Genomic DNA, 449,771 nt, shown 5'->3' with positions numbered 1-449,771 from the left:
TCCAATAGGATATCTATGGAATGTTGGTCCCAGGAGATATTACCGTCCTCATATCACGACAAAGACACTAACCAAAAATGGCGACCTCTAGGCCATCCGAGGGCGTGTTACCGGTCATGCTAGCAATATATACAACAGGCTATTTCGGGGAGAAATAACTAGCGCAGGGTTCGTAACGCCGGGTAGAAGGCACAGAGCTTGCTCACACTATCAAACAGGAAAAAGCGCAACCGCCAGAGCTGACCGACAGCGATGCGTCTCGACCACGTGTCGGAGGGCAGTCTGCGCCTGTGCAAGCCAGGCGCGCGCCCGCCGGCCGGAAGAGCCGCGCGTTTCCGGGTTGGAGGCGGGGAGCGGTGCCGGAAGTACTCGGGGAGGGCCGAGCAGTCGGACCGGCTGCTGAGACGAGCGCTTCAGTGGGGCAGTCTCCGCATATCATGGGGAGATAGACGCTGCTGCCTGTGAGTCTTGGGCCCTGGCAGTTAAGGAAGAAGAGCGGGAGGAGGGAGTCAGGACCCAGACCCACAGTGGTCAGTGTTTCAAGAGCCAGGTTGTGGAGGAGACGGGGCTGTGTTAGGAATCGGGCTCTTGGGACGGGACTGAGGGGCTCGGGGCTCGGAGAAGACGCGGCTGTGGGGACCTGGGCTCCAGGCGGGACTTAGGGAAAGGGGACGGAGTTAGCCGGCACCCGAGGGAAAGTGGGCTGAGAGGGACAGGATTGTGAGGACCCGCGCTCCTAAGAGGAGAGGGTCGGAAGAGAACGGGGCGTGAAGCCACGGGCTCCTGAGAGGTAAAAGCGGAGCCGTGAGGACTTGGGCTGCTAAGCGGTAGGAGCGGGACAGTGAAGACCCAGGTTTCTAAGGATTCAGAAACAGGGCGGCGAAGACTTAGGTTCCTGAGAGGCAGGAGCAGTAAGAGAACACTTGGGTTTGGGAAGAACAGGAGCGGGCAGTGAAGACGGGCTTCTGTGGGGACGGGATCGGGGTTTGGAGACTCCGAAGTACCTGAGGGAACGGGGCTGTGAGGACACTAGCTCCTAAAAGCGGAGAGTATAAGGGGCCATGGATGTGAGGAGATCAGCCTCCAAGGGAAAGGGAGAGAGTTCGGAAAAAATATAGTGATCCTTTTTTTTTTCTCTCATATTGGGTGAACCAAGAGTGGTAAAGGATGTATTCAGGGAAAGACGACTCCTTCGCGCTGCCTACTTGCCTTTTGGCAGGCTTATCTTGTGTCGGATACAGTCTAGGAAGCCCACTTGCAAGCATCTTCGTCTTCTGCTTCGTTCTGGCGAAGCTCTGCTGGGAAGTTGAAGCAGTTTGAACTCAGCTGTATACTTGATAAGTGCTTTAAATCCCATTCCACCCAACTCTGAGCACAGATCTCTGCATCTCAAAAAAAGAGGATGGCAGAGATGGAAGGACCCGGAAAGATAATCTTTTTTAAACTCGTATTTTACATATAAGGAGGCTAAAGTCCAAAGAAGGTTTAGGATTACAGTGAGGCAATGATTGATTAGATCATGATTTTGATACAGTACCCTGCTCTGCATAGCAGATAGGAGATGCTTGGTTAATATTCCTTGAAAACATGCTTCTAGAATCTTTGCTCTAACTTCAAACTCAAGAGGGAAGTTTTTACAAATTCTAGTATTGTATTTTGGGTCTTGTTAACTGTATTGACATTGATACAATGAATGTCACTTATGAGTTAGGAAACCTTTAAATGAAGCTCCTTCCCCCTCAACAATATAGTAAGTCAATTAGAAAGTCACAAATAAGTAAAATGTACCCTTTATTTTTAGCATAAGCATTTAGGGAAGATGGCTGCTTTTAGATAAGGATGGTGGAGAAACTTGGACCAGTCACTTTCATTCTTCAGTAATACTTTTACTGAAACTTACTCAGACTATGGGGGGGGGGGTGGGTGGAGGTGGGAGGGTGGTCCAAGAGGGAGGGGATATAGGTATACAAATACTGATTCACTTCATTGTACAGCAGAAACTAACACAGCATTGTAAAGCAATTCTACTCCAATAAAAAAAAAAAAAACTTAGACTAACCAGATATCATCATAAGCACTTTTCAAATATTAGATCATTTAATTATCACTTACAGCCCCACAAGTTAGTTATTGTTAGTCCCATTGTACATACAAGGAAATCAGTGCAGAAGGGTTAAGTGCCTTGCCTGAAATCCCATGCTACTAAGTGGCCCAGCCATAGTCAAACCCAGTTGTGTTTGACTAAAACTTTTTTCTGTTTTTCTAAGTGGATTCCTCGCCATGTCTCAGCTTGCTCATCAGCAAGATAGAGGTAATAGTTATACAAAGCATGGCATTGAATGAAAGCACTCCCCTCCTCAAGACTCCTCTTACTATCAAGTACTGTAACTTATTAGGGTATTTATGTAGTGTAGTATTTGAGGAGAACTAAATTCCTGTGTTTTAAAGAAGCATAGATATTCAAGATAGAAAAATGGGACCTGAATAGAACTTTCCTTCACATTGGAGTAAGACATATTTAATTTTAAATTTAGGAGGCCAAGAAAGACCAATTTGAAGAACAGGGGCTTAAATTGGATTAACTTTACAATTATTGTAACATGAACTAGATGATTGGGGAAACTGCAATAACTTTGTTCCCAGTGGGTTTGCCTAAACTGTTTGCAAGTGCCTATACTAAATGCAAGTGGTCAAAACTTACACCAAATTATGAGGTAAAGCATGGCCATACCACCATTTCAAAATACTTGATGGTTTAATTAATAGTAGTTTATTCCTGAGTTATCATCCTCATCTACATTTGCAAATTGTACTACTTATTTCACTCATTTGTGGCTCTAACACTGATTGAATTATTAGAATAGGATTTCTAAGTAAGTACCTGATCAGAAAATCATTGTGTTAAAGTTGATGTGAACATAGAACATACTACTTTTGACCAAAGGTGTTTGTGGAAAGCCCCAAAGTACTTTGGAGGTAGTACATCAGCAGTGTTTATAGCCTGCACTGTGACACAGGTGTTTTGGAGGCAGAAGACAAACTTTGAAATCTGTACATATGGACTTAATTTTAAATCTTACACTAATCGTTAGAGCTGGAGGAGACTTTAGAGTTTGCCTGGTTCTTCTAATTATAGATGTAGAAACTCTGGTCAAAGGCAGCTCATATAACTCAGTGGCAGAGCTAGGATGACACCTAGCCCAACTGACTTGGGTCTTCCCTGTGCCACAGTACCTCTCATCAGCCTCCTGCTGACCATTTGCCACTACTTTTTGTTTTTTAATCCACTTTTCTTTTTTTAATGTCTGTAGTAATAAGAATAGTTACAGGATGCCACCAGTACATAGCAGGATGGGTGCAACCTTTTAGGTTTAATATACTAACTTTTATCTCTAAGATTTAAAAGAGCAGAGCATATATAAAATACTAGCAAACATTTTTAATTGTACTTAGTATGTGCCACACATTCTTGTAAGTGCTTTAGATACATAAACTCAGTGAATTGTCACAACAATGAGGTACACCTTATGATTAACTCCATTTTTCAGATGAGGAAATTGAGGCATAAAGAGTTTAGGTAGCTTGCTTGAGGACATAAAGCTAATAAGTGGCAGAGTTGGTACTTGAACCCAGACACTGACTGCCACCAGAGTCCATCCCTTGAACCACTGTACTGTACTACTTTTCTGTTAAGTCAAAGTTGCCTAAACAGGGTCAAACTAGTGGGAAAAAAATCCCACATTTCTGTTGCTCTCAGGTCTCACAGACTGCAATATAATTGATTCTTTTTGGTTTATTTAGGCTGGGAAGCATGAACTTGTTTAGATACATCTACAAGCCAGTGAGGAAAGAAACAGCCCGGTAGAAAACCCAAATCGTTAAGTCATGTACCATAGTGTTAGGGCTTTTATGCTGTCAGGCTGGTTGTCCCCTTTACTCCAGTATTTGTTTAAATAATAAATTCCTAAACATTTCAGAGGTAAAAGGGTTTTAAAGACAATCCAGGGAGTTCCCTGGTGGTCTAGTGGTTGGGATTCGGTGCTTTCACTGCCGTGGCCCGGGTTCAATCCCTCGCTGGGGAACTGAGATCCCACAAGCCATGCGGTAGCCAAAATAAAAGAAGACAATCCAGTCTTCTATTCCCCTATTCTCTTCACTTAAAAAAAAATCTGTTAATGGAACAGATTCCCAGAGAAGACCACAGTCTTCTACTGCAAGGTCTCCCCCGTTTTCCTACTCTCTGAAAAATCAGATCCTCTTGATACAATAATAATAATAGAGTTGCAACTGGATTTCTGTTTGAGGTACAAGGTTGTTAAAAGGGAAAGCAATTAGGGCTTGTCATCCTCAGCCTATCAACTACAGTTTAAGTGTGATGGGTAGGGGGAGGGAGGATACTCTTGGTTATTTAATTGAACTGCCAGCCAAGCTATCTTGTTTTGATAAAATCATTTAAGTATTTTCTACTGTAGATCACTGGGGTGTGGACTTTCCTGACTTCTTGAATCCCATAGCACATGAATTACACATAGTAGGAGCTAGGAAAGAGTTTCCTGTTATAATTGTTCTCTCAAACTGTCCCACAGTTAATGCCTCTGTTTTTACTCAGTAGTACATTCCTACCTCTTGGCATTCTAAGGAAATGAGAGTTAGAAATTTGAGTAGCCCGAAGGCAACCATGGTATATTACATAATGGAATTCAGGTTATTTATGGTCACTTCATTCCATTGTGCTTGACCAGCATCGTCTACAATTGGGCTAATGAAAGTTGTCAGTAAACAGGTAATTTGGACCATTTTGATCATGTTGTGATTTTTTTAAACTTATTTTTAAATTTACACACCATAAAATTCACCTTTCTGAGGGTACAGTTCTATGAGTTGTGACAAGTGTGTACAGTCATGTAAGCCCCATAACACTCAAGTTACCTAGCAATTCCACCACCCTCCAAATTTTCCTTCATGCTGCTCTTTTGTAGTCACACCCTCCCCAATCCCAAAACCCTGGCAATCACTGATCTGCTCTGCATCCATATAGCTTTGCCTGTTCTGGAGGGTCATGTAAATGGACTCATACAGGTAGCCTTTGGAGTCTTGCCTCTTTCACTTAGCTTAATGCATTTGAGATTATCCATGGTGTGTGTATTAGTAGTTCTTCCTTTCTGTTGCTGAGTAGTATTCCATTATATGGATATACCCATAGTTTGTTTATCCATTAACCAGTTGAAAGATTGTTTTCAGTTTTTGGCAATTATGGATAACGTTGCTATAGACATTCACATACTGATTTTTGTGTGACTGTAAGTTTTCATTTCTCTAGGGTAAATACCTAGGAGTGGATTGCTGGGTCACATGATAAGTGTCTATTTAATTTTATAATAAACTGCCAAACCATTTACCAAAGAGTGCACCATTTTACAGTCGCATCATAAATGTATGAGGGTTTGAGTTTCTCCACATCCTCTTTAGCACTTGTCTGTTTATTTTACTTTTAATTTTAGTTATTTTAATAGATACTTAGTGGTATCTCATTGTGGTTTTATTTTGCATTTCCCTAATGAATAATGATATTGGGCATCTTTTCATGTGTTTATTTTCCATCTGTATATCTTTGTTGAAGGATCAGTTCAGATCTTTTACCCTTTTTTAAAAAATTTTTTTTAAATTAATTAATTAATTTATTTATTTATGGCTGTGTTGGGTCTTCGTTTCTGTGCGAGGGCTTCTCTAGTTGCGGCAAGTGGGGGCCACTCTTCATCACAGTGTGCGGGCCTCTCACTGTCGCGGCCTCTCTTGTTGCGGGGCACAGGCTCCAGATGCGCAAGCTCAGTAATTGTGGCTCACGGGCCTAGTTGCTCCACGGCATGTGGGATCTTCCCAGAGCAGGGCTCGAACCCGTGTCCCCTGAATTGGCAGGCAGATTCTCAACCACTGCGCCACCAGGGAAACCCCTACCCATTTTTTTAATTGAGTTGTTTTCTTATTGAATTTTGAGAGTCTTTTATATATCCTGGATACAAGTTGTCAGATACGTGATTTGTAAATATTCTCTCTTAGTCTCAGACTTGTCTTTGTTTTCATTTGCAGAGCAGAAGTTTTACATTGTGATTAAGTCCACTTTATCAATTTCTTTCTTTTGTGGATTGTGCTTTTGGTGTTGTATCTAAGAACTCTGCCTGACCCAAAGTCAGGGAGATTTTCTCCTATGTTTTCTAAAAGTTTTATAGTTTTACATTTTCACATTTAAGTCTGTGATCAGTTTTTAATTTATTGATATTTTGTATAAGGTGTGAGATAAAGGTCAAGGTTTATTTTTGTTGCTACTGCTATATTTTTTGTTATATTTTAAAAACAGGGGTCAGTATTACCTATTTCTTAAGTGGAAACAAACCAGATAGTAGTTTATTTTAATTTTTTTCATAGGTTACTTATGCATATATTACAGAATCTGGGGTATACAATGAAAGATAAGTCTCGCACCTTGGTCCCATGGACCACCCAGGTACTACCATTCTGCTATCCCCCTCAAGACAACCATTGTTATCAGCTTCTTATGTATCTTTCCAGGAATAATTTATACATTTGTAATTATGTGTCTTTTTAAAAATATTTATTTATTTATTTTTGGCTGCGTTGGGTCTTTGTTGGGGTGCCCGGGCTTCCCATTGCGGTGGCTTCTCTTGCTGCAGAGCCCGGGTTCTAAGCCCGCGGGCTTCAGTAGTTGTGGCACACAGGCTTTGTTGCCCCACGGCATGTGGTATCTTCCCGGACCAGGGCTCGAACCCCTGTCCCCTGCATTGGCAGGCGGATTCTTAACCACTGCGCCACCAGGGAAGCCCTGTGTCTTTTTAAATAAGTGATAACAAACTATGCTCACTATTCTTTTTTTTTAAATTTATTTATTTAATTTATTTATTTTTGGCTGCATTGGGTCTTCGTTGCTGCGCACAGGCTTTCTCTAGTTGCAGCGAGCGGGGGCTACTCTTCCTTGCGGTGCGTGGACTTCTCATTGCGGTGGCTTCTCTTGTTGCGGAGCACGGTCTCTAGGCACATGGGCTTCAGTAGTTGTGGCACGCAGGCTCAGTAGTTGTGGCGTGTGGACTCAGTAATTGTGGCACACGGGCTTAGTTGCTCCACGGCATGTGGGATCTTACCAGACCAGGGCTCGAACCCATGACCCCTGTAATGGCAGGCAGATTCTCAACCACTGCACCACCAGGGAAGCTCCAGGCAGATTGTTAAGCACTGCGCCACCAGGGAAATCCCTATCCTCACTATTCTGAACCTTGCATTTTCAATGAACAGTGTATCTTGAAGGTCATTTCATGAGCTTCCTCGTTTTTTAGAAACAGGTTTATTGAGACATTCACATATTATACAATTCATCATTTTAAAGTATACAATTCAGTGGTTTTTTTGCTACAAACAGGATTGTGCAACCATCACCACAATCTATTCTAGATTATTTTTGTCACTCCTAAAAGAAACTCCATAAACATTAGAAGTCAGTCCCTATTCCTCTCCCCCACTCCTCAGCCCTAGCAACCAGTAATCTACTTTTTGTCTCTATAGATTTGTCTATTCTGGACATTTCATGTAAATGGAATCCTACAATATGTAGTCTTTTGTGACTGGTTTCTTTCACTTAGCATAATATTTTCATGAGTCTCATTCTTTTTCAGTCTATTACATTATATAGTTATATTCTAGTTTATTTAACTATATCACTTTTGATGGACATTTAGGTTGAAATTCCTTGTATGCATAGTATTCTATTCACATACAAGTTCAATTATAATATAAATTGCTAAAAATAGAACTATGGGATTAAAACAATATATGCTTTTCTTATTTTGGTAGGTACAGCCAAGTAGCTCTTTATAGAGGCCTCTAACTAATTTATATTCCCCCACTCCAGCAACTTATGAAATGATTATTTCTCCATAAAATTTTCAAACACAGTATGTATAAAACTCTTTCTTTTTTTTTTTTTTTAATTTATTTATTTATTTGGCTGTGCCAGGTCTTAGTTGCGGCATGTGGGATCTTTGTTGCAGCATGCAAACTCTTAGTTGCAACCACCATTTTAAAGCAATTATACTCCAATAAAGATGTTAAAAAAAAGAAAAACTCTTAGTTGCGGCATGTGGGATCTAGTTCCCTGACCAGGGATCGAACCCAGGCCCCCTGCATTGGGAGCGTGGAGTCTTAGCCACTGGACCACCAGGGAAGTCCCTATAAAACTTTTTCATCATTGCCAAATGGGGAATAAATAGTACCTTGTAGTTTTAATTTGCATTTTTATTATGAATGAGAATAAGGATCACTTCATTATTTTAAGAACCATTTGAATTTCTTTTTCTTGTACTGTCATATTTCTTCACAATATTTCTTTTGGGTAGTTGGTACTTACTGATTTGTAGTTATTTTTATATATAAAAGAAATTAGTCCTTTGATATATCTCGCATATATTTTTGCTAGCTTGTCTTTTGTTCTTTAACTTTGTTATGTTTGTTGCCATATGTTTGTGTAATTGAACATATTAGTCTTTTCTTTTATGGCTCCTGAGCTTTATAAAGTCATCCTTAGAAGGATATTAATTATTCTTGAGAATATTGTTTTTCCAATTTTTAAAAACTGAGATAATTGTAGATTTATATGAAGTTATAAGAAATAATACAGATATCCCTTGTACACTTTGCACCACCAGTTTTCCCCAATGGTAACATTTTACAAAACTGTTGTGTAATTTGAGAATCAGGATATCAACATTGATTTAACCCAACAATCTTATTCAGATTTCCCCAGTTTTACTTGCACTTGTTTGCTTATATGTGTATGAGTACTAAGTCCTATACAATTTCATCACTTTTTATAGGTTCATTTATCCATCATCACTATCAAGATATTGAACAATTCCATCACAAGGGCCCCTCATATTGCCTTTTGTAACCACACCTCCCTCCCTCCCACCCAATCCCTGACAACCTCACTAATCTGTCTTCTGTTTGTAAAATTTGCCATTTCAAAAATGTTATATAGGGGACTTCCCTGGTGGCGCAGTGGATAAGACTTCACGCTCCCAATGCAGGGGGCCCGGGTTCGATCCCTGGTTAGGGAATTAGATCCCACATGCATGTCACAACTAAGAGTTCGCATGCCACAACTAAGGAGCCTGCCTGCCACAACTATGGAGCCCACATGCTGCAACTAAGGAGCCGGTGAGCCACAACTAAGGAGCCCACCTGCCGCAACTAAGACCTGGTGCAACCTAATTAATTAATTAGTTAGTTAATTAATTTTTAAAAAAACAAGAAAAACAAAAATGTTACATAACTGGAATCATACAACATGGACTCTTTTACTTATTTATTTATTTATTTATTATTTTTGGCTGTGTTGGGTCTTCGTTGCTGCACACGGGTTTTCTCTAGTTGCAGCGAGAGGGGGCTGTTCTTTGTTGCGGTGCGCGGGCTTCTCATTGCAGTGGCTTCTCTTGTTGTGGAGCACCAGCTCTAGACGCGTGGGCTTCAATAGCTGTGGCTCGCGGGCTTCAGTAGTTGTGGCTTGCAGGCTCTAGAGCGCAGGCTCAGTAGTTGTGGTGCACAGGCTTAGTTGCTCCGCGGCATGTGGGATCTTCCCAGACCAGGGCTCGAACCTGCGTCCCCTGCATTAGCAGGCAGACTCTCAACCGCTGTGCCACCAGGGAAGCCCCACAGTTTGTTTAATGATTTACCTATTAAGGGACGTCTGAATTGATTACAGTTTTTGATTATTGCAAATAAAGCTATGAGCATTCGTGTACAGGTTTTTGTGTAAACATAAGTTTTCATTTCTCTAGGATAAATGCCTAGGATTGCAGTTGCTGGGTCATACAGTAGTTGCGTGTTTTTGTTTTTTTTTTCCCAAATCCACTTTATTGAGGTATAATTTGCATACAATAAAATGTATACATTGTAAACATATAGTTCTGTGAGTTTTGATAAATGTAGCAGCTGTGTAAGCATTCCCCCACTTAAGATACAGAATGTTTATATCACCTCAGAAACTTCCAACCTGCCCCTGTGCAGTCAATCTCTGCCCCATCTGTCACTAGAGATTTGTTTTTAGATCATTAGATATTAAAATTTCATATAAATGGAATCATATAGTATGTATTCTTTTGAGACTGGCTTTTTTTTCACCTAAATATTTTAAGATTCATTCCTGTTGTTTTGTGTATTCGTGATTTGGTCTTTTTTTTCCTTTTTTCATTTTTTTTAATAAACTCTTTCCTAGAGCAGTTTTTAAAATCCATTTATTCATTCATTCATTCATTCATTCATTTATTTATTTAGGAGACCCTGCTGAGATAGCAGTGTTAGATTTACAGGAAATTTGGGAAGATAGTACAGGGTTCCCATATACCCTGTACCCAGTTTCTCCATTATTAACATGTTACATTAGTATAGTATATTCATTACAACTAATTAACCACGTCTGATACATTATTATCATTATTATTTTTAATATTTATTTATTTATTTTATTTTTGGCTGCGTCAGGTCTTAGTTGTGGCACGTGGGATTTTTTGTTGTGGCACGCAGGATCTTTCATTGTGCGCACAGACTTCTCTTTAGTTGTGGCACGCGAGCTCCAGAGCACACAGGCTCAGTAGTTGCGGCGCACGAGCTCTCTAGTTGTGGTGCGTGGGCTCAGTAGTTTTTTTTGTTTTTTAAATTTATTTTATTTATTTATTTTTGGCTGCACTGGGTCTTCATTGCTGCACGCGGGCTTTCTCTAGTTGTGTCAAGCGGGGGCTACTCTTCGTTGCGGTGCGTGGGCTTCTCATTGCAGTGGCTTCTGTTGTTGCAGAGCACGGGCTCTAGGCACGCAGGCTTCGGTAGTTGTGGCACGTGGGCTCAGTAGTTGTGGCTTGCGGGCTCTAGAGCGCAAGCTCAGTAGTTGTGGCGCACGGGCTTAGTTGCTCCGCGGCATGTGGGATCTTCCCGGACCAGGGCTTGAACCTGTGTCCCTCGCATTGGTGGGCGGATTCTTAACCACTGCGCCACCAGGGAAGCCCCGGGCTCAGTAGTTGTGACGCATGGGCTTAGTTGCCCTGCAGCATGTGGGATCCTACTTCCCCGACCACAGATCGAAACCCAGGTCCCCTGCATTGGAAGGTGGATTCTTAACCACTGGGCCACCAGGGAAGTCCCTGATACATTATTATTAACTGAAGTCCATAGTTTATTCAGATCTTAGTTTTTCCATTTAGTCTTCATGTCTTTTTAGGCTCCTCTGTGACAGTACATGCTTAGATTTTTAAGAAACTGCAAACTGTTTTACAGAGTAGCTATTCCATTTACATTCCCACTGGCAGTGTGTGAGTGATCCAATTTCTCTGCATCCTCGTCAGCATTTGGTGTTGTCACTATTTTTTATTTTAGCTATTCTGATAGTTGTGTAGTTATATCTCATTGTAGTTTTAATTTGCTTTTCTTTAATGACTAATGTTTTTGATTGAATGTCTTTCAATTTGCTTATTTGCTACCTGTGTATCCTCCTTGGTGAAATGCCTGGTGTGTCTTTTGTCCACTTTCTAATTGAATTAATTTTTTTTGAACTATTGATTTTTGAGAGTTCTTAATGCATTCTAGATACTAGTCTTTTGTTGGATATGTAGTTTGTCTTTTTTTGGATATGTAGTTTCTTCTAGTCTGTAGCTTGTCTTTTCATCCTTTCTACGTGGGCTTTCACAGAGGAAACTTAAAATTTGATGAGGGCCAATTTATCAGTTTTTCCTTTTATTGATCATGCTTTTGGTGTCATGTCTAAGAACTCTTTGCCTAGCTAGAGCCCAAAGATTTTCTCCTGTTTTTTTTTTTTTTTTTTCTCCTGTTTTTTCCTAAAAGTTTTATAGTTGTACATTTTACATTTAAGTCTGTGATCCATTTTGAGTTAATTTTTGTATAAAGTGTTAAGTTTAGGTTTCTGAATATTTTTTAAAGATATTCTAGGGACTTCCCTGGTGGTCCAGTGGTAAAGAATCCACCTTACGATGCAGGGGACACGGGTTTGATCCCTAGGCAGGGAACGAAGATCCCACATGATGCAGGACAACTAAGCCCGCATTCCACAACTACTGAGCTCATACGCCTCAACTAGAGCCCGCGTGCCGCAAACTACAGAGCCCATGCGCCCTGGAGCCTGCGCACCACAACTAGAGAAGAGAAAACCCACACGCCACAACTAGAGAGAAGCCCACATGCCTCAACGAAGATCCCGTGTGCCACAACTAAGACCCGATGCAGCCAAAAATAAATAAAATAAATAAATACTAAATAAATCTTTAAAAAAAATAAAAAATAAGGACTTCCCTGGTGGTACAGTGGTTAAGAATCCACCTGCCAATGCAGGGGACATGGGTTTGATCCCTGGTCCAGGAAAATCCCACATGCCGCGGAGCAACTAAGCCCGTGCACCACAATGCTGAGCCTGCGCTCTAGAGCCCGCAAGCCACAACTACTGAGCCCACGTGCCACAACTACTGAAGCCCACGTGCCCTAGGGCCTGTGCTCTGCAACAAGAGAAAGGCTGCGTGCAGCAACGAAGACCCAACGTAGCCAAAAATAAATTTTAAAAAATAATAAATAAAAAATAAAGATATTCTATATTTTATCTAGTATATGATTTTATATTTAAAATTTAAATATCTGTTCCATCTGGAATGGAGGAGTGTGTGAAAGGAGGAGTGTATTACTCCCCCCATTCCAGATTGATCAACTGTTTAAATTTTATTTTATTTATTTTTTTGTAAATTTATTTATTTATTTTTGGCCGTGTTGGGTCTTTGTTGGTGCTCGCGGGCTTTCTCTAGTTGTGGCGAGTGGGGGCTACTCTTCATTGCAGTGCGTGGGCTTCTCATTGCGGTGGCTTATGTTCATACTGATAATCTTTAATAGGCTTTTTCATAGGACTTGATCTGGGAAAATAGTTTGCTTTTATAACATTAGGACAACTGTTACCATGTTAACAATCTTTTCCTTTCCCATTTCTTCCATTGGTAAGATTTGTGGGTAAGGGAAAAGGAGACGTGGACCACATATGGTTTTAAAAAAGTAGTCCTGGGGGCTTCCCTGGTGGTGCAGTGGTTGAGAATCTGCCTGCTAATGCAGGGGACACGGCTTCGAGCCCTGGTCTGGGAAGATCCCACATGCCGCGGAGCAACTAGGCCCGTGAGCCACAACTACTGAGCCTGCGCGTCTGGAGCCTGTGCTCCGCAACAAGAGAGACCACGATAGTGAGAGGCCCGCGCACCGCAATGAAGAGTGGCCCCCGCTTGCCACAACTAGAGAAAGCCCTCGCACAGAAACGAAGACCCAACACAACCAAAAAAAAAAATTAATTAATTAAAAAAAAAAAAAAGAGCTAAGGAGGAAGCTGGGTGGAGGGGAGTTAGGAAATCATTAAAAAAAAAAAAAAAAGTAGTCCTGATGCTGTGCTGCCCCCCTCAGCTGGCTCTTGGCCAACAAGTTTCTCTTGATCACTTAACCAGTGCATAGTTAGTTGCTTTTATTAAGGGTAAACCAGGAGAAGATGATTTCTTGTATTAGAGAGTTAGACAATTTGTTGGAGAGGAACTCAGCAATAGGTACTTATTCAGGTTGCTAAGCTTTATCAAGTTCTGAAAACATTGCCATGATTCTTGCAGGTTCAAATACCACAATTTTGGCCAATAAAGTATTTCATATGCTGCTAGCTTATCTCTAACAATAGTACATTCATTTTATTGTAAGAGAGTCTTAATGTTACTATTGTCATCATTAATTAATTTTAAAAGTTGTATATGAAAGAAATGGAGATGTTTTTCTTGGTGCCCAGTTGGAATAAGGAAATGTTCTCCACAGTCAGTTTGCCTGCATTCTGGTTGTTGAAGATGTGCAGGCCATGCAACTGAAATGGTTCTGTGGCAAGGGTGGTGCTTGATGCCAGTTGTTCATTTACAGGTAGCTTTTGAAAATGGCTGCCTCTCATTTCACCGGGCTCACAGCCGTTGCTGATGTAATTAAAGATCTAGACACTCAGATAGCTGTAAGTAAGCTCCTTGAGGTCACTGTGGGTGGAACTTCCTGAATGTGCTTCTGATCTTGATGACACCAAAGCTGATGTCCACGGAGTCAGCCTGATGGCTCTAAAATTTAGAAGTCTTGGCTACTCCAGCCTAGAGACTCTGCATGTATTTAAAGATTGCTAACACTCAGAGAAAATTTGCCCTTGATGACAGTGAAGAGCTTACTTTTAACAATTGCTAAAAACTGTGTTTATTAGGCCCTGACATAGACTTAAGCATGTTTTGAAACGCCAAAATGAACTAATCTGTTTTCTGAAGTTTTGTGACTAGGTTTCAAGTATGTGATTGTGCCATGATTTATTTGAGTTTAGCATTATTTGATGTTCAAAAATAATGCATGTAGTACTTAACCAAGTATTCTATTTTTACAAAGTCTTCAAAAATGTCTTGCTCATTCTAGTTTATTTTTGTACATAAGATTCCTCATTTCATTTACTTTCTTCTTTATTTCACTTGTGTGGACTATTTTATTCAGCTTTTGGAGAAGAGATGGTTTCTAAATATCAGGTGAGAGCAATGAACGTTCTTCATTCCCTCCATTTTCAATGTGCAGGTATCAAATGAAGACCCTTCAAAGTCTGACAGACCTCATAGAATTTTACTTTTAAAACTCATCCTTTATTACATGTACTTCCAGAGCTAATTCTCTTGTTTTTCTTCTACAGTTGATTGGCCTTGGTCCTCATAGCTCCAAAAAGAAACAGGATCTCGATAAGCTCTATGAGCTGAAGTCCAAAGCGCGGCAGATTATGAACCAGTTTGGCCCCTCAGCCCTAATCAACCTGTCCAATTTCTCATCAATAAAACCGGAACCAGCTAGCACCCCTCCACAAGGCTCCATGGCCAATAGCACTACAGTGGTAAAGATCCCAGGCACTCCTGGGACGGGAGGGCGTCTCAGCCCTGAAAACAATCAGGTATCATCCGCTTTTTGTTCTCTGTGGGCACCTCTTATCTGTTCTTTGAAGCAGTAATACTCTGAGAGATGTCCATCTCAGCTGCTGCCTCTTCCTCTCAGACTTCTCAAGTTCTTTATCGAAATATCATGTACATTTATCAGTTTTTACTTTGTAGTATTTATGTGTGTGCATGCATATACATATACATACATCCATATATACACGCACTGACACAACACCTTGCCTGTGACAGGTTTTTATATATTTATATATAAATATATATGCTATATAATTGTTAAATAAAATAAAATAGTTAAATAATTAATGGATTCATTATTCATTATTCCTGTAATGAAAGTACTCTTGCCTCCAGTCTTTTCTCCTAGTTCATCTAGCTGCTGCCTTTATTTTCTGCAGTGATTCTAAAATCTGACCCCCTCTTTCTACCCATGATCCTGATTCTGTCCTCCAGAGCCATAAGAAATAAGTATACTCTCTTGACTTGGGCCTTGTAGGCTGGGTAGAATAGGATGAGGAGACAACAGTTCAAGAGAATGGGGGAGGAACTAGCAACGGTGAATGGGAAGTGTTGGGCAGGTATTCAGGAGACCAACCCATGATGGGCGTGGTGTTGGAGAAGAGCAGGAGATAAAATTGTATAGGTAGGATTACGGCAGAACATACTAGGCCTATGCTAGTCAGTTTCCGTTGGAACTTTTAGTCAATAAACAATCTTTGCAAATATTTAATAAGCTTAAAAGTAACATAATAAAAGTCGTATATCTTAGGAGGATTAACTTGACAGTAAGGGGACAAGAAAGGTAGGAAGGGGGTCACACTGGGAGGAACACCAAGTCTAAGACTTTTGCAGTAAATCAAGGTATGTGGCAAAGGCTTGAATTAAGTGATGGTTGAATGGATAGATCTGAGACACTATTAACAAATATTTATTTTAAAAATTATTATTTTTTCCTTATTTCCAATGTCATGCAATGCTTATCACGAAACTTTAGAAAAAGAGAAAGAATAATAGCCCAGAATTCTACCACCACCCCAAAATAACTATGGTTAGCATTTTAGTGTATGTCTTTTGATCCTTCTTTAGTGGCATATATATGTGGTATAACATTTCCTTTATGAAAGAGGGATCATAGTTGTACATACTTTCACAAATATCGATATTTAGTTATACAGAGATGAACACATGTTCCCTGCCCTCAAGGAGCCCTCAGCCTATTAAGTCAGAAACAGGCAAGTTTATAAATGTATACAATGATAGAAGGGTACACAGGGTACAGTGGAGGCCAAAGGAGGAAGTGGTTGCTTTTACCTGGGTGGGCTGGGAGAGCTTCAGAAAGGAGGCACTGTGAGCTGAGCAGGTAGGACGAAGGGTAGAAGAGCTTGTCCAAAGGCAGCAGAGGCACTGTACAGCTTGTGGTGGTCAGAAAATTGCAAATTAATGTAGAGTTTACTGAAACTATCTGACAGATGTTGGCCTCTCTTCCATATTGCTCTTTTTGCCTTTCCCTAGGCTATTTCTGTCTTGAGACTATAGTCTTGTAGTAATAGCACCAAGTAAGCCAGACTGATAATTCTTTGGAAAGTAGAAACCAAACCCAACAAATTGATAGCCTTTCATTATAGGGTAATGAGGTGTTTGTTTCTTTGCTACTTGGCTGAAAAAAATGTTCTCCCAATTAACTTTAGGTATTGACCAAGAAGAAATTACAAGACTTAGTAAGAGAAGTGGATCCTAATGAGCAATTGGATGAAGATGTGGAGGAGGTAAGGTGGGATTGGGTACCCCAGAGACTGTGTCCCTGAGAAATAGTATAGAATAGCCGTTAAGAGAACAGATTTTAGAGGCAGACAAGTCTGAATTTGAGACTTGGCTCTGTGGGTGGGTCAGTTAACTTTTCTGAGACTCAGCTTCCTCCTGTGTTGGTAAGGTATGATATTATTTATCTACAGGGTTATTGTCAGGGTCCCATGAATAACTTATACAAATCACCTAGGAGAATGCCTAGCACTTTATACCTAACAGCACTGCTACTTTTGCCTGTCAAAAAGGGCATAGGCTGCTGCTCACAGGCAGTCACTTTCAACAGTTTTAATTGTTTCTAGAACATTCCTCTGTATTTCTAAGTAATATTCTTTTTTTTTTTTTTAATTTTTGGCTGCATTGGGTCCTCACACAGGATTTTCTTTAGTTGTGGTGAGCGGGGGCTACTCTTCGTTGCAGTGCGCAGGCTTCTCGTTGCGGAGGATGGGCTCTATGCGCATGGGCTTCGGTAGTTGTGGCAGGCGGGCTCAGTAGTTGTGGCTTGTGGGCTCTAGAGCGCAAGCTCAGTAGTTGTGGCACGTGGGCTTAGTTGCTCCATGGCATGTGGGATCTTACCGGACCAGGGCTCGAACCCGTGTCCCCTGCATTGGCAGGCGGATTCCTAACCACTGCACCACCAGGGAAGCCCCTCTTTCTTTTTCTTAATTCATGTACAAATTTTTCTGTGGGCATACATTTTCATTTCTCTTGGATATCTACCTAGGACTGGAATTGGTGAGTCATATGGTAACTCTGTGTTTTTCCTTTGAGGAACTTCCTGTTTTTACAAAGCATTCCATCCTTTTACAGTCCCACCAGCTGTGTATGAAGGTTCCATTTTTTTAATCTTAGTTTTTTGATAATTTCTTCTCTGCTTTTTTTCTTTCTCTGTAGAATGACAGTTGGTTGGATGTTGGATCTTCTGCATTGATCCTCTTAGGTTTTTTATCTTTTCTCTTTTTTCATTTCTTTGTAATTCTAAATTCTACTTGCTGGGGAGATTTTCCTTAGTTTATGTTCTAAATTTTAACTTTCTTTTATAATAAAAATTTTAATTTCCATGAACTTTTTCTTGTTGACTTTTTTTTCCCTAAGCCATTCTGTTCTTATTTTACGGTTGTAGTATCTTATTTTTCTCTCTAAGGATATTAATTACGTTGTTTGACATTTTCTTCTTTTCCCTGCATTGTCTTGTTTCCTCTGGGTCCCTTTTTTCCCCTTTGGTTTGTTTATTTTCTTTTTAGTGTTGGAGACTTTCTTCAAATGTCTGGTGATCCTGGCTATCTGTTCTTAAAGAATGAGCCACTAAAAACCTGATTTGAAGCAGAACTTATTGACTGATGGTCTTTGCCCAGTCATGTATTGGTAAATGTTTAACAACCAGCTCTGTGGAGAAAAAGACTCTGACTTTCAGCATTTCCTGATTTCTGTGGTGTAAATATTCTCACTATGCCCTATTTTAAGCTATCAACATTTTGTCACTGAATGCAGGATTGGAAGAAATGCATATAATTGGCCTTCATGACCTCATCTAATCTGGCTCCAGCATACCACTGGCTTCGCTTCAGAATAATTTGTCCATAGTCAGCCTTCTTAATGGGGGATTCCCTAATCAGTATCTGTAAGTCTTTTCTCTGGAATCATTTGGTATATGCAGAGAAAAATCCTTTAGTCTCCTATCTGGAGGGTTTATCTCTAGCTTCTAACGTTCTGGAAGCAAGGCAAGAGAAAGAAAGGGGCTGTGTCTTTCCCTTGTCTCTGCTGTGTCTGGTGTACTCTCATCTGTAGCCACTCCTGTTCAGTTTTTCTGGGGAGTAAACCTACTGTGTTCTGGGTCAGGTACGTGTGGGAAGTCACTTGGCTGCTTTTGAAGTGTGGGGGTTGGGGGACTACTCTGTACAGACATGTAACAGTTGTCCAGTTTTTAGCTCCATACCTCAGTCCAGTCTTCTGTGGTTAATCACACCTCCGAATCTTGGATCTCTTAGGAGTTGCGAAGGGCAAATCAGTTCGTTCTCATTGGCGTCCCCTCTGCGTGCATTTGTGTTATACCTTCTGTCTGCTAGGTCAGTTCCCATTCTTCCTTTGTTACCTCTTAACAAAAATTTACTTTAAAAGTTTATTGGAGGGCTTCCCTGGTGGCGCAGTGGTTGAGAATCTGCCTGCCAATGCAGGGGACACGGGTTCGAGCCCTGGTCTGGGAAGATCCCACATGCCGCGGAGCAACTAGGCCCGTGAGCCACAATCACTGAGCCTGCGCGTCTGGAGTCTGTGCTCCGCAACAAGAGAGGCCGCGATAATGAGAGGCCTGCGCACCGCGATGAAGAGTGGCCCCCACTCGCCGCAACTGGAGAAAGCCCTCGCACAGAAACGAAGACCCAACACAGCCATAAATAAATAAATAAAAATTTAAAAAAAAAAAAAAAAAAAAAAAAAGTTTATTGGAATATCTTGTCCATTAAGGTTTTCTCTCCTATTCTTGTTGTCTTTGTGGATTTATATGTCTTTTTTTTTTTTTTCCTTTCTTGTTATTTTAATGGGTGTAGGGAAGGAGAGGAGGTCATTTTTAGAGTTGATCTGCCATGTTTAATTAGAAATCTTTCCTTTAGGTGGTATCCATTTGGTTCCATAGGAAAGATGACAATGCATTGATAGTCCAGCAGAACAAGGAATGTTTATAACTATAGTTGTAATTTTATTTTATTTTATTTTTTTGGTCAGCAGAGGAAGCCATGAGGAAGGTATTCACTGATCAAAATTTCAGTTTTTTTAATGTAGATTTTTAACTTCAGAATTCTGATTTTGCTCTTCACACAGTCTAGAAATAATTGATAATGAACTGGAAAGAATCCAGGATTTGGACTCAGAACCTTGAGGTTGAATCCTGGTTTTGCTGCTTAATAGTTACATGGCCATGAACAAGTTAATCTCCCTGAATCTTAGCATCCTCCTCTATAGAGTTAGGGTAAAACCTATGCCCCATTTTTTTCACAGGATGATTATAAGGACTAGGTGAGATAATGGAAATAAAAATGCTTTAAGGGCATATGAGGGAGTGAGGATTTAATGATTCACTTTTATTTTCCTACCTAATTCATAAGAAGATGTGGAGGGGGTAGGGGTTGGGCCGGTTGATAGCTGCTAGGTACAAAGTATGGAAAGTACATCCTCAGAAAGGTGTGAGTTTCTCTCAACCTGGTTAATGAGTTAATGTGTTTCTCTTGTGGTCCTTACTCCTCTTCCCCACCTTCGCTCAAATGCTGATTCCAGGCCTTCTGTTAGAAAGCCTGACTGAATATGTGATTCAAGCAGATACAGTTGTCCCAGCAACAGGAGCCTGCCCTGCCAGTGTCATGGTTACTCTCCCCCACTTTTTTTCCCCCAGATGCTGCTGCAGATTGCTGATGATTTTATCGAGAGCGTGGTGACAGCAGCGTGCCAGCTTGCTCGGCATCGCAAGTCCAGCACCCTGGAGGTGAAAGATGTCCAGCTGCATCTAGGTATGTGGTCTCGTTTCTCCCTGAGGTAGCCACACCATTGCTCCTCCAGGAACCTTCATGCCGGGATCAGACTTCTGGGCTCTGGGATTTATGTATTCATGCAATAGTAGCATTAAACAGGAAAGAGAAATCCATGCATGGTAGGGGGAATGAACCCTGGCCTTGGGTGTGCCACTTTCTAACTGTACCACCTTATCCTTCCTAGTTACTTTCTCTTAGAGCTGGTTTCCTCATTTGTATAGCGGGGATCATAATACCCTCCTTACAGGGTCGTTGTGAGGATTATGGGTTATGTTCGTAAAGTGACTGGCACAAAGTAAGAGCTTAGTAAATGTAGCTATTATATCTCTACCATACATATAATGGTATTTTCCTTCCAGTTTTTAGCTTATTGATGTATTTTTCTCAAGAACATTATATCCATAATGTACATATAATTTTGTATTCTGCTGTTCTACTTAATAGACACTAAATTTGAGCTTCGGTTTTTCTGGGAGATACTCATCTAACATTTTTTTGTTGTTGTTGTTAAGATATATATATATTTTTAAATTATTTATTTATTTTTGGCTGTGTTGGGTCTTTGTTGCTGCGTGCAGGCTTTCTCTAGTTGCAGCGAGCGGGGGCTACTCTTTGTTGCGGTGTGTGGGCTTCTCATTGCGGTGGCTTCTCTTGTTGTGGAGCACAGGCTCTAGGCGCACGTACTTCAGTAGTTGTGGCACGTGAGTTCAGTAGTTATGGCTCATGGGCTCTAGAGCTCAGGCTCAGTAGCTGTGGCACACGGGCTTAGTTGCTCTGCGGCATGTGGGATCTTCCCAGACCAGGGCTTGAACCTGTGTCCCCTGCACTGGCAGGCAGATTCTTAACCATTGCACCACCAGGGAAGCCCTCATCTAACATTGATAATTGTAATCACTTGGAAATGAATAAGCTACCCCCCTGCATTGGTTGCAGTGTGATCAAAAGAAAGGGGACAGTCTGTGACTACAAAGACAGTCAGGCCAAGGGAATGAGGCAGAAGATATTAAGGGATTGAGTGCAGATCAGCCCATGGCTGAAAGGCTTCCTTCCCAGTGTCAGGGAGATACTGCTCCGGGAGGCACTGGTAGTGGAGGTGGAATAAATAACACACTTCTGGTAAACATTGCTGGTATTAATAGCAAAAGACAGCTATTTCAATTATTTATTATTGTGTAACAAACATGGCTTAAAACAGTAACAGTTGTTCGTTTTGTTCATGGGCCTGGGGGTGGACTGGGCTTAGCTGGGCAGCTTTGCTAAGGATCTCTCATGTGATTGAAGTCAGGTGGTGGCTGGGGCTGAGAGTGTTTTGAAGGAAGGCGTATTAGTCTCCTAGGGCTGCCGTAACGGTACCACAAACTAGATAGCTTAAAGCAACACAGACTGGGGGCTTCCCTGGTGGTGCAGTGGTTGAGAATCCGCCTGCCAATGGTGGGGACGTGGGTTTGATCCCTGGTCCGGGAAGATCCCACATGCCACGGAGCAACTAAACCCGTGTGCCACAACTGCTGAGCCCACGTGCCACAACTACTGAAACCCGTGCGCCTAGAGCCCGTGCTCCGCAACAAGAGAAACCACCGCAATGATGAAGCCCATGCGCCGCAACAAAGAGTAGCCCCCGCTCACCGCAGCTAGAGAAAGCCTGTGTGCAGCAACGAAGACCTAACGCAGCCAAAAATAAATAAATAAATTTATTTTTTTTAAAAAAAACAAGAAAGGGCTTCCCTGGTGGCGCAGTGGTTGAGAATCTGCCTGCTAATGCAGGGGACACGGGTTCGAGCCCTGGTCTGGGAAGATCCCACATGCCACGGAGCAACTGGGCCCGTGAGCCACAACTGCTGAGCCTGCACGTCTGGAGCCTGTGCTCCGCAGCATGAGAGGCCGCGATGGTGAGAGGTCCGCGCACCGCGATGAAGAGTGGCCCCCGTTTGCCGCAACTAGAGAAAGCCCTCGCACAGAAACTAAGACCCAACACAGCCAAAAATAAATAAATAAATAAATAAAATTTAAAAAAAAAAAAAAAAAAAAAAAACAAAAAAAAAAACAAGAAAACAAAAACACAGATTTATCCTCTTAGTTCTGTAAGCCAGAAGAACAAGGCTAAGCTCTCTCCAGTGCCTCTGTTGAAGAATCCTCCCTTGCTGCTTCCTAACTTCTGGTGGTGGCCAGCAATCCTTGGCATTCTCTGGCTTGTAGCTGCATCGCTCCAGCCTGTGTCTCGGTCTTCACGTGGGCTTCTCCCCTGTGTGTCTGTGTCTCTCCTCACAGGACACCAGTCATGCTGGATTAAGGGCCTACCCTCCTCCAGTATGACCTCATCTTAACTACTTATGTCTGCCAACAACCCTATTTCCAGTATATTCTGAAGTACTGGGGGTTAGGACTTCAATACACCTTTCTGGAGGACACAGTTTAACCTGTAACAGAGCTTCATCATGTCCACGTCTGATGCCTGGCCTGGAACACTCAAAAAGCAGGGACTCTACAAGTTTCTCTCTGTCTGTCTCTGTGGTTTCTCTACCTGGTCTCCTCATATGCAGTCCCAGGATAGCTGGACTTCTGCATGGCAGCTGCGGGCTCCTAGAACAAGTGTCCCATAACCATTTGGCAGAAACAGCATGGCCTTTGGTAACTCAGTCTCCGAAGTCACACAGCATTACTTCTGCTGATTCCTGTTCTTTGAGGCAATCACAAAGACCTGTCCAGGTTCAAGGGGAGGGAATACAGACTCCACTTCTTGATGACAGACATGTTTTAAAACCACCACAACACAAATGCATAGAGACAAAAAGTAGAATGGTAGTTACCAGGGACTAGGAGGATGGGGGAATGGGCGTTACTGTTTAATGTGTACAGAGTTTTGGTTTGGACTGATGAAGTTTTAGAGATGGATAGTGGTAATGGTTGTGTGAATGTGCTTAATGCCACTGAACTGTACACTTAAAAATGGTTAAAATGTAAATTTTATGTATATTTTACCATACCAAAAAAAAAAAATCCCACAGCAGATTATATTACTTTCAAAGTTTAACATTCCTATTTTTAAAAATATTCTGTATTTTAATTGTTGAAAATAAAATTGGAATATGTTTCTTCATTAAGGGTAAGAATTATCACAGACATGGATACTCGAAAGTCTGCATGACCAGAATAGCTTCTGTAGTGGGCCTAATGGAACCTGAATCATAATCAGAAGGTTGCTTGGAGGCCCAGGATCAGGGTTTGGGGAGTTAGGGAACCTGGTGTTAACCATCTAGGCCTGCTGCCCACAACTTCCCTGCCCCGCACCCAGCAAGGATAAGCTTGCCAGCGAGGCTGTAAACTCTTGATGGCTCTCTTCTGGTCGGGCTGGGATGGGCACTGCCAGTGTTTGCTTCTGACCCGGCTATTTTCTATACGTGAATAGTTGAATAACCTCCCCTTCTGATTGACATGGTCTTTCTTTATTTCTGTTTTTTTTTTTTTTTTGATTAAGCATATTTATTTGTAGAGTATATATTCATACTAGTTCATTATCTTTAGGTTTAATTGAATGTAGATGTTCAGGGTTACTAAACTGATTAACTTATGTATCTCCTAACCTATTTTACTTGAATATGTGTTCAATATGTATATATATATATATATATTTTTTTTTTTAACACTTCCACAATATATATATATTTTTAATAACGTTTCTTTTTTTTTTAATATTTATTTATTTATTTGTCTGTGCCGGGTCTTAGTTGCAGCGTGTGGTATCTTTTTGTTGCGGCATGCAGGCTCTGAGTTGTGGCATGCGGGATCTAGTTCCCTGACCAGGGATTGAACCCGGGCCCCCTGCATTGGGAGTGCGGAGTCTTAACCGCTGGACTACTAGGGAAGTCCCCACAATATATTTTAATCAGAATCTATTATAAACATGTATATGCAAATACACACATATTACACATACACATATGTTATCATATATATTACCATAAATGCTATACAGTGCATGAATATTTATATTGTGATTACACCTGACATATGTTCCATTTGATTTGTCTGAAGTGAAGATCATTTGTTGAGACAGGATCTTTCTTCATAAATGTGAAAGTTAAATGAGATAATGAACATAGAATGCTTTGCACAATGCTGCTTTGTCCCAGCCATTTTATTACACATTTTATTCACTAAATGTTGTTGCTATTCTATTAATATTATATAAAATATAAATACAGTTAACCCTCAAACAACACGAGTTTGAACTGACCATGGTCCACTTATAGGTGATTTTTTTCAGTAGTAAATTCTGCAGTACTACCTAATCCACGGTTGGTTGAATCTGTGAATATGGAGGAACTGCATTTATGGAGGAACAGCATGGTTGGAGGGCTGACTATAAGTTATACGCAGATTTTCAAGTGCAGGGAGGGTTGGCGCCCCTGACCCCTGCCTTGTTCAAAGGTCAGCTGTACACACTTATTTAAATATATAGTTATACGTACTTACATGTTTGCATTCATGCCTGGTAGCTACTCTCTTTAAAGTGGCTTTGCATATCCATATCCTGATCCACTTTGTGTTGATTGTAAAGTGTAATTTCCAGAGAATAATCTTAGTGTCACTTTCAAGTACTGACAACAACTATTATTAGCAGAAAGTTTCATTTTTATTTTCAAAGAAATATTGGAAGAGAGCTGTATATAAAATAATTCTAGAACCAACCGTGAATCATTCATTCACACAATATTTGCTATGCATTAGACACAGAGTATAACTATAAAACCACTAATATTCAATTTGATTTTAAGTAAGTGCCTGCCTGGGGCAAATCAAATTTGCAGAACAAATGTTTTCAGTGCTTTAAGGGAGCATGATAAAGGAGTCCCCATGTAACTCCTTTTGAGTAGAGATTTATTCCCTAAATAATCTTCTGTAAGTATAATTATTTTTTTTTATATTGGATGTACTTAAAGTGCAGTACACTTTTTTTTTGGGGGGGGGGCTGTGTTGAGTCTTCGTTGCTGCGCGTGGGCTTTTTCTAGTTGCGGCGAGCGGGGGCTACTCTTTGTTGCGGTGCTCAGACTTCTCATTGCGGTGGCTTCTCTTGTTGTGGAGTACGGGCTCTAGGCGCGCGGGCTTCAGTAGTTGTGGCATGTAGGCTCAGTAGTTGAGGCTCATGGGCTCTAGAGCACAGGCTCAGTAGTTGTGGCGCATGGGCTTAGTTGCTCCGCGGCATGTGGGATCTTCGCGGACCAGGGCTCGAACCCGTGTCCCGTGCATTGGCAGGCGGATTCTTAACCACTGTGCCACTAGGGAAGTCCAGGACACTTTTATATGTGGATTTAGGGGGCCATGTGGCTATGCCAGTTACTGAAAAAGTGGAAAAACCAAATCTCTGCCCTCTGATAACTTGTAGTGACAGTCTTACAGGGATGGTCATATCCAGTGGCACAAGGACATGGAGCTGTGGCATGGACATACCTGTGTCTGTATCTGTATCTCTATGTATTTATCCCAGGCTCTGGGATTGCATTATGCCATTGAAGCCTCTCAACCATCCTATCAGGTGGTTATTTCTGTTGTTACCATATAAAAGGTGAAGAAACTGAGACCAACGTCATATTGCTCCACAGTGAAGCAGCAGAACTGGGGCTTGGCTCTTAACTCCAGATTGCAAAGAATGCCTTTCTGTTCCTACTCCTCCTTTCGGTTTGAGAGGGGTTACCTTGAGCATAGGGGTAAGACAATTGAAGAAACAAATAACTTTCCTTTCCTGAAGAGCTGCATGGAAACCTTAGGGCTCCACACTCAAAGTTTTGACTCATTTACCTCTTATTTCTTTGCAAGAAGGTCAAATAGTGTCCCTTAAAACCTTGGAGGCACCATATGTGATTCCCCCATTTGTGTCCCATAGAGCCCCTCTGCAGAGTTACTGTTAATTAGTACAGTTGATTGCCCAGATTAGTCCTCCCTGACCCTTGTCTGAGGGTCACACTGCACCTTGACACTACCTTCCTGGTCCCCTTACCTCTGTGTGGGCTTCTTCCTTACAGAACGCCAGTGGAACATGTGGATCCCAGGGTTTGGCTCTGAAGAAATACGACCCTACAAAAAAGCTTGCACCACAGAAGCTCACAAACAGGTGAGAAGGCTTCAGAGTCCCGGGCCAGCCACAGCTGATCCCTTGAGCTGTGTCTCAGAGAGAACGCACACAGCCACCATCACTGTGCTTGTCATTTCCCCCAAACGTCAGAGAGGGCACGAGGCAGCAGGGCTGCACGGGAGATCAGCCAGATTTTTCCTAGGTGCTTTGTTGCTGCCATATGGGGTCTCAGTTTTTTCTCTCAACTCTAATGGGTGCCACTTAAAGCTGTTGATTCTAGGTTCTTCTAACCTGTATGGAACTCGCCCCCTCCACATCTCTTTAAAGAAATTTTCCTTCATTGTTGCTGATTTGAACATCATCTAGGACCCTCCGACTAGAGGGCAGTTTAAGGAAAGTAGAAATATGCTGTACTTGTGCTAGGAGGTCGCACCCAGGCTGCTCTGCCAGGCGTCTGGCCTCTGCCCCAGCTTAACCTTTGTTCTCCGTCCCTCTTACTGCAGAACTGAGGGGTCAGTAAGAGAACCTGTCTCCACTTCTGCTGGGGAACAAGCTGTCCCAGTCATTGGTCAGTCTCATAGCAATGTTGGCCTCCATTTGACAAGTCTTAATTTAACTGGCTACTCTGATTTGAAAAGTGGGCTTTTTCCAAGCTTGATGGCCACAGTCGGGCAGTTCTGGCTGAGTGTACCTCGCTTTTCCATAGCCTGGGATCTCTGGAGTGGGTATGTTTACAGAGCTCATAGAGGAAGCCCTACAAGGAGACCGCCAATAGCCGGAATCAAAGGACTGCAATGTTGTTCAGAAGGAAGTCCCTCCAGGCAGTAGACGGTCATTTGGCTCTGCTCTCAAATTATCCACTTTTCAGCCCTATTTATTTATTTATCAATCAACCAATATCATAATGTTCAAACAATCTCTTAGTCAAAAAGAGTGAGCAAAGCAAGTCATTAATTTGGCCAGTGGCTGGTAATAGTAAGATTTGAAACCCATGATCTGAATGTTTCCCTGATGGGTTATGGTGGAAATTGTTAGGGTCAGTTTCCTTCATTGCAGGTTATCAAGTGAGGAATGTCAGCTCCCTTTACGTGTTGGCAACAGGCTCAAAACAGAGCCCTCTTCCTTATTTTCTCCATCATCAGAGAAGGAGATTAGGGGAAGGGGGTAAGCCTAGAAAGCACATGTTTTGATGGCCTGTCCCTTAAATCCCCAAAAGGCAGGAGCTGTCACCTTCTGCTTTTAACTGTTTTTACCATCCTGCTAGTATAGGGCTTTTGGGGTCTTTTGGTCAATGAAATGGGTCCACTGGCCTATGGAAACTTCTCTTAGGGCCCCGCAGACTGTGCTTGAGTTAGAAGGAGTCTGCTGAGCTGCCCTGTGCCTGTAGGTTCCTGAGGAGTCCAGCCTATGGTGTAGACCGTGCTACCTGGTAGCCACACATGGATGTCCTGGAAAGTTCCTGACTCTAACCTGTGTAATTGCTTATTTCTCTCTCCTTTCAGAGAATGGCATTGATCCGGAAAACAACCAAGAAATAGCACATGGAAAGGTCAGGGAATGGACAACAATGTATTTGGAGATACTTGAGCTGAGACCTCAGCCATCTCATCCTTGGATTTTTTTTTTTAATGCTTTACAGAGAAGCATATATTTTTTATTAACAGTGCAGCAATATCTATAATGACTGAGAGGATCTGCCAAAAGAATAAAGCCTCCTACCCCAACTTCCGGTCCCTTTTTCCTGCCATCTCAAAGAGGAGCAGTGTATCTTCCAGAGAAGATTTTATTTGTGGTTTATTATATAAGTGATTGAATTGGGGAAAAGCATTATGGTCTTGTTTGGTGAGAGAGTATTAGCAGAATTTGTAGAGGTTTTTGTTTCCTTCTCCCTCCCCCTTTTCCCTGTACTTTGTAATGTCAGTGTTTATATGAATATGACTTTCATTTGCTTTTCCAGAATAAAGAAGTTATTAATCGAAAGACACAGGGTGCATGGCTTACAGACTTTGAAATGCCAGAGGAGGGTAAGCAAGGCTGGATGTAGCTCTCTAGTCAGCAGATGGCAGCACCATTATTCATTTCTGTGATGCAGGAAAAAACCCAGGAATTTTTCCATTATTTTACTCCAAGGAAGGCCTTACCATCAGTAGGACTTTTAGTCCAGATTGTCTGCCATAAGAACTGAGCAGGGCGACCTTCTCTCATGAGCCCCAAACTGAAGAGGCATCCTGATTTGGGGAAATCCTTTTTTGACCTGCTCTTCTGGAACTTCTGGAGTTCATCCTTGACGCTAAGAAAGGATGGCAGTAGACCTGGGGAAAGGCCTTTCTGTGCAGGTTTCTGTCTGTTCTCAGTTGTTGGTGTCCCTGATCCTAGTATTTTTACCATCGTGCGGAGGAAACCAGGCCCCTTGAGACCTCAGGGTCATGACCTTCAGTGGCACCTAGCATCATCCTGTTCTGTTCCTGGCAGAGCCCTTGTGGATTGTGAGGGTTCTGTGGGCTTCAGGGGGTGTAGCTGTTCCACCCAGGGGCCACCAGCATGGATACATCCACCTTGCCGTGCTTTGGGCCTCTGCCTCCTGAGGCTTGGTCTGTGGTGGGACCCTGCTTTTCACTCCCTCCCACCCTGGGTTTGGCTCCACGATCCCTCTCTTCACAGCTCTTAGATCTCTTGAGTGAGCAGCTTGAAAGCTGTGCTGATGTCACCGTTGCTTTCGGCTGAGGTCTCAACGTAGTGAGCGCCCCAGGAGGCAGCCAGCTTCTCCCCTCCCCCCGGCATCACCTCTCCCTCAACCACCAGGTCACTCTTGTAGCCTACCACCAGGAAGAGGATGTTGGAGGGTTTTGCTTTCTCCAGAACCTCCCGATGCCGCTGGGGGACGCTCTCAAAGGATGTTCTGTTGGTGATTGCCAAGCCGCAAAAGGCCTCCTGCCAAGTTCCTGCAGTAGGAGCGAGTCATTGGCCTCGGCAGCCAAGAAGGAATCCAGAATTAGTTTTGAATCCTCCATTGAGGACAGAAGGGGACAGGGGAATCAGGGCAGTTTAATGGAAAGAGCTGGGTAGAGTCAAAAGACCTCAGTTCTTGATCAGCTGCGTGACAGGTGAATGGCTTCAGCCAGCTAGTCGTCTTGTCCTGTATGTATACTGAGAGGCTTGTTCATTCAGCGAGTATTTATAAGCTCTGCCCCTTCCCATGCCAGGCATGGCCTGCAATGATGAATGAAAACAGGGAGCGACCTGCCACTGAGTGAAAGGAAAACTGCTTCCATGACCAGGGCTGCAAAGAAGAGACTCCCAGGGCTGGGGAGGGCGTCTGAGCAGTAGAGCTGTAATTTGAGGAACTCAGGGGAAGGCATGGGGATCACTTTCAAGGAGAGAGAGCTGCACGTATGCCAGCCCCGTTGCCGTGTGATGAGGCGAGACGGGCCAGGTCCTGCAGTGCCTTTTGTAGGTCCCAGCAAAGAGTGGCCTTTACCCAAAAGGAGCAGGAGCCATTGAAGGATTTTAAGCAGAAGCATGATGCCGTCAGGTTGATGTTTTGAAAAGCTCACTCTGGCCAGACAGTGGAGGCGGAAGAGAGGGCATTTGTGGAAGCAGAGGTTCCTGAGAAGGTTGTTGCCTGGACTGAAGTATTTGTGACGAAATGGAGAGAAGGGGGAAATCTGACAGCTGTTTAAGTGGTGACTGGAGGTGGGGGTACTGGAGAGCGGGGTGTCACCCAGTGATCTGTCGGGAGTCTTCTGACTCGGTGCCTGGCGCAGCTCAGCCCCTTGCCCTGGGCACGACGCCCTCTACCTTGCTAAGTAACCAGGCCCACCTGATTCCCGAAGCCCAGCACAGTCTGAGCACACATAGGACTTAATACATGCTGAGGAGCCCAAGGGGTGGCAGGGCTGGTGAATTTGTGCCCTCCAGTGTCGGGAGGGTCTTGGTAAGAGTGCTTATTAGGTGCCGTGTTTTATGCTAAGCACCTTCTGTGGATAAGCTTGTTTTCCCAACAGACCTGAAGAAACAAGTGTTTGTCAAGCACTTTGTTTGCAATATCTCATTTAATCCCATTTTCCAATGAGGAAACTAAAATTTAGAGTTTAAGTAGTTTACTCAAGATCACACAGGTAGGACTTCCCTGGTGGCACAGTGGTTAAGAATCCGCCTGCCAACACAGCAGGCAGATTCTTCCCTGCCCAGAGCCCTGGTCTGGGAAGATCCCACATGCCACGGAGCAACTAAGCCCGTGTGCCACAACTACTGAGCCCACGTGCCACAACTACTGAAGCCCGCGCACCTAGAGCCCGTGCTCCACAACAAGAGAAGCCATGACAATGAGAAGCCTGCGCACTGCACCGAAGAGAAGCCCCCGCTCGCCACAACTAGAGAAAGCCCGCGTGCAGCAACGAAGACCCAACACAGCCAAAAATAAATAAATAAAATAAATAGATTAGAAAAAAAAAAGTTGCCTTTGTTTAAAAAAAAAAAAAAGATCACACAGGAAGTAGTGATGGTGCTGAGATTTCAACCAAGTCCCTCTGACTCCAGAACCTGCACTCTTAACTGTGCTCTAAACTATCTCCCCAAGTCCTGTGGGGATAGAGGTGGGAGTGACAGCGCATGCAAAGGTCCGGAGGTATAAAGAAGTCACTGCATCACTGTGGCTAAAGCACAAGGTGCCACATGAGGAGAGAACGGCCGGAGATGAGCACAGTAAGCTTGGGGGTGGACAGCCCTCAGGCCTAGTGATGGGGTCCGGTGCTCATGCTTTGGAGGCCGCCATGTGTGTGTCTTGTGGGGAGTGGGGGGAGTTGGTACATAGTGTGGGAGGCCCAGAAGGCTGGCTCTGGGCGTCCCACCTCTCTTCAGCCTGAGCAATCTCTCTTTTAATTGTGGAGGATTTCAGGGCTCTGAGAAAGATCCCATCTGACAAGAAGATTCTGATGCTAAAAGCAGGCATATAAACAAAACGTTTGAAAACCACTGCACAGGTAATGGGGAGCCAGTAAAGTTTTAGATGGAGGATTGATGTGATTATATCTGCATGTTAAAAACCTTGCTCTGGCTGCCAGTGGAATTGGAAGCAGGCAGGAGGGGGACCAGCCAAGAAGTTGGCTGCAGTTAATTTGGACTAAAGGTAAAGGAATAAGGCTTGAGGTTTTCCTGAGAAAGAATGAACCAAAAGGCAGGTGTAGGAGGTGGTCACAAAAACGGGGGTGAGTTTTGAGGACACAGAAGAAGCCATCTGGGATGAGGAAGCCATCCTAAAGAGGGTCCCTCTTGCATGAGGTGAAGCAGGGAGGAGGAGGACAGAGCTGGACTAAGCTCTCACAGTTCCCTATAGTTAGGAAAGGCCCCCGGAGTCACCCAGCGTAGCCTCTTATTTTACAGGTAAGGATATCGAGGTCTGGAGAGATCATGTGGCCTGCCCGTGGTCACAGGGTAGGCCAGGACTCGGACCTGTGCTCTTGGTCCAGAGTTCATCTTTGTCACGGCCACCAAGGCCGCTTCTCTTCCTGATGGGTGGGCTCTCCCCCTGAGGGGTGGGTGGTGACCTTTCCTGGCCAGCTGGACCCCCAGGCTCTGCCTCCATGAAGGGCACGGAGAAGTCCACCGCCACTGCCTGGGCGACACCCTCGACAAAGATGCCCTCCACGTAGTTTCTCAACAAGGATGGTTTGTCCACATTTGGGTCTCCTAGGAGGAGGATGTGGAACTGGTACTGCCAGAGAGGGTCCATGTGGTGCAGGAGACCAGCCAGGAGGAGAAGCGAGCCCAGAACTGAGGCATAAACCACGTGGTCTGGGGCTGGCTCAGACTTGCAGTGAGAGACGTAGAACCAGAACCCAAAGGCAGTCAGGGGCTTTTGGGTCTAGGCTCCCCAGGATATGCCCAGACCCAGGCTTAGTGAAGCCTCCGGGACAGAGTGCCATTTGAAACCACCATGCAGAACTGAGTCCCTTCAAGACAGAAGCAGGACTTCCCCAAAATAGAGGCCCTGGTCCTATACCGATCCTGAGAAGTCCGCAGGTGTAGCTCAGAAGACCGTGGGCAGCAGGCCACAGCCCCCATATGCGAGGATGTCCTTCCTTCTCTCTGCTGGCCTGAGTCCCAGCCCTAGGTCTGTACCTACAGGAGGGAGGGTTGTGCAGTGTGAGGCTTGCCTCTCCCAACACTGGGATTTCCATGGGACATGTCCCAGCCAGGGGCCCTGGAGAAATCCTCCCACACCTGTCAACCACAGACCGAGCACCAGTTCCCCCTCCAGGGCCAGGATCCTAAGAATAACATTTATAAAGAGAAGGGAGAGTAAAACAAGATTGGCCATTCCTGCTGGTGTTTGTTGAAGCTGAGTTATGAGTACAAGAAGTTCTTCATACTACTTTATACTAGTTTTTTTTTTAATTGGAGTATAGTTGCTTTACAATGTTGTGTTAGTTTCTGCTGTACAGTGAAGTGAATCAGCTATATGTATACATATATCTCCTCCCTCTTGGACCTCCCTCCCCCGCCCATCCCACCCATCTAGGTCATCACAGAGCACCAAGCTGAGCTCCCTGTGCTATACAGCAGGTTCCCACTATTTTACACGTGGTAGTGTATTTATGTCAAGCCTAATCTCCCAGTTCATCCCACCCTACCCTTCCCCCACCGTGTCCACACGTCCGTTCTCTATGTCTGCGTTAGTTTCTTTACTCTTGGTTATGTTTTAAATTTTCCCTAATGGTATTAAAAAGCCCCGTGTTCCCCTGCCCAAGGCAGCCTCCCCAAGGGAATCAGCCCTGGCCTTGAAGAGCTACCCTCTAGTGGGGCAAAAAAGTACAACAGTGCCTGAAATCTGCAAAGAGAGCCAACTCAAGTAAGTGCCCTGAAGGCTCAGAGAAGGAACCAATAGGTTAGGTTGGACTAAGCCTTGAAGGGTGAACAGAGTTTTGACAGATATGGAGGAAGGTCATTCCAGGCACGGGAAGGACACATGAAAGACACAGAGGGGGCTTGTTGGCAGAAGGAACTTAACATTTATTAGGCACTTAACACACGTTGTCATATTTAATCCTCTAACAAACCTGTGAGGTAGGACTCATTCTTATTTTACCATGAAGGGACTGAGGCTCAGAGGCAGAGGATAGATGTGGGTTCCCACCTAGATTGCTTCCGTTCCAGGCTGTGCAGGGTGGGTAGGATAGGTCTTCCCTCTTCATCCACTAGGTTTCAGTGGCTCCCAGAGCAGGCAAGCTTGTCAGAAAGGGTCCCATGGGTGGCAGACTTTTGGCTCTGTTCCTTCTAAAGGGCAAAGGGGATGGATTCAAGCCTGGGTTGCAAGGTTTTCAGGCTGAGGAAGCAGCATATGGAAAGCCTTGGAGGCCAGGTAGCCTGACCTTGTCCATGCCGCTATGGTTGGAGGATTTGGCCAGGGTGCTGCCTTGGAGAACGAGCTTTGTTTGCTCAGAATAACCTGGGGATAGACCTGAAGGGACGATTCTGGAACTCCACTCTTGGTAAGAAAGCAGAGCCCAGCCCATATCTCAGGAAGGGGGTCAGGATCTTTTAAGAACTTTGTTAGAGTCTGGAATCCTTGTTATTTCCCCAAAGTGTGTACTTTGGTAGTCTCTGTTCCCTAAAAGTGATTAATAGTAAAACCCTCAGGGGAAGAAGGGGACTTCCATCTTGTGAATTCCTGTGTGTGACAAGGGTGTGACAAGTATTGCCTTTGATTTGTCATCTAATCCTTTCTAAAACCTTTGAGTTAGGTGTTATTATCCCCAACTTACAGATGAGTCCACTGAGGCTTACAGAGATGAAGTGAGTTCCCCAGGGTCCCACAACTGTACATAGTACGGCTGAGATTCAAAACCAGTTTTGACTGCAAAGCTTGCCCTGTTTTTGGCAGCTGGGATAATGCAATGGTTAGGAGGTGATATTTTTCTGAGTGTTGCAGGCAGATCAGATAATACAGGGAGAGAGGAATGTGTAGGGGCCTTCTCTGCAAAGGAAACAGCATGTGCAAAGCCCAGGGCTGCAGGTGGTTGGGAACCTGGGCAAAGTGGGTGGAGATGCTGTAGGACCAGATCAGATTGGACTTGGGGGGAAAGGGTTTGGATTTTACCCTGTAGGCATGGGGAGCCAGGGAAGGATTCTAGGAGGGGGGCAGGCAGGTCAAATCTGTATTTTAAAAAGATCCCCTGGGGCAATGTGGATGCTAAATCACACCCTACAGGCCTGAGACCCTCAAGAGGGGCGGCACAATCTACACTAAAGACCGCGGGGCCTAAACCATGACAGTGATGGCAAACTGGGTGCGGGGCCTGCTCCCAGGAGAGAGGGCGCCTGCTTCTGAACAGTGGGCAGCCCTCAGGAGGGCGTGCCCCTCTCGGCCGCTTCCCCAGTCTCCAGTCCTATTCTGTGCCTTTCCTCTAGCTAGTGGGCTGGGCAGGGCTGCTTCCTACTGCTGGGTCAGAATCACTCTCATTAAAGCCATTTACAGTCTCCAGAGGTTTTGCCACACTGATGGTGCTTGTGAGTGTGAGATCACAGTCTTAAAGCATAAGGTAGGACCTTCTGGGCCTGGCCCGAGGTGGTGGACAAGGCTGTTGGAACACTGAGCCGGCCCGGGGTTTACCGACTGAGCCACATCAGTTTCCCCTCCTGGACTTTAGGTTCCTGTCTTTGAAATGGACAAGATCAGCCTGACCTTACAAGGTTGCTTCACGGTTAATAATAAGTCATAGGAATAATAATAATAATAATAGTAATAATAATAACATAATAAGCAATAGAAATAGGTCACAGCCTGTGAGCCCATACATATTGTAGGAATTCACATAATACATTAATCTTCATAACAACCTTGTGAGACAAAAACTATTATTATCCCCATTTTATAGATGGGAAACTGAGGCTGAGAGAGATGTGTGACTACAGTCTGCTGAACATTCCTCAAGGGAGGCAGCTGGAGACAATGGGCAACATCTCTTCCTTGTTGGTGGACCTTGTCCTGGGTGGGCAGGGCCTTCAGGCTGGTTCTTCCACAGTCGGCCAGGATTCTGAGAGGGGAGAAGCTCAGTTTTTTCTTTCTTTCTCCAGGGACTTGGGGATTTTTTTTTTTTTTAAAGCACCTGACAGCCAAATCCCCACCACCGTCCCCAGGACCAGCTGCTCATCTCCCAAACAAGCTTCAGTTTAGTAGACCTGTACTCCTGTCCGGGGAAGCTCTGGGAGATGAGAAAACACAGACCGAGTTGAGGGTCATTCCCAGCTTCTTCACTTCATTCGAGCACTCAGATCTCCAGTAAATTCCTAGAAAGAGCCCAGCTCTTCCTTGCCTCAGGGCTCCTCCCTCACTTACTGGTTTCACTTAGCTTCTCTGGGCCTCAGTCTCAACATCAGTAAAATGGAATAATAATACTATAAGAAGTGCCCAATCAATGCTGGATACTGTTCCTTCTGCCTAGATCTCTGCTCTTAGTTCAGCTCTTCCTCCTCCTCCTCCAGGTCTCAGGTCAAAGGCCATCTCCTGAGAGAGGCCTTCCTTGACCACCTGCTCTAAAGGAGGCCCCCATCACCCTCAGGCCCATCTTCCAGATCTGTGGTCTTCACAGCACTTACAACTGGAAATCATTTAGTTCCACTTACTAGTTTTTTCTCTTCCACTAGAATGTCAGCCCTAGGACTGCTTTTCTGTCATGTTCACTGCTGTACTCCCAGAGCCCAGATCAGAGTAGATGCTCTTTTATTTTATTTATTTATTTTTTGGCCGCACATGCAGCTTGCGGAATCTTAGTTTCCCGACCAGGGATTGAACTGGGGCCCTCAGCAGTGAAAGCCCAGAGTCCTAACCACTGGACCGCCAGGGAATTCCCGATGCTCATTTTAAAGCATTTTTGAAGGAATGATAAAGTACTCTAAAGCAAATCATTCCCCTCTCTTGGCCCAAGCTTTCTCAGCTGCGAAATGAGGATAATCGTGCAGACCTTGCAAGACTGTCAGAAGGATGAGTGATGCTTTGAAAAGAGGAGGCAGGGGGCTTCCCTGGTGGCGCAGTGGTTGAGAATCTGCCTGCTAATGCAGGGGACACGGGTTCGAGCCTTGGTCTGGGAAGATCCCACATGCCGCGGAGCAACTAGGCCCGTGAGCCACAACTACTGAGCCTGCGCGTCTGGAGCCTGTGCCCCGCAACAAGAAAGGCCGCGACAGTGAAAAGCTCGCGCACCGCGATGAAGAGTGGCCCCCGCTTGCCACAACTAGAGAAAGCCCTCGCACAGAAACGAAGACCCAACACAGACAAAAAAATAAAATAAATAAATAAATAAATAAAATCCAGCCATTCATATAAAAAAAAAAAAAAATCCAAACTACCGGACAGACAGACAAGCCCATCTTTAAAAAAAAAAAGGGGAGGCAGACACAGGTTACTGAGGGGGAACCTGAGACTCAAGAAGGTGGAGTAACTGGCCCCGGGTCGCAAAGGGAGTTAAGTGGTTGTGCTCTTTTTGCTGTGGCAACTGCCCATGCCCTGCCCATGCCTGCTGGCACAATGACACCCCCAAGATACCCCCTCTACAGCTGCTGAGATCCTTCCTTCCATAAAGCCTTCCTGCATTGCTGCTGGACATTTTGTGCCTAGCAGTTTCTGCTGCAGCATAAGTTCCCCAGGAGGCAGATTCTGAGTGGGAAATCAGTGTGCAGACTTTTACGAGGGGATTCTTGAGGTCAATACCTGCTTGCGGGGAGGAAGGGAAGAAAGGATTGAGCATGAGAATTTAGCTGGGATGCTGTCATAACAGTGGCCTCAAGTGACCCCATGGAGAGTGATGAAGCTGGGTTTTTCCTTCAGAGTTGTCTAGAGTTGAGACAAGAGGCCCAGGCCTTTGAACAGTGCCCCCGCCCCCCAATAGACCCAACAGATTGACGCTGGATTGTGGGCTGCCCCGGATGGGTGGGCAGTTCCCGAGAGATTAAACTGAGCTCCACCACCAGGCAGCACTCCCAGCAGCTGGGAGGGGCAGTGGGGAGGAGGCTCTGGGTTCTTCAGCCCTGAGGGGAGATCTTGGTGGCTAATCACAGTGTCCACCGTGTGCCCAACAGAGGAACTGTTCATATTCATCCCTGCCTCTCAGATCCAGATCCAGTCCCTGGCCAGCAACCTGGGTTTGAGGGCACACTTTCTCATCCAAACCTGAGGACCTAAGGAGGCTCCAAGGCTGGCTCAGCCTGAAATTCCCCGCACCTGTCCTTGCCTGTGCAGCAGCGTCCAAACGCTGAGTGGTTCAGCATCCGAGCCCAGGGACGCTGCCAGAAATGGCCACATCCCGGCCAAGAGAGGAAAGAGCGGTGATGACAGTTCTTGCCATTCGATTCTCATTGTGTGGGAGGCTCTGGCTGAGCGTAGCCCATTCATTATCTCATTCGTGCCCACAACCCCCTGTGAGGTGGGGGTCTTCTATGAGTTCCTCTGACCATGGAGGAAACAGGCTCAAGGACAGGAAGCTGCACACCTGGCCTCTTAGATCTTTCTAGTAGAAAGGGGCTGAGCTCTTGAGACCCCCAAATCCAGGAGACAAGACTGTACCAGGATACTGTTTATATTAACCCTCAGGATAGATTCTGCCATTTGCCCTCCAGAGAGATACTAACCCTCCCCATCTCACCAGCACTTATGAGGGCCACACTGCTTTAACCCTTTCCCTCCCAGAGTCAACACTTGCATGGGCCCGGGTGCTGTGTCCTGCTGGCGGGCCTGGGGATTTGGGTGTTCTGGATGAGCCGGACACCCCCCCAGTCCTCCTCCAGTTTGATGTCCCCCTGCTGCAGGGCCTGCTGGATGGCATCAGTGAGGGTGTTGAAGGCCAGGTCCACGTTGCAGTTATTTTTGGCGGAGGTCTCCATGAAGGCCATGCCCAGGGAAGCAGCCAGCTCCTCTGCCTCCTGGGCCGAGACACAACGGGTGCTCTGCAGGTCACTCTTGTGGCCAACCAGCAGGAAGATCGCCTTGTCGGGGCCCTGAGTGGCCATGACCTCCTGGTGCCAGTCTCGGATGTGTTCAAAGGACTTCCTGTTTGTCACATCAAAGACCAGCAGGACACCCACCACATTCCGGTAAAAGGACCTGGTGATGCACCTGACGGTGGGAGGGAGTAAGTTGGAAGAGGCTTATGCCTTCAAGACACCCGAAGCAGGACCACCCCCTCCGTACACTGACTGCCTCACACCCCCAAAGCTCATTTCACACTGCCCTGTGCTTCTCTTTCCCTATGTCTGTCTCTCCCAAGTGACTGTGTGCTCCCCAGTTAGGCAGCAGTTTGATTCCCCCCCCTACACTCCTGACCATTCCTCCATTCCTGGAGGAAGCCTCATGTTTTCCTGATAGCAGGTCTTTTCTTCCCCATTCTCTGCCTGGCAAACTCCTACACATCCTTCATGGCCAACACCAATCTCTCTTCCTTTCACATCTCCTTTACACCTCCCTCTCTGCCCTCCTGTGGGCTCTCTCAGCACCCAGGTCATTCATGCCTCCAAGTTTCAATATCGAATATCCCTCTGGGGCGGGCGCCAGGTCTTTATTTTTGTTTGTTTGTTTTTTGTTGTTTTGTTTTTTTGGCCACGCCAGGAGTCATGCGGGATCTTAGTTCCCCGACTAGGGATCGAACCCGTGCCCCCTGCATTGGGAGCGCGGCGTCTTAACCACTGGACCGCCAGGGAAGTCCCAACCTGCTGTTATTTGTACGATGAAGGACTCAAGAGTGAAGGACCCAGGCCCAGGGCAGAGACCCCCAGATCTCTCCTTGGGCCACTGAGGCTGACCCCTCTGAGGGATCCCCACGGCCAGGTGGACCAGGACTGACCCCGCCCCAGTCAGAGGCCCCTCATGCCAGCCCCTTCTCGTCCCACCCCCCCGCCCCGCCTCCCACCCACCGCGCACCTGAAGCGCTCTTGGCCCGCCGTGTCCCAGAGCTGCAGCTTCACGCGCGGCCCGGCCCGCAGCTGCAGAGTGCGGCTGTAGAACTCGACGCCCACCGTGGGCACCGACTCGAGCTCCGGCTCGGGTTCCGGGATCCCGGGCGCGCCCGCCACGTAGCGCCGCAGCAGCGACGTCTTGCCCACGGCCGCGTCCCCCAGCAGCGCGATCCGAAACTGGTAGCGGCAGCCCCCCGCCTCCATGTCGGGCGTCTGGCCTCCCGGGGCCCAGCCACCAACTATGCGGCCCCGCCCCTGGCCAGTCTCAGGGCCCCGCCCCCGCCTCGGGGCGGCCGCTGAGCCACCCAGACCCGGGACTGGAGAACCTGGGGCGTCTTCAGCACCGGGGGGTGGGGCCGGACCCCGAGGAAACCACCGGGCCCAGTGGAAACACCTGGACAAGTCACTTCCTTGCTCCGAGCCTCAGTTTACTCCTCTGTAAAATGGAGATGATAACCCTTACTTCAAGGATGAAGAGATTAAACTAGATAATGTGGGGAGAAGGACTAGGGAGGACCGATAACCAAACGTGCACTGGCCTGGGACCAGCAGCGCCAGAGCATCCACTTTATTCTTCCGTTGGGGCGGCTTCTCTCTGCAGCCCCACTCTCTATTAGTCCCCCAGCTGGGCCCCTGCTGCTGCTGGACCTGGAGACACCCCTGGAGAAAGTGGTTTTATAGGTGCTCTTTCCCCACCCAGGTGCCCCTTTCCTGGAGCCCCACTGGCCCTGGCCTGGGGCCTCCCATTCAGTGTTCAGGGTCAGTGTTCAACAGCACCCACTGCTTCCTCCCCTCCTGCCTGTGCGGGGCCCCGGGGCCCAGAGAGGGACTTGCACACAGGCAGCAGACAGACCACTGCAATTCCAGAGGGAGAGCAGTTTGCTTGTGGACTGGACAGCTAACATTAATGAGGTGAGATGGTCAGTTCCTTATGCTCTGGGACAGCAACCCTTTGAGAAGGCCAGAGTGTGCCCATTTTAGAGCTGAGGAGACTGAAGCTCAGACGTGTGGCCTGTCTCAGGTCACAGTAGGGCTGGGCCTCACATCCAGATGTGTCTCACTCTTCATTACCCCTTGATGTCACGAAAGGGGACCGCAAAGCAAGTTCCCAAAGGACCAGGGCTAAGTGGTCAGGTCCCACTTGGATTAGGGGCAAGGGTAAAGCAGGTACATCTGCATTCAAGATGTACTCCACTCTTTCCAGTCTGGCCTTCTTGACACCCAAGACATAAAGGCTGGAGTTCTGGTTGGTCCCAAACAGCTTGTCTGTTGGTCTAATCCCACTATCCCACTGTGGGTGGATGTTACCAGTTTAACTTGTTTTGGCAAATTGGCAGTGGGAAGCAGTTCTCACTAACGCAAACCATCGTATCATCACATTTCCTCCTTACACAACCTTGTGAGTAGGTGTTAGTCTGCCCAGTGTTGTTGTTGTTGTTTAATATTTATTTATTTATTTATTTATTTGGCTGCATTGGGTCTTCATTGTGGCACGCGGGCTTCTCTCTAGTTGTGGCGCACAGGCTCTAGAGTGCGCAGGCTTAGTTGCCCGCGGCATGTGGGATCTTAATTCCCCGACCAGGGATCGAACCTATGTCCCCTGCGTTGGAAGGCGGATTCTTAACTACTGGACCACCAGGGAAGTCCCTGCCCAGTGTTTTTTACAGATGAGAAAACTGAGGCTCAGAGAAGTTAAGTAACCAGCCCAAGATCACTCAGCACGGAAGACAGACTAGCTGCCAAGTCTGTTTCTGGCTGGACAGTTTGGGGACCTGGGAAGGCCCAGGTTTTCTTGTGGCAAACTCTAAGCAAATCTGTGAGAAGCCATTTTGTTAGGTCTCCTAGTAATCCTGGCTTTTGGTCACCTGCACTAGCCTGAAGGGGCCCACGTCTCTGCTTGCCCTCACCTCCAGGAGGAGAGAGAGGGGGCATCAGCTAGGGTATGTGTGTTGGGGAAGGAATCCGCCCTGCCAGCTCTGCCCAAACCAGGAGGGTCTGCCCCACTCCCACCTGCCCCACTGATTCTTCCATCGGGATGTTCTTATCACCTTGCTCTGTTCAGCTGGAAAAACAGTTTTTGCGTCAGGGCTGCGAAGATCTTCCTCCCCCCATTCCACCCCCGCCTTTCTTTACCCACCACTGGTACTCCAGCCATGCTGAACATCTTGCCTCTTCTCAGCCCTCTGCCAGGGACACTCCTCTTCTGCTCGTCAAAGGGTAACTAACCCCTACTTCACTGGCCAGTGAGGTCACAGGCCCTTTTGTCCACTGTGATGTCTGTCTCACTTCTAGGCTCAGGCCTCTTGAGGACAAGGACCAGTGGCTGTATCCTCAGTGCTTGGCACAAAGTAGAACTTGGTAAATATTTATGGTTGAATGAATGAATGAATAAAAGTGGATAAATGCTATTCGTTCATTCATTCACTCATTTATTCATTCAAATACCACAACGGAGCTGGACTGAGGGAGCTACGGGGTCAGGGAAGACCTCTTGGAGAAAGTGAAGCTGAAGCTGGGTCTCCAAGAACAAGTGGGAGCTGGGGAGGTCAGGGAGGAAGTGCACTCCATGCTGGGGCAGCTGGGCAAAGGCAGAGGCATGAAACAGCTTGAAAGGCAGTTTGAACCCAGACGTCCCAGAAGCCTTTGCAGTCAGCATGTGGGCGGAGTGCACCGTCAGCATCAGACTCCTTGAACTTCCTCTCCTAGACGTTCCTGCTATGGGCTGGGGTCATGTGCCTGTCCCTGACTGCACCTGGTGCTGGAATCCAGATGTCAGCTGACTTTGCCATGGACTCCCTATGTGACCCAGGGGGCAAGTCATTTCCCTTCTCCAACCCTGCTTCCCCTTCTGCTAAGTGAGGCAAATCATGGCACCCACCTCACAGGGTAGTTCTGGGGTTACTGTGTATCATAGCAGGTGCACATTTGCATTAGAACTTAGTTTTAGTTCCAAATGATGCTTACTAGCTATGTGGCCTTGGCCAAGTTTTATTCATTAATTAATTCATTCACGTAGTAATTATTTCAATAAGTGCTGGCCATCTTTTACATGCTTGGCACTTATACAGCAGTGGGAAAAAAAGACACAATTCCTTTTCTTGGAGAGCTCACTTGTAATGGGGAAGACAGAAAATATACTCATATAAAATGTGATGACAGGGAGCAATAAGTGTTATAAGTAACCAGCCATAGCTTGAAGGGTGGCAGGGTGCTATATCAAAATAGTGTGGTCCAGGGATTTCCCTGGTGGTCCAGTGGTTAAGACTTTGCCTTCCAATGTAGGGGGCGCAGGTTTGATCCCTGGTTGGGGAGATAAGATCCCACAGTCCCTGCAGCGAAAAAAACCCCAAAGCATAAAACAGAAGCAATATTGTAACCAGTTCAATAAAGACTTTAAAAATGGTCCACATCAAAAAAAAAAAAAATCTTCAAAAAAAAAAAAAAAATAGGGTGGTCCGAGGAGGTGACATTTGAACAGAAAACCAGGGGAAGAGAGGGAGTGAGCAGCGTGGTTGTCTGTGATATACAGGGAGGACAGTTCCAGGCAGGAAGAACAGCAAGAGTGAAGGCCCTGAGGTTGGAGGAGGCAAGGGATGCTCCAAGAGCACAGAGGCCAGAATGAGGGAGCTGAACGAATGGGGAGCAAGTGGTGAGCAATGAGAGCAATCATCTGTGGCTTCAGAGGCCATCATGGGGACTTCAACTTTTATTCCAAATGTGTTGAGAAGTCAGTGCTTTGGGGACAGGTGAATGACATGATCTGAATTTTCTCTTGCTTACTTTTTTCTTTTTTTACATCTTATTATATAATTGATACATAATAAACTGCACAATGGCAGTATTTCATTCTTTATGGCTGAGTAGTATTCCATTGTATATATGGACCACATCTTCTTTTTTTTTAGTTTAAAAAAATTAATTAATTTATTAATTTATTTTGGCTGCGCGCGGGTATTCTCCAGTTGCGGCGAGCGGGGGCTACTCTTCGTTGCGGTCGCGGCTTCTCATTGTGGTGGCTTCTCTTGTTGCGGAGCACAGGCTCTAGGCGCGTGGGCTTCAGTAGTTGCAGCACATGGGCTCAGTAATTGTGGCTTGAGGGCTCGAGAGTGCAGGCTCAGTAGTTGTGGCGCATGGCTTAGTTGCTCCGTGGCATGTGGGATCTTCCCAGACCAGGGATCGAACCTGTGTCCCCGGCATTGGCAGGCGGATTCTTAACCACTGTGCCACCAGGGAAGTCCCTGGACCACATCTTCTTTATCCATTCATCTGTTGATGGACATTTAGCTTGCTTCCATGTCTTGGCTACTGTAAATAGTGCTCCTATGAACATTGGGTGCATGTGTCTTTTCAAATTACAGTTTTCTCTGGATATATGCCCAGGAGTGGGATTGCTGGATCATGTGGCAACTCTAGCTTTTTAAGGAACCTCTATACTGTTTTCCATGGTGGCTGCACCAACTTCTATTCCCATCAACGCTGTAGGAGTTTCCCTTTTCTCCACACCCTCTCCAGCATTTGTTATTTTTAGACTTTTTAATGATGGCCATTCTGACTGGTGTGAGGTGATACCTTATTTTGATTTGCATTTCTCTAATAACTAGTAATGTTGAGCTTCTTTTCATGTGCCTATTAGCCATCTGTATAGAAGATTCAATATGGTTAAGATGTCAATTCTTCCCAAATTAATCTATAGATTCAATGCAATACAAATCAAATCCCAGTAGGCTTTTTAAAAATTTCAAATTAGCTGATACTAAAATTTATATGGAAATGTAAAGGACTGAATAGCTAAAACAATTTTGAAAAAGAAGAACAAAGCAAAAAGCTACAGTAACCAGGAGAGTATAGTACTGAATACAGAAACAGGCCTACACATATGGTCAACTGATTTTTAACAAAGATGCCGAAGCAATTAGACGGAAGAAGATGATCTTTTACAAAATTGAAGGTGGAACAATTGGATAGGCAATATGCAATAAATAAAAAACCAAACAAACCTTGATTCCTACCTCACATGATACATAAAAATTAACTCAAAATGTATCATAGATCTAAATATAAGAGCTAAATGAGCCTTAGTCTCATTATTTTAGAGACTTACAGTTTCATTTTTTCTCATTTATTTATTTATTTATTTATGGCTGTGTTGAGTCTTCGTTGCTGTGTGCGGGCTTTCTCTAGTTGCGGCGAGCACGGGCTTCTCATTTCAGTGGCTTCACTTGTTTCGGAGCTCGGGCTCTAGGTGCGCAGGCTTCAGTAGTTGTGGCACACGGTCTCAGTAGTTGTGGCTCACGGGCTTAGTTGCTCCGTGGCATGTGGGATCCTCCCAAACCGGTGTCCCCTGCATTGGCAGGCGGATTCTTAACCACTGGACCACCAGGGAAGTCCAGAAATAGTCAGATTCTTGACGCATCTTAAAGGTGAACACAGGATTTGCTGATGCATTGGAAGTGGGATGTTAGAAGAAGAGGGGTCCTGGGTCACCCTAAGGACTTACTGATATGGGGAAAAGCAGGTCTAGAGGAGGAAAGACTGTATTCTGAGAAGCCTATTAATAAATAGCCATCCAAGTGTAGATGTCACGGAAGCAGCAGGATATCAAGTCTGGAGCTCAGAAGAAAAGCGGAGCTAAAGAAACACATTTGGGTGTCATCAGAAAATTTCTTAACCCTCATAGAGTCTGTCGCCTTCTCCACAAAATGGGAATAATAGTAACACTTCTTAAAGTGTAGGTAAGGATAAAAACTTTTTAAAGTGTATGTAAGGATGAAAACTGATTAATAGATTAAGCACAGAATAGGTGCTTAATTCTTGACAATTACTACTTGTTTTTATATTGACGCTTAGTCGTTCTATGGGCAAAACGTGCACATGGCACAGTGATTATGAGTGTGCTGTTTGAGGTGGACTTCCGCATTCCAGTCCTTACCTCGCTTGCTAGCTGTGTGATCCATTCCTCAGTTTCCTTATCTGTGAAAAAGGCATAATTATAATACCCACACACAGGGTTAATGAAAACTAGCTGAGATAATGGAACAGTGTACTTAGCAAGCACTCAATAAAAATTTTTTTAAAAGTAATTTATTTATTTATGCTTGCATTGGGTCTTCGTTGCTGCGCGCGGGCTTTTTTCTAGGCTTCATGGCATGTGGGATCTTCCCGGACCAGGGATCGAACCCGTGACCCCTGCATTAGCAGGTGGATTCTTAACCACTGTGCCACCAGGGAAGCCCTCAATAAAATTTTTTTTTTTTTTTTTTTTTGAGGCAGAGGGAGCCCAGAGCACAGGCCCTGCCTCAAGTTTTGTTTTTGTTTTTAAACTTTGGGTTTATTTATTTATTTATTTTTTTATGGCTGTGTTGGGTCTTCGTTCCTGTGCGAGAGCCTTCTCCAGTTGCGGCAAGTGGGGGCCACTCTTCATCGCGGTGCGCGGGCCTCTCACTATCGGCCTTAGTTGCTCCGCGGCATGTGGGATCCTCCCAGACCAGGGCTCGAACCCGCGCCCCCTGCATTGGCAGGCAGATTCTCAACCACTGCGCCACCAGGGAAGCCCCAATACAATTTTTTATCTATCAATCGAAGAGATGAGGCTTGAACAAATAATGCATTCATCTCATTAGTACTGTAATCAGTCGCCTCTTAACTTTTGGGAAGGAAGCCCTCCCCAAGATCCCTCTCCATGACCTCACAGAGCTCCTCCCCGAAATCAACTCAGTTACTGCTCCTCCACGTGCCCACGGCGGTCTGAACGCAGCACTTTCTCAGCTCACAGGGTTAACGGTTAACTTCCCGATGTTGAAAGTCTTCCCCTGACTGAACTCCAGATGGCACAGCGGTATCTGTGAACCCAGTCCCCGGTATTGGACATTCACTGAATGCTGAAGGAAGGCAGAGGAACCTCTTCCGGTCCGGAAGAAACCAAAAGGTTTCTCCATCTGAGTGAAAAAGGCCTCGCCCCGCACGCGCTTGGGGCTGGGAGCCAGACACGCGGCCAGCGCTGGCGGCGAACGAACTACAACTCCCAGCAGCCTGCGCGGCGCGCAGCTCCAACTGTCAGGCGCGGCCGCGAGGGGAGGGGCCTATATAAACCCCTTCTCGGCACGCAGCTACCCTTTTTCCCGGTTACCACGTCCTTGTTCTCTTGGCTCTTCGGGTTCTCTGCTGTGGTCCACGCCCATCCTCCGCCGTACCCGGCCTTAGCCTCGGCGCCACCGGCGCCACACTCGCCGGAGCTGCTCCCCGAGGCTGCGGGATGTTGAGCGCAGTGTGGAGGACCCTGGCCTGCCGACCTGGTCGGACCGAGGTCCGGAAGGTCACGTTGGCCGCATGCGCAGTGAAAGGAGCCGGACCCTGTGAGGGCCGCGCCCTGCTCCCGCCTCGGCCCGCAGGGCCTTGTGCTCCGGTGTGACGGGTGAGTAACGCGGGCAGGCGGCCGGGTGCACGGCAGTTCTGGGACTGAAGTGGCTTAATTTGGGGGGAGACCACGTGATGGGGTCAGCCAGACCTTGATTATGCCTGTGACAGCTAGCTGCTCGGTGATCTTGGGCAAGTGACTTCCGTGCCTTCATCTAAATTATCTGGCTGCACAGCACATGTTAAGGAAGTCACCATGGTGGGCATAAGGACAAGGTTTTCTGGAGGACGGGCTTTAGTCATTCAGATATTATTTTGAATCCCAGGTTTGTCGCTTTTTCCATTGATAGACAACTTTCGGCAAGTAACTTAATTAGTCTAAATCTTATAAAAAATGGGGATGATAAAATGGTCCAGTGAAGATAAACGAGACAAAACACTGGCACATAGTAAAACAAAGTGGTGATTGGGACCTATAGGATGTCTGTTCTCCTTTTTTAGTCTCCAGAGTGTCCCAGTAGATGAATTGGTGGTAAGTCCTGATGCACAGGATTTAGGTGAGTCTGAGGGCTGCACAGTGTTGGGCCTGCCCTGTGATCTGGATTACCCTGTGGCCCTTATCGAAGCTGTAGCTGCTTCCACATAGCTGCTGTGGTCAAAAAGGAGCCTAGAGTGACAGTTTTCCTTGACGGTCGCTGTTCTGTTTGCTGTAACTGATCTGCAACATTTCAGGAAAAGACAGTTCCCATTGTACCTGCCATTTCTCAGGTATAGCCAGAGACCTTTATTAGAATTGACACATTTCCAGAGGCCAGCAGAAATGTTCCACTGATGGGGTCTTGCATACAGAGTTACCAGAATAAGGCTTTTGAGAAGTAGCTTGCAGAGGCCAAGAACCAGCATGGAGGGGTAGATGGGGGTGGGTTAGATATCTGTACCGGCAAAATCCCGTGGCAGGTGGTGCAGATCTTGGTCATGCTTTGGGTCATTGCCCTGAAAAGCTTATGGCATCAGTACTTAGGACCAAAGGCTAGTCAAAAACCGTAGTTCTGAAGACCAAATGAAGGGAACAATTAAGATCATTCAGGACAATTGTGTTCTCCTTTTAGCTGTGCCAGATTGAAGATTCCAGGATGACTGAAGTTGACCTTTCTGGTGAGTGAAGACTGGGGTCATGACAGTGATGGAACACAGCAGCCTCAGGACCTGGTAGGTTTTCTGTAGAGACGTAATTTGGGAGCTACCTAGTGGGTCAGTACAGCATGTTTCCAAGGGCTATGGCTTGTTGTGGCCATGGGATCTCCAACTGCATGCAAGAGCAACTTGGAGAGACTTTGACAGCGCAGGTCAGCATAATACCTGCAGCTGCCACTCGCCTTTCCTATAGTATCTCAGGACCTGGGCTGGAAGCCTTCCACCTGAGTCCATGTGTTTCCATCAAAAAAGTCAACTTCCGTGTATGGATCAACTTTTTGGTTTAGAGCTTCCACACTTTTTTTCTGCATGTTGCCCCCAGGTTTTACTGGCAGTGCCTGATACTGAAGTATCTGAAAATACCAGCTTGTTGCTGGAGCCATGCTTTAGAATAAGGTAAAGTTGGATGTTGAAGACAGCCTGACCCTCCGGTTCCCTTTCCCATCAGATCTGAACCCTGGTCTTGGTGGTCGTAAAAGGAGGAATAGTAGTACTGAAGCTGTGCTCATGGTGTCTGCTTATATAGCATGCGGGCTAGTTTCAAACAAGGTTGAATTCTCTTGGAACTTGTTGCCTCCTCCCCTGTAAAATGGGATAATCTTAGGCTTAAAGGGAGGCTGTATGTGAAACTCTGGGCAGTTGGTATAGTGATTGCTGACTAATATTTCTGTATTTGGGAGGGATTTATCCATAGCTTTCTTGCCTCCTGATCGAGTGTTCTTTTTTTCCCCTCCTAAGATCTGTTACCAGTAAAGCTGTCGTCTTCTGTGATTGTGGATCTACAGAGTTGGGTGAGTTGAATGCCAGAAGCTTTCTCACAACTTTCTTGCAGCTTCCATTAGTATTTCACTGTCATCACCCTAAGCAGTGTAGCCAATAGATAATAAGGCTACTCAAGTCTGTGTGTAAAAGTCTTCTCTTTTTAATATATCATTTACATCTGGCCTTGTGTGCTGTATTTGTTGGCTTTTCATAACCGGAGGACAAAAAATAAATGTTTACAGTGTGAACTGGTCTGCTAGATTTGCCTATGCTAAATGCCAAGAACACACCTTCAGAGTAGAATGTGGCAGAAGGGACAGCCCTGTGTCTTTACAGCAAGGGCTGACTACTGTGAATGCAATAATGGCTTGAGCTCATGCTCATTGGTTTTGGTAACCTTGGAGTCTTACCCACCCCTCTCCTGGGAGAGTGGTTCTATTCTAGCTCAAGGTATTTTTTCAGGCTGTGACTGGTCCAGGATGAAACCTAATCTGAGTGGACATCTATGGATGATAAATGCGGATATGGGACTGAGACCAGCCCTTAGGAAAACCTGGGTGGCATTGATTAATTGGGGCATTATTAACACACTGGCGTACACTTCTTTTTCAGGAGAGAAACACTACAGGAAGAGGCAAATGAAGAGACAAGGGGCTCTTTTAGGTGGAAACACCTTTTTTTCTGATGCTGGTACCTGGCATACAAGTGACCAATAAAAGATTCCTAGGGCTTCCCTGGTGGCGCAGTGGTTGAGAATCTGCCTGCTAATGCAGGGGACACGGGTTCGAGCCCTGGTCTGGGAGGATCCCACATGCCGCGGAGCAGCTGGGCCCGTGGGCCACAACTACTGAGCCTGCGCATCTGGAGCCTGTGCTCCGCAGCGAGAGAGGCCGCGATAGTGAGAGGCCTGTGCACTGCGATGAAGAGTGGCCCCCGCTTGCCGCAACTAGAGAAAGCCCTAGCACAGAAACTGAAGACCCAACATAGCAATCAATAAATCTTTAAAAAAAAAAGATTCCTGGATGTATGTTTTTGTCAATTTTCTTGATGTCCCTCAAATTGTTGGTTACTCCCTATTTAAATACTCCCGTAAGACCCAGAATGAATTATAGTCTAATTTCTGAAGAAAAGGTTGATCTCAGAAAGGAACAAAACGACCAGTTCTATAATTGCAATTATATTACTCTTGCTGAGTGAGAATTCAGGCTGAGTGCAGGACTGGTACTTAATGATCTTTGAAGGCAGTATACTCCACACACCCCCCCAGTTTCCTAGCACAAAGCTATAGGTAAGGCTTTTCAGGAGGGTCCTTGTGGTAAGTCAAATGGGATCTCCTAATTTATTTGGAAAATAAGTACAGAGATGTGTAAGGCTAGCATCAAGATCTGGTTTGGTGACGGTTGATCTCATGGTCAGGTTATCTTTCTGAATTACCGGTTCCTATATATAAATGGATTAATACCTACTAACAGGCGGGCTTGGCACATAGATGGCACAGGCTTGTACCTAAAACAATCCATGCCTTTTGGTCTAGATTAAGCTGGCCCCAACACCTCTCAATGGGCCACTTCCTCCCAGTCTGAATAATGAACTCTCCCTAGCCACCAGACTGGAAGCAGGTTTGTTGGGGGAAGGGAATACCTGAAAGCAGATAATTGCCCATCATTTGGCACCATTCCAGCAGGCAATCCATGCACTCTGACCTCAAGAGAACCTTAAGGATTAATGTGCCTGTCACTTAAGAAGTTGGTTTAGTAACTGTTAACTTTGGTGGTTAATCCTTATCTCCAGGAGTGTAGACAACCCTACCTGGATACATGATTATTGTTCAAAGAAAATGGGAACCTCATTCAACCCTCTTCTAACTGGTCCCTTCATTTTCAAACTCAAATGGCTCAAATGAAGGCAGCAGTATCCCAGGAAATAGTCATAATTTCGGGAAACAGTTGATGACTAAAATCTTACCAAACATTTCAAAAAAGGTAAAAGTTCTTGAAGTAATCTTTTTTTAAAAAAGGAGTCTCTTAGCTCCCTCCCGGAGTCCACTGTGGCTTGTGCCTCGTCCTGGCTACATCACGGCAGGGATCTCGGAAGACACCGTGTCCAGGGGCTGCCAGTGACAGTCCATCAGCGCATCATACAGCTCCTCGCTCTGCTCCATGAACTCCTTGTTGGCCTCAGTCACATCCAGCTGTGGCATGGGGTCTGGAAGAGAAGCAAGGATGGGTTCAGGGGGCGCAGAGGGGAGAAGCACTCAGCAGCCACAAGAGACTCAGTACCCTTCTTCCTCACGTGGGCTGACAGCACTGCATTGCAGGGTTTCTATGACGATGAAAACAGGGTAATGCACAGTTCATACTTGAACAGCATGAGTGTGAACCACGTGGGTCCACTTGTATGTGGATTTTTTCAAGAGTAAATGCTACAGTACTACACAATCCACAGTTGGTTGAATCTGAAGACGTGGAGTAACAGAGGATAGGGAGGGCTGACTAGGTTACATGTGGATTTTTGACTGTGACGTTGGTAGGCGCCCCTAACTGTGAGCTGATCAAGGGTCAACTGTACTCGGAGAATGTAACACATGTAATTAGAACTCAAATAATGGCAGCTGTTACTCCACATTTATTAAACACTACACATATCTCTAGCTGTCACATGCCCCGGATTTTCTGGTGTGGTCCTGTTTTTCAATTTGGGTTTGGAAAATCTGATCAACAAAATAATCAAGAACAATGAATGTCTAATGAAAGAGCTATGGTCAAATACAGGAGCTGAAACACCAAGTCCTGTATTTTTAAACTTGTCTTTCTTGATTGCAATAGTGGTATTTGTTCACCAGGAATCATGACAAAATACGTAATAGTTTTCTCTTTTTTTAAAACCCCTAACAAGTAAACTATTCTTAGGAGGGAATATTACCTAGCATTGAAAATGAACCTCAGCTGCATCCAACTTGGATGAGTCTCACAAATAAAATGCTGAGTATTGAATGAAAGAAGCAAGACAGTACATACAGTACAACAGCATTGAAGTACAAAAACAGGCAAAACCAAACCCTGCTGTTTAGGAATGCATATGTATGTGATAAAACTATAAAGAGAAGAAGTTTTGTCCCTACAAAAGCCAATACAGTAAGTAGTTTTCCTTAGCGGGGTTGGGGGTTGTGACTGGGGGAATGTTGGCAATGTTTCCACTTGACCTGAATGAAGGTTTCATGGGCATTTCATCATTACGTATCAAACTATACATGTTTTATCTACCTTTCCATGTACCTATATTTCACAATTCAAAAAGTTTAAAAGAATCCTCAGTTCCTATGACTGATAACATTTTATATTTTCCTTTTAGTATTGTTGGTTTAAAATGCACACACCCAGGCCTTCCCGGGTGGTTAAGACTCCGTGCTTCCAAAGCAGGGGGCATGAGTTCGATCCCTGGTTGGGGAAGTTCTGCATGCCTAGGGTGTGGCCATAAATAAATGAATTTTAAAAATAAAATGTGCACACCCATTCATTAAAACATTTTAAAATTAACTGGAGAAATTAAAGACCTTAATAAAGAAATCCCACGTACTTCGACTGGAAGACAAATACAGATGGCCCTCGACTTAATGATGGTTTAACTCATGATTTTTCAACTTTACGATGGTAAAAAAGTGACACACATTCAGTAGAAACTGAATTTTGATCTTTTCCCGGGCTAGCGATATGTAGTACAATATTCTGGTGACGCTGGGCAGCAGCAGTCACATGATCATGAGGGTAAACAAGTAATACACTGAAACTGTTCTGTTTTTCACTAGGATTACAGTATTCAATAAATTGAGAAAATCAACAGTTTATCATAAAACAGGGTTTGTGTTAGATGATTTTGCCCAATTGTAGGTTAATGTTAAGTGTTCTGAGCCTGTTTAAGCTAGGCTAAACTATGACGTTCGGTAGGTTAGGTGTATTAAATGCATTTTTGACTTAATGTTAACTTAAGTCGAGGAAGATCTGTATTGTTAAGATGGCAATACTCTCCAAAGTGATCTATAGATTCAATGCAATCCCTATCAAAATCGCAACTGCCTTTTTTTTTTGCAGAAATTGACAAGCTGATCATAAAATTTGTATGGAAATGCAAGGCACCCAAAATAGCCTAAACAATCTTCAAAGATAAAGGCTACTAGAATAAAATAGAAAGAATTTTTACAACTCAACAAAAAGACAACCCAATTTAAAAATGGGCAAAAGACTTGAATAGACATTTCTCAAAAAAAGATATACACATGGCCGATAAACACACAAAAGTATGCTCAACATCATTAGCCGTAAGAGAAGTGCAAATCTAACCACAATGAGATACCACTTCAAAGCCACTAAGATAGCTAAAATGAAAAATAATGACTGTTGGTGAGGATGTGAAGAAACCGGAATCCTCATATGCTACTGGGAATGGAAAGGCTCCAAGCCCTTTTGGAAAAGTTTGGCCATTTCTCAAATGGTTAAAAAGAGTTTACTACATGATCCAGCAATGCGCTCCTAGGTATATACCCAAGAGTACTGAAGACTTTTCTATATCCACACAAAAACTTATACACGCATGTTCATAGCAGCATTATTCATAATACCAAAAGTGGAAACAATCCAAATGTCCATCAACAAAATGGATATCCATACAATGGAATATTATTCAACCATAAAAAGAAACGAATGACATGCTACAACATAGATGAATCTTGAAAACACTAAGTGAAAGAAGTTAAGTGAAAGAAGCCATTCACAAAGGACCACACATCATACATGATTCCATTTATTTAAAATGTCCATGATTGGTAAATCCAAAGTAGATGAGTGGTTGCCAGGGACAGGATACTGGAGAGTGACTGCTAGTGGTTTCACAGGGTTTCTTCTGGAATTAGTGGTAATGGCTGCAAGACTTTTTGACTATTCTAAAAACTACTGAATTGAACACTTTAAAAGGGTGAATTTTATGTTATGTGAATTATATCCCCCAAAATAAAAAACAAAAAACCCTAACTGGGATCTTCCTGTATATCCTATTTCAGGACTTTTTCCATTGAGAACATTTTCCTATGTCAATATTCTTAGAGAAAGACATAATTTAATAAAACAAACAAAAAATCTTAAGAAAAACCTTACCGGACTTCCCTGTTGGTGCAGTGGTTAAGAATCCGCCTGCCAACGCAGGGGACACGGCTTCGAGCCCTGGTCCAGGAAGATCCCACATGCCGCGGAGCAACTAAGCCTGTGTGCCACAACTACTGAGCCTGTGCTCTAGAGCCCGCGTGCCACAACTACTGAAGCCCGCGCACCTAGAGCCCGTGCTCTGCAACAAGAAGCCACTGCAATGAGAAGCCCGCACACCGCAACCAAGAGTAGTCCCCTCTCTCTGCAACTAGAGAAAGCCCACGTGCAGCAACTAAGACCCAATGCAGCCAAAAATAAATACATTTATTAAAACAAACAAAAACCTTACTGTATTTGTTTAACAAATCCCCTATTATTAGATATTTATCTGTATTGATATCATTTTGGGATAAAATCTTTCAGGTAAAATTGATTCAATGGATATGAACATTGTAAGAATTCTTTACGGAAACATAGTATATTTTAATTTGTATTTGATTACTAGTATTAGCAGTGTGATGGTTACATTTTATGTGTCAACTTGCTTAGGTTACTGGTGCCCAGTCTAGATGAAGATATTTTGTAGATGTGATTAACATCAACAAATCAACTGACTTTGAGTAAAGATTACTCTCAATAACATGGGTGGGCCTTAGCCAATCAATTAAAGGCCTTAAGGCCTTAAACTCAAGGTTTCCCAAAGAAGGAATTCTACCTCTAGGCAGTAATACAGAAATTCTGTCTGAGTTTCCAGCTTGCTGGCCCACCTTACAGATTATAAATACGTATATCCTATTGGCTCTGTTTCTCTGGAGAACCTTGACTGACACAAATAATGTATGTTTAGATTCTTTTTTCTTGTGGTTTATACGCCATTTGTGCTTCTTTTGTATATTTTTTCCGCTTTTTTATATATTTATTTATTTTTGGCTGCATTGGGTCTTCATTGCTGCGAGCAGACTTTCTCTAGTTGAGGCGAGCGCGGACTACTCTTCGTTGCGGTGCGCAGGCTTCTCATTGCAGTGGCTTCTCTTGTTGCACAGCACATGTTCCAGGCATGCGGGCTTCAGTAGTTGTGGCGCACAGGCTTAGCTGCTCCGTGGCATGTGGGATCTTCCCGGACCAGGGCTTGAACCCGTGTCCCCTGCATTGGCAGGCGGATTCTTAACCACTGTGCCACCAGGGAAGTCCCTTCTTTTGTAAATTGTTTCCAGTTTTCTCAGCTACTCTTAAGAATCAACCAGTGAGTGCTGAATCAACAAGTCAGTGGTGAATCTTTTCACATAAGTACTGTGCCCGTTCCACCAGAGGGATATTTCTCTTGTAATTTTAATCTAAATTATGAGTTGAAGCTTTGAGCACGTACAGCAGCTCCATATGGAAACTCTAGTCACTCCACTCAGTGGAGGTATCAGCATATGGGAACAGACTAGCAAAGGGCTCCATCAAGGGCAGGCATTTGTTTTCTTGTTGTTTTTCATTTGTCTGTTTGTTTGGGGTTTTTTTGGCCGTGCCACATGGCTTGCTGGGTCTTAGTTCCCTGACCAGGGACAGAACCCAGGCCATGGCAGTGAAAGCCCCGAGTCCTAACCACTGGACCACCAGAGAGTCCCCAAGGGCAGGCATTTGGGTGTGCTGAACTCTATGGACACACGTACAATAAAGCACCCTTCCTCACTCTGAAGACTGGGCCTGGAGGATGGCCTGTTGAGCCAAGGGATAGATGAAGGATGACAATCCCTGCGGTGCCCCATCACTGTGTGGCTATTAGGTTGAAATGGGAGGTGTTAGGGAATTCCCTAGTGGTCCAGTGGTTAGGACTCCACGCTTTCACTGCCAAAGGTACGGGTTCAACACCTGGTGGGGGAAGTAAGATCCCACAAGCCATGCGAGGTGGCCAAGAAAAAAAAAGGGAGGCATTATAACTCTGTGGTAAAGAGCATGAAGTCTGGGGCAAGACTGCAGGGGTTCCAAGACAGTAACACCTCTTGCTACCATGTTGCAACTATGCTGACCCTGAACAAGTAATTTAACTTCTCTACCTGTTTTCTCTTCTGTAAAATCAAGATAACTGTGGTACTTACCTCAAAGCCCTAGTGAAGGTCAAATGAGTTAATACATGTAAAGTGCTTAGAACAATGCCCTGCATATAGTACAACCTGTTAGCTATTATTAACTATCTAAGCTTCAGTTTTCTTTTCTGTAGAATGGGGTTTATAACAGTACCTACTCATCAAAGAGTTGACAGGCAGCAGTGCCTGGCACAAAATATGTTGGCTATTATTATACTATTAATGGATGAGAAAGAAATAGAAAAATTCTAAGGAGTTATACACAAATATTACAATCAGGATAATTTCTTTAAAAAGGAGGTAATGCAATGCTTCCTGCAGGAAACGGTGAGAGACTGAGGATAGAAAGACAGGGACCCCAGGTTCAACCTTGCTTCTAACTCACTGTGTGACCCTGAGAAGACAGCAAGGATCGCCAGCTCCCCATCAGTCAACTGGAGCTCAATGTCCTGCCCAGCCCACCCCTAGGGTCACTGCTGCCAGAATTAGATGACAGCACATAAGTGAAAGTGTTTTAAAATGCTATGAAGTATATACAATATTCCTATAGGTATAGTTTTTAAAAACATTTTAATGAATTATATGGCATTTCTCCCAATAGATATTAATATGATAATAGCTGCCCCTCCCACTAACAGATTTGCTTTATCCAATAGAAGATGTTTCTTCTGCTGGTCAACAGTTTAATCATTTGTATGAATCCCTCTAAATATATAATTGCGCTCTTGTTCCTCTTAGCAATTTTCCCATTAATATTTAAATAAGCTTACCTCCCAATTTGAAAATAAAAATTAAATTTGAAAAAAAATGCTACGAAGTAGACAAGTTTGTTTTTTGCCTGCAGATGTTTCCTCTAAAGGATATTTTGCTTACAGATCACTTTCCCTATGACCTTCTCTCTTTTTTTTTTTTTTATAAATTTATTTATTTAATTTATTTATTATTTTTGGCTGTGTTGGGTCTGTGTTGCTGTGCGCGGGCCTTCTCTAGTTGTGGCGAGCAGGGGCTACTCTTTGCAGTGTGTGGGCTTCTCACTGCAGTGGCTTCTCTTGCTGCGGAGCACGGGCTCTAGGCACACAGGCTTCTGTAGTTGTGACACGCAGACTTCAGTAGTTGTGGCTCACGGGCTCTAGAGCGCAGGCTCAGTAGTTGTGGCGCACGGGCTTCAGTAGTTGTGGCTCGCGGGCTCTAGAGCGCAGGCTCAGCAGTTGTGGCGCACGGGCTTAGTTACTCCGTGGCATGTGGGATCTTCTTGGACTAGGGCTCGAACCCGCGTCCCCTGCACTGGCAGGCGGATTCTTAACCATTGCGCCACCAGGGAAGCCCCTGACCTTCTCTTAAAGAATAATTCTTAAAACAGACTTAGAAAAAGACTCAAAGTTTAAAATCTATCTTACATAAAGTTTTACTTACTTAGAAATCAATGTCTGATTGTATGACAACTGTTATTTTACTTCTTTAAACCTTAAACCTAACATCTGTTCAGAAACATGTTGAAAAAAAATCTTGTTTTTTATAATTTTTCAAACCTTAGAGACTCCTTTAAGAAGTATGAATATCTCATTTGAAAAAAACATTTGTCTGAAGGTTAGCAATTCCTCTCGATTTCCTTTCTTTTTTCTTCTTTAAATTCAGTAAAAATCATAATAAACTTTTAATTAAAAAAAGTAATAATGGCTATTACTATGTAGCAAAATTGGGGGTGATTTTCAGTTTCTTCAGAACACTTTACTGTATTTTTCAAACTTTCAATAACTATTACTTGAAAGTGAGAAAAACATGTAATTTAAAGATATATGGGAAAAAATTAAAACATGAAATGAAAAAAATGAATTTTACAAACTGTGAAACAAATATAAGGCAATGGTGTCTTTGCTACAGACCTATATCCTGTCAGGGCTCCCTCCCCTGTCAGTTGCTCCCCAGGGTGCTTTGAGATCTGCACTACCCCCTCGGGTAATACTCACATCTTACCCACTGAGTGAAGGGACTCCTTTCTTACCTTCCAATGCATCATCTCCGACTTCTTCATATGTCTGTCAAGAGACCAGAGAGGTGGGTGAGAAGCATGGTGAAATCCTGGCCCATGACTAGGATGGTTTATTTTTAATAAGAGGAACTAAGCTGCTTCATCTTTCCTTCTGTTTTTTTCTGAAGCCCAAGCTCCCGTCCTTACCCATCCCATCCTGGAGAATCACCCAAGTCTCTACAGGATGATGTAACCCAAGAGGGCCAGACCGGCCAAATCACGGTTACCTGCATGGTGCTCTGGGTATAGCCATACTGGGGATAACTGTAGCTGTAGCTGCCTGTGTTCTGGTCATAGCCCCACTGGGCATAGTAGTTCTGGTACTGCTGGTAATACTGGTTGTAGCTGTAACTGTACATTTGACTATATTCCACTGGCTTCACACGGCTCCTTAAATGAAGAAAGAAATAAACAAATAAGCAAACATTTCCATAACACTATGTGACCAGGGACTGTTCTGAGTGTTCTACGCAGATTAACTCATTTAATCCCCACAATAGTGCTATGCAGTTAAATATACCATTATTCCTATTTTACAGATGAGAAAACTGAGGTACAGAGAGGTTACATCATTTGTCCAAAGTCACACAGCGAATAATAGATTCAAACCCAGGCAGTCTGGTCCCAGAGCCCAGCTTTAAAGATAGGAACTTTCGGGAATTCCCTGGTGGTCGAGTGGCTGGGACTGCACACTTTCACTGCCAAGGGCCTGGGTTCGATCCCTGGTCGGGGAACTGGAATCCCGTGGGCTACGCAGCACGGCCAAAAACAAACAAACAAAAATGGCAGTTTTCAATGGTTAGGTTTGTCTCTCTTGTCAAACCTTGTTAGTACTGACTTTTCCCCTTCTCAAGATCTTGGAGGGTTGTTTTTCTGCCAGCCACAAAGGCTCAAGCGAACATGGCCTGGAGGATCTGGATTTATAATGATCCAAGAAGCATTTTAAATTACAAAATATCTTATCACCTTTTCTCCACAAAAACACAAGAGAAGCGTTTAAGTAGCCTGGAACTGTAGTCAAAGCTACCATTTATGGAGTAGGTACTGGAGATTCGTGCCCATTATTTTTTTTTTTTTTAATGTTGTCAGCACCTAGGCACGTGGGCTAATATATATATCCATTATTTTTTTTTAAAGATTTATTAATTTATTTTTGGCTGTGTTGGGTCTTAGTTGCGGCACATGGGATCTTCGTTGAGGCATGCAGGATCTTCCATTGCGGCGCGCGGGCTCTTTGTTGTGGTGCGTGGGCTTCTCTCTAGTTGTGGTGTGTGGGTTTTCTCTTCTCTAGTTGTGGCGCACAGGTTCCAGGGCACATGGGCTCTGAAGTTGTGGTGCGCGGGTTGCAGAGCGCGTGGACTCTGTAGTTTGTTGCACGCGGGCTCTAGTTGCTGCACATGAGCTCAGTAGTTGTGGCGCACGGGCTTAGTTGCCCCGTGGCATGTGGGATCTTAGTTCCCTGACCAGGGATCGAACCTGTGTCCCCTGCATTGTAAGGGGGATTCTTTACCATTGGACCACCAGGGACGTCCCTGTGCCCATTATTTTTCATACATAGTCTCCTATTTTAAGTCCTGCAAAGCTCTGTGATAGAGCTATTATTTATTATTCCCATTTTACAGATGAGAACACTGAGCCTCTGAAAAGTTAAGTGATTTACCCAAGACTACACAGAGAAATGAAGCCAAATTTAACTCCAAGGCTCACACTCCTACCACCACACCACTACATACAGCTCCTGCCCTGACAGACTCAAGACCCCTTGCCCGTCCCCCACTTCCTGCATTCACCAATCAGGGCTGAGGCCCAGGGTCAGCAGAAAGCTTTCTTCTCTGATTCCACGGCTATCCCAGCCACTGCTAACCAAAGACAGAATGTCAAACCTGCAAAGGATCCACTGCTTTCAAAAACTTAAAAAACCACGTGTGATGAGCTCTTCCCAAGTTCCCTGTGAGTTTAATGTCTGCTTGGTGAGAACGACTCAGCTCAGTTAGACCACATGTGACTGCCTTAGCATCACCTCCTGATGGAGTGGCTCGATGAAGTTCGACGGCACAGATTCCCTCTCCCTGCCCACTGCCAGGCTGGAAACTGCTAACGTTTGCCTCCGTGCCACCCCCCACCCTGGCCATGTGTCCAAGGAGTCCACCTCCCTTCTGACATGTTCAGGTCACTGGAGGTACAGTCTCTCTGGCCTGGGTCTGCATACTTCTCTTCTGTTTCTCCACACTCAGCTCTTACAGGCTAACTGTCAAAGGGAACTCTTATCACCTTCAATTCCCAGTGCTTGAGGGCCCCTCCCCACAGGCAGGCATCAAATACTGACAATGTTCAGTGAAGAAACAGATGTAACAGAACATAACCTCCCTGCAGAAGGGACTTTGTTTCTCTTGTTTATAGCTACAACTTCAAAGTCTAGGGCGGGGCTGCAGTTGTAGGGACTCGTTATGGCTGACTGAATAAATGGTGACACAGCAGAAACAACCAAAATAGTAAACATCAGAGGAACTGCTAGACAGAATATACAATCAAAACAATATCTTGCAGCTATTAAAAATAGTACAATGACGACGACTGTGCAACTCAATGGCAAAGTGTGTATAATGAGTAAACTGGGGAAGAAAAAGAGTGAGCATTGTTATTGTAATTTAAAAATGAATAAAGAGAGACTTCCCTGGTGGTCCAGTGGTTAAGAATCCACCATCCAATGCAGGGGATGCGGATTTGATCCCTGGTCGGGGAACTAAGATCCCACATGCCACAAGGCAACTAAGCCCTTGCGCTCTAGAGCCTGTGTGCTGCAACTACTGAGCCCGCATGCTCGGGAGCCCATGGGCCACAACTAGAGTGAAGCCTGCGTGCCGCAATGAAGAGCCCATGTGCCGCAACTAAGATTAGACGCAGCCAAATGAATGAATAAATAAATAAATAAAATATTTTAAAAAAAATGAATAAAGAAATGAATCTACCACATGTAAATTGACCCAAATATATGTAGCGTGTGTGCATTTATATCTACATCTGTATCTATATTTATACATCACAGAAGCTAATGGAGAAGCCTGGAAAGGAACCCAGAAATTATAAGCAGTAATTTTAGAGTAATGAGAACATTCCTTTCTTTTAAATATTTTCTTTAATGTTTTTATATATACAATAGAGCTCAGGGACTTCCCTGGTGGTCCACTGGTTAAGAACTGGTCTTGCAATGCAGGGGAGGCCAGTTCGATCCCTGGTTGGGGCACTAGGATCCCACATGCCGCAGGGCAACTAAGCCCGCACACCGCAACTACTGAGCCTGTGTGCCACAAATACAGAGCTCACATGCCGCAACTACTGAGCCTGCATGCCACAACTAGAGATCCCGTGTGCTGCAACTAAGACCTGATGCAGTCAATAAATAAATAAATAAATATTTTAAAAAATATGGCTCAAAACAAATAATATTTGGAGGATGGGACTCGCTCAAGCTGATCTTCCATGTATTAAACACTGTTAAACCACAAAGAGCCTCCAAATCTTTTGCTGCTTTAAAAAACATGGCCATTTGGAAGTTCTGCCCTAAGAGTGCAGCCACTTTTCTACTTTTAACACGGAGTTTCTCAGCCTTGGCAAAATTGACATTTGGATGGCGGGGGCAGATTGTTCTTTGTCACAGGGGCTGTCCTGTGCACTGTAGGATGTTTAGTAGCATCCCTGGCCTGTACTCATTAGATGCCAGCAGCACCTCTCTCCCAGTTGTGATAACCAAATTTGTCTTCAGGTGTTCCAATGACCCTTAGTTGAGAACCATTGCTTGAGCCAAAGGATGGAAGATTCTATGCAGAGAAAAACTGTCTTACATCGGAGTAAAAAACCTGCTTGGAGTTGTAAGGAAAGAAGGGTTTTCTGCACAGAGTGACAGGTATAATAGTGATGTACATATTCTCTTGTGTTTGTATCATTAATTTTTTTTTTTTTGGCTGCACCATGCAGCTTGTGGGAATTCCCTATATCATGAATTCTTAGCCACTCCCATAGCAAGGGACACTCATAAGAGGTCTGTAGGTTTCATTGATATAAAAAAGGCTAAAATTGGCTAAAAAGTGTAACTTTCTTCTTTCTGCTCAATTCTTATAAACTGCATGGATAAATTTTTTTTAATTAATTAATTAATTTATTTATTTATGGCTGTGTTGGGTCTTCGTTTCTGTGCGAGGGCTTTCTCTAGTTCCAGCGAGCGGGGGCCACTCTTCATCGCTGTGCGCGGGCCTCTCACTATCGCGGCCTCTCCTGTTGCGGAGCACAGGCTCCAGACGCGCAGGCTCAGTAGTTGTGGCTCATGGGCCTAGTTGCTCCGCGGCATGTGGTATCTTCCCAGACCAGGGCTCGAACCCATGTCCCCTGCATTGGCAGGCAGATTCTCAACCACTGCGCCACCAGGGAAGCCCCTGTATGGATAAATTTTTAACAGCAGCAATACTGGGCAAAGAGCAGGGACATTAAGTTTGCAGACCCAAACTGCTCTTCCAGTATCGCTACCAGCGACGTCTGAATGCATCTGCCTCCCCCAGTCATAGCTCTCTCTCCAGCTATGAGCTTCTGGAGGGGCAGGGTTATGCTAGCTCATCTCTAGCACCCAGCCTGGCAAATATCAGGCACTCATTAATTGTGGCCTGAACTGAATCTCCTGGCAGCCTCCCATTCAGCACGTGGACGCCCTGATTATCAACAACAGACGAGGCGTGTGTGGGTGGGGGTCAGTCCAGAAGCCCTCCCTGGCCCCCACACCAGCGCGGGACTCACGCTTTAGGGATTGCCACACTCAGACGCACTGGTTTAGACCCCAGTCCAACTGCTCCCTGGCACTCTGTCAGGGCTCGCTTCTGTTCCAGCTCATCTGTGAATTTCACAAAACCATAGCCCCTGCAGAAGAAAAACACACACTATTTAGATCACAAATGTGATGGAGGTAAAGCCTAAGAATGGAAAAGGGGCTGAGAAGGGAGAGAATCCATCAAACCACATGCGCAGGGCTGAGAGCCCCATGAGCAGAGGGGTGCCACAGAGCCACGCGAGATTCAAGCACTGGAGGATCCCAAGATCTGCAGAATTCCCACTTTCAGTTCATCAGTCTCTTCCATACTGTCCTGATAGGGCTTCTTCCCAAATAGTAGCTTACCTCCCAATCTACTTGAAAGTATTATTGTTATCATTATGGTAGTAGCAGCAGTAGTAACAGTCATAGAAGGTCATTCAGCAAATATTTACCGAGTATGCTAGGTATTACACGAGGCACTGGGACTCAGCAGTCACAAGCAGACGAGGTTCCTGCTCTCCTGAACTCATATTCCACTTGGGGGGTAAATGAATGATAACTAACATTTAATGACCATTTATTATTTCCCAGGCATTGTGCTGAGCATTTTCCCAGGGTTATCTCATTAAACTGTCCAACAACTTGATGAAGGGAGTATCCACATCCTACTGAAGACAGAACCAAAGTTCCGAGAGGTTTAATAGCTTGCCCAAAGTCATAGTAGAAGCAGGATTCAAATTCAAAGCCCAAGCTCATAACTACTACTCAGATCAAGAAAGAACTTTTCCTGACAAATATCGTATGATCTCACTTATATGTGGAATCTAAAATATGATACAGATGAGCTTATTTACAAAACAGAAACAGACTCACAAACACAGAAAACAAACTTATGGTTACCAAAGGTGAAAGGGGGTGGGGGAGGGAAAAATTGGGAGTTTGAGATTAGTAGATACAAACTACTATATATAAAATAGATAAACAAGGTCCTAATGTACAGCACAGGAAACTATATAAATATCTTGTAATAAACCGTAATGGAAAAGCATATGAAAAAGAATATATATACATATAAACCTTTCCTGAGGTCTTTCCACTTTTAAAGTAACAATAATAAATAAAAGAAGAAACACCTATAAAGCATTTCCTATTGATTCATTTATATTACATCATTCAATCCTTAAACCACCCCATGAGAGATGCAGAAACTATTAATCAGTCCCATTTCACAGATGAGGAAACAGGGTCAGAGGTTCAGTAACTTGTCTGCTGCATAATCCCTGGGCAGTACTGAGGCTGGGATTCACACCAGGCAGTTTAGCTCCAGAGCCTGTGCTCTTAACCACAATGCAACATGGCCTCGTGACCACACCTCCATCTATGAGATAAATGCTGCAACCAACAGGGTAGGCATCAATAAAACGAAGGCCTTACTTAGACACTCCTGTCTGGTCCAAAACCACCTTGCCTCCCCGACAGGAGGGGTAGACTTTGACGAAGAATTCATACAGCATGCCATCATCCACATCTGGGGTCAGGTCCCCCACAAAGAGGGAGTACTCGGGGCTGAGAAGAGAGAACAAAATTCAGAGACAAAGACCAAAACTTTTGTTCTGATGAGCTCTTTTGGCCCATTCTAGGTAAATCTTTTCTGGGCCGCCTTAGGAAACAACACATCTGATGGGTCCTTGACCAGGTCCTAATCTGTTTCATTTGGCAGTCCTGGCAGAAGAGTTACGGAAGGAGTCGCCTGCCCCAAGTCGCTCACCCACTGTATAACGCCTGTCTGGCTTCAAGCATTACATGAGTGCAGACGGGGGCACACGTCAGAGGTGCTCAAAAGATAAAACTAGAGATTCTGTATTCACCGCGTATTTTCAATTCAAATGGTGACAGGCAGAGGGAAAATGAGAACTGAACCTTCTCTCCTAAAGATGTGCTAACATGAAATCCCTGAACTTTTAGGACAGGGGTCAGCAAACTTTTTGTATGAAGGCCATATAGTAAATATTTTAGGCTCTTTGGGGACACCTCTGGTCTCTATTGCTCTTTCTTTGTCTGTTTCACAACGCTTTAAAAATGCAAAGGGGGGACTTCCCTGGTGGTCCAGTGCTTAAGACTCCATGCTTCCACCACAGAGGGGCATGGGTTCGATCCCTGGTCAGGGAACTAAGATCCCGCGTGCCACGTGGCATGGCATGCACGCATACATAAGTAAATCTGTAAAGGGAATTCCCTGGTGGTCCAGTGGTTAGGACTCCACGCTCTCACTGCCGAGGGCCCAGGTTCAATCCCTGGTTGGGGAACTAGGATCCCACAAGCCGCACGGCACAGCCAAAAAAAAAAAAAAAAGTAAAAACCATCTTTAGCTTGCAGGTAATAACAAAATTAGGCCACAGTTTGCCAACCCCTGTTCTAGAACAATTCTTTACGAAAAAAAAAAGCAAACTCATTATTATTTTATTTCAAGTTAAAGTCAGAATACACAAAAGGAAAAAGAAAAATAAAATTACCAATAACCCAACCACTCAAAGGTAATCACTAAGAACACTTTGATATATACTTTTGTCTTTTTTCTTTGGCTTCTTCTTCTGATTTTACAAAAATTGGATACGACTCGTTTTGTTTCTAGCATTTTTTTCACTTTTAGCATCTCACCAACATCTTAACATATGAGTATTCTGCTATAACATGACACATTAATAGATACACAGCATTCCAAATAATGAACATATTGTAATTTAAACCCCTTCCCTATTATTAGATTACTTGGGTTTTCTCCCAATTTTGCCCATTATATGTAACATTTCAATGAATACTTTCTTTTAAAATTTTTAATGGAGTATAGTTGATTTACAATGTTGTGCTAGTTTCTGGTGTACAGCGAAGTGAATCAGTTATACATATACATATATCCACGCTTTTTTTAGGTTCTTTCCCTATATAGGCCATTACAGAGTATTGAGTTCCCTATGCTATACAGTAGGTTTTTATTAGTTATCTATCTATAAATAGTAGTGTGTATATGTCAATCCCAATCTCCCAATTTATCCCTCCCTCCCCTTATCCCCTGGGAACCATAAGTTAGCTTTCTAAGTCTATGGCTCTACTTCTGTTTGTAAATAAGTTCATTTGTATCCTTTTTTTAGATTCTACTGTGATATCATATGCTATCAATGAACACTTTCAAGGCTAACCTTTACACACATCAATGAATAAACTCTGAAAAGCAGAATTACAGGTTCAAAGGGTACAACTCTATCTAAAGCTTTTGATACATTGTTTTAAAGCTTTCAGACAGCAATTTGGAATGCTCAATCAATTTATGTTGCTACAACAGGTCGATTCTTACTGAATAAAATGTCAATACTGTGGGCAGTCATGGGACTAGGGGAGGGACCAAATATAGAGAAGACATGGGCCTTGACAGGAAGCAAACTGGAAGCGTCCACCAATAGGGATGGGAGGGGATCGACCTTAGGAGGGAGGCAAAGCGGGGCCAAACTCGGCTCCCCATCCTCCTCTGTGGGAGTGACCGGCACAGTGACACATCTTGTCTCTATCCAGATATTTCCTGGGACTTGAAGCTGCCTTGTGGCTACTCTGTACTTACCTGTTATCTGGCTGTTTCCCATAAGTGGCATAGTTCAGTTTAAAACGTTTTGCCTGGAAATTTAAAAACAAACAAACTAAAACAGAGAAAGGTGTTTCAAGAGTCAAACAATATTTGAAAAAAACTGAAATAAATTACCTTGGCCAAAATATCTCCCCCTCTCTAAGCCTCAGCTTTTTCTCCTGTATAAAAGGAGGGGGTTGCACGGATGACCGCTAAGGGCACTGCCAGCTCCATGGTTCTATGAGCCCAGGTGTGCCAGCGTGGTGCAGCTGTAAGCTAAGTAACTGTGGGAAGAGCAGAATGTAACTCTCTTGAAACGTGTCCTCACTGCTGCCAGCCTGTTCTACTTTCTCAAGCAAGAGGTCTAGAGTTTCAAGTCTTCCGTTATGGAGGCAGCGGTGCAGAGTGGAAAGGGAATGGATTTTAGAGGCAACCAATCTTCAGTTTGCATCCTGGCTCTGCCACTTACTACCTGTGTTGCCTTGGGCAAGTTATTCCATTTCCCTGTGATTCAGTTTCCTGGTCTGTCAAAGATAACAATGCCTACTGTTTAGGGTTGTTACAGGATTAAATAAAATATACAGTTGGGATTCAATAAATGAGTTATCAATAACAATAAAAATGGCAACATCATCATTATCTCAGTGTCCTTACAGGTGTGGCTCCTGGAAGGGGTTTCCCGTTGATTTTATGCAAACACTTCTCAGCTGTGGCCAAATCTGCGAATTCTACAAAGCAGTAGCCAGCTGGGATTCTGGAAAGAAAACAGAAAAAGGGAATGGTTAAAGATGTGATACCCAGATGAGAGACTGAGTCTGGGCCTGAAGGGAGGAAAAAATCCTTTTCTAATCAGAGCCCATACTATTAATGTTTACTACACAATCCAATCAAAGCTTTAGATCTAACGTCCAGTTTATAGGAAATATTAGGAACAGAACCAGTAAAACACCACCACAAGGAAACAAACAAATCCAGAATGCAGGACCAGAATCCAGAATGTAGTAGAACCTTATGTAAGGCAATCTTATGTCTTTAAAAAGTCAATGTTCTGAGAAAAGAAAGAAGTGGGCTTTTCTACATTAAAAAGAGACAAAAGAACTAAATGCAATACAGGATCTGATCTCTGACTGGATTCTAATTCATTAAAAAACAAAAAAAGAGCTATAAAGGTATTCTGGGGACAATCATAAAAATTTAAATGTAGACTGGCCATTATGTGGTATTAGGGAATCATTAATTTTGTTAGTGTGATATGAGCATTGTTGGTATGTAACAGAATGTCCAGTTATTGGCAATGTATATTCAAATATTTAGCAGCAGCTCCTGCCTCCGGGTACTCCTCCAGCCAGCCCAGGAACCAGATGGTTCCTTTCCGACCTCCCGGCCCCGCCTCAACCCCCCTCGACCCCTCGGGGCTGGTCCCCGGTCCTGGTTCTTTCAGCATCTTGTCTGGGGCCGCAGGAGCCCTCTGGCCCGCCAAGCCCTGAAAGTACCTGCTTTGCTGTGACCCACGACTTACAGTTATGGGGAGAAGGGAAGAGGGCGTCCCTAGGGAATCATTTTGAGACCCGGTACCACCACAGAATTTTCAGCTGTGTGGCTTTGGGCAACTCAGTGTCCCTTTCTGGGCCTCGGGTGGCTTCTTTGCTGTGAGGCCAGGGCCTATATTTTACTCCTATTCTATCCCCGGTACCCAACACCTAGTAGGCAGATGGCCCTTCTTCAAACCAATAAGGATCTCATTGCTACAGGAATAAAGGAATTTAACATTCTGCTAAATCAGCAGGTCTTCTCTGATCCTGCTGTCCCTGAAGAAGCCATGGTGACTGTGGTGAATGACTGGGTGAACTTCTACATCAACTATTACAGGCAGCAGATGGTGGGGGAGCAGCAACAGCAGCACGAGGCTGTGCAGGAACTTCGGCAACAGCTGGATACTGTCTGCCTCTTTCCTGGACAAATATAGGAACTTCCTGAAGCCCTTGTGAGCACCCGATCACAGGCTGCCTTTCTCCTCGCCGGGAGACCCAGGCTTGTCTGAGACCCTTAAATGCTGCCTCTGTGTTCTTCAAGGCCTCAGGCTCTGCTCCTTCATGGTGTTACTGCACCCTGACACCTCAATAAAGGTCAGTACTTGTTTTGATGGTTAAAAAAAAAAAAAAAAAATTTAGCAGTGATATGTCATAATGCTTGTAATTTACTTTCATATGGTTCAGCAAAAAAAAATATCTACCTATCTAAATCTATCTTTATAGAGAGGTAGGTAAGAAAAATATGGCAACATATTTGAAATTAGGTGTTGAGGGACTTCCCTGCACAGTGGTTAAGAACTTGCCTGCCAATGCACGGGACATGGGTTCGAGCCCTGGTCCGGGAAGATCCCACATGCCACGGAGCGAGTAAGCCCGTGCGCCACAACAACTAGAGCGCATGAACCACAACTATGGAGCCCACATGCCACAGCTACTGAAGACTGCGCGCCTAGAGCCCGTGCTCCGCAACAAGAGAAGCCACCGCAATGAGAAGCCCGCACACCACAATGAAGATTAGCCCCCACTCGCCGCAACTAGAGAAAGCCAGCGTGCAGCAAGGAAGACCCAAGGCAGCCAAAAATAAAGTAAATAAACAAATTTACAAAAAAAAAAAAAAAAAAGAAATTAGGGGGTGGCTGTATGAGAGTTCACTGTACTCTTCTTTCTACATTTGTTTTAAATTTTTCATAATTTAAAAGGTTTTTTGGATCACCTACCACCGGCCAGGCTGATACAGAGTTGAAGAACATGGTTCCTATTCTTTAGAAACTTAAAATCTATTTGGACAAAGTAAATCCATGGACCTTACCTAATTGGGGGATGTCTGTGAGATTCCTGGTGTTCTATTTTTTAAAGCATCACTAAGAGACATAAGTAGGAGGATGTGGCTAGATCCTCTGACATCCCTTCCTCCTAAGAGATTTATACTGAAAACAGTTAATTTTCCTCAACTGCCTCCTTAAAGCTATCACCAGTGAAATAAACCAGACTTTTCTGGAACTATGATATTCAGTTCAAATAACCTTATGGACACCAAGCCAAAAGGTATGGGAAAGGGCAGTACCTGAGCCCAAGGATCTCAGAACACAGTCTATAAGCTCCATAAATGTTGACGCTTAGAAGAATGGTGGGCCAACTCTGTGCCTTCTGTCTTGTGTGTGCTAGAATCTTAAGGCTCACAGATGTAAAGACCACCACCAGTAAGAGTTGAGCATTACTGAGCACTCACTATGGTCCAAGCTCTGTGCTAGCCACTTCACATGCACCATCTCATCTAATCCTCACATAACTCTGTGAGGGAATGAAACCATTGCTCCTATTTAGATGTGGAGACTGAGATTTAGGATTATACAATATGCCTTAAACCACACACAGCTGGTATGTGCCAAAGGCTGGATTTGAGTTCAGGATAGTCTGACTACATTCTTTTCAGAACATTTTATTTTGAAGAATTCCAAATATAAAAATGGAAAGAATTGCATAGCAAACACCCTATATATATACCCACCACCTACAATTAACATTTTATTATACTTACTTTATCACATAACTATCCATCCATCCATGCCCCTACCCATTTATCATCCTTATTTTCTGACACATTTCAAAGTAAGTTGCAGATATTAGTATACTTCCCTCAATTACTTTAACATGCTTATTATTAACTAGAGTTCAATGATTGTTTAGTTTTTTCCTCTTAAGGTTAAATTTACATGCAGTGAAATGCACAAATTCTTCAAGATGCTGAGTTATTTCCACCAGATTAATTTTGTGTATTTTAGAACTTTATGTAAATGCAGTAAGGCTTCTTTAATTTAGCATAATGTTTTTAAGATTCATTCATGTTGTCACTATATTAGCAGTCTGTCCCTTTTTATTGCTAAGTGGTATTTTATTGTATGAATATACCAGTATTTATTTACCTACTTACCTATTCATGGATACCTGGACTGCAGTTTGGGGCCATTGTCCAATGTGCTACGCACATCCTTTTTCAAGTCCTTTTTCTGGTAGACGCATGTTTTCATTTCTCTTGGGTAAATACCTAGGACTAGGGACTTTCCCGGTGGGCCAGTGGTTAAGATTCCCCACTCCCAATGCAGGGGACCCAGGTTCAATCCCTGGTCAGGGAAATGAAAGAAAAAAAAAAAAGAGCCCGCATGCCACGATGAAGATCTCACACACGGCAACTAAGACCCAGCGCAGCCAAATAAATAAATAGATATTTTAAATATATATATATATATAAAATACCTAGGACTAGACTTGTTGTGCCATATGGTGGTAGGTGTATTTAAGAAACTGCCAGGGAATTCCCTGGTGGTCCAGTGGTTAGGACTCGATGTTTTCACTGCCAGGGCCTGGGTTCAATCCCCGGTTGGGGAACTAAGATCCTGCAAGCCGTGCAGCATGGCCGAAAAAAGAAAAAGAAAAAGAAAAAGAAAAAAGAAAACTGCCAGACGCTTGTCCCCAGGGGTCATACCATTTTATAGTCCCACCAGTGATGAGAGATGTGGCTGCTCCACATGTGACTGCATTCTTTTTTTTTCTTTGTTGAATTTTAAAAATTGTCGTTGGGTATACAAAACATAAAATGTACCATTTTAACCATTTTTAAGTATACAGTTCTGTGGTATTAAGTACATTCACATTGTTGTGCAACCAATCACTATATCCTTTCTTTTTTTTTTCTTTTTTTTTTTAAGCTTTTATTTTATTTATTCTTGGCTGTGTTGGGTCTTCGTTGTTGCACACTGGCTTTCTCTAGTTGCGTTGAGAGGGGGCTTGTCTTGTTGCGGAACACGGGCTCTAGGCATGTGGGCTCAGTAGTTGTGGCGCACAGGTTTAGTTGCTCCGCGGCATGTGGGATCTTCCCAGACCAGGGATCCAACCCATGTCCCCTGCATTGGCAGGCGGATTCCTATCCACTGCGCCACCAGGGAAGTCCCCAATCACTATATTCTTAAGCACTATGCTCTGCTGCATATTATTTTTTCTTGGGTCTTATCTTTTTCCCGTATTTTCTCAGTTCCTGGTTTTTAATTTACGTTTATTTATTTTACAGCATTCTTATACGCCACTTCAAAGTCTTTGTCATATGAGACAGAATGCACATGTAATGTGTCTGTAAATGCCACCATAAAAAATCAGCTAGAGTTTAGTAATCAATGGTATGAAAGGATAATTCTAATTCTTAATAAAGATTAAAATGTGAGAACCTATATCACTGTTTTAAAAAGAAGAAAGTATTACAGAATGTATTTTCATGCCAGTAGCTGATTATCGGGGTTTTCTGTCTACAGGAACAAGAAGAAAAACATTTAGGCCAGCATGCTCTACCAGTCAGAAAATCCGTCCCTGGGTACCGGGGTTCTGAATACACAAAGTACCTGTTCACCAAACAGCCAAAGACCTGGCCACACTTCGTATCTCTCACCTGTATTTTTCAACTATTCGACATTTTAGCAAGCTGCTTTAGTACTTGGCACAGAGTAGACGCTCAATAAACACTGTCAAATTGATAAAGGAATCCTGTTATTTCTAACTAGAACCCTAAGGAAACCTAAGCTCCTAAGAAAGAAAGAAGAAACTGGAGGCAATAGAGCACTTCTATCTGAAAGTATTTTCTGCATTTCGTTTTGTATACTTATTTATTACCTCATTCCCCCATTAGCATGTAGTAAACTCCACGAGAGGAGGGACTACGTCTGGCTTGTTTCAGCCATGTACCCAGGGAATCTAGAACAGCAGCACATAGGTAGTGTCTTATTCACATAAGAGTTAAGGGCACTCATGAGCTTTGAGAACAGAGCTGAATTACAGTCCTGGCTTCTCATTTAAAAGCTGTGTAACTTTAAGACAGTTGTTAAGCTTCTCTAATAACAGTACTTAGCTCAGAGGTTTTTGTGATTTTAAAGTGCTTATTACCTAGCAGATCATAATCTGTTTATATTTACCAAGCATATACCATATGCCAGACACTGTTCTAAACGTTGAATGTGAATTAATAGCACTTAATCCTCACCAGAACTCTATGAGGTAGATACTTTTATTATCTCCATTTTTATAGGCAAGGTGAAGAAGAGGAAGAGGTTAAATAACTTGATCAAGGTCACACAGCAGACAGCTTTCAAAACCAGTCTGGCTCGAGTCAGCAATACGCTATACGTCCTCTTAACAAGCCCCCAAATGCTTATACCATTACAATAACATTATTAGGCGTGAGAAGCCCCGACTCTCTGCGATGTTTACCTTCTCCTGAATGACACTTGCAGCACGATCTACTGAGGAGACCTGAGGCTCAGACGGAAGGAGAGAACATACCCAGTGAGGCGGTTTCGGATAATTTTGACGCTCATCACGGTCTCCCCCATGGTGGCAAAGGCTCTGGAGATGAAGTTCTCATCCATGTAGGGTTCCAGCTGCGTAAACACAAGAGCAGAGCGGCTCAGGCCAGCATCCAGGCTCCTCATTCCCGCATCCGGAGCCCCTCCCCCTCAGCCCGGGGTTGGCTGCTCGCTGCGGGCGGGAGTGGGGTGGGGTGAAGAGGCTTTCGTCTGCGGAGTGGTCTGAAGCCTGCGTTCCCAGTCCCCTGCCTTCCTTCCCTTCAAATTTACTCCTTTGAGGAAGTCTCCCCTTTGGATTTAGGAACCCCATCCCTCCAGTCCTACAACCACGGGCGCTCTTCAATCCTTGGGATTCCTCTCATTCTATCCGCCCAAAGACCCTCCCTCTTTCCCTGGCGTGAACCCAGGACCCCTCCCCCTCCGAATCAGCCCCTTCACCTAGATGCTGGGACCCGCTTCGGAGTCACCTAAGAGAACTCCCCTGCTCATTCACTTCCACCCTTTTGGGATCCGAGGACCCTCCTCCTCAGTCCCTTTCTCCCTCGTGACACTAAGATTCCTGCTCCGCAGACCCGGGCGGCCGCCCTCACTCACGTCGCCCATCCACAGGCTGGCCGCCATGCCCGAGGCCCAGCCTGGACTTTGCTGGCCACCGAGGCTGGCGCGGACGCCGGACCGCCGAGCCGGAACCTCCAAGGAGCATGCGCCTCCGACGCCTTCTGCGCACGCTCCGCAACTCGGCGCCCAGGGCCCCGCCCACGTGCCGCTCGGGGTCTTGCCGGATCCCTGCGGGCGGGTCTCCAGACTGGAGCCTGCGGGATGGGGCGGGGCAGACGCTGCCTGGCTTTGGACGGTGGGTGGCGCGGGTGGGGGCTTTCTCGGGTTTCTTTCTGATTTTATTTAAACACACACGTACATATAAAATTACAGAAGTAATTTTACGCTCGTTGTAAAAAATTGCAAGTATAAGCACATTTTTTTTTAACAAGTGAAAGATCCCCTTTGGGAACCTGGACGATTCAGTCCCACTAACTCTGTGTGACTTCAGGCAAATTACCGACTGGCCCGCCCCAGCCACCCCTTCACCCCGCATTTCCCAGTTTGCAAGACATTTCTGTTGACGCTGCAATGGGATTCTTTCATCATTCCCGTGTATAGCCCTAGGGTGCGGGGAGGGTAGAGTTAAAGTGAGTGTAAATTGGGGCAACTCTGTCTTCTCAACCAATCAAATCAATCCCCGTCTTGTCACTTTCTTGCGTCCACATCCCCTACACTAATCCAAACTGCCAGTTCTAACCTGTCCCAGAACAGTGACCTGCTATAGAAGGCCCTCAAGTAAACACGATTTCTAGATAATCCTGACCATTTGACTCCTAATCTGGGAGTGTCCCAGGCTTTAGCCTCACTTTAATACCCATTTCTCAGAATGTGAAGCTTCTGTAGGTGGTAATTGTCATCTCCAACAGTTAAGGTCATCGCAAGTGCCTGAGAATCCATTTCCGGGGCTCCCTCTGGGCTGGTAGGCCACTTCGGCCCTTCCTTACCAGCTTATACACCCCAAACTTGGGATGTTGGGCCCCAAAGTCAAGCACTCATGAGTCTAAAGTCTTGGATCCAGCCACAAGTTGCCAAACTCCAGCTTTATCCTATTCACTGCCACAGTAGTGTAGTGGTTAGGTGCTTTGGCTATAGATTTGAACAAACGGAGCCCAAATCCCAGACCCCTCTCACTAATTATTTTGGCAGGTTATTTTAAACTCTCTGAGACTAATGTGGATAATAACAGTGCTTACCTCATACCATGTTTGTTGTGAGGATAAAATGAGAAGTCGGGAAAGCACTTGCCCTCATGCCTGGCTTCCAGTAAGTTCTCCAACATGGCAGTTGGAGGCCTTCGAATTATAACTGGTAACTCTTTTATTTAGTACTATTTGCCAGCCCCTGTGCTGTGCTCTTTGCTTACCATTTTTAAAATTTATTTTACTTATGGAAGATTTTTAAATGTTTATTTTTAATTTAGAATGTAAGCTTTATGAGACAGGATTCCTTGTTCGCGCTTTCTAATCAAATTCCCACAACCATGTCTGGGATATGGTAGGCACTGAAAAAAAAAATTTGAATTTATGTCAAACGATAAACAGCTGCCCCTCACCCCATCTATCCCTATTTCCAACTTCCAGTCCCTTGAGGCAACCACTTCCAAATCTTTTCCCTAAAATCTGTGTATTTCTAAATAATATACTTTCTATTCATTTGTAGTTTCAGATATTTTAGGGACTGCCCCTCATACATACACACTTCTCCATCTTCTGATTATAATTTGTCACAACACTGAACATTTACATTATTATGACTTTGCAAATATCATTTATAGCTGAGCCATATGGGGTGATTACATTTGTTTTGGGGTAACCAATTCAGGTTGGAGGAGGATGGGAAAAAAGGTAAAACTGAGAATACCTGATGTGTTTGAACACAGCAAAGTAGATTTACACTTCCGATAAGAGATATGAACATCGAATAAATGATACTCACACCAAAAAACTAAGCATGTGAAAAACAAGGCAATTATTAACTACAGGGAACTTTAAAATTAGTTCAACGGTCATAACAGCAAAGGCTTGTGGGGCCTTTGCTATGTGCCTGACACTGTTCTAACGTATGTAAAGCACCTACAGAGAGCTTTATAACTCTTATGTTCAATACAAGGAAAAGAAACTGAGGTTCTGGGCTCGGGTGGAGGCTGATTTAAATTCTAGCCTAGTCTGTGCACTTGGTAGCTTGGCCTCAAGCTAGATACTTGAACTCTCAGGGACTTTTTCCTGAGGGACAGCGATTCCCACTTCACAAGGCGATCAAATGAGCTATTATTGTATGCAAAGTGCTCAGCACAATGCCTGGCCCCTTTAAGTCCCAATCCACAAGAGCTGTTATTAAGGATAGGGTACTTTCAACCTGCTATATTGTCAAAAGGGAAAACTTCAGTAAATCTAATCCAACTGGACTTTTCTGGGGGGAGTGGGGGTGGGAAGAGCAGACACACAAGTGCTTCTTCACAAAGAAAATACTAAAATCAAAAGTGTGATTTTTCCCTTCTAAGAAGTCAATTTCTAATCAGGATAGTACATGCGTCAAAACTAAAAGTTCAAGGAAAAAAAACAATCACAGAATACATTTTAAGTTATTTTACATCATATTCATTTTTCCAAGAGTCACTGACATCGAAGAATCCTCCTGGTACTAGTAAAACTTTCCTGCTGTAATATACAAACCTCCTGTATCAGCACTGTCCACTGTAACTTTCTGCAGTTATGGAAATGTTCTATAAATTTCTGTATTTGCATAGCCCAAAACCATAGGCACTAGACACTTCTGACTACTGAGGACTTGAAATGTGGCTAGTGCAACCGAGGAAGTTCATTTTACATTTTTACAGATTTAAATTAAATGTAAATAGCCACATGTAGGTACTGACCACCATACTGGACAGGTCAGCTCTATATGATTTGGTTGCTCAAATGCCTGTGAAAATCTACATCATTATGCATTAAGTTGTTACTGTGCAGTTAATCATGTTTAATCGGTTACACTAGCTTTTGAAATGATACAGTACATCATTAAACTTAGTATAAGTATTTCTAGAGATGTACTGTACTCAAAAATCTTGGTTTGGGATTAGGATATTAAAAGATCCATCCCATGTCTCACATATTATACAGTATAATTTTTTTAAAATCCAGTGATTCCTGAAACATAAATACCTAACAAAAATCAATCAACTCTTTTTTTTGATTTGTCTAGAACAGTCACTGTTCCAAACAAAAAACAAAAAAACAGCAAAAAAAACCCCCCAGCTGACTGGCACACACCATGACCTCTCAACATCACTGAAGTCCTAGTCTTCACCAGGGCTACAGGCATGGGGTTATTCTGCCCGTCCCAACACAGCAGGTGCTCCCTTAAAAAAGCAGGGAGCATGTAGAAAACAAGTGGCCTGTTTTATAAAACTCTTAGATTTATTCAAAGTGTTAAAAGATTTCACTCTCCCCTCCAAAATACATTAAAAAAAAAAAATCAATACTCTTCTATTTTTTCAGCCACTGTACAAGCTACTGCTTCCCTTTCTGGGGACCAGTCTCTGCCCCTCCAACCCTCTTCCCCGCCCTCCCTTCACTCTCAATATTGCTGTAAGTTTGCTTATAAAGCCCTCCTTCCCCTCTCCTCGAGGTCCTGCCCTGCAGGCGTAGCTTCTTTTCTGGATTTCAGGCCCTTGGCTGCAGGTGAGGCAGGTTGGATGGGTGAGACTCGGCAGACAAGGCCTGAAGGGCAGAATGCTTTGTGCTTCTGGGAGAAAGGCTGATTGGCTTTTTTCTTGATCAATCGGAGGATCACTGTTTTTCTTTTTGCCCCATGGGCACCTGTTCAGGGCCAAATATTTGGCTTGGGGTTGCCCATGGCTGGGTAGCCCTGCCCCTTCTCCAGTTATAGGTCCATGACAGCTGGGTCTCAGGACTGTACCATCTGTCTGTCTGTGGGTTGTGAAGGACAGGAAGAGTGGCACATGACTAGAGCAGGGCTTGATGGAGCCCCGACTTCTCAGAGTATGGGCACCAAACACGCAGGGGAGGAAGTTTTGGTTTTTGATAGGCAAAACCAGGGTCAGCCAGGACCATGGGAATTAGGGATGAGGGGGAAAGGTCTAACCACATAGCTGTGGGGTCAGCAATGTTCCTTCTGATTAAAACCCCCTCCCCTCTTCCATCTATCCCACCCTCATCCTGTAGGTCCCAGGATGATTCCGGAAAATGAGGGAAAAAAAAGAGAAGGATTCTTTTCTGCTGATGGGAAAAAGGCAGGAGATGACAGAGTACTTGGAGCTGGAAGAGGCCTGCTGGAATATGTAGACATCACGGCTTCCTTGTTCCAGGAGGGAGGTGGGGGGGGGGGCCGGAAACCAGGCCCTCAGAGGCTTCATCAGCTCTGTTCCTTGTCCTTGACTAGTAAGACTGTGTGCTGGCCCCCGCTGGACACAGATAAGACCACACGGTTCTCCAGCTGTTTGCCTGTCATCTCCACGGGGCTCCAGGCATCCTCTTCCTGTCCTGTGCCCAGCTGGTAGTTGGTGCCCATGCCCCAGGCAAAAACACGACCTACAAAGGACAGAAATACAGGCAGCTGTCTCCAGGATCCCAAGCCCCACCTTTCTGTAGTGTGAGAAGCCTGGCACATGAGGGTGGATTTTGGCCTTGGCCTGTGGCAGCCTGGCAATGTCCCAGCCTCCGGGCGTTCAGGGAAGCTGGGAGGAGCCAAGGAGATGATGGACAAAAAAGAGCTTTGTCAACCAGAGACCGCAGTCCTTACACATTGCCAAAAACTTCTCCCTGCTCCTAGGCGTGGCATTCAAGGCCCGACAATGACTGGCCATTCCCCAAACCCCTATATCACCTCCATTCCCAGGACCACCTGCCTTTGAGACTGCTCTGGATGCCGTCCTTTGCTTATCATAAAGGACTGAACCTTCACGGTGCAGTACAAGCTCCACCTCCTCAGGAACTCTTCCCAGATAATCCCAGGTCAAGCACCTCTGCCAGCCCGATTTCTCAAGGCCTCCGTGGCTGTTCCACTCAGGCTTTGGTGACCACTTGTCCACACCCTCCTCTGCTCTGCTTGCCAGGACCCCAACTACTAAGCCTTCTTTCTCTAGTAAAATTCTAAGTACAACTCCCTGGGAAGCCGGCACCTACTAGGTTGTAAATAAAAAGGGTCACCATGGTATAAAATGTAAAGAGAAGCCTGAGTTAGGAGTCTGGAGACATGGGTTCAAATCCTACTGCTTGTCTGGGCCTCAGTGATATATCTCCCTTTGCTGTTTTTCTCCTCTACAGAACAAGTCACCTCTATTAAAATAATGTGTTTACCCATTTTGTCATCAAAGCCAGAGCTTCTGACAATCAGGCCAAAAGCAACGTCATCACAAACACTGTTCTCCACACCTCAGCTCCATCTGATGGTGGACGTCAGAGCCTACTGTGCACTTCGGTAAGAACCACGACCCCCCGACTCCAACCAGACCGACTGTGGGCAGCCTCACTCACCATCCTTGGCCACAGCATACCCCACAGAGGCCCCACAAGCCACCGAGGAGACGGCGGGCAGCCTGGAGATGAGGGTGGGTATGCTCTTCTCCTCGGCACCTTCCCCAAGGCCCAGCCGCCCATACTCAGCCCGGCCCAGGCTGTATGCTCTGCCTGTGGAGGAGGGAGAGAGACGAGGGGTAGCAGAGGGCATGCTCCAGGTAGGCCAGGTGAGCGCCTATATCTGTGGGAGCTGGTCCCCCATTCCCAGGGTGGTGAGGTCTGCAGTGTCCCTTTCAGTTTTGGGGGAGGCCTGGGAGAGCCCCCCCCGGCCCCCATTGAACTCACACGTGGAAGAACACCAGGACGCTGGGGGACGGGGGCAACCCTCGTGGACCCACAGCCAGCCCAGTCAACAGAGCAGGCCCAGGTTCCGAGCACCGTCATCTCCGGAGTGTGGCCAGGCCTGTGCCTAGGGAACACTCCACCTCCGACCCAGAGATGGACCAGGAGGCCCTACCTTCTGAATCCATGCAGACTGTATGGTGCTGGCCACCAGAGAAGCCCACCCAGGACTTCGTGGAGTTCTTGAAGGATGTCAGGTTCTGAGGTACAAAGCAAGATTCTGTGCCTGGGGTTCCTGGGGGAAGAGGCCAGGACAGAGCTGTCAGGGGTGAGGGTGTCCAAGGAGCTGCCTTCTTCTTCCCCTCCCAGTGTGGCCCCCACCCCACACCACACCAGGGTATTTATATTCTCATTTTACAGATGAGAAAACTGAGGCTCTGAGGGGTTAGATGACCCCACCAAGGGTACACAACGAATGAGTGGTGGAGGCAGGACTGGAGCCCAGGTCACTCTGGGCGACCCTGGACGATGGGCTTGGGACTCACCTAGCTGATGGTAGTTGGAGAGGCCAAAGCCATACACATGGCCCTCAGAGGAGATGGCAAAGGTGAAGTAGGCACCACAGAAGGCATCCTGGAATCTGACATGGCCCCGGCTTCCCCTGGATTTCAGCATCACACACTTGGGGACCAGGAGTCGTTCTGCAGGCAGAGAGCAGGCCAGGGTCAGTGGCAGACACACACGGCCTCTCCTCTCTGCCCCATCTGTTTCTCCTTCACTGCTAAAGCCCTCGCAGGAAGACTAGGCAGGGACTCTTGTCCCTATTATACAGAAGAGGAAACTGAGGCCAGGAGAGTCCAAGTGCCTCACTCAGACTCCCACAGCCATAGAGGTAACATTTACCTGGAACTTACCATGTGCCAGACAGTCTTTTATGTAAACTCATTTAACTTCACAACAACCCAGTGAGGTAGGTTTAGAGGTAGGTGGGTTTAGAGATGAGAAACCATGTCCAGGGGCCCACAGCCAGTAGCTGATAGGGCCAGGATTCAAACCTGGGGTAGTCTGGCTCTAGAATCTGAGTCCTTAACTACCACTGCAGGTCCACCTGATGCAAGCCTGAACATAGAGAATCCCTTCTGCCTCTGACCTTCACCGGGGGTGGCTTGCCAACTTGCCCCGCCAGAGGGACCTAAGCCACCTACCGAGGCCCTGCCGGCCACCACGATTAGCAAATAATTCAGGCACGCGGCCCAGTTGGCCCTGCTCCCCGCAGCCCAAAGTATAGAGGTCGCCATCAACTGTCAGCATCACCAAGTGGTCGTTTCCTGAGGGTGAGAGGAAGGCAAGGGATACAGGGCTTGTCTGTAAAGCCCAAGGCTGGGCCAGCCCCCCAAAAAGGTTCTCCAACTCCTGCCCAGAGTGAGTACCTGCAGACTCACCTGAGGCCACCTTCACCACGGGCATACTCAGCTGCACCTGCACAGGCACCATGCTCTTTTTCATGGGTTCCAAGAGCCCGATCACACCATTATTGTCCTGGAAGGGAGGGGCGGAAGAGTTTTCAGCCAGTTCTTCCTGCCTCATACCAGCCAGATCCAGCTTTGCAGTCAGCCACAGAGCTGTCTGGTGAAGGGCACTGGTGCCAGATGGAGATGGAGAAGTGGGCCGGAGCCAGGCCACATAGTGCAATACTTACGAATGAAATCATACGTGGTCTGTGATTTGCATTAAAATAACAAAGGAGTTGGGGAACGGAGGGGAGTGAAGATGAAACAAGTTTGGTCATAAGCTGATAATTGTTGGGGCAAGCACATAGAGTTCAATATAGTATTCTGATTATTTTTATGTGTTTGAAATTATCAACAAAAAAATTTAAAATCAGCCCCAATGGGGAAACATCAGATTCCTTTATTTTTGACATTTCAAAATAAATCGAATACTAAAGTACCAAAACAACTTTAATGCTGTATCTGCTTTTTAAACCACACTCTCCTGTCCTGGAAGTTCTGAGATGTGCCCCCAAACCCCTGAGAAGTGTGGAAGAGGGCTGGGAAGGGGAGGGGGGAGGTTGAAGGCAGGGAGATGGGTCAGTAGGCTTCCTGGCTTAGCCTCAGCCCAAAGGCATCCCTGACCCACCCCTTTCCCAAGACGCACACATCATAACATCAGAGTCCAGGGAACAGCAGTGGTGTGGACAGGCCTGGATGAAGAAGCCAGAAACCTGGGTCTGGGCCCAAGCTCTGCCCAGGGCCTTGATTTCCCCACCAGTAAGTACAACAGGGGCCTCGTGATGGGTTATCTTTGGGGCCCCACCAGTTAATTCTGCCCACCAGCCCCCATGCCGTCTTCCAGACCCAGTCTTACCCGGAAGGAGCCCCAGAGGAAGACACGGCCATCCTCGGTGAGGGCTGCTGTGTGACTGTCTCCTGCTGACACCTGTATCACCTTCTCTTGCAGTTCCACTTTCCCAGGGACCATCTCTGAGCCCTCCACTGATGTGTCCCTTCCCAGGGCACCCTCATCATTGCAGCCGAAGGAGTAGACCTGTGCCCAGGATGCCCCCGTTAGTGCAAGGCCTGGCCTCTCAGTCCGTTCTTGTTTAGGCCAATCCCTGCTCGTCTAGCCAGCTCCATCTCCACAGAGTAATGTGTGTGGTTCAAAGCTCCTTCCCCAAGCCCCCTACTAACCCTAGGCCCTGTCCCATCCTGTGCCACCCCCAACCTACCTGGCCACTTTTGCTTAGACACACAGTGTGCATGCCCCCAGCCTCAGCCTGCACGATGTCCTCTGGAATGGGCACCAGGGCTGGCTTCTTCCTCTCCATCACATTCTCGCCCAGCCCCAGCTGGCCCACGTCGCCCTGGCCCAGTGTCAGCACCAAACCCGGTTCTGTGTTGTGGGACCTATGTGAGACTGAGGGGTGAAGAAGACAGCCCCTGAGTGTGTAGGATGACGGGAGAGAGGAGAGGTCACTGCACAGGCTCTGGGATCACACAGACCTGGGTTCAAGCCCCTGCCCTGCCACAGACCATTAGTCTGACCTCTCCAAGCCTAAGTTTCCTCATCTGTGAAACGAGGATAACAAAAGCACTTACCTCATAGGGTTTTTGTGCAGATTAAAAACTGAGCACATTATCAATGTGAGTGGAAGGAAATGGAAACGAGACACTCAGTAATGAATCTTGGTGGAGAGGGTTAAAGAACAGTGGGGACACAAGCTAGTTTTCCTGATAGGCTGTTCTTGGTCCGGAACCATACTAACAGGGCATAATAACGTCTACCCCTTTACCGACTGCTTACTAGTGTTAGATTGCTTTGCAGCCCCTCACATTATGCTACAGACCTTCCGTTCTTAGGATCCCACTTTATAGAAAAGGGAACAGTCTCAGAGAAGGTCATAGAATAATTAGTAGAGTTTGCAGTGCATCCTCAGACTGTGACTTAGCCCCTGGACACAGGTACACTGACCCCCACTCTGCTCCTATGTGGGAGCAGACAGGCAGCTGAAAAGGAACGGGTAGGAGTAAGAGCCCACACAGGCTTTTGCAGAGAGGAACACGCCAACCGGTGTGCGGCACAGGGCCATCTGCTGGCCAATGGCGACTGCCCACGGCCCCGGACAGCCAATGGCGTCCAGCCCCTCCCCCTGGGGGTGTGGCCAGGCTGCCAGGACTGCTGCGGCTGCGCAGAGGGTGCGCTGGGCAAGCAGCCACCTGGTCGGGCTTTCTGGTCGGGAGGGCTCGGCCCGCAGGCACCTTGGCAGGAGCGGGCGCCTGGAACGCGGCGGGAGGCAACAGCCCTCACTGCCTGGTTACGAGGGTCTGCAAAAGACAGACAGTGTCTGAGTGTGGGTCCATACTCCCCGTCCCAGATTGGGGGTGGCTCTCTCTCCTCCCTGACTCCCTCCAGGGTCCCAGGAGAGAGGAGACCACAGCCACCTCCCTCCAGTGCTACCAGGACATGATCTCATTTTCCTCACGACAGCCCAGTGAGGTTGCCCATTTTATGAATGGGGTAGTAGTCCAAGCTCAGTGAGGTTAGTGATTTGCCCAAAGCTACATGTAGCTAGAAAGTGGCAGAGCCAGGACTTGAACCCAGTCTGGAGGTCAATGGTCTTAACCATGATGCATTACTGCCTGGGGCAAAGCCCTAGGGTCTAGATTTTTGCCAGTATCTGAGTGCTTTTAGGCAAGTCTCTGCCCCTTCATGATTCCCAGAGGGTGGGATTCAGTGAGCTACAGGAGACTCTCCAGCTGGGTGGAATTCCTGGACTTCCAGGACCCTCAGCTTCAAATCTCAGGGAGAAAGGAGCCCAGTTCCAGATTCTGGGGGTGCCAAGAGGCCACCCATACTGAAGTAGAGGCCAAGGCCAACTTACCCTTCACCTTCTTGCTTTTGGGGAGGGCATCTTCGGGGGATGACCTTCTCTTAGTTATACGCTTGGGTGGCATCTTTCTGTCCTGAAAAACCCAGGCAAATACTCCATGTCAGAAATGGCAATCATTTTCCTGCTCTAATTAGGCAATATTCATCAAAAACCCTAAAAAAAAGTGAGAGGAAATGCCCAGCAATTCCACTTCTCAGAATTTATCTGAGAAGAACCAAATAATAAATACACCCAAAGATTAAGATCCATAAATATTCTCTACTGTATTCTTCATAACATTAAAAAAAACAACAAAAAATGGAACAACCCATACACTCAGGAGCAGGGGACTGGCTAGATAATATGTGGTATATTGATGATAAAACAGGACGAAGCCATTGAAAGTGATGCTTTCAGAGATTTATTTACTGAATCATTGCCAAGTAATATAAACAGATTGAAAAACAGCCCATCATCCTATTTGTGGAAAAGAAAAAGCATACACATATAAAAATGTGTGGAAGGAAATACATTCAATATTGATAATGGTAACCTCTGGAAAATGGGATTATGGACAACTTTTACTTCTTTCTTTGTACCTTACCTATATTATATAAGCTACAAGAAACATTACATGTATTTTTAAAATTTTATTATAAAAAATTAAAACACTGAAGAACATTAAGTGAAGTATCCCTCACAACTCCTCCTAACCCCGACATAACCACTAGTAACTTTGGTTATACATTACTGTCATAATCAGACCACACACACAAAGCTGTTCTCATTAAATAAAAGCAAACCAAACCATCTGTGCCCTTTGATCCAAAATGCCACCACTCCTGGGAGGAACCTGGCTTTCCTCTAAGCAGTCCAACAAGAGATAAACACTGTATACACACTCACACAAACAGCCAGTGTTACAAAAGGGGGAAAGGAAATCACCTATGGGTGACAAGAAGGGTTGTTGCACCTAGCACGATCCCAGGCAGCTGAAAGCCTCAGCCCTGAGGCCCCTCACTCCTTAAACTAACTGCTGCTGCCTTGCCTCCTCAAGGCCTCTGAGAACAGACTTTCTCCCCAGCTATCTCAATTCCAATCCAGCCCAAATTGTGTCGAAAGCCTTTTTCCTCCACATAAGCAGCTTTGGAAATAAATCTTTATTGAGCCCTGGTCTTTAAGGTTATGAAAGACAGTTCAGTTGTCTAAGCCTTAGGCTCCCAAACTCTAACAGGGCAATTTGCAGCTACCCAGATGCAAAAGTGGTAGAGCAAGTAGTGGTTAAGAGGAGCCAGAATATGTACTCAGCTGCTTTCTAGCTGTTTGACCTTGGGCAAAGTTATTTAATCTCTTCATGATTCAGTTTCCTCCTCAGTAAAATGGGGATAATAATAGTACCCACACCCTGTTGTGACGTGTATGACTAATTGAGTTAATACTGTAAAAGTAATACATATTAAGTGCTCAATAAATCAATGCTGGTGTTATAACATCTAGGGTCTGTCCCAGGTGATGCTCAGGCACAGCTCTCATCTAATCTAACCCACCTCTCCTCCATTCTACAGAAAAGGGATGGAGACTCTACCCAAAGCTACAAATGGAAAGAGAACTCCAGGTGCCCTTCTCAGGCTCCTCTGTGGGCCTAAACAGCACCCCATTCTTCTTCCCTCCCTCTCTTCCTTCCTTCCAGTGGGTCCTAGAGCCTCAGCCTCTCCAGCTCCCCATTCCATGGTATATGAACACAAGGTGAGTGGCCTGGAATTTCCAGGCCATTTCTGCTGACTATCCTGGGGGAAGAGAACAAAGCACCGAAGGTGGCGAAATAGCCAAATGCCTACAATCCGCCAAGGCCGTGTAGGTTGAGCCTCTGCAGGTTGTGACTGGCCCAGTTTTGACTCTGTTGAGGCATTTCTGTGTTTCACCCAACTTCTATTTTCCCAGGGTTGAACTCCTCCCTTCCAAGCAGCCTCTTTGAAACCCCTTTTCCCACACTAGAAATGCACATTCCTTAGGATAGAGGAAATTGGATTCATCTGCCAGAGCTGTGGTTTGTTCAGCCCTGCTTCTGTGACCATGGTTGACCTGTCTGGCAGCTTTTTTTTTTTTTAATTTATTTATTTTATTTATTTACTTTTGTCTGCGTTGGGTCTTCGTTGCTGCGCACGGGCTTTCTCTAGTTGCGGCGAGCGGGGGCTACTCTTTGTTGCGGTGCGCGGGCTTCTCAGTGCAGTGGCTTCTCTTGTTGCAGAGCACGGGCTCTAGGCGCACAGGCTTCAGTAATTGTGGCCTATGGGCTTAGTTGCTCCGCGGCATGTGGGATCTTCCCAGACCAGGGTTCGAACCCATGTCCCCTGCATTGGCAGGCAGATTCTCAACCACTACGCCACCAGGGAAGTCCCTCTCTGGCAGCTTTAACCTCTCTGAGCTGTACCCTCAACTGTAAAAAGGGATGCAATAACCACTTCCAGGGCTGCTGTCAAGGCTGAATGAAGCACTTCCCTGGTGGTGCAGTGGTTGAGAATCCGCCTGCCAATGCAGGGGCACGGGTTTAATCCCTGGTCCGGGAAGATCCCACATGCCGCGGAGCAACTAAGCCCGTGCGCCACAACTACTGAGCCTGTGCTCTAAAGCCTGCGAGCCACAGCTACTGAGCCCACGTGCAACAACTACTGAAGCCCGTGTGCTCAGAGCCCATGCTCCGCAACAAGAGAAGCCACCGCAATGAAAAGCCCGCGCACCGCAACAAAGACTAACCCTCCGCTCACCGCAATCAGAGAAAGCCCGTGCCCAGCAATGAAGACCCAGCACAGCCAAAAAAAAAAAAAAAAAAAAGACTGAATGAAATGTTTGTAAAGGACTTTGGAGTGCCAAGCACACAGTAAGTACTCAATACATGGCAGCATGTACTCATTCATTCCATGAATGCCTATTACCACTGCCAGGTGTAGCAAGGAAAAAGGAAACTAACCCTCTCCCTGTTCTTGTGGAGCTTAATTCTAGTGGGAAAGACACACACACACACACACAGAGTATTATTACAGATGGTGCTGTGTGAAGGATAGGCAAGGCAGAACAATGTAAACATACTTAATGCCACTGAACTATATACAATTAAAAATGGTTAAAATGGTCAATTTTATGTTATGTGTATTTTACCACAGTAAAAAAAAAAAAATAGAGAGAGAAAAAATGGGACGGGGGAGGAGATATAGGCCAGATAGGTAACATTTGGGCTAAGACTTGAAATACTAGCAAGAGAAAGCTAGCAGGGGAAGACCCGGACAAAATCACGTGATGTGCTCAGGAACCTGGGGAGGCCAGCAGGGCTGTAGCTGGACAGTGGTGGATCACATGGCACAAGGGGAGCAGGCGCTGGATCATACAAGGCCTAGTACGGAAAACAGAAGAGTTTTAAGAAAAATGTCTTCTTAACGATTGTTCTGGCTACTGTAGAGAAAATGCAATGGTTTGGAAGAGGAGGCGATTGCAGGCATCCAAATGAGAGAAGTCAGTGACCTGATTTGGTCTGAGGCAAGAGAGAAAAGTAGACAAAACAGATCAATTTAGGAGACAGGCTTGCTTTGCTGGCGGATTAGATGTGGGGAATGAGGGTGAGGGAGGAACCCAGAATGACTTTTTCATCCTAAAAAACCCAGCCTCCCTGATCCCCCATGAACTTGGCCAAACACAAGGACCCCCAGGCTTTGGCTTAAGTGACTAGGTAGGTGGTCGACTTCCAGTTACCGAGAACACTGTGGGACAAACAGGAGAGGAGAGACTGAGAGGTCCACCTCACCAGGCGTTTTTGTTAAGTCTGAAGTGCGTGGGAGCGGACCAAGAAGGGATGTTAAGTAGGCAGAGCTGGATGGGTTAAGGAGTGTGGGACGTAACAGGTATCCACTGTTTCTTGTACCCCTGGCCAGGTTGCCAGCCAGTTCACTGTGTCCAGGGCCCTGTCCCTCCAAGGGCATATTTCCCGTCAGTTCATCAGAATGACCTGCAGCAGTTAGCTGTGCTGGGTAGGGAGACTGTGTAGTAGCATGGAAAAGTACTTACAACCAGAAGTGAAAAAAAAGGGAACAGAATATATCAGCACATTGGTGCTGATGTTGGGTTGACCTGTGGGCAAGGCCTGGAGTGGAAAAAAATAAAGGCTATATGAGGTATTTGGTGTCATGGGTCATTAACCAAAAAAAAAAGTGTTAGTGTGGGTTGGAACAGACCCAGGCAATATCTCCTTACACCTGTGTTTTGGGCTAATATTCTTGGGCATCTCACTGCAAGCTAACCACACTGATTCCACTTTACAGACGAGGAAACTGAGGCTCAAAAAGGTAAAGTGTCTTACCCAAGACTGGACGAGGAAATCAAGATCTGTACCAAGTACCAAGTCACTCAGACCCCAGAGCTGGTGCCCCTACCTACTTCCTCCCCACACTCCCCAGTCCCTCAGCCTGTCTGAGAACTCTCCCTCATACTCTCTCCCCCAGAAAAGACAGCAGCTTGTCTCTCATCTCCCTACTGCCCATCCCCATCCCCATCCCACTCTACAAGCCATTCATGATCTTTTTAAACCTCAAACCTGAAACAAGCTGCTTCCTTGCTCAGACTCCTCAGTGGCTCCCTCTGCCCACATTTCTTAGCCTGGTACTAAAGACCTCCAGGGTCTGATACTAACACAACTTTTGGCCTCCTACCTTATCTGTCACATTGTCCCTTCTCTTCTCACACAATCTTAGACTGCCTACTATTCTCTCCATACCATGTGCATCTCTATACCATCCCATCCCTATCCTACTAGAAGAAGTTCTGAACTCAAAGTCACCTCCATTGGTAAACCACCTCTGATCCCTCTCTCAATCCTAAAGGAATCATTCTCGCAGAGAAATTAGGACAGACTTTTAGATCATGATTATTTAAATTTACATGTCTATCTACCATATCAATCTGCTCCTTAAAATGAGTCTCTCTGGGACACTGGCCATGCCTACTTTCTATGTGCCAACAACCTTTAACTTCTCACAACAAGCTGAAGAAGGCACTGTCACTCCTATTTCACAGCTGAGGGAACTGAGGCTCAGAGAAGTCAATTTACTTGCTTAAGTTCATACCATCAGAAAGGACAGCCAGGAATAGAATCCAGATATATCTGATAATTAAAAACAAAAACAAAACAAGAATGGCTGGCTAAAGGCAGGCCATGATCCAGGCAGGGGTCGAGGCAGCCTGGACAGGCCTCCCCAGGATCCCCTATGAGCTTGGCCAAAGGCAAGGAGCAGAGGGCAGCAGCCTGCTGAGGGGGACGGGATAGTGAGAGCAGAGAGGAGCTCGGAAGCAGCTAGGGCCTGGGAGGATGGGCCATGTGGGTGACAAATCTGCTGAAAGATGTATGGAAGGACGATGGGTACAACTCCATGCTGTGGTGGAGAGAGCACTGGCTTTCAAGTCCAACAGACCTGAGCTCCCTTTGAGCCTGACAGTCTTCATCTCTCAAACAGAGGACTCTAGGGACTGCAGGGTGCTGCTGTGAGCAATCCCCGAGGCAGGGCGGGAGATGAGAGGGCACCTTCTAAAAGGTGGAGCCCTGGACCCATGACCCACCTGCATATCCTCTACTGTACACATCAGTCCTTTGACAGACTCCCTCTCTCACTGCTCTGGGTGTGTTTTCTTAGCCAGACACTGAGTGCCTGGGCTGGGAATAAGTAGTAGTCTTTTGTCCCTACCCTGCACTCCCCAACAGACAAACACGGCTTCCATCTTCAAGGAGTTTACAGTCTGGGAGAAGAGTGAGTTACAATCCAATAAGTCAGATACAGAGACAACTTCCACCAATAGGCACCTAAGGTGTGCCAGCCTCTCCTAGAGTGTTCACACCTGCCCTTGGAGGTGTGATCATCCTGGCTTTACAGATAAGAAAGTAGAGGCTCAGGGGAAGGTGCCCCAGGCCACACAGAGGTGGGATGACAGCCCAGGTCTCCCAACCACTCCCCACTATGACTAGAGCATCCCCCCCTCCCCACTTCTCTCTGGGCCTCAGTTTCCTCATTTGGTGAATGAAGGCACAGCAGACTAGACAGTCTACCAGGGCCAGGGTGTTCCTGCTGTGACCTGCTGTGACCTCATCTCTGCAAAGGGAGACAGAGCCCTCTCTGATCACAGCAGCTGTCCCCACCCACCCCAACGTCAGGAGGCAGACACTTGCCCACTAGACGCAAGGGCTAAAGAATCTCTTTGTGAGAAAAGTCCCCAGGAGGGATGGAAAAAGATATTCCATGCAAATGGAAATCAAAAGAAAGCTGGAGTAGCAATACTCATATCACATAAAATAGACTTTAAAATAAAGAATGTTACAAGAGACAAGGAAGGACACTACATAATGATCAAGGGATCAATCCAAGAAGAAGATATGACAATTATAAATATATATGCACCCAACATAGGAGCACCTCAATACATAAGGCAACTGCTAACAGCTATAAAAGAGGAAATCGACAGTAACACAATAATAGTTGGGGACTTTAACACTTCACACCCATGGACAGATCATCCAAACAGAAAATTAATAAGGAAACACAAGCTTTAAATGACACAATAGACAAGATAGATTTAATTGATATTTATAGGACATTCCATCCAAAAACAGATTACACTTTCTTCTCAAGTGCACACGGAACATTCTTCAGGATAGATCACATCTTGCATCACAAATCAAGCCTCAGTACATTTAAGAAAATTGAAATCATACCAAGCATCTTTTCTGACCACAACGCTATGAGATTAGAAATCAATTACAGGGAAAAAAACGTAAAAAACACAAACACATGGAGACTAAACAATACGTTACTAAATAACCAAAAGATCACTGAAGAAATCAAAGAGGAAATCAAAAAATACCTAGAGACAAATGACAATGAAAACACGATGAACCAAAACCAATGGGATGCAGCAAAAGCAGTTCTAAGAGGGAAGTTTATAGCAACACAAGCCTACCTCAAGAAACAAGAAAAATCTCAAATGAACAATCTAACCTTACAGCTAAAGGAACTAGAGAAAGAAGAACAAACAAAACCTAAAGTTAGTAGAAGGAAAGAAATCATAAAGATCAGAGCAGAAATAAATGAAATAGAAACAAAGAAAACAACAGCAAAATGAATAAAACTAAAGGCTGGTTCTTTGAGAAGATAAAACAAAATTGATAAACCTTTAGTCAGATTCATCAAGAAAAAGAGGGAGAGGACTCAAATCAATAAAATTAGAAATGAAAAAGGAGAAGTTACAACAGACACCGCAGAAATACAAAGCATCCTAAGAGACTACTACAAGCAACTCTATGCCAGTAAAATGGACAACCTGGAAGAAATGGACAAATTCTTAGAAAGGTATAACCTTCCAAGACTGAACGAGAAAGAAATAGAAAATATGAACAGACCAATCACAAGCAATGAAATTGAAACTGTGATTAAAAGTCTTCCAACAAACAAAAGCCCAGGACCAAATGGCTTCACAGGTGAATTCTATCAAACATTTAGAGAAGCGCTAACACCCATCCTTCTCAAACTCTTCCAAAAAATTGCAGAGGAAGGAACACTCCCAAACTCATTCTATGAGGCCACCATCACCCTGATACCAAAACCAGACAAAGATACTACAAAAAAAGAAAATTATAGACTAATATCACTGATGAGTATAGATGCAAAAATCCTCAACAAAATACTAGCAAACAGAATCCAACAACACATTAAAAGGATCATACACCAGATCAAGTGGGATTTATCCCAGGGATGCAAGGATTCTTCAATATACACAAATCAATGTGATACACCATATTAACAAGTTGAAGAAGAAAAACCATATAATCATCTCATTAGATGCAGAAAAAGCGTTTGACAAAATTCAACTCCCATTTATGATAAAAACTCTCCAGAAAGTGGGCATAGAGGGAACCTACCTCAACATAATAAAGGCCGTATATGACAAACCCACAGCAAACATCATTCTCAATGGTGAAAAACTGAAAGCATTTCCTCTAAGATCAGGAACAAGACAAGGATGTCCACTCTCACTACTATTATTCAACATAGTTTTGGAAGTCCTAGCCACGGCAATCAGAGAAGAAAAAGAAATAAAAGGAATACAAATTGGAAAAGAAGAAGTCAAACTGTCACTGTTTGCAGATGACATGATACTATACATAAAGAATCCTAAAGATGCCACCAGAAAACTACTAGAGCTAATCAATGAATTTGTAAAGTTGCAGGATACAAAATTAATGCACAGAAATCTCTTGCATTCCTATATACTAACAATGAAAGATCAGAAAGAAAAATTAAGGAAACAATCCCATTCACCATTGCAACAAAAAGAATAAAATACCTAGGAATAAACCTACCTAAGGAGGTAAAAGACCTGTACTCAGAAAACTATAAGACACTGATGAAAGAAATCAAAGATGACACAAACAGATGGAGAGATATACCATGTTCTTGAATTGGAAGAATCAATATTGTGAAAATGACTATACTACCCAAAGCAATCTACAGATTCAATGCAATCCCTATCAAATTACCAGTGGCATTTTTTACAGAACTAGAACAAAAAATCTTAAAATTTGTATGGAGACACAAAAGACCCCAAATAACCCAAGCAGTCTTGAGCGAATAAAACAGAGCTGGAGGAATCAGACTCCCTGACTTCAGACTATACTACAAAGCTACAGTAATCAAGACAATATGGTACTGGCACAAAAACAGAAATATAGATCAATGGAACAGGATAGAAAGCCCAGAGATAAACCCACACACCTATGGTCAATTAATCTATGACAAAGGAGGCAAGGATATACAATGGAGAAAAGACAATCTCTTCAATAAGTGGTGCTGGGAAAACTGGACAGCTACATGTAAAAGAATGAAATTAGAACACTCCCTAACACCATACACAAAAATAAGCTCAAAATGGGTTAGAGACCTAAACGTAAGACTGGACATTATAAAACTCTTAGAGGAAAACACAGGAAGAACACTCTTTGACATAAATCACAGCAAGATCTTTTTTGACCCACCTCCTAGAGTTATGGAAATAAAAACAAAAATAAACAAATGGGACCTAATGAAACTTAAAAGCTTTTGCAAAGCAAACTACAAACAAGACGAAAAGACAACCCTCAGAATGGGAGAAAATATTTGCAAACGAATTAACGGACAAAGGATTAATCTCCAAAATATATAAACAGCTCATGCAGCTCAATGTTAAAAAAACAAACAACCCAATCAAAAAATGGGCAGAAGACCTAAATAGACATTTCTCCAAAGAAGACACACAGATGGCCAAGAAGCACATGAAAAGCTGCTCAACATCACTAATTATTAGAGAACAGCAAATCAAAACTACAAATGAGGTATCACCTCACACCAGTTAAAATGAGCATCATAAGAAAATCTACAAACAACAAATGCTGGAGAGGGTGTGGAGAAAAGGGAACCCTCTTGCACTGTTGGTGGGAATGTAAATTGATACAGCCACTATGGAGAATGGAATGGAGGTTCCTTAAAAAACTAAACATGGAATTACCATATGACCCAGCAATCCCACTACTGGGCATATACCCAGAGAAAACCATAATTCAAAAAGACACATGCACCCCAATGTTCACTGCAGCACTATTTACAATAGCCAGGTTATGGAAGCAACCTAAATGCCCATCTACAGACAAATGGATAAAGAAAGTGTGGTACATATACACAATGGAATATTACTCAGCCATAAAAAGGAACGAAATTGGGTCATTTGTAGACACATGGATGGATCTAGAGACTACCATATAGAGTGAAGTAAGGCAGAAAGAGAAAAACAAGTATCGGATATTAACGCATATATGTGGAACCTAGAAAAATGGTACAGATGAACTGGTTTGCAGGGCAGAAATAGAGACACAGATGTAGAGAACAAACGTATGGACACCAAGGGGGGAAAGTGGTGGGAGGAGTGGTGGTGGGGGGGATGAATTGGGAGATTGGGATTGACATGTATACACTAATATGTATAAAATAGAGAACTAATAAGAACCTGCTGTATAACAAAATAAATAAAATAAAATTCAAAAATTAAAAAAAAAAAAAAAAAGTCCCCAGGAGGGAAGGGAGGAGAGAGGCTCATCTGTCAACAAACATTTGCTGAGCTCCTGCCTCGTGTGAGGCACAGAGCTGGTAGACTTCACCTAGGAGCTCCTTACTGGGGGATCCCACTTACATAGGGAGCTGAGCCTCAGCTTAAGTGCGTTCATTTTTCCCAGGGGAAAGGGGCCACATCTTCCACCAGATGTTACAACCACAGCTTTATGGAAATAATAGGATATTAGTAATCCTCACCACAAGCCTCTTATCTTCACCTTACAGGTAAGGGAAACAAGGCCCATGGGGATTGGGTGGGTGGCCCAAGAGTACCCAACTAGGAAGTTGCAGAGCTGAACACTATTGCTGCTCTTGGGATGTCTTCGCAACAGGAGCATGGAGAACTCCTAGTTCACCTTTCCAGACTCCATTCTGATGCCCTTCTTGGGTGAAACCATCGCTGCCTTCTCCACCCCACCCAGTGTTCCTTGGTCTTGCACTCCAGACCTTTTGAGACCCAGCCCCTGCAAGAATATCTTGCTCTTCCCCTCCTTGTACCCTGTGCTCCAATCAAACACCGTGGTACCCCTGATGACAACACTCACCTACACCTTCGTGCTTTTGCATGTGCTGTGTTCCCTGCCTGGATCACCCTAACCCCGCCCACCCTCAGTCTGTCTGGATAACTCCATTGTTCCTTCAAAACCCGGGCCAAGAGTCACCTCGGCTGGAAAGCCATACCTAACCCTCCTGCGCAGGCTTGGGTGAACCTCCGAGTTCCCCTCCACACTCCGTACACTCAGCTTCTGCTGGGGCACCCAAGTCACACTTGGTTGGAGCACCTCTGTTAATATCCGCCAGCAGCAGCGCCCCGGCTCCACGGGCACACTTCGGGGATCGCCCTGGACCGTAAGTGTGGCCCCACATGGGCCTCCCCAGGGAGACCGCGAGCTCCGTCAAGGCCACACGGGGCCCTTTCACCATGTTCCCCAGCCCTGCACGCGCGGCACGGAGTAGACAGCCAGTAAATAATGTGTTGACAGATGAGTTGGTGCGGAGTTCCCAGCACACCTCTCCAACCGGTCAACAGTCGTCGTGACGGTGCCTGTTGACGCTGAGATTTCGCTCCCTGCGTAGACCCTCAGCACCCTACCCTCCTAAAAGCAGACCCTTGCCGGGCAGGGTTCCGCCCCACTCTGCAAACCGCATTCTCCAAACCAGTGCTGGACTTAATCACTTTCCCGCTCCGGAAACGCGACCCCGCCAGGGCTGCCGCCCCGGCTCGGGAGGCGCGCTGGTCGGAGCACCGCTGGCGGCGAGGTCACCGCGGCCGCGCGCACCCTGGCCGGCCGCGCTCGGGCCGTTTGAATCTCCCGCCCCCGCGGGCGGCGCGGGCCAGGCGTGCGAGGCGCGGCTGCAGAGGGGCCGCGCGGCCCTCGCTCGGGCGAGGCGGGGCCCGGCAGGCTCCGGGGGGCCCCGCGGGGCCGGAGACTCGCGCGCCCGCACCTCTCAGCCACTCGGCTTCACGTGGGGCTGGCGCCGCGCGACACGGGCACGCGCAGGCAACGGCCCCGACCCGCCGCAGACCGCCGGTGCCCAGACTGTGCCCGCCCCGCGCGCCGCCCTCCGCCCCCCGCCCCGACCCTCCGCGCGTGACGGGCGCAACCTACCTCGCTGCAGGTCGGCCACAAGGAACTCCTCGGCTCCCCGGCCCGGCCGCGAACTGCCCCAGAGCATGCGCTCTGCAGGCCTCCGGCCCCGACCCCGGGCCAGAAAAGAAAACAAAGAGCCCGGCGGCCCCTGGCGGCCGCCCCGGGAAGTGCAAGTGGCGCGCTCTGGCTAAGGCGCTCCTAACCAGGCTCTCTCCGCCCTGGCAAGGGTACAGTGGGTGTGTATTTTGAAGACCCCAAATTGGCACAAGCGGACTGACAACCAGAAAGACTACTTGAAATCAAGGTTTGTTTGGGAGAATCTGGTGTGGAAGGGACTGTACGGACAAAAGAGATTCTGATCCTCCCTGCTCTCAAGAGGCTCTCCATCAGAGAAAGATGAGAAATCGGACTATCAGCAACTACCCAGGGCTGTGACCACCGTACGCACAAGGTTACCTGGCTCAGCCGGGGCTTAACAAAGGCTTTCCGGGTTAAGCCTAAGAGGGCAGGGCATCCTAGGAGAAGCATCCCGTGCACTGACAGGGAGCGATGGGAGCCTGTGGTGGTTGTGGGAAACTGCCAAGGTCTGACTTGGGCAGAGGGTGCCATGCAGAGGAACTGGAGAGGGAGAGACAGACCATGGATTCAGGGTCTTATCTAAGGAGGCAGCCTCTTCCCTGGGGAAATGGGGAACTATGGAACGGATTTACGCACGTGAGTGACAGGAGCAGATTTTTGTTTTAGAACAAAATGGAGAATGCAGAGAATGGACTTGGGGGAAGGGGAAACCAAGAGTGGGGGAGGGAGGCCAGATAAGAAAGATGAGGGTGTGAACTGAGGTTGGGAGCTAGTGATGGAAAACAGGCGCCAAGCCGACTACCCTGTCTTGTTAACACACTCCTTCTTCAGGACGGGATACAAACAGTTCTTCAGGATTTCAAGTTCCCTGTGGTGACCTTTCAGGCCTTTTGTGTCTGGGGGTTTCCCAGGTCAAAGGAGTGGCCTCTGCAGAAGGATATTTTCTCCATTTCATGTTGATTCTGACTCTGAAGGTCATTCTATCATACCTGAACTCTAGATAGACACTTTTGATGAGTGTTTACCAACTGAGTTTCTTCTACACAGAGCCCACCCCAAAGCACTCCCCATCTTTAAGGTTTCTCACCTCCTCAAGTTTACTTCTGCTTCCATCACGGACTCCTCTTTTGGATGTTACACTGTGAAATTCCTCCAAGTTTTAACCCTGGGATCTCTGATCTGTCTCTGCTGTCTGCCTCCAAGATCTTACTCATTCACATGGCTTGATGTAATTATAAAACTATCATCACGTATTTTGTAAAACCTCTTACTTCAACTACAGAAACACATCTGTCCATTACTTCATTTGTTCCTCACAAAACCCTCGACAGTTGGAAAATAAAAAAAATGAGGTTCAAAGAGGTTAAGCAAGTTTTCTCTGGGGTCATCATACAAGTGGTAGAAGGAGATCAGAAATCTTGTTTAGGGCCGAACCATCACCTTTTAACTGAGAGGGCAGCCCACCTGGTCTGGTTCTGACCTCCACCCCAAGTTTTAGTCCTACGGCTCTACCCAGAAGACTCAATACCCCAAATAAAACTCATTTTCCTTGGATCTAGACCACCGTCCCCCCCTTCATCCTTCAAGCCAAGGTTAAGGTTCTCTGAGAAGTACACATTCAAACTTTAACATCTTTTCTGATTCTTCCCTCTCCTCTCCATCTTTTATTTCTGCCCCTCTGGTCTAAAGCACCACCCACCTGGCCTCTGCTCCCACCCCTCATCCTTTCCCCTTCATTTCATTCCACCAAGATCCCCAGGTTAATCTCCCTAAATCATGGCTGTGAGACTTTGCCCTGCTTAAAAATCTTTAAAGACTCAGATATTTCTTCAGTGCTGTGCTAGGAGCACCAGGTGGCAAATGCCCCAAGCTGTTGGTTTCCTATTTCCCCCTTGGCGTCTGCACTGTACTCTGAACATGCCCATGCTCATTCCTGCTTTCTTACCTTTCTCACCTCTCTTACCAGGTGCCTTCTTTCCTGCCTAGCTGAATTCTTGACATGTATATTTTAAGGCTCAATTCAGTTGCCATCTCCATGAAGCCTTCCTTAGCCCCACTTATCTCTTCCTTCTTTGAATGCAAATATTAATTTTTTTCATACTCTATTATTGTTATATTTTATTTATTGAACACAAACCATAGTAAGGAGAACAAGCAATTGAATCCAACCAAGAAATGACACAGATGATAGAACTAGAAGTGAACGATATTAAACGTTATTATTACTGTAGGGCAGGGCTTCCCTGGTGGCGCAGTGGTTAAGAATCCACCTGCCAATGCAGGGAACGTGGGTTCGATCCCTGGTCCGGGAAGATCCCACATGCCGCAGAGCAACTAAGCCCGTGTGCCATGACTACTGAGCCCACATGCCACAACTACTGAGGCCCAGGAGCCTAGAGCCTATGCTCTGCAACAAGAGAAGCCACCGCAATGAGAATCCCGCGCACCGCAACGAAGAGTAGCCCCCGCTCGCCGCAACTAGAGAAAGCCTGTGCGCAGCAACGAAGACCCAACGCAGCCAAAAATAAATAAAGAACTAAAAACATTAAAAAAAAAAAAAGACTTACATTAAAAAAATAACTGTATGGCATACGTCCAAAAGTTAAGTGGAGACATGGAAGACATAAAAAGACCTAAAGTGAGCTTCTCGACAATATCTAAGATTACAAATACACTTGATGGCATTAACAATAGATTAGGTATTGGAAAAGCAACGACTAGTGAACTTGATGCACAGCAAAAGAAACTATCCAAAATGAAACATAGAAAAAAAATTTTTAAGTGAAAATAGTATTAGTGAACTATGGAATAACTTTATGAAGTAGCCTACTCTACAGGTAATTGGAGACCCTGAAAATAAGGAGGAACTGGGGACAGAAAATACATGAAGAAATAATGGCTAAAAAATGTTCAAACTATAAACCTATAAACTATAAACCTACAGATCTGTGATTAAAAATAAATGTGGTCTTGGGACTTCCCTGGTGGTCCAGTGGCTAAGACTCCACACTTCCAATGTAGGGGGCCGGGTTCGATCCCTGGATAGGGAAATAGACCCCACGTGCATGCCGCAACTAAGAGTTTGCACGTTGCAGCTAAAGATCCCGCATGCCACAGCTAAGACCCGATGCAGCCAAATATATAAATGCAAAAAAAAAAGCTTTAAAACAAAAAATGTGGTCTGAACACTCCAAATAAAAAGCAGAGATTGTCATAATAAACAGAAAAAGCAAGACCTAACCACACACTGCCTACAAGATATACACGTTAAACATAAATACAGTTGACCTTTGAACAACACAGGTTTGAACTGTGCAGGTCCACTTAGATTTTTTTCAATAAATACGTACTACGTACTACAGTCCTACACGATCTAAGGTTGGTTAAATCCGTGGTTGCAGAATCACAGATATGGAGGGCCAACTGTGAAGTTATATGGGGATTTTCAGTAGCACTCCCGTGTTGTTCAAGATTAAAAGTAAAAAGATAGAAAAAACAGAGTAAAAGTAAAAAGACAGAAAAAGACATACTCTGGTAACACTAGTCAAAAGAAAGCTGGAGCAGCTATATTAATAGCAAAGTAGATTTCAGAGCAAAGAGTATTATTGAAATAAAGAAGGTAATTTCACAATGGTAAAGGAGTCAATCAAAATACAAAATCCTCAGTATATGCAACTAATAACAGAGCTTCAAAATACGTGAAGTAAAAACTGATCAAACTTCTAGAAGAAATAGACAAATCGACAACTATAGCTGCAGATTTCAATAACCCACTCTCAATATTATTGATAGGACAGGTAGGAAGAAAACCAGCAAGGATAGAATAGACTTGAACAACACTTTCAATCAATTTGAACTGATGGACATTTAAGGAACACTTCACCTTTCTTCACACTCCACCTTGATTTTTTCAGACAACAGTAACATACGCATGCCTTTTAAGGGCACATGAAACATTTCCCAAGATAGGCTATACTAGGTTATAGAAAAAGTCTTGTTAAATTTAAGATGATTCAATCATACAAAGTAAACATACACTTAGGCCACAATGGAATGAAAGTAGAAACAAATAACAGAAAGGTCTTTGGAAAACTCCCAAATATTTAAAAACACTCTTTTGGGAATTCCCTGGCGGTCCACTGGTTAGGACTCAGCACTTTCACTGCTGTGGCCCGGGTTCAATACCTGGTCGGGGAACTAAGATCCTGCAAGCCACCTGGTGTGGCCTAAATAAATAAAAATAAAAACAATAAAAACACACTTTTACATAGCCCACAGGTCAAAGAAGAAATCAAAAGGGAATTTCAAAGTATTCTGAACTGAATTAAAATGAAAACATAACACAGAACTTCTGGAATATTTTTGTTTGTTTTGTTTTTTACTTGTGGAATATTGTTAGAGGAGTATTTGGGAGAACTAATAACACTAAATGCCTATACTAGAAATGAAGAAAAGGTCTCAAATTAATCAGCTTCTGCCTTAGGGAACTATGAAAAGAAGAGCAAACTAAACCCAAAATAAACAAAAGAAAGAACATAATAAAGATCAAAACAGAAATCAATGAAATAGAACACAGAAGAACAATAAAGTCATCAACCAGCGTTTGCTATGTGCCAGGCCCAGTACTAGGTCCTGAGCATACATATATGGTCCCATTCTTTGAGGATAACTCAACTAGCAGGTTAGATGCACATCAACTAAAAAATAAGCACATCAGAATGCTAATAACATTATCATGATGGAATGCTCAAGGTGCCCACCCTACCTTTGAGAGAGGCCATTCTGGGTGCTTAGGGAAGGGGAGGTGTGAAGGGTGGTTGAGTTCAGGCTCTAAAGATGCAGACCTTCATCTAAAGATGTGTGACCTTGGGCAAATAATCTAACCTTGATTGTCTTCCTTTTCTATAACACGGATATAAAAAACATCCCTGCCCTGCATAGGGCTGTTGTAAGGATTAAAGAATGCCTAGCACATAGTAAATCCTCATCAAATGTCAGATACCATCATAAAGACACAGGTTCTGGGACTCCCCTGGCTGTCCAGTGGTTAAGACTCCACTGCAGGGGGCCCAGATTTGATTCCTGGTTGGTTGGGGAACTAAGATCCCATCCATCAGAGGGAAAGACATGCATAAAGACAGAAAGTGGTGAAAGACAGAAGTAACAGCCAGGAAGGGCTCCCGCTCCCCAGGAAACTGCACTCATGTCTTAGTATTATCCAGAGTCAAGCAGACATAGGCACATAGTAGGTTTATAATTTGTTACAACTGAAACTGAGTTTTTATGGTGTAGTGGGTACTAATTAGCTGAATACAAAGTGTTAATAGCTAATTTTCTCAAGGCAAGATATGATGTGGGTCGAGCACAGGTTCTGCAGTCAATTGCCTTGCTCAGATGCATGCTCTGCAACTTACTGGCTATATAACTCGTGCAAGTTCCTCAACTCCAAATTCAGTCTCCTCTGCAAAATGGCCACAAAGGGTACCTACTTTACAGGGGCGCATAGAATATTAGACGAAATAATGTACGTATCTTACCACACTGCCATGTTCAAAGGTAATAGTATATCATGATACGGTTTTGGAGTTAGGTTCAAATCCTGGTTCTATTACTAGTTAGGTGATCTTGGGCAATACTAATCCCTGCATCTCTCCTTTTCTCTCCTGAATAAGTAGGGTTTTGAGTGAGATAAGCCTGGTTTAGTACATCATTTATCTGTGGTGGCAGACTTTATTAAACAAAACTTTAATGGATACTATATCCCTAGTTGTTTGCTTTTAAGTCAGAGAATTTTCTCACAAGCTCATTGTACTTATGAGACTGTAAGCTTTTTTACAAATATTAACTCAAAATTCTCACTACAACTCCAAGAGGTACTTTTATTGTCCCCATTCTATGCATAAGGAAACTGAGGCAGAGAGGTTAAGTAGCTTGCACAAGGTCACAGGGACTACAAGTGGTATCAGGATTCAAATCCAGGCAGTCTCAGTTTAGCAACCACTGCTACAACTACTAAAGCCTACATGGAGAAAAAAGCAATAACCTGTTTGTAAAAAGTCTACAGGTAGGTATGTTGCAACCTGAATTTCAACAAAGGGTGTGACCTAGAATACTTGCTGACACCTTTGCTTCAGCTACACTTGGACACCAGGAGAAATGGATATATTCCCCACCTAGCACCCAGCCCTACCCTGAGAATTTACACTGAAAACATTGTTCAGACTTTACTGTGCACCTACCATCCAAAGAATGTTTATGTGGGAATGACGCCAAGACGTGAGCTGGACACAGGGCTAACCCTGGGGATACAGGACCAGTCCACTTCCTAGTTGTAGATTTGGGCAATTATTTAGCCTTTCTCCTCCTGGGTTTTCCTATCAAAGCAGACAGATTAATACCTACTTCAGGGTTGTGATTAACACATGCCAAGTGCTTACAAAAGCCTGGCCCAGGTAAGCACTGTAAGTGTTGCTACTTGTTTAGGTAAAGCAACCCAGGTTCTCCAAAAATCATGGCCACAAACTAGCTCCTATTCTAGTTTACCCTCTTGGCCCTGAACGCTGTAAAACTGTACATCTGGACATTGTGTTTGCGCCACAACCCACCAAACCCCCAAATCCCCCCCTTAAACCTGACCCCAATGTTCTAAATGGATTATTCTACCACCCCATCTTGTAAAATTCACTTAATAGCCCCACCCAAGATATAGACTCTACCTTCTAGATGGTTCCCCGCTAGTCACCATCCTTCAGTCTTATGACTTCCCTATAATGCTGGCAGCCTGTACACAGGCTTGACAAAGTCCTATTGTGACTCAAGCATAGCCCTTTGACACAGAAGCAGAGGATTAACTACCCCAACAGCTGCTTTTAACTTAACATTTGCACCAAATCTTGTACAATGATTAGGTCTCATCAGCATCAAGACCTCTCATTCAACACCCATGTCCAGTGGCCTAATGTGTAAGTCTATAAGACCATACCTTAAGTTACCTATTTACAACTGGTTAGGAAACATGCATTTTCCCAAGTAGTAGTACACAAATGCCAATATTAAACACAAGAGCTCAGGGCCTTTAATTAGTGCAGAATCAATAAGGTATTAACTGCTTGAACAAGCAGCTTCATTTATAGAATATTCATTTAGCAGTCATATTTGCATAGAAAGAACCACATAGGGAATTCCCTGGTGTTTTCACTGCAGGGGGACCGGGTTTGATCCCTGCTTGGGGGACTTAAGATCCTGCAAGCCACATGGTGTGGCCAAAGAAAAGAACCACACAATTATGTATATAGTCACCTTTATTATAATGCACGAGTACATTAGAAACTGACATGGATCTCTTTATTAAGACATGTAGATTCTCATGGGCATCTGCTTTCCACTTTTAAGAAAATCCAGTTTACTTGAGAATGGCCAAGATCTTAGTATCAGTACATCAAGTTTCCACCTCATAGGAAACCTGAAAGGGTCTCCTGGGACTCCCAGGTCACTGTACTGTCCACAGACCTGCCACACTCAAGTGTCTTCTGGAATTCCTTCTAAATTTCAAAAGGCACCTGGGCAACAGAACACTGTTACTGATGGTTTTTAAGGTGCAGTTCCAAGGTTAAACATTGTGCCAAAACTTAACATTTTCAAATTGCCCAGGCTTATCTTCCAAAAATAGTGTATTACTCACTTTACTAATCTCCCTGCCAAACAAAACATTGTTAACTGCACAAGTCAGGCAAGGCTCCTCTTCTCTCCTGAATGAAAAGGACAAAAAAGAATTAGATTCATACATAACAATCTTACTTCACTTTTCAATTCTGGTTTACTAGATGTCTCACTGCATGGTTTGTCTCCTCAGTCATTGTCCACAGGACTCTGAGAAGCTGTAGGAATATGCAGGCGCGGACGAGGCCCAGCTTCATCTCCAACGTTGTGGAAAGGGACTGTACATCATGGGGCAGAGCCCTATGCTCCCCTACGCCACCAGGACAGAGCCCGGGGAGTGACCTCCCGGGGTATCCACGTTGGAATGTCTGACTGAACAGTTACTGTAAATTCCCATATAAACAAGTTCCGTTCTGAGAGCGGACAAAGTACAACAAAGTTAGCCTAGGTACCCAACTAATACAATCGACTATATGGTACTGTACTGTAATAGGTTTATAATATTTTTCACACAAATACATAAAAAACAAACACAAAAAAATATAAGAAACATTTTAAATTTTACAGTACCTTGAAAAGTACAACAGCTAGCATACAGGGGCTGGCCTCAAGTGAATAGGCCATGAGTTACTGACTGGAGGTGGGAGATGGTAGAGCTGAAGGATCATCAGCAATAGGAGATGGAGGGCAAGCTGCAATTTCACTGTGCCTGACGTTGATGGCACAGGTTCTGGTCCCTTGCTGGATTCAATTCTATCTACCCTCTTGAAAAAACGATCCAGTGCTATCTGGGTACTAGCTTTTTTTTCTCGTCAGATGACACCGTAGCACTGGATTGCATTCTGAATGGTTGCTTCAACTTTCGTGTGACGTTCTACGTTCGGGTCCTCTGCCTCAAAAACGAACAGTACCTCCTCACATAAAGAAAACCCCCTTACCACTTCCTGCATCATGAAACTCTTTCGTTCTTCAGCAGTGCCACCTACATCACTGCTTTTATGCTTGTTTCCAGACATCCTGGGCTTAAAATACAGATACTGTCCTACTGTACTGCATACAGTACTGCAAAGTATGCTAAAGTACAACCACTTGTAGAGGATGCACGCATATGACAATGTACACCAGACACCTGAATTAACTTACGTGATTGGACATGTGTACACACGTTCGCATCTTAAGGTTTGTATGTAGAGGACTTACTGTACCCGTTTTCAAGACATTTCATTTCCCCGCATCCCATACTACATGACTTGAGGAAAGTTAAAGTCCACCAGGATTAACAACTGTTTCTAATAACTTCCAAAAGTTATGCTTTTATCTATCATAGTTACTGTCATTGTAGACATATGCTCCGCATATGCTGGCGCAACTTAACCCCCATATCACAGAAAGGAACTGTACAAGAGACCAAACCCTTAGTTCCCCTGGAAAGATCGAGAGAGTACACACATTACATGGCTCACATGACAGCTTTGCTGTCTTTGGTTAAGTCATTCAAAATTGTTCCATTTGCAAAACAGAAATCTCTCCTCTATCGTTGAGTATTAAAGATGTGAAGATAAATTTTAAAAAGCCATCTTCCTGGAACATGAGCATACACCTAAGAAACTGTCAACATGCCTACAAAAAAAAAGTAGCAAAATATCTAGATGCATGGAATGGCAGCATAAAAGGGAACTGAGTTCAGAAGGATCAAATGTCTTATGCAAAATGTTGGCAGGCAAACAATGACAGGCCAAAAGGAATTCGTAGATTTACTTACCCCGAATCAAATTATTTGAAATCCCAAACGAATGCTGCAAAACAAGGCAGGTAAGAGCTTTAATCCAGTACTACACCCAAACTGCTTAAAACAAATTTTTCATTCACTTCGGATCAACCTAGATTCAGACAGGCTGCTCTAGAGAGTTGTTTCCTGCATGGTTTGTCTCCTCAGTCATTGTCCACAGGACTCTGAGAAGCTGTAGGAATATGCAGGCGCGGACTCGAGGCCCGGCTTCATCTCCAACGTTGTGGAAAGGGACTGTACATCATGGGGCAGAGCCCTATGCTCCCCTACGCCACCAGGACAGAGCCCGGGGAGAGTGACCGCCCGGGGTATCCACGTTGGTCACTACACTTTAGAAATTAACTTCACCAAGTTGATAACTACTTCGCAGGGCTACCTATAAGGGAGTAGATCCCAATCACCCCAGAGCGTCAACAAGAGTTGCGCTCAAGACTAACCAGCAGACACATCAATAATCTGACTTTTCAACCAGGTACTCCAAAGACATCTAGGAATCCCAACAGGCGATTAGCTTGCTGCCAAAGAAACAGCAAATAACAAACAGCCGTTATAACCCCAATAAAGGCTCCTACTTTTAACCCGATCGTCTGAAATAAAACAATTGCCCCAAAAGAAAAAATAAATGGCAGCAGAATTAAGAATAATCCGAATCGGGAACAAAATGGCCTACATTCAACCCCACTGAAGACGCTAACGCGCCTCCCAAGAAGCAGCATAATGGCGCAACAGGCAATAATGAGGGCGGGCGCTGCGCACTTAGCTTGTGGGCACGAAGGGTCGCGCCCTGCAGGCCTGGGAATTCCCGCGCTAGCGACCCTTGCTTACGGCCAAGATCCGCGGCCAGCTAGGCCTCCCTCGCCCACACCCGACCCGGCCCCATTTTTCCGAGTTAAGCGTAGTTAGCATGGACGCCGAAGATTCGGAATCATTCTAAATAGTATGACCCCCACAGAAAAGGCTGAGTGGCGGACCCAGTACCAGACAAAGCGCCGACAAAGCAAGCATCTAATCACACTCACCTAGTACCCAAAACGCATGACAATAAGCTTCCCCGAAAAGACCGAACGGTTTCAAGGCATCGGTATTTATACCTTCTGGAGCCCTCGGAAGTCAAGAAATGTCTATTGCGCCTGCGCCGCGTCATGCGCAGTTAGGGAGTTAGAAATTCGCTAAGGGTGCTGGGACTCCACTGCAGGTTAAGCCCCACCCCTACCTGGCGTAGAGGCATCTCGCGATACTAGAGACTTCGCGCGGGACCTTGAAAGTGCAAGTTACAGAAAGGGAGGTTTTGAAGTATTTAGGCTGACGGGTACGTGCTGGATCGGGTATTTACGACTCTACGATCAGTTCACCAATCTGGAGGATAAGCCGTTAAATAAAGTCGTCAAAAAAACCTTTGGATTGGGCTTCCCTGGTGGCGCAGTGGTTAAGAATCCGTCTGCCAATGCAGGGGGACACGGGTTCGAGCCCCGGTCTGGGAAGATCCCACATGCCGCGGAGCGACTAAGCCCGTGCGCCACAACTACTGAAGCCCCTGCGCCTAGAGCCCGTGCTCCGCAACAAGAAGCCACCGAAATGAGAAGCCCGCGCACCACAATGATAGAGCAGCCCCCGCTCGCCGCAACTAGAGAAAGCCCATGCGCAGCAACGAAGACCGAACACAGCCAACAATAAATAAATAAAATAAAATAATTTATTAAAAAAAAAACAAAACACCTTTGGATTGGTAAGTGTTCTGAATAGAAAAGGCATTTAAGCCTTGTCTGGAAAAAATAAAAACAGAAAAAGAAAAAGGCATCTAGAGAAATGCAGAGTCTCAAAAGGGATTGAATCTACCCTGTTACGTGTGAAATAAACATTTGATAAATGGCGTTGGTAAATAAGTCGGAAGTACTAAACTGTACACTTAAAAATGGTTAAACTGGTAAATTTTATGTTACGTGTATTTTAACACATATAGACACCTATTATAAAGAAGGCAAGCAAAGAATCCTGAAGATAAATGTTACATGTGAAATGTTGCAAATGTGATAGAATTTCGAATAAATGTTAGATAATTGACGTAGAGCCATCACAGCTCTGCTATAACGAGTAGAAACATTTATGGTGTTCCTCCTATAAGATTTTGTTCTGGGTGCTTTAAATACATTTACCATCACAGCAATTCTAAGACATTGGTATTATTACCCAGTTTAAAAAAAAATTTTTTTTTTAATACCATGCATTTTCTTTCTTTCATTTATATTTGGCTGTGTTGGGTCTTCCTTGCTGCGCGCAGGCTTTCTCTAGTTGTGGCGAGTGGGGGCTACTCTTCATTGCGGTGCACGGGCTTCTCACTGTGGTGGCTTCTCTTGTTGTGGAGCACGGGCTCTAGGTTCACGGGCTTCAGTAGTTGTGGCTCATGGGCTGTAGAGCGCAGGCTTAGTTGCTCTGTGGCATGTGGGATCTTCCTGGACCAGGACTTGAACCCGTGTTCCCTGACTTGGCAGGCGGATTCTTAACCACTGCGCCACCAGGGAAGCCCTATTACCCAGAGCAGTGGTTCTCCAAGTGTAGTTGGCCAACTCTGGGGTCCCTGAAACTCTTTTGGGGGTTCATGAGGTCAAAACTATTTCATAATAATACTTAGACTTTTTCTGCCTCCTTCACTATGTTGACTCCACACTGATGTAAAATGAAATTGTGGGTTAAACTGCTGGTGTCTTAGTTTGTTTCAAAGCCCTGTCACCAAACTGTACTGGTGGTCATTGTATTCTTCATCAACACAAATTTACAATTAAAAAAAAAGTCAGTTTCATCGAAGGACGTCCTTGATGAAGAAGTAAAAATCATTAATTTTACTAATTCTTGCCTTTTGAGTATCTGTCTTTTATTATTTATTTATTTATTTGGCTGCGTTGGGTCTTCGTTGCTATGCACGGGCTTTCTCTAGTTGTGGCGAGCAGGGGCTACTCTTCATTGTGGTGTGCGGGCTTCTCATTGCGGTGGCTTCTCTTGTTGCGAAGCACAGGCTCTAGGCGTGTGGGCTCAGTAGCTGTGGCTCACGGGCTCTAGAGCGCAGGCTCAGTAGTTGTGGCACACGGGCTTAGTTGCTCCGAGGCATGTGGGATCTTCCCGGACCAGGGCTCGAACCCGTGTCCCCTGCATTGGTAGCCGGATTCTTAACCACTGCGCCACCAGGGAAGTCCTGAGTATCTGTTTTTTTAATATTCTATGTGACAAAGTGAGAAGTACACATAGAGCATTTATGCTGCATGTGAAAAGCTGATCTGCAGGAAAAGCACTTATGCCATTGTTTGAGTTGTGAGCTGAAAAAGCCACGTTTTTTCATGGAATACTATTTCATTTGAAAGAATGGCTGACATCTTTACCAACTATATATCTTGTGTGGGACTGGATTTTCTTCATTTACTTAAACCAAAACACCATATAGTAACAGGTTGAATGCAAGAGCAGATATGAGAACTGAGTTGCCTTCAATTAAACCAGACAGTAAAGAGATTTGCAAAAAATGTAAAACAATGCCACTCTTCTCTATTTTTGGAAAATAGTTATTTTTCATACAAATATATTGTTAATTAACCTGTAATGGATTATTATTTTGAAATGTATCATAAATATTTTAAAATTTTCTCAGTTTTAATCTTAGTACAATAAGTATCAATAGATATTACCAACAGATAGAAAGTTTTGTGGGGTTCTGAGTAATTTTTTAAATTATGAAGGGGTCACAAAACAAAAATGTTTGAGAACCAATAGGTTAGAGGAAGAGAGACAAATAATTCTGCTACTTTTCTGGTGATATTACAAGTATTCAGTTGCCTTTCATTCACTCATTCAACACTTACTTAGTGAATATGACTTAATTTGCTAGGCATTGTGCTAGTCACTGGGGATTGAGATGAACCACTTTTTCTGTCCTTGAGCACTCACAGTGGGGGAAATAGACATGACAGCAAATTATACTTCTACTTGATAAGCGCTGTGTGGCATGAATAATGTATTCTGAGGACAGAGCAACTGAACAGTTGGCTAAAGGCTGAGAGGGTTTTCCTGGGGAGTTAAAATTTGAGCTAAAACTTGAAGGAATAGTAAAAGGGTGGAGTGTGGACGATGACAGCATTCCAAGTGAGGAACTAGCAGGCCTGTGGTCTCCCGGGAAGGGTGAGAGGTCAGCTTGATTAGGAACATCAAAGGGAGAACTGCCTGGGCTTTTCATGAGCCTGAGAAATAGGCAAGAGCTGAATACAAAGTATCTTGTGGTCCAGACAAAGTTTAAATTTTATCCTGCAGGTAACTAGGGGTCAATAGTTTTGAAGTAAAGGATTGCTCTATCTTTGCATTTTATCTTTTTTTGGCTGTGCCGCACGGCATGTGGGATCTTAGTTCCCAGACCAGGGATTGAACCTGTGCCCCTGCAGTGGAAGCGCGGAGTCTTAACCACGGGACCACCAGGGAAGTCCCCTATCTCTGCATTTTAGAAAGGTAACTCTAGTGGCAATGTCGGAGAATAGATTGGAGAGACTGGAGGTTATAAAGTCCCATTAAATTATGTTGGCTTTGAACTTGAATGGTAAACATGGCAAGAGGAGACAAAGGAATTGAGACACTTTTTTTTTTTAATTTATTTATTCATTTATTTATTTATTTTTGGCTGTGTTGGGTCTTCGTTGCTGCACGCGGGCTTTCTCTAGTTGTGGCGAGCAGGGGCTACTCTTTGTTGCGGTGCACGGGCTTCTCACTGCGGTGGCTTCTCTTTGTTGCAGAGCACGGGCTCTAGGCCAACGGGCTTCAGTAGTTGTGGCTCGCGGGCTCTAGAGCTCAGGCTCAGTAGTTGTGGCGCACGGGCTCAGTTGCTCCGTGGCATGTGGGATCTTCCCAGGCCAGGGCTCGAACCTGTGTCCCCTGCACTGGCAGGCAGATTCTAAACCACTGTGCCACCAGGGAAGTCCCCGAGAGACACTTCTGAGGTAGAGAATATACAGACTTTATTGTCCCACTGGACCTGCGAGGTAAGAGAGAAACTTGCAGATAATACCAAAGTTTCATTTTGGGATGCTGAACATGTTGTGGTCTCTAACTCTGATAACTGAGAAAGTAGGTGGTAGGGGTAGCGAGTAAGGTCCACATAGGAGGTGAATATAAGTTTTTTTTGTTGTTGTTAACCTATTGTTTATTGAATTGTGAACTGCTGCAAACGCTGCTGAAGTCTCACTCATTCCGACCCCTCTCTCAGCACCCCCTTAAAAAGGAAACCTGGAGGTGCATACCTTGGGAACATGTGAGTGTATATATGTCTACAGGGTAATTGGATATAGGGTTGGACTCCAAGCAAGAAATCCGAGTTGTAAATAAAGATGTAGAAGTTGTCAGAATAAGAGTGGTGACTGAAGTCATGTTGGAAGAGCAGGGAGAGTGATGAGAGGACATGAAAACCCAACATTTAAACGGTGGTCAGGAAAGAAGCCGGGGGACAGAGGAAGCATGATCAGAGGAGAACCAGGAGACTGAGTGGTGTCTGAGAAGCCAAAGAAGAAGTTTTGAGGATTAGAACATGGCCCAGAGCATCACATGCTGCAGAGTAGTCGGATACGTTTTGAGCTGAAAACAGGCCTTGGATGTGGCAGTTAACCAAGAAGACACTGGTAACCTCAGGGAAAGCCATTTTATTTTGGATTTAGTTTATATTTTAATGAGTTGAGTGAACATGGCTTTAGAAATGGAAAACAGCATGTATGGACCAGAGGTCCTACACGAATGTCAAGAAAACTGTTCAGTTTACATCTGCATTGCTTCTTTTTCCTGTCACTCATTTAGTTCAACTGCTTGGACTGTACAGGAATTTAAGTTGTTTAATGTTAGAATAGATTATGTGAAGGGAGTATGGGAAAAGTAGGTGATAGAGACAGGGGAAGATTGTTTTTCTTGGTGGGGCAGGAAGGAGATAAACGCTGATCAAATGAATGAATTAATGGTGTGTGTGTGTGTCTCCTCAGTACCAGATGCAGAGAAGTTGAGGGTGTTTGTTCCTGTCATATGACCTCTATGCTTTATGAAGGAGGCAAAAATTCTTGGGGGAAGAAATTAATGGTACCCACAGAGGAGAAAGATGGAGCAAGCGGTCCAGGCTGCTGGTGTTTCCTTCTCTTCCCTTCACGCCTCTTACAGATGGAATTGAAACAGTGGTTTAGGCTGTGTTTTGGTTTCAGCACCTGGCTTTTCTTTATTGCACATTCTCAACTTCTGTAAGTAGACTTCCTATCCCATCCCCTCCGATTCAATATCCACTGGACTTGCCCTTTCTGATGGTGGTTTTCCAAACCCCTTCTCTGCAATTGTAGTCCTCTCTCTCCTGGGGTACAGTAATCAAAATCCTTATGGACCCTAAATTCATTCACTGTTTCAGCAAACACTGGGCAATGTGTACCTTCGAAATACCCTTCTAGAGACAATGCGTGACCTCAAAAGGGTAATGGCAGTTTGAGGCCTCTTTGGAGGGCTAGTAGAAGGAAAATATGGGAGCAGGTGGAGCCCAATGGCACGAGCAGTTCTGACTCATGGTTTCTCTTAACCCTTGGTAAAGGGTGCTACAATAATCAAGGCCAGTCTCTGAAGTGACAAGTACAAAGTGAGTCATTGGTGGGGCCACCTCGATTGAAACTGGGCTGCTTGCCAGAGAGGAGTACATAAGCTACGATCTGTCCTATTGTGATGTCAGCCTGAGGTCTAATTATATTGTGGTCCAGACACAGTAAGTCCTTGCAGGGACAACTGATTAGGATGCAATTGCTTTTCCTTGAATATATGTAAAGAGTGATTACATAATTTTCTTTGACTTTGGGGAGGTAACTTCACCTCTCAAGTTCTTCACTGGTAAAATGAGTGTACTTTCACTTACCTCCCAGTCTAGGTGGGATTAATAAAACCTAGAGCTGCACCTGCTACATACACAGTGTGGGGTTCACAGGTGGCTTTCCTCTCTGCAGCTTATTCTTTTTCCACAATTCTGTACAGACAGACACAAACATCACTGACCTTCATCTCTGGTTACATTTAATGTTCTTACTATAATTTTTCCCCCTCATCTACTTCTCATTTAGGGTGTCTAGCAATATTTTAGGGATTTTTTTTTTTTTTGCCACGCTGTGCAGCTTGCAGGATCTTAGTTCCCACGCCAGGGATTGAACCATGCTCCCTGCATTGGGAGCACGGAGTCTAAACCACTGGACTGCCAGGGAAGTCCCTTAGGGAGCATTTTTAAGCAACCTTAAATCATTTGGAGTGAGGTAGAACATAAAAAATATACAGTACACACCAGAATAGTATAATTTGTTTTTTTAATTCTAAAATACATTAATAATTAATATTGATAGGAAGACTGATATACAATGCAATTATTTATTTTACAAGGAGATTCTGTACATCAGGGAAGCATCTTGAAGTACAATACAACAGGCTTTTATTTCTTCTTTACATTATGATTGTGAATTGTTACTTACACGGAAAGAGAACACAAAATCCTCTTTATATATATATTTATATAAACACCTGAAAAGACTTGACTCCCAAAGTATCTTGATTCAAAAGAACACGAATGAGATGAAAGATGAACTAGATTCCTTGGTGGCACATAGAAAGCCAGACAAGTAGCTCAGGAAATCAAATCCTGTTTCAAGCTTGGCACATTAAGGGAAAGGAAGGCAGTGAAAGGGGTTTGAAAAATGTCATCTGAAGCCACAGAGGATGCTGGCATAAGCCAAATAGTTTCCAAAACAACAAGATAGAAAGGTTAGAAGAAGTTAACACTTAATGTGTGGCCACCTTATAGACAGACCTCTAACAACTTTGTAGAATTGTCACTTATCTTCCCTTGGTCATATCAAATATTAATGAATTTGAAGGAGATGTGGGCCCAGTGTATCTCCACAGCCATAAAGCACTTGACGTTTACTGAGAAATCCAAATACCTCCCTATACCCCATATGGAGGGAAGATACTACCTTTTAAGGTCACTTTAGCTTTGTTTTAACCTGATATTCTGATTGTTCAGCAAATCTTACATGGACATGAAAGGAGGAAAAGAGAAAAATCCACTGAAAGATCACATACAGAACAACATGGACTGCAGAAGAAATCAGAAGAAATCTATAAAACAGCCACAATTTTCTGAACATTAAAGGGAAAAAGCCACATTCATCAGTTGAGTAGAAACTATTTTTTTCCCTTCCACTTAGAGTGTATAGGAATTAGAGGGAAATAGTAAGGCTGTATGGTTTTCAGTAAAAATTCAAAGAAAGCAACTGAATCTTCTGTTTTAGGAAATCATATTAATATATATTACACATACAAAAAGGAGTGGGGCCTGAGTCAATGCCCAGGCACCAACTGCACCGGCTACAGCTTGGAAGAGGAGGGGTGAGTGAGGTGGAAGCTCCCAGAGAGGGTCAGCAGGAAGATCAATGTTGGGAGTTAAGACAAAGAGTGCAGCTGGAGAAGGCAAACAGTACTGAGGAAAAGAGAGGAGCAGTGGGTCATGATCTTGCCCCTCCTAACTGCTTCTCCAAAGACCTTTTTCTATCTAGCACTCCACATCCCCAGGACCTTGCTGTGATTCTGGCTGGAAGTGTGGGGCTGACAGCACACAAGTGCTCCCACAGAGTTGCTGCAACTCTGCTTTATGGGGGAAAATACATCTCTTGGTTAGAATGATTTAGAGTATCATTTGGTACAACAAAAGTACAATAGCCTATACAATTTAAGCCATGAGTCAGTTTTCTACCAAGTTAGCCTCAATGTAAAGGCCTTTTTTGGTTTTGTTTTTATATACAGAAAACATATATGCTTTCTCATTTTCCCAACTTGGAATCTGGTTGCAGCTCAGACTGTTTAACAGACAGGAAAAACATAAGTTCCCATCATTTCTTCAAGATTTCTTTCTTTTTTTTACAGATAAAAGTCAGAATGACTTGTGCCAAAAGGAAGAACATGTCAGATCCTGAGCTTCTCTTGGGCTGGACTGCCTGAAGAGGACTGTACTGCTGTGTTACAAGAGGTATAGTGCAGTGCTTTCAGCTGACATGCCAGTGTGGTATGAAGGCTTCCCCTGGAGGTGGGGGCCCCTTTTTCCAGAAGGTTGGGGGCCTCCAGAAGGTTTCCCCCATCACCAACTGGATGTGATGGCTAGAATTTAGCGCCTACACAGGTGGGTCTCACAACAGGACAGGGCAGGTAAGGCTAATGGTGCAAACTGTGCCTCAGCACAGGCAGTCATCCTGGGTGAGGGTGAGGTGCAGCCAGTAAACCCTGGAACCTGCAAGTGACTCAGAACATTGGTGGCTGGTGAGGGAAGAGCCCTCAGGTATGCTGCAGTATTAAAAGGTTCAAAAGCACTGACAAAGTGTTCAGCTTTGCCCAAGGCAGCACATGAGAATCCATTCCAGTGAAATGCTACATTCACAGAAGTGCTGTTCACCCCAGAACTATATCCCAGAGGACTCAATTCTGGCTGCGCTGAGAAGTGCTGAAGTTCCCTCCATGTCGCTCTGGAGACTGAAGCAGCAAGGCAGCCCTGTTTTAGGGGGTTGCTTAGATCCTCTCTCAAACTTCAGCATCATGGACGGTGGTAGCTAAAACAGATGATCAAAAAGAGCCGAGTTACCAGATATCATAGATTTCTTTGCTATTACAACTGACCCTTGAACAACAAGGGTTAGAACTGTGCGAGTCCAATTGTACGTGGAGTTTTTTCAATAGTAAATACCACAGAACTACATGACTGAATAGCCTGTGTAGGAAGTGGAACCATGGATACCGAGGTGCCACATATATGGAGGGGAGCTATAAATTATACGTGGATCTTCAACTGTTCAGAGGGTTGTGGGAGCCCCAACTCCTGCCTTGTTCACAGGTCAACTGTATTATCTTAAAAGTAATGAAATGAATGTTCCAATTTTAAAAAGTTATTTCTCCTCCACTCTAATCCTACCTGACATTTCTGTAGCATCTGATACGCCTGATCCTCTTCCTTCCTTCTTGAAACTCTCTTCTTTTGACTTCCGTAACACTATCTTTTCCCTAGTTCTCCCTCTTTTTCAATTGCTTTTCCTCAATGTTTTCCTGGTTCATTTTCCTCTGTCCACGCTTTAAATACAAAACACTTTTCTCCTTAAGAACTACTATCTTTTTTCATAAATTTGAATCTTTATACCTTGCTTTTCTCCCTGGACTCTAGGCTGAATATCCAACTGTCTTCTAGGCAGCTCCCCCTCCATGTGTCACAGGATCATCAGACTCAACATGTATAATTGACTTTCTAGTTTGTTCACTGACTGCCTTCCTCTTTTAGAATAAAAGCTCCTTGAGGACAGGGACTTTATCTTGTTCTCTGCTATATCCCAAGCACCCAGAACTGTATCTATCAGGTAGTGGGTGCTGAATATTCACTGAATAAATGTCCTAAACTGTTCGCCTGAACTCCTTATTAACTAAACAGTCTTCAAAAATCACATTGGAAATCTAAGGAGTCATTTTGATTACTTCCTTTAGTTCATCCCTGGAATCAACAGATTGCCAAATCTTGTTGATTCTATGCTTGAAATGTCTTTCAAACCTATCTCCCCTGGTTTGAGCTAGCAGCATGCTTACTCTATTTTAGTTGCTTCCTAATTGGTCTCCCTGCTGCTGGTCTCGTCATTCTTCCAAATCACCTTCCACAGTTCCACCAGGGCTTTTTCCCAAATACACGGAACTCCAATGGTTCCAATATCCTAGAATGAGTCAAAGCTCTTCAGAACACGACTGTAACGCATCTTGCTAGTCTCTCCTTCACCATGCTGCCCCCATCCATCCTCTGCTCCAGCTACATGTTCTATTACTCAGAACACGCATTTTCCTGCGTCCCGAAGTCTTGCTATAGCTGGTAGTTCTGCTTACAATGTTCCTTCCTTCCTTCCTGTCCAAATAAATTATTTTACATAATTTAAGATGCAGCCTAAATGTCACCTTCTCTATGACTTTCTTGTATTGTTGCTCAATATGGTACTTTACTACTAATACTACTAATAATAAAAATAGCTAACACTGGACTTCCCTGGTGGCACAGTGGTTAAGAATCTGCCTGCCAATGCAGGGGACATGGGTTCGAGCCCTGGTCCCAGAAGATCCCACATGCCGCAGAGCACTAAGCTCATGCGCCACAACTACTGAGCCTATGCTCTAGAGCCTGAGAGCCACAACTACTGAGCCTGCGTGCCACAACTACTGAGCCCACGTGCCACAACTACTGAAGCTCGTGCGCCTAGAGCCTGTGCTCTGCAACAAGAGAAGCCACTGCAATAAGAAGCCCGTGCACCACGACGAAGAGTAGCCCCCACTCAATGCAACTAGAGAAAGCCCGTGTGCAGCAACGAAGACCCAACGCAGCCATAAACAAACAAACAAACAAACAAATAAATAAATTTATTAAAAAAAAAAAGCTAACACTGACATAGCCAGGAAATGGTGGAGTTGGGATATGAAACCTGACAGATTCAGGCCTCAGAATGACTGAGGCATTTATCATATTGATTGTACACAGTGGTACATAGGTCTCTTCCTGGATTAGACTATAATCTCCCTGCTGGCAAGTATGGTTTGTTATTTGAGTTCATATTACAGCACCCTGAATGGTGTTACTGTTGTTCAAAGAATCTGCCTTCTCTAATCCTGTCAGAGTTCAGTACAAAAAAATTCTGTAGTTAAAATAACCATTTGTCTGTACTGTGATCGAAAAAATGTTTAACAATATTTTATTTTCCAATTTTGCTTCTTCCTTTTTTTTTACAGCAAACTGTAATTGTCATTATAACTTCTTTCATTTAGCCTCCTTTTATAAATGTTCTGAGAGTCACCTAGATGCTTTCACTGATTCCATTTGTGGCTCGCTGAGTCTTTAGGTGTGGGCTGGGTCCTTAATCACAACAGTAATTCCAAATCAAAATGCTTCTTGGCTTGTTTCATGATGTTTATACACTAAATTGGTAAGATCAACTGTGCTAGAAAGGACTGAAACCAGAGAGGGCAGGCTGTTGTCTAGCTCAGCAACAGTTCCTCATCCATAACCTGGGACAGTGAAGTGCAGAGAAGAGAGCACCCAGTGGCTTTTAGTCATTCATTCCTTTCTGCACATCCTGGTTGTGCAAGTCAAGCACATTACTTAACTTTTTTGAGTCTACTTCCTCATCAAGAAAATGGGGATATGAACACACCTGGTATGTTTGATGCAAGGATTAAATAAGATAATATACATAAAATGCCATACTCAGTAAGGCATGAACTATGCCTCTTAGTTCTCATCCGTTTCTCTTAACATAGTCTTCTTGCAATTAACACTGAGTGTTGTTCTTTTAACTATGTCATTAGAGTTCTTCCTAGCTGAACAACTCTGCTACATTTGCTTTTCGGTGGAGCTCTATAGCTCACAGTATTTGGGTCTTACCGTGTAAAATGTTTGCTCTCCTCATGAACTTCCATCTCTGAGCTTTTAAATTCATTTAATTCTTTTCTTATGGCGGCCTGCAGAGTAGAAACAAAAACGCTTCAGCATCTTCTGTCTGCTAGAGTACAGCAGTGTATCTGCCATCTAGTCTCTACTGTGCTTAATTAACTCTGTGAGTGACTGTGACCCCTGGCAGGCAACCCAGAGGGAGGGAGGAAGCCAGGTCAACACACCGAGTGAAGCTCTGAGCCTGATGCATATCGCCTTTCCTGACACCCTTATCTCATAATAAACCTGAACTCTCCAGTTAAATCGAAACACTTGAAGACCTCCAAAGAGATATTGTACTTTTTATAGTTTCCACAGCATGTAAAAATGCTTTTCCTGTTATAAAAGTGAAATATGGGTAATTACTAAAATATACCATCCAAACTCCCTCCAACCAAACATAACCACTGTTTAAAAATGTGTTGTATTTCCAGATTTTTGCACTCTGTGATGTAGCAGGGATTTTCTTCTGTTTCAGTTTTGGTGGTGGTGGTGAAGTCATTAGCATAAAGTTTTGGTTGGTGCATCTTGGTATTTTGTACCTTAGATATTTAACATTATACAAGAAGTAGAAATTTTGTTTATGGTTCCCCCTTCTAGTTAATGTCTTGTACCCTTCAAATAAAGAAAGAGAGACAAACGACAGACACCTTGTCAGCAGGGGTCAGTTTGGTCCAAGGTTTGTCAGCTCGCCGGTCATAATCATGAGCATCTGTTACCTCCACGTATTCATTAAACCTCAGAATCTTCCTGGCAAGTAGTTCAGCCACAGTTGGCCTTTGACTGAGCTGAAAGAAATGGAGGCTCTCAGTTCACTATGCCAGGAGTTAGGCATCAATCGTGCATTCAAACTGCCTCTAATCCAGAGCTTCAACCTTTCAATGCACATCGGAATCGGCTGGGGACCTTTAAACGTGACTGATCCCTGGGTCCATCTTCAGAGATTCCGGGTATCAGGAGACTGTTTGTTTCTTTAAGCTCCACAGTGCATAGCCAAGACAGAGAACCATTGCTATAAACCAGTATAACCAGTGCTTCTCAAACTTCAACATGCATACAAACCATTTGGGGATGTGGTTAAAGTGTAGATTCTGACTAAGCAGATCTGGGGTGGGGCCTGAGATTCTGCATCTCTTACAAACTCCCAGGTGATGCCAATGCTTCTGCTCCGTGGACCACATTTTGGGTAGCAAAAGGGTCAGGGCTACAAATTCATATCTAATACATTAGAAAGTGAATACATTTAATATGAAAGCAATATCTATTAATGGGTAATATTAAGGGTGAATTTCCTTTCACCATGAATAATGCCCAAGATATCAGATTCTGTAACAAATCATGATTTAAGGTTGAACAATCAGGTAACTTGCTCAATCTGAAGGCATTAAGTCCAGTGATGGCCTCTAGCCACCCCCAATCTATCAAGGATAATTCCTCTGGTCCTGGGGAAGGGGAGAAGTGGGAAAAATCAGGAGGAAAATGCCTAGATTCCTTGCTCTCTTGGGGATTCTTATACCTTTTAAGAAATGTCTAGAGAACTCAGACCAACTCCAAGAATCTACAGGAGGTAATTACCAACTATTATGGAGGGAGGGAAAGGAAAAAGGGCTTAATCCCAGAGTTTAAGGGCTAACACAAGTCTGGTATAGAAAAGATTCTACCCTAACTGATTTGGGACCAATGAGAAAATCCTATTTGGTTTTTCATACTTTTCAGGTGTTACTAAGGGTAAAGTTCAGTTCTTTCTCTGATTAGAAAACCACCAGTTTGCCTTGCAAAATTGCATTCTACACACTCCTCCTGTTACCGTTTCCACACATCAACAGCTTTTATAGTCTACACCAAAATCCCAGGTCTACCAAATAAAAGGTCAAAACTTGTGCAAACATTTATTGAGCACCTTCTTGTGCCAGGCTTTCTTTAAACAGTAAAAATGGGGAAAAAAAAGTTCTTATAATGATGTGTTGTTTTCTGTATTTTCATCATGTGTTCTATTTTCATAGCAATCTATGGCAATTCAAGTCAAATTTATTTCTTTCCAGTCAAATAGGTCATTCAAATACAAGACACACAGTAAGTGGACAGACTGAGACAGTGTACCTTTCTAGTGAGCCGACGTTTAATCTCTCGTTTTTCTGCCTGACGATCAGCTTCATTTTTAGCTACAGTTTACAGTCACAAACAAAGAATATTACTTCAAAATGGCAATCTGCATATCAAACGTTTCAGTAATTACACACAGATATTTCTTTTTTTTTTTTTTTGGCCGCACCCCATGACATGTGGGATCTTAGTTCCCCGACCAGGGATTGAACCCGGGCCCCCTGCAGTGGAAGCGCGGAGTCTTAACCACTGGACGGCCAGGGAAGTCCCATACACAGGTGTTTCTTACAGGCTCCAAGTCAGAATAAAATACTTACTTTGGGACTGGCTAATCAAGACAATTTTCTTGTCAACTGGTGTAGTCAAATACTTAAGAGCATGGGTCAGCCAACTATGGTATCAAATCTGGCCAGCTGCCTGTACTTTTCCTGCCCATGAGCTAAGAATGGCCTTTACATTTTTAAATGGTTACATTTTGAATGGTCTGATAAGTACCTACATAATAGCTTCCTTTTGCTTTTTGGCCTGCAAAGTTGAAAATATTTACTATGTGCCCTGTAAGAAAAACTTCGCAGATCTTTGCTCAAGAGTAACCACTAACAATGGAGAATGGAGCTCACACTAGGTTTCACATGATACGTCTATAAAGGCTCCCACACTTGTAACCCTATGAAGCCTAATCCTCTTCAGTGTGGAGGTATTTAAGGACAAATTTCACCCTATAATCGGGAAAAATAAATCTGTACTGGATTAGAATGCTATTTCAGTTAGTCATTTACATAAACAGAAAGCAAATTAAATACATGGTCCTATTTTCTGACTTCGGAGGTATGAAAGCCTTAAGAGATGAAAAAGGCAGAACAACTGCTGCATTTGGGACTTGCTCTGGGGTCCCAGCTCTCAGATTCCACTAGGAATAGGAAGGTCCACTCCAAATACACAACCACTACCTTACCTCTCTTAAGACAGAGAAAAGTTGGGCAGCACACGCTGTCAAAACCTCTCAAATGCCCAAGGTAGGTGCAGGATACTATGAGAAAATTAAAATACAATTTTCTGGAGTATCCCAGTACACTAAACAATATCATAATGATATCTTGTAAAGGAAGCTTGGGGGGAACTATGTTCCTTCAGGGGTAAAAAGTATGAATACTCCTTCCTTGGCTAGAATACTCTCTCCTTGGCCCTTGTTGAAAAATGCTTCTCTTTTCTGTCATGTATATTGAAGTCAGAAACACACAAAGAAAATCTATAAGACTTCATTTCCAGAGCTGGACTCACGTTGTAGTATGTTTCGTTGCTCTAGTTCTTCTGGTGTTGGTCTTTGACTCAGTCGTCTAAAAAGGAGATAAATAAGAATATTGTCTATGTTAAATCTCCCGGTCCTGTTTATAAAGATCTGATTATGAAACACTTTTGAAACACCTTATGAAAAGTGTTTATGAAACACTTTTCACACTGAAAGAGTTAATACAGATATTACAACATAAAAAGGAACTGTACAGGCAAACAGGAGGCCAGGATTCTAGTTCTAGCTTTGATGCCAGCAAGCCCTATCACCACAAAAAAGCTCAGTTAGACCTTGAGTTACTCATGTGTAAAATGAAGATTTGGACTGTTCTGGTGGCAAGCAAACAGATTTGCTCCTTCAGCATATGGGTTAACACAGATCCTCAAAGATATTAATAAAAATTCTCATTTAGGAAACCAGAATGAGGACTGAGACTGTATATATATATATATATATATATATATATATATATATATGTGTGTGTGTGTATACACATATATATGCATAATGCTTCCCATATGACTCTGATGTTCCTCTTTTTATTTTTATTTTATTTATTTTGTTTTATTTTTTTTTGGCTGTGCGGCATGTGGGATCTTACTTCACCAACCAGGGACTGAACCTGCGCCCCCTGCATTGGAAATGTGGAGTCTTAACCACTGGACCGCCAGGGAAGTCTTCTTCTGATTTTGATTTTGATTTTGATTTATTTATTTAATAATTTATTTATTTATCTTTGGCTGCGTTGGGTCTTCGTTGCTGCACGTGGGCTTTTTCTAGTTGCGGCGAGTGGGGGCTACTCTTTGTTGTGGTGCACAGGCTTCTCATTGCGGTGGCTTCTCTTGTTGCAGAGCGTGGGCTCTAGGGTGTGCGGGCTTCAGTAGTTGTGGCACATGGGCTCAGCAGTTGTGGCACATGGGCTTAGTCGCTCCGTGGCATGTGGGATCTTCCCAGACCAGGGCTTGAACCCGTGTCTCCTGCGTTGGGAGGTGGATTCTTAACCACTGTGCCACCAGGGAAGCCTCTCTTTTGATTTTTAAACCAGTGTTTTAGGAACCACTGGAATTTAAGGTTGTCTCTTTTGGAGTTATATTCTGTAAAACCTATGATTTTAATTTCAGTCCTCTCTGAAATATTTGATGAAGTTTCTCATCTCATTCCCAGTTCTGAGATGTTATTCACTAATGACAACTTGTCATTTCTAGAATCAGAAAGTTCTTCATTTCTTACTTTTAACGTATAGCTCTGACAGTATTTGAACTATGTGCTAGTAACTCTTCAGTTGCATAGAAAACTCCCAGCCCCATTTTATATACAATTTACAACTTTATGTATTTCAAAGCTTTTCTTTTTTCAATGTTCATTAAAAAAAACACCAGCACAGCTTTACGAAGGTATAAGTGACATACAATAAATTGCATGATTTGATATTTTGACATATGTATGTCCCTATAAAATCATCACTGGGACTTCCCTGGTGGCGCAGAGGTTAGGAATCTGCCTGTCAATGTAGGGGACACGGGTTTGAGCCCTGGCCTGGGAAGATCCCACATACCGCAGAGCAACTAAGCCCGTGTACCACAACTACTGAGCCTGCACTCTAGAGCCCGTGAGCCACAACTACGGAGCCCGTGTGCCACAACTACTGAAGCCCGCGTGCCTAGAGCTCGTGCTCTGCAACAAAGAGAAGCCACGGCAATGAGAAGCCTGCACACCACAATGAAGAGTAGCCCCTGCTCGCCACAACTAAAGAAAGCCCGCGTGCAGCAATGATGACCCAACACAGCCAAAAATAAAATAAATAAATATATTAAAAAATAAAAAGAGTTCATTAAATGATTTAGTTCCTCAGGGTAAAAATCTTAAAAAAAAAAAAAATCATCGCCACAATCATGGTAAGGAACATGTCTATCACCCTTGGACTGATTTCCTAGGGCTGCTGTAACAAATTACTACAAAGTGGATGGCTTATAACAGGCATTTATTCTCTCACAGTTCTGGAGTCCAGAGGTCCACAATCAAGGTGTTAGAAAGGTTGGTTCCTTCTGAAGGTTCAGAGGGCGAATTTGTTCCATGCCCCTCTCCTAGATTCTGGTGGTTGCCAGCAGTCCTTGGCGTTCTTTGGCTTGTAGATGCATAATTCCAGTATCTGCCTTATTCACACAGCGTTCTCTGTGTGTGTGCCTGTGTCTCTCTGTCCCAATTTCCCTCCTCTTATGAGGACACCAGTCATTGGATTAGAGCCTACCTAATCCAGTGTGATTTCATCTTAAGTTGATTATATCTACACAGACCCTCTGTCCAAATAAGGTCACATTCAAAGGTACCAGAGATTAGGATTTATTTTGGAACATACAACTCTACCCACTACAACCTCCCTGACAAAATTTCATTTCCTTTGTAATCTCTACCTCCCTGCCTCCACGAAAACACTCATCTGCTTTATTTACTCTCAACCTCCCTGCCCCCAGGCAACCAATGATCTGTTTTATGTAACTATAAATTAATTTTCATTTTCTAAAATTTTATATAAAATCATACAGTATGTACTCTTTTTTTGGTCTAGCTTCTTTCACTCAGGATAATTACTGAGATCCACCCAAGTAGTGGCATTATAAATAGCTCATTCCTGTTTACTGCTCTGTAGTATTCCATCACAGGACTATGCTCGTGTTCATCCATTTATGTTTTGATGGACATTTAGGTTGTTTCTATTTCGCGTGGACTATCAGAAATAATGGAATGGCTGGATCATATGTTGTTTGATTTTTTTAAAGAAACTTACAAATTGTTTTCCAAAGTAGTCTATTTTACACTCCCAGTCTATTTTACCACCACTGTGTGAGAATCCAGCTGGGCCTCATCCTCAGCAACTCTTAATATTATCAGTCTTTTATTATTTAATTTTATTTTATTTTAAAAAATAAATTTATTTATTTATTTTTGGCTGTGTTGGGTCTTCGTTGCTGTGCGCAGGCTTTCTCTAGTTGCGGCGAGCGGGGGCTACTCTTCATTGTGGTATGCGGGTTTCTTATTGCAGTGGCTTCTCTTGCTGCGGAGCACCGGCTCTAGGGCGTGGGCTTCGGTAGCTGTGGCATGCGGCTCTAGAGCGCAGGCTCAGTAGTTGTGGCACACGGGCTTAGTTAGTGTGCCGCATGTGGGATCTTCCACATGCCGGGCCCCCTGCATTGGGAGGGCAGAGTCTTACCCACTGGATCAAAAGGGAAGTCCTTGCTTCTCCCACCTTTTAAAAAGTGGGTTGTTTCTTACTGAGTTTGGAGAGTTCTTCATATATTCTAGATATAAGACCTTTATCAGATACATGGTTTGCAAATATTTTTCTCCCAGTCTGTGGCTTATTTTTACATTTTTTTTTTTAAATTTATTTATTTATTATTTATTTTTGGCTGTGTTGGGTCTTCGTTTCTGTGCGAGGGCTTTCTCCAGTTGTGGTGAGTGGGGGCCACTCTTCATCACGGTGCGCGGGCCTCTCACTGTCGCGGCCTCTCCCCTTGCGGAGCACAGGCTCCAGATGTGCAGGCTCAGTAGTTGTGGCACACGGGCTTAGTTGCTCCGTGGCATGTGGGATCTTCCCAGACCAGGGCTCGAACCCGTGTCCCCCGCACTGGCAGGCGGACTCTTAACCACTGCGCCACCAGGGAAGCCCTACATTTTTTTTTTAAACTGTCTTTCACAGAACAAAAAATTTTAATTTTGATGAAGTGTAATTTACCAATGTTTTTCTCTTAAGAATCATGCTCTGAGATCATATCTAAGAAATCTTTCTTTAACCCGTATTCTAGAAATTTTAGTTTTAGCTCTCATATTTAAGTCTATGATCCATTTTGAGTTAATTTTTTATATGATACACTGCATGAATTGAAGTTATTTTTGTGCCAGGACCATTTGTTGAAAAGACCATCCCTTCTCAATGAAATTCTTTGTACCTTTGTCATGAATGAGTTGCACATATATGGGTGGGTCTATTTCTGGGCTCTCTCTTCTGTTCCATTGATTTCTTTGTCTATCCTACCTTTACGTCAATACCATACTGTTTAGGTTACTTTAGCTTTATAATATGTCTTAAAATAAGACAGTGTTAGTCCTCCAATCCTGTTCTTTTTGACAGTTGCTTTATATTTCCGTAACAATTTTAGAATCAGTTTGTCAGTTAAAGCCTGCTTGGGGGTACTTTGATTGGAACTGCATTAAATCTACTGATGTCTTGATAATACTGAGACTTCTGATCCATGAATATGTTATTTGTCTCCATATATTTAGGTCTTCTTTACTTTCTTCAGCATTATTTTATACTTTTCAGTGCATAGGTCTTACACAATCTTTTGTCAGGTTTATCCACAGGTATTTAAAGATTTCTGATGGTATTGTAAATTGCTATTGTAAATGTTAATCTCTTGTATTTCTACATTTTAATTTTAGACTATTCATTGCTAGTGTCCAACAAGCTCTTCTAAGACGATTATGAGCTGGGAAAAAACACTCAAAGATGAGCAACTAGCATTGCAATAAAGCAAAAAGGAATCTATTATTAAAGATCCCCATTCTTGGATGAAATATACAGTGTGGGAATATAGTCAATAATAATGTAATATCTTTGTATGGTGACAGATGGTAACTAGACTTATTGTGGTGATCATTTTGCAATGTATAGAAATATCAAACCACTATGTTGTGTACCAGGAACTAATATAGTATTGTAGGTCTATCATACTCCAAAAACCAAACAAACAAACTCATAGAAAAAGAGATCAGATTTGTGGTTATCAGAGGCAGGGGGTGGACAGGGGGAACTGGATGAAGGTGGTCAAAAGGTACAAACTTCCAGTTATAAAATAAATACATACTAGGGATGTAATGTACAACATGATTAATATAATTAACATGTATGTTGTATATCAAAGTTGTTAAAAGAGTAAAGCCTAAGAGTTCTCATCACAAGGAAAATTTTTTTTTTTCTGTTTCTTTTATTTTGTATCTATAGGAGACGATGGATGTTCATTAAGCTTACTGTGGTCATCAGTTCATGGTGTATGCAAGTCAAATCATTATGCTCTATACCTTAAACTCATACAGTGCTGTATGTCAAATATATCTCAATAAAACTAAAAGAAAAAAAAATCCCCATTCTTAACTAATTCCTAATCTTGATGGACTCTTGCTGACACTCAGAGGGCCACAGTTCTGCATTAAAATTGCCATCAGCAAAGCCAGGTGTCTGAGGTAGGAGAGGAGAATATATTTTAATTAACAGGCATCCTTATTTAATTGTTTTTAAGGAATATGCCAGGAGTTCCACTTTCCGAGAGGAACATCTGAGGTGGGCAAACACTTGTCTGTATACCTGGACTCTACGTGTAGTACATATGCAGGAAGCTGGCCTGCATTCAGTCTCTCTATGCTTTTGGTTCCAGCTGACTTGAAAAATATAGTAACACATTGAAAGGAGGCAGTTACATGGAACAGGTGAAATAGATAAAATGGAAATTATGTGTGTGATTTTTAACTGGGCTGGCACCTCATGGTTGAGCAAGCCAGAAGAGGCTTGCTGTCCTGGGAGCCACCTAAATCCTTAGAAACTTAAAAAAAAAACCATACTTATGTTTATCTTATGGTGTAAAGCTGTGAGATCTATCTCATGGTTTAAAGCTCTGAGAGCCATCTAGTTCCTTAATTTCCAAACTCTTAGAAGATACCCATCTGTGTACAATATGTATTTTTAAAAATTATGCTATTTCTAAAATTAAAAAAAAAAGATACCTGCATGCTCCACCACAAAGTACATCTCTAAGACATATACTGGCATAATCAAATCAAATCAATCTATTCTAAGAAAAGGCCTACCGGATCAGCGTGTTCGCAATCTGGTGCCGTATTTCATTCCACTCCTCTTTGCTTTTTCGAGGCCAAGAATTCATGTTCATTTCGGGTTCACTGGGTCTGTGGTTCAACTTCATTGCCAGTGTGTCTTTCCTCTTCACTTTGTTGGCCAGAGCACCTTTGTACAAGGGAAAGAAAAACATGTAGAAGCTTAAAGCTCAACCTCACCTGGAGCTAGGTAAGAGTCTGAACAAACAATATCATAATCCCAGCTTTCTAGCTGGCCTCTGATGATCCACCTAACAGTGAGGTGGGGGTAAAACTGAGGACATCTAAAAATCTTTTTAGCAGATGGCCTCAGACGGGCTAAAAATATCTTTTCACTTCTACCAGTTCTCTGTCTACATTTTTCTTCTTAGTAAGCGTTGCTAGAGGAGAGATGATCTAAGCAGGGGACAGCCTCTGAATTACAACACAGAGGCATTTGCACTAACACACCTCATAAGGCTCCTACTCTTAAAGCTGCTTTCCACTTTTAGGAATCAGGATTCTATTATTCGCAGATGTGTGTACATGAACATGTTTTTTTTCTTTGCCCCATGAACACAGGAAGCTCACTAGGCTGAAGGAGAGCATCACTTTTGTCTTTTCCACAAAGCCCAAATACCAACTTTCCTTTACTCCACATTCTTTAATACCATCAAGGTAAATAATTTTTTTAAAAAATTAATTTATTTATTTATTTTTGGCTGTGCTGGGTCTTCGTTTCTGTGCGAGGGCTTTCTCTAGTTGCGGCGAGTGGGGGCCACTCTTTATCGCAGTGCGTGGGCCTCTCACTATCGCGGCCTCTCTTGTTGCGGAGCTCAGGCTCCAGACGCACAGGCTCAGTAGTTGTGGCTCACGGGCCCAGTTGCTCCGTGGCATGTGGGATCTTCCCAGATCAGGGCTTGAACCCGTGTCCCCTGCATTGGCAGGCAGATTCTCAACCACTGCGCCACCAGGGAAGCCCAAGGTAAATAATTTTTAAATCAAAACCAAACACATACAAAACTGATTGACTCAACCTACTGGGCTCCCTCTCACTGGCTTGTTATAACAACGGGAACAGCAGGGACAAGAGTCTTTCACAGAGCCTTCCAAGAGCAGTCAGCCAGACGACTCGATGGGAGAGGGTGCCTGCTTCCATGCATCTTACACTTGCTAAGACCAGCACACAGCTTTATCTGTAAGAGAACTTTCTCCTTCCCTTTCCCTCCTTTTCTTACTATGATGGCTTTCATCTTCATCCTCTTCATCTCGGTATTGAATAGGACCTTCTGAATCAGAGTCACTCTCTTTCCCTTCTTCTTCCTCCTGCAGACACTGCGGTAGTTTAGGAACGACTGAGGTAGATGCTACATCTGCATCGAATGCAAATATGTGGATCTGCTCCTCCTCTTCTTCATCGTCTGGACTAACAAATTAACATAATTACATTTTACATTTTCCTTTCAGAGACATAAAGAATAACTGATTTGCAAGGCAAACTACTGAATAACCATGAAAAAGTCCATGAATGAAATAATGTATAGTTATTTCCCTTAATTTTTACATTCTTGCTAAGAAACTTTTTAGCAGCTATTAATCTAAAGGGCTCTGGGTTCAAATCCCAGATCTACAACTTATCTACTAGCTTGTAAGTTATTTAATTTTTCTGTAAATGTGAATGATACCTACCTTGTTGGCTTGTTGTGAGAATTAAATAGACAAATTCTAGAATGCACTAGTGTATTGCACATAGGGCCCTGATGATCAATATATAAGATGCAAGTTTGCTTTGGTCTGATTGAATGAGAAGATTACACAGCATTTAACACAGTACTTGGCTCATGGAAGATACTCAATAAAAATATTTAACCCATTTCCTAAACCAAGGAAGCAAAGAGAAGTAAGGATGAAAACTAACTTCTTTGCTTTACACTCTGGAGGCATAAAACTATGACTTAGTCTATTTCAAATTCCTAAACTGTCTCTTTCCAGGATGCAAAATAAATAATACCAGGAAGTACAAAAGATTATGGCAAAAAAACCAAAAAGTAGGATACTGCAACAGCTCTATAACAATTCTTTTAGTTATTAAGACAAATTTCCAACTTGTCAAGAAGTGTTAATCTTCAGTCACAATTCGTCTGAATTTTAAAAAGACAGACAAAATAGGTATAAGTACCAATGTTACTGTGAACAGATTGAGTGTTTGGGGACAGATGAGGGAGAGAAAAGATGAGCAGTTTCAGTCTGTGGGGCTGGAATACTGAGCTATCTTTCAGAGCTCCCTTCTTTTTCTCTAGGCTTCTCTCTGTCCCTCCCTACTACCAGGTTCTGTGCCAGGCACTGGAGCTTTCAGATTTGTCTAATTTCATTCTCGCAAGCCTATGAGGTAGGTATTGTTTCTGTTTACAGGTTAGACAACTAAAGAGCAGGAAGATTAAGTAACATACACTACTGCACGCTAGTAAATAAGAGGCAGAGCTGGGATTTGAACCCACAGCTATCTTACTCCAAGGTCAACGTTCTTAAGCACCATGTTACACTGCTTCCCGTATATCATATAAAAATACATAGTGATTTTAATTTTCAAGTACAGAAGTTTATAATTTTTGTATCATCATGGAAATTTCTGCCATGGAAACAATGTTATAGAAATCAGGAGAGTAAAAGTTCAAATTCAAGAACATGTCCTATTTGTTGAGTATTCTTCTTAATTTAAATTTATTCACATTTTCTCTCTATAAGTAAGTTTTTCCAAGAAGGGCTAGCTAGAGTAAAGAGGGAACAAGAAGCAAGCTTTAAAGGCACTCACACTTTCAGCATTTCAATAGTGATGGGAAGTGACCTGGTCCGACCCAGGGTACTGCTGTCCTCAGAAAAGTTGTCACTGTTCTCGAAGAGCAATGAATGAGCTCTATGAGAGCCTTCCAAGGGAGGAGTGACGGGGAGTGGGCTGGTCAGGGCCTGCTGGATTCGGATATGCAGTGGGACTGGGGGAAGCCTAGAGGGTACATGGGGCTCCCCAAAGCTGTGGTCCAACATCCTCTTGGGTACTTCCCTTTTCTGACTTTCCTGCTGGGGAACCTCCTGGGGTAGGTCTAAGGAAGGTGGAAACTCAATTTCTGGCACAACTTGAAAAGTCTTAGTAGGGAATGGAGGGGACTGAGGGGGTTCTGGAGGTATATGAGTAGGCAGTGGGGGGGATGGGGCGGTAGGGGGGATCATCGGCAGGGGTTCGGAGCCCACAGAGCATGTGCTCTTCTCTTTCTGATCACTTGGTGCTTTTGTGGTGGTGGCAGTGGCAGCAGCAGACTCTGAGGTGGGTACCAAGGTTGATGGAATGCCTCTCTTAGGCGGTAAAGGTGGGGACAGCTTTGATAACAACGTACCACTGTTTATTGCTTGGGATAGTTCAGCTGGAAAAGAGAAAGCAACACCTCAATTTAAGATGTCTTTACAGTGCTTTGAGGGGCCAGCCCAGGGCCTAGAATTAGAGTTGAGCTCAGTCTTAATCTTTCGGGCAAATTATACCATTTCATGGCTTTGCCATTCCCTAGCTATCTCATCCGGAAACAAAATTAATATTTAAATATCTAGAAGGCCTAATAAATGTACAGAGGTGTAGGAAGACCACTACCTTAATACTCTGATGAGAAACTTCTCACTTCTTTACTATGATAATAGACATGACAACTTTTTATGACTTGATCTTGGTGTAGATAAAGTTAATATGAAAAAAACCAAAAAAAATGTGGCTATTAAGTTCTTTTGTCTAACAGTACTCCATTAAAAAATTTAAACATGTAGATTGAAACAAACAAAAAAACACTATCAGGCATTGTTACCATATACTGATAAATAATGATATCTAGCTATCTCAGCACTTTATTATTAAACTATCATTGATATCTTGGATTTTTATAGCAAACGCAGAGGCCTTTGAAGAAAGCAAGGTGCTTTTCTGTCCTTGACTTCATATTCTTCTTATACAAGAGATCATCTTTACCATTTTACAGAAGCAAAAACTGAGGCCACAGAAGTTACGTGACTTGCCCAAGATCATACTACAAACTGGTAAGGACTCAGCTAGTTCCCGGGACTCATTATGAGGCTCCATCGTCTGGATCCCACTGACTTTGTTTTTTATTAATGTCCACACCTCTTCTTGTCCTTTATGTCCAATCTGCCATCTCCACTCTTCACTACGCTATGGGCTCCTTGACAACAGGGCACCCGTTGTCTCTATCAGCATATTCACAGGGTGGGGCACAGTGCCTGGCACATAGTGGGTCCTCAATACATGTTTACTAGATGAGAGGACCCTACCCTGTATCATGACAGTATATATCCCTATGTGATCCCCCAAAGCCCACAACGTCTCAGGTGTTGATTCCACAAAGTCCCTTTGGAGAGTTCCAAATGGCTTTTAAGAAGTGGATCAACGCATCACAAAAGGTCAACCTTGCAAAATAATTAAATAGTAGTTCTCTCGGTTACCAACCTCCAACCCTCTACCCAAACCCCTCACTTGTTTTCAAAGGTTTTATATGTCTTACCTAGAGAGCAACACTTCAAGTTTCCCTAAATTAAAAATTTAACTGCACTAAATCCCATTCCATTGGCAGCATTCAAAGTAAAAGTCTAGCTAATCTGATAATGCTTTAATATCACTCTTTATAAGTAAAATTTTAGAAGGTCCTTCTAGAAAAATACTGCATACACATATAAAAAAGGATTCGAAAAATGTGAATTTCAGGATCAATAAAAGATATTTTTTGGTAGACTGGATTTTTGCTGTCTGTCTAAAAGTAGTGGTTAGCTATTCCGTCTACAACAAAACCCACCCCTGACAAGACCAAATTTGAGTATTTTAACATTTGAATTGATAAAGTAAATTACCTTTGGTAATTTAAGGAAAACATATACCTGAAAAGTAAAGGAAATGACCTCTGGTACACATACCCTCTGGTACAAATACCCAATGGCATTTGGCTGTAGTTCCGTGGGAAAGATGCCAAAATGTTCATTGGAGGGGTTACAAATTCCCTTCATCTGTTCAGTTATTTATGGTGGTCCTTCCTTAGTCCCAACACTACTAATTCGTCCTAATACTATTATGCCCGTTAGTAGACATAGCAATGTCTAAACATTGGTTTCTAAATGTTTGGGTTTCGTGGACCAGTACTATTAAAAAGATTCTCAACCAATCTCAGGTGTCAATTTTTATTATTTTCAACTAAGGCTTCTTTTTTTTCTGGCCAAGCTGCGTGGCTTGTGGGATCTTAGTTCCCAGCCAGGGATTGAACCCAGGTTCCCAGCAGTGGAAACATGGCACCCTAACCACTGGACTGCCAGTGAATTCCCTCAACTAAGGCTTGATATTCAGTAAACCACTTATGAACATAACCCCTGCATGGAAGAAATGGTCTTTTAACACCAAAGAATTAGGAAGGTCCATAATTTCAGAATAAAGGATAGTCCTTTTTTTTTTTGGGCTGTGTTGTACAGCTTGTGGGATCTCAGTTCCTCGACCAGGGATTAAACCCAGGCCACGGCAGTGAAAGCTCGGAATCCTAACTATTAGGCCAGCAGGGAACTCCCTAAAGGATAGTTCTTTAAATCAAGTCTACTTAACCTTAATAAAAAACTCTGTGAACTATCCTATTTTTCTTTTTCTGCCGAGGACCACTTGTGGACTGATGTTGGTCCCTCAGTCACAGGGCCTATTGCTTTGGGCTGTTCATCTGAGGCCAAGACTGGCCTCTGCAGTTTAGCCCAGGATACAGTACACATATTATCATTTTTTAATGTTGTCTTACCCTGAAAAGGGTGGAGTACTACTGGTTTAGAGCAGTGGTTCCCGATGTGTGGTCCCCATACACGGAGAATCAGCATCATCTGGGAACTCATCAGAAATGCAAATTCTCAGGCACTACCCCAGACTTCCTGAATTAGAAACTCTAAGGGCAGAGCCCAGCACTCTGTGTTTTAACAAGCCCTCCAGGTGACCATGATGAGAACCCCTGTCTAGACAACAGTTTGAGAACACAAGTATACAGGACAGAGGTCTGTACTCCAGAGTTGAAAAGGCTGTGCTTGGTTTCTATCTTTCACTAACTGCAACCTGAGTCAATCACAACTTCTTCACATTCTTATTGCCCTAACTATATAATAGATAAAATAGATAAAACTTCACAAGGAGGTTTTGAAAATAAGTATATGAAAGCTCCTCACTCCTCAGAGATAAGTCAACACAGCACTATCCATCCAAGGTAGTGATAATAATAATAATAACCTTCATCCTGTTTTTATCAAGCTCCTCCAACCTGCTATAGTCACAATGAATTCTAAGCCTGTTTTTCAAGGTTCTAGTCACTCCATACAATTTGGTTAATTAGCCATCTGATGAGCACACTTTTTGTTTCTCCAATCATTAACAAAAACTTTAAGCAGTACTAAGCCTAGTATCATTTTTCTTGAAAAACTACCTTTTTTCCTCTCTTCCCTTTCTTAAAAATTCCTCTAAATTTATATAAGGAAAACTGACCTAAATATAATATAATATATTCAGGTAAATATAAAAAATTTACTAAACCAATAAAAAGTTACTGGTTATCTTCCCTGCTTTCATTCTTCCACCATTTATTTTATTAACAGTAGCATTCTTAACTCTCCTGAGACAAAACATGATTTTATCAGGATAATTTAAATATCTTTACAGTTCCCCATGAATGTACTACGCCAGACACTGAATCACAAGTTACACTGGCACCTATACAATCACCTTTTTATCTACTGGATTTATGCTGAAGGAAGGCATTGGCAGTTTAAAGTAGGTTAAAAAAAAAACCCTTTTCTCCAAGCAGGTCAAACCCATTGTGGTCTTCACATGTACAGTCCCCCAACTACAAACAGTAGTTCAGAAACATTGTTTTAGGAAAGTAAATATTAATCCCCCAAAACTTGAACCTAATTTTAGTGATATTTGACACCACTCTGTTTCCATTTATAGCCATCTGCCTCATTTTCAAGGCTTTTTTCTATATTGAGGGCATTCAGAGGGACAAGCTATGGAGAACTCTCTCACAGACCAAATCAATATTGTACCAGCTATCCAATAAAACAACAGTCTAAAACCAAGCCAAACCCCAAACAATGGAAATCTAAAGACTTACTTACCAATGACGGGGTTGCTATTTCTGTGAGCTGGTTTAGGGGGAGGGATAGGGGGCTGCTTGGCAGGGACTGTATGAGTGAGGCTTGGGGTAGCAGTAGTGTTAGTGCTGGCAGGAGAAGCAGGCAGAGTCCTGGGTGCTTGGGAAGGGGGGACAGAGGAATTAACACTTTTTGCTGGGTTCGTGGCAGCCGTGGTGGCAGCAGGTGCTGTGGTGATGGCAGTGGTGGACGTGGAGGAGAGTGGTCTTGCCGTGCTGCCAGAGGAAGTGGCATCCTTTGCGTGCCCTTCATTTGCTTCGTGAGAAGAGGACAAGTGTCTTTTAGGGGGAAGTAAAGGCTGTTTGGGTACATTCTCAGGAATGGACTCTGCTTCAGAATTAGGCTGGCTTCCAGTTGAGCCTGTGTAATAACAGATGTGATTTAAAAGGAAAGAGTTACAAGACAGACTGAAAAAAGCTAACACAACCATAGCTTATGGTCAACTCCATCCATTATTTAATGTATAGATTGGTTTACGGACAAAGTTTTCCAACCTCAACATACTTAAGGTATATGACACTTTCTCAATCATAAGAGAGGCTTGTTATGGTAGTGATTCTTCATACAAGAGCCAGGCAACTGGACACAGAGTCCCTTGGGTGGAGGAGGAGGAATGTGCAGCTTGAAAAAGTCCTACAGTTATCTGATATTTAACATCCTCTTCCGTCCTTGAGAATCACACATTTAGGTATTTTGTGAATACAAGAATGAGGGGAGAAATTCTACTTAAAGTGGCAACTAGGTGAGGAACTGCTAGAGGAGAACAGAAGTCCCTCTGGATTTTATTTCTCCCCTGGCTCTTGTAAACCTCTGAAGTAAATTAGAATGACTGATCCATGGCTCTTAAACTAAAAAATTCAGAGTTAATTACCTAGTCGCTTCTTTGGGTCCTCTTCTGGAATAGGCTTCTTAAGATTTGCTATTCTTCTTGGTTCTTCCTCTACTTGGACTGGACTAGAAGATCTGGCGCTCCCTATGGGGGTGGTATGGCCATTCTTTAACGTGGCATGGCTCAGCTTCCCTGGGTCCTCACCACCTGCAAGGTCCAAAAGAAAGAGCAAACTGATGGACTGGGTGTGGTCAGGTAGGGAGAAGAGTTGGCAATTTCTAACCTTTCTTATCCCCTTTATCCAACCCTCTTCCTGTTTTAGCTTATTATTTAGATCTAAATTATTTAGATTTTATAGTAGTAATGAAAATAAGTAATTCTTTTTCCAATAAACATTTGATTGTCTATTATGTGCCGGGTGCCTTGCTACATGAATAAGACAGATTTATTTCACACAAATAATTACAATGCTAAATGTTAAGAGCTATTATGAGTGAAGTGCTATGGTACAAACGAAGAAGCAATTTTCTTGGGGGTGGGAATGGGGTTAGAAAAGCTTCACAGAAAGTGGTAGCTAAACTGAGTCTTAAAGGAGGAGTAGGAGCCTGCCACTCGATGACAAGATGAGGAAAGACCATGTAGGAAGAAGGAATAGCATGTATGAAGGTGTGAAATTATTCGACATGTTTAGGAACTGACAATTAGTTTGTCCTGGCAGGAGAACAGGACACATAAGAAAAAGTTAATAGGAATGGAAAGGCAAGCAAGAGCCAGGCTATGAAGGGTACCAAGCACCATGTAAAAGAGCCTGGACTGAATCCTGTAGGAAACAGGAAGCCAAAGAATTAAAGTAGGAGAGAGATATGATCTGCTCTGTCTTTTAGAAAGTTAATTCTGAGAGCTGTGAGAAGGATGGATTAGGCAGTGATTGAAATAGGAAAACTAATAATGAGCAGAATGTAGCTGAGACATAGCAGAGGGTGTCTGAGGGCATTAGGAGTGGACAGCAAGGGGGAGAACTGATAGACACATCAAAGGTAAAACACGGTACACATGATGAATCCCTATAAGCTAAACTGCAGGAATGACCACTAGGCTGCAGGCTTTGGGATGACCACTCATTGCTATTAAACTTTTAGGCAAGATCCTTTTATGGAGGAATTTGACAAGTGTTCCCAGTTACTGCTGAGGTTTCCTTTGGAGGAGAGAACTGAAACACTGAGGTTAGAGACTGAAAACTGTCTCACCTCCTAGTGTCATGGGAACTGGAACTATTTGCTCTCTAGTTACTCTCTTTGTTTTCCATAGGGAGACACTCTTCATTTTAGTGTCTCTTGAGTTAGTTCCTTGAGTTCTCATAGACCAGACTCCCTCACCCCAACCCACCACTTCCTACTAAGAGATTAGACAGTATCATTCTTCATACAGTCTCAGAAAGAGGTGGAGCTTGGGCTAAAAGTAGTAGAAGTCTAAGGCAAATGAGCACTGAATGAAAAATGTACTTCTAAAGTGAAAGTATTCTGACAACTATTTTTTAAATTTTAAAACAGACGAAGGGGCAAGATGACAACTATGCAAATGTTGTAAGTTACTGCTTATGTTAATATAGCGCACCTTTAACAAAAACAGGACTTTCTAGAACATAAAGCAATGAATCATTTCAAAGCCCCTTTCTTTTTTAAAAAAAATTTATTTTATATTTTTATTTTTGGCAGCATTGGGTCTTTGTTGCTGCGCACGGGCTTTCTCTAGTTGTGGCGAGCGGGGGCTACTCTTTTGTTGAGGTGCTCAGGTTTCTCATTGCAGGGGCTTCTCCTGCTGCGAAGCACGGGCTCTAGGCACACAGGCTTCTGTAGTTGTGGCACGCGGGCTCAGTAGTTGTGGCTTGCGGGCTCTAGAGCGCAGGCTCAGTAGTTGTGGTGCACGGGCTTAGTTGCTCAGTGGCATGTGGAATCTTCCTGGACCAGGGCTCGAACCCATGTCCCCTGCACTGACAGGCGGATTCTTAACCACCGCGCCACCAGGGAAGCCCAAAGCCCCTACTTTCAAAAAACATACAGTGAAAGGTAAAGACACATTACTAATTAGTTTCTACTCAGCACATACCAGCAAAAGTGATCAGTCATCTTGCAAGTTACTTAATCAGGATTGTCTACTTTGAAGTAAAACTTCTTATATATACATATATTTTTAAAAAAATAAATTCATTTATTTATTTTTAGCTGCGTTGGGTCTTTGTTGCCGTGCACAGGCTTTCTCTAGTTGCAGCGAGCTGGGGCTACTCTTCATTGTGGTGCGCGGGCTTCTCATTGCAGTGGCTTCTCTTGTTGCTGAGCACGAGCTCTAGGTGCATGGGCTTCAGTAGTTGTGACATGTGGGCTTCAGTAGTTGTGGCACGTGGACTCAATAGTTGTGGCTTGCGGGCTTTGGAGCGCAGGCTCAGTAGTCGTGGTACACGGGCTCAGTTGCTCCACGGCATGTGGGATCTTCCTGGACCAGGGCTCGAACCCGTGTCCCCTGCATTGGCAGGTGGATTCTTAACCACTGTGCCACCAGGGAAGTCCCAAACTTCTTATGTTTAATGCAAAGGGTTTGTGCTAAATGCTAACAGAATAAAATAGAATTAGAATCTGGCCTCAACATCTATGGGTGCCTCTCAACTCCCAACTCAGAAAATCCATTACATATTTTATAATATAGTCAAGTCAGAACCATAATCAAGCCAAAAGCCATCTCTGAGTATGAAAAGAACTGCAAGGTTCAAATACTGCTTTTAGCCTAAACTGGAGATATGTAAGCCAGGCTGTGAGGCCCATCTCTTAGTTTCTTCTTTTTTTAAAAAAAAATTTATTTATTTATTTTTGTCTGTGTTGGGTCTTCGTTGCTGCATGCGGGCTTTCTCTAGTTGCAGCTAGCGGGGGCTACTCTTAGTTGCGGCACGCGGGCTTCTCATTGCGGTGGCTTCTCTTGTTGTGGAGCATGGGCTCTAGGCACGCGGGCTTCAGTAGTTGTGGCACGCAGGCTCAGTACTCTTGTCTTGTGGGCTCTAGAGTGCAGGCTCAGTAGCTGTGGCTCAAGGGCTTAGCTGCTCCGCAGCAAGTGGGATCTTTCCGGGCCAGGGATCGAACCCATGTCCCCTGCATTGGCAGGCGGATTCTCAACCACTGTGCCGCCAGGGGAGTCCTCTTAGTTTCTTCTTACAGAGTACAGTTTAGGTCAGTTCTCTGGTTGGCAGAGGGACATCTTGTCCAATGGCTACAATTCACTTAGCAATTGGACCTCTGAGCTTGCTTCTAAGCTGAAAACAACCTGGATCAAGAGCCAATAGGAAGCATATGGCAAAAAAGACTGAATGAAGGTGAAAAACAAGAAAGAAGTAATGTATGGGGTTTGGTGAGTGAGCAAGAAAGGTGAGAGGTAGGAGAGGGCATGGGGTGAGGAATGGCTATTATCAAAAAACAATGGCCAAAGGCGTTGCAACAGAGGCATTATAACTGCAGTTACCCACCTAAATACCTAGAAGTTTTTGTGTCCTACTGTAAAAAACAAATAGACTCATGAAAATTTAGAAAATTTAGAAAAATAGAAAGAAAAAAATCCCCTACATTCCCATTCCAACATCCAGAAATAACCAATGCTAATAATATTTTAGTATTTTTCCTTCAAGCTTGTTTTTTCTACTTAAGCTTTTATATAGTTGAGACAATAAATACATAATTTAATTAAACTTTGCAAATAAGCAATACATTCAAATGGTTCAAAACCTAAACAGTATAGTATTTCATCGGTTTGGTTCCTTTCTTCCACCAACCAAAGGATATATTTTTAAAACTTGGCTTTCATATTTTGTCTCACGCTAAGTAACTCTAATGTAAAGAGAAATGAAATGCAACCAGTGTACTACAGCCTTACTCTTCTGATAAGCTGCTTCATAAAAGTCACACATTAGAGAAAGTCCTGACATTATTAAACCAGCAGTGAGTGCTGAAATACCAAAACATAATCTTTATGACAGACAAACGAGAAAGATTAGGGCAGCAATATGGGCCTGGAGACAAATTTGGTATTTAAAAAAAAAAAAAAAAAGGAAATGACAGTACTGCAGCTAGCACAAAGCTGAGGATGTACAAAGAGACAGAGAATGGGTGCCCTAAGGATCCTTCACCAACCACTCAACTGCAATTCCAGAGTTAAAGACCGCAGCCAGATAAGGTAGGTACTTGGAAGGAAGGGTGAAGGAAGCTTTTTTTATTCCTCAGCAAGCAAATGGACTTTAATACAGAAAATTAGGCGGTAATTATTGGAAGGGGTTTACCCCCTAAGCTGAGATTCCTTAAACAAAAAAATCAATTATTCTCATTTATGTTTTAATATTTTTTTCTTCATTAGATATTTTCATTCCCACAAAAAATATATGCACATTTATATGCAATAAAGGGGTGGGGGAGTGGGGAGGTACAAACTACTGGGTGTAAGATAGGCTCAAGGATGTATTGTACAACACGGGGAATATAGCCAATATTTTGTAATAACTGTAAATGGAAAGTAATCTTTAAAAATTATACAAAAAATGCCTTCTTAAAATAAATCAAATATAGATGGTATGCCACAGAATTCCATAGAAATATCTTATCATTATTCAGTATTTTTCATTGTCAAGTTTAATACCAGTAGAGAAAAATGTACAAAATAGAAATGTAAATTTCAAAGACATATTACAAGGAAAACACTTGTGTGATCATCATGGACATTAGGAAATAAAATGTTTTCAGAGCTCTGAAGCCTCTCTCTCTCCCTAGTTACAGCCCTTTCCTTCCCCCACAAAGCAATCAATCACTCTCCTAACTCTTAAGATAATCCTTGCTTTGTGTTATTATAGTTTAACCACATAAGCATGCATCTCCAAACAGGTTTTCCTTTTTCTTTTTTTTTCTGTTTTGAAGGCATTTATTTCAACAGTTTATTCATTAAAACCTCCGGAGCTTTAGTCCAAAAAGTTAGTTTCCATTTTCTTTTGATAATCAGGAGAATCAACCCACTTTTCTAAACAATCACTTTTTTAGATCATTTACTGAGAGAAAGTATCTTTTAAAAGCATGTTTGGAGTGAATCTGTAAGCAAAAATTAGTAAAAAGGCAAGAAGAACTTTTTATTCCTCAGCTCAATCTCAACTCAAGTTTAACTTTTAATTATTTCCTATCTTGTAAGAGTCATTGCTGCCATTAGGCCTTTCTTTGTGAGGTGGCCAGTTTTCTCCTTAACATAGTTCACTAAACTCATTTTTTTTTTTCCCAAACATTGTTTTTTCTTCACACTTATAGAAATGATACAATATATATTCTTTCATGAGTGACTTCAATTGCTCAGTATTACTTATGACATTCATATTAAAGCATGTAGGTGTAGTTTGCATTGCTGTATAATATTTCATTTTATCAATGTGTCACAAATTATGTATATATTTTACTATTGATGGACATTTGGGTTGTTTCCAATTTTGCTCTACTGTTAATAAATATTGCTGCTATGAGTGTATTTATACATATCTCCTGATACACATGTATACATATTTTTGTTGGGTATATACCAAAGACTGCACAAAGGTTTACATATCTCCAGCTTTCATAGATTATGCTAAACTTTTTTTCAAGGTGATTCTTCCACTTTAACACTTCCACCAATAGGTGTATGTGAATTCCACTTATTTCATACCCTCATCAACTCTTGTTCTTGGTCATCTGATTAATTTTAGGTTTTCTAGTTTATACGTAGAGCTATTTTATTTTGGTTTTAATTTGTATCCCTTAATTACTAATGAAGTAAAAAACCCACCTTTTTGTTTATTGGGCATTTGTATGTACTCTTCAGTGAACTGTCTGTTCAATGCTTTTGCAGACTTTTCTACCACATTGCCTTTTTCTTTTCTAACAGAAGTTATAAAAATATATATTCTAGATGCATGAACAGTTTTTTTAAGCCCCCTTCCCTCTCAACAACAGCAATAATAAAGAAAGAAAATTCAAATACTTTGTCAGAACCAAAGACCAAGTGTACAGAGACAGGCATATGCTATTTGCAAACTCACCCTGCTCAGAGTCTTCCAACAGAACCCCTCTTTTAACCAGCTCTTCTCTCGGTTTTCGCATAGATATTTTTCGCTCTAAAACTAACATTAAATTGGAAAACAACACTCAGAAATGTGGCAGATAAAATTCACCTCCTTAGGTAAAAGAATAAAGTGATTCAATTTTCTATTCTTAGGAAAGAAAAGAACACAAAAACTAACTTTGAATTTAAAAACTTAATTTCATTCACAACCTGTGCTATTGGGAAAATATCAATTCCAAAAAGAACTCTCCTTTCATAAGTTTAGCTTTTCCTTTTTTTTAATTTTTGGCCTGCCACCTGGGCCCTTGGCAATGAGAGCGAGGAGTCCTAACCCACTGGACCGCCAGAGAATTCCCTCCTTTTTTAATGGAAATTGCAATAATAAGATATTTATGGATGAACTTCTTCTGGGAGGAAGTGGCCAGAATAGAAAAAAAGAGGCGTCTTATATCTGCTGTAGTTCAGGAGCTCCATTCACCACTCAATTGATAAACATTAACCCCATCAAAATACCAACCTAGGAATGAGGATATAGTATATATGGCTTAGTGAGTGACCACTTGTCTTTTTAATTAAAAGATTCAATTCCCTTTTCAAACAGGGGGTTATAGAAACTTGGGAAGAGAATGAAAAAGTTAGGTACTTCCAATGGGGAACTCTCTAACTCAGAACATATATTTAAATCTTAACATCTCACCTTCTGATGTCTCTTTGAATTTATCGCTTTTTTTTTTCCGCCATTTCCAGGGCTTGAAGATCTTGCCAAAGCCTGAGAACTTGCTCTTCCTTTTGGTAGGAGGTGTTGTGTCTCCTGCTTCCACACTGTCCATGACCATGCCTGGGTCTGCAATGGGCTGACCTGCTTCTTCTGTTGCATGGTGAGAGGGAGAAAGGGAAGAGAACAGCCAATTTATTATTTCAGCACAATCTTGAAAATGTCCCTTCCCCTCTCTTCCTGTGGTAGTTGGAAAGGATCAGAGCAATGATAAAATAATCATGCAGACAGACTCCTTGACATCACATGGACACCAAACTTCAAAATCCATAACAGATAAACTACTAAGGAGGAAAAGGAACCAAACGGAGCTGACATCATTTTAGGACAAAAATTCAATGAGATGATCATAACCAGCTCAAATCTCTTAAAGGCACACACACGCACAAATGCGGATATCTTCCCAATGTGCATGAGATCTTGCCCCAATGTAGGCTATTGCTGTTGCTATGCTCATCCTCTTGGCATGGGGGAAGGCCTGTCCCAGCTAACACCACTATCTCTTGTGTCATTGAAGCAGAGAATTCTACCATCGGTGAGTGAGTCATTATTCTCTGTTAAACACTGCCCTCTCACTGCCCTCCTTTTCCAGGATATAAATAGCTCAGGGAGGGGGGTAACACTTAAGTATTAACACCTTACTTGTATATGTTATCAGATTATTTTCTCCCTTCGCAAAAAAGACCTTAGGTAGTTTTGGAGTATTGGAAGGGGCTTGGGGGGCGGGGTGGGGCAGGGGTATTAGACAGTGCTTCAAAATAAAGGAAAACTTTCTTGAAAGTAGAGATGAGATTTCAGTTTGCTTATTACAATATTGCTTTAGGGACAATCCTGATTCTAAAGATTTGACAAGAAACATAACTGACATGATAAATGTGCAGGATTGAAATGAAAGGCCATGAGTCCCTCATAATGACCACACATGCAGGGTTTAGTGAGTGAGCTTTAGTGGCAGAGAAAGGAGCAGCCAAGACTCGGCCAAGAATAATAAAAAAAAGCAGGAAGGCAACAAAAAAAGCAGGAAGGCAACACAATACAACTTTGCACTCCACCTACTGTCCCAGCGTTCTTTGGAGAAGTCTAGAGGAGAAGAAAAAAAAGAGTCATGTGGAATAACAATCCTGGAATTAAATTGGGACCTTTACTTTATAGAAATACATCAAGGACCACATACTGTATAATCACATGTAATAAGTTAACATGTTTATTGTAAACAATTTCACATTTGAAGCAAATAATGCATTTGGAGGTGGGGGGGACAAAAGGGGAAAATATATACACTAAAAAAAAAATCTCTTTTAATTCAATAGATATTTTTTCATAAGAGAAAATACACAATCAACAAGCATTAATTTTTTTAAAGAAACACTTGACAAATTCAATCTTTTTTCAGTTGATAGATGCTGAGTCTAGGGAAGTCCGTTGATAAAGGTAAGATTTACACAACAGTAATTATCAGAGCGACTGCAGCAATGGCTGCTGATGCATTACTTTGCTATGCCTAAGATGACATAGGCAAAACAGGGGTCTGGTTCCTGAAGTGCAACAGATGAAGATGACAGAGGAGAGTGACTCTTTTCTTTACTTGAGGGCACCTTGGGTCTCAACTACTTTAATTCTTTACATGAAATGCAGTAGAACATGGTTATAACATTGGATCATATTTTTAAAGTTTAGTTGCTAGAGACTTAGAATAACTCCTGTCCTAACAATTTCCCCTCAATGGTACCCTGGGATGGACCGCCAAGAGTGGCACTAGGGTGAACACATGGTACTGTTTTTAGGAGTGAGTGCTTTAACTAAGACAGTATTCTACCAATTATGGAATGTCAATGAGACCTGGACACATTTCAGAGCATTCACGATATCATAACATTGATATTTAACATATGTTAAGGATAACACTTTCAGAAATGGAGCTAAGTAACATAAGCTGTTCATTCTCAAATAGTAGCCTTCCTTACAGAGACAAGGAAGGACTGAAATTTTAAATCTCTTGGTAACCCACCCACTGAGTGAAATTCACTGAGTTCCAAAAGACACACAGGAAAATGCCTGTTTGGTTAAAAGTAATAGGGAAGATAATATAAAAAACCAAAACCCAAACCAAAACAAACAAAACCCCAAACTAACAGTATGAAAGTAAAGGTTATTAGTGCTATGTGATGCTTTTACAAAGAAAAATAGCCAAAAACTTTAGGAATGTTAGGTGGTAACATATTCACAGAAAAGTTCCTGTCTGTAAAGTCCTAAAATGAAATATATCCAATCTAGCCTGCTTCCACTATCTTCTTGGATATCTAATCACCTTCTAAAGTAGGATTTAATTCAACCCTTTTAGTTCTTCATTATATTGAACAACATATTTATGTGTCCTCTTTCTCTTATACATTCAAAACAAGAAAATCATGATATCCTTTCAAGCATATTTATGCCTGCTAGCATATGAACTCAAAATAAGTTCAGTTTATATTATGTCACAGTGTGTGTGGAAAATACCAAAAGCTTACAATAAAAATGAATGCATCTGCCATCAAGGCACTGAATACAAAAAGCAAAGAGAGCAGTACTTTTTTTTTTTGATGCTTTATGAAAATGTGTTTAATCTTCATGTCCATAAAACTTTTAGAAACTGGTATGCCTCTTGCAGTGAGGTTCAGCCACACCCAGTCCTGACCCAGTTATCATCCCAAATTCATTCATTCCTATTCTTATATTCTCAAATTCTCCTTTCCTTCCCCTTCTCCCCTCCTCACTTTCACGACAAACAGAACATTATTTCCATGGCACCCAAATATGTTCCAAATACTTGGAATCAGCTCAGTTGCCTTTTCAAAACACAGAATCTCCAGGAGCTGGGACCTAGAAATCTGTTTTTAAAAAATTTCCCAGGCAATTCTTATGATTAGTCAGCTTGTTAAATGCAATTCCAGATTACTATCTGGAAAACTTTTGCATGTTAAAAGAGACAGAGGCAGACATTCTCTGCACGTAACCTAATTCTTTCTTCCTTCCTTCTTTCTTTCCTTCCTTCCTTCCTCCTTCCCTCCCTCCCTTCCTTCCTTCCTCCTTCCCTCCCTCCCTCCCTCCCTTCCTTTCTTCCCTTCTTTCCTTCTTTCTTTCTTTCTTTCTTTCTTTCTTCATTTTTGGCTGCGTTGGGTCTTCATTGATATGTGCGGGCTTTCTCTAGTTGCAGCAAGCGGGGGCTACTCTTCGTTGCAGTGCATGGGCTTCTCATTGCGGTGGCTTCTCTTGTTGCGGAGCATGGGCTCTAAGTACTTGGGCTTCAGTAGTTGCAGCATGCGGGCTCAGTAGTTGCGGCATGCAGGTCGCTTCAGTAGCTGTGGCGCACGGGCTTAGTTGCTCCACGGCATGTGGGATATTCCCGGACCAGGGATCGAACCTGTATCCCCTGCATTGGCAGGCGGATTCTTAACCACTGAGCCACGAGGGAAGTCTCTATTTATTTTTTGATGTGGACCATTTTTGAAGTCTTTATTGAATTTGTTACAATATGGCTTCTGTTTTATGTTTTGGTTTTTTGGCCAAGAGGCATGTGGGATCTTAGCTCCCTGACCAGGGATGGAACACGTACCCCCTGCATTGAAAGGCAAAGTCTCAACCACTGGACCACCAGGGAAGTCCCTATTATTTTTTTAAAAAATATTAATTAATTAATTTATTTATATGGCTATGTTGGGTCTTAGTTGCGGCACGTGGGATCTTTGTTGCGGCATGTGGGATCTTTTGTTGCAGCACGGGGGCTATCTCTAGTTGTGGCGTGTGGGCTCTACAGCATGCGGGCTTAGGTGCCCTGTGGCATGTGGGATCTTTGTTCCCCAACCAGGGACTGAACCCATGTCCCTTGCATTGGAATGCAGATCCTTAAACACTGGATCACCAGGGAAGTCCCTAACTAGGTATTATTTAGAACTAGAAGAGGGGCCAGGGCCATGCACATATTTTTTCAAATATAGGTTAAAAATAGAGTAGGAAGTTACATGCACTGCATTACCAAAACTATAATATACATTAAAAAGGAGAATGGGATATTCACAGAAAGTTAGACAAAATGAAAAGGCAGAGGACTTTGTACCAGATGACGGAACAACATAAAACCCCAGAAAAACAACTAAATGAAGGGGAGATAGGCAACTTTCCAGAAAAAGAATTCAGAATAATGATAGTGAAGATGATCCAGGACCTCGGATAAAGAATGGAGGCAAAGATCGAGAAGATGCAAGAAATGTTTAACAAAGACCTAGAAGAATTAAAGAACAAACACCTAGAAAATTAAGGAACAAACAAACAGAGATGAACAATACAATAACTGAAATGAAAAATACACTAGAAGGAATCAATAGCAAAATAACTGAGGCAGAAGAACGGATAAGTGACCTGGAAGACAGAATGGTGGAATTCACTGCTGTGGAATAGAATAAAGAAAAAAGAAAGAAAAGAAATGAAGACAGCCTAAGAGACCTCTGGGACAATATTAAACTTAACAACATTCGCATTATAGGTGTCCCAGAAGGAGATGAGAGAAAGGACCTGAGAAAATATGTGAAGAGATTATAGTCGAAAACTTCCCTAACATGGGAAAGGAAATAGCCACCCAAGTCCAGGAAGTGCAGAGAGTCCCAGGCAGGATAAACCCAAGGAGAAACACGCCAAGACACACAGTAATCAAATTGACAAAAATTAAAGTCAAAGAAAAATTATTAAAAGCAGCAAGGGAAAAACGACAAATAACATACAAGGGAACTCCCATAAGGTTAACAGCTGATTTCTCAGCAGAAACTCTATAAACCAGAAGAGAGTGGTACGATATATTTAAAGTGATGAAAGTTAAGAACCTACAACCAAGATTACTCTACCCAGCAAGGATATCATTCAGATTCGACAGAGAAATCAAAAGTTTTACAGACAAGCAAAAGCTAAGAGAATTCAGCACCACCAAACCAGCTCTACAACAAATGCTAAAGGAACTTCTCTAAGGGGGAAACACAAGAGAAGAAAAGGACCTACAAAAACAAACCCATAACATTAAGAAAATGGTAATAGGAACATACATATCAATAATTACCTTAAACGTGAATGGATTAAATGCTCCAACCAAAAGACACAGGCTCGCTGAATGGATACAAAAACAAGACCCATATATATGCTGTCTACAAGAGACCCACTTCTGATCTAGGGACACATACAGACTGAAAGTGAGGGGATGGAAAAAGATATTCCATGCAAATGGAAATCAAAAGAAAGCTGGAGTAGCAATACTCATATCAGATAAAACAGACTTTAAAATAAAGAATGTTACAAGAGACAAGGAAGGACACAACATAATGATCAAGGGATCAATCCAAGAAGAAGATATAATAATTATAAATATATATGCACACAACATAGGAGCACCTCAATACACAAGGCAACTGCTAACAGCTAGAAAAGAGGAAATCGACAGTAACAGAATAATAGTGGGGGACTTTAACACTTCACTTACACCAATGGACAGATCATCCAGACAGAAAATTAATAAGGAAACACAAGTTTTAAATGACACCATAGACCAGATAGATTTAATCGATATTTATAGGACATTCCATCCAAAAAGAGCAGATTACATTTTCTTCTCAAGTGCACACGGAATATTCTCCAGGACAGATCACATCTTGGGTCACGAATCAAGCCTTGGTAAATTTAAGAAAATTGAAATCATATCAAGCACCTTTTCTGACCACAATGCTATGAGATCAGAAATCAATTACAGGGGAAAAAAAGTAAAAAACACAAACACATGGAGGCTAAACAATACGTTACTAAATAAGCAAGAGATCACTGAAGAAATCAAAGAGGAAATCAAAAAATACCTAGAGACAAATGACAATGAAAACATGACGATCCAAAACCTATGGGATGCAGCAAAAGCGGTTCTAAGAGGGAAGTTTATAGCAATACAAACCTACCTCAAGAAACAAGAAAACTCTCAAATAAACAATCTAACCTTACACCTAAAGGAACTAGAGATAGAAGAACAAACAAAACCCAAAGTTAGTAGAAGGAAAGAAATCATAAAGATCAGAGCAGAAATAAATGAAATAGAAACAAAGAAAACAATATAGCAAAGTGAATAAAACTAAAGTCTGGTTCTTTGAGAAGATAAACAAAATTGATAAACCTTTAGCCAGACTCATCAAGAAAAGCAGGGAGAGGACTCAAATCAGTAAAATTAGAAATGAAAAAGGAGAAGTTACAATGGACACTTCAGAAATACCAAGCATCCTAAGAGACTACTACAAGCAACTCTATGCCAATAAAATGGACAACCTGGAAGAAACAGACAAATTCTTAGAAAGGTATAACCTTCCAAGACTGAACCAGGAAGAAATAGAAAATATGAACAGACCAATCACAAGTAATGAAATTGAAACTGTAATTAAAAATCTTCCAACAAACAAAAGTCCAGGACCAGATGGCTTCACAGGTGAATTCTATCAAACATTTAGAGAAGAGTTAACACCCATCCTTCTCAAAGTCTTCTAAAAAATTGCAGAGGAAGGAACACTCCCAAACTCATTCTATGAGGTCACCATCACCCTGATACTAAAACCAGAAAAAGATACTACAAAAAAAGAAAATTACAGACCAATATCACTGATGAATATAGATGCAAAAGTCCTCAACAAAACACTAGCAAACAGAATCCAACAACACATTAAAAGGACCATACACCATGATCAAGTGGGATTTATCGCAGGGATGCAAGGATTCTTCAATATACATGAATCAATCAATGTGATACACCATATTAACACATTTAAGAAGAAAAACCATATGATCATCTCAATAGATGCAGAAAAAGCTTTTGACAAAATTCAACACCCATTTATGATTAAAAACTCTCCAGAGACTGGGCACAAAGGGAACCTACCTCAACATAATAAAGGCCATATATGACAAACCCACAGCTAACATCATTCACAATGGTGAAAAACTGAAAGCATTTCCTCTAAGATCAGGAACGAGACAAGGATGTCCACTCTCGCAACTATTATTCAACATAGTTTTGGAAGTCCTAGCCACGGCAATCAGAGAAGAAAAAGAAATAAAAGGAATACAAATTGGAAAAGAAGAAGTCAAACTGTCACTGTTTGCAGATGACATGATACTATACATAGAGAATCCTAAAGATGCCACCAGAAAGCTACTAGAGCTAATCAATGAATTTGGTAAAGTAGCAGGATACAAAATTAATGCACAGAAATCTCTTGCATTCCTATATACTAACAATGAAAGATCAGAAAGAAAAATTAAGGAAACAATCCCATTCACCATTGCAACAAAAAGAATAAAATACCTAGGAATAAACCTACCTAAGGAGGTAAAAGACCTGTACTCAGAAAACTATAAGACACTGATGAAAGAAATCAAAGATGACACAAACAGATGGAGAGATATACCATGTTCTTGGATTGGAAGAATCAATATTGTGAAAATGACTATACTACCCAAAGCAATCTACAGATTCAATGCAATCCCTATCAAATTACCAGTGGCATTTTTTACAGAACTAGAACAAAAAATCTTAAAATTTGTATGGAGAGACAAAAGACCTCGAATAGCCCAAGTAGTCTTGAGGGAAAAAAACGGAGCTGGAGGAATCAGACTCCCTGACTTCAGACTATACCACAAAGCTACAGTAATCAAGACAATGTGGTACTGGCACAAAAACAGAAATATAGATCAATGGAACAGGATAGAAAGTCCAGAGATAAACCCACGTACCTATGGTCAACTAATCTATGACAAAGGAGGCAAAGATATACAATGGAGAAGAGACAATCTCTTCAATAAGTGGTGCTGGGAAAACTGGACAGCTACATGTAAAAGAATGAAATTAGGATACTCCTTAACACCATACACAAAAATAAGCTCAAAATGGGTTAGAGACCTAAACGTAAGACTGGACATTATAAAATTCTTAGAGGAAAACATAGGAAGAACACTCTTTGACATAAATCAAAGCAAGATCTTTTTTGATCCACCTCCTAGAGTTATGGAAATAGAAACAAAAATAAACAAATGGGACCTAATGAAACTTAAAAGCTTTTGCAAAGCAAAGGAAACTACAAACAAGACGAAAAGACAACCCTCAGAATGGGAGAAAATATTTGCAAATGAATCAACGGTCAAAGGATTAATCTCCAAAATATATAAACAGCTCATGCAGCTTGATATTAAAAGAACAAACAACCCAATCAAAAAATGGGCAGAAGACCTAAATAGACATTTCTCCAAAGATGACATACAGATGGCCAAGAAGCACATGAAAAGCTGCTCAACATCACTAATTATTAGAGAACTGCAAATCAAAACTACAATGAGGCATCACTTCACACCAGTTAGAATGGGCATCATAAGAAAATCTACAAACAACAAATGCTGGAGAGGGTGTGGAGAAAAGGGAACCCTCTTGCACTGTTGGTTGGAATGTAAAGTGATACAGCCACTATGGAGAACAGTATGGAAGTTCCTTAAAAAACTAAGAATAGAATTACCATATGACCCAGCAATCCCACTACTGGGCATATACCCTGAGAAGACCATAATTCAAAGACACATGCACCCCAATGTTCATTGCAGCACTATTTACAATAGCCAGGTCATGCAAGCAACCTAAATGCCCATCGACAGATGAATGGATAAAGAAGATGTGGTACATATATACAATGGAATATTACTCAGACATAAAAAGGAACGAAACTGGGTCATTTGTAGAGACGTGGATGGATCTAGAGACTGTCATATAGAGTGAAGTAAGTCAGAAAAACAAATATCGTATATTAACGCATATATGTGGAACCTAGAAAAATGGTATAGATGAACCAGTTTCCAGGGCAGAAAAAGAGACACAGATGTAGAGAACAAACGTATGGACACCAAGGGGGGAAAGTGGTGGGCAGGGGGGTGGGGTGTTGGTGGTGGGATGAATTGGGAGATTGGGATTGACATATATACACTAATATGTATAAAATAGATAACTAATAAGAACCTGCTGTATAAAAAAATAAATAAAATAAAATTCAAAAATTCAAAAAAAAAAGGAGAATGGAAAGAACTAAATGAAAATGTAAATATAATTTGATGATAGGACTACAGGATATCTGTGCTTCTTCTAGGTTCTTATATTTTGTGTGTGTGTATGTGTGTGTGTGTGTTTTACAGTGAACACGTATGGCTTTTATAATTGGAATAAAAACAAATTTACTTTGAAAGTGGGAGCTTTCAAATCATTACAGTTAATAAACAAAGTCCAGCATATATATAAGTACACAAAAGAAAACAATTCTTTCTAAACATTAGGTTCCTATAAAAATGAATTATTTCTGGGCTTCTCTGGTGGCACAGTGGTTAAGAATCCACCTGCCAATGCAGAGGACACAGGTTCGAGCCCTGGTCCAGGAAGATCCCACATGCCGTGGAGCGACTAAGCCCGTGCGCCACAACTACTGAGCCTGCGCTCTAGAGCCCGCAAGGCACAGCTACTGAGCCCGCGTGACACAACTACTGAAGCCCGTGTGCCTAGAGCCCATGCTTCGTGACAAGAGAAGCCACCGCAGTGAGAAGCCCATGCACTGCAACGAAGAGAAGACCCCGCTCGCCACAACTAGAGAAAGCTCGCGCTCAGCAACGAAGACCCAATGCAGCCAAAAATAAATTAAAAAAAAAAAAAGAATTATTTCCTACATAAAAATCAGTCTGAAGTATTAAGCAAATTAAACTATTCAAGGACATTTTCTTGGAGTAGTGACACATGTTTAAGTAAGTAGATTTGGATCACCCAAACAACAGTTTCTAGTCCTGCATTCTTTTAAGAATACCACCCTTGTTCACCGTGAGTACAATCTTGTGCTAAAGGAGCTAGAGACCAAATTTAACAGTAATCTAAATTCACCAGGTGTAAACTTTTCAGCTGTGGAATAAAGGGTTTTAAAGTATGCATAAATTCTTGATAGCAGTGGCTGATTAGATCTAATTGAAGCCACTAATCTCCATAGCATTCTTGGATCCATTGAAACTATTCAGGCTTCTTACTGTGAATTTTTGTCTGACTTTAAGAAAATTCAATTGCATCACTTAGAAAACTCCAATAGAAAGAAAAACTGATGGATGAATAAATTATACAAGAAAAAGTATACTCAGGTATTGAGAAACCATCTTTTTTATTTTTAATGATACAATTACACCTCAAATATTGTTTCTGCACTCATAAATAAAGGGCTTAGGGAAGTGAATTTGAAACTGTTCATAAGCAAATTTGCACATCAACCAAATATTTGTTCTCAACAATTCTGATTTTATGACCATCTCCCTCCCATTTCCAATTTTTAAAAATTAATTAATTAATTAATTAATTTTTGGCTGCACTGGGTCTTTGTTGCTGCGCGCGGGCTTTCTCTAGTTGCGGCAAGCGGGGGCTACTCTTCGTTGCAGTGTGCGGGCTTCTCCTTGCGGTGGCTTCTCTTGTTGCAGAGTACAGGCTCTAGGCACACGGCTTCAGTAGTTGTGGCATGCAGGCTCAGTAGTTGTGGCTTGCAGCTCTAGAGCGCAGGCTCAGGAGTTGTGGTGAACAGGCTTAGTTGTGGGATCTTCCCGGACCAGGGCTCAAACCCGTGTCCCCTGCACTGGCAGGCTGATTCTTAACCACTGCGCCACCAGGGAAGCCCCCATTTCCAATTTGACAGAAGAAATACAGGCTTGGAGTCACATTTGGATACCACATTGTTTCTATTTAAACTCAGTATGGAATTTAAAATGTCCTTATGGTCCCTTTCTGTTTTCCATGAGAACCAAAACAAGGTGGCTTTTCCCTCCTTGTTTCCCTTTGTTTGCCAGAAAACAGGGTGTAGAATGCTGGCTATAGTTTTAGGATTGTGTGTTCCAAAGAAGTCATGCAGCCACAGGCCACTAGGAAAGCAAGTCACAGAGTTGGAGGTCTTGGTGTTTTTTGTAGGGGGTGGAGGTTAGGAGAGGAAGATAACTAATTACAGTTTGGAGTTTCCAGTTTGAGAAGTACCCTGACACTATGCCCCGGTGTTTAAACTACTTACTCCCTCCTCCAAGTTGTAGCACCTCACATTTCAGAGGCTTGTTTCTTATATCACATATTATGCAGAGTTCTAGCAGTTTCTTTCTTCAACCCTCAGTTTTTTTCCTGGTCAACATTTAATTCAATGTTTTTTAGTTCAAGTTTAGTTGTTCCAGATGAATTTCTGAGGTGATTTTAAAATAAATGTATAGTATTTTAAAAAAATTACTTAGCACTTTTCATCTTCAGATAAACTATTTGCTACAGATACATGTTATACCTACATTACTTGCTAGACATAAGGGATAAAACAGGGTTAACCGGTAAACTTAGTTCATTTGAGAATCTGATTTACAACCAATTAGTCATTCACGATGGAAGGCAAGGTAAGGCACAGGCAATTGTAGTTGACAGATAACTTAGTTTTCAAGATAGCCTTCACTACCCACTCCCCTTCACTAGGCTTAGTAATAAGCAACAAAATTACTGGGACTGTCTTAGTTCCACACTTATTTCTTATACCTTGTTGGGTCTTAAAAAATGTGTAGATTTAAAGTGTATAAAATTCTCTCATTTTAGCCCCAAAACTTTTAATAATCAGTTATTGTCCGAAACTTAAAAATACATAGCTTTGTACAACAAGATACATACTCCATTATCAAGAGGTACCAATTATCTTTTTTTTTTTAAGTTTAAGGTATACAGCATAATGGTTTGACTTAAATATATTGTGGCCAATTACTTTTATAATCTAATGGTTCTGTTTAATTATCTTTTATGCCCATCTAGCTTGAAACAGATATTGCTTTTATACAATCATTTTAACAGCATTAGAACTCTGTAAATGGAGAACACTAATTTATGGTACTTACACTATTGTACTTATACTCATTTTTGCCTTCTGAAAGAGGATTATTATTGAATTTAAAAAACTGTTTTAGAAAACTGCAACAAAATTACAGAAAGCAAAACCTGCCACTAATGAACAAAAGCAGGCTTTGTCTAGAGCAGGCCCATAACTTCCCTTGGAAATACTGCATAGTTCTGACCTTTGGGAAATAGAACTGGGCAAAGCACTCAAGAAGATAGCCAGGGAGAAGGTCTCTCTCTGTACCTGCAGGTACAATTAGGTCTGAGGTTCCAGCTCTGGGAAAATAGATCTTCGACCGTAACTGCGTCAAGAAGTGATGCTGCTTTACTCTGGCAATTTGATATGTATACTTTTTTGATAAAAGTTCTAAGTTGAGAGAAAGGTTTTAAGGTGAGGTGCCAGAAAATATATTCTCTCATGGAAAAAAACTTTAAACCTATCAAAATTAACTTGCAAGTAGAAAGAGGGAATACACTGTTGTGACAATAGGCCATTCAGAAAATCTACTGAAGCAGAAAGAAGGAATAATAATTTTTGATTGGTATTCAACAGAAAATCCTTTAAGGAGTTCATGACAGAGTCCTAACACTTTCTCTTGATTCCTGGATTATATGAAGAAAGTATACCTGTTCCTTCTTTCTCAGAAGCATTTATTTTTAGATCTAGATAGGTATGAGAAATGTCTCTGATAATTCTGGTGACCAAATAATGCCAAGTGTTCTTCTTTCAAGTCTCATGAAGAAGTTTATTTTTAATTAATCCATCTATTATTTGTTTCTATGTTAATACTGTTCTATAGCTATATTAAAATTTATTCATCCAGCAATCTCCTTACTAACTTTGCCTCCAAATAACAAAATTATTTCTAAAGCACCTTTCCCAAAACCACTCCTATTCTCACGTGGGAGAACACATAACAACAAATTTCAGAGTAAAATGAATCGAATACTGACGGAAAAGGAATGAAGGAAAGAGGAAATATTACAACAGTGGTCCCCAACCTTTTTGCCACCAGGGACCAGTTTCGTGGAAGACAATTTTTCCATGGATGGGGGGGTGCGTGGGGGATGGTTCAGGCAGTAATATGAGTGATGGGGATACCGGTATGCGGCCCGGGGATTGGGAACTCCTGTATTACAATATGACATTTTTTAAAGCAATATATTCTTATACAAAGGAAGAGTGGGGAAAAAAGAGGTTAATTATTAAGTGAAAGGTATATGATGGGGGGGGGGGGGAAGAGCTAGAGAGGGGGAATGGAAAGGTAGAGAGAGAAGGAAAGTTCCAGCCTAAATGGTTGGGTAGAGTTCACTAAAATTCTTGGGACTTCTCTGGTGGTCCAGTGGCTAAGACTCCATGCTCCCAATGCAGGGGGCTGGATTCGATCCCTGGTCAGGGAACTAGATCCCACATGCATGCCGCAACTGAGGGTTCTCATGCTGCAACTAAAGATCCCGTGTGCTGCAACTAAGACCCGGCTCAGCTAAATAAATAAATAAATATCTTTGGTCTTGTGCCTAATTTAAGGACATGTGCTAAATTAGCTGTTTTTTTTTTTTTAGCTGTTTGTTTTAATATGATACATAGTAAAGGATTCTAGTGAACACAGAAACAGCTTTTTATGTTGACTGAGAACTACAAAGTATTATTTGAAAGTTTTATCTCAGTAAATCTTTTTTTTTTTTTTTGGCCACGCTGCACGGCTTGCGGGATCTCAGTTCCCAGACCAGGGATTGAACCTGAGACGTGGCAGTGGAAGCCCAGAATCCTAACCACTAGGCCACCAGGGAACTCCCCACTTCACAGGACTTTTATTAGGGTTATTGGTAGAAAGAAAAATTGATGAATGATGAGTCCTACTTTTTTTTAATCGGCAGAAAAAATTTGAAACTTTATCTGTTGAGATGAAATTTTTTGTCTAGTATATAGATGTTAAATGGGCATTCTTCATAAATATCACCACTCATTAGTACGTTGTACCTGCTTACCCATTTCTTGCTTTTCAAAGACCTTTCATTTCCATCTCATAGATAAATGCCTAGCATGATTTACATCCTGACTTGTTAACGTAGAACCACCTTTGTAGTAGAAACCACAGGAGAATTTAGTGGCCCAAAAGGGAATTTACCAAATTCAGGAGAATGGTTACCTCTGGGAGCAAACAAGCAAAATGCCATCATAAGGGAATGTAGGCATAGAGAGAGGGGTGGGGTGGGATATAACTCTGTTTTTAATTTCATCTCTTAAGCTGAGTAGAGGCCCCAGAGGGTCCTTTATATTTTCCTCTATACCCTTTTCTAGCCATTGGGTTGGCCAAAAAGTTCATTCGGGTTTTCCCGTAACATCGTACTAATTTTTCGGCCAACACAATGTAAACGATTTCATTAAGGGAAAAAAAACAAAACAACTGAGCTACTGAATTGATATGGACTCAGCCCTGGTGATCAAAGTAAAGTAAGTCAAGTTCTGATTTCAGTCTTAAAAATCTGTGGCTCAATGACTCACTTTGCGATCCATGTGCCTCAGTATCAATAAAACATAAAAAGTACTTTGTAGGAATTTCATCTGGCAAGTTCTCAGGGGAAAACACACTTTTAGAAATGAAATTACATTAAATCATGAGACACATTTGGGCGTGTTACCTGTGTTCCCACATTTTATGGTTTTCTTTAAACTCACTAACATTTTTCATTTCTGGGGGAAAAAAAAGCATCCTGGGACTGAACATGTTTTCTGCTGCTTCATAAACAGAGAGAAGGTATAAGAAGGTATAAATCTTAAAAAAAAAAAAAAGTATAATGTCAAGAAATGATTCACAGGCTTTCCCCCACTTTGTTTATATTTAGGAAGCCTTTAATGAATATCCACTTAAATCTATCTTTCCCACCTTTCCATCTTCATTTTATACAAAACTGCACAAGGTTGGGAAAATGAGTCTTTTTAGTGACAGTGGACTTCCATTTCACTTATATGCTTTGAAACTCCGGCTACACTTATCAGCCTGGTCTCCAGCTATCTCTGAGACAATAACACTTCAACTGCAAAGCACTGCCTTCAGAAATGTTTACACCAAGTATTGCCTTATGAGAAACGGAAACACCAGCACAATGGAAAAAGCCTGAGACTTATTTGGAAAATGTATAACTGAGTCTAAAAAAATTAAGTCAAATCTCAAAAATGGTCCTGTCGGGAATTGCCTGGTGGTCCAGTGGTTAGGACTCTGTGCTTCACTTCAGGGGGCCTGGTGGAACTGGTCGGGGAACTAAGATCCCGCATGCCGCAGCCAACAAAACAAAACAAAACAAAACAGGTCCTGTTTATAGAAGTCAACAATTCTAATTCTATACCACATGTATATATCAGCTGCCCAAGTCCTGCAAAAGAGCAGTAAAACACCACTGATTTCTAAACATGAGTTCCTGTAGCACTTATGTTCTGCAAGGGCAAGAAGTTAACAGATGGTTTACTAGCAATATTATCGTTAAAAAGTCCAAAAGGATCCAGTAAAACGCAACTATGAGTGGTAAATTAATATAACTGAATGAAAAATTAACTTATTTTTTCATTTATTCTTCACAAAGTGATAAACATCCCAAAGTTAAAAAATCAAAATCCTCACATTCAAATTCCTATAAAATAGTCAACTTCACCAACAGATCTGCCTTGCCTCTGTCAAGATTTTGTTTCTTTGCCTTCTATTACTCACCAACTCCATCTGGATTTACCGGTCTGGAGATGTCAGCTTGCCCCATGATTATGTTGTCTGATGTGTCTCACAACAACAAATTGTCCCCGATCAAAGCGAACTTTTCTTAAACGATAAATCCACATAAGGAGGGGACATGCACTCCTCTCTCAGTGTCACCGCCAGACGTCAGGAAATGGCAGGAAGTCAGTTCATCTGCAGGAGTTTCTGTTTCCCTGTATCCCGGACAAGGCACTGGTGTTTCTCACAAATATGTCTTCACGCTGGCTCTCTTCACATAGGAATGCCTGTCATTCCAGAGTGCACACTGTGAAGAGCTCAAGTGCAGGAAGGGGAGGAGACTGCCAACCACATTCTAGCTGCTGAGTGGTACAGCCCTCAAAGTCCACACCTACTTTTTCTGACACTGAGCTGGGTTACAACTTTCCAGACTCATAGTCACAAAGAAAGGGAGGCTGCTCAAGAGTCTACGAAAGAATTTGTAAATTTAATCACACAAAAAACATCAGGGTTATGCGTAAGCAGGCTGATGGGAGCAGAAGTCCATTCAAAGGTACATTTTAGATACAGGCTTAACTCAAAATCAGACCATTCTGACATTTCACTGCTTGCTCTAAAACTGTATTTTGTACCTGTGAGTGGCATACTCAGAGCAGAATGAGATCTGTGTACTGGGAATTAATAACATTAGGAACAATATTTTAGAATTAAATATACCTTTTCTAAAAATAAAAAGAAATATTTCTGAAAATTTTGCTTACTAAAATAGTAAACTTGAAATAAATATTTGTAAGGTATTATGCAATATTTCTCTTTCTGCTAAAGTTCAATAATGATCTTGAGGAATACAAAACTATAGGGAGTGGCCCTACATGCTGCATATAATACATAGGCAGTATTAGCTAACCACATGCAGCAATGGAAGGGCCAGCCTGCATGCTGATTTTTCTTTTTTATTCAGCTATAACTAATTTATATACAGCCATATAGATAAATATTAAGGATATAGCTTGATGAATTTAACATCTGAAGGTAAAGGGGGAACTAACAATTTTGAGCACTATATTAAGGAGTTTTATACTGTCTATGTCCTTTAATTATCAGCACAAATAAACAGGCATTGTGAAGAATATATTATTCACCCTATTATCAGATGAGAATAAGGCTACTGAGGTCAAATCCTGTGTTTGTCAAAACCCTAATATTCCATTAACAAATGACAGCTACCCCTAAAACCGAGCTATTAGTTTAAAACTTTGTTCTCCAAACTGAGATTCTGGAAAGATTTCTAGTATCTGGATTTTTCCTTTGCCTTTCCTTAGCACCTGTTCCTTTTTCCCCATTATCTTATCTCTATTATCTGCTTTTGGTTAAAAAAATAGCGAAGGTAAGGAATAAGAAAACGACAATGCTAAGGCATCAGTAAGAAAAAAAAAAGTGCACACTTGGGCAAAACTCAGTTGTTAGTACTGGTAGTAGTAAAAAAAATTATGATATTGACCATTAAAATAGGAAAGAATAAAAGGAAAAAAACAGCAAAACTTTACATTAAAAGAATGTTCCACTCTAAGAATGTCAAATTCCTTCTAAGCTGGCCCTTATATTTATTAGCCTAAAAGCAGATCATGTGCAAGAGCACCACCCACTACTGTAAAATGGGGAAGCAAAAGGTGGCAAATGCATTGCCCAGCACCTAGTAGGTGCTCAGCATACTGTAGTTATCATCATCATGCAGACAATACAGCATATCGTTTAAGAAGATGAGCTTTGGAGGCAGACTAAAATTTTAATTCCAGATCTATGACTAGGTGTTAACACTAGGCAAGTTATTTCACCTCCCTGAGCCTCAGTTTCCTCATTTGTAAAGTGGGCATAACAATACTTACCGGTACAAGGCATTAAATGACATGAACAGAAATAAAGCACTTTGTAATGTGCCTGGCACATGGAAAGCTCTCAGTAAATGCAAGCAATACCTATCACAGCTGTTACAGTAAAAAAAAAAAAGTCAAAAAAGGAGAGGGCAGGTCAGGGGCAGCCAGACAATGGTACATGGCAGAAAACCCAGTCATTACAAGGAGCTTAGTCAGAAACGGAAGAGGATGACATTTCTGTACCATGAATCCAGAGAGCAAACTGGAAGAAGCAGTCCAGGGAGGAAGTCTGAACACAATCAGGTTGGTGCACAGAAACATTAAGCAGATGGAACAGCCCAGATGTGTGTATTATCATGAATTAGTTCAAACCAGGCACATTAAACACACATACACATACACACACACACACAGAGCCCAGAAACAGTATTATAGAATCTAGTTCATGTTGACAGAATTATACAAGAGTAGAACAGATAGATTTAAGGATCCTCATATGGCTGCTGTTTACCACCTGCCAAATTTAAATGTCCAACTTGACTTGGCTCACTGCTGATCTTGGGTATTTGAAAGCAGCAATAAACTCAAAGATTAGAAAAGGGATTCTTCGTGATCATTTGGCTCAATCTCCTATTCTTTACAGAAGAAGGAAATTGAGGGTTCAAGAGGTTAAATGCTTTGCTCAGAGACAGGACTAAAACCCAAGTCTCCTGATTCTAACTCCAGGACTCACTTTGGCTCTTGTATAAATGGCCAAGGCAATATTTATTTCCTAAAGATATATTCATTTCCCAGGGAAGTTCACACTCTACAACAATGACAAATCTCTCAGAGATTCTAATTCTGTCGCCTATGGACCAAACCAACACATGTTCCCTAACCAACATGTTTCAGTTTCATTTTAACAATCAATATTTACTTTGTGCTGACAAAAGCAGACAAGCAGGGAGAGGGGAAAGTATTGGCCCACTGATGGCTTTAAAATTTAACAATAAGGCCTTATGTTCATTCTAGTTTTCCATGCACTACAGTTTAGAAATGCAAAGGTAACTCTCACTTCAACTTTATAAGAAGTAGACAACTCTCTCTTAAGTGTCACCTAATAAGATACTCTCTTTTTAGAGTCCTTTTCTTCCACAGCTTATTGCCTCAAGGAATGGGGCAAGTAACTGATTAAAATTTGTGAATCTCTTCCTATTTTATTTAGGGAAAGAGCAAAAAAGGCCTTATAAAGTTTAATATGCAAAGGAATCTAAGTTACAGCTTAGATTTAGATAGCAATTGAAGCCCCCGACCAGTCTCATTTTATCGAAGAACTGTTTCTAAACAAACACTGCTGAACATTCAAAACCTTTAGTGACACTTACAATTCCAAAACTTTTTGTTGGCCAGCACATCAGACACTAAGGTGAGAACATGTTTTATATTGTCAATAAACAGTTTACAAGATCAATCACAAAAGTATAATGCTTCCATTTAAATGTACTTTTATGCTGAGGTACCAATATAAATTGGCTTACCTAGGAGAGTAAGCTCTTCGCTATTTCAATTACATCTCCCTCAGCTTAATTCAGCATACCACTTTAAGTTTGAGATGTCTCAAGGAGGTGAGCTCTAGTGAGAGGTTGGGAAGAGAGTCACTTTCCTCTAGGAAAGGCTGACCAACAGAAATTATTAACAGGTCACACAGATACATATTCAAGTAAAAGACTAATTTTCAACTTCTTTATATATAATTGAGGGTGGGAGCAGCTTTCTATTCTTTATTCCACCATGTAACTCTAATCTAGTCTGGCTGGCTCTGAATAGGAGATAACATCCTACAATTAATAACTTATGTCTCATATTCCATGTGGAAATTAGAATGCCTTGCTAGTCACTTGTAAACTCTTCATTGTCTCATCTATTTGTACAAACCACTCCCTTGGCCTGGAATTTCTTTCCCAGATCCATCTAGGGAACTCCTACCCATCCTTTAAGAATTGGCTCAAATGTTGCTTCCACTATTAAGAGCCTTTTCTTAGTCACTCAAGCAGAATTCAGACAAAGATTTCCTGGTCACTGATTATGTGCCCAGCAATGCGCTGGAACTAAAAAGAATAGTTTTCGTCCTTAAGGTGATTACAGTTCAAATAAGTAGGATCGACAATAGAGCATGATAAGTACCTAGGTGCTACGCAAACACATATTGATGGGGCTGCGGGCATCTAGCTTTCTCCTGAGAAATGAGAGAAAATATCTTGAATTAAGTGACTTCTAAAATCTGAGAGAGTCAGTCACAGAAGGAATAACAGAGGTGAGAAAAAGGTAAGGGCAGCAAGAGATAAGACTGGAGAGGTAAAGAGCTGATCATGACTGATGGTGCCGGATTATCACCCTAAACTGCAATGATCTTCCGACTTCTCTGCTGGGCAGGAACCATGATGTGTTTACACTTAAGCCCTTAGTGCCTGGCACGACTCAGTGCATGGTGGACATGCAAAAAGTATTTATTAACCTTGAGGACAAGGGAAGAAACAGCATTCCTCAACTTTAAGCTTTGCTCACAGAATCTGGTAGCAAAAGACAGTTAAGGCGAAAAGTGCCACAGACGAAGGCTGGAAGAAATGTCAAGACCACAGACTAGTATATCATTCCAAACAATCTTGAGAACTACTGTGAAACTCTCAATTCTGTGTGAAAAAATGGCATGCTTATGATGGTTTTTGAGAATTTACTGCTTTGCAAGTCGTAATAACTTTCAAAGAAGACAATTGTGTCAAGTGAATGTTTACATAAACCCTCATATAATCACGACTGCTAGGCTCAAGATCCTCAGCAGAAAGCACTTCTACTCCATGTGAACTAGCCGGAAGAACAGGCTGAAAGACAGAGATTAAAGTTAAGGGGGAGCCCCTGTACCACCAGATACTCATCCCTCTTACTCCCAGTGACACTGGTTTCTTTCTGTGGCTGGCTCATTGGAGGCAAAAAATGAACACACGCGCCGCCTATTCTACATCAAATACTGTAACTCTTGTCCCCTGCCTACCCCCACTTCCAGAAGGAAGCATGGCTTACCAACGGAGGAAAGCTTTCGAGGCTTTGGAGTTACATATACATAACTGTAAAATTTCAGCTTTTCCATTTGCTGATTAGGTGACTCTGAACAAGTTACTTAACTTATATGAGATAGAGATAATTACTCAGAGTTTTTGTGAGGATTAAATAAGAGAAATCTCTAAATTATAGTCTGATGACTGAAAGTGCTTAATATATTTGGATTCTTCTCACCTCACTTAGATTCTTCATATAAATGACTCCCCCCCCCCCCCCGAATGCTTACATTTAAGTACCACCGTTCCTTAGGAAAAAATGGGGAAGTTCTGCTATGCCTTTACATCACAGTAGCTATACATATGGCAGGCATGAAGTAATGTATACGTTTACAAACTTACAGTATGTTGGACTGTGTTTATGGGAGAAAGAAACTGAAATTATGCCAGCAGGACTGCTTTCAGATCCATGGAATAAGAGACCTCAGGCTAGGAAATTGGAGCTACAGAAATTCTTTTTGCTTTCTCTTAAAGTTTTTGTTTCGAAGACAATAAATTCTTAAGGATGCTCTAGTGGCCAGGAGATGTTTCTAGAACTGAGGAGTTAGTTATAAAAATTATAGTAAACAGGAAAGTTTCAGTTAAGAAAGACGAAAGGTTTCTCTCTGATTGGGTTAAGGGATTAGGTAGTTCCTCAGAGTACAGTAGAGTCAGTGGAAAAGGTAGGCCTAGATGAAAATGAGAATTAGCTGAATGGGGGACTTCCCTGGTGGCTCAGTGGTTAAGAATCCGCCTGCCAACGCAGGGGACACGGGTTCGAGCCCTGGTCCAGGAATATCCCACATGCCGCGGAGCAACTAAGCCCGTGCACCACAACTACTGAGCCTGCGCTCTACAGCCCGCGAGCAACAACTACTGAGCCCGCACACCACAACTACTGAAGCCTACACACCTAAAGCCCGTGCTCTGCAACAAGAGAAGCCACGGCAATGAGAAGCCCATGCACTACAACGAAGACCCAACGCAGACAAAAATAAATAAATTAATTTGTTAAAAATCTTAATTAAAAAAAAGAATTAGCTGAATGGAGATGAGAAGAAGTGGGAAAAAAAACTGAGCAAAAAGATTCACAGGTTGTGTGGATGAGGGAAAAAGGGAAATGAGAAGAGGATACAAATGACATTTATCAAATTTTAATCCACTATGTGACATCAGGCACCTGAATCAAATTATTGCCAAGCTCCCTTCAGGTTCTGAAATTCTACAGCAGAGTAAAACTAACGACAACCAATTCAGTGTTCTGTTTCAAATAATGGTTCCAAGAAATGTTTTATTATGGAAGAGAACAGTGGTCATGGTGCACTTTATATAGCTAATCCAACTCAATGCTTGCCATAGAATGCAAAATAAGTGCTTAATGAATTGGGGTATTACTATTGGGAAACCACAATCCTCATTTATTCGTTCCACAAAAATGTCCTGAGCACCTCTAAAGTATCAGTTATTGTTCTAGGTGTTGGAAACACTGACTGGATACAAAGAGGGAAAAATCTATGCCTTCTTTCTAGTATGTTAGATGGTGATAAGTGCTATAGAAAAAAAATTATTCAGGGAAAGGAAATACGACGGGCTGAGAAAGAGGGTGCTAAATTATAAACTGTGCAAGCAGAAGGGCCTCATTGGGAAGATGACATATAAACAAAGACCTGAAATAAACAACACATTCCTCAATTAACGTACTAAAAGTAAATATTAATTACAACTATAGTATATTTTAATGACTGGTCAGTGAAGTAAGGGTTATCAAATGGGCTGCTCAGTTCTCAAATATTTAAAGATGTCTAATACTGTGGTCACTAGTTACGTATGATTATTTATATCTATATTAATATTTAATACATTTATACTAAACACAATTTGCAATTCAGTTTCTCAGTTGTACTAGCCACATTTCACACATGGCCACCACACTGGACGGTGCAGATCTAGAACATTTACATCACTGCACAAAGTTCTATCAGATAGGCCAAACGCAAAGTATTTTTAAAGCACACTTACAAGTCTTCCAGTAACAATGCAAAGCAGAGTATTTCATCAGCATGTGGTATCTATTTTCCATGGCACCAATGACTAAACACCAACTACTAGAGGCAGTATACTCCGAAGGAACATTGACAGTAAAAAAAAAAAAGTTTCCTTTTATTCAGTCACAAACTATTGAGCTATTTATACTCACAATCTTTGATACTCTTACTTTAACAGTTGAATTACTGTTTCTTTTCCTAGTAACACTTAAGTAAAGTCTTTGACTATTAATAACAACTCAAAGCTCAAGGAAGGATGGTTTTATTTCAATTTAAAGATCTACTGAGAATTATATCCATTTGTTACCAACTGAAAATTAACCACCTCCATCTTACTGTCTGTCCATTTAACATTCTATCTACCCCAAATAGTATTTTTTCATGTAGTTACAATGAAAGTGATTGAGAAATCTTAATCTTAAAGAAAAATATTTGATAAAACCACATGATATTCATAAAAACTAAGTCCCAAGTGGCCTCTGTCTACTAAAGAACCTGGAGGTATCAATGATGTGTAGAAACTAACCAGTCAGAAATCAAGGAGCTGCCCGTCACAGGGCTTTGAAACACTGAATGTTCTCCAGTAAAGTGGCATTCATTGCTGATGACTCAGAGATGACTACTAGTCACTGCCACGTCTCTCCTTCCTTCTCTCTCTTTCATAACTCTTTCTAACTCATTTGGTTCTCAGTTTCACTTTCAGACAGTGAGAAAGAAATCCAAATACTACCAACACTCAGCCACATATCCAGTGGAAATACAATAAGTCTGATGATAGCTATAACATTTGTAAAAATTATTCAGAAATTTCTAACAAGAAATCTCCTTAAACATTCTTTTCCGGTACACGTGCAGAATACAGACTGCATCTTCTACTAAATAAAAATTCTGAGTAATGAACACCTGGTTACACTATGAGTCAACAGTAATTCCACAAAAGAACAAAGGATGACCATATAAATGGTGTTTCTATCAAACTTGCTCCAGTCAGTAATTCAAATGTACTTTATTCTTCGTTTTTCATGTAAGAAATACCCATCTCTTTTATACCATTCTCTTCCCTCAAAACTCTCAAACTTTCACAACCACAGAACCTAGGAGGTGAGGTACAGGAGAAAAAAAAGATTATGTATATAATTTCTAAATTCAAAAAGAAATAGTGTTTTGGATTATACATACCTTTGCTTCTAAATCTTGTAAAAAAAAAAAAAAAGTAACAGTGAAACACATTAACACTTTAGGAAAACAATGTATGAGGTCAGAGAAAATATGAACAACCTGTCCCTTTGCTCATCTGTCTATGTTAAAGCAATGAGCCCAATCCTAATTTAACCTTTCTGAAAAGCTAATCTTTATTAGTGCTACCGGGTCTATAAAAATGTAGTCACCAAATAAAACCGTCCAAGATGCAAATCTGATTACTGTTTCTTCAGCCTAAAAATAAGTTCCTTTGTTGAAAAAGCCCCAAATCAAACAGGATCCAATTAGCTATTAAACACTTTACCCATTCTCATCTTGTTCCCAGGTTTAGGCACCAAGAGCCTTCAGAATACCACCTATCCTAAAATCCAAATTGCTGACAACCAAGTTTGTTGTGTTGATTTGTAGTGAATGAAAAGAAAAAAAGATAAAGGGCTAAAATGATTCTTTTGGGATTTATTCACTTGGGACAAAAAGTCTTCTATATCCTTAAACAATTTTATAAATCCCAGTTTGACAGAATTTATTTGTAGATCACAGCTTTCAAATGTGACATCCTTTTATGTGTGTTTGGGACAGTAATAATTTCCTTCTTACCTGACTCCAGTTTTGTCCCTTTCTGATCTATTCTCAACAGTGGTACCACCATGACCTTTACAAAAACACAAATCTGACAGGGCTCTTCACAGCTTATTAAAAATCCTTCAAGACCTGGCCCAATGTCTATTTTTCTTTCTTTCTTTTTTTAAAAAAATTTTTACTGGAGTATAGTTGATTTACAATGTTGCGTTAGTTTCAGGTATACAGCAAAGTGAATCAGTTATACATATACATATATCCACTCTGTTTTAGATTCTTTTCCCATATAGGCCACTACAGAGTAGTGAGTAGAGTTCCCAGTGTTATATAGTAGGTTCTTATTAGTTATTTTATATACAGTAGTGTGTATATGTCAATCCCAATCTCCCAATTTATCCCTCCCCCCCTTCCCTCTTGGTAACCATAAGTTTGTTTTCTACATCTGTGACTCTATTTCTGCTTTGTAAATAAGTTCATTTGTACCATTTTTTTAGATTCCACATATAAGCGATATCAAATATTTGTCTTTCTCTGTGTCTTACTTCACTCAGTATGACAATCTCTAGGTCCATCCATGTTGCTGCACTAATGCCTATCTTTCTGTCTAACCTTTTCTCTCACCACTCTCCCATGCCTGCTGTCTTTAGTCCTATTCCAAACCACTTGGAATTCTTAAACGATGATATATTTGCCCAGGTCTATCTATCTATGCATCTGCTCTTCTAGCTGCCTAAAATGTCCTCTCCCTCCATTCCTTAATCTGGCTGACTCCCACTCCTTCAAAATTCAGTTTATGTTTCACTTCCTCTAGGAATCCCTCCTTGAACATCTACCTTTCTATACTTAAGACTGAATTATGTACCCCTTCAGTACTCCGAAGTCACCCTGTATATACCTCTACATATAGGGGTATAAATCACTTTTGTTAAAATTATCTACTTACTTATTTGTCTCTCCTACATTCTTTGAACAGAAATTGTCTTTATATCCTCAGCTAGTAACATACTTCTCAGCACACAGAAGGCATTCAGTAAATATTTTTTAAATGGAGGGAGGCAAAGGGAAAGTAAGATCTTTCACTAGTTTAGCTTGTTAAGTGTCCCTTTCAGGTTATGGAGTATTTGTGTTGGGAAACATGCCAGGCCTGTAGGTACTGAACATACTATAATAAATCACTGAACAGTTTCATGACAAACAGGAAAGAAAAAGACAGATATAATTGAGATTATCTTGCTAACTTAGCTATGGGTTGCATGTTACTATAAATTCACTTCCATAGATGCTTACAGTGACATAATCTTTTAATTACTGTTGCTTTTAGACTTATAAAAAACTGATTTAAAAAAATAGCTCTACTTTTCTTCTAGTTCCTAAGAGAAACAAAAGGACTAAAGTAGCATCGCCAGTTTTTAATCACTCAAAGCTGATTTCTGGTCTCTGCTTCTTCTCCCCTTCATTCCTGTTTTCTGGTTTCTGATCATTTCATTAAATGGTAAAAGTTTCCATCAAAAAAATCAAACAAAAAGAAAATAATACTAAACTCAAAATGATTTACTGTTACATATGAACATCTCTAACAAAAGATCTGATGAAAAAGAAAGCTAAAGCTTAGAAAAGGTAAATTAAGTTCAACTTCCTATGCATTCCTTCTCCCCATTCTCTATGGATAATAACAGCTAACATTAATCGACCATGTATTATAATGCCAGGGACTATTCTAAGTGTTTTGTTTTGTCTAATTCTTACAACAAGGCTATAAGAAGGATACCATTTATTATCCCCATTTAGTAGTTGAGGAAACTAAGTCACCCAGGGGTAAACCTGTCCAAGGAGTTCATAGCTAATCAATGGCAAAGGTAAAGTTCATATCTAAGTAATCTGGATGTGAATCTCCACTCCCAACTACTACAAGATAGTCTGTACTACAAAATGGACTTTGAATTCACACAATACTTCCTAGGTGTTTAGATAAGAACATTTATTTTTAATATAAAAACTTTAGGAGGTAGTACTTTAACAAAAGTAAAATTCAGGTACAGACAGTTACGTGAATTGCCCAAAATGACAATGTTAAAATTAAAAACACCAACAATTTGCTCTCTTAGCTTACCCCTGATATTTCCAGTATGACTACCAAAAAGAATGATGTTTCTTATCTCAAAATCAATTTTTAAAGGAATTACTTAGAAAATACGTGAAAGGTCTAGAATCAAGAAAAGTTGGTTATATGGGATACAGACATTTCTACTACCCCTCGAACCAAATCTAGAACAAAAATACTTCAGTCCCAATACTGCATGAGAAACCCAAATTTCTGAAGCACAGGTTTACACCTTTAACCCACATGTATGCTACCGGGAGCAATCATTATTAACAATGTACAAGTGTGCTTCACCACCAGGTACTGTCTATCCATACTCCCTAAGGTACTTAGGAGCCCCTAGTTTTTCCTATTTCTCCATGTTCACCAAATTTTCCTGTTAGATACGAAACAAAAACAATTAAAACAAAAAAACTCTACTTAAAGTCATCAGTATTAAACTGTTCAAACAACACAGATATAGAAAAGGCAATATAGATGCTATAAAGCAAGTTTTGTTTTAATAATTTCCTTAAGTACAAGTCATGTTGAATAACATGGCATGAAATTCCAATAACACAATTATTTTTATCTGTATAAAAACACTTATTCATTCTGCCTAGCATTAATAGTTTTTAATCTCCTCTTTGAGTGATGAAACTATATCTATATCTTTTTTTTTTTAAAACCTTTCAAGTATTTTTTTTTAAATTAATTAATTAATTAATTAATTTTTGGCTATGTTGGGTCTTCGTTTCTGTGCGAGGGCTTTCTCTAGTTGCGGCAAGCGGGGGCCACTCTTCCTCGCGGTGTGCGGGCCTCTCACTATCGCGGCCTCTCTTTGTTGCGGAGCACAGGCTCCAGACGCGCAGGCTCAGTAATTGTGGCTCACGGGCCTAGTTGCTCCGCGGCATGTGGGATCTTCCCAGACCAGGGCTCAAACCTGTGTCCCCTGCATTGGCAGGCAGACTCTCAACCACTGTGCCACCAGGGAAGCCCTATATCTATATCTTATTCTTTTTTTAAAATTAATTTTTATTGGAGTATGGCTGCTTTACAATATTCTGTTAGCCTCCACTGCACAACAAAATGAATCAGCCACACATACAGATATCCCCTCCCTTTTGGACTTCCCTCCCATTTAGGTTACCACAGTGCATTAGGTAGAGTTCCTTGTGCTATACAGTATGTTCCCATCAGTTGTCTATTTTATACATAGCATCAATAATGTATATTTGTCAATCCCAGTCTCCCAACTCCTGCGTCCCCACCCCTTTTTCCCTTGGTATCCATACATTTGTTCTCTACGTCTATGTCTCTACTTCTGCTTTGCAAATAAGATCACCTATACCATTTTTCTAGATTCCGCACATATGCCTTATTATACGATATTTGCTTTTCTCTTTCTGACTTACTTCACTCTGTATGACACTCTCTAGGTCCATCCACGTCTCTACAAATGAACCAATTTCATTACTTTTTATGGCTGAGTAATATTCCATGTATACATGCACCACATCTTCTTTATCCATTCCTCTGTTGATGGACATTTAGGTTGCTTCCATGTCCTAGCTATTGTATGCTGCTATGAACATTGGGGTGCGTGTGTTTTTTTAAATTACGGTTTTCTCTGGGTATATACCCAGTAGTGGGATTGTTGGGTCATTTGGTGAAAGTATATCTTATTCTTTTTTTTTGTTTGTTTGTTTTGTCCTTCATGGCAGCTAGGGCAATGTGCCTAGGAAAATTTATTAAATGAATTAATGAATCATTCAGCCAGTCAATCACCCATCCATCCGCTTTTTTACCTTTTGATTGGTTAGGGTATGTAGTGAGTATGACAATAAATTATCAAGCAAAACCAACTGGACTTCACTGTAACCAATGTTAAGCTACTGGCCCTGGAGGCATTATGAGATTATAACTAGAAGTAACAAGCACACACCAAAGCACTTCACCCCAGCAAGAATGTCTTTTCTTTGGTGCCACTTTTCTCTTTTACTATTTAAGACATAATTCTTATGGGTTCTTGCTATTCAAGCCCTTTGATTATCCAGCTCTATACTGAAGAGGGAAAAGACTGACCTGGGGTGGGGGGCGGGGTGTAAAATGGACAAAATAAAGCTGCTAGACCCATCTGCTTTACACCATTTAAATTCTTTTGGGAGATCAAAGAAGAAAAACAGAAGATACACACTCATCAAAAGAAACCTAAATCTGAAATTTTATAATGTTTAAATAGTCAAATAAAATGTAGTATTTATTTAATATTCTCATGCAGTGAAAAAAAAGAAAGCTGTAGCTACAGACTGCAATCTGATATGATATCACTCTGGCTACCAAGAGATACACACGCTAGTTTGATGAGGAAAAAACAAAACACAAATCTTTGGGACTTCCCAGGTGGTCCACTGGGTAAGACTCCACACTCCCAATGCAGGGGGCCTGGGTTCGATACTTGGTTGGGGAACTAGATCTTGCACGCCTGATGCAACTAAAGAGTTTGCATGCCACAGCTAAGAATCTGCATGCCGCAACCAAGAAGCCTGCATACCACGACTAAGAGCCTGTATGCCACAACGAAGATCCTGCATGCCGCAACTAAGATCCGACGCAGCCAGAATAAATAAATATTAAACACACACACACACACACACACACAAATCTTCAATGAGGAACTGAAGGCCATCAACATCATTCCACAAGGTAGTCCATTATACTACTATCCCCCTCTTTTAATGGAAGCCTCCATTACGGGGTGTGTACGTGTGTGCACATCTGTGCGTGTTTTGGACTCCACTGATGTTTCATGTTGCAATCTTGTAAAACTTACCCTGCCTTTGAATCAAGTCAAAGCTCTATCATGAAAGGCTATTTTTAGTATGATAGAACTCTAGAGGCCCAAGAAGCCATCCACTGAGGTTGTTTTGAAACTAATGGTCCCCTGCCTAATGGGAAATGTTCATACAAGTTTTATTACCAACTTTTAAATCCCACTGATCATACTTAACCTGAATTTGAAGTAAAGTTGAGGAAAAACATTTATTTATATTTTTATTTTGGCCGTGCCATGGGGCTTGCGGGATCTTAGTTCCCCGACCAGGGATTGAACCCGTGCCCCCTGCAACAGTGCAGAGTCTTAACCACTGGACTGGCAAGGAAGTCCCCACTCATCACTTACTATTAAACCATAAAAATCTCAAAAACTTTAAAGTTTTCTTTTCTTTAATAAAAATAATACACACTTTTAAATCTGAATATGCCAATACACTGTGCTGTGCACACTGCTCTTTATCAAGGTTATTTCTTTAGGTAAATGGGTAGATGGACACTAATAAATTTTCTTATTTCTTGATGTAACGCTTTTATTTACTTATCTATGATAGCAAATTTCTAGTTTTATAAGTTATATACTTTTCTTATTAAGATCATTCATAGGTATTTTATAATTTTGGTTGTTGTAAATACTTTTAATCCCCTTAGTTTTTAAGATATAATTTATTCTAATATATATAAAATTTTAACGATTCATTTTTGAACATTTAGTTCGCATTTATCAGCCATGTTACTGAATTATTTTTCAGTTGATTCTTTTGGGAATATTTTTCTGAAGAGAGAATAATATTAGCCAACAGCTATGTACTTATTTTGTTCGTTATTGGAAACATACCTCTAATGATTGCTCATCTTACTGCACTAAGAACCCCCAAAATAATGTTAAATAAAGTAACAGTGGGCATTCTTGTCTTGTTCTTGCTCTAGTGGACATTTCTTCAATATTTCACTGGTAAGTGTGCTAGTGTCTCTTGGTTTCAGATAGCTGTTCTTTATCATATTAAAGGATTATGTAAGCATAGTATAAAAGAAAAAAATGAACTAAAAGGATATACACAACATTCATGTTATGGGTTGTCACTGGAGAGTAGTGGTCAAAGGAGATTATATGTAACTTTTATAAATATGTCCTCATGTTACCAATTTTAAAATCAATTGAGTAGAAATATAGGTGCTTGTTATTATTTAAATATTTTAGAATAAAAATAAATTATCCTATTCTTAGTGTAATAAAAGCTTTGAGTGGAATAGTTGAATTTTATCAAAAATTTTTGTGATCAGTAGAGATAAGCATATCGCTTTCCTCCTGTTTTTTTGACTTATCAATGTACTAATGTGTTATTATTTATAGTTTCCTTAATATAATACTTAGATCTTGAAAGAATTCCTCTTGGTTATATTCTTTTAATATACTGAGAGATCTGACATATCCAATGGGGAAAAAAGCAGTTCTAATCAGTATGTTAAAATTACTATATAGCTATAGTAATATAGTTATCTATAACTATATAGATAACTGCTCTGGAAAAAAACATGGAAGTAAATATATCAAAATATTATCCGTAGTTACCACAGGGTGGAAAGATCAAGTGTGACTTAAATTTTTCTACTTTACACCACTTTATATTTTCTGGAGGAAGTATGTATTGTTTTTGAAATCAGAAAAAAATGTAATAATGACTTGTTGAATTTAATCTGCAAGTACTTTATACAGACTTTCTACAACTATATTCATTAAGTGAGACAGGACAAATTTCAATTTTCTTTTTGCACTATCTTTGTCAGCTCTCAGTTATCAAGATTTTGCTAATTTTATAAAATAAATGGGTGTACTTTCTTTTTCTCTACAGTGTGTGATATAGCATTGTAATTATCTGCTTCTTCAAACTATTAATGAAACTGTCCATAAGACTCACTGGGGGATTTCCCTAGTGGTCCAGCGGTAAAGAATCCGCCTTTCAATGCAGGGGACACGGGTTTGATCCCTGGTTGGGGAACTAAGATCCCACATGCCGCAGAGCAAATAAGCCCACGTGCCACAACTACTGAGCTCGTGCACCTCAATGAGAGAGCCCACGTGCCACAACCTACACAGCCCATGCACCCTGGAGCCTGCGTGCCACAACTAGAGAGAGAAAACCCGCTGCCACAACTAGAGAGAGGCCTATGCACCACAATGAAGAGCCCACATGCTGCAACAAAAGATAGCGCATGCCTCAACAAAGATCCCGTGTGCTGCAACTAAGACCCGACACAGCCAAAAAAAAAAAAAAAAAAAGAAAGAGAAAGAAAAACAAACAAAAAACAACTCACTGGGCTTAGATACATTTTAACATTTCGACCATGCCTGTTAGTCTATATGGGATTTTCATGTCTTGAGTCACTTTAGTAAATTATATTTCCCTAGAAAATTACCTATTTAATCAGGAATTTACTAATAAAGGTGTCAAAGTATTCAGTGGACAAAGGAGAATATTTTCAACTTCATATCATATCCAAAAGTTAACTCGAAAAGAATCATTGACCTAAATGTAAAACCTAAAAAGATAAAACATCTTGAAGGAAAAACAAAAATACCTTTCTGACCTTGAGTTAAACAAAGATTTCTTAGAAGATAAGGAACACTAACCAAAAAAGAAAAAATTAGACTTCATCAATTAAAAACGTCTGCTAATAAGACAAACCACAGGCTGGGAAAAAAACATTTGTGTAGTAACACTTATAAAGAACTTGTATGTGGACCATGTAAAAAACTCTCACAACTCAATAATAAGAAAATAAGCCAATTTTTAAAAAGATCAAGATCTGAACAGACATTTCATCAGAGAAAAGATATGGATGGCAAATAAACACATGAAAAGTTACTCAATATTATTAGTCATGAGGAAACTGCATATTAAAACCACAATGAGATACCGCTATACACGTATTAGAATGGCCAAAATCCAAAACACTGACAGCACCAAATGCTGGAGCAATAGGAGCTCTCATTCATTGCTGATGGGAACACCAAATAGTACAGCCACTCAGGAAGACAATCTGGCAGTTTCTTAAAAAACTAAACATACCCCTACCATACATTCCAACAACTGTACCCCTTGGTATTTACCCAAATAATTGAAAACTTACATCCACACAAAACCTACACACAGATGTTTATAGTAACTTTATTCATAACTGCCATAATTTGGAAGCAACCAAGATGCTCTTCCGTAGGTAAAGGATAAATAAGCCATGATACATCCAAACAATGGAATATTTTTCAGTGCTAAAAAGAAAAGAGCTATCAAGCCACGAAAAGACATGGAGGAACCTTAAATGCATACTACTAAGTGATAGAAGTCAATCTGAAAAAGCTACGTATGAAAAAGCTACTGTATGATTCCAACTTTATGACATTCTGGAAAATTAAACTTAAAAGCTTTTGCACAGCAAAGGAAACCATAAACAAGACAAAAAGACAACTCTCAGGATGGGAGAAAATATTTGCAAATGAAACAACAGACAAAGGATTAATCTCCAAAATATACAAACAGCTCATGGAGCTCAATATCAAAAAAACAAACAATCCAATTTAAAAATGGGCGGAAGACCTAAATAGACATTTCACCAAAGAAGACATACAGATGGCCAAGAGGCACATGAAAAGATGCTCAACATCACTAATTATTAGAGAAATGCAAATCAAAACTACAATGAGGTATCACTTCACGCTGGTCAGAATGGCCATTATCAAAAAATCTAGAAACAATAAATGCTGGAAAGGGTATGGTGAAAAGGGAACCCTCCTGCACTGTTAGTGGGAATGTAAATTGATACAACCACTATGGAAAACAGTATGGAGGTTCCTTAAAAAACTAAAAATAGAACTACCATATGACCCAGCAATCCCACTACTGGGCATATACCCTGAGAAAACCATAATTCAAAAAGAGACATGGAGGGCTTCCCTGGTGGCACAGTGGTTAAGAATCTGCCTGCCAATGCAGGGGACACAGGTTTGAGCCCTGCCTGGTCCGGGAAGATCCCACATGCTGCAGAGCAACTAAGTCCGTGCACCACAGCTACTGAGCCTGCGCTCTACAGCCCGTGAGCCACAACTACTGAGCCCGCGTGCCACAACTGATGAAGCCCACGCACCTAGAGCCAGTGCTCCGCAGCAAGAGAAGTCACTGCAATGAGAAGCCTGCGCACCACAACGAAGAGTAGCCCCCACTCACCGCAACTCGAGAGAGCTTGTGCATAGCAATGAAGACCCAACACAACCAAAAATCAATAAATAAATAAATTAAAAAAAAAAAGAGAGACATGTACCACAATGTACATTGCAGCAGTATTTGCAATAGCCAGGACATGGTACCAACCTAAATGTTCATCGACAGATGAATGGATAAAGATGTGGCACATATATACAATGGAATATTACTCAGCCATAAAAAGAAACGAAACTGAGTTATCTGTAGTAAGGTGGATGGACCTAGAGTCTGTCATACAGAGTGAAGTAAGTCAGAAAGAGAAAAACAAATACCGTATGCTAACACATATATATGGAATCTAAAAAAAAAAAAAAAAATGGTACTGATGAACCTAGTTGCAGGGCAGGAATAAAGAGGTAGACATATAAAATGGACTTGAGGACATGGGGTGGGAGGGGGAAGCTGGGGCGAAGTGAGAGTAGCATCGACATATACACACTACCGAATGTAGAATAGTTGGCTGGTAGAAAGCAGCAGCACAGCACAGGGAGATCAGCTCGGTGCTTTGTGATGACCGAGAGGGGTAGGATAGAGAGGATGGGAGGGAGGCTCAAGAGGGAGGGGATATGGGGACATGTGTATGCATATGGCTGATTCGCTTTGTTGTGCAACAGAAACTAACACGGTACTGTGAAGCAATTATATTCCAATAAAGATCTACGAAAAAATAAAACAAAAAAAATATGAAAAAAAAAGGCATGAAAGGAATGAACTACTGATACATGCAACAACATGTATGAATCTTGACAGCTTTATACTAGGTGAAAAACCAGACAAAAGGCTACATATTGTATAATTCTGATTACAAAAGGTAAGCAGGGAACTTTTGGTATGGAAGGAAGTACTCTACATCTTTTTTTTTTTTTTTTAACATCTTTATTGGAGTATAATTGCTTTACAATGGTGTGTTAGTTTCTGCTCTATAACAAAGTGAATCAGTCATACATATACATATGTTCCCACATCTCCTCCCTCCTGCATCTCCCTCCCTCCCACCCTCCCCATCCCACCCCCCCAGGCAGTCACAAAGCACAGAGCTGATCTCCCTGCGCTATGCGGTTGCTTCCCACTAGCTATCTATTTTACGTTTGGTAGTGTATATATGTCCATGCCACTCTCTCACTTTGTCACATCTTACCCTTCCCCCTCCCCATAGCCTCAAGTCCATTCTCTAGTAGGTCTGTGTCTTTATTACTCTACATCTTGATTGCGGTGGTAGTTACATGATTTTACGTGTTTGTCAAAAAAAAGAACTATAATATACTTTAAAAGGGTAAATTTTATTGTATATAAACTGTATCTCAATTAACCTGACTTATTTTGAAAAGGAATTCTAAGGAGCACCTTGTAACTGCTTAACACAGACCGAAAGCTCCATAAGAACAGAGATTACATCTTCTCGGTGGAGATTTTTTTTAAAATTTATTTATTTATTTATTTATTTATGGCTGTGTTGGGTCTTCGTTTCTGTGCGAGGGCTTTCTCCAGTTGCGGCAAGTGGGGGCCACTCTTCATCAAGGTGCGCGGGCCTCTCATTATCGCGGCCTCTCATGTTGCGGAGCACAGGCTCCAGACGCGCAGGCTCAGTAATTGTGGCTCACGGGCCTAGTTGCTCCGCGGCATGCAGGATCTTCCCAGACCAGGGCTCGAACCCGTGTCCCCTGCGTTGGCAGGCAGACTCTCAACCACTGCGCCACCAGGGAAGCCCCAGAGATTACATCTTATTAGTGATTATAATTAATAAGAATATTACAGCTACTGTATGTTCACTATGTGGTTACAATGCTAAGCACATTATAAGTACTAATTCATTTAAATCTTTTTTTAAAAAATAAATTTATTTATGTATTTATGGCTGCATCGGGTCTTCATTGCTGCAAGCGGGCTTTAGTTGTGGCGAGCAGGGGCTACTCTTCATTGCGGTGTGTTCTCATTGCGGTGGCTTCTCTTGTTACGGAGCACGGGCTCTAGGCGTGCGGGCTTCAGTAGTTGTGGCTCGCAGGCTCTAGAGCATAGGCTCAGTATTTGTGGCACACGGGCTTAGTTGCTCCGCAGTACGTGGGATCTTCCCAGACCAGGGCTCAAACCCGTGTCCCCTGCATGGCAGGCACATTCTTTTTTTTTCCCTTTTTAAAATTTTATTTATTTATTTATTTATTTATTTATTTATTTATTTATTTATTTATTTTTGGCTGCATTGGGTCTTTGTTGTTGGGTCTTCGTTGCTGCACGCGGGCTTTCTCTAGTTGCGGTGAGCAGGGGTTACTCTTCGTTGTGGTGCATGAACTTCTCATTGCGGTGGCTTCTCTTGTTGCAGAGCTCGGGCTCTAGGCATGCGGGCTTCAGTAGTTGTGGCACGCGGGCTCTAGAGTGCAGGCTCAGTAGTTGTGGTGCATGGGCTTAGCTGCTCCGCGGCATGTGGGATCTTCCCAGACCAGGGCTCGAACCCGTGTCCCCTGCATTTGCAGGCGGATTCTCAACCACTGTGCCACCAGGGAAGTCCCAAGCAGGCAGATCCTTAACCACTGTGCCACCAGGGAAGTCCCCATTTAATTCTTATAGCAACCTTGTGGGAAAGGTAAAATTCATATCTGTACTTTAGGGATAAACTGAAGATTAGAGAGTAACTGTCTTGCCCAAAAGGACACAGCCAAGAAGTGGGAGAACTGGGATCTGAACTCAAGTTTGCTTACTCCAGAGCCTGAGGGCTTAACTGGTAGGATACACTGCTTTGCTGATTTTGCTTAGTGTTTACTGAACAAATGAATGGATGAGGAACAAGTCAACTTTGATGGAGCTTGGTAGGGTAGGCTGAATCTATTGACAGTTCATAGGAAGAATAAAACATATATATATATTTAAAAGGACACATTATTAAGTAGAGATGTCAAGTGGCAATTTTAGGTGTAGCAGGTAAGCTGTGAATGTAGAATGACCATGATAGTCTTTAATATCCCTTAACAATACCCTTTTATTCTCTTTTACCTCCTTTAAGAAATTATTTTACATATTTTAATTTTTGACACTGAGGAATACAAAGAAGGAACTAAAATGCCTATAACCCGATAATCCAGATAAAATCCTTTTTTACATTTAAAAAACCAAAAGTAATACATGTATATAGATGAAAATGCAAACCATACAGGAAGATACAAAATGATAAGTGAAAACCATCTATCCTTCCTTTTTTTTTTGCCGTGCTGCGCAGCTAGTGGGTATCTTACTTAGTTCCCTGACCAGGGATTGAACTCAGCCCTATGGTAGTAAAAGCTCAGAGTCCTAACCACTGGACCACCAGGGAATTCCCGCTATCCCTCCCTTTTAATTTTCATTCTTATAATCATTGCCTATGTAGTGTCCAAGACACATTAAAAAAAAAATTATTTATTTTGGCTGTGCTGGGTCTTAGCTGCGGCATGCGGACTCTTAGTTGTGGCATGCGGACTCTTAGTTGCGGCATGCGTGCAGGATCTAGTTCCCTGACCAGGGCTTGAACTCCAGCCCCCTGCATTGGGAGCACGAGTCTTACCCACTGGACCACCAGGGAAATCCCTGTCCAAGACACATTGATGAAGGGCTCAGTATGCAGAAATAAATTCAGATGGAAAATCATTTACACATTTAGTCCACCTATCATACTTTCTATGATTTTCTAGGGAGTAAGTAGCAATCAGAAGTGATGAAAAGTGGTGAGATGGTCCAGAATGTCAGCATCACTACTTTTCAGGCTTGCATGACTATAAAGATGGCTCATCTTTTTCTATTGACAGAAAAAAATAATTATAGGGCATCTGTGTTATTAAAGTTCATAGTGTTCTACTATAAACTGGTGTTCTATGCACTTTGTTTCCCTTAAGATTGTTAATTCTATCTTATGCAGAAAATTTAAAACCACTATAAGAAATACATACAAATATTGCCTACTATTGAGCAGTAGGATATAACAGTAAAAAGATCTTGCCCCTCATAAGTTATACTCTTATCAGGAAATAAGATGACAGAAGATATTTAATATATGTATAATAATGCTATATTAAATTTCTACTGAACACCACAGGGAAAAAAATAGAAGTAACATCATTTTTGGCATTGTTTAATTCCAGAGGAATTTATCTCCTACACCTTAAGAATCTCAAAACTAATTAAGTTCATATTTTGCCTTCATTCTTAAAGAGAAGGGAGGGAAGGGCTGTGTTATTGGCATATTTTGAGCTTCAAGTGCTAACAACATGATAACATCACAAAAAATTTTCCCGTGAACTTATAAGTGAAATGCATTAGTCTTGAGCATGGTTCCTTAACAAATGTCCTTGAAAGGTTAGGAAAACCCCCTTTAAAACATAATAATGATTTATAAATTCAGATTCAGAATAGGAAGAAAACAATTGACTTTATTTGTTTTGGATATGGCTTCTGTTTTCCACTTCAACAAACTGATTCTCATATTTCCTATGTGATACAAATTCTAATCTAAAGGAGATATTACCTTGTTAAATCTGTTTAATCTGTTCCCAGAATACCATGCATATGAATAAAGCCTTTGCACCTAGCTTTAAATTCAGGCTTCACACCAACAATCTAGCTCATTAAATAATTATTTCATCAAACACAACCAAAAAAATTTTTTTCAACAAACTGTGCTCTCTTCTGTGGAAGGGAGGGTATATAGAAACTTAATGAGGTTGTTAGAAAATTTAAAACATTTTGAGAAGGCAATTTAGCGTATACAGATCCTCTCCTACCCCAAAAAACCTTTTAGAAGAAGTTTCATATGCCAGGGTTTCAGTCCCTTTTCCTGGGCGTGCTATGGAGAGAACGGCTGTTAACCCATAAACATCTGAGAAGGGAGGAAGAAAGAAAGCAGAAGCAGGAATAAGCCATTTTTAAAAGTAGCGGGGTATGAAGCATCACGGTAGCTTAAAATGTATACATATTTTCTCTGGACCCTGCCTTCCCCCAGCACTTATGTACAGTGTAGCCCTTACTTTTAAAAAAAAACTAGTAGCTTATACCAATATAAATTAACAATGAATACTTTCACTGTATTCTACCAGGTCCCTTTGAAAGGAAAGGGAATAAAATAAGGAGAATCAGGGTAAAAGCTGTTTGATTCCTTTACCACCTTCCCCACTCCATGACCTTGAATGTCTGTCCCATACCAACCCTGGCAGAATTCTGGAGGCCTGTTTTCTGGAAGGGATAAAACAAATGGTCTCTGGACTGAGCGACTCAAAAGGCGGTTGACGGTGGGAACAGAGCATGAAAAACTGAGGGGAATTGAGTGAACATAATGAATACTGAATGCAGCAACCCTCCCAGTCTTCATCACCCTTCACCATCCAGTGATGAGAAGACTCCGCCCCTTGAACCCTGATACTGATAACAGACATGTTCCTCAACAATAGGGACAAGAAGCTCACACTATAGTAAGGCCCAAAGGCAACCAGCCTATGCATTTAAAGCTTCTAATTTAAAGCTCACCACTCTTAATCACAAGCAGACAGCTAATTATTACTAGACTTCAGAGGAAAACTCTTACATAAGAGAGATCAAAACAAACAAAGGAAAACAACTTTGGGGGAAAAGAGCCTATGCAGGGCAAAGTAAATCTGTTGAAACAATAAAGAATATTATAAAAGAAATATTCAGAGAATAAGAAAGACCTCCTAGGGACTTCCCTGGCGGTCCAGTGGTTAAGACTTCGCTTTCCAATGCAGGGGGTGTGGGTTCGATCCATGGTCAGGGAGCTAAGATCCCACATGCCTTAAGGCTAAAAAACCAAAACATAAAGCAGAAGCAATATTGTAACAAATTCAATAAAGACTTTAAAAATGGTCCACATCAAAAAAAACAAAAACTCTTAAAAAAAAAAAGAACTCCTAGAAATTAAAAAACATAATAGTAGAAAAGAAAAATTTAATAGAATATAAAGATGAAGAAATCTTTCAGGAGGTAGAGCTAAAGAAAAAAAGAGATGAAAATTAGAGAACTATTTCAGGAGTCCATCATCAAGCAGCTATTGGCAATCAAGAAAGAAGAAGAGGGAGTTCCCTGGTGGTCCAGTGGTTAGGAATCCGCCTCCCAAAGCAGGGGGCGCGGGTTTGATCCCTGGTCGGGGAACTAAGATCCCACATGCTATGGGGCAACTAAGCCAGAGTGCCACAAATAAGACCCGACGGAGCCAAAAATAAATAAATAAATAAATATTAAAAAAAAAAGAAAGAAAGAAGAAGACATGGGATTTAGGAAACAAAACAGCCAACACAGGAGAGAAGCAGAGTTCCCAGGTGAATAAGAATACCCCAGGATGACAGCTCTGTACCACACACAGGGGGACACCTGTCCATATTGGAGCAGTGTGACTCAAGAGACATACTGAAGGCTATTGTCACCAAGATCTCTGCTGCCGTTTACTCTCTTTTTAAAGATAAGAAGATAGTGCCCAGGTGAGCTCATCTTGACTAAATGCTGGTGAATTTCTTCTCAAAATACTGAGCTGCCTAATGAGCTCAGAACACGCATTTCACCCACAGAAGTGTTCTTTAACGTATTCCTAAAAGCTTCAGGTAGGTCATGATCAACTTAGGAGAGACCACAGAGCAGCTCACTCCCTCTGACCATACTTCTGCCAAGCGTCCAAGATTGAAGCCCTGCCCAAACAATTTCCAGGACTAAGTCTTGACTCTGTCCATGACTTCCACAGAAGAGACTCTGAAAATTAGGAAACTGAAGCAGGTATGGTCCACTGATGTCTGGGTATCCCCAAGATCCTTTCAGAACCCAAGAGGTACAATGATATACTTAATAATACTAAAGAATTAGTTGCCTTTTTCACCGTGTTGACACTGGTACTGAGGGTACAAAAGCAATGGTGAGCAAAACTGCTGGTACCTTCACACAAATCAAAGCAGCAGCAACAAACTGTAGCAGGATGCATAATCTTCACCACTACATAATTACAGTTAAAAATAATGCCAATTTAAGAATATCCTTGATAAAGCCGTAAAAACTATTATTAGTTTTAATAAATCTCAAGCCCTCTATGTGTCTTTTTACTATTTTGCATGATGAAATGGTAAGTACAATGGTTACCTTCAGGAAAGGCACCTGCGTAATTGAGTTGCAAGCTGAACTAGCCACTTTCATGAAATACCACTTTTACTGGAAAGATTGAATGACAAACTATGTTGTTCAAGCTTAGATATTTCACAGATATTTTCTCAAAAATGAATGGAGCCTGTCACTACAAATAAAACCGACAGTACTTGTTGCCAGTGATATACGTCAAGCTTTCAAGAGAAAATTCGAATTTTGGAAAACATATCCACTAGAGTGAGCCTGCCAACTTCCCAATATTTAAAGACTTTTCTGATGAGATCAGTGGTGGCATTAACAAATGTGATTTTAAAATATTATATAAAAAAATGTGTAAACATTTGTCCATGTAAGAAAGGTCCTAGAGGCCTTAGGTCTGTCCCACTAGAACGTGATTGGTAAAAATCTCTCACTTTAATTTTCAGAATGCAACAAATAATTCTTTTCCAATGTATCTACATAACTGTTAGTTAACCTAACTGTAACAAAATTCTCAACCATCTTCCAGGGGCTCCATCTTCTTAGAAACAAATTCATTTTACATTCAGAATTCTTTTCCTTGTCAAATGGCACTGAGTGGACCATAACTCAATAAACCAGATTCTTATCATATGTGTGTTTTGTGAGCAATTAAAAAAAAAACCCTACAAACTATTATGCATAAAATAAGCTACAAGGATATATTGTACAACACAGGGAATATAACCAAATTAAATTAAAAAAATAAAAATAAAGTATAAGGGCTTCCCTGGTGGTGCAGTGGTTAAGAATCCGCCTGCCAGTGCAGAGGACACGGGGGTTCAAGCCCTGGTCTGGGAAGATCCCACATGCTGCGGAGCAACTAAGCCCGTGAGCCACAACTACTGAGCCTGCACTCTAGAGCCCCCGAGCCACAACTACTGAGCCTGCCGTGCTGCAACTACTGAAGCCCGTGCGCCTAGAGCCCGTGCTCCGCAACAAGAGAAGCCACCGCAATGAGAAGCCCGCACACAGCAACAAAGACCCAATGCAGCCAAAAATAAATAATAAATAAATAAATAAATAAAAGTATAAGAGGAAAAAAATCCTCTCACTAGCACAGAAGACAAACCTTTTCTCATATTAGTGATCAAAAGCACATATTAATTTATATTTCAACTGACTACTAGCCAACTATGACTTCCATAGCAACTTTCCCTTTGGTATTCTCTAGTAAATTTAAATTATATTTAAATTTAATTTAAGTTGAATTTAATCAGTTTAATAATAAGTTTAATTAATTAGATTAAATTCTATTTAAGTTATGTTTAAGTTAGGTGAGGTAAGGTCACTCAGCGGAAAAAAAAATGTTTCCCATAAAAGCCTTTGGAGTTGTCGTACGTTACACTAGTTTATCATATGGACATGTTCTTTAGGATTTGTCACCAGGCAACTATATCAACTCGATTCACCAAATTGCTCATAAATAACGCCCTTAAGAATTAATTTGTAAAGAAACTGCACATTTATGAATAAAGTATTGACTGCCCTCTAGTGTTCAAAATAAGGATTTCACTGATGAGCTAGATGCAATGTACACTACAGGGTGAAAAAAGCCAAACTCCTAAAGAAGCCATTTAGGGTCATTAAAATCAGAGGAGAAATTCTGATCTGGCAAGGTTTTCAACAACAGTCTTTTCAAAGCAAGACAACAAGCTATTAATCTGAGCTATCTGATTACTTACTTGTACCAGGTGCCCAAAGAGCCTAATTTCAGTCATCTACAGTAACTGTGTGTGAGTAGAATATAAATTTGGAACCTTTTTACACTACTACTTCAAGTTACACTGCCATAAAATGAGATTCAGACTTTTCCCCATTTGGTAAAGAAGCACAAAATGCTCGAATCAAAACCTGCCTCTTGGGACTTCCTTGGTGGCGCAGTGGTTAAGAATCCACCTGCCAATGCAGGGGGCACGACTTCGATCCCTGGTCCGGGAAGATCCCACATGCTGCAGAGCAACTAAGCCCATGCACCACAACTACTGAAGCCCACGTGCCTAGAGCCCGTGCTCCACAAGAGAAGCCACCACAGTGAGAAGCCTATGCACCACAACTAGCCCCCACTCGCCGCAACTAGAGAAAGCCTGTGCGCAGCAATGAAGACCCAACACAGCCAAAAATAAATAAATAAATAAATAAAATGCTATGAATTCAGAACACAATGTTAAAAAATAAAATAAAAGCCTGGAAAGCAGCTAAGATGTCTCATCTTAGAGAATTTTAAAACATGGTAGAAATACCATTTCTCTCCTACAGAGAAACTTTTTAAAGCACGGATATAACTCTGCGGATACTAAAGAAACATCAATAGTTTTCATAAAGCTTCAATAAACACCCCAAGGCACAAGTGTTCAAAATGGCCTACTAACTATCCTAGACCATATCTCTCTTTGAAATTGCAGTCAGTAGGAAAATGGAGTTCAACACACAGTGACTGACTTTTTAGTCAAAAAGGTAGATACCAAACCTTTGTGTATCTAGATTTATACTCCCTTAACCGTGTTGTTACAGAATTTAAAACTTATTATTTTAACTTGCCAACTGGTTCTTTGCTGTATTTGAAGTAACTAACATTCTAGAGCATTAGGTCTCAAAGTGTGGTCTAGGAACTACTAGAGATGCCTCACAGCAATGTCAGAATTACTTTTTATATTACAAAAGTGTTATTTGCCTTTTCACTCTCATTAGCTCCAAACAGTCAATTCTCCAGAGTCTACAGGGTATGTGATAACAAAACATTAAATGCAGAAGCAGATATGTGACTCCAGCTGTCTTCTATTAAACCAGATATTAAAGAGATCTGCAAAATGTAAAACAATGCCACTCTTCTTGTTACTCTTTTTTATTTGGGGAGTTATTTTTCATTAAAAAATTTTATTTATGTAACATATAATGGGTTTATTAATGTTATTTTGAAATGAATTAATATTTTTAAATGTCTCTATTTTAATTTGTAATATAGTAAATATCAATAGATATAAATCATACAAACAAAGCTCTTTGGGGCCCTCAATTATACTTAAGAGTAAGGGATCCTGAGGCCAAAAAGTTTGAGAACTGATAAACTAGAGAGCTTAGCACACTAAACATGAAAAAAATCAATTTATTCTCAAAGCTTTAATGGAGGTAAGGATAAAATACAAATATCATTTACTAAGAAAAATGTAGGTGATACTCACCAAATGGATCTTCCATGCCACTATTAACCAGTTTAGGGAGGTGGTATATAGTTTCTAAAAAGAGAAAAAAGTAAATGATACACTTAAAACATAAAATCCATCACCTTTTATATTTCTTAAAAAATAGACCCAATTCAGTAACACTGATTATAGTTTAAAACTAAAACATTATAGAAATGTATAACTTATTAAGTGAGAACATTGCCAACTGGGATTTATTTTAAGGGGGTTGAGGTACAGATATAATAAGTTCCCTTTCCAATCTCCATCTTGAATTTACCAGAGTGTAAGGAAAAAGGCAAGTTAAAAAAATTTTTTTTTTATTTTTTAGGGAGGGGGGGCAAAGGGAAAAAGGGAGGGGTGGGGAGGGGGAGAGGGAAGAAGGGAGGGAAGGAGAGAGAGCAGCAAAAAGCCAAATTTTTATGCAAAAAATAACCCAAACAAACAAAACACAAAACTCACATAAACATCTGGGAAAGCATATGAGGATATCATAGAATGAAGGAATTGGTTTTGCCTGAGGAAAGTAGAAAGTAGTTCAGTAAGTTAAGAATGCTCAAGTATTAAAATAAAACAAAAAAATTTTGAAAAAAGTTGAATAAGTATAGATATTCAACCTCCCTCACCCTTAATCAAAACAAGGATAGAATCTGCCCAATCTTGCTTTTTTATCTCTTTCATAGTTTTGATCCCAAGGGCACTCCTTGATCCCAAGGGCACTCCTTGAATTTTATTCAACAATTTGAATACTAAACTCCAATTCAGAGTCTGCTTTTCAGAGAATATAACCTACTAACAGTTGGGGCTGGCAGTGATCTGAGAAAATTAGGACTGTGAAGGGGTTTTGGAGTTGAATCGCTCACAGACTAGATGGCACTGAGGACCCCACTGGTGGTGGTAGGTAACCAGATAATCCCTGGCACAAGGTGCTGGTCCAATTCTTAAACTTTCACTAGTGGTGAATAATGATGATCTATCTATGGACAGAATGCTCTAGTTGATTGGATTTATGAGGCACTCGAAGAGTAAGGGGGAAATAACTATAATGACAATGGAATTGAATGGCTATTACTAAACTGAACTGATGCTCTAGAAGAAGATAACAAAAAGCTAAGAGTGATTAACAGTCAACTGAAAGTCAAATATGGGGGATTCCCTGGCAGTCCAGCGGTCAGGACTCCATGCTCTCACTGCCAAGGGCCGGGGTTCAATCCCTGGTTGGGAACTAAAATCCCACAAGCTGTGTGGCTCAGCCTAAATAAATAAGTAAGTATCAATAAATAATTTTAAAAAAGAAAGTCAAATATGAACGTCCCAGGGCCTCCTGGTAATTTCTAAAGACGCTCTTTTCTGTGGCAGCAGGAGGAGAGAAAAAGCTGGAGACCAGGCCCAAGAGTTAATCAACAGAGTAGCTGAGCACCAAGGAAGGTTAACTCTCAGCCAAGGGAGGTATGCTATGCCAACGTCAGGGCCCTGACTGGGAAAGAATGAGACCCTAATACATGAGATGGAGACAACTGAGTTGATGCCCCTCCAAAATCTTGAACGCGATAGTGCCCTTGAAACTGCGAAAGTGGCCCACCATCTCTGTAAGAGCTAGCACTCTTCCCGCACTTGAAGATAATGCAGAGGCCTCCCCACCCTGCTCAGTAAACAATGTCCCCTCAGGATCTGCCACCTCCATGCCTCCTAACTTGTAGTAGGTCACAGCATAACCCAGCCCAGATATTTTGTGCCTGATAAGGTCACAAAGGAATTATAACCCAAGGGAGCTGCAAGACTTAGCCAGCATGTACTGGCAGGGGCTAAGTGAGAGCAAATGTGAACTCTGAGGGTGCTTGAACATCAGAACCAGAACATAAAGTTATTGATCACTCTCCGAAGATACAGGATTTAACACCCTGGCAAAAACCTCGGAATACGGTATGAACTTATCACTAGGATGGTTCCTAAAAGCTGGAAAAGTCACGGCCCATGGTAAGTAGCAATGACAAAACTGCAGTGGCAGACAGGGGAGGAAGGGATTAAAAGGCTCACTTAGTGAAGTTGGCTTGCTGAAGTGGTCAGAAAAAAGTATTATGTTCCTTGAAATGGCTGGGAGGATACTATAAGGAACGTGCTAGTGAGAGGGGCACCAGCATCATTAAGAAGTTTAAAAGCTGTTCTCCATAGAGAATTGGTTATAAAACTAATGCCACTGGGACTTCCCTGGTGGTGCAGTGATTAAGAATCCGCCTGCCAATGCAGGGGACACAGGTTCGATCCCTGGTCTGGGAAGATCCCACATGCCACAGAGCACCTAAGCCCGTGCGCCACAACTACTGAGCCTGTGCTCTGTAGCCCCCGAGCCACAACTACTGAGCCTGCGTGCCACAACTACTGAAGCCCGCGCGCCTAGAGCCCATGCTCCGCAACGAGAGAAGCCACCGCAATGAGAAGCCAGCACACTGTAATGAAGAGCAGCCCCCACTCACCGCAACTGGAGAAAGCCCGCGTGCACAGCAACGAAGACCCAACACAACCAAAAAAAAAAAAGGTTTATAAAACAAAAAGAAAAACTAATGCCACTGATAGCAACGGTGATGATACAACCCTAAAACAAAGGAGACCAGGCCATGGTACTTAATGATTGAAGCCAGATGGAGACACTATAAACATCAGCAAAGTCAGAGTGGCAGTCAAAGGAATCTGACTCAAAGATTTGTGGAGACAGTTAATAAAGCATGGTGTATTTATGAAGCAAAATAGACAAGCAGCTAATAAGAGCTGCTCTATCTGTAACATCAAAAGAAATCAGGGATGGAAGATCTGGATGCTGAGGTCAGTCCCCTCAATAAAAAAATATCAGAATCCATGCCCAGTGTCTGAACCTGAGCCAGTTTCAGATCCTGACCCCTCTGACTGAAGGAGGCCAGGTACCCAAGAGAAAAGAACCTGCAACATCAAAGCAAGTATAACAATTCCCTGAGAAACCTATGGCCTAAGAGACCCATATACTATAGGTCTCATGGACTCCATACTCAGAAGGTCCCTGCACTTGAAGTTTAATGCTCTGCAGTCACTGTCTTAAAATTCTTAATAATTTTATCTATGAATTTCTGCTCCATAAGTGAAATCTGAGGGGGAAAATGAAGCATGTGCTGGGGGCTTGAAGCCTCAGCTCACACAAAGTCCACCTCTTCCTGTCTTCCCAGGAGCGGCCTCTTGGCCACTCCCTCTGGTCCCACCTGGCCATCCTTTCCCTGCCTGGGCTAGGAGTGCCACATACTTTTGGTGGGCAATTTCTCTCGCCCACTCTCAATCCAGGTGTATTCCGCATGCAAATTATGTAGTCAGCTCTGTCTACGGTCATTTACTCAGGTAACTGTAAACTGTGTAAACGGGAATGCTAACATTTTAAGGACAGGTTGACATTGACACCTGGAGTCTGGAAGTATAATCATGGACTTATGAGGACCAGGAAATAAACTGAGCCCTGGCCAAGATCCAGTTCACGATGGGCCCACTGGGTGTGTGAACCCTCCTGGTGGTCATTTCCCTGGACCCTGAATGTATAATTGAAATAGACATACCTGGAAGTTAGTGAGTCCTTGGCCTATGGGATAGGAGTTATACTGGGGAAGGCCAAGTGGAAGGAAGCCTCTAAAGGTGGGTGCCCCATTCCACCTTCCAAGATAATAAACACAAAAGAAAACAATATTGTATTCTGGGGGCAAGGGAGGGGAGATGGCAGAAATTAGTGCTACACCCCCAGAGGATGCAGGATTTACCAGTGTGGTCCCGGCAGAAACCAGATAAATCCTGGAGGAAGGTAGATTACCACAAACTCAATCTAATAGTAGCCACAACTGCAGCTGCCGTGCCAGATGTGGTATCTTTGCTAGAGCCAATTAACATAGCCCCAGGAGCATAGTACACAGTCAAAGATTGAAGGAATAAGTTCTTTTTCTCTTATGCCTTCAAGAAAGTAGGATCAGAAACAATTCACATTCACATGGAATGGATTATAGCATACTTTTACAGGACCATGTCAATTTTGCCACTGTCTCATGTGATATAGTCCTATGATAATATGGACTGCTTGTAGAATATCACACTGACCTACTATATTAATAACATCATGCTAATTGGGCCAGATGAACAGGAGGTGGATAGCACACTGAAGGTCTTGACAGAACACATGGACTCCAGAGGGTGAAAGATAAATGCTACAGAGATTCAGGCACCCATTCATCAGTAAAATTTTTATAGGCCCAGTAGTCAGGGGCTTGATAAAACATGCCATTCAAGTAAAGGCATCCAAGTAACCAACTGCATCTTGCACCTCCCACCATTAAGAGGGAAGCATGACACCCGAGAATACTGCTCTGGCTTTTATATCAGGTGACACAAAAAGTTACCAGTTTCCAGAACAGTAAAGGACTCTGCAGGTCTGGATGGTGAGGCAAACAATCTGGCAAATGCTATGGTATTATGGCAAGCCCCAGTGGGAGAATCACTATGCAGACCCCTGGGATCTGGAGCAAGGCCATTCCATTTTCAGTGGAAAATTGTATGCCTTTTGCAAAACAACTCCTGGCATGCTACTGGGTCCTAGCAGATATAGAACACCTGACTATGTGACACCAAGTGACCATTTATCCAGAATCACTCACCATGACCTAGGTTCTATGAGACATACCAAGTCATAGGGTTGGGTGGACCCAGCAATAATTCAGCATTAAGATGAAGGTGATACATCCAGCATCTAGCACAAGTAGGACCAGAAGTCACGAGCATGAGCAGATAGTCCAAACCCTCATATCATCTACCATTGTTTCAAAGTGCCCCTTCATTAGCATATACCTTTGGCCGTACTGGGGGGCCCTCACAGCCAGCTGACAAAGGATAAACCCTCACCTTCTTCACAGATGGCTGTAACTGGGTCCAAGTCAAAAATGGACAGTGGTTGCACTACAGCCTCACTTGGGGGTGGCAATGAAGGACAGTGCCCAATGGGCAGAGCTTTAGGCAGACTATTTTGTGTAGACAAAAAATTGGTTTGAGGTTAAAATATATGTGGACTCACAGGTAAATGTCCTGATGTGCTGGTCAGGGGGCATAAAAGGAGAACGATTAGAAAATTAGGGGGGAAAAAAGAAAGAAAATTAGGGGAAGGAGGTCTTAAGGTAGAGGCACGTGGGAGGATACAAGAATAGACACATTTGAAGATCTTCATATCACATGTTAACAGTCACCAGAGAACATCTACCATGAAAGAAGCACAAAACAACCAAGTAGACAATGACTCAACCAGTTTACATCAGCCATCTTTTGTCATGGCCTCCCCAGTGCTAGAAAAATGAGCATCTGAAAGAAGGTGGTCATGTGGCAGAGATATACTCTATGCATAGACAACAGTATGAAGTCCTACTTACCAAGTATGCTCTAGCTACTGATGCCACAAAAAGCCCGAATGGCCAGCAACAGAGACAAACACAAAGCTTCCAGTATGACATCTTTCAAGGAAACCAACCAGCCTTTGGATGGCAAGTTGACTGTATTTGGCCCCTTCCACCCTGAAAACGTGAACAATTTATTCTGAAAGAAACAGGGGGACTTCCCTGGTGGTCCAGCTGTTAAGACTCCACGCTCCCAATGCAGAGGGTCCGAGTTTGATCCCTGGTCGGGGAACTAGATCCCTCATGCTGCAACAAAGATCCTGCATGCTGTAACTAAGACCTGGAGCAGCCAAATAAATAAATTAATTTAAAAAAAAAAAAGAAAGAAATAGGGACATATTCTGGCTGTACGTTTGCCTTTCCTGCCCTCAGGGCTGCAGTGAACAGTACATGAGAGTTAAGGAAATGTTTAATCTACCAGTAAGCATCATCCCACATAACATCATTTCATGACAAGGGACCCACTCTGCAGTAAAGTAAGTGCAAGAGAGGGCCCAGGACCATGGGATCTACTGTTGGTATATATACAACAACATCTAGAAGCTGCTAACCTAAAAGAGCACTGGAATGGCCTGATGAAAGCATAGCTGAAGCACCAACTCAATGACATATTTTATGACAAAAGAGTACCATCTTCCAGGGTGTAATATATACACCAAATCAAAGACCTTTATATGCTACTGGTCTTCAAAACAGGAAAAATACATGGATGTGAGAAATGGGGTGGGGGGGTAGAAATAGCATACCCTGTTTATTATCAATCCCAAAGACCCACCTGGGGAATTTTTGTTTCCTATCTCTGCAACTCTGGGTTCTGCAGAGTTAAAGATCTTGGTCACCAAAAAAGGAACACTTCCACAGGAGACAAGAGTCCCAAGAGGCTATAAGCTATAGCTGTCACCTGGGCATTGTGGAGTCCTCGTATCCAGGGATCATCAGGCAAGAAGAGGAACTATCATCTTGGTAGGGGTAACTAATCCTCATTATCAGAAAGAGGGTTGTTATTCCACACCACAATGAAAATATATTTAAAATTCAGATGATCCACTTTGGTGCCTACTGGTATTCCCTTTCCCAATTCTGACAGTACAGTAAACAGACAAGTTGGAAACTCTAACCTGAGAAAAGCATGGTAACCAGTGGTTCAGATCCCTCAGGAATGAGGGTTTGGGTCATACCACTAAGTAAAGCCATTGAGACTGGCAGAGATGGTAGCTGAGGGCAAGGGGAATCTGAAAGGGAGAGTGGAAAGAGGTAACAATTATTAGTTGTAACCCTGAGACCAGTTGCAGCAGCAGGAGATAAAGTACTAATCTTCCTCTTCTAAGTATTCCCCAGGAAGAGAGGCCCTCCAGCTACTCTCTCAACATATATAAAGAAGTAGATGAGACGAATGAAAATGAAGATGCAAAATACCAAAACTTATGGGATGCAGCTAAAGCAGAGCTTAGAGGGACATTTATAGCTGTAAATACTACATTAAAAAAGAAGAAAGATCTGAAATCAACAACACAATAGTTTACTATAATAGAAGAAAAACAAAATAAATCAAAAGGAAGGAAATAATAAGGATTAGAGTGGAAATTAATGAAATAGAAAATACAAAAATTAACTCAAAATAGGACTTCCCTGGTGGTCCAGTGGTTAAGACTCCACACTTCCACTGCAGGGGGCATGGGTTTGATCCCTGGTCAGGGAACTATGATCCCACATGCTGCATGGTGTGGCCAAAAAATAAAGTAAATAAAATTTAATTTAATTTAAAAAGTACTTTGAAAAAACTAACTCAAAATAGATAGAAGACCTAAATGTAGGAGCTAAAACTAGAAAGCTCTTAGAAGAAAACATAGGCATAAATTTATGACCTTGGATTAGGCAATGGTTTCTTAGTTATGACACCAAAAGAAAAAAATAGATAAACTTGACATTATCAAAATTAAAAACAGAAAACAACAAGTGTTAGGAGGATGTGGAGAAATTAGAACACTTGTGCATTAGTGGTGGGAATATAAAATAATGCAGCTGCTGGGAAAACAGAATGGTACTTCCTCAAAAAATTTTTAAATTAAAAACAATTACCACATGATCCAGCAAGTCTACTCCTGGGTATATACCCCAAAGAATTGAAAGCAGGAAATCAAACAGATATTTGTACACCTATGTTCATAGCAGCCTTATTGACAATAGCCAAAAGGTGGAAACAATCCAAATATCCATCAGTGGATGAATAGGTAAATAAAATGTGGTATGTATTATTCAGCCTTAATAAGGAATGAAATTCTGACATATACTACAACATGGATGATTATGCTAACTGAAATAAGCCAGGCACAAAAGGATAAATATTGTATGATTGCACTTCCATGAAGTACCCAGACTAGCCAAATTCATAGCGGCAGAGAGTAGGATGGCGGTTGCCAGGGGTGGGGAGAGGAGTTGTTTAATGGGTAGAGTTTCAGTTTGGGAAGATGAAAAAGTTCTGTAAATGGATGGTAGTAACAGCTGCACAACAATGTGAATGTATTTAATGGCACTGAACTGTACCCTTAAAAAATGTTAAAATGGTAAACTTTATATTATGTATATTTTACTACAATTAAAAAAAAGAAAAAAGAAAATGCCTGAATCTTGGTAAGTACAGTGAGTTTTATGGCATTTTAACTTGCCTGATTCCCATCTCCCTCTCCTCCCCTAGCTTTGTGGCAGCCTTGAAAACCAAGAGCCTCACAACATTAGTTATTAAAACCAGCAGCCTAGCAACCACTGGAGGGGGCAGAACAAATTTGGAGCTCCCCAAAAGCCCCATCCCCAGAGAACTGTTACTATCTGATCTGATAGCACGAAGAACTTCCATTCTCAGAGTTACTTTATTTGACCTGACTCAGAGCTTGTTTTGTGTGAACGACCTTATCCTTAGCACATTTTTCAAAAATAATCAGTGGCAACTGTTGAACATCCCAACTGCCTAAGGCAGTGATGATACCAGTTAGGGCTAACAGGACACTGACCAAAAAATTTGAATGTTCAGGAATGAGACGTCTATAAGGGGCTTTGAAAAGCTGACATATTCCTGGATATCTAGAAGGACACATGCATTTATGGGCTCAGGGAAAGGCTTAAGAAGGCCCTAATCTCTCACCTCTGGCTGACCTTGAGGTTCTGTGCAAGCAGAAAGTGATGGCTAAGGCAAAGTTGTAAATTGCTTGCAGGAACATTGATGGCATACTGCAATATACACAGAGTACCCTTGGCAAAGGCTAGAAAACTTATTGGTTCAAGGCATTTAAGGAAATTTCTGTCTAATCATTAGCTAACCACTAAGTCAACCAAGCAGACACTTCAACATCTGCACAAAACAAAGCATACAGGCTCTACAGATTTAGTCCAGGGAAGTCACTCAACGAACAGCAATGAGAAACCCACAGGAAGGAGGGGAATCTGATTTGCAGACTTGCCACATTATTTTAAATGCTCATTTTTCAATACAAAAATGAGACACACCAACAGGAAAGTGTGGTGCATATATAGGAGGAAGAAAGAAATCAATAAAACTGTATCTGAGGAAGCCTAGATGTTGGACTTAATAGACAAAGACTTTTTAAAAAAAAATAAATTTATTTTATTTATTTTTGGCTGCGTTGGGGTCTTTGTTGCTGCGCGTGGGCTTTCTCTAGTTGCGGCGAGCGGGGGCTACTCTTCGTTGTGGTGTGTGGGCTTCTCATTGTGGTGGCTTCTCTTGTTGCAGAGCACGGGCTCTAGGAGCGCGGGCTTCAGTAGTTGTGGCACACGGGCTCAGTAGTTGTGGCACACAGGCTTAGTTGCTCCACGGCATGTGGGATCTTCCCGGACCAGGGCTCGACCCCGTGTCCCCTGCATTGGCAGGCGGATTCTTAACCACTGCGCCACCAGGGAAGCCCTAGACAAAGACTTTAAATAAGCTATTATAAATATTACAAAGAAGGGAATTCCCTGGTGGTCCAGCGGTTAGAACTCTGCGCTTTCACTGCAGAGGGCCCAGGTTTGATCCCTGGTCTGGGAACTAAGAACACACAAGCAAAAATTCAAAGAACTAAAGGGAACCATGCCTAAAGAATTAAAGTATGAGGGACTTCCCTGGTGGTGCAGTGGTTAAGTATCTCCCTGCCAGTGCAGGGGACACAGGTTCGAGCCCTAGTCCGGGAAGATCCCACATGCTGTGGTGGAGCAACTAAGCCCATGGGCCACAACTACTGAGCCTGCGCTCTAGAGCCCACGAGCCACAACTACTGAAGCCCGTGCGCCTAGAGCCCGTGCTCTGCAACAACAGAAGCCACCGCAATGAGAAGCCTGCACACCACAACAAAGAGTAGCCCCTGCTCGCCACAACTAGAGATAGCCCACATGCAGCAACAAAGACTCAATGCGGCCAAAAGTAAATTAAAATAAATTAAAAAGAAAAGAATTAAAGTATGAGAATGATGCCTCATTAAATAGAGAATCTCAACAGAGACAGAAATTATATTTAAAAAAGAAAGAAATAGATTTTTCTAGATAGGCTCTACAGCAGATTTGAGCAGGCAGAAGAATCAGCAAACTCTAAGATAGGTTAATTGAGATTATCCAATATGAGGAACAGAAAGAAAAAAGCATGAAGAAAAATGAACAGAGCCTCAGAGAACAAATTATCAAGTATACAAACCACCAAGCATACAAACAAGCAAATGGGAGGATGAAGAAATAATGGCCAATAAGTGCCCAAATATGATGAAAAACACATCCAAGAAACTAAATAAAGTCTATGTAGGATAAACACAAAGTGATCCACACTTATGTTCAAGTGCTGAAAGAAAAAGACTGTCAACTGAGAATTCTATATCCAGCAAAACTATGCTTCTAAAACAAAGGAGAAATTATGACATTCCCAGATAAACAAAAACTTAAAGCATTCATTACTAGCAGACATGCCTACAAGAAATACTAAAGGGAGACTTTTATGCTGACATAAAGAGAAACCAGACAGTAACCAGAATCCACAGGAAGAAATAGAGTACCAGTAAGGTAACTACATAGATAAATATAAAAATAAAGAAGACAGTATAGGGACTTCCCTGGTGGTCCAGCAGTTAAAACTCTGTGCTTCCACTTCAGGGGGCAGAGGTTCAATCCCTGGTCAGGGAACTAAGATCCTGCATGCCAGGTGGCACACCCCTCCCAAAAGAAGAAGACAGTATAACTGTATTTTTTATTTCTTCTCCTATATAATTTAAAAAACAATGCATAAAGCAATAACTATAAAACCATGGTAATGGGCTTATAATATATAAATATATAATTTATATGAGAATAAAGCACCAAGAAGGGGAGAAGGAGCCAAGCTACACTGGAGAAATTTTTTTGTACACTACTGGAATTAAGTTGGTACTAATCTAAACTAGATTGTTTTAAGGTAAAATGTGAATTGTAATCCCCAGAGCAACCACTAAAACTAGCTGGGAAGTCAAATTAGTAGAGTGTTAACCTTCTAAGAACAAGTACAAAAGAAATTAGAAAATATGTCACTAATATGGACAACAGTCATTGGAAACCTCAATACAGTGTGTTCATTTGTGTAAACAAAGCTCCATCCAACCTCTCATGCCAACAGAGCTGAGGTTAGCACTTTTTTTTCATATGTACTTGGCACTGGATAAATATCTGATAAACAAGTGAAATGGCAATAATAACGAAAAATTGAAAATCTGAAATGGTTAATGAAAGTAACAGGATTTACAGGCAGATTGAGAAGGGAGAATCAGTAGTACCTCAACTGTTAATCACATTATCACTGGATAATAGGGATGATAATCCTGGGTTAGCTGATGTAAAGTTTCAATTAAAACACCCCTGGGGGGACGTCCTTGGTGGTTTAGTGGTAAAGAATCCGTCTTCCAATGCAGGGAACACTGGTTCGATCCCTGGTGGGGTAACTAAGATTCCACATGCCGCAGGGCAACTAAGCGCACGTGTGCCACAACCACTGAGCTCGCGCACCTCAACGAGAGAGTCCACGTGCCGCAAACTCCATGCGCTCTGGAGCCTGCACACCACTAGAGCCCACACGCCATGGAGCCTGCATGCCACAACTAGAGAGAGAAAACCCGGACTCCACAACTAGAGAGAAACACCTGCATCACAACTAGAGAGAAGCCCACATGCTGCAACAAAAGATATCCCACATGCTGCAACTAAGACCCAACACAGCCAAGAACATAAATAAAAAACAAACAAACAAAAAACATCCCTGGGACTTCCCTGGTGGCCCAGTGGGTAAGACTCCACGCTCCCAATGCAGGGGGCCCAGGTTCGATCCCCGGTTGGGGAACTAGATCCTGCATGCATGCCGCAACTAAGGAGTCCGCATGCCGCAACTAAGACCCGGCAAAGATAAAATAAAACAAACACACCCCTGTCCTCAGAGAATCACAAACAGAAGGGTATCTTGCTGAAGAATCCTGTGTAGTCTTTGCAGAAAATGAGACTACTTTGTGTCTCCATCTAAATGAATGCCTGTGCAAGATAGAAATATTCCCATGGCTTCTATAACCGTCTATGTGCAGAAGATGCCCAAACCTATACATATGCTCAGTCCAGATCCCTCTCAAAAGCTCAGGGTAAAAGCCAAAGTACTTTCTTTTTTTTTTTTTTTAATTTTTAAATTTATTTTTTATTTTTTGACCACACTGGGTCTTCGTTGCAGTGTGCAGGCTCTTCGTTGCAGGCTTCTCTTTAGTTGTGGCGCGTGGGCTCTCTAGTTGTGGCATGCAGGCTCAGTAGTTGTAGTGCGCAGGCTCTAGAGCATGCGGGCTCAGTAGTTGCGGTGCACGGCTTCTCTCTAGTTGCGGCAAGCAGGTTTAGTTGCCCCGCGGTATGTGGGATCTTAGTTCCCCGACAAGGGATCGAACCCACGTCCCCTGCATTGGAAGGTGGATTCTTAACCACTGGACCACGAGGGAAGTCCCAAAGTACTTTCAATAGATGACCATGCTCACATACCCCCATCATGCTCAACTACGCTCTCCCTCCCTCGCTACAACTTCAGGCAAGTGAGCCTCCTTGCTGTTCCTTGAATCTGCCAGGCATGCTCAAGGTCTTTACACTTGCTATTCACTCTGGAATGCTCATTCCCCAGATATTCATTCCTCAATTCCTTTAGTTCTTTGCTCAAGTGTTGCCTTCTTAGTGAAGCCTTCCTTTAACATCCTACTTTTTTTTTTTTTAATATTTATTTATTTATTTGGCTGCTTCAGGTCTTAGTTGCGGCACACAGGATCTTCCTTGCAGCATGCAGGATCTTTTGTTGTGGTGCGTGGGCTTCTCTCTAGTTGTGGTGCTGCGGGCTCCAGAGAGCGCGGCTCAGGAGTTGCAGTGCGCAGCTTCTCTAGTTGGGGCACGCGGCCTCAGTAGTTGGGGCACGTGGGCTTAGCTGCCCCGCGGCACGTGGGATCTTAGTTCCCTGACCAGGGATCGAACCCGCGTCTCCTGCATTGGAAGGCAGATTCTTAACCACTGGACCACCAGGGAAGTCCCTATCATCCTACTTTAAATCGCAATCACCAGCATCACCCCATTCTACCCCTGCTTTATCTCTTTTCCCAGTTTTATATTTCAAAGAGCACTTATCTTCTACATATTGTATAATTTACTTTTAAAATTATGTTTATCATCTCCTCTCACTAAAATACAAGCTCTTTCAGGACAAGTATTTTGCCTATTTTTGTTCACTGCTATATCCCTATAACACCTAGAATAGTACCTGGAAAATAGTAAGTGCTCAATAACAAATATATTTTGAATGAATGAGCTCCGAATATACATATATGCACACACACACACCCAATTCACTAAACATCTCCACTTAGATATCCACAAACCTCCGTTCAACATGCACAAAACAATTCATTATCTACCTCCCACTCATCCTTACTCCTCCCCCTTCCTGCAATTTCCTACCTTACCACCACCCACCTAGTTGCCCAAACCAGAAATCTCATCCTCCACATCACATGAGATATTTCCAAAACATATTTCATATCCATCTATTCATCTCCACTGCCTGAAGACACAATAGAATCCAAAATAGTCTCACTGCCTCTGGACTTATTCCTCTCTAATCTAGGTACCACAGCTCCAGTAATTAATTGTTAAAGTGTTCCCTAAACTGGGGTCTATGCAACTCTTAAAGTCCTTGTTTTCTTCCTACTTCAACTGAGGTAGTCTCTTGCAGGAACCTCTTCTTTCTGACCTCTAAACATTGCAGAGCTCCAGATTTGGCCCCTGAATCTCATCTCTTTACTATCTTCACTCTCTCCTTCCCTAGAATATCACTGGCATTTTGGCTGAGACAATTCTTTATTGAGTAATGTCCCATACATTGCAGGACATTTAGCAATCCTCACTTAGTATCCTTTACCCCAGCACATTAAGTGCCCATTGCCTCCTCAGTTATTATGACACCCAAAACCAGCACCCTAAATTTCTAAATCCTCCTAGAGATGTAGTAACACCCCAAATATGAACCCTGACTAGTCATCTTATCCACTTCTATAGATTTAAATACTATATATATACTGATGACTCCCAAATTCATATTTCTAGATTGAATCTCTCCCTTGAACTTCAGACTGGTATATTCACAGTCTACACAATACTTTTACTTAGAAATCTAGTAAGTCTCTCAAACATGTTATATTTTAAAAACCAAACTCTTTGATTCCCGATTCCTGTTCCTCACCTGCCTTCGATAACTGGGGCAATAAGATATTATCACAAACAGTTATGTACCATAAATGGACAACATAGAAGAAATGGACAAATTCCTAGAAATGTACAATCTCCCAAGACAGATTATCAGAAAGAAATAGAAAATATGAACAGACCACTTACTAGTAATGAAACTGAGTCAGTGATTTTTAAAAATTCCCAACAAACAAAAGTCCAGGACCAGAAGGTTTCACAGGCAAACTCTACCAAACGTTTAGAGAAGAGTTAATACCTACCCTTCTCAAACTATTTCAAACAGTTGCTGAGGAAGAAATGCTTCCAAATTCATTCTATGAGGGCAGCAACATCCTGATACCAAAACCAGACAAAGATATCACAACAAAATAAAATTACAGGCCAATATCACTGATGAACATAGATGCAAAAATCCTCAAAAATATCAGCAAACCAAATTCAACAATACATTAAAAGGATCATATACCATGATCAAGTGGAATTTATCCCAGAATGCAGGATGGTTCAATGCCTGCAAATCAATCAATGTGATGCATCACATTAACAAATTGAAGAACAAAAATCACAGGATCATCTCAATAGATGCAGAAAAAGTTTTTGACAAAATTCAACATCTGCTTATGATAAAAACTCTCCACAAAGTGGATGTAGAAGGAACATACCTCAACATAATAAAGGCCAGTTTTGACAAGCCCACAGCTAACATCATACTTAACAGTGAAAAGCTGAAAGCATTTCCTCTAAGATCAGGAACAAGACAAGGATGCCCACTCTCACCACTTTTATTCAACATAGATTGGAAGTCCTAGCCACAGCAATCAGACAAGAAATAGAATAAAAGGAATCCAAATTGGAAAGGAAGAAGTAAAACCGTCCCTGTTTGCAGATGACATGATATTATACATAGAAAATCCTAAAGACACCAACAAAAAACTACCAGAACTCACCAGCAAATTCAGTAAAGTTGCAGGATACAAAATATACAGAAATCTGTTGCATTTCTTTACACTAACAATGAAATATCAGAAAGAGAAATTAAGAAAACAATCCCATTTACAGTAGCATCAAAAAGAATAAAATCCTAGGAATAAATCTAACTAAGGAGGTAAAAGACCTATACTTGAAATACTATAAGACCCTGATGAAAAACTGAAGACAACACAAACAGATGGAAAGATACACCATGCTCATGGATTGGAAAAATTAATACTGTTAAAATGACCATACTACTCAAGACAATCTACAGATTCAGTGCAATCTCTACCAAAATACCCATGGCATTTTTCACAGAACTGGAACAAATAATTCTAAAATTTGTATGGAAACAAAAGACCCCGAATAGCCAAAATTGTCTTGAGAAAGAAGAACAAAGCTGGAGGTATCACACTCCCTGATTTCAAACTATAATACAAAGCTAATCAAAGCAGTATGGCACTGGCAGAAAAACAGACACATATATCAATGGAACAAAACTGAGAGCCCAAAAATGAACCCACACTTATTGGGAAATTAATCTATGCCAAAGGAGGCAAGAATACACAATAGGGAAAAGACAGCCTCTTCAATAATGGTGCTGGGAAAACTGGACAGCTATATGCAAAAGAATCAAACTGGACTACTTTCTCACACCATGCACAAAAATAAATTCAAAACAGATTAGAGACTTAAATGTAAGACTTGAAACCATAAAAATTCTAGAAGAAAACACAGGCAGTACACTCCTTAACATCGGTCGTAGTAATATGTTTTTTATCAAACTAAAAAGCTTTTGCACAGCGAAGGAAACTATCAACAAAACGAAAATGCTGCCTACTGAATGAGAAGATATTTGCAAACAAAATATTCTATAAGAGATTAATATCCAAAATATACAAAGAACTCATACAACTCAACATCAAAAAAACAACTCGATTAAAAAATGGGCAGAGGATCTCAATAGATATTTCTCCAAAGAAGACATATAGACGGCCAACAAGTACATGAAAAGATGTTCAACATCACTAATCATCAGGGAAATGCAAATCAAAATCACAATGAGACAGCACTGTCAGAATGGCTATTAACAAAAAGACAACAAATAACAAGTGTTGGCAAGGATATGGAGAAAAGGGAACCCTCATACACTATTGGTGGGAATGTAAGTTGGTGCAGCCACTATGAAAAACAGTATGGAGATTCCTCAAAAAATTAAAAACAGAGCTACCATGTGATCCAGCAATTCCTACTCCTGGGTATTTAACCAAAGAAAACAAAAACACTAATTAGAAAAGATATATACACCCCTATGTTCGTTGCAGCATTATTTACAACAGCCAAGATATGGAAGCAACCTAAGCGCCCATCAATAGATGAATGGATAAAGAAGATGTGGTACACACACACACACACACACTCACACACTGGAATATTAATCACCTATAAAAAATAATGAAATCTTGCCATTTGTCACAACGTGGTTGGGACAAGAGACTTCAATGAGAAGTGAAATAAGTCAGACAGAGAAAGATAAATACTATATGAGTTCACTTATATGAGGAATCTAAAAAGCAAAATAAAGGAACAAACAGAACAAAACAGACAGAGTCATAGATACAGAGAACAAACAGGTGGTTGCCAGAAGGGAGGGAGGTGTGGGGAGGAGAGAAATAGGTGAGGAAGATTAAGAGGTAAAAATTTCCAGCTATAAAACAAATGAGTTATGGGTATGAAATGTACCATTGGGGAATACAGTCAATATAATTATGTAATATCTTCGTATGGTGACAGACAGTAACTAGACTTATTGTGGTGATCATTTTGAAATGTACAGAAATATCAAATCACTATGTTGTGTAACAGAAACATAGTGTTGTAGGTCAATTATACTTCAAAAAATAAACAAACACACTCACAGAAAAAGAGATCAGATTTGTGGTTACCAGAGGCTGGGGTAGGGGGTGGGGGGTCTGGTTGCAGGCAGTCAAAAGGTACAAACTTCTAGTTGTAAGATAAATAAGTACTAGGGATGTGACATAAAACGTGATAAATATTGTTAACACTGCTCTATGTTATATATGAAAGTTGTTAAGAGTAAATCCTAAGAGTTCTCATCACAAGGAAAAAGATTTTTTTCTTTTGCTTTACTTTTGTATCCACATGAGATGATGGATGTTCACTAAACTTACTGAGGTAATCATTTCATGATGTATTTAAGTCAAATCATTATATGGTACGCCTAACACTTAATACAGTGCTGTATGTCAATTATATCTCAATAAAACTGGAAGAAAAAACAAAACAGATAAAACCTCATGTTTTGAACTTCCCTGGTGGCGCAGTGGTTAAGAATCCGCCTGCCAATTTTTCACAGAACTAGAACAAAAAATTTCACAATTTGTATAGAAACACAAAAGACCCCGAATAGCCAAAGCAATCTTGAGAAAGAAAAACGGAGCTGGAGGAATCAGGCTCCCTGACTTCAGACAATACTACAAAGCTACAGTAATCAAGACAATATGGTACTGGCACAAAAACAGAAATATAGATCAATGGAACAGGATGGAAAGCCCAGAGATAAACCCACACACATATGGTCACCTTATCTTTGATAAAGGAGGCAAGAATATACAATGGAGAAAAGACAGCCTCTTCAATAAGTGGTGCTGGGAAAACTGGACAGCTACATGTAAAAGAATGAAATTAGAATACTCCCTAACACCATACACAAAAATAAACTCAAAATGTATTAAAGACCTAAATGTAAGGCTAGACACTATAAAACTCTTATTAGAGGAAAACACAGGCAGAACACTCTATGACATAAGTCACAGCAAGATCCTTTTTGACCCACCTCCTAGAGAAATGGAAATAAAAACAAAAATAAACAAATGGGACCTAATGAAACGTAAAAGCTTTTGCACAGCAAAGGAAACCATAAACAAGACAAAAAGACAACCATCAGAATGGGAGAAAATATTTGCAAATGAAGCAACTGACAAAGGATTAATCTCCAAAATTTACAAGCAGCTCATGCAGCTCAATAACAAAAAAACAAACCACCCAATCCAAAAATGGGCAGAAGACCTAAATAGACATTTCTCCAAAGAAGATATACAGATTGCCAACAAACACATGAAAGAATGCTCAACATCATTAATCATTAGAGAAATGCAAATCAAAACTACAATGAGATACCGTCTCACACTGGTCAGAATGGCCATCATCAAAAAATCTACAAACAATAAATGCTGGAGAGGGTGTGGAGAAAAGGGAACCCTCTTGCACTGGTGGTGGGAATGTAAATTGATACAACCACTATGGAAAACAGTATGGAGGTTCCTTAAAAAACTAAAAATAGAACTACCATACAACCCAGCAATCCCAGTACTGGGCATATACCCTGAAAAAACCATAATTCAAAAAGAGTCATGTACCACAATGTTCATCGCAGCTCTATTTACAATAGCCAGGACATGGAAGCAACCTAAGTGTCCATCAACAGATGAATGGATAAAGAAGATGTGGCACATATATACAATGGAATATTTCTCAGCCATAAAAAGAAACGAAATTGAGTTATTTGTAGTGAGGTGGATGGACCTAGAGTCTGCCATACAGAGTGAAATAAGTCAGAAAAACAAATACAGTGTGCTAACACATATATATGGAATCTAAAAAAAAAAAGAAAAAAAGGTCATGAAGAACCTAGGGGCAAGATGGGAATAAAGACGCAGACCTACTAGAGAATGGATTTGAGGATATGGGGAGGGGGAAGTGTAAGCTGGGACAAAGTGAGAGAGTGGCATGGACATATATACACTACCAAACGTAAAATAGATAGCTAGTGGTAGCTGGTGGGAAGCAGCCGCAGAGCACAGGGAGATCAGCTCGGTGCTTTGTGACCACCTAGAGGGGTGGGATAGGGAGGGTAGGAGGGAGGGAGACGCAAGAGTGAAGAGACATGGAGATATATGTATATGTATAACTGATTCACTTTGTTATAAAGCAGAAACTAACACACCATTGTAAAGCAATTATACTCCAATAAAGATGTTAAAAAAAAAAATAATAATCTGCCTGCCAATGCAGGGGATACAGGTTCAAGCCCTGGTCCTGGAAGATCCCACGTGCCGCGGAGCTACTAAGCCCTTGTGCCACAACTACTGAGCCTGCGCTCTAGAGCCCGTGAGCCACAACTACTGAAGCCTGCGCGCCTAGAGCCTGAGCTCGGAAACAAGAGAAGCCACCGCAACGAGAAGCCCACGCACCACAACGAAGAGAAGCCCCTGCTCGCCACTAGAGAAAGCCTGCGTGCAGCAATGAAGACCCAACGCAGCCAAAAATAAATAAATAAATAATTTTTAAAAAAAAATTAAAAAAAAAATCTCATGTTCTTTATGTTCAATATAAAAAATAACAAGAACTCCGGCAATACATGTAGAGCACTTACAGAAAGCGGTGGCACATGCATTAGCTATTTTGTATCATCATTTCAATAAAATGGCAACTTAACTTTTCCAGTCTCTTGGGACTAAAGGAAAAATAGTGTCATATTTATTACTGTATTAGCCTTGTTAGTTCCAAGACATGATAAAGACATTTTTTAAAAAACTTAAAGCACAAGTGTCACTATTTTGTGCAGACAAAAAGGCTGCAGAGTATCCTGAGGGAATGGTGCAGATCCTATTACTTTTAACATCATAAATAAAACTTGCCTTAAAAGCTAGGGTCTTTGAGGATCCTGAGGCAAAGGGAACTATGTAACCACATCTGTCTAAGCCAAACAAGAGATCTGTTTCAGTAACTCCTGACCTTTTAACTTCTGATTCCAATATCAGAGTCTCACGTACTCTTTTGCTCTTACCATGGTGTCCTCTCCAGATGTCTCTGTATTAAATCTATCTGAAGCCACAGATATTCTTTATCAAGCTGAGGAGGAGCTGTAATTTATCTCATCTGAAATACTCTGCATTTAAAACTCCTAATATGAATAATGGCTATAATGACTAAATATTTTATTATTATTATTATTTATTTATTTTTATTTATTTATTTATTTATTTATTTTTGGCTGCGTTGGGTCTTCGTTGCTGTGCGTGGGCTTTCTGTAGTTGCGTCAAGCGGGGGCTACTCTTTGTTGCGGTGCGCGGGCTTCTCATTGCGGTGGCTTCTCTTGTTGCGGAGCACGGGCTCTAGGCACGCAGGCTTCAGTAGTTGTGGCACGTGGGCTCAGTAGTTGTGGCTCGCGAGCTCTAGAGCGCAGGCTCAGTAGCTGTGGCACACGGGCTTAGTTGCTCCACAGCACATAGGATCTTCCCAGACCAGGGCTCGAACCCATGTCCCTTGCATGACAGGGAGATTCTTAACCACTGCGCCACCAGGGAAGCCCTGTAATGCCACCTTTGTCACATATCCAAGTTTCCCTATACTCAAAGGTCTCTTTCCCAGTGCTCTATTCTATTCTACAGATCTATTTCTTGATGGCAGGACCAAAACGACCTTGTCTAACGATTACGGTTTTACAATAAGTCCTGTAATCAGGCAGGGCAAGTTTCTCCATCTTGTCTTCAGAAGTATCTTGGCTGCTCCATCAATGTGTCAAGTTTCATGAAAAAAACTTCTTGGAACTTTTATTAGAATTACATTCAACCTAAAATACAAACTGGGGAGAACTGTCATCTTTATAATACTGACTTTCAATCCATGAATATCATATGTGTCTCCCATTTGTTTAGGACTTCTTTATTACTTCTCTAACTGGACCATCTTTGTCTTTTAAACGGAGAGTTTTGGGGGAAACCTGATCTAATTTATTTATTTATTTATTTATTTATTTAATGGTTTAAGTTGTTTAATTTTTTTTTTTTTATATATCTTTTTTTATTTTTGGCTGTGTTGGGTCTTCGTTTCTGTGCGAGGGCTTTCTCCAGTTGCGGCGAGCGGGGTCCACTCTTCATCGCGGTGCGCAGGCCTTTCACTATCGCGGCCTCTCTTGTTGCGGAGCACAGGCTCCAGACGCGCAGGCTCAGTAGTTGTGGCTCACGGGCCCAGTTGCTCCGCGGCATGTGGGATCTTCCCAGACCAGGGCTCGAAGCCGTGTCCCCTGCATTGGCAGGCAGATTCTCAACCACTGCGCCACCAGGGAAGCCCTAATTTATTTTTATTGTGAATAAGAGATATTTGTATCCCTTTCTACCATTTTATTTTCCATTTTTTATTTCTTCCACTTTCCAGTTTTCTTTTTCTTTTGCCTTCTGTTGGATTTTCTTCTCATTCATTTTTCTACTAATTTCTATTTATTTTAATTCTTTCTATTTCTACTTTTTTATTGTCACCCCTGAAAGGCAAAAATGAATACTTTACCTGAAGTCTAAAGTTAATATCTTTACTCTCCTTCTTAATTAAACAAGAACTCTTGGAATGCTTTTACTTCAAACCCCTTCCCTACTTATATTTGAGTACTTTCCATTTTTACATCCACAAATAATATGTTATTATTGTTCTATTAAGTCAATCCTTCTTAATATTTTCCCCAGAGGACATCATATCCTTTGCTCATCATTCCTCTTTGCATCTCTGACCTTGTTTCCAAGAAGCATTCTTCCTTCTACCTGAAGTACATCCTCCAGAAGTTCCTTTGGTGAGGTTCTGTGGCAATATATTTTCTCAGTTTCTTTGTTTGAAATTTTCCTTCTTTTATACTTATTTTTTAAAAAATATTTATTTATTTTATTTATCTATTTGGCTGTGCCGGGTCTTAGTTTCGGCACGTGGGATCTTTGTTGCTGCGTGCAGGATCTTCGTTGTGGCATGCGGGCTCCTTTAGTTGCAGCGTGCGCGATCTAGTTCCTTGACCAGGGATCAAACCTGGGCCCCCTGCATTGGGAGCGTGGAGTCTTAACCACTGGACCACTAGGGAAGTCCCTAGACTTATTTCTGAAATATGATTTTAGTGGGTATACAACACTAAATTGACAGGTGTTTTCTTTTAGCATTTGTAAAATACTGTTTCACTGCCTTCTTGCTTCCAGTCCTGGCTTGACGGGAACAGCAAACAATCTCCCAAAATGTATATATCCTGCTAGAGGAAATTATGTAGTCTCAGGGTCCATTATAAACCCTTTTTCCGGGACTTCCCTGTTGGTCCAGCGGGTAAGACTCCACGTTCCCAATGCAGGGGGCCGGGGTTTGATCCCTGGTTGGGGAACTAGATGCCATATGCATGCCGCAACTAAGAGCTCACATGCCGCAACTAAAGATCCCGCATGCTGCAACTAAGACCCAGCACAGCCAAAATAAATAAATAAATAATTTTAAAAAATAAAAATAATAAAGGAAATAAAGTAAAGTAGTATAGTTTATCTAACTACGAGGAAACCGGGAAAAAGCATTTAAAAGTCAAACTGACAAAAACAAGTAAAGAAAACTTGTCAACTAAAAAAAAAAAAAAAGTCAGAGGTACTTGAACTGGTACCTCTCAGGCCTTGAATAGGTTACTTGCCTGCTATATGACCTTAATCTTCAACATAACCATAAGGTAGATATTACCATCCCCATTTTAAGATGAACTTAGAGTATGTGGAAGGTTAAGTAGCTTATCCAAGGTCAATTACCTAATAAAGAGTGAAGCCAGGATTTTTTAATCCAGGCAGCCTGACTTCTGAGTTTGCATTTAAACCATATACGATGTTGCCTGATCCTAAATCAAGGAATGTTAACTGATTTAAGATCTGTAAGAGGTTTACACTCTGCTAAACCAAAGAGCTGAGGAATTCCCTTGTGCAAGAGATTCGTATGTTAAAAGCCCTGATCAATACAGGTTTCCTCTATCTAAAATTGTAAGATAATTAGAATTATTTAAAGCAACAAAAAAAGCACAGCCACTAGTCTAATATGTCTTAGAAGATTCTTCACCAGCTAAACTGCAAAGTGGTTTTTTTTTTTTTAAATAAATTTATTTATTTATTTATTTTTGGCTACGTTGGGTCTTTGTTGCTGCACGCAGGCTTTCTCTAGTCACATCGAGCAGGGGCTATTCTTCGTTGCGGTGCTCGGCTTCTCATTGTGGTGGCTTCTCTTGTTGCGGAGCAGAGGCTCTAGGCACGCGGGCTTAGTTGCTCCACGGCATGTGGGATCTTCCCGGACCAGGGTTCGAACCCGTGTCCCCTGCATTGGCAGGCAGATTCTTAACCACTGCTCCACCAGGGAATCCCGCCAAGTGGTTTTAAGATCATATAAAAATTCAACAAGGAGATTACAAACAAATGGATACTAACAGCAGGACATTTCTAGAAAATATGGCAAACCCCTGATACGTGAATGGGTTCATTTCAATTTGCAAAAACTGGAAAGTTGCTCCCGCCATAAAAAATGGCAGGACAAGAAGGAAGGAAAGGCAGTCAAATCCCAAGACACCACCCCTCCTTTCACGAATCCTTGTATGCTCTTCATCCTCTTCCCAATACTATTCCACACCCCGTCACCATCTCCAAATTCTTCTAACAAATCCCTCCAAAGTCCCCTTCTGGTTCTGCAAATTCAGAAAAGGGTAAGAAATATATTGGTGGATTTTTTTTATTCTATGAAAGCACTGATTACAAATGAAACTAGCCAAACAACAAATCAGTTAAATTACTTCATCAAATGCTAAAAATCTTGTTTTGCATGAACACTGCTTTAAGCTAAACATCAGCCATTCATCAATATAAGGATGTGCTGGGCCACACAACATAAATAAAAGTGGATATACAAAGGACAATCGACTATAATGTTTCTACTTCCTAGCCAAAACCATCTTTTTTTTTTTAATATCAAGCAGATTTTAAAATAAAATTTTAGAGGTATATGAAACATTTGTCAATCTGGTTTACATTTAAGTGGTATCTGTGACAATGTCCATAAAATCTAGGGCAAATAATAAGAAAAGTAATCTTAGTTTTATTTTATATCTGCAAAACTAAAAGCCTTGGTCTATAGTTTACCTAATAGATATTTAATGCTGCTGTTGCTAATGGTAGCCATAGTCTCGATGGTATTAACATTAGTGCATGAAAATCGTGAAATACAACTATCCCCTTCCCAGCTTTAGCAAAACCGTTCATATGTACCAGGTTCCTCAACTTTAATAACCATGGCTAGGTCAATCTAGTGAGAGAAACACATAAGCGTGCACTGTAGACTAATAATTTCTGATATTAAAAGCAAAAATGGTTCTTTATCTCAATCACCCTAGTAATAGCCTTCATTCTTTGTTTCACTTTGAGTGTCCAAGATAGCCACAAGTTGTAAATACAGATATAAATGAGTCTACCAATATGTGAACCATCAAGAATGAAAAGATTATCTTTCTGCCTTTTCTATTCCTTTTTATGGCACTTCCATAATGCTAAACCCGTGCTCTGCAAAATAACCTTCTTCCTCCTGAGAAAGCACAACAAGTGAATGTAATTACTCAGGCAAAAACTAAAGAACAAACATTTACTGGGTAGATGGTTAAGAGAACTCAGATTATTTTCCATTGAACAAATCAGCATAAATAAGTTTCAAATATCATTCACTCACACAAAACTGATCAGTCATTTTGGTCACAAAAGATAATACTGCAGAATTTAATCTCCTTGTCCTTTTGGCTTCAAGTGGGATTAATAATACCTGACCTCAAAGAATTGTGAGAATATCATGAAATAGTATTTGTTAAAAAAAAAAAAACAGTAAAAAATGATCTGTGCCTGCATACAGTAAGTACTTAATAACTGTTCAGCTAAGCAAGTGGTTATTAAGAACCAATTATTGATAGACACCAAGTACCGTGCCAGACAGTGTACAAAGAGAAGTAAGTTTATGGTCTTTAAACTTAAAAAGCAACACCAGTAAAGAAAAAGATATGGTCATGTTAACAAATAGGTATTAATATAATATACGTGCAATAATGTAAATACAGGTAGCAAAGAAAAGGGTTCCCCCCCCTTTCCTGTTTAAACACATATGAGAAATAGGGCTGGACTTCCACATAATGCTAAAGCTCACCCCACTCCTTGATTTTAGTTCCAAATCAAAACTCAAAGCAGATTTTAGCTGTCATGAGTCTAAGCTTGACCAGAATACATAATATCTAGAAATATTATCAAGATGATGAAACCAACTTACACTGGCAGAGAAGGGACAATTTAAAGTATCATTTCCATTTATTCCTTGGACTTGACCGGAAAGCACACCATTACAGAAATAAACAAAATTAAGAAACAGTGTATCAACTGCTCTTCCAGAGTGATCTACAATTGCTCAGACAGATGCTACTACCTTAATGTAAGGAATTAACACTGTAATCTACATGTACCATTATTGTCTGTCACCACAGAATCTACCTGTTTGACTGGAAATTGGAAAACTTCTAGTTTCTTAAAATAACGTTCTTTGCCATTTCTGAACTATTTTTGTTAATACTACATAGAAATTTGGCAGCTACAAATAGAGTTGGTTCACAAAGAACTTCATTTGTTTTTGCCTTACCAGAAAAATGAAACATTATAAAGAGATTTACAGATAAGTTAAAAATGTAAATGGGATTTTAGCAGAAATAAAAAATATTGAAAATTTTAAAATAGAGATTTACAATCATGCTCTCAGTAAAAGTTTTACAAATGTCTTTTAAAAGGTCTGTTCAATAAAAGTTACACTTGCAAAAAGATTACTTAATTTTAAGCACAAATAATGAACATCTTACATATTATTTAAGGGTAAAGACATAAAAATGGGGGTAATTTCCCTTTTTAAGAAAAACTGTAGGGACTTCCCTGGTGGTGCAGTGGTTAAGAATCCGCCTCCTGATGCAGGGGACAAGGGTTCGAGCCCTGGTCCGGGAAGATTCCACATGCCGCGGAGCAACTAAGCCCGCGGGCCACAACTACTGAGCCTGCGCTCTAGAGCCTGCGAGCCACAACTACTGAGCCTGAGTGCCACAACTACTGAAGCCTGCACACCCTAGAGCCCATGCTCCGCAACAAGAAGCCCGCGCACCGCAATGAAGAGTAGCCCCCGCTCGCTGCAACTAGAGAAAGCCCACGTGCAGCAATGAAGACCCAATGCAGCAAAAATAAACAAATAAATAAATTTATTAAAAAAAAAAGAAAACAAAAACTGTAACCTCCTCCTCCTAGTTAAACAGTCCTTCTGTCTAAGTCCATTCACACTAAGCAGTATGAATCAGCTTTGAAACAGAGGTGTGGCTTACTGATAACCAAAAGTACCCTCAGGAAATATCATTAGTGAGTTATAAAGGACAGATCTCAGCAAGGGCAATTCATCACCACTAGCCATGACAAAATCTATACCCAGAAAAATGTAGCACTGGCATTATGTATATCACATTTTGAGAAAATCCCCCAGAACAAAACATATTTTTAAAAGCTACAGTATTCAGTGATATATCAAATCTTCTTAAAAAACAATTTTGGCAGTGAACATTAACTATCATGAAAATACTATTTATAAAATCTCCAAAAATAATTTTATCCCCAAACTGAAAATGTAAAGAAATGAAATTCATATTTGTTGTCAACTTGACTTTTAAAACAATTATGTGATGAAGACACATGAACAAATAAATGGGAATGATGAGAGGGAATTCACTGAAGAAATACAAATGGTTAATAAAGATGAAAATATGTTCAACCTGATTACTAATAAGGAAAATACCAACGTAAAGTGAGTTTTTTTTTTTTTTTTTTTTTTTTTAATTATTATTTATTTATTTATTTTTGGCTGTGTTGGGTCTTCGTTTCTGTGCGAGGGCTTCCTCTAGCTGCGGCAAGCGGGGGCCGCTCTTCATCGCGGTGCGCGGGCCTCACTATCGTGGCCTTTCGTTGCGGAGCACAGGCTCCAGACGCGCAGGCTCAGTAGTTGTGGCTCACGGGCCTAGTTGCACTGCGGCATGTGGGACCTTCCCAGACCAGGGCTCGAACCCGTGTTCCCTGCATTAGCAGGCAGATTCTCAACCACTGCGCCACCAGGGAAGCCCTAAAGTGAGTTTTATTTTTATTTTTCTTGCCTATCAGAATGGCTAAAAATGTGAAGATTTAAACTATTCAGTTTGTGGGGGAGAGGAAGGAGAAAAGGAAAGATATTGATCAAAGGGTATATGATAAGTAAATTCTGGAGACCTAAGGTACAGCATGATGACTACAGTTAATAATAATGTATTGTATACTTGAAATTTGCTGAGAGTAGATCTCAAATGTTTTCAACACACACGTGTGCACGCTGGTAACTGTGTGAGGTGATGGATATGTTAATTAGCTTGATGTGGTAACCATTTCACAAAGTATATGTACATCAAAATATCACACTGTACACCCTAAATACATACACTATTTATTTGTCAATCATATCTCAATAAAGCTGGAAAAAAAAAAGAATAAAATATCCAGTATTGGTGGTATTCAAGAAACAAAAGCGGCAGTGGGTGGTGGTGGTGGTGGGATGAATTGGGAGATTGGGATTGACATATATACACTAGTATGTATAAAATGGATGACTAATAAGAACCTGCTGTATAAAAAAACAAATAAGGGGCTTCTCTGGTGGCGCAGTGGTTGAGAATCTGCCTGCCAATGCAGGGGACACGGCTTCGAGCCCTGGTCTGGGAAGATCCCACATGCCGCGGAGCAACTGGGCCCATGAGCCACAACTACTGAGCCTGAGCGTCTGGAGCCTGTGCTCCGCAACAAGAGAGGCCGCGATAGTGAGAGGCCCGCGCGCCGCGATGAAGAGCGGCCCCCACTCGCCGCAACTGGAGAAAGCCCTCACACAGAAACGAAGACCCAACACAGCCAAAAATAAAAAATAAATAAATAAATAAATAATAAATAAAAAAATAAAAAAAAAAACAAAATAAAATTCAAAACTTCAAGAAAAAAATAATACTAATGCATAGAAAAGTATTCTCATAAATTAACAGGTAATTTGATGTGTCTTTTTGGAGGACACTCTGGCAGTACCAATCAAGTTTGTAAACCTTTGACCCGGCAATTCCACGTCTAAAGTACAGATATACTAGACTCAAAAAGATATTGTGGCAGCATTATTTATAATGGCAAAAACTCGAGATACCTGAAATGTCTGTCAACAGGAAAATGGCTAAAGAATGAAACCTTCATACATTGAATACCATGAAGACATTCAAACATCTACTATGTCCTGACATTAAAGGATATACTCAACATATTGTTGAATGAAAAAAAGAAACAAGTTGCATAACAAAAGGTAGGATTATAAGGCGAATCACCAAAAGGGTTCTCAGTGGAAGTTTGGAGGGGACAGGAGTGGGAATAAGAGCGAGAGAGTAGGGTGATAAGGACTTTTGCTTTTTATTTTATGTACTTATATACTATCTGAATTATTATTGTATATTTCCTTTACAATCAAAAATTATTTTTAGGGACTTCCCTGGCGGTCCAGTGGTTAGCACTCCACACTTCCACTGCAGGGAGCATGGGTCTGATCCCCGGTCAGGGAACTAAGATCCTGAACAGCATCACCAAAAAAAAAAAAAAATTATTTTTAAGATTTGCAGAATCAGAATTAATCATCTTATTTCTTCACCTGGAATACTTGAGACTAAAGTTGTGTTTTAGGCAAGAAAAGTTTCCCTTTAATAGATGAAGTTTGGTTAAATATATCTATACAGTGTTAGAAATCAAGTAAAAATGGTCAATGGAAAGACTGACAAATGAATTTTAAAAAATAGTTTCATAAGATACATGCACCTCCTATGTTCATAGCAGCACTATTTACAACAGCCAACACATGGAAACAACCTAAATGTCCATCGACAGATGAACAGATAAAGATGTGGTACATATATACAATGAAATATTACTCAGCCATTAGAAAGAATGAAATAATGCCATTTGCAGCAACATGGATGGACCTAGAGATTATCATACTAAACAAAGTAAGTCAGAAGGAGAAAGACAAATACCATATGATATCACTTATATGTGGAATCTAAAATACAACGCAAATGAACATATCTACAAAACAAAAACAGACTCACAGACACAGAGAACAGACTTGTGGTTGCCAAGGGGGAGAGGGAGTGGGGGAGGGAAAGATTGGAAGTTTGGGATTAGCAAATGCAAACTATTATATATAGGATGGACTACATCAAGGTCCTACTGTATAGGAAACTATATTCAATATCTTATGATAAACCATAAGGAAAAGAATATGAAAAAGAATATATATGTGTATGACTGAGTCACTTTGCTGTACAGAAGAAATTAACACAGTATTGTAAATCAACTATACTTCAAAAAAATTTTTAAAGAAGTTTCATGTATACCTGGATCATACGATATCAAGTATGAATACTTCTTCATGAAATAATATTTAGGATCACTATTTATAGGAATTTAATGTAGCATAATTGATGCTTAATAGGTTAACCCTTTTTTTTTAAATTTATTTTGGCTGCGCTGGGTCTTAGTTGCAGCATTCGGGATCTTCATTGCGGCATGCGGACCCCTTAGTTGCAGCATGCATGAGGGATCTAGTTCCCCGACCAGGGATCGAACCCCAGGCCCCCTGCATTGGGAGCACGGAGTCCTACCCACTGGACCACCAGGGAAGACCCAGTAGGTTAACCCTTTTAATCTCTTTTAATTAAAAAGAAGAAGTTGCTCAACAACTGCCCCTTAATATTTTCCTTTCTGTTCTGCCCTCCAAAAGCACTAGCACATACTAAAATATTTTAGTTACCAAATCCTCTAAACCTTTTATTAATAATTCTTAACATAAGCACCCTGAAGATAGTTAAATGCTTGCTCTTCTCCAGAGAGTTAAGAGGCTAGAGAGAAGCTTCTGATTTTCTACAAAATAAAACAAATGTAAGCACAAAGAGGAGACAGTTTTAAAAATATAAATAAACACAGACACAAAAGGTCAAATATTATGATTCAACTTATATGTGGCACCTAGAATAGGCAAATTCATAGAAGACAAAAAGCAGAATAGAGGTTACCAGGGGTTGAGGGGGGAGGACAATGGAGAGTTATTTAATGGGTACAGAGTTTGGGATGCTGAAAAAGTTTTGGAAATGGATATTGGTGATGGCTGCACAACACTGTGAATGTACTTAATACCACTGAATTATACACTTAAGAAAGGATAAAATGGTAAATTTTACAGTTTGAAAAAGTTTGCAATCATTAATGCAGTTGCAGAGAAGCAGACTTCTTACTTATCTTATGCCATAATATGCAAATGCATATTCGTTTAACAGAACGGTCTTAGTGGTCTGTGGCTACAGTGGAAGGACAAAGCCCCTCTCCCAATTATACAAAGATATCCCAGAAGCCAATTATCTCTGGGATTTTATGTAAGCACATAGAATATGTAAAAGACCGTTTGTAAAATAGCCAATCTTAATGGTATCACCAATAGGTAAAAAACATCGTGGGACCTCCCTGGTGGTCCAGTGGTTAAGAATCTGCCTTCCGATGTAGGGGATGCGGGTTCAATCCCTGGTCCAGGAAATAAGATCCCACGGGCCACAGGGCAACTAAGCCTGTGTGCTCTGGAGCCCACATGCCGCAACTACTGAGCCTGCATGCTCTGAAGCCCGTGCGCCACAATGAAAGATCCTGCATGCTGCAACAAAGATCCCACGTGCCGCAACTGAGACCCAACGCAGCCAAATTAATAAATATAAATAAATTTATTTTTTAAAAATTGTGTCTTTTTTTAATACTTACAGCAAAGATGCACCCATATCCTGAATCCTAATGCTCTCCCTCAAATTTAAATTCAGAGGCAAAGATGAGTGTGTGAAAGTAAACGGAAGTGGAAAGTACTCTTCATACATTCTGACTGGTTCTATCCAGTTATTCTTTGGTATCTACTGGCAGTATTTTTTTTTTTAACATCTTTATTGGAGTATAACTGCTTTACAATGGTGTGTTAGTTTCTACTGGCAGTATTTTTAAAAGGGGTTTATCCATGAGGGAGGGGAAGACAGGAAAGGCTACCCTCCTTAGGAACTCTCCCCCTTTCTACCTGTCACCCACAGGAGGAGGGGAAGAAGTATTTCAGGGCTCTACTTTTTAACCTTGATTAATAGACAATCAACCCACCCAAAGAACTACCATTTTCTATGAAACCCATTCCGAGGTAAATAAGAATAAAATACATCATCAACACGAATGTGAGAAAAATACTTCATACTTTTTTTTAAATATCCTTGATCCCTTATAAAGATTTTTAATTTCTAATGACCTAGGTGGATATTAGTAGTGCAAGTTTAAAAAGAACACTTCAATTTAGTGTCCTCCAAAGCTTAAAATGTCCTCATGAAACAATGCTACTAGAAATAACTGGATATGGGACTTCCCTGGTGGTCCAGTGGTTAAGACTCTGTGCTCCCAAGGCAGGGGGCCCAGGTTCGATCCCTGGTCAGGGAACTAGATCCCGCATGCTGAAACTAAGGCCCAGAGCAACCAAATAAATAAATAAATATTAAAAAAAAAAAAAGAAATAACTGGATAGCATTAAGAAAAAAATTAACTTCACGCTGGTCAGAATGGCCATCATCAAAAATTCTACAAACAATAAATGCTGGAGAGGGTGTGGAGAAAAGGAACTCTCTTGCACTGGTGGTGGGAATGTAAATTGATACAGCCATTATGGAGAACAGTATGGAGGTGCCTTAAAAAACTAAAACTAGAACTACCATATGACCCAGCAATCCCACTACTGGGCATATACCCTGAGAAAACCATAATTCAAAAAGACACATGCACCCCAATGTTCATTGCAGCACTGTTTACATTAGCCAGGTCATGGAAGCAACCTAAATGTCCATCGACAGACGAATGGATAAAGAAGATGTAGTACATTATATACAATGGAATAATACTCAGCCATAAAAAGGAACGATATTGGGTCATTTGCTGAGACATGGATGGATCTAGAGACTGTCATACAGAGTGAAGTAAGTCAGAAAGAGAAAAACAAATATCGTATATTAACGCATATATGTGGAACCTAGAAAAATGGTACAGATGAACCAGTTTGCAGGGCAGAAATTGAGACACAGATGCAGAGAACAAACGTATGGACACCAAGGGGGGAAAGTGGCGGGGGGGTGGGGGTGGTGGTGGGATGAATTGGGAGATTGGGATTGACATGTATACACTGATGTGTATAAAATGGATGACTAATAAGAACCTGCTGTATAAAAAAATAAATAAAATAAAATTCAAAAATTAAAAAAAATATATTTTCCCTCACCTCAAAATTAATTTTTCAAAAAAAAGAAAAAAGAATGGGAGAAACAGAAGTTGAGAAATTAATATTTGCTCCACCTATGGAGAAACAATTTTCTAATGATGGAAGAAATTACAAAGGAACCAGTGAAGAGCTATGGCATGAAATATTTAGATTTCTGTACAAAACAAAACAAAAATAAAAATGAATATCTCATGGACTTCCCTGGTGGTACAGTGGTTGAGAATCCGCTTGCCAGTGCAGGGGACATGGGTTTGAGCCCTGGTCCGGGAAGATCCCACATGCCAAGGAGCAACTAAGCCCGTGCGTCACAACTACTGAGCCTGCGCTCTAGAGCCTGTGAACCACAACTACTGAGCCCAAGTGCCACAGCTACTGAAGCCCGTGTGCCTAGAGTCTGTGCATCGCAACAAGAGAAGCCACCACAATGAGAAGCCCGCACACCACAAGGAAGAGTAGTCCCCGCTCGCCGCAAACTAGAGAAAACCTGCGTGCAGCAACGAAGACCCAACGCAGCCAAAAATAAATAAATAAATAACTAAATTTTAAAAAAAAGTCAACAAGGACCTACTGTATAGCACAGGGAACTATACTCAATATTATGTAATAACCTATAAGGGAAAAGAATCTGAAAAAGGATATATATGCTGTACATTTGACGCGCGATATTTTAAATCAACTCTATTTTAATAAAAAAAAATTTTTTTAAAGAAGTAAAATAAAGGAGTTCCCTGCTGGCCTAGTGGTTAGGATTCCGGGCTTTTACTACTGTGGCCCAGGTTCAATCCCTGGACAGGGAACTCCCACAAGCTGTGCCGCAAGCTGTGCGGCGTGGCCAAAAATAAATAAATAAATAAATAAAATGAAATGAAAAAAATAAATAAAATATTTTAAAAATCAAGCACTATGTAAATGTTCATACCTGCTGATCCAGTAATTTCATTTTTTTTAATTTATTTTTTATTGACATATAGTTGAATTACAACGTTGTGTTAATTACTGCTGTACAGAAAAGTGACTCAGTTATACATATATATACATTCTTTTTCATATCCTTTTCCATTATGGCTTATCACAGGATATTGAATATGGCAGTAATTTCATTTTTTTAAAAAAAGTTACATGTACAGAGACCTGTGTGGCAGTATTATTCACAATGGTTAAATAAATTGAAGCCAACAACATAGGAATCCTTGGTTCAGTTGTTCTTTAATTTTTTTTTTTTTTTATTTGGCTGCGCTGTGTGGCTTGCCAGATCTTAGTTCCTGGACCAGGGATCGAACCTGGGCCTACTGCAGTGAAAGCACCAAGTCCTGACCACTGGACCGCCAGGGTATTTCCCTTAGTTCAGTTTATTTTCATAAACAGGCACTGTTTAGTGGGCAGAATAAAGAAGTAAATAAGCTACAGAGGGAAAAGTGCCCTGCAGAGACAATGGGCAAAGTGCTCTGGGATCACTCAAGGTAAGGATGAATCATTAACCTTTTAAGCCAGTTTTTGACACTGTATTTCCAACCTAAGTGCAAAGAAGAGAACAGGTATCTGGGTAGATAGAATCAAGTACATTGGTTATCTGCTAGATATCTGCAGGGTCAAGGCGGGCTAAGACAGTTCTCTGTGAGAGATTTTGTTGAGTTCCATCAGAATTAGCCATCCACAAAGGAAACAAACAAATGAAGCAATGTACTTAAGTTCTGTGAGATAATCATAAAATTGTTATCTACACTTAAATAAAATACAGTCAACAACTATTTTAAAAATACTCCTGGAAATTTGGCTAACAAGTTCACATTTGAGAGAATAAATGCAGAGAATCTTTAACAATGGAGGCTTTTTTTTTTAAGTCACAGATTTGATTCAAGATAAGATTTGATTTTAATGTATACCTGAAAAAACACCCAGCAACATCATATACTACAAACAAATTTCTAAATTCAGTGCACTGATAGTACACACCCTGAGAGGTTTCCCTTACCACTCAGTACCCTGGAAGTGAAGGATGCGCTTCAAACCAGTTCTCGCTCCCTTGTACAGCACTGATCACAGTACTAATCCCTTTTTCTTTGCCAGGTATAATCATATCTTTTCTCATATTTACTAAACACTATACAGTTTACAAAGACTTCTCACATACATTATCCCATCTGACACTTTTGAATAAATGGTTACTAACTCTGTTTTATAAATGAGGAAACTTAAAGTTCAAGGAGATCAGCTGACTTGGATAGTCACAGCTAAGAAGTGATGGAGCTGGAACTAGAACGCAGGTTTTCAGACTCCAAAGGTAGTAAATACATTATATTGAGTAACTATGTCAGAACTTTCAGATTGTCAAAACCAACACCCGGTGCTTTAAACACAACAGAGAAGTTAAACTGAAAACCAAGCTTGAATCTGAAAGCTGTATGGTTTCAACCATCTCTTCCCTAAAAATCAGTCACTAAACACATTTCCTCTCCTAATCTCCTGGGAATACCATAAAAATCCTAGAATTTGAGAAATCAACTAAACCAGACCCTTTTAGAGATGAGAAAACTGAAGCATAAGACTTCTGACTCGCTCCGAGCCTCCCATTACAACACAGTTTGTCTTTTTCTAAGGCCCACATCAACAGTACTGTATTCAAGAAATGTCTGAGAATGGAGGAGACAGAATGGATGGCCGACTGGCTAATTTGTCTGACCTCGGTGGGGCCCTAACTGAGGTTCAGCAGCCCTTTTGCTCATCTCTGGTGGGTTCCCTTACCTTTTCCATGACTGCTATTCCAAACTTTTAACATTCTCTGAAGTCCTCCAGCCCACTCTATCCTTTGATCATTCTGCAGATAACTTAACTCATTCATTCAGAAAGAAAGATTTTAAAAAAAGAAGTCATCAGGCATTAACAGACCCTACAAGGCAGAAATTATTATTCTAAACTTTGAAGTCAAAATATATCTGGGTTCCAGATCACTTCAATTACTTAAAGGTGCCTTTGGGAAATTTAATCTCTCTGAGCCATACCTCCTTCAGCTGTCAAATGGGAATGCCCACCCAATCTACAGAATTTTTGTAAAATTAAATGAAATAGCACATAGAAAAGTACCTAGATCAGTGTCTGGGTGCAAAATAGGCTGTTGGTAACTTACTCCAATTTCAACTTCCACCTCCGTCACTTCAAATATCTCTTCTCCCATCCTTTCTCCATGCTTCCTTTTCAAGGCTCACCTCTCTATGAGCTTTGATTTTATTTCCTCCCAATGTTTCTCTATTATCTTCCTTTTCTTTTGCGCAGATCTTCAATATCTGGCTCTCTGCTGGCTCCTTTTCCTTTACCTTCAAACATGTCAAATCTCTCCCATTCTTTTTTTTTTTTTTTAATTAATAGCTACTTTATTTATTTATTTATTTATTTATTTATTTATTTATTTATTTATTTATTTATTTATTTATTTTTGGCTGTGTTGGGTCTTCGTTTCGTGCGAGGGCCTTCTCTAGTTGTGGCAAGCGGGGGCCACTCTTCATCGCGGTGCGCGGGCCTCTCACTACCGCAGCCTCTCTTGTTGCGGAGCACAGGTTCCAGACGCGCAGGCCCAGCAATTGTGGCTCACGGGCCCAGCCGCTCCGCGGCACGTGGGATCCTCCCAGACCAGGGCCCAAACCCGCGTCCCCTGCATTGGCAGGCAGACTCTCAACCACTGCACCACCAGGGAAGCCCATCTCCCATTCTTTAAAATCAAAACAAAACCAAAAAAAGGTCCTTAATCCTGCCTCCTATTTAGCACTTACTCTAAATATGCTCCTAAACCCTCTAACCCACCCTGAAGACAGCAAGCAATTACCCGTCAAAACAGATCAGCTTATGTCAATTTCCTGCTTAAAAACTTCTGATGGTTTAGCAATTCCTTAATCATAAAGCCTGAAGTCTTCTTTTGGCCGTGCCACCACACAGCTTGCAGGATCTTAGTTCCCCGACAAGAGACTGAACCCAGGCCACAGCAGTGAAAGTGCCGACTGCTAACCACTGGACCGCCAGGGAATTCCCATAGCCTGAAGTCTTTAACAAGCATTTTGAATCCTTCTCAGCACACAGCCATCGATCTTTCCTTTCACCGGCCATTAACACTTTTCAACTTCTCAGCCCCACTGGTCCAGAGATCCCTAAGTATTCCATAACTTTCTAGAATGATATGCATATGTTTCATTTCTTAAAAAATATTTAATTATGTATTTATTTGTTCGGCTGCACCAGTCTTAGTTGCAGCATGTGAGATCTTTTAGTTGCGGCATGTGGGATCTTTAGTTGCGGCATGCGGGATCTTTAGTTGCGGCATGCGGGATCTAGTTCCCTGACCAGGGATCGAACCCGGGCCCCATGCATTGGGAGTGCAGAGCCTTAACCACTGGACCACCAGGGAAGTCCCAGCATATGTCTCCTTATATGCAGTTTTCTGGGGTGAAAATCTATTGCTATTCTCAAATTTTCTAGAGGGGGTACCTGAACCAAAAAAATGTAAAAACCCACTGCAATATCCTCTAGCCACACCAGACACACACCTTATACTTCAGCGTCTCCATTCCTATGCTCAAACTGCCCCCTCTGGCTGGAATAACCTTAATAGTAACTGTTCTTATTAATCCCTCAAGAACAAGCTCCAAAATCACTCCCTCTGTAATGCCTTCCTTCACTGTCTACCAAAACAGAATCATTCAGTCCCTTACCTATAGTATAACACACCCCTATTTAATACTCACCAGACCACTAGGTGTTGTAATGTTGTAAGCTTTAAGGCGGGAGCTATATACCTTCACATCTTTGTACCGCCAGAACATAACCCAGGTCCTAGCACATGATGGACAAAACAAAAAAATCTGCTGAACAATTTTGGCACTCAACTGCTCCTGCCCACTTTTGTTACTCATTCACTCATTCACCAAACATTTATAAAGTTCCAATGAAATACCTGGAGCTGTGTGTCAAGCAGTAAGGATGTAGACTAGGGCATGGTCCCTGACATTAAGGCAGTTAACTGTGACAATATAGAATAATAATGGTCTTATTTGATAAGTGCTATTTTAAAAGGTCTACATGAAGGGCTATGATAGCCCATGTGAAGATGTGACTAACACTCACAGAAGGTTTAACAATGGGACATCAGATTCTCTCAGAACAGAGAATCCAACTATTCTCTTTGTCTTTGTTTTTTTTTTTAATTAATTTATTTATTTGCTTGTTTTTTATTTTTGGCTGTGTTAGGTCTTCGTTGCTGTGCGCGGGCTTTCTCTAGTAGCGGCGAGCGGGGGCCACTTTTCGCTGCAGTGCGCAGACCCCTCATTGTTGTGGCTTCTCTTGTTGCAGAGCACGGGCCCTAGGCGTGCGGGCTTCAGTAGTTGTGGCACGCAGGCTCAGTAGTTGTGGCTCGCGGGCTCTAGAGCGCAGGCTCAGTAGTTGTGGCGCACGAGCCTAGTTGCTCCGCAGCATGTGGGATCTTCCAGAGCCAGGGCTCGAACCCATGTCCCTTGCATTGGCAGGCGGATTCTTAACCACTGTGCCACCAGGGAAGCCTTGTCTTTCTTTATAAACAACCTTTCCCCAATGTTCCTTTTCCTTTTCTAGTAGTAGTAACAATAACTTACCACAGGAATGTGAAGGGTACAATGCAACCAAATTTTTATCCTACTCGATTCTGGAAACAATTCCACAAGCTAGGTAGAGCAGGAATCATTACACCCATGTTAAAGATGAGAAAACTAAAGTTCAAAGAGGTTACTGATCAAAATTGCACAGTAAATAAGAGGGGATTTATTTAGTACTTATTTACAGTCTTACTCCTCCCTTTCAAACCTAATCAGTTTGTAAGCCCCAGAGAAAAAAGACTTTTGTTCTCACTGCTTTGTTCTCAGGGACTACAAAGGTGCTTTAAACACAACAGGTGGGGTTTGCCTGGTGGCTCTGTGGTTAAGAATCCGCCTGCCAACGCAGGGTACACAGGTCCGAGCCCTGGTCCGGGAAGATTCCACATGCCGCGGAGCAACTAAGCCCGTGCGCGCCACAACTACTGAGCCTGCGCTCTAGGGCCCGCGAGCCACAGCTACTGAAGCCCGCGTGCCACAACTACTGAAGCCAGTGTGCCTAGAGCCTGTGCTCTGCAACAAGAGAAGCCACTGCAATGAGTAGCTTGTGCACGGCAACGAAGAGTAGCCCCCGCTCAACACAACTAGAGAAAGCCCCAACGCAGCCATAAACAAATAAATTAATAAAATAACTTCCCTTCTAAAAAAAAAAAAACACAACAGGCTTTCAGTAAATATTTGTTGACTGAATTGATTTGAAAATACAGCAGACCAACAGCAAAAAACACAAAGGAAAAAAGCTCCTTCCCATTATGATGGCATAATAAAAGAGAGATTTAAAACAGGCTTCTACTAGTTAGAAAGGCTATACTAATTGTACTGACTCAATTCCACTGGCATGTAATGCATTTTACCTAAGAAGAATTTAAGTAAGGGAGGTGAAGTAGGTTTTTATTTCTGATGTCACATTCATGGCATGTACTGACATAAACCCAAGGCTTAAACTGCAAGTTTGAAACTGATCAAAAGTTTTTATTAAAAGCAAAAACTAAGAAAGCATTTTCTTGAGTTTTGACTCTCTGGCTAGAAAAATGTCTGAATATCAGTTCCTTCTTCTGTTATTTTCAGCGGCTGATGCTGCCGTATATCGTATAACGTATATACGTTCTCCAATATATTTCTTAATATACCTTTAAGCAAAGATTCATTAAACCCTTTTAGTAAATAAAACTTTCAATAACCATTAGTCAAAACCACAGCCCAATAACTCACCACCCTTCCCCACCTCCAGGGCTCCATAAAATTGCCATTCTGCCTAGGCACAAGGTAATCACAGCATACCATAAGACAAGGTGATGGAACCAATGCTCAGTACGGCAATTGTTTGTGGTCCTAGAAACTCCAGTTCCTTATAAATCAGGTGCTCTGACTGAAAATACTTCCAATATTTTTCTCCAATATTTAAATTTCAGTGAATCACAAGCTGTTGGTAGTGTTATGATAAATAACTGCAATAGGCGTGAGGTAACGGATAGAGTCCCGGATTTGGAATACAGTTTACTCTACTATTTCCTATCCAGGTTAACTGTGTGACCCCCGGCAAGTCAGTTAACATTTCAGAGGCTGTCAATTTAACATTTTACAGCTGTAAAATCAGAGAACCACCACCTCACAGAACTGCACAGTGAAAATTTAATTATATAACATATATGAACAGTTTTCAAAAATAGCACTGTGGGAATTTTCTGGTGGTCCAGTGGTTAGGACTCCACACTTCCACTGCAGGGGGCACGGGTTCAATTCCTGATCGGGGAACTAAGATCCCTCAAGCCAGGCAGGGAGACCACCAAAAAAAAAAAAAAAAAAAAAAGCACCGATAGCACTGTCATCCCTACACAATATTACTAACACAATCAGGGATTCTCAGAGTAAATCACTTCCACTACGAGATACCAAACAAAGTAATAAAGTACAAAGGGATTTATCTGCCTACTTGACTAGGGTGGGAATTTTACCTATATAACTTCAATAACCTTCCCTGATTCATGTAAAGGGGTCCTGGTTGTCCTCATTTCAGAGACTTGAAAGACTAACCTATTTTTCAAAAGGAGTATCTGCAATGGCTTTTATTTTAAAAGCTTTACCTTAAGCTGAACCTAGTCTTCCAACGGGACATACACAAAGTTACCACTCACAAAATGTGATCAAACCCACACAATTCACCAGTTGCAGTAAGGATCTACTACCTCTCCTCCCTCAAACTGGCTTCATTTCGATTACTTCTGTAGCTTTCTAGAAGCCACTAGGTTTCTGGTTTCTTTATAAAGCAGATCCTTCTATTAATGGACATTTTGCTTTCAACTCTGCGTTTTCAGCAGAAGTGAAAATGGATTTGAGGGGAATAGAGGGTGTGGAACTGGGCGGCTGGATAAAGTACTGTGGTCTTTTTGTGCGTGCAATGGATGAAAAGGCTGCTCGCTGCCCTATAAATCACTTTCTCTCCTCCGAGATTCTAGCGGTGTGTGAACTACCATTCTGACCATCCGCACCGGTTCTGATTACTCGATCACAGCCGCGACCCATACGGACTTCGAAGCAAATTCGATCCCTTCCCGGTTTCCTGGGAAGGGGGGCTCACTTCTTTCCCATAGGCCCATCCCCCCTCCAGAAAAATGCCTGGAGATTAGTGCCCTGAAGCCAACCGGGACTGACGTTTAAGAGTTGGACAATAACCTCGAGGTTTCAATAGAAACCCCGTCCGCCTCGCCTTGGCTCCGAAGCCTCCGATCTGCCCAGCTGGGATGCAGAGGTATGAGGGAAGACAGGTTTGAAAAGTGGACTTTGACCCGATCTGGTTACCGTAACCGGATCCCCAGGGACCGGCCCCTGTCAGGGACTGGCCCGGCGGGATCCCCCGAGGAGGCGACTCCAAGCCCGGGCACAAAGGGGCGCAAAGCAGCCGAGACAAAAGGGCCCAGCCAAGTCGCGGTGGGCGGAGAGGGCGAGCCTGAGCGAGGCGCGCCGCAGGCGGAGAAGCCAAGGCGGACGGTTGTGGGAGGGCGGAGGAGGAGGCGGCGGCCACCCCCCGCCCCGCCCTGGCTCGAAGCGACCACGGCCCGGCCGTTACCCCGGCCCGCACCGCCACCCTCTCGCGGAGCTGAAAGCGTGGCCCGAGCCTACCAGGCACCCGCAGCCCGACTCCGTGCACTTTCCGCTCACTTTCCCTTGCTTGCCGAACTCACCCGAGGCGTCGCCGCCGCCTCCTCAGCCTCCACAGTGGTTTACCCCCGGAAATCCTACCTGGCCTGCCGGCCGCCAGGCTGCAGCCAGAGACTTCGGCCCCCGCGGAGGGGCGGGGGGCGGTAAAGGGAGCCGGCGGGTCAGTGAGGGGTAGGAAGTGCCGCCGCGGGGCTCATGGGACTTGTAGTTCCAGGAGGGGCCAGCTGTGCCGCGGGCCGGACAAAATGGCGGGAACGTCTCGCCCTTAGTTCTGGGCGGGCGGCCCCACACGGCCTCTCTGGGCATGTGATAGAAATCTGTGTCCAGTCCCTGTCTGGCTAAAGTTCAGTTATAATCTCCGCAAAGGAAAAAACTATTGAGGGCTAGTTACTGAAGTGCAGTAAACTTAGAAGCAAGTTACTCTCAATTTTGTGCATAAGGAAGAAACCCAGGAATCATTTTTATCTCCTTCAGCCTATTAAGTCCAGTCATTTTACATCCCAGTTCCTTACCAGTTTTTCCACTACCACCTTTCCAAGGGGAGGCACCGTCACCTTTCCAAGTTTCTCTAGTTTCAGGCCTCCAGGCAGTCACTCCAAACACCTTCCTTCCCGCTGCCAGAGGATCTAAGTGCCAAACACATTGTGTCACAACCCAAGTTAGACCTAAGTGTAAAACCTAAAGCTACAAAACTTTTAGAGGAAAACAGGAGAAAATCCATGTGACTTTCAAACACACAATCCATAAAGGAGAAAAACTGATAAGCTGCACATCATCAAAATTAACACTTTTGCTCTTTCAAACACGGTTATGAAAATGAAAAGGCAAGCTGCAGACCTGGATGAAACAGCAGCAAAACCTATAGCCAACAAAGGACTAGTATCTAGAACACACAAAGAACTCTTTCAACTCAAGACAAACAACCTAGTTAAAAATAAATAAATAAATTGAACAGAGACACTTTACCAAAGACGGTAAATGTATGGCAAATAAACACATAAAAGATGTTAAGGAGGGCTTCCCTGGTGGCGCAGTGCTTAAGAATCTGCCTGCCAACGCAGGGGACACGGGTTCAAGCCCTGGCCCTGGAAGATCCCACATGCCGCGGAGCAACTAGGGCCGTGCGCCACAACTACTGAGCCTGCTCTCTAGAGCCCACGAGCCACAACTACTGAAGCCTGTGCAGCTAGAGCCTGTGCTCCGCGACAACAGAAGCCACCGCAATGAGAAGCCCACGCACCACAACGAAGAGTAGCCCCCGCTTGCCGCAACTAGAGAAAGCCCACGCACAGCAACAAAGACCCAATGCAGCCAAAAATAAAATAAATGAATTTATTAAAAAAAAAAAAGATGTTAAGGGAATGCAAATTAAAACCACAATAAGATAACATTACACACCCAATGGATTGGCTAACATAAAATAGACTGGCAGTATCAAGTGTTAGCGAGAATGTAGAGCAATGGGAATTCTCACTCACTGCTGGCTGGATTGTAAGATGCTACAACCACTCTGGGAAACAGTTTGGCAGTTTCTTTAAAAATTAAATATATACCTACCATAATTAAATATATACCTACTATAATTAAATATTATATACCTACCTAATATATGGCCCAACCATTTACTGACTATAGGTATTTACCCAAGACAAATGAAAGCATACATCTGCACAAAGACTTGAACATGAACGTTCATAGCAGCTTTGCTACTAGCCAAAGACTGGAAACAACTCAAATGTTCTTCACAATGCAAATGGATATTTCCACAATGGAATACTCTTCGGTAATAAAAAGGAATGAGCTACTAATACATGTAACATCATGATGAATCTTAAAATAATTATGCCGAGTGAAAGAAGTCAGACAGGGACTTCCCTGGTGGCACAGTGGTTAAGAATGAGCTTGCCAATGCAGGGGACACGGGTTCGAGCCCTGGTCCGGGAAGATCCCACATGCCGTGGAGCAACTAAGCCCATGTGCCACAACTACTGAGCCTGCGCTCTAGAGCCCGTGAGCCACAACTATGGAGCCCACACGCCACAACTACTAAAGGCCGCGCACCACCACAATGAGAAGCCCGAGCACCACAACAGAGTAGCCCCTGCTCGCCGCAACTAGAGAAAGCCCGTGCGCAGCAACAAAGACCCAATGCAGGCAAATATAAATAAATAAATAGATATATATAAAAAAAGAAAGAAGTCAGACATAAAAGAGTATATCCTGTGTGATTGCATTTACATAAATTCTAGGAATTATCGTGACAAAAGCAGATCAAGTGGTTGCCTGGGGACCAACGAGGCAGAAGCATGACAGGGAGGGATAATAAAGGAGATGAGGAGGAACTTCCCTGGCGGTCCAGTGGTTAAGACTCTGTGCTTCCACTACAGGGGGTGTGGGTTCCATCCCCAGCTGGGGAACTAAGATCCCCAAAAGTAAAAATAATAATAATAAATAAAGGGGATGAGGAAACTTTTGGGGTGACAGGTGTCAACTGAAAAAAGAAATACACAACCTAAAAGTTGAGAGTTATGTTTTATTTGGTGTACAAAACTGAGGACTTAAGCCCGGGACACAACATCTCAGATAACTCTGAGAGGCTGCTCTGAAGAGGCAAGAGGAGAGCCAGGATATATAGGAGTTTTTGCAACAAAGACCAGGTAGTAGGAACATCAAAAGATTACGGTTAATTAAAGAAAACCAGATGTCTTAAGTTAAGGAATTTAGCACTTTTCTATATATGGGGAGATGAAAGAGTCTGGGCTCACTGAAATCATTCCTTTGGTATGCACCTCAGGTATCTGGGGCCAGCATCCTGTGCTTTCTCATCCTGAGTTTCCTCAGGGTGCTAGATGGCGGGCATCCTGTTTCTATCCTGAGTTCCCTGGGGCTCACCGTCCAGGAGGCTGTAATGTGATGGTTTGATGGCTGCAACATCCTTTGTTTACTGATATGGCAAGTAATATTTTTCATTCACACAATAACACAGTAATTAATTGTGTTAATTATCTTGATTGTGCTTATGGTTTCAAAGTTTGTGCTTATGGTTTTTGCCGCAGCGCAGCAAAAAAAAAAAAAAATCAAAAAAATCAAAACTCATCAAACTACACACTTTAAATATATGCTGTTTATTGTTTGCCAATTATACTCCACTAAACCTGAAAAATAATATAGTCAAAAAATTGTCCAGTGATTAAGACTCCAAGCTCCCAATGCAAGGGGCCCGGGTTCCATCCGTGGTCAGGGAACTAGATCCCGCATGCCACAACTAAGAGTTCGCCTGCTGCAGCTAAAAGATCCCGCATGCTGCAACAAAGATCCAGTGTGCTGAAACTAAGACCTGGTGCAGCCTAAATAAATAAATAAATAAATAAATAAATATTTTTTAAAAATTGTTTTCAAAAAAGAAAGAAAATTCTTCAATGGCTTCCTAGTACCCTAGGATAAAAGCAAAAATCACTGCATAGAAGCTCTAACTGTGAAGCTTCAATATCATCCATGAGGAAGGGGACTAATAGGGATGGCAATTGTGAAATCCAGGTAACTAATAATGGTGGTAACAGTAGTAGTAGCAGTAAAGTAGTAATAATAAAACTGCTGGGACTTCCCTGGTTGTCCAGTGGTTAAGAATCCGCCTTCCAATGCAGGGGAAGCGGGTTCGAGCTCTGGTCTGGGAACTAAGATCTCACATACCGCGGGGCAACTAAGCCCGTGCTGTGCAACTACTAAGCCCTTGCCCTCTAGAGACTGCCCGCCACAACTAGTGAGAAGCCCACATGCTGCGATGAAAGATCCCACGTGCTGTAACTAAGACCCAATGCAGCCAAAAAACCCCCAAACAAACAAACAAAAAACAAACAACTGCTACTTTTTCTTGAACATCTGCCATGAACCAGGTATTTTACATATGTCTTAATTAGGACTCCTCCCAGAAAACAGAACTAAGACAACTACTAGTTGCAGGTAATTTACTTGGAATGTGATCCCAGGGATTTAATGTGAAAGTACAGGGTAAAATAGTGAAGGAAGAAAGGCCAACAGAAAAGATGCATTACCAAGGTGTTCACTGCTGTGGGTACCTGGGGCTAGATCCTACCAAAGCCATCTGAGGATTCCCTAGAATGCTTCTCAGCATGGTCCACCTGAGGACTGCCACGAAGAAGCATTTATCCATTGACTCCCATCCCCCATTGCTTAGGATGGCCCAGGGGCATCAACTCCCCTCCCACTTCCTGGTAGGCTCCCACCAGGGTCCTACGTCCTGGTTTAGGGAAAGCTCCAGGACAGATCGCAGAAAGAGCCAGGAGAGTTGAAGCCCTCACTGTACTGTTTTCTGCAGCTTCATCTAGAATCTAAGGTAAGGCTGAGATGACAGAAGGCAAAAGAGGTCCCACACCATCCCTTGCAAGACTCAGATTTGCCCATGCTCTACATTCGATCCAGTCTATCACCTAGTCTTCAGTAATGGCTGGCTACAATCTCAGTGGTGCTCATAATTCTTTGCAAAATGTAGATTGTGCCATATGCCTTTTGTGCCCTATAACACACTATACTCAACCATATGGATGATTCTCACAAATAATATTAAGTGAAAGAAGCCAGACCAAGTAGTGTATACTGTATGATTTCACATAAATAAAACACAAAGCAGGCAAAAATAGTCTGTTGAAAGTTGGGATAGCAGCTACCCTTCCAAGTGGAAGAACAGTGTCTGGAAGAGGGTGAAAGGACATTTTCTAAATGCTGGTAATACTCTGGTTTTTTTGGTTTGTTTTTTTTGTTGTTGTTGTTTTAAAATTATTTATTTATTTATTTATTTGACTGCGTTGGGTTTTTTCGTTTCTGTGCGAGGGCTTTCTCTAGTTGCGGCAAGCGGGGGCCACTCTTCATCGCGGTGCGCGGGCCTCTCACTATCGCGGCCTCTCCCGTTGCAGAGCACAGGCTCCAGACGCGCAGGCTCAGCAGTTGTGGCTCACGGGCCCAGTTGCTCCGCGGCATGTGGGATCTTCCCAGACCAGGGCTCGAACCCGTGTCCCCTGCATTGGCAGGCAGATTCTCAACCACTGCACCACCAGGGAAGCCCAATACTCTGGTTTTTGATCTGGGTGCTGGTTACATGAGTATATTCAGTTTGTAAAAATTAATCAGTGGGGTATGTATAATTTTCTGCATATGTATGATACTCCTGATTAATTTTTAGCTGGAAGGTGGCTTCTCTTGTCTTCTGAGAGACCAATTAACCATAAAGACTATTTCTAACTATTAATATTTCTGGATTTGGGGCTTTGGGGAACTACTGGAACATAATGTTAATTTAACAGCACAGGCTTTGGCAATAGAGAGTTGTTCTGTCCCTTCTCTGTGCAATTGGCTAAGTTATTTAAACTTGTTAAGATTCAGTCTCCACACTCCTGTTTCTCTTCAGATGGAATAAATTTTTCACCTTTTACTAAAAAAAAAAAAAAAAAAAAAAAAAAATTCAGTTTTCTCGTTGTGCCATAGGAAACATAATAGTACCTAATATATAGGTTGGTGTGAGAATTAAAGTAACCCATAAAGTACCCAGCACTGTACTTGGTTTAATGCTCAAAAAATAATAATAATAACTGTTATGGTAGGTAATATTAGTTTTCATCTTTCTATTTTTTGTAAACTTCCAAGTTTTCAACAATGAACATTGACACAGGCTGTAGGTGCAGGAATGTTCATTGTAGCACTGTTTGAAATGGGAAAAAAATGGAGACAATCTAAATATCCATCTACTGGATAATGGGCAAATTAATTGTGATATATTCATAATATAGAATAATTCAAAACAGTTAAAATGAATAAACTCAAGCTACTGGTTATCAACATGGATAAAACAAAATGTTGAGGGGGGGGAAAAGCTGTAGAAGGATAGATACAGCTTGATACCATGTATATAAAATTTTACAATGTGCCAAACAACACTATGTACTGTTTAAAGGTTCATATATACATTGTAAAAATATTAAATCATGTGTGGAAATAAAATATTCAGGTAGGTGATTACTTCTTGAGGAGGAAGGAAAAGATTGGGTGAAAGGAAGGATACATTGGGGCTTAACACATCTCTCTTATTTTTTTTCTTAAAAAAAACCGTAAGGAAATAAGGCAAAAGGTTCAGATTTGACAAAGTTGGTGAAAGGTACTTGGATGTTACATAAACCTCTTTTTATCTGCTTCTTGAAATAGTTCTCTATTAAAAAAAAAAAAGCAAGCATGGAGCAGAGCAGTGTGCAAAATACTTTTTTTTTGTAAGGAAAAACAATTTATTTATATCAACAACTGCTATTATGTCAACCTGAAATCAATGGCTTTGGTGGGGAAGTGAAGTATTGGGTTTTGTTTGTGGGGTTTTTTGGTGGCGCCGCACGGCTTATGGGATCTTAGTACCCCAACCAGGGATTGAACCCTGTAAATTTCATTCTTTTTGGTGTTCAGCTCTATGAGATAACTGCATATACCTGTGTAACCACCACCATAATAATTTAGGTAAGAACTGTTCCATCACCCCGGAATATTCCCTTGTGCTATCTTTTGTAGTCAGCCCCTCCTCCTCACGCAACCTATGGCATCTACTGATCTGTTTTCTGTTCCTATAATTTGGGTTTTTCCAGAAAGTCATATAAATGGAATAAAAAACAAATAGCTTTCTGAGTCTGGCTACTTTCACTTAGAATAATGCATGTGCGATTCATCCATGCTGTCTCATGTCTCAGTATTTCATTCCTTTCTACTGCTGAATAGTATTCCATTGCAGTGATGTACCATGGTTTGTTTTTCCATTTACCAGTTTTAGGGCATTGGGATGGTTTTCAGTTTTTGTTGACTGTGAATAAAGCTCCTATAAACATTTGTATACAGATTTTTGTGTAAACATAGGTTTTTATTTCTTTCAGGTAAAGAACTAGGCATGGGATTGCTGAGTTGTATGGTAAATGTATGTCCAACATTATTAAAAAAACAAAAAAACAACCAAACTCTTTAACAAAATGTTCACACCATTTTGCATTTCCACCAGCAAGAATTGAGAGCGCCACTTGCTCTGCATGCTTATCAGCATTTGGAATTGTCAGTTTTTTGGAAAATTGTTAGTATTTGTTTTCAGCCATTCCAGCATGTGTGTAGTGGTATCTCAGCAAAATCTGCATTTCCCTAATGCATAACAATATTCAGCCTCTTTTTTTTTTTTTTATTGGCCTTGCAGCATGCCAGGCAGGCTCACCAGGGAAATCCCTATCTGTACATCTTCTTTAGTGAAGTATTTTTATTAGTCTTGTGCCCTTTTTATTAAAATTTATTTATTTGGCTGCATTGGGTCTTCGTTGCTGCACGCGGGCTTTCTCTAGTTGCAGCGAGCGGGGGCTACTCTTCGTTGCGGTGCGCGGGCTTCTCATTGCGGTGGCTTCTCTTGCTGCGGAGCACAGGCTTTAGGCGCGCATGCGTCAGTAGTTGTGAAAGGGGCTAGACAGGGTCAGATAGATTAGGGTCACGGGTCAACAGTGAGCAGCTGACAAAGCAGAGGAGTACTAGGGCATTATAGGATCCCTATCTAGAAACTCTGGGCATACATAGGATAGCCTGTCAGGTGTGGTCTGGCAAAGGGCAGACTTTACAAAGACCAAGCTAAGCAGGACGCCAGGGTGAATTTCTTATGTTTATTTTAATAGTGGAAAAATGAGAAGAAATAAGATTTGCCCAAGGACATATGGCAAACGAGATACAGAACTAGATTCACAACACCTATCTCCAATTTGCTGCTTTTCTCACTATATTAGTTTTCTCAAGGTGAATAAACTCAGCATCAATACTGTGTTGTTGATAATTATATAGGTCATTTATTGAGAGCTTGCTAAATGTTAGGCTCTGTGTTTATGTGCATTATTATCTCATTATTTCATTCAGTTAACAAATATAGTCCACCCAAAATATTATGTATCAAGGGACTGTTAGGCACTGGAGACACAGGAATGAATGAGACAGACACCATCCCTATCCTGTGGAAGCTCACAATCCGGAAAGGAATTGAGTAGCTGAAGAAGTAATTACAAAGGGTAATTGGCAGACACTGTAGTGAGAGTACAACAGTGAACTCAACCTATCATGGGTGGCAGGGAAGGCTTTCTGGAAGAAGTGACAGTCAAGGCGAAAAGGCAGGGGTGAAACTCAGGGGAACACTGTTTCAGGAAAAGAGAACAGCACATGGAAGGCACTAGTCTCACCATAACCTGATGAAATTGGTGCTATGATTATCCCCTTTTCACAGATGAGAAAACTGAGGCTCTAAGAGAGACGAAGTAACTGACCCACTAGACGGTGCTGGAGCCAGGATGTAAACCTGCATCTACCTAGACCAAAGCTCATTCTCTTAGCTGCTAAACTAGATATTTCTATTAGTTTTTATTTTCCTTCAAAGGATCATGTGAGTGGACTGGAATATTAACTGAGATGCCTGCAATGCAGGAAGTTGAAATAATGGCTTACAAAATATGCAAGCATGTCTGTGGCAGGTTTAGCTGTCTGTTTTGGAATGACAGCTATTTAGTGACACAGCTCCTGTCCTAATGTCTGAATAGATGTTCAGTTCAACTGAATATGGTTCAACAGCGATGTACTGAGTGCCTACTGTGTGCTAGGAATGGTGCCAGGCATTGTCAGAGTCACAGAGATGATGAGAAAAGTTTCCAGGTACTAGGCTAAAGATCATGTTAATCACTAACAAATTTATAGGTTTTTTGTTTGTTTTGTTTTTTTTGTTTTTGTGGCCGTGTGGCATGTGGGATCTTAGTTCCCTGACCAGGGTTCGAACCCATGCCCCCTGTAGTGGAAGTACAGAGTCTTAACCACTGGACCGCCAGGGAAGTCCCAGTCACTAACAAATTTAAAAAGGTAAATAACAGGGCTTCCCTGGTGGCACAGTGGTTAAGAATCCGCCTGCCAATGCAGGGGACAAGGGTTCGAGCCCTGGTCTGGGAAGATCCCACATGCCGCGGAGCAACTAAGCCCGTGCGCCACAACTACTGAGCCTGCGCTCTAGAGCCTGTGAGCCACAACTACTGAGCCCGCGTGCCACAACTACTGAAGCTCACGCGCCTAGAGCCTGAGCTCCGAAACAAGAGAAGCCACCGCAATGAGAAGCCCATGCACCACAACAAAGAGTAGCCCCCACTCGCCACAACTAGAGAAAGCCCGCGCGCAGCAACAAAGACCCAACACAGCCAAAAAAACCAAAAAAAGTTAAATAACAAAGCCATAATCCTGGCAGTTAGAAACCATAGGTAACTTTTCATAATAGCTGCCAAGTTTTGAGCGTTAACTATGTGCCAAGCATTGCATGAGGCACCTTAATGAAATTAAAAATGATCATAACTAAAAACTAAAAGCCCACACTGTGAGACTGTGTAGAGGAGTTTACCTGTATTATCTCTTTTAACCCATGTTCATTCTATAAAGCTAATATCATAGCATTGATATTAATATTGCCCATTTACAGCTGAGGAACCTGAGCTTAAGAAATTTTTGCCTGAGATCCCAGCGCTAGTAAATGGAAGAGCTATAATTCAAACCCAGGTCTGCCTGACTCCAAAACTTGGGCTCTAGACCATTGCACCACACCACCTCTGCAAGGAGAGTCAGCTTGTAAAAATCCAGGGGGATGTGGTATGATCTGCATAGCTAGGTACATATCCAGACAGGAGAAATAAATATAGGTGCTTTAAAAACCCTCTAGGGGAGTAAAGAAACAGGGGGAAAAAATAAAACAAAACAATGTATCTAGTCATTAAACACTAGTTAACCTCTAAATAGAGAGTCCACCCCAAATATTTATACTGCTCTTTTCTATCACTTCCTTGTGCTTAAATTTGCCTCTAGAATTATCTTTAAATTTAATTGTAGCTAAAGCTGAGAATTTTTGGTATCAAGATATACCTCTTTTAATTCTTTTTTTTAAATTAATTAATTTATTTATTTATTTTTGGCTGCGTTGGGTCTTTGTTGCTGCATGTGGGCTTTCTGTAGTTGTGGCGAGCTGGGGCTCCTCTTCGTTGGGGTGCGCAGGCTTCTCATTGTGGTGGCTTCTCTTGTTGTGGAGCATGGGCTCTAGGCGCGCGGGCTTCAGTAGTTGTGGCATGCAGGCTCAGTAGTTGTGGCTCACGGGCTCTAGAGCTCACGCTCAGTAGTTGTGGCGCACAGGCTTAGTTGCTCCGCGGCATGTGGGATCTTCCCGGACCAGGGCTCAAACCCATGTCCGCTGCATTGGCAGGTGGATTCTCAACCACTGCGCCACCAGGGAAGTCCCTCCTTTAATTCTTGTTTTACATCTGTGTGCGAAAGAAAAGAAACAATTTCATAAAAGTCAGTGTCAAGCAAATAAGTGACCCCCATTAAGGATGGGGGTACAAGCTGTGCTGTGCTTTGTAAACTGGGAGAAAAAAATCCCTTGCAGCAGGCAGCCATCAGCTGTGGGACATATGAACATCCTGTCTCCGTGATTATTTGTGGCTGTGGGCAGGGAGGTATGCAGCCTCATTCCAGACGTTCAGATATAGCCAGAAGTGAAATCTATGTAGCTAAGGAAGTGCCCAGAATTGGCTCTGTGACACATGGACTGGGAAGATCATTGTTGTGTTCAAACATATGGATGTTTGCGTTTCCATCTGCTTATTTACCCTTTGTCCCAACATAAAAGGCAAAAAATGGGGCTTCCCTGGTGGCGCAGTGGTTGAGAATCCGCCTGCCAATGCAGGGGACACGGGTTCAAGCCCTGGTCTGGGAAGATCCCACATGCCACGGAGCGGCTGGGCCTGTAAGCCACAACTACTGAGCCTGCGCATCTGGAGCCTGTGCTCCGCAACAAGAGGGGCCGCGATAGTGAGAGGCCCGCGCACCGCGATGAAGAGTGACCCCCCCCCACTTGCCGCAACTAGAGAAAGCCCTCGCACAGAAACGAAGACCCAACACAGCCAAAAATAAATAAAAATTAATAAATAAAAATTAAAATGGAGATTTCTTTAAAAAAAAAAAAAAAAGGCAAAAAATGAAACTAATATTTACCTAGTGCCATTTTTGTTTGTTTGGTTTTTTGGCTGCGCCCCGCAGCATGTGGGATCTTAGTTCCCTGACCAAGGATAGAACTCAAGCCCCCTGCACTGGAAGCATGGGGTCTTAACCACTGGATCGCCAGGGAAGTCTCTACCTAGTGCCACTTTGAATATGCTATGTTACTGTCTCTTAACAATTCATTTAATACTGTAGAAATGAGTTCAAAGAGGTAGAACACATAGCAGCTTCTATCACAGCAACTATAACAAATTATTTATTACAATTATCATATTACTAAAACAATAATGATAGCTTCCATTTATTGAGTGCACACTCTGTGCCAGGAACTGTACAAGGCACTTATACATTATTTCATGTAATCTTCACAAAACCCCTATGGTATAAGGACTATCACCCATTTTACAGAAAAAGAAACAGACATTCAGGAGGTTAAGCAACTTCCCAAGGTCACACAGAGAGCAAGTGGCATCTGTTTCTTTGTCCATCTCCCCACCGATTACTGTAAATTTCTAGAGGGCAAGGACTGTGTCTTACTCATCTGTGTATTCCTAGTCTCTAACACTGTGTCTGGCACAGGGCAGGAAGAATTCAGTACATATTTTTGAATAAATGAAAGAACAAACAATATTTCCCCAGATAAGTGGTAGAGCTACCACTCTAACTAAAGGGATTTAGGTCTTTTGTCTTTAAGTCTCGTGTGCTTTCCACAATTACAGATGCCTACTTAAATCAGGATCCTGATTAATCACTCACATGCCTCTTTTACTCTGGAAATTCCTATTAGACACTTTCCATATGAGTGTGATAGAGTGATTCCACTTCTAGGTCTTTATCATACAGAAATACTAACACATGTCTATATGGCTATATTACTAGAGTGCTTACTATTGGTATTTCAGGAAAAAATTTAAAAAAAAATGTCCATCCATGGAAGAGTGATTAAATGGAACATCGATTCTATGGAATATCATATAACTTCAAAGAGAGTAAGGTAGATCTCTTTCTACTAATGCAGAAGAATGGACACAAGATTGTATTAAGTAGGACAAGCAGGTTTTGGAATATTAAGTATGGTTTAGTGTGCATAATAATAATCCTGCCTTCCACATTTATTGCACACCTTGTTTCAGGCCCTCTGTGAAGTGTGTTACATGTATTACCATATTTCACTGAACCTAAGATAATTGTTTACTGAATGTTTACAAGATACTTGGACCTGTGTTAACATTCTGACTCCAGAGGTATAAAAATCTGGAAAGAATTTGTTTCTTAAAAACAATTAAGTATGGTATTTTGCTTAATCTTCACAATAGTATGAAGTAGATACCATCATTTCTCCCATTTTTCTGATGAAGCACAGAGAAATCCAAGTAAATTGCCTGTGTGTAAGTAGTAGAATGTGGTATAATTCCATAAAAACAAAACAAAAAATTTAAAGAGTTCTGGATAAAGACAGTGAATATAATTTCTCATGCATGTAATTTTCCTTTCCACTTCCTCCCCTCCCAGTCCCATCGCACTAAAACTTCAGTAAAGGATTATTTTAAAGCATAAGGAAAGGGAGAGGGGGTAATAAATACAACAGAATTTTGCAGGTGAGAAAGCAAATGAATGAGTGTTAATAGGCCCGGCAGACCCAAGAATGCGGAATCCTGCACCAGAAACTGGAGAAAGCTGAGAAGCAGCCTGGATATGTTCAAGAATTAACCAGTGGTATCCCTGGAGGTGGGGGTGAAGAACAGCTAAAATAAGAAGGACTAGTTGAAGGTCAGTTGGCTTCCCTCACCGTACCCTCTAGGTGACTGCCCCTCCTCCACCTCAGCAGAAGTATGGAGGTTTATTCTCTTGAGAGAGTAAAACAATCTCTGGAATAATACAGGTCACCAGGAACAGTGAAGAGCATCATACCGAAAAAGAGGCAATCAGTAGACTTTTTCCACACTCTGCTCCCGGAATTCTGGTAGCCAACCTTTACCTCCTGGGAAGATGTATCTTCTTCTTTGGGGAAAATGAAGCCCAATATGAAAGATGTAAAGATAATGGCACTGAGGTCTTCCAGCTAATGGTCCCTCATGGTCATTGGTTCATGGACAAATGACCTCATGGTCAATGATTCTCCCCTTCATGCACAGAGTTTCCAATCAGCTTTTAGTCCCCCACTTTTATTCATGAGCAGAAAGTCAAGGACTATGGGACACAAGGATTTCCTCTAACAGGAAAGAAAGAGATGAAAACAAAGAGAAGAAAGAAACTTGGAAGAAACTGAGACAATGCAGAGAAAATAAAATTTTTAAAACTATCATGCATAGCCTCAACTAGAAGAAAAGATATTTGAATATATGAAAAAATAGCAATAAACAATAATAAAGAATATTCAGAAGGGAAAAAAAGTTCTTTGAAATGAAAAAACCATGAAAGCAGAAGCGAGAGCCCAATAGAAAGAATGGAAGATAAAGTTGAAGAAATCCCCTAGAAGTATAGCAAAAAGACACAGATATGGAAACTAGGAGGAGAAAAGACGAGAAAATTAGAGAACCAGTCAAGGAAGTGCAACAGCTGGATAAAAGTTTCCTAAAGAGAGAATATATAAAAAAGAGTTGAGGAAATCATAAAATAAGGAGTACCCAGGACAATAAATGAGAATAGACCCATATTAAGACCCACACACTGTGAAATATCAGAACACTGTTGACAAAGACAAGATTCTATAACCTTCTAAGAAGATAAGAAACAGGTCCCAGATAGAGGCTCAGGGATCAGAATGGCTTCAGACCTTCAGACCTAGAAGTAGAAGAGAAGGGAAGAATACCTTCAAAATTCTGAAAGATGATGATTTTCAACCTAGGATCCTATACCCTGTTAAACCATCAATACCATCATTAAAACATATGGATAAGACACAATCAGATATACAAGGTGTTGGGAATTCCCTAGTGGTCCGGTAGTTAGGACTTGGCGCTTTCACTGCTGTAGGCCTTGCTTCAATCCCTGGTCGGGGAACTAAGATCCTGCAAGTTGCATGGCCTGGCCAAAAAAAAAAAAAAAAAGATATACAAGGTGTTAAAAAACTTTACTTCGGACTTCTCTGGTGGCACAGTGGTTAAGAATCTGCCTGCCAATGCAGGGGACACGGGTTCGAGCCCTGCTCCGGGAAGATCCCACATGCCGCGGAGCAACTAAGCCCGTGTGCCACAACTACTGAGGCTGCATGCCACAACTACTGAGGCCCGCATGCCTAGAGCCCGTGCTCTGCAACAAGAGAAGACTTTATTTCTAGTGCATTCTTTCATAAGACATGGCCACCAAAACTAGAGGGCAAAAAAAGATAGAGAAAGTTATGGAGAAGATGGTAAAAGTTCTCATCACAAGGGAAAAAAATTGTGCAGTGATGGATGTTAACTAGACTTAACTGTGATCATTTTGAATGTATACATATATTGAATCATTATGTTGTACACCTGAATTAATACAATGTTATATGTCAGTTATATCTACATTTTTTTTTAGAAAAGAGAAAGAAAGTTATGGGATTCAGGAAACAGGAGAGTCAACACAGGAGAGAAGCAAAGAGAATTCCCAAGAGGCTGTAAGGAACATTCTAGGATGACAACTGTGCTCCAGACATAGCATCTGGATGCCACCTATCCAGATTGGAGCACTATGACTCAAGAGAGAGACACACTGAAGACCGTTGCATTCAAGAACTCTGCTGCTCTTGTAACCTCTTTTGTGTCTGCCTCAAAGTAACAGAACAATCCCTCAAAATCTAAGTTGTAACAAAGTGGAGTGTATTTCAAAGAGTAGAAGATGATGTGATATATATATATATGAATATTACTCAGCCATAAAAAGAATGAAATAATGCCATTTGCAGCAACATGGATGGACCTAGAGATTATCATACTAAGTGAAGTAAGCCAGACAGAGGAAGACAAATATCATATGATAGCGCTTATATGTGGAATCTAACAAAAAAAAATGATACAAATGAGCTTATATAAAAAAAAGAAATAGACCCAGAGACATAGAAAACAAATTTATGGTTACTAAAGGGGAAAGGGTGGAGAATAAATTAGGAGACTGTGATTAATATATACATACTACTATATATAAAATAGGTAACCAGTGAGGACCTACTGTACAGCACAGAGAAATATACTCAATATTTTGTAATAACCTATAATGGAAAAGAATCTGAAAAAGAATATATATGTATATATGACTGAATCTCTTTGCTATATACAGGGAAAAGAATCTGAAAAAGAATATATATATATATATATATATATCTATAATGACTGAATCACTTTGCTGTACACCTGAAACTAACACAATATTGTAAATCAACTATACTGAAAAAAAAAGAGTAGAAGAGACCCTTCTCTACTTTGTCACATATTTGTCCTCTGGACCCCAGAGTAGCTCTACATGAGAACTGGAATGGAACAGGAAAAAGCTTTAACCTACAACCCCTTTCTCTACATGAATCTGATACAGACATGTCCTCAAGGCTCGCATTGGGACTAATGTCATACACAGACATCAGGCTGTCTTCCCTATGCAAGCTTTTCTCTTCTTCCTCATCACTATAGCCCTCCATCCCCACTCCAATAAACTTATGCAAGTAATAAGAGCAGGACTGCACAGCAAGTGAGCCTTGAGAAGATACGCCTGAAGTCAGACAACCGAGGTTAAAATCTAGTTCTACCTCTCACAGCTGTGACCTTGGCCATGTTTCTCCAGGAGTCTCAGTTTCCTTACCAGTAAAATGGAGATAATAATGTCTGTCTCAAAAGATTGTTGAAAGAGTTTAAGATGCGACAGTTTTTGCGTTTTTTTAGCACAGTGCCCAGAACACAGTAAGTGCTTAATAAATGGTTAACATTGATTATTACCTGTAGGCCACCTATCTTATCAGGTACATCTAATAAGGACTGAATTTCAGGAGTGGTCCCAGTTTAAGGTCAGTCTGGGGCCCACAACAGTATTATGCCTGGTTCTTTAAAAACAGGACACACCTTATACGTACAAATGAATGTTGTTTACTTCAAGTTGTCATTACCTTGGAGGCAGTGCACTTATTCCAGGGATGCTTCCACTCTCCAGAACATTTTTGGGGTACCCAATTTAGAAATTTCTTCAGGGTCTATAACACATTCTTCTGAACATCCTCATCAGTAGCAAATCTTCATCTTCTGTAAAGATAAATTCAATGTTTGAAATAATCAGAAGTTGGTGAATAAATAGGGTACAGGGGAAGATGAAGTTAAGACTAACTTTCTTATATAGCTTTTACATGGATTTTATCCTTTTATTTTATTTTTGGCAGCGCAGCTTGCGGGATCTTAGCTCCCCCACCAGGGACTGAACCCATGCCCTCAGCAGTGAAAGTGTGGAGTCGTAACTGCTGGACTGCCAGGGAATTCCCAAGGATTTTATCCATTTAAAATAAACTAATTTTTAAAAGATAAAAGCAGTAAAGTCCAATTAGGGCTTCCCTGGTGGCACAGTGGTTAAGAATCTGCCTGCCAATGCAGGGGACACGGGTTCGAGCCCTGGTCCGGGAAGATCCCACATGCCACAGAGCAACTAAGCCCATGCGCCACAACTACTGAGCCTGCGCTCTAGAGCCCGCGAGCCACAACTACTGAGCCCACGAGCCACAACTACTGAAGCCCACGGGCCTAGAGCCTGTGCTCTACAACAATAGAAGCCACCGCAATGAGGAGCCCACACACCACAACAAAGACCCAACACAGCTCCAATTAGACTACTAAAACAAAAAAGAAAATTACCCATAGCTTACAATACAACTGCTCTCATTTTGGTGCATTTTCCTTATCTTTCCTTAATATACAGTTTTAAAAATAGTAGTAATAGTGTACATATCATTTGTAACATGCTAACCTAATTTAACTTATGTCATAAGCATATTTTCATGTTGCTGTAGAGTCCTCATAATAATATTTTTAATGGCTGCATAATATGTCATCAAATGGATATGGCAGAATTTACTTAACCACTTCTCTTTTGCTGAACATTTAGGTTGTTTTAAATGTTTTATTATGAACTATATGTACTTTTCCCCAAATTTTTGCTTATTTCCTCAGCCTGGATTACCAGAAGTGGGAATGTTGGATCAAAGGGTATGAGGATTTGATGGTTCTTGATAGTTACTTCCAAACTGTTTTCCAGTAGGTTTTCACTAATTTATAATGCCAAGGAAACAGTAGAATACCCATTTCACTGTATCTAAAACAAGAACTTGGTATCACAATTTTAATAAGTTAGGAGCTAGAAAAATATTTCATATGAACCAATTTAAAGTCAAGTGGTTTGGGGCCTCCCTGGTGGTGCAGTGGTTAAGAATCCGCCTGCCAATGCAGGGGACACGGGTTCGAGCCCTGGTCCGGGAAGATCCCACATACTGTGGAGCAACTAAGCCCGTGCACCACAACTACTGAGCCTGCGAGCCACAACTACTGAGCCTGAGTGCCACAACTACTGAGCCTGCATGCCTAGAGCTGGTGCTCCACAAGAGAAGCCACCTCAAAGAGAAGCCCGCGCACCGCAAGGAAGAGTAGCCCCCCCCGCTGGCCGCAACCAGAAAAAGTGCACGCAGCAACGAACACCCAATGCAGCCAAAAATAAAAAAATAAATTTATTAAAAAAAAAAAAAAAAGCAGAGCACAGACAGGGTGGAAAATTCCAGATACCCATTACTCCCCTATGAAAGCAATGATCTCTTACTGGTTTTTTTTTTTTAACTATTATTACTTTTCAGTTACATAAGAAATATACATTCATCGTTTAAAAAAAAAAAAGGCAGAAACAATAAAAAGTACAGCTTATTTCCAACACCAAGCAAAGACCATTAACATTTTGAAGTATTTACCCTCACACCATTTTCTCTATAGAACATGTTTTATAAAAAATAGCACACCAGGGAATTCCCTGGTGGTCCAGTGGTTAGGACTCACGCTTCCACTGCAGGGGACAGTTTCTTTCTTTCTTTTCTTTTTTTTTTCAGGGTATTAAGGCAAACAGGGCCACCTAGAATCTTTATTCAAATGGGAATCAGCACTTGGACAGAAATCACAGTTCAACAGCGAAAACTTTCTCTTGCAAGTGCTAAGCCACGGCCCCTCCCCACGGCCATAGCCATTATCCCTGTCTGCTCTCCAGCTTCACGGCCCCTTGCCTGCCCTGGCTGAGCCAGAACTCCTGACCCATCACAGGAGGGGGCAGGAGGGCCACAGGAGCTCAGATTCTGCACACCCAGATGGACCATGGCCTCCTGGCTAAGCAGGCACCGCATCCTCCCTGGCGCCCTCTGAGGTCTCAGCCTCTGGCAGCATCAGATCTGAGCCAAGCTGAGCCTCCTGAGGACGGTGAGGATGGGGGCTTCCGGGGGAGTCGAGGGAAGGAGGGCCAGGGCTGGGGAAATGTGCCTTCCAGCTCCCGGCCCCCACCTAGTGCAGAGGCCCAGGGGCCTGACTCTCCTGATCTTGCCCCAGCATCCCCTCCGCAGAAGGTCAGTATATCTTCTGCCAACTGGGTAGAATGGCCTCTTTGATGAAGGAGAAGACAACCAGGATCCCTAAGCGTTTGCCTCGCTTGCCTTTGGTGAAGTAATTGGAGACCACAACATCTCCAGGCTGCATGGTGGCAGGCAGGACGTTCTCCCCAGCCGACGGTGACACAAAGAACACAAACGGGATTATCCACAGACAAAAAGTGAAATAGGCCAGGACCTCTGAGAAAGGATAATATTCCTCTGCAAAAAACTGAAACGCTAGGTAATGATTCACCACCACTAGCCCGCACGACAGGATGAAGTTAGGCGAGGTGAGCATGATGAAGGGGAAGGTCTGGAGGAGGCCAAAGTAGACCAGGTAGGCCAGGAAGAGGCCCACGCCAATCATGTAGGTGGGGAAGCGCTCAAAAACGTAGAGGCCAATCAGCACAGCTGTGGAGAACCAGACCCTATATTCTATGATCCTGCTGGTGGCCACTGTGTATTCTTCTATCAATTCTGCCAGGTAATAGAGTCTGGCTGCGATGGCCAGCGTGATGAAGGCCACCTGGATGAAGAGCGACAGCCAGCTCAGCACATACATGAACCACGTGGCGCGCTCGCCCCGGCCGCCCGCCCCCCGACAGCCGGGACGGGCCTGCGCGCTCGGGCTCCAGCAACAGGGAGCCGCCGCCACCGCCGCCGCGTTCCCGCCCCTGGGACACATTTTCGATACCTGGTTGGGGAACTAAGATCCTGCAAGGTGTGGGGGGAAAAAAAAAAAAAAAAAAAAAAAAAAATATATATATATATATCTATATATAGATATATAGATATATATATATAGCATACCATACACGTTGTTTTTAAACTTTTTTTCCCCCCACATAATAATTATAGCTCATATCTACATAATGTTTACTATGGGTCAGGTACAATTCCAAGTAGTTTTACATGTAATAATTCATTTAGCCCTCATGATAATTCTATAAGGAAGGCGATATTAGTACTCCCATTTAATGATGAGACTGAAGCAGAGAAGTAATTTGCCTAAGGTCACAAAGTCAATAAGTTAACGAACTGGCACATTTTTCCATGTTGCTAAATTCATTTTCCACACATTTTCTTTTTTTTGAATGGCTGCACGATATCCGTGCAGCCATTATGTGGATGAAGTATCATTTAATTATTCCACTTCCTTTTATGAGACATCTAGATTATTTCCATGTTTTGATTTATACACATCACTAACATGGTGATGTAGTATAAGATGCCTTATACTACACCTTTGTGCACAATCCTTAATTACTTCCTTAGGCTAACTGCCCTCAAGAACAGTTGCATTTCCTGCAACTGTAAAAATAAATAAACAGATTTTTATTTCCTCCAAAGAGGTGTTCCTTTCTCTATGTTCTCCATGACCTTAAATGTAAATTTTATCACTTTTGCCTACAGCAACATTTTATAATTCATTTTACCAGTTCTGAGAAATAAATCCAAGCACTAAAGGATGAGTGATTTCTCTAGAGTAAAAGAGTCAGGGTCTAAAATCTACTCCCTTTCCATGCTCTCCTGCTTTTTACAGATGCTGAACCTCATGGCTTATACACTAACTCATCGCAGAGGAATGAGGAGTGTTAACCTGGGACAAACCAGCTAATGCAGGCAAGATTCTTATGGTCTACAAGTCAGCATTCACTAATTCACTCACTCATTCATTCAATAAATATTTGAAAGGTTAGTATATGAGTAGTACTAAGCAGGGGTTATGGGGTTCACAGAAAAAAATATTTAGAACAAGGCTAAATAAAACATTTAGCACATAACCTGGCACACGATAATTGCTCAATAAATCAGTATTTATGTCAGGCACTCTGCTAAATGCCAAATAAGTGTATTATCTCCTTTAATCTCTACAACAACCTCCAGGAAGTGTTGTGGTTTTTTTTTTAATCATCCCCATTTTGCAGATAAGAAGACTGAGGCCTAGAGAGATTTACCCAGCTTGAGCAACATACTTGTGGTGTTCAGATTTGAACTGAAGACTCCAGAGTCTGTGCTCTTAGCCATTATACTATATTACAAAACACAATTTCTCCCCTTAAGAAGCACATAGCCTTATTAATAATACTAAAATTGAAAATAGCTATCAAGTGTTAAGCACTTATGTGCCAAGCACTGTGCTAGGCCTTTATGCATATTGATCATTTAATTCATATGACAACTCTACGAAATACTCTTGTAATTATGCTTGTCTTATAGATGAGAAAATAGATATTCTGAGAGTTTAAATAACTTGCCCAATATACAAATAGCTCTTAAATGGTAGCACTAGAAGCCAAGATATACAAAGAATTACTGTATAGGGAACATGATGAAATGTAAAACAAGTGATGCTATTTAGCTACCATCAAATTTCAGAAGTCACAGGAAAGAGACTTTGTGACCTTCTTGTGTTCCAGGAATGATCACAGAAGGATAGAAAGGGAAAATCCTGGCGGTTTGTCAGGCCCTGTGTTGAAAGCCTTCACAAAGGTCAGTTCATTATATCCTCTTTGTGATGAATGTATTATTATTATTCTAAATTTGACAGACGAGGAAATGGATTCTCTGGAAGGTGATGCAATATGTCCAAGGTCACAAAGCTAGTAAATGGCATAGCTAGAACTGGAACCTATTTGTCTCTCAAATCTGAGCCCTTAAGCACTGTGTTACATGCTTTCCATTATTTGATCTTGCTTTTTGGTTGTGTAGGTGTCACATAGCCAGAGATGAGTGGAAAAGGCAAAAGTGAAAGGGTATTAAGGAAGATAATACATAAGCAAGAGTATTGAGTTACATCCAAGAAAAAGGAAGCAGACCTTCTTGTTCAGTGCTAAAGATTCATTTGTTTTGGGAAGGAGCCCTTTGTTTGCATACCTTTGGTGACTACACAAACTGTATAAATGTCTGTTTCTGCCATTATAATGGGAGCTATTAAAGACAGGGACTGTATCTTAGCCTCTGCTGTAACCCAGTGTCTAGCATAGTGCTTAGCTTGTAGTTCCAGCAGAGAGGTTGGAAAAATAGGGAGTAGTCACATTGCATAGATCTCTGGATGGCAATTAAGGTAGTCCACAGAGCAAATACCCTAAACAAAATAATAGGTACTCAAATCCAACAGGGCATTTAAAGGATAAAATCATGATGCATAGGAGTTATCCAGGAGTACTAGGATGGCCCAACAGCAGAAAATCTGTCAATATAATTCACCACGTTGATGGACCAAAGGGTAAAAATTATGATTTTTTTCATACTTAGAGAAACTTGATGCAGTAACATTAAGGTCAGGACTAAGTCGTGGATGCTCATTATTAGTGTTATCTAGAGTCTTGGAGAGTCTGGCCAATTCTTTTAGATGAGAAAAAGTGAAAGATGTATGTACTCTTTTGCTTGCCATTCTTGCCAATGATATGATAGTCTATATGGAAAACACAATATAATCAACAGGCAAACTATCAGAACTATAAAAGAGTTATTATCAAGTTTGCAAGAATAGAAATCATCTTACAAAATTCAATAGTGTTCTTCTCTATAAGGAATAACCACCTTAAAAATGTAATAAAAAATATAACACAATCTATGGTAGCAACTAAACTAAAGTCTATAACAAAGATCTGCAAACTCTTCCTGTAAAGAGCAAACAGTAAATAGTTTCTGTTTGGCAGGTCATGTGGTCTCTGTTGCAGCCATTCAACTCCGTCACTGTTGAACAAAAGCAGCCATAGACAGTATTAAATGAATGAATGTGAATGTTCCAATAAAATTTAATTTACAAAACCAGAGCACAGGCTGACATGCACAGGTGTAGTTTGCCAACTCCTGGTCTATAGTAATTGGCCTAAAAACTGTGGACTGAAGAAAAACGTACGACCTAAAAGTTGCAAGTTAAGTTTTATTCGGGACCTGAGGACTAGAGCCTGGGAGACAGCCTCTCAGATAGCTCTGAGGAACTACTCCGAAGAGGTAAGGGAGGAGCCAGGATATATAGGAGAGTTTTTGCTGAAAAACCGTGTAGACGAACATTAAAAGATTACTGCTAATCACAAAAAACGAACATCTCAAGTTAGTGATTTTAGAGCTTTTCTACATATGGGAAGATGCAAGATTCTGGGCTCACTGAAATTTTTCCTTAGATATGCAGCTTAACTCTCTAGGGCCAGTATACAGAGCACAGAATATTTCCTATTTTCTTCTATCCTGAATTCTCCTCAGGGTGCACTGTTGTGGGTGTGGGGAGGTGGCTGTAGTGCCTGATGCCTTGATGGCAGGCAACATTTATTGTTTACTGGAATGGCAGGCAAACTTCCCTTACCACAAAGCAATGCCTAAGAAGTTTATCAAGGAAAAAAACTAAACTCCATTCAGGGACATTAGAAGGCCTGAATAAATGTCATAATTCAGATAACTTCAGTAGTGTAAAGATTTTATTCATTTGTTTAACAAATATTCAGAGTGGCTACCATACACCAGGCATTGTTCTGGGTACTAGGGGTGCAGCAGAGAACAAAACAGGGCACCTATCCTCACGAATCTTACTTACATCTTTAGCAGAGAAGCAGTGATTAAATAATCTAAAGTTGGATAGTAATAAATGCTATGAAAAAGATTAAATAAGAGAAAGAAAGAGTGATGAGGAGTGAGGGTGCTACTTAATTTAGGATGGTCAGGGAAGGCTTTCCTGATGTTTCAGCAAAGACCTGAAAGAGGTGAAGGAAGCCTGCCACATTGAATTCTGGTGAGGGAGTGTTCCATGCAAAGATGTCAGTTCTCCCCCAAATTAATCTATATGTGTTCAATGAAATTCCAATAAAAATTCCAGTAGTAATGTTGAGAAACTAAAACCCACTCTAAAATGAATATGAAAGAATAAAGGTCTATGAAAGCTAAGTCTATTTTCAGAGGGAAATAAAAGTAGGGAGACCTGCCCTACTGGTAGAACTGGCTCTACCATGAAGCCACAGTAATAAAAATATTGTGTTGCTGGCACTGAAACAAAGAAAAGGATCAATGGAATAGAATGGAGAGCTTATAAATAAAGTATATACATGGGAACTTAATATGTGATAAAGGTGACATCACAAAACACTGGAAAGATTGTTTTTCTGACAGTTATAGAAAAACGAATTCACTGTATAGAGAACAAAGCTGAATTTTTACTTGAAACTATGTTAAAAGTGGACTCCAGATGGATTAAAGACATAAATGTGAAAGTTAAAACTATAAAGCTACTATTAGAAAATACAGGAAAATCTGTTACCCAGGTGTAAATAAAGACTTCCTAAACAAGACTCCAAATTCTAAAGTCAAAATTTAGGACATCTGCTTAATTAATGACATCACAAAGTTAACATGAAGGTTGCAGACTGGGAGAAGGTATTTGCAATGTTTAAAACAGACAAGGAATAATGTCTAGAATATACACACAATTCCTACAAACTAAGAAGACAGGAAATCAAATTTAAAAAAAGTAGGCAAAGGATATAAATAGGCACTGGGAGAAAATATTTGCAGTGTTTAAAACAAATAAAAGAATGTCTAGAATATACAAAGAATTCCTACAAATCAACAAGACAGGAAATCAAATAGGAAAATAAGCAAAGGATATATAAATACCTTAGTTTCACATACTAAGCATACAAAAAAAAAGAAAAGAAAAAAAAGGCTCAAACTTAATTATAATCAGAGAAATGCAAATCAAGACAGCCAAGAGCTGCCACTTTACTTCCACCAGACTGGCAAAAATTAATAGCACTTATGTTTGTTTTTGTTAATCTGTAGACAAAGACTTATAGATGGGTGCAAAAATAAATCCTCTTTTGCAACCTAGAACTCATTGTTCAGTATGAGTTTTGATACAGATAAGAAGGAACATGGTACCTGATCAAGTGGTGGGGGTATTGATAAACACAAAGGTTGCTTCCAGGACTATAGAATTGATAATTTAAAAGCTTAAGATATGAGGGAAATTATCAGCTACGCTGATTTAGTACTCTAAGGTTGACATGAAACAAAGATGACTTCCTTTTTTAGGCTTTTATCTTGAGAACACAGTGTCTGGACTTTAAAAAGGTATTGGCATATCCCAACGATCTGTACTATTCTAAGCTATGATAGCTTAGGAGTGAATATGATTTGAACTTAATGCATGTTTAGAGGGTGTCTAAAATTCAGAAGCAGGCAGATCCATTTCCTCTGACCCTAAACATGGTCCAGAAGTAAATTGCTTGAGGAAATTGGATCCCAAAGATCACAGGTGGGGAATTTTGAAGTATGTCCATATTCCATTGGAGATCAAAGAAGCCCAACTAAAAGAATGGGAGACTGACTGACTGACATAACAACTGTGGACTGAGCAAAAATTCTTTTTGAAAGGGCTATCTTGAAGAGTATGACTCAAACACTGGAGGAACTAAGGTGATCGGCAGTGGAAGGAATCAGAACTTGTGAAATTCCTTAAAAATTTATTGACTTAAATAATTTGCCATATATAAAAACATAAAAAAAGAAAAAGAAAACTGGCAAAAATGAGAAAGATGCTAACACCGAAGATTGGTGGCTATGAGTTCTTGTGTACTGGTGATAGGAATTAGCACAGCCATTCTGAAAAGTAACCTGGCCATTTTTGGCAAATTGAGCACGCCCAATTGCATAGTTAAGAGGAATATTTACGTCAATATACAAACGTGCTTATTTTTGCTTTTTTTTTTTTTTGCCGCTGTGCAGCATGTCATGCGGGATCCTTAGTTCTCTGACCAGGGATTGAACCCATGCCCCCTGCAGTGGAAGCGTGGAGTTTTTTTGTTTTTTGTTTTATAACAGCTGTACTAGCCACTATCTTTTTTTTTTAAGATTTATTGATTGATTGATTGCTATGTTGGGTCTTCGTTTCTGTGCTAGGGCTTTCTCTAGTTGCAGCAAGCGGGGGCCACTATTCATCGTGGTGCGCGGGCCTCTCACTATCGTGGCCTCTCTTGTTGCGGAGCACAGGCTCCAGACGCGCAGGCTCAGTAGTTGTGGCTCACGGGCCCAGTTGCTCCGCGGCATGTGGGATCTTCCCAGACCAGGGCTCGAACCCGTGTCCCCTGCATTAGCAGGCAGATTCTCAACCACTGCGCCACCAGGGAAGCCCGGAAGCGTGGAGTCTTAATCACTGGACCGCCAGGGAAGTCCCTATTTTTGCATTTTTAATAGTAATAGAGAGTTGAAGGCAATCTAGAGTTCTATCATCAAAAGAGTGAATGAGTAAAACATGGTGGATGCACAGTGGTTATGTACCTGGAGTCTGGAGCTAGACCCCTGGAGTTGAAATTCAGGCTCCACCACTTACAACAGAAGTAAAATTTTGAGTAATCTGCGCCTCATTCTTATCTACAAAATGGTAGTAATAATATCTACCTCATAGGGTTGTTGGGAGAAGTATATGAGTTAAAACGTTTAAACCATCTGAAACAGAGTTAAGCACTATTTAAGTACTAATATTACTGTTAACATGAAAGCATATGCAAGTTCAAAGTTGTAAGTTAGGTTTATGTATAGCAACAAGAGAATATCACAAAAGCAATAATAATTTTAAAAAGTAAGAAAAAGAACATTTATTTATTTATTTTTGGCTGCGTTGGGTCTTTGTTGCTGCGCGCAGGCTTTCTCTAGTTGTGGCGAGCAGGGGCTACTCTTCGTTGTGGTGCACGGGCTTCTCATTGCCATGGCTTCTCTTGTTGTGGAGCACCAGCTCTAGGTGCGCGGGCTTCAGTAGTTGTGGCACGCGGGCTCAGTAGTTGTGGCTTGCGGGCTTAGTTGCTCCAGAGCATGTGGATCTTCCCGGACCAGGGCTTGAACCCGTGTCCCATGCATTGGCAGGCGGATTCTTAACCGCTGAGCCAGCAGGGAAGTCCCGAAATGGAACATTTATGGCATAATATCATTTATGTGGATTGAACATACTTACATAACTCTACATATTTTACATGACAAGCATCACAGACATACATTGAACATATCAGAATGGGTGCCTATAGGATAGAATGAGAGTAGAGTTTAGGAATAAAGTGGAAGACTACAAAATAAGAAAGGGGCCTTGCTTGAATCATCCTGCTAATATGCTATGAAAGGAGGAACAAGATTTACTCATGAAATCTGCAACTGAAGGAGGTAAAAGCTATCTTGAAAATATGCAAGGGAAAGCCAAGAAAAGGATCCCAGAGCCAGAGAAATAACCAGCTAACCAACTTGGAAGCTACCCTATCTTTGAACTTACCCTTAAATGAGATAACACCATCCTTACCATTTAAGGCAGCTTTGGATAGGTTTTCTGTTACTTGCCCAAAACCTCTTAACAGAGTATTCATACGATCTTTCGAGTGGCAAACCGAGGTCCAAAAAGAATTATGATCTATCCAATGTAATACCTCAACTGGGGTATTATCTCAGTGGAGGTTCCAGAAGAAAATGAAAATTTTGAGCGACCAACAATTTTTAAAAGGCCAAATTCTCTCCAGTGTATTAAAAACTCTACAAGTGGGCTTCCCTGGTGGCACAGTGGTTTAGAATCCGCCTGCCAATGCAGAGGACACGGGTTCAAGCCCTGGTCCGGGAAGATCCCACATGCCGCGGAGCAACTAAGCCCGTGTGCCACAACTACTGAAGCCCACGCGCCTAGAGCCCATGCTCCGCAATGAGAAGCCCGTGCACCACAACGAAGAGTAGCCCCCACTCGCCACAACTAGAGAAAGCCCGAGTGCAGCAACGAAGACCCAACACAGCCAAAAATTAAAAAAAAAAACCAACTCTATAAGTATTAAAATGATCAATATTTATCCCACTCAGAACTGTTATTTTAAAAAATCCATTAAAAGTCAAATGATAAATGGGAAATTATATAAAAGCTGTTTACAAATAAAGACAAACAATGAAGAAAAGGGAATTCACATAAGAAAAAAATGTCCAACAAACATATAAAAATTTAAACCTCACTGATGAGTATTTTTATTTTTATATTTATTTTTAAAATTTATTTTTATTTTATTTTTAAAAATATTTATTTATTTATTTATTTATGGCTGTGCTGGGTCTTCGTTTCTGTGCTAGGGTTTTCTCTAGTTGTAGCAAGCGGGGGCCACTCTTCATCGCGGTGCGCGGGCCTCTCACTATCGCGGCCTCTCTTGTTGCGGAGCACAGGCTCCAGATGCGCAGGCTCAGTAATTGTGGCTCACGGGCCCAGCTGCTCCGCGGCATGTGGGATCTTCCCAGACCAGGGCTCGAACCCGTGTCCCCTGCATTGGCAGGCAGATTCTCAACCACTGCGCCACCAGGGAAGCCCTGATGAGTATTTTTAAAAGAAAATTAAAACCAGTCACCATATATCATCAAATGGGGAAAAATAAGTTTTCACCGTCACACCCACTTTTGGCAACTGTGTTGGAAAACTGGGACATTTCTGGAAGGCATCTGGCAATGCATGGTGGAAGACTTAAAACAAGGCACACTCTTTGACTCAGCAGTTCCCTAGAATTTATCCTAAAGAATCATCATGGATAACAACAGAAATTTAATTAAAAACACTAGCATCACAGGACAGTTTATAAAAGCAAAAAATTGGGATCAAACTAAAATTCCTTAAGTAGGGGAATCAATTAAGTTATGGAAAATCCAAACGATAGGATAAAAATAGCAGTTACAATTATCAGTATTTAAATACAAGCTCTGCTAATTTGTAGCTGTATAGCTCAGGGAAAGCTAATTACTCTCTCTGCACCTCAGTTTCCCTGTAAAACATGGGTCTGTTGCGAGGATTAAATTAGTAAACATACCTAAAGTACTTAGGATAGCACTGACACATAATAATAACAAAAAAAATGTTTTTTTAACAGAAGAGGGACTTCCCTGGTGGCACAGTGGATAAAACTCCATGTTCCCAATGCAAGGGGCCCAGGTTCAATCCCTGGTCAGGGAACTAGATCCCACATGCATGCCACAACTAACAGTTCACATGCCACAACTAAGGAGCCCGCTTGCTGCAACTAAGGAGCCCACGTGCCGCAACTAAGGAGCCCTGGAACTGTGACTAAGCAGCATGCCTGCTGAAACTAAGACCAGGAGCAACCAAATAAATAAATTAATAGTTAATTAATTAATTTTTTAAAAACCCAAAAAAACATTGTAGCCTAATGTCCTGGAAAGAAGTTACTGATAAATTAAACAAAAAAAGGAGATTACAAACCAGTATATATACAATATTTTTCCAAAATAAATATATCTCATATACATAAATTTCCAAAAATAAAGACTAGAAGGATATAAAACAAAATAAAAATAGTACATCTCTTTGAATAACAGGTTATTTTTCTTATTTTTGTCTGAATTTAAATTTTTTTCAATAACAAATATGTGCTACTTTTATGAAAGGTAAAAACTATCATCTCTATCAAAATTAAAACAAAAAACTGTCATATTTTTGCTCCAGTTGATAATGAGTCCATCCCAAATTAGCAGGGTAATGGGGTAAAGAATCAGAATGATAGACATTTCTCTTTATAGCCTTTATTACTGCACAATACAAACTCAGTCTCTGTTTTACAAATCTTACACACAAATGGCAAAACAATTAAAAGATTTTTATTCCCCAAAGCTATTTTATTCCAGTTTCCCCTCTTTATGCAGAGGGATTATCTAGATTCTCCATGTCATCCTTAGCCTTTAATTTAGAAAGGCTGTCACAAAAGTGAACTGGCCATATGAGGAAAACAGTGCAAAGAACCAACTAAGTTCTCATTGTCCTCCTTCCTGAGGGAAGAATGCCTGGCTGGCAGTGGTGAAATAGGGCAATTATAACATCTTCGTTTTTTGTACAGCTGAGGACAAGCCCCAGTGGTGGACAGACTGCCTTGTCACATGAGCCTTTTGGGGTCTATTTTCTCTAGGTGAACCAGAGGTTTCAGCTGCTCTGCAAAGTTCCTCATGTCATCAGACACCACGTCCTGCCCAGCTGGGGCAACAACACTTAGTTCCACAAGGTAGGAAAGTGACAAGGCCTCAGTGTTGTCTGTGTTCCCTGGTGTCAAGATGCGGAAGATCTTGTACACCACGATCTTCATGATGCCCTTACGGAACAGGTGTCCCCTGGCAACAAACTCATGGTCCATGCGGAAGCCCATTTCCATCAGGAAGTCAGTAAGGTTCTCAGATGTTGCAATGTCCACGCAGTTACGCACCAGGGCATGGCGGTTCTTGTCTCCCATTTCTGGCTGTCCCAGGTAGCGCAAATGCCAGGGTGCCCCTGCCCTATCCATAGAGCGTCGAGCCCTTAGAACAAACGGACTGGCCTGCTGGCCCTTAAGGAGGAATACCATCTCATGGTCAAGGAAAGTCTCAGGTTCCATGTTGTCACACAAACCACGAAGGCGGTGGATGAGGCTTTCCAAGCTGTGATCTAAAACACTTCCTGAAGAAGGAGAAAAGTACCATTGAGTCCCATCTTTCATTCTGGGTAATGGAAATAGCAAAAGATTGAAAAAACTTAAATGAAAAATCAGAACAGTTTAGTGCAGTGTTTTGTAAAGCATAGGCCCAGTATATGAGATTTTAGAGGGGTTATACTGCCAAGATGTTATATAACAAGTTAATCCCTTTTCAATTTTTTGCTTTGTCTTATTTGGTACTAGAATAGTTAGGCCTTCTCTAACAATGCTTATCTCCAGCAGGCTTTGGGCTTTAACAGGCAACAGTATCTACCTAGAATAATAATACTGTTTTGTCATTTATTTAAAAAATTATCTTCTAGGGGCTTCCCTGGTGGCTCAGTGGTTAAGAATCTGCCTGCCAATGCAGAGGACACGGGTTCGAGCCCTGGTCCGGGAAGATCCCACATGCCGTGGAGCAACTAAGCCCGTGTGCCACAACTACTGAGCCTGCGCTCTAGAGCCCACGAGCCATAACTACCGAGCCCACGTGACACAACTACTGAAGCCCGCGCGCCTAAAGCCCGTGCTCCGCAACAAGAGAAGCCACCGCAGTGAGAAGCCTGCGCAGAGCAACGAAGAGTAGCCCCCGCTCGCTGCAACTAGAGAAAGCCCGCGCAGCAACGAAGACCCAATGCAGCCAAAAATAAATAAAATAAATTAAAAAAAATTATCTTCTAGTCTCAGAAAACAAAAGTTTTCCATTGATAGAAAAAATATAACATTTCCTTTTTATGTAATATATTTAAGTAAAAGAGAATGAACTGCTTCAGAGAAATACACTGTCCTTTGTTCTCATTCTTCCTCCTGGCAGCATTTCACATGGTTGTTATATTATACCCATTTTGAAATCTATTCTTCCCTTGGCCCCTGGGACACAAATCTCTCTTGGTTCTTCACCTAACTCACTAACCATTCCTTATAAGTCACCTTTGCTGGGTCTTCATCTTCCCAAAATATTGGAGGATCCTAAGACTCAATCCTGGTCTTCGTCTCTATCAACAATCTCTTCCTCCCTCAGTGACCTAATTCAGCCCTATGGTTTTAAGTATCATTTATGCTCTGAGGACTACCATATTTATATCTCATGAACTACAGACTCATACATCCAACTGTCTACCTAACTTCTCCACTTGGATGCCTAAGACTTCTTCATCTTAACATGTTCAATATCAACCTGTTGATTTTTCCTCCACAATCTTACTCCTCCTGCAGTTTTCCCCATCACAGTAAATGGCAACTCTCTGCTTCCAGCTGCCCAACCAAACACCACATAATCAGCTCTGACTCCTTTCTTTCTCCCACATCCTACATCCACTCTGCATTTTTAAAATATATGCAGAATCCAGTTCACTCAATCATTTCCACCTAGTCCAAGTCTCCTTCATTTCTTGCTTGGTCTTTGCAGTACCCTGCTTCTATCCTTGCTTTTTCCTTCTCTCCTCCATACAACAGCCAGCTGGTTTTTAGGACATAAGGCAGATAATGACACTTCTCTGCTCAGAACCCTCCAATGGCTTCCCACGTCACTCAGAATAAATCCCAAATTCTTTACCACGGTCTACAAGGCCCTATAAATTGTGGTCTCTGCTACCTGATGTTGATCATTTCCTTCTACTATCTCCCAGATCACTCTCTCCAACCACAGTGATTTTCCTGCTGTTTTCTAAAAATGCCAAGTGTTTGACAATGTATTTCTCTTCAGAGCCCCTTCCCTTAGTCCCTATGCTTAGAATGTTCTTCTCTCAGATACCTGCATATCTCACCCCATCACTTTGTTCAGATCTTTGCTCAAATGTCACTTTATCAGAGATGTCTTTTCTCATTGCCCTAAATAAAATAGCATTATCTCCCTCCAATCTCTTTCCACTTCCCTGCTTTACTTTTTAGCATTAGCACCTCAATTTTTTAGTCATCTTTCAATATATCAATTATGTATTGACTTTTTAACATCTTTCTTCCTCTACTGCTGATACTTACTCCAATGCTAGGAACATATTCATTATTGACTAAATCTGTTAAAGTAAATAAAAATATACTACTGTAACTATGGTAAGTATTGACAGTGGGACTCAAATGACTACATTTTTGGAAATGGGTAGTGTTGGAGGGAAAGCAACAGATCAGGTCCCTGTAATCATAGGACAGATGACGATGGGAGCAGGGAATGGGTCCTGCTTTGGATACGTTGTGTCCTACATTCAGGACAGTGTCAGACATGTGTTTTTTCATACTTCAAACATTTAAGGAGCTTTGTAAGTGCTGGTTCCTTCAACATATACTTACTGAATACTGTGCCAGGCACCACGCTAGGAAGTAGGGGGTCCAGCCCTCACAGAGATTACAGTTTAGTGGGGGAAACAAAAAATAAATAAGTAAACAATTAAACAGAAATACAGGGAAATAAAAGGGAGATGGGAGAGAGGAACTGATGGGGGTGGAGAAGAGGAGACCTCTCTGAGGGCTTGGAGTAGTCAGAGAAGGTCTCTCAAAGGGAAGGACAACTGAGCTGAGGACTGAGGGATAAAAATAAAATGGCACTTTGAAGGGCTGGAACAAAGTATAAGGGCAGAGGAATCAAGTGCAAAGGCCCAGAGGTAGGAAAGGGCCTGGGGAATGCAAAGAAATGAAGGGATATCAGTGTGGCTGAAGTATGGTAAGCAAGATGGAAGATGATAATGAACTGAGGATTTGGGATGGGCCAAAGCACACAGGTCTTACGTACAGCTCATGCTAAAGGCTGTATTCTATTCTAAGGCCATTGGGAAGCTATTAGCTCCGCACAACAGGGAAAGAGATGACTGAATTTACATTTTAAAAAGATCATTCCAGTTAAACTGGTATAGACTCTTCAACAAGACACTGTCATGGGAAAAAAAGTGGGAATGAGGGGAGACTGGTCCAAGTTAAAAGATGCTTAAGAGACACATTTATCAAATGTAATGCATGAAACGTGATTATATCCTGGATACAAAACACATTTTGAGGGCAAGATGGGGGAAACTTTTGAATACGGACTAGACATTAGATGATATTAAAAATACATTATTGATATTTTAGATAATAATGATGGTATTGGGATTATGAAGGAAAATATCCTTGTTTTTTATTTTTTAGAGATGCATACTGAAAATGTTTTGGGGTAAAATGTTATGAGATCTGAAACTGTTGTTTTTTTAAAAAAATTGTTTGGCTGCAAGGCATGTGGGAGCTTAGTTCCCCAACCAGGGATTGAACCCGCACCCCCTGAAGTGGAAGCGTGGAGTCTTAACCACTGGACAACCAGGGAAGTCCCTGAAACTGTCTTTAAAAACAGCAAAAAAAAAAAAAAAAAGAGAAAGCAAATATGGCAAAATGACAGAAACTGAAATCTAGATGACAGAAATGGAGTGTTCATTATATTAGTCTCTACTTTCTTTATGTTTGAATATTTTTAATACTAAAACAATTTTTTAAAAGACTACTAGCTGTTGTGTGAGAAGAGAAAGACAATCAAAAGTGGAAGCAATGAAAAAAAAAGTGGAAGAAATGTAATAAGTACAGGGTTACTAAAATAGTTCAGGCAAAGGATGATAAACCAGGGTGTGGTACTGCAGGTTTAGAAAAGACTTATTTCACACATATTTTGGAAGTAAAAATGAATAGGATTAGAAATGGACTACATGTGGGGGTAAAGTAAAAAATGGACATTGACTCCTGAATGCATGGCTCAAGCAACTGGTGAATGACAGTGGCACTAACTGAGATGGGAAAGACGGAAGGAGGCGCAGCTTGAGGAGTGAAAATTAACAACCCTATTTTGTTCACAGTAAGTTACTAAATGGATGATCTGAATTAAAGTCTAAACTCTTGCACTAAACATTGTATGACCTCCTGAAAATCATTACCCTCTCTGGGTCTTGAGTTTTCTCATCTGGGAAAGTTACTTCACTTCTATTTCCTGATCTATAAAATGAAGCTAGTAACAGTATCATAGAATTACCATATGATCCATTAATCTCACTTCTGGGTATTTATCTGAGAGAATTCGAAGCAGGATCTTGAAGAGATATTTGCACACCCATGTTCACTGAGCATTATCCACGGTAACCAAGAGGTGGAAACAACCCAAATGTCTGACAGATGAATGGATAAAGAAAATGTGGTACATACATACAATGGAACATTATTCAGCCTTTAAAAAGGAGATCCTGGGGCTTCCCTGGTGGCGCAGTGGTTGAGAATCTGCCTGCTAATGCAGGGGACACAGGTTCGAGCCCTGGTCTGGGAAGATCCCACATGCCGCGGAGCAACTAGGCCCGTGAGCCACAACTACTGAGCCTGCGCGTCTGGAGCCTGTGCTCCGGAACAAGAGAGGCCGCGATAGTGAGAGGCCCGCGCACCGCGATGAAGAGTGGCCCCCGCTTGCTGCAACTGGAGAAAGCCCTAGCACAGAAACGAAGACCCAACATAGCAATCAATCAATCAATAAAAAATAAATAAGTAAATAAATAAAATTAAAAAAAAAAGGAGATCCTGTCACATGCTACAATATGGGTTAACATAGAGGACATTATACTAAGTGAAATCAGCCAGTGATAAAACGACAAATACTGTAATGTTCCACTCATATGAGGTTATCTAAAGTAGTCAAAATTAGAAACAGAAAGTAGAAAGGTTGTTGCCAAGGGCTGCAGGGAGGGGAAAGGAGGAATTAGTGTTTAACGGGAACAGAATTTCAATTCTGCAAGATGAAAAAGTTCCAGAGATCGGCTATACAACAATGTGAAATACTTAACACTACTGAACTGTATGCTTAAAAATGTTTAATATGGTAAATTTAATGTTATGTATTTGTGACCATAATTAAGGGTAAATTGGAAAAAAAAAGGTGCCAGAAATTATGCAGGCTGCCTTTGTAGAACAGCTTCTCACCTCCGCGGAAGCTGAACAGAAAAGAGGAAAACAAGCTCCCTGGTTCACTCACCCTGCAGCAGGTACTCCATCATGTTAATGGTGCCCCCGGTGACAGGCATCATGGTGACTGGAGGTGCCTCCATGTTACCTGTTTAAGTTGAAAACGACAGAACCGGACTCGGAGTCCCCCGTCAAGTAAAGCACAGGATACACCTAGAGAAGAGTTATACTTGTTAATACATCAGAGAGGTGGAGAGACGCCAGATCTGCTTGGGTCATTGGCCTTGACATGAAAAGATTCATTCATCCATCCATTCAAAACTTTTTGAGTAACTGCTATAGGCCAGTTTCAGGAACTGATGATACAGAAATACAGAAAGGAGGCCTGATCATGGAGTTACAGCATAATCTTTTAGTCTCAAGGTCTAAAATCTCTAACCGTTTTCTGTGCAATAACTAAGTCTCTCACCCTGGAACTCAATGTCTTCCTTCTAAAACGGGGCCAACGATATTTAACCCCCAAGGCTTTGTTGCTCAGACGACAAAATGGACCTGCAATAATAGACGGATTGAAAGGTGACTTAAAGAATCTTGTCTACCGTTCAATTTATAAATGAGGATATTGAGACTTGGGGAGGAGCCCAAGGACACACAGTAGGTCGGTGGCAGAACCCAGACCAGACTAAAATCTATGCGTTCCACCTCTCTGAATCAAACGCCTTTTAAAGCTGGCCAGGCGGAAGTTCTTTTGATTGATGGTTTAGGTCCTCTTAAGCCAGCATCAACGCGTGCCCACTTACACCAAAAACACACCTCAGCGCGCGTTCTAGCTTCTTCTCACAAAGCGAGGAATTGTATCCACCCGAGCACCTCTGAGCTTTTTAGCGACAATTAGCCCCCAGCCCGAAACTTGAAGACCCCGGGAGAAGGCGAGACTTCCCTCTCCTCTTCCCACTTCCGGCAAAAAGCTTTCGTCGCTCGAACCGCCAACACCACCACTCCGCGACGTAAGGGTGCCGAGAGGGCATAAAAATCCCCTCTGCTGTCCGGCAAGCAGAGGCGCATGCGCAAACTGCGATGCTTCGGGAGAGGTGGCGGCTTTCTTTAGAGCGTTCGTCTGGGAGTTACAGGGAGCCTTGACGTCATAGGCCGTCCTCCAGGAAAATATTTATTTTTTTCTGGTGTGACGACCTGGAGATGTTTTTGTCCAGGAAATCTCTTGAACTGACAGGGAGAAAAGAGAGCTTGGGGAAGAGAGCTGCAGAAAAAGAGAAGAGATTGTTGTAAAACAAAACTTCTTTTGGTTGGGTACGTGAAGATAAAAAGGAAAGACACCTTTTACTGCTTAGCAGACTGTTCTGAACAATTGGGGAGCTCAGTAATACATTTAGTATTTGTTCACTGTTCTGTGTTTATTTTACCTCAATTTAAAAATATTGGGAGGTAAGTAAATTCAATGAATATTTATTGAACGCTGCTTATGTTCAAGCATATAAAATGCAGGCAAAGAGTGAGCTAGAGTGAGGTGATTGAGGCACTGTCCTGGACCGAAAAAATTTAAGGGGGCACCAAAAAACTCAGTAACAAATAAAAAATTTTTAATGCACAATATTTTACACATTTAATGCAAAAAAAAAAATCCTTAATGAACAAAGTGTCAGAAATTTAAAGTTGATCTTCATAGCAGCCCTATGACCCAAGTATAATTACGGTAATTTTATAGATGGCGAAACTTAGGCAACAAAATGTAAAATAACACCAGAGGGAGTTGAGAGGCTGGGATACAAATTTAAGCCGCTGACTTCAGAACCCATGCTCTTAATTTCTACACTATACAGCCCCTTCTAACTCCAGTTCCCCTGCTGTAACCCACACTATCTCCCACTCATTCACAATTTTGAAAACATTCCTATAACATTTGCCCAAATTATAGCTGGCATTTGAAAAGTAGCATTAAATTAAATTAAAAAAATAATAATGGGTAAGAAATGGGCAAACAATATGGTAAAACTTGGACAAGGCTTAGGAGTTATAGGGATGGGTTTCTGTGATAAGGATGTGAGGCCTGGAGCTTAGGATGGAACTCACTTCTGTCTTTTGCCACTACCCAGCTGTGCAACCTTGGGCAATGCACTTCCCCTCTCTGAGCCTCAGCTTCCTTTTTTATAAAATAGAGTTAAAAATAGTACTTTCTAAGAGGGAGGTTGCAAAAATAAAATAAGATATTTATGAAACACTTAGCATAGTTCCTGGCTTATTGTAGGCAATCAATAAATGGTAGCTATTATTATTCCACTTTATATTTCTCATTTGAGCAAGCATATTCTATCTTATTGAATATATTTTGTGCATGTCTCATCTCCCTAGATAGATTATAAACATCTTGAAGGGAGGAATCATGTATTTTCTTAATATATATGTGTATCTTAGCTCAGGCTGCTATAACAAAATATCATAAACAAGGTGGCTTATAAACAACAGAAATTTATTTTTCACAGTTCTGGAGGCTGGAAGTCTGAGATTGGGGTGCCAACATGGTTGGGTTCTGGTGAGAGCCCTTTTTTGGGTTGCAGGTTGCCAACTTCTTGTATCCTCACATGGTGAAAACCAGAGCAAAGCAAACTCCCTCAGGACTCTTATAAGAGCACTAATCCCATTTACGAGGGCACTTCCCTCTTGACCTCATCTAACCCTAACCACTCCCAAAGGCCCTACCTCCTAATACTGTCACATTGGGGAGTAGGGTTTCAACGTAAGGATTTGGCAGGGGGACACAAACATTCTATAACAATGTATTTTACATGTAGTGGGTGTTCAGAAATTTTGTTGAACACATCACAATAACTACCAATTATTGAACAGTTAATATACACAACTTTATATGTGTGTAAATATGTCAAATACTGCTAAAAGGTAGATATTACCATCTCCACTTTACAGAGGAGGAAAAAGAGGTTCAGAGAGGTAAAGAGACTTGCCCAAAGCCAAATTGCCAGCAAATGGCAGAACTCAGATTCAAATTCAGTTCTTTCATTCAGAAACCTATCTCTTTACCATGCTACCTTCTGAATTCATGGGCTCTTTCTCCACAGTTAAGTTCCCCAATGATTACAATTAGTGGCAACAAAGGAGGAGAGAAGTCCATACATTGTTTCCTAACCCATCACTAGGCTGGGCTCAAAGGAGTAAGACTAACTCTTGGCCAGTCTTCATCAGAACTGCAGACCATCAGCATGGATTGTAGCGCACAGTCAGCTTTCTAGAATGGCCTGATAGAAATTACATAGATCAACCCCTGTGTTATCTGCAATGCTAGGATATCAACCTTACTGTTACAAACTAGTGTTTCCCCAGGAATGGCTGCTTCCTATATGCATAGCCCTTTGGAAAAGGTATAACTGTTTCTTTTCAACCTAATTGTCTCCAGCATCCTCATAAGTTCATGCTATTCCTCCACTCGGAGAAAAAGCCAAAGCCCTCATTATGCCTACACGATCCGCCCTCATCACCTGTTACCTCTCTGACCATCTGCATCTGTGCCTGCTCCCGCCCCATCTACTCCGCTCTTACTAGAACATGTCAAGGATGCTCCCATCTTAATTGTTGTGCAGTCTGCCTGGAGCTCTCCTTTCCACTGAACTGCAGGATTCACTCCCTTGTTTCCTTTTGGTCTGTGTTCAAATCTTTATTAGGGGGGCCTTCTGTGATCACGTATTTCAAATTGTAATCCACTATCTGCCCTGTCTTCCCCCATACCCTGCTGTATTTTTCTTCACAACACATTTGACTAGGTGACACACTGCCTGCTTACCAGTTTACAGCCACGAGCACTTGAAATGTGGCTTGTTCAAACTGAGATAAGCTATCAGTGTAAGATACACACTGGATTTTGAAGACTTACTATGAAAAAAATGTGAAATATCTTGATAATTTTATATATTGATTACAGGTTGAAATGATATTTTGATAGCTAGGGTTTAATAAAATATTAAATATTATTAAATTTAATTTCACCTGTTTCTCATTATTTTTTAAAATGGGGCTAGTATATGAAAAACTGCATATGTGGCTCACATTACATTCTATTGAACAGCACTGCTATGGGATCTAGATTTGAAGGTATGGCTTTAGAGCCAGACAGATCTAGGTTTGAATCCTGGCTACTGCTTATGTGGCCCTAGGCAAGTTATTTAAACTCTTAGGCCTTTGGCAGTGCCTGGCACATACTGTATGTTGTTGGTATGCAATGAATCAGAGTTATCATGAGGAGAATGGTTTAGGAACTGGGAAATATTTAATTTGGAAAAGACTTGGAAGTGTGGAACATAACATCTATCTTAAAGTATATAAAATTACAACAAAGCCAGGGGAAGAGGAGGGGAGAGGAATAGTTTACATTTATTGAGCATCAGGTGCCAGATACTTTGTACATATTTATCTCATTTAAACCTCACAACAATGGTACTTGAGGGAACAGAAACCCAGATCTGTCTGCCTCCAGAGATTTTGCTTACAGTCCTAAGCCACTCTGCATCCTAAGAAAAATTTAACTAATTTTGTGTAGTTCCAGAGGACAGGACTAGAAATTCTGGGTAGAAGTCATAGGGAGACAGATTTTGGCTCCATGTAAGGAACAATTGGTCATTGTGATGATGTCTAGTAATGGAAAGGACTGCTTAGATGAGAAGTAAACTCCTTTCCAGTGGAAATATTGAAGCAGAGATTATGGTAGAAAGAATTCTTGCCTGGAGTGGGAGATTGAACTGTTATATCGCCTCGATTCTTGAACACTAGCTACTCTTAAGCCACAGCATTTACTTAAAAACAGAGTTCCAGGCAGTTGAGAAACACGTCCGTATACATGTACATATGTATTATAAGACAAAGCCTGATAAACATGGACACAAAGTACATCTTAGAGTTGAAAAAATAGGGTAGTTGAAACTTACAATTTCATAATTCATAGAGACACCTAGCCTTAGTAATTCTTCACCTTTGGGTTTTTTTCCTATTATGAAAACCCCAACACCATTATTAATAGTAACCATCATGAGCAAACACCCAATGACAAATAATAAATAATACAATTCTGGCTCTTAAGGAGTTTGGTTTGCAGAGAGACATGTAAAACACCCCAGGTTATTTTGTGCCTAGTATTCTTCATTGGCTGCTGACTCAAGGGTTCACCTTCCTACCCCACCCTCATACGACAGGCAGCATCAGCCATTTCATCCTCTTAATCTCAAGGCGGAGACCTAAGAAAGTCTGTTGCAAAAGGGTAATTGGACTATTTACTTGCTCCTTCCCACTTAGCCAGCCAACCCAACCCCAGCCTCTGGTTGACCAGGTGTCGAGGTGCCTCAAGGGGATAGGTTATAATAGTTAATGTATTACACATATCCATAAAAGATTAAAGATTAGCTCTATTTTAGCTGAACTGTAACTGTCTGTTTGGGTTTCTCCCCTCTCAGGTCTGTCTGGGGAAGTCAGTGTTGTTTTCTATCTGAGGATAATTAACCCACTGGGTCTCGAATTTCCTAGATAGAGGCCCTTGAACAGCTCACTTTTAGCGTGGGCTTACTGGGTACTGTACCAGGCTCTGGGGTAAGCACTTTCTGTGAATCCGGATCACTCATTTACTCCTCACACGAGCCTTCTGAAGCAGGTGGTGTTCTTCCAGTCTCATAGCTGCGAGAATTGTGAGTCTGCCGTGTGGTATCTTTGGAAGTAAAAGGTTTTGTTTCTGGTCCCCTAAGATTCATCATCATTAACCCCTTCTTTAGGTCAGAGGATCATATGCCATCATATACACTATCAACTCAAACCTTTCCTGGGGGAACACTCTGTGTACAGCCCAGAGGAGATAAAGAAGCCCAAGGGAGCTCCATGGAGAAGCAAAAGGGCCTGGGTTAACACACTAGTGCTTAGCATTTAAGATGGGCCTTGGCGTCAGGCTACTTGGGTTAAAATCCTATCACGGTCTAGCCATGTAAGCTTGGGCAACGTACTTTGCCACTGTGAGGCTCATGTTCTCATTTCTCCAATGGGGAGAAACTAGTACTTCCCTTTAAGGTTGTCATGAGAATGGACTGATACACTTGGCAAATAGCAAGTATCAATAATAATTTTAACTATTCCGATTATGATTGTGGGATTCGGACTCTATTAAACATGGGTTAAAAACAAATAAACATGGGTCATATCTGGACTCAGCTGCATACTGGTGTGTGGCCTTGAGCCAGTCACTTAATTTCTCTAAGTTTGTTTCTTAATCTGTAAAACAGGGAGATGATCCACTTGACAGGATTGCTGTGAAGAGTACAGATGGCATATACAACGTGCTGAGCGTGTAATAAATATTTCCAGACAATGCCTTCAAATAGTTTGGTTGAGGAGGCAGGGCATAAACATTAAAAAGGGGACAATTGAAAATTTTAAGGAGAATTGACATGTCTCTATATGGACATAGCAAGGCAAGCTGTGGCATACAGTTTAGTCAATACTTATCATGGGTGTACCACAAGCCGGGTGGGCATTGTACTGGGCTCTCAGAATATGAGTATATGCAAGACAACCTAAATCCATACCCCGACAGAGCCTACATTTTAGTGATAAAACATTACATACCATGAAAAATGGTTACAAAAGAAATAATGTGAAAAATACTTATGTTGTCAACTAAAAAAAGGCAGTTACAAAATCCTACGTGTGATATGATTTTAACTATATAGTCTCCAAAGCATCCATGCACAGAGGAAAAAAACAAAAACACTCTAATGCTAAGAATAATTGGTTTTGGTTAATGAGACCAGAGATTATTTTTCCCTCCATTTGTCCCTGTTTTCCCAATTTTATTTTATTTTTTTTTGCTTTAAAAAACAATATGTTTTATTACTACCAGGAGTGGCCTGCATGGGGTGGTGGATGCACTGGGCTCAGGGTATGTGTTCGCTGTGAGGGGCAGATGATAATTGGGAGGCTGAAGGAAAGGGAGTGAGGCTGGAGGCCAGGCCCAAAGGCTCCTCCGATTTACTTCTGGGAAGAGGTAGACTTAATAAAGGAGTCATGGCAAGCTAGGGCCAGGCCGCCAATAAGATTAAGAGATTCTTGGAAATCTAGCTGTCCATCAGAGTCGAGGTCCAGCTTCTTCATCATGCGGTCAAGGTCACCAGGGTCCTTCTGGTTCTTTGTGAAGGCACCCAGCTCTGTATTCATGAAGATAAGGAACTCGGCCTTGGAGAGTTTGCTGTTGTTACCGTCCCTTCCAGCATGCCTTTGGAAAACAGCAATCAGAGGCTCGATGCACCGTTCAGTCTCTGTAGGGCTGGATATTTTTGCCACGTTTGGAGAGGAGCGAAGCACGGGGCTGCGAGCGAAGAGCGGCGAGGCGCGAACTCCCCAATTTTTGATGAGCGTGTGTTACTTAAAAAGAAAAAAAGCTTTAAACAAACCAAACGTCCATCAATAGGTAAATGGATAAACAAATTGGGATATATTCATACAACACAATAGTATTCAGCAATTTAAAAAAAAGAACAAAGTACTGATAGACAAATCTAAAAACATTCTGAGTGAAAGAAGCCAGGCACAAAAGAATATATAATTGTGATTCCATTTATAAGATATCCTGAAGCAGACAAAACTAATCTATAGTGAAATAAATGAGATCTCTGCTTGCCTGGATTAAGGAACGGGAAAGATTGATTGCAAAGAGATACAAGGGAACTTTTTTGGAATATGGAAATATTCTATATCTTAACTGTGGTGGCGGTTACTGAGGTGTGTATATTTGTCAAAACGCGTCAGGCTGTACATTTAAATGGGTGCATTCGAATTGTATGTGTATCTATCTCAATAAAATTGATTAAAATAATGAACAAAATTTCGTTTTTTTTCTGGTTACAAGAGCATTTCCTACTTATTGTGAGAAGTTCTAATATTTTAGAAAAAAGTTCAAATATTTAGGAAAAAGTTACTTTCTCCATTTTGAGAAATTGGAAAGTCACAGCAACTCTAACCACAGGGTTTGTACACAGTAAATTTTGGTAAATCAAAAAACAGAGTAGGAGAGAGAATTAACCCCATGAGGAAGCAAAGAAGAGTGAATAGAATGTTACACCCAGTAAGAACAACAGAAATCCAGGAGAAGCCCTGCTGGAGGATGAGGCCGTCAGGGGTGACAAGACAGGTGTGTGACCCCTATGACACGCCCCCACAGGTGGGAAGGAAGTGAGAATGGAGGTCAGAATAGGTGAACTGATAAGGAATTGTGTGTCACTGGCTTTTCTACTTGCTCTTAGGGTTCTGTCTTCCCATTCCCTTGGGGGAAAGAGTGATTACATTTAAGGTATGCCTTAAATGTAATCACAAGTATCCTTATGAGAGGGAGATAGAGGCTGTGGCAATGACAAAAATCATGATGGCAGAGAAAAGCTGAGAACAGATGAAGGAGGAAGTGGGCACAGGGTCCTTGGTAATGACCAAGTCAACCAGGGAGCTAATTCCCAAGGACATTGTTGTCCTTCCTTCTTGGTCAGTATCGTTGATTGATTCCCCCATTTGTCCTTCATGAATAGACTTGTATTAGTCAGCAATTACGCACCAAGAACCCATAGAAAGTCCCACCTTGGCATTCTCTGTGGATGCAAAAATGGTGGAAGACTCAGGTCCCAGTCCCCACTACAGTGGGAAAAAGAAAACTAGTAATGACTCCTAATAGTTTACATGTGCACAGCAGTGTAAAGTTCACCAAGTATTTTTCATTCATTTCAGTCCAGTCTCCCACCATCAGGCGTAAGAGGTAAGAGGAGGGGCAGTGCGGCAAAGGAGAAAGAGGCAGACATACCCCACCTAGGCTGAGATGCCAACTCCACCTCCTATAAGCCGATGACCTCAAGCAGTGACATCCTCTCCTATGGCCACTATGAAGATAAAGAGACATGTACATGACACACCTAGCACAGTGGTATGTACTGTGACTGGATTGCTGGTACTGTGGTCATCCCAGTTTTACCGATGTGGACATGGCTCAATGGAAGTCATGAAAAAATTGTAAGCAAGAGCTGAGACTTTCTGAGAAATCTCCAAGTTGGAAGACTCCTTCACCACTGTTGTCTGTTCTTCCCCCAGAATGGGCTGTTCAGGAAAGAGACCATGCCCAAAGGGTGATTTAGGGAAAGACCTGCTGACATGAAAGCATAGGATCATAGACTTAAAAGTGATCAACTCCAGGAATTCCCAGTGGTTAGGATTCAGTGCTTTCACTGCCAGGGCCCAGGTTCGATCCCTGGTCAGGGAACTAAGATCCTGTAAGCCGAGTGGTGCAGCCAAAACAGAAAAAGTGATCAGCTCCCTCTCCCCGACCCCACAGAATGGATGGGGAAACCAAGGCCCAGTGAGCAGAAGGGACTTGCCTAAATGAGTCAGCATAGAATGTCAATCCCTGAACAGTGGCCAGACTTTACTCTTGCTATTTCCTTCTGAACCCAAGCTCTCTAGTCCTACAGATTTGGGGTCGATTCCTCATTTTTATTTTAAATATATATAGTTTTTGATGTACATATGTCTTTTTTAAAGTCTTTATTGAGTTTGTTACAGTATTGCTTCTATTTTATGTTTTGGTTTTTTGGCTTCGAGGCATGTGGGATCTTAGCTCCTCGACCAGGGATGGAACCTGCACCCCCTGCATTGGAAGGCGAAATCTCATCGACTCGGACCACCAGGGAAGTCCCTGGGGTCTATTCTTGACCCTGCACTAACTAGCTGTGGGTTGTAACATCTCTGATGCTCAGTACCTGCATTTGTAAAATGAAATAATAGCATCTCACTGGTTTGCTATAAATATTAAATTATATGGTGCATGTCGAGTGCACAATAATTTAAACATGTGTACATTTCCCATTTTACAGATGAGGAACTGAGGCTTGTTGAAACTTCCCTTGGTTCAGGATTGTACCTAAGGTCAAAGAGTGAGCCTAGAAGACACTGAAGAAACCTCTGGGTGAGGACTGTGGGTGCACAGGCTGAGCCAAGCTCTCCTTGCCCCTGTCAGTGGGAGCCACCATTCTGTTCAGGAGCTCAAGAAGACACTAGCCATCCACGGTGACCTTCCCTGCCTCTGAGGCCTCGGTGCATAAACAGGTTGTGAAACAACCTGGGCAGTGACTCAGCCGGGGGCCTGTTCTGCTGGTCAGTGCAGACAGGCTGAGGCTGTTTGGTTGAGCCTTGAAAGGACATCGTGTCTGACAAACATGTTGCTTGTCAAAGCCCTGATGATGGTGTCAAGCACAGACTGTGAACTCTGGTCCCTGAGGCGTCACAGATGACTGAACTGGGGTGCTTGAGTTGTAGACAACATCTCCTGGTTGTTATTCTGGTCTAACAACCACCCAGGGCCAATGTCATGAAGAGGGGAATGTGTTAGAGGCTGGGGAACCCCTATTTCTCAAGAGGCAGCTTGACATTTTGGCCAGGGTCTGAGCTTTTGGTGTCCACATTATGCAGACCTGAGTTCAGATTCTGACCCTGTTGCCTATTGTCCTTGTGACCTTGGACAGATGGCTTACCCTCGCTAGGTTTCAATGTACTTATTCTATGTAATGCCCACCTCACAGAATTGTCTTTTCAAGATAAAAGGTGTAAATTTCCTGAAACATGGAAAACACTCCATAAGTTGTTATTAGGATCCTGTGCCCAAATCTGCCTCTTTCTCCACTTCAAACTGAAATTGCCCCTCCGGAGCTAAGGGTTTACACTGTAGTGGCACTTTTCCACTCAGCCAGAAGTGGTGAAAAAGCAATCGGTATCACTTTCACAGATACATGCCCAAGGGCAGTTGTATCATTTCTATTCTATTGATTACTGGATTTATTTCCTAATATTAGAAGAGAAAGAGACATTTTTAACCAAGGGGTGTGGTAGGTCGAAAATTGGTCCCCAAAGACATGCAGATCCTAATCTCTGGAACCTGTGAATGTTACCATATATAGCCAAAGAGACTTTGTAGATGTGATTAAGTTAAGGATACTGAGATGGAGAGATTATCCAGGTATGCCTTAAATGTAATCACAAGTATCCTTATGAGAGGGAGATAGAGGAATATTTGACTGCAAAAGAGGAGTAGGCAACGTGATGACAAAAGCAGAGATTGGAGTGATGTGACAGCAAGTCAAAGAATTCAAGCTGCCCCCAGAAGCTGGAAGAGGCAAGGAATGAATTTTTCCCTGGAGCCTCCAAAAGAAATCAGCTCTGCCAAACCTTGATTTTAGCCCCATAAGACTCATCATTTCTGACTTCTGGCTCCCAGAGCTGTAAAAGAGTACATTTCTGTTGTTTTAAGTCACTAAATTTGTGGTCATTTGTTACAATTGCATTAGGAAACTAATCCAAGGCTGTGGTTGTCTTACTAATTATAAAAGTGAATACTTGTGGTATATACCCACACAATGGAATACTATTTGACAATAAAAAGGAACAAAGTATTGATACATGCTACAATGTGGATGAACCTTGAAAACATTATGCTAAGTGAAAGAAGCTGATCACAAAGGACTACATATTGTATGGTTCCATTTATATGAAATAATCAGATTAGGCACATCTAGAGGGACAGAAATTATATCAGTGGTTGCTTAGGACTGGGAGGATGTGAGGCTTGGGGAGTGATGGCTGAGATGATGCAGGGTTTTTTGTGGGGGGAGTAGTGAAAATGTTCTAAAATTTATTGTGGTGACTATTGCACAACTCTGTGAACATACTGAAAACCATTGAATTGTACACTCGTATGGTATGTGAATTGTACCTCAGTAAAATTGTTCAAAAATAATACTAAGGGCTTCCCTGGTGGCGCAGTGGTTGAGAATCTGCCTGCCAATGCAGGGGACATGGGTTCGGGCCCTGGTCTGGGAAGATCCCACATGCCGTGGAGCAACTAGGCCCGTGAGCCACAATTACTGAGCCTGCGCGTCTGGAGCCTGTGCTCCGCAACAAGAGAGGCCGCGATAGTGAGAGGCCCGCGCACCGCGATGAAGAGTGGCCCCCGCTTGCTGCAACTGGAGAAAGCCCTAGCACAGAAACGAAGACCCAACACAGCCATAAATAAATAAATAAATAAATTAAAAATTAAAAAAAAAAAAATACTAAGAGCTAACATTTATTGAACTCTTGCCAGACATTGTGCTATAGTTTAAGAGCCTTCTCATTTAATACTGGAATAATAATAATATAATAACTAACCTTAGCACTGGCTACAGGCCAGGCACTATTTTAAAGTATTTTACAGAGATTAACTCCTTTAATCCCCATATCAACCCAATAATTTAGATGCTATTATTACCCCAATTTAAGATAAGAAGACTGAGGTACTGAGAGGTTAAATAACTTGCCCAAGGTCACACAGCTTGTAAGTGGTAGAATCACGATTTCATCCCAAGTCAACGGACTCCTGAGCCGGAGATCTTAATGATTTTGTTTGCCTGCAGTCACGCTTGCACCATGGGACTGGCCCCTAGACTGGCTGATTGGATCTAAGGAACTTTCTATTTCCTACCTCCAGTCCTTTGCACTGCTCAGCTGCACTTCCTGTATCTTCATAATTGACTCCCCTTTTGAGCCTAAAGCTTAGCAGATTTCTGTTACTTACACTCAAAAGGGCCCTGATTCAGAAAAGGGCAAATTCCAACCACACCAGGGCAGAGCAGGGCCTTCCAGTGGACTTGGTGAGCCCAGAGCATGTTTTACTGACCCTGGCACCTGGGGCCCCCCAGAGACTACGTGCTGGAGAAAAGACTAAGTGCTTCAGCCCCTCCCAGGCCAGCAGCTCAGCAGTCTTTGCTGCATGTGTTCCAATGTGTAAAGGCCCAGTGAACATTTTTTAATTAAAAATAACTTGTGGGGTTTTAAAAAAAGGTACTATTACTGAAGTTCATTTACAGGCAATAGAATACTGTAATTAAAATCCTGGCCTCTGAACTCTGGAAAACAGTTTGGCAGTTTCTTAAAAACTAATTACACAATCACTATACAACCCAGCAATTGCAAACCTGTGCATTTATCCCAGAGAAGTGAAAACTTCTGTTAAGACAAAAACCTGTACATGAATGTTTAGAGCAGCTCAATTGGTAGTAGTTAAAAACTGGAAACAACCCAGATGTCCTTAAGTAGGTGAATAGTTAAACCATGGTGTACCTATGGAATACCACTCAGCTTGGAGTACTACTCAACAATGAAAGGAAATAAAATATTGATACACACAATGACCTGGATGGACTTCCAGAGAATTATGCTAAGCAGAAAAAGCCAAACTCAAAAAGTTACATTTGGGACTTCCCTGGCAGTCCAGTGGTTAAGACTCCACGCTCCCAGTGCAGGGGGCATGGGTTCAATCCCTGATCAGGGAACTAAGATCCCGCATGCCACGCAGCCAAAAAAAAGGTTACACTTGGTACAATTCATTTGTATAACACTCTTGAAATGACAAAATTATAGAAATGGAGATCAGATTACTAATGTCAGGGGTTAAGGAGGGGATAGAGGCAGGAGGGAACTGTGTGTGGCTATAAAAAGGCAATGTGAGGAATCCTTGTGGTGATGGAATAGTCTGTGTCCTGACTGTATCAATGTTGTGATAGTGTTCCTATAGTTTTGCAAAATGTTATTATTGGGAGAAACCAGGTAAAGGGTACATAGGACCTCTTTGTACTGTATCTTAAAACTGCATGTGAGGGAATTCCCTGGTGGTCCGTTGGGTAAGACTCCGAGCTCCCAATGCAGGGGCCCTGGGTTCAATCCCTTGTCAGGGAACTAGATCCCGCATGCATGCCACAACTAAGAAGTCCACATGCCTGCAACTATGAGCCCCCATGCCACAACTAAAGATCCCACATGCTGCAACTAAGACCCGGCGCAGCCTAAATAAATAAATAAATACTAAAAAAAAAAAAATCCTGGGCCCTATATTCAAATCATGCCTCCACCTTTTATCAGCTCTGTCTTAGAGTAGGTTACTCTTCCTCTCTGGCCTCAGTTTTTACTCATCTTACAGATATTTTTGTGAGAAACAAACGATATTACGCATATAAAATGTTAAGTACAGTACCAGGTACATTGTAAGAACTTAATAAATAATTCCACCACTCTCAACATTTGTATCGATTTCTGTTTTTAGCTCCACAGTTCCAAGCACTGCATCCAGACATAATGTCTAGCTCCAAAAGATTGTAGTGGAACAAAGAAAGAATTCCTTTAAGTATCTCTTTCTCTCTTTTTTAAATAGCAGCTTTATTGAGAGCTTTATTTTAAATTCACCCATTTAAAATAAACAAGTCAATGGTTTTTAGTATATTCATAGATTTTTGCAACCATCACCACAGTCAATTTTAGAATATTTTATCACCCCAAAAGGAAATTTAGCACCTATTAGCCATCATTCACTATTTCCCCCTCAATATACTCTCCAGTCCCCACCCTAGGCAACAACAAATCTACTTTCTGTCCCTATAGATTTACCTATTCTGGATGTTTCATGTAAATGGAATCATAAAAAATGTGGTCTTTTGTGACTGACTTTTTTCACTTAGTGTAATGTTTTCAAGGTTCATTCATGTAAAATTTATCAGTACTTTATTCCTTTATATTGCTGAATAATCTTCCATTATATGGATTTTCTTTATCCTTTCATCAGTTGATGGACATTTGGGTTGTTTTTGGCTATTATACATAATGCTGCTGTGAACATTTGTGTATAACTTTTTGTGTAGACAGATGTTTTCATCTCTCTTGGGTATATACCAAAAAGTAGAATTGTTGGGTCATATGGCAACTCTGTGTTTTACCTTTTGAGGAATTGCCTGACTCTTTTCCAACGTGGCTGCATCATTTTACATTCCTAGCAGCTGTATATGGGGGTTCCAATTTTTCCACGTTCTCTTCTCTTTTCTTTCTTTCTTTCTTTCTTCCTTTCTTTCTTTTCTTTCTTTCTTTCTCCCTTTCTCCCTTTCTTCTTCCTTTCTTCCTTCCTTCCTTCCTTTCTTTCTTTCTTTGTTTCTTTCTTTCTGAAACCTTTCCCAGAAGCCCTCCAGCAGACTCTCCTTCCTGTCTTATTGGCCAGAACAAGATCAGATACATGGCTGCCCCTAAAACTATCACTAGCATTATCTTGACTGGCTTAGAGTTAAGTCTTCAGCTCAGTTCTGGATGGGGACACATTCCCTAAGAGGTGAATACCTGGACAAACTTGGAGTTCAATGAACAAAGAAGAAAGAAGAAAGAGATTTGGGGTAGGTAACAATATTCCGTTACAATGTCTTTCAGGTCTATTTCTTACAAACTTATGAAAATATTTTAAACAAAACAAAAAAAATGAGATCATATTGTATTATACATACTGTTTTGTATGATTTATCACTTAATGAAACACTGAATATATCTTCCATGATCATACACATTCGTTCATAACATGATTTTAATGGCTGAATGACATTTTAAGTTCTGCAACATACCGAAGCCTTTCTGGTTTGTCTTGGCACGCTTAAAATCGGATTCATAGCAGTATTTAAGTTCTGGCTCAGAAAGAAAGCAATGGATGATGGCAAACTAATTTCTTGGATTCTCTGTCTAACTCAAGGCAAGAACTCAGGTGCCCTCTTTCCCTGAGAAGAGGGATTGGTACGCACTCCCTCTCCTTTCCCACACTTAGAGTCTCTTTACCCTCTAGGGAGCTTCCTTCAGTAATTGTTACATCGCCTTCTTTTACTTTCTTGCTGGCTGTTTTCCCCTCCCTTTCATGTCTCTCTAGAGTCTATATAGAACTCCTGAGAATGACATTTGAGACCTCTTATAATTGTATCAGTCAGAGTTCTAGTTGCAAGGGCCAAAAAACCAGCCTCATGTAACTGAAGAGGATTAGGTGAAGACTTCAGGCATCTCTGGATCTAGAGACTCAAAAACATTCATAAAGAATTTCTCTCTCTTTCTCTCTAACTCTACCTCCGTGTCTGGCTCCCTCTTTCCTTTCCTTTCTCCTAGCTTCCCTAGTGAAACACAGCTCCTTTTTTCCCAAGAGTTCCAAAAAATGTGCTGGGGAGGATTCTCATTGACCCAGCTTGGGTTATATGTCCATCTTTGTACCAGTCACTGTTGCGCTCTAATTGGCTAGACCAGACTTCATTGTGTGCCCACGTCTGGAGATATAAAGGTGGGGTTGGGCCTACCAGAACTATATAGATATCAGAGTAGGATAAGTGAATCTCTAAAGCATAATAGGAATGTGCAGTTTCCAAAAAGTATAAAGGAGGCTGGGTAGGTAAATGCGGACATCCTTTCCAGGATATTTAGCATGGTATTCAGTTTGTCCCCAACAGTGTGGCCATGGGGGTTGTTTACAACTCAGTATCCATTCTGACCAGTTGATGCCATGAGCTTCCAGTTTTTAACTATTTTGAACATACCTCTGTCCATTTCCTTCAAACAAGTAGTCTTGCCGCAATTTATTAATGTTCTCAGCCAGACCATCTGTTCCTGCTCCCAAAGGCACGCATCCTGTGGCCCAACCCAGTAGTTACACATCTCAGGACCTCACTCTGAAGGAAGAGTCTGGCTGTCTACTTTTAAGCCTACTTATCTTCAAAGAACACCAACTCAATTACCATTTCCTCCATGAAGCCTCCCTGATTGCCTCCACCTGGAATTGACCTCCGCCCTGCCCTACCCCACCTGAATGCTCTTTATTAGCACTTCTCTTATCATCTCTTTGCTTGGAATTAGACTTTTACCTGTCTTTAGCTCCCTATGAGACTCTAAGCTTCTTGAAGAAAAGGACTACATCTTATTCATCCTTTTATTTCCTAAAAGTCTGTCACAGCAATCCTCTGCCACTTAATCAGTTCTGTGGCATTAGGAAAAGCCCTTCCCCTCTTTGAGCTTTGATTTATTCTTTTGTAAAATAGGGATGATGGTGGTCCTTACCTCACAGCTTTTTGTGAGACCTGAAACACTCATACATAATTTACTGAACATATACTATGTGTGTCATCATGTGCCTTATAAGGTGCAAATACCTAGTGCTAGCAGATCTGGGACTCAAATGTGCTTTTCTAAATAGGCTATGTATGCTCCTAACCACTATTCCAAACAGCGTCCCATACTGGAGAAAGACAGTGCCTGGCACACAGTAGGAGTACAGTGAACGTTGCTAAATGCTTGGCTCTGTTGAATTGAATCAAATTCTGCTTTGGCCCCGCTTTCCCCTGGACTGTGGTTTGCCCCTCTTCAGTTTATCCTACCTGTGTAATCAGACCACGTGACACCTCCCTGGTGGGGGGTGCCCCACTTAATTCCTGCTGACCTGGAATGTGTCTTCCCAGCACTCCTGCAAACTGGGAGGAGCCTATGGGCTGTAAATTCTGGATCTGGGACATCCCAGAGGTCTTTGCACCAACCCAGACAGCAGCTGGAACTCCAGCCGAGAGAGAGACTCTGCCTGGTGGGGGAGGGGAAATGTGTGAGCCATCTCATCCTTCCCCCCAACAGAGGAGTACAATGTCCAAGGCCTCCGGTGTCCTGTCTTGGACGTATTCCTCACCTTTTGGTTTCTGGGGAATTTGTGGAGATAAAACCACTTCATTGTGAGTCTCCTCACTTCGTAGCAACTTTGTGGCTAGATATTTGGGAAAAGGACCATGGGGAATCTGGATCTGCCAAATTCATATTCCTGTTCCTGGAAACATATTTTCCCCAAAGTTATTTGTTTTTCATTTACTGAGCAGTTGATATGTGCCAAGTGTTGAACTGAACACGTTATGTACATTATTTAATTCAGGATTTCTCAATCTTGGGACTCTTGATATTTTGGACTGGATAATTCTTTGTTGTAAAGGACTGTCCTGTGCATTGTAGGGCAGCATCCCTGGCCTCTATCCACCAGATGCTAGTTGCACCTGCCCACTTGTGACAACTGAAACATGTCTCCAGACTTCGCCAGGTGTCCGGGGGGGTGGCGGGGGGAGCGGCAAAATCATTCCAGGGTGAGAACCACTGATTTAAAGGAACAGACTCTACAGTACACTGCGGAGGGGGAAAACAGATTGTAAAACAGACTGTTTACTATGTTGCCATTTTGTTAGCATATTTCGACATAGAAGGAAGATCTAGAAGATAAATTCTACAAGAGAATAACAGTAGTACTCTCTAGGGGTGGATTTTTTTTTAATAAGTTTATTTATTTATTTATTATTTTTGGCGGAGTTGGGTCTTCGTCGCTGGGCGCGGGCTTTCTCTAGTTGTGGCGAGCAGGGGCTACTCTTCACTGTGGTGCGCGGGCTTCTCATTGCAGTGGCTTCTCTTGTTGCAGAGCACGGGCTCTAGGTGCGCGGGCTTCAATAGTTGTGGCACGTGGGCTCAGTAGTTGTGTCTCGTGGGCTCTAGAGCGCAGGCTCAGTAGTTGTGGTGCACGGGCTTAGTTGCTCCGCGGCATGTGGGATCTTCCCCGACCAGGGAACAAACCTGTGTGCCCTGCATTGGCAGGCGGATTCTTAACCACTGTGCCACCAGGGAAGCCCCAGAAATTTCTTATAAAATTAAATATACAGGGACTTCCCTGGTGGTGCAGTGGGTAGGACTCCATGCTCCCAGTACAGGGGGCCCGGGTTCAATCCCTGGTCAGGGAACTAGATCCCATGTGCATGCAGCAACTAGGAATTTCGCATGCCACAACTAAGGAGCCTGCCTGCCGCAGCTAAGACATGGCGCAACCAAATAAATAAATATATTTTTAAAAAAGGCACTTCCATACTGTTCTCTATAGTGGCTGTTACCATTAAATATAAATAAATAAATGAATAAATAAATATACATTTACCACATGTCCCAACAATTTCATGCCTATGGTTTTACCTAAGAGAAATAAAAATCTCTGCTCACACAAATAGTAGCTTTATTCATAATAGCCAAAACTACAAACAACTCAAATATCCATTAACTGGTGAATAGGTAAACAAATTGTGATATATTCATGCAATAATATTCTATTTGGCAATAAAAAGGAATAAACTACTGATACACACAACAGCATGATGAATCTCAAAAGCATTATGCTAACTGAAAGAAGCCAGCCACAAAAGCTTACATCATGAATACTTCCTTTTATATGAAATTCTAGAAAAATCAAAACTATAGTGGCAAAGCAAAACCAGTGGTTCTTAGGGGATGGTATTGGGGGAAGGGACTGATATTAAAAGAACTCAAGGAACTTTTGAGGGGGGATTAAAATATTCCATATCATGATTTTGGTGATGGTTAGGTGACTGTATACCTTGGTCAAAACTCAATGAGCTGTACATTTAAAATGGGTAAATTTTATTGTATGCAAATTCTACCTCAGTATGGCTCACTGTAAAAGTTTTGATGCCATGACAGACCTATTAGAATGACTAAAATGAAAAAGACCGATTATACCAAGTGTTAAAGAAGATGTGGAGCAACTTGTGCCCTTGAACACTGTTGGTGAGAGTGTGAAACAGTACAAACTCTTTAGGAAACAGTTGGGCAGTTTTTTGTGAAGTTAAACATACATTTGTCATACAACCCAGCAATTCCACTTCTAGGTATTTACCCAAGAGGAATGCAAATATATGTCCACAAAAGGACTTATAACTGAATATTCATAGCAGATTAACATAAGTAGCTCCAAACTGAAAATAAGCCAAATGTTCAACTGATAAACAGAGGAAAGGCCTGGGGTATATTCATACAATGAAATAGCACTCAGCTATAAAAAGGAATGACCTACCAATATAGAAAACTCATGAATAAACTTTAAAAACATTAGGCTGAACAAAAGAAACAATACACAAAAAATATATACTGTATAATTCCACTTATATGAAATTATAGAACAGGCGCAACTAATCTGTACTTGAATGCAAAACTTTTTAAAAGGAATGGCAAAATAGATCCATCAAAGATATTCAAGCAGGAAAATTACATATACAAGGCTATGTTTGAGGAGATGACTTAACACCTGTTTGATGTGATTAGAACAATGAGAAGACAATTTGGTTTTCTTTCTTATATAATTTGCTGATTTTTCACATTTTAAAAACTAAAAACAAAGGTGGTGTGATGAATTGGGCGATTGGGATTGACATGTATACACTGATGTGGATAAAACTGAACCTGCTGTATAAAAAGATAAATAAAATAAAATTCAAAAACTAAAAAAAAAAAAGTTGCTGTACTACTCAGCCATAAACAACAATGAAATAATGCCATTATTCAGCAACATGGATGGACCTAGAGACTATCATACTAAGTGAACACAGTCAGAGAAAGACAAATACCATATGATATCACTTATATGCAGAACCTAAAATATGACGCAAATGAACTTATCTACGAAACAGAAACAGACCCTCAGACATAGAGAACAGACTTGTGGTTGCCAAGGGGGAGGGGGGTGCGAGAGGGATGGACTGGGAATTTGGGATTAACAGATGCAAACTATTATATATAGAATGGATGAACAACAAGGTCCTGGGACTTCCTTGGTGGCGCAGTGGTTAAGAATCCCCCTGCCAATGCAAGGCACAAGGGTTGGAGCCCTGGTCCGAGAAGATCCCACATGCCGCGGGGCAACTAAGCCCGTGCGTCACAGCTACTGAGCCTGCGCTCCATAGCCCGCGAGCCACAACTACTGAGCCAGCGTGCCACGATTACTGAAGCCCGCACACCTAGAGCCCGTGCTCTGCAACAAGAGAAGCCACCACAATGAGAAGCCCACGTACCGCAAGGAAGAGTAGCCCCCTCTACGAGGAAGAGTAGCCCCCACTCGCTGCAACTAGAGAAAGCCCGCGAGTAGCAATGAAGACCCAACGCAGCCATAAATAAATAAATAAATAAATAAATAAATAAATAAATAAATAAATAAATAAATAAATAAATTTACGGAAAAAAAAAAAAACAAGGTCCTGGGCTTCCCTGGTGGCGCAGTGGTTGAGAATCTGCCTGCCAATGCAGGGGACACGGGTTCAAGCCCTGGTCTGGGAAGATCCCACATGCCACGGAGCAACTGGGCCCGTGAGTCACAATTACTGAGCCTGCGCGTCTGGAGCCTGTGCTCCGCAACAAGAGAGGCCGCGATGGTGAGAGGCCCGCGCACCGCGATGAAGAGTGGTCCCCACTTGCCACAACTAGAGAAAGCCCTCACACAGAAACTAAGACCCAACACAGTCATAAATAAATAAATAAAAGAATGTGAATTTCTTAAAAAAAAAAAAGAAAAAGAAATTGTTAAAAAAAAAAAAAAAAAAAAAAAAGAAAACAAGGTCCTACTGTATAGCACAGGGAACTATATTCAATATCCTGTGATAAACCGTAAAGGAAAAGAATATGAAAAAGAATGTGTACATAATATAGGTATGTATGTATAACTGAATCACTTTGCTGTACAGCAGAAATTAACACAATGTTGTACATCAACTATACTTCAATAAAATAAATATACAAAAGTAAAAAATTAAAAAAGAGTTGCTGGGCTTCACTGGTGGCGCAGTGGTTGAGAATCCGCCTGCCAATGCAGGGGACACGGGTTCGTGCCCCGGTCCGGGAGGATCCCACATGCCACGGAGCAACTAGGCCCGTGAGCCACAACTACTGAGCCTGCGCGTCTGGAGCCTGTGCTCGGCAACGAGAGGCCGCGATAGTGAGAGGCCCGCGCACCGCGATGAAGAGTGGCCCCCGCTCGCCGTAACTGGAGAAAGCCCTCGCACAGAAACGAAGACCCAACACAGCCAAAAATAAATAAATAAATAAATAAATTTATAAAAAAACAAAGTTAAAAAAAAAAAAAAAAAAGAGTTGCTGCCAGTTATGTGGTCATCCCTCCTCTGAGCCCCAATGTTCTGGGAACACCACCTTTTGCCTTTTGTTCTCCTAATTGAGAGGTTGTAACTTCTTTCTACAGTTTTTAGTCTCTGGGTTACCTCAGCATCTTTCTCTTTTCACCTTTATTCTCTTTTAGGATATAACTATGTATCTACTTACCTGTACTAAATCTTATTTTATTTTATTTATTTATTTACTTATTTATTTATCTGGCTGTGCTGGGTGTCAGTTGCGGCACGTGGAATCTTTAGTTGCGGCATGCAGGATCATTTAGTTGTGGCATGCGGGATCTAGTTCCCCGACCAGGGATAGAACCTGGACCCCCTGCATTGGGAGCACGGGGTCTTAGCCACTGGACCACCAGGGAAGTCCCTTAAATCTTATTTTTTTTAAAAAAGAGTTGCTGTAATTTACTCCAATAACATGGGCCAGGTATTGTTTCATCATTAACTGTCTTAAATTTAGAGCAGACACTTCTCCTGATGATTTACTCTTTCTTTGTTTGATATAATGATTGTCTTCTTATTCAACAATAAGAGACCCTGAAACAAAACTTTATCATTTCCCTCATTTCTTCCTTTTTTAAAAAATAAATTTATTTATTTATTTATTTTTATTTTTGGCTGCGTTGGGTCTTTGTTGCTCCACGTGGGCTTTCTCTAGTTGCAGCGAGTGGGGGCTACTCTTTGCTGTGGTGCGCGGGCTTCTCGTCGTGGTGGCTTCTTTTTTTTAATTTATTTTTTATTTTTTATTTTTTTTAATGCTATTCTTGTCTGCTTACATTCTTTTTATGTATGTATGTATGTATGGCTGTGCTGGGTCTTCGTTTCTGTGCGAGGGCTTTCTCTAGTTGTGGCAAGCGGGGGCCACTCTTCATCGCGGTGCGCGGGCCTCTCACTATCGCGGCCTCTCATTGCCGAGCACAGGCTCCAGACGCGCAGGCTCAGTAACTGTGGCTCACGGGCCGAGTTGCTCCGCGGCATGTGGGATCTTCCCAGACCAGGGCTCGAACCCGCGTCCCCTGCATTGGCAGGCAGATTCTCAACCACCGCACCACCAGGGAAGCCCGTGGCTTCTCTTGTTGCAGAGCACAAGCTCCAGGCACGCGAGCTTCAGTAGTTGTGGCACCCGGGCTCAGTAGTTGTGGCTCACGGGCTTAGTTGCTCTGCGACATGTGGATCTTCCTGGACCAGGGCTTGAACCCGTGTCCCCTGAATTGGCAGGCAGATTCTTAACCACTGCACAACCAGGGAAGTCCAATTCTTTTTTTAAAAATGTCTTTTCTTTAGAAATACTTAAACTAAATTTAAAATATTGCCTTACATGTAAGCCATCATCTCTCAAGAAGCAATCAAGTTATCCACGTACCTCTTGTAACTTTGTAGGTATAGTTTTTAATCAATGTTCAAACTGTCTTCACTAAATGGACAAATTACCATTATTACTAATTCTTTTCTCCAGTTAGTTATTGTCAAATTATCTAATGACTACTATATTCATTAGCAAATGCCTAGAATGAAATATTGTCCTAAGCCTAGTGAAGTAATACATTTTGTTGCATTTATGTTTTTGTTCTAATTTTTGAATGCAAAACTTTGTGATTTACTAATAAAGAAATGGGTGATTAAGAACAACAATGACAAACTAACCTGTAGTGACAGAAAGCAGAGAGTAGGTGTCTGGGCGACACAAGATAGGGGATTGGGGGACTCACTGCAAAGTACCACAAGGGAATTTGATTTAGGTGGTGATTACGTAGGTGTGTAATTTTGTCAAAACTCAAGGAACTGTGTGCATTTAGAAAGTATGCATTTTGGGCTTCCCTGGTGGCGCAGTGGTTGAGAATCTGCCTGCTAATGCAGGGGACACGGGTTCGAGCCCTGGTCTGGGAAGATCCCACATGCCGCGGAGCAACTAGGCCCGTGAGCCACAACTACTGAGCCTGCGTGTCTGGAGCCTGTGCTCCACAACAGGAGAGACCGCGATAGTGAGAGGCCCGCGCACCGCGATGAAGAGTGGCCCCCGCTTGCCACAACTAGAGAAAGCCTTCGCACAGAAACGAAGACCCAACATAGCCAAAAATAAATAAATTAATTAATTAAAAAAAAAAAGAAAGTATGCATTTTATTGCATGCAACTTATACTTTAATGAGTTTTATTTGAAAGGAAAAATAAAACAGGGTAAAGAAATGCACATTAGAGGAGAATACCAACCTCGAAGGGAAGAAAGTAAAACCTAGAGAGCCTGGAGGGTCCTGCTTTTGTTGGTCTATGGCTTTGGCTCTGAGCTTTGTTTCCCCCAAATCTTCCCCAAATCTTCCCTATCTTTAAGACCTAGCTGAAATGCTGCCACTTCTAGGAAAGTTCCCTGGCTTCCCCAGCCCACAGTGATTTATCTTTGAAGTTAATATTGATTCTGCATATTAAAACAAAAATCCTCCGTAAATGAGTACAGTGCTTTCAGTTTAAATGCTTTCAGCCCACTATTTCAGCTGGTTCTCACCTTAACCACCAGTCAGGGCAAGGATTATTCTACTCATTTTAGAGTTGGGAAGACTAAGGCTTAGGAAGGGAAGTAACTCACCTAAATATTACAGCCTCCAATTCCTAGGCCTCCAATGCTCCTTCCTCATTGGAGGGGTGGGTAGAAAGAGCACAGGTCGAAGAGTCTAGAACTCCTGCTAATTTGCTTGGCAGATTCCTGGGCAATATTAATATTGCTAGCCCTCAGCTTCCACGGCTGTAAAATGGGTGAAATCCCTGCCTGCCTATGTCCCAGGGTTGTGGTTAGGATTGCGGAAAACAGTCCCTGGTTGGTGAATAAGTTATCAATAAGTATTTAATGCAATCAACACACATAAATTGAGCACTTAACTCTAACACTATGGCAGACAGTGGAGGTACAACAGCGAACAAGGAGACAGGCAAGAAGTAATAAAGATTATGAAAGGTGCTGAAGAGAAAAGGGGTGGAATTAGGTTGAGAAACAGGGATCAGGTCAGAACTCTGATGAGATGATATGAAAGGTGAGGATTGAAGGTTTAGAAAGAGCTAGCCCCCACACAGGTCTGGGAGAGGAGCAGTCTAGGTAGTGGGTATTCTATATTATCTTGCATTTCACAACTCCCATTTCACAGATGAGGAAATTGAGGCTATTCATCTGAAAGAATAACATTGACCCAATCCCTGTCTTCCGTTGAAGGGAGGAAGTAGATTAACTAAACAGGTACTCTATGAACGTTTCCTCATTTGATCTTGACGCTAATAATTTTTGATGGTAATGTTCCCATTTTATAGATGAGGAAATTAAAGAAAGTTATCAAAGGTCATATAGGTACTTGGTTCTGTTTACTTACACTCTGCCTCATTCCAGATGGACTTGCACTCAGATTTGAGCCTTGTCTGACTCGTTCCAAAGTCCAAGCTCTCTCCCCGACACCAGATTGACGCTGCGAGTCTGAGAGCTGGCTACGGAACAGACAACTAGCCAGAGCAGAGGCTGAGTCCAAAACATGGGGAGGCTGTTATTTCTGGAACACTGTTGCCCATATCCAGCACTAGACCAGGCCTCCTGGTGGATACGAACCTGTATTTCACACCTATTTTATTTATTCAGCCCCTACCACATGCCAGGTCCTGCTCTGGGCTCTGGAGATAAAGCAGTGAACACGCTAGACAAAAATCCTCTGCCTTCATGGGGTTTGCAGTCGAGTGGGGAGATGAGTGAGCCCCACAATGGTTATAATATTAGACATAAAAAACGCCTTCCTAAAACAGAGGCGCTAGGTAAGCTTAGGCCAAAGGAGGAAGATGTATACTCAGGGTGGAGGTGGGGAACCAGAGAAACATTTTTGGTTAAGGGGATTTTTTTTCTTTTTTAATAAATTTATTTATTTATTTATTTTTGGCTGCATTGGGTCTTCATTTTTGTGTGCAGGCTTTCTCTAGTAGTGGAGAGCGGGAGCCACTCCCTGCCGCGGTGCGAGGGCCTCGCACCGTCGTGGCCTCCCGGTGTGGGGTGGGGACCTCAGCGGTTGTGGCACGCGGGCTCAGTAGTTATGGTTCACGGGCTCAGTAGTTGTGGCTCGCGGGCTCTAGAGCTCAGGCTCAGTAGCCATGGCACATGGGCCCAGCCGCTCTGCGGCACGTGGGATCCTCCCTGCCCAGGGCTCCAACTGTGTTGCCTGCATTGGCAGGCGGATTCCCAACCACTGCGCCACCAGGGAAGTCCGGTTGAGGGGATTTTTGAGTCTCCATTCCATCACGTCCATCTGTAAAAGGGAGACAATACTAGGCTCTATAGGGCTGTTGTGAGGATGAAATGACATCATGCTTGTGAATTACTTAGTGGAGGACCTGGTATGTAGGCAGTCCTAAATTAGTCTTACTACTTTCTTCACTCCTTCTTCTAATAAATGCTATCTATTGCCTTAGTTTGGGCCACTATAACAAAAATATCTTAGACTGAGTGGCATAAACAACATTTATTTCTCACAGTTCTGGAGGCTGGGAAGTCCAACATCAAGGTACCAGCCAGTTGTGTTCCTGATTAGAGCCCTCATCCTCGTTATGTCCTCACATAGTGGAGCGAAAGTGAGAGAGAAAACAAGCTCTCTCTTGTCTCTTCTTAAAAGGGCACTAATCCCATCATGAGGGGTACACACTCATTACCTAATTACCTCCCAAAGGCCCCATCTGCAAATAACATCACACTGAGGATTAGGATTTCAACATATGAATTTGAGAAGGACATGAACATTCAGTCCACAACATCTGTTTTGTAATAAATAAAATCTCCTTTGAAGACTTCCCATTGCCAATAGGATAAAGTCCAGAATTCTTAATATGCCAGATCTGCCCTAGGCTTTCTTCTTACCTCACCCTTCCTCATATTCTCTCTGCTCCCTCTGCCCTGCCAGGCTGCCTTCCTGCTTCGAATTTTCTCCCATGCTGTCTCCTCTGCCAGAAATCTTTTTTGCTCTGCACCCCTTTCTCCCCTCCCATCCTTGTCTGGTCCTCTCTCATCCTTCATGTCCGAGGTATTTCTCTGGGAACGGTTCCCCTGCCGCACGCTCTCATGGCTCCCTGTGCTTTTTTTTCCCCGTCCAGGACTCATCACAAGTATTTGTATGATGTTTGTCTTTAACACTGGATTTTAAAGTCCATGAGGGCCAGGACTGTATCTGTCTCATTCACTGCTGAACTGCCAGCATCCGGCAGTGTCTGCGACAAAGTAAACACTTGATAATGTTGGCATGAGCCAAGAAAAGGGGTTCCTCCCTGGAATGTGAGTTTAGAAACTCAGAATTGGGGCAGAAGCTCAAGGCTTCCCTGAACAGGAACCAACATTGAGGTCAGAGGTGATTCAGACAGGAGGGGAAAGAAATTCTTCTGCTATAACCAGCTGAGATATGGTTTTTCTCAGAACCAGGGGCATGACACGGGCTGACTTAAGAGAAGGTAAAGCATTCAGGCAGTGAGTGTACTTAACCTTCTCCCCAGAGATGGCAAGTGACTTGCCCAAGGTCTCCAGCCATGGGAGTGGGGATGGGAGTGAGGACCTTTTCTGGCCTTTTCAGCATTGCAGCTGTCGCCTCCAACCTCAGGCAGAGAAAGTTTGGGGGCCACTTCTCCACTCCACTTGTCCTAGGGCTCTGGTGAATGTTCGAAACCTGATGGAGGAGACTCACCCAGCTCCTGTTTCTACCCACTCTCAGCAGCCCTCAATCCAAGCATGGCTTCAAAAGTCAAACCAACCAAGAATCAAGTCACCAGAAACTTCTACTAACTCCAACCTGGGTAGACATGCCTAGGTCCTGGATTGCAGGTTGCAGAAGTCTAAAAGAGATTCACTGGATCCAAACTGGAGCCAAGAGTTTTCAATTCCACATGCAAATCAGCTTGAACATGATTTTTAGAAATACAGACTGAGGGCATAGGGAGTTTGGGGACAAAAGTAATGCTCTGGATGGTTCTTCCCTGGCAGTCCAGCAGTTAAGACTCTGTGCTTCTACTGCAGGGGGCATGGGTTCAATCCCTGGTTGGAGAACTAAGATCCCGCATCCTGTGCGGCATGGCCAAAAAAAAAAACCAGAGTGATGTTCTGGAGTCAGACTGACAAGGATTCAAATTCTATCTCAGTTTCATGATGTTGGGCACATGTCTGAATACTGAATGGCTCACTAGTTCAAGGTACCTGAACTGTGCTAGGTGCTTTTCATGCATTATTTAATCCACACAACTCTCCTGTGACCCTAAGTATTAATTCTGTTGCATAGATAAGGAAATTGAGGAGGGAGAATTGAGGTAACTTGCTTACGGTCAAACATTAAATGTCAAAGTTGGAATTTGAACCTGGGTCTGTCTGTTATGTTAGTGTTCCCTAGACTCTCACTTGAGGTTCCTTTTCCACATCTGTAAAATGGGACCACCACTCTTTTCTCACAGGGTTGCTGTGAAGATGGAGAGATTACTTTTGAAAACATCTGGAAACAGTCACTCAGTGATGCTACCTGGAAAAGAAAATGTTTTGCCCTCGTTTTTTTTTTTGGCAAACTTGAGGCACAGTGAAATTAATCAACCCTCCCCCTCCCAGGGATAATAAATGACTAAGTCAGGACCAGAATCTAAGTTTTGTACTCCAAGTCTGACTTACTTTCTCTCATACCCGATCAAATGACTCCAGAAGGAAGAATGAGTGTATAGGAACACTGCAAAAATGAAGAAGGGAAAGGGTGTAGGAGAGTCAATCAGGGGAGGCTTCCTGGAGGAGACCCAGTTTTCATTTTATGACGGCAGTACTTAGAGGAAGTGGGAAGCCAGCAGGAGAGGTCTTAGCTCTTAGTCATGATGTGGTTTTTCTGATAAGCTTGCTAGAGTTCTTAGTGCCCAGAGAAGCTAAGAAGATTGACCAAGGTCACACAGCTACTAAATGGCACTGGCACAACTTGGAGTCACGTCTAACTCCTTATGCCTGGATCTGTCTCCTTGGTGCCGGGGAGGGAAGGATGAGAAGCAAGTAAGAGTAATGTGATGAGGCAGGAGAAACAAAGGGTCCCCCAGAAATTCTCAAACATCCTCCCTCTGCCACAGGCCAAGGCCTCAGGATCAAGTTGACCCCAGTTGCAATCCTGGTTCCACCACTGACCACTGATGCAGCCTCAGCAATGTCACTTGGCCTCTGAGTCTCAATTCCCTTACAGGATTTTGCTGCGGATTCAGAGAAATGACTCCAAGTACCCAGCCTGGGGCCAGGCATATTGAGAAAAATAAGATGGCCATTATTATTCCACAATGCCAGGCCAGCCACAGATGAGTGGCAGGGCTGGACACCCAAGGGACAAAAGTAGACTTTTAGTGCCAACCACTCCCAACTCTGAGGTCGTGGGCACAAGTGCTTAGCAGGGTAAGGGCTGGCAGGTCAGGTCCATGATGCAATCACAGCTCCCTGCTTATGCCAAGAGGTGAACCATGACCCTTAGGAAATGGAAAAACAGCCCATTAACAAGAAGTACAAAACAAAACCTCAGTGAACTTTTATTTCTCATCATACAGAACTGGTAGCAAAGGCAAAGATTTCTGCACTTGAACACTGAATACTCCTCCCCACCCACCCGGGGACGTGTACAGTCATCTTGTCCCCTCTGGAATCCAAACCCCAATGCCGGGGCCTCTTCTCTCCTGCCCAGCTTCATTGCAGGGAGGGCTTGGAGGCCTGAAGGGGGTGCCAGTCGCTTGCCCATGCCTGCACGGGTATGAAATGTGGCACAATGACCAGGCTCCTCTCCTGTCCCACCCCAGAGAGGAGGGTCAGAAGCAGCAGCAGCTTGGCCCTTGCCTTTCTTCAGTCACCTCCCAACTGGTCAGAGGGGAGGCACTTACTGCCGGAAGAAGAGCAAGGGAAGTCATGATTCACAGCTTGTTTGCTACAGAAAGTGCCTGGGATCAGTCCTTGGCTGCTTCTGCCTCCAAGCAACCCACCTAAAATTGAGGAGAAGGGACAGAATTTGGGATGGGGGTGGGGAGGTCCTTGGCAGGTAGCCCGAAGAGACTGACTACAAGAGTGGGGGGCTCCCCAGAAGCCCTCGAGATTCTGCAAGGATTGCAGTTGGCTGCTGGCCTCAGGGTCTGAGTGAAGCCTCAAATATCTCAGAAACTACCCCTCAGTCTGCAACTGTGGAAATGGAGGTCACCTGGCCAGTGCCAGGGCCCACACAAGAACCCTGGGGTCTCCTGACTCTCCCCCTGAGCCATGTGCCACCTAAACCACCTAGAAAGGCTTGCTTTTTTGGCAAATGTTTGTGGCAGAGCCATGGGAGATAGCAAAGTGGGGTGCCAGCTTCTGCAGGGCAGGTGCAGCTCTGGGGAGGACAGATTTTTCCCTGTCCTTCTCTCAGACACTGACTATGGCTGTAGGGTTGAGGCCCTGAAGAACCTCACCCATAAAAAACCAAAATACAAAAAACAAAAAAAACACACAAAAAACCCAAAAGTACAGAGAATGTATAATATAATACTCCCTCCTCATCTAAAGGCAAAGTGACCAACAGAGAGTCCAAACTCTCTAGAGATAATCTGCTTGTTTGATGTGCTTGGTCTCTCTCCTGGGGCCTCATACCACCAGGTGTGGGAGAAAAGGGTAAAATGGCAAACAAAGGAGGTCAAAGGAACTGAACTAGGACTGGGGCAACCAGGGAACGAAAGGCCTGCAGGCTGCCTAACGGAACAGGCTTTTGGGGAGCCGGATGCACAAACCAGCTGTGACCTTGACTTTCACATTGATGGATGAATGGCAGGTGGGAGGTAATGAAGTCTGAGAATGAGGAAGCAGGAAGAAAGGCAAAGCCGCTTGGAGTGTCAGTCCCTGGAGGTGTTTGCCCCTCTCCCTTGGGGGCCAGCCAGGGACTTCCCAGGCCAGGAAGGCCAAAGTACTTGTGCTGCCCGGGCCCCCGCCTGCTGGCACACAAGTCTGAGCTCAGCTTATTTTCCTTCCTGTGCCCTTGGCCTCTGAGGGTAGGGGCAGGAAGAAGGGCCTTGGCGCCTGGAGATTTGCTAGTCCTCTTCCAGCTCCCAGGGGCAGAGCTGAGATCCCAGAGTCAGTGCAATGATCCTGTCCATTCCAGTGAGAAGGAGGGTGTGGCTCGGGGGCTGCACATCACACACAGGCCCACCACCAGAATAGGGTGGGTGGGCGTGGGACAGGCAGGCTTAGGGTCTGCCTCCAGACAGAGAAGTCCTTGCAGGGAGAAGGATGCCCCCAGGGTCAGCTGCTCCAGGCCCAGGTCCTGCACACGAGTCAGGTCATGTAGCGGGTGATGGCGCGGAGGGCATAGAGCAGGGCGGCTTGCATGCGGGCCTCCAGAAGCAGCAAGTTCACGTGGACCTGGGGCACAGTACAAGGGCTTGTTGGCAACTGATGTCACTCCTCGCCATCCCCTTCCCTCCCAGACTGCCACTATCCCTGACCACTCATCCTTCCCCATTCTTTTTTTTTTTTTTTGACCATGCTGTGTGGCATGCAGGATCTTAGTTCCCTGACCAGGGATTGAACCTGTGCCCCCTGCATTGGGAGCGCAGAGTCTTAACCACCTGACTGTCAGGGAAGTCCCTCATCCTTCCCTTTCCTACAGAGATGCCTTGACCTTTCCTAAGGCTCCAAGCAACTTGGTGCAAGGACTGTGTTAGGATTTCAAGCACATTTATCCCTATCACGGCTAATCTCTTCATCCCCCGAAACTAAAAACAACAGCTACCCCTGACATCTATTTGGGATCAGAGGTTTACATTCATTTTCTTATTTTATCCTCCCAGCAACCTTGAAAGGCAGGCAGTTTTTATTCCTATTGTAAAGAAAACAAGCTCAGAGAGGCAAAATGACCTGCCCAAGGTCACATGACTACCAAGTAATAGGGTTATGATTTGAACCCAGGTCCTTCTGGCTGCCACTGAGGACCCTGTGAAGCACACTCCTATTTTACAGGTGAGTAAATGGAGTCTGAAACCACACAGTGGAGTAGGACATGAACCAAGGACAATACACCCAGGTGTCCCATCTGGCAGAACAGACTTAGTCTGGGGCACCTCACTGGGTCCCCACCCCTTGCCTCCTCCATGGGCCAGGCTGTCTGCTTCCGTCCTGCTCCTCCTCTGAGAGCCGTACCTTCTCTGAGTGGCGGAAGTGCCTCCAGAAGTGGTTGTACATTCTTCGGGTGGTCTTCTCTGGATAGCAGGCCACTGTCTTGATATAGACCTTGAGGTTCCGCTCCAGGAGCTGGTTCACCTCCCCGTAGTCATAGTCATCGTATCTGGATGGAAAGGCCCCAGGAGCATCACTTACCCTCTGCTCCCACAAGTATCTCCTCTCCCCAGCCCCACCCTGCAGAAGGAGGAACAGAGAGTGGCAAGAAAAGGCAGAAGGGAGGAAGCAACCAGAAACTTTGTTCCTCTTAGAAAAACAGCTGATGTCATATATCACAGGCCACTGGACTCGTAGGGGAATGCACAGAGGGTGAGCATGCTGTACTGACCATGTGATCATGTATTCACGGCATCCTCAAAACTACTGTACACTACTGTATACAAAACTATTGTATACAGTTTATTGTATTTCATCAGCCTCAATTCTATAGATGAAACTGAGGTTCAGAGAAGGGAAGTCACCTGCCCTAGGGCATACATCTGGGAATGGGATTCAAACTCAGCTCTGCCTGACTCCAAGGTCATAGTCACTACTTTACAGCTGAGGCCATGCATGGAAGATGGGGCAGGAGATCAATGCAAATATTTACCCTGGAGAAGGAAGAGGGAAAGAGAAAAAGGAGCCGGGAGTCATTTTACAGATGGGCAAACTAAGGCCTGGGGAAGGCAATTAGCTTGTTCAAAGTCAAAGAGCAAGTTGGTGACAAGTCTAGAAGCCACTTTGTCACTCCCTAGTCCAGTGAGCCAGTGAGTCATCACCGATCAGTGTGGATGAGGAAGACTGGTTTTTCTTTTTTTTTTTTTTAATTAAAAAAAAAATTTTTTTTTTGGCCACGCCTCACGCCACATGGGCCATTAGTTCCCCGACCAGGGATCGAACCCGTGCCCCCTGCAGTGGAAGCACAGTTTTAACTACTGGACCACCAGAGAAGTCCCAGAAGACCAGTTTTAGACTAGAGGACAGATTTGGTAGACAAAGGTTTAGGAGTGAGGGCCATGTTGGAGAGCGGAGGAGCCTGGACCTGGCAGCTGGGCAGGAACTAGCCTGTGCCACACACACCCTAAGATGCCCGTCCATCCTTGGCCTTCCCTGGCTTAGAAACCTGCCAAGGAGGTTGGCCAGAAGGAGGCTGGCCAATTAAGCACAGCTCAACCCACTCAGTGAAATATGATTTACAGCTAGTAACGCACAGAAATGCACATTTTTCTACAAGGAGCATGTACCTTTTTAAAACTTTGGGGATTTTTTTTTTTTTTTTGATGCTTGGAATAAATAGCTAAACTAGAAAAGCAAGAAAAAAAAATCATGTGTTCTCTAAAATATGCTCTCATTTGATTAAACTGAGCAAAATAAATACAGTAGACAAGAAAGTCTTATTTTTGTAAAATTATATATGTTTTGGTCATTTGTGCATGGAAAAAAGACAGGAAAGAAATATTTGACAATAATAAGGGCAGGTGGGATTATGGATGATTTTTATTTTCTTCTTTTTGTTATCTGTTTCCTAAATTTACTAAAAATCTGGCTCTTTACAAACATCAAGCATATATTTTAAAAAACGAAACAACAATTATAATTTCAACTATACAAAAGCAACTACATAAGAAAGAAAAAAAGCAATGGAGGAAAACATCTCAGAATGTAGATGTGGTTGTGGAGTAGTAGAATTTTGGGAAATTGTTTCTTTCTTTAATTCTTTAAATTTCCCACAACATTATCAGAGTGAGGTTTTTAAAAATAAAAAAATTGTTCTGTGTATATTTTTGACAAGTAATTTCACATCTAGGGTTTACCTACAAGGACTTAGGTATAGGGCTTCCCTGGTGGCGCAGTGGTTAAGAATCCGCCTGCCAATGCAGGGGACACGGGTTCGAGCCCTGGTCCGGGAAAATCCCACATGCCGCGGAGCAACTAAGCCCGTGCGCCACAACTACTGAGCCTGAGCTCTAGAGCCCGCGAGCCCCAACTACTTAGCCCACATGCCGCAACTACTGAGCCCGTGCTCCACAACAAGAGAAGCCACCACAATGAGAAGCCAGCACATCGCAACGAAGAATAGCCCCCACTCGCCGCAACTAGAGAAAGCCCGCGTGCAGCAACAAAGACCCAACACAGCCAAAATAAATTAAATAAATAAATTTAAAAAAAAAAAAAAGGACTTAGGTATAAAACTAGTCATTGCACATGGTATTTGTAATAGTGAAAAACTGCAAACCACCTAAATATCCAACAATAGGGAAATGGTTGGATAATTACACTTCATCCATAACAACACTATGCAGTGGCTAAAAAGCATGAAAGATCTATTCACACCAACAAGGAAGGTGGTTCACAATAGATTATTAGGTAAAAAAAGCAAGTTGCAGAATATATCAAGTATGATCCCATCAATTAAAAAAAAAAAACCTACTCAAAAAAAATCAGAAAATACTTAGGTAACAGAATGAAAATGTAATTCATCATATACTATACAGAGACAACCATTATCAAGTAGCATTTTAGGGTACAGCCTTCCACACATTTTCCATGCATGTACACACTTTTAGTTGAAAAAAAAAAAAAAAGGAACAAAAAGAAGATTCTGGTTGGTAGCCAGCTTTCTTTTCTTTCAATACAGTTTGACCATCTTCCCATGGCAATATAAATAAACCATTATTATAATTTTTAATAGCTGCATAATATTTCACTGAATGGATATGTCATTATTTAAAATCCCCTCCTGTTGGCATTTCTGTTGTTTTATTTGTTATGAGAAGAAATGCTACTTGGAATGAAAATACAAATATAACTCTCTCTCTCAATATATATATATATATATATATACACACACACACACACACATACACATACATACACACACACACATATATAAAATCTCCCTAGTTATCTCTGGGGGTCGGATTAAAGAGTTTCAAAAGATGAGCATGGCTATTATCTTTTATAATCAGCGAAGAAATACATTTGCTTTGAAAAACAATATAGGCAGGAAGAAAGGGAAAGAAAAACACACAGAAAAAGGAAACAATTGTGAGCTCAGATTGAGGGCTTGCAATACACTCATGCCCTGGTCTTGCACTCACCTGATGCCAAAGACGCAGTGGATGTAATTCCAGATGGCCCTGCGGAGCATGGAGGTATCTACTCCGCTGTGCATGGCGATGGTGTTGTAGGTGAGGCTATAGGCTGCTTGGAACTTCTCATCCAGCAGCTGCCCACCCTCGGGGTAGAGCCGCTGGATCAGTGAATAGCCATGGTCCTCCCAGGTATAATCCTGAGGAACGCAGGAAGGGGTCAGTGAGGAGGATGTCCGGGGCCCAAGGCTAGCCGGAGAGACGCCATCCTCTGGAGCACACCTCGGCTCTCCATAATGTGTCTCTCCACCCCACAGATCTAACCCGCCGCTTGGTCTGGACCTGAGAAGCGGAGGAGGATGCCGCTTGGTGATGACTTCCTCCTTGTGATCAGGATTCCCTGAGCTTAGGGCACAGGTGGGTCCCTGCACATCCAGGGTCTCCCACCTCCCTCGTGGAATCCTGAGGGAGAGAAGGTGCCCAAATCTCTAACTACACAAACCACCCACCCCTGCTTGCTTGTAAAGCAATACTAAGACCAGTGGGGAGAGCCTACCTGGGCGCGGAAGGTGGGGGGTGCCTGAGTCCCCCGCCGGGTGAAGTCCTCGTATCCGAAAGTGGGGTCTTCCACAAAGCACAGCATGTCTGAGTTTGGAGAGGGCTCCAGGATGTCCGCTGAGGACGTCAGAAAGAGGTCATGGTGAGGCCGAGGCATGGGGCACAGTGGCCTCCACTCCTGATTAATCACCATTAGGGGGCTGGGGAACGCAGAGTAGGGGGCCAGAGAAAGCCCCTCACCACATCGAGTGGGACCAAGACTTCGGCAGGAGCCAGGCCTGGGGGAGGAGGTAAGTCAGGCCTGTGGTGGCTGGGAGGTGGATGCAGATGTGCAGGGCATGGAGGTACCGGCTTCCCAGCAGAGATGATGTAAGGAGGGGGCGGCCCCTGAACCCGGACGCCTGTGACCCTGTACCTGAGGGGGTCACCAGCAGGCTCTCTGACTTCTCCAGCTCGAAGCGGCTCTCCATCTCCTCCTGGGAGGCCCCCTCATCCCGCAGCAGGCTCTCCTGCAGCTGCCTCATGCGCTCCATCAAAGCTTCCACGTCGCGGGCGGCCTCAAAGCCCTGCGGGAGAGACCTGGTGGTGACCATCTACTCTTCCTCCCTGGGCCCCAGAAACCCCACACGTCTTTCCCACATGCCGGGCCTTCCTGAACGATCGTAAAAGCCCCGCGCCTCCTCTGTGCCAGCCACTGCACTGGACAGTTCACAATGCCTGTGCTTCCCAAAGTGATGTTTAAGAGCTAGAGAATAGACACGGCTTCTCTGAGCATCAACTTCCCTCACAGGAAAGGGCTTTTTAAAATATCTGTATTTTTAAAATACAAACAAATAAGGCCACTTTATAGAATGAGAGGCAAACTTTGTATTTTTAAAGTTCTAAAAGTCAGTGACTTTAAGCCCATGGGGCTCCATGCTGAGGCCAGTCACGTGGTTATTTCATCTCATCCTCACAACCCTTTATGAAGTGCGAGTCTTTATCCTCGTTTCCCAGATGAGGAAACTGGGTTTCAAAATCAAATAACTTTTCTAAGGCCTCTCAGTGTGCGATAGGGAAGCAGCTTCAGATAGGGAGGCGCTGTCTTCTACCCAAAGACCAGGGGCCATGCCAGCTTCCTCTCCCACCAAGACTGAAGCCCGTGACTTACCCCAGAGTGGTTCAGTGGGTCCCTGCTGGGGGGTGTGCTCTGCTCACTGGGGGGTGAAGGGGCCTGGGGGGCGGGGCTGCCCTCGGGGTCCCCCTCAGGGAGGATGCCACAGCCGAACACGAAGGAGGCTAGCGAGTGGCAGTGGGTGAGCAGGACCAGGGCCTGGATGAGCTCGGCCAGGGACCAGCTGTGCTCGCCTGTCTTCAGCAAGGCCTGGAGAGAAAAGGAAAGGCCAGACCTGCTCAGTGCCTGCCCTGGGCTGCCTGCCATGCCCCAGCCCGGCCCCCGTGCTCCCTCGGGGACCCGCGTCTCTGCCCACTGCACCTGGATGTGCTCCTTGGTGATGAGCCATGGCCGATGTGCCAGCAGCTTGTTGATCTCGCTGAGCTTGCGCAGCTTCTCAGGGGCACGGTGGAGGCCAAGCAGCCACTCAGGGTCACCGCCAGTCTGCAGAAACTCAGCCATGTGGGAGCCCACCAGGTAGGAACACTGGTGGCGGGCGGCGGCCTGGAGGTGGTGGACAGAGCCCAGATCACCCTCTTCTTTCTGTGCCCTGCTCGGGTGGGTACCCCATGGAGGGAACATCACAAGCCTCACTGTTGCCTGAGAGGCAGGAAATTTAGGTTCTAACCCCAGCTTTGCCACTGGTTTGTTGTCCTCGCTCGGGCAGGTCACCTGACTCCTTTGTGCCTCAATTTCCCAATCTGCAAAGCAGGCATTAAATATGCCTCTCTTCAAACTCTAAAATTCGATGAATGGTCAGATAAAGCCAGGGCTTTGCTCTATGCTGCCTCTCCTCCTTGTTTGTGGAATCAAGCCCCCAGCAAAGAGATCTGAGGACCGAATCCCCCAATGTGTCCACCCCTACAAAAGTCAGGCTCAGACAGGCTCACCATGATGGCGATGTAGTGGCGCCAGGAATTGGCCAAGGGCCCGTCCGTGTGCAGCAGCAGGTAGTGGAGGCGCCAAAAGCTGGTAAAGTAGTCGGGGTGCAGGCCCATCACCACTGCCAGGTTGTCCACCCGCCCGGAGGACATCAGCGCCTCCAGCCCCAGGTGTTGCTCAAGGCTCTCGGCTCCCTCCCGAAGGACCTGCCAAGCAAAGGTGAGGAAAGGATGGCTTCCCCTCCTGCCCTCCCCACCAAAGAGACCAACATATTCATTGCATTCATTGGGATTTTAATAGCAAGGAACTGAAGACAACCACGATGTCCAAAAAAAGGAGAACAGGGGAGGAAAAGATATTTCATTAAATGATTAAACAAATACTTATTAGACACTTGATATAATAATAGTCGATACTTATATAATGCTCACTAAGTGCCAAGCACTGTTCAAACACTTTACACATATTAACTCATTTAATCCTCACAACTATGAAATTAGAGACCTGTTTTCTCCAATTTTAGATAGGAAGCCTCAGGCACAGAGATTAAAGTACAGCTTCTCCTGCTTTCGTAGAGCTTCTATTCTTTTTTCTTTTTCTTTTTTTGGCTATGCCGGGTGCCTTGTGGGCTCTCAGTTCCCCAACCAGGGATTGAACCCAGGCCCTCGGCAATGAAAGCTCAGGATCCTAACCGCTGGACTGCCAGGGAATTCCCCACAGGGCTTCTATTCTAATAGTGCAAATCCGTGCAGTGACTGGAGGTGGATGCAAAATAGTTCACATTTCCTGAGTGATTTCTCCACACCAGGTCTGAGTTTGGAGCGTTCCCTGCCTGCATTATCTCACTGATTCTTCCCAGTTACCCTGTGAGGTGAATACTATTATTTTCCCCCACTGACACATGAGGGAATCAAGACCCAGAGAGATTTCATTCTGTGCTCAAGGTTACAGATCTGGTAAATGACAGAACCAGGATTCAATTCCCGATTAATCCCAAAGCCTATTTCTTTCCTTTATTACAGAAGAGGAGTGGTTATTTATAAATGAAAAAATAAAAGATAAGAACAATATTTGAGCTTAAAATTCTGGGCTACCGACATAAATAATCAGCGGGTGGTTGTGTGCTTTCCACTTACAAAGGGTGGAAGGAACTGAAGGGTTTAGACGTTTGTTAACAGTTCATTAACTGCTTGGCCTACACATTTAGGAGAGCAAGGAGGACAAGGAAACATTTGTCTTTGTTCACTGAAGGCCAAAGAAAAAGAAGGAAACTATTATTTTTTAATTTGTTCATGTGTTTTGAAGTTTCCCCCACCACCAGGCACACACTGGAGTGTCAGTTCCATGATGGCAAGGATTTTTGTCTGTCTTGCTCTCTGCTGTATCCCCAGCACCTAGAACAGTGCCTGACACACATTAATCACTCAATAGATATCTGTTAAATAAGTGAATGGATGACCTGACTCAGTGGATGAAAGGTGTCTCTGTTGCATTAAGTGAAAAAATAAAACATAACAACCAAAAAAAACTCCACCAAAAACCCAAATAAACAACAACAACAAAACCGTGTTATAAACTATGACCTTGGCTCTGTATGAAAAAAAGTCTGGAAAACAGCGGCAAATGGTTAACAGTGATTATCTCTGTGGGAGTGGGACTGTAAGAGACTAAAGCTTTCTGAAACATTGGAAATTTAAAAATAATGAACACATATTATTTTTGAAGTCGAAAAAAACTTTAATACACGCACAGTCAAGGATGAGAAGATAAACATGCATAGTTCTATCTTCTTAAGGAAATACAAGTCTTGTTCTGGGAATCACAAGTCTGGTCATTACCTAGCTGTGTTATTATCACTTTATCTCTTTGAGCCTGTTTCTTCCCAGCAAGATGGGGTTGATATGCCTGCCTCACAGAGCTGTTTTGTGGATTAAATGGGTCAAGAACCTGAAGGGGTAGTTTCAAACCTGCAATTTCAAGAGACCAGCAAAGCCCCCCCCCACACTCAGTGCCCCATGTCCTTTCTTCCCAGGGACCAACAACAATTCCTAACCCCTTCCAAGCTTACCTCCTCCACTGGAATGAAGGCGCTGGGCCCTCGAGGGCCTCGCCGAGCCCGGCTCTCCCTCTGCTCCTAGAAGGAAACACATCATGGTTAGATGGAGGTAAAAGCGAGGACTAAGAAGACAGTTCTCTCTCCAGTTTTCTCCTCCTATCCGAGGGGGTCACACTAAGTTTTTTTTTTTTTTTAGGCTGCACAATGCGAAATGCAAGATCTTAGCTCCTCGACCAGGGATCGAACCTGGGCCCCCTGCACTGGGGGCGCAGAGTCTTCACCACTGGACCACCAGGGACGTCCCCCACACTGAGCTTTTAAAATCACCTTTCTGGCCCACCTTGCATGAAGCAGTCAGGTGGAGATTTATACCAGTTTGGTGGGTGAAGAAAGGGTAAAGCGACCAAGAGAGCTTACCCCACAGGCTGAGTTCTTCAGGAACTAGGAAGGGACACAGGAGCCCACTATATAGCCCCAAGGGAAATATACAGCCACTGTGTTGCACATTTCCAGGAGGCCACCTTCTTGGCAGCCCTGGAGAACCTATAGAAGAACCCCTCTTGTTCGTATCCTGAAGCCAGGTTACCAAGTCCCCTAAATTCCTATGATGCAGCTTCAGCCTCTCTCAAATGGTCATTTCTTCATCCCTCCCGCCATCACCACCTTATAGACAGACTACCACCATCTCTTGTGTGGACTACCACCCAGAGCCTCACCAATGGTCTCCCTGCCTCCACAGCCCTGTCCTCTCCTATCCATCCTCTACCAAGTTAACAGAACGAATGAATAAATAAAACATCCTCCCCCAACCCCACCTCTGGGACCAGGAGCAGATCTAGTGAGTACATGACCCTGGTGGTTTCTAAAGAGGGCAAACTTTCTGTAGCCAGAGTGCACTTTCTCAAGTGCAAATCTCATCACTGGCTTAAAACCCTGCCTCCGCCTCCTGTAGCCTTCCAGACCATTAGTGGCTCAGGCCCACCATGCTCCCACTGGTCACACCTTTTGCAGAGCTAACTCTGTCTTCCAGGGTCTAAGAACCTTTCTTCTGATCCTCATCTGTGACCCCCCAATTCCCAATGCTTTTGCTTCTGAAAACGTTGCCTTCTAATTGTCTGATATAGGTCTCCCTACTACCAGATCACATTCTGCGGAGAACAGAGTCAGGTAATTCACACTAGTCTGTGAATGAAGAAAACAGAGAAAGCAGAGAGGCGTGGAGGGCAGGGCGGTAAAACGCTGATGGTAGCGGCTATTCTGACGTGGGTATATTGGAGCCTCTATGGAAACCACCAGTTTTATTTATCCATTTGTTTTGATACCTGGGAGGGGGCTCTCAGCACTGGCCTTAGAAACAGTTTATCCAAACCAGAGTCATACCCTCACTGGACAGAGACGGTGTCCTTCTAACTCTCCCCTCCTCATTCAAATGTAGACTTACTGCTAATCCTCAAGTGTCCAGGGACTAAAGATTATAATTGAACCTTCCTTTTCACATAGCCAAAAACCCCCTGAGGGAGGCAGAGCTCTGGGGCTCTGAAAGACCACAAAGGAAAGAACAAGGGTACAAAAGTCCCAGGCATGTGTACCAATTCTGCTGCCACTAACTTGCTGTGTGACTCTGAGAAAGTAACCTAGACTCTCTGGGCCTTAATCTTGGACAAAGAAGGTAGCTGGGCTGACTGCTTAGGCCCCTTTCAGCCCATAGTTCTGGGATCTACCAGGCCAGCCTGGTCCAAGTCCAGCATAGAAACCACCACAGTCCCCAAGCACTCCCGTTTCACCTTCCCTCCTCCCTCACCAAAGAGAAAAAAAACCTAACAGCTCTGTCTGGGAGATAAGGATTGCTGACTCCACAAACTGGGCCTCCCCCTCAGGGGACCTAAGGACAGATAGAAAACCACAGCCAGGTGTGGTGGGGAAGGGCAGGAAGGAACTGGGGGAGTTGGGGGGGGTGGTGGGACAGGGAGGGCCCACCAGGGTACTAGCGAGGGACAGCGAAAAGCTTTGGGAATCCCTTCCCACTCTAAAATCTGCCCCAGGAGCTGTCAAGGGAAGAAACTGATGCCTGTGGGTCTTTAAATGATAGGTCTGGATCTACCAACATTATCAGCCCTGATGAAGATGATGATGATGATTGTGACGATAGAATACTGTTAAAAGATAGGGGCTCTTGACACAAACTGCCTGGGCTCAAATGACAACTCCACCACCTATTATCTGCTAGCTATGTGAGCCTCAGTTTCCTCACCAAATTACGGGGTAATAGTACCTACTGTCACTGGGTAGTCATGAGGATGTAATGAGGTTCTGCCTGTATATTAGCTCAGTACCTCTGTCACAGCAAGCACTTAACAAGTCAGAGATCATTAACCTCATTGTTATTTCAAACAAGGGCCTCTCAACCCAAGCTGCACATTTAAAATCCCTTTGAGAAGCTTTTTAAAAAATACCAATGCCAAGGCCCAGCAATTCTAATTTAATTGGGTGGGGCCCAGCATAATTTGCCAGGGAGGGAGGGCCATTGTTTCACACCATTTATTGATCACTTTTTCAATTATAAGGCACTCTGTTAAGTGCTTTCCAGGTGGAACCAGAATTAATCTGTTCACTCAACAAATATTTTTGATGACTACATTGCAGGCAGCAAGAGTACAGGAGTGAAAAGACAAAATCTTAGCTTTCCCAGAATTTACGATCTAAAGGAGAAAGACAAACAAATGATGAATAGGATTTCAAATCATAGATTATATAGATGGGGTGGGGGAGTGTGTGCAATATTTCAGTCCTAGTAGACAGGGAAAGCCACTGAGGAGACAACCTTTAAATTGATATCTAAATATCAAATATCTAAATGAGTTGATGGGCCTGTAAAGGGCCTATAAAGATCTAGGGAACCAGCATTCCAGTCAGAGGTAACAGAAAGTGCAAAGCCCTGAAGGCAAGACCAAGTAGATTCTAATCCAGAGCTCCAGTACCCTGAATGCTTCCCCAACCTAGACACCCAAAACTTGAGAGGAAGCAGACAGGGCAGGGGCCCACCACCAAGAGATGACACCTCCAAATCAGCCCTCCCCTACTTCCCGGGGTAGGAAGTCAATAATAATAATGGTGGGTAACAACGCTGATTACCATTGGCGAAGCATTTATTTCATGTGCACTTTAAGGGAGTTCTACTACCAGAGCTCCCATTTTACAGATGGGGAATAAGGTTCAGAGAGGTCAAGTCACTTCCGGTCACTCAACCAGGAAGGAGGTAGCAGAGTTAGGATACAAATCAGGTTTCCTCAACTGCAGAAACTTCCTATTCTCTAAACTTCTCAAGGTCTCAGAAGCCCCAAGGCTTTGACTCTGGGGTTCACCAGGGATGAGAAGCTCCTTCTCCCTGTCTACATTCCCAGGGGATCCACTGCCCCAATCACAGCCCTTGTCATCCTGCCTTGTTTCTTACCTTGAAAGCACACACTGGATCTAGTTCTCTGTTGTTACCCCAGAGTTTAGCACAGTGAGTCCAATAAAACTTTCTGCTATTATGAAATATTCTTTATCTGCACTGTCCAATAAATATGGTAGCCCCTAGCCACAGTGGCTGAACATTTGAAGTGTGACTAGTGCAACAAAAAACTGAATTTTTAATTTTAAAAAATCTAATTTATCTAAATTTCAATAGCCACATGTGGCTAAGGGCTACCATATTGGACAGTGCAGGTTCAGCACACCTGATAAAGGCAAGATCCCCGCCCTGACTATGCGGATAAAGAAAGGAAAACCAGAGGGGGCGGGTGACCTACCCAAGGCAACACAGCTAGGATGGGGCAGAGGGAAAACCAATGAGTTCCAACTGAGGGGACCACACAGGGCAGCAGGAACACTGAGGTCAGACAGCCGTCTGGGTGGCCACTCAACTAAGAGGGCTTCAGGCAAGTTGTAAAGAGAGGATAATACCTCAGAGCTCAGTGTCTGGCTCTTGATTTAAGCGCTCACTAAAAGTTACCTTTCATATCAGCTTTCATATTACCTTTCACTAGCACACTGGTTGCATCTAATCTTCATCAGTTTGGGGGTGGGGTGGGGGTCTCTTCTGCACACAAGGAAAGATTAAGGTTCCAAAGGTTAAGCACCAGCTGACAAGAGGCCAACCTGAGATTTGAATTCAGCTCAGTCTGGCTTGCAAGGGTTCTGTCCACCACCCAGATCAGCCTCTTGGAGTAGCCCCAGCCTTTATTCTTGGTATCCTATCCAGAGCCTGCAACCTCCAGGACTCAGCTACGGAGACTTTTGAAGTCACTCTGCCAGCTGGGAAGGGGCAGAGACCCCCCTCCCCGTGGGCTGCTGAACTCAAGATACTTGCCTGGGTTTACACCTGAGAGGGAGACAGAGCCCAAGCAGCCTCCGATCTCCAGCCTTGCAGGGAGGGGTGTGTGAGTGGTGCATATAAACTCATATGCCCACCATGATCTGGCCGATTTCTCACAACCATCTGGAGGGAAATACGCCTTCTTATCCCTTCTTCAGAGACAGCTCACTGAGTTTCTTTTGGAGCTCAGATCTGACTTCAAAGCTTGCACAGTTCACAAGGGTCAGCTAAGCCAACAAGGGGCAAATAGTTACGAGCACCTATTAGGTACTAAGAACAGTGCTGGGGATGGGACCTACAGAGTGTTTCTAGTCTAGCAAAGGAGACAGACAAGAAATTCCTGATTACACAACTGTTATACTGTAATTGGGATAACAGCTCCTGCAGTGGAGAAGGGCAACAGGAAGCAGGTATGCAGAGGGGAATTATCTGGTGGGGAAGGAAAGACTTCCCTGAGGCGGTGATGTTTCAGGAAGCGATTCTAGAGCCCAAGAGGGCTCTGAGAACATACCACCAGTACTAGAGTGAAGCGTGTGAAGGCCTTGACCCGGTGAAAGCGTGTGTGGCGAAGTGATGGGAGTTGAGGGGACTGTACATTCCTTGTTCATACTTGTCCAACTTCCCTTGGGCCTTGGGCACCCGGCTCTGTAAGTTCAGCACCCTACTGTCTTCTAAAGATTCTGCTTAAAACAGACATTCTCCCAAGGTCCTCTTTTCTTGAGAGAGAATATGTAGAAAGGGGTCAGACATCGCCAGCTTCCCCCCACCCCCGCCTGCTGTTGACAGCTGGCTTCCATCTAAAGGCCACACCCTCAGAGCCTTCCCAGTCCACCTGGGGCACACTCTTCTCCCCAGATAACTTCCCAGACACTGTCCCAAAGAGGGATGGAACAATTCTCACCTCAGGCAGGAGGGGTGGGCTCGGACACCCCCTTGTGAGACACCCTGGGGAAAGGGAAATATGTGTTGTGGCCACAATCTAAAAATAGCTAGCATGTTTGATACAGGACATAGCTGCTATGCTCTAGGCACTGTGCGTTGGCCTTTGCATGTATTCTCAGTTAATTCTCCCAACAGTCCTTTGGAAATATGACCAAATCTCCACAGGAGGAAGTTGCTGATCATAGAAGTGATCACTTGGCCAAGGTCACACAGAAAGTAAGTGGGAAGGCTGCAACATGAACCCGGAGCACGCCTGCTCTAGTGCCCAGGTGCTCCAATAAATACAATTATTTCCATTTTTTCATAAAGAAGGAAACAGAATAATGTAGCTTGGTCAAAGTCACGCAACTGAGAAGTGGCAGGAGCAGTTTTCGTCCCTCCACTTGGGGCTCCTAAACCATGATAGGGAAAGGTGACAAGCTAACAGAAAACCGGGGACCCCCGGAAACCATGCTGCTCAGAGAAGTGCAGCTGTTTTTCCCAGGGTCACAGTTCAGGACTAGCACTTGTCTGACTCCCAACCCCAGTAAGAACACTTGCGCCAGGCTCCATGCCTGTAAACTCAAGAAACAAGCAAAACTCTCCGTTGTGTCAAGCACACTTAGAAATCCTAGAGACACCCGAGCCAAAGAATGAGCTATTCTGCTGGGTTAGTGAAGGAAGCCTCTCTATAGCCCCTCCTGGGCCTCAATTTTCTCATCCCGTAAATTGGGGCTACTATTAATGGTATAGCTCATATTTTGCTAGTTTAATCCTGAGGATTCAGCGAAAAGGCAAAGCCGGAGCCTGGCATCCAGTAGGTGCGTGATAAATAAGATGGCCATTGTCCGTGGCGGTGGTAATGGGGGAGGGGGTGTCAGATTGGGTCCAGCCGTATTCCCAGCCTCACTGCAAAGAGAGTCCCTCCAAAACAAACTTCTGGGACGTCAGACCACTTAGTAGGGCACAGCCAAATCGGCGCTTGGCTTCTGGTGTCGCGGCCAGGGTTTTCCCCCTCTCCCCCGAGCTCTGGCCGCGGCGTACCCGGCAGCCCGCCAAGGCCCCGAAGCGCCCACGCCCCCAATCCAAATCGGGGGTGCAGGTGGGGGTGGGGGACGAGGTCGACCTCCGTTGGCCAGCCCCAAGTGCTCCAATCCCCGAGCGGGGGCACTGCAGCGGGTACATATCCTACCTAGAAACAGTTCCTCTAGCCCCAGCCTAGAGGAAGGGATCTGCGGAAGGGGGCGGGGAGGAGGAGTGGTCGGGCCGCTGCGCCGGGATTTGCCTGGACTTGAAGACTCCCTCGACTAGGGCCCAAACCCAAGATAACGTCGAGAAGGCTCCCCTCTCTTTGGCCAGGAGTCCAAAGGAGCCTTGGAGGGTTCTACAGCCCCGGGGGTAGGGGGAGGAGGCGGAGGGAGCCGAGGCTGCCAGTTGATGCAACCCCACTCCGGCTTGCGCGCTCCACTCCCCCTCCCCGAGCTGGGTGGGGGTTGGCTCACAGACTCAGCTCGCGACAGCCCGAAGCTCGGACGCGGCTCTGGGTTCAAGGGAAGAGTGGCGTCGCTCGGCCGCTGCTTACCTCTACGGCCCCGGGCAGGTAGCCCTTCAGCTCGGCGCGGCACTCTGGGTCCGCAACGATCATGGTGTGCGCCAGGACCCAGCCGCGGCTCGCCGACCGCCCGTGCACCCGAGGGGCTTTCGGACCGACGCGCGCAGGAAGCCGGGACTGCGGGCCGCTGGGAGGTTCTAGAGCCCCGGGGTGTCTCTCGGGGTTCCAGAACACTCCGAAAGCCCAGGATCCGGGAACGGCCGCCGCTGCGCTGGACTCTCCGCTCGTCTGGCTTCTGGATGGTGAATGGCCTCGGGAGCCTGGGATTGGCCGCGGCGCAGGGGTTTTCACGGCCCGGAGCGCCTCGGAAGTCCGCAGTGGCCAGGGCTGCTCGCAAACCCAGCGCTCCTCAGCATCCCCACCGCGGAACTGCCAGCGCTCTCCGGGCTCTGACACCAGCAGCTCCGCTCTGCCCGCCGCGGTCCCTGGGGAAGGGCGGGGACACAAAAGCCCCTCGCCGCAGCCAATCAGGTGCCTGTTTCCTGGGGAGGCGGGGCGACACCTCCCTCAGGAGCCTACGGCTCAGCCAATCGGCACCGGGAAGCGCCCGGGAACTCTGGGAGCTGTAGTCCGCCCCGGACGAATGCTGCAAACTTTTGCAACAGGGTTTAGCAGATTGTTGGCAATACCAGACGAGAGTGACATTCCGGAGAGTCATTAAAGCTGCATGATGAAACGGGACTTCACCGGGCTGGGCCAGAGAGCCGGGTGTGAAATCCCTCCCAAGTATGTTCTTCAGCTTTTCAGTTCCTGGAGGGACTGGTTCGGGTTAGGAGAGGTAGTGCTAATTACAGAGCTCACCGCCAGATCTTTGGAGATCAGAGCACACAGCCCGGTTCCTCTGGCCTCCGGGAAGGCTCCATCTTAAAATGTACCAGACCCAGGGAATCCAGCTTATTTGTGGAGTCTCTGGAAAAGCCTTCATTCATTGAAATGTCCATGGCAACCGCAGGTCTAACCTCAGTCCCTGTTGCTGCAGTTTCCCCTCTTCTGCTCCCTTGGGGCCTCCCACCCTGTCTTCCATCCCCCTCTTCTAAAAACTTTGTGACAAGGTATTGTACTGTTTTTTTTTTCTCACCTCTCTCTGGCCACTCCTTCTCTGACTCCTCTTTCTCCTCCCACCTCCTGGAACGTGGGTGTTCCCCTAGTTACTGTTTTCATCTTTCCTCTCTCCAGGCACACTCTCCCTCCCTGATCTCATCCATTTCCTGGCCTTCAACTCTCCATTTGGAAGTAAGTCGCTTCTACCAGCACCTCAGCACCTCAAAGCTGAATTCGTCTTCTTCTTTTCCCTTCCCACAGCCTCTTCACAGTTTTTCTTCAGAGCTCCACTTTTTGTTTCAGTTTTAAAGTTACTGTTTACTTGGGACAGAGAATCCCGACAGGAGCGAAAGTGGACTGGATGACCTCCGACATCCCCTCTGAGACTTGCTGGGTCTAGGCTTAGGATTCCAAAGATGACCCTCTGACTTGGTCATCTGCCTCCAGTCTCTTGGGAGAAGTAAATTAATCTCACCCTCTGATGAGCTCAGGCACTTGGGCTGGGGTTCTATTATAACACTTATCACAGTCTACCTTGGGTTGTATTTTTCTGTGTACATGTCTTATCTGACCCTTTTGATTATAAGTTTCTTGAGGACAGGGTCCACATCTTAACATCTTTGTCTTCTGCCCTATGCCACCTAGCACAATGTCCTGCCAATAACATGTTCTTGTTGACTAAATCTTCCTTTGAATTGAATTCCCCTCGAAATCACCCCCCACCCCAATATGTCAGATTCAGCTTTTATTTTCAAAATCTACTCTGTAATGTCAATGTTTAGATCAGCTTTACTGGTATTTCATCGGCTACAGAATAAAGGTCAAACCTCTAGATTGACATTCAATATCTGCCAAGATCTGCCTCAATTTACCTTTCTAGCCCTATCACTGGCCACCTTCACGTTCCTTGTTTGATCTTCAAGCCTTTCTCTGCAAAGCTCTGGCCACTGAACTCCAACCCAGCAATCAATGCCTTTATTGGTAACTGTGGCCTGAATGAAGGCTTCAAAATCCTACTTCCTATAGAAAGTATTGCTTCTTTAGCTCAGCTGAAAATAATCTCTCCTACTGTTCAACTCCTCAGCACATTGTTTCTACCTTTTTGTACCACTGGCCTTCAAATTTGATGCAGCCTTGTTATGGTGTCTGAATGTCTTACCCCTTCTCTCCAACTAACAATGGAATATATTATTGACCACTTTTGCAAAGTGAGGAAACTCGAGTTCAGAAAAGTAAAACTTTGTGTCAAGGTCATACAATGTCTTCTTTTGACTGCACCAGACTGTGTCAGAACTCCTTTAAGGCAGGAACTGTGTCTCTCTATCCCCCACTAGCATGTAGTGAGTCCTCAGGAAATACTTTTGAATTAATGAATATGAGTTGCTCTCCTTTGTAGAATGACCCTTCAGAACCTTCAAGGAAGCGACTAAATCATTCCCAAGGCTTCACTTACAAAGCTAGTGAATTTGTGAAAAGCAAGAGATACTGATATTCTCAATTGGATGAGATTTTGTGACCCAAACTCCTTGGAAGGAAAGCTCAGAAGGGACGCAGATACTACCATTTACTGAGCTCCAACAACAGTCCAGAATACATCTGTTATCTCATGTAACTCTCACCACAATCTCATGAAGTAGGCATTATGGCCCCATTTGACAGATGAGGATACTGAAGCTAAAGAGGTGTGTTGACAAAGTTCAGAGGGCTTAGTAATATGTTGAGTAAGGATTCAAACCTAGTCAGGGATGACTCCAAGGCAGAAACTCACTGCACCACTGATGAGAGAAAGACCTGAATATGTAAGAAGCAGGCTGGCACAAGGAACTGATGCATAAAGCAGAATTCCAATATATTAATTGGGAGTGAGAAACATAATTGTCAAGTGGCCTATAATTGATGGGGCAGTACATCCCTCTTTATAGGACAGCCTCCATGAAAAGCCAAATTATCATCTGAAGGTGGCTAGGGCATTTAGAATCTGAGCAAAAGGAGCCAGTGAAAAGATGAATCCCTGAACTAACTCCACTCAGAGCAAAACTGCTGGTTAGGGCTCCGGTTTCTTCCCTCTCTCTTTCATTCACTAAACATTTATTGACCATCTAGTGTGTACCAGGCACTGTGCTGGGCTCTGGAAGTCCAGCGGTGAAGCTTTCAGCCCAGGAGGACATGGCCAGGTGACATTGCCTGGGTTTGTTCCTCCCCTCCCCCATGCCTTGTATTTTTGGCTCGGAAAGATCCACCTCCTGTTGCCATACTCTCCACTCTTGCATCAGCTGTGTTGAGGCCACTGATTGGCCAAAGCTTTTTTTATTCCTCAATCACATTCCAGTCCTGAAGATACATCTAGGTTGGATTTGAAATGTTTCTGAGGTTTCTTTAGCTTCAGACCCTCTCGCAGATTTTAACCCTAATGGGATTCTCATCTGTTCTGTATTTATTCTTCCTAAATTAATTTTCTAATCCCCAATTCTGGGATCACTTTACTATAGTAGAATATTCTTGTACCCTGACCAGATCTGGGGCTATGATTTACCAGTCCAGATGTAATTTTCTGAGCGCTTATTGTTTTGCCACGCGCTCCCCTCCCATCTCAGAATATAATTTCTGCCTTGGGGGAATTTCAGGAAAGAAACCCAACTCCAGCTGGTTTATTTGATAAAACCAAAGCAGACTCAACCTCTGTGGCTTATTCATACATTCATTCATTTAATTACTCATTAAGCAGGCATTTGGCTAGGTGCTGAGGGAGGTCCTTCTGGCTGACAGGTCCTGAGCTGTCAAGCTATACAACCAAAATTGAATCTGTACCCAGGAGTTGTGCATTAGGGGGCACAACAGCCACAGACTCTTGAAAACAGAGCCAACTCTCTCCTTCTAAGAGCACTGCCCAGGAGTCAGGCAACTAGGGTGCTAGGTTTTAGCTATGTGACCCAAAAGTGAATTTTTTTTCATCTCTTGGAATCTGTTTCCTCATCTGGAAAACAAAGGAATTGAAATTAGCTCTAACCCTCCAGAGCCACTGTGGAAAGAACTGATGTTGGGCAATACATATAATTCGGGTTCATCGACTGTATCCTGAGGACAGAAATCTTCAAAAAGTTTTCAAAAAGTTCACCCCTCTTAATAAGTAAAACAAAAAACCCGACGAGCTCCAGTTTGGTTTTGTCGGCTGTGAGCCCTCAGCGCACCCTGCAGGCAGGACTCCGCTATAGCTCAGAACGGGCTGGGGAAAAAGGTGGTTTTTCAGTTCACAGAATCGTCGGGTCCTGAAAAGAGGTCAGGCAACAGCTAAGTAAAGACTGTGTGGTTGCTGAGGATTCCCCTGCTGCCACCAGGAACCAGACTCCCCAAAGACCCCCAGCCCGAATACACTTCCCCTTGTTTTGGCTTACTCTCATCTTACAGGCAGGAATCCTGGGGTCTAGAGAGAAGGCATTTGCCCAAGGTTCCCCAGGAAGTTGGCCACAGAGCAGTATTTAGAACCTTGGGGTCCGGGCCCCCAGTCCAGGGCCACCTGCACCACAACAGACTGCGCCAGGAGCCTCACATTTCCAGAAAGAAGTGTTTTTACTCTGGTGTTTTGCTCACCCTCTTTCCTCCTCTCCTCCAGGCCTAGAGGCTCCAGATATCCCATTCTCAGACAATCACCCTGAGGCCTGTCACTGGAGCAATGCCCCAGGGCCTTGCCACCAACCTGTTCCACCTCTTCCTACCCTCAAAAGCCTTTCGTTACCGCCCCCCCCCCAAAAAAGTTGTACTTGGGAGCAGGATATTAGAGTTGAAGGGTCCAATTCTTATAGTTTATAGCTGTGTGAACCTGGGCAAGTCACTTCACCTCTCTGAACTTGCTTCCCGTTATGTAAAATGGGGCAATAACGTTTACCTTCACAGGGACTATTGTGAGGATGAGAGCTGATACATACAAATCCCTTAACAAGGCTTGATGCAGATTAAGTGTTCAGTAAACTGTAATTATCATTTAAATTATTACTGTTGTTCTTATTTTAAAGTACCTAGCTCAGTGACTGGTAGGTTGTTGGGTGTTCAAGAAAGGTGGTTATCACCATTAAATTAAAAAATTTGGATCACGAAGCCTGGCATTTAGCGGGTACTGAATAAACGTTGGTTAGTAATGTTGCTTTTTTGACCCAAGGGCGCCCAGTACATTTGCAGCCTAAAGGTCTCTCCTTAGCAAAAGCAGCGGCTGTTACTTCTTTTCGCTCAGCAACAGGCTTCTCTTATGAAAACCACGGCGGCCATTGAGCAGGAAGGTGGGCGGGGTTTATCTGGCAGCCAATAGCAGCCCGCAGCGGCACTCAGGCTAGGCCCAGGCTGGTTTCCCGGCTGGTTAGGGAAGCTAAACCCCCAGGCTGATTGCTGAGCGGGGGGGGGGGGGGGGTGTCTCCAAATTCGCCTCGCTCTGCTTATCAACCGGGCTCTGATTGGTGAGGACTGCGGCGGCCCGCCCCTCCCTCCGCCCGATACCGCCCCTGTGGGAGGGGGCGGGGACTACCCCATTCGCTTTTCATTTCTTTTTTTCCTCTTTCCTTTTCTTCTTCTAATGAACTTTTGGTTTTAGTTCATGTTTTTCCCTTCCAAATTATGTGACACACATTATTGCAGAAGATTGGAAAATACAGAAAAGTATAAAGATACAAAAGAAATAACCCGAAATGATATTCCTCCACCCCTCCTTTTTTAAAAAATGTTTTTCAGGCTTTCTACCCTAACCTGGTATTACTCCTGTTCTTTGTTCTATTGTAAAAGTGTAAAACTGGAAGCGACCAAAATGCTCATCAGAAAGGACTGGTTAAAGTAATAAACAGATTCTTCCACACAAGGGAACATAACGCAACAAAGAAGCAGAAGGAGACAGCTCTACGTGCTCTGTTGTAGGTGCTCTACGTGAAATGAAAAGGTGTGCTGGATTTTTTTTTTATAAATATGCTTAAAAAATTTTTTTTCTATTTCTTTAATTAATTAATTATTTTTTTGGGCTGTGTTGGGTCTTCGTTGCTGCACGCAGGCTTTCTCTAGTTGCGGCGGGCGAGCGGGGACTACTCTTCATTGCAGTGCGCGAGCTTCTCATTGCAATGGCTTCTCTCGTTGTAGGAGCACGGGCTCTAGGGGCGCAGGCTTCAGTAGTTGCAGCACGCAGGCTCAGTAGTTGTGGCTTGTGGGCTCTAGAGCGCAGGCTCAGTAGTTGTGGCGCATGGGCTTAGTTGCTCCGCAGCACGTGGAATCTTCCCGGACCAGGGCACGAACCGTGTCCCTTGCACGGGCAGGCGGATTCTCAACCAGTGCGCCAGCAGGGAAGCCCAAGTGTGCTGGATTTAATGTTAGGTTAAAACAAAGAAACAAAAAACCAAGTTGCACAGTGATAAATTTAGAATGATGTCATAGATATGTTCGTGATTACACAGAGGCAACAAAAGTCTGGAAGGATGTGCAGTTTGCAACAAACTGTTAGGGTCCAGTTACCTCTGAGATAAAGGGATAATAGAGAAATTATAAGACTTAATACATTACACTTATTTAATAATTGTTTAAAAGCCAAGATGTATTACGTTTGTAACTTAAAAAAAAAAAAGATCCTTTTGAAGAGCGGGGGTGGTGGGGGAAATCCCTTCAAAATTCTAATCCTACTACCAAGAGAGAATCAATGTTAACATGTTGGCTTTTATTTTTTTGTGTATATTTATTTATTATATATAATATAATATATTACTATTATATATTTATTCTTTAACCTATGCTTATATTTACAGTATATAAATTATGTATGGTTGTGTAGCCTGCTTTTTCCACTTACTACATTTCGTGATAATTTTCAAAATATTAAATATTCCTTAATTTAAAAAAAATTCATAATAACGTGATTTTACTGATAGGTCATGTTGTTTTTAGTAATTTTTTTTAATAAATTTATTTATTTACTTACTTATTTTTGGGTGTGTTGGGGCTTCGTTGCTGCGTGTGCGCTTTCTTTAGTTGTGGCGAGCGGGGGCTACTCTTCGTTGTGGTGTGAGGGCTTCTCATCGTGGTGGCTTCTCTTGTTGCGGAGCACAGGCTCTAGGCACGCAGGCTTCAGTAGTTGTGGCACGCGGGCTCAGTAGTTGTGGCACACAGGCTTTGTTGCTCGTGGCATGTGGGATCTTCCTGGACCAGGTCTCGAACCTGTGTCCCCTGCATTAGCAGGTGGATTCTCAACCACTGCACCACCAGGGAAGTCCCTCTTTTTTTTTTTTTTAATTGAGGTAAAATTGGTTTATAACATTATGTTTCATGCATACAACATTATAATTTGACTTCTGCATATACCATAGCATGCTCACCACCAAAAGTGTAGTTTCCATCTGTCACCATACAGTTGACCCCCTTTACCCATTTGGCCCTTCCTCCACCCTGTTTCCCCTCTGGTAACCACCAATCTGTTCTCTATGTGTTTGTTTTTGTTTTGTTTGTTCATTTATTTTTGTTTCTTAATATCCCACATATAAGTGAAATAATATGGTATTTGTCTTTCTCCATCTGACTTATTTCACTTAGCATAATACCCTCAATGTCCACCCATGTTGTTGCAAATAACAAGATTTCTTCTTTTTTTATGGTATTCCATTGTATATTTATACAACATCTTTATTCGTTCATCCATTGACGGGCACTGAGGTTGTTTCCATATCTTCGCTATTGTAAACAATGCTGCAATGAACATAGAGGTGCATATATCTTTTCAAATTAGTGTCCTTAAACATTTCTTTCTTTCTTTCTTTTTTTTTTTGACCACATTGCGGGGCTTGCGGGATCTGTTTCCTGACCAGGAGTTGAACCCGGGCCATGACAGTGAAAGTGTGAAGCCCTAACCACTGGACCGCCAAGGAATTCCCCTTAAACATAATTTTTAATGGTTGCAGAATGTTCATGTGTCATATAATTTGTTCATTAATACCTATTGCTGGACATTTTTCACTACTTTATATCAAAATGAGATAAAACTCTTACATACAAAATATTGCATTATATTCCTGATTAGTTCCCCAGGTTAAATTTCTAGAAGCAAATTCATGAGTCAAAGGCTATGAACAAATACATTTCTCTTGATGCTAATTGTAAAAACTTTTAGAAGTTTATTTCTGTGAATGTTATTGATGCCTTCCTTAGGCCGGGCTGCCATAACAAAATATCATAGACTGGGTAGCTTAAAAAAACGAAATTAATTTTGTCACAGTTCTGGAGCCTGGAAGTCCAAGATAAGGTGCCAGCATGTTCATGTACCGGGGAGAGCTCTCTTCCTGGCTTGCAAATGGCTGTCTTCTCCCTGTGTCCACAGATGGCAGAGAGTGAGCAAGCAAGCTCTCTGGTGTCTCTTCTTATAAGGGCACTAATCCCGTCATGAGGGTCCCACTCTCAGGACCTCATCTAAAATCACAGAATGGGAGAAAATTTTTGTGAATTATATATCTAGTATCCAGAGTATATAAGGAATTCTGGGGGCTTCCCTGGTGGCGCAGTGGTTAAAAATCCGCTTGCCAATGCAGGGGACACGGGTTTGAGCCTTGGTCTGGGAAGATCCCACATGCCACGGATCAACTAAGCCTGTGTGCCACAACTACTGAGCCTGCGCTCTAGAGCCCGTGAGTCACAACTACTGAAGCCCATGTGCCACAACTACTGAAGGCTGCGTGCCTAGAGCCTGTGCTCTGCAACAAGAGAAGTCACTGCAATGAGAAGCCCTCGCACCGCAACGAAGAGTAGTCCCCGCCCGCCGCAACTAGAGACAGCCTGTGCACAGCAACGGAAGACCCAATGCAGACAATAAATAAATAAATAAATAAATAAAATCTATATAAAAAATAAATAAAATAAAGAATTCTGGAAACTCAACAACAAGAAGACAATCCAATTCAAAATAGGCAAAGGACTTGAATGGGTGTTTATTCAAAGAAGATATACAAGCGGCCTATTGGCCAATATCATTAGTCATCAGGAAAATGCAAATCAAAACCACAATGAGCTACCACTTTACACACACTAGGATAGCTAGAGTCAAAAAGTCAGATATAACAAGTGTTAGTGAGGATGTGGAGAAACTGGAACTCTGTACATTGCTGGTGGGGATGCAAAATGCCACTGTGGAAAAACAATTTGGCAGTTCCTCACTAAGTTAAACATAGAATTACCCTATGACCCAGCAATTTCACTCCTAGGTATGTATCCAAAAGAATTGAAAACAGGTGTCCAAACAAATACTCATACAGGAATGTTTTTAGCAGCACTATTCACAACAGCCAAAAGGTGGAAACAAGCCAAATGTCTATCAATTGATGAATGGATAGTCAAAAGTGTGGTATATCCATACAATGGAATATTATTCTGCCATTTAAAAAATGGAGTGAAGTACTAAAACATGCTACATGGATGAACCTTGAAAACCTTATTCTAAGTGAAAGAAGCTAGACACAAAATGTCACATATTGTATGATTCCATTTGCATGTGACATTCAGAACAGGCAAGTCAAGTCTATGGAGACAGAAATCAGACTAGTGGTTGCCAGGGGCTGGGTGGAGGGGTAAATGGAGAGTGACAGCTTAATGGGTATGGAATTTCCTTTTGGGGTGATGAAAATGTCTCAAACTAAATAGAGGCAATGTTTGCACAACATTGTGAAGATACTAAATGCCACTGAATTTTACACTTTAAATGGTTAATGATTCATTTTATGTTATGTGAATTTTACCTCAAGCTAATAAAAAGAATGATGAGCAAGGAGGTACCTGTGGCATCTGCTAATTGAGAGGTTGTGTCGGGTGGCACCAACGTGTGAAGTGTTGGCGTACATCTTGTACTTCTTTGTTCCTTTGCCTGCTCAGAAGCTTTTTGTTCCTTTCCAATGTTTCCAGTTCCTGCAAGTAGGGTACAAGTGGCTTAGGAGTTTTCTGCTCTAATAAAGGACTGCACCTAAAAAGAAGAGGGAAAGGAGCAAAGGAGGGAGAGAGGATGGAAAGAAGGAAGGAGGAAGGAAGGACTAAGAAGTAGGAAACGGTGACTGATTCAGCTTACAAACGGCCAAATCAGCCCTGGGAAGATTCATAGAACTTACCACACTACCTCCTCCTCCCCCATTGCTCCCTCCAGGCTGCAGATAGAAAGGCTGAAGTATTGTCAATTCCCCAGGAACCAAGGGTCTCTCTCAATGCCAGGCTTTTTCGGATGCTGTCCCTCAGTCTTTTTTTTTTTTTAATTTATTTATTTTTGGCTGCTTTGGGTCTCCGTTGCTGCGCTCGGGCTTTCTCTAGTTGCAGCGAGTGGGGGCTACTCTTCGTTGTAGTGCATGGGCTTCTCATTGAGGTGGCTTCTCGTTGCAGAGTACAGGCTCTAGGCACGCGGGCTTCAGTAACTGTGGCACACAGGCTCAGTAGTTGTGGCTCATGGGCTCCAGAGCGCAGGCTCAGTAGTTGTGGCGCACGGGCTTAGTTGCTGTGTGGCATGTGGGATCTTCCCGGACCAGGGATCGAACCCGTGTCCCCTGCATTGGCAGGCGGATTCTTAACCGCTGAGCCACCAGGGAAGTCCCCTAAATATAATTTTTAATGAATACGTTTTAGAAATCTGAAAATGGAATACATAGGATATGCAGCAATGCATATTCAAGAATAGTGGAATAACCCAGGGTCGTCCCCAATTGTCCAGGCATGCCCCACCACCCCCAGCCTGTCCCACAGTGAGGAGGTAGCTAACAGGTTCAGCTGCCTTTTCATCAGCAGCATCATGGACAAGTTTTGGAAACAGCCATTGTGTCTGGTCTGCAAGGGCGGGGTCAATGACTTATCCAAGCTGTTATCAATGGCCCTAAAGGCTTTTGTGTAATAGGGTCTTACAACAAAAGACTCATCACAGTTCTGGGGCAAATGATCTACTGAGCTGGAGAATTGAAAATGTCTTGCCAATGGCCCATAGGTCACTTGATGTTTTGTTTTTTGTCTGGACGAATTACACAAGTAGTTTGTATAATAATTTAGCTAAACAAGGCCTTAAAGTCTAATTTGAATCAAGAGCATACTCGGCAAAGCAAAATATAACCTAAGAAATAATTCTGATTCTGGGCTGTTAACAGATTTGATTAGGAGTCAAAACACCTGGATGCCAAGGCAACACATGATTTCTAATTCCAGCCTTCTCAACCTGCACAAGGATAATTAGAACAAGGATAACTAGTTCATATGAAGAGCTGTTTACTCCATTTTATAAATGCAAAATGGTGTGATTATTGATGGTGCCTTGAATTACACCTTGTTAAGCAATCACTCCTGTTTTCCAGGCTGCTCTTGACCTTACGCTTTGGATTGAGGTTTATTCCTTAAGCTTTCTCTGAACACCTCTTGACTAGTGTCCGACGGCGAAAGGGGCCTTTCCATTCTCCGTGTCACATTGGTCCCCCCATGTTGCACAGCACTTATCACACTGTGCTTTGTCTCCAAGTTCCCTACTGCTGGTACCCTGTCTGATTCATTTTAGTGGTTCAGTAGTGTATCCCCCTACCCCTCTTCAGACAGAAGGCATTAGACACAGTTCACTGATGACAATTTATTATAATTTGTTGGAAGCATACAGATAGATATTAATTAAACCAGAACTATGTCTGGTTTAATAGAAGTGGGCAGTAACAGGTAGCCATGCTATAGGGAACTGTGTGCACTTAATCATCATCATGTTTTAGTTTCTTGATCGACTGCTTGTGCCGCTCAATTTCTTTCTGCAGGTGCTCAATCTCCTTCACGTGATGAGAGATCTCATTTTCATGGTGTTTCTTCAAGGCTGCCAGCTGTTCTTTAGCACGAGCTCTGCAAGGACACAGGGGCTCTTGGTTTAATCCCAATCCTTCACCCCAAAGAGATCTCTAAGCATAATCTGAAATACCTAAGGCAAAGAACAGGAGTCCTAATCCCATGGGAGTCTGGCTGGTCATCCTCTTCTACCTTCTCAAGCCCCATCTTAAGAATACTTCATCTTAAGGTGTATCATTTTTAGGAGATGACCAAAATGATTCCATTTTCCTGGTGCTAGTGCCTGAAATTCCACCGCTAATGATGGATTCCTTTCAGATTCAGTAGAAAACTCCAGAGAGGTACGACTTAAGTCCCTAACTGGGGGACTTATTAGAGGAACAACCCAGAGAACAGAATCCCTTTTGGGGGGGAAAAAGAGCAAAAGGTGGGGGTGGGATATACGAAGGGGCATAGTTAAAGGACAAATATATGTGTCCTATCCCAGTTAATCTAGGGCTTTCTTTACCTGAGAACTGCAAGACCCACTGTAAAGGCCAAAATGAAGGGAAAAAAAAAAAGAAGCGGTCTCTCGCAGTACTTGGCAGTCCAAGTTTAGGTCTCAAGAAGGGATGATTCAAATGTTGGTTCGGCCACATATGGGCCTCTGTTTTCCATAACTGTACAATGCAGGAGGCCAATTAGATGGTCTCTAAGGGCTGCACCTTGTCTCTCTGGTACGGCAGGTGCCATGGTGGTAATTCTTAAGAGTGAGCAAGAGAGGGTGGAAGAGAAAAGATAGGTCAAGGAGAAGCAGAAGCTAGATTAGTTCCACGCTGCTCCTCACTGTGGATAGAAGTCACTGTAAGATAACTCGAGGTTGGTAAACAGGATAGGTAGGCCCAGCCCACGCCATACTCCTAAAAGCTGGGCTGGGTGGAGCAGGCCAAGTCTCCGAGGAGTGGGGGACGGGGTTCCAGCCGTGAGCAGCTGCTAAATGCTCGTACGACCCACTCGCTCAGGCCAGTTGGAGAGGTGGTGGTGGGGGATCTAGAAATGGCTGAGAGGGTCTGAGGAGTCAGGGAATCCATCCACGTGGGGCTAGCAAAGCTAAGGCCTGGGGTGATGGGTGGGTGAGGGCCGAGGGAGTCAGGCTAAGGGGGTCTGCATGTATTGGAACCGTCGGATCTAGACACTCTGGGAGGAATCTGGGGGGCGTTTGGCATGATGCGGGGTAAACTCCACGGGTGGGGATGGTAAATGATTCAGGAACAGATGAGCGGTGGTTGGCGAGTTCTGAAGACCCGCAGGTGGAAACGGCTTGGGTGTGGAGGCCTTGGGATTCGGCAGCGCACGGGAAGCGCCCTACAGGTGGCGACAGTCGGGTCCTCAAGTGTTGGGTGTAATGGGTTCAGGGGCCGGGAGTTCTACTGGGGGATGGGGCGCCCCAGGACGCCAGGGAGGGATGGGTGGGGCGACTGACAGTTGAAGGACTGGAAGGCCGTGAGAGATCTAGGGCTGGATTCGGGGTCCCGTGGGCCTCACCGGAAGTATCGCTCCTCTTCGGCCTGCTCTTTTTTCCCGAAGGCTCCACCGGCGTCCCGGACCGCGCCCGCACTGGAGCCGAGATTGTCTGCCTGCGGAGAGCGACCGGGGTATTGGTAAAGGTGAGGGCGGCAGAGACGGGATCTACGCTCAGGGCTGGGGCAACAGGCACCGCCGCCGACGTACCGATTCCGAGCCGAAGCCCCGGCCCTGCATGGCCCAGACGCTCCACACGCCGAACCGCGTCCGCGCCGCCAATGCCGTGGCTGCCATTGCTGTCAGTGCAGCACCCCTCCAGTGACCGGAGGTGCAGCTTCCTCTCAGGAGCTAACGGCGCTGCAGGTCGGGCCGCCAATCGTTTCGCTGGAGAGGCAGGATGAACCTGGGAGTAGCGAATCACGAGAGGGATTGGCGGGGTTCCTGTAGTTTTCAGCGAATCCTGACCGACAGGCGGGCCTATTCGTAGCCAACCCCTAGCAAGGGCTCCAGGGTCAAAGGACTGGAGAAAAATAATGGAGGAGATAGGAGAAAAGCTAGAAGAGAGGGGCAGAAGCTCAGATTTCTGCTCTCGGATCTATGAGAATTAGGCGTGACGTCCATCCCCACCTCACGATTCCAATCCTAAAGTTGTTATTATTAAGCATCCAAAGGAAGCTTTCCCTTTCCTGGACTACTAGCATCAATAAGATGGGTAATATGGGGTGGGGGTGGGCGGCTATGTCCAGGATGCCCTGACTTGGTCATTTAGGGTTGGGAAAAAAAATTTTTTTAAATGTATGTGTATATGGTCAATGTTCTTTTGTTGCACTGACATTTCACTCTCAAGTCTCAGCTTAAACGTCAGCTCAGAGAAAACTTCTCTGAGCTCCTTCGTCATTCTATCATAGCCCCCTGTTTTGTTCTTGCACCTTTGAGCTTATGAAGTTATTAGGACCTTGATCAATCAAGTAGGCACTGAATTAATATTTGCAAAATGTATTGATACGTTATCAAATGGGCTTGATAACAGGACTTTTGGCAATGTGGTGCAATGAAGTGGAAAAGAGCATAGGTAGGAGTCTAGGGACGGCTTTGCCTTGACCTTCCTTAAGCCATGTAACAAACGCGAACAAGATAATAGTTTATAGCCTTTGCCTAGGTCATTTTTTCCCTCTGGGCCCACTTTTTTTCTCCTTTAGTTGAGAGGGTTGGGCCAGATCTTATGATTATAAAAATACCTTCTTTGCTTTCCATGAAATTGTTGAACTGTTTTTATTGATCATCTTTTGGTTGGAAAAATACCAGCCCTGGTTTGTATGAGTTAAATGGGAGGAAATAGCTGCAGGGCATATTTTCAGATGTTCATTTTAGAAAACTTGGAAAAACACGAAAGCAGAAGGCTAGAAATAATAATCACTCATAAGCCCACTATCTAGTAATAATTTTGTGTGTTTCTAGATATTTAAGTGCCATTCCCATTTCAGAAACTGTTTCTAGTTCTCAGATACTATTGTTTCTTGATTATCTCCTGGCTGGGCATCCAGTGGAGGGTCTTGCTGAGTTTGTGCAAAAGATCCATCTAGGTACTAGGATGGCTGTAATTAAAAAAAATGGAAAATAACAAGCATTGGTGAGGATGTGGAGAAATTGTAAACCTCCTATATCACTGGTAGGAATATAAAATGGTTCAGCCGGTGTGGAAAACAGCTTGGCAGTTGCTCAAAATGTTAAATATAGAATTACCAAATTCCTTTCTAGGAAATTGTACCCCTCAAATAGAAAACTGGTACTCAACACATGTTCATAGCAGCACCATTTCACAGTAGCCAAAAGATGGAAACAACCCAAATGTCCATCAGCTGATGAATGAATAAACAAATTGTGGTATACACATGTGATGGAATACTATTCAGCCATAAAAAATAATGAAGTAAAAGGCGAAAGATTTATATGATCTGAAGAGAAACCAGAGTATCTCAGAAATTAAAAAAAAAAAAAATGAAGTAATGATGTATGCTATACCTTGAATGAACCTGGAAAACATTATGTTAAGTGAATGAAGCCAGACACAAAAGGTCACATGTTGTATGACTGCATTTATATGAAGTGTCCAGAATAAGTAAGTCCATCGGGACAATACACAGATTGGTTGTTGCCAGGGGTTGGGAAATATGGGTACGAAATGTTGATTAGGTGCCGGGTATCCTTTTGGGGCCATGCAACTGTTCTGTAACTAGATAGAGGTGATGGTTGCACAACACTGTGAATGTACTAAAGGCCACAGAATTGTTCACTTTAAAATGGTTAATTGTATGTCACGTGTATTTAACCTCAGTTTAAAGAAGAGTTTACTTAGATTGGAGGTGTCTGGCTGGGCTGCGAGCCCTTTAAGAGTCACAAGGGGGAGAGGCGGACCCGTAAGAAGACGTGAGGTAGCGCTTGCGCAGAAGAGTCACATGGTGGCTGGGCCGGGGAAATGGCGGCTCCAGGAGAGAGCGGGGCTTCGGGTGGCGGCGGCAGCACGGAGGAGGCATTTATGACCTTCTACAGTGAGGTGAACACAGAGTGAGGGATGGCGGCAACGGGGCGACCCCAATGGGGCTACGCTCCCAGCGGGCGAAGGCAGTCGTCCTTCTGGCCTGGACCGTTGGGCAGCCCCTCCTGTCTGGCCTTTGGGGCGGTGGGGGCTTCGGGAGTGTGCGTGCGTTTCTTCCTGATATTGCGGCGCGGAGATCCCCTGGACGACAGAAAGGGGCGGGGGGTCCGGCGTCTGCGTGGAGGCGGCGATCGTGGCCAACGAAGTGCTTGGGCGCGCGCAGAGTTCCCCAGGTCCGCGTAGTCGGGGGCTGGCAGCGGCCGGGAGGCTGGGCCTTTCTGGGGGCGACTTAACCGGCTTGGCCCCCGTTTTTATTATCAACGGAAGCACTCTCTACTCTTAGTTATCTGTAGTGAGTTTTCCTGGTAGTTATTTCTGCCATTAGCGAACGCTAGGCACTGTGCATTTTGCCGTGTAGTCATTATCTCCCTTTTACAGATGACAAACCTGAGGTTTAGGGAGGTGAGATAATTTGTGCTGGGTCTTAGAGCAGATGACAACTCGGTATCATGTTGGGAGGGAGTAAGTTTGGTGTGAGCCTCGTTTACTATCGCATCTCCAGAGCCTAGTACATAGTAGTTGCTTAATAAATATTTGTTGAGTAAACGAATGAATGAATAAATGGGTGAATAAATAAATGAAAGAAAAGAATGGGTTTTGGAGTCAGAGGACCTCGGATTGGATTCGTGCAAGGCAGTTAACATGACTGTGACAGAATTCTTTCAAGCCATTGATTTGGCAGTCCTCAATTTCCACGTTTGTAGAACGAAAGGTAATATTAAAACAAGAGTTTTAATGAGGGTTAAAGGGTTTAATGTTTAAGAAAGTTTCATGAGATATAAAGCAGAAGTATCTTTGTAAGAGTTAAAACAAGGCTGAAAGTGGACCTCTTTAGGTTGGCATGGATTTGAGGAATGGAGTTGCTCCCCACCTGGCTGTGAGTTACTGAGAGTTAAGCACCATGTCACATTCATCTTTTATCTCTGGTAGTTGTAACAGTGCTTGTTACATAGTAGTTTCTCCAAAATATTAAGTTTAAAAACAAATTAGTATGTCCATTTATAGTCTGTGCTTTCAAAATGTCTAATTCACTTGAAAGTGTTAATGCACTGCTACCAGTTTACTGGCTTCTCATGAGTACTCAGCAGTTATAGTGGAACTTGTTTTAATTACTCTTTCTTAGTTTTAAAAAAAAAAAGCAATCCTGGTTTGTTTAATTTAATGAGAGAAAGTGTCTAAAGGAGGACCCTTTAATCATCATTAACTAATATTTATTGAGCACCTGATATGGTCTAGTGTACTGTTTAGGTCTTGGAGAAATGGTAGTGAACAACAGAGAGAAAAATCCTGTCTTCATAGAGCTTTCATTCTATTGAGAAGGATAAACAATGAATAGATGTACAATATACTGTCAGGTAGTGATAAGTGCTATGAGGAAAAATGAGTCTGGGAAAAAGAGAGTGGGGGGAGGGGCGTGCTATTTTACAAAAGAGTGAAGAGGGAAGATGCTGAAATGGATTAGCTTTTTATGTTACTGAGATCCTTTCCAAATGCATTTTGGCCATAGAAATAAAGATGGTATATATAACATGCCAGAAATTCGTTCCAACTAAAATTTCAGTTCTGACAGTGGCACCGAGGATGTTTTCTTGGGACTACCTGGTGCTTGTTCTCCTTAGCATTGTGTTCAGGTCAGGGATTTTTCTATTAAAGTTAGAAAGGAGGAGTTATTTGCTCCCTCCCACACACTTTTTTTTTTTAAACGTTTAATTTAATTTAATTTAATTTAATTTATTTTATTTATTTATGGCTGTGTTGGGTCTTCGTTTCTGTGCGAGGGCTTTCCTCTAGTTGTGGCAAGCGGGGGCCACTCTTCATGGCGGTGCGCTGGCCTCTCACTATCGCGGCCTCTCTTGTTGTGGAGCACAGGCTCCAGACGCGCAGGCTCAGTAATTGTGGCTCACGGGTCCAGCTGCTCTGTGGCGTGTGGGATCTTCCCAGACCAGGGCTCAAACCCGTGTCCCCTGCATTGGCAGGCAGATTCTCCACTACTGCACCACCAGGGAAGCCCCCCCCCCCACACTTTTTTAATGCTGCTTTTAGTGTACATTTCAGTGTAATTGTATTTTTCCTTTCTTAAAAAGTTGTAAATTAATGTGAACATTCACAAGTATATCGTTCATCATTAGAGGGGAAGCTCTTTGAAGGCAGTGGCTGTGATTTATTTATTTTTGAATCTTCTTGCTGCCTTGTTCTGGCGTCAAACTGTTGGGCTTAAAATTCTGGTTTATAAATTGGGTGATTGGGAAAAAATCTGGTTTACAGGTTGGCTGGTTACAAGTCAGTTGACCTAACTCTCAGTTTTCTTATCTGCGAAATGGGGATAATAGTGGTACCTACCATATAGGATTGTTGAGGGGAATAAACACCTGTAAAGTTTTTACATTATATTAAAATTCAGTAAATGGTAGCTGTTGTAATTATTTCTCAAAGTGTTTAGCAAAATACCTTGAACGTGTAGACACGCAAATAAATGTTTACTGAACATGTCTGTGAGTTGCTTGTTAAGATGACAATTCAGAGTTCATTACTGAGCTTTACTAATGAGGTTTTTATCCCCTTTATTTTAGGTGAAACAAATAGAGAAGAGAGATTCAGTTCTAACGTCCAAAAATCAGATTGAAAGATTGACTCGTCCTGGTTCCTCCTACTTCAATTTGAACCCATTTGAGGTGAGGTATCTGATGTTGCTGTGGCCCTTGATAGGGAGCTTTACGTAGCTGCAGGCAGGCTTACCTCGGAACACACACCTAATTTGTACTATGCATAGTTGAAGTTGAACTTTGGTGGTTTATTGTGAGCAGAGCTTGCTCTCATCTTTTAGTAACCCAAATATATATGGATTTATTTTCAAATGTGAGGGAATAGCTAGCCTTGGTAAATTTAGGGTCTTTGATTTAATTTGTTTGTTAAAACTTTTCTGTTTTACCACAATAAAAAAAACCTAACAACCCAAAAATGTTCACAAGATTATAGACAAGCAAATACACTTTTTAGCTTCCTTAGTTTTTTTTTTTTTTTTGCTTCCTTAGTTTTATAACTTTAAATGTTTCCTGATTATAAAAGTAAATCATATTTCTAATAAAAATTAGAAATATAGAAAAAGCAAGAATAAAAATCATGTATAATCGTACCTAAGAAAACACCTGTTTATGCTCCAACTGTTTTTAGTTTTATTTAGAAACAAAGAGGGTCATGCAGTTCATGCTGTTTTATTTTATTTTATTTTTTTAAAGTTTTTTTTTAATATATAAATTATTTATTTATTTTTTTATTTATTTAAATTTTTGACTGTGTTGGGTCTTCGTTGCTGCGCATGGGCTTTCTCTAGTTGCAGCGAGTTGGGGCTACTCTTCGTTGGGTGCGCGGGCTTCTCATTGCGGTGGCTTCTCTTGTTGTGGTGCACGGGCTCTAGACGTGCAAGCTTCAGTAGTTGTGGCTCACCGGCTCTAGAGTGCAGGCTCAGTAGTTGTGGCACACGGGCTTAGTTGCTCCGAGGCATGTGGGGTCTTCCCAGACCAGCACTCAAACCTGTGTTCCCTGCATTGGCAGGCGGATTCTAAACCACTGCGCCACCTGGGAAGCCCCATGCTATTTTATTTTATTTATTTATTTTTTTGAATTTTATTTTATTTATTTATTTTTTATACAGCAGGTTCTTATTAGTTATCTATTCCCATGCTATTTTAAATGCTATATTGTTACATAAACTATTTTTATACACTTTTAAAAATATTTTTATTTATTTATTTATTTATTTATTTATGGCTGTGTTGGGTCTTCGTTTCTGTGCGAGGGCTTTCTCTAGTTGTGGCAAGCGGGGGCCACTCTTCATCGTGGTGCGCTGGCCTCTCACTATCGCGGCCTCTCTTGTTGCGGAGCACAGGCTCCAGACACGCAGGCTCAGTAATTGTGGCTCACGGGCCCAGCTGCTCCGCGGCATGTGGGATCTTCCCGGACCAGGGCTCAAACCCGTGTCCCCCGCATTGGCAGGCAGATTGTCAACCACTGCGCCACCTGGGAAGCCCCATGCTATTTTATTTTATTTATTTATTTTTTTGAATTTTATTTTATTTATTTATTTTTTATACAGCAGATTCTTATTAGTTATCTATTCCCATGCTATTTTATTTTATTTTATTTTTTTAAATATTATTCCTCCCCATAATTATTTATTTATTTATTTATAAGCAGATATTCATTTTAAATTAATTATTTATTTATTTTTGGCTGTGTTGGGTCTTCGTTTCTGTGCGAGGGCTTTCTCCAGTTGCGGCAAGCGGGAGCCGCTCTTCATCGCGGTGTGCTGGCCTCTCACTATCGCAGCCTCTCTTGTTGCGGAGCACAGGCTCCAGATGCGCAGGCTCAGTAGTTGTGGCTCACGGGCTTAGTTGCTCCGCGGCATGTGGGATCTTCCCAGACTAGGGCTCGAACCCGTGTCCCCTGCATTGGCAGGCAGATTCTCAACCACTGCGCCACCAGGGAAGCCCTATTCCCATGCTATTTTAAATGCTATATTGTTACATAAACTATTTTTATACACTTTTTAAAATATTTTTAATTATTTAATTATTTATTTATTTATGGCTGTGTTGGGTCTTCGTTTCTGTGCGAGGGCTTTCTCTATTTGTGGCAAGCGGGGGCCACTCTTCATCGCGGTGCGCGGGCCTCTCACTATCGCGGCCTCTCTTGTTGCGGAGCACAGGCTCCAGATGCGCAGGCTTAGTAATTGTGGCTCACGGGCCCAACTGCTCCGTGGCATGTGGGATCTTCCCAGATCAGGGCTTGAACCCGTGTCCCTTGCATTGGCAGGCAGATTCTCAACCACTGCGCCACCAGGGAAGCCCATATACACTTTTTAAAGTCTCAATTATTATTTCAACAATTCCTTTATTGTACGATAATTAAACTAGTTTCTAATTGTCACAATTATAAATAACTTTGAAATGAATGTTGTTACATCTTATAAAAAACACTTATTGAGCACTTATATAAAAAAACCTTTTCTCCACTTCATTTTATTGTGGTAAAGTATACATAACGTAAAATTAACCATTTTAACCATTTTTAGGCATACAGTTAAGTGGCATTAAGTACATTCACAGTGTTGTGCAATCATCATCCCTCTCCATTTCTAGAAGTTTTTCATCATTCCAAACTGAAACTTCAAACCCATAAAACAATAACTCTCCAGTCCTCCTACCCCCAACCCCTGGTAAGCTCTATTCTGCTTTTTGTCTATGAATGCCTATTCCAGGTGCCTCAAACAATGTTTGTCTGTTTATGTCTGGCTTATTTCACTTAGTATAGTATTTTCAAGAATCACCAATTGTTTCTGTTTTTTTGAGGAATTTTTCAAGAATATTTTTCATTTTAAAACAATCTCAGATTTGCAGAAAGGTTGCAAGTAAGTTGTCAATATGACACCCCATCTCCCTGAAATACTTTAGTGTATTTTCCAACGAACAGCATTCTCCTACTGAACCACAATATAACAGTCAAAACCAGGAAATAAATGTTGATGCATTTATTTTACTATATGATCCTCAGACCCCATTCAAACTAGCTAATTGTTTCAATGATGTCCTTTATAGCAAAAGGATCCAGTCTGGAATCTCTGTTACATTTAGTTGTCATGTCTCATTAGTCTCCCTCAATCTGGAATAGTTCCTCAGTCTTTCCTTGACTTTCGTGACCTTGGCATTTCTGAAGATTACAGGCCAGTTATTTTGTAGCATCTTTCTCAACTTGAGTTTGTTTGATGTTTCTTCACATTAGATTCAGTTTATGCAGTGTTGACAGGAAACGCATAGAAGTGGTACTGCATTTTTCTCTTTGTAACCTGTAAAGTGGTACATGATTTTGATTTATCCTGTTATTAATGATATTACTTGATCACTTAAAGAGGTGCCTACTAGGTTTCTTCATGAAGTTAACTTTTTTCTCCTTTGTAATTGATAAGTGTTTTATGAGGAGGTACTTTGAGAATGTGTGAATATACTGTCCTTATCAAAGTTTCAGTTTATTCATTTGTCAGTATAGACTTGGGGTTTCCTATTTTATTCAATGGGTTATAATTTGATATTACTTATTTCGATGCTCAAATGTCCCAAATTTGACCAGTAGGTTACTTTTAAGCCTTTCCTGTCTTTTTGATATGTCTTCATCATTCTTTGATTACTAGGCACTCTTGTACTTCTCCTGACCCAGCCTGGAATTAACCATTTCTTTGAGGAGTTCTGATTCCTTTTAATGAAGAATGATATTTAGAAATCAAGATTTGGATGCTAGGTATACCCATTGCCATTGGGATGTCACTACTCCCAGACCCTATTGGTAGAGCTAAGGAGTGTGTGTGTGTGTGTGTGTGTGTGTGTGTGTGTGTGTGTGTGTGTACATACACATACATGTATTACATAAAAGTTCAATCCAACATCACAGCGTTTATTCTAGGGTTTTTTTTCTTTCCATGTTCATAGTTCCCTTCTCTGAGAAATCTGGCTCCCGCTGTCTTTAATATATATATTTACTTAATTGATCCTCCTGTATGAATCTGATCTCGATCTCCCATTGCCATTCCTTCCCTCATGTGAATGACCTCCTCACCCTGCTTCACTCTGACACCAACACCGGGTTGCCTCACTGTGCAAAAACCCTTCTCCCCACACCTGAACTCTAAACTCCAGTGCTGGGTCACCCTTTGGTGTGGGTATGTTTTTCACCTGGCTCTGCCTCCCTGTGCCTGCCCTCCACCGCCAAGAGCTCTCTTCGTCCCTCTTGGGCTCTAGCAGCCTCCCCACCAAGCAGGCATGCTTCCTTCCTACCTGCTCTGGTCTTGACACCCTGTGTCAGGCTGCCTTCCTCTGGGAACACCCTCCTCATCTTTATTGCGTTCTGACTCCACACTCCAGGCGCCCCCTGCATGGAGGTCCTCTTCACTCTGCTCACGTTCCAACTCTCTGCCAGTTGTACTTGGGCTCCTACACCTCAAGTTGGGCTGCCCTGTTACTTTGGATGCTCTCCTACATGGGCACCCACCTCACCAGGCACAGGCTTCCACACCCCATGCTAGGCTTGGGCTTTGTGGATATGTCCTTGCTTGGGCTCCTGCACCCTGTGCCCTCCCGTATTGACAGTCTCACCCTGCTTAGGTTCTGACACCCTATGGCAGGCCACCTGTCCATGGAGATGCCCTCCTCAACCCACTTTGGCACTTTATGTCAAGTTACCCCTCTGTGGATGCTCTTCTCACCCTGTTTGGGTTCCAGCACCACATGACTAGCCGACACTCCTCGTGTGGTTACTGTCTTCTTTGTCTCAGATGGGCTCTGACACTCCGCTCTGGGCCATCTTGACTCCTCACCCAAAGTAGATGTCTACTTCGCCTGGCCCCACTTAACATATTTGAAAGGGAAGAGGAAGATGAAAAGCTTAAAGAGCATTTAGATATGATTTTGGGGAGGGCGTAGGGGGAGATAATATGTTTGAAAGGTGATAAAGAATTTGATGGTATGTCCTTTCTGTTTAGTCATATATATATATTTTTAATATTTATTTATTTGGTTGCACTGGGTCTGTAGTTGAGGCAAGCGGGCTCCTTAGTTGTGGCATGCAAAATCCTAGTTGCAGCATGCATATGGGATCTAGTTCCCAGACCAGGGATCGAACCCCGGCCCCCTGCATTGGGAGCATGGAGTCTTATCCACTGTACCACCAAGGAAGTCCCTAGTCGTATTTTTAAATTGAGATAGTATGTACTGTGAAAAGGGGACATATGATCATATAACTTACCTGTTTATTTAAGATAATTAGTGTTTCCTGTGGAGATCTGTTGATGAGGAGTAACAGATTGTTGGGACCAGTATGAATGCTAGGATTTTACTGTCCTACCAGTTAATGTGGTCTGGAAGTGGAACTCACTGCCCTATAGCTCCTGTCCTGATTATAGGAAGTGTGTTTGTTTTTTAATTTTATTTATTTTTTTCGCCGCATGGCATGTGGGGTCTTAGTTCCCTGACCAGGCATTGAACCCGGGCAGTTTGCAGTGAGAGCTCGGAGTCCTAACCACTGGACCACCAGGGAATTCCCCGGAAGTGTGTTTGAATGTGTAAAGAATATGGTAAGGTTGACAAACCTGGGGAGGTGCCAGATTGTGTTTGAGTGAGCAGGGCTCCATGACTGTCCATTAGAACTTTTGTCTTTTCTCTTTCATACAAATATGCTGGCCACTTTATAGGATGGGTGTCATTGTCTTTTTTTTTTTTTTTTAATTGAAGTATAGTTGGTATACAATGTTGTGCTAGTTTCAGGTATACAGCAAAGTGATTTAGTTATACTATATATACGTGTGTGTGTGTGTGTATTCTTTTTCAGATTCTTTTCCATTATAGGTTATTACAAGGTATTGAATATAGTTCCCTGTGCCATATAGTAGGTGCTTGTTGTTTATCTGTTTTATATATGGTAGTGTGTATCTGTTAATCCCAAACTCCTAATTTAGCCCCAAGCCCCCGCCAGTTGTCTTCTTACAAAGTTGGTTTTTGACCCTAAGTCAGGGTCCAGCATCCTCCCCACCAAGCTAGGTGTTCCTAGCAATTTAGGAAATCAGTAACTTCTGTTTTTTCATGCAACAACTACTGGGACATCTAAATGAATCAGACTTTTCTCCAGAGGTAAGCAGACTGGTTTTTTCCTAGTAAGGAGAAGTGATGCAGTAATAGCTGTCCTCTTGGCTATAAATTGAAACGTGAGTAGTTGTCCTATATACCATCTTCCTGAGCAGCAGGTAGAAAAGGGACTCTGATGGGTCTTATTACAGGAATCCTAATCCAGGGGGCATTTTCCCCCCTTTCCTGCCATCACTGCACTATTTGGATGCGTTTCTAACCTTCAGCCATTTTCTAAACATCTTTTTTATGCATTCTACAATTGTTCTTAGGTTAAGGGCCCTCCCCTACTTCCTTCCATAAGCTTAGATGAACCTGTGCGCCTGCTCAGTCCTGCCTTTTTCATGTTCCTTTTTTCTGTTTAACTTTATTTTTTATAAAGATTTTATTTATTATTTATTTTATTTATTTTTGCAGCAGGCGGGATGCGGCGCGAGGGCTTCTCTCTAGTTGTGGAGTGCAGGTTTTCTCTCTCTAGTTGTGACATGCAGGCTCCAGGGCACGTGGGCTCTGTAGTTTGCGGCATGCGGGCTCTCTAGTTGAGGTGCACGAGCTCAGTAGTTGTGGCGCGCGGGCTTAGTTGCCCTGCAGCATGTGGGATCTTAGTTCCCTGACCAGGGATTGAAGCTGTGTCCCCTGCATTGTAAGGTGGATTCTTTACCACTGGACCACCAGGGAAGTCCTTCTGTTTAACTTTAAAGCCCCAGAAGGCAGCACCACAGACTTCGTTTTCTGTTTATCTTGTTTAGCACATTGGGAAGAAAGGTATTTATCTCACAGGATTCTGGAACTTGCACATTATTAACAGGTCAGAGAGTTCAGTTGTGACCTAAGACTGGATTCCTCTTTCAAGCAGAAGATCCTAAAGGACACTATGGCGGTTTATTTGAGTTCAGGAACTTATATAAATGCCACAGTCAAGCATTTTTGTTTCTGTGTGATGATTTATTAACTCTCTGAGGTCCAAGACTGTGGATTTTTCTTTGCAGTATCCCCAAAGCCTGAGACACAGTGGAAGTTCGGAAAAATCTTCCAAGAACCTGAACAGACCTGTGTGCTTCCTTAGAGCCATATTGGTTATATGGTATTTATCATTTTGGTAAGAATTGTGACTTGTCTGTTCCTTCCCTTGTGGACCTTAAATTCTATGAGAACAGTAGTGAGCACAGGATCTAGCAATCCCAGGTGCTCCATAAGTTTGTACTGAATGTATAAAACTGGCTTCAAAGGGGTTTGGACCGCAGGTATAGGCCCATTGTCTTCACTGTGTTTCATGGCCACATATGGCAACTCCAACTCTTAATGATAGAAAAGGAGTCGGATTAGCTAGCTTTGAAGGCACTCAGTGAATATATGTTGCTAGTGATCAGTACACATATGATATGACCCTTGGAAAAATAACTTTTGATGTGTGTGTGTTTGTGTATATTTATACGTACCCTCTTCATTTTTGCCAAATCATCTGAAAGTAAGCTGCAGACATTGATGCTTCATGCCTAAGTACTTTAACATGCATCTCCTCAAAACAAGAACACATTTCGACATAACCACAACACCATTACCACACCTAGGAAAAACCACATTACTGCAGTTCAGCAACATCATCTGGCGTGAAGTCTACACTCCAATGACTCCAATTGTCCTAAAAAAAAAATCTCAATTTTAGCTATTTTATTTTTTAACCTGGGAACCAGTCAAGGTTTATGAATTACATTTGGCATGATTAGTTCTAGGCTATAGCTTTATTGAGGCTTTTTTTTGTGTGTGAAGGTGGGATGATTTCCATCCTTTCACATTCATTTTGAATACCTTGTTGGGTTTGCTGGACTTTGGTTTGCTCTAGTACATTCCTTTTCCCCAGAACCAAGGAAAGGTAGGGTTCTCCTCTGAATATTTGTGTATGTACAGTTACCTCCCTTTGTCTGTAAATCTTATGTGGCTGCATTTTTCCTTTTGAGTGACTTTTCCCCGGTTCCTTTCTCCCTGGGGAATATATGATGGGGCACACTCACTCTTGAAAAGTCTTTGTTTTAAAGTTCTTCCTTTTCCCTCACCCCCAATTGTATGCCTGACATTTGAGAATGAGTATGCTCTTGTAGTAACCTTCAAAAGTCTATTGAATGCAGGGGTGATTCAGCTTCATGGCCTACCAATAACTGCTGCTGTAGGTGGGCTGTTTGAATGTGTTGAAAGCTTGCTATAAATCTTGACATTACTTGTTGTCAAGTTTTTCTAAGACTCTGTAAACATCTGACTAAGCTTGGCAGATTACTTTTCAGTTTTAATTTCTCTGGTATGTTTTTTTTTTTTTTAATAAATTTATTTTATTTTTGGCTACGTTGGGTCTTTGTTGCTGCACACGGGCTTTCTCTAGTTGTGGCGAGCGGGGGCTACTCTTCGTTGCAGTGCGCGGGCTTCTCATTGTGGTGGCTTCTCTTGTTGCGGAGCACAGGCTCTAGGGGCATGGGCTTCAGTATTTGTGGCATGCGGCTCAGTAGTTCTGGCTCACGGGCTCTAGAGCGCAGGCTCAGTAGTTGTGGCGCACAGGCTTAGTTGCTCTGCGGCATGTGGGATCTTCCCGGACCAGGGTTCGAACCCGTGTCGCCTGCACTGGCAGGCTGATTCCCAACCACTGCACCACCAGGGAAGCCCCTGGTGTGTATTTTTCAAGATTTCTTACTTTTTTTTTTTTCCTCTTTGCCCCCTTTAATAACTGATCGTCAGTTCTATTAACTTCAAGTGCACTTATTTTTGACCTCTGTCATCATCCCTTACCAGTGCATCTCAAACTGTAATATGATTCAGATCACCTGGGGATCTTGTTGAAATGTTGATTCTGATTCAGTCACACTGAAGTGGGGCCTGCTTTTCTGAATTTCTAACAGACTTTCTTACCCTCTGCCCTTCAGCACCTTCTTCACACCTTGAATACTAAGTACATAAATGTTAGGTGCTATGTTGAATCCATGGACTACACTCTGAAATCCTCTGGTTTAATTGTATGTCTTATAATAAAGCCTTCTTTGAAAAACTTTTATTATATGGTAATTTAAAAAAATGTTTCTCCTGCTTATTTATCTTTGCATTTCTAGTGTATAGCAGCATGTTCAGCAGGTAGTAGCTGCTATGTAAATGTTTGAATGAATGTGTGTTTTTGTGGTGAGGGAATCAGAATCCTTGATGACGAATGTCAACACCAGGATACCCAGGGTTGGAGAAGAATGATAAAACTTATCTTTAAAACAGTGTTGCTCAAAAAATACAGATTTTGCTGTCATTTGGCCGTACCCAATTCTACTAAGTTCTACTGAGCTGGAATCAGACTTTCCTAGAGTGAACCCCTGGCATTGCTCTCAGATTTCCACTCTGGGTTGAGAACTGTTGAGCCATGTAAATTATAACGTGGAGCCAAGTGGACATTTCTTGATTGAGATGAAAATCAGCTGTGGGGGGGGGCTTTATTTGAAGATCTGCAGTTCTCACTCATTAAAAAAAAAAAAAAAATCAGGTAGCCAGCCTAATTATTTTCACGTTGAGTTGCTATACTTTCTCCACATTTGCAAAGGTAAGTAGAGGGTGGGTACTTTTCTTAATAATGAAGGAGAAAGGCAACATTTTTCTCATGGTCTGTAAACACGTCCCTGGGTGTAGGGTAATTTATTACTTTTCTGATGGAGTGAAAGAAACCACTGAATTAATTTGAGAACTCTGAAACACTATAGCTATTATTCTGTTACTGGTTTACTCATTTATATTTCTTGAACATTTTTTAGAACTGTATGCTAGGTACTGTTCTAGAATGCTGAGTACTGTTCTAGATGCTGATTATAAAATGTATAATTATTGGGCATCTCTTAAATCTATAAATTCTTTTAATCTCTTTTACAGTTTTGATTTTGATTCTTCCAGGTTCTTCAGATAGATCCTGAAGTGACAGATGAAGAAATAAAAAAGAGGTTTCGGCAGGTATGATACTATATTCCTGTAATAGGTGGAGTTTGAACCTTTTAAAAATGTACTGAGCACATGATTCTCTTAGGACTTGAGGGTTATTATGAGGACATTCTGTTATGACTTTTGGGCCAAAATTTAATCTTTTTTTTTTTTTTTAAGGCTATGTAACTCTGAAAAAAAACTTACAGTGACATACAAATCTTAAATAATTTAATGACCATAGCTTACCTGTGAATAGGATGAATTTTACATCCAAATAGAATCTCTCCAGTTCCTTAATTAAGAGAGAGAAGTACAAGGTAGAGTAGTAGAGCTTACATGGTGTACTTATCAAATCCCCTGGCTTCTAGGAGATTCATAACAGTGTTTTATTTTTAAGTTCATTTAACAGTGTTAAGTGATTTTATTTTTAAAGTTCTATTCCTCAATAATTTTATCTTTTGCAAACTTATATGAATACTCAAAAGATACCTGGTTTAATATAGAGTGCTTTCAGAAAGTTCTCTAGGAAAGGAGATCCACAACCTCTGATTCTTGCCCATTCTAATATTTAATAACTCAAGCTGTAGAGTTTTATAGTAGCCTTTTTTTTTTTTTTTAAGAGAAAGGTAATTTTAAATTTATTTATTTATTTATTTACTTTTGGCTGTGTTGGATCTTCGTTTCTGTGCGAGGGCTTTCTCTAGTTGCGGAGAGCGGGGGCCACTCCTCATCGCGGTGCGCGGGCCTCTCACTATTGCGGCCTCTCTTGTTGCGGAGCACAGGCTCCAGGCGCGGAGGCTCAGTAGTTGTGGCTCACGGGCCCAGTTGCTTTGCGGCATGTGGGATCTTCCCAGACCAGGGCTCGAACCCGTATCCCCTGTATTGGCAGGCGGATTCTCAACCACTGCGCCACCAGGGAAGCCCTATAGTAGCCTTTTAAAACACCCTTCCAGTTTTGAAAGCTAACCCCCCCAGCCTTTTCTTCTATGAGTTGAATAATCATACTCCCTGTAATGTCTTTGCAAGTTGGATTTTCTGTATATTTCATGTCTTTTTTTTTAAACTTTCCTCAACTTATATCTTTTATATACTTCATATTTTAATAGGGCCTGACCAGTGCTGAATATATTTCTCAGCTCCTGCATGACAGACTTGTTAATATCCAGTGTCAGGCTTGCTTTTTCAATACAGTCATTGCCTCCACATTGCTGACTCATAATCATCTTCTGATCTACTATTAAGCCAAGGTGTTTTTATCTTTGCCTACTCAGTCATTTCCCATTATATAACTTTATAGCTTTTTTGCTTCCTGACTTCTTCTCTGCACTTATATTCAACTTTTTCCCCTTCTTCTAAAATATCAAGTTTTCTAATGTAGTGCATTAGAAATCTTTCCCAATTCAATAAGCAATCATTCAAATTCATAGTCAAAACTTTTAGACTATTTATGTAGCTATACGAAGAACTCAATAAGAATTCTTATTTAGTCATTAATAGAGCCTAATAGTTAAGAGTGTACGTGCTGGAGCTGTATGACTTGAGTTTCTGTCTTGGCTGTACCTCTTACAAGAAGTGTGAGCGCTGGCAAGTTACTTTCAACCTTCCTGTGCCCTGTTACCTCGTTTGTAAAATGCATGTAATGATGGTGGTTGCCCCTGGGGTTTTTATAAGGATTTGAATGAGGCAACACACCTAACGCACTTAGAGTAGGTCTTGGCCTATGGTATGTCCTCTTCATGTGCTAGCTGTTGCCAGTGTGTGTTAGTATGCTAAGTTCTTTACTCATTATCTCATTTCATCCTTACAACAACCCAGTGAGATATAGGTATACAGTATTGTCCCACTTAGAGAGGAGGAAACTGAGGCGGAGATAGATCAAGTGAATTGCTCAAGGTCTCACAGCTAGCAGGTGATCTAAGTTGAAATTGGGACGCAGGATTTTGGCTCCAGTAATGCTGGATTTAGCAGTAGATCCCTACTTAATGTCATCCCCGAGCACAGTCCCTCTGTTCAAACTGTTTCTGTCTGTCGGTGATAGTAGGTCAGTGGTTCTTAACCCTGGCTGTCTGAAAGGATCACCTATGGAGGTTTTTGCTTTTTAACTTTTTGTTATAAGAAATTTTCGTTATATTTTAAAAAGAAAGAATAAAGCAATGAAAGCCCGTGTATTCACCATCTATATGCAACAGTTCCCTTCATTAACTATATATGTATTTTTGGCAGAACTGTAAATTACAGACACTATGATACTTCACCCCTAAGTACTTAAGCAGTTATCCCACCAAAGTAAAAAAAGGACATTTTCTTGCATAACTACTTGTCACACCTAACAAATTAACACTAATTCCTTACTATCATCTGATACCCAGTCTAGTAGAGGTTTAAAAAGTACAGATGCTGGAGACTGATTCAGAAGGTCTCAGGCTGGAAAGTAGACCTCTGTATTCCTAAAAATCTTCACAGGGTTGGAACGCAGCCAGAACTGAGAGCCACTGCTCTATATTAGAAGTTCTTTTAAGAAAGAGATGATATCTCAGACCTGTTTAATCCTCTCTAGTGCTCCGTATAAGAAACATAAAAGGAACTTGGTACTTTTTGTTCTTTCCTTCCCCCTCCCAAATTATGACAACATCTTCATAATGCTTGGCTTACATTTGTTCTCAAATAAATGTTTTCCATCTGTGCAGTTACCTGTTGGTACTTGAATTTTATTAAGGACTAACACTTCTGGGCATTTTATGATATTTATTAATTTTTTAAAAATGCTTCTGGCTGGCAGTTTTTGCCCTAATAAGAGCTTTTGGTTGTAAAGAGGCACAGTGCAGGCGAAGAGTTACTAAATGTTCCTCTTATTGACAAAGCTATCTTTTCTCTTATTATAGTTATCCATATTGGTGCATCCTGACAAAAATCAAGATGATGCTGACAGAGCACAAAAGGCTTTTGAAGGTATTTGTATATTTACCTGCTTCTGAGAAACATATTGTCAGTGCTCGGGACTAACTGTTCCTAGTCCTGGATCAAGAAAATAATGTTACAGTTTTGTCTTCTGGTCATGAAGAAGCTGTGGTTTTCAGTAGAACGGTTGTCATTCAAAGCAGAATGTTGCTGTTTAGAAATAGACCTTAACTTTGGTTTGTTAAAACTTTTATGTGCCAACAAAGATTGTTACTGCATAGGATCATTTTTTTCCTTTGAACATAAAAAATAATTGGAAGAATTTGATCACTGAGTTAAATCTAGATGTGGTGTATTTAACCTTGAGCATATATTTAATTTTTTTCCAAGGCTCTCAAGGAAAATCATTGCTGTAGTTGTATGTTTTTAAATCAGTTTAAAAACAGTAAATAATTTAACAAAGTAGGGAATGCTTTTAGACGGCACAAGTCCATTTACACTGCCTGAGTATAGTTCAGACTTTGAGAGGGTGTTTGCAGAAACAGTTAATTTCAATGTTTTGCATTAGCTGTGGACAAAGCTTACAAGTTGCTACTGGATCAGGAACAAAAGAAGAGGGCCCTGGATGTAATTCAGGCAGGAAAAGAATACGTGGAACACACCGTAAGTATTTATAGTGCTGCTGTGTTTACAGGAAGTATTAGTAAGCCTTGGGCGCCTTGCCTTGTAGGAGGGTAAATGTTAACATTAACATAGCAATGCCTGACTGGCCTGACTGGCCTGACTGCTCCTGTGGTCTCCACCACTTCTCTGTGGTGGTCATGAACAGTGCGTGCCTGAATCTGGCATTCACTCCTAGAGCTCAGGACGCTGCTCCTACCTCTTTCCCTTGTTGTGGAAAGAGGGTTTTTCTTGCTGTCTCATCGCAGTACCCCATTCTGAAAGTGGAACAGTGGAGCAGCCATGGTGTGCTTAACCCTGGACTTTTATTCTTGTCTCTGTGAAAGGGTTGAAACAAGGGCTTGAGAAAGGCTGGCAAGGGGATATGAGTAACTATTTAAAAAAAAACAGGACGAGATACATGTCTGTATTAATAATAGGGTTGGGAAGGACTCAATTGAAATAAATTCAGTTTTAGCTGTCTTTATTTTTTTTCATTACCTAAATCTCCCAAGTGGTGGGAAATGTTAAGATAGCTTCCTTGAGGTAAGAAAGGTCTTTGTTTTAATTTTTTACTTGCTAGGGCAAGAATCTTGAGGCTGTTTTATAAGAGCAGTTTCAGTTGGGAGTGAATATGGATGTGACCTTTACTTTGAAGAGCTTTGGAATCTGTAACAACTGTATAACCAATAATAGTAATGAGGCCAATTTAGATGAGGGACATGAGTAAAAAGAAGAGACAGACTGCCATAACTGTGTCTTGCTGGTCATGTGTTGGAATTTGAGGGCCAAATTCTGGTAGGAACCAGAAAAGAACCCGACAATTTGTCCCTGAATTATTGTGATAGTTACCCTTCCTCTGTATTTTGCGTGTAAAGGAGCTGCCCTCAGGCTTTCTGACCACAGGGTGGCAGTAGGGCCTTTCTGAGCTTGGAAGGCACTTGGCTTTTTGCCGGACTGAATGGTAATTTAATGGAGTAATGTCATTCTTTTTTGAATGGATATATTTATTTTGGGGGGGAATCTCAATGGTGGCCAAAGTGGTGAAAACATCAGTTAATGTGTTGTGAAGATCGTTGGTTTAAGGAGGTTTCACAGTGAAAATTATCCAGAATGCCATTGTAGAAATGCCAGAAAACAATCCTATTTGATGCTGCAAATTCTGTAGCTTCTTTAAAACTTGACAAATGTACTTTTTTTTTTGCTATAAACACATAACCACAAGCCATGAAAGATAAATGCATAAGCTGTTCAGTGTATCAAAGGCTCTTTGGATCTGGCCTAGGATCTGATAAGTTGGGGACAACTCCCCAGCTGGTCCCCTTGTGTTGGATTTTAGATGAGGTTAGAGAAAGGACCCCTGGCTCCTAGTTTTCTTTGATTGTGTTGCTGTTTTGGAGGGGAGGGGAGTGGCTCATCTTTTTTCAATGCAAAGCTTTTGTTAATACCTGTAGAAAAGTGCACATATTCTATGTGTGCAGCTTAATGGATATTCTCAAAGTATGAGTGCTCATTTTTTGATGGAAAAAAATTCTTTTTAGGTGAAAGAGCGAAAAAAGCAATTAAAGAAGGAAGGAAAGCCTACAAATGTGGAGGAGGATGATCCTGAGCTGGTGAGTTAAATATGGGAAAAACCACCTCATCTTGTGTGAATGGGTTCACTGATTGGTGGGTTAAAGAGAGGGAAGCTTAAGGAATGCTGCATACATGCTAGAAACATTTTCACTTAAAATATTAAAATGTATATTCATTCTCCTTTTTGAAAAATCCACGTTTTTTTGGACATAGGGCTATGGCCTTCCCTTTGAGGGTTTGTCTGCTCATTGGAGTTCGCAGTTGACTTTATTTTATAAAATACACAGAGCATTATCCATAGTTTCTGCTTTTTTTTTTTTTTTTTTTTTAATTTTATTTATTTATTTATTCATTTATTTATTGGCTGTGTTGGGTCTTCGTTTCTGTGGGAGGGCTTCCTCTAGCAGCGGCAAGCGGGGGCCACTCCTCATCGCGGCGCGCGGGCCTCTCACCATCGCAGCCTCTCCTGTTGCGGAGCACAGGCTCCAGACGCGCAGGCTCAGTAGTCGTGGCTCACGGGCCCAGTTGCTCTGCGGCATGTGGGATCTTCCCAGACCAGGGCTTGAACCCGTGTCCCCTGCATTGGCAGGCAGACTCCCAACCACTGCGCCACCAGGGAAGCCCCTAGTTTCTGCTTTTAATTTCTTTTGAAGAACACTGAAAACTTAGGTACCTGTGAAGCAAAGCAAGAGCAGAGTCCTAGATTGTTTTTTCAGTCTTTTCCAGATGTAACTTAGGTACCTGTGAAGCAAAGCAAGAGCAGAGTCCTAGATTGTTTTTTCAGTCTTTTCCAGATGTCTCACCTGTACCTAATTCAACAGCAGTTATTTTTAGGGACTTGTGTTTGACTCTTTCTAAAGCATTCCACTTAGTTTTAAAAGAACCAACAAGCATTATAACCACACTGATCAATTTCTGTGATGTTTAAATCACATAAGTACAGTAGTAATTGCAACTGGGATAGACAGCTTTGGGAGCAACCACAAATGACTCTTGGCAAACAGCTGTCTACAGCCACGGGTACCCAATTGTGCTGCAGGTAATAATGTGCTTCCAGGGAAATGGCAAGCATCTGTTTTTTGTTTTTTTTTTTTAATTTTTATTTGCGCCAGGTCTTAGTTGCAGCTTGCGGCCTCCTTAGTTGTGGCATGCAAACTCTTAGTTGTGGCATGCATGTTGGATCTAGTTCCCTGACCAGGGATTGAACCTGGGCCCCCTGCATTGAGAGTGCGGATTTTAACCACTGCACCACCAGGGAAGTCCCCAAGCATCTGTTAATCCCGTGGGTTCTTCAGTGGAGATTGGTTAAGAGAGAGATTCTACTTACATATTTGTGTCTGATTGCCTCACTAGCCTGAAAAATTTTAAGTCATCTTTATCTTGCCTCAAGTTAGGTCAATAAATAACTTAATCCACATGCTTATTTTAAAAGATTTATAGAGGAGCGGCTGTCTTACTAGGGAAACTTCCTATCAACTTCTTCCATCAGTGATTTTAGTTACAGCAACTGGTCCCCTCTTCTGTTTGGTAACACTGCTTGAGAACTGTTAGGCCGTCTTTTCCACTAGCCACTTGTTTTGGGTTTACTCCATTCCAGTATTTTAGTTTTTTTCTCCTCAGCCCTACTTTCCCTTCCCTTTAATTATCCTTTTTAGTCTTTTCTGAAGACCCTCTTATAAATATTCCTTGCTCCTCCTAAGTTGTTAAGAACCTTAACTTTTTTTAGTTGTCTTTTTTTCCTGCTTATAAAGGAACACATGCTAATGATAGAAAATTTGGAAAAAGCAGAAAAATATAAAAAATTAAAATCACCAGAAACTGTTCATCCAGGAGCTTTTAAAAATATTGAAATATTCTTTACAGATTCCTTCACCTCTTTGATGTTTGTCATTATTAGGGGCTGGAGTTTGTCAGCATTGCTTTCATTGAGCAGTGCCTGGCAGGTATCAGTATTAAAGAGAAGTGACAGTAATTTGGGGATTCCTTTACTTCCCCTTTTTTCCATATGTCACTCTTGCTCCAGTGTCTCTGATTTTAGGATATAAATCGTATGAAATCTGGATGATGGGTTATTTTTTATATTTCTTTGTATATTTAAAATACTTTATATTTGGGGGAAAAAGTTTTAAAGATAAGAGTTTTGTTTTCTATCTAATGCTGTGTTACCTGTTTCTGCCAATGTAAGAGTCAGAATATAAGCTCAGCTGCATACAACTGAGACCCCAAATGACAGTGGTTTGAACAAGTCGGTGGCTTTTTTCTCTCCTGTGTAGTAGTCTTTGGGAAGATGGCTGCTGGACTGCGTGTCCCTCAAGGACTCAGTGTCCTCCTTTCTGTGGCTCTGCCAACAAGTGTGTTGCCTCCAATCTCACAGTCCAGGATGTGTCATCACCTCACCCATGTACAAACAGCAGGATAGAGGAATAGGGCAGGAGGGATAAGTGTGCTCCCTCTAAGAACACTCCAGAAAGTTGCTACATCACTTTTCCTTATAGCTCATTGGCGAAAACAAGTTACATGGCCACGCCTAGCTACAGAGAAGCCTGGGAAATACAGGCTTTTGTGCTGGGTGGCCATGTGCTTTAAGATAAGGGAGTGTACAAGAAGGTAGAACACATCATGGGGCGAGGATAGGGGACAACTAGTAGCTCTGCCACAGTCGGGAGACTCCTGAGACTAGTCTGATAGCACCTGCATATCTCCAGGACCTCTCTTGGTGCCTAGCTCAGAGTTAATTATAACATATGCGTGAAAAGAAAGAATGAAAGTTATTTTTGGAAGTTCTTTGGAGGAAAGGGCCCTCCAAAATTTCAATGGTTGTGATAAGTGGGTAAAATTTTTTTTTTCTCTTATTGGTGCTTTTTACCAGAGCAAGGCTCCTCTGTATCATCTGAATGGTGAAAGTGGAAAGAGCTCATAGGAGGATGTGTTATTTATCTCCCAGGAGAGAGCCAGCATCCTGAAGTGGTTCTCTCTGGAGAGTCTTTTTTCCTTGCTGGTCTAATTTGCTTTTGTCCTGGGCTCCATCTAAAAATATTTGATTCAAATTGCTGGTAAAATATTTACTTTGCTTTTCTTCTTAATTTTTTTTGTAGTTCAAACAAGCAGTATACAAACAGACCATGAAACTCTTTGCTGAGCTGGAAATTAAAAGGAAAGAGAGAGAAGCCAAAGAGATGCATGAAAGGTATATATTAGTATATTCGTTTAAGCCATGTCTGAATACCTAGATTAACCAAGATGGTCTTTGGAGATTTTCCTGATGAAGGAATTATGTTACAGTACATCGTCTAAGAGGCTGTCTAAAATAGTTATCTGAAACAGCCAAACTTTTGAATCACTAGGGTAAGGAATTCTCTCTGACTTCTGGGAAATATTGAATAGGCCTGTCCTTAGGGAGTTTATAATCAAGAGTGCTGTGTGTTTTCTTCCTGATTTCCTGGAGTGAAGCAGGCAGTTAGTCAGGCCTGAGCCTTTTGTGTGACTAGTGGCTGCAGCTTTGGCGAGTATGTACTGTTGTACAGTGTAATCACTTACGACAGATTTATTGCCGGAAAGTATGATTTCCTTTGCTCATCAGAAATCTTGAGGTTAATTTAGTTTATGTATTTTGTATTGTTGATTGGTGTTTAGCAATAACTAGGTTTTGCTAGTTGGGGTTATGTGAAAGGGCCTTGTTTTAGGATAGGGTTTTGTCCAGAGATCCTCTTGAACAAGAACCTCTGCTATTGTAATGGTCACTGTACTGAAGTAAGGTGGCCTGGGTTCTTGAGATGGCTTTGTCAGGGACTGGCCCTGGAACCTCCGATTAGTGTTGGCTGGGCTTTGACGACCTTGTCTGTCTATCTCTGTGACAGGGGTATCTGTATCTTGCCCCACAGTCTCATCTGCATGTTTTAAAATGACATTTGTGCAGTGCTTTGAGCCCTTTCCAGACAGCCGTCTTTGGAGAACTCTAGGGAATTGGTTTACTTTATATGCTTGCTTCTGTGGGGAAATGCCTAACTTGTATGGTCAACACAGTCTCCAAGTATCATATAAATCCTATGGCCTGGTTTTCCTCCTAGGAAGCGACAAAGGGAAGAAGAGATTGAAGCTCAAGAAAAAGCCAAACGAGAAAGGGAGTGGCAGAAAAATTTTGAGGTAAGTTTCCAAGGTGGCCAGGGACTCTTATTCCAGAGTAAGAAAACTTCCCAGCATAGAAGCTTGATTCCTGGCCATTCCCAGGACTGACTGGGGTGGACAGTCGGGGAAATGGCTTATGTGGGGAAAAGCGGGGGCTTTGGGGACTGAGTCCTGGCTCAGCCACCTCTGCGCTCCGTAGCTTGGCAAGGGCATGATAGGCACAGCTGCCAAGTGGGCTCAGGAACAATGGTTTACACCTCTAATTTAGGGGGTAAACGTGGAGTAGCGCCCTATTTAGAGGTCTGTTAGTAGAAACTGAGGTTCTTGTAACCCTGATGTCCTGCCTGCAGAGAGACTTAAGGCTTGATTCCTCTTTGACATCCCGGTTATATCCTTCAGGGGCTCAGCCAGTTTCCTGAATTGAGCAACGTTTGGTCTTATCTTCTGTAAGATTTAGGACTCAGGGTAGGGATTGGCTAACCAGCGATGATGGCTTTGTTTCTGTCCCACTGAGTGAATGCAGAGAGAGAAAATGAGTAGGCCCCTCGGTAAGGGGGAGGGATCCCAGTGGTCCTCCCAGCACAGCTGGCCAGGCATTGTACTGGCTTTGTGCCTCCATCCAGGTTTTAAGGGGCAGAAGGAAGGTGCCGGGGGAAAGAGCGGCTGTACTGCTGGCGAGCCAGATGGCTTTGAGAAAAGGATGCAGCCTCTGAGCCCTGGTGTCTTCGTTTGTGAAATACCAGTGGCACGACACACTGCAGCTTTTTGTGAGGGTTAGGAATAGCGTGCAGTAAGTGTCTAGCCCAGAGGTACCCAGCAAACAATGGCTTTGTTGTGATGAGTATTATTCGTCTCATCCTCCTTTCCAGCCTGTGGCTTATCCTGCCTTCTAGGGGTGGTATGACCCTTTCCTGGGCCCATGGAAGGGGCCGAAAAGCTCTTGCTCTGTTCTACTCTTGGATTCTTCCAGAGGACTGGGCTGGGCCGAGCTGGGCTACAAGGGGGATGGCACAGCAGGCTCAGGCCCTTCCTTTCCCTAACTGGTTTCCTCACCTCAAACCTCTTCTGTGCTTAGGAAAGTCGAGATGGTCGTGTGGACAGCTGGCGAAACTTCCAAGCAAATACAAAAGGAAAGAAAGAGAAGAAGAACAGGACCTTCCTGAGACCACCAAAAGTAAAAATGGAGCAGCGTGAGTGACCACCTGGGGTCACAGCCACAGAACCTTCCCTCACCTGTCTCCCCTCCTGCTTTGAAGGACTCATTCTTTCCTCCCATTTTCACCCCAACATAGAGTAGTATTTGCTTTTTAGTCCATTTTGTTTTCAATACAATTTAATATCGATCAGAGTAATTCTTTTGTACATTGAAATGAGGGGCTTGGTTTAAAAAGAAACCTACCCCTACCCCTAGACCAACCGGGATCTGGAAGGTGCCACCATTGGTGCTGCCTTCTCTTCCCACAGCCTGTAACTTAATGTTTTGTACTTCACTGAATTGTGATGGTTAGAAACTTCGTGTATAGTTTGTGGAAATCATCCAATTAAACATATTGCTTAAAATGGTGTTGCCATGACTTCAGAGACAAGCCTGGGCCACCTTAGGAAGCCCCTTTCCTTCAGTTGCTTGCTTCTGGGTGTGGCATCCTTCGAAGCCCCAGATCAGATGGGAAGGCATTGGACACACAGAGCAGTCACTCGATGCCCTGACGTCCCGTGGTGTTTGGCATGTGCTTTCCCGTCTGACTGGCCAATCCGTGTGGCATGAGGCTCCAAGTCACCCAAACCTGTTCACTTTCCAAAGAGCTAGCCATCCTCCCTCCAGTACCATTGTGTCCTAGCCTGTCTGCGTTTGTTAGTGGTAATATTCTGTATGTGTAATAAATTTTTATACCCGAACCCCTGGTGTACTGTTGCTCAGGTAGTTTTCCATGGGTGAGCCTCTTGTCGGGCTTGGCCCATCTGCAAAATTCTTTGGAGTTGGATGGACCTGGCTTCTGACCCCTTACTTGCTGAACCTTAATTTCTTCATCTGCAAATGGGAATATAGATCACTGGCAGCTTTCAGGGAGGATTAGGTGCGGCATATGTAAGGTAGCTACCATAGTGCTCAGTGGGTGTTGCCAGGATTATTTCTGTGCAAAATGAAAATACTGATTATTTTGAGGATTAAATGAAATAATGTATGGAAGCATCCTGCTTACGGTATATACTCCAGTGTCGTGCTGCCTGTGAGAGACAGGACCAGCCCTTGGGAGGGGCATAAGGTGAAAAATAGAAAGGTGACACCTAAAATGTGAAGACAGGAGAACCTGGGTGACTTGAAGCCAGACTTTTGCATTGTTTTGTAGATGAGTAAAGATGTCCAGTAATCACAGAGGTACAATGTCTTGTATCGAGAGATCCTGCAACTTTGACTTGCTTCTCTATGGGAGGGGACAGAAGCTTGGGTGTCTTACTGTCCTTCCCAGTGCAGCTAAGCGAGTCCAAACTGCAGATGATTAGACCACAGGGGGTGGGTGGGAGGGGATCTAGCTAAAACCTGACCGAGGCAGAGAGAGGGAACTGTTTAGTCACCCGCGGATGCGGATGTCGTGAGGGAATGCTGATCATCCTGGGCAGGGAGGTGCCACCCACCTCACTCCAGGGTGTGTGTGTACACACCCACCCCTTCCTTAGAGCTCTGCAAGCTCGTGAGGGCCAGGCCCTGTCTTTGTCCTCCAGGAGGTTGTACCAGTGATCAACTACTGGTGTGCTTAGGCACTCAACAGATACGCTGGCTTTGGGATAAAGTGGTGAACACCACGGGTCCCTGCTGCCGACCGCATCCTACTGGGGCGTGTGGATGGTGAACCGGTGCAAAGATCATGAAAGGCACGATGTGTCCACCGCTCCAAGGAGGGGGCCTTTGATCCTGTTCTTAGCAGCCAGGGAGTGCTTCCTGGAGGAAGTGACCTTTTCAAAGTCGGATGTTTTCAGCTGCAGGGAATAACTAGCATAAACAAATGGGCCTATTTTCTCGCGTAAGTCTGGCGGCAGGCAGTTTCAGATGTTGTTCATGACCTCAGCAGTGCCACCGAGGAACCAGGCTCTTACTTGGCTTCTCCTCCCTCCTCTCAGGAGGGCTTGTCATCTTCCAGGTGTAGAGTCTCAGAAGGTGGTGACTGCACCACACCCCGTATCAATTGCCAAGCAGAAAGAAGCCATCCATGAAGCAAAACTTTCCCCCAAAGGTGTCATTGGCCCCAAAATACGCGACGTGGCCACCTCTAACTGTAAATTCGGGAAAACAGCAAAGGAGAATGGGCAGGCCCTAGACCAGGACTTGCCCCTTGGGACTGGACACCAACTGTTTCCAGTAAAGTCTTGTTGGCAAGGAAGGAAGAAAGGGAGATCGCCCGGCATAGGTGAGGTAGGACTAGAGGGGAAGATGTTTCCATCAGAGGGAACAGTGTGTGCAAAGACCTGGAAGTAAGAGCATAGCGCATTCTTGGAACTGAACACCCTTTGTCACGCCTGGAGCAGAGAAGTGGGGTGAGGTGAGACCAGGGAGATGAGAAAGTCATAATAAGGAATTTGGGTTTCAGCCATGACATCCCCTTTTCCCAGACGGCCTGACGCCTTCCCGTTTCCTTTCTAGCACACGATTGCCACAGACCCACTTGGAAAGTCAGCAGTGGTCCCAGCCCATTCCCATAACCCTGCTCAGAGCCATCTTTTCAGCGATGACCTGACCCGCGAGAGAGGTGTGCGTTGGGCAATGTACATTGGGCATTGAACCAGCTGCGTTACTCAAGACGCCTCCAGGGTGTCTCCGTGGCAGCTGGTTCATCCCCTTCAAGGTTAAGGGGCTCCTTGGGCGGGGAAGGCTGGCTGGAGGAGCGGCAGGGCCCAGAAGGAGCGGAAGGCTGGATGAGCCACTTTACTCCTCTTCCTGTGGTTTGCTGTGAATAATGGGGCCGATCCCAGCACTCTCACACCTCCCAGTGGGCAGCTCACTGCTGTCTGCGGGCTACCGTGGGCTGAGCCAGATGGGTAAGGGTAGCAGCCGGGCATTTAGGCCTCAACTTCCTCACGTGTCAAGTGGAAATTGTCCCTTTAAAACGAGGTGTAACCACCGAAGGCATCAGTCCAGACATCCCACCCCAAACCCCTCAACATCCCACCCCTGTGGCTGGCCTCTCAGTGTCAGTCTGGGGCCACCACAGACAGCCGGGCCCCCCCCTTCCAGCCCCTGTCACAGGCCCCAGTGGAGGTTGGAATGTGAGTGAGTGTGTGTGTGTGTGTGTGTGTGTGTGTGTGTGTGTGTGTGTGTGTGGTGGCGGGGGCGTGGTTGAGTCTGGGCCTGTACTGGCCGGAACCTCAGGGAAGCAGGGTTCACCCTCTCCATTTCCTTCTCCCTTTCTGCAGCCCCGCATTCATCCTAGCACATCTGTTTCATCTGTCCCCTTGCTGGAAGTCATCCACGCTCCTCATTATTTGATTTGGGAATAGTGGGGACATCCGGCGGCCCTGAGGAAAGAGCTCAGAAGGGCTTCGGAGTCACCTTGCCAAGCGCCTGCTCGGCCCCTGACTGGCTTTGTAATCCTGGCCAGTCATTTTGCCTCTCTGGGCTTTAGCTTCCTCTTGTTTAGTAAAATGAGGGTAAAAATAGCTCCTCTGTCCCTGTTCCGTGAACTCAAGTAAGATTCTGTTTATTGTAGAAAGAACGAACCTTGCAAGTGGAAGCGACAGGCCTGTGTTTGGTGTCAGGCAGACTGGAGTCTTGAAACTTCTCTGAGCCTCAGCTTCCATCAGCTCTTAAATCTGTTGCCCTGAGGGTTAAGGAGATAAGAGAACCCTCTGCCCAGCACAGCGGGGTGCACAGTGGGTACTCCTCTCCGTCCCCTCCTCCAGCAGGGTGGTCCCTGCTCCAAGATTGGGTGGAAGAGCAGAAAATGGAGGACGCCTGGGAAACTTGTTAAAAAACATTCTCGGGACTTCCCTGGTGGTCCAGTGGGGAAGACTCTCCGCGATCCCAACACAGGGGGCCTGGGTTTGATCCCTGGTCGGAGAACTAGATCCCACATGCATGCTGCAACTAAGAAGCCCGTGTGCCACGATGAAGATCCCGCCATGCCGCCGCAACTGAGACCCGGCACAGCCAAAATAAATAAAATAAATAATAAATAAATATTTTTTAAAAACCCACAAAAAAGCACTCTCTGGTCTCCCTGAAGATTCTGATTCAGGATTCAGGCTGGAGGAGACAGACAGCTGGATCTTTAACGAACTCCCGGGTTGACCCCACCAGCACTGGAACGTCAGGCAGGGACAACCAGCCTGCCGGGAGGTAGGGGGTGGGGAGAGCTTGGGGTCTGCTACAGATGCCAAAACCCTCGCCCTACACCTGTGGCTCAGAGCAGGTAAGCATGGCTAGAAGGAGCTCTTAGGTAATGGGGCTCTCCTTGCCCAGTCCCTGGGTCCCTCCAAGCCTGTCCTGCAACATGGACTTCCTACCTTGGAATCACCTGGGTGCTTGTTCAAAATTCATTTCCTCAGCCCCATGACTAGCACTGCTGCTGATTCAGAATCTCTCTTGAAGTAGAATCTGAGAACCTGCTTTTGTTTTAAACCTTCATTTTTAACAAGTTCTCCGACGGAGTCTGATGTGGAGAAAGGATTTGACTTCCAGTTCTGGGACACCAGGCAGGAACTTGGGTAAATAAAGTGATTTTTCACTTACCGAGTTCCTATTATGTGCCCAGGTGTCATGCCAGGTCTAACAGAGGGAGTATGTGGGGCTGTCACTGACCCAGGACGCTGAGGCTCCGAGCGGGCTCCAGCTGAAGACCAGAGGCGGCAGTCAAAGCCCGGTCTCGTAGATTCTTAGAGTTGGTATTTGAGAATGTCCACCTATGCCAGGGCCCAGTTTGCTTCTCTCTGTGGCCTGACACCTCTGCTTCCTGCTAAGCCCAATCTGATATTTCGGGGAGGTGCGGTGGGAGGTGGAGGTGGAGATAAGGAGTAACTCTCAGTGCAGAATGTGCAGTCGGAGCCCAGGCACAGTCCTAGGCTTTGACAGAACTCTGGTGCTTTGCCATGGTCAGACTAGGTACTCCTCAGAGCAAGGACCTATCTTCCCTCTCAGACTGGGGGTCAGGAGAGCTGGCATGCTGCATCTCCCCTCACACGGGGCTGGCTTCAGGAGGCAGAATTTTCTCTTTCCTAACAGACTGGGCATCCCTGAGGGCAGGCTGTCTCCTCCTTGGCTGGGGGCAGTTGTGGGCAGGTTGTCACACCCACTGGACCGTGGCTTCCTGTGGGCAAGACTGGCTGTGCGTCCTCTCAGACAGGGGTATCTTCTGAAAGCAGCTTTGGGCATTTTCTAGCATCGTGGGGCTCGCAGGATTGGGGCGGCACCCACTGAAGCTCGGGCTCCTGAAGCAGGGCTGAGCCCTCCCTAGGTCAGGGCCCATCTTCCCCTCAGACCAGGAACCCAGTTCCTCCCTTCTCTACCAGCCCAGGCCCGGCCCTTCCTGCCAGAGGGCCTCTGGATTAGATGGACCAGCCCGGTGCTGCTGGCTGAGCTGGTGTGAAGGGAGAGAGAGAGAGAGAGAGAGAGAGAGAGAGAGAGAGGGAGGGAGGGAGGGGGAGAGAGAGAGAGAGAGAGAGAGAGAGAGAGAGGGAGAGAGGGAGGGAGGGAGGGAGGGAGGGAGAGAGAGAGAGAGAGAGAGAGAGAGAGAGAGAGAGAGAGAGAGAGAGAGAGAGAGAGAGAGAGAGAGAGAGAGAGAGAGTGTGTCCCGGCTGGGTGTGAGTATTCTTGGTGACCTTGGAGCTGGGGCCCCACCCAAGGAGCTGGCTTCCTGGCCTTACGCTCACCCAGCAGAGCCTACAGGCAGGGCTTCCCTAATCCTTCATCTGCCGCTGCTAACCGGGGATTGCAGCTGTAAAGTGAGTCACGCACCTGGGTCTGGGCCCGCCTTCTGCCTCCTTCCTGTTCCTTGCTCGCTTCCTGAGCTCCCTGAGAAGACGGCAGGAAGCATGCTCTCGGCAGGCCCAACCTCCCCCTCGGCCTCTTGTCGCCTCCTTGACCACTGTCCCTGCAGTTTCTCAGGTAAGAGGCTGGTGGCCTGGGTGAGAGGGTCAGTTTGGCTGCTTTGTCTGGCTGCTCTGCAGAATCCTTGAGGCGGGTCAGGCTCGGAGGGTCCGCAGAGCTGGGTTATGTCAGATCTCCCCCCCATCAGCACCCCCTCATGGACACACAACCCCCTTTATCAGTCACAGACACAGCACACATCCTTTCACCCCTCATAGACATTTAACACACACAATCACCAAGAGACGTGGCATTCCCTCACACACTTCACAGAAAACACACCCTCATCACCCGCAGACACCGTTCACGGCCCCTCACAAATACACGTCATACAACAGACCCTTGACATCCGCTGACCCCACCCACTACACGCAATACACACACTGTCACAGTTGACACAATAGTCCCTTGTAGCATGTATATCGTAAGTCACAGGATGAAATGCACATCCTTACAGACATAGAACATGTACGATAGCACTGACGCACAGAACACATGAACCACTGCAGGACACAAGAAGCCCAGACTTGAAAGACCCTCCACTCACTCACGGCAAACAAACCTCTCCACACACACACACATCGATGCGGTCACACATACATATCATAGAAACTCCTCACATCCCGAAACAGGTCCGCAAGATCCTTGGGTGGTACTGCTCAGCTGGGGCAGGGGCTGGGGCCCAGTCCACAACTTTATCCCCACTTCTCACCTCCCCCCCGGTGGACCCTGTTTGTATACTGTGGCGCAGCCAGGAGCAGAGCTGGGGGTCTGGGTCACATCATGGAGCACGATGCAAGGGGCCGCCTTTCCCAGGTGTCTGAGTGCAGCTTCCTGGTGGCCCTGGGACTCCACACAAGCTGATGATAAAAATAACTGGCTAGCATTTATCACGTGCCTACTGTGAGTCAGACATACTGCTCACTGATTTTGCAAGTATTATTTAATTATGTGATACCTTTATGAAGTAGATAGATACCATTATCCTCATTTTGCAGCTATGTTTCGATATAGGCTCAGAGAGGTTAAGAAACTTCCCTGATATGCCACAGCTAGGAGGCAGCAGCGGGATTTAGACATAAGTAAGTCTGACCTCGGACTCCACTTCTTTTTTTCTTTTTAAATTAATTAATTATTGCTGCATTGGGTCGTTGTTGCTGCATGCAGACTTTCTCTAGTTACGACCAGCGGGGGCTACTCTTTGTTGGGGTGTGTGGGCTTCTCATTGCGGGGCTTCTCTTGTTGCAGCACACGGGCTCTAGGTGCACGGACTTCAGTAGTTGTGGCACATGGGCTCAGTAGTTGTGGCTCACAGGCTCTAGAGCACAGGCTCAGTAGTTGTGGTGCACGGGCTTAGTTGCTCCGTGGCATGTGGGATCTTCCAGGACCAGGGCTCGAACCCATGTCCCCTGCACTGGCAGGCGGATTCTTTTTTTTTTTTTTCGAATTTGTTTATTTTTGTTTTTATTTCCTTTACTCTAGGAGGTGGATCAAAAAAATCTTGCTGTGATTTATGTCAAAGAGTGTTCTTCCTATGTTTTCCTCTAAGAGTTTTATAGTGTCTTGTCTTACATTTAGGTCTCGAATCTATTTTGAGTTTATTTTTGTGTATGGTGTTAGGGGGTGTTCTAATTTCATTCTTTTACATGTAGCTGTCCAGTTTTCCCAGCACCACTTATTGAAGAGACTGTCTTTTCTCCACTGTATATCCTTGCCTCCTTCATCATAGATTAGTTGACCATAGGTGCGTGGGTTTATCTCTGGGCTTTCTATCCTGTTCCATTGATCTATATTTCTGTTTTTGTGCCAGTACCATATTGTCTTGATTACTGTAGCTTTGTAGTATAGTCTGAAGTCAGGGAGTCTGATTCCTCCAGCTCCGTTTTTTTCCCTCAAGACCGCTTTGGCTATTCGGGGTCTTTTGTGTCTCCATACAAATTTTAAGATTTTTTTTGTTCTAGTTCTGTAAAAAATGCCATTGGTACTTTGATAGGGATTGCATTGAATCTGTAGATTGCTTTGGGTAGTATAGTCATTTTCACAATGTTGATTCTTCCAATCCAAGAACATGGTATGTCTCTCCATCTGTTTGTATCATCTTTAATTTCTTTCATCAGTGTCTTATAGTTTTCTGCATACAGGTCTTTTGTCTCCCTAGGTAGGTTTATTCCTAGGTATTTTATTCTTTTTTTTTTTTTTTTGCTGTGGGTTTGTTGTATATGGCCTTTATTATGTTGAAGTAGGTTCCCCCTATGCCCACTTTCTGGAGAGTTTTTATCATAAATCAGTGTTGAATTTTGTCAAAAGCTTTTTGTGCATCTATTGAGATGATCATATGGTTTTTATTCTTCAATTTGTTAATATGGTGTATCACATTGATTGATTTGCATATATTGAAGAATCCTTGCATCTCTGGGATAAATCCCGCTTGATCATGGTGTATGATCCTTTTAATGTGTTGTTGGATTCTATTTGCTAGTGTTTTGTTGAGGATTTTTGCATCTATATTCATCAGCAATATTGGTCTGTAATTTTCTTCTTTTGTAGTATCTTTGTCTGGTTTTCCTTCCTTGTCTCTTGTAACATTCTTTCTTTCAAAGTCTATTTTATCTGATATGAGTATTGCTACTCCAGCTTTCTTTTGATTTCCATTTGCATGTACTATCTTGTTCCATCCCCTCACTTTCAGTCTGTAAGTGTCCCTAGGTCTGTAGTGGGTCTCTTATAGACATACACATACATATATATGGGTCCTGTTTGTGTATCCATTCAGCGAGCCCATGTCTTTTGGTTGAAGAATTTAATCCATTCACGTTTAAGGTAATTATTGATATGTATGTTCCTATTATCATTTTCTTAACTGTTTTGGGTTTGTTTTTGTAGGTCCTTTTCTTCTCTTGTGTTTCCCACTTAGAGAAGTTCCTTTAGCATTTGTTGTAGAGCTGGTTTGGTGGTGCTGAATTCTCTTAGCTTTTGCTTATCTGTAAAGCTTTTGATTTCTCCATTGAATCTGAATGAGATCCTTGCCAGGTAGAGTAATCTTGGTTGTAGGTTCTTCCCTTTCATCACTTTAAATATATCATGCCACTCCCTTTTGGCTTGTAGAGTTTCTGCTGAGAAATCAGCTGTTAACCTTATGGGAGTTCCCTTGTATGTTAGTTGTCGTTTTTCCCTTGCTGTATTCAATAATTTTTTTTGTCTTTAATTTTTGTCAATTTGATTACTATGTGTCTCGGCATGTTTCTCTTTGGGTTTATCCTGCTTGGGACTCTCTGTGCTTCCTGGACTTGGGTGGCTATTTCCTTTCACATGTTAGGGAAGTTTTCGACTATAATCTCTTCAAATATTTTCTCGGGTCCTTTCTCTCTCTCTTCTCCTTCTGGGACCCCTATAATGCGAATATTGTTGTGTTTAATGTTGTGCCAAAGGTCTCTTAGGCTGTCTTCATTTCTTTTCATTCTTGTTTCTTTATTCTGTTACATGGCAGTGAATTCCACCATTCTGTCTTCCAGGTCACTTACCCGTTCTTCTGCCTCAGTTATTCTGCTATTGATTCCTAATAGTGTATCTTTCATTTCAGTTATTGTATTGTTCATCTCTGTTTGTTTGTTCTTTAATTCTTCTAGGTGTTTGTTCTTTAATTCTTCTAGGTCTTTGTTAAACGTTTCTTGCATCTTCTCGATCTTTGCCTCCATTCTTTTTCCGAGGTCCTGTATCATCTTCACTATCATTATTCTAAATTTTTTTCCTGGAAGGTTGCCTATCTCCACTTCATTTAGTTGTTTTTCTGGGGTTTTATCTTGTTCCTTCATCCAGTACATAGCCCTCTGCCTTTTCATCTTGTCTATCTTTCTGTGAATGTGGTTTTTGTTCCACAGGCTGCAGGATTGTAGTTCTTCTTGCTTCTGCTGTCTGCCCTCTGAGGCAGGCGGATTCTTAACTGCTGCACCACCAGGAAAGTCCCTCCACTTCTTTTTTATTTATTAAAAATAAAAAAAAAATTTTTTTTAAAGAGGTAACAAATGAGCAAGTTAAAAGTTCAGTAGATATAACAGGACACACAGTGAAAAGACTCCCTCTGATCCTTGTTCTCAAAACACCCAATTTTGCTGTCTGGAGGAAACCCCCCGAGTTACCCCTTGGAGACCTCTCTTTTTTTTGGCTGCCCTTGTGGCTTGCGAGATGTTTTTTCCCCGACCAGGGATTGTACGCGGGTTCCTGGGGCCCTGGCCGTGAAAGTGTGGAGTCCTAACCACTGGGCTGTCAGGGAATTCCTGACCTCTCTTTTAACAACAGTCACAGGGCAGTCTAGCAGTAAGAGTTCCAAGTGCAGTGCCCAGACTCTGGGGGCTTCCCATGTCCTCCCCCTCCTCTATCTGCCCGGGTGAGGAGTGGGGCCGGAAGGTCTAAGGCTCCTTCCAACCTAAGACCTAAGTCCACTCCTGCCCTAAATCCTCAGGGAGACCCTTGCCCTTGATTCCACTGGACCTGGATCTTCTCCCCCTTGTCTCACCCCTGGGGGCCCCACCACACCCCTGAGTCTTCCTTTCAGGATCCAGTGCAGGATGAGGTGACCCCTCTTACAAGCTGGTGGAGGGGAGCTGTTCTCACTGCTGTCGAAGGTGTGCCCAGGCTGAAGAAGGGGAGCAGGTGGGACTCAGCCCTGACCAGAGGAGGGAGAGGATGAGGGAGAAGAAGAGGGAGAGGAGGGAGGAGAATGAGGACTAGCTGCCCGGCACTGTCCTTTATAGACGTAATGCCATGATGAGGTTGGCGGTGTCATTCCTGCTTTACAAATGAAGAATCTGAGGCTCAGGGGGCCCAGCTGTTAAGAGGCAGAGTTTGAGGGAGGATGAGTAAATGAGAAAGAGAGAGAGAGAGAGAGAGAGAGGGAGTCAGAGAGAGAAACTGAGGTTATGATGAGGAGGAGTAAGAGGATTCAGGGCTGCCAAGCATCAGGGCTGGCCATCCCCAAGAGGGCTCTCATAGTGAACCTGCTGCCCAAGTGACTTATGGGTTCTGAGGCCTCTGGTTTTGTAGTAATCCCCCTCCTCCAGTGATTCTTTCTCTATTCTGTTTGTTTGCACTATTCGTCTATCCTTGTGCTTTTTTTCTGTCCGTGCATGCATGGCTGACTTGCAGAATCTTAGTTCCCTGAGCAGGGATTGAACCTGGGCCCTCCGCAGTGAAAGTGCAGACTCCTAACCACCGGATCGCCAGGGAATTCCCCATCCTATCTTAATTACTGTAACTTTATAGTAAATCTTGATATACAATGTGGCATTTTCTTGACTTATTCTCCAAATTATCTAGGCAAATCTCAGACTTAGGTTATATATAAAAATACGTTATTACAAATTCCTATGCACCTACTGCTGAGTTAACTAGAATATTACAGATATAATAGAAATCTCCTGTGTATCCTCACTAAACCTGCTCCCTCCCTCTCTCCCCATAGGTAGTCATAACCTGAATTTGTCTTTATATGTTGATGCATATGTATTGTGTCCACTAATAATAATAATGTTTAAAGTCTTAGGAAATAGTATCATGCTATATGCATCCTTCTGCAACTTGCTTTTTTAGTTTAGCATTATGTTTATTGTCCAGGTTATTACATGTAGCTCTGTTCATTTTTACATATGTATAGGATTACATTGAGAAACATACAAATATTAATATTTCCAGTATGTAACGAGGAAGAATGTACATTTTCAACTTTATTATGAAATTAATTTCCAAAATGGTGGTGCCATTTGTAGTTTCTTTTTATCAGTGTAATGAGGGTTTCTATTTTTTTTACATCCTTCCCAATACTTGGAATTGGCAGACTTTCATTTTTTCCAATCTGGTGGTTGGTTGTTTTAATTTGAACTCCTGATTTTCTGAAATGTTGACCATATTTTTATGGTTTCTTAGCCTTCAGGCTTTTTCTTATAAATTGCCTACTTCTTCTTTTACCCATTTTTCTATTGGGCTTGTCTTATTTTTGATTTTTAGAAATTTATATTATATTATGCCTGAAAATTCTTTGATATATATGATACAAATATCTTCTCCTGGTCTGTGACTTGTCCCTTTACTATTTTTATAGTATCTTTTGATATACACAGTTTTAAACTTTATATGGTCGTATTTATCAAAGTTTTCTTTGTTATTTAAAATTTCTATGTCTTAATTTAAGAAAATTTCCCAGACCCTTAGCCCATAAAGATATTGTCCCCTATTTTCTCCCAAAACTTTTTATATTTTGCTTTTCATAGTTAGGTCTTTATGCCAGTTGGAATTTAATTCTGGATATGGTGCGAGGTAGGAATCTAATTTTATTATTTTTTTCCCCTAATGGATAGCCAACGATTTGCACCAATATCTAGTCTTCTTTTATTGATCTGTAATGGCAACTCTGTCGTATGTATCAGGTTTCCATATGTGTGATCTCTATTTGTGATCTCTCTTTCTGGGATCTCTATTCTATTCCTTTGGTCTATCTGCTTGTCCCTTTGTTAATACTCAATACTACCCTGTCTTACTACTATAACTTTATAATAAGACTCGATACATGATAGGGGAAATTCTATCATGTGTCCTTATTGTTTGTATGTTCTCATAGTACTTCAGAAATTTCTTGGCTGGTCTTGGCTCTTTGCTTTTTTATTTGGAATTTTAGGATCAGCTTGTAAAGTTCCTTGCAGAACTCTATTGGGATTTTTTTTTTTTTTTGAGTGCTTTACTTATGCTATTTTTCCCCCAGCTTTATTGAGGCAAAATTGACAAATGCAATTGTCAGATATTTAAGGTGTACATCATAGTAAACCCTAACCCTAACCCTAACATTGTAAAAGGATTCCCACCATCTAGTTAATTAACATCTATTGGGATTTTGATTGAATTGGCACTGAATTTATTGATTAAATTGGGAAGAACTTCCATCTTTATGATACTGATAGTCCCATGCATGAATATTTTACATCTATCCATTCATCTAGTTCTTAGTTGTTTTTCAATAATTTTATAATTTCCTCCATCAAGACCTTACACGTATCTTTGGCCAAGATAGTTTTCTTGGTATCATAAATTGTGTCTTGAAAATGACATTTTCTGTTTATTGCTTGTTTATAGGAACATGATTGATTTTGTTTGTTTGTTTGTTTGGCTGTGCCGTGCAGCTTGTGGAATTGAACCCGGCCTATGGCAGTGAAAACACCGAGTCCTAACCACTGGACCGCTAGGGAATTCCTGGAACATGACTGATTTTTATTATTGATTTTATATCCAGAAATCTTGCTGAAGTCTTTTGTTGATTCTAATAATTTGTCCATGGAATTGCTTTAATTTTTCTGTAAATCATATTGCATGTGAAAATGACAGTTTTGCTTTTCCTTTCCAATCTTCATAACTTTTTAAAAAATCAATTAATTCTTTTGGCTGTGTCAGGTCTTAGTTGCGGCATGCGGCTCATTGTGGCACGAGGGATCTTTTCGTTGGGGCGCTCGGGCTCTTCGTTGTGGCGCTTGGGCTTCTCTCTAGTTGTGGCACGTGGGCTCCAGGGCACGTGGGCTCTGTAGTTTGCTGCACATGGGCTCTCTAGTTGAGGTGTGAGAGCTCAGTAGTTGTGGCGCGCAGGCTTAGTTGCCCTGCGGCATGTGGGATCTTAGTTCCCCGACCAGGGATCGAACCAGTGTCCCCTGCATTGGAAGGTGGATTCTTTACCACTGGACCACCAGGGAAGTCCCAAGGTCACTCTTTAAATAAGCAATCCCTTATTTTCCTGATGATAAGATTCCCAAAATATATTTTTTTGGCTGCATATCTTATGGGATTTTAGTTCCCCGACCAGGGACTGAACCCGGGTCCTCGGCAGTGAGAACTTGGAGTCCTAACCACTGGCCTGCAGGGAATTCCCACAAAAGGTTTTTTTTAGGCCTACTTGAATATATAAACTCTTTAGAATGTAGATGATATAATCCCGAGTTTCTCAACCTCAGCCGTATTAACATGTTGAGCCAAATAAATTTTTGTTGTAGGGACTGTTCTGTACATTGTAGGTTGGTTGGCAGCCTTGCTGGTCTCTACCCACTAGATATCAGCAGCACCTCAGTCCCCTCCTCCCCTGCCACTTGTGACAACCAAAAATGCGTCCAGACATTGACAAATGTCCTTGGAGGGCAAAGTAGCCCCTGGTGAGAATGACTGCTAGAGTCAAATGCCTGCTTATAATATTTAATTCATTCTTTTAAAAAATTATTTTATTTTATTTTTTAAATTGAAGTATAGTTGATTTACAATGTTGTGTTAGTTTCAGGTGTACAGCAAAGTGACTCAGTTTAATTTATTCTTTTAGTTACTGACATAATCATTTTGGACAATAATTTACTATTTTATAAATTTGAGAGCGCTTCTTTACACTCTCAAGTTTCATGAGACTAATTTATTCACACTTAGTTTGTACATCATTGACGTCAGCATCTTTATTGTTATTCTTCTCCTTCATTTAACAGAATTTTCCAGGTTACAATGTTTTTACTTCCATTTACATTTTATGAGATACAGCACCTAACATCCTAATAAGACGCTATCATAAAAGTCCATCTCAAGACACAATTATTCATTATATAGCATTGAGACAATTTTCTTTTTCACTGTTGTTCTCACCTCTAAAATCTAAACAAGTGTTGAATTATTTTAAAGAACAAACAACAAAAAACCCCTTTTCTTATAAAAAATTACAAATACATACAAAAGTGCACTTCATGGTATAATGGATTCCCATGTACCATCAGCCAACTTCAACAATTATCAACCCATTTTTTTCAGTTGAGGTATGTCCCATTTTATTTTGAAGCAAATCCCAAATACATAATTTTATCTGTAAATGTTTCTCTAAAGGATAAGAATTCTTTTTAACATAACAGTGAAGTCATTAACCTAACCATCAACATTAATTCCTTAACGTAATTGAATATCTGATGTGTTCAAATTTCTGATTGTCTCATAAGTTTCTCTGTCTTTGCTTCTCTCTCTCTCTCTCTCACTCTCTGTCTACTTTGTTTGAATCAGAATCCAAAAAAGGCTCACACATAGCAATTTGGTTGCTATGACTCTTAATTCTCATAATCTATCGGTTCTTCCATCATCTTTTTTCTCCCTTATAATTTATTTGTTGAAGAAACCAGGTTGCTTGTTCTGTGCGTTCACTGCTGTCTGAGTTTGCTGAGGGTACCCTATGATCTGTTCCTCTTCGCTATTTCCTGTAAACTGGTAGTTGAACTTGCTGATGCTGTTTCTTTTTCCTTGGCAAGACTATTTCATAGATAGTGTTGTGAATTGAGCACGCACAAACACAACTTTATTAGGAAAGTTTCCAAACACACAAGAAGAGAGGGAAGAGTATAATAAATCCCTGTGCACCTGTATTAGTTTCCTACAGCTGCTGTAACAAATGACCACAAGCTTGGCAGCTTAAAACAACACACATTTATTCTCTCACAATTCTGGAGGCCAGAATTCCAAAATCAGTTTCTTTTTTTTTTCTTTTTGGCATTCTCTCCAGAGGCTCTAGGGTGGAGGCCATTCCTTATCTCTTCCAGCTTCTGGTGGCTGCTGGTATTCCTGGCTTGTGGCCATGTCACTCTGCCTCTGTGGCCACATTGCCTTCTCTTCTGTCTGTATCAAGTTTTCCTCTCTTACTCAGGTGCTGGTGATTGCATTAAGGCTCAGTTGGATACTCCGGGATAATCTCCTCATTTCAAGAGCAGTAATTTAATTGTACATGCAAAATCTTTGCCACATAAGGTAACATGTACAGGTTCCAGAGATTAGGACCTGATATTTCTGAGGACCATTATTCAGCCTACAAAATACTCATTCTCTAGATTCAATATTTTGCCTCTCTCTCTCTTTTTCTTTCCTTCGTTCCTTTCATCCTTCCCTTCCCTCCCCTCCCCTCCTCTCTCTCTCTCCCCTTATTTTACTGTAATATTTTAAACCATTTCCCTGTAATTTCATCCCTAATTATTTCCATATATATGAACATTTTCTTATATAACCACACCACCATTATCCTCTAATAAAATTTTTTAAATCCCTTAGAACCATCTAAAATCCTGCCCATATTAAATTCTCCCTGATTTTCTCAAATGTGTCTGTCCTGGATATCTTCTGTTTTCCCCTCCAGATCCACCCTCCACCCTTCTCCACCCAACTCTGTGCCCCCAGAGGCTGATCTGTATGGACAACATTATCCATCTCCCTTGCTTCTGGTTGGGCTCAGCCAATGGGAGGCACTGGTAAGAAACCAGAGGGTGGAAGAAGAGAGAGATTTGGGTATTTATGTCCTGGTTCCCTCTCTGCCTGGTCATTGACGACCAGCTACAACTGCCTACGCAAGGTCAGAGTTCTTGTCAGGCAGCCTTTTCCAAATAGCTACCCTCTTTGTGTTCCAGTAACTACCCCCTCGCCTCAGCCCTTCAGATGAAAAGGGCACCCCACTCTTGGCAGCCTTGGACGACTACACTATTCCTTTTGGTTCTCTAGACCTGCCCGCGTCTCTTTAAGCAATCCCTTCCTCCTCAGATTGCCCACATTGAGTGTGCCATCTCTTTCCAGGACCCCAACTGATACATGTATCTTTTTACAGTTGATTTGACTGATCCAGGTTCCAAACAAGACCCACAGGCTGCATTTGATTTTTTTTTTTTTTTTTGTCTGTGCTGCGTGGCATGCAGGACCTTAGTTCCCTGACCAGGGATGCAACCCGTGCCCCCTGCAGTGGAAGCGTGGAGTTATAACCACTGGACCGCCAGGGAAGTCCCTGTATTTGATTTTTATATCTCTTAAAGATTCCTAGATTAAAAGTCCCCTCCCCATTCCTCCCCCTGCCGTGGTTGATCTGTCGAAGGAACTGGATCAGTTCTCCTGTAGATTGTCCTGGTCTCACATTCTGGATTTGGCTGATTGCTTCTCTGAAATGCCCTTTAATTTGTTCCTCTGTTGCCTGTATTTCCTACAAACTGAAGATTGGATCTAAAGGCTTTATTAGATTCCAATTTGGATGTATTTTAAAGTAGAACTGACAGAATTGGTAACAGAATGAGGTAGGTGTGAGAGAGAGGAGTCAACCTCAGTTTCCTCATCTGTAAAATGTGGATAATAACCTCTGCCTACCTGCCCTGATTATTGATAATCTCAAAGAGTGCTGAACTGCGATTGCTCTGTGCACATACATGAGGGCCTATTGAAAACCAGGCGTGAGCCTGGAGTTGAGCCAGGTGTCCTTCAGTCTGTGGTCAGGGTTGATCCTGGAGGTCCCTCTGTGCCTCTGGAACGTGGTGGTGGGGGGGATGGCTGAGAAGGTGAAGCCAGTTTGGGGGAAGAGGATCTGGGTTGGGGAGCAGAGCTAGGGCCTCAGCTCTGGTGGATAGCTTGTGTGAAGGTTAAACGTGATGAACAGACCACCACGTTCTCTCCTGTCTCAGGTGCTCAAGGCTCAAAATGCCTCCAATGGAGACGAGAAGGGATGACCAAACTGGGCCTTTTCAAAGTCCCTCCCAGGAGGCCTGGGCCACACCTTAGGATCTGAGGAGAGTGTGTGAATGAGCACGAGGAAGGAGGTGACGCTGGGCAGTTGTGAGTGAGGGGGTGACAGATGTTACACCTGAGCTTGTGAGTGTGCAGGTGAGTGGAGGGATGTAATTATGACCGAGTATCTCTGCATGATGGTGTGTACTGAGTGTACATGAGCGTGCAAGGGTTGTGTGCTTAGGTGGTTTGAGTGTGTCCACTTGTGTGTGATGGGGTACAGCTGGGGGAGGGGGCAGATTTTTGGCTCTAGTTCTTCAGGGCTGAGCCACATGTTAAAGGTGGTTTGTCCTTTGAGGTCCATTTTTGGCTTTGATAAGGAACTGCAGTGGGGTCCCAAAGAGCAGGAGGGGGCCAGTCCAGACACCCAGGGCAGAGCTGAGGCCGGACCCCGCATGGGGCGTCAGGAGCCCGTACTACCACCTCTGCTTTGCACCTGCCCGGCTGTGGGACCCCGGTCCTGTCTAGACCTGTTTCCCACCCTGTGTAGGAGGCTTTTGGGTTGGCTCTCAGCTGAGGGGCTTGCTTCCTTAGACAGTGTCCTCTGCAGTGCCCGGTGCCTGCAGGGCTCAATAAACGTTTATTGGTTAAATGAATGAGTGGATAAATAGACTGGAAACTGAGGCAGGGAGCTCGGGCCCATCTCTCACCTTTGTTCACACAAAAAGCCTCCACCACTGGACTTTCACACACACACACGCACACTCACACACACGCACGCTCACTGACAGACTCACCTGCGTTCACCTCCTCAGTTGCCCATACCTACTCACCCTCACCTATTCCCTCTAACTCACTCGCTGCCCAATTCCTGCCCCGGGGCTTACGAGTCTTCCTCCCCCGCAATCCCAGCCCCGCAGGGCGCTGTCCCCATCGGTTCCTTAGTCTTGGTGCTCCTTGGTCACCAGGAGAGCCCAGCCGGGCCATGGCACTGACCACAGCAGCTCTTCCGAGTTCCTCCCTTCTCATCCTCTTTATATTCCAGCTGCCTCTCCCTTTCCTCCTTCTCTTTCTTTTGTCTTTTCTCTCATGCTCATGCGCGTGCGTGCACACACACACACACACACACACGCACACACGCACACACACAGGCACTCTCACTGTCTCATCTTTTTCTCTGTAACTCCCTTGGTTTTTGTCCTCAAATCTCCTCATTCCTCTCATGCTCTCTCTCTCTGTGTTTACGTCTGTCTCTCTCTGTGTGCCTGTCTCCCTCCATCTCTCATTTGCCCTGACTCTCTCTCTTATTCTGTTTACTCACTCTCGTCTGCTCTCCCCTCTCCCTCACACTTGTGCTGTCTCCAATGCACGCTCTCGCCCCTCTTGCTCTTGCCCTGTCTGCTTCTTCTCTTCCTCCTCCCCAGCTCCCGGCTCAGTGGCCGCTGCCCACACCCCACCCTAACCCTTTCTCTGCGAGAAACCTCCGAGCAGCGCCCAGGGCCTGGGTGACCCAACTCTGAGGTTTCTGTGGCATCCGCTGGAGGGGCCCTGGGGTCATGACGTTTCCTCCTGGGGGTGACTTGGCAGTGATGTGCTCTGTTTCCTCACTTCTGCAATTCCAGACAGCACAGAGGCAGGGGCTGCAGACAGACACCCAGACCTGGCAGAGGCAGCCGCTGCCCCGGGACAGGTAAGAGGCGTCCCAGCCCTGGCTGGGCCAGGAGGAGGTGTGTGGCAATGTCCTCGGGAGACCAAGGTCATGACCCCTAGATTGCGCCTAAGCAAACAAGTGCTTCTGTGTTTGTTTTTGTTTTTAATTTTTAAAAATAATTAATTAATTTATTTTTGGCTGCGTTGGGTCTTCCTTACTGCGCACAGGCTTTCTCTAGTTGCGGCGAGCGGGGGCTACTCTTTGTTGCAGCCCACAGGCTTCTCACTGTGGTGGCTTCTTGTTGCGGAGCTTGGGCTCTAGGTGCGTGGGTTTCAGTAGTTGTGGCACGCGGGCTCACTAGCTGTGGCTCGCAGGCTCTAGAGCACAGGCTCAGTAGTTGTGGCGCTCGGGCTTTCTTGCTCCGCGGCAAGTGGGATCTTCCCGGACCAGGGCTTGAACTCTTGTCCCCTGCACTGGCAGGCAGATTCTTAGCCACTGCACCACCAGGGAAGTCCCAGTGTTTCTGCTTTTAAGGGAATGTTTTGGCATCTTCTTCAGGCCCAGAGGCTCTTGCTTAAAAGGAATTCCTCGTGACCAAACTTTCCCAGGGAATCTGCTCCCCTCTTTGGTTCTCTAAGGCCGAGGCAGTGCTGAAGTGACCTCAGAGACCTCACTGGGAGGTGGTGATGGTGATGAGAGGGGGCTACCTAGATCTCAGGGGCTGGAAGCCATCTGCTTTACTAGCTGTGTGGCCTTGACCATGTCACATCCCCACTCTGTGCCTCCATTTCCCAAATTGTCAAATGAGGATAATGCCGTCTCCCCAGCATGAAGATCAGGAGAGGAAAAGGGTCTGGTACAGCGCTGCGTACTTGGGAATTCACTAGATGCTGGGTTTTCCCAGGGGGATGATGAAGAGGATAACCAGGTTGCTGGTACAAAGTGCTTGGCTCACAACCTGCTTCCCCCGTCAGGTCCCAGGTGCTAGGGACAGAGCACAGGCTGGTAGCCCCTGTCCTTCACTGGCAGGTCCAGATGTGGGTGTGGTGAATGGAGGCTGCTGCCCAGACACTTGCTCACCTGTAGAGAATGAGGGGACCAGCAGAGTCTCTCCCCAAGCATTCAGGAAGCTCTGATTTAGCTCTTGACTGAATACACAGCAGTGTTCCAGGTGCTTAGAGTGTGCGTGTGTGTGTGTGTGTGTGTGTGTGTGTGTGTGTGTGTGTGTGTGTAGGTGCCAGGGAAGCAAAAGAAAGAGATGTCCTTGCCTTTAGGTACTGACAACCCAGCCAAAGAAAGAAGCCCACTCCAAAGTTGCAGAGATGGCCCTGGGCCTGAGGCGGGCACTGGGGCTTTGGCATCAGCTCTTGCTTACAAGCTGGGACCTTGGACAGCTCAGGACCCTCACTTCCCTTCTTTGCAGATTGGGGTTTAAGTGCTGACCTGTGAGTTTGTGGGGAGGATGAAGTAAGAGACTGGGTGGGAAAGTGCTTCGTCAATCGTAGGATGTTGCATGAACGTGAGCCAATGTGTTACTGCTGATACTGACACCGTAATTCTTACTGTAAATGCCTCAAGGAGGAGGGATTTGTTTGTTCCTTGTTTTATCCTTACCCTTCGCACAGAGTTTGGCATGTCGTATAATCTTGGAACATGAATTGAATAGTGAGTGATAAAGTAATATGTTGTACTTGGAAGAGGATAGACAGTGAGCCAGAGGCCCAGCATCTTGTCCCACCTCTGCCCCTGATACTGTTGTCACCTTGGGCAAATCCTTTCTCTTCTCTGGGCCTCAATTTCTCCATCTGTCCAATGAAGGTTTGGGTAAGAAAGTCACAGTCTATGGTGCTAATAACAAAATATGCCTCCAGGACTGAGTTTCCTCTCTTGACTGGTGGGGGGTGTGTGTGACGAGAGGCTGGGATATTTTTGGCCTTTTATAGGGAGAGTTTTGTGGAGAAACCTCCTCTTCCCTACCCGAAGCCTGTGGACACGCCCTTGTTGAGGAGAAGGGGATGCTCCTCTTTTCCAGTGGCAGCCCCTCCTTTCCCATACTGGTCTCCTGCTCCCCATGGATAGACCCAGGAGTGGGCAGCAGCTGAGCTATGGCCTGGGAGCACTCCCTGAGGGGTCCTGGGAGAGTGTGTCTGGCTTCGGAGTGGAGCCCGTTCCCAGAAGGGCAAATGCTGGGCCCCTGGGGCAGCCACGTCTCTGACTAGCAGCTGTCGGGTTCCTTGGAAGGATGGTGGGAGGAGAGAGAAGCCTCTGGGGTATCTTTGTGCGTGCATGTGTGCCTGTGGTTGTGTGGGGCGGACTGGGGAGTTGCTCTGGCTCTATGCTATACGTGTGCTATACGCGTGCTACACGTATAGGTCCCAGCTCTGCTATGGCTATACGTGTGCCTGGAGCATGACCAACTGCAGGTGGGCCCAGGACAGCCCAGCAGTTCCCAGAAGCAGGATCGTCAGCAAAACCAGCTGAGAGGTTGGTACTCCTTTCTTCCCTGTGTCTTCAGCCAAAGAGAATCCAGAGCCAGTTTGTGTGTGTCTGTGTGTGTGTGTGTGTGTGTGTGTGTGTGAATGAGATGGTGGTGGGGGAGACTATGTGGGGGGAAGACCATCACTCGGCAGCCCCTCCCCCCTTCTTAATTCTACAGGAGGGGATCTTCAGGGTCTAAGTTTGGAGCTGAGCTCAGCTGGCTGATGGGAGAAGCATGTCAAAAATTTCTGCAGATCTCTTCACAGTTTATAAAGTCTGTTTCAATTCCCCAAATGCCTTACTGTTTACCAAACCCTTTATCACGCCCAACCATCTTCCTTCTCACAATAGTGTTTGAGGTCTGGTGGGGGAGGGGTGTGTGCAGATGAAGATCCCAAGGCTTAGAAATGGGGAGAGACTCACTCTAGGTGGTGGGTGGCTTGGCTGAGATCAGAGCCCAGATCCTCTGATGGTAATTCCTGATCGTAATTCGTATTTCTCTTCAGCCATCCTTGGTTGCTGCTTCCAAAGGAGGAGATATGTGGCTGCTTTAGTACATTGCTGATTTGTTTGCTCATTCATTCATTCATTCACTCAACAAACATTTTCTGAGGGGGAGGGAGGAGCTCACAGTTACTGATCAATAACCACGTGCATCAATTGCTTCATTTTGCACTTATAACTCACCCTGTGAGGAAAGTTCTATTATCACCATTTTGCAAATGAAGAAAGAGAGGCTTCAAGGGCTGAAGATCAGCTAGGAAAGAGCAGAGCCAGGTGCAGATCTGATTCTGTGTGACCACAGGGCCTGTGTCCTGTAACCTACATTTTCCCCTGGGCCAGCCCCTGAAGATGTCAGAATGATTCCTGGTATAACAGAGGTGTGCCCTTGCTGGGGAAGCCCAGAGGAAGAAGCACCTCCCTGGGTGCCCCCTCTTCCCTGCCCTGGCTGACTTCCAGGAAGCAAGAAGTGGGGGAGGGTGACTCACAGACAGATACTATCTGGGTATCTTGGAGCCAGAAGGAGAGACTCAGGCCAGCCTCAGGGTCCCCCAACTCCACAGGGATGTCCTAGGACAGATGAGCAGAGACTGAGTCTCATCAATATAATATATAAACCTGGGATCAGGTGGGCCCCAAGTGAGAAAGAAAGTTGGGAAACTCTGATGCTCAGGCCACCCCCCATCTCTGGGGCCCTAGACCCTGTCCCTGACCTCTCCCCAGACAATGAGCTCCATTCATCCACCAATACATGTACCTAGCGTGGTGCTAGCCTCCTTGTACTGGAAACCATGCGGAGCCTAGTGCAGAATTCCCCAGAGGTCAGGAAACTTGCTCCCTTTATTTGCCCCTCAAATCCTTCTGCTTCCTGGACAAATGGTAATGAAACCACTCCATGAGGGGAATTTTTAGAGGATATGACCAGAAGCACAGAGGCATGGCCAAGCCAGGGCACAAATGTCAAGCATCAGGGGAGGCCAGAAAAGGAGGTAACTCATTTATTGAGCATGTTAGAAGTTTAACTGCTTTCAACCTCAAAGCTATACTGTGAGGTCAATGTTGATATCATTTCCGTTTTATTGATGTGAAAACTAGGACTCACAGAAGGGAAATGATTAAACTATGGTGTTTTAAACCTTTATTTTATTTATTTATTTATTTATATTTTTTGGCCGCGCCGCATGGCATGCGGGATCCTAGTTCCCCAAGCATTGAACCTGTGCCCCCTGCAGTGGAAGCGCGGAGTCCCAGCCACTGGACTGTCAGGGAAGTCCCTGAACTATGGTGTGTTATTGGTCCCAGGGAATCTAAGGGCTGGGAGTGGCTGAGGCTGGTGTGAGAGGGTTTGGAAGTGAAGGATGAGGGACAATGTGACTCTGTGTGTGTGTGTGTGTGTGTGTGTGTGTGTGTGTGTGTGTGTGTGTAATGCCTGAGGACCTGTACCCAGGGAGTTCCCAGCCCAGAAGGGAAAGAGAAATCAACAGCCATTATAATGAAATGTGATGTGTTACGGGAACCAGAGGTGGCACCTCTAACCCTTTCTGGGGTAGAGAAGTAAGACTAACAGTGGCCAGCATTCACTGAGCTCTTATTATGGATCAAGCATTTTCCATTTAATCCTTACAAAAATGCTATGATGTAGTGTTAGGATTCGTTTTTTTTGTTTTTTTTTTTTTTAAACAGATGAGTGAACAGAGGCTTATGGAGGTGAAATTGTCTTGGGCAAGAATTGGCTGATAGCATTTTGCCAACTGTCTCTAGCTGCCATTAAAAGATGTGACTGGTTCCCAGAAGTTTTCAGGGTTAATGATATATCTGGAAGTCTGATATAGGTGGCTTCAAGCTGGGGTAAACTTGGGATGAGCTAGATGTGAATGGTTGCAATGACAGTGGTGCTATTTTGAGAAACATTTGATCTGATCTAATCAGCTGACTGTCTGGATTTCCTGTAGATACAGCTTTTTAGAGCTGTTGATCATGAATACCTGAAATTGTGCTACATTATTCACTGAATCTTCGCACCATGCTGGGAGCTATGTGCTTGAAATATTATCAGCTCCATTTACAGGGGAAGGACCTGAGGCTCAGAGAATGATAAGCTTGACCATGGTCGTGAAGCCAGGACAGAGACAGGATTTGAATGGAGGTTTGTCTGACGCCAGTCTGGTGTTAACCACTGTCCTTTCCCAAATACTTTATATCCTTTATCTCACTGGGTGCTCACAAAAAGCTCTATAGGGTAGATGTGTTATTGTCCTCATTTTATAGATGAGGCCCAAAGAGGGGAAGCAGTTTTACCAAATGTCACACAACCATTAAGTAAAAAAGCTGAGCCATATGAGTCCAAGTTAAAATTATACAATGTATTTTCAAATCTGCCATCTCTGAGACCCATTAAAAATTGTTTTTATTGTGGTAAAAAACATGTAAGAGGGATTTACCCTCTTAACAATTTTTAAGTATTGTTAACTATATGCATTTGTTATACCACAGATGTCTGGAACTTTTTCATCTTGCATGACTGAATCTCTGTACACATTGAACATCAACTCCCTGTTTCTCCCTCCCTCCAGCCCCTGGCAACCACCATTCTATTTTCTGTTTCTGTGAGTTTGATTACTTTAGAAACCTCATATAAGTAGAATCATTCAGTATTTGTCTTTTTGTGATTGGTTTATTTCACTTATTAATATCCTCAAGTTTCATCCATGTTGTAGCATAGGACAGGATTTCCTTCCTTTTTAAGGCTGCATAGTATTTCATTATACATATATACCACATTTTATTTATCCATTCATCTGTTGATGGACATTTAGTTTGCTTCTACCTCCTGGCTATTGTAACTAGTGCTGCTGTGAACCTGGGTATACAAATACTTCTTCAAGATCCTGTTTTCAATTTTTTTTTGGAAATATACCCAGAGAGATTTCTAGATCATTTGGGAGTTCTATTTTTAATTTTTTGTGGAACCTCCATACTGTTTTCCATAGTGGCTGTGTCATTTTATATTCCCACCGACAGTGAGTGCATAAATGTTCCAATTTCTCCACATCCTCACTAACACTTGTTATTTTCTACTTTTATGATTGAGGCCATCCTAACGGGTGATATCTCATTGTGGTTTTGATTTGCATTTCCCTGATGATTAGTGATGTTGAGCATCTTTTCATATGCTTTTCCCCCCCCCCTGCCTCTTGGCAATTTTTAAAAAAATTTAGTTTATTGAAGTATAGTTGATTTATAATGTTGTGTTGATTTCTGCTCTACAGTACAGTGATTTAGTTATACATACATATATATATACATTCTTTTCCATATTATTTTCCATTATAATTTATCACAGGATATTGAATATAGTTCCCTGTGCTATATAGTAGGACCTTGTTGTTTATCCATTCTATATATAATAGTTTGCATCTGCTAATCCCAAACTCACAATCCATCCCTCCCCATCTTTTCATATGCTTGTTGGCCGTTTGTATATCTTTGGAGAAATGTTTCTTCAAGTCCTTTGCCCATTTTTAATTTTTTTTGTTGTTATTGAGTTGTAAGAGTTCTTTATATATTCTGAATATTAATTCCTTATGTTATTTGCAAATATCTTCTACAGTTTGGTAGGTTGGCTTTTACTCTGTTGATTGTTTCCTTTGCTACACAGAAGTTTTTAAGTTTGATATAGTTCCAAATGTCTATTTTTCCTTTTGTTACCTGTGCTTTTGGTATCATACCCAAGTAATCATTGCCCATTCCAATGTCATGATGATTTCCCTCTAGGTTTTCCTCTAGGAATCTTATAGTTTCCAGTCTTATGTTTAGGTCTTTAATCCATTTTGAGTTAATTTTTGTATGTGGTTTAAGGTAAGGGTCCATCTTCATGCTTTTGCATGTGGATATCCAGTTTTCCAAATACCATTTGTTGAAGAGACTATCCTTTCCTCATTGTGTAGTCTTGACACCTTTGTCAAAGATCATTTGACCATATACGTAGGGATTCATTTCTGGGCTCTCTATTCTGTTCCGTTGGTCTTCATGTCTGTCTTTATGTCAATACCACACTCTTTTGATTATTGTACTTTGTAATATGTTTTGAAATCATTAAGTGTGAGGCCTCCAGCTTTGTTCTTCTTTCTCAAGATTGTTTTGACTACTGGGGGTACTTTGAGATTCCTTATGAATTTTAGGATTATTTCTTCTATTTCTACAAAAAATGCCGTTGGGATTTTATTTTATTTTATTTTTTTTATTTTTTATTTTTTTAGTTATTTCTGAGATATACATTTTAAAGTAATAAATAGGATTATTACTTATAACATTATACCAGAACATATAAGATTTTTAGAAATTTCATGTAATGTCTGAAACATTTATATTAACATATTTCCATACATATTTCCATACAAGTAAAAATATAAGATTTTTAGAAATTTCATGTAATGTCTGAAACATTTATATTAACATATTTCCATACATATTTCCATACAAATACAAATATGATTTTTAGAAATTTCATGTAATGTCTGAAACATTTATATTAACATATTTCCATACATATTTCCATACAAATACAAATATAAGATTTTTAGAAATTTCATGTAATGTCTGAAACATTTATATTAACATGTTTCCATACAAATAACCCAATGAAAGTTTAGTATTAGTTGTTTTGTTTGTTTTTTTATACTGCAGGTTCTTATTAGGCATCAGTTTTATACACATCAGTGTATACATGTCAATCCCAATCGCCCAATTCAGCACACCACCATCCCCACCCCACCGCAGTTTTCCCCCCTTGGTGTCCATATGTCCATTCTCTACATCTGTGTCTCAACTTCTGCCCTGCAAACTGGCTCATCTGTACCATTTTTCTAGGTTCCGCATACATGCATTAATATACGATATTTGTTTTTCTCTTTCTGACTTACTTCACTCTGTATGACAGTCTCTAGATCCATCCACGTCTCAACAAATGACTCAATTTCGTTCCTTTTTATGGCTGAGTAATATTCCATTGTATATATGTACCACATCTTCTTTATCCATTTGTCTGTTGATGGGCATTTAGGTTGCTTCCATGACCTGGCTATTGTAAATAGTGCTGCAATGAACATTCGGGTGCATGTGTCTTTTTGAATTACGGTTTTCTCTGGGTATATGCCCAGTAGTGGGATTGCTGGGTCATATGGTAATTCTATTTTTAGTTTTTTAAGGAACCTCCATACTGTTCTCCATAGTGGCTGTATCAATTTACATTCCCACCAACAGTGCAAGAGGGTTCCCTTTTCACCACACCCTCTCCAGCATTTGTTGTTTGTAGATTTTCTGATGATGCCCATTCTAACAGGAGTGAGGTGATACCTCATTGTAGTTTTGATTTGCATTTCTCTAATAATTAGTGATGTTGAGCATCTTTTCATGTGCTTCGTGGCCGTCTGTATGTCTTCTTTGGAGAAATGTCTATTTAGGTCTTCTGCCCATTTTTGGATTGGGGTGTTTGTTTCTTTGATATTGAGCTGAATGAGCTGTTTATATATTTTGGAGATTAATCCTTTGTCCGTTGATTCATTTGCAAATATTTTCTCCCATTCTGAGGGTTGTCTTTTCGTCTTGTTTATGGTTTCCTTTGCTGTGCAAAAGCTTTGAAGTTTCATTAGGTCCCACTTGTTTATTTTTGTTTTTATTTCCATTACTCTAGGAGGTGGATCAAAAAAGATCTTGCTGTGATTTATGTCAAAGAGTGTTCTTCCTATGTTTTCCTCTAAGAGTTTTATAGTGTCCAGTCTTATATTTAGGTCTCTAATCCATTTTGAGTTTATTTTTGTGTATGGTGTTAGGGAGTATTCTAATTTCATTCTTTTACATGTAGCTGTCCAGTTTTCCCAGCACCACTTATTGAAGAGACTGTCTTTTCTCCATTGTATATCTTTGCCTCCTTTGTCATAGATTAGTTGACCATAGGTGCGTGGGTTAATGTCTGGGCTTTCTATCTTGTTCCATTGATCTATGTTTCTGTTTTTGTGCCAGTACCATATTGTCTTGATTACTGTAGCTTTGTAGTATAGTCTGAAGTCAGGGAGTCTGATTCCTCCAGCTCCATTTTTTTGCCTCAAGACTGCTTTGCCTATTCGGGGTCTTTTGTGTCTCCATACAAATTTTAAGATGATTTGTTCTAGCTCCGTAAAAAATGCCATTGGTAATTTGATAGGGATTGCATTGAATCTGTAGATTGCTTTGGGTAGTATACTCATTTTCACAATGTTGATTCTTCCAATCCAAGAACATGGTATATCTCTCCATCTGTTGGTATCATCTTTAATTTCTTTCATCAGTGTCTTATAGTTTTCTGCATACAGGTCTTTTGTCTCCCTAGGTAGGTTTATTCCTAGGTATTTTATTCTTTTTGTTGCAATGGTAAATGGGAGTGTTTCCATAATTTCTCTTTCAGATTTTTCATCATTAGTGTATAGGAATGCAAGAGATTTCTGTGCATTAATTTTGTATCCTGCAACTTTACCATATTCATTAATTAGCTCTAGCAGTTTTCTGGTGGCAGTTTTAGGATTCTCTATGTATAGTATCATGTCATCCGCAAACAGTGACAGTTTTACTTCTTCTTTTCCAATTTGTATTCCTTTTATTTCTTTTTCTTCTCTAATTGCCGTGGCTAGGACTTCCAAAACTATGTTGAATAATAGTGGTGAGAGTGGACATCCTTGTCTCGTTCCTGATCTTAGAGGAAATGCTTTCAGTTTTTCACCATTGAGAATGATGTTTGCTGTGGGTTTGTCATATATGGCCTTTATTATGTTGAGGTAGGTTCCCTCTATGCCCACTTTCTGGAGAGTTTTTATCAGAAATGGGTGTTGAATTTTGTCAAAAGCTTTTTCTGCATCTATTGAGATGATCATATGGTTTTTATTCTTCAATTTGTTAATATGGTGTATCACATTGATTGATTTGCGTATATTGAAGAATCCTTGCATCCCTGGGATAAATCCCACTTGATCGTGGTGTATGATCCTTTTAATGTGTTGTTGGATTCTGTTTGCTAGTATTTTGTTGAGGATTTTTGCATCTATATTCATCAGTGATATTGGTCTGTAATTTTCTTTTTTTGTAGTGTCTTTGTCTGGTTTTGGTATCAGGGTGATGGTGGCCTCATAGAATGAGTTTGGGAGTGTTCCTTCCTCTGCAATTTTTTGGAAGAGTTTGAGAAGGATGGGTGTTAGCTCTTCTCTAAATGTTTGATAGAATTCACCTGTGAAGCCATCTGGTCCTGGACTTTTGTTTGTTGGAAGATTTTTAATCACAGTTTCAATTTCATTACTTGTGATTGGTCTGTTCATATTTTCTATTTCTTCCTGGTTCAGTCTTGGAAGGTTATACCTTTCTAAGAATTTGTCCATTTCTTCCAGGTTGTCCATTTTATTGGCATAAAGTTGCTTGTAGTAGTCTCTTAGGATGCTTTGTATTTCTGCAGTGTCTGTTGTAACTTCTCCTTTTTCATTTCTGATTTTATTGATTTGAGTCCTCTCCCTCTTTTTCTTGATGAGTCTGGCTAATGGTTTATCAATTTTGTTTATCTTCTCAAAGAACCAACTTTTAGTTTTATTGATCTTTGCTATTGTTTTCTTTGTTTCTATTTCATTTATTTCTGCTCTGATCTTTATGATTTCTTTCCTTCTGCTAACTTTGGGTTTTGTTTGTTCTTCTTTCTCTAGTTTCTTTAAGTGTAAGGTTAGATTGTTTACTTGAGCTTTTTCTTGTTTCTTTAGGTAGGCTTGTATAGCTATAAGCTTCCCTCTTAGAACTGCTTTTGCTGCATCCCATAGGTTTTGGGTCGTCGTGTTTTCATTGTCATTTGTCTCTAGGTATTTTTTGATTTCCTCTTTGATTTCTTCAGTGATCTCTTGGTTATTTAGTAACGTATTGTTTAGCCTCCATGTGTTTGTCCTTTTTACGTTTTTTTCCCTGTAATTCATTTCTAATCTCATAGCGTTGTGGTCAGAAAAGATGCTTGATATGATTTCAATTTTCTTAAATTTACTGAGGCTTGATTTGTGACCCAAGATGTGATCTATCTTGGAGAATGTTCCGTGCGCACTTGAGAAGAACGTGTAATCTGCTGTTTTTGGATGGAATGTCCGATATATATCAATTAAATCTATCTGGTCTATTGTGTCATTTAAAGCTTCTGTTTCCTTATTTATTTTCATTTTGGATGATCTGTCCATTGGTGTAAGTGAGGTGTTAAAGTCCCCCACTATTATTGTGTTACTGTCGATTTCCTCTTTTATAGCTGTTAGCAGTTGCCTTATGTATTGAGGTGCTCCTATGTTGGGTGCATATATATTTATAATTGTTATATCTTCTTCTTGGATTGATCCCTGGATCATTATGTAGTGTCCTTCCTTGTCTCTTGTAACATTCTTTAATTTAAAGTCTATTTTATCTGATATGAGTATAGCTACTCCAGCTTTCTTTTGATTTCCATTTGCATGGAATATCTTTTTCCATCCCATCACTTTCAGTCTGTATGTGTCCCTAGGTCTAAAGTGGGTCTCTTGTAGACAGCATATATATGGGTCTTGTTTTTGTATCCATTCAGCCAGTCTATGTCTTTTGGTTGGGGCATTTAATCCATTCACGTTTAAGGTAATTATCGATATGTATGTTCCTATGACCATTTTCTTAATTGTTTTGTGTTTGTTTTTGTAGGTCCTTTTCTTCTCTTGTGTTTCCCACTTAGAGAAGTTCCTTTAGCATTTGTTATAGAGCTGGTTTGGTGGTGCTGAATTCTCTTAGCTTTTGCTTGTCTGTAAAGCTTTTGATTTCTCCATCAAATCTAAATGAGATCCTTGCCGGGTAGAGTAATCTTGGTTGTAGGTTCTTCCCTTTCATCACTTTAAGTATATCATGCCACTCCCTTCTGGCTTGCAGAGTTTCTGCTGAGAAATCAGCTGTTAACCTTATGGGAGTTCCCTTGTATGTTATTTGTCGTTTTTCCCTTGCTGCTTTCAATAATTTTTCTTTGTCTTTAATTTTTGCCACTTTGATTACTATGTGTCTCGGCGTGTTTCTCCTTGGGTTTATCCTGTATGGGACTCTCTGCGCTTCCTGGACTTGGGTGGCTATTTCCTTTCCCATGTTAGGGAAGTTTTCGACTATAATCTCTTCAAATATTTTCTCTGGTCCTTTCTCTCTCTCTTCTCCTTCTGGGACCCCTATAATGCGAATGTTGTTGCGTTTAATGTTATCCCAGAGGTCTCTTAGGCTGTCTTCATTTCTTTTCATTCTTTTTTCTTTAGTCTGTTCCGCAGCAGTGAATTCCATCATTCTGTCTTCCAGGTCACTTATCCGTTCTTCTGCCTCAGTTATTCTGCTATTGATTCCTTCTAGTGTAGTTTTCATTTCAGTTATTGTATTGGTCATCTCTGTTTGTTTGTTCTTTAATTCTTCTAGGTCTTTGTTAATCATTTCTTGCATCTTCTCAATCTTTGCCTCCATTCTTATTCCAAGGTCCTGGATCATCTTCACTATCATTATTCTGAATTCTTTTTCTGGAAGGTTGCCTATCTCCACTTCATTTAGTTGTTTTTCTGGGGTTTTTTCTTGTTCCTTCATCTGGTACATAGCCCTCTGCCTTTTCATCTTCTCTATCTTTCTGTAACTGTGGTTTTTTTCCCGTTGGGATTTTAATAGGGCGTTGAATCTGTAGATCACTTTGGGTAGTATGGACATTTTAGCAATATTAAGTCTTCCAATCCATGACCGCAGGAGGTCTTTCCAATTATCTGTGTCTTCTTTAATTCCTTTCAGCAATATTTTGTAGTTTTCAGTGTACAAGTTTTTTGCCTCCTTGGTTAAGTTTATTCCTAAGTATTTTATTCTTTTTGATGATATAGTAAATGGGATTACTTTCTGAATTTCCTTTTCTCTTAGGCCCATTTTTAAATCTTCATTTTACCAGTGAAGAGACAGAGACACAGAGTCATGGGGTGAGTTTAGTGTTTGAACCAGGATTTGATTCCAGCTTCAACACTGCCTGGCAGGAGTTAGATGAATGCAGAGCAGTCCCGCCCTTGCCTTTGCCCTGTTCAATTCCCCACTTTGGGGAGCAAAGGTAAAAGCAGGGCCCCAGGTCGAAGGCAACTCTTCCCGGGGCCTTGCAGCCTCTGAAGCACCTGTTCTCAGGCAATAGGACAGGTCTGTGAGTGGATGAGTTGGCCAAGGAGTGGTTTGCTTCCACCAGGGGCCACAGCTTGGCCTGGGAGAGACAGGATGGGCCTTGGAGTTCAAAATCTCACTGGCCACTTCCCAGCTATGTGACTGTGGACAAGTCTGTTTCCCTCCCTGACCTCACTTTTTTTGCTGGGAAAATGGGCATTATGTAAAACTCACCTTGCAAGGCTGATTTGAGGAGGAAATATGATCATGGGTAAGAGGTGTCTGTTTGTTTAATCAGTGAATGATGTCCAGTGCCCTGAGCTTAGGTGAGCTGGCTCTGGCTCCCCTCCAGTCATGCCCTCCCCCACAGAGCACGGAGTCCTTGGATCCAGGAGGGAGTGCCCACTTGGAGCCAGTGCCCCTCCCATGCTCCCAGGCTTGCCAGGCTGCGAGGAGCTGCTGATTCATGGAATGTGCATGAATTTAGATATGACTGATTTATAGCTTATAAATATTTAGACATTTGTACTCTTGACCCCAAATGGCCCCACAAATGTTAGGGGCCAGTCTGACTGGTAAACCCAACGTCCCAACCCACAGTCCACACTGGGGAAGTAATCAGCACATAATTCCTTCTGCCCAGATCTCAGTGGTCCCTCTGACTGTCCAGCTGAGGATGGGAGCCCTTTCTCTAGGTCCCCTAGGGGCTGGGATTGTTTGCAGACAGTATGGGAATGGCAGTCAGTGGGGGTTGGGACTGAATACTCTGCAGGGCAGAGGGTGGGAGATACAGATGGTAGAATTCTTCTTGTCTCCATAAATATTTATGCCCCCCTAGCCCACCCCCCAGCTAAATGCTGGGCCTGGGCCTGCTGCCCGGCCTTGATCCATCAGGGAGCCCTGCCCACGTGTTAGGCTGAGTGGTCTGAGTCGCCTCTTCCTTCTCCCTCCGAATGCTCCTTCCCTTCCTGAGGCGTTGAAAGCTTTTTTGGCATTAGCCCAACACCCTGTCTGGAGCTGGCAGGAAAGCCAGTATGTGGTTTAGAGTCCCTGGGGTCACTGGTGATCCACAGTCCCCTCCCCTGGCTCCAAGTGACTGGGCCAATAGTGAGAGGAAAGCCTGACCATTTGTGGCTACTTTGCATGCTTATCTTTGGAAACATTGTTTGCCTTATAAGATTTTGCAGATGAAGAAGCTGAGGCTCAGAGAGGTGAAATCACTTGCCCAAGGTCACACAGCAAGTAAATGGCAGAGCCAGTTAAGAACACAGGTCTTTCTGACTCCAGAGGCCTTTTCCCTACCCTGCCTTTTCCCCCCAGAGAGACTGGACACCTTTCCTTCATACTAGTTTCCTCTGAATAATTGTCAGGGCTTGGTCATTCGTTCATTCAGTCTTTAATGTCTGACACTGAAGATAAAGAGATAAAAAAGATCTAGTCTCTGCCCTCAAGAAGCTCTCAGCCTGGCGAGGAAACATCCACAGAAATCAATATTTACAACATACAGTGTCAGATGCTATGCTGAGGAATGTGCCCAGTACCATGGCAACCCAGAGAAGGAGGCAACTCATTCTGCCTGGGGCAGACAGAGAAGGCGTCCCAGAGGAAGCACTCTTTAGATTAGGTCTTCAAAGATGAGTGAGATTTTGCTAGGTAAAGCAATAGGCAAAAGGCATTCTCAGTAGGGGCCACAGCATGTGCAAAGGCACAGAGGTTTGCGGAGAAATCGTTTTTAGAGAAGCAGCAAGAAGTTCATTGTGGCTGGAGTAGAGGGCGAGTGGTAGTAGAGGCTGGTGGGAGATGAGATGGGGAAGGAGCTTGCACTTGGTCCTGGGCAATGGGGAGCCATGGAAGGTGTTAGAACAGGCAAGTATGTGGCTGACAGTGTGTGGAGGCACAGCACTGCTCAAAATTCAGTGTGCGCGCGAATCACCGGGGAATCTTGTTAAAATACAGATGCTGAAACAGCGGGTCTGGGGTAGAGTCAGGTTCTACATTTCTAACAAGCTCACAGGTGATGTTGATGCTGCTGGTGCAAGGACCGCACTTTGAGTAATGAGGTTGTAGAGGGCTCACTCTGCCTTGTCTGGAGGCTGCTCTGGGGGGCAGGCAGCCACTGATGCTCTTTTGTCACTGGAGAGATCAGGCCTCTACCATCTTCTTGGGTCAGCCCTCTTGCAGCCCTCACAAAAGAGTCAATCTTGTTAGTTGCTAGATACTTGTTCACTAGACAAATGTTTGTTAAGCTCCTACTCTGGCCAAGCTTGTGTTGGGTGCTGGGGATGGAGAGAGGAATTGGAAATGCTACTTTCTGGTCCATGTCGCCACCATCTCTTGCCTCTGACATAGTCTCTCTGCTTCCACTCTTGTCCTCTACCACCTATTCTCTGCCCAGCAGCTGGAGAGAGTCAGATCCTGCTGCTCGTGTGCTTGACATAGTCCAGCGGCCCTCTGATGTCTATAGAATAAAACCCAAACTCCTTACCATGGCGTAGGAGTGATTTGGGGTCTGTTGCCCTCAGATCTCATCTTACTCTTCCCATTTCTCTGGGGACACTGACCCTTCAGTTCCCCGAACGTGACACATTTATTTTTAGCTCAGAATATGATGAACTTATTCCCACTGCAGACCCTTTGCACGTGATACCCTTTGCCTGGAATATGCTTCTTCTAGATTTTCGCTTGACTTATTCCTTCTCACTCTTTAGATTTTAGCCAGGGGAAGACACAGGTTTTGTAGGACTCTGAAGCTTATACAATATGTGGGCCCCTCTTTAAGAGATACCAAATTATAAATATATAGTTAGAAACAAGGCCTAGGAAGGGGTCTTAAAGCTTAATTCCTTGGCTTCATGGTAGATCTGCCTCTAGTTTCATTTATATGTCACCTCCTCTGAGAAGCCTTCCCTGGTCACTCTATTTTAAGTAGCCCTCTATCCAATCTTCATCATGTCACTATTTTTATTTCTTTTACTGAATTCATCACAATTTGAAATTACCTTGTTCATTTATCTCTGTACTTATTTTTGTCTGTTTTCCATGACTAGAGTATAAGCTCCTCAAGGGCCAGAATCTTGCCTGTTTTATTCCTGCAGTGTCCCCAACACAGTGCCGGGCACTCAGCAGGGTGTCAGGTGAATGAATGGACATGGTCTCATTCCTCAAGAAGTTAAGGCCTAGTGGCAGGAGGACACACACAGGCAATTTCAGTGAGCTTTGGGAGCCCAGGGGATGGGCACTTAACCAGGTCTTGGAGGAGAGGCAGGATGTGAAAGAGTCGGAGAGGCTTAAAAAAAACTACCTGGAGGAAAGGAGGCCTGAGCAGCCTTAAAGGATGATCAGTAGTCAGCTGGGCAGAGAGAGGGAGGGGAGCATGAATGAAGGCGTGGATGTATGAGCCCCCAGACCCAGAGGAGACTAGGCTGGTTACATTTTGGGTGATTTCAAGGGTTCTATTGATGCAAAGGGACATCTGGGCATTATGTTTGGGATGAGGGCCAAGGGAGTGGGAGTCACCTGGGGACCTGTGACAGGAGAGAAGGCAGCAGAAGTAGGAAGGGCCTGGGTGGTGGGTATTGGAGGCGCCAAGGACGAGGCTACTGGCAAAGGCAGGGGTTCCGCCCAAGACGTCCACACTGATTCTGGTCCTGTATCTGAAAGGAAGAGGCCTACCTCTGCTGGGCCTCCTGTGAGGGCCGTGTGGACTGGGGAGGCTCTGGGTTAGGACGGACCTGAGTACACATTGTCGCAGGTTGAGTTCCTGGGAAGCTGCTTCTCACTTGAGATTAGCACACCGGCATGTTTTTCCTGGAATATTTTAAAGCAAAACTGAGATATTGTGTAATCCTACCTATAAATTCTTCAGTATGTGTGTATAATAGATAAGAAATTAAAAATCTGAAAGTGTATAACCAGTATATCACGATCACAGCCTCACAAAATTAGCATCAATTTCTTTTCTTTTTTTTCTGGCTGTGCCTTGCAGCTTGCGGGATCTTTGTTCCCCGACCAGTGCCGAGTCCTAACCACTGGACTGCCAGGGAATTCCCAGCATCGATTTCTTAATTCCATCTAATACTTTGTGTTTGAGTTCTCCCAGTTGTCTAACAAATGTATATATATATTTTTTACAGTTAGTTTGTTTAAATCAAGATACACACAAAGGTCCACACACAGCCTTTATTTGCTTAACTCAGCTTCTCGAACGAGAATTTGACATTTCCACTTCCTTGCCTCTCATTCACTCCTGAACGCATGCTTAGGAAACTATGTCCATCTGATCAGGGAGATAGATTTCTGAGTGGCCCTGTGCAATGTTTGCTTTCCTGTCTTCATTGTGCTGGATCTCGCTGAGGCTTTTCACACCATTGGCCACTTGCTGCCACACTCTTGAAACTTTCCTCTGTCGGGTCTTGCGTGGTGGTCCCCTGGTCCTCCTCCTACATCTTGACCATCCTGTTCCTACCTGCAGTGAACATTGTGGGACATGACTCTTTTTGAATTATGGTTTTCTCAGGGTATATGCCCAGTAGTGGGATTGCTGGGTTGTATGGTAGTTCTATTTTTAGATTTTTAAGGAACCTCCATACTGTTCTCCATAGTGGCTGTATCAATTTACATTCCCACCAACAGTGCAAGAGGGTTCCCTTTTCTCCACACCCTCTCCAACATTTATTGTTTGTAGATTTTTTGATGATGGCCATTCTGACCAGTGTGAGGTGATACCTCATTGTGTTTTGGTTTGCATTTCTCTAATGATTAGTGATGTTGAGCATCCTTTCATGTGTTTGTTGGCAATCTGTATATCTTCTTTGGAGAAATGTCTATTTAGGTCTTCTGCCCATTTTTGGATTGGGTTGTTTGTTTTTTTGATATTGAGCTGCATGAGCTGCTTGTAAATTTTGGAGATTAATCCGTTGTCAGTTGCTTCATTTGCAAATATTTTCTCCCATTCTGAGGGTTGTCTTTTCATCTTGCTTATGGTTTCCTTTGCTGTGCAAAAGCTTTTAAGTTTCATTAGGTCCCATTTGTTTATTTTTGTTTTTATTTCCATTTCTCTAGGAGGTGGGTCAAGAAGGATCTTGCTGTGATTTATGTCATAGAGTGTTCTGCCTATGTTTTCCTCTAAGAGTTTTATAGTGTCTGGCCTTACATTTAGGTCTTTAATCCATTTTGAGTTTATTTTTGTGTATGGTGTTAGGGAGTGTTCTAATTTCATTATTTTACATGCAGCTGTCCAGTTTTCCCAGCACTACTTATTGAAGAGGCTGTCTTTTCTCCATTGTATATTCTTGCCTTCTTTTTCAAAAATAAGGTGACCATATGTGCGTGGGCTTATCTCTGGGCTTTCCATCCTGTTCCATTGATCTATATTTCTGTTTTTGTGCCAGTACCATATTGTCTTGATTACTGTAGCTTTGTAGTATAGTCTGAAGTCAGGGAGCCTGATTCCTCCAGCTCCGTTTTTCTTTCTCAAGATTGTTTTGGCTATTCGGGGTCTTTTGTGTTTCCATACAAATTGTGAAATATTTTGTTCTAGTTCTGTGAAAAATGCCATTGGTAGTTTGATAGGGATTGCATTGAATCTGTAGATTGCTTTGGGGAGTATAGTCATTTTCACAATGTTGATTCTTCCAATCCAAGAACATGGTATATCTCTCCATCTGTTTGTATCATCTTTAATTTCTTTCATCAGTGTCTTATAGTTTTCTGCATACAGGTCTTTTGTCTCCTTAGGTAAGTTTATTCCTAGGTATTTTATTCTTTTTGTTGCAGTGGCAAATGGAAGTGTTTCCTTAATTTCTCTTTCAGATTTTTCATCATAGTGTATAGGAATGCAAGGGACTTCTGTGCATTAATTTTGTATCCTGCTACTTTACCAAATTCATTGATTAGCTCTAGTAATTTTCTGGTGGCATCTTTAGGAGTCTCTATGTATAGTATCATGTCATCTGCAAACAGTGACAGTTTTACTTCTTCTTTTCTGATTTGGATTCCTTTTATTTCTTTTTCTTCTCTGATTGCCATGGCTAGGACTTCCAAAACTATGTTGAATAATAGTGGTGAGAGTGGACATCCTTGTCTTCTTCCTGATCTTAGAAGAAATGGTTTCAGTTTTTCACCATTGAGAATGATGTTGGCTGTGGGTTTGTCATATTTGGCCTTTATTATGTTGAGGTAGGTTCCCTCTATGCCTACTTTCTGGAGGGTTTTTTATCATAAATGGGTGTTGAATTTTGTCGAAAGGGAAGCGCAGGGTCTTAACAATTGGATTGCCAGGGAAGTCCATTCTCTTTTAATGTTGGGCTCTTCAGGGTGTAACCCTGGATCCTCCTGGGTGTTTCTCAGGCACTCCACCTGTGATATGGCCCCCACGAAGTTCATCCTCTACGCCCCACACTCTTCCTCCTCTGTTTCATCTCTGTGAAGACAGACACCACCCACCTCCAGTCATCTGGGCCAGAAAACCTGGCCATCCGTGTCTCCTCCCTTTCTCTCAACCACTATCCCATGCATCTGTAAGTTCTGTCCATTCCATCTCCCAAATCATTCTCACAGCCATCCATTTCCATCCACTCTGCCATGTTCCAAGCTTCCCTTTGGTGCTCTGGACAGTTGCAGTTATCTCTTTGTTATCTCTCTGCCTCTGACCTGAGGCCACTCCAATTCATTCTGTACACAACGTCAAAGTCGTATTCCATAAACCTGAAACTCCACATCCTCCAATGACTCCCCATTTCCAGCAGAATCAAATACAAACTCCTTTAGCCTAGTATGCAAGACTCTACTTCAGTTGACTGATGCTTGCTTTGTAGGTCCTGTCTCTCCTCACCACCACCCCACCCACCTTTTAAGTTTTAGCCAAACCAAACTTCTCAAGTTCCCTGAGAACAAGGCACATCCTCTCCTGTTCTTCCAGACGTCTTCCTCTCTCCCAGCTGCATCTGGTTAACTCCTTGTCTTCCTTCAGCATAAGCAGGAGTCGTTCCTCACCGTCAAGTCTGGGTCACAGGCACCATTCAGAATGACCCTGACATCTAGAACCTCCACCATCCTAACACTTAGCACCTATCTATTTCTGAATCTCTCTCTTGAGAAATGGCCTGTGAGCCACAGAAGGACAAAGACGAGGTCTGTTCTCAGAGGCCTCAAGACTCTGCCCAGGCTGGCAGCAGTGAGATTGTCCAGTGAAGGCATGAATGAGTGACTGAATGGGTGAGCTGGGCTATTCTGTGTGTGCCCCATTCACATGGTGAGACTATTTTTTAAAAAAAAAATCAATTAATACCAAAAAAAAACCCCAAACCCCCCAAAATCCATGATGAACAAAATACCAAAAGTTTAAATGAAGACAGGATCATAATAGTGCCAGGCAGGGCCGTATTAGAGCCTGGGGCAAAAAGAAGCATCAGTAATACTGATTTTGATTCTTCAAATGATTGCAAATGATCTTCAAATGATCCAAATATTATTTATCTTGATTACTGAGGTTTTTGGCGCTCCCTTAAATTTTGCACCCAGGTGAGCACCTCGTGAGCCTTATTCAAATCCTGATCCTCATGGGAAGACTTTCTCAACAGGCCTGGGCAGGGGTGGTATAAGGGGCAGGGCCCAGGAGGATGTCCTGAGTGGAGTCCTTTGCCTGGAGAAGGATAGTTTCTGGAGGACAGTTGTCCCTACTCCACTGTGCTGGAGCCTAAACCCAAGAAGAGGACAGGACTTACTTAGGGGTGGGGATAGGGTGTTGGGGGTGGATAGGGATGTGACTTCCTCAAAGACCCAGATGAGCACCACACACCTCCCAGCTGTGGGCTGCTCCCCACCCCCGCCTCTCAGGCCCCAGGAACAGGGTCCCGTAAGGCAAGGCACGAGGGTCCAGGAGGAAAAAGAAACAAGGCCAGTCCCAGATGAATGGGCGTCTTAGGCTCAAAGGAAATGGGGGGACGGGGCGGGGTGGTGAACTGAGATTGTGGAGCATTGATTTTCAAATTTTCTGGTCTCAGGATCTCTTTATATTCTTAAAAATTATTGAGGGCCCCAGAGAACTTTTGTTTACATGGGTATATCTACCAATATTTACCCTCTTCAAAATTAAAACTAAGACATTCTAAAAATTTTTGTTTTTAAACGTAAAAACCAATAATAAACTCATTTCATGTTAACATAAATAATGTTTTTAGTGGAAAATAACTAAAGTTTTCAAAACATAAGCAATTTAGGGAGAAGAGTAACATTGATTTACATTTTTTTTTTGCCAATCTCTTTAATGTTGGGTTTAATAGAAGACAGCTGGATTCTCATATTCACTTCCACACTCAGTCTATTGTGATATGTTGTTTTGGTTAAAGTATATGAAGAAAATCTGCCCTCACACAGATGTATGTGTATTTGTAAAGGGAGGAATATTTTAATGGCTTTTTCAAATAATTGGTGATACTCTTCTTTGATTCTACATCAGAACTCCACAAATGGTAGTTTCTTAAAAGTTAGTTGCAATGTATACTGAATCATATCAACAAACTTTTTGTCATCCGTGAACAAGGCAATGTATTGGTCTATCTTGCCCTTTGAATCTTTTACCTCTATGTAATTTTGAAACATCATGCTTTCCTCATTTGAAAAATATTGGTTCACTGCGATATACAGGTCTTCCAGATATTGACCTTTCATTATAAGATATCAAAAAATTGTATTAATTAATATCACTACCAATCTCATCAGAAAATTCTTTGATATTGGAAAGCTGTCAAGCTCATGCTGGCAGATACAGATTTTCCAAAAATTTTGATCTTTTCTTGAAAGTTCAAATTTTAATCATGGCAGCAAAATCCCATCATTGGTTTTCCTTGAAGTGACAGGATCAATTTATATAGTGACTTTTTGAGAAAAAGTCTGCCAGATACCCAAGTCTCTGAAAAGCCATAGTTTGCCAGTCATTTTTTCAAGTGATAATGATGATCCAAAAAACAGCTCAGCTCACAACTCAAACAATGTCACTGGTTCTTTTTCTGAAGACAACCACTCTACTCCAGTTTGCAGCAGAGATGTTTCATGTGTATTTCCCATTCCGATACACAGATTATTAAAAAGATGTGTACTGGGCTTCCCTGGTGGTGCAGTGGTTAAGAATCCGCCTGCCAATGCAGGGAACACGGGTTCGAGCCCTGGTCTGGGAAGAGCCCTCGAACCACAACTACTGAAGCCCACGTGCCTAGAGCCCGTGCTCCACAACAAGAGAAGCCACCGCAATGAGAAGCCCGCTCACTGCAACGAAGAGTAGCCCCCGCTTGCCACAACTAGAGAAAGCCTGTGTCCAGCAACAAAGACCTAATGCAGCCAAAAATAAATAAGAATTTAAAAATTTGTAAAAAAAATTAAAAAATAAAGTGAAATTGGCTTTTTCTTTTTTAATTTTTTTACACTGAATGCATAGCTGTGAAGGATATGACTGCTATGGTAGTTTGGTGTCCCTGCCTTGATTGGTGCTAAGGAGCCAGCAGTTTTGCTCACCCTTTTGTACTGTCAGCGCAAATGTCAGTCAACTCAGTGAAAAAGACAAATAATGTCTTGGTATTATTATGATGATCATTTTGACCTCATGGATTCCCTGAAAATTTTCAGAGATAGACCTCCTCTCTCATCCCTCGTTTGCATGGACCACCCTTTGAGAGTTATTATCTTACACCTTTGGGATCAGATGGCAGGGTCACCTTTAGGAGTAGAAAAGATCCCAGCTGAGTAGAAGCTAGCAATTTGCTGCTGAGGAAGCAGAATAAAAGTATGTAATTCAAATCAACTATGTAATTCACAGTGCGACTTGAGGGTGAGTTTTTTGTTTTTAAAGGAATCGCAATGATTTCTTGGAATAATGGAACCTACATTTATTTAATTAACATAGACAAACCACCACCATATACTAAATAGAACAAAGAACAAAATTTTTCTCAATCAAGAGAAAAATTCTAATTACAGCCAGTGGTTTCTTTAAACTCACCTGTAAGTATCTATAGACTTCTTCAAGTGTTTCCACTGCTCTGGGGCTTCCTAAGGGGTGGGTGTAATTAACAAGGCTTATTACGCATTCCTTTTATTTATCGATTCATGGTGCTGGGAATAGTGTTGATTAGGCAGACAAGGTCCTTGATCTGCCGGTGCTCACAGTCACGTGGGAGAGTGTGAAACAATCATACAAACATGAATACGATTACAATTGTGCTAAGATTTAAGAAGAAGTACGGGGAGCTTTGAGATGGGACCTGACCTGACCTGGAGGTCATTGAAGACCTCCCTGAAGAAGTGAAATTCAGCTAAGGTCTGAAACATGAGTTGGAGTTGGCCAGGTGGCAGTGGGGTGTGGATAAGGAAGCATGTTCAAGGCAGTGGCATGGCTTATGTGTACAGGCTGAAGCAGGAGAGTTCTGGGTGGGTTTGAAGACCCACCTGGGAAGTCCATTTTGGCTGGAGCCTGGTGAGAAGGTGGCATGAGATGAGGGTGGAGTGGCAGCCAGAGGTCAGGGCAAGGGCCACCAGGTGGCATTTTTTCCAGTTCCTGGAACCTACCAATCTCTTTCCTGCCCCAGTGCTAGACTCATGCAGATCCCTCTGCCTGGAACTCTCTTCCTAGGCTCTTCTTTCAGGCCTCAATGGAAATGTCACCTCCTTTCAAAGTAGATATCTTGGGACTTCCCTGGTGGCGCAGTGGTTAAGAATCCGCCTGCCAATGCAGGGTACACGGGTTTGATCCCTGGTGGGGGAAGATCCCACATGCCACAAAGCAACTAAGCCCATGCGCCACAACTACTGAGCCTGCGCTCGAGAGCCCGTGAGCCACAATCACCGAGCCCATGTGCTGCAACTACTGAAGCCCACGTGCCTAGAGCCCGTACTCCACAACAAGAGAAGCCACCGCAATGAGAAGCCCGCTCACTGCAACGAAGAGTAGCCCCCGCTCGCCACAACTAGAGAAAGCCCGTGTGCAGCAACAAAGACCCAATGCAGCCAAAAATAAATAATAAATAAATAAATAAATTTATATTAAAAAAAGTAGATCTCTGTTTTCTTCTCCATGTCAGCACCCTATTTTCTTCGTATAGCAGCTATGTTTGTTTACACTGCTTTTGTCTATCGCCCCCACGAGACTCTAAGTTCCCTGAGGGCAGGGTCCTGTCGGTCATGTTCACCCTGCCTCTCTTGTGTTTGGCAGTGAGCCTGACACACAGCTGGTGTTCAGAAATATTTTTGATTGAATGTGTGAATGAACAAATGAAGACAGAGCTAGATTTGAGATCTTGGCTCAATCCCTTAATGCTGTGTGACCTTGGACAAGTCACATAACCACTCTATACTCCGTTTCCTATTCTGTAAAATGGGGATCTTACTTCCTATCTCAAAGGACTTGTGCGAGACTCAAAGGAGGTAATGCGTGTGGAAGCACTGAGCAGGGTGCCTGGCTCCAAAAGAGGTGCTCTTAAGTGTTAATTGTCTTCCTTGCTTCTCACTGCCTATTCCCTGCTCTTTTCACTCTACTATGATATATGATGAGCCTTGGGCCTTGCTTAATCCCAAGTCTCTTGCCATCCCATCCCCCTCAGCTGCAACACAAACATAAGAGGGGCTTCCAGGCTCACGTGATGGCAACATAGTGGGAGGGACAAGAGAGGAGGGAGGAATTGGTTTTTCTGGACGGTGGATGGGGACAAAGAACTGTTGAAAATGAACCAGACTTTGGGTAGTGCGATTATGGCTACTTTTAATCTTCTTTCATGTACAGTTGAATCTTGAACAACACAGGAATTAGGGGCGCCACCCTCCCTGCAGTTGAAAATCTGCTTATAACTTTACAGTTGGCTCTCCTTCTGTGGGGTTCCGTATCTGTGGATTCATCCAACCATGGGTCGTGTAGTATTGTATTTTTGTACTGTGTTATATTAATTGTATTGTATTGTATTAATCAAAAAAAAATCCATGTATAAGTGGACCCACACAGTTCAAACCTGTGTTGTTCAAGGGTCAACCATACTTAAAACAAACAAACACCTTTTTGTTTTGAAATAATTTTAGGCCTTCAAAAAAGTTGCAAGATAGTACAAAGAGTTCATTATATGCCCTTCACCCAACATTCTCAATTTATAAAACCACAGTACAATGATCAAAACCAGGAAATGAACATGGATACAGTATTATTTAAATTATAGACCTTATTTGAACTTCACCCGTTTTCCCCTAACAATATTTCTGTTCCCGGGTACAATCCAGGATCCTACTTTGCACTTAGTTGTCCTATGTCTCCTTTATATCCTCTGATCTATGATAGTTCCTCAGTCTTTCCTTGTCTTTCATGACCTTGACACTATTGATCAGTCATTTTGTAGAATGTTGCACAATTTGGCTTTGTCTGATGTTTTCTCATGGCTAAATTGAGATTATGCATTTTTGGCAAGAATACCACAGAAGTAGTGTTGTGTCCTTGTCAGTACATCGTACCAGGGGTACATGATGTTGACATGTCTTACTAATGATGATGCTACTCTTGTTTACTTGGTTAAAGTATTGTCTATTGGGCTTCTCCACTATATATTTTTCTTTTAAAATTATACTTAAAAATTTTAAATTACTAAAGCAATGCACACTCCTAAAAAGTTTAAACAAACAAAAAAAAATGTAAAGTAATTATACTTCCAACCAAGCCCACCTCACCTTCCCAGAGGTTTCACCACTGTCATCGCTTTGAGGGGTATTCTTCTAGATCATTTTCTATATCATATACAAGTATATAACGGGGTCATACCAACTTTTTTGTTTTGTTTTGTTTTACTTAACAATATTATCCAGGGACAACTTTACATGGCAGTACAATCAGATCTAACTCATCCTTTCTAATATATAGCTACTATTTCATTCTCTGGGTGACTCTAATATACATCTGTGTATTTTCTAGATTTCGTATGAGCACGTGAATTATTTTTTAACATAAGACATTTTACCATCAAAATTTTTATCTCAAATTTCATCAATAGAAAAATATTCAAGGGCTTCCCTGGTGGCGCAGTGGTTGAGAATCTGCCTGCCAATGCAGGGGACACGGGTTCGAGCCCTGGTCTGGGAAGATCCCACATGCCACGGAGCAACTGGGCCCGTGAGCCACAATTACTGAGCCTGCGCGTCTGGAGCCTGTGCTCTGCAACAAGAGAGGCCATGATGGTGAGAGGCCCGCGCACCGCGATGAAGAGTGGTCCCCACTTGCCACAACTAGAGAAAGCCCTCACACAGAAACGAAGACCCAACACAGCCATAAATAAATAAATAAAAGAACGTGAATTTCTTTAAAAAAAATAAATAAATAAAAGAAAAATATTCAAGTTTTGTCAGAAATTAAAAACCGTAGAATTTAAATTTTTTTAAAAATTTAAATTTCCATCTGTTTCATCACCAGGAATAGATTATCTAAAACTCTAAGTCAAAACAAGCTAGAGAATAAAAAAGTATATTTTTAAATGGAACAAGAGAAAAGAAACTGAATTGCCACTGATTTTATTGACTGTCAGAGGCCATTCATTTAAAAAACACACCATTATTTTATGTAGGAAGAAAAAAATTGCCAATTAATTGGAAAATGCCATCAACTTTAGAGTGTTTAAAATGTGCAAAATGGGAGTCTTGGAACTGAGTAAAAAGATAGTCCCTTGTTAGCCCTTCATTAACCAGAATTTCTGTGTGGTCTTCCAGGCACAGGTAGGATCCTATGACCAGCTGCCCATTCCAGCCCACAGTGATGGAGGCAAATGATTCCTCTCGTGTGGATTCTGAGTTCCGATACACCCTCTTCCCAATTTTTTACAGCATCATCTTTGTGTTCGGGGTCCTCGCCAACAGCTATGTGCTGTGGGTCTTTGCCCGCCTGTACCCTTCCAAGAAATTCAATGAGATAAAGATCTTCATGATGAACCTCACCATGGCTGACCTGCTCTTCCTGGTCACCCTGCCCCTGTGGATCATCTACTACTACAACGAGGGCAACTGGATTCTTCCTGAATTCCTGTGCAACCTGGCTGGCTGCTTCTTCTTCATTAACACCTACTGCTCAGTGGCCTTTTTGGCCGTCATCACTTATAACCGCTTCCAGGCTGTAACACAGCCCATCAAGACCGTTCAGGTCACCACCCGCAAGCGTGGCATCCTTTTGTCCCTGATCATCTGGGTGGCCATTGTGGCCGCTGCATCCTACTTCTTCATCCTGGACTCCACCAACACAGTGCCCAACAAGACTGGCTCGGGCAATGTCACACGCTGCTTTGAGCACTACAAGAAGGGCAGCATCCCGGTCCTCATCATACACGTCTTCCTCGTGTTCAGCTTCTTCCTCGTCTTCCTCATCATCCTCGTTTGCAACCTGGTCATCATCGTCACGCTGCTCACACAGCCGGTGCAGATGCAGCGCAGTGCGGAGGTCAAGTGCCGGGCACTCTGGATGGTCTGCACAGTCCTGGCTGTGTTCATCATCTGCTTTGTGCCCCACCACATTGTACAGCTGCCCTGGACCCTGGCTGAGCTGGGCTTCCAGAACAGCAACTTCCACCAGGCTATTAATGATGCACATCAGGTCACTCTCTGCCTCCTTAGTACCAACTGTGTCTTAGACCCCATCATCTACTGCTTCCTCACCAAGAAGTTCCGTAAGCACCTCTCGGAGAAGTTCTACAGTATGCGCAGCAGCCGGAAATGCTCCCGGACCACCATGGAGACAGGCACCGAAGTGGTCATGCCGCTCAAACAGGTCCCTGTCAATTCCCTCAAAGATTAGTCCCGGATTGTTGGAACCCAGAGGCCTATCCTCCATGGACATCATGGAGTGACCTGGGGGAGGAAGGGGTGTCTGATGTGGCCCTGACACCTCCTCCCTGGGCAGTGGCGGCCCATTAGGTATGGAGGCTACCTCACCAAGGTGTCGAAGCTGGCAGAGCCAGACTGCTGGGAAATCCAGAACTTGAATGAGCCCTTTCAGCCACCTTTGGGCACATGCCATAATAACCTTGGTTGGTAACCTCATCCTGAGCACCTGAGTCTGATAGTTCTGGAAGGAGTGTCAGGGCCGGGGTGGTCCTTGGGGGTTCACACTGAGCCACCCCATTCACCCTAGCAGGACAGCAGTCCCAAATGCGTAAGTCCTAAAGTTTTGGGCAACCACTCCCTTTATCACTAAAAAGTCAGAGAAGGGGTTTTGGAAAAGGGATGCTTCCCTCGCCGTGTGGCACCGTCTTTGGGACAGACTTCTGAGCTAGGATGGTGCCACCCAGTCTCTACCTAAAGGCACAAGGTCTTTGTGACACTTCTTAGGGGAAGTGGCTTGGTGGAACCTTCTCCCGAGTCATGCAACAACCTGTACTGAGTGGTGAGCAGAGAAGATAAAACATGCAGAGACCGAAAGCTAGGACGGGGAGCCTGTCTCCTGGGGCAGATGTGTGTTTCCGCACAGGCCTCACCTCAGGCCTGGGGCAGCTCTGGGGCAGCGGGAGAGACACAACACCCACATCCACTTTCTGTCTCAACAAGGGACCCTGATGAAGAAACTCCCGCAGGACAGCCACCCACTGTGGGTGGGCAAAGTCCCCTCAAAGCCGAATCGGGGCCCTCCAGGCCACTGCGATGCCCAGAGGCTTCCGTGGGAAAGGACGGTTAGGCTGAGAAGTGCCTGCAGGAAGGCCTCCAGAGCGGAAGGAGCCCGTCAGCTCCGCTCCCCACCTCACCTTCTGCGAGGCCCCTCTGACGTAGCTGCCACGAGCTGAGAAGAGCAACTAGAATCCCAAGGGCAGGCAGGCACTTTGAGCTCTGGGTGCAGAAGAGAGGTGAAAATTTCTCTCGAGGAGTTCTAGATGCCTGAGCCTCCTCTCGCACCCTGAGCACCTGCAGTGTGAACCTGACAGCCTCAGACCCAGGGGCTTGGAGGAGCCTTCCCTGGTTTCCAGAAATCATCTTCCCTTCCAGCCAGTGACCCCACAAAGCTGGGATCCTCGTTTCCCGCATACTGGGCTGATTTTGATAAATGCCTCCCAATGGGCCAGAGACCTGCTTGGGTCTGGGATGGCAGCTGTGGGCTGGACTTAGCAGGTGGTGACTAGGTGGATAGTGCAGCGGACTTGAACTTCAGTGTCACACAGACCCAGGTTCAAGCTGTGGCTTTGTCACTTCCTGCCCAGGGCCTGTGAACTGAATTTCCGGCCTCATAGAGTTATGAGGAGCAGAAACCTCTTGGTCAGGCTGACTGCTCATCCCAGATTCTCCCGTCTTCTGAGAATTTGTTTCCCCCTAACCCTCCGATAGGAGCTGAAGGGATGAGAGGTGAGCGTCTGGCTCTGGTGGGGCCAGTCAGGTTCTCGCTTGGGAATAAGTAGCAAGATTCAGGGATGCTCTTTCAGGCTCTGCAGGCCACTTACTGGAACACATTTAAACTCTGGAGCTGTGTGTGTGTGTGTGTGAGGGGTGTGTGTGTGTGTGTGTGTGTGTGTGTGTGTGGCCAGCGGGCCAGGGTTGAGGGAGGCACCTGCATGAATGTAGTAGAGAAAACGGCTCTGCTCATAGAGAAGACAGAGATGTGCAGAGCAAAGCAGAGACCAGGGGGGACCGCAGGGGCCTGGAGAGAGAAGGGGCAGTGCTTCCAGGGGCCTGCTGGCTCCCTTCCTCCAGGCCCAGCCCTTCTCGAAGCTCAACATCTGCGCTGCTTCCTTTGGGTCCTTGTGAGATTTCCTGTTAGGATACATTTTCTTATTTTGCTTAAGCTGATTTGAGTGATTATCTATTACTTGCAACCAAAAGAGTTCTGAATGAGATAAATGCTTGTATGCTAAAGCACAGTGTTTCTTGAATTTCAGCCGTTTGTGTACTCCCCTCGTAAATTTTGCAATATCCATGTACCATCTGTATGTTTACTCAAGAAATATATTTCTCTAAATTGAGTCACTTTTTAAAACTTTCACCTGTTTAAAAGGATGCTTTAGAACTAAATTGTAAATGAAAACAAATGCCACCTGCCACACATACAAGGTAAACATAAACACAAAACATAAATATTAAAATCAAGGGACTTCCCTGGTGGCACAGTGGTTAAGAATCCGCTTGCCAATGCAGGGGACACGGGTTCGAGCCCTGGTCCGGGAAGATCCCACATGCCGCAGAGCAACTAAGCCCATGCGTCACAACTACTGAGCCTGAGCTCTAGAGCCCGCGTGCCACAACTACTGAACCCGCGAGCCACAACTACTGAAGCCTGCACACCTAGAGCCTGTGCTCCGCAACAAGAGAAGCCACTGCAATGAGAAGCCCGCACACTGCAACAAAGAGTAGCCCCCGCTGGCCACAACTAGAGAAAGCCCACGCGCAGCAACGAAGACCCAACGCAGCCAAAAATAAATAAATAAAATAAAATAAATAAATTTATTTTAAAAAAAAAGAAAAAAAAGAAAATCAAAATGTTCTTGGTGTCCTGTCTACAGTCACCTCATATGCCCCACAAGTTGCACAGCACACTTTAGGAAACATGGCTGTTATGTATATAAAGTGCACGGGGTCTGCATTCAGTAAGTGCTCAATAAAGAGACAGGCAGTTCCGAGTTGGTATCTTGTGATTGCCCCCTTGCTTCTCTCAGAATGTTGCCCCAACACACAAGTCAGGGTCTCAGTCCCATCCAGGCCCAGGGGAGGTGGCGGAGTATTTTAGGTTGTAGCTCATGCTACGGCTCTGATGATTGCCTCACCACTCTGGATACAACCACCTTTACTCCCCCTGTGACCTCTGACTGGTTGTGACCTTCTCAGATGCTTTCTCTTCTTTTTGACCTAGCCCAGAACACCTCTTCCAGGCAGCCTTCCTGAATTCCTCCAGACAGGTTAATTGACCTAGCAGCATTTTAGGTCTGGGAGGGTGCAACTTTTTTATACTTTAATAACTACTGAAGTTTATCCATTTCAATGTATTCTTTCCTACGCTGGGGGCAGGAACTGAATCTTTTATTGTTTTAATCAAAGTATAGTTGCAAGAACTGAATCATAATCATCAGTGTATCCACATTTCTCACATGACGCCTAGAAATGAGCTGTCTATCTCCAAAGCTTCCTGCTTCCCCAGGGTGTAGCATAAGCACACATTGACATATACATGCACTTATTGTGAAAGGGTTTAAGAAGACTCTCTACAGACAGGCAAGGAAGAAATTTAATATATATTTTTCCGGAGTTCTACATCCATATTTTAAAAAAGATGTCAGGGATTTTCAGAGGATCGGAACATTTTGAAGCTGGTAGGGTCCAATTCCTTCATCTTACTAAGAGGAACATGGGGCTCAGAGGGGCCATGTGATTGCAGAAGTTACATAGCGTGGAATGCACTTGTGTCTCTCCCTTCTTGCAACGGTGACAGGATTACCGGAAAAGCTAAGTTATAATTCTTTTAATGAAACATCACCAATCAGGATTTCGAACCCATGTTGGACATCACGAAGTCCTCACCCTGTGTTTTCCCCTGATCTCAGCCTTGACCCCAGGGAACGACCAGTGATCTCACTTAGAGAACATTGGCTCAGGCAAGACCTGGCCCCTTACCTCATCCAGATGAATTGTAGACACAAGAGTGGTAAGTGTAGGTCACAGCTGACTAGAACTAGGCACATTTATGCCTATTTTTACTCATCTATGCTATATCTGTGCTTAAGACCTGAGGCCACAAACAGATATAATAAAACCCTCTTGTTAAAACACTTGGTTTTTGTGCAGACTTGGTATTTCTGTAATACAAATCATGTTTTCCCGGATATCCTATCAGCAAGCCATCCTCGCATCTACCCAGTCATCTATCCATCCATCCATCCATCCATCCATCCATCCACCTGTCCATCTAGGTATCCAACAAATACTTATGGAGTACCTGTTTTGGTCCAGTAACTATGCTAACCACAGTTTTTATCTACTGCCTCACTGTAACCGCACACCCTCCTTGAAAGTTAGGTGATTCAATCCCCACAGAAATGAATAAAATAAATAAGGACCTGAGCTGACTGAATAAGGCAGTGGATGCCTCCCAGGTACTTGGTACAGAAAGAAAGGGCCTACTTTTTGGTGAGCCCCAGATATTTGCTTGCCACTTTCACAAATCTTATCTCACTGAGTCCTCACAACTACCGTACAGAAATGATATTTTTCATGCTCATTTTACAGATGGGGGAATTGAGGCTTAGAGGGCTTCAGTGATTTGTAAGCGTACATGAGCCAGTAAGCAGCAGAATAATATTCAAACCCAGATCTGCCTCAGTAAATATGGGTCCCTTCCCTTCTTTCCTCTCCCTGTTTGACTGTACCCTCACTCAAGCCCCTCTAGGTACTGTCTTAGCTTTGATGTGTGCTGGGGTGGGGGTCTCTTGAAGGGAAGAGCAGTTGGTGAAGGCTCCGCCTTGCTGTCTGAGGGCTCCTGTGCTCCCCATGCAGGCCGAAGCCCCAACAGCAATGACTTTTTTCCGGGCTGAGGCTCCTGTGGTCAGTTAGAGAGGGCACTCCTGCAGTGGATGGTATATGTGAACGCAGTGTTACAAAGAACTTCCGAAGCCAGAGTGTCATTGTCACTGAAGCTAGAAGGTCACCTGGATCCTGACATTTCTGCAAGAGGAGGGGAAGGGGGTGAGTGAATAGTCAACAGCTGCTGAGCACAGACCGTGTGGCAGGCACTGTGAAAGGAACGTCGTGTCCTTCCCTATGGTTGGAACTGACTCTTTCCTCTGCCTGAATTACTTTTCCCCCCAGATATCCCTACAACTCACTCCCTCGCCTTCAAGACCTTTCTCAAATGTCCCCTTCTCAGTGAGGCCTGAGACCACCTCATTTAAAACAGAAGCTGAGAGAGTGAAGTGCTTCCCCAAGGCCACACAGCAATCAGGTGGGTCATGTCCAAGGGCTATGCACTTTCCATTCTATCACATTGACTTCCTCTGCAGACATCCTTCATGACATAGGATGTGAAGGCTCATATCTTCCTATTTTCCAGATAAGAAAAACAAGTATCAAGGAGGGAAATGACTTATCCAAGGTCACATAGCAATAACTTGGTAGAACTGAGATGCATAGATCCTTTTCTTACCTCCATTTTGCAAGACGCTTCTCTCATCCATTTTTCCATCTGAATGCATGTTATTTTCCTTCATCACCATTCTCCAGTCCCATCCTCCGTGGTAGCTCTAGCACATTCAATACATATCTTTGACTTTTATGTATCCTTGGAAAATGTAGTGTTATTTTTCATGCATATTCATTTAAAATTTACATAAAAGGCATGATTTACGTAAATTGGGCTATGGACCTCATTCTGTGTCTCATTTTTTTTCCCACTCAGCATTGCTTTTACGATGTAACCATGTTGAAGTGTATACATCTGGTTCATTGATGTAAACATCTGTCTTGTCCTCCATCATGTGCATCTACATTTTACTTACCTATTCCCCTGGCAATGGACACTTAGATTGCCTTCAACTCCCTTTTCTACAAATGATGCTGTGAGGAGAGCCTTCCAGATATTCCCCTATGGACCAGTGTAAGAATTTCCCCGAATGTATACCCAGGGGTGACAGTGCTAGGTCCCAGGCTACACTCATACTCAACTGGGTGAAGAGCTGCCAAATCTCTTCTGGAATGGCTGCACCAGGCTATACTCCCACCCATAATTACATGAGAGTTTCTATTTCCCCAAATCTTCACCCACACTTGATGTCCAACTTTCAAACTGCTGGTAAGTGTAAAGTAAAAACTTATTTTCAGTTTGAATTTCTCTCAGATTACTAATGGGTTTGTAATCATGTTCTTGTTAGTCATTTGAGTTTGAATGCAGATTAATCCCGACTCCGAAGCCTACAAAGTGTCACACTGTGATCAGTAAAGTAGCCGCTGGGTCTGCATGGCCAGGGTTCAATTTCTGGCTCCACCTAGTCTGTGATTTAACCTCTTAGGGCCTCTGTTTCTTCACCTGTAAAATGGGAATAATTTTACTGTCAACAAAATAGGGTGGTTTTTTTGTTTTTTGTTTTTTAAATTTCATTTATTTATTTTTGGCTGTGCTGGGTCTTCGCCTCTGTGCGAGGGCTCCCTCCAGTTGCGGCAAGCGGGGGCCACTCTTCATCGCGGTGCGCGGGCACCTCACCATCGCGGCCCCTCCCGCTGCGGAGCACAGGCTCCAGACGCGCAGGTCCAGCAGTTGTGGCTCACGGGCCCAGTCGCTCCGCGGCACGTGGGATCCTCCCAGACCAGGGCTCGAACCCGTGTCCCCCGCATCGGCAGGCAGACTCTCAACCACTGCGCCACCAGGGAAGCCCAATAGGGTGGTTTTGAGGATTTAAATTTGCTTAGAACAGTGCCTGGCACAGAATAAGTACTTAGTAAACGCTGCATCCTGTCCTGATAGATTGTGTTGTTCATGCAGCCTCCTTTTCCACTCTCCCCATCTCCTCCCACCTCCCTGACACCTTTTCATGAAGTTCATATTCATATGAATTTTCCTTAGAATTATGAAACTGTTAAAAAGAGTATTAAAAACAAGACAACAGACCCAAAATGGAGTCACTTATGCTAAACCCCAAGTCACCAAACCAAGACTTAATACCTAACTTGATTAGTTTCAGCCTCTCCCAGGAATGGAATCTTAAACCAGTCAATCTGAAATTACCTAATCAGCACTAGTGAGGTCATCTGCCTGATATACGCTTGCCTTCCCTGGCCCCTAAAGGAAGGTGACCTTGCCACAAACAATCTGCTTTTTCTAGTAAAACTTCCTTGTCCCTGCTCCTTTCTGCCTATAAAAATCTTTCTTTTTGTGCAGCTCCTTTCTGTCTGTTAGATGGGGTGCTGCCTGATTCATGAATCATTGAATAAAGCCAATAAGATCTTTATAATCTACTCAGTTAAATTTCGTTTTTTAACAAGAGGAACAGAGTGTGATTAGCCTGGCTTTCTTTTTATTTAACTTCCCAGGTCATTCTAAAATACATTCAGAGAGCTTCCCTGGTGGCGCAGTGGTTATGAATCCACCTGCCAGTGCAGGGGACGTGGGTTTGAGCTCTGGTCCGGGAAGATCCCACATGCTGCGGGGCAACTAAGTCCGTGCACCACAACTACTGAGCCTGTGCTCTAGAGCCCGTGAGCCACAACTACTGAAGCCCATGTGCCTAGAGCCTGTGCTCCACAACAAGAGAAGCCACCGCAGTGACAAGCCCGTGCACTGCAACGAAGAGTAGCCCCTGCTCACCACAACTAGAGAAAGCCCGCACGCAGCAACGAAGACCCAATGCAGCCAAAAATAAATAAATAAAAAAACTAAAATAAAATAAAATACATTCAGAGAGTGTTTTAAGAAGACCTGACACATGCGTGAGTCAGGGGATTTGGGCCTTGGGAAGGAAATGATGAATCAGTTCCTTAAAAGAAAGGATGGGGTATTAAAGGACACTATCAACAGAGTTAAAAGGCAACCTATTGAATGCGAGAAATTATTTGCAAATCATATATCTGATAAGAGATTTATATGCAGAATATATAAAGGGCTCCTACAACTCAACAATAAAAAACGGACAAGTCATTTAAGAAATGGGTTAAAGGACTTGAATAGGCATTTCTCCATAGAAGATATACAGATGGCTAACAAGCACATGAAAAAATGCTCATTATCACTAATTGTTAGGGAAATGCAAATCAAAACCATGATGAGATGAAAACAGAAGATAACAAGAGTTGGCAACGCTGTGGAGAAATGGAATCCTGCGTATTGCTGGTTGGAATGTAAAACAGTGCAGCTGCTGTGGAAAACAGCATGTAGTTCCTCAAAAACTTAAACACAGAATTACCATATGACCCTGTAATTCCACTTCTGGTTATATATCCAAAAGAACTGAAAGTAGGGACTTTAACACCAAGGTTCATAGCAGCAATACTTAAAATAGCCAAAGGTGGAAGCAACCCAAGTGTCCGCTGAGGGATGAAAGGATAAACAAAATGCAGTGTATACATACCATGGAATATTATTCAGCCATAAAAAGGAAGGAAATTCTTGGGCTTCCCCCGTGGCACAGTGGTTGGGAGTCTGCCTGCCAATGCAGGTGACATGGGTTCGAGCCTTGGTCCGGGAGGATCCCACATGCCAGAGAGCAGCTGGGCCCATATGCCACAGCTTCTGAGCCTGCACTCTGGAGTCCGAGAACCACTACAGCTGAGCTCATGCACCTAGAGCCCGTGCTCTGTGATGGGAGAGGCCACCACAATGAGAAGCCTGTGCACCACAATGCTCCAGAGTGGCCCCCCCTCGCTGCGACTGGAGAGAGCCCGCACACAGCGACAAAGACCCAATGCAGCCAAAAATAAATAAATAAATAAAATTAAAATTTAAAAAAAGAAAAAATTCCTTAAAAAAAAAAAGGAAGGAAATTCTTACACATGCTACAGTGTGGATGAACCTTGAGGACATTACAATAAGTGAAATAAGCCAGTCAAAAAAAATATACTGTATGATTCCACTTGTATGAGGTGCCTAGAGCAGTAAACTCATAGAAACAGAAAGTAGAATGGTGGTTACAAAGGGTGGGCGAGAGGGGAATGGGGAGTTGTTAGTGTTTAATGGCTTTGGAGTTTCAGTTTGGGAAGACGAAAAAGTTTTAGAGGTGGATGGTGGTGATCGGTGCACAATAATCTGTAAGTGTCACTAAACTGTACACTTAAAAATGGCTACAGTAGGGCTTCCCTGGTGGCACTGTGGTTAAGAATCCGCCTGCCAATGCAGGGGACACGGGTTCGAGCCCTGGTCCGGGAAGATCCCACATGCCATGGAGCAACTAAGCCCATGCACCACAACTACTGAGTCTGCGCTCTTGAGCCCGAATGCCACAGCTACTGAAGCCCACGTGCCTAGAGCCCGTGCTTGTTGCTCCGCAACAAGAGAAGCCACCACAATGAGAAGCCCGTGCACCACAATGAAGAGTAGTCCCCGCTCGCTGCAACTAGAGAAAGCCCATGCACGGCAACAAAGACCCAACGCAGCCAAAAATAAATAAATAAATACACTTATTAAAGGAAAAAAAAGACAAAAAATTATTTTTTAAAAAATGGCTGAGATTAGGAACCAAGATGGCAGAGCAGAAGGACGTGCTCTCACTCCCTCTTGCGAGAACACCAGAATCACAACTACCTGCTGGACATTCATCGACAGGAAGACACTGGAACTCACCAAAAAAGACACCCCACATCCAAAGACAAAGGAGAAGCCACAATGAGATGGTAGGAGGGGTGCAATCACAGTAAAAGCAAATCCCATAACTGCTGGGTGGGTGACTCACAAACTGGAGAACACTTATACCACAGAAGTCCACGCACTGGAGTGAAGGTTCTGAGCCCCACGTCAGATTCCCAACCTGGGGGTCTGGCAACGGGAGGAGGAATCCCTAGAGAATCAGACTTTGAAGGCTAGTGGGATTTGATTGCAAGACTTCGACAGGACTGGGGGAAACAGAGACTCCACTCTTGGAGGGCACACACAAAGTAGTGTGTGCATCGGGACCCAGGGGAAGGAGCAGTGACCCCAGGGGAGACTGAACCAGACCTACTTGCTAGTGTTGGAGGATCTCCTGCAGAGGTGGGGGGTGGCTGTGGCTCACCGTGGGGACAAGGACACTGGCAGCAGAAGTTCTGGGAAGTACTCCTTGGCGTTAGCCCTCCCAGAGTCTAACATTAGCCCCACAGAAGAGTCCAGGTAGGCTCCAGTGTTGAGTCGCCTCAGGCCAAACAACCAACAGGGAGGGAACACAGCCCCACCCATCAGCAGACAAGCAGATTAAGTTTTACTGAGCTCTGCCCACCAGAGCAACGGGTCAGCTCTACCCACCACCAGTCCCTCCCATCAGGAAACTTGCATAAGCCTCTTAGATAGCCTCATCCACCAGAAAGCAGACAGCAGAAGGAAGAACTACAATCCTGCAGCCTGTGGAACAAAAAACACATTCACAGAAAGATAGACAAGATGAAAAGGCAGAGGGCTATGTACAAGATGAAGGAACAAGATAAAACCCCAGAAAAACAACTAAATGAAGTGGAGATAGGCAAACTTCCAGAAAAAAAATTCAGACTAATGATAGTGAAGATGATCCAGGACCTCGGAAAAAGAATGGAGGCAAAGATAGAGAAAATGCCAGAAATGTTTAACAAAGACCTAGAAGAATTAAAGAACAAACAAACAGAGATGAACAATACAATAACTGAAATGAAAAATACACTATTAGGAATCAATAGCAGAATAACTGAGGCAGAAGAACGGATAAGTGACCTGGAACACAGAATGGTGGAATTCACTGCCATGTAACAGAATAAAGAAAAAAGAATGAAAAGAAATGAAGACAGCCTAAGAGACCTCTGGGACCACATTAAGCGCAACAACATTCGCATTATAGGGGTCCCAGAAGGAGAAGAGAGAGAGAAAGGACCAGAGAAAATATTTGAAGAGATTATAGTCGAAAACTTCCCTAACATGGGAAAGGAAAGAGCCACCCAAGTCCAGGAAGCGCAGAGAGTCCCATACAGGATAAACCCAAGGAGAAACACGCCGAGACACATAGTAAGCAAATTGGCAAAATTAAAGACAAAGAAAAATTATTGAAAGCAGCAAGGGAAAAACGACAAATAACATACAAGGGAACTCCCATAAGGTTAACAGCTGATTTCTCAGCAGAAACTCTACAAGCCAGAAGGGAGTGGCATGACATATTAAAGTGATGAAAGGGAAGAACCTACAACCAAGATTACTCTACCCAGCAAGGATCTCATTCAGATTCTATGGAGAAATCAAAAGCTTTACAGACAAGCAAAAGCTAAGAGAATTCAGCACCACCAAACCAGCTCTACAACAAATGCTAAAGGAACTTGTCTAAGTGGGAAACACAAGAGAAGAAAAGGACCTACAAAAACAAACCCAAAACAATTAAGAAAATGGTACTAGGAACATACATATCGATAATTACCTTAAACGTGAATGGATTAAATGCCCCAACCAAAAGACATAGACTGGCTGAATGGATACAAAAACAAGACCCATATATATGCTGTCTACAAGAGACCCACTTCAGACCTAGGGACACATCCAGACTGAAAGTGAGGGGATGGAAAAAGATATTCCATGCACATGGAAATCAAAAGAAAGCTGGAGTAGCTATACTCATATCAGATAAAATAGACTTTAAAATAAAGAATGTTACAAGAGACAAAGAAGGACACTACATAATGATCAAGGGATCAATCCAGGAAGAAGATATAACAATTATAAATATATATGCACCCAACATAGGAGCACCTCAATACATAAGGCAACTGCTAATAGCTATAAAAGAGAAAATCGACAGTAACACAATAATAGTGGGGGACTTTAACACCTCACTTACACCAATGGACAGATCATCCAAAATGGAAATAAATAAGGAAACAGAAGCTTTAAATGACACAATAGACCAGGCAGATTTAATTGATATTTATAGGACATTCCATCCAAAAACAGCAGATTACACTTTCTTCTCAAGTGTGCACGGAACATTCTCCAGGATAGATCACATCTTGGGTCACAAATCGAGCCACAGTAAATTTAAGAAAATTGAAATCATATCAAGAATCTTTTCTGACCACAGTGCTATGAGATTAGAAATGAATTAAATGGAAAAAAACGTAAAAAACACAAACACATGGAGGCTAAACAATACGTTACTAAATAACCAAGAGATCACTGAGGAAATCAAAAGATACCTAGAGACAAATGACAATGAAAACACGACGATCCAAAACCTATAGGATGCAGCAAAAGCAGTTCTAAGAGGGACGTTTATAGCTATACAAGCTGACCTCAAGAAACAAGAAAAATCTCAAATAAACAATCTAACTTTACACCTAAAGGAATTAGAGAAAAAAGAACAAACAAAGCCCAAAGTTAGCAGAAGGAAAGAAATCATAAAGATCAGAGCAGAAACAAATGAAATAGAAACAAAGAAAACAATAGCAAAAATCAATAAAACTAAGAGCTGGTTCTTTGAGAAGATACACAAAATTGATAAACCATTAACCAGACTCATCAAGAAAAACAGGGAGAGGACTCAAATCAATAAAATTGGAAATGAAAAAGGAGAAGTTACAACAGACACTGCAGAAATACAAAGTATCCTAAGAGACTACTACAAGCAACTCTATGCCAATTAAATGGACAACCTGGAAGAAATGGACAAATTCTTAGAAAGGTATAACCTTCCAAGACTGAACCAGGAAGAAATAGAAAATATGAACAGACCAATTACGAGTAATGAAATTGAAACTGTGATTAAAAATCTTCCAACAAACAAAAGTCCACGACCAGATGGCTTCACAGGTGAATTTTATCAAACATTTAGAGAAGAGCTAACACCCATCTTTCTCAAACTCTTCCAAAAAATTGCAGAGGAAGGAACACTCCCAAACTTATTGTATGAGGCCATTATCACCCTGATACCAAAACCAGTCAAAGATACTAGAAAAAAAGAAAATTACAAGACAAGGTTGTCCACTCTCGCCACTATTATTCAACATAGTTTTGGAAGTCCTAGCCACAGCAATCAGAGAAGAAAAAGAAATAAAAGGAATACAAATTGTAAAAGAAGAAGTAAAACTGTCACTGTTTGCAGATGACATGATACTATACGTAGAGAATCCTAAAAATGCCACCAGGAAACTACAATGAATTTGGTAAAGTTGCAGGACACAAAATTAATGCGCAGAAATCACTTGCATTCCTATACACTAATGATGAAAAATCTGAAAGAGAAATTAAGGAACCACTCCCATTTACCATTGCAACAAAAAGAATAAAATACTTAGGAATAAACTTACCTAAGGAGAGAAAAGACCAGTATGCAGAAAACTACAAGACACTGATGAAAGAAATTAAAGATGATACAAACAGATGGAGAGATATACCATGTTCTTGGACTGGAAGAATCAATATTGTGAAAATGACTATACTACCCAAAGCAATCTACAGATTCAATGCGATCCCTATCAAATTACCAATAGCATTTTTTACAGAACTAGAACAAAAAATCTTAAAATTTGGATGGAGACACAAAAGACCCCAAATAGCCAAAGCAGTCTTGAGGGAAAAAAACGGAGCTGGAGGAATCAAACTTCCTGACTTCAGACTATACTACAAAGCTACAGTAATCAAGACAACATGGTACTGGTACAAAAACAGAAACATAGATCAATGGCACAAGATAGAAAGCCCAGAGATAAACCCACGCACCTATGGTCAACTAATCTATGACAAAGGAGGCAAGGATATACAATGGAGACAAGACAGTCTTTTCAATAAGTGGTACTGGGAAAACTGGACAGCTACATGTAAAACAATGAAATTAGAACACTCCCTAACACCATACACAAGAATAAACTCAAAATGGATTCGAGACCTAAATGTAAGACAAGACACTATAAAACTCTTAGAGGAAAACATAGGAAGAACACTCTTTGACATAAATCACAGCAAGATCTTTTTTGATCCACCTCCTAGAGTAATGGAAATAAAAACAAAAATAAACAAATGGGACCTAATGAAACTTACAAACTTTTGCACAGCAAAAGAAACCATAAACAAGATGAAAAGACAACCCTCAGAATGGGAGAAAATAATTGCAAACGAATCAACAAACAAAGGATTAATCTCCAAAATATATAAACAGCTCATGCAGCTCAATATTAAAAAAACAAACAACCCAGTCCAAAAATGGGCAGAAGACCTAAATAGACATTTCTACCAAGAAGACATATGGATGGCCAAGAAGCACATGAAAAGCTGCTCAACATCACTAATTATTAGAGAAATGCAAATCAAAACTACAGTGAGGTATCACCTCACACCGGTTAGAATGGGCATCATCAGAAAATCTACAAACGACAAATGCTGGAGAGGGTGTGGAGAAAAGGGAACCCTCTTGCACTGGTGGTGGGAATGTAAATTGATACAGCCACTATGGAGAACAATATGGAGGTTCCTTAAAAAACTAAAAATAGAATTACCATATGATCCAGCAATCCCACTACTGGGCATATACCCAGAGAAAAACATAATTCAAAAAGACACATATGGGCTTCCCTGGTGGCGCAGTGGTTGAGAATCTGCCTGCCAATGCAGGGGACACAGGTTCGAGCCCTGGTCTGGGAAGATCCCACATGCCATGGAGCAACTGGGCCCGTGAGCCACAATTACTGAGCCTGGGCGTCTGGAGCCTGTGCTCCGCAACAAGAGAGGCCGCGATGGTGAGAGGCCCGCGCACCGTGATGAAGAGTGGTCCTCACTTGCCGCAACTAGAGAAAGCCCTCGCACAGAAACGAAGACTCAACACAGTCATAAATAAATAAATAAATAAATAAAAGACCGTGAATTTCTTTAAAAAAAAAAAAAAAAAAGACACATACACCCCAGTGTTCATTGCAGCACTATTTACAATAGCCAGGTCATGGAAGCAACCCAAATGCCCATTGACAGACGAATGGATAAAGAAGATATGGTACATTATATACAATGGAATATTACTCAGCCATAAAAAGGAACGAAATTGGGTCATTTGTAGAGACGTTGATGGATCTAGAGACTGTCATTCAGAGTGAAGTAAGTCAGAAAGAGAAAAACAAATATCGTATATTAACGCATATATGTGGAACCTAGAAAAATGGTACAGATGAACCGGTTGGCAGGGCAGAATTGAGACACAGTCAACAAACTCTGCCTGAGTTACTGTGTGTGAAAGAGCTTAGTCAGTAAAATTCTCTACATATGTAATATTTTTGGTACGTGTGGCCGTCTGAGGCAGCATGGCCTCGTGAAAAGAAAATGGGTGTGGGTATATATATATGTATATACACAATGGAATAGTACTCAGCCATAAAAAAGAATGAAATAATGCCGTCTGCAGTCACATGGCTGGACCTAGAGATTGTCATACTGAGTGAAGTAAGTCAGAGAAAGATAAATGTCATGATATCGTTTATATGTGGAATCTAAAAAAATGCCACAAATGAACATATTTACAAAACAGAAATAGAGTCACAGATGTAGAAAACAAACTTATGGTTACCAAGGTGGGGAAGGGTGGTGGGAGGGATAAACTGGGAGATTGGGATTGATATATACACACTACTATATATAAAATAGATAACTAATGAGAACCTACTGTATAGCACAAGGAACTCTACTCAGTGCTCTGTAATGACCTATATGGGACTAGAATCTAAAAAAGAGTGGAGATATGTATATGGATAACTGATTCACTTGGCTGCACAGCAGAAACTAACACCACATTTTCAATCAACTCTACGCCAATAAAAATTAATTAAAAAAAAAAAGAGAATGGGTTTCCTTCTTTCATTCCCCAACGTTTAATGATTGCCCATCATAGGTAGCACTCTGCCATGTGCTGTGGGGACAGAAAAAGATAAAGTCTCTGCCTTCACACTTTAGCAAGTGGCAGATGTGTTAAAAATGCAATAGTATGTTATGTCTGCTATTCAGTGGTGCTAGAGCTGGGTCATCCTGGCTTGTGAGGGTCTACTGTGAGCATCTCTTCCCAACTCTGTGTTCAGAGACGTCACGTTGGTAGCTTGACTGAGTATTTACACCACAGAAATTAGCAAGTGCTACAAATCTTTTGACTCTCAGTTCCGTCACTGGCTGTGCAATCACTTCACCTCCCCAGCCTCGGTTTCCTTATTTGTAAAATGGATATAGTAAATGTTGGTTCTTTTCTCTCTCCTAGGAAGAGGATGATTTGACACTTGGAATGCAAATTGGTTGTTCTTGGATGACAGGAAGCCCGTCTCTCCTCAGATTAACTGCCGATACCCCTACCGCATCTCCTCAACTGGCACTGATGTTGCCCCAGGCTGGGGGTTGTCCAGGGGGGGCAGTAACTTATAGCGCCCACAGGGTACAGGCTTATTATGTACCCTGTGGGCACTAGGGAGAGGGAGGGGGAGACTAGAAATGGAGGAGATGATCATTGCTCTCTGCAGTTCATTGTTTCATTGTTTATAGCAATACTTGATCTCACAGCCTGCAACATTATGGACGTTTCACAACAAATGAATTTTAACTACAGCAGCAGCCAAAAATTGTTCAGGAAGGCAAGATGGGGAATGCGGAAGAACCCTGGCCTTGGAGTTAGATCTAGATTTGTCTCCCAGTTCTGTCATCACTAGTTGTTTGGCCTTAGGTAACTGAATGCCTATCTCTGAGCCTCATTTTCTCCAATTGTAAAGATGCAGGTGATGACAACTGCTGCAGAGATGTGTTAGAAGGTGAGGGGGAGGCAATGGAGACAAAACCATTTTGTAACCTGTCAAGGACCATTACATGGGCCATCGAATGTGAGCAGTTAATTGCGGCAATACTGCCGGTTACCTAATATCTACTCTCTCCCTACTCCAAAACAGAAGAACGCCTATTTTTTAAAAATATATTTATTTATTTTTGGCTGCATTGGGTCTTCGTTGCTGCACGTGCTTTCTCTAGTTGTGGCGAGCAGGGGCTACTCTTCGTTGCGGTGTGGTGGCTCTAGGCGCGCGGGCTTCAGTAGTTGTGGCACGTGGGCTCAGTGGTGTGGTGCACGGGCTCTAGAGCACAGGCTCAGTAGTGGTGGAGCACGGGCTTAGTTGCTCTGCTGCATGTGGGATCTTCCCGGACCAGGGCTCGAACCCGTGTCCCCTGCATTGGCAGACAGATTCTTAACCACTGTACCACCAGGGAAGTCCCAGAACCCCTATTTTATTGGAAGTAACAATGCATCAAGCTTAAAGACTATACTTCCTTACAGCCTCAGGGAGCCAGCCTTGTGACTAAGTTCCAGCTAATGAGATGTAAGTAAAAGAGGTTTTTTTTTTTTTTTTTTTTCGGAGTATACTTGCTTTACAATGTTGTGTTAGTTTCTGCTGTATAGCAAAGTGAGTCAGTTATACATATACATATATCCACTGTTTTTTAGATTTCCTTCCCATTTAGGTCACTACAGAGTATTGAGTAGAGTTCCCTGTGCAGTATACACAGTATTCTATACAGTAGGTTCTCATTAGTTATCTATGTTATATACAGTACTGTGTATATGTCAGTTTCAGTCTCCCAGTTCATCCCACCCCTCCTGCCCCCCTTGGTAACCATAAGTTTGTTTTCTACGTCTGTGACTCTATTTCTGCTTTGCAAATAAGTTCATCTGTACCATTTTTCTAGATTCCACATATAAGTAATATTATACGATACTTGTCTTTCTCCTTCTGACTTACTTTAGAGATGTAAGTGAAAGAGCTGATAGGACTTCTGGAAATGTTACTTCAAGGGAGTTGACTCAGCTAAGTGAGCCTCTTCTTCCTGTCCCTCCTTTCTCTTCTCACCTGGAATTTGGTGCTCCAACAGCCGTCTTTGGCCTTGAAGTGACCTTGAAAATGGAAGCTCTTTGCCATGATGGTAGAAGAGAATGATACAAGGAGCCTGGGCCCGTGATATTGGTGGCATACCATTCCTGCCCTCTATTGCCTACCTCTGGGCCACTTCTATTTGAGAGAGAAATAAAATTCTCTCCTGTTTAAGTCTCTGCTGTTTTGGATTTTCTGTTACATGCAGCTAAATCTAACCTATATGAATATTTCTGGATGGAGCTGTAGGAGACTAGAGGGGAGAGGAGCCACCTCTGGCAGCACTTGCCCTGGGCTCAAATGGTTTACATGTTTATGAGGTTTCAGTGTTTCCACTTCTCAGCAGCATTTGACTCTGTTAACCATTCTTTTCTTCTTAAAACTCTCATCGCCTGGCTTCTGTGACCTCACATTTCCTGGTGTTTGTGGGGTCTCTTTTTTTGTTTGTTTTTTGTTTAGTTTAAATGCATTTTGTTTTTTTTAAAATTTTATTTATTTTACTTATTTATTTTTGGCTGTGTTGGGTCTTCGTTGCTGCGTGTGGGCTTTCTCTAGTTGTGTCGACGGGCTTCTCATTGCGGTGGCTTCTCTTGTTGTGGAGCATGGGCTCTAGGCGCACAGGCTTCAGTAGTTGTGGTGCACGGGCTCAGTAGCTGTGGCTTGAGGGCCCTAGAGCTCAGGCTCAGTAGTTGTAGCGCCCGGGCCTAGCTGCTCTGCAGCATGTGGGATCTTCCCGGACCAGGGCTCGAACCCGTGTCCCCTGCATTGGCAGGCGGATTCTTAACCGCTGCGCCACCAGGGAAGCCCTGCATTTTGTTTTTTAGACAACCTACATGACATGTTTTGTGGTTTTTTTCCTCAAAAACAATGCCTCTACTCCAAATAAAACAATGTCAAAATAAATGAAGAGTTCAAGATGACATCAGTCCCATTTGTCTAAGTCCTGGTGTTGTGTGGATGAAAAGCAGCAGCCGGCCAGTTATGACGATAGGTGATAGATCCAAGGTAACAGCCAGATCTGCTCACATTTTTCCGTCCCTAAACTTTCCTTAAAGAAAATCACACATGGGGTCACACCATCCTCACGGTAGTCCAGCAGAGCAACCAAGCCATCTGGATTCATGTTTTCACCAGTAAAGAACTGATCGTTTTTGAAATTAGCAAGGATGTGCTTGATTTGTTCTGCAGCCCCTGTCATAAAGGTTTTTACTCTTTCTGATCTCTGTTCTTCAAGTTTCCCTTTGATTGACTTCATATAATCTTTGATATGCTTTTTTTTTTAAATAAGTTTATTTATTTATTTTTGGCTGCATAGGGTCTTCATTGCTGTGCACGGGCTCTCTCTAGTTGCGGCAAGCGGGGGCTACTCTTTGTTGCGGTGCACAGGCCTCTCATTGCGGTGGCTTCTCTTGCTGCAGAGCACGGGCTCTAGGTGCGCGGGCTTCAGTAGTTGTGGCTTGTGGGCTCTAGAGCACAGACTTAGTCGCTCTGCGGCATGTGGGATCTTCCTGGTCCAGTGCTCGAACCCCTGTCCCCCGCATCGGCAGGCAGATTCTTAACCACTGCGCCACCAGGGAAGTCCCTGATGTACTTCTTGTAGGCTTCTCTTGTGAAGCTCGTTTCCTGCAAGTGATGGTTCATGACAATATCCACACCAGTGATTACTGTGCTTTCGGTACCTTCGCCCTCCCGGCCTTCAGCGGAGGCATTTCCATCAATGAGCAAGTCATCAGTGTTACCCTCTGTCTTACTATCTTCCCCTCCACCTCCAGACACAGCCCCCCACCCCACTCCCCGTGACCTTCCGGATCTTGTAGATGTCGGAGAGCATCTCATCATGGTTGATGAGGTCCCGGTAGATGATCATGATGGAAAGGAGATGACAGCGGCGCTAGCTTAATAGGAGCCCGGAGCTCCAGGCAGCGGCGCACGGCAGGGAGTGGAGAGCGGTTGGAAAAGTGTGGCGTCTCTTGGATTATCAAGTGACAGAAACCTTGACTTCTACCGGTTTCAACAACAACATCAAAAGAACGTATTGTCTCAGTAACTCCAGAATAGTCCAGGAGTAGATGTTTGGACCCAGTTGAATAGAGGGGTTCAAACCATAGTATGAGGACTGGAATGACATTCAAAATATTTAACAACTGGCCTTGCTTTGTCATTGACCCTCAGAATAGAAGTAAGAGGGAGTGTTCTGGAAGTCCCCTGCTGGTTCTGACATTAACTTGTTAGTTACTGGATCATGGGGAAGTTCAGGGATTGCAGAAGGGTGGCTAGGAGGAAGTGGCGAAATCACTCCTGTTCCCAGGGGGTTCTGGGCAGCATTTACTTACCAGCAGAAATATTTCAACAATAATCAGCCATTCCAGTGCGTACCAGGTGAACAGCAGCCCTGTGTTAGGATCTGGTTACTCTTTTTTTTCCCTCTCTCAGCTGTACTATTCCATATGGACTCGGTTCTCAGACAGTCTCTCTCCCCTGGTTGTGAGATGGCTGCCAGTGGTTCCCAGGGCTGCGTGCTTCCTCCTTCACATTCAGCAAAGAGGAGTGAGGCCCTTTCCCCCAGCAGCCCTGGCGTAAATCCCGAGATTTGCTCTGATGGGGCTGGCTGAGATCATATGCCCAATCCTGATTGATCAACGTGGCTGGCAGGGGAGGGGGTGGAATGGGAGACTGGCTTAGGCTATGTCACCTACCCCACCATTGGAGCCCCAGCTTAGAGGTAGCTTCTTTGGAGTATATAGGCTTAGAATTGAGCTGCTTTCCCCAAAGCAAAATTGGGGTACTGTTGTCAAAAGAAGAGAGGTCATGTATTGATTTCCTGCTCTATGTAACAAGTTACCACAAACACAGTGGCTTCACACAACACAATTTATTCTCTTATAGTTCTGGAGGTCAGAAGTCTGAAATGGGTCTCATGGGGCTAAAATCAAGGTGATGGCAGGTTGTGTTCCTAGGGGAGAACCCCTTCCCTTCCTTTTTCTAGCTCCTTGGCTTATGGCCACATCACTCCAGCTCCTGGTTCTGTTGTTATGTTTCTTTCTGTGACTCTGACCCTCCTTCCTCCCTTATATAAGGACCCTTGTGATTTCATTGGGTCCACCTGGATAATCCAGGGTAATCTCCCCGTTCAAAAATCCTTAATTTAAGCATATCTGTGCAGCTCCTTTTACCATGTAAGGTAACACATTCACAGAGTCCAGGAATTAGAACATGGACATCTTTGGGCCAGGGAAATGGGGTGAGGGGGAGGCGTTATTCTGCCTACCACAGAGTGCATGCTGGAAGGCAAAGACAATAAGTATCTACTCTCTCTGCTTTGTCCGCCACCTCTCTGGCTACTCTTTTGTATCTTTTGCAGATTCAGCCTTCTTTGCCTGACTTTATTTATTTATTTTTCTTTTTTTTTTTTTGGCCATGCAAGCAGCATGTAGGTTCCTAGTTCCCTGACCAGGGATTGAACCCACACCCCTGCAGTGGAAGCCTGGAGTCTTAACCACTGGACTGCCAGGGAAGTCCCATGGCCTTTCTTTCTTTCTTTCTTTCTTTCTTTCTTTCTTTCTTTCTTTCTTTCTTTCTTTCTTTCTTTCTTTCTTCTTTCTTTCATTTTACTGAAGTATAGTTGGTTTACAATGTTGTGTTAATTTCTGCTGTACAGCAAAGTGATTCAGTTATACAAATACATATTCTTTTTCATATTCTTTTCCATTATGGTTTATTATAGGATATCAAATATAGTTCCCTGTGCTATACAGTAGGACCTCATTGTTTATCCGTCCTATATACAGTAGCTTGCATTTGCTAATCCCAAACTCCCAATCCTTCCCTCCCCCACCCCTCTCTGCTTTACTTGACTTTAAATATTGTTTCTCAAGTTTCAGCTCTAGATTTCTTCTATCCTCACTCTATATTCTCTCCCCAGGCAAGCTCACTGAGTCCAAGGCATAATTACCAACTATGGTTACATATCCACATCTCTAGCCCAAACACCTCTGAGTCCAGACCAATTTATCTAAATGCTCACCTGACATCTCCACTTGCCTATCTTGATGGCCCTCCAAATTCAAGATGTCTCAAAGCTTCACTCCAAACCAGGCCCCAAGTCAGTAAATGGCACCACCATCCCTCCAGTTATGGCAGCCAGAAACCTGGACAATCATCCTTAATGTCTATCCTCTCCCTCCTCCCAATCCAATCTTTGACTGAGTCTTTTCTTTTTATTTGATGGAATTTTATTTGTAGCAACAACAATCATTAAAACCAAGCAAAAAACAAAAACAAAAATACCCTCCACTGAATGGGAATGGTACCTATTATTTGTCAAAACCCTTTCAGTGGAGTTTGACTGAGTGTTTTCAGTTTTACCTTCTTGATCTTAAATCCACTGATTTCTCTCAGTCTACTCACCTTCCACTCCAAGCCACCACCTCTGTCTAAACTGTTAACTCTTCTTGCCTGGACTTCTGCATTGGCCACCTAAACTAGTCTCTCGGGTCCATTATGACCTATCTCCAGTTTGTTCTCTATACCATTGCCAGGGTTATTTTTCCAAAATGCAAATCTGATCATTTAACTCACCCACTCAGAACACTTCACTGGCTTTCCATTGCTCTTAGGAGAGAGACCAAAACCCTTCCCATGGTAGCTAAGGCTTTGTGGGGTCTGCTCCCTGTCTATTTCTCTAGTCCTGCCTCCCTTCAAGAATCTATTGGTCTTTTACTTTATTTTCCTCAAACTTGCCATGTTCTTTCTCATCATTTAACCAGGGCATACTCTGTGCAGTCTGCCAGACCTCTAACTCATCTTTTATATGTCCCATGGACCCTTTTCAACCTCTTGGACTAGATCAAATTCTCCCATTGTAAACTGTCAGTGAATTCCATTATAGACTCTGCATTTCACCTAGGTAGTGCTAACACAATTCCAATTTTCTGTTTACTTGTCTACTCATTTGATTAATACTTGTTCTCTCCAACACAACCACTACTACTAGTCTGTAAGCTCCAGGGGAGCAAGGGCTTTGTCTGTGTCTGTTTGCCATTAAATCCCTGCACTTTGTTCTGTAGGCACTTCATGTATCTTAAAATCACAGACGCACATGCTCATTTTTGAATCAGGACACTGAGGTTGGTTCCGAGGTCATACAACCAGCTGGGGAATAAATTCCAAATCTGACTCCAAAACCTGCCCTTTCTTCCTTTCACTCTGCTGTCCTCTGAGATGGGGAAAGTGTTGGGATTGTGCCATTTCTGGGTGTGCAGTTCTAGAAACCTCATCTGCTTCCTTTGGAAGCCTTTGGAAATGGATCTGAAAAGGCTGACAGTTTGCCTGAACTTATAGGGGTAGGGGGGTAGTTTTTTTTCCTTTTCTTCCTTTTACGTCTGTCTTTCTTTCTTTCCTCCCTCTCTCTGTTTTTCTCCTTCCTTTCCTTTCTTCCTTCCTCTTTTCCAAAAAATGCACAAAGTTCCTGCTCATTGCCAGACTCTGTTCTGGGAGATGGTGACATAAAGATGAATCAAAAATAGTCTCTGTCCTCAAAGAGCTCAAAATCTAGTCTGTTAGACGTCTAGGTCAAGTAAATAAATTCCAAGCCAGTATCATTTCCTCCTCTGTAAAATGGGCATCATCCTTACTACACCAGAGTTATTGGATGCAAGTAACTGAAACTGACTTAGGAATGAAATTTATTGGAAGGGCACTGGATGGGTCCCAGAAATGAAAGAAAAGCAGGAGAACCAGACCCAGGAAACAGGAGGGTGGGCAGCTCATGGAGCCAAGTCCATGCTCTAAGAGCTAGCTTGTGAGGACAATGCCACTGGCACTGTCCCCACTGTGACTATTCCAGTTGTTCCCTTGTCTTTGAGACTGTCCCCCAAGATTCAAAGACCCAGGTGGGAGCATCCCATGAAGCAAGCTTGGATCAGTCACCTAGCCAGACTCCAGCTGCCTAGATGTTGGGAGAGGAGATAATTGCTCCCTTCCATTGCAGAATGGGGGTTGGCACTCAGAGCCCCTGACACTGCTGCTCTCATTTCCCTGTGGTTCTTGGGTGACACCAGGGCTAAATAACCTCTTGAGAGGTCACCTATTCATCGAGTCCCTGCACAATGATCTGCTGCTAAGTAGTAGGACTGGGACTTGAATTTGGGTCTAGCTGGCAGAGTAGCAGTTAGAGTTCTTGGCTACAAGCAACAGACACCACCTCTGCCAATTTTCAGCAAAAGAGAATTTATTGGAGGGATGTGGGCGAGGCTCAAAGAATTTATGGGGAGCTGTAGAAGCCAGTTTGGGGGCAGACAGGAACCAAAGGAGAGATGGAGGGTCTAGGATCATGTTGGAGACACATTTACACTTGAGTGCTGCTGCCACCAGCACGATGAATGACCTGCAACAAGATCTCCTATTTTGGCTGCACTGCTTCCAAGTTCAAATTCTCAGGACATAAGGTGTTTCATGGGGTTAGTTTCCATCATGGCCCTGTCCTCCAGGGTGAGGATAGGAAAATGGCTTTTTTAGTGGGATGGGTCATTTGGAGTTACCTTTCCATCAAGGCCACAGAGGAAATTAATACAGTGTTGGGGGGTGTTTATCAGTTATCTATTGCCAAAATAATAGTACATAGCAAACAATCACATGCTTCCAAAGCATGCAACAATCAGCTCATACATTGGTGGTCAGTTAGGCAGCTCTGCTGATTTTGGCTGGACTTGCTCACATGTCTGGAGGTTGGCTGGCTATTGGCTGATCTAGTCTAACCTTGGCTGGGAGGACTAGGCCCTCTGGTTCTGCTCCTCCAGTGGGTTACTTCTGGCATGTTCTCCTGGGTAATGGCAGAGGCAGAAGAGGGGGCAAACCCTATCACGCAAGTGCTTTCTAAGGCCCAGCTTGCATCACATCTGCTGATATCCTATTGGCCAAAGCAAGTCACATGACCAAGGCCAGCATCAGAGTGAGGGAGCACTGTGAAATATCATGGCAAAGGGTGTGGATACAGTTGGCCCTCCCTCCATATCTGCAGGTTCCACACCCACCGATTCAACCGACCATGGATCAAACATATTCGAAAAAAACAATTCCAGGAGGTTCCAAAAAGAAAAACTAGTTACATAGCATTTACATTGTATTTACAATTATTTAAATGGCATTTACAGTGTATTAGATATTATAAGTAATCTAGAGATGACTTAAAGCATACCGGAGGATGCGCATAGGTTACATGCAAATACTTTGCAGATTTTGGTATTTGAGTTGCAGGGTTGGGGTGGTGGTTGTCCTAGAACCAAATCCCCAGCAGATAACAAGGGGAGACTATACAGGGAAAGGTGAAGAATTGGTGCCATGTTTGCAGTCCATGGGGAAATGTCTAAAAGGAGCCAATGTCTGTGACAGACGTCAAAGTCCAAGTTATTTCCATGTTCCACACCACCTGGGGCAGCAACCAAAGGAGCTTTTCTCTAGGACAGGCCTCTGTCCTTATTCAGTTGTATCATTTTGAATGTCAGGTTCATGAGAACAGGGACTTTTGTCTGTTTCACTCACCATGTAACCCCACTGTCTAGAACAGTGCCGGATACATAACAGGTGCTTAACAAATAGTGATTGAGTGAAAATTCCCCTGTGAACTTATCTTATGCATCTAACCAAGGTTTTTCACTTTTGTGGGGAGGTTGTATGCTATGGAGGAAAGGACTTAAATTTGGACACAAATCAACCTGGGCTCAAATCTGGGCTTCATCCTTTACTACCAGTGACCTTGGGCAAATTATCCAGTCTTCCTGAGCCTCATTTCCCTGTAGTGGAAAACTTTTGGGTGACTTCTCAGTGCAACCTCCCCATTTTCTGGTAATTGTCCCTTCCATCTCCACATATTTCCTGTGATGGGGCTTCTGTATTACGTGACCCTGTCCCCAACCCCCAACCCTGTCTCAACTGATTGGACCAGGGGTATGGATCTGAACCATAATGGGCCAATCAGAGTCTCTTTTCCAGGAATTTGGAATTCCAGTCTTAGTCTGATTGGCCTCTTAAATGGAGGAGATAGGAAATCAGGAGCTGGTTATGGTCATTTTCCACCAGAGAGAGCTGGTCTACAGCAGGAGAGAAGAATAAAGCCCTCATTGCAGATTATTTCTTAGGCCCAGTCAGCTATCAGACAGCTAGCTAGGCAGCTAGGTAACCACTGGTGTAATGGTTAAGGGCATAGTCTCTGGTTCCAGACTACCCTGGTTCAGATTCTGGCTCTAACATTTACTAGCTGAGTTATTTAACTTCTCTGTGCCCTCATTCTCATCTGTAAAGTGGGAATGACATTAATACCTACTTCATGGGGTTGCCATAATGATTAAATAAAAGTGCATAGAACTATATCTAATGCATGGTGAGTACTAATCCATGTGCATGGATTCCAGGTCATAGTCTCCGATCCTTAAAATTAATACCCCTTTTTCACCCCACCCACCCCCTTTCAGGAAACACTCACTTCAGTGGATTGTTGATTCCAGGGCAAAGAATCTGAACTAATACCATTTTCACCTGTGAAATGGGGAAAGTTAGGAATCTTGAGTTCTTGGAGTAGTAGTGAGGATGAAATGAGATGAGTACAGCTCTTGGCACACTGTAGGTACTCAATATTTACATGTTTCTCATCCTTCCTACCCTGCCTTCCTCAGACTCCAACTGGGGCCAAGCATGGGAGATGGTGCTTCTGGTCTGGACGGTCTTGGCCACAGCTTGGTTTGGCTCCTTTCTAAGGTGAGTCTGATCTGTTCTTACAAGGTTCTTAGAACCACACGTCTCAATACTTCATTCTGTACTCAGAGGAGTGAATCATTGATCTTGAGGTGCCTTCTCCCCTAGAAGACTTCATCTCTGATGCACTCTAGATTTTCTCATTGCCGGGGAAGTAACCCAGGGCACAGCAGCTCTTGGTGGGGGCAGGGGTGGTGTGGGCAACAGGGGTAAGAGAGCTGAACCTTACCCTTTCCTTATTTGTCCCCTGCTGGTACAGTCCTTTTCCTGGTCCTTGAGAGCTATATAGGAAGGGAGAAAACTGTGCCACTGGCTTAAGAGAACAGGGGCAAGAGGCTTGGAGGTGTGGACAGAGCTTCTTGATTCATGTGATAATATTCGGGGGTGAATAAGTCCATGAGAGGGAGGTTTTCTTCCTCTTGGCCAGCTTCCTCAGCCCTCCTAGCTCCTCCCTTTGAGGCCCCTACTCTGTGACCACCCAGCTCAGCCCCCAGGCGAAGCCCAGCAAGGGCAGGGCGTGTGAGTAAGTGGGATGGGAGGTTCTAGGAACATTTTTTTTTAATTGAAGCATAGTTGATGTACAATATTATGTTAGTTTTGGGTCAACAAAATAGTAATCCAACAATTAAATCCACTACAAAATGATCACCACAAGTCCAGTAATCATCTGTTACCATGCAAAATTATTACAATATTATTGACTATGTTCCTTATGCTGTATATTATGTCCCCATGGCTTATTTATTTTATAACTGGAGGTTTGTATCTCTTAATCCCCTTCACTTATTTTGCCCAACCCCCCACTCCTTCCTGGCAACCACCAGTTTGCTCTCTGTATCCACAACTCTGTTTCTGTTTTGTTGTGTTTGTTACTGTATAAGTGAGATCATACAGTACTTGTCTTTCTCTGTCTGACTTATTTCACTTAGCATAGTACCCTCTAGGTCCACCCATGTTGTTGTTAATGGTACAATTTCATTCTTTTTTATGGCTGAGTAATACTCCATTGCATATATATACTATATCTTTTATTATCCATTCATTCTTCTATTTTTTAATAATTAATTAATTAATTAATTAATTTTTGGCTGTGCTGGGTCCCCGTTTCTGCGCGAGGTCTTTCTCTAGTTGTGGCAAACGGGGGCCACTCTTCATCGCAGTGCACGGGCCTCTCACTATCGCGGCCTCTCTTGTTGTGAAGCACAGGCTCCAGACATGCAGGCTCAGTAGCTGTGGCTCACGGGTCCAGTTGCTCCGCGGCATCTGGGATCCTCCCAGACCAGGGCGCGAACCCGCGTCCCCTGCACTGGCAGGCAGACTCTCAAACACTGCGCCATCAGGGAATCCCTCCATCCTTCTATTGATGGACATTTAGGTTGCTTCCATATCTTGGCTATTGTAAATAATGTTGCAATGAACCTAGGGGTGCATACATCTTTTCGGATTACTGTTTTTGATTTCTTTGGGTAAATACCCAGAAGTAGAATCACTGGACCATATGGTAGATCCATTTTTAATTTTTTGAGGCAACTCCATACTGTTTTCCATAGTGGCTGCACCAATTTACATTCCCACCCACAGTGCATAAAGTTGTCTTCTGTATTCGTTTGCCTCTGGGTTGGGGGGCAGGCAGGAGGGTGATTTCCCTGAGATGAGTCGGCTGTTGTCATTGTCCCTTTCCCCTTCTCTCTTGTGGGGAAAAAAGTTGTGAACATGGAAAAGGCCATAAAGTTGGCAGATGCTTCTGGGGACCCATAGAGCCATGGTGCTGCAGGCTTCTCCTTCTGCCGTGTTGGCCCCAGTCCTTGACTGGGATTCTGCCTCTGTTTCCCTCCAAAGACAAAGAGCACTGTCTTTGTCCAAAGACAAAGAGCGCTGTCTCTAGAAAACTCCAATGCTAACTCAACAGGGAAGACCCCACGGGTGGCTTTCAGGCATGCAAGTGAATCTTCCAACCACGTTATGAAACCATCAACGGCTCCAGTTTCCTCAGTCTCAAAGAATGGGACAGTCACCACCGTGAAACCCATAGTAGCATCTAAAATGACAACACCAGGGGTCTCAACAGATATAACTTCCACCACCTTAAAGTCTACACCCAAAATAACAAGTGTTTCAAAAAACATCCCGGATGTCAATCAACATCCACAGTGACTACAACCCACAGTAGTTCGGTGACATTTGTTTCTTCATCAGTAACAATTACAGCAACTATTAACTCTCAAGAAAATAAAAGATCAAAATTTGATACTGGCAGCTTTGTTGGTAGTATTATATTAAATTATGGAATTTAATCTTTGCTTTACATTGGATGCAAAATGTACTATTCAAGAAGAGGCATTTGTTATAGACCCATCTGTGAACATGATGCCATCATTTAAGGAAATCCGAGCACCAATGGAAAGAAGAAAGATTGATGCAGCCCAGTCAATTAATTTTGTTTTATTGTTAGTTTAAAACAATATTCTCTTCTTGAAAATAGTATGAACAAGCCAGTGCATATAATGTACAATGTATTATATGAATATGTAAAGCTTCCTCAAGATTACTAAAGGCAAAAAGGATTTGGATTATTTTTTTTTTTTGGTTTTTGGGTTTTTTTGGCCACGCGGCATGCAGGATCCCAGTTCCCCGACCAGGGATGGAACCCGTGCCCCCTGCAGTGGAAGCGCAGAGTCTTAACCACTGGACCGCCAAGAAAGTCCCTGGTTTGGCTTTTTTTTTTTTTTTTTTGGCTGTGTTGGGCCTTCGTTGCTGTGAGCGGGCTTTCTCTAGTTGCGGTGAGTGGGGGCTACTCTTCGTTGCAGTGCACAGGCTTCTCATTGTGGTGGCTTCTCTTGTTGCGGAGCACGGGCTCTAAGCGCGCAGGCTTCAGTAGTTGTGGCACGTGGGCTTAGTTGCTCCGCGGCATGTGGGATCTTCCCAGGCCAGGGCTCAAACCCATGTCCCCTGCATTGGCAGGTGGATTCTTAACCACTGTGCCACCAGGGAAGCCCCAAACCAGGTGTTAAGCATAATTTTAGTTTCAATGTCTCTTCAGAATGCATCAGTATATTATACGTTTTAAAGCTTAGTACTCGTTTTTTTGCGTGTGTGTGTGTGTGTGTGTGTGTGTGTGTGTGTTTGCCACGAGGCTTGTGGAATCTTAGTTCCCTGACCAGGGATGGAACCCGTGTCCCTTGCAGTGGAAGTGCAGAGTCCTAACCAACACTGGACCGCCAGGTAATTCCCAAAACTTAGTACTTGGTTTAGAAACAAAACACATACCAAAAACAAAAACAAAAAACCCAGAAAAAACCCAGATAAACCCAGAACCAATATCTGGGCTTAACTCTGTTAGAGAGGCTGTTTTATTTTTTGTTTTTTGTTTTTTTTTGTCTGTGTTGGGTCTTTGTTTCTGTGCGAGGGCTTTCTCTAGTTGCGGCAAGCGGGGGCCACTCTTCATCGCGGTGCGCGGGCCTCTCACTATCGTGGCCTCTCTTGTTGCGGAGCACAGGCTCCAGACGTGCAGGCTCAGTAGTTGTGGCTCACGGGCCTAGTTGCTCCGCGACATGTGGGATCTTCCCAGTCCAGGGCTCGAACCCGTGTCCCCTGCATTAGCAGGCAGATTCTCAATCACTGCGCCACCAGGGAAGCCCCCGAGAGGCTGTATTTTTATTAATAACTTCTTTTGAGCATTCCATGACAGTTGATATAATTTCAGTGAATTGCAATGTTTAACATGCTAATGTTTTAAAGACTTAGTTGTCAATATTAAATAATAAGTTGGATTATTTGGTACCGTGAGAATATTGTCACCACTGCATACTGCTTCATTTCATACTTAGCTGTTAATTTCATATTTGGTGAATATTTTTAAGAGCTGTAGAGCTGCTTTCTATATCTGGAAATGTTTGGTGTAATGGAAACACACTTAAATTAAAAGAAAAAAAAAAAAGCCCATCATATGATTTCCAAAACAACACTTAGAATTCTGAGCTACTGATGGATGCTGTGTTTATCAAGCCAGGGATTGTGGGGCTGCTAAACCTACAGGATGAAAATGCTGCATTTTCATTCACTGTCCATTTTACTCAAAGATTTGGGGAGACAGCATTTTTGTACTAAAACACCAGTGTATTTTGGAATCGATTCTTATGAAGTTTTAAAGCAGGAATTTTTAAGACAGGAAGCATCCTACTTCCTTATGTGGGTATCCTTCAGACAGCTCCTCTCCCTCCCTTGCTGAAGAGGATGCACTTCCAGGTGTATTATGTTAATGGGGAGAAAAAGCACAGTATTGTAGGGACACCGATATTAGCCAATGTATTTTGAAATGTTTTCAGTTTTATAGTTTATATTGGAGCATTCAAAGCTCAGGGTCAAATTTCGACAAAAGAGGTATTTAGTCACACGGAATACTAAGCTAGTATTTCTTCTATCTTAGATGGTTAAAGCAAATCGCACCAATTTCTGATAGTCCAAAAAGGAGCTGAGAATCATAATGAACATGCATTTACATTTAATAGGAATTAAAGGTGACTCTTGTGATCAGCTTCTAATTTTCAGAGAATGAAAATTCTCTGAATTTTCAAGAGAATTTTGAAAATATTATATCAAGAATTTTGATATAAAAGGATCATTTCTACTCACTGTGCATTATGGCTGATTGATATGATGAATATGGGTGATAAAAATTATCCAAAATATGGATATGATAGGATGTATGTAGTGTGGAGAAAGCATTATGAAGCACATGTGTTTACATTGGTTTGAAAAGAGATGTGACTGATAGGTAAGTTGCCCCAACTGATCTTTCAACCACTGCTTTCACTTCTTTGGAAAATATACTTAAGATATATTTCATAGTAATGGGGCCCTTTTAAATTTAACTTGTTTTGTCTCCTGCATTCTTAATATTTCAGTACTTCAAGTCAGTCAGAACATTGTGGACAGGCCTGAAGTTTTCTTGAATACTTGTTTCTTTAGCATTTTGAAGATATAAAACCACCTTTTAAGCACTAAATGTCATTATTTGCCTATGAAGTTTCCTGTGCTTTGGATTTGAAATAATTTAGTTATCTCTTTCCTCTGCATATAAGTTGTATAATTTGTTACTTTCAAATACCAGTACTTCAACGCAGCCATTTTTTTTTTTTTTTTTTTTTGGTTATCTGCAAAAATTGTGGAAAACAGTGATGCAAACCAGAATTTCACTTTGGAGAACATTTCCTCAACGTCACTTTATCTTCCTAATTATGTTTATTTAAACAAATGTTCAATTTTGTTTGCATTCTTTGAGAATGTGTTTACTTGAAGATAAAATCAATCTAGGTATATGTCTAAATATTAGGCAGAATCCAATCTATGATTTTAAAATGTCTTTGGATAATCTATAAAATGAATAATTCAAATACAGATAAATGAGAGTTGGCAGTATATTATAGTGATAATTTTGTATTTTTCAGGAAAAAAATTAAAGCAAATTCCTGTTACCTTTTTTATTATAATGACCAGCTTTTGGTATTTCATTGTTACTGAGATCTATTTTTAGAATAAAATTGTGCTCTCCATCTTAAAAAAAAAATGCTTTTAAAAGGGCTATGTCAGTTACAATGTCACCAGCAAATTGTGTAAATACTGGTTTTGTCACATCTTTGCCAGCACTGACCATTATAATTATTCTAAGTGTCTCATAGTTGACTTAGGTTTTGTTCCTTTCACAGCATACGTGAACAGGGTGTGCCAATAAGTAAAAGTTCATCAGGACTTACAATGCTTGGTGTCAGTCTATTTATCTCTTGTAAAAATAAAATACAGTGTGTGTGTGTGTGTGTGTGTGTGTGTGTGTGTGTGAAAAAAAAAAGAAAATAGCATTTTCCTTGGAGGAAATGTGAGGATTAAATAAGATGGTATATGTAAAATATTTAGAATGGTACCTGGCATATGTTCAATAAAAGCTAGACATTTCAAAAATAAATAAATAAATAAATAAATTATGCTCAACTTATCTGTGGACTTGAATCTCAGATAAATAAATTTGCCAAAGTTGGGGAAAAAAAAAAAAAAAGTTCATCAGGACTGAGGAGGGATCGTTTCTTTGAAGAGGGAACTTAGAAAGAAAAACACATACCACACACTTTGTAAATATCCTGAAAATTGAGGATGTTGTTCTTCTTGTCCACTGCAGCTACTTCTCTTTTCTGAGACATCCATTTCTATATAGCTTGTTCAGTTCCCTTGGCTTTGACACTTGTAGATCTAGAATGTGGAAGTACCCTGAATGATGATGATGATTTAACAGCTTGAGATAAACTTTTGATGAAATTTCAGATCAATTTCTATGTCTCTTTGAATATGCATTTTCTCATGAAAACTTTCCAAATCAGAGGAGAAGCTGAAATTTCTCTAGAAAATTATTGAAGATGATGAGACTGAGTTTCTCCATCTGTAAAATGGGAGAGGGAGGTTGGGATGAGGTAATGTCCAAAGAGAAGCTTCATGGGTTTGCAAAGACCTGCAAAGACTTGGTTGGCAAAACATGTCTTGAGACGAGGAGGATTTAATCCAAGAACAAACAGCATCGTGATTCTTGATGTCCTGCTTGTTCATCCCAGGAAATTATCAAATGACAAGGAGTTAAGTAACCAAGAGAAGGGAAGTGGAGCTAGAGTAGACCAGAAGCCATAGATCCACTGTCCTCCATGCCCAATCACATCGTTAGAGATATTGAGAGGGGCTCTGAGTCACCCACTCTCCAGGATCTGGGCGTTCAAGCCAATTTTACTTAACTTCCCAAGAATTACTGTTTGCTCCATCTCAGCAGCCCCTTGCTTTTTTCCCTTCATTGAATCTATCATTTACATGATTTTGCATTCTTCTTTGGCATTTTTACTTGCTACTACCTGTCTCCCTTACTAGAGTATAAACTTTCTGAAGGCAGGGAATACATCTGTCTCATTCATTGTTGTATCTCTAGTTTCTGGAAGATGCTAGATGTTCAAGAAATATTAATGCAGTGACAGGTGACCCTAGTGGGCTGGAGGTGTGGGGGACATCCGGACTGCCAAGTCACGGGTTACATACATTCATTTCCTTTCTAAAAATGGTCCTCTACCACATGTAACTGGTAGACATGGGATTTGAAAATAGGCAGGCTGACTCCAGAATCCATGTGCTTAGCCATGAGGGCTTGCAGCTGTGCAAAGGAAGACCATGTGGCCATTAAATCCATGTGGCAGAAGAATATTTATTGACATGGGAAAATATTCACAATATGTTGGTGAGTGAGAGCATCCCGTTTCAAAATACAGCACTAACCATCCAGGGTTGTTGGGAGGATTAAATGAGTTAATACAGGGAAAGCACAGAAAACAGTGCCTAGCACATGGAAAGTTCTTGATAAGTGTTGCCCAAGTAGTTGGTGAGCCATCTCTCATCTTCAGGGTTTCTTAGGGAGAAGTCAGGCCCCAGGCCACAGTGTGGAGAGGCAGCGTGCTGTTGAAGAGCTGCCTCCCTAGGTTTGAAATAATGTATACTGCTCCTCTCCACCTCTCTCCCTTCCACCCTGGGCTGGTAAGATGGTGGGAACAACAGTACAGACAATGGCTCTCTCCAAAGATATCTCTTCATCAAATCTCCCCTTTCTGCATTCTGACCACCTTTTAGTATCTTTGATCTGGCGGAGAGGTCTGAAAATGGTAAAGCTGATTCTACACTTTTCCTCTGTAACTTCTATGTAGGAGGTAGCCTCACATTCACTTTGGGATATGATATCCATGTACTGGCATCTCTGTAGAAACAGAGGTGGGGAAAGGCCCCATTTCAACATCCTATTACATGACTGCAATTATGACCTTGGGTTCTGTGAGACCCCTGGGCTCTCATAATACATTCTTCCTTTTTAGTTTGAGTGGGTTTCTTCTACTTGCAAACAAGTGATTGCTCACCACGGCATAGGTCCTAAAGATCTGAGCTTGGATGGGGTATTCCTCCTGAAGCGGGCAGGAATAAGAGGAACCGGAGCAGAGCCTGAGTTAAAATCCCCCACAAGTTCAAAGGGCAGAAAATGGAAGTCAGAGTTAAGGGTCAGGGCCAGGCCCCAGAACTGAACTTCAATTAAAGAGGAGAAGATTGAATTCAAAGTGAGGTGGTGTCCTGGGCAACGGACAGTGAGTGTCCTGGGTGGTGTCCTGCTTTTCACAATTTTGCTTTTCAGACTCTGTAGACTGTGATGTGCAGTTGGCTTAAAGGTACAAGGACAGGGATGGCCGCCACCAATATCTCCAGGCCCCTGGCTTTCGGTTTTGTCAAGTTATTTTTGGAGTGGGATTATAGAACCAGAAGATTTGATTCTTGGTATCAGCCACCAGTGGCTTTATCCAAAATGGTACTAATTAGCCCTGCCATGAGCCATGTGTGAGCATATCTGGGAGTATGAAGGTACAGAGTTACAGGCAAAGGAGTGCCCAGGATGTCCCTGGCAACTTTATACCTTTAAGGGAAGGACCAGCTGCAGGTGGAGGAGCTGAAGAAAAAACAAGTGGGGGAAGACAAGGCACTCACCCAGCAGTCCAGCGTTCCTGACATTCCTCTGGCCTCACTCTGCTGTGGATTCCTGATTCCGACTCCTTGATTATCCCCAGTTCCCGGGCTGTGTCCTTTACAGGTTAGACTTTTTCTAATCACACCGCTTTCCCCCTTACCTGCTGGCCAGTCCTGCATGAGGAAAGGGTCACTGGTTCCTGCCAGTCTTTGCCTTTCCAGCCTGGAGTGGCTCCTTTGAGCTGCCGAGCCCACTCTGAAAGGCCTGCTGGACTCTACTTAAAGGTCCTATCTGGCCAGGGCACCCCATACCTAGTCTAGTCTGTTAACTCTTAGTGAGGCAGGATAGCAGGGTGGTTAAAAGCACAGGACCTGGAGTCAGACTGCTTGGGTTCAAATGCTGGCTTCCCCTGTTACGAGCTGGGTAACTCAGGGCAAGCTACGAACCTCCCTGGGTTTCAGTTTTCTGTAGAATGGGGGTGAGAATAACAATACCTAACTCATAGGGTCATCAAGAGGATTAAACTGAGTTCATGTATACAAAGCCAGGGACACTAAACTAACCACAAGAGTGAGATGGACAGTTCTGTACAGCAAAGAACCATCCCACCTAAAATGCCATCAGTGCTCCTAGTTGAGAAACACTGACTAAGAGCATGGAACTCGAATGCCTGGGTTGAATCACAGATCTACCACTTACTAGTTTTGGGATCTTAGACACTTACTGAACCTTCTGTGCCTCAGTTTTCCCATCTGTACAATGGGAGCAATGATAGATTTGTAAAATAAGAACAATGACAGCCTACCTTATACAGGGTTGCTCTGAGGCTTAAATGAGTTAATATGTACAAAGCTTTTTTTTAAAAATAATTATTATTTTTTAAAATATTTATTTATTTATTTATTTATTTTTGGCTGCTTTGGGTCTTCGCTGCTGTGTGCGAGCTTTTCTCTAGTTGCGTTGAGCGGGAGCTACTCTTCATTGCTGTACGCAGGTTTCTCATTGTGATGGCTTCTCTTGTCGCAGAGCACGGGGTCTAGGCATGCTGGCTTCAGTAGTTGTGGCACGCAGGCTCAGTAGTTGTGGCTCACGGGCTTAGTTGCTCCACGGCATGTGGGATCTTCCTTGAACAGGGCTCGAACCCGTGTCCTGTGCATTGTCAGGTGTACTCTTAACCACTGCACCACCAGGGAAGTCCAATACGTATAAAGCTTTTAGGACAAGGCCTGGAGTATAATCAGCTCCATATTTTAGCAACTGTTACTATTATACTGTCCCCTTATCTGATGTTGTGGGCATAACTGGAGGTGGCATATGATACAAGCATTTTTCTCACATCATAAAATAAATCTTTGCTTCCTTTGAAAGTTCTCTGGAAGAAAAGTTTCCTTCAGGAGGTTGTTAATTCCTACGTGGATTACTCATAAGAGAAAACACTTTCCTTAACACAGGGAAAATGAAACTGGTCATGTTCTAGACAGTGGTGAATTAGACCAGCCTGAAGAGCCAAGGTGTCTTAGTCAGGAATGGTTCAGTTGCAAATAACAGAATCCGTGTCACACACTAGCCAAAGCAAGAAAAACGTTATGGGGGAGGAAGGAAGGGGAAAATCTAGATGAACACTTGGGGGTAGGAAGTAGACAGGTCTCATGAGGAACTAGAACCAGGAACTGGAAACTTCTAAATAGAACCAGACTCCCACTCTTGCTCACCACTCCCTCCACACCACCCTAGCCTAGCCATCTTCAGCTCTCGCCTGGATGGTTGCGACATTCTCTCTGATTCTCCCTTTGTCCCCCTAAGACCCATTCCTCACACAACAGCCAGAGCGATCTTTTAAAAATGTAATAAGATTGTGTTGTTTCCCTGTACAAAACCTTTCAGCGGTGTCCCATTGTACCTGAAGGCAGGAATTTGTCCTCTTGTTCACTGCTATATCCCTGGGCATGGCACATAGTAGATGCTCAATAAATTTGTTGATTGACTGAATGGAAATGCACCCGGACTCCTGGCAGAACCGTTCTCTCCTTCTCCCTCTGAGGTTTCTCATCACTCTTTGTGAGTCTTCCATGGTTCTCTCTCTGATTTCTTGCCATTCCCAGTCACATGGTGCAAAATGGCTTTCCAGCCAATGTCACCTCTCAGCTTCAGCATCACCTGCTAACACATCCCAGAGTCCAAATTTCTGGAAGAGAGAAGTTGACTGATCCAGCTTGGATGAGGGGATCCACCCCTATTCATTCAGTTATGGCTGGGGACTGCTGAAGCCCACTTCTATGGGAAAGGCATTTTAGAAAAGAGGAACATGGACTGGCAGACCACCCTCAGAATTGTGTACTACCTTTAGGGCAAGGCTCAGGTATGGGGAATCCCCAGTCCTCAGGGAGTCCAGTACTAGGTTTGGGTGGGCAATTACACCTTGTCTAGAAGATCCCAAATAGAATCCAGGATATGAAATAGAGATAATAAATTAGCTACAATTTTTATGAACTATTGAACCACATGCCAGACATAGGTCTAAGACCTTTATAGGTATCAACTCTAGGTATCAAAGTGTACAATCTTCCCAACAATGCAATGAATAAGGTACTATTATCCCCATTAAATAGATGAGGATGTGGAGGCACAGAGAGATTGTCAGTGATGGAGCCAGAATTCTAAGCATTCCAGCCCCCGACTGCATCTGTTCCTTCACCACCTAAACAAGATAAAGACATAATTCCCCTCTTACAATGAGGAAAATGAGGTTCCGAGAGATAAAGTAAAAAGAATAATGTACATAAAGCCACCTGGCTGTAAAGTAACAAAGCCTTGATTGCAACAGCTCTGCAGCCCTTAGGCCAAACTTCCCCCATCACCGTGCCCACTACAATTAAAAAAAAACACCCAGCTTTATTGAGAGAGAATTCACATTCACCTATTTAAAGTGTATAATTCAATGGTTTCTCGTATAGTCACAGATATATACAACCATCACCACAGTCAATTTGCCCGCTACAACTCTATGGATAAGGTAATTCTATCCCAAAGAGGGGAAGTGGCTAGGCAATCATCACACAGCATGTAGATGACAGAACCCAGGCCACTGTCCCAACCACTATGAGAATATTTCTGGAAATCCCCACTTGAATAACTATGTTTGTCAGAACAAGGATGGCTTGTTGTGGTGTGATGGCATGGGGGCAGAGCTGGGAGGAGACAGGATAAGAAAGCCCCTATCCCATGGAGACAGTGTCCAAAGCCGAAACTCTGGCCTCTGTGACCTCCCCTGCCTAGCCAGACAACCTCTTTTCTTGCTTCTCTCCTTTATTCCTTTGACAAACACCTACTGTCCTTTAAGCCTCGGTTCAAATATCTCCTCCTCCAGAAAGTCTTCCCTGATTCATATCCAGGCTGGGCTAAGTGTTCCGCCATGGTGTCTGCTGGACAGCTTTCTCTGTCTCAACAGCACAGCTCTTCTCTGTCGTGGCCCCTCTGCCTTTGCGCAGTCCCCCCAGTGCTAAGTGCATGGATATTGGAACTAAAAAGGCATGGATTTAAATCCAGGCTCCGCCATGTCTTAGCTCTGCGACCTTGGGAAGGCACATGGTAGGCCCCCCAAAATTTCCAGTTCCTTTCATCCTTCCCTTCTGGTTTCTTGGAGGGTGCCTATTAAGCCTTAGTTCGCATTGGAATCCCACGTCCTCATGTCTGACAGCCTTCTGGCAAATGGCAGACACACTTTCATTGCTCAGACTGTCTTCCAATGGAGAAGCATTCCTCCTTCCCCAAATGCAGCTCAGTCCTTGTGGCTTGGGTGGTTCTGACTCTAAGTCCCAGGGGTGGGCAGAAGACCCAAGGCTGGTCAATCCAAGGTTTTTGTCCTGTGTCTCTAGTGATTGATCCAGGGATAGGGATGGGCCGGTGACTTAATCAGAATCCCTTCATGAAATCTGTCAAATGGGCATTAGAAAAAAGAAGGTCTCTCTGTCTCTGTCTCTCACGCTCAGCATGAGATACACGGCATTGAAGGTTTGGCATGCCAGCAGCCATCTCCTGTCTGAGAGTGACGCCAAGCAGAGTCAAATAAGCCTGAAAGATGGAAAGAACGAAAGTTCTGATGCCTTCCTGGATTCAGATATGCCTGAAGTCCCCTTGGATTCCTATTTTCCTTAAGCTCATCTAGGTTGGATTTCTGATGTTTGTAATCAAAAGCGTTCTAATCAATACATGGGTTCACTTTAATATGCAATCAGGGTAGCTGGATCTATGGTGGCCTGAAGATAAGCCAACAAGCTGTGGATAGCAGAGCAGCAAGAGGCAAAGAACTTTGGGCCCTTGATGACATCATTAAACTACTGAATTAACCAGCCCTGAAGCCAGTCTAATCTAGGATTTCTCATTCTGTGAAACAATAACATTTCCTTATTGGTTAAGTAATCGTGAATTGGGTTTTTTCTTACATGTAGCCAAAACCATCCTTAACTTGGTCTCCAGCCCTCTCCCCCTAATTCCTGTGATTTTAGCCAAGGGATTGAGTGGATTTGGGGCCACATCCCCCAGGCTAGCCCAAGAAATAGTTTGTTTCTCATTGTTACTCTTGTTCCTTTGGTGCTATTTTTTTTCTTGCAAGCTCTCTCAGCCCCTTCTGGACAAGTTGTTGATTCCTTCATTTCTCCAAGTATTCCTAACACTTAGCAGGTACTACTGAGGCTTTAGTGACACACAGGGAGAATTTCAGCACAGTAGAGGCACCCACTTAAAGTTATCTATAAGACATCACTGTCCTAAAAGTTCATGGGCCATTACTGCCAAGAGGAATTTCTTTCTGGCTCTATCCCTCCTTGGGAGTCAGCTTGCTCCCATCTCCTCCAGCCTCTAACTCCATTCTAGTCTCCAGCAGTCTGTTCTAAAACTTCTCTTACTCTGTAAGGTGAAGTATTTTCTTCTCTGTTCTAGACCCCAGGCTAAACCTCAGGCTGAAACTGACCCACGGAACACTAAAGTGCCCTTTGAAACAAAGGAGCAAGTATACCTGACAATTATAGGGTTTGTTTTTTTTTCTTTAACAAAACTAAATTCTTCAACTGGGCTCCCTTGCCACCAGTTTTTGGGAAGTTAAAGAGAATATTATAACAAATAATTCTCCTTCTGTCCCAAGCAAGCTTCCAGGGATCATGGGATTTCTCCCCGCTTCTAGCTACACAATCACTAGTTGCATCCATGTAAATATATATTTTTAATAACAATTTTATTTGAGATATAATTCACATATCACAAAACTTACCATTTTAAAGTGAATAATTCAGTGGTTTTTAGTACATTCATTCACAAGGTTGTGCAACCATTGTTACTATCTGATTTCAGAACATTTTTATCACCCCAAAAAGAAACCCTGTACCCATTAGTAAATTCCTATTTCCCCCTCCCCCAGCCCCTGGCAACCAGTAATCTTTACAACTGATCTTAAGGGAAAATATTCAGTTTTTCACTATTAAGTATGGTGTTATCTGTGGGGTTTTTGTAGGTGACATTTATCAGGTTGAGAAAGATCCCTTCTCTTCCTAGTTTGTTGAGTGTTTTTATCATGAAAGAGTGTTGGATTTTGTCAAATGTTTTTTATGCATCTATTGAGATAATCATGTATTTTTGCCCTTTATCCTGTTAATATGGCATATGACATTGATTGCTGTGTAGATACGAACATGATGTTTTTAACACACTCCATGTTGCTATGTTAAATCATCGTATTGGTTTATAAGCTCAGGTGAGCCTCATTTTAAGAAAATTTGATAGACAGCAATACAGACTTACAGAACTATAGGCTTGGTTACTTAGGTTAACAAATTTTTTTTTCTCAAAGTTTTTCTGAAGGAAAAAATTCATTGTGAGCATATAAAATATAATGCAAAAATATGTTTAGGCTTTTTAAGGAACTATCTGTTGGTGTCAGTCTCTCTGCGGCTGAGAAAATCTACAGCATGCATGATGACACTTTGTCCTGGGCAGTGGCCTAACTGGTCAAAATGGTCCCCAGTGCAAAGTCCACTGCCTCCTCGGGGCTTCTCGAAGTCACCAAGACGGCTGTGGAATTGATTTCTTTCCTCTAGGGGGCAGGAGTCTCCTATCTTGGGCTGGAAAATAGAATGAAGTTTGAATAAAGATAACTGTCCAAGAGTCCACATTTTCCTTCCCTCCTTTCCTTTTTAAAAAGTTTTCTCCTCTGGAACTTCCTGTGCTGAGAGAAGTTGCTGCAGCAGATCTCGCCCCAGATGGAGAGAGTTGTGCATTCAGCTTGGCTGTCTTCTATTTTTGTCTGACCAGCAAGCCTTCCTTTGGGGAACTTCCCTCCCAGCCCCCCACTGCCCCCAACCCATGTGAAACTCAAAGGGCTGCCAGTCACAGGACTCTACCCCTCTGACCACAGGAGTGACTCAACTCTGAGTCAACTAGACTTTCTCAGGACTGTGGAATCTTGAGTGGGGACACGGAGATGGAAGGCAGTCGGTGCTGAGTCATTTGATGTGTTTACCTAGAGAAGTGGTTCTCATATGCGGCCCCTGGCCCACCAGCATCAGCATCTGGGAAAATGTTAGAAATATGAATTCCAGGGCCCTACCCTTCATCAGCTGAATCAGAAATTCTGGGGGTAGGCCCCAGAAATCTCTGTTTTAACAAGCCCTCCAGGTGATACTGACTTCTAATTCTGGGAAATTAGAAGTTTCTGCTAGTGGGATTCCCAGAGCTTACCTGGATCTTGTTCTTTCCTGGAACTTGGCTCTCAAGATATTCTGTAGATTCTTTGATCTCTTCCGTGTCCTTCTAATAAATTCCTTTTTGGCTTTGTTTTATTTGAGAGAGTCACAGTTGCCTTCTGTTGCTTTCAACCTAAAAAGACCCTGACTGATGGCCCTCTCACCTAATTCATAGCTGCACAGACCCTTCTTGAACCATGGGTCTTTGTGCCATTCAGGCTGCACTGCTCAGGTTCACCCCGGTCTTTGTATTTAGATTCAGCCCCAACCATATTAATTCCATTCTAGGCCAAAGCAGAGCCCAGCAGGGCTTCTGACCAAGCTCTATCAATGCCCTGCCTGTTAGTAGTTCAGGTGCCTCCCCCAGTAATGAAGGCCTTTGTATTTTCCAAGACCTCTTTACAAAAACATCTTCTCCTATTCCAGCACTTATTTGACTCCTTTTTTCAACTTAGGTCCAACCCCCTTTTCAACTACTAACGACAACCATTAGTACAATGCGGTTTGTTTTCTATATTAGTTGGGGAACGGAATAGCTGTTTTAATAAAGAGATAAAAAAATACAGGATACTCTAAAAATACATATCTTGTTTAATAGCTGTTGTTGTTGTTGTTTTATCTCTTAAAGCCTATGAGTGGGTCAGCATGAGTCCAGTGGTGAGTAAGTGGCTCTGCCCCAGGTGGTCATTTTAAGGACACGGGTTCCCTCTATCTTGTTCCTCTGCCCTCTCCTAGAACATTGTTGAAGCAAGCTCTCCACCACTACATCTACATTCCCAGCCTGTGGGAAAGGGGGAAAAGAGGACGTAGATGGCTAACAATTTCCTTTTAGGATATGATGTAGAAGAAGTGATGCTCATATCAATTCTAGTCACTTTCCAGTGGTGAGCACTTGCATGGTCACACCCAGCTAGCCGCAAGGGAGGCTGGAAGGGAGGCTAGCCACAAGGGAGGCTGGAAGATAGGATCTTGAGCTGGGCAGCCATATGCCCTGCTAGTTCTTGGGGTGAAGGTTGCTTTGTTACCAGAAGAAAGAAGGAAATGATGAATAATGAAGGACAGCTAGCAATTTTTTCACATTTTCTAATCTTGAGTTTTATATTCAAGTGTTGAAAGCTCAGATGCCCTCAGGGACTAGCAGATGATTAACTGAGTAGAGCAATCCAGGTGTAAGACTAGAAGGAGTGAGGTGACAGTGACAGTGACAAAGTGGACAGCATGTCCTGTCTAAAGGGAGCAAGATCTAGTTGCCTACCCAATGTCCCTGCTCCCTTCTTTGCTAACAGACCTTCAAGTTTGTTTAGGTAGTTGTGTAACTAGGGCATACATCATGACTTTTGAAGCCAATCATGAAATTTCTGTTTCTAGTGTCCCCAGCCTCCCTTGTAGCTGGGAATGTCCATGTCACTCAGCCAATGAGAGAGTTAGGGAAGTATAGTGGGGGACTTCTGGAAAATCTTTTGCTTTCCTAGTAAAGAGTTAGCCATAACTGGAGCCTCCCCTTAGCCATTCTTCCTTCTTTGAATGTGTATGTGATGCCTGGAGCTGGGGCAGCCATCTTATGACCATGAGGTGGCAAGCACGAGGGGAAGGCCAAAAGAACTGCGGTGATACTGAGCCAGAGAGAACCAAGGCCAGAGGCTGCCTACTTTCAGACATCTTGTTATGTGAAAAAAGCAAACAAAAAAAAAAACACGTACCTGTTTGTTTAAGCAATTTAAAATCAGTTTATCTGAACCTCATGGCCATTTAAAACTGATTAAATCCTTCCAGACTTTTTCTATGTGTATATTTACTTTGTAAAAATGTGAAATACGTACACTGCTTTGTAACCTGCTTTCTAGATGTACAATAAATAATGTGCATTATACAATATTAAAATAATGTACAATATTATAAGCATCTTTCCCTGCCATTTACTACTGTTCAACATTTTTCACTTTAATGACTTCAGAATATCCATTGTAGGCCTGTAACATAATGCATTTAATCAATCCTTTATTATTGGACATTCAGGTAGTTTACAGGTTAGTTGTTTTTGTTTTTGAGGGGGATGTTTGCTGTTATAAACAATTCTATAGACCATCCTTGCAACTAACTTACAAACTTCTAAGTATATCCTTGTAATTACTTTCCTGATTATTTCCTTAATTTTCTAGAAATGCAGTGACTGGGTGAAAAGGTAATAAATAGCACACTCTCTTAATTAAAATGATACACTTGCCTTTGGTTCCATTTCTGCTACAGGGAGTAACCAATCATTCATTTATTCATTATCCATTCACTTAACAAGCCCCAGAGGCCTGTGCTAGTCACTAAGGAGCACTAAGATGTGAGTAAATTGTGGTTCCTGTCTTCAAAGCACTCATAATGGACTGGCAGAGACAGGCAGGACAACAGCCGTGACAAGATGGAGTAGGAGTAACATTTGTAGTAGGCAGCTTCTGACAAGCTTCCAAATGATCCCCACCTCCTGGTATTTATGACTGTGTAATTCCCTACATGTGAGTATGAGCTGGACCTAGTGAGTTGTTTCTAATGAATGGAATATGACCAAAGTGAGAGGATGTCACCTCTGTGATTAGGTTACAAAGGACTGTGACTGTCACTTAGCTGCCACTCTTTCTCTTGCCCTCTCATCTGCTCGCTCTGATGAAGCCAGCTGCCATGCTTGCTTCACGGAGAGGTCTACATGGCAAGGAATGGAGGGAGGCCTCCGGCCAGCAGCTTTTGAGGAATTGAGGCCTCAGTCCAACAGTCTATGAGGAACTGAATCCTGCCAACAATCATGTGAGCTGGGAAGCTGATCTCTTCCAGCTGAGTCTTAAGACAAACCATGCCCGGATGCCTGATCCACAGAAATGGTGAGATAATGCCTATGGTTCTAAGCCATTACATTTTGGAGAAATGTGTTATGCAGCATTAGATAACTAATGCACAGGTGGAGTGGTCCATATAAGCACAGTGTGTGACAGACGACAGGTGCACACGTGAAGGTGAGGCACTGAACCACTGTGGCGGGGAAGGGCTGCATCTGGTAAGATGTCTGAGAGGAGAGCAGGCTGGCATTGCGTTTTGCAGGCTAAAAAGGCATTAGTTAGGGGAAGAAGGCGTTGCCAGGCAGAGTTTGCAGAACAATCAAGCTTTGTGACCGTTTCTCAGATCTGTTACCAGCTCACTTGTCACACCATCGATTGGAAGTAAATTTACTTGATCAGAGGTGAAATCAACAGAGCTTCAGGGTCCCTCACCAGCATATACCATTCAAAGCCCAGGAAGGGCCCTAGCAATTTTGTGGTAATAATTTTGCATTCTTTTTCTTACAGAAATCCCCCGACTTCAGGTCCTGCCTCAGTGGACCCGCCAAGACCCTTCCACTGTCACCCACCACTCACCCCTCCCAATCTACAACATTGACCTACCACTGTATGTATTTTATTTTGTTTGGCTTCATCTCTTTGGAAACTGTTTCTCAGAAGCCCAGGCTTCCCCTCCTGCCTTCACTTCCTTAACCTAAACAATCTAGGTTCTGTAGACTTTCCTCACAGGCCCTTTTCTCTAACTCTTTAATCATCTTTACTGCTGTTTTTGAAATGTCTCAGAGTTTTCCCTTAGGTAGTAGTGCCCAGAACGTATGTGCTTTTCTAAGCAGCAAGTCTGGCTCCTGACCAGATGGCATCTGAGCAGGGCCACTTTGCGGCTGGCTGAGTCCCAGGAACCGCCTCTCTTTCCTGTGTTGCCCCACCCCCAACTGCAGAATGACTAAGGTTCAGAGAAGCAAAAGGAGTGACTAGGGAAAAGGTAGAAAATGCAATAGGAGAGGGGAAGCCTTGCTTCCTTAAGGATGGGACCTCTCTTTTAGGATGCTGATGGTAGTACTTCAAGACAGTGATGGTCTGCTAGAGGGAAGGAAACTGACATTACCCTTGTCTACTCTGTGCCAGGCACATGGGCTTTCCAGTTGCTATCTCGTGGATTCCTCACTACATCCCTACAGGTTAAGAGCCAGACTCTCCATGTTATAGCTGAGGAAATTAAGGTTCAGAGTTGAGAAGTAGTGTGCACGCCTCACAGCCAGCAAGACCAGGGTCAGGCCCAGCTGACTTGAGGCCCAGGCTCCAGCCCCACCTGGTGACCTCTCCATCCTTTATTGGTGCTCCCAGGGGCATAATCACCTACATTCAAGTTCTAGATGAAAACTGGTGGGCATTGCAGCAAAACTTTACCTGGAAATAAGTTTTATAAATGAAAACGTCAGGCAAGCTAAATTCTTGTTTCTGGAAGATCTGTCTAAATGAAGAAGACCCACCAGTGAACTGGGAACCCTCCCAGGGTTTGGATTCACTTCTAGAGAGAGAAAAAAAAAATGACAAGGGAAGGCAGGAGATCTAGACCCCAAAGTACAAAATCAGTGTTGAAAGGCTGGACAGACTACAGTGTGGGGATAACAATGAAAGTAAGAAAATAACAACTGTTGTTTATCAAGTGCTTACACAGTGCCATGCACTGTGCTGGATGCTTTCTATAGGTTAGTGCGCCTTATCCTCACAACAAGCCTGCTATAAAGATAGGGTTATCATTCCTAATTTTAGGTTGGGAGCCTGAAGATGAAGAAACTTACACACGGGCAGGCAGTGGTGATGCAGGGACTTGAACCTAGGTGTATCTGGCTCCAAAAGCCATGCTTATATCCACTAGGCTTTACTAGGTCAAGGCGAATGGGAGCGGGAGAAATCTACTTTCTGTCGATGAAGTTAACACGGCGAAGTGGGGGTTAGCAGGTGCCATAACTTGGGAGTGTGTGGCACAGAAGAGGCTAGGGCTCCCCCGGACCCAGTTCTTGCGGGTAGCAGAGGTGACTCAGGAGACCCTTGAGAGCCAGGAACTGGGTGCTGTGGAAGGTGTCTGCAAAGGAGGCTCTTGGGTCCAGAGTGGGTGGAGAGAATCAGAGTCTCTCAATATCTATTGACCGCTCCCTGGATTGGCTCAGGAACTTGAAGGGGAGGGGCTTAGGCCTCTGGGATGCTGATCTGAGGCTGGACCAGGAAGCTGGAGCTCGCTCGCCCTCCTGGTGCTACGGCCCCAGTGCTGTAGTCACACGTCTGAGTTTGGATCCTGCCCCTCCTCCTTCTAGGTCTACGACTTAGAGATTTAACAATCTTGAGCCCCAGGTTTCTGTAAAGTGCAGATAATCAGAGTATATATAGCCAAATAATAGATAATAAATTTGCCGTTGGGAGAATTCAGTGAGGTGACGGATATGAAGGACTAACTCAGCGCCTAGGGCGGTGGGCGCTTGGTAAACGGCAGCCATATTATCGCGAGATTCCATCCTCTGCTGAGGCGGTGAAGCTTTTTCTGCTTTCAGCTTGCTTTCACTCCCATTGCCTACTTTGGTAGTAAAGTGAGACTGCATTCCAGGGAGGGAGTAAATTTAATATGTCTCTCACCTTTCACTTGTTCAAACTCTGAATTTTTAAATTGTTTTTATGGTTCACAGCTCACTTCACAATTGTAATTTGTCTCCGGCCTGGAAGATTTTAACCCTCATATAAAAGCAAATAGATTTTTCATGCTAGGAATTTTCTCTGTAGGCGTTCTTTCTTCTGTAGGTGTTTTTTTGTTTTTGTTTGCTTTTTGTTTGTTTGTTTTTTGTAAACAAAACATTGGATTGGTGTTAAAATGGTTCACTGGTCAAAATCAGTGACCAATTCTGGTTTTCAGGACAACAACAATATTTTATTGGAAAGAGTGGGTTAGCTCACTGAGGCAAAAGCTAAATGGCAAGCCTCAGAAAAAGCACACAGGGTAGCTCTAGGGAGTTGGGAAGCAGGAAGTGATGAGCAGTAGCTCCAGGCACTATCAGGTGTGCCTTGTGTTAATCTACCCAAAGTTAAATTCTTACAAGGGAGGGTTTGATTGACCTGACATGGGTTGTGCACCTACCCCCTTGGTTCAGGGAAGGAGAGGACACCTAGACTGAAATTTAGGATAAGTGGGCGTACACTGGGGGAGGGTAATGCCCAGAAGGTAAATGGAAGTGCTGTTACAGGAAGAGGGGTATGTGTGCTGGGTGAGCACACACAGCAAGTGTTCCCTACAAATACTGTTCTCCCTGTGATGAAATATCAAGATTCTGGATTTTTCTAGTATTCTCAAATATGCAGGATAGTTGAAAGAATACAACAATGAGCACATATCTACCCTTCCTCTAAATTCAACAACTGCTAACGTTTTGCTACATTTGCTTTATTTTTAAAAACTTTTATTTATTTATTTTTGGCTGCATTGGGTCTTCGTTGCTGCTTGCAGGCTTTCTCTAGCTGTGGAGAGTGGGGGCTACTCTTCATTGTGGTGCGCGGGCTTCTCATTGTGGTGGCTTCTCTTGTTGCGGAGCACGGGCTCTAGGCGCGCTGGCTTCAGTAGTTGTGGCGCACAGGCTTAGTTGCTCTGCGGCATGTGGGATCTTCCCGGACCAGGGATCGAACCCGTGTACCCTGCATTGGCAGGCAGATTCTTAACCACTGCGCTACCAGGAAAGTCCTGCTACATTTGCTTTAATTTCTCTCTGCATTTTAAAAATTTTGTGAACTATTTGAAAGCCATAGACATCATGGCCCTTTAGCCTTTAAATAGTGAATACTTCATGTATCTCCGGAGGATAACAACACTTGCCTACATAAATGCAATACTATTACCACACCTAAGAAAGTTAATACGTATTCTATAATATCTTCTAATTGCAAGTTCATGTTCAAATTTCCTCAATTGATACAAGAATATATTTTATAGATTTTTTTCAGATCAGGATTGAATTAAAGTTCACTCATTGCACTTGGTTTTAGGGTCTCTCTATTCTCTCTTTTTTTTTTTTTTTTTAATTTTCAGCTAACATTGATTTTGTGTTTCCTTTCAGTGTATTTAGTAAGCCTAAGCAGAGACATCTTTTTTTTTTTTTAATTTTTTTTTTTTTTTTAGAAATTTCATGTAATGTCTGAAACATTTATATTAACATATTTCCATACATATTTCCATACAAATACAAATATAAGATTTTTAGAAATTTCATGTAATGTCTGAAACATTTATATTAACATATTTCCATACAAATAACCCAATGAAAGTTTAGTATTAGTTGTTTTGTTTGTTTTTTTATACTGCAGGTTCTTATTAGGCATCAATTTTATACACATCAGTGTATATATGTCAATCCCAATCGCCCAATTCAGCACACCACCATCGCCACCCCACTGCAGTTTCCCCCCCTTGGTGCCCATATGTCCATTCTCTACATCTGTGTCTCAACTTCTGCCCTGCAAACTGGCTCATCTGTACCATTTTTCTAGGTTCCACATACATGCATTAATATACGATATTTGTTTTTCTCTTTCTGACTTACTTCACTCTGTATGACAGTCTCTAGATCCATCCACGTCTCAACAAATGACTCAATTTCGTTCCTTTTTATGGCTGAGTAATATTCCATTGTATATATGTACCACCTGTTCTTTATCCATTCGTCTGTTGATGGGCATTTAGGTTGCTTCCATGACCTGGCTATTGTAAATAGTGCTGCAATGAACATTCGGATGCATGTGTCTTTTTGAATTACGGTTTTCTCTGGGTATATGCCCAGTAGTGGGATTGATGGGTCATATGGTAATTCTATTTTTAGTTTTTTAAGGAACCTCCATATTGTTCTCCATAGTGGCTGTATCAATTTACATTCCCACCAACAGTGCAAGAGGGTTCCCTTTTCTCCACACCCTCTCCAGCATTTGTTGTTTGTAGATTTTCTGATGATGCCCATTCTAACAGGAGTGAGGTGATACCTCATTGTAGTTTTGATTTGCATTTCTCTAATAATTAGTGATGTTGAGCATCTTTTCATGTGCTTCGTGGCCGTCTGTATGTCTTCTTTGGAGAAATGTCTATTTAGGTCTTCTGCCCATTTTTGGATTGGGGTGTTTGTTTCTTTAATATTGAGCTGAATGAGCTGTTTATATATTTTGGAGATTAATCCTTTGTCCATTGATTCATTTGCAAATATTTTCTCCCATTCTGAGGGTTGTCTTTTCGTCTTGTTTATGGTTTCCTTTGCTGTGCAAAAGCTTTGAAGTTTCATTAGGTCCCACTTGTTTATTTTTGTTTTTATTTCCATTACTCTAGGAGGTGGATCAAAAAAGATCTTGCTGTGATTTATGTCAAAGAGTGTTCTTCCTATGTTTTCCTCTAAGAATTTTATAGTGTCCAGTCTTATATTTAGGTCTCTAATCCATTTTGAGTTTATTTTTGTGTATGGTGTTAGGGAGTATTCTAATTTCATTCTTTTACATGTAGCTGTCCAGTTTTCCCAGCACCACTTATTGAAGAGACTGTCTTTTCTCCATTGTATATCTTTGCCTCCTTTGTCATAGATTAGTTGACCATAGGTGTGTGGGTTAATCTCTGGGCTTCCTCTCTTGTTCCATTGATCTATGTTTCTGTTTTTGTGCCAGTACCATATTGTCTTGATTACTGTAGCTTTGTAGTATAGTCTGAAGTCAGGGAGTCTGATTCCTCCAGCTCCATTTTTTTCCCTCAAGACTGCTTTGGCTATTCGGGGTCTTTTGTGTCTCCATACAAATTTTAAGATTTTTTGTTCTAGCTCCGTAAAAAATGCCATTGGTAATTTGATAGGGATTGCATTGAATCTGTAGATTGCTTTGGGTAGTATACTCATTTTCACAATGTTGATTCTTCCAATCCAAGAACATGGTATATCTCTCCATCTGTTGGTATCATCTTTAATTTCTTTCATCAGTGTCTTATAGTTTTCTGCATACAGGTCTTTTACTTCCTTAGGTAGGTTTATTCCTAGGTATTTTATTCTTTTTGTTGCAATGGTAAATGGGAGTGTTTCCTTAATTTCTCTTTCAGACTTTTCATCATTAGTGTATAGGAATGCAAGAGATTTCTGTGCATTCATTTTGTATCCTGCAACTTTACCATATTCATTAATTAGCTCTAGCAGTTTTCTGGTGGCAGTTTTAGGATTCTCTATGTATAGTATCATGTCATCCGCAAACAGTGACAGTTTTACTTCTTCTTTTCCAATTTGTATTCCTTTTATTTCTTTTTCTTCTCTGATTGCCATGGCTAGGACTTCCAGAACTATGTTGAATAATAGTGGTGAGAGTGGACATCCTTGTCTCATTCCTGATCTTAGAGGAAATGCTTTCAGTTTTTCACCATTGAGAATGATGTTGGCTGTGGGTTTGTCATATATGGCCTTTATTATGTTGAGGTAGTTTCCCTCTATGCCCACTTTCTGGAGAGTTTTTATCAGAAATGGGTGTTGAATTTTGTCAAAAGCTTTTTCTGCATCTATTGAGATGATCATATGGTTTTTATTCTTCAATTTGTTAATATGGTGTATCACATTGATTGATTTGCGTATATTGAAGAATCCTTGCATCCCTGGGATAAATCCCACTTGATCATGGTGTATGATCCTTTTAATGTGTTGTTGGATTCTGTTTGCTAGTATTTTGTTGAGGATTTTTGCATCTATATTTATCAGTGATATTGGTCTGTAATTTTCTTTTTTTGTAGTGTCTTTGTCTGGTTTTGGTATCAGGGTGATGGTGGCCTCATAGAATGAGTTTGGGAGTGTTCCTTCCTCTGCAATTTTTTGGAAGAGTTTGAGAAGCATGGGTGTTAGCTCTTCTCTAAATGTTTGATAGTATTCACCTGTGAAGCCATCTGGTCCTGGACTTTTGTTTGTTGGAAGATTTTTAATCACAGTTTCAATTTCATTACTTGTGATTGGTCTGTTCATATTTTCTGTTTCTTCCTGGTTCAGTCTTGGAAGGTTATACCTTTCTAAGAATTTGTCCATTTCTTCCAGGTTGTCCATTTTATTGGCATAAAGTTGCTTTTAGTAGTCTCTTAGGATGCTTTGTATTTCTGCGGTGTCTGTTGTAACTTCTCCTTTTTCATTTCTGATTTTATTGATTTGAGTCCTCTCCCTCTTTTTCTTGATGAGTCTGGCTAATGGCTTATCAATTTTGTTTATCTTCTCAAAGAACCAACTTTTAGTTTTATTGATCTTTGCTATTGTTTTCTTTGTTTCTATTTCATTTATTTCTGCTCTGATCTTTATGATTTCTTTCCTTCTGCTAACTTTGGGTTTTGTTTGTTCTTCTTTCTCTAGTTTCTTTAGGTGTAAGGTTAGATTGTTTACTTGAGATTTTTCTTGTTTCTTTAGGTAGGCTTGTATAGCTATAAACTTCCCTCTTAGAACTGCTTTTGCTGCATCCCATAGGTTTTGGGTCGTCGTGTTTTCATTGTCATTTGTCTCTAGGTATTTTTTTATTTCCTCTTTGATTTCTTCAGTGATGTCTTGGTTATTTAGTAATGTATTGTTTAGCCTCCATGTGTTTGTCTTTTTTATGTTTTTTTCCCTGTAATTCATTTCTAATCTCATAGCGTTGTGGTCAGAAAAGATGCTTGATATGATTTCAATTTTCTTAAATTTACTGAGGCTTGATTTGTGACCCAAGATGTGATCTATCCTGGAGAATGTTCAGTGTGCACTTGAGAAGAACGTGTAATCTGCTGTTTTTGGATGGAATGTCCTATATATATCAATTAAATCTATCTGGTCTATTGTGTCATTTAAAGCTTCTGTTTCCTTATTTATTTTCATTTTGGATGATCTGTCCATTGGTGTAAGTGAGGTGTTAAAGTCCCCCACTATTATTGTGTTACTGTCGATTTCCTCTTTTATAGCTGTTAGCAGTTGCCTTATGTATTGAGGTGCTCCTATGTTGGGTGCATATATATTTATAATTGTTATATCTTCTTCCTGGATTGATCCCTTGATCATTATGTAGTGTCCTTCCTTGTCTCTTGTAACATTCTTTATTTTAAAGTCTATTTTATCTGATATGAGTATAGCTACTCCAGCTTTCTTTTGATTTCCATTTGCATGGAATATCTTTTTCCATCCCCTCACTTTCAGTCTGTATGTGTCCCTAGGTCTAAAGTGGGTCTCTTGTAGACAGCATATATATGGGTCTTGTTTTTGTATCCATTCAGCCAGTCTATGTCTTTTGGTTGGGGCATTTAATCCATTCACGTTTAAGGTAATTATTGATATGTATGTTCCTATGACCATTTTCTTAATTGTTTTGGGTTTGTTTTTGTAGGTCCTTTTCTTCTCTTGTGTTTCCCACTGAGAGAAGTTCTTTTAGCATTTGTTGTAGAGCTGGTTTGGTGGTGCTGAATTCTCTTAGCTTTTGCTTGTCTGTAAAGCTTTTGATTTCTCCATCAAATCTAAATGAGATCCTTGCCGGGTAGAGTAATCTTGGTTGTAGGTTCTTCCCTTTCGTCACTTTAATATGTCATGCCACTCCCTTCTGGCTTGTAGAGTTTCCTCTGAGAAATCAGCTGTTAACCTTATGGGAGTTCCCTTGTATGTTATTTGTCGTTTTTCCCTTGCTGCTTTCAATAATTTTTCTTTGTCTTTAATTTTTGCCACTTTGATTACTATGTGTCTCGGCGTGTTTCTCCTTGGGTTTATTCTGTATGGGACTCTCTGTGCTTCCTGGACTTGGGTGGCTATTTCCTTTCACATGTTAGGGAAGTTTTCGACTATAATCTCTTCAAATATTTTCTCTGGTCCTTTCTCTCTCTCTTCTCCTTCTGGGACCCCTATAATGCGAATGTTGTTGCATTTAATGTTGTCCCAGAGGTCTCTTAGGCTGTCTTCATTTCTTTTCATTCTTTTTTCTTTAGTCTGTTCCGCAGCAGTGAATTCCACCATTCTGTCTTCCAGGTCACTTATCCGTTCTTCTGCCTCAGTTATTCTGCTATTGATTCCTTCTAGTGTAGTTTTCATTTCAGTTATTGTATTGGTCATCTCTGTTTGTTTGTTCTTTAATTCTTCTAGGTCTTTGTTAATCATTTCTTGCATCTTCTCAATCTTTGCCTCCATTCTTATTCCGAGGTCCTGGATCATCTTCACTATCATTATTCTGAATTCTTTTTCTGTAAGGTTGCCTATCTCCACTTCATTTAGTTGTTTTTCTGGGGTTTTTTCTTGTTCCTTCATCTGGTACATAGCCCTCTGCCTTTTCATCTTCTCTATCTTTCTGTAACTGTGGTTTTTGGTCCACAGGCTGCAGGATTGTAGTTTTTCTTGCTTCTGCTGTCTGCCCTCTGGTGGTTGAGGCTATCTCTTTTTTTTTTTTTAATTTTTATTTATTTATTTTTGGCCGTGTTGGGTCTTCGTTTCTGTGCGAGGGCTTTCTCTTGTTGCGGCAAGTGGGGGCCACTCTTCATCGTGGTGCGCGGGCCTCTCACTATCGCGGCCTCTCTTGCTGCGGAGCACAGGCTCCAGACACGCAGGCTCAGTAATTGTGGCTCACGGGCCTAGTTGCTCCGTGGCATGTGGGATCTTCCCAGACCAGGGCTCGAACCCGTGTCCCCTGCATTGGCAGGCAGATTCTCAACCACTGCGCCACCAAAGAAGCCCTATTCTCTTTTATTTATTTATTTTTTGGCCACACCGCGTGGCTTGTGGAATCTTAATTCCCCGACCAGGGATTTAACCTGGGCCCACGGCAGTAAAAGGGCCAAGTCCTAACCACTGGACCTCCAGGGAATTCCCTCTATTTTCTTTAAATCTAGAGCAATTCCTCTACATTTTTGGATTTTTCATGTCATTGACGTTTTAATCCAGGTTAGTTGTCTTTTAGAAAATATTACATTGTTTCCTTTGAATTGCTTTTTTTTTGTATAGTATTTTTTTATTGTGGTAAAATATTCATAACATAAAAGTTGCCATCTTAACTGTTTTTAAGTGAAGAATTCAGTGGCATTAAGTATATTGTCAAGGTTGTACACCATCACCACTATCTATTTCCAGAACTTTTTCATCATCCCAAACAGAAACTCTGTACCGATAAACAATAAGTCCCCATTCTCCCTTCCCCCAGCTCCTGGTAACCTTGGTAACCTCTATTCTACTTTCTGTCTCTATGAATTTGCCTATTCTAGGCGCCTCATCAGGTGGAATCATACAGTATTTGTCCTTTGTGTTTGACTTATTTCAGTTGACATAATGTTTTCAAAGCTCATCCGTGTCGTAGCATGTATCAGAATTTCATTCTTTGTATTGCTTTTTAAAGTTAATCTGTTAGAGTTTTATATTTAATCTTTTATAAGGTAACTTTTTCACATGAAGGAAAGTATTTACATGCATTATCAAATTTAAGAGACTCTGCCTAGACTTTTATACTTGTCAAGTTAATTAGATCTAGATCAGTGAGGTCATAGGGGGTTAATTTATCACCAAACTGGAATAAAATTAACCTTCTATAACAAAAATAGTTTAAAGCTTTAAATGAATAACCACTGTTTTCTACAACAAACATTCTTTTTAAAATGTAGCTTTCTAAAAAAAATATAGTTTTCTATAATAAGAATTATTAGCCTCAGGATTACAAGTAAATACTTCCTGGAATTATTAAAGCAAACATTCCAATATTATAGAAAAGCTCTTTGTCTTTTTAATTAAAAGACTTAGTCTTTTTATAATGACATGATTTGGAAGTCATTTGGATCTGTCTTAAATTTTACGGTAACTCCTATGTAAAAATTCACTAGCCCTCTTCCTTATCTCTCAAAACAAAGGAGGATGGATAATCCGGTGTTGGCATTCTCTAAAGCACTTGGATTAATAGCTTCTCATCTTCTCAAGTTTCCTGATAAA

General features: G+C 42.6%; 14 protein-coding genes, 1 long non-coding RNA gene, 7 other non-coding genes and 2 pseudogenes across 41 annotated transcripts; 11 read left to right on the top strand and 13 right to left on the bottom strand.

Moving 5' to 3' along the window:
• The first annotated feature begins 361 nt into the window (after nucleotides 1–361).
• On the top strand, nucleotides 362–28,406 carry TAF12 (TATA-box binding protein associated factor 12). 3 transcript variants are annotated; one of them, XM_059896333.1, is made up of 7 exons: nucleotides 362–461; nucleotides 13,990–14,074; nucleotides 14,780–15,031; nucleotides 16,721–16,798; nucleotides 20,221–20,335; nucleotides 26,377–26,465; nucleotides 27,929–28,406. In XM_059896333.1, exons 2-7 carry the CDS (start codon nucleotides 14,003–14,005, stop codon nucleotides 27,962–27,964), a joined length of 642 nt encoding a protein of 213 aa, XP_059752316.1. In that variant the 5' UTR covers nucleotides 362–461; nucleotides 13,990–14,002; the 3' UTR covers nucleotides 27,965–28,406. The 3 variants fall into 3 exon arrangements, with proteins under 3 accessions (XP_059752316.1, XP_059752335.1, XP_059752326.1); XM_059896343.1 differs by lacking the exon at nucleotides 362–461 and adding an exon at nucleotides 14,590–14,621 and having other exon boundaries at nucleotides 14,007–14,074; XM_059896352.1 differs by lacking the exon at nucleotides 13,990–14,074.
• Nucleotides 28,407–29,090: 684 nt separating this feature from the next.
• LOC132368754 (ras-related protein Rab-39B-like) lies at nucleotides 29,091–32,157 on the bottom strand. The gene is made up of 2 exons (XM_059927887.1): nucleotides 31,878–32,157; nucleotides 29,091–29,368 (listed from the first exon to the last, which is right to left on the bottom strand). The coding sequence occupies exons 1-2, from the start codon at nucleotides 32,155–32,157 to the stop codon at nucleotides 29,091–29,093; spliced, it is 558 nt and encodes a 185-aa protein (XP_059783870.1).
• Nucleotides 32,158–37,990: 5,833 nt separating this feature from the next.
• LOC132348621 (ras-related protein Rab-42) lies at nucleotides 37,991–39,590 on the bottom strand. The gene is made up of 2 exons (XM_059896319.1): nucleotides 39,337–39,590; nucleotides 37,991–38,535 (listed from the first exon to the last, which is right to left on the bottom strand). Exons 1-2 carry the CDS (start codon nucleotides 39,573–39,575, stop codon nucleotides 38,112–38,114), a joined length of 663 nt encoding a protein of 220 aa, XP_059752302.1. The 5' UTR covers nucleotides 39,576–39,590; the 3' UTR covers nucleotides 37,991–38,111.
• Nucleotides 39,591–46,636: 7,046 nt separating this feature from the next.
• LOC132362419 (uncharacterized) lies at nucleotides 46,637–49,696 on the top strand. Of its 3 annotated transcripts, XR_009502371.1 has the most exons (6): nucleotides 46,637–46,782; nucleotides 47,226–47,281; nucleotides 47,834–47,933; nucleotides 48,241–48,314; nucleotides 48,657–48,709; nucleotides 49,293–49,696. It is a non-coding gene; the product is annotated as an uncharacterized LOC132362419 (long non-coding RNA). The 3 variants fall into 3 exon arrangements; XR_009502368.1 differs by lacking the exon at nucleotides 47,226–47,281; XR_009502370.1 differs by lacking the exons at nucleotides 47,226–47,281; nucleotides 48,241–48,314.
• Nucleotides 47,334–47,468, top strand: LOC132354796 (small nucleolar RNA SNORA16B/SNORA16A family). Its single transcript, XR_009499414.1, has one exon. It is a non-coding gene; the product is annotated as a small nucleolar RNA SNORA16B/SNORA16A family (small nucleolar RNA).
• LOC132354883 (small nucleolar RNA SNORA44) lies at nucleotides 47,983–48,113 on the top strand. The gene has a single exon (XR_009499445.1). It is a non-coding gene; the product is annotated as a small nucleolar RNA SNORA44 (small nucleolar RNA).
• On the top strand, nucleotides 48,342–48,468 carry LOC132354907 (small nucleolar RNA SNORA61). Its single transcript, XR_009499461.1, has one exon. It is a non-coding gene; the product is annotated as a small nucleolar RNA SNORA61 (small nucleolar RNA).
• Nucleotides 49,149–49,222, top strand: LOC132355017 (small nucleolar RNA SNORD99). Its single transcript, XR_009499506.1, has one exon. It is a non-coding gene; the product is annotated as a small nucleolar RNA SNORD99 (small nucleolar RNA).
• TRNAU1AP (tRNA selenocysteine 1 associated protein 1) lies at nucleotides 49,335–73,413 on the bottom strand. The gene is made up of 9 exons (XM_059916859.1): nucleotides 73,304–73,413; nucleotides 72,687–72,784; nucleotides 66,985–67,084; nucleotides 66,328–66,380; nucleotides 64,149–64,280; nucleotides 62,702–62,821; nucleotides 58,144–58,306; nucleotides 57,890–57,923; nucleotides 49,335–50,885 (listed from the first exon to the last, which is right to left on the bottom strand). Exons 1-9 carry the CDS (start codon nucleotides 73,328–73,330, stop codon nucleotides 50,749–50,751), a joined length of 864 nt encoding a protein of 287 aa, XP_059772842.1. The 5' UTR covers nucleotides 73,331–73,413; the 3' UTR covers nucleotides 49,335–50,748.
• LOC132348615 (alpha-hemoglobin-stabilizing protein-like) lies at nucleotides 68,042–68,296 on the top strand. The gene has a single exon (XM_059896305.1). It carries the CDS (start codon nucleotides 68,042–68,044, stop codon nucleotides 68,294–68,296), a length of 255 nt encoding a protein of 84 aa, XP_059752288.1.
• Nucleotides 73,414–76,703: 3,290 nt separating the features above from the next.
• Nucleotides 76,704–105,922, bottom strand: RCC1 (regulator of chromosome condensation 1). 4 transcript variants are annotated; one of them, XM_059916842.1, is made up of 13 exons: nucleotides 105,807–105,922; nucleotides 104,761–104,794; nucleotides 103,021–103,087; nucleotides 83,510–83,591; nucleotides 82,887–82,952; nucleotides 81,857–82,044; nucleotides 81,496–81,675; nucleotides 80,571–80,667; nucleotides 80,334–80,456; nucleotides 79,674–79,829; nucleotides 79,304–79,423; nucleotides 78,805–78,957; nucleotides 76,704–77,859 (listed from the first exon to the last, which is right to left on the bottom strand). In XM_059916842.1, exons 4-13 carry the CDS (start codon nucleotides 83,580–83,582, stop codon nucleotides 77,684–77,686), a joined length of 1,332 nt encoding a protein of 443 aa, XP_059772825.1. In that variant the 5' UTR covers nucleotides 83,583–83,591; nucleotides 103,021–103,087; nucleotides 104,761–104,794; nucleotides 105,807–105,922; the 3' UTR covers nucleotides 76,704–77,683. The 4 variants fall into 4 exon arrangements, with proteins under 4 accessions (XP_059772825.1, XP_059772811.1, XP_059772833.1 ...); XM_059916828.1 differs by lacking the exons at nucleotides 104,761–104,794; nucleotides 105,807–105,922 and having other exon boundaries at nucleotides 103,021–104,754; XM_059916850.1 differs by lacking the exons at nucleotides 103,021–103,087; nucleotides 104,761–104,794; nucleotides 105,807–105,922 and adding an exon at nucleotides 95,280–95,344.
• LOC132354714 (small nucleolar RNA SNORA73 family) lies at nucleotides 103,161–103,361 on the bottom strand. Its single transcript, XR_009499379.1, has one exon. It is a non-coding gene; the product is annotated as a small nucleolar RNA SNORA73 family (small nucleolar RNA).
• On the bottom strand, nucleotides 104,905–105,108 carry LOC132354712 (small nucleolar RNA SNORA73 family). Its single transcript, XR_009499378.1, has one exon. It is a non-coding gene; the product is annotated as a small nucleolar RNA SNORA73 family (small nucleolar RNA).
• A 6,185-nt stretch (nucleotides 105,923–112,107) lies between the features above and the next one.
• On the bottom strand, nucleotides 112,108–261,764 carry PHACTR4 (phosphatase and actin regulator 4). 12 transcript variants are annotated; one of them, XM_059916753.1, is made up of 16 exons: nucleotides 261,690–261,764; nucleotides 242,775–242,907; nucleotides 185,401–185,454; nucleotides 142,553–142,576; nucleotides 141,419–141,589; nucleotides 140,699–140,779; nucleotides 134,656–134,820; nucleotides 133,749–134,144; nucleotides 129,382–129,985; nucleotides 127,808–127,995; nucleotides 126,567–126,720; nucleotides 120,695–120,750; nucleotides 119,411–119,472; nucleotides 117,961–118,098; nucleotides 117,263–117,339; nucleotides 112,108–114,413 (listed from the first exon to the last, which is right to left on the bottom strand). In XM_059916753.1, exons 3-16 carry the CDS (start codon nucleotides 185,414–185,416, stop codon nucleotides 114,398–114,400), a joined length of 2,148 nt encoding a protein of 715 aa, XP_059772736.1. In that variant the 5' UTR covers nucleotides 185,417–185,454; nucleotides 242,775–242,907; nucleotides 261,690–261,764; the 3' UTR covers nucleotides 112,108–114,397. The 12 variants fall into 12 exon arrangements, with proteins under 12 accessions (XP_059772736.1, XP_059772686.1, XP_059772769.1 ...); XM_059916703.1 differs by lacking the exons at nucleotides 242,775–242,907; nucleotides 261,690–261,764 and adding exons at nucleotides 185,863–185,917; nucleotides 226,651–226,746 and having other exon boundaries at nucleotides 142,549–142,576; XM_059916786.1 differs by lacking the exon at nucleotides 261,690–261,764 and having other exon boundaries at nucleotides 142,549–142,576; nucleotides 242,775–242,856.
• Nucleotides 245,248–245,832, bottom strand: LOC132348608 (protein TEX261-like). The gene has a single exon (XM_059896293.1). It carries the CDS (start codon nucleotides 245,830–245,832, stop codon nucleotides 245,248–245,250), a length of 585 nt encoding a protein of 194 aa, XP_059752276.1.
• LOC132354961 (small nucleolar RNA SNORA40) lies at nucleotides 251,018–251,143 on the top strand. Its single transcript, XR_009499478.1, has one exon. It is a non-coding gene; the product is annotated as a small nucleolar RNA SNORA40 (small nucleolar RNA).
• Nucleotides 255,791–262,618, bottom strand: MED18 (mediator complex subunit 18). The gene is made up of 3 exons (XM_059916816.1): nucleotides 262,433–262,618; nucleotides 261,690–261,832; nucleotides 255,791–256,707 (listed from the first exon to the last, which is right to left on the bottom strand). The coding sequence occupies exons 2-3, from the start codon at nucleotides 261,760–261,762 to the stop codon at nucleotides 256,154–256,156; spliced, it is 627 nt and encodes a 208-aa protein (XP_059772799.1). The 5' UTR covers nucleotides 261,763–261,832; nucleotides 262,433–262,618; the 3' UTR covers nucleotides 255,791–256,153.
• Nucleotides 262,619–268,575: 5,957 nt separating this feature from the next.
• On the bottom strand, nucleotides 268,576–288,444 carry LOC132367975 (protein S100-A11-like). Its single transcript, XM_059926892.1, has 2 exons — nucleotides 288,377–288,444; nucleotides 268,576–268,985 (listed from the first exon to the last, which is right to left on the bottom strand). The coding sequence occupies exons 1-2, from the start codon at nucleotides 288,442–288,444 to the stop codon at nucleotides 268,649–268,651; spliced, it is 405 nt and encodes a 134-aa protein (XP_059782875.1). The 3' UTR covers nucleotides 268,576–268,648.
• A 2,562-nt stretch (nucleotides 288,445–291,006) lies between these two features.
• SESN2 (sestrin 2) lies at nucleotides 291,007–308,725 on the bottom strand. Its single transcript, XM_059916689.1, has 10 exons — nucleotides 308,274–308,725; nucleotides 301,426–301,491; nucleotides 299,366–299,563; nucleotides 298,797–298,979; nucleotides 298,473–298,685; nucleotides 297,738–297,888; nucleotides 297,321–297,439; nucleotides 296,774–296,964; nucleotides 293,655–293,799; nucleotides 291,007–292,877 (listed from the first exon to the last, which is right to left on the bottom strand). Exons 1-10 carry the CDS (start codon nucleotides 308,334–308,336, stop codon nucleotides 292,791–292,793), a joined length of 1,416 nt encoding a protein of 471 aa, XP_059772672.1. The 5' UTR covers nucleotides 308,337–308,725; the 3' UTR covers nucleotides 291,007–292,790.
• Nucleotides 308,726–319,914: 11,189 nt separating this feature from the next.
• Nucleotides 319,915–321,992, bottom strand: ATP5IF1 (ATP synthase inhibitory factor subunit 1). The gene is made up of 3 exons (XM_059896284.1): nucleotides 321,840–321,992; nucleotides 321,654–321,745; nucleotides 319,915–320,186 (listed from the first exon to the last, which is right to left on the bottom strand). The coding sequence occupies exons 1-3, from the start codon at nucleotides 321,924–321,926 to the stop codon at nucleotides 320,042–320,044; spliced, it is 324 nt and encodes a 107-aa protein (XP_059752267.1). The 5' UTR covers nucleotides 321,927–321,992; the 3' UTR covers nucleotides 319,915–320,041.
• A 2,091-nt stretch (nucleotides 321,993–324,083) lies between these two features.
• Nucleotides 324,084–348,044, top strand: DNAJC8 (DnaJ heat shock protein family (Hsp40) member C8). Its single transcript, XM_059916676.1, has 9 exons — nucleotides 324,084–324,186; nucleotides 326,859–326,960; nucleotides 336,864–336,920; nucleotides 339,773–339,839; nucleotides 340,357–340,451; nucleotides 341,990–342,061; nucleotides 345,119–345,210; nucleotides 346,091–346,166; nucleotides 347,224–348,044. The coding sequence occupies exons 1-9, from the start codon at nucleotides 324,109–324,111 to the stop codon at nucleotides 347,344–347,346; spliced, it is 762 nt and encodes a 253-aa protein (XP_059772659.1). The 5' UTR covers nucleotides 324,084–324,108; the 3' UTR covers nucleotides 347,347–348,044.
• A 4,935-nt stretch (nucleotides 348,045–352,979) lies between these two features.
• PTAFR (platelet activating factor receptor) lies at nucleotides 352,980–396,924 on the top strand. Of its 2 annotated transcripts, none has more exons than XM_059896262.1 (2): nucleotides 352,980–353,241; nucleotides 393,260–396,924. In XM_059896262.1, the coding sequence occupies exon 2, from the start codon at nucleotides 393,276–393,278 to the stop codon at nucleotides 394,332–394,334; it is 1,059 nt and encodes a 352-aa protein (XP_059752245.1). In that variant the 5' UTR covers nucleotides 352,980–353,241; nucleotides 393,260–393,275; the 3' UTR covers nucleotides 394,335–396,924. The 2 variants fall into 2 exon arrangements, with proteins under 2 accessions (XP_059752245.1, XP_059752256.1); XM_059896273.1 differs by lacking the exon at nucleotides 352,980–353,241 and adding an exon at nucleotides 366,382–366,430.
• Nucleotides 396,925–412,985: 16,061 nt separating this feature from the next.
• Nucleotides 412,986–413,873, bottom strand: LOC132367308 (translationally-controlled tumor protein-like; annotated as a pseudogene).
• A 6,821-nt stretch (nucleotides 413,874–420,694) lies between these two features.
• Nucleotides 420,695–423,135, top strand: LOC132366723 (porimin-like; annotated as a pseudogene).
• The last annotated feature ends 26,636 nt before the right edge of the window (nucleotides 423,136–449,771 follow it).

Source organism: Balaenoptera ricei, chromosome 1 (assembly GCF_028023285.1).
Source record: "Balaenoptera ricei isolate mBalRic1 chromosome 1, mBalRic1.hap2, whole genome shotgun sequence".
Classification (NCBI taxonomy): Eukaryota; Metazoa; Chordata; class Mammalia; order Artiodactyla; family Balaenopteridae; genus Balaenoptera; species Balaenoptera ricei.
This window is presented reverse-complemented; position numbering and strand designations above follow the sequence as displayed.

Bases quoted from the DNA above. Each gene is read 5' to 3' on its own strand.
- TAF12 (XM_059896333.1), top strand. From the start codon at position 14,003: ATGGCTGCCTCTCATTTCACCGGGCTCACAGCCGTTGCTGATGTAATT. The intron at 15,032-16,720 runs GTATCATCCGCT...AATTAACTTTAG, and splicing joins TCAGCCCTGAAAACAATCAG to GTATTGACCAAGAAGAAATT. The intron at 26,466-27,928 runs GTGAGAAGGCTT...CTCTCCTTTCAG, and splicing joins CCACAGAAGCTCACAAACAG to AGAATGGCATTGATCCGGAA.
- LOC132368754 (XM_059927887.1), bottom strand. From the start codon at position 32,157: ATGGACCCTCTCTGGCAGTACCAGTTCCACATCCTCCTCCTAGGAGAC. The intron at 29,369-31,877 runs GTCCGAGTCCTG...CTCCTACTGCAG, and splicing joins ACTCTGGACCAAGAGCACAG to GAACTTGGCAGGAGGCCTTT.
- LOC132348621 (XM_059896319.1), bottom strand. From the start codon at position 39,575: ATGGAGGCGGGGGGCTGCCGCTACCAGTTTCGGATCGCGCTGCTGGGG. The intron at 38,536-39,336 runs GTGCGCGGTGGG...TCCCACCGTCAG, and splicing joins GCGGGCCAAGAGCGCTTCAG to GTGCATCACCAGGTCCTTTT.
- LOC132348615 (XM_059896305.1), top strand. From the start codon at position 68,042: ATGGCCCTTCTTCAAACCAATAAGGATCTCATTGCTACAGGAATAAAG.
- TRNAU1AP (XM_059916859.1), bottom strand. From the start codon at position 73,330: ATGGCGGCCAGCCTGTGGATGGGCGAC. The intron at 57,924-58,143 runs GTAACCGTGATT...GTCTCTTGACAG, and splicing joins ATACCCAGAGCACCATGCAG to ACATATGAAGAAGTCGGAGA. The intron at 50,886-57,889 runs GTAAGAAAGGAG...CTTCTCTTCCAG, and splicing joins CGGAGATGATGCATTGGAAG to ACCCCATGCCACAGCTGGAT.
- RCC1 (XM_059916828.1), bottom strand. From the start codon at position 103,125: ATGTATGAATCTAATTCTTTTTTGTCCTTTTCATTCAGGAGAGAAGAG. The intron at 82,045-82,886 runs GTGCCTGCGGGC...TTCACCCCTCAG, and splicing joins AGGCGCCCGCTCCTGCCAAG to TCTCACATAGGTCCCACAAC. The intron at 81,676-81,856 runs GTAGGTTGGGGG...TCCTGGGCACAG, and splicing joins GTCTAAGCAAAAGTGGCCAG to GTCTACTCCTTCGGCTGCAA.
- PHACTR4 (XM_059916703.1), bottom strand. From the start codon at position 185,895: ATGATATCCTCATATGCTTTCCCAGATGTTTAT. The intron at 126,721-127,807 runs GTAAGAAAAGGA...CCTTGTACAAAG, and splicing joins TGAAGATGAAAGCCATCATA to GTGCTCTGGCCAACAAAGTG. The intron at 118,099-119,410 runs GTACACTGTCTC...CATTTCTTTCAG, and splicing joins AACGTCGGCTCACTAGAAAG to CTCAGTCAAAGGCCAACTGT.
- LOC132348608 (XM_059896293.1), bottom strand. From the start codon at position 245,832: ATGTATGTGCTGAGCTGGCTGTCGCTCTTCATCCAGGTGGCCTTCATC.
- MED18 (XM_059916816.1), bottom strand. From the start codon at position 261,762: ATGGAGGCACCTCCAGTCACCATGATGCCTGTCACCGGGGGCACCATT. The intron at 256,708-261,689 runs GTGAGTGAACCA...CTCCTTCTTCAG, and splicing joins GATGGAGTACCTGCTGCAGG to GAAGTGTTTTAGATCACAGC.
- LOC132367975 (XM_059926892.1), bottom strand. From the start codon at position 288,444: ATGGGAGAAAATTCGAAGCAGGAAGGCAGCCTGGCAGGGCAGAGGGAG. The intron at 268,986-288,376 runs GTGAGGTAAGAA...CTTCGCTCGCAG, and splicing joins CAGAGAGAATATGAGGAAGG to CCCCGTGCTTCGCTCCTCTC.
- SESN2 (XM_059916689.1), bottom strand. From the start codon at position 308,336: ATGATCGTTGCGGACCCAGAGTGCCGCGCCGAGCTGAAGGGCTACCTG. The intron at 298,980-299,365 runs GTGAGCCTGTCT...CACCACCTCCAG, and splicing joins GCCACTACATCGCCATCATG to GCCGCCGCCCGCCACCAGTG. The intron at 297,889-298,472 runs GTAAGTCACGGG...TCTCTCCCGCAG, and splicing joins ACCCACTGAACCACTCTGGG to GGCTTTGAGGCCGCCCGCGA.
- ATP5IF1 (XM_059896284.1), bottom strand. From the start codon at position 321,926: ATGGCAGCCACGGCATTGGCGGCGCGGACGCGGTTCGGCGTGTGGAGC. The intron at 321,746-321,839 runs GTACGTCGGCGG...CGCTCTCCGCAG, and splicing joins GGGGCTTCGGCTCGGAATCG to GCAGACAATCTCGGCTCCAG. The intron at 320,187-321,653 runs GTGAGGCCCACG...GTGTCCTTGCAG, and splicing joins GAAGAGGAGCGATACTTCCG to AGCTCGTGCTAAAGAACAGC.
- DNAJC8 (XM_059916676.1), top strand. From the start codon at position 324,109: ATGGCGGCTCCAGGAGAGAGCGGGGCTTCGGGTGGCGGCGGCAGCACG. The intron at 340,452-341,989 runs GTAAGTATTTAT...AATTCTTTTTAG, and splicing joins AAGAATACGTGGAACACACC to GTGAAAGAGCGAAAAAAGCA. The intron at 345,211-346,090 runs GTATATATTAGT...TTTTCCTCCTAG, and splicing joins GCCAAAGAGATGCATGAAAG to GAAGCGACAAAGGGAAGAAG.
- PTAFR (XM_059896262.1), top strand. From the start codon at position 393,276: ATGACCAGCTGCCCATTCCAGCCCACAGTGATGGAGGCAAATGATTCC.